The sequence below is a fragment of the Zychaea mexicana genome, assembly GCF_025766255.1.
Source record: "Zychaea mexicana strain RSA 1403 chromosome Unknown BDB00scaffold_23, whole genome shotgun sequence".
In the NCBI taxonomy this organism is placed as follows: domain Eukaryota; kingdom Fungi; phylum Mucoromycota; class Mucoromycetes; order Mucorales; family Lichtheimiaceae; genus Zychaea; species Zychaea mexicana.
The window spans coordinates 1-488,103 of NW_026516686.1; the positions used below are offsets into that span (position 1 = coordinate 1).

Below are 488,103 nucleotides of genomic sequence, written 5' to 3' on the forward strand. Positions count from 1 at the left end.
AACTGACTCCTTTGGAAAAGTCATGATCCGAAACTTACAGGTTTGCATTTGATATTTTTGTTCTCTCAGTGTGAATTGGGTCTACAACATATATACATACAAAACGCGGATTAATCAATCTATTTAGAGCCGGCAAATTGAGCTTAAAGGAATCCATGCATATCCCGAACTAAAAGATCAAGAAACGCGATTTACTCGGCTTAAATGGGATGGAGCAAAAGCTGTGGATACCAACACAATTCACGATCAATATCTTGATCGAAGTGATATTTCAAGAATGGCAAGGCTTGAGATTTTGGATGAGCTGGAAGAATGGCATTTGCTTGCTGCTCATTATTGTGTCGCCTGGGCTTACAAATCAGCTACTGCAAAAGAAGCGTTTTCATGCGTCCAACTTGATCGCAAGTAGCAATTGAATCATGACAACATGTGTGAATACAAATCGTGTTATACCAGCATTTGAATATATCCGATCTTTTTGTACTTAACTACTACTACTGCTATCATTACTACTGCTTATAGCCATACATTTAGCTTATCCAGCCATTGCCATCCTCCAATAAATAATGTGGAATACCTACTATATACCACATGTCACGATGTGGTAATAATGCAATATGCATTGTTCTGGGATTTTCTTTCTACTGTGAAGGCTTCAAGGGTTATGTATGTACAGCTTTAATGTAATCGATGTATGGATACATGTGTATTGTGTGTGAGAATCATATAAGCTAATTTGTCTTTTTGTCACCATCAGTAGTAGCAGTAGCTGCGGGCGACTGCTGTTGTTGTTTTTTCTGGTCTATGGACACTGTTTCTTTGGGTTTCCTCGAAGACGTTATGCCCGCATGGGTATATACGATTGTTCCGAGAATGACCAACCCCGTTCCCATTTGTGCGCCCACGCCAAAATCGTTGTCAAAGTAGAAAATGGAGATCAACAGCGAAGTAAACTTGCGGAGGTTGAGGACAAGGTTTAGTGTCAGCGACGAAGCAGCTGCGGTCATACGATTCACGCCAGCAATGCACACATATCTAGAGAGGTGTCAAAAATCAATTTCATATGCAGAGGCAATACAAGGAGTCACACCGCTTCACACTTTTTTTCTCCAAAACTAATTTTAAAAAACTTACTGTGTTAGCACATTAAGAGCCAAGAACGCCCATAATTTGGGTACAACAATGGTATCCAGAACAGATCGGATCGGTTCAGGAAGCAAGGTCGAGAGGATCTGGCCCAACACGGGTACCTGTTTAAAAACGACTGGAAGTGGCGCAGCAGGCGAAGCATTGTATACGGCGACGTTTTCCATCAAATCCTTGTAGAAGAACACGAACATCGGCAAAGCTAAAAAATGCTATAATATTACGAAAATATATTACTTCCAGTAAGTCTCATAGGCCCGAAATGACATGATTATTACATTATTAAGCTACTACTCTTATCCTTAGAGAATCCCTCCCACTTTTGCTCTTTAAATTACCGTGTAGAAAAGTCCTTCTCGCCATTGCTTGCCATATTTCTTGTAGGTCACTTCTTGGATCAATCCCATGCCAGCTGATAAAATCATGCCAATGACCAAAATAGTAATGCCGATCAGAAACTCGCCGGTGTCTGCCTGATCTTCGCCCTGGAGATGATGATGATTTAAGCTCACGGACATCAGCTGCAGTCCCGATATGCACACAGCACGCACGCACATACAGAAAGCATATCACACTTTACCCCTTTTGCAGATGGATTGGCGTTATCCAACGTTGCCCAGACAACACCCATTGTAACCAATCCAACACCAATCACTTGACCCTTCGGATACCTGATAGCGAAAGAAGATGGCAACGTTGAGTCGCCCTGGGTGTTCATGCCATGTGCCTTTATCTTTCGGGAAAGAGAAAGAGAGAGGGAGAGAAAACGATTACCTTTTCCCCAAGATCACGGCGCCCATGACCATGTTTGCAAACAAACCACCACTGCGGAAAATGATATGCAATGGCATGGATATCCGGTAACCAAGCGCCAAATTGTTAAGCACTGATACAACAAAAAATATAGAGACAAGAAGTAGCCAGCGAGAAAGCGGGACTACAGTTGGCTTTAGTCGCGGTCCGTAGCGACTCCATTCAAGGTGATGGCGTAACCCTTCTAATGCCACAAAAGCAAACTGGCCGAATGTCACTAGCTGCCCTGGTTGCAGAGAAAAACAGCAGACGCGCAAAAGAAGAGGTAACACGTTAGAAACACGTATAGCTTTTCCCTTGCTGATCCCTCATAGTGAAAACTGTATAGCCTACCACTTTTAGGGACATCTCTATATGATTTTAAGAGAAGTCAATGAATTAGCTCTGGTGCTCAGATCGTGTACGATAAAGTGTAAGAAGGAGAAAGGTGCGAATTGAGGCACTTACTTGACAATGACTTCTAGAGCAAACACATTACTGCAGCAACCGCCAAATATAAGTGAAAGAATTAGAGGGAATTCAGGCGCGACTATACGTGCTAGTGATCCCACAAAATTAGGTGAGCTATCGCTTGTCATTAAAAGAAAAAGTGTGAGAGAGAAAACAGGTACAAGATGCGAGGTGACACAGTAAAACGCAGGAGCATCCCAAATTTATAGCCAATCAGTTGCTTCGGACCAAACGGGGAAAGAGCACTGCGGCGTCGGACTATTCTGCTTTAATAGTTGTTTGATGTACTTGCAGACACAGATCAAGAAGAAATTTTACATACAGAAGGCTATAGTATGATTGGCGGGGCGCTCGGGGCAAAGGAGAAGGGAGAACAGAAAAGAGGATTGATTTTTAGGTATATGTTATACTGCGCAACAACGACAATAGCTACTATGATGATGACGATGATTTGGATGACTTTTTTGGCGATGATGATTTCTTTTTGGATAAAGCGTACTCTGGTTTTGAGACGACCCTTCCTTCTTCACCGATAATCTGATCACCGTTCGACTTGAAATCCCATCGTACACCGTTTTCGGGAAATTCGTTCCACGTCGGCAGACATGAGCCCCACCCATAGTCAAAATTGGCAGTGTCCTCTGTTTTGTTATCGTTATCATCGATCGTTGGTTTGTTTAGTCAAACGCTATCGTAATCACAGTTGCATTCCAAATAAGAAACGGGTTCTTTCGGTATGGCTTACCTGGACACATGCACTTGCCAAAGATACCGTCGTCCACGCAATGAGCAAAGTTATCATGCTTGTAGCCGATATCATTGAAAAAATGCACCTCAGACTTGTTCAAGAACATACCGGCTGCTAGACTATGTACAATTGCGTCTCCCCATCGTTCGTAGAAAAAGTTGCCCGTGGAATCCAGGTAACTGAAGTATGCCTTATTTTTTAAATCATAGTAATATAAGAATTGATAAGTCATATATAAGCATAGTCTGGATAAAAGTAGTTTACATAGTTATAGTCGTAATAAACAACTACTTTCAAGATAGTATTAGGTAAAAGTTATTGTACCTGATATCTATTATCTCGCCACAAATCCAAAGAAGCGATTTCAAAGTTGGACCAAAAATGACACATGTTGTATCCGTTTTCCTCGTCACCAAACATGCGTAAAAAGTTTGTTTCCAGGTTATTTGCGTGAGCGAATTTCATGGTGTGGTCCCAAAGCGTTGGAATCGTTTGTGGAATCTCTTGGAGTGTGATAGTAAAGCTGTACTTTTTGTTGTTGTCTTGCATAAATAAGAATGGATCATAGTCAAGGTCGCAGTAAAAGTGGACGCCTGGTTCGACACGCCTGGTTAAATTAAGAAAGGGTACATGAGCGGCTTTATATGTAAGAAGAACTAGCGGCATTGATAGCGGAAAAACATGGCACTTTACCAGTAATAGTCATATTTAGCAATAAGTGGATGACGGTAGAAGAAGCCAGAATTGAAACGACACATGTGGCGGTATGATAAGGATCCGCCATAGAGAATGTTTTGCGATTGCATTTCTGACATTTTTTCATTCATGACGGTCTGGTTGACCGAGTCCGGCACGGACCACATGGAGTTGGGGACCAACCCGAATTCAATAGGAGCATCGGTGAGTTGTCGAATGGAAGTCTTGAAAATCTCGGTGAATGGCTCGTCGTTGAGAAAAACATACGGGTATTGATACTTTTTATTGAACCGACTATATTTTGGTAAAGAAAGATAGGGATGAGTTGAATGCAAAAATGTAAGACGCTCGCCTCCTTTCCCCCACTGTTCCTCCGTGTAACTTCTGTATACATACTCTTCAAATTCTCGGATGGTGCGTCGCATCGGTCGTAATTCGTTATTACGGCATAGAATGACAATAACAGCATTGGCTCGCTTTTCTTCTAGTTGTAGTAAAGAACTGCTGTCTTGATGCTGAGAAGGTAGTGCTACATTAGGGCTGCTAGTGCTCGTCGTATTGGTTGATGTTGTCGCAAGAATAGTATCATCGTTGCTGTTGTCAACAGGGAACGATTCGTTGGATTTCTGCTGTTGTTTTTGTTGCTGCTGGGTGGATGATGAAGGTGGAGTAATCTGAATTGGGCTTCTACCGCTTGTGACATCTTGCAATAGCTTCTCCTCTGGAGAAGATGGTGAGATGACGAGTTTTGCATCCTGTTGTGCCATCGATTTGTCCTCGTGCACGACAGTGAAACATGCAGGCTCAGATGTTCGTGATACCCAGTAGAGGGACCCAAAGTAGAATACACAGACTGCCGAGAGTATTATAAAGTATGAGGACGTGCTACGTCGCATTGAATGAATGACTAGGGATTTAGGTAACGGGCAAAACGAGAGGGAGAGGAGGAAGAGAGAGAGAGAGGGTGTGTATGAATGAAAGCAGGAAGAAGTTTAAAAAAGAGAGCAAAGAAAGCTAGAGCGCGCGTTTGTCGGGCGAGTCTTTTTACTCCATTTGAAAACAGCACGCCTCGGAGCCCTGACATAATTATTATGACAACAGGGGGTTTAATTTCTGTTTATTCCCTCCAACACAAATACGTGTGCTTCCGCTTTCAGTGGTAACTGCTGCCCTAGATTCAGGTCAAACACACTTGCAAGACTTCCCTGTTTCCCACTTTGAGTGCCTTATTCTGTAGTAGGGCTTGATATCTACCCTTCCGGTCCCTGCTGTGTTGCGGCGACCTGTTCTTGAATCGCCGCACAAACACATTCTCTCTATTTTCTTCCGAAAAAGGTAAATTTCAATTCCTTGGCGTCGTGCTTTTTACTTCTTTTTGCCGGAGGATGACAGTGAAGATAGCCAACAGCATCATCGGTAACTACCGAGAACAAGCGACAGCGAAACATTCAACCACATCATAATCGTATCTGATGCAAGTAATTTAAAATTAACTCCACTCTTCCGGACGCGCTTGGATTTTATCTCCCCAAATGTGTCTATACACCGTCGATAGTACATAATAGCCTACTGCAGAATCTCATTTATATTTCTTCTTATTACTATTTTGTGACTATCAATAAGATTATTATGAAAATGATCGACACCGCCTTTGTTATATTGGTACGAAACGCGACCTGCGTCACACAAAGGCTACAGGTGACAACCTAAAAAGGAACTTTTTTTGTTCCGTTTCTTGGCAAATAATTCGCATTTGGTTTATTGTGCTGTTGACAATGTGGTACGCATTATTGTTGAATCGTTCGACTCTTCCGCTGGTAAATGCTGGAGATATGTGAAAATAAACTCTCCTTCGTGATCAGTAATGGAGATATACAAACAATTCACGCAAATATGTGGTGAAAGTTACTACACTGACTACACAAATAAGCAGCAGTAATGAGCATGCTTTCATTTCTGCATTATCATTATTGCGCACCACCAACAAACTAACCACTTTAAGTAAACTATGCATGCTAAACTGCTCTAAATGCAACTCACAAACTGGTTACTACCGAGAAGAAGTAGTATGTCTCTCTCTAAATGTGTATATCATCTCTCACTGTTTGTTGTTTAACGTGAAAACTCTGAACTCTTATATGATTAATGAGTTTATTCCCTAAATGTACACGTTCTTTCGTAAAAGAGCAACGTGTGATATGCGTTAGCAGTTACGGAATAATTCCCATAGGCTAGACCAGCCCTTTTATACATAAGACAGCTTAGTCACTTAAGCAAAAGCTAACTAGAGCTACTCTCCACAAATCAAGACATATTGGGACTTTACTGTTATCGTACCACTTATCATTAACAATGCTGGTCATCGAGAATATAACTCTCTCCTCACGTTGACTGGCAACAAACAATAAGGGAAAGGGTCCCTTAAGCAATGAGCCGCAAAAACCATGTTGGCTATTATTAAAGGTTTTAAGCAATGCAAAGTGTACTATCCTAAACTATTCATGCTTAACACCGTTGTGGCGTCCATTGCAATTGAAAAAGTTAAAAAAAAAAAAGTTGACATGTCACGGCAGCAAACCAAACCGGAGTTTCCACATGACCAATCAATGGGAGACCGGTGGGGAACAACAAGAAAGAATATGCCCGTCAAAAATATAAGGGAGGTTCCTTAAAACAATACCCAACCCCACAATGCCAGAATTTAATAAGCATAGCAATGGTCCTTCCGATACTCCACAACAACCTCATCGATGTAACGGTCATTTAGAAGACGTTCTTGTAGGCTTGTCTAGCTGGCCTATGGACGTCTCTAAGCCATTCGGCGTTTTCTTGCAATGTTTAAAATCGCAACCAGGTAATAAAGCGAGAGAGAGAGATTGGTTAGAGTTGGCAAAACTGTTCAAGCTGCTGACAACATTTTTAACTTTTCTATCAATAACAAAAATATCAAGGACAAGAACCTCTTCGTTGTTCCCAACAACAACGGAAAGAAAGCTCAAGTGATTCCACTTTGACTAATTCCAGTTCCACCACTACAGCAACGTCGTCCCAGTAAAACCAACAACCACACACATAAAAGTCACATAGAGCCATGGAACCTTTTTTTGTTGTACAGCATAATTTCCAACCAAACCACATCATTATAGTGTATAAATATATCTTCGCTACATCTGTACTTTTATTGCTATTATTGTAGTTTTTGTTTTTTTTGCGACGAGGTAAAAGTCTTGTTATTAATGTACATGAACGCTTTTTCTTAATCGGTCTTGGGAGGAGCAACAGTCAGGTACTTAGTCATGTTGGGACGCGCACTAAAAGCTTCGATGAACTTGGCAAGGTTGGGGTATTCCTGCACATTTAAGAAGAATAGCATTCCAGTTTAGTTCAAACGATGGACGAAGGCTTTGGGAAATAGCTTTTGTTGACTTTTTACCTTAAGCTTCTGTGTGCGCCATTGATCGTCGATGGTATGAAAGACCATGAAGTCAGCATATGAGATCTAGTGGAATAAAAAAAGCAAAAAGGTTGTTAGCAGGACCAAAAATTTATATTAAAGCACCAACCAATCAACGAATATACTATTATACCTCAGACCCCAAGATGTAAGGGCCTTGGTTAGCACCGTAAATACGTTCGAAACGGGCAAAATGTTTAGGAGCTTGATTCTTTTCGTAATCCTCTTTCAAAACCTCATCAGTCTAAAGTGGTTGTTGGTCAGTTACAGTCGGTGTGTAGTTTAGTAGACAGTATGAACTGGCTTACAGGGTTCAACCATTTTCTGAGGTGAGCATAATACCAATCATCGACGAAATCAGCACAGGCATCAACGAACTGTTCTTCATCATCGTTGCTGCCTCTGTACTTGCCTAGTGCATTTGTGTCGGGTAGAGAGAATTAATATAGCTTTCAGGTATGAGTGAATCATATCCATTACCGAATTTTTTGGACAAGAAACGCAAGATCGCGGTGCTGGCAAAGTACTTTTTGCCGTCAGCTTCGAGATAGGGGACACAGGCACAGGGATGGCCTTCGTCAATCAACTTTTGCTTGACAGGCTCCCATGCGTCGCGATCAATGAGCTCGTACTCGTGGGGAACGCCAGCGTCTTCAAGCAGCAGCTTGACGGATTCACCGCGACCCCGGGCTGTTTGGCGAAATCACCAATGTCAGCAACCAACACAGTTATAAGATGATAGTTATGTCCTTACTTCCAAAGTTAAAGTAAACAAGCTTGTACTTCTCGAGGCTCATTATTTATGATGACGATGATGACTCCAAAAAAGAAAAAGGAAAAAAAAGTACACACAGAAACTGTGAAAACGCTCACTTATTATAGTTCCCAGTTAAAGTTAGAGTTTTTATATGTAGCGGAGGAATGAATAATACACAGATATAGCATATTTACGTATAGAGCGAACATTCTATGATCGCACCGAAAGCTACGTTCCGGTTCTTCCTCTTCATTTTTTGGATCTACAATGTCGCAAAGGCACGTGGTGTAACATCAACCCGATGGCCGAAGAACAATACAGACGAAAAATATTTGTAAGCAAGTATACAGAGTTGGAAGAGTAGTATGTAGTCGACTGAGGTATTACGGAAGGTAACCACGGCAAGTTAAATTAATGGATCACTGCAACCATGTAATTTGTAAGTGTATAAAATGTGAATGCCGTCTAAAGGCATGTGTATACATTTACAGTATGCGTACAACGACAAAAGCACAACGACCTGGCAGCAGTAACCGAAAAGGTCGCATGATTTATAGCTTATCAATGACATCATAGAATTCTAGAAATTTTGAAAGTTTCCATGCATACAGATCAACTTAAATTGAGCAGTAATTAGACGTTAATGCAACTCAAGCTAGTACTCTTGGATACTTGTGGCTCGGTTGCTTTGGTGGACGACGAACTTGATGAAGCGCATTCAAAAAAGGTCCCTTATTTGCCTGAGCCACTACTGCTGGTAGACAATAGCAGACAAATAAAATAACGTAGCAAATGGGCATATCATACACGGCTGTTGTAGAGGAAGGAGTAAATAAATCTTCTTAATATCTGGGGATTTTTTTATTATGATAACGTCATATTGTTGATAAAAGACAGAGGGAATAGGTGCCTTTTGCGTTCTGTTTTTTTTTACTCGGTCTTGGGAGGAGCAACAGTCAGGTATTTGGCCATGGTGGGACGGGCAATAAAAGCTTCGATGAACTTGGCAAGGTTGGGGAATTCCTGCACATATAAGAAAAATAGCATTCCAGTTTAGTTCAAACGATGGACGAGGCTTTGTGAAATGACTTTTAGTGACTTCTTACCTTGAGGTTCTGGGTTTGCTTTTGATCATCGATAGTATGGTAGACCATGAAATCGGCGTATGAAATCTAATGGTAGGAAAATGTTAGCATAAGCTAAACGCACAGTTCACCTCTTTAGATATAATACCTCGGATCCCAAGATGTAAGGGCCTTGGTTATGACCATAGATGCGCTCGAAACGAGCAAAGTGCTTCGGAGCATGATTCGTTACATAATCCTCCTTCAAAGCCTTGTCAGTCTAAAGTAGTAGCATTTAGTTTAGATTGGTCAACCGTCAGCGTCTTGGCGATTTGCATGGGTGGACTTACAGGGTTCAACATTGACTTGAGCTGAGCAAAGTACCAATCATCAGCGAAATCAGCACAGGCGTCCACGAACTGCTCTTCATCATCGTTGCTACCTCGGTACTTGCCTGTACACAAAGAAAATTGTTTTGATTTTTAGAAACCATTTCTTTCTTTGTAGGTTAAAAAAAACAAGACCTCCAAGAGTCGTGGTGATTAAAAATTTTACCCAATTTCTTTGTCACGAAACGCAAGATTGGGGTGCTGGCAAAGTACTTTTGGCCGTCAGCTTCGAGATAGGGGACACAGGCAAAAGGATGGCCTTCGTCAATCAACTTTTGCTTGACAGGCTCCCATGCGTCGCGATCAATGAAGTCGTACTCGTGGGGAACGCCAGCGTCTTCAAGCAGCAGCTTGATGGATTCACCGCGACCCACGGCTAAACAAAAGAGGGGAAAAAAATTAAAAGTATATGTGAGTACTTTTCTCTTGAATCTTTTTTTGGATCGGTACAACTAAGAACAAGATATTATCAAGACGATAGCCATATACTTTACTTCCAAAACTAAAGTAAACAAGCTTGAGGTTTGCGAGGCTCATGATGGGATGGATATGCTGACAAATTAAAAAAAAAAAAAGACAAAGAAAGTACACGTATGAAAAAGAAAGTGCACCCTGTTTATATAGTTCGTCGTCGAAATTAGAGTTTAAAGTTTCGAGACGCGTTTGTGATTCGTTTTGAAAAAGCAACGCTCAACTATATGTCGCAACAGCACGCAATCAGGGGCCAGACGGTGTAACGTTATACGTAACACTAACGACTGCATGTTGCGGCAAGAGCAAGAAGCACAGGTTTGTATTTGTAAGCAAGTGTAGGAACAGAAAGGAAAAGTTTGTATTTGTAAGCAAGTGGCTAGTCGACTCGAGGAATAGGGAGACGGTGAAGGGGGATCCTCCAAACCTCCTGGTAATGGAATAGCCCATAAGAAAAATTGTTTCGTTTACTATATTTAGGCATATTCAAGATTACGTCGATGTGTACGTCTCGAAGAGACATCTGTTAAAGTGTTTCTAGGCATTAGCGTACTGATGTAGTGGTATAGCAACAAAGTTTGATGAATTTATACAGCTAACAATGATGGATTTTGAGGAAGCGTTATCGGTTTCCAATGTATTACAGAAAGATCCATTTTTACCAAGTAGTGTAGTATTAGCAGGTTTTAGAGCTATAAATACTGAAAATGATGACATTCCTATACATAAAGGAAGGGGAACATTTTTAAAAAAAGAAGTTATTATGTACAGAACATGAGGCGAGAAAGATGAACACTGAGGAAATATAGAAATAGAGAGAGAACGAGAGAGAGAGAGATATGCAAACAGGATGCAGTACTGTATTGTGTATATAAAATGTGTGTGTGTGTGCGAGCATGATATGTTTAGAGAAGATTGCTGATAAATGTTGGTAATATGTTGTGATAATGTGTAAGAAAAAGGTGTGAGTGAGGAATAATATCAAAGAAAGACGGAGGGAGGAGGGGAGAACTGCAGTGTGTGATATGTGTTAATAAAAGTAGGATAGGTTGTAAAGGTTAGTAAAGGAAAATGATAATGATTTTTTTTTGTTACTGGTACATGAGCGTCCGTGCCCATTCATCTGCAACCGAAATGAGTTCGAAAGTATAATCGGCTGGCTCAATACTCTTGGGTGGTTCCGTCGCGGAAGTAGATGATGATACTGAACCGGATGATGCTCCCTTATTTGCCTGTGCCATTGTTGCTGCAGAGGTGCTGGATGAGGATGGCAAACATGACGGATCGAACGTTGCAAATGGTGATGGGACAAGTCCGGCAGTGGTAGAGAAAGGCGCCATGGTCGTTGTTGCTGGTCCTTGCGTAAATGCTTCGGACATGGCGACTGCAGCCGCTGCTGCTGCTGCTGCCGCTGCCGCTGCAGAAACGTGTTGTTCAGCATTAGGAGGAGCAAACATGTTACTGCTCTTGTTATTATCTTGAACAAGATCCGTAATGGCTGAAAATGCATTGGCGTATGATAATCTACTCGCCGTCGTCGTCGTTGTTGTGCTACTACTATTACTATTAGACATGTGTTGTTGTTGAATGGAGGGCAAGGTCGTGTCCGTGATTGAGGTGGTTGCATGAGGTGGTTGTAAAGTCAAATCGACCAGTCGTGCAAAGTTACGCATGTCGCGAATAGGCACATGTTCTACTATAGCGCGAACATCCTCCAACGTCTTGCGGAACTGCAATTTCGCATCCTCGGCGATTTGGATGACGGGATGCTCGAAATCAGCTGCATGCGTCAGGGCAGCGAAAATAGCAGAGAATGCAGTGAGGCCAAAGGTATACATGAGATGGGGATGGTGGATTGTCAAGGAGACAAGATGGGTGATTGTATTGGCCAACGTCCGACGTCGTTCACGATGGAGTCGTTCGTCTTGGTATCGACAACACATGACCAACGACAGTTCTAAATCGTAATACACAAGATGCAGATTGGTCACAATGGATGAAGCAGGAACATTGTTGTGTGATGGTGACCATTGTAATGTTTCTGGCAAGCTGTCGCGCCACTGGCCAACCTCGTCCAATAGACGCAACGTCTGATTCTCTTCTTGTAATGTCCACAAGCCGTTGGTGTTGCTGCCATTGGTGTTTGCATTGTTGTTTCTGTTCTTGATGTCGTACGCAAAGAAATGAATCACACGTTCCATCAAAATCATCAACCGACAGAGCTGACCAAATCCTTCCAACACACTGCGTTCCTGTACATCGTCTTCGGGTAAGGGCGTTGGAAAATCCAACGCAATGTCCTTGGCACGTAACATCCATGGCCGCTCCGTCATGCAGCTTTCCAACTTGTCCATCACATAGCATGTCCACAGCACCCGCTTGCGTAGCTCCACATCAAACTGTGACATTTGACTACTGTAATTGGCCGTATGCAACCCCAATTCGAGACACATGCGAACGGCCATCCCGCTATACATCCAAGCACGACTCGATCGATGCACACGTGAATGATCCATATGATTGCTGTTGGAGGGATCTTCGTTGTTGTTGTAGGATGCCATGTACAGCAATGCAATCACCGTGGATACACGCGGCACATCCAGAAAATCATCCACCAACCGCCGCGCTCGGTTGTAAAAAATATGGCTCCCCGGAACAGCACTGTCCTGAACGTGTCTGGCTGCATGCGCATACATAATGTTGAGTAACAAGGGTGTGATCAATGGACCCTTGACATTCAAGTGGTCGAAAAACATGCTCCTCGAAATCGTGGGCAAAATCGGATGGCATTGGCTGAAAAACACATGGATCAGATGTTCCTGGATCGGCCGCGATGGCATATCAATGGGTGCCGTGTAGTAGTGTGGCAGACTTGGCTCGGGTGACCAGCGCACAAAGTCGCCATAGTTGCGCCATGGAGTAACATTGTCGTCGTCGAGATGAGGTGCGTCGTTATGTAATGTCAGACGCACAAGCCCATCCGTGAGCTGCTCAATCATCTTGTCTGGTCGTGTGCTGGCTCGATTCGTGTTGTTGCTGTTTGTGCTAGTGGTGTTGGCAGTACCTCCAGGAGTCGTTGATCGTTCGATCCCATTCGTACCGTTTGCAGTTCCGTTGACATGGTTACCACCTGTGTGGTTATGGTTACTGTTGCTATGGTTGTTGTTGCTCCCGCTGTTGTTACTGCTGCTACTGGTACTGTGCTGGTGTGGTGGCGATCCGCCCGAGAACAAGGTGTCGTTTTTGTCTTCTGCCATGAAGATCTTTTCTTCCCCGGATCCAACTCCTGCCGCCGCCACCGCTGCTGCTGCTGCTGCGGACAAGCGCTGTTGTCGTTGCTGCTGCTCCTGAGCACGTTCTGCAATGTCCTGAAGAAACGTATCGGACACGCCGTTGTCGATCAAGGGATCCAATTTGATGTATGTCTCGTCTGAGTTTTTCAGATACATGCATTTCCGTCGTCTGGCTATAATAGAAATATATCACATCGGGGACAAAAGATAAGCTTTCCACATACAGACAACACAACACTACACATAACACATTTGTTTCCTGTTCTTTTCACACACGCATTCCCCCCCACCCACCACACACATACATCCTCCCCCCAAGCCAAGCCAACCCGACCCGAGATCGATCATTTGTTTACTCAAATACCTTTGCACTACCGAGAGAGAGGGAAAGAGAGAAAAGAAAAAAAGAGATGTGTCAACAATAGCATAAAGAGATAAGATAATATATACAAATACGATGCTTTACCTGCATACAAGGCTGTTTTCCATCGCACTGACCATGTTTCATAGTACACAGCAAGCACAGGCCGAGAGAGGGGGGGAGAAAGAAGTTGTTAGTTACGTCTCGTCATGTATAACAAAGAGAGGGAGAGAAAGGACATTCAGTGTACCTTGATCTTTTTCATCCGACATGGATGACAAGCACGGCCCACCTTCAATCGTTTATGTCTGCTGTCGTCTACAGATAGACCAAAGCCAGTTAGCGAACTCAATGAATTGATGAGGAGAAAAAAGGGATCGGCATATACTGGTCTTTATGTATTATAAGAAAGACTGGAATTTTACCTCGAAGTGGCAATTCCAAGGTAGCAAACATGGTGTGCTCGATTATATTGTTATATAAACGGACCGAAAAAAAAATAAAGAGGAACAAAGAGTAGTAAATAATACAATAGCAGTAGATATAGTAGTAGTGCCTGTTTCGAAGAGGGGAAGGGGGGGAGAGGATTTCCTTTCTTTTAGTGGGGCCTAGGCTGGAATAGTCCTAGGTCAGGCAATCCAGTCAGTCAGTCAGTCAGTCAGTCGCAGTAGTAAAAAAAAAAAACTACAGAAAACGGGGTTTTGGGTTAACTTACCTATTGATTTATTTTTTTTCTAAAAATACCAAGACTTTCCTTCTCCTTGGATTTCTTTTTCTTATTAATATTCGGCACTAGGCGACGAACGAAGAAGATGAAGAAGTGTTGAAAAGAGAAGAAAGTGATTGTATGTGTCTGAGGACGAAACAGAAAGAGATAAAGGCGTATGTGAGAAAAAAAAGGCGCTCTTTATTGCAGGCTTTCAGGAGGTTGGGGAGACAAGAGGCCCTTTTTGCCTGGCTTTTTGCCTTTGGTAGCTGAGATGCGCACACACATACACACACACACACTCTCTCTCTCTCTCACACTCACTCACACTTTTTTACACAACAAACAACTCCCAATGGGTTCGAGTGGGGAAGACGCTGAGCCAATCAGAATGCGCATTTGAGTTACTCATAATGTACCCCGTCGCTTCGGTATATCATTCAGCCTCCCCCATCTCTCTCTTCTTCTTCTTTTGTGCATTGTTGTTGCTGCTTATGGACACGCACGTACGACAGCAATAACTTTAGCTTTTATAACAATGAACGCTAAAATAAGCATGTCGATCTCTCTCTGTTGACAGAGCGACTGTCAGCATGTGCGCTTGGTAATATCGATCATAGGCTTCACTCTTATGTGTTCTGTGTCTTTCTGCGATTGGCAGTTCTACCTGATTCCCCGCTCTACCCAAAACACAGACCCGCCCCAACCGATGTGATCGACGGCCGGAAACAGAGGAAGACCAGTTCGAGAACAACGTATTCCAAATAGAGATATGCACTGTAATAAAAGATACATGAATTTTTTTTTCATGAAAAGTAAAAAGATGTAAAACGTTTTGTGTTTATAGGGTATTGCGATGTGACCAAAAAAAAAAAAGTTGCTTGCTCGAGAGAAAGGGAGAGAGAGAGGGTGTCTTTGGGTGATGGGATGTTTTGTTGGTTAGAGAAAAGAAAATGAATAATGTACATATCATGGATAATGGGTTAGTAAGAGTAAAGAAAGAATATAAGGAAAGAAATATATATGATTTAATATAGTATTATCTACACATCAACGATTCGTTGCACTTTGCCACACTCTTGTAGGTGTTCCCCTCGGTACTTGATCAGATACTCGCTGTTCTCCTTCCAAGTCACCGTCTTGTTCACTGGACAGCCCTGATCATCATCCACACTCTCAGAGGTTAGCACACACACACACACACACAACACCCCCCTCTAGGTCGCCATAGATGAATGGGGGAAAAAAGTTACCTTGCTGCTATTGGAACACTTGTAGTATATGCTTTTGTTGCCTGTCTTTTTCTGCACCGTGTTGCCGTTGTTTTTCCAAAAATAGCCATCTAAATAAGGGTATTCGCGCGTCTCGACGATTTTGGTGATTGCCTGCATCTCTCGCCGTCGACGAGGCGGTGGCCGTGCCATGCCATTCGTTGGAGATTCTTGTTGCGATGGTTGTTGTTGTTGTTGTTGTTGTGACGATGGAGGAGAGGGATCAAGGTTTGTCATCAAAGGTGAGGCGTAACTGTTTTTTTTTTATAATTGAGAGAAAAGCACACACCCCCACATCCTCTATTAGTCACGTACACAATCAATGCAAACACTAAAACAACAAACAAAACAAACCTGCTCATTTGTAATAAAGAGTTGTTGGGCGTGGTATTGTTGGAGGATGACGAAAGCGTTTCAGGAGAGAAAGGATTGTAGTCGTCCAACGATGACGGTGGTTCACCATCGGATGGCGCTAACAGTATACCAGATCCAGAGTCTCGACGACTACTGATAGCATTGTTGTTATTGTTGTTGTTGTGGAAAGAAGAAGAAGATGCTGACGATGATGGAGGAGGAAGAGGTGGCGGACTCGCACTCGATTGTCGACTTTCTGTTCCTGCATGTGTCGTCGCAAACATGTCAGCCATGGGTTGATCTTCTTGGAGCGTCGGTGCTCCAGTGAGAAACGAGGATGTGGCAGCAGCAGCAGCCAGCTGATGCTGTTGTAACAGTAACATGTCGAGCTCTTTGGCCCGTAACTTGGCCTCTTCGGTCCTCCGTTTGTCTTCCTCGACCTTGCTTAAAAGAATCAACTTTAACAGCTCAGGCTGGGAACGATAGTACATGAGCACTTCTTGAAGATCGCATGAGATGGGATTGGCTGTTGCCATGGTTTGTTGTTGTTGTTGTTGTTGCTGTGGTGGTTGCTGGGGCTGTTGCCATGGGTCCGCATTGGCATCGCAGTGCGTGGTGGTGGCAGCGGCAGCAGCAGCAGCAGCAGCAAAGAGAGAGTCGTCGTCGGTTGCAACGTGTTGGAAATAATGGAGTGGGGGAGGGGAGGTCATGTCGGGAGGCGAGGCAGATGAAGAGGATTCGCTGGCACTGTTGTGGAAAGGGACCTGTTCATGGTGATAAAGAGGTACAGGTTTGGTGTTGGCGTCGTTTGTCGTGATATGTGTTGTCGTTGTCCCAGCAATCGTCGTCGTGTCCCCTGCAGCAAAAATATACTCGTTCATGGAGGAGGGGAGGGAAAGGGGGTGGAGGGGCAATCTAAGTGTGTGTGTTTGAAAATAAAAGAAGTGAAGAAACAAAAAAAATAAAGGTGGATGGTAGTTTATGGGTTGGGAGTGAAGTGAGGTGAGTGGGCGCGCGCGCGTGAGAAGTTGGGAAAATCTTACAAAAAAAAAAAAAAAGGGTCTTGAAAATTCTCCCTTCCCTTCGTCTACGTTTTGTAACGCAAAAAAAAAATCAACAACAACGCTGTACTCCGATAAGGGCTTATGGTTGACACCGATCCAATCATCATCTGAACGCAAGAATAAAAAAAAAACCTGTGTCCCACCCCCCCTCCTCCTCCTCCTCCTCTCGCTCTCTCTCTCTCTCCCCGCTCACTCAGTTCATAGCAGTGGGGGAGACCGTCAGAAAGGTAGAGAACAAAAAAAAAGTGGACTTGCTTTTTTGAGAAATCAGCCCATCGATAGCCCCGATGATGGAGATGTGTGGTGATGATGATGATGATGCGTTGATGTTTTGATGGTATCAAGTGAAGTGACCTCTCTCGAATGGAAGAAAGGTTTATTCTAATTTAGTTGGGCATGTTGCCCTTCCATCTACTTTCTATTTTGAAATCCCCAGGGGGTAAGCGCCCCCCCCCCGCATCTCTATAACAGTACTGCCAGCGCACGTATCCAGAGTAGCACACAGTACACAGAGAAGAAAGAGCACTCTCACACTCACAGAACATACAAGCAATGGAAAGCGTATCAGATAAGCACAAGAGAGAAAGCTTAAAAAGGCAGGTTCCACGCACTTTGCACCTTTTTAGGCGTTCTATACACTTTTTGTAAATCAAATTCGCTTTGCTGTTGTTTGTTGCCATGGAGAGCTCCATTACTCTATCCCCTCCCCCACCTTTTTATTTCCAACTTGCCACGCTTCCATGTGTACACATGAACCACACACACACACGCACGCACAGGTACAACCTCAGCCCTGGGATTTCTCACAGTGATTGCTCACGCTATGGTGTGTACATAAGCAATTCGAGAGAGAATCAATGTGACCCCAGATAGGAAACGATATAAACGCTACTTATTCTGTATCACAACCAAAACGCTCTCTTCACACACATACTCTGCCTTTATCAGCCCTTGTTCCCCGCATAATCTCAGCTTCATCTTGCAGCTAAACCTACTTGAATCATCGCATCATCTCTTTTGTCGCGGTTTTTTTTTTTTTTTTGATGGCTTGCTTGGGATATGTGCTAAGCGGTGCAGCCACGTGGGAACTCTTAGGAAGCCCCATTTCTGCATGCAGCCACAGGTGTCATTGTATACAACCTTACCTGTTTTAGGCATTGCCGTCTCTGTTTTTTCTCTCTGAGCGGGGAAGATTGTGCGTGTGTGTGTGGTGCGGTTTTTTTTTCACTTATCAACATCAAATCATTGATTTCATAATAAGATAGTAACTCTGATTCTTATTATTGTATAGTCTGTATACTATTAGCCTCTCAACTAAACCAAGAGTAACAAGCCCTCATAATATGCTCTGAGAGCTAATATGAACAAGGAGTAAGCTCTCTCTCTTTCTCATAATACTAGGTAGCTAACTATGTACTATACTCACTCGTAAGGGCCGTTTATTAAATTCGAATGTAGTGAAACATGCTCTTGGGCACCCGCCCTCACACACATATCGCCGATGGGTTTGTATCTGGCTGAAAACGGAAATACAGCCGAATTAAATAGTTCGGCTCTTTTTGTCTCGGCTTTTTTCCAAGCAACGAAATGCGGAGTGATAATGATGCATCATCATCATCGTCGTCGTCGTCGGGGGAACAAGGAGGCGACTCATAATGGCCTGAATATAATAGTCGTGTCATAATAGCATTACTGCCTTTTTTTTTGGTTCACGATGTAAAGATACAACAGGTTTCCCCGGCCAGAACACGTTACATTAAAATTTTCGTACGCAATAACGTGGTGATCACCCCACATACTCGCTCTACCTAGATTTTCTCTTTGATAACTGTGGTGTTACCTTGTTTTGACGTTAGAAAGCTGTTTGTCAGAAGAATACGATTCACATGATCAATGGGCGGCGTGTCTTTCCATTTGGAATTATTAAATAACCCTCGACACCCACTACCTGCATTCGTTTCAGGATAGAGTCCAAAATCCCGGAAAACAATAAGAAAAAGAAAACTGTCATGGGACTCGCTGGATCCCCACTTTAAGAACGTACGAAATAATTCTAGTTACACAACAGCCAGCTTTTTTTTTATAAAACGTACATGTATAAACATCACATAGTACAGCAGCAGTTTAGCAGGACAATGCACGTAAACGAACCTGCATGCTTAATCTATTTGTCAGCTTGCATTTATGCACGTTGCCGGCATACATGTTATTTGCTCTGCCTGTCTCGGATTAATAAATCGAATTTGGTAAATTGAGTAGCGAGCCCAGATTTGCTTTTGATAACCAAAAAATAACAGGCAAGTGACATCTGGATCGGGAATGAAAGAGAAATGAGAAGACAGACTGGAATAAGCAGGCCTTCTTAGTTGCTGTTGTTGGTACGACCTAGTATTTCATTGAGTAGATATTAGAGAAAAGGCTGTGTGGTGACTCTTGTTCTCGATAAGATCGTTTTTCTCAAATGAGGGCAAGCGCTCGCTCACATGTTGTGTGTGTGTGTGCTTCTGCCATGACTGTCACTTATTACTTAATGTACTACGTAACCTTAGCTAAGCATGCGTTTCTTTTTTTGTATCTAATTTATGGTCAAGAAATACGGCCACTTTGCCTTTTATTCTTTCTGACTGTTCTCTTTCAGCAAGAACAATTTTAAATAGGATATGATTTCGATGATAATGACAAGCATTCATATATATAGCTTTACAGTACATAGATTGATAGCACAAACATTAGAAAACCAAGAGAAAGAGTTTACTACGACGGCTGCTCTTTTTGTCTGCGCTCGCAATTCTGGTCGACATTTAAACACAGCACCATGGATGGGATAGAAATTTATACGCACTGTAATATACTACGCATTGAGGCTTTGTCGCAAGAAAAAAAATTGGAGGCTACCAAAGAATCAAGTAAAAAAGCAGCACCAATGTTTATCATTACGCGGACAAAACGCAGGTCCCGGAACATCAATGACACCGTATAGCTTTTGCTCGTTGTTCGGTGATCAGTCCGTTGCTATGGAGACCAGAACATAACTTAAAAGTAGTATTGGTTATCGGTAGAACACAAACGCAGATGAGAACCCGTTTGTTGCTATGGGAACCAGCTAATCTATGTTAGCTTAAAATAATTTTGTCACTACGTTATGGCTTCTGATGGCTGGATGATAACAGAGATAACTCGTAATCTTTTCTTTTCTATTCATCCAACATGATGCGGTATTGACTTTTAAATAAAAAGATCGCTATTGATACCCCTAATCATATAAAATGTCACGAGATAAGAAAAAAAAAGAAGCGGCGTGAGTCGCTATTACATACTACCAAAGACGCTCGGTGGTCTCGCCACCCGTAATAATGCACGCTGTTATGTCATGTATTACTGCCACGTTTTCATTAAAAATTCGCAACCTTCTTTTTGTTTCGCTCCATGATGAGCTGCTTAATACATACGTATAAAATCCATCACTGTTAGTTTACTAAAGCTACTGCTATGATAACTTCTTTTATGAAAACATTGGTTTTTACGCGATACTTTTTTTTGAGGGTCTAGACATCAAACTTGTTATGATAGTTAATGAGAAAAAATTCGCGGACTGATCGTCAGCAATAAGTCGCACCTCACATTTTTGGACCTTTAGCTCTGCCGTTTTACGACACACAATTAAAAAGGAGATATGAAAAGTTTATTAAAAATAGATTTTCGTTTTGTTTTTTTTTCAGGAACTTACAGTTCATCATGCGAGCAAGTATAACACACGGGCCATGATCAATAATGAAGAAAAAAAGATATGACGTTTAATATATATAAAGGATAAGCGCTTTGTAACATTGGAGAATTACCCTTCTTCTACGTTTTAAGTTTTGAAAACATTATATAAAAAATGATGTACATAAATCATCAATCATTCATTGCTGTTTTACATTATATGTCATAAAGGCCGTGGCTATTTACTGTCGCAATTGTTTTCTTATATGACACATGAAGGGAAAAAAAAGGGTGTCTCCTGTCCATAAGGGGCTAATACGGCATGAACAGCCAATAAGCTCTGATGCTCTATATTATTCCATACAAAGAGATCTTAGGAGGTATTATACCCGGAAAGGGAGTTAGCGAGCATATGAAACATACTTAATTATAGGCAATATTAGATTATTGCTTTGGTTTGCTGTTTTGCTTGAATAAGATACATATCTTGCAATTCATGATCGTTGCGTACATCTGTAGTTAATAAAGGCGAGCGCCATTACGCATTAATCTTTTTTTGTTGTTGTACGTATTCGTTATTCATCTACAACTACCTGATTACTACTACTAGTACCGTTAATCACTTTTTCCCTTCAACTCCTTGTTTCTAAAAAAAAATGCTAGATTTTAAATATTAAAAGGACTTTAAGAAAAAAATAAAGAAAGTCTTCTTTTCTTTTTCCTTTTTCTATCTTTAAATCTCTACGAATTCCAAACATGTCCAGCGTTTTACAAAGGACGGTGCTATTGTTATCCTTGCTTGTGGTAGTAGCCAACCAATTGGTTACGGCACGCACAGGAAAATTTTTGCATATCACAGGTAACACACATTCACTCTTTCTTTACAAGATGAGAAGAAGAGAATGCTAACCATCATCATAACGCACGGTTAGATATTCACTTGGATTCAAGTTATGTGGAAGGATCTGATCCTGAGCAACTGTGTCACCGTGGCACCGGTAATGCTGGCCCGTTAGGTGCAGTTAGAACCAAATGCGATTCATCGCCTGCGTTGGTAAATAAACAGCATATCATCAGCACTATTTTTTATTCCAGTGACCAGAAGCCTAATACACTGTCTACTTTTTAACTCTTAGGTGAAGAAAACCTTTGACTTTATCGCCAACAAGTACAGTGACGTTGACTTTGTCATTTACACTGGAGATTCAGCACGCCATGTAAGGGCTTCATTCACAGTTCTTCCGCAAATGAATTGTATTTGACAGATCTGTTTCAAAAACTTATCTACTAGGATCGCGACGATGATCTTCCACGCTCAATGGAGAACGTCATTAACGAACAAAAAGAAGTGGTTGGCCATTTCAACAAGATCTTTGGCCCCAAAGTGGTATGTATCACCGAACTTGTACAAATTGAACGATATATCTTACCATAGTGTGATATATGAACAAAGCATTAATGTGCATGCATAATTTTATTTCGTCTGTGTTTGTTGTAGTATCCAGTCATTGGCAATAACGACGTAGAGCCACACAACAGCTGTGACGAAAACGACGAGCAATTCAAAACCATTGCATCTATTTGGCAACCGTTAGCTTTGAATACGAGCAATCACCATTACACTCGGGGAGGTTATTTTTATGAAGATGTCGTGCCTGGCAAAATCCGCACAGTGCATACAAACACATTGCTCTTTTACAAGGATAACAAAAAGGCCAAGGCCGATTGCAAGAGCCCTGACGGCATAGGGTCCATGCATTTGGCATGGCTTAAAGATGTTTTGGAAGAATCGCGTCAGCAAGGTTATAGTGTCTACATTTTGTAAGTTTTCATGACGCAAAAAAAAAAAAAACTGGTAGGGGTTCTTTAGTAACATTCTGTTTTATTTTACTTGTGTCAATTTTAATAGAGCACATATCCCCCCTACAAGTAAAAAGGGTAAAGCCTACTATACTGACGACTGTCTGGATGGTTATCTGAGCTTGCTCGGTACTTACAAGGAGACCGTTGTTGGGCATTTTGCTGGTCATTATAATAGTAAGTGTTTGCGTGTATGATGTTACCGGTAGCAGTGCCAAGCAAAACTTTATATTACAGAAATCTCTGATCATTTTTTTTCTGCAGATGATATTTTGAGCGCCATTGTCGAGGATGATGGCAAATACAAACAGCTTAGCGCACTCAAAAAGAAAAAGACAATCAAGCGAAAGACCGTGAAATCCAGTAATTTCATCACTCCACTGTTCAATACGCCCTCTGTTATCCCTACATTCAATCCTTCTATCCGCGTGTTCACTTACGAAACGGAAGGCACAAAGTATGTACCTTTTTTGCTCGTCACAACAGTACATGTCTTTGTGTGTGGGTGAGGAAAAACTCACATCAATTGCTATCTAAAATAGACAATACCCAGTGGGCACCATTCTGGACTGGCACCAGTATTATTTAAACATGGATGACAACGGCCGAGACTATGAGTTGGAATACCAGGCATCCAAACTTTTCAATGTCAACCACTTTGACGGAAAAGGAGTTGAAAAGGCGTTTACGTTGATGTTGGATAATCAGTCTGTCCATAAGGAGTACCTCGACCATGTCACTGTGAATACCGACGACAACGATCAAGATGATGACTAAAAGGAGAGAGTATGGAGCAGGGGCGGGGGGGGGAAGTTTAGCAAACATACCCTTTCTCTCTAACTCTCTCGCCCTCGCCCTCGTCCTCGAGAAAATTTATTTGCGCTAGATTATAGAAGTTCCTTATCCCCATTTCTTTGAATGCATACCTAATAGTTTGAGCTTATTCATTCTGTTATGTCCGTAATGTCCGTGTATGGCAGTTGTCATTTCCAAAACACACGGTCTTTCCAGCAACAATAACCAGTTAAACTTTGTTAGTTGCTTACATCCCGTGTTTTTCCTTTTTCTCCGCTAATATTCCTCCTTTTTTCTGACAATTAAACATTCCACAATAAATGCTTTCATTGATATTTTCATAGGCAAAGAAACAGCAAGATGATGATAGACACACAGAGAAGAGGAGGGGGAGGATTTGAAATCTACAAGGAAAAAAGCGTTGGAGGGGGGGAAAAACACATAGTAATGATATCTAGAAAAATACGGGGTTGTCGGCGGCGTGAAGGTTTTTCTTACAACTTTTCGGTCATCTCGGGAACAGCCTTGAACAGATCCTCAACCAAACCGTAGTCGGCAACCTGGAAGATAGGAGCGTCGGCATCCTTGTTGATAGCAACAATGGTCTTGGAGTCCTTCATACCAGCAAGATGCTGAATGGCACCAGAAATACCTAAATAGAGCAATACATAATTCGAGCGTGAGAAAAAAATGCCTCCCATTCCTCCCTCCATTCCATTTTATCCAAAATCAATCAGCGCATCAACGATTACTTACCAACAGCAACGTAGAGTTCTATGAATGAACAGATCATACATAACAAGGGATATAGTTGAGTAAATCACATCAATAAGAACATGGCGCTACACCTTTGTAGAATCTTACCTGGAGCAACGATCTTGCCGGTCTGACCCACTTGAAGCGAGTTGTCAACGAAACCAGCGTCAACAGCAGCACGCGAAGCGCCCACAGCAGCACCCATCTTGTCAGCCAAATCATACAACAACTTGAAGTTCTCGCCATTCTTCATACCACGACCACCACTGATGACACGGTTAGCAGTACCGAGATCAGGACGATCGCTCTTTTGGATCTCCTCACCGACCCATTCAGTGACGCCAGTCTTGGCGACCTCAGGAGCGGCCTCGACAGCCGCATTGTTACCAGCCTCTTGAGCGGCCTCAAAAGCAGTGCCACGGACAGTAACGATCTTGACGTTATCACCCGACTTGACGGTAGCAATGGCGTTACCGGCGTAGATGGGACGAATAAAGGTATCTTCGGATTCGATACCGGTGATATCCGAAACAGCAGCCACGTCCAAAAGGGCGGCCACGCGTGGCAAGACGTTCTTGCCGACAGCAGTATGGCCAGCAAACACGTGCGTAAAGTTGTTGGATTTCGTGACTTGGACAAGCAAAGGTGCCAAGTCTTCGGGCAAGTTCTTGCTGTACGAAGCATCGCTGGCTGTCAAGACTTTGGACACGCCAGCGTATTTGGCAATCGACTGTGCAACGGCATCTTCGCCTCCAGCGACCAAGGCGGTGACAGTACCTCCCAATTTCGTGGCAGCAGTCAAAGCATTCAACGTAGCACCGCTAATGGCGCCATCCTTGTGTTCGACGACCAACAAGGTGTTGGCACCGGCGCCGGTAGCATAGAAGCGTTGTGCGAACAGGGGTCGTGCCTGGTTTATTTTTTAGTAATGAGAAAAACACGTCAAATCAGCCAAGGGATTCAGAGTACACAACCGTCCATATTTATATTATTTCCTCCCACCTCTCTTTTTCCTCAATTCAAAACAATTTCATACCTTGACAAAAGTGCGTGCAGTATTGGCCAACATGTTTTATAATTAGTGGGTGGAAGGGAGAATTGAGTAAAGAGAGAAAGAAGGGAAAAAGCAAAAACCAGGTTTTGGCTGACCGGTAAGTCCCGACTAAACGCTCGCTATGACTACACATTTTCACATGCCCTGCTATCGAGTTTATTTTCCCACCGTCCCTCGCCTTGATGTAATGCAATATGTTTACTGGAATTTTTATCCAACCTTCTTCTTCTTCTTCTTTCCTTTTACTTTTACTTATCTTGGTGGTTTTCAAGAACTTTACACCAACTGCCGACTACTCAGACCAAAGACTCGGGCTTGCGGGAGGGCATTTCTGTTGTCTGGTATTGGTGCTGAGAAATCTAGCGAAAGCTTGCCACAGATCAAAAAAAAAAAAAGTTATGACTCAGGCTCTTCAAGGCGTTGTGAAATCATTGGTTGACAGCCGTCCGATTATTATTAACAAGTTCGCTCATCTTGATTAAAAATGTGTTGATTCTTGGATCTTTCATATTCTCTTAATGACAGCTATGCCTCATATATTCTTAACTCTACGAAAAAGAACTCATAGCAGAGTTACTATGGCAACCGTTAGAGTAAACACAGCAACCTATTCATTTGTTAACCACGGGAACCGCTTTCTTTTCTTACCGTTGCAGTAGCAAACCGCTCATGTCGACAAGTTGCAAACTATTGTTTTTTCTCTGATTCGAGGTAGAAATGATTTTTAAAAATATGCAAGCACTTTTTATCAGCCCATCTACTGTAATCTTTCTTTTACCCGGCCATTGGCAGTTTCGGTTCGCGGCGAGTAAAAGACGTGGTGACGATGGACAGAAAGGGAGGAGGCAACGGGGTGACTGAGGCGACAAGAACCAATCTTAAAAGAGAGATTAAGAGAATATACGTGTGAAGGATTACATCTTATAAGGGAGATTTGTTGGTACTTGCACTTATTCTTATATCACATTAGGACATTAGTGTAATGTCATGCAGTAGCAACTGCATCATCCCGACCTGAAGAACGGGAAATCACCTCATCCGGAGAGGGTCGATCTTTTCTCATTCCACACAAAATCCCGATGTACGAAAAAAGAAAACCTTTCTATTATCCATCCCGTCATTTGCCAAGGCTTAAAAGGAATATTGATATCATTTTGTTTCTTTTTCTTTTCTTCTCGTTGTTTTACCAGAAAAAATAATAATAAACAAGAACTGTAAACGCCAAAGTAAAAAAAAAAATGAGCAAACCGGCATCACAAAGCTCGTTACACAATGATAATGCTACTGACAGCAACAACACACAACCACAACCAAAATGGAAAACACTATTGACAAGAATACTACGTCCTCCTCCCTTTGGAAAAATACGAAAACCACTCAAGACGTCACTTGCAATGCTTATTGGAATTATAATGACTTTGAACAATCGCTGCCGAGAGGCCATTGGTCAAGGTACATTGCTCATTTGCATCGTGCTTGTGTTTTACTTTCCTTCCAGACCTTTTGGCGTGGTGTTTGAGGTAAACAGAAGAAGAGAATCCGTGTGCTTTTTCTGTGTGTGTGTGTGTGTGTGATTCCATACTAAACTTTTGTTTCTCTGATATATACGTATAGGATGTTATGTTTGGTACATTAGGTGCATTATTTGCCTCAGCGTATAGTTTTCTGGGTTTGTAGTATTTGATATTCCTTTTGATGCAAATGACTCGATGATGGTGATGCCGCACAACGACAACAACACAGGCTGATAATATATGCTTATGTACGAAACTAGCAATGTACTGTGCCGACTTGGCACGCGATCCGGCGGATCCAGTAACTGTTCAACCCGAGTCTAGTGCTGTCCTGGCCATATTTTTCCTTGTAGCCGTGTTTTTGTTCAGTATAACTCGACTAAAAGTACCAAAAGGTAAATTCATAATCTTTTCATTTACTTAGATATACAAGTTAACATTCTTCTCCTCCTTTTGAAGCCAATTTCGGATGTGTCAATGGATGTATAGTACTTTCAGTAAGTTTTCTTTTAAGGTTCGTCTAGCACATTAGTCTTCTTCTTCTAACTGTATAGTGAAAGTTTACAATGACCGAAAGCTCTGTAATGCGTGGTTTCCAACCTAGCTTGGTTGTAAGTTTTAGGATGTACATATAGTTCATTTACCACAACAGTACCTAACCACTCTTTTAAAAACCACATATTAGTGGTCCTTTATGATCCCTGTTGCCGTGGGCGGCATCATTGCTCTCGGTATTGCAGCATTGATCTGGCCTGACGACAGTATCAGCAACTACATGAATATTCTTCAAAAGGCTTTGGAAGGACAGAATCTTTTTTTCAAAGAGCATGCCGAAGGTTTCTTATCAACGTCACCAACTGGAATCAACACGACGCTACCATCACTACACGACCGTGTACAAAGCAGCATCTTGTTATTGATCGACAGCAAACGCGCCGTGCACCGGGACATACTCTTCTCCCGACTGAACGGCAAAGATATCAGTAGAATCACCAAACTCGTCAAGGCAATGAGGAACCCGTTACACGGTATTGGTGTAAGCCAAATCATGAAACGCGATTTCTTGCGGTACAGTGTACAAAGCATGGGAGAACAAGTTATACATGATGAAACTGTTGAAAAGCAAATTGATCGAGAAAACGACGACTTGTTGACTGCACTTGGAAATCTCAAACCCGTATTCCAGCAATTGACGGACGCACTCCATGACGCGATGGACGACTGTATCGCAAGGTTTCGGATGCTCCACGCGGTTCCTGCTCGTAGTAGTATTAACAGTTTGCTTTGGCCGTTTCCGCGTCTACTTTATACCCATCGACTACGCAAATCTGTACCAGCAACAACAGCATCGCTGCATAACATCACCTCCGACCAACTTGAAGATCTGTTAAAAGAATCTCATCGCGCTGTGAACCAGAAAATGGAGACAGTGCTGGCAACACATTGGGAAACGCCGCTACGACGCCATTTTAGCGGCCTGCATTTGATCTCACTCTATCGATTTGGTATTCAAGAATATGCCGGCACTGTCATTGAGCTACTCAAATTTGTTGAAGAGGCCGAAACCACGCGAACACAAAGGCGTCTTTGGTTTCCGTCAAACAAGTCGGTTAGGAAATGGCTGACGGATACAGAAGCTACTTGGACGTCTTCGGCAGCACATAAGGAAGGTGAAGACTTGGATGATCATAGTGGCAATGATGATCCAACAGATTTGACCCTGGTGCGGACGCACACTCGAGCACGCGATGTGCCTGGCGGTGATTATAGCACTCATAACGACGGTAATCATGCAGGTACGGGTGGCGGCGCATTTGTTTTTTCGTCCACTGGGAAGTGGTATCATCGTGACCCGGATGTGGATGCACCGGCTACTCTGGTTCAGAAATTCTGGTATGATGTGTTTCAGGCGCGTCAATGGATGCGCGAGCCGACGACGTTTTTTGCTTTTAAAACTGCTGCAGGTACAGTCCTCTTAGCCATACCTGTGTATCTTCCGAATACTGCAGAATGGTTTATCGAATGGCGGTTTCAATGGTGTTTGATTATCCTCATGTTATGGATGGTACCTAGCACGGGCATGTTCTTTTACTCGCAAGTATTTCACTCTTAAGAACCTTTGTGATGATTGTGTGGTGAATGAATAACGTGATCAAAGTGCTGATATGAAAAAATTTAGGCTTTTGATGAAAACGTTGGGAACCGCAGCTGGCGGTGTACTAGGCATTGTGGTATGGGAAATCAGCCAGGGAAACCCATACGGTCTGGGCATCGTTATGTATGTGGTCCTCGTTATTGTATATTACAACATGATGTATAGACCCACGCTGCGCGTCTTTTGCATTGTAACGATCATCACCATGCTCCTGGTAAGAATACCTATTACCCATCACAAAGAAACGGATTCTGACTTCCTGTTGTTTAACTTTCTTACAGGTTATTATTTACGAGTATCAGTACAGAGTTGGTGGTATGGTGGGCAATGATGAAGTATGGACCGTTGCAGGAAAGGTAAATATGGAAAAGGGGAAAGAAAGCCAATGGTTTATATAACCGTAACTGTTTATGCTAATTCTCCCTCTTTTTCGTGGAATGATGAATCCATGTGTATAATAGCGAATGCTTCTGGTATTAGCAGGTGTCCTTGCAGCTTCTGTCCTCTCAATGATCCCAGAGCCCAACGTGGGTCGTGTTGAGCTCCGTAAACGATTAGCACAGACGCTTCGTGACATTGGCCGATTGTACGGCATTCTCACTTCTCAGTTCATCGTTGAGTATGAGGATCGCTCCTATCTCAACAAAGATCAAGCCAAAGGTTTTCGTCGAATGGTGCTTGGCATTCAACGTCAACTTGCTGATGAACGAGTATTCCTGAAGCATTCACGTTTTGAACCTCCTTTACGAGGCCGCTTCCCCTTTGAAGTCTACAAAACTGTATTGGAAAAAGTCGATAATATGGCCGATCTCGTGGCAGACATGGTATCTTTTGGTGCATCAAGACGGGATAAATTTATCATGCATCAGACTGACACTAACAATCACTCTTCTCTTGCATAGGGCTTTGCAGTAAAAGATCTGAGCCCAGTTTGGCGTCGACAGATTGCCGCGACATTGAACAAAGAACGTCGCCATTATGTGAGTAATTGTGATGAATCGATATTTTACTTGAAGAATATATCCTTTTTGGTTGGCTAATATGAAAATACTCCCCACCTTTCTTTTCTATGTACTCAATGTATGATAGCTTGCATCCATCATGACGACGATCAAACTATTATCTGCGACACTTGCAGCCAAAATGGCATTACCGCCTTACATGATTTCACCTGGTACAGCTCGTCGTCAGTTTGTACAAGCACTGGACAGTAACGTCCGCCTAATTCCGGAAGATTTGACGAACCCATCGTTCCTGCGCTATAGTACATATGTCGTAACGAGCGGTACCTTTGTACAAGAACTTCAGGATTTGCTAGACGCAGTAGAAGATCTTGTTGGAGTTGAAGATCCGCAGGAATGGCTTCGCCTCCATGTATAGACGATGATGTTAGATACCTGTTCGTATGTAATTTGTATATATTGCGTTTCTCTGTATTACTATTATCAATAATTTCTTCACATAGTACATAAAGCAAGTGCCACTTCTTTTGATGGAAAGATGGAGTGAAATCAAAAGTTCATATTTTGCTAGCTTCCAACTATTGAGCAAGAATGCCGCCTCTGGCAACCGTAAATACTTCCCTAAGCAGCTGCCTTAGCAGCTTCCACTGAATTAGATCCGCTCATTTGTTAGATTATGTATAATGCAATTCTTTTGTGCTGCTGCAGATATACACCGGATTTATCAGCAATATCAAAGGGACAGTTCTTATATACAATTTTGAGCCTATTTCTGAATCTTCTTTACTCTGCTAGCGACCAATTTTCCGATGATTTAACTTTATATTTTACATATTACAAAGTAGATTTTTACACATAGAACTGTTACAGTATACACCTGAATAGAAAGTATCCCTGCTACTATTTCCTATCGAAGGCTTAATATCGACGCTTAAAGTTAATTTTCATGTCGTCGATAGAAATGATGCCGAAAGCGACACCACGTTTCTGAATACCATCCTTGTGGATCGACTTTTCAGGTTGTTCAAACGAATACTTGCGCACTGTATATATTGTAAGAATAGCGTAGACAAAAACAGATGAGCACTGTAACGTAACAAATAATAGTAAGAAGAGAAAAGAATGATTTTCATCAAACTTACGGAGCATAGACAATACCACTCGCTGTTGAGCCAAGCTAAAGTTCATTCCAATGCACTGACGACCTCCATTAGAGAAGGGGACCCAAGCTAATCCTGAGCCTGGTTGACGCTCAGCTTCACCTCCTGGGGCATAACGATCTGGATCAAAAGACTCGGGATTCTTCCAACAAGCTGGATTACGATGTAGGTTGTAAATATCCAGATCAAGAAGAGTTCCCTTTGGGATGAAGACTCCACCAATTTCGCAGTCTGCAGTGGCAGTACGTGAAGTAGTTGCGATCAAAGGGTTGTGGAGTCGCAGTGTCTGATGAGTACATCACAAGGCATTACATATTGGCAATGTTATAAAAGAATTGTTCAGTCAACAATGTATAGTTGTCTAAAGTTGCTGCTGTTGTATTAACCGTAACGACGACATACCTCTTTCATCACTTGGTTGAGATAAGTCATCTGCTTTGTTTGCTCAACAGTAGGAAGGACATCTTCAGGTTCGTCGCCAAGGATACTGATCACTTCTTGTCTGGCTTTTTCTTGAATGTCCTAAAAGAAGGTATCACACAATAATTGTTACTACTGTTTTGACGGTTTTGGTAGCGCTTATGAGCGACAACAAACAAACTGTATAGTATTTGCGTACAGGATTTCTTGCAAACTCGTAAACAGCACAAGCGAGTGTAAACGCCGTTGTATCATGACCTAAACATCAGAATCAGAAAATGCTTACAGATGCCAAAGAGTTTTCTTATCATTTTACCAGCCAAGAAAAAAATGCACAAGTTGCTCTATTATTTGTTATTTGTACAAATGGTAATGTTAGTAGTTGTCAAAGATAATTTATATTCAGAAACGAAAAAATGGCTAAAAAAACCCCCCTGTCAAAAATAAAGATGAAAATCATATTAACCTTTAACTCCTCATTTGACATGACAGCACCATCTTCTTCATTCATTTCACTTTCAATCATCAAGGTTAACAAATCCTTTTCGTTATCCTCAATGTTGTTTGCCTTCTTTTCCTGAATCACTTGACGTTTGTTGATGATAATCGTGTCCATCATCTTTAGGAAATTGTCCAGGCTCTTGTGGGCTTGCTGTCGTTTTGGGAACCAATGCACGAGCTTGGTATCAAAAACGGGGAAGAAAATGTAAAACGGTTTGATCATGCCTTCTTTGACTTGGTTATACCCATCGACCCATTCATTATGCTTATCAAGCAATGCATTAAAATTAAAACCTAAATTTAAGGGTTTAGTCGAATTGCCTTCTGTTTTGTGAATTGCATGTGTGGATAAAGTTGTCCTTTCTTACCGAAACCAGCAGTGCCAATTGCATCAAGCGCTAGCCGTGTGAACACGTCCATCACATCCACATCTCCTTCGTCAAGTACTTTAAACATAGTCTGTGTCAGGTTGCCGAATAATCTTACAGGAAATGCTCGATGGAAAGCAGGATTAGCAATCTGTGATACATATGTATGAGAAGCAGCAGCATTTTCAATGTTGTTGTTATTGTTGTTGTGTATGAGTAAACTCTTCTCTAATAATCATCGTACCTTTCGATGGCGTTTCCAGTCTGGGCCATTTAAAAAGACAATGTTCGGTCCCCCAATATACTTTTCGATTAGTGTATCTTTTACGCCCATTGTTGTCTCAGACTTTGGGAATGCATCTGAATGATAACGCTAGCTTTTGATTAGCAAAGAGCATAGTCGATGTTTGTAATCATTGGCCATAGCAACAGCACATCGCTGTTGCAATTATTAATGCGCGTGCTGCTTTTACCTGTTTTCAACAGCATTTGTTTGGCTGCGACTGGATCGGCAATATCAACAACCCAGCCTTCAGCGCTTAGTCGCTATAACAAATTTTGTTGATAAATGGTGGAATGGGGAAAGTGCTAGTGCTTTCTCTACCAAGAAAAGGCTCTTACCGCGAAAACGCCTGTGCTAGCATCGCGAGCAGGTGCAATGACATCACGTGCGTAATCTTGCACAAGACCGTTGTTGAAATAATACTTGATTGCAGTCCACGAATCGCATGTCGGAATGTGGCGCAATTGCGGTGGTGGCAGACTGATCTTGGTATAAAGACGATAGAAAACCAACGCCAATGCAGTAGCTGTGCCCAGGGATATCAATGCACCTTGGTGGCGCTGCAGCTGTGGCAAAACATGCGTGGCGTAGAATTGAATTATTTTGTCCAGTTTGGGACCGGCTAGCTCATTGGCTTGATGAATAAGCGTGGATATCAGAGGCATCGCTTTGCTTTCGAGAATTAAGGAGTAAAGTAAAAGAAAGAAAGAGCTGGCGAGGATAAGCCCATACAAGAGAAAAGAGATAGTTAGAGAAAGTTGTATCACGTCTATTGTTTATAATCGAGTGGAGTATTGGAATTTTCTCGACGACAAACCCGTTGTGCGCGGAATTGATCGTTCGCGGCGAAAGTTGTGCACTAACACCGCGCCTCTACCTACAACTTCATACGACCATTCCCTCAGCATTAATGTGGGGTAATTACTTTTTTTGCTTTCTCTCACCCTATGCTTTTTGTCCGCATCCACCAAGTATAGAAATCTTACGTGTCCTTTCCTTTCACTGAATTCTGTCAGATCCTGAGCAGTAACTTTTCTCGTATAAAACTTAACAATTTATTGGGCGCACCCGAAGGCAAAGCAGTAACTCGTACTTTTTTCATTATTCGTTGACACACCGCTTTTCTTCTAAGTTAAATTGACATTGCTCACGCTGTCGCTGCTTTATCAGTCATACACATGTATTTTTATGTCAATAACGGTAAACTTCTTCCAGAATTATGTGACAGTGCCGGAATAATGGAAAGCACTGCGCTGGTTATGTGTGCTATGTATTTCGAGGTGTCTCCATGTACAGTATAACAACATAGTCCCACTCTGTATAAACTGTGTCAAACAGCTGATAGGTTCGGGCAAATGGTCGCACCACCGGCAATGCCGGGATCCGCTCCAGTATTTTAAGCTGGACGTTTCTTCTCTCAAGACACTGTCTCATGATCAGTTACTTAGACATCTTGTAATACCACTATTACTGCCAGCTTCATAACAACAGCAATAATGCTGCACGGTGAGAAAATACGTACGACAGCCATACGGAGACCGGATGATTTCTGGAAGTGCGGTTCTTCTCTTATCTCCGCTTCGCATGATCTGACAGATTGAATGAATGATTTATCAACTTCATACAGTTGCCCTGCTTTATTTGGGCCAGTTTTCACTTCTGACATATCTATACGTAGCTGCGTTGACTTATTGCTACCCTTCATCGAAAAAACGCTCTGCTGAAAAATCGCGTGCTTCACTGTATAGCTCAAGTAACCTCCACCGTTTTTAAGAGTGTCGAGCGATATAAGAGAAACTAACATATCAAAAAGATTGCTTCTCACTTTATGGTTGTGTCTCATACAATGTATTCCTCCTATCTTTGCAGCAGTGACGGTTCCGTACTTGCAACAAACGAGAGCAAGTAGTAAATTCTAAGCACTGACAATGTCAGCTTACTTTTTAGTCTCTTTGCACGCATTACAGTTGTATGTAAAGTTGAATTGATCCAATATAATAGTACCCTTTTTTTCTTTGAATGTTCTTGTGATTACCAATAAGAAGAGGGTCACTCGTTTTTAAATGGTAATTACTACATAGGTTGAATGCTGGTAAGCCTGATCACAGACACATCTGTGTGTAGTTCCTCCCGCTCTTTTCATCGATACACAGGGTTTCCAATGGTAGCACGACGGATGGTCACCAGCTTGTTTCTGCTTTTCATGACATTCGCAGCACGGAACCTCTGACGACCCGTGCGTTCCGACACCTATACACTGCCAAACTACCCAATGCCCTTTCGACCAAGTTTGGTGTTCTTTCTGCTTCGCGCTGGCTTCAGTTTTGGGACGCCACGAAGATGTTCCACCCAGCCCGCAACATTTGGTTCCGCGCAATCCACCACACACTCCCACGTGTTGAACGCCTCCACGCAATTGATTTAACATTCATGCCGGTCTGCTTTGTCTATAATGTCGTCAAGCAACTTACTCCCTCCAACATTATCTTATTTCCTGTCCTTTACGATGGCAAGTCTGGTGCAAAACATGGCGATCGGCCTTTTAAACCGAGCCACATCCACCAACAGCGCTTTTCGATGTCATTGTCAACCTGAACTGGCCACACGATTTACCTTCTCTAGCCCCTCATCGAGTCATGGTCGTCCAAGCTGTTCTCTTAAGCACTTGGTGCGCTTACTGGGCCTTCATCTTGATGATGTGCCTTTTAATACTGACAATGCTTTTCCTCCTACCCTCACCCTCCTCTCTTAGCTCCAACATCTGCTGTTGTCCGAGGATGATGAATTATAGACTTTTTTCTTGTTATACTCGTAAGTCTTATTGTATCTCTATCCACATTACATTTACACATCCACACATCTCTGCTCTGTACGTGTGTCGGATTTCAAATAAACTGGCTCCAAGGGAATTAATCAATATTTGGTGTTTATGGTGGAAATAGTAGATAATACTACCTTTAGCTAGTAAAAAATGCAGTTATAAAGTTAAAACATATTAATCAGTAAGAAAATGTATTTTATGAACTAAAAAAATAGATTAAAAGTCTGAACTTGAAATGGTGGATTATGCGATAATTAGTTGTTACGGATTAGTTCGCCAACTGGCCCTACAAAAAATTGGAAACCCTGTGTGTTCACTTCTTGCTCGCAACAAGTTATTATCATGGCAGACAATAAACCTCTCCGCATTACGATGGTAACCGTTTCTGTAACTGTTTTTATGGGAGACAATTTAATATAATACTAATATTATTTTATCTCCAGTGTTTAAAGAATATTTTGGTAGTAGCCAAGATGCATCTCTCTACGAATTCGTTCAAAAAAACCAGGATTATATCATTCAAAAGCAAGAACCATGTGGTAATATTGGTGCCACTTGGAATCAGCATTTCAAGAAGGCATATATGCATTACTTTGATGGTCGTAAACCACCGAAATCAACAAAGTCTGTAAACTGGGGTTACTTGTTATTGAAGTTATTAAAGGTACACAATAGATAACACAATTTTGTTTGGTAATAACCTAATCGCAGTTGTTCTTTTTCTTTTTCAGAAACAAACCCCCAGTTCCCATGCGTCTATTGGTTCAAGCACTTGTCACTCTGGTGAAATCACTGGCGAACTTGCTGCTCCCTCTGCTAGAATTTTTGACGAACCTGCTAAAACCGCTGCTGGTACCGCTGGTGCACCTTTTGGAACCTCTGCTGAAATCTCTGGCGAATCTGCTAAAACTACCCCGTCATCGTCTACACCTCATATAGTTACACCGGAATTTTTTGAATAGCTTCAAAAAAGACCATGAAAACATGCGTAACTCTTCTAAATGGACTCTCCCCTCTGGACTCATCGTTGAAGATAAGATGCTTGAGTATGGCGTCACACTTAATCATGAAGAGCAAGTTTCTTTTTTCTTTTGTTTAGAATGACTATATACTGAAACAAATGACTAACCAAATTATCGATAGTGCAACCCATTCATATATTCTAGATACAAGTAATAGAATATGGCTCAAAAAATCAATGACCCTGACTGGAAGGATATAATGGAAAAGATTAAGGTAGATATGGAGCCACCAGTGGATAGTCGTACCAAATCATATCTTCAATCATTTGCTGGCAAAGTATATAGTATTTGAAACCAAAGCTTGTATGCATCTGAAGTGATTACTAACAATGCAAACGTATATAATATATAGCACTCATTTTAAGAATTTATGGAGCAAGCACGAAGCAGAAACTTTGATCTTATCACTGATTTCGATATGGACTGGGCACAGTCTACAATTGAAACAGCATTATGACTATATCCTACCAACTATTTCCCTTTAACCAATCAGACTGAATCCAATATTTTGAAGAGAATATGGATATTCATTGACAAGGCCTTCGATGATTTGCCAGTGGTTGTTAGAAGGTAATAAATCTATATCAGGGCTTTGATGGCATTGAAGCTAAATTTTCTTCCTTGTCGATATCGATTAAATCCCGATATAAACGTAGTCATTTCAAAGTGCAATTTCTCTATGACTTTTGATCCAATCAATATGCAATAAAATACTTCATACATTTCAGATGCTACTGGATCAAATATAAAACTCCGCTTCCTGTTATAGTAATTATGGGGGACACTATATGCTTTTAAAAATTACCAATACTTACAAAGCTTGTAGTGTAATATAGGGATCCACATGGTTCAGTTCGGTTCGGTTCTTAAAGGGAACCGAACCGAACCGTCTAAAGCAAGAACCGAACTGACTAGAACCGACGAGAACCGTAGAACCGAAGAATCGAACCGAAGAACCGAACCCATCATATATATAAAAAAGGCAAGATTCGGTATTTTTAAATGAAAGCTGATGTGTGTGTTCAAATGTTGCGGTATACTTGAATACTGCAGTAAAAAAGAAAAGTTTATTATTGTACATTGAACAGCGATCTCAAAATGAATAAGAGAAACAGAATGTAAACATTCTTATACGATGTGGGTCATTGAGGCTCAATCCATAACAATTAATTTTACTGTAAACAGTAAATTAATTTTAGTTATTCCTTTCATAGTTAAGCTAAGCTGCGTCCAGGTGTTCCTTGCTTAGAGGAGGGATTTGCTCACTACCGTTGCACCACTATAAGGTTTGAATTAAACATAAAAGAATATTATAGTTTAAACAGTTTAAACATGTTTATACGAAACATAAACATATTATACAAATTAAAAAAAGTTTAAACAATTATCTTAAACGTTTCAAAAATAAAAAAATTATAATCTAATTTTTTATTTTTTCTTAAATATGTATAAACAATTATATATATTCAATTAATAGAATATTTTTTAAACTATTATTAAGAATTAATACCCATTGGGGACCAGTCGAGGTTATAATGATTATGCTCTGGTTTATTAGTACTATTTGGACGAATAGCCACAATGGGAACTAATCATTAAATATAGATTTATATTACTAGTATTAATTTTGAATTTATTTATTACTTAAATATAATTAATAAAACATTTAATTTAATATTTAAAATCTGATATCATTTTTTAAAAAATATTTTATAATTAAATCTTTTTCGTTAAAGTCTTTTTCATTAACCCAGGAATTTTGAGATTCATCATAATCCTTCCACTTTACTAAAAATATGTAATCATTATCATTTAATTTATGTTCTAATATGTTTTCTATTTCATAAAAGCTGTTATTTTTATTTATATCTCTAATTAAATTTATATTTATTTTTCTAGCACTTTTTCCTTTTTTTCTCTTTTTCTTATTTAAATTTTTATATTCGGGAAAATCAATTTCTTCTATTTCATTATTATAATTATTACTATCAATTATATTTTCAGTATTTTCTAAATTTTCATTATCTATTATCATTTTATTATTATTTATATCTAAATCATCAAATTTTTTTTGTATTTCTGACATATATTTTATTTTATCTAATTGTTTTATTTCATTATTTAATACTATATCAATTAATTTATTATCTGTAGGAAACTCAAAATTGTTTTCTATCCATAACTTATGATGATCTTGTGTTATAATATCAAATGTTTCTGTAAATATTTTTATATTTTTTAAAAGAAATGCTACTTTCATTTGTAAATTAACATATTTATAATCATCTGTTTTTAAAGTAGAATTATTAATTGAAAATCTTTTAAATGTATTTCCCAATTCACAAAATTGATTTTCTATACTTGACCTAAAAGAACCAAATACATCATTATAATGCTTTTCTTATTTATTCAAATTTTCATTAGGCTCTTTCCTAATTGGATAAAAGAAATTATAATCATTTAATTCTATATTTTTATTTTTACATAATTTTTCAAATTGATTTATAAATAATATATAACCGCCATCAATAGCAATAACATCCCTTTCATTAATTTTATTATAAATTTTCATATTTAGAAACATACCTCCATCACTACTCACACCACATAATTCACTATCTGAAACTGTAATAACCATATTATTTATATCTGATAATACCTGTGTCCTTAATCCAGCTGTTTTTAATTTATATGACCATCTTTTTTGACTTGAAATATCAGGTTTACTATAATCAATTGTACTATCGCGACTATCCAATAATAATGTTATATTCTTAAAATTTTTAGGGTTTTTTAATAAAGCTGAATATACTCCTATTTTAATATTACTAAACATATTTTGTAAGCATAAATTGACATATTTATTTAAATGATCGTAATTTTCAATCCAAAAATTTTTATAAAAAGCATAATAACTTACATAGGGAATATTTTGCTTTATATCTTTACTAGTAATTCCTAATATAAGATGATAGATTAAATATAATCCTTTTTCAATTTCAAAATAAGGGGAAGGGTACTCTTTATTAGTATATAATTTAGTTAAGAAGAAAAATACAGATATATATCCTAACTTATTTAAGATTTCTTTTTTTATAATATTAATTTCTTTTATATTTTTTAATTCAGTTCTATGTTTATAATAATTTAATTTTTTTTTCCAATTATCATTTAAAAAGTTCCACTCATTCAATATAATTTTATCAACCTCATGCTGTAATAGTTCCTGATATTCTTGTTTTTCATTTTTATTTAAAATAGTATTATTGTATTCTTCAAATAACATCAGTGCATATTTTAATATATATATAAATTCAATTTTCTTTATAAATAGTATGCAAAATTATGTAATCTTTTATTTATAATTTCTTTAAAAATATTATGATATTTATTATTTAAAAAAATGTTATTGTCTGAATTTAAAATTTTAAACTCTAAATTGATTATAAAAAAAATATTTAAAAATATTTAATTTCTATTTATTTAATCTATATATTAAATTTAATTTATTAATTTTTCTATATTTAGTAGTTATAAATTGATTCCCAATAAGTTGGTGTAACCAAAATAATTTTCATAAAATTAAATTATGCATATATGTCTTGGCATGCATATATTTAAAAAATTTGAAAAAATAAAAATTGAATTTTTTTTATTATATAAAAAATAATACCTCATAATATTAAACATGAACAATACAATCACATTCAACAATGACAAAATCGTCCTTGATACCAGTAAATTAAGTATATTTTTAATAATAATAATATAAACATTAAAGAATTTGCTGAAGAAAACGATTTATGAAAAATATGATATAAATTATAATATTAAAAAGAATAAATTATTAATAAAACATAAAGCATCAAAAAAACAAAAAGACTCATCTAAAAATAATTTAAGTAAAGCGAATAATGAAAGAGATATTATTTCTGTTAAAAAAAAGTAAAGATAAAACATTAAAGGAAAATATAAAACTAAAGGAAAAATTACATAAATATGAAATTACTATGAAAATCCCGATACATTACCTCTGAAAGAAATAGTTGCCGAAAATTTAAATTCTCAGCAAATTGAAATTCCTCATATTTCAAATACACAGACAAAAGAAACATATGCTGAGAATTCAAATTCTCAGCAATCCTCAATTCCTCATATTTCCGATGCAATGTTAGAACACACCTCTGGTGCAGATTCCTCACAGGGTGATTCAGATAATGATGAATGTGAATCAGGTGGGGGTGAATATGTGTGTATGATTGCATGTAAGCCCTATATGGATAAATTAAATGATACTTATAATTGTACTTTTATTGATAACCTTATTTTTAAACTTGAAAAGAAAAAATATAAGTATAAAAGGTTTTTCAGTTCATACTTTAGATATTATATTGATTTAATAAAAGCAAAAGAAACAAATAGGGATTATAGTATGCAAATGTGTCAAGAGCAAATGTAGATGTTAATCATTGAATATAGTCAGATATATACACATGAAAATGGAAGTGAAGATGAATATAGTAATGATTCTGATTAAACTTGTATCGGCCATTAATGGCTATACCGGTTAGGACAGGCTTATTAACTATAGCAAAATCAATAAACAACTAACAGCTAGACAACTAATAGTAGGACGCCATTGCATGGTTAAAAGATTGAAGCACAGTTTTTACAAAAAAAAGTGGAGCTTATAGTACTTACTTAGAGCGACTTAGTATTACTAGTACAATATGTTATTGTAACATTGGAGGAATTGAACCACAACTGGCAGTACATACAGCTGCTGTGTCTCTACGTGTGTATAGTGTATAGAGTCTCATAAAAGGCAAAGGGTGAATGGGTAAGATAATTCTGTTATGAGCCCCAGAATGCGCAATCTCAAACGGAATGCACAAACTTGATAAAACTGATCGAGAAGCCATGATAAATCTAGTAAAGTAGTACGTCATGGAGAAAAAGGCATTTTGGGTAGCAAAGTAGAGGAGCAAGTAATAATGCGCGTCATGGGCGGAGAAAGCAAGCTGCCATCAGAAGAAGTGTTTTTTCTCTTCTCTTCTTTACTATTTCTCCCTCCCTTCTGCTTTTGCAGGTTTTCTTAAGTTTACCATAAAGTATGGCTTGCAAATACACTACTTCGTGGTCTTTTCGGAATAACATTGTTCGTAACTTCCATTATAGCCTACTTTATACTAATTACCAACATCGCTGATTGCAATCTTCTGCCTCTCGGTTCTTCGGTTCTACTTATACAGAAGAACCGGTTCGGTTCCGGTTCGGTTCCGGTTCGCTTCTTGACAGGAACCGAACCGTATTTTCTCGGTTTCGGTTCGGTTCGGTTCCGGTTCTACGGTTCTGATACGGATCCCTAAGCAACACCAAGTACAGGATCATCATTTACTTCAAATATAGGGTCAGCTTCTTCATAAAAAGCACATTTATTTTAAATACCATTCCTAAAAAAAAATTTACTCTCTCAACCTGATCCCTTTCTTTTCTCTTTTTTATTTTCTTTTCTATTATAACACATATCTTACCTTTCACGAACCAATGTAAATATTCGTATACTTTCTCTCCAATCTTAGACCCTACTTATTTGAACTATTAATCACCTGTGTATATCTTCTCCCAAACCATCACATATAATTAGCAGCACGTAAATCAATTCCGAAAAAATTTGATTATCGATCTACACTTTCATACACAAATATCATGAATTACACACTATCTATATACCATTATGCAATAATGTTACTGTATTATTATCATGCTACTTGTATAATGATTTTTAGATTATAAGAATCTGTACTTCTATGACCGTGCAAACAATAAGAACACTTTTATGTAGTTATATACACAGAGAAGTCAGAGTTCCAATGCATGTCAAGAAGAGAACAAGACCCTGCCTATGAAGAGTGATCTTGTCAAGGCTACCTCTATAACCACTGATAAACTGAAGACCATGAAGCTATGCTTCCAACAACAGAAAAATGTCGAACGTCAACAAGCTCTCGTCAATGAAGTCGAGAGAACCTACATTCAGCATCAGCAACTTAATTTATAAGAAACTGGTCAGACGAAACTGTAAAACTCATGCAGCATATAATATCTCCAATGCTTCAACTCCACTCATTTGATCCCCTTCTATACCAGTACCAGCAACGACGGCAAAAGCCGCAAATGCCGACTAAATAACTTACCACACTTCAGCAAGAATATGCGAAGTCTATGAAGATCCCAAGATCACCACTGCAGCCATTACCCATGATCCAACAAATAAAACCAAAGATACAAAAAAAAACACTCTACTATCATCAAAGGGCACCCGGTATCAACAGAATTACATCGCCAGCAATCAACGATACCAAATTAGCAGTGATGCATCCAACAATAAACAAACATGTGCTACGTTTCTACGAACAAATGTCAAATCTGAAGGCGTGTTTACTGAATACTTTATTATTAATTATTACTATCGGTTGACGATACATGTTTCAAAACGAGAAAGAACTTCTTTTCGATTCAGCACATACATATTCATTCACTAGAACATTGTTCCCGATCTGCTTTTCTAATTTATTATATTCACCAGCATTATCCCCATAACAATCCCTCATGTAAAATATGTACGAAAATAACGCAAAATCCAAGCAGGGAATAGATTCGGTACAACGGCGTCTCTAATCATGATTGACAATTACTCGGCCTTGATCTCACTGGGTAATCCAGCAAGGAAGACCTGAATATGAATGATGAGAAAAGTAAATCAAAATCCACCAATGGTAGGCAGGGCTTGATCTTTGATCTCAATCGATAAATCACAAAAAAAGTAAACTTGAGTTTCTGTTCAATTGAATTTTAATAAAGAACGCAAATTAATTACCATGGCATCTTACCAAGGCAATTGAATCGAAACATCTGTGTGCCGCTAAGAGAAATTAATAAATCAGGGAAAGCAAACAAGGAGAGTCACATCCAATTAGTACTTGCATACAGATAATTACACCGAAGCACACAGCCAACTGCTTTTTTATTACACCGAGCTAAAAAGAGGCTGTTTTGCCTTTGAAAGCACCATTCAAATGTCTTTAAACATCAAATCCATTGGTCTACTACACTTTGGTGCAGTTAAACAACGCCATCCTCTGTGTTGAAACAAGCGATTGGAGAGTGCGTGGTAGAGGCAATTAAATCATTTCATGGCTCGGTGTAATTAAAAGGCAGTTGGCTGGTGCTGCGGTGTAATTAAAAAAAAGGCTGTTTTGCCTTTGAAAGCAGCATACAGATGTCATTAAGCACCAAATTCATTGGTCTACTACACTTAGGTGCAGTTAAACAACGCCATCCTCTGTGTTGAAACAAGCGATTGGAGAGAGCGTGGTAGAGGCAATTGGACCATTTCATGGCTCGGTGTACTAATTAAAAAGCAGTTGGCTGTGTGCTTCGGTGTAATTAAAAAAGAGGCTGATTTGCCTTTGAAAGCAGCATACAAATGTTATTAAACACATAATCCATTGGTCTACTACACTTTGGTGCAGTTATACAACGCTATTCCATGTTGAAACAAGCTATTGGATAGTGCGTGGTAGAGGCAATTGGACCATTTTATCGCTCGGTGTAATTAGAAAGCAGTTGGCTGTGTGCTTCGGTGTAATTAAAATAGAGGCTGTTTTGCCTTTAAAAGCACCATTCAAATGCCTTTAAGCACCAAATTCATTGGTCTACTACACTTTGGTGCAGTTAAACAACGCCATCCTCTGTGTTGAAACAAGCGATTGGAGAGTGCGTGGTAGAGGCAATTGGATCATTTCATGGCTCGGTGGTGTAATTAAAAAGCAGTTGGCTGGTGCTTCGGTGTAATTAAAAAAGAGGCTGTTTTGCCTTTGAAAGCAGCATACAAATGTTATTAAACACATAAATCCATTGGTCTACTATACTTTGGTGCAGTTATACAACGCTATCTTCCATGTTGAAACAAGCGATTGGAGAGTGCGTGGTAGAGGCAATTGGACCATTTTATCGCTCGGTGTAATTAAAAGGCAGTTGGCTGGTGCTTCGGTGTAATTAAAAAAGAGGCTGTTTTGCCTTTGAAAGCAGCATACAGATGTCATTAAGCACTAAATTTATTGGTCTACTACACTTTGGTGCAGTTAAACAACGCTATCTTCCATGTTGAAACAAGCGATTGGAGAGTGCGTGGTAGAGGCAATTGGACCAATTCATCGCTCGGTGTAATTTAAAAAGCGTTTGCTTCGGTGTATTTGAATTTTGCTGCCAAGCGACATTCATTTTTATTGGCCTGCGACATTTATTTCTATTGGCTGCGAAATTACTTGTTGGGAAAACCCTGTTAGTTCGACTTGGTTATGGGCTGCTATAACCCGTTCCAAAAAGCTGGTTATAAGCATCATGCGAGTATTGCCTTGTGTAACACAGATCGTTTTTTCCATATGCCACAACCGGTAAATCATACGGCAATCGAACAGGTACTACTGCTGTTGTAATATTATTATTAGTATTATTATTATCGTTGTCGTCGTCGTCAACAACAAGCGTATTGGGTATTGGTCTTGGGACTTGAACTGTAGCAGCCAGCATTTGGACATTTGTAGTAGAGTTCTAGATACAATCATGTTTTTTTAAGGCTATCTATCTTTACCACTACGAAAGAAGGGTAATGCATAAACAGCAATGCTCTTTACCTCAAATAAACTAGGACAAATGAATACGCCAAGCTCATAGCTTTTGATATAGAGCTGAGAGTCGTTCTTTTGAAACTCGCCCCATGCTGCACGACTCAAATTCGCAGAGGTCAACAGATGCCATGCGATGCTGTTGTATCCATATACTCGGGTGTATGTCTTGATATGTGGCATCACTTTTTGTCGGCCAGCATCCACACTGATCCATTTACAAAGGTGCGTATCAAGCCAGCTTTTGCTTTGTTGATAGACATCTGCGTGTTGTGGTGGGTGATGGTCAATGACACAACGAAAAGAGGAAATTTTTTGAGTGCCAACAACATCGATAGACTTTCAATGTTATACGTACTATTTTCAAGACGTAAAAATCCGGCACTTGATACGATGCCTGTACAGCTAATAAGAGCAAACTTAGTAATATTGTTGATCTCACAGCAGTGGAGAATATACGGGGTTGATCACAATACCTTTGAGAAACCTCTTCAACGGTTGGATACATAAAACGGATCTCTGGTTTTTTGGCCATATCAGAATTCTCAGCCTCGGACATACAACGCGTGAAATCTCTTTGAAACCATTTGCCGCGTAGACTTCCAACACTGGAGCACTGTCCCATGGAAACAGACAAGTAAAAAAAAAACCATCAACATGCTGTACTTCCTCATCATTTTGTTGCTTCTTTGTGTATATATATTACCTGTGCAACAAGAGTCGAGCCATCCTTGGTGCATTCGGTATCCAAGTGAACATGAGCTTTCAAAACATTCACCAAGCGCTGTAGCCCCCAAAGATGCATTGTGGGTCCCTTGTGATAACCAGGCACGGAACCAATGAGTATTCCTTTGCACGAGGACCAGTCGTACTGTCGCACATCACTTCGGATGTCTTTCAAGCTTATACCATATGCATTCAGGTAGTTGATGAGGTCCCGTTCAAAGGGCGAGCCGAATTCCGAGCCAACAATGGTTCCTTCGTTGCCATTCAATGTTGATTCTTCACCAGTCTCCTTTAACGGGCAATGTGGGGTTTGATAAACACCTTGCGTCATCACTCTACATAGGTATAGCAGGTAACACATAGAACTTGCTATCAATAATGCCACAAAACAATACATTCAAAAAGTATGGTTTTCAGATCATCACAACTTACTCCCAGTCGTCTTGACAAAGATTTGCAGTACACACCACCATCCGGATGGATTTGGAACCATTGCGGTTAAAGTACAAGAGCATAGCCTGAAGCGGGATAAAAAGGACATGATGATGAGCAATCATCGTGAAAGCCTTTATTCTAGCAACAGCAGCCATGATACAACATGGACCTTCTTTTGGACTTTTTCAACGTATTTCTTACCTTTGTGTGATGTGTCCCTGTATCATGGGGTGGAAACAGCAAAATGCCAAGTTAGCAAGTAACCTGGGTCTGTCCCATTCTATTACAGACATAAATGTGGGATGTGGGGATGGCTCATCATTGTCATTATTTACCGTATCTGTCTTGGATATATGGAGCTATTAATCGCACGTTTGGCCAGCGCTTTGCTTCTTGCTGCATAGATGGAAATTCCAATACAACCATCGCAGTTATTTTTTTGTAGAGTTACTCGCCTCATCCCCATCCCATTTCGACATATCTCTCTCTCTCTCTCTCTCTCTCTCTCTACTATTAGCCATGGAGTGCTCAGCAGCTTTTTTGGGGTACTCTATATATGTATATATACCTGTATAGCAGCACGACTTTCATCATATCGATGACCATGGATGACAGTAACGGGAATTTTGGTACGAACAGCCGGATGTATATTTTGCATCAAATACTCGAGATCCACAGTAAAGTTAAACTGTACAATTCGTTCGAGATCATCCTATCATTTCCCCCGTTGTTTACAGACCCCACTTTTTTTAGCTGAATCTTTTCTCCATTCTTGCGCATGAGTAAAACGATAGACTTACATGATATAACAGGTCACGCAAACGTACTATAGTGAATATATATCAGCAATTAAAAAAATACCAACGGGTCTTGTCGGTGGGTGTAGTGTATATACTGTTGTCTATATAAGGGGTACTACTCCTATGGAACTTGAGAAATATGTATACCACAACCAACATTCTCTTCTTGCGACGCAGCATTGGAAGCGAGTAGTCGGATTCCTGTGTCGACGTGCTCAACTCGTGGACCGTTTTGCTGATTAGCAGTCTTGAGTCTCTTGAGAGGATGGGTGTCGTCGTCCTAGACATTTCCATGGGAAAGAGAATCAGACAATCAATCGATCGAAAGAACCCACCCTGTGGTTTTTCCATAGTGAACATAAAAAAAAAAATAGCGCACGCGATCGTGTTCTGAATCAGCATCGTCGGGTCGTGGACGTGTTGTCTTTTGCTGTTGTGTAGCGCTCATGAGATCACTGTAATAGACTTTCTTTTATGTTCGTACCACCCGCGTTTCAAGCATGAAAATAGGAAAAGAGAAACGGAATTTCACTGACTTTTTTTTACAGTGTATGCACAATGGTATTTTTCAGCGCAAAGAAAAAAGATGGGGGTATTTCTAAACATAAACATGGTACTACTACTACTAGGGATTGAGTGAGTTTGTGGATATGATGGTGACAATGTGGGGGGTACAATACAGCAAGAAGGAAAATTACTAGGACCCCTCCATGATACTACATGTTGAGATGACTTATATTTGGGATGCACTGCCAGCATCATTGGGTATTGGGGCGCCAGTATTACTGGCATCCTTTGTTGCTGTTGTTGCAGTCGGAGCATTATCATTATTATTAGTATCGTCTGTGGTAGTGTTGCTGTGATTCAGAGTCTGCTGTGGTCGTGGTGTTGTTGTTACATGCTGATGCACTTGCGATTCTTGTGATAGATTGCAGTCTTCTTTACTCGGTAACGGAGGTGGTGGTGGTGGTACGTCAGGCGTATCGAGTTCTTCGGTATAGTTTAACGGGAATATGCCACAGTGCTTGTGTCCTTGCTTGTCAATGACTTCACCGGACCACCATCCTTCGTTGATTTCTTCCAACACTGTAATGATATCCCCTTGGCTGAATGCAAGGTCTTCATCGTGATCGCCAGGGAAGTTGTATAGTGCTCGTCGTAATTTGGTGTATGGACTGCTGGCTGAGATGGCTAGGTGCATCCAACATTTCCCGAGATTGAGTATACCTAGTCCATCTTACATTTGTACGCTCGGATTTTTTTTTAAACATATAATAGTAACTTACATTGTTGTCTTGATGGAACACTACTTGAAGATCCTCTTTTAGAAATGACATCATCTGACTTGACACTTTGTTGTGATCCCATATCCGAAAGAGAACGGCGTAATTGATTACTGTTGAAAGTCGGCGGCGAACCAGCTGCTGATGCCGATGCGCTCGTACAGGATGCTGCTGATGAAGCATTCGTACTGGATGAACAGATGGATTGTCGGTCAGCTGGATGTAGATAGTGATTGTTATTACTACTCGTGTTGCTGGCAGAAATAATAGAGGGTCGTCGATAGTAATCATTATTGGTGCTGGCAACGGTGGATTGTTCGAATGCAGAATCCGTCGATTTCCTGTTGATGCTGCTTTTGCAACATGCTCCATCACATGTTGTTGCTGTTGTTGTCGCGCCTGCCCCTGATGCTGCTGATGCTGATGCTGTCCTCTTCAAATCAATTGCTGTTGGTGCTAAAGGTTTAGTATGATCTCCGGTATTGCTGCTATCATCGTTATTGTTGTTGTTTAATGAAGAGGTATTGTCATCATCGTATTCGGGTCCTAGTGGCCAATCGTCTTTTACGTCTTGCAGGATTTTTGCCGCTTTTAGGAAGCATCCGATCTGCAGATCCATAAAGTCATGTAATGCATCACGGTGCATCTCCTGTTTCAATGATTATTCCCGGTCCATATTAGTAAAAGATGTCTATTCAACTCTACACACGACAAACAATGACGACAAAAGACACACACCTTGAACTGTTCCAATTCAATCATTTTCGTCAACAAATCGCGTTGCGTCTCTTCATATTTCATTTTCGATTGATGTAACAATTGTTCAAGCTGCGGTTTCTCCTTTTTCGCTTTCTGGAGTCGACTGAGATGGGCTGCATAATCGAGTCGTCGTGTTTCGAGTTTTCGGCGCAGTTCAACAATCTTGTGATAGCATGCTCTGCTGTCGCGTAAGAGTGTCAAGTAGTCGGTGCCCAGTTGGAGCGTCAGTTGATCAAAATAGACTGCAATATTCATTTCCGCTTCACCGAGGTTCGACAATGCTGCACCTAATAATGTATATATATATATATATATAAATAGTATCCCGTACCCATTATATATTTTATTAGTATTATATTGGTTAGTTTGATATCGGCGATCCGATCAACACGCCTTTTTTTGCAGGATAGATATGGAACATGTGCGTCGGAGGAGGGGGGAGGGCCTAAGAACCGCGCTCCCCGTCGTCCCGGATAGACAAAGGATCGACATAATAAAAAATAACGAAATAGGTTGCACCTCTTTTTTCTTTTTACCTAGTTTGGGAGAGCTGCCAGCTATTTCACTGCCATGCGTCAACCAAGCATCTCCAATCGCAGAGAGGGGTGTGTGTTTTGTTCTCGACTCTTGTATTAGAGTTTTCGTTTTCGAAAGTTGTGCATGGGACAGTTTGATTGTTTGGTACATTTGTTCGAAACCTTCATGCCAAGTGTCCAGCTGATCTTCGAGTTCTTGAAGATCCTCGGTCTGTAATGTTGGTTTGGATGCACCTAATCGCTCACCGGTCCACTATGTATTGTTTTTTTTCCCAGTTTCAATATATATGTCAAATAGGATGCAGCAGCAGCAGTAGTAATGATAGGTTTTACCTGCTTTATGCGAGTTAGGTTTTTCAGCATTATTTTTCTTTTTCTTATTTCAGGGTTGATATCACGTTGAAGGATACAAGGTGTAGTAGTAGTAGTAGTAGTAGTATAAAGAGGTTGGGGTATGTCGTCGTCGTCTGGTGATGTATGTACACCCGAAAAGAAGAAGATAAAAAGAGGATGGGCTTTTCTGCTTTGTGTTGCTGCTGTTGTTGGTTTATCCCGGACAGCTGTGGTAGCTACTACAGTTTTGATACGACAGCAACAATGACCACTATGTGGAGACGATGTATAACTAACGCGTTGAGCTTACACAAGTGTGCTGTTGGATAAGAAAGAAAGAAAGAAAGAAAGAAAGAAAGAGGGTGGGGGGGGAGAATCCCAACTAGCCAGCACTTTTTTATATTCCAGAAGATTTAATCAAGTGTAAAAATTGGGGTAATAAGCAGGGAAAGCCCTGCTCAAACACACACACACACACACACAGAGAGAGTGAGCCAAACTAGTAACTGTTTCGCTTTCTATGCCTAGCTTGCCACGTTTAAATGACCCTGAAAAAATTAAAGAGTTTCATTGCGAGAGAGAGAGGAGGGAGAGATGACATGACATAAGCTGAACATGAATTTGTTGCTACTACTACGCACTAAACCAAAGCATAAGATTACACGATTCGCCGCCCACAGGCCCTTTCTCTTTGCTGGGTTTTTCTTTTCCGCCCTCTCGTCTCTCTCCCTCCCCCACTTCTTTTTCTCTTTTTTTACTGCCATTCCTTTTTTTTTTTTGCCCTTTGGTGACGAAAAAAATAAAAAATAAAAACATGGCGCCCTCTACACTCTTCCGTTCGGAAGAGATGTCACTTATACAACTGTATATTCCTGCAGAGGTAGCCCAACCTTGTGTTGCAGAGTTGGGTGAGCTTGGCAAGGTGCAGTTTAGAGATGTAAGTGTTTCTGACTTGTAATGTTTGAGAACGCCATGGACACAAAAAAAAAAAGAAAAGCGGTGCATTGACCTGCCCATCTCTTTTGTAGCTCAATCCCGAAGTAAACGCATTCCAACGAGCATTCGTTTCTGAAATTAGAAGACTGGACGAAATGGAACGTCTTTGCCGTACGTGTGTCAAAATAAAATAGCTTTACGGCAAAAGTAAAAACTTGAAACACGAAACTCCTAACCCTTATTTTTTATACATAACAACCCGGGGGGGGTGGTGGGGTGGCTATGACTCTTATAGGCTTCTTTAATACACAGATTGAAAAGGCAGAAATTCCTAGTCGATCCTTGACGACAGCTGCCTATGGTTCGCGTGCACGCTCGGCTCAAGAAATCGATGATCTTGAGGAAAAGCTAAAGGAGCACGAAGGCCGTATCGTGCAAATGAACGGCTCGTATGAAACGCTTCAGCGTCGCAACCTGCAACTCACCGAACTCCGACATGTCCTGCGCGAGACAGGTGGTTTCTTTGAACAGGTAAAAATACAGAGAGAGAGGACCTTGATCATTACAAACGAAAAGAGTCTGTGCGTGTAAAATGTTCATAAAGAAACCAACACTCAACTTGGAACTGCGGTGGGGGGGTTGGATATGGGTTCCGATGGGGCGGTGTATTTAGGCTGAATCACGTCAAGATACCATCCGTAACTCGATGGATGAAGGTGACGCTTCGACGCCATTATTGGAACACGACGTGGAACAACAAAACCACGACGAAATGGGCCGACTCAACCTGGGCTACGTCACCGGCGTTATTTCGCGTGCACGCATGCAGACCTTTGAACGTGTTCTGTGGCGCTCGCTCCGTGGCAATTTGTACATGAACTCGGCTGAAATCGACGAGCCCATTACTGACCCTGATTCCGACGAGGTCGTGGACAAGAACGTGTTTGCCATCTTTGCGCACGGTCGAGAAATCATCAACAAGATCAAAAAGATTTCCCAAAGCTTGGGCGCTACTTTGTATACCGTCGATGACTCTCCCGATAAGCGACGTGATGCATATCTTGAAGTCACCAGCCGTATTGAAGATTTGAACAATGTAAGAAGAATATAAGCTTGTTACAGGTGCACAAGTCCTATTGACTCTGAAACTAAACATTCAATGTGTAGGTTCTCTCAAACACAAGCCAAACTCGACGCGCTGAACTTCAAAAGATTGCAGAAAACCTTTCCTCGTGGACCACTGTGGTTCGCAAGGAAAAGGCGATCTATCACACCATGAACTTGTTCAACTATGATGTGAATCGCAAGTGCTTGATCGCAGAAGGATGGTGTGCTACGAATGATATTTCTATTATCCAGCATGCTCTCAAAAATGCTACGGTGCGTCTCTTCTCTCTTGTCTTTGTTGTGTGTATTCAAAAAATGAGTAGAGAACTAACATGCAAGAGGGTGAAAACGATTAGGAAGCATCTGGCACCAACTTACCATCCATTCTGACCGAGTTGACGACCAAAAAGAAACCTCCTACATACCATCGTACCAACAAATTCACAGAAGGCTTCCAGGCCGTCATTGATGCCTATGGCATTGCCCGTTATCGAGAAGTCAACCCTGGTCTGTTTACGATCATTTCATTCCCTTACCTCTTTGCAATCATGTTTGGTGACATTGGACATGGTTTCTTGATGTTCCTGTTTGCATTATACCTTGTTTTGTATGAAAAGAAGTTGGCCAAGGTCGACAACGATGTAAGTTATCTTGATTCTGGGGGGTTAAGAAAGCCTTACTAACGTTTTCTCATGATCGTTTTTCTAGATCTTTAGCATGTTCTTCAGCGGTCGTTACATGGTGCTCTTGATGGGTCTTTTCTCCATGTATGTTGGTTTCGTCTACAACGACATGTTCTCGCTGTCACTTGACTTTTTCAAGTCCGGTTTTGATTGGCCTATTGAATACAACTCCACCGATACCGTGGAAGCCACATCGAATGGCCATGTCTATGCCTTTGGCTTTGATCCAGTATGTATAGAATTCTAATTAGCGGATAAAAGCTTCAAATCACTGACCTTTACATTCTAGTCATGGCACGGTTCCGAGAACTTTTTGCTGTTCTCCAACTCTTACAAGATGAAACAGGCTATCATCATTGGCGTAATCCATGTTTGTATCACAAAAACTTGTTTGTTTCAATTCCGTTTCCCCTTAATATCACCTTGGACTGAGTGAGAAGAAACCCCACACACACACACACACACAAACTGACGATGACGATGGCTTTCTCTAGATGCTTTTCGGTATCTGCTTGCAAGTCTACAACCATGTCAACTTTAAGAACAAGATGTTTATCTGGTTGGAGTTCCTTCCCCAAATCTTGTTCATGTCCAGCATTTTCGGCTACTTGGTGTTCTGTATCTTGTACAAATGGAGTGTCGACTGGTGGGCTTTGGATGACAATGGCAACCATATTCATAACGCGCCACCCAACTTGCTCAACATGTTGATCTACATGTTCCTTTCTCCTGGTAACATCAATCCTGAGGAGCAGCTTTACCCCGGCCAGGTAAGAACGTTGTTGGATACTACTACGGGACAAAGTTCTTTTAATCATTCTGGTTTAAAAAAGGGTCCCGTCCAAATGATGTTGTTGTTCATTGCATTGATCTGTGTCCCATGGATGTGGTTTGCCAAGCCATACTACCTCAAGAAGCAACACAGCAAGCATCACTACGAGACCGTTGCTGCCGACGACGAGGTTGCGTATGATGAAGAACAGAACGGCCGTGCTGGCGGTTCGAATGAAGCTGAAGAGGATGATGAGGGAGAAGAAGAGGTAAGCTTGGTTTTGTTGTCTTTAAAAAGAAAGATACTCATTCGGAGGGCCTTTGTTCTTTTTTCTAGTTTGAGTTCTCTGAAGTCATGATCCATCAAACCATCCATACCATTGAATTCTGTCTCAACTGTATTTCCAACACTGCCTCATATCTCCGTCTGTGGGCCTTGTCTCTTGCTCACGCCCGTACGTATCCTCTCTCTCTCTCTCTCTCTCTTCATTGGAGGAAATAGAGCGGAACACAAAGTAGTAATTTAATTCTCTTTGTACATTGGTAGAACTGTCGAGTGTCTTGTGGGACATGACCTTCAAGATCTGGTTCGGCTTCAGCGGCGTGGTCGGCGTTGTTGGCTTGGTGATCGGTTTCGCCATGTGGTTTTCGCTTACCATCTTTATTCTGTTGGGCATGGAGGGTCTGTCTGCCTTCCTTCACACTTTGCGTCTGCACTGGTACGTATCTGCCCACACAAAGAATGGGAATGCTGTTGCTATTGTATCGCCAAGTGGCGGGGTGGAGATGATGTTCACTCACGTGGTTTTGCGTTCTTTAGGGTTGAATTCGATGGTAAATTCTACATGGCTGACGGTGTCAAGTTTGAGCCGTTCGCTTTCAAGACTGTTTTGGAAGCCAAATCCGAGTAAAATATAAAGTATAAAACAAAGCTCCATACTACGAAAGGGGGTGGGGAATAAAAAGAAAACCATTCACATCTACAGTCAGTCATTTCCCCCAGCCCTGTGCTCGTCTTGCCTTTGTCAAGAACATGCTATAATAGATTTACGTGCATTCTTGTCGGATTGCTGGTTGCTTTGCTTGTGTCACGTGTGGAGTAGCCATATCTATTAAATATTCACTGTTGTTGTTGCTATATCCTGAGCTGTCAGAGAAGTTTCTCTCTCTCTCTCTCTCTCTTTCTTTCTCTCTCTCTTACTTTCTTTACTTGGCTTGTTCTTGTTCTTCCCACACTCCGTATATTACACTTATGGCATTGTCGGATGAAACTCGTGCACCGCTATTATCACGCAATCGCATTGACGAATCAGCAGACAATCGATCCGAGCGTAGCAATGAAGAGATAACCGACTATGGCAGTAGCAGCGGCGTATACCGTTACCCATTATACCTTCAACCAGGCCAATTCACATCGCTTGAAAAACTAATGTTTTTCATTAGTTCAATACTGCTCATCTTTTTATGCGTATTTATTGGACTGTATGCGCGTAGTAGTTTTGACGATCGGTTGCAACCGCCTGTTCCGAGCCCTTCACCAACGCCTAGCGACCCGCCTGTAGTACAACCTCCTCCTGATAAGAATGAGGTAAAATGCATATTAAAACGTCGTGTGTGAGAAAATTTATTAAAAGAGATTACATGTTACATCGTCTTTACATAGTCGTACTGCTTGCAATCGAATTGTATTTTGACAGCAGCCAAGATCCTGCAAGTAAGAAGTGCTACTCTCATTGTTTAGTTGGCAGTTATCCCCCACCCCATAGTTTCTGGGTTCCTGGAAATGTGTGCATGAATGTGTTAATGCCCTTTTTTTTTCTTTCATCACAACAATTAGGACGTCAATCCAAACATTGATCCGTGCAGTGATTTTTATGCATACACGTGTAAGTTTTTTTATTGCTTTCAGCAATAATCCCCGCAACATCCCCAAACATAAGCACACACACACATACACATGTATGCACACATACGCAAACAAAGAACACACAACATTGAATTTTCAACACAGGCAGCAACTGGATGGAAGAACATGCATTGCGCGAAGACAAGCCAAAGACAAGCGTTGAAACCCGAGTTGACGAGAAAATCAAGAACCAACTGAATCAAATACTGATGCACTCGTTTGACGACGCCAACCCGCTTGACAACAACGGCGACGGTTCTTCGTTGCCAGCACCGGACCGTATACTGGATACACAGCTGTTTACAAAACTGCAAGACTTTTACGAAACATGCATGGATGAAGATACCATTGATCAATACAAGGTTGAGCCATTATACGACATGTTTCGTTCGATTCGACACTATATACCACTTGGCTACTATGTCAGTGCACCTGTCGATGGTCTAAGCCAGGCCATCAGTTACTTGGCAACCAACGACATCTGGGCCTTGTTCAAGATCAACATGGGTCCCGATCCAGAGAATCCACACATGTCAACCTTGTCTGTATCTCAAGGCGAGCTAGGCTTACCGTCCCGCGAGTACTATGACGACCCTGACATTGTTGCTGCATACATGCAGATGGTGACCGAGATGCTCGAGCTAGTATTCAAACAGGACACCCACAACGAGTTTGGATGGAAGCAATGGAGCACAGTAGCAACAGCGCGTCGTATTGTGGAATTCGAAAAAGAACTGGCGCTACAATCCCTCCACGACGATCACCATCATGCTCAAGAAGAACCCCAGCATTATTACTGGACAATCACAGAGCTACAACAAACAGCGCCCTATCTAAACTGGACCACAGTGTTTGACACCGTCGGTGCATCGCATGCCAAGCAAGTCTGGATCCCGCGTCCCGAATTAATCACAGGCGGACTCCAGGTGCTCAAGGCAAGCAACAGTCGCACGTTGCAAATGTATCTGGTGTGGCGTTCGCTGTGGCGGTATTTGGATACGTTGGGTGATATGTTTGTCGCTCCTCGACGCAAGTTGGATGCCAAATTGTCTGGCGTGGAAGCAAGAGCCAAGCCGCCACGCTGGCAGTTTTGTCTTTCCCAGGTCGATCGTTCGTTGGGCTTTTTGTTGGGTCGCTATTTTGTGTTGCGGGATAAAGATGCGACCGAAACGACTGCAAGGGCGGAGGCCATGGTGGAGCAGTTGACGGAAACTGTGGCGGGACGATTGGGTCGGGTGCCTTGGCTTGTAAGCGAACAAGACAGAAATGCTGCGCTTGATAAGGTTAGAACATTATTAAAAGACTTGCCAGTACTGTTCTCCATTCGCTAAAACCCCATTCTAGATACAGCAATTAGATCGACAAGTAAGCTGCCCAACGGTAGCGCCAGATACCCGCTCACCGATCGCACTCGCCGAATTCTATCAAGATGTTGTACCTGACCGGGAAAGCTTTTTCAAAAGTGTCCAAAGCGCTAGCCAATGGAAAGTCAAGCATAGCTGGGATCGTTTGCATCAACCCATTGATCGTAGCTCATGGGATCTTGTTCCTCAGCATGTGGGTATGGCCTATAACCGTGCTCTTAACAAGGTAAAAACTCTCCTTTACCCAATCAATCGAAGCTTTTCTTTTTCTCATATTGTTTTATATTAGGTTCAAATACCAGCAGCCATGCTGCAACCCCCTTTCTTTGACCCCAACGGACCGGACTATCTGAATTATGGAGCATTGGGTGCCATGATCGTCCACGAGATTATGCATGGATTCGATAGAGGAGGACGACACTACGATGCACAGGGCAAACACGGCACCGATTGGTGGTCAAGCGAATCACAAGCAGCATTTGATACAGCTGCATCGTGTCTCGAACGACAGTATGCAGGGTTCAATGTGAGCGGACCCAACCATCAGACATATCCTGTGGACGGAACACAGACTTTGGATGGCAACATTGCTGATTTGGGAGGTTTGTTGCAAGCTTATGCAACATGGAAAAAAAGCCGGCAAGTCAAGGATAGCAACGATAGGCTGTTACCGGGATTGGATGACTGGTCTCGTGATCAACTGTTTTATATTAATTATGCACGCATGCGGTGTAGTAAGAGCACTTTGGAGAATAAGTTGCAAGAGGTATGAAAGTGTTCTTTTCGAAAGGGTCATGAAACATCTTAGCTTTCTTAATTGTTTTCGTTTGGTTTAGTTACATACGAGTCATCATGCACCAGATCGATGGAGGGTCAACGGTCCACTGATGAATTCGGAGCACTTTGCAAAAACATTTTCTTGTCCTATTGGAACCCCAATGAATCCTCCTGATAAATGTAAAGTTTGGTAATGCTTAATATATAAATTTGAGACTTTGTATCTATGTATTTGTTCTCTCTCTCTCTCTTCCTTTATCTCTCTCTTCTGTATGTATGACTTGGCTTATATATGTATAAAAGAGGTGTATATATTTTGTTTTTGGTATTATGTTATGTGTGTTCCATGTTGATGATGCTTGCTTTATATGCTATACTACCATTCTGAATAATTGGATGCATCGCTCTCAACTTTTGTTGCTGCAAAGAACTGGTTCCTTAGGTACCAATTTCGTCAACAACTCGAGATCTATGGATATCGTGGCTCCTTAGTCATTTATCAAGTGCAGGCGTTTACAGTCAAGTCATGTGAAATAAATTCAACGTTGTCAAGATGCGAATGCACTCATTAATAATCGATGTTGTATGGGCAGGGTCAAGTTCCTGCTGCCTACATCAAGGCTCTGGGTTGGAAAGTGTTTGTCGAAGCATCAAGTCTATCTGCACTGATGACATGTAAACAAAACACATTCAAGATAAAGAAGTATATAGCTCTTGTCGTTTTTATTGAAGAGTCGATGATGGAGAGTTTTAAACGGCTTTCATGATTTAAGACACACATGCATAGAGCTCAAGGTACCTTAAGTATATGAGGGAGCTGACACACCGTATCAAGGGCCACATCGTCAAAGTGTATACCATCGACTTTGTCACTGATCACCAGCAAACCGATACACGGCCTATGGGTGCTTGACGCAGACATCATCAATGCACCCAGCTACAAAGATGGGAAAAAGATCGATTGCTGGTTTTGGACGAGGACTGACACGATTGACGCGACATTTTGCCCAACGGACGACGAGGCAATGGTCGGTTTGAGGGGGAGCGCTTTAAATTACCAACTGGACAAAGAAGAGCAACAGCCATAAGCCAGCTTGGTGGAGCTGCTGCAACCATTAGGGGGGATGTCAAGAAGCCTTACTATAATCAAGCCGCATCATCGACTGGCCTATAAGAGGGAAACATCTTGAGTTTATCAGTTTGAGATAGCTGATACTCAAAGCAATCGAAAGGTGAAAATAGCAAAAATCCATGACCATTTAAGCAACACCACAACCCTCTGTCTTAGAAATAGACATCAATTGGAAGATGGGGAGCTGATATTCAAAATCAGATATACATACGACGGACAAGCTATCTAGGATGTAGTGTCAGTTTTGTAGAGGCTGGAGCACAGCGGGAAACAGGATTACAAGGATATACTCAGCGAATGACAAGAAGTGAAAATGAATCTAAAAGTGCGAGGAGGGTATTGTCAAGAACAATCACTCATCTTGATGCTTCAGAACATAGGATACACAGTAAATACGTAGCGAGGGGGAGCTCGAGTTGGTTACAAGTAAGTAATCACAAAAACGTAAAAAGAAGCCTGGGCGGGTTTTTGAATAGCTTCACAAGCAACAAACTCAGAGTCGAGAACAGTTACTAGAATGCAAAGAAAAGTGAAGCAGCTATCGAATAGTGTCATACACGCTAGGGCCCCTCAAAGAAAAGGTCCATTGTTCAAATGGGTAACTAGCATGTCGTTCGTTCGAATGTGTTTTCATATTGATCAAAGCTAGAGAGTCGTACTCTTGCTTTCTTCTGTATTGCTTTCTCGTTTCGGGCTTGATCTCAATTCTGTATTGACTCTTCAATGCTTGTCCTCCTATTACTGTCTTGATGGTCGTCATTACCTGGTCTTTCACTCGTCTCTTATCCATTCCCCCCACCCAAGGCTTAGCGCTGTCCGTACGTACACGGACTTGTTGGCGACGTAACAGCATGTTGTTCACTTCTCTGACGTACCCTAGTGCTAGCTTTTGCTTGCCTTGTATGAGTGTCGCATCAAGAAGCACGCACAACAACAAGTACTACTACTACTACTAAGCTCTTCTATTTCAAACATTTGACATGATGTGGTAATACTAGAGACACTCTTGTTTTATTACTGAATTAACGTTTGTAAAGGAATGCTTGATACTTGAGGAAACGGATTTGCTTTACTAAGCACAGCAAACATCTTTTCGTGGGAAAGATATGCTTTCATGTAACCCTTTTGGAAACAAAAAAAAGGAAATTCGTCAACAACAACTGAAATGAGTCGATCCACCTTCCCTTTCAATCATTTTCTGTTTCTTTTACCTTGAAGATCATGTTGGCCAACATCCACTCGGTTTCTTCTATATCCACTTCAATTCCAGATATTTTCAGTGCAGCTTGGAATGTAGATATGGGTATACGAGGATTATTATCTAAATGAACGTAACTACAAAATAAAAAATATATAAATCTGTTTAAATGTGCCTCTTTTTTTTTGTTTTACGAACGACAACACTTAGCAATCATAAAAAAAAAAAGCGCGAGAAAAGGTTTAGCTTACACTTTACGAAACAATTGTCTCATGGCAATATTTTGTGCCTTCTCTACGGCCAAATACGTTCCTTGACGAAACAACACTTGTTCTGCTAACTGTAATTGGTGCTTAAACACGTCAATGTTACCGGACTTGATCGCTTCGACAATATGGCCGTAGGTCTTTTTGATTTTCGGGAACCGCTTGAGTAATTTCTTGCTAGGCATTACACCACGCATGAGTCGGATAGGTAGTAAGGTCTGTAAAATCAACCTACAGAACATGATATTATTGGTTGGTTTTTTTTTCGTTTGACGTTGTAGCTAGGACTTTTGTGTGATTGAGAGCGATTGCATAAACATTAAGATCCAAGGGAGGATAAAACATACTCTTTGTTTTTGACACTTGTGTTGGAGCACTCTCTGAAAGCCAGATCAAGCTCATTTTCAGCCTTTGTAAACGGGGAAAATTGCAAGTGAGTAAAAAAAATAAAAAAAAAGGCTTTTTTAGCACTCTCTTTCTTCACTTACTTTGCTGTATTCTTCCTGTAAGAAATAGAGTCGACCCAGATAGTAGCGAAAAGTAACACGGTCGCACTTTGGAAAATAGTCGATTTCAGGCAAATCCGCTGCTCGTACTGCTCTTAGGATGTTCTTGCATAGGTTTTGTTGCTTCAACTGAGATTTTGACACAAACAATTCAAGATAAAGCTTTGTTACTAAAAAGAACGCACAGACACAGCAGCAAGGGATCATTGAAATGATGGCCCCTCCTCACAAAGTTAATATACCTGGAAATAGGTACGGAACATTAAGCCAACCATACGGTAGGTGCCGACTTTCTTTGATACTTGTAGGGCGTTTCTGATTAAAACAGAGCACGCAATAAATTCAGTATTAAAGACAACATCAGCAAACATAGTTCCCAAATATTTTTTTACCTATCCGTTATACAGAGTGTAAATGATTTGCTCATCACGTTGGCTGCTTCTTCTAGCTTTTTGCGTTGCGTCGATTCCCCTGCTTCTTCATCGTCTGTCATTAATACTTTAGCATGTCGGTCGGCCTACAATGTTACATATCAAGTCATAAGTTCACTTTCCCGTTCTTGTTTGGGTATTGTATATCAATAGCCGCGCGCGTCTCCAGAAAACTACATGTATAATACCTCTCGAGCCAGTGCACGTAGATCGTTATTAACAACATATAATACTGGCAAGCACCACTGCGTGAAATTGGCCATTGCTCGTTGAAACATCCTGAGTTTTTCCATAAATAACAAATTATGTATTAGCTTCTACGACACGCATCTATATATATATATATCATAGCATATAAAACACACACACAGGATACTAAGTGGAACTTACTGTACGAGTTCTTTTTGAGTGTGAAATGCTAAAGCGTGCTGATTCTTGGAATGTAAAAGCGCAGCTCTCAAATGCAGTGCAATTATATCGTCCCAAGGCTGCATGCAACTACTGCACGCATTTTCAATCGTTTCAATCTATTCATTAAAAAGTATAAAGAGCATAAATTGTGCGAATCCAATGAAACGCGACGCGTTATACCGTGGACTTAAGAAATTGTAAAAAAAAAAAAGGTGTATATAATTACATCAATGTTTAGGTCGAATAAGCTTTGGACATGTAAATGCGATAAAGATAAGAGCTGTGAGAGTCGGTGACCGTTTTCGGTGTATATTTGCTGGTTGACACTGTTAAGATATAGCGTGATCGCTCTCATGGTGAGTGTTTGAAAGAAAAAAAGATATTTGTTTCGTCTTCAAGGTGTGTTATATCAAGGAGAGTGATTTTTCTCAGTTCCTAGTAAACTCTTTTACAAGCTCAGAAAGCAATAGCTGAAATTCCCCATTTTGACACTTTTACAATATTTGGAATGTTTTAAAGTACGTACAACTTTCTTTGCAGAGAAAGAAAGGGGTTTCTTTGGTTTGTTTATTATTACTGTACAAGAGCGCTGCATATGTGTGTTGCATGGTTTAAAAATGTGGGTAGGTGGAAAATAAAGGTGACGAAGAAAGAGCATATTGGATGGGGAGAACGTCAAAAATATATGTGGGGATCAAGAGCAGTTTTGATTAAAAGTCCAACGTGCGCTCACTGTCCTTCTTGATGAGCTCCATCATACCGGGTGGCATGATGGGCTTGCGAATCGTCTTCTTCTGACCGTCCTTGGTGGTGACTTCCTTGGTTTCGGCAATGTAGCGGTATGGCAGGTTGACGGATTCGTGTTTCGAGAAGAATACTTCGGGACTATCAATGTAAGGCACCTTATCCAAAGGCACTACAATAACGCATATGACCAGTTGAGTATATTTTGGGATCTGTCTTCTTGCATTAGTTTAGGGAAAAACAATACCTTTATCAACAACGACGCGCTTAGTCACATTAACCGCGGTATCCGTCGACATCTGGATAGGACCCAGATGTCTTCCAGCAAATCCAAGCTTGCGCAATTCCTTGGTGCGATCTATGGATACGCGTCAAACATTGAGTTATCATCCTCCCCATATCTCTCTACTCGTCGCACATCATTTCCCATGCAAATACCATACCTCTTGGTGGGTCGTCACCAAGGATACCACCGAACAAAAAGTACTTGTAAGTATCGGCGTCCTCAGGCTTCAAAGGCTCGGTAGCAGAAGGGTCCAACAAACAAATCTCTTTGGGATCAATGCCGGGCAAGTGCATCGTGTCTTCCTTGTGTAAGTGGGCCTCCTTGAGTTCCTCGGGCATGGTGGCCAAACAAGCATCGGACAAGGACGAAAAGTACATGTTGTCCTTGCCAACAACCATAATCATGTGCTTGTACTCCAACACGCACCATTCGTGCATGCCGTCTTCCATGTGATCCACAATGAATTTTGACATTTTTTTTTTAATATTAGTTCTTTCCCGCGTTTTTGAAAGGTTGGACAAGAGTGGGAAAAAAAAAAGATTTTTTTTTCTTTTTCGGCAGCTTATTGAAAACAGTATCTCCGCTGAGGAAAACGCATGTTAAAACGGGTCCGGGATATGCATCCGAGAGAGCGTAAATCTTTAATTAAGGTGCGCATAGTTACTTTTTTTTTTCTGTCAAGTTATTCTAAAAGCACGTTATCCTCACGAGATATGGAGAGTGAGCGGGAGGAGGAAGGGGGGCTCTCTTAGTACTGCATCAATCAACATGAGGAGATCAACTCGATAGTGGGTTATAATAAGCATGTTAAAATAGGAGCGAGTGGAAGGAAGCCCTCAAGGTTTGGATGATGTGTTATTCGAGTGGTGATGGTTGTGTTACATTGGCCATTTTCTTTGTTCTCGCTCTCTCGCCTTTTTCTTCTTTGTTCCCTTTTTCTTCTTTGTTCCCTTTCTCTTCTTCTCTCTCGTTTCTCCCTTGCCCGTGTTCATACCCTATATATAAAGTCATGCTTTCACGGTCACCACCGTCTCAAGACAGCAGTAACAATACTGGCACGACAACAATGACAACGACAGCAACACCACGTTCACAACCCGTCAGGTACTAGTGCTTCTCTTTCTTTCTAGACCCTACCTATCATGCCCCCCCCCCACACCATATCACTACAGCATCGTTTACTTTCCGTTGACGATATACTATACTCCAACAATGATCAACCAGACGGCGCATGACGGATGATCGGGAACAAGGCGATGAACCAGGACCCAGTCTACCGCGGTCGAGAAGACGTCTCAATAAAGTGCGAGCAGATAATGATATGGAATTGGTGTGCTTTATCTCTTCTTCCTTCCGATAGTAGTAATCATCATTTCCTCGCATGAAACACTAAAAAGAAAGAGTCGCGTTTTTTTTAAATATACATGCAAGGTGTACAACTGTTCACGTCAGGTCAGCGGCACTCTGTCTTCGCATGTCAAACATAATGAGCTACCCACTATTGATACACTCATTGACACCACGAGACGAATGTTGCGTACATTGGACGATGCAAGAGAGCAATGGCTAGAACAGCCAACTTGTACTTCTAAAATAAGCAACTTCTCCAGTTCCTCTTCCTCCACAGCTATTGTTCCTCCCCCTCCGCCTGTTCCTGCTCCAGCTCGTGCACCTACACAAAAACAACGGCAGCAACAACATCAAAAGGAGCCAGCACAACTGTCCAAGCGGTCAAGGGTAAGAAAATCAAATATGAGCGATAGCGGCGGAAAAGATGTAAAGGCATTACATGGTTTTTGACTTTGCATATATTTAAAGGAGCCCTCAATCGATAAGCCAAAACAATGCCATTCTTGCCAAAGGTAAGGAAAAGAACTCATTCTCGCATTTTTTTTTGTTTTTGCGCAACCAAACAAACATGACGAAGGGAGTGAAGAAAAAGTGGGGATGCAAGGTGTGGATAGTGAGAATGAGATTTGCTTATCAAGAAACACGCGTTCATTTACACACAATATGCTGTGCATTAAATAGCACGGAGACACCAGAATGGCGTAAAGGACCCATGGGCCCGCGAACTTTATGTAATGCCTGTGGCCTAAGTAAGTAGGACAAACAATATGCCTCGGGCACTTGAGAATACAAAAAGAAAAGCGGTTTAATCCTAGCGGCTTGATACAGTTTGGGCAAAATTGGCACGTCAACAAGGGCATCCGGAAGCACAAGACGAAATAGACTCCAACAGCAACGAGAATTCTCAAGGTAAAGCAAACCGACATCATAACAAACGCATGTATGGAGTAGTATCAAAGAACTGATGATCTGCTCTCTTCCTTTCCCTGCGGATTAGAACTCCAAACAAGCAGTGATGATGCAGCAGCAAACAAGTATGCCCTTTCATACTTGTTGAGTTGAAGATCTTGAAACGGAAAAGAAGACGAAGAAAAGAACAATGCTTATTTTTGTCATATCCCTCTCCCTCCTTTTTTGTGTATTTTAGCTACTATGATGATGATGAAAATAATATAAAGAGAGATATTACAGAGCACTGTGGTATTGGGCTTGTACACTTCGTTTGATGCGTAACATTTCCTTGAACGTGTCTTCATTACCGTGTTGGACTTCAAAGTCATGCCATGTCTGCCAGTATGTGGGTTGCACCTTGGGATCAAAGAATTGGGAAGCATAGCCGTAAATGGCTCTGGCACGATCAACTTCGCCCAGTTTTCGTTCCAGTTCGGCATACTTGAGACACATGGGGCGAACATCCTTGTCTGGTAGACTTTCGATGGCACGTTCGTAAATTTCACGTGCAGCGACAATGCCAAACGATGCTGTTGCTTTAGCAATATAGTAGTTGAACATCTAGATCAAGTAGTGAAAGAAAAAATATTAGATCAGAAACTGTCCCGTGAAAATTCCATGCGTATCATTTTCTGGTTTCTTCTCCATCAATTCACACACCTCCAAACGATCCTCGTCCGCAACACCTTTGGTAGCTCGATCGTAGATCCGCATGGCATGACGCGCTAAGCCGTGATCTTCTTCCAGCTGACCATACATGAGAAAGATTGACTTTGCGTATTTGGGTGGACACTTGTCAAGTGCTTGTTCGAACAAATCTCTTGCCCGCTCAAGTTTAGTGCCGCCCTAAAGGTTGCATAAATGGAACAAATTAATAAAAATGCTTCTCGACCTTTCTAGTATAAGAAAAGTTAGAGAAACTTACATAGCGCTTCATAAATCGTTGCAGATAGATATTCCACAGTTCGAAAGCAATCGGCCATCCAAAGATTTCAATACCACGTTCATACACTCGGAATGAGTCTTCGAAATAGTTGTTTTCCTCCAAAAATGTACCGTAATTAACCACAATCTGGGGATTGACGATACGCAGGTCCATGATCTTGTCATACACAGCCTTGGTACTCTCGACAGTGCCAACGCTCTCCTCTAAATCGACATAGAATCCCCACAGGGTTAAGCTCTTGAACACACGTGCTTGTACCGGTAGCGTGTCGTCATTAAAGTTGATCATCTTGGGGTTGACACCAGGGATACGCGGCGTTAAAGTAGCACGTGCCATGACATCCAACGCCTGATCAAAGTTATCATGTCGCACCTCCAATTCCGCATACTCGCACCAGACTTCAGCCAAATCATTGACATTCTTGTAATTGACCTTGACGGCCTTATCAAAAATGGCTCTGGCCGAATCCAGATCTCCACCGTCTTCATAGAAGCGTGCAAACTTGATGTAGAGTTGCTGGAACTTGCCATGGACTTTTTTAGGATTGATCGTTTGGACTGCCCGTGTATATGTGTCGACGACTTTTTCCTTATTGTCACCCCACAACATGACACGCTTCTCCCACTCCAATGCATTATTCGGGTTTTGACGTAGTAACACATCATTCACCAAAAACGGACGTCGATCCATCAACCGCTCGAACCGCAATAACCGTAAATCCAAATCCAGATCTTCTTCTGGATCCTTTTCGCCCGACTCTTCACGTTCAGCTGCCATTTCAATCTTTGTCGTGATCATTTCCTCTTCGAATTCGGCATAGGCATCAAAGATGGCTGTGAAATCGCGTACTGTCAGAACCGTCGTGATGCCTTCTTCAAAAATGTCACGTGCTTTTTCGAGTTGGCGCATCTTGATCCAGTACATGGCGAGTCGACAGTAGAGCATGCCAACTTGGTCTGTAAATCGTTTGATACCGCTGCGAATAATCGGTTCGACTTTGACGCTCGTGATATCCCCGCAGTGGTTGACGAGGAGTTCGCACAAGTCTTGCCAGAGCTGATAGTGAGATTTGCCTCGCGCGGATACGAATTTGGAGTTGTTGAGAATCGAGGCGAGTTTGACAGCTGCTTCGTCGTAGCGTTCCAAATCGTTTAAACTGTCGACGTAATTCTCAATATAAGATGGATCGAACTAAATATGATAAAAGAAGAGCATCAAGTTTAGTCATTTCCGTTTCTATCGTTTACGTTGAGTTTGCTTTTTCTTACCTTCAAATACCTTCGAAGAACACGAATGGCAGTTTCGCCACCGGCATCCTTTGCAAACTCAAGGTATAAATCCCAAACGCGAGAGTGTTGAGTTACTGGTAATGCCCGTAAGGCGCGATCAAATGTGCGTCGTGTTCTCGTAACGAAAGGCTGTTGCAACAAGAATTCGCAATAATCTAACCAAATCCGTGGCATCTACGGCCATCAAAGAAAAGAAATACGCGTAGAATGCGTTAGTCTGCTTTTTTTTCATAATAGTTTTCCGTTAAAAGACGTCAATTGAAAAGTCAATCTTACTTTGTTAAGCAGTGCCAATGCGCGTTCATAAAGTTTGTTGATGGCTTCATAGTGAGCTTGATGCTTGACCGGGTTCAGATTGCGTACTTTTCCACGTCGAAGATCCAGATATTTTTTCCAAAGCTTGTATGAGCCAGGAAGTTCCCGAATGGCACGTTCATAAATAAATGATTGCTCTTGAACAGTGCCTGTGCGTTTGTGATCAATGTATCGAAGCCAGCTTCGAAGTGAAAAGGGATTACGGAGCAGTTCCTCTTCGTAAGGAATGTCGAATTGGCTCTTGATGGAATGATAAGAGATTATACAAGTTTTGTTAGAGCCTGATCTTTATTCTGAAATTTATTGCGTCCTGTTGCACTCACGATCGGTAGACTTAGATCTGACATTGGACGGCGGGTTTGTTATGAGGAAAAGAAGGTGTGTGGAAGTCTCCAAGAAAAACGAGCGAACCGGAATTAGGCTACCACTACCCCCTCTGGCACTTTTTAAAAAAGCGCTGCTGAAAAGAAATAATGCGTTTATGTAACAGCAATATCCACCCATAGTGGCTTTGCATTATCATATACATAATTCGTATCTTCCTTCCCAAACATGTATTCCGTCTTACTCAATAAAGATGCATTTCGACTATATAAAGAGTGGTAAAGGTACAGAAACATATATCCATGTCGTGAAAGGAAAAGAGAGCGGTGGGTAAGTGCTACTTTATAATCAGGCTATTATATGTAGGGCAGCAGTTATTGTCGAGCATTCCCATGCCATTGTTGACCGCAATCATATGTGTGTATTATTGGTCTGTATGCGCTCGTGCTTCTGGTAAAAAGTGGGCTTCAAAGAATTGCTCTGGAATAAATTGTTGTAAAAGGAATATGGGCCTTTTGATGAGACTTCAACGCTAAATGTGGCCAGCCACAGTCTATGCGATGGTTACTAGTATGAATTATGTGCAATCGCTCAGTGTTGTCGTAGGTATCGCACATAATACTGGGCCCACTAATCTCCTCATAAAGCATGCAATCGTAACAACCCCGCGCTTATATATTAAGCCATGATGACGAAAACCGTTATGGTATTCATCTGGAGTTGGAGTAAATCAGGAATCATCAGATAGAATGATGATCTATATTAGCAATCCATGAGGGAGTAACTTACTTAAACAGGACAAAAAAAGCATTGAAGAACATGGAGTAAGATGGCAATAAACAGTGAATTTTTATTCGGGAAAAATGGATGATAATAGTTCATAGTGAAAGGCGTGGTTTACTCTAAGCAGGTATGCCACTTGCAAAGAGTAGCATCCGTTTCCAGGATGCGCCAACGAGGAGACGACACACCTTAACATAACATCATCCGACCTCCACCGCACTCTCACCATATGCCGCCATGCGGTTCCTGGACTACAAGTAATATTATCTCAACGGTGGACTGGTACAAGATTATACACATGACGTCACTGCACCTACTTGCGATACTAGCACAGGAGTTTTCTCTGAAAGAGCTTCTATTTCTGTTTAAGAAGAGAGCACTTGCTTTTCGTTCCCACTTCACCTTTTAATTAGCCAACTTTGCTATTCACAGTGACTCGGTGCTGTAGGTTGGATAGTTGATATTGCCGATCTGATCGCAGCAAAACAAATGCAGTTGGAAATAGGTAAAAGGTAAAAGCAACGTACATTCTATTAGCTGCAACCCATTACTTTTAGTACCGTGTTGTTATAGCCTATGCTCTTTGTTAGTCATAACTAGCATTATCATTCAAATGCGTTCCCAAAGTCTGAGTCAACGATGGGTATAAAAAGATACACTGATCACAAATTTACGTGGGTAAAGCTTCTATTTGTTACCTTCTATATATATAGAGTGATGGCTCAAGACCCCACATTACCTGCTACAGGAAGCTAGTGGAGCATCAACATTGTGTGGGAACGAGGGACTCATTGCTGGGTTGATATTCGGCTCGCTACTTAAATGCGGCGTCATCATTTATCTAAATCTATGGTATAAGCTTGAAAGAAATCTTAGGTGATGTGCGACAGTACGACTGGCTCTCGTGCAAAGAAACTTTCGTTGGTAATATGCCTGGTTATCACAGGCAGTATGCATCTTTGGAGAGAGTACAGCGCTTGCTGAACGCTTTGAGAGCACAGAAATACTATCAAATGTTTTGTGTTCAGCCCCGATCAGCTCATACAGCAGCGTTTATTACAATGCGACAGTAAGAGTGCTTTCAGGATTCACCAACATATGTTTGCTCTTTTTAGCTGTACAGATATCCGTATCAATTGCCGGCTTTTGTATTTTGAAGATAGTACGCATAACATGAAAGCCTATCGATGTTTGTCACTAACATTCCCTCTCACTGTATTATTTACTACCACCGCAGATGTCTACATCAGCAAAGCAAAAGCTGGTTTGATACGCGCCTTTGTATATGGATCAGTGTGGATTGAGGCGACGGAAAGTGATGCCACACATCGAGACATACCCCCGAGGCTTATGAATACAACAGCATCGCATGGCATCTATTGACGTCTGCTAATTTTAGTCGAGCAGCATGGGGCGAGTTTCAAAAGTGCGACACACGGCCCTTCATCGTAAGCTATGAGCTTGGCGTATTCACTTGTCCTAGTTTATGAACATTGCTGTTTATGAGATACTCCTTTGAAAAATAGTAGCGGCAAGGACAATCAGCATAAAACACTACTGTATCTAGAGCTCTACTACAACGGTCCAAATGCTGGCCGCCACAGTTAAAATTTCAAGACCAATACCCAATTCGCTTGTTGACGACGACGATATAATAACAATAGTACTACTAAAACAGCAGTGATGCCTGTTCGACTACCGTATGATCTACCAGTAGTGGCATACGGAGAAAATGATATGTGTTATACAAGACATTACTCGCATGATGTTTATATTCGGTTGTTTGAAGCTGGTTATAGGAGGGATGATGCACTTGGAATGGATGGACTGAAGCCGTATCCACTAATTTTTTAATACCAATTTACTAGGCGTCCTTTCATTTGTGAGTTGCTCATATCAATAATGTACGGACACTTTATCATCTGCAAACCAAAATGCCGGTTGTGCTCGCGGAAAACGACTTACCGAATATCATAATAAAGACTTTGGACATAGGCTAGAAAGAGACCGTCGTTGTTAAGCAAGAGTCTCTTTTTTTCTCTAAAAAGAACAATGTTACTCATGTAAGGCACTTCTCGATCTATAGGCTCATGACCAGAATGTTGCATTTTCCTTCAGCACTAAGATATTGAGGTTTGGGGCCCTGAAGCACTCGGCTTCCAGACAAGAATTGAAAATACTCATAATCGCGGCACAAGAGCAAGCTCTTTCCCAGAGCTTCTACCTAAACTGCGACTAGCTTAGACTTTTCAGTGTCCATAGCTACATACTTGGAAAGGTTAGTTTGACTATTTAATTGCTACGTTGATTCATCATGTGTCAATTTCCTACACAAAGATATACTCTTGTTTGAAAGCTCCTGCTCCTCAGCTTTTGATAAGCATAAGGCGGCCATCGGCGACGTTGAACGGAGGTATTCGGTGAAATGATTGCGATCTATCACATCCAAGTAGTTTGCCATACTCGTGGGTGCTTTCCATGAAAGCTTCTAGTGACAAGGTAGAACAATTCTTGTTACCTATAATCGTGATCGACGGACGGTGATTCTATCTTGCTCATAGCTGGAATTCTTGACTTATCGGCCTTGTCACAGCACAAGCTTTAAAGCAGTGATGATCAAGACAACAAAGCATTACGTAGCCGGTACACTCATTTTTAGTCATGGGAATATCAGTCAACTCATAGACTACATCGTCACTAGATAAAATGTCACATCCGGCCTGGACTTGGTTTGCACAACTGCTTTCCCTCAGCCACAAAGACCACAGCATCTGAGAGTTACAATTTGTTGTTTGTTCTTTTCTATAGATATGAACGGTAATCTAAGAGCTGGGATAGCAGCAGTAGTAGTGGATGGAATTAAAGAAAGGGATAGGCTTGACGCAGCAGTGAGCTTGGCAGGGAATCCGTGGGTCTTTGAGGACGAGCTCAAGCAATAAGTCTTCCCAAGAAAGAGTATGAATAGCTGGTACAACTTAACATAAAATACTAGTAGTAACATGGACCAAGAGAAATCATAACATATGCCCTATGTGATTCATAAAAGCATGCTGACGAACTGGCGAATTTCGAATCTTTTAACAATAGATTCAAAAATGCGTCATTAACATCCTAAGTTTCCAATGTTCCACTTCTATAATACATACTTACAATCAGCCTGCTATTGACAATACACTACCAACAGCAGATTAACTTGCAGAGTGTGGTACATTCGTGATAATAAACAAGCTCATGAGAGGTTTACTAAGTATAGCTGGACTTTCCTTTAAACCGCTTCTTGCAGTCATTCACAACTTGCTCAACTCATGTCTCAATTTAATTGCTAATCACAAATTACAAGCATTTTTGGCTGCATAATGTAGCTGCTGTTACTCAAAAGCAGTGATGCCTAGGGATTCGTATTAGAACCGTAGAACCGGAACCGAACTGAACTGAAACTGAGAAAATACGGTTCGGTTCCTACCAAGAACCGAACCGGAACCGAACCGGTTTTGTATACATAGAACCGAAGAACCGAGAGGCAGAAGATTGCATTTAGCAATTTTGGTAATTAGTATAAAGTAGGCTATAATGGAAGTTACGAACAGTATTATCCCGAAAAGACTAAGAAGTAGTGTACTTGCAAGCCATACTTTATTTAGAAACTCAACAAAACCTGCAAAAGCAGAAGGGAGGGAAAAATAATAAAGAAGAGAAGAACAAAAAAAACACTTCTTCTGACAGCAGCTTGCTTTCTCCACCCATAACGCACATCATTACTTGTTCCTCGACTTTGCTACCTACAATGCATTTTTTCCATGACGTACTACATTACTAGATTCAGCATGGCTTCTCAATCAGTTTTATCAAGTTTGTGCATTCTGTCTGAGATTGTGCATCCTGGGCCCATAACAGAATTATCTTACCCATTCACCCTTGCCTTTTATGAGACACTATACACGCGTAGAGACACAGTAGCTGTGTGTACTGCTGGTTGTGGTTTGATTCCTCCAATGTTACGATAACGTATTGTACTAATATTACTACATCGCTCTAAGTACTATAAGCTCCACTTTTTTTTGTAAAAACTGTGCTTTAATCTTTTAACCATATAATGATATTGTATAAAAAATGTTTACATTCTGTTTCTCTTATTCAATTTGAAATCGCTGCTCAATGTACAATAATAAACTATTTTTATTTACTACAATATTCAAGTATACCGCGATATTTGAACACACATACATCAGCTTTCATTCAAAGATACCGGATTTTGCCTTTTTATATATATGACGGGCTCGGTTCTACGGTTCTACGGTTCTCATCGGTTCTAGTCGGTTCGGTTTTTGCTTTGGACGGTTCGCTTCAGTTCCCTTTAAGAATCGAACCGAACCGAACTGTGTGGATCCCTAGTGATGCCTAAAAATATTTAAGTTGATTATTTAATAATTTAAATTGAATTTATCTCATAGTTAATATACAAAGCTTTTATATTTTTATATTCTCTATTAGCTAAAAATTGTGTACTTATATCATAAAAGTTACATTACAAAAAAGAACAAGAAGAACAAGTATTGATGAGCGATGATTGTAGTATGTAGTAGTCTATATATAATGCTATATGTACAGTTACAAGATTGTAAATTCAACAACATGATTTCTTGGTGTAGTTGGTTATCACGTCTGTCTAACACACAGACGGTCGGCGGTTCGAGTCCGCCAGAAATCATCAATACAACCTGGAAACAGGTTGAAATCATTTTTGTGTTTATGCACAATATAATTTTTGGCCTTTTTTTATGCGTTTTTTAATCACTTTCTTATTACATTATGTAGTACTTTCTATCGATTTTTATAGAGAAGAAGGAGATACTATCGTAAAAACGAAGTTATGGAGAGAAAACATTGTAAGTTTTTTGATGGTGCTTATTCTATGCGGGTAACAGTTGTAGTTAACAACCGCATTTCTAAGTTGATGATTTATATGGGAAGCTATAAGTACAAAGACGTAGTAGCAGCGGTACTGACTATAGTCACACTACACATTATGCTGAAGCATGTATATCTCGGAAAGGGTAAAATAACAAGATGCAACTAGTTTATAATGACTTCAATAGTGTTGCTTTTGTACTTGTCGTAAAGCAGAAAGGGTATCATTCATACTATCCGTCCCCTACTAGTTGATGAAAGTAAGATCACAACTACTTGATGTGTACGTGTTCGATAGAGCGGTACGTGAGTGGAGCTCAAGTATCAAGACTTTATTTGGATGACAATAACGATTTGACGAAACATGAATTGAGAGCTAACCAGACATTCCTCAAGCCAATAACCGCAAATACAATAGTAAGCCCAAATAAAATATTAATTATTCTTCGTGCTACCTTTGAAGAGAGGGGAAAGAAAAAGAAACACGCCATGTAATCTCTGTATTGTTTCCCATGAGTTTGGCTTATTTCACCTGCAACTTCTTTGTTTGCTGCTCTCGCTATTTGAAGCTTATGAGCTAATGATCCAAATACCTGTTGATCTGTTTCGTTGCTCGAACAATAGCGCTTGTAATTTCGCTTCTATGAAACATTGTCATCTAGCGGCCAATTGACCGATCTCAGTTATTATAGAATAGCTTCGAGTCAAAGCTATATAAAAATGATGACGCAAAGCGAAAGGAACGTCTTGCTCATAGCATATCCAGCGAATATAAATCTTCTGAGATGTATCCAAGCATATACAGGCTACACAAGGGATATATTACTTGTCGCTAAGGTTACTAATCGCATTGCGTGCATCTTCGGGATCATGATATACAACGCACAGTAGCACTATCATGTTTATTGCGGTCCCGAAAGAAGTTATATGAACGGAGGGAAACGTGTGCAATACAACATTTCTTGTGTACGTCATTCATCTATATTAGGGCAATACTTCTACAATTAGTACAGCTTTCTTTTTTATCTGTGAGAGTGTTTAATAAACATATTTCAGAATCCATGAAAGCAGTAACACGTGCTTTCTTATTTTTAAAAACAGTTGCACATCATTCAAAGTGTAAGAAAGCCAAGATTTATTTGATAGAGGGTCAAACTTACTGGATGGTCATGAGAGTTGAAATTTACAACTTGATGGACATAAGTGTCAGAATTCATCCTACGAAATTATTGGGTTGGATCTAAAGTGGTAGATAAAACTCCCATCTCCACGCGTTTAATCGTATTCCTTATACCCACGGGAGGTATACGGATGTCATACTAGCTCTGAGGTGGCTTGCGGTTTGGTCTTAATATGCCATCGGCACTGTTCACGTTATCGGTGGTCGTATATAATCCTATTCCCTGGCCCGGCAGCGGTCTGGAAGCAAGCGTTACAGTATATGTATGACAGATAATAATATCACCGCTATCAGGAAACCGAAACATGCATGTAGTGCTGTAACGATGTCAATTTTTAAGCAGCACTGCAAATACAACGGTAAGTGGGAATGGCACCAGTATATCAAACCAATAGACTTTGCAAGGTAATGGATACCGAAAAGGAAGATACTTGATAAAAAAATTATTTCTAAGCGTGATCGACATTACGACGACGTCATACTGCTGTAGCATGTGCTACACCTGTTCTTTATGCGTCTATAAATATGATTGCAGCACACTTTTAATGTAATGGCTTATTATAATACTTTTAATTGAGAGAATAATCTTCAGCTTTGTGATAGTAATCCTTTAATTTGTGAAAAAAAAGGGAAATTAAAGGGATGGACTGGTAATTCCTTTGATGAGTAGATTCTAAACTAGAGAAAATAAAGCTCTTATTCAAAAGTATTTGTGTAAATGACTTCGGATTGCTTGAAGCCATTGAACTTGGAAGCGGCACAAATGGTATATGCGCCCATGTTCTCCCAGTAGATCCAGTCACCATCATCCAATACGGGCAACTTGGCCTCCTTGGCAAGACAATCGATCGAGTCACATGTAGGGCCCCAGATGCTGCTGGTGAATGTGGGTCCTTTATCATCCTCCACCTTCACGTTGTTTTTCTCTTCATTATCAAGGGCCAATTTGCCACCTCGCGTCAAAACCTGTGGGTACACCTCTTGATGGTCAAATAAGATGCAGTTGAACGAGCCGTACATGCCATCATTGACATAATCTAATCAACATTGTGTTACACACATATATAAGTATCACAAATTTGGTGTACAAACTAGAAATTAAATAAAGCAATTGCTTACACATATACTGCGTCTCATTTTCAGCAACAACGGTACGGCGACCAATAACATGAGTGCAGACAGTAAACGCTGAAGCTACATAGTAGCGACCTGGCTCGGCGATGACCTGTGGGAAGCAAAAACCTAAATTTAGAGGGTCGGGTGTATGCAAAACAGGGCGATAATGTATACATTTGGACAACAACACGTACACGAACTTCAGGCGGAAACAAGGCATCCACAGCAGGACCCAAGACAGCAGCGACCTTTTCGAACGTTATACCCTCCTTGACATTGTTCGAAGGGAATCCGCCACCAACATCGAGGATGGAGAAAGCCGGAAGACCAACTTTCTCGGCTTGATCAAACACACGACGTGCACGGACCACCGCATCCGCAAATGCATTCTCATCGTAGCAGCCACTGCCCACATGGAAGCTAAAAAAACGGATGCGTGAGTGAGATATATATATATATATATATATATATATGTATATGTATCGCATGATTCAATATCACCCAGAAAGAAGGAAGAAAACCACATGACTGGCATTGCATGAGTGGATTAATCACGACAAAAAAATTAAGTTCTTTACCTGACACCAACAACATTGAGATTCAAGTCCTTTGCAGTCTGCAACAAGTCCTCAGTCAAGTCCAAAGGAGCACCAAACTTAAGCCCGAGCTGGCAAAGCGACTTTGAATCATCAGTCAGGATACGCAGCAGCAATTCGGCGTCAGGGTACAGTTTCTTAATCTTGTACAGCTCCTCGGCATTATCGAACGTCATTCGAGCAACGTTGTGTTGCGCAGCAAAGCGGATGAACGAGGCTTGCTTGCAAGGATTGGCGTAGATGATGCGCGAAGGTTCGACGCCCACGTTCAAGACCTGTTGGATTTCGGACTTGCTGGCGCAATCAAAGCCAATACCCAACGACGCCAAAAGCTTGACAACCATCGGATCGGGGTTGGACTTGACGGCTATTGCGTTTTAAGGAGAAGGAGAAAGAACAAACAGTTTAGCGCCAATGCAGTCGTAAGGGAGAAAGCTTTTTTTTTCTGTGTCTTACCGAAAAAGGGCTCAATTCGTGGCAGCAACGCCTTCCAACGCAAATGCTGGCGATACACTTCACCCAGATCGCCTACGAAAAACGCATTTTCTTGATCGAGTTCCCATTTCTGGACAGACATCGCGTCGAGCTTGTCCTTGATGACTTCTTTGACGCTGCGCGTGTACACGGGCTTGTCTTGCATGGGTTGTTTGTCGAACAACTTGGTTTGGGGTGCTTGGTCAAGCAAAACAGCGGTTTCCAACTCGGTGTGCATCGGTGGCAGTAGTATATATATGTGCTTGTGTTGTAGGTGAAAGAAAAAGGTGTGCAGGTTCTTTTTGGAAGAAGAATAAAGGTGAGGATGTATAAGGCTTCAGGAATAGCAGAATATGATAGTTAGAGAGGAAAATTAAAGGGGCCCCGTGTAGTGGAGATGGGTAGATGTTGGAGAGAGAGGATAGTAAGAAAACAGTTAAGAACGATAAATGAGATTCTCCTTTTTTAAATCAGCAGAGTCTCAGGCAAGCCAAGGAGGAAAGCCCCGCCGGTTGTATAAGCTGAAAACAAGTCTGGTTTCTGAAGTCGTGATGGGCGACAACGGGTCTGACTAGGGACAGCCCGCGAGAAGCGAAAAATAAGAGTAAAGCCGAAGGTGGTAGATTAACTGAATGTACTCAAAGAAATGTAGTACTCCAGCAATTAATAAAGATAAGTGGATGGGTTAGGGTTATTTAGTTAAAAAAAAGGGTAAAGCGTAGTGCAGATGTGTGCGAGAGAGATGCAGTGATTGCGAAAAGTAAAGAAGAAAAAACGAGAATCGTTAGTGTCGTTTCAATTTGAGAGGAGTTATTTTTAGATGTGGATTGTAAACATCGCAAAACGTGACTACGTTTTTACTACATTGCGCAGTGTACCAAAAAAAAAAAACGGGAATTGGCTCGAAATGCCTCAATAAGTAAAGTAAGAGAGAGTAAATTAAATAGTCTATTAATGCGTTCTTTAATGTCGTCTAGTAAGCAGTTTTTCCGTCAGTTGTATTAAAGCTGACCGAGCATCTGAAGGAGGAAGCTTCTTGATGGCGTCAATGGCCGTATTGCAGTGTTCTTCGGCCAATGCCAGTGTCTTTTTTAAGCCGTCGCTTTGGTATACTAATAATCTCGCCTAACAAGCATCAAAAAAACCCCGTTAATTCGTTATTATTAAAGATCCTTTTGCTTTCCCCTCTCCTTTTCCCCAATTGATCCTAGAGCAGGCAGTACCTTTTCCACATCGCCTTCGTTAGCAAATTTCCGCTTGATCAAAGGCTCTAGTTCAGGGAATTCTTCCCATGCGAAGAGCACAGGAGCAGTCGCCAATCCCAGCTTGAGATCTGCTCCCGCCGGCTTGCCTAGATCTGCAGCAGTAACAGTAAAATCGAGCATATCATCGACCAGCTAATATAACTCAATTAGTAAAATCCCTACAAGTAAGTAAATGCAACACATCCATTCACACAGTCACACACACACATATAATTATCGTAAATACAGCGATCGATCTAACGATGATCACCCACTGTTAAATAGCTCACTACTACTGCTACTATCCAAGAAGACCAAACCAAACCAACGCACCTGGAATGCAAGGCCGAGATTCCGACCGAATTTAAAAGCAATATCTGCCACTTCAGGTGTACAATCGGCCAGCACTGCAGACGATTTACAACTCTGTGCAATCAAACTACCCGTCTTCATGTATGTCTTTTCGATATAATAATCAAATGTCGTCTTGGCTTTGCCATCCTGATCTCGCGTGTTCTTGAGCTGCATGAATTCACCCTCGACAAGGTTTGCGAGACACGTTGCCATCAGTTCAATGCATTCTGCGTTGCGTAACCGGGCCAAAGCCAAGGATGCTCTGGCGAGTAAGAAGTCACCCGCCAAGACAGCCATCTTGTTACCAAAACTGGCATTGGCTGACGGCAGGTTTCGGCGAGTTGCAGAGGCATCAATCACATCGTCATGGAGTAACGACGCGGTGTGGATCATTTCTGAAATCTCGGCCAAACGTCGCTGTGTAGGCAAGATTGTGCAGCCTTGGTGTGTGATCGATGGAGTATAATGGGTTTGTTGGTCGAATACGTCCTTTTCCAGGATGTTTTGCAAGCCATTCGAGATGGGAGTATCAATCGATCGAAAGTTGTGCATTATTTTTGTTGAGTTTTCGTCGTTATCGTTATTATTATCGCTTGCTGATGATAATGGTGCTGATGATGATGAAAGGGCTGTGTTGCTTGTCTTTTTAGGTGCTATGCTGGTCGCTTGTGCAATCAAAAGTACCAACAGCGGACGAATATGCTTGCCGTCTGCACTGAAATAGTGCTTCGCGACCGTGTTGAGTGAAGGGTGTCCACTACCCAAAAGTTTTGCAATGTTGCCCTTGATATCCCATAGATCGCGTCCAACAAGTTTGGTCGGGTCAATGATAGGTTGTGGTTCAAGTTTTTCGACATCGTCCTTGACTAGACTTTGGGCTTCGCGTACGGCTTGATTCCAAGTGGCTGCTTCGCCAGTGAAGGGTACCGAAGAGGAGCTATCGTTGTTAGCAGTAGCTGACCGGAGAGGCATGACTGTGGATCGCAGTGTGCTGTTGATACCTTCGGCGATCTTGCTTAATGGCGACTCGTCGACTTGTTTTGTTGCTGCTGTTGCTTCTGCTGCTGCTTTACTGTATGTGCGCGTCGACGTTGTTCGAAAGCTGGCTGCACAAGATATGCGTAGCCTGGCCGCAGTGGTACGGGTGGGCCGTGTCGATGCTCGAGTAATCGCCGGTATCATTGTCTTTGTGTGTCTTGAATTGAGAGGGGCGTCTTATGTTGAATAAGTTATATTTTTTTTTGTTGATACGAATAAGAAAGACTCGGGCCATTTTTGTTCCCGCTGGCCCCCATCCCCTCTTGCACCCCTTCCACACAACATTTTCGAGATTTTCGTGGCTGAGACGCAAATATCAATATGCGTCAAGTTGCTTCTTCCGACTCCACGTTCTCGTTTTGTCATGCTCACACTCTCTGGGCTGTCAAGCAACAGCCAGCGTTTATCTTAATCTTCACTATCAGCAGCGAGCCTAGCAGCTCAAAATGTCTTAGCTACATATCACTTATCCGCTTATTGACAAATCTTATTCGTACACTGCAATTTGAAAACAGCAGCAACAGTTGTCCAAAGAAACATTATCTGAAACTGATTGATTTGATATTGGCACGTGCGAGCGCGATTTCCTCGCTTCAAACGCAGGGGGTGGTGAGGGATTGGGAAGAGAACATTCACGTAACCCGTGACGAGCCCTCATGCCGTATGCTGCAGAGTAAGGTTTTTATGACAATTATCATAAAAGCGGTAATAAAGCAGTCATTACAATTTACCCGGTTCTTAGTCTTAAAGTAAATATAAGTTTAGTCTCTTTAGTACGGCTCAAGCTACGAATCAATGGTTTAATAATAATCGCAAGGCTGGATAGCTACGGATGATGTACTCACCACTACAGTTCCACGTAGTGCTATAATGCACCAGCTCTTGGATATATCAGAAACGGCCAAAAAAAAGCAAAAACCACCATTGCACTTAATGACCATCATGGTCTGGTCAGTTTGTCGGATTTTTTGTCAAGTAGTTTAGAGAGTGAGAGAGAGCGAGGTCTCGCCAGCTAAAACAACAAGGTAATAGCTGCAAACTTTTTTTCACTGCTTTACCATTTTTGAACCTGAGGTCTGGTAGCATCTTGTAATCACCGTCGAAAATGTTCTTTTTCCACCGAATAATACAATCCAGAACAAAAGAAAGACTTGTCTTAAAACCAGCTTGTTACTGAGCACACACCGTTGAGGTGTGCTCGTAAAAAAATTGAGATAGCTCTGCTTAAATGTGAGTCTGTCCCGTGGAAGAAGTACCTTAGAAAGAAGGAAAATGGCTTTTTTGTTATACACTCAGCATCTACCAATAGGTACATTGTCAGAGGACACTGGGATCCCTTCCTGCAGTAAAAGCTTATACCCGGGTAGTAATCGGATGTTATTTTATGACAACCGACACAAAAGCAGGCCTTGCTGAATATTTCGTTGCTCTCTATGCTATAATAAAGGCCACAATTACAACACACAACCGCTATTCCACAGGATATGAAGCGGCTTTGGTCCAGTGACTTATATGATGCATCGCAAAGTGGAATCAACATTCGACATCAAACAATAGCATCGGCAACAGCAACAATAATACCGGCACTATTTCTATTTGCTTCCAGAAGGATACATACCATTATGCAGTCCCATACTGACTGCGAGTGAAGAAGCTCTCGAAGGCAACGATACCATAAACAAGATCGATATCTGTTAGCCCTTAACAACGCACATAAATTTCGGACGACCACCACCATCTTAAGCGTCCACAGTATCCTGACCAACGTAGCAACAGCAATAGCAATGGCATCATCAGCGCCATCATCATCTTGATGCTCGTTTAATCTTAACTTTGATATAGCAAGTCGGGATATGTAACTTATGCTGAAAAGCAATATGAATAGTAGCTAGTATATTGGGAAGGAGGGGCACAGCTGAAAAATAAACACACGAGTATATGTATATTATTATGATTAGCATTACAAAAACTCATGTTACTCATGTGTAAATGGTTAATGAAATGGTGTATGGGCTATTGACATATGAAGCATCACGCCGAAGAAAAGATGATTGCGGATACTAGGTTTGAGATTGTTTTCAGATAAAGATCGCGTTCAACAAGAACCTGTTCATTATTAGACAATGGCGAATATTGTATACAGTGGATGAGTATCTACTAACCAGATATCTTCTGACTCAATAAGAGTGTCGAAAATTTAAAAGAAAAAAACGATATTGATAGAATAGATGGGGGTATATTACTAAATAAAAAGTAGGTATAGCTCATACAGAGTGTGGTGATACAGATATGTAAACAGCTAGAGCGTGATCATCGATAAAGTATCTATATAATATATGCCTATCTAGCCAGTCCTCGTATTCGAGAGTGCCGTCGCCGATGTTTAAAGCCCTTTTACGGCACGCATGTATAGTGTTGAATGATTGTGACGCATCCAGCACCAAACACCTCGTAAGCTTAATCCAGAACGCACTGCCACATCTTCTGGACTTTTTAGAGTCCAATAGGTTTTGTTCAGGTCTCAGCAACATCATCCACTTCCTCCTGCTCACACATCATCTCATTCAATACAGCCTTTGCGGATATAAATACTACAGCATTGGCTAATCATATTGGTCTAGACAGCTATAGTTGTAATGTATACTCACCAGATTACTGCTTAATTTTCAAGCAGTCTTTTTCTTTGACAGCAATACTGACGGCGGCGTCATGCCATTTTAGTCTCGGAATACCGCCAGAATCGCGTCCGCATCACACTTGAACCACGTCGCCAACTCTGCACTTTCCTTCTTCTACATAATTGTTCAGCTCTTTTAGTAGCACGTGGGACTTCAATGCTCTAATTGGATACCTTCACGCAGTACATGTTGAATTCGTCCGCAACGCGAGCCACACAAAGAACCATTCGTCGCATTTTATGCAACAAACTGCTCAGAACTATATAAGTAGGTTCTCTCAGATAACTTCGGTCAGTAGTTCTTTTTCACTCTCTTTCTTCCCATTAAATAAAGAATGTCATAGTTTTACCTTTCTTCTTTTTGTTTAATTCGACACGTCACTACGCTGTTAGCAGATGCTGCTATCACTGTCATTAGATCTGAAGTAGGTGTGTACGCTTAGTTGTGAACGTACCGATCGCACTGACAACGATTTACTTTTCGCTTCTTCACTTACGTGAGTAGCTGAGAAGTACAAGCACTTTACAGGGTGGGATATAGCTCACTAGATACTTCGCTACTCTCAAAAGGATAAATGAAGTATTTTTTCGATATGCTGGCGCTTGTTAAACACATACCACGTAAATCTTAATGCTATTATAGTATCTGTGATGTTCAACAACAGGAAGGGACCAGAAGCATTTGAGATTGCTTTTTAATTCTATAAGAATGAATGATTTATCCTTCACTTGTTTTCTACAGCTATTTATACACGACTAGGATCTGTGACGATGAAAAGAAAAACCAGATAAATGATAGATCCGTTCAGCAATCTGACCAGTACATGTTGACACTGATTTCTAATCGAAACCACTGTAAGTCAGCTACGACAAAATCAGATCCTTTAGTTGAGGTCTTCATCAATAACAATATATGCATTATACCAACTTTTTTTTAGTGCTGATAAAACGGGCAACTATTCTTGAACGTGTATTGCCGCATACAATCAATCAATAGTTCCTCGTTCGATTTCCCGGATTCTGGCGGAGAAGGTCTGTACGTAATTTATATGATCATACTATTACATATTCTCCTCTGCAGCCTCTTACTTTCCTGTGGATCTTTCTGACTCCTTGGGGACGCGAGAAGTAAGTGACGACACTAGATACTTTGTGTAACAAGCATATGAAAAATGATTTGGCAAAAGAAGTAAAGAAAAGCTAATTGAGAAAAAAACTTAGTACGAGAGCATGAATTCCTTAAGTTCATGTGCTGCTAGCTGTACCGGGGCGTGCGAAACAGGTACGACAACAAATACATTGTTTGCACATACATTCGAGCAAATACTATCAAGCACAGTTCTTATATAGTACCATTCAATACTTTTCTTTACTAATTAGAAAATAGGCAGCGTCCCTGCAAACATAGACGGCGATTTATAGGTGTACCAAAATAGGTGAGATACTCCTTTTTATCTTTCCTGTTGTAATTTGGAGTCCAGAGTCCAGATATAAGCCGTGACATAAAATCAATTTCGCGTTAGCACTTCTGCAGCACAACTGTTTTCTTTACTTTTCAAAATCCTATGTCAACAAGCAACGATCGTAGCAGCAATCTCCATAACAACAATATCTTCACAACATCAGTATTTTCATAAAAGCAATCTCCAAAACAACAGTATCTTCACAACATCAATATCTTCATAAAAATAATATCCATAACAACCCTCAGACCTGACCCTACGATTTTCGTACTAAACATTACAAGACTTGGTTGGCTCTCACTCTCTCCCTTACCACAAGCATGTATTCATGTGATAACAACAGAATCAGGAATGTCAGAGAGGCCGATGTCATGTACAACCATTGGGAATTCTAGGGAAAAGTGTTCTGGGGGCACAAACATCAAGGCACATAGGTAATTTATATTTTTTGTTTTTGTAACTGAAAATTTCTGATAGAATAGTATAGTGACTAAAAGAAAACTTTATGTAAACAGAAAAGAACTGGGCAGCAAAGCGAATTCCAAGGCCCAAAACTTCAAAAGAAAGTTATCAGCGATTGAACATGTGGAAAACATTAAGACAGCGAGAAAGATGGACATGATCTTTGCAAGTGGCGAAGTTGAATACAGACCTTTGGAGATTGGTCAAAAATTTGACCTGACAAAGGAATTGCGAGACAGTCGTCTCAAATTGCCTATCGTCATGAAGGACCAGCTTTTATCTATTTATCATACGGCACCCAAGCTCCTTCACAACATTCGAATTCTGGGTTACTATATCAATGGTATATCATTTACACCAGAAAAAGAGATTGTATGTTGATGTTTGATGTATACTATAATGCTTGTCGAAGTAATGTCTGTACAGTGTGTTTATAGGTTCCTCTTTTGAGCTCATAGAAGTCCCAAATGGTATTAATTAAGAGGAGTAATCCTTAACTATTAATAATTCTCTAATATAGTTAACTTTGCAAAAATTATATTATAAAAATTATATAAAATTGATGTTTCTTACATTTAATATGTCTTTTATAAATAATATATATAAAAGAAATAATAAAAGTAGCTTAATCTATCTATAGATATATATTTATAGAGAAAATAATAAAATTATCTAAATATTTATTATTTAGAATAATTTATTAATTTTTGATAATTAGCTTTTTAAAGATTAATGATTGAAAAAGATGAAACATACAAATGTTATATCTAATGATTAAATGATCCCCCCAGAATAGTAATGAAGAGGACATTAAATTACAGTAGTAACTTGCTCTACCCTCTAAAGTTGTAAGTTGTAAACTTACAACACAACTCTTTTGTGGTTCTTTTTCTCTAGAGAAATAGGTTTTTGAGATGCGATAAAAATCTTTTGTAATTTCAACATGTGTATCTTATTATAGATAAATCTTTTAAATGTAATTCTTTCAATGACCTATTAATAATGATAATTCTTCCAAGTACCACTGGCTACCTGATGAACAATCCTGCTTAGTGCATCGCCAGTTTTTTTTTGCATGATGATGGACTTGACGACGCACCCAAAGGATATGTCACCTGTATACGTCGCACCAAAGTGCTCAATTTTCCGTCATCAGAACTTGACTTTGCCTCTCGCATGTCGTCCTTACTCCAATTGGCCACACTTGGTAAAGCGATTGTAGAAGAAACCGAGAAACTTTACAGCGAATACACGCCTACAGTGCAGTCATGGATTCAAGCAAAAGAGGATTTCCCGCCATGTTACCCAATCGACTGTCCAACAAGCTCAGCATCAACATCAAAATCTCCTAAATCGTCATCCTCAAACAAGAAACAAAAGTCACAATAACTCTCTATATACCCTCAATACAATTTTCGTTGCTTTTCACTATGTACATTCTCTATTCTATGTTATTCATATGCAAAAATCTCTTTTACTTCAGTCACTCAAAATACCGTTCATCTTCTCATCGACACACATCCCTCGCATACCCTTAGTTTTGAATCAAAGTTATCAATACATTTCTTCTTTTTTTTTTACCGTACTAGTAATCGATACATTGCGTTAAACTGTAACACCCCTGGTTAGCGAATATCACAGATATGTGGATGTTTAATGGTAGCTACATGTACGATTTACATATAGTGATTATTACTTGTGTGAATTTAAGGCGCACATGAAGATATCGTACGCTTCAGGATGATGACTAATTCCGCAGTTCTGCTACTTTATAATTTGTTTAAATCCAAGAGAGAAAGGCAGCTTATTAGGCGGACAAAAACAATGACGCATGAATGGCGATCACCATAAACGAAGGGCACACAGCTTATTGGTGAGGGTCAGTCCGTTGGACGAGCTTGCTTCTTGCTGGGTTTGCTGATCATATCTTGTTATCACCTAGGGGCTAGTATTCTCAACTTACTGGCATATTTGAGCTACCAAGCAGCGGTATGCTTATATCAAATGACCAATGTCTGCACCTCATACCTAAAGTCAAGCATAAACACAATTGCGTGAGCCTCCTCTCCTCGAATCAGGGGGGTGTGGAAATAATGTCAGCATTATATCAAGTTCTGTATACTCGCATACTCCATGTGCGTATACTGTAGTGCGCACTGTGCCCGACCTCTTATTAGCTCGCCCTTTTTTCGATTATAAGGTACTGCTGCGCAGAATATTAAGCTACAGTCCTCAATTCCCGGTCCATTCTTCGTTAGCCGATGTCCTCTCTTGTTGAAACATCGAACAAGGAGGAATCACCTCCTGTACCTGCAGGTGTTCAAAACATTCCTGGTATAAATGTAGCAAAAGAGGGATTTATTGAGCTAGTATTTATATAACTAGTAGTGATGTATAACTGCAACTATTAAATTAGTTGCAACAACAGCAGACTGTCATCATATAGCATTTTTATGCGTGTTATTTTTAACTCACTGTTTGCATAAAGAACATCGATCCCTCGCCTCAATCTAACGAACTGCAAAGTGACGGCTTGACCATTTTATCCTAAAATCTGTATTTATAATGACAATTATGGCTCGTAATGTGGAAGTACTACATTCGAAGAATAGTAATTATTCACAGAAAGTAAGCTTATATTATGGCTATTCACGATAGAAATGCATCATAAAGTCTCCCACCAAAAATATATCGAGCAACACAACAATTCCATTTTTGCTATCTATCTATCGACGGAGTAGCTAGTTGTTATTACGTGCAAGTATTTTTTTCTGGAACAATAGGCCTACTAGCTACGATCGCCCAAACGCGTGATACCCGTGTTGGCCAGATACTGAAGATTAGCTGCATAAATCACCGCGCGTGTAGCGCGCGCGCGTCTCAATTTCCTGCTTATTTCAAATATCACCTTTCTCTCTCTCGCTTTCTGTATAATTATCCGCGCAGCAACTTTACGAATGTCAGACGTGGATCCAAATGAAGCATCAACTGTCCCTTACGACATTAACAGTCTGGGATCATTTTCCCTCTATGAAGAATACGAAAAATCTCCTTCCAAAGAAGCCGATGAGCTCGATGCACGCGACGACGAGGGAGACGGCGAAAGCAGTATAGCCAACAGAGGCCAAGACAGTACTGCTAACGCTAATGACCACATCAATAGTAGTAGCAATAGCAACAACAACAACAACAACAACGAAGGCGACGATAATGCTGGCAGAAATGACAGCCCTGGCAGCATATCTAACAGTAATGAACAATTGATCACCAACAGTAATGAAACCAGCAACACAGTTACCTTGATTACAGAATCGTACCAAGGAAGTCAAGCGAGCTCTGTCGAAAGACAACACAATGAAGTTCTTGATGAACGCTACCATGAATCACAAGACTCGGTTGCACCGCCACCGACGAAAGTTCTTCGGCAAAAACGTAACATGATGATTAGCAGCTCTGCACCAGAAGCTTCTTATTCTTCTTCACCTGCGAAACGAACAAAGTATTCTCTGCCGAGGACAACGAGTGATATTACGGACGATCCCGAGTTAAAAGCTCAGATAGTGGAAAAAAAAGACGAGGAGGGACGTGTGATAGGTAAAGCATCATAGAATGCAGGAAGCAAAGACTGAACCACTACCAGATTGTGTGTACACATTATATTCGTTGATTACTTTCAAGTAAACACCTCGCTAACTGAAAAGACCAACCAATCTCTTCTTTATGCGTGTATATAAACAAAAGTGCAAAAGCCGCCCACCCGCCCAGTGACGTTTGCGGGAAATTTGAGGTCAACACTGAGAAGGCTTACACCTGCTGCTACTTCTGATCGCGAACGACCGAGTGATATAAATATCGAAACAACAGACGCGAGGATTCTTATGCCACCACCAATTGCCGAGGAGACCCTCAGAAAGAGAATGCTTGCAACGTCATCCAGCAGCAGTATGGACAGCAATGTAGCATCAGGTAGCTCTAACTCAATATCTGGAAAAAACCACGATCGTGGCGGCTCTCATTTAGCCGCTGCTCCTGGATCGCCCACACCAATACATATATCCCAAAGCCAAGTGGATGCATGTATTGCTCTTATGCCGGATCTGGCGCCGTTTCGACGACCCAGCTCTAGTAATAACAATGAAGAATACCCAACTTCAGACCCTGAGAACGACGCTTTTTTTGAAGCGAATTGGCTCCGTCAAAGTAATCGTGATAAAACAGAAGGAGAGGACGAGGAACAACAGTTAGAGGGCAGCAGGGAAGATATTTCAGGATCGAATCGAGAGGCAGAGGAACAACAGGTAGAGCCGTAAGATAAAGAAAGCAGTGAGATTTGCGAGTTGGCAAGGATAAAAGTGTAAAGTTTCCGAATGTCCCTTTTGACATTTATTTTTCTTCTCTGGTTGATAGACTGCTGACACTAATTCACCGATTCGTATACCGACTGAAACGACGACAGCAGAGAAAAATGATGTACAAGCAGCAGAACAGCAAGAGATTGATGAAGGAGAGAATTCGAAGGGCGGTGGGTCAAAGAAGGGGAAGAAGAAAACAACGACCGCTGCTGCTAGTAGGCGGACGAGAACTCCAACAACTGGAGAGCAACAAAAACCATCAAAGTCAGCGTCAACCACACGTCGCATCACGCGCGCTGCCACACAGCGATCTAGCCCACAGCAATCAAAAAGATCGAAGGGAAAAGGTCGATAGAGAAATACTACCCTTTCCGTTTACCATTCTGCCAAGCGGCCAGTTGGTTCATCCTTCATGTGAATATATTACCTGCGCTTTTACTTTAATGAATATAATTACTAGACTAGCATCATCATTATCATCATCATGACGATGGATACAAATGATTGGATACTAGGAAGTAATGGTGGAGCCAGTAGTTAGTAGTAAGTGTGTCATGGTGATCCAACTTGATAACGAATCCCTTTGAGTATCCACTAATTACCATCACTGTTGTTTCGCGTGATAATGAACATAATAATGATGACCTCCAAGAGTTTATGAAAAATTTTGTCACTGTGGTATTAGGCTAAATCGAGTAACAAGCCTTCGTGCCGAGTAAGTTGTATGTACGGTGACAAAATTAGCAACCTGTCAATCTCGAGCGTAAGAAAGAGAAACCAATCCATTGAACATTAGCTCCCGTGAAGCTCGTGCTTCTCTACCGCGGGAATGACTCTAGATGCCAAGGAGGAAATGACGTTGACGTTTCGCATTGGCATGATATTCAATATGTAAGGCCTCAACAAGCGTTCCTTAAATAATAATGACGTTACGTTTAATCCAAAGAGGAGTACTCTGAATTTGGTATAATAATACGGAAGGTGAAAGAAGGCAAATCATCTTAGCGGCATGAATAGATGGTCGGAGCTGTGATGAGAAAATCCATCATTACCAGGAATTAACGTCATATTGACCCACGTATTAAAAAATTTCATCCAATAAGTCCTAAGCTACTAATAGTATAACCCTTGTAATCGATATGAAAAGGATGAAGTAATTTTCCCGCACAAGGCAAAAGAACTTAGCATCATAGACAGATAACACCGATTAAAAAGGATATAAAAAGGCGGTCGATCGAGCAAATTTGTAAATATTCATCAAGTCAAACAGTCTTATTTTTTGAAAGATGTCTTACAACCAAAACTCCAATAGCACTTCGAACGCTAACAACGCCGACTGGAAGTACTCTGGTGCCCAAGTGGACCCATACACCAATGAGCAAGCTTCCAACGCCACTGGATACACCGGGTCCACTAACGAGCCAAGCACTCAATCGTCCCGTCAAGACCAATCTACCTATGGTCAAGCCGGCCGCCAACCGGGTTACAACACACGCGGTTCTGGTAATTCGGGCGCTTATGAGACTACCCAGTCTGCCGGTTATGGATCGTCGAATCAGCCTTCTACTACTGGATATTCGCAACCGCAACAACAATCTGGTCGCCAGCAAGGCTATGGTTCGCAGCAGAACACTTCTGGCACCCAATCCTATGGTTCGTCTGCTCAAGGACACCAGTATAGTTCCTCTGACAATGCCTCGGGTAATCCTTCGTTTGGCGATAAGGTGAAGGGCACTTTTGAGAAGATGGGCGGTCAGATTAAGGGTGATCCCACCCAGGTCGCTCAAGGCGAGGCCCGTGCCAGGGGATTCGATCCAAACACCAACTTGCACTAAATAGTACAAAGTACCTCACTCTTTTTTTATTACCTCCAGTATCCCTTCTACACACAGATGTAAATAGCTTTTCCCTCTCGTTTCCCATGCTGTGCTACAGTAAGGAGATTCCAAACACTCTCAAGTCAGTAATATATATAAAATATTGTGAAAAACATTAAAATGTTTCGCGTAAACATGACGGATTAGCATTTTTGTAATTGTTGTTATAAGCATATTGGAAAAATAGATATCAGTGTTTACGCAGTGTACATTCCGCTGAACGCCCAAAAAGGAAATAACCAGCGCGTTTATGATTTTCTTCGCTTCACCCCGTTACTGCTCTTCTTCTTAGATATTGACATTTTCAATCCGTCACTGATTTTTTCCCGTGACAGAATGTCGGACCCAGCAAGTCAAGCAAGCACATTGCCTTACGATCCGAACAGTTTGTCTTCCACCATCCCCTCCTCAGGCCCAACGGACATCACGTCGGGATCATCAGTTCTTAATGACGCAACTGAGGGTAACCATGGAGAAGCAGCAGCAGCGCCGCAGCAAGTAGCGTTCAGCGAAAATGACAGCGACAATAACACCAACACCAACAACAGAGATTCATCGCGAAACACTTTCTCCGAAGAGAGTAGTAATGCCATTGGCACCGATCGAGAAAACACTGATGAATCAAGTTCCCAGGATTCAAGATCACCAATACCCGCGTACAAGAAGTTCTGGTCAGGCCAGACCGTCAATGTGGCCTCTAGAATATATGAAGGGGCGGATAAACCCGAGCTCTTTCGACAACATATATGGAAATCTCTCTCTTACAACGACGGTGGGGACGAGAATTCAAACCAACCTGTAAAGCGCAGTAAGAGCCACCAAATACCACCCATCACTGTAGCACCACCTGCAAATAAAAAGTTTAAATCGGACTCCACCGGCGTCAACGACAAATGCTACACTACCCCATTCAACCAGCTTTTGACATTGGGATATGTCGTTTCTAGCAAAATGATTGATGGAAGTAAGTTGGCTAAAGAAAATATTGTTTAGGAACATCTGCCCAAAAAACCCTTCTGCCAACTTTTATACAATCGTGACGCTATGTATTAATCTGATGTTGTGTTGTTATATTAGAAAAAACCTTAGAATTAGAGGAACTACCATCAAACGGACCCGTATACCCTTCAACACTTAGCTTTACTGCCAGAAAGCTGAAAGCAGACCCTTCTGGGGATGGCGACGTTCTGTTCGACATAGCACGACCTTCCACCGAAGATCAAATAAAAACAAGAATGGCCCAACACTTAAACACGTCCACCACAAATCAAACAAAAAATAGAATAACACAACACTCAGACACACCCACCGAGCCCACCGAGTCCTCAGGTTCATCAACAAACAGCATTTCACCGGAGTCGCGGAGAAATCAAGAGTTACAACAGGCCTCGAGAGAGCGCGAAAATTTATCACAATCTCCCTTGAGATATTTTGCTGACGAATCACCAAGCCGTCGATACCACCGTGGCCTTGTACCAGGCTCGCAATCTTCTTGGGATTTCGCCTTGTCTTCACAAGACCATGCGCCTCGCCCTCAGGCGGAAGAGCACGCAAGGTCTTCAGAAACAAGCAGAAACTGGATTGCTCCACCCGGCGGCTTCCCTCGCCGACCCAATTCCCCACAAGAGGGCGAGAACCTCTACTATCCAAGCTCGGTAAATGGTGAAAGTGATGCAGAAGACGATACAGGAGAAGGCGATGCACTTGTAAGTTCTCAGAAGATCCATAGGGGGGAAGCAGAACGAAACTAGAAAATATGGCTCGACGTGTTATTGAACGTGTTTAAAAGAAAAGAAGTCACTGAATAAGTATTATATTATTGTATAGGGCTCTGACGAAGAGGGGGATAACAACAGTTTCATTGTAAGAGGACAGAAGAACAGTTATTCTGTGATAAAAAGTGATTGTTGGATGTAATATTCGAGTTTGACTTTAAAATATTATGCTGTAGTTTTGCTCGCAGGATAATGACGATGAAGAATGTCAGCTATCCCCAGAACCACCAGAGCACAATGTACAGGAAGAGCAGCAACAGCCAGCAATGATACCTCAAGCACCACAAGAACAACGTCAAAGCCAAGTCGATGATGAAGGACAGCAGCCACATAGAAAGCTAAGAGCAAAGAGAGCACAAGCGAAACCAGCAGTTGGTCAACCGCTCCGTCGATCATCGCGCAACCGCTCGTCAAAACCACAAAGGTCAGTTCAGGAGCTATTGCTGATTATGTTGATCCATCCACTGATTTCGCATGCTTGGTAAATGATCCTGATATTTGTATATACAGTGGCAGTGATTATAGGATATGTTTCAGTAACACCATAGATCCCACTTTGGTAAGTGATAATCGTGACAGTTATAAGGGCAGTGGAATGTATGTGTGTGTCTGTGGAAGGAAGCTTTTGGTAGATGGAGTACACGTTGTCTCCACCTGAGAACTGTGGCCCCAGTCAAAGCACTCAATTTTTGCACTCGTCATTTGTTTTTTTATTTTTATCTAGAGTAAAAAGATCATGAGATTCTTTGAACAAACAGGCAGGGCTACGCTAGACAAGGCCGATTGTACGGTTTTTGTGGTACCAAATGAAGAGAAGCGCACTGCTAGCTCTTATTGTATGCAGTTCTCTGGAAAGGACGTTATTGATTTGAAAGCCGCGGAAGAATTTACCAAGCCGCAAGCATTCATAAGTAAGTCATTCATCACTGGAAGAAATAGGTTCTTTAATGCATCTATCATTCATTATTGCATTCCATTACATAACTTTTTTAGGCTACAAGGCTAGATACGCGGTGAATGACCGAGACGCGATCAAGTCAATGAAAGAACAGCGTATCTACTTTAGTCGAAAGTTTGGGTTCACGTCTGGAGACCTTGAAATAATCCAAAAGGGTCCTTTGGGTAGCTGCGAGGTACAACTGAAGAGAGCAAATGTGAATTTATTACTAGGGTAATTGATCTAATTTATTAAAAAAATATAGATTGTGAAAGATCCTTTATCTGTGGATGAGGATACTCTTGTGGTGATTCCGGATGAACAAAACCAAAGCAGTGAACACGGTGACAAAGATGAGCAAGGGGACGATGAACACTTTGATGATGGATGTAAAATTGAACTCGCAGCAGATTTCATAGATCGTTTGAGCTGTTAGGATATCTTTACCGCTTATATTGTACGTTTTATACAGATACATATATTTAAGAATCCATATGTATAAAATTATTCTTCCGCATCGGAAGATGACGATAAAGAAAGGCTTATTCTGATGAAATATAAACCTCTTGAATATGTATGCTTGTACACTTACTGGCGATGATGAATGAGGCTTAGTATGTATTTGAAAGATGGCTGTTAGCTAAATAATGATATGGGATATATTATTGATCATGGGACTCTGGATGACTTGTTTGAGTGGATGTTGTGGTGGTGCCTGAAATGGCTCGCTGATCTTTTTCTGTCAAAGAACCCGCGCGCAGCATTATTTATAAAAAACAAGTGCCTATTTTTGGAAGAGACAAACTTCTACATGATCGTTCTGGACTAATACTGTAGCTTTTCGCAACATCCAACTACTCTAATAACGAGAAGCATCTATCTCTTGGTAACATCGAGTATTGTAGAAGCTTCCTGGTTCGTCGCTTGAAAAAAAACAAGCTAGATTCTTTTTACGAGTCTATCTTGGCTTTCCCGTTCCTGTTAGCCATGTGGACAAGGTCAGATCCTCTTTTTGTTAGACAGGCTCTTTCTTCATCGCGCACGCACAATTTACTTGTTTATCGCAAGCTTGATGTTGTTGTATTACTGCATTCCATGCTTATTATGCACCATACGGAACGAGATCCGCGGTATTGGCATGGTGATGATTTTACTGATAACAAAAACATGAATGCGAATTTTAAATGACATGCTTCTGTGTTTTCGTTGCTGATATGTTAAGGGCCATCGAGATGCTATGATCCCCAACAAAAGGTCATGTCCTTTCTAGACTGGGTGCTTGGAAACAATAGCATGAAAAAAGAGATCATGCAGGGTTGTACAAAGCCAACTCGGATACACCTTTACCATTTCAAGGTCATGACGCAATTCGATTGGGTAACACGTTCGGAAGGGAAGAGTTATTTTTAATCGAGTAGATTTGGCAAGAGAGAAGAGGTAGGAGACGAACAAAAGGAATTCTTAAAGGCAGGTCTATAAATATGACGGGTAGAGTGGACTCACCAGGTCCCTTTTCTTTTCCGCCCTTCCCTGCTACCACAATAGCCAACCATCTTCTAGCCCCTACACACAATCAAACACCTCCCCCCTAAATAGCGCGTCGGCCGTCTCTCTTTTCTTTTACTTTCTTCTTTTTTTCTTTTACCACTTGTAGCAAAACAAAGAAAGCACACCCAGTTCAAAAGATGCTTCGACGACGGCTGGTGGCATCATCACAGCCATCAATATCATCATCGTTATTAATCCTACTACTGCTATCCTTTTTTGTCGGATCCAGCCATGCTTACTTTAATGCAGCCAACCTACAAACGGTATTACCGTTCAAAAGCGTGATGGCATCTACACAGCGCAACAGCTCACTTGTCCTGTTTGGTGGCGAGAATGCGACGAATTCTTATACCAACGACCTATTCCAGTTGACACAAACCTCGACCGGATTCACATGGACAGCGCTACCACAGAACAACACACCACCACCCAACTCCTTTGGACGCTCAGTCTACATTGACGGAAGTGACGCCATGATGCTTCTGGGCGGCATCACGCAAGATACCAATAACCAGCTCGTTCCGCTACAGATGTATCTTTACGATTTCGCTTCCGGAAACTGGCAACCCTGGGCCGGCAACAGTGTGAACACGTCGTCCAACGCATCGCTTGCTATTCCGCCGAACCGTAAAGAGTTTAGCGTATCCTTGGATAATCAAAACAGCCGCGTCTATGTCTATGGTGGCTCCGTCAACCAGACGATAGTATGGAACGATCTTTGGGTATTGGATTTGTCCACCATGGCCTATTCGCAGCTTCCGAGTTCCGATGTTGCACGATACGGACATACGACGTCCTTGCTGAGGTACAATAGAGAATTTTTTTTGGGGGAGAGCCGGGCTGTTTCTTTCTTTTAAGTCTGCCAAGACGAACCACTTTTTTTTTTTAACGCAACTCTTCGTACTGCTATTTCTGATAGTAATGGTCAGCTTGTTGTCATTGGCGGTGTGATCGTCACAAGCACGGGTGACACGGGTCTAGCATCTATGGGACAGCTTTATATTTTCGATACTCGGACGTCAACCTGGTCGATGCAAAACACTACAGTTACAGGCGGTGGTCTCCTGCCTTCGACGCGATCGGCACACAACGCCGTTGTCGGTAAGTGACACAGAATGGAAAGCATTTCCTCCCCCGCCCCGTGTTGTGTTCCCTCTCCATTGTTAACACACATCTCTTTTTTTTCTAGGCGCGAATGATCAGATCGTTATATTTGGAGGCAAGTATGAACAAGAGCGGACGAGCTACTGTTGTAAGAGAACTTTTTTCATTGACAAGCTTTTTTTGTTCTTTCTCTCTGTTTATGCAGGTGACAGCGGTGGAGATGAGCGCACGCGGCGGTATATCAATGCGGTTGCCCTATTGGACACTGCATCTTGGACCTGGACCGTCCCAACCGCTCAGGGGATTCCACCATCCCGTCGCTCCTATGCAGCTGCTGCCATACTCGACGGCACTCACATGACCGTAGCATTTGGTAGGAGTTGTTCTAAAGTTGTTGTTGTTTTGTACGACCATAACAATCCTCGTCTCGGAAAACACTAAACATTAATTTCAGGTGCATCTTTAAATATGCAATACAACGATATCAATGTGTTGTCACTCGACAGCGGCAAGTGGTTGCAGACTTTCGAGCCTGAAGAATCAGAAGAGAGTTCGGGCTTATCTGCTGGAGTGATTGCTGGTATCTGCATTGCAGCAGTTGTTCTGCTGTTGATTATACTTTTCCTTTTATGGCGTTTCCAGTCGTACGTACGTTGGCTGGTTACTCGACTCCATGGTGATATATGGCGACCAAGGTAACAAAAAAGAAAAAGAGGATTTAAAAAAACGATGCTAAATATAAGCCCCACACATGATCCTATTTTAGAGCTGGCGAACCGGTATGGGCCGAAACGACACGCATGTGCTGCAAAGTCTTACTATTGTTCGTATTTGTCGCGTGTCTCTTCTTTATCATTCGGCAAGCTATCACCAGTCCAAGCGTTATCCAGCGTATTGAAGAACCTGTTGCTCAAGTGGATGTGCCTGGTATGTCGAGTAGAGTCTTCTCTTGGTTATAAAAATAGCATATAACATTTTGATCCTGTTTCTATTTTCTGATACATTCACTCACGCCTTACTGCTACAAACTACAATCACCAAAAAAAAAAAAAACCTCAATAGATGTCCGATTTTGTTTCGAGGGTTATCCAAGCTTTCCCAGCCCAATGGATCCAAGAAATCCCGGTGTCGTATGCCAGACCGACATTGGCTTTTCATGTTCAGAGTATGTGCAAGCCTTGAACATGAGCGTTTTTACACCTGTGTATGCTTCGGGTCTTGGTGCAGTCACATGCTTCCTATTCCGTGCGCCCAAGTATTTCCAAATGACCGCAACATCGGGTGCCAACAACGGCTCCCGTCTCCTGTTCTATCCATTCGGCGACCAATCTGTTACCTATGGCCGAGTGCATGTTTCGCTCTATCCAAAGGAAATGGACCCCAACGTCAAACTCTTTGGCATCCAAGACGATATACCTGTAGTCATGTCCGACATGGACGTCTTGAACTGGATGAACGGCGAGCGCAACGATATCCAAGTTTCCAACGTGTACGATCTGCAGCCAAACTCATATGGTGCCATCAGCTACGAACTCGTCGACCATCAGTATTTGCAAGACGTGGGCTGGAACTATGTCGGCTTCTCGCCTATCACCAACTCGACGCCTGAAATTGAAACGAACTTCCGTCAAGAAGCACCGAATCCAAACTATACAGCGACACATCCGAGCTTGGGCCAAATGGTTATCTATCCATCCGGCTTTGTCCACGCGCGCGACCGTGAGGTGAAAATGTACACTTTACTCAATGCACTTGGCTTTGTCGGTGGTATCTTTGGCTTGTTGCTGGCATTACAGACCTGGTTGTTTGGCTATCGTCCCCGTTCCCCATGGGGCGTTGTTCAGCGTTGGTCGATCGGTGACATGAAGCGCTCGCTCTTGGAGGGACTCAGCAGCAACTTCCGTACAGCATCAGAGACGGGTATTCCTTTTATTCATCCAGTCCATCGTCGGTTTAGCGTTTTGAACGCCGGCGACATCCATGAATCCGAAAGAGAACGGGTTTCAAGGGTCGAGGAACGTATGCAGATCTTGGAACTGTTGTTCAAGGCTTATTATGTGGATGACGAAGTGTTCCGGTCCTTGGATAATGCTAACCGTCGTGAAACCGGTATTGTGCCGACTTCGGATAGCGGTCCATTGTTCCCTCCGTCATTATTTGAAAAGGACGAGCCTAGCAGTAGCCGTGATAGTCAAGAAAGAGGATTCTCCTCCGGATTCCATCATCGAAGTGCCAGCACCACAAGTTCGGATGGTACTCCATCTTCTCGGCAGCCTCTCAATAATATTTGAATAGTTTAGTAGCAGTAATATCTTTTCTTATATCAAACCTCTTCCCGCCTGCATCATCTTTTTTTTTTGTTTTCCATTCCTTTTACCACGCACATATTCTTTCTCTTTTAGATATCCCAAAACATTGTACGTACATTTCATTCTTTCTTTTTTTGTGGAAAAAAATTTTAGTTATACATAGTCAGTTTTACTACTCTAAAAACAGATCTTACATGCTTCGCTACACAACTGCCAAGAGAATCTGGTATGTCTCATGATATGGTACAAGAAGGACCTTGTGGACATAAATAGCTTTAGGTATTGTTGAGAAGATGATCCAAAATTAGCAACCGATCTCCGTTTTGCACACTTGTAGTGTCGTCAGTGTCTGTTGTTGATGTCGTCCAATGCGCTTGTTTATGTAACGGGAAGTGTCTGTTTGTCTGTTCCATTATTGTCGTTGACCAAATGGCAATAACAATGCTGCGTTGCTCACGCCTTTGCACCGAGAAAACATCGGTTATTCGGTCGTATCTAAACGATATGTGCTCATCCGGACTTATGTTTCAAGGACGGCGATTTAGATAAATACTTGCTGTATTTGTGAAGCAGAGAAAAGGTGATCCTCTTGGAGCAAAAGTCGTATTTGCTATATCTGTCTGCCATATCAAGCGAACATACTGTGAGGCAAGCCAGATGTACAAACTGTATGACTGCAAGCACTGTATCTTTGGCGGTAACAATGTTCCTTCCTTCAACATATTTCCCCCAATTGTTATAGCTCGGTGCAGCACTATAAACTCTTGCTTAATTTCTTCTTTTTCATTCATCATAGCGTATAACATTATTTTTTCGCATCATTGTATTCTCGCCGCCCGCATAATTGAGATCTTTTTGAAACAAGATGCTGTTGACATTTATACTATGGATGTGTTTCGGTCAGTCATTGTGTTTTGCTACATGTCACTCCTCTGTTACCTATGAGAGCAGTGCACTTATTTGAGCTGCTTTTCGTTGTCAAGAGACAGTATTGTTTTGTTGTCCTTAGCATGCGTGGAGATAAACGCGTTTCCACCAGCTGTCAGGAGGGTGGAGCTGAGTTAGCGACATATTCTCACTCATATAAAGAGAGAACGCGACTTCCTCTAGTAACGAGTAACGACGCACCAAATGACCGACGAATGCAAATGCCCAGAATGCCCCAACGACGTTCAAAAATATTACACGGCTGACGCACTGCGCAGACATATATGGAACCTTCACACGACGAGAAGTTGGGTCACGTTTAATGGTGAAAGTCAGCTTGTCGAAAAAATAAAACCTAGCAACAAGCAGAATGAGGTGTTCCACTGCCCAGTCAAAGAGTGCCCTAAAAAGTACGAGACCCTTCAATACTTTGCAAAGCATATTGTGCAGCATGGTAGAGAAGCATCGGCAAAGGACCTGTCTGACTCTCGACAAAAGCGTGAAGCAGATGAGGACTTGAATTCCGGGCCAGTGTAGGATTTTGCCGTCTTGCCGTCAGTCGCAGCAAAGCTTGACTTCCATATGCCAGCTAAAAAGTTAAAGACAATGGTAGACCACGACACATCCATTTTGATTGCCTGCGACGCTCTCGAATCATCAAAACAATGCCAACAAGATAAAATCATGCTTTCAAAGATCGCCCGCTGCCAACCTGTCGTACTAACCAGCGACAACGAAGAATATCATTGTTTAGCATCTGCGTCGACTGTGGCAAGACTCGTGAATTCACAGCCACAAGCATTGACGTTCACAGCCCTGACCAAACTAGCTCCATCCGATTGCAACAGTGAGATAATCCTGAATACAGCAACCACGACTGATGGTATTATGGAGCATCTAGTCCACAACAGCCCTTTGAACGACACGCTATCCAGCAAGCATTTCATTGAAATAGATCAGGAATTATGCAACTAGCTCAACTAAGAGATATATATTTTTACTTAAAACTTTTTTTGTTTTATAAAACTTGTCTTTTAGTCAATAATATAAAAAATATCTTTTATTTTATAATTTTTACAATAATTATCAAAATATATTTTGGCAATATCATTTTGTGTTTAGTGCGGGTCCGGACTCAGGTCCACAGCATAGCGGGGACCCAATCTTGATATCCAGGAAAAAAAAAGAATTTTCGAAGCTTCGCCACTTTTCTTTTGTCAGGCACATCTGTCAGATTCCGTTTCCTTCATCTCATTTCCATTCCTCATTAAATCGTTCACTATCTTAACAACATGAGCAGAGGTCGTGGTAGCACTGTTACTCCCGCTAGGAGAAGCACCGCCCGTTTGGCTAATCGCCCGGGCCGTGTGGTGGCGAGTAATGGTGCCTCACCACGTCCTCTTTCTCTCCCTGTCCCTCCCCCTCTACCACAGTATACTTCTTTCATGAGCTCGCAAATAGAGTATCAAGCTGCTGCTGAATCTGCTGCTCGAGCTACATACGAACAAGCACGAGGAAGCCGTCCGCAGAATACAGTTAGATCGTATTCTCCCAGGCAGGAAGAATTTCTCGAGTGGTGCCGAAGACGCTGTCCAAATGATCACACTAACCAGTTGATCGACGACAGAAAGCTTCATCTTTTTCTTGTGGAAGAGGTTAGCCACATATCTGTTCGCAATCTATATATGTACGCATGTCTTACAATTGTGTTCTTTTTAGGTCGTCTTCAGAGAGAAGCGTAAACCTGGAAGAAAGAGAAAAGAGCCAGAGAATTCTGTGCTGTCGCCCGCCTCGTCACCCGCTCCTGCCATGCGTACCATCACCACCACCATGCCATCATCCTCGTCTGCTGCTGTTCTCTCGCCCGCCACCGCCGTCATGCCATCATCCTCGTCTGCTGCTGTTCTCTCGCCCGTCACCACCATCTTGCCATCATCGTCGTCGTCATCATCTGCTGCTCTACCTGTACGCGATGCTCCGGGTTATACCGTTGAGCAACCTGTTGCGCCTGATGCCCCCGCCCCCAAAGTCAAGCTTGCTACCGTTAAACAATACATTACTTCCATTGTCGATCTCCATTTTGAACAAGCCGAAACAGACCCTTGCTTCAATCGTCCGCATCCGCGTGGCCCGCTTGTTCATGCACTGGTTGATCATTTGAAACGTGTGGAAAACGAGCTTAGTCGACAAAACTACGAAGACAGAGGCATGCGTACGACAGCAGATGGATATTCGACATCAGCTGAGATGGAGCGTATTGTAGATCATTTTCTGGCCACCAACAAGCAACAAGGACTGCGAAACTGCACTGCTTTTCTTCTGCAACACTATGGACTTCTACGGGGCGAAAGCGTTCGTATGATGGAACTTGCCGATCTACAAACGTTACTTCTTGAGCGCGAGGGTGTCACTGAATGTCATGCGTTGGTGATGGTGCTTAAGCAAGGAAAAACAAACCAAGAGGGCCGTGTGGAGTTTGCTGCTGCGATGCGTAACGCCAATGTTGTTATCTGTCCTTTGATGATGCTTTCCTTTTATCTCTTTCATCGGTGGCACGTTGCTGGTGAGGCATTCCCTTGTTTCCAAAGCAATCGAGATTGGTTCGACATCAAGCTCATCAGAGGCAGAGATCGCAACACGCAGTCCATTACGTATGATCGTCATCGCGAGTGTATTTTAGAAGCATTCAAGTCAGTCGGCATTCACAGTAAAGCGGTCACTCACGCTATGAGGGGTTCGTCAGCACGCATGGCAGAGATATCTGGAACGAGCGAAGAGTCTATCCGGCGATTAGGTCGTTGGAATAATTCTGCTTTATCGACCAGTTATCTAACCAATTTGCCTCGTGATATCTTGCGGACCATGGCAGGATTCACTAGAGAGGCTGGCCAATTCTACTTACCTCGTGCTGCTGTTACACCACCCCTTGAGCTTTGCAAGAAGGTTTTTCCTGAAGTCGATCGGTGGCGGGCGCTGCTGGATGCCAAACAAGTGGAGGACTCGTGCGCGGCTGATTCGTTTTTGCGTCTTCTTGTGCAGTTGCGTGTTGTATTTTTGCAAGATTCGGTTTTGATGAAAAAGCGCTGTCCAGGTCATCATTTGTGGCAAGATCCTTTGTTCCGTGATCCTTTGTATCTTGAATTTGAACAGTATGTGCTGGTGGACTACAGTCTTTCGTTTATATACTAATTATCCTTTTAAAATAGTAACTTGAATCATGCACTTGAAAACAACGAAGAGCCCACTGATCTGTTACTTCAACGTGCCGTGCCGATCATTGAAAATAGACTTGCCATCTTGCAACAACAAATACAACAACAAATCGCTGCTCAGCAACAAGACACCAATCGCATTGTACAATCTTTCTCTAACGCCATACCCACTCTGGAAGCACTTGCGCAGCTTGCACCAAACATGAGTCGTATAGGAGATATTGTACAGCATTGGGACCGCATCGCCAGCGGACAAGCGTCCTTGAGCGTCACGCTCAACTTGGCAGGTCAGCAGCAGCAACAACAACAAGATCAGCAACAACAACAGCAGCAGGAAGGTTGGGGCTCGGTTTCGCTCCCGTCCTCGTCCTCCTCCCTCCCATCCACCATGACAGCAACTGTGGTACTGCCATCAGCAGCACCAGCGCCATCATCATCTTCGTCGTCGTCGTCAGCAGCACCAGCACCAACATCGTCATCATCATCGTCAGCAGCATCAGCACCAACTCATCACCATCATCATCACCCCCAACAACAACAGCCCATATATCCATCCATGAACCGCACAAACGTCCAAACAATCCCACAATTATGGACTGAATGGTTTGACGGTTGGAATGGCGGCATGTCTGTGATTAGAATGGAAGAAGTGTACAAAACTGCATGGCGAAAAAGTGATTCAGACGGCAAATGGTTTCGTAGAAGACGAGCGATTATTCGGAAAGTTCAAGATTATATCGAAAGAAAAGGAATGCAAGAAAGAGTACCAGAAGCGTTGGACACTATACATAGACACTATCTCGCTGTCGGCATTACCTCATTAGATTCACTATCGAAAGACTTATGTTTTTTTGATACACTTTAAACTTTTTGTATATTCATTTCACCATCTTGTTCTTTTTTTCACTCGCTAGCTTTCCCTTTGACACGCTTTTATTTCAACTTTCTAACATTGGCCTTGCTTGGCCATATTTTTTTTATTGTATTACTTTCATGTTGTGGTCTGTTGGCCATGATGGTTTTTGCCTCGCTTTTTTTTTCTTTTTAACTTTTGCTTGTTTCGTGGCCTTGTTTGGCCCTTTTTTTTTTCAAAGAATATATAACTTTTGTTTTGTGGGCTCACGAGGCCTGTCCTAAAAATGATTGTCAATGGTTTCGAATAGGGAATGCTTATAATAGTACGTTTTCTGAAGCATGATGAAATGCATTTGATAAATTAGTTGCACTTGATGCAGAGCTTAAGATGTAGGAATTAGATTATATATATACACGCAGTACTGGATATGGCTCTAATATTAGTAATTTAATAATGGACACTCGAGACGACTGTGTATATTACGAACGATACATGGTTAGCAGCATGGCGATAATGTATTACTGGGAACAGAAATATGTTGTTTAAATGAAGGCGATGTAGATTAGTTTTTCTCTCCAAAAATGTTCGTACTGCTGCAGATGTTGCGCTGGTTTTTCGCACCTTCCGCTGTCAAAATGCATTGTGAATACATAAATCTTGAGCAGTTATCAAGGAAGGATAGTCATTAGAACTGCTTATAGTTAGTTCATCGGTCGATAGCGATTACAAAGTGGTTTTATAATCGTTGCAATGGCAGCAATAAGTTGCTGTTATTCATCAGTCAGGCAAAGAAAGGAACAAGATATGACATGTTCCTACACAACACTAACTATCTCTACCTAGTGTCTGTTACATGTTCAAAGTACAGGAAAGGAGAGAAAACATTGTTAATATCTCAAGCATAGATAGAATAGCGTATACCGTTCAATCCACTGAATCAATGTGCCATCTATACCAATGCTTTTTGAAAGCTATCAACAAGGTACCTGACGAGACAGAAGAAAGATAGGGTTAGTCTGAAGTGTAGACACTGATGTTGGATCTACGTGTATGTTAGAGTGTAATAGTTTTGCTAACACCATGGCATCCATATCACTGTCATCTAACATTGAAAGTATTGGAGAGATCACTAAAATGTAGGCTCTTTGAGTGGTACAGTTGCTGTATGTAGCTAGCATGATACAAATTACACGACCTAGAGCAGCTCATTCATTAAGAACAGCACGATTTAAAAAACTTATTCTGCAATCTCGGATGACATTAACCTTTCCTTAAATACATGGAATCAATGCCCGGTTCATTTAAAGCATTTTGAAGGTTTTCTGTAATAATTCTAAAGATACCAAGCTCTTCTTTTATTAATAACAAGCAGGTCCACGGCTCTACTTATAAAAACGGTCCCCAACAATTGATATTCGCAGATATCATTCGGTATAACCAATGATATCGCTGGATATCACTGTGGTCCTGCTATCGGGATTTCAAAAAATGGTGGACCCAGGTGGACTTTGGTGGACCTCAAGATTTTATACTTCATATGCACATTTTTTACAATAATTTATAATATTATATTTTTTATTATAATAAGGAGTTATCTTCGGGGATTGGCTTGGGTCACAAAACTGAGTCACCAGCCAAATTGTGACCTTACACACAATAATCGCATTGTAGAAAAAAATGGAGTACCCGCTAGGTCACCGCTATGAATCATTTATGACACATCTTGCATATGCCTTTGACATGACACACATCCTTAGACTCAACGAGCGTAGCAGTAACAATGCAATAACACGTACATTGACTCATTCTCAATTAGATGAGCGTCAGTGTTTTCTTTGCTATCACAAATGATATAAATAAAAGACCGTTTACTATTCTCAAAAATGTTGCCTTTATTTATTTGCAATACATTTCCAACTTTAACACATCTTTGTCAATTATGTCTCTCAACACCACTGCCAGCTCCTCTACGTATCAGGCCTCGCAAATGGCTATGCGTGAATCTATGAATGAAACGCACCGTGAAGCACTCGAAGCACGCCCAGCCAACACGAAGAAAACCTATGTCAACAAGCAAACGGAATACCGTCAATGGTGCGATAGAATGATGCCACATTTGCCTACAGAAACTCGTTATATTGTTTATGGCGACAAGCTCCATTTGTTTCTCAAAGAAGAGGTATGTACAATAATTATGAAATGTGCGACTTCAAATTCATAGTTTTGCTGTACTGCTTCTTAGCTTATACAATCTCAATTAACAGGTCATGAACCGTGATGCTCGTCGCAAGGGCAAAGGATCGACCCAGCTCAAGAAAATCAAAGCTTCCACTTTCATGAGCTACGTTGCCGCCATCGTCGATTTATATCAGCAACAAGTTCGTTCGTTTGCCAATAGTCATCCTCATCCACGTAGCGCTGTCAAGGAACTTATCGACCTCGTCCAAATCCGCGAAGAAAGCCAACGACGTGAAAATTACGACGAACGTGCACTTGGAACATTGATCGATGGATATACGACTACCGATCAGATTGCCGACGTTGTCGATTACTACATGGCCAAGAACGAAGGGTCTCACTTGCGCAATGCTCTCGCATTTTTGCTTTCTCACTATTGTTTGTTGCGAAGCGAGTCGGCTCGGAAGGCTACCTTACCCGATATGCACAGTGTCGAATTGGAGCGTGAAGGCCCGTCCGAATGCCATTCCCTCATGATGATTATCAAGCAAGGAAAGACAAACAAGCACGGTCGTCTGGAACTTGTCGCCTGCATCCGGAACACTCGCGTCGAGTTATGCCCCTTCATGGCTCTTTCTTTTTATTTTTTCTGGCGTTGGCATGTCGAAAACGAACCATTCCCCGTCTTCACTCATAACCAAGATTGGTATGATATCCGCTTGCTCAAGAGCACCTCTCCTTCCGCCACCAACACCACCGAAATCTCATATCAGCAGCAACTTCGAGCAATCGACGAGGCGTTTGCCAAATGTAACATTGTCTCCTCCAAGAAGACACATGCCGCCCGTGGATCCTCATGTAAAATGGCAGATTTGGATGGTGCCGACGAGGCGCAGATAAGAAGATTAGGCAGATGGAACAACACTACGATGAATGGTGCTTACTTGACAAGTCTTCCTCGTGAAGTCATGCGTGTCTTGGCCGGCTTTCCTGCTCAACAGGGTCACTTCTTTCTGCCTCGTGCTGCCGTTGACCCTCCTCAAGAATTATGCAAAAAGATTTTTCCTCGTGTCGAATACTGGCTGGAAACAATTCGACCTGATCAAGTGGCTGCCGCCGGGTTTCTGCGTCTCTTAGGTGTTCTGCGCGTTACGTTTCTTCAAGACGCTGTGCTTATGCAAGAAAAGTATCCGCATCATCCAATTTTTCTCAATCATATATTCAGAGAGCCGCTATACATCCAGTTCAAAGAGTAAGTATTGATTTTAAAAAATGCACAAGATGATCATCAATATGGTACTCATTGTTGTTACTATTTTGACTATTAGAGATCTTCAACGATCCATCCGAGAAGATGCCACCCCTCAAGATCTGCTCTTGCAACGTGCCGTACCTCACCTTGAGCAACGCATGAGCACGATGAACAATGAAATGGTTTCGCGGTTAGATGCAATGCAAATGCAGATGGAAAATATGACGAAGAACCTTTCTGACCTCGTATCCGGCCGTGCGACGGTGAACCTAAGCATCAATTGGCCATCATCATCATCATCATCATCAGCAGCAGCAGCACCAATGCCAACACAGCAGCACCATCCAGAGCAGCAGCCAACAACAGCAACAGTTACATCCATCCCGAGTTCAGCACCTTCTGAATCATTGGGTCTTGATGCAACGAGTGAGCCACCGTTTTACATGATGAGCCGGGGAATCAAGACTGTCACTGACCTTTGGGCAGAGTGGTCGGTTGGGCTTGCTGGAGGCTATGCAGTGAAAACACTGGAACAACGTTGGGGTGCAAAATGGAGAAACGGCGATCGCAAGTTCTTCAGTCGCAGAATCAAGATCATTAAGGAGGTCGAGCGATTTGCCTCTGCCAAAGGGATTTCGGAAACGACAGCAGCAGCAATGGGCGAAGAAAGGCGCAATGCTCTTGGACTTAGCTTAAACGAGCTTAACAAACAGGCGACAACGATTTTCCAAAATATTTAGGTGTTTATGATAGCTCTTTTCTCCCTTTGCTACTTGTTCAGCAGACCCACTTAAACTATTTACTTGAAATAAATGAAACATATTTTGTTTGTTGTAAAATATCTTTCCGTCATTGTTTTAGATTTACTGTTGTAATGGCGAAATCGCAAGTATAACACATGACAATGACAGGTAGTAGCATAGCAACGGTGTCAGAAACAAAGGACAGAGAGTAATATTATTATTTTGTGACCCGCACGGCAATAACTCCAGTTATTTCTCATGTAGATGGCAGAAAACAAGTGTTATTTCTTGCGGGTCCCAAATTTTGCGGGTGACCTGCTGTGACATGTCGGGACATTGAGGTTGTATAATATAATTTATCTGTTTTATCATTTACATTACACATGTAATTGCATTTCTCATAGTATTGAGGTAAATGTTTTTTACAATATGAAATATCATTCCCAACTTTAGTTTTATATGATATTTCTTTACATAAAGTTAAATTATTATTATAATATTTATTAAAATCTTTTTCTAATTCTTTCAATTTTTCGTAAATTATTTATATAGTTATTGTAATCTTTTTTAATCATTTTTATTTTTATTTTTATTATTCTATTTTCTAATTTTTTATATTTTATTAAAAGATGATCTTGTTTATTCAAATATTTATACTTTTTATTTTCGTCAAGAAATATTTTATTATAATAATTAAATGCAAATCTCATTTTATTTATATATTTTATATTATATTTATCCATTTCTTCTTTATAATCTATAATATCTTCATTAGTATTCCCACTCTAGACTAGAGATGAAGACCTAAAGTAGATATGCTGTGATCTTCTAGTTCGGTGTTTAGTTAGGCGTAATGTCTGAGAAAAAGAAATAAAAGGAGGATGATGGTCTATCTGTATAACGTTGAGCTTCTAAGCGACTGGAAAAAGAAAGAGGGTAGAGGAGGGTGGGAGCATATCTACTTCAGGTCTTCATCTCTAGTCTAGAGTGCGAATTGATGGTCGATAAATCTCCCACCAATCCCGAAAGACCGTCGATTCCGACCTGAAGGTAGATATGCTGATATAGAGAAAAACAAGGAATGAAAAGAAAGAAAGAAATAACTATGTTGGAGGCGTCTCAAGGTTTACACTTGTAACATTTATCTGTATCAGTCTTGTTCGTCGATAATGATCGTTGAGTACTGCGGAGGAAGACCAATTGCCAAGGGTGACTATGTCATCTACTAGTACAGGAACACATTACTACCTAACTTAGGGGAGACACCATACCTAGTGTCTTCCGGAATTCACCATTATCACTGAAAGTTGATGTATGAATGTTATAAGCCTTCAGTTCAAATGACAGCGACCGTGGATTAGGTGAATTTGCCAAAGTAGCCGTTGGAAAAAAATGGAGTAATATGAAAATAACTCACTGATAAAAATTTAAACTCAATTACTTTAATAAGAAAAATTGGATTTTTATATCTTAATAAAATAACAATATAATAGTATTAAGACCTAATATGAAAATATGTTTACAGAACCTTATGAAAATTACATGAAATACTTATTAACGAAGAAGCAGCAATACTATATTTAATAAATAATAATTATGTCAATAAATATGAACATTGTATTAATTGTGGTAAAAATATAAAGCTATATATTAAGAAAAAATTATATATATGAGAAACGATTAATATCCTAAGATTTGTAAGTTTTGAGATTTATTTTTTAAAAGAAAAAAAAATATTTAATCTGACAACCTGATTGAAAATCAAGGGTTTTGTAGAAGATTAAACAGAAATATATAATGCAAGTAATGTATAAATTTATTATATTTTATAAATATCTCTAATTTATTATACTTTATTGATTTCCTAAAAAAAATAAATTGCAAATTAATTATATTTAACAACAATTAATTTTTTATTATAATATTACAATTAAATATCATGTTTTTAAATCGTTTCTCTATATCAAAATTATAAATGTAGAAAAGTAGTATCACCATTTAAAGATACACTATTTAACAATATGAAACTACCAATGAATATTCAACTTCATTTACTATATTTATTTTTAGGAAAAGTTTCTTGATCATTTATTACAACAAGTTTAAATATTGATAAAAATACAGTAAGTAATTATAAAAAAAAAATAGAAATTATATGAAAGATAATGTTAAAATTAATAAGATTGGAGGAAGAAATAAGATTGTTGAGATAGATGAAAGTAAAATATCAAAAAAAATATAATAAAGGACATAAAGTTGAAGGTTGTTGGGTGATTCATGGAGTAGAGAGAAGTATTTTAAAAATAAAATTGAAAATGAAAATAGAAATACATTCTTTATACCTATTGAAAAAAATATTAATAATATTGATAAAACTATTAAAGATAATTTTAAGAAAGGGACACATATTTACACAGATTGTTGGAGAGGTTATAATAATTTAAAAAATATAAGATATAAACATAAAACAGTAAATCATAAAAAATTTTTTAAGGATCCTATAACAGGAATTCATACAAATAGTATAGAGGGTATATAGAGTGAATTAAAAAGAGGTATAGATATTAGGAATCGAACTAAAAAAGATTTAATATTACATCTAAGAGAATATCAATGGAGAAAAAAATAAAGAGTATAATATTTGGAAAAAGTTTTTAAGATCTTAATAAATTGTTTTACAGTGGTCCCCCCTAATTTCACATCTGTTAACTTTCAACCCTCAATAATTTCACAAAATTTTTGGGAATGGAAAAAATTACATAGTAAAATTTTCACATTCCCAGTTATTTTACTTTCAATGTATTATCTAGGGTTGAAGCCTTATTGGGTTATAGTAATAAGTGCTCCTCCATATATGCTTTAACGAAAATACATACTTCACATTATTTATTTCAATTGGATTTCTATAAGAATGAATATGGTATTAGAAAAAGCTTAAAAAAGCTATCTAAAGAGCTTTGTCTAGTGAACAGTTTGTTTTAAGCTTGTCGCGTGAGTGTCATAGTTTGAAAGGGAGACTGGGTATAAGCTCTTCATCTCCATCGGAGGCCAAGAAATCCAAAACAGTGTCAACATGTGATAAACGGGTATTTGCAATTGATCCCCTTTTTCAGTGAGTTGTTGATGTGTTTTTTGGCCATAAGAGATAATTTGAGCTTTTCACTGTACAACTTTTTTGAGTCATTATGATTATAACTTACATACACTGCAAGAAATAAGTGGTATCAATAAGGTATCAAATTTTAATAACTCAGATATCATAACGGATCTCAACATGATATCAGTAAGGTATCAACATTTTTTTGAAACTCCTAGTATCATTATAGGGTATTATCAGGGTATCATTACTTGATATCTACTCAATTCTTTTTCAAAAAGTCAGCTCACAAGTAAAAGACAAAACACTCAGTGCGAAAAAAGCAATCTCTCTAATGGTCACAGGTGTACTCTCAAACCTTCAGAGCTCTTTTAAAAACCGACCAGCAACATCGACACTTTATATGATGATCAATCCAAATCAACTATAAATCGCCTCTATTTATTAATAGTAAAACGTACAGCAAAAGTATTTCTAAGCATTTTATCTCAGAATTTAAAGCGCTTTTAAAAAGAAAATGTAATTTTCATCAAAAATAGTAACCCATGAAGAGGCTGTATCTGGCAATGTCGTCGGCTTAGACTTCTCTTCCTGATCCACAAGGTGTATATACTACCATCGTGGATAGGGTTTTTGTATACGTTAATGGTCATGATGTTGACATTTGAGGTATCATAATGTTATTGCTGGTGCCGAATTAGTAAAACAAATTGGGACCCAGTTCACATTATTTAGATCTGAGAACGATGAGCGATCAAAACCCCTTTTCCGTTTTATGTTTCTTTCTGATTCTACTTCCTGCTTGCATTTACTCTTGGTTCGCGGCCGCCATTGTCCAAAAGGTGAAGCAATCTCAATGTAGTGTGTGCTTATAAGTGATATATGATACTATCAATGCCTTTGTCCATAACCTCATTGATTCACTCTTATATGCACGAGGTTTTATTAAGCAGTGTCAAACTAACACGAATTTTTACGTTCGATACTCATCGACACCTCTCTCATTTCGTATGAAGTATCTTTATGCTCTGGTAAGCCATTTCCTTTCATAACAGTTTGCTGTTCTATACGCTGATTTTGTTGCTAAAAACTACTTGAAATAGTTTGAAATACTATTATCTTTGGAGATTGACAGGAGATCGTAGCGATGGTTTACTTAAATACGGAATTTGTAAATGATGTATTTGTAATTATTACAACATTATGGTTGGTGGGTAAAATATGCGTATGCGTCGTGCTTGTATGTACAAAGTGTCAGATATTAAATGATTAATGATATGTTGGTTGTTATGCAGTAGTATCAGGTTTCTATCACTATAGCAAAATTGTTTCTCGTGGCTCCGTCATTGATTATCTGTTTCTTGAATCCAGGGCATTTCGTGTTGTCTTTGGTCAGCTTGAAAAGATAGTATGCGAGTTTGTTTGAAAAATGATGTTCTATGCAGAGACCATATCCCATAGACTGCATCATCGTCATAAAATGTTCGGGCGACATATATCTCGAGTTGTTGATACAAGGAAGAGGCAAAACTAGAAATAACAGCCCATCCATATTCAAAAAATCGCGGGTATGTAAAAGCATCCGACCTATCCAATTGTTTAAAGTGCGTTAATATATAAAGAAAAAGTAAAACAAAAGAATTAATATTACCTCTATCTTTGGGATCACCAACAAAGTTGACAACCAAACTCAATGATACAATATTGAACTTTTCATTCTTCTTTGACGGTGCAACCATTTCCAGAAAATCTTGCTTTGCGATACGTGGATCTTGCGGGTTCAAATCAATCGGCTTCACCTGAATCCAAGATTTGTGGCGCTCATAGTTGTCAGGCGCCACAGCTCCTACTTCAAGCAGCTTGAATACTTTTTGTGTGGATGCAGGACGCAGGTTGTGCTTGTTGAGAATCAGAATGAGCCACTTGGAGGAATCACCACCGCGTCGTTTGCTTTGTCCCAGCTGTGAAGCTTTTTGGTACCAGTCAATGCCGCCCATGACTTCCATTTCTGTCAGGATTTCTTGTTTTCGTACTGCATCGGTGACCGTTTTGCATTTGGCGAGTTCTTTATTCAAAACATGGAATCGTCGAATCAACCTTGCTGTTTCGGCTGATGATTGTTTAAATTTTTGCGTTGCTTTTTGGGTGGATCGTTGAGTAACGGGTATGGCTTTTTTTCGTGCTTTTGGCATTGTATGAGTATAATAGTGCTGTCAAAAAAAACCGGTGATAAATTTTTGTCAATAAGCTCGATATAAATCCGATTCGCTAAAGCAGGTAAACCATCGTCATAATCATGTAGCTCGATTATCCTTATAAGCAGTACCTGCGTTACCATCAGTAACACTTTACTCGGACTATTTAAACGACCAAAAAACGCGGACGATGTTGGACGATAAGGAGAGTTGATTATCATGAAGGATTATTTTTCCATCCGATCCATCGTGCTCCTGGTATGTTTATCTAGCTATCAGAATAGTCCAAAATGTTAAAATAATTACGACGGTATGAACACTGCGTCCTAAGGGGCATGCTTGCTCGTGTCAGATCTAGAAGGTTTATCGGTCTAAAACAACTCTGGCAGGGCAGCAGGGAAAAAGTTAGAGGGTGAATCGTGGAGGATCTCTGTAATTCAAGAGGTGGGGGGCAGTAGCTATCAGAGTAACTGTTTGGATCTGCATCAATTGGCTCAAAGTTTGCTTTGATGAAATTACAATAGACAGCTATGGAAGCCACGGTGTAATAAGCAGATTAAAGCGACCAGTTACACTGTCATTTGGTAACTATTACCCTTAATCATCCCCATGGTATGGTTAACAACACCTTCTATCATCCAGTAAATTACATCACCACATGCCAGCACTATAGCATAGCCCAAGTACCCATCACCCTTATCCCGTCTCCGTTTCCAATAGCAACAGTAACCTAGCAACAAAATCAAGATTGCCCCACGCCAAATTCTGCTTTTGAGGGTACAAGTATCATTCAAAGATTTATTTCGATTGACCTTTTTAGTGTGTTGACAAGAGAGCTATTAAGTAATAATTTACTCTTCATCCTCCTCAGCCTCATCGTTGGCAATGTTGAAGTAACGGAGCTCGAAGGTCTGCTTGTCGGTGGCAATGACGCGCAACCAATCGCGGATCTGGTTCTTCTTCAAGAACTTCTTGGTCAAGTACTTCAAGTAGCGCTTGGAGAAGGCAATGTTGGCGACAACGGTGATCTTGTTGTCGGCACCACGGGAGATGACAACAGCCTCGCCCAAGTTGTTGGTGCGGCCCTCAACCTTGATGCGGTCGTGAAGGAACTTCTCCTGTATATATAGACGCAGTTTTAGCATTTACGCTCAATTTTTGTTTTCTTGTTACTCTCCCTCAATTATTATAAAGCTCAGAAAAAAAAAAGGGAAGCGATATTTACGAAGGCAGCGGCATCAAAGATCTTGTCGTTGGCGGGAGCCGAACAGTCAATGACGAACTTGGACTTCTTGACGGTGGTGGTCTTGACGGGAGCCATTTCTTATATCCGTGGAAAGAGAGAGAGGGAGACCAGTATGTTCTGCGATTTGCCCTCGATTTTTTTCGAGGCGTTTGTGGCTTAGACAGACAGATTTTGTGGGTTTGTGCCATTAAACCCAGCTGCTGGTGAAATGGCAACACTCCACTCACCGCGCCAAAGAATTGTACCTGACATTGCATTACAGGAGCTGCTGCTGCTGATGCATCATGTGTGCTGAAATCATTCATCCCAAAATATCGTCATACAAGCTTAATGTATTGACGCTGTTGCTGACTTGTTTTTCTAGCTAGTGCAGTTCCTGATGTTGCTGATCAGCAGACCCTGCTCTAACTAACAATTGCCTATATCTGCAATATACGGGAACAGCATATCATTTCTTTTTGCATCTTTTAAACAAGACGACCTTGACGTACACACCCATTGTCACGCATTTGTTGTGTTTTGAGGGGGACGAGACACTAGGAGCAAAGGGTGTTCATTTTAGGGGGTCAGGAGACGGGGAAAGGAAAAAGGGAAAGAAGCAGACGAAGAATTGAAAACTCTGATGATCTTAGCCCGAGCTTTTACGGACCCCTACAGTGTATGTGGGTTGTGTATGATGCTGCTGCGTAGAATTCTTGGCCACAATGTTTGAGCAGTACCTTGCATATCCCCAATTAGCGATATCGAATCGCCGCATGAGGATCGATGACTGGTCGAGAAATTGCAGCAAGTAGGCCTTTCTCTTGCACTCCTTTTTTTTCCTGAGCCATCGTCTTTCTTAAATTTTAGCATCTTTCTATCTTTTCCTACCCAACGCAAAGAGAGACACCCGCACTTGGTTATTTTGTTTGGTTGATGTTTTACTTTGTTGTAGCACACACTATCATCACACACTAACCCGCTTGTAAAACGTCACCACCTCAAACATATAATCACCGCCTGATTGTAACAAATATAAGAAGCGAGTCCAAGATGCACTCAAACCAAACAACATCTCTCTCTTCTTGTATCATGCTCTACACTCTTTACTTTATCCTCCTTGTGGGCGTTCTTTCATTGCTCTCCTATGCGCCTGCCGATAGACAGATCCACTACGACCAGATATACAACGATGACAACGGTTACCAGGACGGTATTGGATCTTCTTCGTCTCCGTCGTGGTTAACAAGCAGTCAGTCTTCGCTGCAACAAATCATCTCTTGGTCATGGCGATTCTGGACTGGCCGTCGTCATCCAGTCTTCGAGCCACCAAAGCGACATGGTTACTTCTTGCACATCACCGACCTTCATGTATGTACTGATAAATTTTTCATTCACGTGAATCAGCTTCATAGAATAACAAGGATTTATCACCATTAACCTTCATCATGTCATGTTCTCTGATCATTGTCATGTGCTTTTCTGTTTCGCAGATCGATGAAGAGTATATCGCTGGTTCTACGGTTGATTCGGACTGTCATCGCCTGCCCAGCGGCAGCGATTCGGGTGCTACAGCGGGGCTGCTTGGCACGCCAGGAGAAAAATGTGATGCACCTGTCGAACTGGCGGAGAAAACCCTGGATTACATTGCCCGTGAATGGCGCCACAAGATTGACTTTGTCGTTTGGACTGGCGATAACTCGAGGTATATTTTATCAAACAATTGTGGATCAAAAAAAAACAGCAAAGAAGAGCTCTCCCCCTTTTGTTTGTGAAACTAATAAACAATTGAACAAAAGACATGATTGGGACAAGAAATACCGGCCTCGCAAACGCAAAAATATCTACCATCTTAACGAACGGGTTACAAACATGATGCAACGAGCCTTTTGGCCGACAGCACGTGACCCACGACACATCCCACTTGTGCCTACCCTGGGCAATAACGACGTCTATCCACATAACACGATCGGTGGACCTAATGAGGATGGCGACCTGCTAGACTATTTTGCACGATTGTGGCAAACCTGGATCCCCACAGATCAACGTGCAACGTTCCGTCGAGGCGGCTATTTCGCTGTCAATGTTGGTCCACGACTACGCATTTTGTCACTTAACACAATGTACTTTTACCACAAGAACGATGCTGTAGAAGACTGTGATGCATTCGGAACGCCCGCATACGAAATGATTCAATGGTTCGAGCATGAGCTGCTCAAAGCCCGAGCTGCACATGTTCGAGTCTATGTGATGGGACATGTTCCACCTACAACCAAACATTACCGCCAATCCTGTTTGCAAGAATACGTCCGTGTTGCATCCCAGTTTCCGGATGTATTAAAAGGCCACTTCTTTGGCCATCTCAACATGGACCACTTTTTGCTACTCGACGCCCGGGATGAGAACGAGGATTTCCGCACATCATCTAGAAAGAACGCTTCTGCGGTGATGGATGAAGAAGAAGACGACGTCCATGTTACTCGAAACGTCAACAAATACGTCAATTGGCTGCGCGACATGTACGAAGCAATCGACCCGATCGACCACAAACGTGCATCAGCTCATCGTATGCCCGTCGTTGCCGTTCAAGTTGCGCCGTCGGTCTTGCCTGTTTATTACCCCTCAATCCGGATCTACCGCTACGAAATTCATGACGACGACGACCGCGCACAGTGTCGTCATCGCGACTTGAAGCCGCACGGCACATTACTTGAATACGACCAGTATTTCTCCAACACGACTCAATGGGAGCTTGATCTCGACAGAGACTTTGACGAAGCTCATTTAGACTATCAATTCGAGTACAATTCCAAAAAAGAATACGGTCTTGAAGACCTGACTATCGCCAGTTATTTTGAGTTTGCCAAACGACTAATTGACGACGACGAAGATGGAAACCAGCTATGGGCAAAATACTGCCGCAACATGTTTGTCCAATCGCTCAATGATAGATTTTCCTAATTCTTCCTCTGCTTTAATTACTATTCACCCGGCTAACTCAATAGCCCCCTTTTACTTTCCTCGTTTCCCTCGAAGAAAACGCATACGTACTACCTATCTTTCATCGTAAATATATACCCCTCCCCTTTACTATCTCCCATCCTAAAGCCCTGCTTGTACCATACACATAATGGTACCAGCTACTATATTCCCAACTTACAATATATCATTGGTGCGTAGGTACACATATACGCAGAGCAAAACCGTTTTATCCAATTTTGTCAATGACCCCAAATTTCCATTGCCCTGCCTTTCTTACGTTTAACTTTCTAATAAAGATTCTTCTACACGTACACTAACTTTGCACATTATGCCTCCCCATGTCAGCCAGTCAATTAGCGCACATGGGGTCACATGTTGTTGTTGTTGTTGTTGTACACCCGTCCGAAACAAAATCGACTTTAGTTGTTCGGCGCCTACGGTAGTAGCCGTTAATGAAAAGCCCCAAAATCAAGATGATGAAAATTTTGCACATGCAGGTATGACATGCATTCCTTTCTCTGTAAAGTTTTAGCCGGCGACAACCCTTCTTCTCCCCCATTATTTGATATGCAACTGTTGGTAAACCTTGTTTTTTCTTCTTCCCTTGCTACAATGTATGTGGCTGATGATCATCAACGAGTTATCATTGCTGTTATCAAAACGTGTCTGTTGCAATTGGATACACAGCGCTGTATTAACCTTGGTCGATAATGGCACTAACATGTGTCACGTATATACAATGCAGGACCATAAACAAACGAAAACATTTAACCCCAAAATGGATTGCTGCATCTAGGAAGGCCAATTAAAAGCAAGAAAAAGACGTTATGTATTTCGAGGTACATACACATTGTAAATGTTCTTTTTTTAGGCATTAAGAAACCCTTTTGACGATCATTCCAAACAGTCACGCGTCGTTCATATTATACACAGACGCTCAACACGTTTGGATTGACTTCCCTAAAAAAAAAATGCAAGCAAGAGGAGATACTTCACCTCTCCCGAAAAAATCCTTTTTTTGTTGGCAACTCACCACGATTATTACATAAGCTACTGTAACTACTACTTACAATATAAAACAACATTCGCGCTCTGCATATATTTACTGCTGTGGTTTCTTATCATAGCACGCCATGAAGGGCGCATTTCTATAACCTTTTCAGCAGTATGATAGAGTAATGAGAAATAGACACGTACAAAACCAATGTCATACAGTATTTGGGAATATAACCAAGTGATGGAGAGAGAGATGATTTGTCGTATTAGGAATAATAAAGAACGATATGCACGACGAAAATGACCACATGCTGAATTGATCTGCGTTTCGTTTGTGCTACCAAGTTTCTGTGGCGACGACATGAAAAATAGCTCTGTTTTATGAGGACACTGAACCAAGTCGAGCTATTTTGTTCTCCTACAAAGCCGTAGTATGATACATATATGCCAGGACGTCGAAACAGCAGGCACTAAAGAATATACACAATACTGTACAGTTGACCCCCGTTTTTTGCACCTCCACTTTTTGCAGGTCCTCAGTTTTTGCAGCTTTTTTTGGAGGAATCCCGTTCATCACTTAGTAAAATTGCAGTTTCCTCACTTTTTGCATTTCGCAGCCCAAAAAGAAGGACCTGCAATTTTCCGCTAGTAATTTTCATTCTATTAGAGAGCGGCGACGCTGAGAATCGAACCAATGATGTTTGTTCTGGCTTTTCTTGCAGAAATCATCCCAGATTTTTCTGAGTTCATTCCAGATGTTTTGATGTTCTGGGGCATCTAAAATACTAGTTGTTTTTTCTAGTATTCTTGTTTTTTTTGCAAACTATATACTGGTGTAACAGGTTCAGATGAAACAGTCATGCTAGCATCTTCGTTGCCGTTGTCAACAACATCACATCAGCTATTCTTTCATTAAGAACAGCACTAACAATTTCTTCATCGGACAGCAGCGGATTAACAGCTGCAATTTCCTCAGCTGGATCTGCATCAAAAGTGAAGTTCACAAGGTTATTGGCACTATAAATAAGGCTTATATAATCATTGATCTGGCTAAGTGCAACTTCGTCTGCATTGTTTGATTCACTGTTAGTGCTGTTAGTCATGACTGCACCTACTAGATTTGTGTAGTGCATTTTCTATGGTGATATAATATTGATAGGCTGCTTCATTATTTCGTCAGTAAGCTTTTCCTATAATTTTCCTTTTGTCATGATGTATGGTGTGAATAGTGTGTATAAAACAATTGCAAAAAAAATTAGGTCTTTTTATTTAAAGTTGCAATGTAAAAGTAACCTCAATGAAGTACTGATGTTCCTTAATTGGTTTACATAATTGACACTTGATAGGCCAAGCTATAGTCAGCTGTGTAACACCCTTATACCCATCCTCACTTTTTGCAGTTCCCCACTTTTTGCAGTTTTTTTCACGAAAAACCGCTACTGCAAAAAACGGGGAAGTCTCTATTTGAATTTCGAATTTTGACACACGAATAAGTTTTGGTATTCTCGAATCTAGTGATTCAACCTACTCCTTGTAGTTTTGCGGTATGATTCTCTCTCACTTGCAGTATAAGGTTTTGCTCTTCTGCAGCAATCCTTTCTAATCGTTCTGCGGTTTTACTTAAATCGGACATGTTATGTTGGTATGGAGATAAAAGGCAAATCAATCAAATCAATTCCACTCCGGGTCCAGCGGAATTTATATTTTGAATGCTGCGTATAACAATAGATCAAAGACTTTACCTTCTCGAATAATGTGAACAAGGCTTCAGCCTACAGTCTCACCTTTAAGGAGCATTTTTCTTCGACTGTGGTAAATTGTGAGCCCAGAGCAGCCAAGGTCGTGAAGTTGGTGTGCATCTTGTGTTGGATGACCAAGACCCATGTGCCACAACATCTTCAACCGGAATACCAGCAAACACAGCCCACGAAGATCCCCAAGCCCGAGCCTTGATCCGTCCCTTGTTCCTCGGTCGATGAAGCAGTCACATGATCGATTTGATATGGTTGCTGACGCATTGTGCGTGTACCGAAAAGTCGCGTCGCAATTGATGGCATCAGATAATTGATGTCGAGCTTAGAGAAAGTAGGGAATGGTTTGCGACAAGGCAGTGATGAATGGATCGACTGGGCATATCATAGAGTTTGGATGCGTTTGAATGTTAACAGATTTGGTGATCCGCTGTTCGAGCCTCTTTTGCTTGGGACGGACAATATGAAGTATATACCTGTGGTTGATGGGCGTTGAGAATGTTCATAATCCAACAATTCGTTCGATGTCGGATTGACGGGAAAAACCATATACACCCAAGAGCCAGCACAACTTTGCCGCCAAAGAGGATCTCTTCATGGTACTGTTCGAACCCAGAGATGTGAAGGGGTTGGTTAATAATTGAGATTGAATTTACGCTGCAATGCTGGGGGTGATGCGCCTTGTTTGAAAACTTGTCGAACTGTTGATACAAGTATTAAGAATTGGAAATCGGTTGCTTGTGTCAAGGAGCGCGAAAAGGCGGGAGCGGTAAGTCGAAGTCGTGGATGTATCCCTTTGCAGCACTTCTTAACTGTGAGCCAGCAGGTTGATAAGATTGGCTGCCATAGGTGTCGATGGATCCAGCTCTTGATCTTCGCACCATGTGATATAGCGTCACTGGATCCTTTCAGGTTGTTGTTGTTGTGTGCGTACAAGGTCAGGGCGCATGATCATGTTGGTGGTGTGGTTGTTGGCACCCGGCGGTGTTCAGTCATCGTAGCTTATGATCCATGTCTTTATACTCCAATGCGGATCTTCATGAGTATGCTTTGTTCTTGGCCCGGCGCTGGCAAGAACAGTTGGCGTGGCATTTGCAGTGTTTGGGGGTGAGCTGTTGCTTGAAGGCTAGGGAACCATATCGCGGGTGGCTGCCAAGGAGATATATTCATAGTTATAATTTTTATTGTAAACAATAAAATTATTAACTATTTATATATCTGTCAAGCTTCTACTAAGTTTTGTATTTCATCAAAAATTATGTAACTAGTAGCCTTCGTCCAAGTATTCCTCGGCTAGAGGAGGGTGTGCTCATTACTATTCCGCCATCTATAAAATTATTTTAATATATAAGATTTATAACATATATTAGAAAAAATCAATTTTTCTAATAATTATTAAAATCCAAAGGATAAGGCTTACCCTTCTAAGGAGTGATGAGGGTCGAACTCGTTTTTCGGAATGGAGCTTCTTCATACAAGCCTTAACGGGATTTCGAGGGGGTAATGGTAAACTCTGCCCAGATGTTTTCAAGGTATCGTCGAAGCGTCGGTGGCGATGCCGCACACCGAGGCGAGTGTGTGTTGTTGACTGTCGTAAATAGATCCACGTGGTGTGGATTCCACTTGTGATCGAGTTTCTTGAAGTACTGCCGTGCCAACTACCATTTAAATCTGTTGACTGGATTGTCGTGATGGTGCGTCGGCCGGGTCGAACGCAGAAGGGATGTATGTAAGCTGTAGACGTGTGTTGGTGTTTCAACCGGAAATTCCATATGCGACGAGCTAGTGCCATCAACTCTGGTGACGTTGTTCCGCCAAAGTTGTTGATGTATGTTATGCTGATGGTGTTGTCACAGTGTACACGCAGTGTTTTTGCCATGATGCTGAGGGATGCGTAGCAGTTGTAACAATCTGTATCTCCTTCCAGTTGATCTGCTAATGATGTTGTCGATGGGTCCATGGGCTGCACCAAGTCTGTAGTGCTGTCACAATCCCGCATCTGTCGCCCAATGCATCGGTGAAATCCCCATATCCAGAGTGTAGTCAGTAAGAAAGTGAGGCCATTCCAAGAGCGTAGCTGATTCCACAACCATATCAACTCCTGTTGAGCTTCTAAGTTTTGCTACGCTGTTAACATCCATGCTTTGCCTTGCTGCAGAGCCAGATCTTTTGAGGCAAGAAGGTCCGTAGCCGGGACGAAAAATCGCTGCTGTCAAAGACTGCGCCTTGTCGATAAAATGAGGCGATCTGGCAACAGATGGTCCTGGCTGGAGGATTAGTACGTAGTTTCATTCCCTCACGGAAAAGGTCGCATATTTACTGAGCTGAGTGTTGATTTCCGAAGCCAAGATGATGGATAGTCTGCGAAGAAAGTTAGACTTGTTTTGGATGTTTTGATCCAAACAACCAACCACCTCCCCTACCTTCTTCTGTACCCGACGGGGAAATGGAGTCTCGCTGCGTCTGCTGTAGAACTGGCAATAACCAAATTTTCGAGACAGGCCTGGAGCTGAAGGAATCGGGGCCTTATTATTAGCAGCCCTGGGCAAGGGAATTGTTTGTGACCATGTGCACAGCTCATTTTAAGGAGGGATGGAAGATCTAACAATGAATTGTATTTATGACATGTTTGATTGGATGATGGTACTGTAGTTACTTCATTTTTTTATATAGCTTTGCTTCTTGAGAAAAAAGATTGGACAATAAGATTCAGAGATAAAGGAAGGATATACTAAAGACGACGAGCTCAGAATTTAACATGCCAAAAGGTGCAAAACATTGACAGAAGTTGACCTGGCACATCAGACAGCGAGCACACTATATACGTCAACAACTTAAGGACACAGATGTTGATGATTATTTTTAATGTTTGGAAAAGCAGAAACTTGCTTAAATATGATGAATCGGTTCTCTTGTTTCCGGCTATTATTTTAATTCTGTCAATTCTGAAGTTTGGGTATGTAGCAGAAGTGAGAGGACCTTGTTGACATTGCAAACTTTGGGTTTTCTACTATTACTCGCACGGAATGGCTTTTAATTACAAGTTTTAAAAAACTAGCTCTATTATAAAGAAAAGCGAGAGAAAAGAAGCATTGCTGAACTGGCTTCAGTGGTATCAATTGGGCAACAACCTCATCTATGCAGGGCAGGTTCATTTCGCCGTTTGAAGTGTTCACACACCCCAGGGCTAAACGCCCGACCGTCATTTCAGAAAACACCACCTTAATTAATTGATCTAATTCAATGTTCCTTTACTACTATGGAAAATGATTAATACTGTATACAGTAGTCATGTAATCTCTTCAGTGATCATTATACTATTATTACATAATTGGAAACTCTTTCAAGGGCCCTTACATACCATTCTATCCTAATTATCACTCCCGACCCTGCTTCTTGCCCGTAAAAAATACTTGTTCTAAACAGTGTTGAGTAAGTATAGTTTACAACAGTAATAGAGCTGGTCATATATGATTCTTAAACTCGACCAATTTATGGATACTTGCACTCTTAAAGACAGAGGATATATCGGTCTCATGATTAAACCGACGATTAAGATACAGTACAGTAAAAAGACTATAATAGTTGTGTACAAATAATGGGCCACTAACAGTAGGAGGAGCAAAATTGATACCTTAAGCGCATTTCACGTTGGTATTCTGGCTATCTGGCAAGACTTTTTTACTGTACATTGCTCAAGAAGAAGGCAAAATTACGAAAAGTCAAGCAGATGCATCTAGTCTACAGCAGTACTCGGTATAGATGGCCTTAGTTCCCGAACTAAAGGTAGTTGACCCCACTGCAAGCGAGCGTCAAACATTATGTGGAGCCTTGGGAACAAGCCTGGGAATCAACTATGACAGTGCTGCGCCCTGGGAACAATCAGAGCATTCTATCGTCATTCAATCATAGTCAGGCTCTTGCTGGGTTGTGAGAACGAAATCGGGGCAGCTTGGCGAGATAATGTGTGCCAACACCATGAGGACGTACAGTTTCCCTACGTGGGCTGGTGTCTACCCTAGAAAACATTCACCAAATCAAACGATTGCTTATTTACCCTTCAGTTTCAATGTCGGCGATGATATGCGGCTCCATGTTGTAGAATATGAATATTTCTCGCAGCGCCTTGCTCTATGCGACAGCGATAATGACGCAGATGGTTGATAATTGATAAGCAACACGTAAAATATGCCAAAGGAACGCGTTTAGGTATATTGATGATTGCTACTAGGTATATTAGACGAGGAATAGATGGGATCCACTACTACAGCTATTAAAGGTTGTCAAATCCGTTGGCATACGATGGCAGATGCTGGCTGTCTTGCCACTATTATTAATTACCACCAGGCTAAAAAGCAACATTTTCTTCTGTTATGGTATCGCCTTTCTTAACAACGAACGGGAACTGTGCTGAAGACGATGACGAATATTTAATACTAGCCGTGCTGTTCATCAGTATACTGTACGGGAGAACACTGACCAAGAAGATTACCGTAAAGTTTATGTCCGTTACTGTTCCTTTAATTGTCTTCCTATACTGAGGATATCCAATGATAGTTCAGCAACTGAGTCTCATTACACCATTGCTGGTATTGCGTCTCTATAATCAACCACACTAGAGGGTGATAATGTAGAAGAAAAAAAACGCGTTGCCCATCTTTGATCCTCTCAAACCATCATCAGGTGCCATACTTGACGGTATCTGTAAAGAGCCCTAACTATTTGTTACAGAATAAAGCTCTTAATACATGATATTCTATTTGTTCTATGGACTGCAAGTAGCACACATGAATAATACCTCAGCTGTGTGGTGAACCACATTAATACACTGCTTAAGATATCAACAATAAGATATTCGGTTGAACATTATAGCACACACGTATGAACACTACGGCATTTCGGCTAAACACTATTGAATAAAATCTCTCACTCAGATGATCCACCTTACGTGAACAGGACAATGAACCTATCAACAGGTACCTCGGCCATTACATCAGCTAACGCCGGTTTCAAAGATGTGCCCGATTAACATAGCGAATTCAATAGAAGTTCTGATACGTCCTTGATCCATCCTCTATCACATAGTTTATCCATTAGTCGGATGATTTGATATCGCCGTCTTAATAGCTAGAATATAAAAGAGCTTTATCTTTTGTTGGAATAAAACATCATCTCAAAGATACTTAATCTTGTCCCTTATTATCTTTATTAAAGCTCTATCATCACAAGCTGGATTATAGGTGCATGTACTACGTTGATTATACCCGGACGGAACTAAGAATTGAGGGTGATTAGAAAAATATAAAATTTAGAGTGTATTTTTAATGATTGCTCGTTGTACATGCAACACAACAAATGATGTCATATCTTAATATATAAGCATTGCTCTTTAGTTGTTGTTGGTGTCTTGTTGTCGTGTAGCAAAATGGGCACCAACCAGACTACAGAGATGAAAAAAACACTGTTATCGTAGCAGTTTCACACTTACACATCGCATCTTCCTCCATAGCAATAGACTATATATAGCGGCACGACATCCAGCTCATGTGCACAAGCAACATGCGCAAACAAGCTCGTTGGACTGAAAAATGAAGCTATAAGAGCCGAGCATATATATATATATATATTGTACGGCACTTTCCCCGCACACGACGACCCGATAAGGTAAGTGTGCCAAACGGCAGAACGATGTAGCGCATTTTAGGCTAGAATCCAGACAACTTTTTGCTGGCTTGTGCGACATGGTTTTGTTCAACAATCATCTCTGCTGAGATTATTATTTTTAAACATGACACAAGCACACACGCAAATTCGCCAGGACCCGCCTGTTGTTCACCCAAGAGTGTCCTTTTGTTTGCCCTAACTCCTTTCTTTCAGGCACACGACCACTCACAACAGCACATTAAACATAAACGCACATAAACACACATAATTAAACTATCCTTCCCCCCTCCTCTCTCTCTCTCTTTCTCTCTCTCTCGCTTCCTCCCACCCGCTGCTGCCCCTTCCATTCTTTACTTTAACAACAAAACGCAGTAAGGAAAACCACACTAGAAAACACACGCGAAGCGCGACTTAATCTCTCCTTCTCCTTCTCTTTCTCTCTCTCAATCTCACACTCTTACACACACACACACTCTCTCTCTTCGTTTTCAAGCATACATTCAGCAAACAATCAACTCTTGGAAAAGCAACAGAATGTCTCAAGACGCCAGCAACATCAACAACAACAACAACAATACCTACCCTGCAGGGAACGAACTCGCCCACCTACGTTCACAAAACGAACAACTGTGGAAGATTATCGAGAAACAACGTGTCATGATTCAAAACCTGCAAAAGGACAATGCTCGACTTGCCATTGAACGTGATGGTGTTATGGATAAGCTTCAACAACTAGAACGACAAGCTGGCCTGAAAAAACAAAAGCAACGAGCGGCATCGATTCTCATCTCGCCTGAAATGTTGCGCGAAATTGCAGAAGCAGATGATGCTACTGCACCCACGTCATCCGACACGACAACATCTCCTATAGACTTACCTGTGCCCACGATCATCACTACCAACTTGTCACCGGCGACAAGCAATACTAACAGCGGCAGCAACAGCAGCAGCAGCAGTCCAGTGCCACCACCACGGTCGCCGTTCAGATCGGTCAAGCCCGTGGATGGTTCACCACCTGCATCGCCAGTGCCCATGGATAAGGCTGCGCGCCGTGCACGGGCCCGAGAAAGCATGATGCCGCCACCGCGCAATGGGTTGCCAGAATACGACCCTACGATGCGTGCAGCATCGCCTCCATTGCCTCGTATGCCGCCACGACACTCCATGTATTATCGACCACCCACTGCAGAGCCTGAAGAGGTACCCACTATCCAGGAACCATCCGATCCCCTTAATCGATCGGCGGTCAATGGTGCTGGTATACAGCAGCAGCAACAACAACAACAACAACATCAGATGCCATTAGCATTAGGGGATGTATCTGTCAAAGTGGTTGGATCTAATATCAAGACAAACGATCGTGGCAAAGAAGTCATTGCGTTTATCATTGCTGTCAACCGCAAGTCATCGATGGACAGCGAGCAGCATGAACTGTGGCGCGTAGAGAAATTGTACTCGGACTTTTTGGATCTCGATACCCAGGTACAGTGCTACAGTGTTATATAAGCTGCTGATTACATGAGGATAATATATACGGAGTTTTCTGCAAAGAAAGGAGTCCCAAAATGTACTCATTTGTATATATCTTACGGATAATAGCTTAAAACACAACCGAATCCAGCAGTAACAAGCAAGATCAGTAAGCTACCTGACAAGGCGTTGTTCACGACACATGCACCCAACAAAGTGGATATGCGCAAGGTTCGTGATTATAGTTTTTAATGAAAGTACTTGTGTGTTCTGAGGAGGGGTTGTATGTAGGTTAGTTGGGAGCTAATACTCATGTTGTTATTAAAAGGTTGCACTGGAGCATTATTTGCAACATGCCGTGTCGCTCCCTTGGGACGACATGTCCGATCTGTGCGAGTTTTTGAGTACGAACGTGATTGAGCATGACGTCTCATCTCAGGTATATAAAGCAAAGGGAGAGAATTAAAGGAGAGATAATGAGAGGATAAAACAAGGTTTAGTGGTGATACATTAACACCTGCGATATTAGGCAATCGGGAAGAAGGAGGGTTATTTGACTAAGCGGGGCAAGAATTTTGGCGGGTGGAAATCGCGCTATTTTGTCCTGAATGGAGATGTGATCAACTATTACGAATCCGTAAGTAAATACTCCTCTAGTACTACTGATATGCTAGCGTGAGCAAATGAATCATGTCTGTGTTTTGAGAGATGATATGTCATTCCTGTTTGTATCTCTGCTAATCCACACTCAACCGATTGGACTGTTTTGACAATTCCTCTTTAACAGAAAGATGGCAGTCAGCTTGGCACAATTCGTCTCACCAATGCACAAATTGGACGACAGACAAACGGTGTAACCCCAACGGCGGATGAAAGCAACAGCATATACAGACACGCTTTTCTGCTAGTGGAGCAAAAGCGCGCGGGATCTTCTCATCTCGTACGTCATATTCTGTGCGCGGATTCGGACCAGGATCGCGATGAATGGGTCGAAGCTATCATTCAAAACATCCGTTTTGATGAAGAACCCCCTGCCGAGCTCGCCAAAGGTCAAAACAAGCGCAATAAGAAGGAAAAGCCACGCAAGCCGTCCAAGGGCGAAGTGCCTGCTCTGCGAGAGCCTGCCGGCGCCACTGCTGCTCCTGGAGCCGTCATTGATAACAACAGCAGTGTGGGTGTTGCCATCAGCAGCGGTGTAGGTCCCACTCCATCCGTATCGAGCGACAGTACGGATTCATCGCTACTGTCGACATCTTTGCCTTCTACCACGGGCGTCTGGCCACCCACTGAAGTGGGCAGAGCCAGTTTGGATCAATTACCACAGCACGGTCGCAACTTACATACACCGCCACCTATTCTTGTACGCCGTAGCTCAATGACCAATCTCACTGACGAAAATCAACACCAGCCTCTCATGCCTCCACAACGCGCGCCTTCGCCTTCCGGTCGTTCGAGCGAGGACTTGTTGAACAGTAGCGACGATGTGAATGAAAAAAAGAGCAAGAACAAGGCGAACCGCATGACCTTTTGGCCGAAAAAGATGTTTGGCAGCAGCGACGCGACACCCGCGCCTAAACCATCGACGTCTCTGACGACCGACGCATCGTCCACGTCTACATCCGCCAGCAGCAGCAATGCACCACGTGTCAGTACTGCACCCACGGGCTTCCGGAGCTTCTTGTCGCGCACTTCCAATGAAGCGTCGGATGCAAAGCGAGGCGGAGCTCCTGGAGCAATTGCCAAGCAATCAGAGGTGTTTGGACCGAACCAAGTGTTTGGCGTGCCACTTGAAGATGCTGTCAGAGTGTCCCAGATTGTTGAGGGCTACGAGCTACCCTCTGTGGTCTATCGCTGTATCGAGTATTTGGATGCCAAGAATGCAGTGATGGAAGAAGGCCTGTACCGATTGAGCGGCAGTACCACGGTTATGAAAGCATTGCGACAAAAGTTCAACAAGGACGGCGATGTGAACCTGTTGGCATCCAAAGAATACTACGATGTGCATGCGGTTGCTGGCCTATTGAAAATGTGGCTTCGAGAGCTACCGACGAGCGTGTTGTCGCGCGAACTGCGAACGGATTTCCTGCATGTCATTGATCTCTTGGACCGAAAGGACCGCGTGAACGAACTGGGCCGATTGGTATCTCAACTGCCGCTCGCCAACTATACCTTGCTGCGTGCACTCACTGCGCATCTGATCCGTGTCGTGCAGCACTCGGATATCAACAAGATGACGGTACGCAACGTCAGTATCGTGTTTTCTCCTACCCTTGGTATACCTGCCATGATCTTCAACTTGTTCATGAGTGAGTTCGAGTATGTGTTTTGGACGACTGAAGATGGCGATGCTGCTCCTCGTCGTATTGAAGACGAGCCTGCGTCGTCTTGTTCTTCTCCAGCTCCTCCCCGTCCTCCACCCGCTGTCGCAGTCGCTACCTCAGTGGATGATGAAACGGCATCGTGTCCGTTAGCAACACAGCAGCAAGACGACAGGGCAACAGCACCTCAACCTTCTTTAGCAACGCAACAAGCAGAAAGATCATCCGAACAGCAGCCACCAGCACCAGCAGCAGCACCTGCACCTGCACCAGCACAACCAGCTCTGGGAAGAAAGCCAACGCTTAAATTGCGAGAAGAATTTGGTCGCAGCAACCGCAATAGTGTCAACTATCTCGACGGTGCACCCAATGCTATTGTGGAGTTAGAGCGACACATGGATGGTGAGTTCTAGCTATTTTAATGCATATAAGCACTGCCATATTTGCTATGGGTGAGGCATGTTACTAAATGAAGAAGGTATAGGACCACCGGTTCTTGACGAGGACGATGAGGACTTTAACGAACTATCGCTGACATCTGCACCACGGGTCTCTGAAGACGACACCTGCTCGATAAAGAGTTCAGATATCAGCACTACACCTCACGATCAACAGCAGCAGCCATCACCATCTCATCCAACTAATACTACCAATACTACTTCTACTACTACCACTACTACTACTACCTTTACAACTACTAGTTAATCTGTTTCTATATTGTCCACTCACTCTACCCCTCAGTCATTGTTTCTCTCTCTCTCTCTCTCTCTCTCTATACTCTCTATCTATCGCTGTGTCTCTCTCTCTCTCTGAAAGAATAATCTCACTTTCCTCCCCTTCCCCATGACTCTATTTAAAGAAGAAGGGGGCTAACAAAAATAATGCCATATTACTCTCACTCTGTCTATTCCTGATCGCTTCTTGAAGCGATAGTTACTCTGAACAGGGAAAAGGACTGCACGATCATGATAAAATACTGCGTACATTCATCCACACTGTACATGACGCTTACACTTATTTAATTATCCATCACATTATCCCTTACACCCCCTTTATTTTTCTCTCTCTCTCTCTTTTTTTTTTTTCTTCCTTTCACTTGTTTGTTTGGAAACAACAAGCAAAAGACTACTTTTCTCTCTTCCTCTTGTTTTCATTTTCCCTCTTTTCGCCTTTTTTTTCTTAACTTTTTTTCTTTTAATGGCCGGTGACGAACCCGTCATTAACTTTGTCATTGGCGTTTTTGTCTCATTAGGTAAATCCCTCAAGTGCTCTTTCATGACTTTAAAAAGAAACATAAAAACACCTTCTTCCTAAAAGAGAAACTAAAAAATGTACGATGATACTTTTCCAACCCAAAATGAAACAGGCGCATCATTTTTGGACGCACTCGGCTTGAACTTGCTTAAACTAGACCACGTCAAGGAATCACAAAAATCGCCCAGCGAACAACGATCCGACTGTGGCCGACCTTTGTGGCATATCGGCCTATACACTTACATTGCAAGCCAACTGATCGGCAGCACGATCGCCTTGAGTAAGCCATTCATCACCATCCTCCATTTCATCCCCTCCCATGGATACTTTGTACTTATCATTGGGAAGCTTTAATAACCATCATCATCATCACTCAACTTAGATTATCTCAAAACACAAGTAAGACAAAATTCATGCTTCGCACCTCCCCCCCGCTCCTCATTTGTGTTACTAAAGAAAAAAAGCGCCGATTTGAAAATGATTTCCCAACTGTATCATTGTATGGAAAATTAGTGGGTCGCACCCTTAGGCAGCGTGGCCCTCATTTACAACTTTCTCTTTGCAAAGATCCTCGTTGGCACCAAAATCACTCGCAAAGATGTTCTGGGCACTTGTGTAGTTGTAGCCTCAGTCATTTGGATCGTTGTGTTTGGTGGCATGTACAATGGCGATGATCGTAAGTGTTATCTTTCCTTTCTCTTGTGTGCCTACACCACACAGAGGCACACCCCGCGTGCGTAGAATAGCGAGTGAAAAACTACTTTCGCTTGGTAGTATTCAGTAACAAAGGCAGTGCCAGTAGTCATCGTAACGACAGCTTAGCAAAGCACGCGCAGCTTTTGTCAAGATGAGATGAAAATAATATTAATTATAACCGAACATATCAATGATATATTTTATATGTAGCGGAAGATACGATTTCTTTAGAGAATCTCAAAATGCTATTTACACGACCCATCTTTATCATCTATTTCAGCGCTTTGAACATTATAACATTCTCGGGCCTGATCTTTGCCATCTGGTCTCGCTGGGTACTGGCTGACGACTCTCGGAAACGCAATAGCCAGTTGTTTTTGAATATGAAGCCTAAGCAAATGCTCAGAATCGTCGGTTTAATGTTCAGTTTGGAAGGCGGTATGCTTGCTAGTGAGACGCTTTTGCTTGCAAAGAGTGGGTATGTAGTTCTTTTTCATAGCGTTGTCAATTAGACAGATACCGAATGACTGACTGACTGACTGATCGTCTATCGCTAGCGTCAAGTTGTTTACACTTTCTGTGAATTCGCAAGTCAATCAGTTTACAGACAACACGAGTCGGTTCATTCTACTAGCATTGTTGATTACGGCAATATTACAGGCAGGTTAATGTTTAAGAAACCATTGATTGTGTGCGCGCGTGGTGTGTGTGTGTGTGCATGCGGGAGGAGGGGTATTTTATATAAAAAATATATATAGATAGAATTCTTTTCATCCGGGGGGGGGAATGATGCTCAATGTCCCTGATAATAATATTATTAACACAACCATTACTTTCTTCTCTCACCCCCTCCCCCCCGCTCCCTCCCCTACTTATTCAAATATTAACAATAACAATGCCAATAGGTCTACTGCTTAAACACGGCATTGAAACTATACAGTTCGGTGGTTGTAGTTCCAGTATTCTACGGCACATACACGGCGCTCGGATTGGTCAATACAATCATCTATTTGGATGAAATCGGCAATTATCCAGGCTGGGCGATTGCATTGGTCTTTATCGGCATTGGTGTCCTAATCTACGGCGTGTTCCTCCTAAGTTCGAAACCCGATCCATCTTCTCGACATCCAGATGACGAAGACGACGACGAGGAAAGAAGGGAGCAACCAGATCCGAGACAAAGCGGGTCTTATTGTCCAGGAGGAGGAGGAGGAACTCTAGGAGGTAGTGGTACTAGTGGTAGTGGTGGTGTAGGATTAGGAGGAGCAAGAGGAGGTGCTGGGGCCTCGTCCATGCAAGAGCGAGCGACTGCGAATGATACTATGCAAAACGAAGAAATGCAGACGATCCACCACAACAAATCGTGGCCAAGTGCGCATGACGAAAAGAATCAGCATGAACGACTACAAGGTTTCTTTGCGGCTTCCTCTCCCTCTTTAGCGATACCTCCTCCACCACCCCCACCTCCAGTAACAGCCACAGCAATATCAGTCACTGTAGCAGCGGAAGAATTGCCACCAGCAATAGTACAGCCAGTAATTACGGAACCTCAACCTTCGTTTTCTCGAGCTGACCATCAGCAGCAACAACAGCAACAACAACATCATCAGCGATGGTGGAATCGATTTACGTTCCAAAAAGGACAGCAACGACGACAGCACCAGCAGCAAAAACAACAAGCAGAAGCGTCGGCAGGATCTCCCGAAATGGCTATGCATAGCTTACGACGTCGCACAGCCATGGAAAACAATGACACTAGTAGCAGCAGCGCACCACAACGAGCATCGAGTAGTAATATCGAGATACCACACACAATAATCAAGGTCAAGCCATGAAGCACACACATTCCATTTTGTATAGAAAAACAACAGCAACAAAACCAAGTCCAGCATCACAATTTGTTTTTTACCTTCTTTACATACAAACATTTACGCCAAAACTATTGTAAAATCAAAAAACAACTACTTTTCTTGCATTTCTTCAAAGTACGCACACATCCATTCTTCTATACACATATAGCACACAACGCAGCACTTTTTTAAATTTTTAATAGCAGATAATTCAAGGGCGAAAATATACATATGTCGCATAATAATAATAGTAATAATAATAATAATAGTGATTTTCATTGCCGAAATTTTCTTTGATATTATGCCTTGTAAAAAGCCGTACTGCCCAGGTAGTCATCGATTGTTTTGTGTTCTATTGGACAGTGTGTCAGACAAGAGAAGGAGAAACGTCAGTACAAATATGACTTGAGAGAAAAAGTGATTCACAACATACCCAGGACTTGAAATATGCGTTCAAAGTGTGGCATGAATTCGCTGTTGCGTATGTACAAGTTGAATTCAAGATCAGCAAATACAGCAAATTCGTGCTCGCGGATCTCTTTAGAATCCACATCCAATTCATCGTCAATCGCCTATATATTTGGGGTCACATATGTTAGAGTAATGTCATTTCATGTCAGGTATCCCTGTTGACACGTACATCGAAAAGTGGCTCAAACCAGGATCCTTTAGCTTCATTGACTTTGGTAGCCAAGAACAAACAGCATGCTAAACGGTTGTGATCGCATGAATGAGTCAGTTGTTGTTGAGATAATGCTCTTCTCTTTTTCCCGGCCTCCTTCGGTTCCAAGACATACCTGCTATTAACTTTCTGTTCTTTTTCGTAACGACGTTCTAGGCCCCAGCAACACCCCCAATACTCATGTCAGTGGAAAACGCCCATAATCCGGCCAAGGAAAGAAAAAAAAAAGGAGTACAACACAAATAGAAAAGCCTCTTCTACCTTGATCACCAATTTTTCGAAATATACAAATGCATGGGCCACGCTGGATATTTCCAAATCCACTACCTTACCGATCTCTACCAAATGCGTCTTGATAGCTCGGATCTTACTCAACGTAATTTCCGGAGGAATTTCAGGGTGTATGTGCCGGAACTGTTCGTTCAGCTCGCGCTTCATTTCTGAAGGTCGCATACCCGCATGATTGGATCCCTGATTATCATCATTTGTGTAAACAAAATTTGCATTAGTACTCTCTCTTTTTTTCTTGCTTTCTTTTTATATACTATGTGATGATAAACCTGAGAGCTAGATAAGATGCCAAATCGATTATAGGACTCGTCATCAAGATAGCTTGGATCATAGTCAGATGTTTCTTCAGCAGTTGGCCGATCTCTGTCAAATGAAGATCAAAGTGTGCAGTCAGATTCTCTCTTTCCTTATTTTGTCAGTCTATACACACACAACGCCTCCTCCTTGAATTGCTTACTCTAATGAATTGGATGGTACTAAAAAGTGTGCATAGGATAACGCGGGTCGACGCTTATTGTTGTCATGGCTTGCTAATTGTTGTTGCCTATTTGCATTGGCACGTCAGTGATTGTCCCCCTTTTAATTCTTTAGATGCCAATCGATAACTTACAGGTAACCGCGGTTGAAGGACTGATCAGCTTTTCGTTTGCCTGATGAGAATCGAATTTTCTCCGTGTAATACCGAACAACCGACATGATGCTGCCACCATTGTAGTTCTACCAACAATTTAAAAAACAACTAAAGTGTCAATAACAGAAGCATAGGATCGAACTGATGAAATAATTTTTTCCAAAAACCTCTTTATCCGTATTGTGCGATTTCTTTTTGATTTTTTCAGAAGCAATCGGACGTTCGCTGTCCTCTCTAGTTAACTTGTGATGCTGTACGTTGTCGTCGCTTTCAAGTGACCAACGACGTCTTTGTTGCTGTTGTTGCTGTAGTTGGCTTTGGCTTTGGCTTTGTTGTTGTTGTTGCTGCAAGTGAATCTGTTCACTCAACAGCGATGTCATAACGGATGTCGAGGAAGCCAATGGTGGAACATTAGCACGGGCTTCAGCGCTGGGTACGGGGGCGGAACCTGCCAACTCGGCTGATATGTTGCTGTCACTAGAATTGAGCGATCCTCCTGCTATGCATACCATTTGATAAATATTTTTAATGTTAAATTGTCTCAAGAAAGGACAAAATGAAATTCAAAAAATAAAGAGGACACCTCCTCTCTCTCTCTCTCTCTCTTTTCAAAGCACACCTTCGGTTGAACGTAATGGTTGTTGTGGTTGTTGTTGTTGTTGAACGTATGAAAGCTCAGTGTGTAATTCTGGACGGGAGCTTTCATTATTGTAGTGTGATTCAAGCGATGCTGGACTAGCAAGTGGTACGTTGTTGTTGTTAAAGTCTGTGTTAGCGTTGTTATTGTTCTGTTCGTTGCCCAAGGAAATGTTGGATAGAAATGAAAAGGCAGCTGGTCTCGAGTTATTACGCCTGGATTTACGACTTTTCGTCGTGCCCATTGGCGTGTAAGAGAAAAATATAAAGGGCTATAAAAAAGTTAAAAAAAAAAGACGAAGAGAGCGCGAAAAAAAAAGGCCTTCTTTGCCGTTACGTCAAGAACCCTTTCAATGACGTTGCGGGGTTTTTTTTAGTATAAACACTTTAATCTAATACGCCGTTTATGGAAAATCAAGAAACGCGGATTTCTTTTCCCGTACGTATAGCAAGAAAAGCTTATCCAAATGAAAGGATAGATGGGATGCATCCAGTGAGGCAATAGCATTCTCAAGTTGGTAAAATAACAGCTATCGACTCGATGAATAAGTTTAGCATGTCTCTGAATACGCAAATTGAGGCAAGATGTGCTGTATGGGAAACGCGGCCTGTTGGAGGAATGAGAGCAAAGGGCGTAACGTAGTACACACAAAGTCCATGTGGACAATGATCAAGTCGGAGGAGCAAGTAACTGGATTCACGTCGCAAAAAGAAAGTTATGTAATGAGACTTGCAGAGAATTTATCATTTTGCCTCCAGAACGCCTTCACTGGGTTAATGTTGACAGTGGGTTGGATTGACTGTTATCAAAGCGACACTTGATCGTAGTGTAGCTCATTCATGCAAAGAAACAAAAATAGTAAAGTGGCAGGTTATGGTGACACAATGCCCAATACCATGTTTGCGGGTACGTCCTTGATTGCTGTCGCCAAAGCATTATGATTCTTTTTTAGAGAGATGGCGGTTTAAACGATACGCAGTCAGTAAAGGGACACTCTTGCTACTATTGCTGTTGTAATGTAGCATCTATGTACTGTTTTTGGGAGTTTGACGACCGGACTCTTCATCATTTGCCCTTTTTGTGCTTGCTTTGAGTAAGGTACGCTTCCTGTACCAACAAAGAAGAATGAGAAGGTAAGAAATATTGACCTGGAAATTATATGACAATTATATCGACTCACTCAATGCACAGCGGCGAGAACGTAAGCTTTTCAAGGCATCATCAAAAAGTATCTTGGCTACATATCACACATAACAGCTGGCGCTGCTATGAGGTACAAGTAAGAAATTGAACACCACGTTCTTTGCATTCGAACGTGACGTGCTGTTTTCGATAGTTTGTAGCACGTAATACATTTAACTTATATATTACTTATGTTGATGCTATACAGTAGTAGTACGTTTAAAGGCAAGATGATGATAGCAACGACATAAGGATATTAGAGGAACATGTGCTGTTGACATTTCATTGCGTCAGTACGTATGTAGTATGATTTTCCATAAGTGAAAGTTTTCATTTTTACCCGTTTTTTACTGATGCTTGGATTAATTTAGGTATACCGTTATTTTTAAGATTGGGTTTACTAACAGTTTGATTGCTACCAATTCGGATTTCTTTGTGTCCTAGTTTTTTGAATAACTTTAGGATCGCTAGGTCACCAGCAGTGATCTCCAACCGGTCCACATTGCGTTTGCCCTTGTTGGCGGTGAAGGAGAACCAGTATGAGAATAAACACTTTGGATGTTCTTGTGTGTGAAGTAGTGGAAGAGTATTGTAAAGAGATATCCATAAACGAAAGGAGCTTGGTATTTATAGTGTCTGAACAAACCCTTGCTACTCGATCCATTCATAACAGCTCTCAATAACATTTTATTCATCCTCTCGCTCCCACTTATTCTCAATTCTTCATTACACTACTTACTACTTCATCCATCCTTTTTACTTATACGACCTTGTTCTTGCTCAATTTATCCTTTATCATTACATGGTTTTTTTGTGACAAGATGTCTAAAACACACATATTTAGAGATGATATAGATAGACACCAAATAACTACTCCAGCATGTTGTGTTTGACAAGCAATACTATTGTGTGAATACATTGTAACCAGCCATCTTTGCATCTGTCAAAACAATTTGATACATCCGGGTTTCTTAGTGTCAAAACCCATGATGGTCTGCTTTGACAACCAAAAAAATCCAGCCGATCTAGGTAAGGAGAATCCCAACAGCGCATGCGACCAGCTTTTCTTATACGAAAAAAAACTACTGTATTGTGCGTTTAAAACTTTGAAAACCCAAAAGTCCCAAAGTGGGCAATGATTAGAGAGGAACTGTAGTATCATATACCATCAGTTCATTTTTTTTTCTACACTGACGTGAACACACTACAAACCTGATGGTGCACAAAACGTTGGAAAGTGAAACATACGTAACGACAAGTGGATAATCAGTAACAAAAATAAAAGAAACTGGATATAATTGTTATCACATAGAGTATACTTCAATTGTATATGGGTAGGTGAAGGCGATCAGCAGTGTCATCGACGTTTTGATGTTGATTATTCAGTATTTGAGAGGAAAATTAACAATCCCATTATTAAGGGCAAAAAAACCGTGCAACGAAAGGTAGTAATGATGATATGTAAAAAATGTTGGCACAATATTCAACGTATTGTACTTACTAATACTAATAGCTTTTCTACTAAACGAATACGTGTACCAAACCGTATATACAAGGTAAAAAGAGCCGTCTGGCGTGATTTCTCTGGAAAGTTACATGCAATTGATGATAAACTTAGAGAACACATATTAAAGACTAGTTTATATGATGGCCCCTGTTTACTGAATATATACAACATGACGTTTTGTACGGTGCTTCATAGATCATAATAAATCAGAAATTCCGTTGAATGCATAGTGGTCAAGCGAATAGGAATGCTGATAGTTGTCGTTGCGCTTGTATCATTGAGCACAGTTTAAAGGCGGCTTCATTCTACATGGCGCTTTTTATTAAGAATTGTCTGTGGTTTATTCCAACTATTTACGTGAAAATCGAGTTAAATGATGACCTTTGCCTTTAGCGTCCTAACAGGAGTTCATGTTCCGTTTGCCCAGAGTGTTGAGATGTGCATCGTATATCCAAAAATGACAACCACTCACACTATTCATAATTGGTAAAATGTGCGCATCAGTCCCACTTCTTCAGCAACCAAACTTTTCGCTCTGAATTATTCGCGGGTTATTACTTTGTAGCGTTGAAGATTTTCCTCTTCCGTGTGGAGAGCTATGTTTAGGATTCTCTGATTACGGTACTGTTGTAAACCAAAACTAAGGGGGAAAAGCTTGACACACTGCTCAAAATGTGTTTTAAAAAGTAGTCCTTTGGTTCATTATACATAGAAGGCTTAATTGCTTACACACATACAATGATACTGTCCTCCTACTACTGTAGTGTTGATGAATGAACAACAACAGATGGAAGATAGAGATGTGTTATCATGTATTGTTATTGCCATCTCGGTCTGTTTCTACTTTGATAGTTTATAAGGTGTCCTTTATAGATAAATAGGAAACATGTGCTTCGTTATGCCATGCAAAGCAAACAACGTGACAAAGGATGTTGGTGATACAAATGGTAACAAAAAATAATGACGATCAGCATCACATAAGGAAAGGTTGGTGACCTCAAGACTACTCGGTTACGTTACTAGGCAGTGTTTTTTCTTGCGAAGCAACTGTCTATGCAAAATAAGGGCGAGCGTGATAAAGATGCGTGTATGTGTGTAAAAGTGAGAGAAAATATACAACTTAATGGCCTCTCTGGGATACACCAACAAGCGACCCCGCGGCACTTTCGGGTGTCACAAAAACGAAACAGGGCAGCAGCAAGATTCGTCAATAAAACACCAGAGTGCGGAGCGGTGACCCCTCTTCCTACTGCGCTTTCGTTGATAACAATCAGTACGATGATTCTACTGCTCTTTACTGACACAATGGTCAAATTATCATTGAGATAGAGAACAGCCACCCCTCAGGAGGTGTACCTGCTTGCTTCTCTTCGGGTGTCATTGAGAAGAATGGTGGTTAATTGTGAGAAGCGAGATCTATGAATAATACAGCAATATCAAAACCTTCCTCATTGTCTCGCTTTGCGATTGGCTGCTTCATCGGGTATATCTTCCCTTCCACCGCATCACACCAACGGGAAGCTTCCATCGGGGTTACCCCGCTCTCGATATCATCACCACATCTGCTCTGTTCCGTGCGATCATCCGATGATAATAGCATCAAGTTGCAGGTTAACTTGCTCATTGTCAATGAGCTACCTGTCTGGCTCGGTGTGAAGCAAGCTCGCACACATACTCACTTCTCAAGCAAGCGTACATTGTTTAAAAATATAACCCAATAAGCCCTATCCCAACAACAACAAAAATAACTATTGTGTGTGTGTGGGAGAGCCTTTTCGTTGCATCTCAAATATTTTAAACGGCGAAAAAAAAGCAAAGGTGAAGAGAACCACACACACACAACTGCAAAAGCTCTTCTTGCCCCACCCAACCCCTCTCTCTCTCTTTGACTCTCTTTGACTCTCGCACTTGCTGTACTCCTTCTCTTTCTCCAAGTCTCTTTCAGTGCTCATTCAACCGCACTGGTTAGAAAATAACATTATTCACCCATAGCAACCTTTTTTCTTCGGTTTTCATTCTTCTTTCTCTCTGTCTCTCGTTCTGTCTGTCTGTCTCCTCTCATCGCTCTCTTTCTCCTCCCCCCCGACCCCGCATTCCGCGCCAATGCCATCGAATGCAGAAAAGTTACAGGCACTTTGCGACGAAACGCTGACGGGGTTTGACAGTACCATACCCTATGCGTACAACGGACGACCACAGTTCGGGACGTTCCAGCAGCCCCTCGAGGTCGTGAGACATGCGCCCGAGTTACATTTCGATGACCCACACCTGCGATCGAGTTGGATGGCTGTACCGGCGGTTGCCAAACTCAACCGAAAACGACTCAAAGTGCGCCATCATGTTGTTGACGACCCTCACTTTATCGCACCAAAGAAGAATCGGCCGACTGTTCCACCCAGCAGAGGTGTAAAGTTACGGGACGTTAATACTATTTTGAAAGAACAGTAAGTATAATACATGACTTGAATATGACGTGCAGCAAACACGCACCATCGGCATTATCCGACCCTCCCCTCCTCTTCTTCCCCAAAGTTATACATTATATAGAAAGATTTGAATGAAATTAATGTAATCATAATGATGGGGCGATGACAACGAATTTAGAGAGGAGACAAAAGGCATGTCTGAGGATCAGCTTCGACGGTATCGCGAGTCAAAACGACAACTGTCGCCCCAACGACGGCCACAGCAGCATCATCAACAGGCGACATCCAAGCAGCAGAGGGCCGTGGATCCTGTCCAGGATATTTTGAACGAGATCACCGCTGCTAGTGTGCCACGATCCACGCCACCTGGCAGCAATCACATCAACAACAATAATAACAATAATAATAATAACCCAAAGAACAACAGTAGCAGTCAGCAACGGAAACGAGGGGCGCTGGGCCACAAAACCACAAGCTCGGATTCGTCTTCGTCATCCAATTCAACACCTTCTCGCAGCAGTAGTAACAACAACAGTCATCCTCATCCTCATCCTCATCATAATAACAACACCAATGTCAACTCACGTGCAGTGTCATCCAATACCACCACAACTACTACTGCTACAGCGAAAAAACCGTCGAGCAAGGCAGTTCAGCCACCATCAACGACGTCAGCCGCAAACACCAATAACAAGAAACGCAAGCTACACATGGTCCCTGTATGTCTTGATTCATCTTTTCTTTTGATTTGTTTATTTTAAACCTTCTCTCGGAATACCGTTTCTTATGCTACGTAGGATTTACTGGTGGCGAAAGCACACTTGCTGGATCCCGATGATGTCGTGGAAACACGTAAAATTGCTGGATTGAAACGGTAAGAATTGTGCTTTGCTGAGGGGGCGGAAAGGCAGTGACTGTTCGTATCCATACACACGATCCTCACAGAGATATATCTTCTTGCTATAAGGATGGCTTCCCGTGATATACATGAACGACAAGACAATGTTGTCACGAAACGCCCTAGGTTACTCCTACATCTCAAGTTGCAACAAATCGTAGATGAAGGAAAGAAAAAGGTAAGGCAGGATGCAGGGTTAGAGTGGGTAGTGGTACTGTTGATGATGTGGATAGCTTGTTCCTTTACTGATGATCATCAATGTTACAGAAGAAAATCCGGGAGAAAACTAAAACATCCAAGGCATCCTCCAAGACTGCAGATGCCAATTTTGTACCGAGCATCAAGCAGTCTTCTTCTTCTTCTACCACTACTACCGCAGCAACAGCAGCTACCGCCGAAGCAGCTACCACCACCACCATCCCCCGCAAGTCAAAACTCGAGGCAAAAGTCTCTCCCAAGCCAGCAGCAAATGGCACGTCAGCAAAGCACACTGAGCCAAAGAAAAGTGCAACAACAAACAAAGCAGATATGGTCAAAGATATCTCCGAAAAACGCTCATCGTCAAAGCTGGATTCTGCAACTCCAGCACCCGCATCCACCGCTGAAATCACCAACAACCACAGCAATAACAGCAAGCAAATGCAAAGGCATCAAGAAGATTCTCCAAAAACCAAGGATCCCACTCTCGCCACCACCACCACCACCACCACCACCACCGCTACCCCGACCAATACCACCACGACTACTACTGACAATCCATCAGCCACGCGCTCTACCTCTTCCACTGCTGACTTTTTGAAATCCACTCGCATTCCCAAGAGAAAGCAGCTGCCACAGGATAAAGTAGCTCATATGGATCGAGAGTTGGAGGAGGGCGAAACCATCAGTCCGTCACCATCGCCTTCACGAGAAATACCAGCGCCTGTGCTGAAAGCGCCAGAAACAACAACACCATCTGCAGCAGCAGCAGCGGTGACAAAGCCTTCACCGTTGTCGGAGGATAACAACAGAGACCGGTATGATCGGTCATCACCGAGCCTCAAAGACCGTAGCAGTCATGGTCGTGCTGCAAGCAAGGATGAGGATCGCGTATCCTCTAGTAAGCGGACCTCAAGACGAAGTGACGATGACACCGAGTGGCGACGAACGGAGCGGCGGGACAGCAACAATCGGTTGCGCACAGACGATGACGACAAGAAGCGCCGCTCGGACGATCGTGCCCGCGACGACCGTTCAGTGGATGACCGTAAGCTTCATCGACGCGATAGCCGACAGTCTTCTATAACCTCCTCGGATCGCCATCGTCGACGATCACGATCACCACCATCTACTATCAAAACGACATCATCATCAACATCAACGACAGCCAGGGCACATAAACATCCTCGCTCTCGTTCACCGCGACCAGCTGCATCTCGATCACGATCTCCTCGAGCACGTTCACGTTCATCCACGCGACGATCTTCTCCTGAGCGCGAGCGCGAGCGCCGCACATCATCCTCGTCATCAACATCCACCCTCATCAGAGAACCCGAGGCAAAAGCGCCAGCACCAGTGTACAAAAATGCAACGTCTCCTGACTCCGAAACCGAGCAACAATGCAAGATGTATGCTCTCATGTAAGTATCCCCCATGTGGCGTGTTGATAGACTTTTTATATACTCATTGGGTCACGATGCTATATCAGGTTCCGGAAACTTGCCACAGCTTATAAACATCGTGGCGATCCACGACAAAAGGACATTACTGGTCTGATTGACCACATGCAAGCAGTACTAAACTACGTTCTCAGCTTCTATTACCAAGACAAAAAAACGGATGAGTACCAGGGCCTGCGGCACTGGGAATCACTATACCCCTTTGCATCTATTGTGATGCGTCATCTTCAATCCAAGCGCGAGATGCAGCTCTACTCTGTGTGTGCGCATGTCATGGGGATGGTGCGGTACTACACCTTCCGGCGTCGTGAAATGGTTGCCAACAAAAAGTTGGACCCGTTGATCTGCGAAAAGAATCCGCAAGAGGCGCCGCCTGTCAAGGCGGCCGTGGCGCACGATGCGGCCAAGGCCACGCGACAAGCACTGACGGATTTTGAAGACGCGTACAAGTTCTTCAAGGATGCGGAGAAGCACATGGACCAGGAGCAGTTCAGGGAACAGTTCCCGCAAACACACCAGATGGCTTGTGAGAAAGGTGAATATGGCCCAGGCATTGTGATTGGCGGCGAGGCAGGTATCTCGATTGAGCCGAGGTACCCGTTTGTGCCGTTTGCCAAGTTGCACCATGCGGCCATTGTGGCTAAAGTCGTGTTGCATGAATACTTGCAAAAGCACAATTTGGTATATACCCCCATTTCTGATACGGATGAGTTCATGTAACACTCCTACCTTACCCTACTTCTCCTCCTACCTACCTGCTTTTTTAGCTCCTATATTCCCCAAAACTACATCCATCCATCGGCTTTATCTTTTATCATGAAAGAAACTAAAAAAAGAGGTTGCAATATCATGGGTTTTTGTCATGTGCAAATGTTTCAGTCTGCAGGGCTTTATTTTTGTATTGCGTACCGTCTCTTAATTATGTCAAGTGATTGTCCCATTTCCCTTCTTCATTACCGCCTTTTTTCCAATAATTAGCTAATTCGTCATGGCTGACAAGATCAAGAACGACAATAACAATGGCGAGCAACAATCTCCTCCTCCGCCACCCTATAGCCCTATACCACCAAACGCTCCTGGTGAGTTCTGAACATGAAAAAAGTTGAAAAAAGGGCGTGCTTGTCGTCATTTCTGACATGAACTTCTTCTTCAAAAAGAGCCCTCACGATCCACACAGCAGCCACAGTATCGAGCCATTGTCATAGAGCAACGTGAGACGCCTGTTGTGATCCCAAACCGAGAGACTCAGCGCCAGTTCCCCGTCGCGGCTCTCTTTTTCATATTTGGATTTCTTTGCCCGTTCTTTTGGATCGTAGGCGCATGTTGCTGTGCCGGCAGCTGGCAGCCGTATGAAGCATGGTGGGGTAATGCAAATATGCTGATGTCTATCGTCTTTATCATGGCTTCGTTGATATATACAGCCGTCATGTTTGCCACTGGGCACGTACATGTGTAAATAACCTTGTAGCAGCCCAATTTGCCAGACCTTCCTCTACCGCTATTCCTCCTCCATACATTGTCCCTATTCCTTCTACCATTTTGAAACGCTTTTAGAAGAACCTTTCATTATATCGTACTTCTTTACCTTCATTTTGATGTTGTTGCAATGTAATACGGTGTTAAAATTCATGTTTGCTCTAGCGATCCCATGAAGTTACATTTGATGGCTTTTATTCAAATTTGGTAGCATCTACTTCTACTGTGTACAGCAAGGTCAACCCATGCCTATTGTGGTAACCTGTAATTCAGCATCACAAAAGATTGACAGTAATTATGTGTTTGCTTGGTTACCAAGTTGATCGTGTAAACAAAACAACAACAATTAACCTGTTTCGATGGTCATTAATCACATAGCAGTAATATTTGTATTTGTTCGTGATACGTATGACGTCTCAAAGCATAGTATAAGCGCATAGGCTATCTCCCTTCCCTTAAAAAACAGCATATATAGATAACACAAGCCAAAGTTTATGGCAGCCACTGAATGCTATGGTTTCTGTTTTTCCAAAACAGATATTGTCATGCTGTCACTACTGCATTCATGAAGAGAAACTATGTGATATCAGAGCTTAATATGATGAACAGCAGTATAATGCTTTTGCTGTGGTAGTATCCGTTATGTGGTTAATCTATATACTATTGGCCAAGAATACATTCGCGGAGAATCTTTTGCAGTGCGTCCGAGGCCCAACCATCCCATAATGCATAAACCCGCCAAATTACTAATTTTAAACCTTGACGGTGAATATCCTTCTGAAGGCACGCAGGTCGATCCTAATGATTTATGCACTCCAATGACTAGGCTACTTCATTTCTCGATCAGAATTCATATTGCTCCAGTTGAAAGAAAAAATAGAAAAAGAGAAAGAAAGAAAGGAAAAAAATGGTTCAATAACGTCGAAAAACCTTTCGACAAAATTGACAAAAAAAAGGTTAACAAATGTTGCACGATGAACATGCTCCCATGGGAACGTTACCTAAACCCGATCCGACATTCGTTTCTCTTCAGCTACTGCTCTACAACATACCATTTTCTCACCTCTCTTTCGTCTCTTTCTCTGCCTGTTGTTCAGTACACTTTTTTTTTGTTACCCTCCCCTCTCTTCTCGGTCACTGTAAATATTATATATCAAAGATGCTTCCCGTTATGGCTGCCCGTCAACGCGCTTTCACACATGCGCTTCGTGCTCTCAACAGCTCTTCTCGCTATTACAGCCAACAGAAGCAGACTGTGTCCCTTCAGAACCTCGAGACCCGTTGGAAGACTCTAGCGCCAGCCGAGAAAAGTATCATCACCAAGCACTTGGAGGAACTTCAAACAAAAGACTGGAAGACTTTGTCTCTTAAAGAGAAAAAGGCTGTCTGTAAGTATAGAGATATGACCACATTGTTATAGCAATAGTGAATGCTCATCAACAGCAACGACAACACAGACTATGTCGCTTTTGGTGCTCATGGTCCGAGAGAACCGCTCACACAGCCAGGTCATGCGTCCAAGGTTGTTGCCGGTGTCATCGGTGTATTGACTGTTTCTTCAGGCTTAATGTACCTTACCCGAGCATATGGTAAGATTATAGACAACAAGCAACTGTTTCTCATTTCTGGGATGGGAGAAGGATGGGGTGTTAAAATGTGATTTTATCAATAACGCGTACCTTTGTTATTACTAGGTGCTGAGACTCCCCACACCACGTCTCCAGAATGGAGAGAAAAGACCAACGAGTATCTTCGTAGCCAAAACTCGAATCCCATTCACGGCATCTCGTCTGAAGGTTACAAGGGAAAGGGCTATTAATTGCTGTCACAACAAACTTCTGTTACTACAAAAAAATAAAAAGTCTATATATTACATACACGTTCGTAGTATTCCCATGCCAGAGGAATTGCATCCACCAAGGTTCTATATATACAAACATACCTAGCATATCGATAGTGTTCTTGCTGCTGCAGTTCTGTTAGTTATAATATGTAGAGGAATGCTGTTTCGTACGTACTGTAATTAGGGGTTATTTTGGGGATTACATGACGGCAAAAAGGGAGTCAACAGTGCTGTAAACGCTATTGGTACTACTATATATCGCACATCTACATGTACTTGTTTTACCCGGTAATCAGTCAAACATCAAAAAAGTCTACACTCTGCTTGTTGTCAGCGTAGATATAGATGAGCTTGTTGTATCATACATCTTCCCCATGCTCATGATCACTATGAGAGTATTCCTTGCGAAAAAAAAAATACCTGAGATATCGAAAAGAAGAAGCTCAAAAAATAGCATACTCTATTAGAGGTAAGCGTAAGATCGGCTGGAGTTTCGGACGTCAAAGCAGATATCACGGTTTTGAATAACAATAAGGGAACCGAGTTGCTAATCATTGGAAAAAAGCGGAGGGGGGTAATTGATGCAGCGCTCGCACATGGTTTGCTTGACGAACAAACAAAGTGTCACAAAACGCTGAATGGTCGGCCAGATACTTAATTCCAACGTTGCCGCAACGGTTTGTTAATTCATCAGAAGAAATACGCACATCGAATTGATGCTAAAGTATTACTGTATATTCAGTACTAGTATGATAGCCCTAGTCATTTCAAAAGACATGGCTGTGATCGTGTGTAAAGCTCATGTAGAGGGAAGCATGGAACAAGTGATTTTATAATTACTGTAGTGTCTATTATATGTTAGTAACATACATCCATGGATTTGTAAATGTTTTCGCTTTTCTTTTGCAGTGACAGTGTTCTTGCTGTTTTGGAAGATTGCAAAAGTTTGCCAGCCGTTAATTAGCACATCAGTAAACAGGAACTACTGTATGCGTAGAAATAGAAGGGCAAATGTTGAGAAAGAGCTCAATTCCGGTGAACCGAAACGCTTTCTACAATTATCCTCCAGTTGCATATGTTACGACACAATCGCTTCTAATAACTAAAGTATCTGCAAGATCTACAGGATAGCGACATTTACAAAACTTTGTATCGTCATGAACGAGTCCGAGCAAGTGCGCCTTCAATTTCTTGTACCAACGAAAACTTTAGAGCATCTTTGACACGCCTTCATAACCATGCATAGTGCATTCATATTGTACGGTTATGGACAGGCAGCCATTTTTTTTGCCAACAACGTTAGAAGAGATTGACCACTCCTGCCTAGAAGACACTTTGCCATCACTCAAAGAAAACGTTGTCCCTGTCAAAGCATACGAACCACAGACTTTGGAAACAAGCATTTGAAGCGTTGTCCTAAGATCGTGCTCCAGTCTACATTACCCGTACGGTGCACTTAACCAAAAAGAGGAAATCGAAGTTGCTGCTCACGAAATTTTGTCCCGGATAATAGCTGGTATTTGCCAACGACATCACATATGCGCCGGTCCAGATTATTGCGAGTGGCCTTTTAGACCTGGTGAACGCCGAAAACTGCGACGATTTAAATTGCTTGTACCGACATCGTCAACGCGCTTTGTGTCAGCCAACTGGATATGTTACCATCATTTCTCGAGGATGTACTCGCAAATTAGTTTCCAATCAAAAGCGGAAAAAAAGGTGAATGATGATCGCAGACATATTACTAAGAACTTTGACGTGCCCTGCAACGGAGGATTGTGACGTGGCGAGATATTGTAACCGACAAGGTTTTATCAATGATGCCCCAGAATGGATTTTGCGGATATATGTGCTGCACTTCTTGATCAGTCTCTTCTTAAAACTCTGGGTAGATTCAGTGCTGAATCCCGTTTTGTGTGAAAAAACCACCGCCACACACACCATCACTCACCCAACCAGCCACCCAACGTTCCCAGCTCATCCGCCACAGATTGATTTTCTTTACAACAGAGATATAAGAGGAATTTGCTCCTGATATGTAAAGGTAGGTGAAGATCCTGAAGAAGACAAACAGAGAAAACGACATGAAGAACAAGAGCAACAACACTCTTTGTTTTCTATAAGAGAGCATAAGCGCCATCTGGTCGAATTCCTGAAAGATATGGTAATTGCTGATCATGAAAGTGACGCTGGAATTATCTTTCATCTAAGAAAAAAAGTTGAGAATGCTGGCTGCTGAAGAGCTTAAACTGCCAAACAAACAGATATTCTATGGTGCGTTCGCCTTATAACCGTCAAAACTTTATTTCGTTTCAATTTGATTCTTAAGCACTAAACCTATAAAATGTATTTCAAAGAACAAAGATATGTATATATGGTGAAACATAAAAATGTATAGGAACAGCAATAGAAAACGGCGTATAACCTGAAACTGGGCAGTGATTCTTCCGTCAGGCCCACGCGTCCTTCTTTGGGTGGCCTTCTGGTGCTTTCGTCTTAATGGCGGCATCTTTTAAATGAAAGCTTAAAAAAAAAAGACGTGTATGTAGGACGTAGGCGATAGGCGAGTATATATACGTATAGGATTTGTTTACTCATACTTGTTTCAGGCTGTTGTATCCAACATGATCAATAACACATATTCTTTAATCGGTCATTAACGATTGCTGTTATTTCCCTCATAACCTCACTTGTGCGGACATTTCTTTATTCATACACATCTTGGTGAAACACCGATCAGTTATGCTCAGGAAGAAGTTGTCATTATTGGGATCACGTAATTCACATTAGCTACTATCTGAGGCACTTACCCGGATGTACCTTTTACTCACGCATCATACATTACTTAATCCTATATGATTGATTTATAACATCAATTCATTCGTTCAATGCACACGCTGTGGTAGTTGCCAAGGATAAGCCATTTCTTATAGATAGTGAGAACTTTTGTTATCATAATAAACCAGTTTCAATTCCTTTCGGGTCTCGTTGACTTATTCTGTCTCTTTTGGTTTATTGGATATTACACAGGTACGTGATTTGTTTCAAACTTCTGCCGGCCCAGCTAAATTGGGAAAAACCGGTAACTTTTGGCTTCCCATAATTTTTTTTTTTACAAACATAATTATTTTTTTATTCTTCAATAACGAAAGCAAACGAGTTAAAAAACGTATTTTGAAGCACGTTAGACTGTATAATTGCTTTTTGGGGACGTTATAACAGAGTAAAGCTGAGGTAAAAAATTGACGGGTATAAGGCGAACGCACCATATTTTAAATAGAAAATTAAGTGCATTATTTACTGCTCGATAAACCGATATTCTGGAAAATTGTATCGTTCATCGTTATCTAAAATTACCGATATTTTACCAAGTAATCGGCCTTGCACCTGAGAATCCTATCATTATATCGAACTATTGTTGTATCGAATATCTCTATAGCGAGCGGACACTGTAATTAGCGTTGACACGGTAAAATGATACAAATATTCTTACTGTGTATGAAGTATTAAGTTGGACATTTTTTAAAGCAGTGACAGCATCCTTTTCTTAACCAAACAATAAAAACAATTTCCACTACTGTTTTCGACATCACTGTTAAGCAGAATATTTTGAGAGCATTGTTTGAAGAACTCTTGGGGGCGGTAGGGGGCTTTGCCCACAACCCGCGGTCTGGGAGGAGAGCCCTTGTAAACTCGCTCCTGAAGGACAGATGTGACACGCAGCGAAGCGAAGGGGCTCACATCGTCCGGAAGCGGAGCGGAGGGACAAGTTTATAATGATAATGGAATACTAGGTGACATGCGCCACTGAGCTTATACAGTGGTTCCCCGTTTAATTTCAATATCAAAGGGAGTCTATAAGGTGTTGAAACTACTAAGGTTTGACACAAAACGAAGCAGTGTTATATGCTTAAAGGGGTATAGAAGAAAGTTGAAGTTACTCAAAGGTAACCTTGTTGGGAATAGAATTAAACGGGGAACCATTGTAGTCCCTTCCTCGCAGTACGATATTATGTTAAAGAGGGTAAGAACAGATAATGTGATGTTGCCAGAACAAAAAATACCCCTGTTGGAAATATAACGTTTTATGATATAGGGACGTTTTGTAGGAAGGGTATACAGATGTGGGTTATAGTATTATCAGTCTAAAATATCCTCTATATAGCGCTGGCTCGTTGCTGGCATTATATCCTCAGTTGAAGGGCAAAATCAGTCTATTTTATGGAGGGTCTTGATCAGTGTTACACAGCCAGGTCTTGATTCACTTATCTCAGTATAGACTCTCGCTCAATCTCAGAGGTACTATAAAACATAATTGACGACTTGGATCTGACTAGGAAGTTCCGGGAGTGTATCAAAGGCATAGGTATACTCCTGCTGTTGTGTATTTAGGAGGGGACATTGAGCGTAATGTTCCTGTTGGCTGCTGTTAACACTGCAGCGACACTCTTAAGTAGGTAAGTTATAAAGGGGGCCAGTGGATGTGCCATTTAAGTACATAGTCGATGTGAATTTCATAGTGATGTGGGAAGATACAAAATAGGATCAATAATTCGAATGGCTTTACAGCAGCGAATCGTTTTGCATTTGACTCTAAAGATGTGTGTTCCTCGTTAAATTTTCTTGCAACAGCGTCTTTGACTAGAGATACTCGTGGACTATAACTGTACCATAGCATCACACGCTAGCATGGTGCTGCTAGGCTAGCATCGTCGGCTAGCATCATGCTGTTAGGCTAGCATCGCAGGCTAGCATCATGCTGTTAGGCTAGCATCGCAGGCTAGCATCATGCTGTTAGGCTAGCATCGCAGGCTAGCATGATGCTGTTAGGCTAGCATCGCAGGCTAGCATGATGCTGTTAGGCTAGCATCGCAGGCTAGCATGATGCTGTTAGGCTAGCATCGTCGGCTAGTATACTGCTGCTAGGCTAGCATCGCACGCTGGCATGATGCTGCTAGGCTAGCATCGCACGCTGGCATGATGCTGCTAGGCTAGCATCGTCAGTTATCATGGTGCTGCTAGGCTAGCATCGCCGTCTAGCATGATGCTGCTAGGCTAGCATCGTCAGTTATCATGGTGCTGCTAGGCTAGCATCGCAGGCTAGCATGGTGCTGCTAGGCTAGCATCGCACGCTGGCATGATGCTGCTAGGCTAGCATCGTCAGTTATCATGGTGCTGCTAGGCTAGCATCGCCGTCTAGCATGATGCTGCTAGGCTAGCATCGTCAGTTATCATGGTGCTGCTAGGCTAGCATCGCCGTCTAGCATGATGCTGCTAGGCTAGCATCGCACGCTGGCATGATGCTGCTAGGCTAGCATCGCAGGCTAGCATGATGCCGTTAGGCTAGCATCGCAGGCTAGCATGATGCCGTTAGGCTAGCATCGTCAGTTATCATGGTGCTGCTAGGCTAGCATCGCAGGCTAGCATGGTGCTGCTAGGCTAGCATAGTCGGCTAGCATACTACTGGGCTAGCATCGTCGGTTAGCATACTGCTGCTAGGCTAGCATCGTCGGCTAGTATACTGCTGCTAGGCTAGCATCGCAGGCTAGCATGATGCCGTTAGGCTAGCATCGCAGGCTAGCATGGTGCTGCTAGGCTAGCATCGTCGGCTAGCATACTGCTGCTAGGCTAGCATCGTCGGCTAGCATACTGCTGCTTAGAAGTCGCAATTGGACGGGTCGGGTCGGGTCAAGGGTCTGACCCGTTGACCCACGGGTCAAGAAAACACTGACCCGACCCGACCCGTTCAACCCGACGGGTCAAAACTCGGGTTGACGGGTCACTACTGATTTTGATTTAGTGACAAAGAAGGTGTCAATCAACCTGAGCTGGAGCACTGGAAGTGCAAAACTACATGTATACACAGCTCTCTAAGATGATGGCACGCAAATTCCTAGCAGTGCTAGCAATATCTACGTTTTGTGTGATTATTCTTAAAGGTAAAGGGGTTTGTGCCATAACAAAAGAAATCGTTTGCGCTCACATGCATTAAAGAAAGCATAATGGTTAAAGTGTGGTTAAATATCGACTTCCTTTAAATGCCCCTAATCCTTTTCCCTTTTCCCTTTTCTTTTCATTTCTTCCTTCTTCTTTCATTTCTCTTTCCTTAATTCCTTCTACGTCTTTTGTCAAATCTCGTCTCTCACTGCCACTCTCTATTGTCTATTCTCATTGTACTATTGCTACTTCTTTACTTTGCTACTTCTTTACTACTATTACATATATTGCTTATAGCTTACTTATCTTACACTCTTGAATATAAAATATGATCCCACAATGAAAAAGAATATAAGTACGTTTTATGTTACAGTTCTATAGCAGACATATTGACAACTACATCTTTAATATAATGATGCTTCCCAACAAGAAGATTGACTACTTGAATACAAGTACCTCATAGATATCATATGTATACACGGGTCACAACGGGTCAACGGGTCGGGTCAAGGGTTAGACGGGTTGACCCGTGGGTCAGAAAAGCATCAACCCGACCCGTTGACCCGTGGGTCAGATTGCGACCCCTAGGCTCAAATAACAATTCTATGAAAAGTATTTATTTACATACAGGCAAAAAAAATGCGAAATGAAGTGTCGAAGTTGGGGTCAATTTGAAAATTTAGCAGAAGATTTTGTCAGAATGTCCACCCTACTATACACTATAGTATATGACATTCAATCGGCGATTTCCATGTTAAGAAGGTAGTGTAACATTAGTGATAAGCACTGGTGCAATATATACCTCAGCCTTCCAATCAATATTGATTGTAATGGTGCTATGTAAATTATAAGTAGGATGACAGTTTTATTTTTCTTTCTTTTTCCAAAACATTCTATACAATGGGGGAGACTCAACAAGTACCAGAAGCACGTTAAAATTATGCAAGAGTCAAAGAACACAATTAAGTAAATTTCTTGTGCATTCAAAAAGAACTGTCAGTTTCTAAGAATTATGTAAGAAGAATCATGCGAGAGTAGTTTGTTTATTTAAGTCATACTCTGAGAAAGGACTCACTGGATGAAAAGTAGAAAAAGCTGTGAAAAAATATAAATCCCACCAGCAAATTTTTTATGATTAACTAAAAATGGAAATTTATAACGGCGGAATTTAAAATTTTTGAAATACCCACTTGTTGTTTCTAGGTGGCGGGCACCATATCAATAAAATCAAATGTCAATGAATTATGATCTTTTCATTATATTCTTTGATTCTTACTTTCCATTATTCTTTTTTGTTCCTTTTAATTTTAGATTCATATTGAAATTCTGTTTTCTCATCTTTTAATATTTTAAAAATAAACGTTTTAAGAATATTATCAAATATAATATTAAATTATATTATATTATAAATCTCAATTTACCTAATTATAAACATTCTCTTCAAATTTTTAAAAACACATCATTATTTAATATATTTTCAAAATCCATCTCACTCATTTTAATTTTATATCTATAAATTCAATTTTAAAAATAAATTTAAACTTAAAACTATATTTTATGTCTTTCTAAAACCTTAGAGTCCCTTTATTATATTTCCAAAAATTATAGTAATTAAAAAATCTAAGAATTAAAATTTTTGATTCTCTTATAATATTTATTTTTTTTTAAAAATTCTTCACTCCCTTCAGAGTTTTCAATAGACAGTTGTATAAGGATAATTAAAGATTATCTTTAATATTTAATTGTTATTGATCAACTCCCTTCATCAATAGTATATAAGCAGAAGCAATTTTTAGAGGACAATTTGATTCTTACCCTTGCATCAATGTCAGTGTTACTCTTGGACCCTCACAGATATTCAAACGAGATAAAGCCATTTTTCGGCCAGGATGATTGGTAGGCAATCAATGACCACATCCAGCAACTATACAACATCAAATGCCTGCCACTACCTCTCACAACAACGACCAACTTCCTCCTTACCGAATCTGAGATCCAGTTGAAGACAATGGCGTTGCAAGCCAAGGAAAAGAGGATGGCGAAGGCATTGGCAAATCTGGTATCGAAGCTTCCTTCCATTGCATTAGATAAAGATGTCAATGAAACTGAGCTCTGCTCTCGTTTCGTGGAACCCTTCTTAGCTGGTCTCTTCAATGATCTAGCTAAAGGCATCTACCTACATTGGACCAACGAACGTACTTTGGAGGCCAAGGCAAATAAAAATGCACAAAGCCGCCCTGATCTCTGTGTAACCAAGTGCTGTGGTGTCAATTGGACCACTAGCCTTGCGTATGGTGAAGCAAAACCTGCTGCATACAGTAGTGACAATTATCTTGTGTGCAGGGATATTATCAAGGTCACCATCTTTTGCAAGGAGGCACTAGACAAACAACTCTTTGAAGGCATTTTGGGCATCCAAGTCATTGGTAGAATGATTGTCTTTTATCTACTCACCTTGCTATCTCAACGTATTTAAAGATAAATATACAACAACAATAAAATAAATAATATATTATATTTAAGGAAAGTTGTTGTTGTTTTAATTACCCCATGAAAGGCTTGCCTCCCCCTGCAACCTTCCATCTCTAAATCTCATTGTCAAGTTAGGCTGCGTCCAGGTGTTCCTTGCCTAAAGGAGGGGGTGCTCATTACTATTCCGCTACTTTCAATTATTAAAATCATTTATGTTTTATTTTACAAATTTTTGTTCATAATGAATAATATGTTTTTGAAATTTATTTTTTAAAATGATAAAAATATTTAATAATTTTTTAAAAACTAAATAAATATAACTTATATATTATATAATAATATATATTTGAACATTTTTTTAAAGTATCTAAAACATAAATAAGAATTATAAAACTTTCATATTAAATTTCTAATTATATTTTTTTTTCTATATATAATTTAATATAATATTTTATTGTAATTGTTTATTCATCAAACCCTCATCAGAGGCCTACCATTAGTTGTTTAGCTGTTTGTAAACTACTTGCAGCATTATAGCTAATAGATTTACTATAGCTGACATAGCTATCAATGGCTAGATTAAAATACTTATTCTGAGTCAGATGATCAATTTATCTTCATTCATTTCATTTTGTTCCTTAATATATATGTTATAATATTCCTGATTTAATGCTTGCATTTTCTGTTGTGATATCATATTAATAATATCCTGATTATTTTCTTCTTCTGCATTTACTAGAATGATTTAATAGTTAAAGTATGAATCAAAATACTTTTTATATGTATATTTTCTTTTTCTAATTTCATATCCATACAGTTTGAACATGCTGCCATATATGTAAAGTCAATATCACCTATATCACTCTCACCCTATAAGGTAGCTGCACTGGAAGTGTTATTCCCTAAGAAGAATAATCAATAATGATAATATAAAGTTTTAAATGGTTGATGATAGAAAATCTATTATCCTGTTATAAATCTGCTAAGACGAAAAATTGAAATTTTTCTATGGAGATTTCTAACTAGTTGCTTTTTCTTTAAACCAACATCAAAAAGCGTGTGTGTAAGTCAAGACTTGTATACTTATTTTTAATCCTTATCTTTATTTTCTATTTATCTTTTAAATCATATATCTGCTAAATGATTTTCAATTATCAAAATCCTTTTCTATATGGTTTCTTTTTTTTTAATCATTATTAAAATTATAAATATTAATTAAATTTATTACTTTTAGAAAATATAAGAATTAATTTTATTAATTTTTATTATTTTCATTATATATTTACTTTTAGGAATATTTAAAAATAAAATTTCATTTTAATTTTAATATTCCATCACTTTTATTAAATATAATATAATCGATTTATTAATACTTATTGATTATCCCTCTAACCTTTCATCGGAAATATGAGGAATTGAGGATTCATGAGAATTATTATATTTAGGAGAAATATCCTAAGAATCTTCATTCTTAATAGATATATCCTCAGAATATGAACTTTGCTGAAAAGTTTTATCTTTAAGGAATAGAAAAGCATTTATTTTTATCATAATTTTAAATTTATTATATAATCCTTAAAATAAGATTTTATATTAATTCTATATTAGAACTTTATCTTATAAAATTATGATAATTTATTTTATGATTTAAACATTTTTCTTATTTTAATCTATATTTGTCTACTTAAATATATAAATGTATTATTATTCCGTATTTTAAAAATTTTTAATTTCAACATTTTCTTCTTTTAGATTTAAATCTATGCTTTTTTAATAATAACTAATAATATTAAATATCTATTAATTATTAAATAGCTCTTATAGATAATTTATCCTGAGAAAAATCATTTTACTATATTTATATTATTTTCTTCCTGAAAAGTTATATTTTTTAAATCTTCCACACTTACTTTTTGACAATATTTATCATAAATAGTTATAGCATTTTTTTTTTAATTCATATTTTTTAGTTTTCAATTTTTCAACTGTTTCATTTATTTCCTTATTAATTTTCTGTTTATTATTTGTAGCTTTTAAATTTGATTTAGATGCTTCTTTCTATTTTTCAGAAGCTTTTCAATTTTTTTTTCTTTTCTGTATATTCAACATCATATTATCATATATTATATCTATAATAAAATTTTTCAAATTTTTTTTTTAATTTTTTTGTATTAATAACAATTTTTACATTATTAAATGTGATTTGATTTATTGATGTTGATACCATTATAATGTATTTTTTTTAAATAAAAATAAAATTCAAAATTTATTTTTTTGAAATTTTATATATATGTATATTATGACCTTGTACATAAATTAATTTGGCTATCTAACCAACTAGTGCTAGTAGTCCAGAACATGATTACTACATATAACCTTGGCTGGTCCCCATCCCCCTTGCAGGTATCAAGATACTTAACAGCATAATACAGAGCTTACCTGCTTTGGTCACTGAAGCACCTGCAATCCTTAAAGTTCAGGATATAATTGATCAGCTTTGTGTCCATACTATGTGCCCAAGTATCATCAGTAACTGATACACACCAACTTTACCAATTGACAGTATCCAACAACTCTTCTCCATTTCCAAAGAGTCGCAAGAGACAATGTGTGCTCTAAGCAGCGGCACAGTTGACATGTGATCATTATAGTTACTTTTTCTCACCTCCTTGTATGTTTATCAATTCACTATGCACATTGTTACGATATGAGCAGCAGTATCCTTATACTTTTTATTTTCATCTTCAAACATTCACTACAGTGGTCCCCTGCTTTTTGCAGCCCCACTTTTTGCAGATCCTCAGTTTTTGCAGATTTTTTTGGAGCATACCCACTTATCACTTAGTAAAATTGAAGCTTCCTCACTTTTTGCATTTTGCAGGCCAAAAATGGGGACCTGCAATTTTCCGCTATTAACTCGAGAGCCTGGGACACAGAGTCTTGAACCAGTGACATCTACATGTAATGTTGATAGATAGCATCCTTTTGCTCGTCAGTAAGCTTTGGGTATTTTGCTTTTACCATAGTGGTGTGGAGGTGTCGATAGTGCAGTATATAAACATCAAGAATGAGACGACAGCCTTTTATATAAGAGTTGATTTATAATAAGTAGCCTCAGTACAACACCGATATCTTTTAATTGGTTTACTATCATTGACACTTGATTAACATAATAGACTCAGTCTGTGTAACATCTCATACTCATCCTCACTTTTTGCAGTTCCCCACTTTTTGCAGTTTTTTCCACCAAAAACCGCTGCTGCAAAAAGTGGGGGACCACTGTACTTTATCAACCTGTATTTCTCTCGTGGTCCATCATACTCTATCACTTTGTTGATCTTTTCTGCATTCCCTCACTCGGTACAATAACAAATAACAAAAAGAATTTTTTTGGCATCTTATAACTTTTCCTAGTTGAGACACTGAATAAAAAAGCATCTTGTAGAATGGGAAACAAAGCCTTCAAAGCCACTGAAATATAAACTATTACATGCCTCACCAATTCTAGTCCATTTCATCAAAAGTGGCTCAGATAATGACCTGTTACTGTTTTAATGCTATAAGCATTGGTCTCACACCCAAGCTTTCAAATTGCGACGCCGCTTGTGTCTCTGACTTGCTCTTTGCACACTTCTTGCCGTCGCCGAATTAGTGTAACTATAAAAGCCCGAGTGATATATCCACACTATACAGGATTTTTCCTAATGATTGGCGGGGCTTTTTTTCCGATCATGGCGGGGCTTTTTTTTCACTTTGTCGTTGGGTGTGTTTGTGATTGGCGGTGTGATTTTCGTGAATGGCAGGAGGAAAAAAATACAATGGCGGCCGAGTTACAGGTTGATGGCAGAATAATAAATTCATAATGGCGGCCATAATTTCAGGTTGATGGCAGAATAGTAAATCCATAATGGCGGTTGGGTAATTATGGTAATCGTTTTGCCTTCTTTTTCTCAGCATGACAGTTAATGATTTTCAACAACTCTATATTTTATTAAAAAAAACATATATATATATATGAAAAAAAAAGTAAAAGGAAAAAATATAGAAGGGCAGTAAAAAAACATATAAAATATGAAAAAAAACTACAGCATCTTCTCTCCTTCTATACACCTAGGCACAAACGTAAGGGAGTGGCGAATCCATCCTTGGCAATCTTGGGCGGTGACTTCATAGGCGGAGTTGATGATGCGCGGCAGCAAGGTGTCGTCTGTGGTCAGTAAATGGCGTTTGACACCTGCCTTGAGCTTTGACCAAAATTCCTCAATTGGATTGAGGAATGGGCTGTAGGGCGGGAGAAAGAGGATCTCGAATCCTTGCTTGGCAATGGCATCCCGAACTTCATCAGTCTTGTGGATAGCGGCATTACCCAATACCAAGGTCCTTCCACCCATACCATTTTCGGTGAGCACCTTCATCATTACTTCCAAAAATTCGATAAAATGCTCCGCCCGAGTGCCGATTTTGCCCATCACCTTTTCTTCACCGTCACGCGTCTTGCGTTTCTTGGAAGCGACAACCGCTTGAGGTCTCCGGAGACTCAAGTTGATTACACCTTCACCAGTGATGGCACCCAAGATCGTAATATTGACCCCACGCGACTTAGAAACCAAGGCCTTGGCGGGCTCACCTCGTCTCGATCAACCAAAGTTACGCTTAATGTGCATGTTGAAGCCAGCCTCATCAATAAAGACGCATTTGTGGTAATTAATGCCACTGGCTTCAAATGCGTGTGCCCAGTTGATCCGGGAAGCGATCGTTTCATCGGAGTTGCGGTACTCAGAGATCCGTTCCAACTTCTTCATAGTAAGCCCGCATTTGCTAACAAGGTGCTTCTGGAGGCCACTTTGAGTGATGCTGATGCCGAATCGATCAACAAGCGATTGCTGTGCTTCTTTGAGGGTCGCATCTGACTTGGTATCGTAATACGCCTGGAGAAATGCTGTGTGTTCGGGTGTCAAGGTTGGTGGAGGACCAGGAGATTTACCCATTGTACTTGGGAGATATGGCTCACCGTCGACAAATCGTTTCCAGTATCGCTGTGCGGTTCGTTCAGGGATCAACAAGTCGCGCCCAGCCTCTGCAGCGTTTAAAGTGACATTTTGGATTCTATCGATCAATTGGATAATTTCTGGATCTCGATACACTCGATGAGCTCCTATAGGAATTAAGAGTTTTGGATTAGATATCAGAAGCAACTAGAGGTTTAATGTTATTAAGTAAGGTTTAGTAATAGTAAGTAGCATACTTTTTGGGATGACAGGCTCTTTTGGAGGGTTTTTGCGAGGTCTTCCCCTTCCCTTTTTCACTGATTCCGTTTGGTTTTCTGCGGCTTCAGTACCAGGCGAAGTGGACGTTGGAGGATCGATTACCTTGGATGTAGAAATTTCCTGTGAATTACCAACCATTAATTAATAAAATATATAGAATACATATCATGTTCTACAGAATTATTGACCAATATATTTTGTAAGTACCTACGATGTAGTTTTTATCTTGGTCATCGATACAAGGGAGTGTACACCACCAGTATGGCCACTAAATTCATCGGATACGATTTGGTACACGTCGTCTACTTCCATCTCCTCTTCATGCATATCAACGTCAGTATTGTATGGTAGCGTTAAATTTTTGATGGATAACATGGTGATAGTTGATGTAAAAAATCGAGTGATAATAATACTGTATGGACAAGTACAATAAATAAAATGATTCATACTTTTCAATTCTGTGAATTTGTTATTGAACAGAACTTGTAAGGTAACACCAAATGGGACAAAAAACAGTAGTTTTTTTAAATCCATTAGATCAACTCGCAATAATGTCACCCATGTTAAACCCACTAAGCAAGATACAGTTTGTAGCTAATTATAAAAAGTATCCCACCATTGTTACATAAAGCAAGTATTTGTTTAGAGACAACCAGCAGAGAAAAAAATATTTATTAATAAAAAAAAACTACGGATGTTGTAAAGCTGCCTCCAGAATACCATCATTAACCTTCGTCAAGAAGTGGTTACTCTTAGGAGCACAGGGCCGTTTGGGTGGTGGTGGCATGTGGGGGCGGTAGATGCGGATGAGTCTTGATGCCGTTCCCTTCGGCATCTTCACCTTGGCGCCGGCTTGCTCGATTGTAAGCCCATCCCAAAAATAGGCGCGCAGCACCACTACGACCTCGTCTTGGTTGTACCCGCGGCGGGGTGCTCGTTGCCGTCTTCGTGGTGGTGATGGCGATGATGGGGCAGAGGAGGCAGAGGAGGCGGAGGATGGAGACCGCGATGCTGATGATGATGATGATGATGGTGATGTTGTAGTGTCTTCTTCAAAGTCACCAAAAGGAAGAGCCTTGCTCAATTCCTGAGTATTGTATACATCGAGACTGCCTTGCATGTCCACGTCTAATTCAAACTGCATGAGGTCGAGGGAGGAGTCGTTTGTAGAAATGATATCGGACATGATTAATAGTAAATTTAGAATGAGTTATTACAAGCAATGGATTTGAATCATCGGTTTATATACTTTTTTGTTCCGTACCTACAGATATATATAATTAAGCAATCCACAATGGTATCTACAACAGATGACAACATTCCATTATAACGCATAGACTTGAAGTTTCAACATAGAGTATATATGAATGCTACACCAGATGGGACAAAAAAATCACAGCAAAGCATAATTACGTGTATGTGTGAAGATCTAGTAAGAAGTATAATGCAGTGTTGCACGAACTGGGACGGCATAAAGTAATAGCGGAGGGTGATTCCATTCCATCTTATGTGGTTCCATTCCATTGTTTGAATAAGAAAATAAAATATAACAGCAAAGCATAGTAGCGTGTATGCGTGAGGATCTACCAAGAAGTATAATGAAGCGTTGCACGAAGTGGGACAAAAAACCGACAGCAAAGTATAATTACGTGTATGTGTGAGGATCTAGTAAGAAGTATAATGGAGTGTTGCACGAACTGGGACGGCATAAAGTAATAGCGGAGGGTGATTGCATTCCATTTCGTGCAACGCTTTATACTTCTTACTAGATCCTCGCTGTGGTTTTTTTTTGTCCCATTTCGTGCAACGCTTCATTATACTTCTTGCTAGATCTTCATATGGATACAAGCTATTAAACTTTGCTGTGATTTTTTTTGTCCCATTTCGTGCAACACTTCGTTATATTTTATTTTCATATACAGATAATGGAATGAAATCACCTTCCGTACTTTATGCCGCCCCATTTCGTGCAACATTTCATTATGCTTCTTGCTAGATCTTCATGTGGATACTCTACCCTATTCTTCTACAGTACTGTAGGTTTGCAAGGATCATATCTTACTTATAGTTTATTTATTTCCTACCTGAAAATTTCTGATTATAAACTTTCTTTTTACTCTATCTGTCTGAATTCTCACTACGTAGTCCTTTCCAGCATGGCAAGCATTGTCCTTTCTCATAAAGAAATACGTGAAGCTGTCAATGTCAGTGAGGGAGAAGACCCTTACATTGGTATGTTTATATAATCGAAGATTATATCCTTTGGCCACTATTCTAATGCTTTAATAGAGGAATTTATAAGAACCTTAGATGCAATGCGGCTGGAAGAAGATTACGAACCAGTCGACGAGCTCCCCTGTGTTAAGGCAGTTCAAGATCTAGTGCAACTGGTGGAACAGCTCCAAGAAGAAATCACAACACTGACAACTGTCAAAAAACGAACATATACTAAATGGAACAAGGATGATGAAGAAATCAAGAAAGCAATTAAAGATTGTGCCCTTGAAAGACGCGACTACGGTAGAACCAAAGTTCCAGCAGCTACAATGCATCGCTGGGTTATGCAATTTATCGATACTGAGGAAGGTCAAGCAGTTTTGCGAGAGCATCATTTGAAAACCAAATAAATGCATTTCTTTTGTCAAAAAATAATTTTTTTTCTTCATACAGTAGTCTGTCTCTTTATTTTTGTGAATCATCACAAATACTGGATAAGATAACCTTACAAACATCTATTACTGGATCTTTTTGGTGGTGTCACAAACCAGCAATATAGTTTAACGGCATATGCGTAAGAAAACTAAGCCGTTTGTAACTATTTTGTATCCCGAAAGCATGTGGTTACATAAGAGAAAACCATAAACTATTTAAACCAAAGACAAGTCTATTTTCCGAATGTATAAATCACTCTATCTTTTTCGTAACAATGAACAACAACAACAACAACATCTCCTTTACAAAATTTCTGGAATTTGAATTGTGGGATGAATCCATGTTGGAACCATTCGATCCGAGTAAGTTCAACTAAACATTACTATCAAAAAACAGCGCGTTACTCATCTATTTCCATTATATATAGCTACACCTACGGATATTCTTCCGGAAGAAGACCTGGGCAACCTGGTTTACCTTGTAGTTGACAAAATGGAAACCAGTACGTCCCAAACACATTTTACCATTATTCAAAAGATGCGTGCAACTTGTTAATTTTTAGTTTACTGATGTAACAAAAACATATCTTCTGTCTAGGTCAACTGGTCCATAATCAAGGTAGCCAGGAAGACCAGGTCAGCAACAACAATTATGGGGTTAACAGAACCTTTCATACTGACTCCAAACAAGCATACTTGATCCACCTCTACTTTAATATGGGGTGGTCAATACGAAAGGCAGCGGAGGAAGCAAAGATCCCGAAATCAACAGCACAAAGATACATAAAAAATAAAAAAAATAAAAAAAATAAATAAATAAGCTTTCTTGGAAAAAATTACTTTGACTGGTTTGAGTCATAGATAAATGGTGGTGGTATGAGTGAGTAGGACTATAGGAATATTCAGGGACAAAATGGTTGTAGATAGCAATAATGATCAATTAAAAATATGATATAACATCTAGTCTTACTATTTTTATATATTCCTGTAACCATAGATTTATATTGTGGTATGAGTGTGGGTGTGGGTGTGAGTGACATGTGAGATTGAGCTTGGGTTACATTTTAAAAACATATAAAGCAGCATACCTGCAATGGCAAGAATTGTTTCACTCATTCTCAAGATGTCGCTTAATCTCTGGCGTTACTTCATTACGTCGTATCACATCGTCACAGCTCTGCAAATAAAAGGTATTACATCTATTCTTATTAATCTTATTTATTCTTCTTTTGTTTATACTTCTATTATAGAGCGCCATCAAACAGATCTCGAATATCGCGTATACTTCGACAAAGAACTATATTTCCTACTAGATGAAATAGATGGAGAGGAGCTGCTGGATGTAATCTGGCGACGACCAGTCAAGCTGCCAGTGAAGACCAAAGAACCGTTCACCGAGTTTTGGCCGAATGGAATGAAGTCCGCTGGACATTGCTTCTAATGCAGGATCGGCTTTTGTGGATTGAAGAAATTTTCGCAAGATTGAAGTTTCTCTTGTTATGTGAAGTACCTCTTGTATTGTAAATAAAACCTTTTACATACACATGATCATTATTTTTCGTTTGCGATATCTTTTTTTGCGATTCTTTTATGGTTCTCAGAGCATCTATGTTGCTATATAAGGGTGATGTGCTAATCATCTAGTAGAAACTTGCCACTCCTATTATCATGTCTCATACATCTTCCCATGTTTGTGATGTATTTAATGAGATGAACTGCTTTAGTATCTAATGTCATTTTTTAAAAATGATGCCGCTAATGATATAATTCAAACCGCCATTATGAATTTACTATTCTGCCATCAACCTGAAATTACGGCCGCCATTATGAATTTATTATTCTGCCATCAACCTGTAATTCGGCCGCCATTGTATTTTTTTCCTCCTGCCATTCACGAAAATCACACCGCCAATCACAAACACCCCCAACGACAAAGTGAAAAAAAAGCCCCGCCATGATGGGAAAAAAAGCCCCGCCAATCATTAGGAAAAATCCTGTATACTGCTCTTTTGCAGTTGCTCCTTGATTTAAGTTGCTAGCACTGTTGGTTACACATTGTGTTCCACTCAGCTTAACATATGGTATCTTTTAATATTATTACGACCCATTAACTTTTACTTTGTTACTAGCGGTCCTTCCTCGCTTCGCTCCGTGTCATTCAACGAAAACGCGTCGCAGGGGGTTTTCCCCCTGACCCCCTAGGTTAGGGGGCAGGCCCCCCAAACCCCCCTGTGGAGCGAAGGTTAGATCAATGTCTTAGTATTAGATGCTTCTAGTCTGTTTTCAAATAACAAAAGCAGGATGATTGTGCAGTGAGAAGTAGTCTATCATAGGAAATTGTCAAAGTTGGATACTTAACTATCGCCAATTTAAAACCCTAAACAGCTTCGCTTCACGGATTACTGAATGCTAAGTCCTGACCACCCGAACCGCTATACTATTATCTAATCTATCAAAGAGGAGGTCTATATTTGAGAGTATGTTGATGTTGTGCAGTAAAAGATAATAATAAGGTGAAAACAACAGGAAATAAAAGGAGAATTATAAGTGAATTGACAAAAAGTGCAAAGGCCAAAGCATAAAAGCTATCTATAGTTAATTAAAGTACCTCAGTATATACAACATTTCTGGTGTACATGCCTTCTTGACCGTCAACCTTGGAATCATCACGATCCAAGGTGATCAGTACAGAGCGTGGCGTTCTGACCCGCGACAATGCTACATATAGTAGACCATGAGTAAAAACAGGTTTCGGTAGATATAGGCCAATTGTGTCAAATGTTTGTCCTTGAGCCTTGTTGATCGTCATTGAAAATGCAAGCCGTATAGGGAACTGTGTCCTTTGGAATTTGATGGGACCTTCGCTCTTTTTCGAAGTAAGTGTGATGCGAGGCAATAGGACTGTTTCGCCAACATGTGTACCTGTGGCGATTTCAGCTTCAATGACATTGCGGCGAAAAGATGTGATGATTAAACGCGTTCCGTTGCAAAGGCCTTGAGCAGTATTCAGGTTTCGTAAGAGCATGACAGGACAACCTGGCTTGCGAGTGAGTTTGTGTGGTGGAAGACCGGAAGGAGAAAGTGAGTTTAAAAGCTCCGTTGGATATGCCAAGGACTCTTCAGGATCGACCATGCTGTCTGCACTGAGAAACTCCTCAGACGTTCCAGGGAATTTTGATTCCAATATTGTTTCGTTGATTGTTGCAACGTCGATATTTTTGGGTGTCAGAATAGCTCGTGACATGAGGAACTCGTGAGAGGGAGAGGTTTTAAGCATATTGCCATATAAAGTGTCAATCAAAGTGAGTAGGTTGTATCCAGGCATTAGCATAGAGTCACGGACTTTGATTCTATCTTCAGTTCCAGGAGCAATTGGCTCTCTGTTTTCACCTATTCGCAATAGATATTCGGCAAACTCTCGTAATTGTTCAAAGTTGTGGGCGTCGGTGGCTTGCTGTACACGCATATTGGTCTGAAGATGGAAGACTTGGGTGTGGCGCCATACATTGGATCGCTTTAAGCATTGTGCCACAATCTGTGCTCGAGAAGCTCTAGGAATGACTGGAAGAACCTGTACAACAATATACAATCAAAGTCAAGTTGTTTACCTCAATACCCTGCAGATTAATAGAAATGTATGATTACCTGGCGAAAATCACTGCCAAAAACAACTAATTTTCCACCAAAAGGAACATGCTTTAATGCCGGGTCTTCTGACTTCATCAGATCTTACAAACTTCGATTGACGCATTCAATGAGATCTTTGCTGATCATTGATGCTACGTCCCATATGATCAAAGTTGCAAGTCTTAGAAGTTGTGCTGTGGCAGATCGTGGTGTAAATGAGCAGTATGTGGTTTGATCCTTGGCATATCCAACGGAGCTTTTAAACTCACTTTCTCCTTCCGGTCTTCCACCACACAAACTCACTCGCAAGCCAGGTTGTCCTGTCATGCTCTTACGAAACCTGAATACTGCTCAAGGCCTTTGCAACGGAACGCGTTTAATCATCACATCTTTTCGCCGCAATGTCATTGAAGCTGAAATCGCCACAGGTACACATGTTGGCGAAACAGTCCTATTGCCTCGCATCACACTTACTTCGAAAAAGAGCGAAGGTCCCATCAAATTCCAAAGGACACAGTTCCCTATACGGCTTGCATTTTCAATGACGATCAACAAGGCTCAAGGACAAACATTTGACACAATTGGCCTATATCTACCGAAACCTGTTTTTACTCATGGTCTACTATATGTAGCATCGTCGCGGGTCAGAACGCCACGCTCTGTACTGATCACCTTGGATCGTGATGATTCCAAATTGGAGTGTCGAGTCACTTTTTTGGAGTGTCCCTAGCAATACCCAAAAGAAATACTTATTGCAAAAAAAAACCGCACCTCACTTTTCCTCACCTTTTCCTCTTCAGCATGTCAGGACCTACTGCGGTATTCCTTACTCATCATTGTTTTGGAAGCAATGAATGCAAATATAAGCCTTCTTCTGCGCAAAGCTTGCGACGCCATTTAACGGCTCAACATCATTATATGTTCCCTTTGCATATCGACAAAGTTCGCCAGCACAACAACGCTACTTATCTCTACGTCAATGAACCCTCCAGCTCTTCAAAGGAAGTCATTATTGACCAACACTATGCTTGTCCTTGTTGCATCGATCATTTTGCTAGCCTCGCCGATCTGAAGGGCCATTTCAAGGTTGCGCATCACACTTACCTTCCTGAACAAATACAAGAGCAGGAAAGTCAACGTCCCCAAGAATCTGCGACTCCGAGCTACTCGCGCTCAAGCACACGTCCTCCTTCCATTACCAGCAACGCTAGCTCTTCGTCGAATAGCATTAGTTCAAAACGACAACATAACGAAGTTCTTTGTCATGACGACTTGAATCTGGATCGTTCATTCGGAGAGCACTTAGTGGTTGACGGTTTCGACGTGTCGGATGCTTTCCGTGCGATGAGGGCTTCGTTGACGGCACACAAGTGGAAGCAATCTTTGGAGGACAATTTGGTTCTGGCCCTTGCATCGACGTCAGTGTTACTCTTGGACCCTCACAGGTATTCGAACGAGATAAAGCCATTTTTCGGCCAGGATGATTGGTGGGCAATCAATGACCACATCCAGCGACTATACGACATCAAACGCCTGCCACTACCTCTCACAACAACAACCAACTTCCTCAGTATCATCGAGCAGCTTCTGAACGATGATATCGACCGTGACGCATCCGAGATCCAGTTGAAGACGATGGCGTTGCAAGCCAAGGAAAAGAGGATGGCGAAGGCATTGGCAAATCTGGTTTCGAAGCTTCCTTTCGTTGCATTAGATGAAGATATCAATGAAACTGAGCTTTGCTCTCGTTTCGTGGAACCCTTCTTGGCTGGTCTCTTCGATGATCCAGCTAAAGGCATCTTCCTGCGTTGGACGAACGAACGTACTTTGGAGGCCAAGGGCACAAAGCCGGCCTGATCTGTGTGTAACAAAGTGCTGCGGCGTCAATTGGACCACCAGCCTTGCTTATGGTGAAGCAAAACCCGCTGCACACAGTAATGACAATTATCTTGTGTGCAAGGATCTGATCAAGGTCGCCATCTTTTGCAAGGAGGCGCTGGACAAACAATCCTTTGAAGGCATCTTGGGCATTCAGGTCATTGGCAGAATGGTTGTATTCTATCTGCTCACTTTACCATCTCAAGGCCTGTATACCCTCATCCCCCTTGCAAGCATAAAGATACCGGACAGCATACAAAGCTTACCTGCTTTGGTCACCGATACGCCCGCCATCCTCAAAGTTCTGGATGTATTTGATCGGCTTTGTGTTCGTGCTGCGTGCCCAAGCGTCATCAGCGACCGATGTGCACCAACGTTACCAATCAATAATATCCAACAACTCTTTTCCATGTCCAAGAGTCGCAAGAGACAATGTGTGCTCCAGCAGCGGCACAATTGACATGTGATCAATAAAAGTTACTTTTTCTCACCTCCTTGTATGCTTATCAATTACGTAACTATGCGCGTTGTCACGATATGAGCAGCAGCATCCTTATACTTTTATTTTCATCTTCAAACATTCACTATCATACTTCATCAACCTGTATTTCTCTCGTGGTTCATCATACTCTATCACTTTGTTGATCTTTTCCGCATTCCCTCCCTCGGTACAATAACATACAACAAAAAAAAATTTTTTTTGGCATCTTAAAGCTTTTCCTTGTTGAGACACTGAAAAAAGCATCTCGCAGAATGGGAAACAAAGCCTTCAAAGCCACTGAAATATAAACTATTACATGCCTCACCAATTCTAGTCCATTTCATCAAAAGTGGCTCAGATAATGACCTGTCACTGCTCCGATGCTATAAGCAATAGTCTCACATCCAAGCTTTCACATTGCGACGTCGCTTGTGTCTCTGACATGCTCTTTGTACACTTCTTGTCGTTGCCGAATTAGTGTTATAGTAAAGCTCGAGTGAAATATCCACACTATATCCTGTTCTTTTGCAGTTGCTCTTGAATTTAAGTTGCTAGCACCATTGGCTGCATATTTTGTTCCATTCAGCTTACCATATGGTCCCTTTCAGTATTATTACGACCCAGTTAACTTTTACTATGTTATGCTTGGCTACTTGGCTTTTATTCATGTTCAAAACTGTCCAGACGTCCGGTATGAGGTAGAAAAATCCTCTATACTGGCCACTAAGAAGCCAGTGGAGCATCCCTTATGTTACTTATTGCGGTTACCGAGCTTGCAGTGACAGGATCACTTCCTGCACAGCACATGCATCCAATGCAACCAATACATTTCGCTCAACGTGTCCTTGTACCGGAAGTGGCAGCGCGCATTGTTCGGCAAGACCTTAGTGTATATTATGTTAGAGCATTACTAATACTGGATGACAGTAGAGTATATGGAATGATACCCTTTCCTACAGATGAAAGTGATAGTGACAGCGGTGAATAAAATTCTCTTGAAATATTCTACAGTATCTCATATTTTCTTCATATACCTACCTTGTTCGATAACATATATTTCTCTCAGTACAAAACTTAATCATCTTTATAGAACAATGTTGTTTGAAGCTCGAATATTACCCACTTTGTTACAGAAGAGATGTATATTGTCCTATCAGAACAAACTTTTGGCAAAAGACTACATACGCTGCGCGAGGACCGAGAGGCAAAATGGGTCGCAGCGCGTGTGGTAATCCTCATAATATTTCGCCGGAGAAGGAGTACGCAATGCTATTCGGATCACCTAATTACTGTACAGGTCAAGGCAGCAGCACTGCATCAGATACAGAGATCTGATTACTGACATATATTCTATCTAGCCGGCCAAGTAGTGCATTGTGAGCATAACGCGGCTTGAGTCTGATATATAAGGAGCGATGGATCTGATGTCTGGCACGCAACATCATCTGTTTTGTAGATACATCAGGGTATGAGACTTTTACAGGTTGTTTACGCATACACTTTTTATATACATCATGTTTGGCAGATCATATTTTGTATGTAGTATCTAGATAACTTTTCTACCATGTCAACACACTATGTATCAACGAGAAAAAGGCATGGATACGCGTTTCCAGATATTGAAAAAGAAAGTCGTATCAGCTACTAGTAATAAGAATTATGATGCCCCACTATGCCAAATGATATCCAAACCATTGTACGCTGCCTTGAGGAAATCGACGGCGGCCGTTTTTCGATAATCAACTATGGATGAATACGCGTTTCCATCAAGGAGATAACTGATTCAGACAAGGCACAAAGAAGCCATATAGCACGGGAATTTCTTCTATGGTGTTATTACATATTTACATATAGAATGAAAGAAAGCAAGATCTGGTAACAGTAATTTTCTGGCAAATCCGACACAGTCCCGATTTATTTTTTCTCCAGTGAGTCGGTGGTGTACGAGCATAAAATTGGTTTTGAGTGACGCGAGACTTTTCTTTTTTCTGTTCGTTGTCTTTCCCCTTTCCTTTTTTTTTCCGCCGATCATGATCACTGTGGTGGAGCAGCTACTGGCGTGCTCAACATATAATGAGCTCGTCATCAAAAAGCATGCTGCGATAATTGGCGCCTTTCTCCTCGTCAACATTGTGATTAAACTGCTCAATATATCTATCCTACGTGCTATTTGGTTTTCGCCTGTTATGCATTTCCTTGGTACTTTATAACTTTTTTTTAACTCTTTCATACACGATATGGTTAGCCTTTTGTTAGCTTCCTGTCTGTTTTCTTTTGAGACGGTCGCATTTTTCGCTTGATTAATTGATCACGTTCTTTTTGTTTGGTATACAGAAACGTGCGGCGTCGTCTATTGTATTTGTCAGATTTGGCAACATTCGAAGCACATGTTTCCCCAGATCATTGATTGGAAGTCTCCATTCTTTGAAGGAGCTTTTGAAGTTGGACCACTCACCCGTAACATTGGCAGCATACCTTGCGTCATTTACAACTTTTTTAAGAAACTTAATTCACCAAACAAACCGGTTACTTCTCCAAACCAACAACAACAACAACAGCAACAACCAACAGGCGCGCCAACACTTAGCACGACTACTTACCAACCAACAATGCCAGCGTTCCGTCTTCAATACCAGCCATGGAGTGGTCCGATTGCTGATTCGCCAGCAGGTAAATTACAAATGGAGAAAAGTGTGCATAGGATGCATATTTCACCTTTTTTCTGATTCGGAACGGTTTTTTTTTGTAAAAACGCGTTATAATAGAAGCAGCTCAAGGCCTTTTCCGAAGAGCTGATACCGGCAGCGGGGGACGCAGTACTCAAGATTGGAGAGACCTCGCATATACTCCTGTTCCTGAACGCATGGGCGATCCAGCACTCGGCATTAGTTTGCCAAAACTAGAATATCGACCCGCTTATACTCATCGACGAAAGACGACAGAGCGCTTAAATAAATCTCTCTGGCAACTCAACCCTTCCCCCATCATCGTGGACCGTTTCAGACATGAACAGGTATGGATGAAGGACGATTTGGAACCGAAAAGGGCATCCTTTCTTTTCCTTTAGTTGCTAATCGTTTAAAAATTATAATTGGTATAGGAGGAAGATATGAGAAAGAAATGGGATCTCTTTGAAGATAGATCGTCGAAGGTCTACTATGATAGACTTCGTCAGGTATTTGAAGAAGGATGAGTTTTAAAAAAGCTTCATGGTAGACATATAAAGCTGCTCTTGCTAATCAGGATTTACTCATGCTATTTTTCTAGTGGCTTACCACCAATATAATGGATCCTACCCTGAAAACGGTTTCACTTGTTGAAAATCAACTTCCACAGCAAGGCACAAACTTTGTGAATTGTCCACCTAATATTCTGGCATTGTTGATAGTTGAACCTAACACTATGGTAAGAGCATAAACGGAGATGAATTGGTAGGAGAAATATGTGATAATCGCTTTGCTAACCAATTGTCTTTCCCAGGCCGACAACGCGTTTCCTATCATGCTAGTCCAAAAGCTGATTTCAGTGAAGGGATATGAAAACGATCGTGCTCGACAACATGTACTGGAACGTTTGAAGGGTAAGAAAGTTAAAAAGCTTGGAATTTAAAAGGAAATAGTGAGACGGCTAATACTCGAATTATAAAATTAGAATTGGTCAACAGACCTCGGTACCACAGTCTTCTCAGTGAGGCAGATCTACCCAGTGATTCTGAAATCATTATCCATATTTTCAACACTTATTTGGAACACATGATGCCGCACATTGTTCCATTGCTTGTCCCTGTAAGTAATGCTGATATTGGCAATGATGATTAAAGGTCTCGGGTTGTGTTGATACTTACCTTTTCTTGCATAGCTCCAAGGTGGCGATGTGTACAAGTTGCTGTTGGTATTCTTCTTCATCAACGAAGAGTAAGTAATATGTCATGAACGTTGAGGCTATTTTGTCAACATATCACTAATATCTGCTCTTTTTACGTTTTCTTTACTAGACTCAAAAAAGAAATCTTTGATTAAACCTACACTGCACTTGCACATTTTCCCTTTCACATTTCATTATGGCATAAATAAGCATCTAATAAAACTTAACTTTTTACCCCGTGGTGTTGTACATATAAATCATTAAAGTCGAGTCAATATGAGTAGCTTTAGCAATCAGGAACGATATCTGTTATTCCAGTGGTAAACCAATTGTTTATTAGCCGATGTACTATGCTCACTGTGTGTATAGCCTCAGATACTTTGACCATCTCGCTATTTTTCCTCCGTGGCCGGGCTTCTGACCATCATACGAGCGAGGTAGTCAAGTCATGAGTGTGGCATATCAACGACAGCTCTTGCATGTATACGTAGAAGAAATGTGACGCACAGATGGAAAGTACGTGTATGTCGTGATAACAATTCACCTTGAGCAACAGAAAAAAAAGTTCCCCTCTCTCCGACAGCAGCGCACACACGCACTCAGCACTCTTTCTCTTTCTTTATGCCACGACTATACGACGAAGAACCACGGTCCATATTTATTATCCCCAACCCATTCCGTGCACTTTCTCATAAAGCACGACAAATTGGTGTCTACTCATCAGGCATTTTGGTAATAATTCTTTGAGACAGACTAAGCTATTCCTTTGTTTTTTATGGAACAATTATCTTATTCATTATCTTTCCGGGATTCTTATGTTTGCAAATAGTTTGCGCTAGGTTGGTGGGTATTCATCGATGCACTCATCATTTCAGCACAATCGGACACAGATGCAAAAGCCCACATGGGCTTTGAAGATTGGGTATCTGGTATATTGTCGACATTGGGTATGGTTGTGTAAGTACAGAATTTTTAAAATGTGTGGGGCGACATATGCAACGAAAAGGGGGGGGGAGGTTGGCCGTATGTTGAGAGAAAGAGCTCAAAAGACAAAAATACTGACTGTGTGTATGGATACATTGTGCAGAATCAACTTGATTGACAAGTCACGGTTACATGGAGATGCATATGAATATGCAGGCAGCAGCCTGGTGTGGAAAGCTCGTTTGTTTCTATTTCTTGGATTTGCATTGATAGCGGGCGGATTTGCGGGATCTTTTGTAAGTTACGATGACGATAAACGCGGAGGAGTGAAAAGTGTCTGCAAATCCCGCGGATTGGAGCTAAGAGAAATTCGGGATATTATATAGTGCGTCCTGATTATCAAGTACATTGTCTATTTCGAGTCTGCTCAACCATACACATACTATGGCGCAGCGATTGTCGTCCAGTGTGGACTAATAATGATCAGGTGAGGAACTATCATTGCGAGCGAGAATAGGAAGAAGGGACGAAGCTTAACAAACGTGTACTGTGTGGTTGATATCTATCTAGCACGGTGGTTCTTTGGATTGCACAAAACACGCAAGAGGTAAGGCGTCATTTTTTATTGTATGTAAATTTCTTTTAAGGTTGCACTCACACGTTTTGTGCGCACACACACACATACAACAGGAGTTCGAGTACAATATGCGACTCTAAGAAACGCAATGGATGCGTGTGTGTGTGTGTGTGTTCGTTTTGCTGCGTCTGGAGATGATCATGGTTATCAATAAGAATAAAAAAATAAAGGGGGGGGGGGCCACAACAAGTTATATTACCCTAAGGATCGACGTAACAAGATCACGCAAGACACATCACACACATCACACACCGAGCGCACAGAGTATCCAATAATACACACACACACACACACACACACACTCGCACTAAAGGTGGAAAGGGAGGAGTAGAAGAATAGGAAAGGAAGCAAAAGCACATCACGTACTAGTAATAATAAAAGGCCCACTGTGTCATCAAAACCCTTTTTTTTATATCGCCTTGTGTTACATGAATTCTCTCTCTCTCTCTCTCACTTCTTTTTCGCGCCTCTGGACCTCAAGGTTCTCCTTTTCCCGTTTCTCACATCACTTTTTGTCTTCTCATCCCACCTTCTTTTCGTCTTTTTTCTTCCTTCTCGCCCTAGTAATTGGACGGCCTGTGATCTACATTGAACAAGCCATTCCCACTTTAAGCCCTTTCTCCCCCTTATTTTTAACTGGTGTAGAAGCGAACACATAGTGCACACACGACACTACAACCTTTTATAACTCTTGCAAGTTACATGACCGCTCATACTAGCGTAATGACGGATCGACGCAGTGGGATGATCCCGTCGTTGGGCTATCCACAGACCAGCACGATCGTCAGTCGAGCAGTGGCTGCTGCTGCTGCAAACAACCACCACCACTCCACTCGACGCGGCGGCAGAAGCTCGAAACGCTATTCCGTATCAGCGTTCTATTCCATGGCAGCTGAACAGGACGTCGAAGTCGAAGACGAACTGGCACAGGGTTAGACTCGTAAAAAATAAAGAAAACGTTTGGACACAAGAGGCAACAGCTGTTAAAAACAAACTCTTTTGAAAAAAAAAATCCATATAGCTCAACGTACATTGCGTGATATGAAATCCAAGATATCAGCACAGTCGAAAAAGAACTTTATGCTCGAACGCGATGTCCGGTTCCTCGATTCGCGAATCGCCTTACTAATTCAAAACCGAATGGCATTGGATGAGGTACGTCCAGATCTTGATTGATAGAAGAAAGAGGAGCTTATTGCCATGATTCTTATGATTATAATAAAAAATGGCGTTACTAATTGTTGCAAGTACTGAAATAGCAAAACGAAGTTGCTTCGCATTTGGAAGAACACGACGACGACAACGATGACCATTATCCAGATGATCGAAGAATGCAGCAATATGGGAACCTATTCTTCTTGCTACAAAGCGAGCCTCGCCATATCGCAACGCTGTGTCGTTTGGTGAGCCTATCTGAAATCGACACGTTGTTACAAACAGTGATGTTTACGCTGTATGGTAATCAGTACGAAAGTCGTGAAGAGCATCTCTTATTGACCATGTTCCAGGTACAATCACACAAAACCTAAAAAAAAAAATAATCAAAGAGAGAACAATAGAAACCCGATTTAAGAAGGGTGGGAAAAGAGAATGAATACAGATTAACTCAGACTAAAAAAAAAACCTTCTTTCAGAATGTGCTTGCAGCCCAGTTCGAGACGACAGCAGAATTCACGTCGTTGTTGCGAGCAAACACACCCGTATCACGCATGATGACCACATACACACGACGCGGACCTGGCCAGTCGTATCTAAAGTCTGTTCTGTCGGACAAAATCAATGATCTGATTGAACGAGAAAATTTAAACTTGCAGATCAATCCACTCAAGGTAAATAAAACAAAGTTCCGTGGAGATGCCAACCGCAGCTTACAAAGAGGATACTGACCCTGTGCGGTGTTGCTGAAACTACAAAGGTTCAAGAGGAAATCATTGAACGTGCGGAAATGGAGAGCGGGGGCGAATCAGGCATGACCAAGAGTGCATCGGCTGAAGAGGCTGCAGCTGATCCAAACGTCAAGGCATTGATCGAACCTCGTCTACAACGACTCATTGACCTTGCCAACTCATTTTTGAGCACCATCATCAACTCACTCGACCAAGTGCCCTATGGTATCCGGTGGATCTGTAAACAGATCCGGTCACTGACGAAACGCAAGTACCCTGATGCCAGCGAATATGCTATATCGTCCTTGATCGGTGGATTTTTCTTTCTACGTTTTGTGAACCCTGCTATTGTGACGCCCCAAGCTTACATGCTGGTTGATGGCAATCCGAGCAATCACGCGCGCACAACCTTGACCCTGGTAACATATCCATAAATCACGCGCTTTTTTAGATGAAGAGTCAAACTTACACGTGATATGTTGCTGCTCCACCAGATTGCCAAAATGTTACAAAACCTTGCAAATAAGCCAACGTACGCCAAGGAAGCATACATGATCCCCACGAACCCATTCGTCGAAAACAACAAGGCACGCATCAACAAGTTTTTGAACGACCTATGCGAAGTAGGCGATTTCTACGAGTCGTTGGAAATGGACCAATACATGGCACTTTCAAAGAAGGACATTATGATCAGCATCACGCCCAACGAAATTTACAACACACAAGCGTTGCTTCAACAGCACATTGACATCTTGGCAGCAAAAGAGACGGATCACTTGCGCATTCTTGTGACAGAGGTAGGCCCGGCGCCGCCTCAAGTCCCTAGAAAAGACAACAAGCCTATCGAGCTGCCGTTATTTAGTCGATGGGAGATGCCTATCCAAGGTAATGCAAATGAAAAAAAGAGGTCTTTTTAGTAACGTCACACAAACTTTTATGCGGATTTTTAATAATCATTTGCTTCTACACTAAAAAGATCTCACAACGACGCTCATGTCGGAAAACAATATTACACAAAACGATATCTTGTACATGGAGGCCAAGGCTATTTTTGTACAGTTGATCCGTTCGCTGCCACACCTAGCACGCAAACCATTGAACTTGCAGCGCATCGCTGAGACGGCTGGTACCGCCAATGACGCCCAACTTGTGCGCAAGGGAATCAAGGTCAAGGAAATGTTACGGGAACTCGAAGAAGCGGGTGTCACGGATCGACGCGACGGGTATCGGTTGCTTGTTGAGGAAATTACACAAGAGTTACAGCACCTTGGCGATCTGAAAGTCAAAGTGATGGAGGAAATGCATTCGCTCGAGAGCGTCTATCAAACGATCCAAGATCACAACAATTATCTAAAGAGTCAGCTCGAAAGCTACAAGGCCTATTTGCAGAATGTCCGCATTCAGAGTGGTGGAGGCGACAAGTCCAACAAGAAGCAGGTCGGCATTGGTGTCCAGGTCACCGAGGGCAAAGTCAAGCAAAAGGTTGGCAAAACACATATGCAGGGTCCTGTCAAGTACACGCACCAGCAGCTTGAACGTGAAGGAATCATTGCCGAGACTGAGGTGCCAGAGTATAGGTATGATCTGCGCTAGAAGTGGTAAACAAAAAGGGAGTTGGGTCTCTCTTTTGGATGAATCGCGCTAAGCCCTTTTTTGCTTTCTACTAGACGGAGCAACATTTTCTTGACAATCTCGTCCCCTATTCCAGGGACTTTTATTATATCGTTACACTATAAAGGTAGAGTCCAACCAACATAAAAGGAGCACATGTATCTGTTGCCATGGGGTTGCCATGAGACTAAACTAACTTTATGAATTAAAAAAGGTCGAGACAAGCCCATTCTGGAAATCGATCTGAAATTGGATGATCTATTGGAGAAGCAACAGGATAATGTGCACTTATTAGACCTTGAATACATCAAACTGAATGTTTCCAAGACGCTGCAGCTGCTCACCAAGACATTCATGGCCAAGAACAAGTAAGTGTTATTGCTGGCCCAAAGCAGATGATGCAACTGTGATCTGACATGATACGTTGGCTTAATCTAGAACCGGCTTCTTTTCCTAAAGTTATCTTCCTCTAATCTTCTCTACCCATACACACATTCTTCTTTATCGCTCCAACTTGCCCGCCCCCCCCTTTTGAATACCTACAAAAATTCCGTCATACTCCATTATTTTGTCGCCATCATGCAAAAACCCAGCAGTTAGTATGCTTCCTGCAGACAGCATAGTAGTAGGAAGACTTAATCACCATCATCACCACTCGCCCCCCCCCACCTCCATTACTACTCCAGCACCGTACCCCACCCCTCCGTATATATACATTACAAAGTACATTTTTGTTTCTATGACTATTTTAAGATCTTATTTCATATTCAACGTAAAACAAAACAAGAGACTTACGAGCCCACAAAAAAGAATGCTTATAATTACTATTATTGTTAATTTATATATATATTTTATTCATCAAAAGTATTACATTTGGAAACTTTCTCCTCTCTTTTGAACTAACTGTACAGAAAAAACAAAATGAATGACAATGCAAAAAGAAGTTGAGCGGAGAAAAAGTGGCAGTCCTTTTCTCTTTTTTTCTTTGGGTTGGGTTGGATGTGAGGGGGGATATATCATAGCAATAAATTTATGATCTTCTGGTCTTCTTTGACATCTTGATTTTTTTAGGTTGGAACTGTTTGTTTTCTTTAGCAATGATCTCGTTTGCAGATACATTCTTGCGCTTCTTTGACGAGTTTGCGTTCTTGATGCTGACGACTGGTGATTTGCTTTTGCCCTTGTTCAAGGCTTCCACCTGCGCTTGAGCAGCCGACCAGTCCTTGTCTTCGCCACCAATTGCGTACTGTGACAAATCCAGCTTGTCAATCATCTCGCGCTGCTTGGCCTTGAGTCCATCGACAACTTCGTCACCAGCTTCCTTCAGTTCATCGTCCATGGACTGCTTGAGCGGTCGCCATGCTTCGTCATCCTCAATATCCCGCTTATCCTTGGTACCCATCATTTCCTCGTCTTCTTCGGCAGCTGCAGCTGCTTCAATCTCCTTTTTCTTTTTCTTCAGCTCCGGCGATTCTTCTTCGATAGCGTCGCTCTGGACCTGGGTAAAGTGTTGGCTGACCTTGCGCACAATCTTGACGAACATGGCAAGCACCTGGTTGCTAGCCAGTGACAGTTCCTTTTCCAAGTCTTCAACAGACTTGCGCTGAAGACCAATACCCATCAAGATGGAGCTTTGGACACCAGACAGCTTGACACCAGGGGACAATTCGCCGCGGAAGTACAAAAAGGCAACAGTAGGAATCAAATCGAGAATAACGTGGTAATCAAGCATGTTGTTCGAGTACGAGTCCAGACGCTTCAGATCGTAAGGCGAGAAGTGCATGTCCAGGCGGGTTTTGGTGATACTGTTCGATTCTTGGCGACCGTGATGTGCTGCCTCAAGCACGCTGAGTGCATTGATGACTGGGAATTCACGGAATTGGTACGACAACAAGCTCAGGAAACGTCTGGAGAAATCACCAGCAAACGCATCCAACCAAGCTGCACTTGAAAGACCTCCTTCCAAGGTGTTGACCATCACACATGTATGCTCGCCAGTCAAGTCGTTGGCCGTTTGACGGACATACAAGGGCACAAAGCCGGAGCGTTTCCAGAACTTGTGCAAAGCGGGCGTCATACCGTACGAGACACCGAGGTAGTCAAGACGGGGTGGTCGTCTTTCGCTCAAGTTGGTCAAAAGAGGAGGCATCTTGAGCGGATCACGGACCTTAATTTGATCTGTCTTCAGGTCAGCGTTTTCCAGTTCATCGTCTTCCACACGCGTGATGGTCTCTTCCTCATCGTCACCCGTCGACTCGCTCAAACTAGACATATCGCCCTGGTAGTACGATTTCAGGAGCTCAAGAGCGCGCGAACCGTAACCCATGTTGGCATAATCGGGGTGAGTGGCGATACGAACGACACGTGCACCGGACAAGCTTGCAAAGTCATCATCTTGGAACTGTTGCGAGACGAGCCAAGGAATCATGTCACCGGCAGGACGCTGACCGCGCGAAAGCGAGTTGATGACGGTCTGGCGCGAGATTTCACCTTCCAAACAGACTTGCACGACGACAAGTGGGTCCGGAAGGCTCGTGCTGGCATGAGCCATGGGAGGAAGAAGCACAAACAAATGGTGAGCTGGAGCATCACTCATGAGCTGCAAATCGTTGGGCGAATTCTTGTAATGGCTTGCAACATAGAGTGCCATCATGCGCTGCAGGAATGTTTCGCTGACAGGATGGTAAGAGAAAAGTGTGTCGCGGTTGACATAGTACAGCTCGCATTCGGAAGGATGCGGGCAACCTTGGATGTTCTTGGATATGATTGAAGCATCCAAGCACAACAGCTCGTTCAGCCACTTTTCGACAGGATCGTTGGGTCCGTAACGAATAGGTTCCTCAAGCTTGATTTCCTTGAGTGTGCGACCTCCCAAACCTTCGGTGTCGTCGATTTGCTTCTTGGCAACCATGTCACGACCCACCATCACGTTCTCGCCCGAGGCATCCTTGGCAACGCCACCCGTTTTGCCAACGAAACCGCGCGACTGCTCACGAAGCTGCTGGATCAACTTGAGAGAGAGAGATCGGCCAGTACCTTCGTAACCGTTGATGGTGGATGCCATGAAAACGAGGTAGGGGCCCAAAAGCTTGCGAACGATGGGCAAGGGAATTGCAGCGGCTTCATCGATCACGAGCAATTCGGCTTGACCGAGGACATGAGCGTCTTGAGGCTGAATGTACTGGATCGTCTGACGATGCTGTCTGAAAATGTTGACGCGGACAATAGCCTTGTTAAACTCAGGGTTGGTGGATTGAACGATATCGTAATCGAGATGTTCTTCATAACCGAGTGCGTCGAATGTCTTGAAGACAAACTCAAAGAGCGTCTTTAGATTCTCGGGGCTCGGCGAGGTGACAAAAATGTTGGAATAGCCATAAGCAACGGCGGATGCCATGGCAATACCGAGAGCGGCGGATTTACCACGACCACGCGCTGCTGTCAAGGCAACCGTACTGCGGAGCGACTTTTCAGAAATGGCTTCGATGAATGTGAGGACAGCCTTGGCCTGATCCACCGTACGTGCACATTTGACCAGCGATCCCACTGGCTCGGTGTCCGCAAGCGACTCCTTCAACTCGTCCAATTCCATTTCCTCTTCTGTCTTTTGTTCCTCGGCGCTCTTAACTGGCAGAGGCTTGACGTGTTTGCCCATGCTGATGGGAAGTACGTTCAATTCGTCGTCGACAACAAGGCAGTTCTCGCTGGAACCCAATGACAAGATGAATCGTTCGTTAAAACGAGCAACGATATCGTTATGAGCTTCCGTTCTGTATCGGTAATGGACATCCTAACATTGAATTTTTTTCGCATAGATCAATGGTAAATTCACTGTTTTTTCTTCCTATATCCATATGGATGCACTACCCATTTTCCATTGGTTTTTAACGTACCATAGCCATTGTGTACAGCTGCTTGAGCGAGCTCATGTTCTTGAGCAAGAGAACAACCATACCGCCGCCTTCAACAGTCTCAATGGTTCGGGCGAGGGTATTGGGCGTGATAGCTTCAAAGTCCTGGAGAATACACATGCCATAGGTGTTACCGAGAATCTTTTGTGTCTCCTTATAGTAGGCATATCGAATATTGGTAACCGTAACAAACAGTTCAAAAGGATCCTCAGTGTTGGCTTCCCGAGTTCCTCGCTTGATCTCCCTTTTGATCTTTGCCTCACGTTTCTTGCGATGACTACACCATGTATGCGAATTAGCTTTTACATATTTTTTTTTTCTAATTACAAGTAGCTGAGTCAATCTTTACCTAGTGAAACCAAGGTCTTTCTTGTAGCACCAGAGTACAGATGGTCGTGAGGTAACTTGAGCTTGAGCCAGCAAATAATGCAGATTGACAACCTAAGAAGAGAATAAAAAACAAAAATTCAAATGGTGTTAGATCAGGGCAACATTAGAGTTTCGATCTGTTCATTGTCGTTTCCGCTTTGCAAGTTTACCTGTTCTTTTCCCTTATCGCCTACAACTACAAAGAATGAGCGATGCTTGGTTTGCACACAGTTCTTAATGAGTGTAGCCACTCGAGAATCGACCACCTTTCTGACCATTGGTTGATTAAGCAAAAGCTGGGGAAAAGGTCAGGACGAAAGTTCAAAAAAAAAATATGCTTGACAGGCTCCCCTCTCCGAAAAAAAAAATGTGGCAAAGCCGGTTTCCTTTTTTGGATGTAGAGCAATGCGAATTAAGAAGTTTGCTCCACTTAAAAAAAATTTGCTTTGGAAAAAAAAAAAACGTCTGCTTTATTTTTCACTTTTGTTCCACTCAAAATGAATACCACTGCTACTACTTCAAACTTTGCTCCCCCTGCCGATGGTTCCGCCGCCCTCTCCCAACGCAAGAAAAAAGGCAAAGTTTAGGCCGATCCTGCAAGTGGCGAAAACGACGAACAGAAGGTACCACAGCTTTACACATCTTATATCTACGCTCAAAGCAATTTCAAAGATAAAGTAGTAACCAAAGTTTAGTTTATAGTTCGAACGAGCCTAAGTATGTCGATTTCCGCCCTGCTAATAGTGGCAAAAAGCAAGTCAAGGACAACAAGAGAAAACGCGCTTCGGACGACATTGGTGAAGACGAAACGATCGAAAATCAAGCGTTGGAAACGATGCGAATCCAGCTAGAGATCGATCGTGAGCGTGTTCTTGTTGCAAAAATGAACGCATACAGCGACAAGTTGATGGCTGAGCATGCGATCATGAGTGTGGATGCCTCGGATTTTCCCCCGTTGCGCAAATACTTTTATGAGACCATGCAAGACAAGATCGTTGCGGATCTGAAGGAGGAGCTGGAGAAGCAGTAGCAAATGGCGGAAGACGATGTGGAAGAAGGCGAAGAAGATGGGTGCGAGGAAGAGGAGCAACAGCAATAAACATTGTTTCTATATCATCATAGCGGAATCACAGGTACGTTCTTAATGCATGATTTTATTCGTCACCATGACGCTCCCAGATATGCTCGACAAGATCGAGTAGTAGTCTCGTATGGGCGGCCTTGTCATGGACTTCCCGTTGACGTTGGTGATGGGGAAGTTCTTCCGGTTGTCCACCACGTTGAATGGATGGCGCAACAAAGAAAGAACAGCTGTCGTAATCCAACTCACACTGCCTTTCGTACCCATCCCGCTCGTGCTCAACGATCATGTTATGCATGATAATGCACGCCTTCGTGATGTTTGCGAGGTGTGATACGTGCCACGAATGTCCAGGCTCCCGGACTATTGCAAAACGCTGTTGCAACACTCCAAAAGCGCGCTCAATGTCCTTGCGGACAGATTCTTGTCGCCGGGCGAACAACTAGATCAACAAGGTAATGAGTTAAATTAGGTAGAAATATTTATATAATAAACAAGCATGTACCTTTTTTTTGTTGCCCACGGGATGCCGGATGGTTTTGACCAATGTGGCCCACGGTGGGTAAATCCCATCTGTCAAGTAATACCCCTTGTTATAATACTTGTGGTTGACAGCTGGGGAGCGACCGCTGATGACATCGTCGACAGGGGGGGACTTGTGCAAGACGTTGAGGTCGTTGCAGGACCCGGGAACACCAAAGAACGAGTGCCAGATCCACGTATCTTGCGAAGCGACGGCTTCCAGGATGACCGTCGGGCTACCTTCCCTTGCCAGACGTGTACATGCCGGCCCAACCCGTGGGGCAGTTCTTCCACTTCCAATGCATGCAGTCGAGGGAGCCAAGCATGCCCGGGAGCCCTCGCGCCTCTCCAAGGGCCAACAAACGTTTGAGGTTTTCTTCGTTTGGGGCACGAAGATATTTCCTCCCCAAAGCACTCGATGATACCCTCACAGAATCTCCATCAAGCACTCTCTTGCTGTGGATTCAGCCATCTTAGTGTATTCGTCAACAGCGTCAGCGGATCTGCCATACGCTAGCATGCGCATGGCTGCGGTTCCTTTGAGGTAAGGGTGGAAGCCGACTTTCCCGGTTGCATCCCGTTTTTGTTGGAAGTACGTGTACTTTAGCTTTTGCACGATACGCAAAAGCAGCTCCCGCTGCATGCGGAAGCGACGTTGAAAAAAATGTCGCATCGTATCTTGGGACTTGGTTAAAATAATCCTGCATAACTATCATCTGAAATACAGAGCGTTGGCGATCCATGACCTTGCGTTTTGGTTTTCTGACGCGCAGGGACAGCACAACGTCTTCTATTTCGGGCTTGTTGGAAGATTCGAGAATGGGAGAAATAATATTTTTTATACAGTCCCTGTCTATCCTTTATTTAAACCAACGACGCGTGAAGTTTAACATTGATTTAACAGCAACCGCTGCACGATATGCCCTGTTATGTTAAATTTGACGTTTTCATAACAGCGACCGCTGTGGGTGCTCTTAGTCTACTGGCTCAGCAGCCAACGGACTTTCCAATAAGCTATACCTTCTAAATGACTGCCTCTAAAGTAGACCTTGTTATATCCATGCTTTTCAAAAATACCTGAACTGTCGATAAATGTATGCCGGGCGTGCAGTACAACAGCAAAGTAACCGATCATACGGTACACCGAACAGTCGATTTTTGAACAACAAGCAATTGATGACAAAATAAGAGTGATGATGACCAATACTAAAGAAGAATGGCGACGCTCAGAAGAATCATGCACACTCAACCCTCTCTTACTCCGATGATCGTCACAACAAACAAAAACACGGTATTTGCAAAATGAATCATCAAACTAAATGGAGTTGTAAAAAAAGATACAGCAGTTGTAAATAGTACATCCGTTCAAGGACAGCACATCGATGGTGTCGACATATTGGTTTTAAAAGTAAGTCGAACAACATATCTATGATACGTCGGGCCACACGGTCCCTCAAAGTGGGTGCTTCTCTGAAGTATGACGCAAGGCTTTCCTATACATTGACTAACAATTTAGGACTGGTGTGTCAATACCGTCCATTCGGGTAGTACATTATTGCTTGTTTTGTAAAAAGAAGAAAAAGATAAAACTTAAACTGAAAAGAACTACTTTTTCCGGATTATCACAAGATGTACAAGAAAGCATGTGTGGCCATGTGCACAAAATAACACAGTAAAAGGATAATTCTACTGCTTTATTATTTTACAAAGATCAGCGAGCTCAGTAAACGCAAAGGGCGAGGTTGAGTGCTATATTATTGGCAAAATTAGAAGGTTTTTTTTGTTGCTGCTGTTCTGGTCAATAAACGAGGAAAGAATATGTAAGAGCCTTTTGTATGACGAATGGTGGTCGTGGAATCCTCTTTTCATACTGTTTTATATGTATTTGGTACGGGTGTACAGCGTTGTGGAAGCTTTTCGAAGCACGCCACCACTAAAAATGTATGTAAAAGACCAATAATGTTACGATTTACAACTGTTGTATGTTTAAGTAGTAACTGCTCTTTACAGTTTCTGTTCTGGTGCTCTTCTTGATCTTCTTTTCTTCAAAGCATCAAACAAAGAAGAAACAGTATTCCAGAGCACTGAGCTTCGCATGGTTTGACCCCCTCTGTCCCACATATGATTAGTGATAGGATTAAGAAAACTTGGCATGGTGCCCATATGCATAACAATGCCGAACGTGTCGGTTATTGCTACCACCGGCTCGACGGTATGGAACAACACTCACATCATCAGTACATTACAAGTCTTACTTATCATAGCTATGAGGTGCACACGGACAAAATCAGATATCATACCTGAGCTGGATCACTTCGCTACTTTCCAGTAGTGGTACGAGGACACAACTACACGTCTGATCTTTTGGAGTGGTTGACCGTTCTAGAGGACAAGTCGGCAGATTGGAGAAATACAACAGCCAAAACAGCGTGGGAGAACTTTGCTACTTCGTCTAAGGATGCACAATCTGCCAAAATAAAACGAAGGCGACCGCTGGCTGTCCCAATTCATCATATTCTCAGACCAAGTTTTTATATTCCACAAAGATATATCAGTTCCTTTCATCGACAGGTCCGCGGTACAGTATTCTATCCTATCATACCTATAAAAATATACATTTTAAACAACAATGTATGTACTCAACTGCTGTTCGCTGCTACTAACTACTGTACTCTATACAGAGCTATTCCAAAACACTAATGTATTGCAAATGCTGAAGCAGATCACACCACGCCATGGCTTTTGCCTTGCCTTGCATCTATACCTCAGCGAATCATCAGGGCTTCCGCATTGTTTATATAATTTATTTTTAGTACAAGTCTGCATAATAGCATGGGGACGTGTTACCTGATATGTTTGATATAAGTGAGAAAGGTACTTTGATGCGCATCATAATACACACGGAAATCGACCAATACTTCTCTCTGTATGTTGTACGACAGCGGACCGCCGCTTATAGCAAGTGTGTGGTTCCCCATTCAGTAGTACCACAGCCCCGATAATGTGCGCGTGATTGCTGGAATAAGGTCAAATTTCCCAAATACGCCATTCGCTCGTATTCTCCTTTATTGGCTTATAGATGGTAGATCACAAAGTGTATACAAGATAACACCCGCGATAAAAAAACATGCTGCTACTACAGTTTTATAACTTAACTTTTTTTCCCTGTTGCGTAAAACTACATGACTTTTATTGCGACTAATGATAGCGACAACAACAGCCGATCAAAAAAGAGGACGACATGAAGAAAATTCGGTGCAGGCTGCATATTGGTAGTGCTTAAAATAGTGGGGGTGGTGAGAAGCATGTGGCTATTGAGCTAGGCTCGTTCACACACTTGCTTAGCAAAGCAGGTTCCTCATTAGAGGGCGACAGTAAACTACCGAATTCATGAAAATCGAGTCCTGGCTTCTGCTAACCACTGCTACTGCTACGTGCTTTATCAACCTAATGCTGCTCCCTTGGAACTTTCACCAGGAAGACAGCAGTTTTTTGTTGCTTATCATTAACTGATAGCAAGATTGTGAACGGGTACACAAACGCACTGGAATAAGACAATTTAGCGCGGACTGGATCTTTTTCTTGTGGTGGTCATCTTGTGGCAAGGATTGTACTACACATGGAGTGCCCTATGGCCGTCCTGTTGTATTTAGACCACTTTAGTAATAGGGCATGCGATCCAACTTTTACAAGTGACAGGAACAGATTGCCTCACACAGGCACACCCACACTGTTTCGTATATACATGATAAGCAATCAGAAACACCTGCTTTTTACTAGATCAAAAGGGAAAATAATCTCACGGCTCTCTTTTCTTCTCTTCTTCCTCTCTCTTCTTTACACTTTTCTTTGACAAACACTGCCCTTCACACTTTTTTTTTGCCTCTATTTTCTAGCCCTTTTGTATCTACGTCATGGCAGAAAACAAGTCGTTCGACGCTAACTACGTCGAAGAAGCTGGTGGCAAGCGTAGTGGCGGCATGGGCTTCTTAGAACAATTCCAATTGCGTTATGCTAAAGTTGATCCAGCAAGCTACTTGCGTCGTCCTGATGAAACCGGAGTTCAGTACTGGGGTCGCCGCCTTGGCACTTTGAAACCTGTCGAGCTTTTGCATGCTGAATACGGTAATACTGAGCTGCGACAATACTTGAATTGGTGGCAACTCGTTTTCATTGGTATTGGTGCCATTATCGGAACAGGTAAAGCTCTTGTTATACTTGGAGAGGGGGCTTAGGTTATGGAACAGTTATATACACCACATATTACACCCACAAGACGGTGTGATCCCCAAAAAACAAAGATTACAAACAAACAGAAACAAGCAAAAATGCATGTGTGCGTGAATAAGAAGGCAGTCCTTTTCTTCTTAATTAATCAAAGATGGCCTTTACTCTATGACAATGTTTGTAAGGTATCTTTGTCCTTTCTGGCCAAGCTGCTGCTCAAAATGCGGGTCCGGCTGTTACTGTTTCTTTCATCGTCGCCGCTTTTGCATCATGTAAAGTTTCGTTATGGCATCACATACATACTTTCCATACGGAACCCAACCAGCACATTACTAACAAAGTCAACGCCGACGATGACGAACGGCGACAATTCAATGATAATATACACAGGTTTCGCCGCAATGAGTTACTCTGAGCTGGCCTCTATGATTCCAGTGTCTGGTTCGGCTTATACTTACGCATACGCAACCATGGGCGAGGTATATTTTATGTTCTAAACTAAGCTTCTATCAGGTTGCTCCTACACTAATCGACTAAACGTAACTTTTTTCTACCTTATCAGTTTGTAGCCTGGATTCTTGGCTGGGACTTGATCTTGGAATACATGGTCGGAGCTGCCACTGGTAACTTTTTTTTTTCACTCGAACCTAATAATAATCTTTTCGCATTAATGCAGATTGTTTAAAACAGTTGGTGTTGGCTGGTCCGGTTATTTTAAGAAATTCTTTGGATTGTTCGGCATTGTCTTTGCTGACAGCTGGACTGAACCAACCGTCATTTGGGATGAAAACCCTGCTCGAATTTATTATGAAGAGGGCCACGCTTTCAATGTTCCTGGCTTTGTTGTTATCATGCTCATCACAATTGTCCTTTGCGTTGGGTAATGTGTTTCGTATTTTGGTCAATACTCTTGCAGGGCATATCATTATCTGCTGTAAGCACACTCTAATATACTTGTTCTTCATTCTAGTATCCGACAATCCTCTTGGGTCAATTCCGTCATTGTCATCATCAAGCTTATTGTTGTCGTCCTGTTCATCTTTGCCATGTGCGGCTTTGTTGACCGATCCAATTATGATCCCTATGTACCGCCCAACACATCTGGCGACTGGCATTACTTTGGTGCTCCGGGTATCTTTGCGGCAGCATCAACTGTATTCTTTGCCTACATTGGTTTTGACTCTGTTACCACCGCCGCCATGGAAGCCAAGAATCCCAAGCGAGATTTGCCCATCGGTATCATTGGCTCGCTTGTTGTAACCACTGTCCTTTACATCGCTTTTTGTACTGTCATGACTGGTGCCGCTCCTTACACTGAGCTCAACACTGCCACACCCGTTATTACTGCCATTGAGGCTGTTGAGGCACGTACCGGTCGAAGCTGGCTTTGGCTCAAGATTATAACTATCATTGGTGCCTTGGCAGGTCTGAGCTCTGTCATTTTGATCATGTTGCTCGGTCAAACGCGTGTCTTTTACTCGATGGCAAAAGACGGACTGTTCCCTCAAGTATTTGCCAAAGTACATCCTCGCTTCAAGACTCCCTATATTGCCACTATTACTGTCGGTTCCATTACAGCTCTCTTGTCAGCTGTTCTTCCTGTCGATTTGCTCGGTAACATGACCTCGGTCGGTACTCTCTTGGCTTTCTTTATTGTTCACGCTGGTGTAATTGTCCTCCGTTTCACTCGTCCCGATGTGGAGCGTTGGTTCAAGATCCCCGGTGGCAAATACTTCTTTATCGTATTTCCAATTCTTGGTATGGTCATTTGCGTCCTCTTGATTGCTGTAGCTGAAGTTACTACCATTTGGCGTCTGTTTGTTTGGATGGGTGTTGGATGGGTCATTTACTTTGCATATGGTGTTCGCCATGCCAAATTGCATCGTGATCCGATCGGTCGCTTTGCTGAAGTACATGCTCATGCTGATACGTCCAAGGAAGAAGTTTATCCAGTTCAAGATTACGACTATCAGCACGACCGCAGCTAGAGATATATACCTCTCGACTCACACCACTTTTAAAACCAACAATCTCCTTATAATACTGTAAGAATCATCTCCGTTGTTGCTACTCCTCTTCAATTATAGATCAGTTTATTCCCCTATATATACTGACTCTTCTTTCATTCTTTACTATTACTTTTATCAACAACGACTATCTCTACTATCTCTCCATGTCTAGCAAACAAAAACATGTAACGTCTAATATGTACTATCATCTATTCTTATATGTACCAAAATATATATTATTTACAAGGTGTCATTCCTATTAATCTAGTGATCTTGAGAATAAGGTAATGTCTGATTCAGACGTACATTTATTGAATAGGATACATTTGCTGTTAATTATCATGGCAATGGCTCGACTTGTGCCTTATACAATATCCGACATAGTTTGTATGTGTCATGGCATGTCATTTGACTTTGGCAGCAATAATTGTTCTATTCCATCAAGAAGAGACATGAGTGGGTTATTACCCCAACTCGTACCTGAGCTACTTCTTATAAACCTTACATATATAGAAGCTGAAAAGTAACTTATGTATACATTGAAAAAAATAACAAAAAAATTGATCCACTTCTTCGCGTTTGACCAGTTCTGTAATATTGGGGGTAATTTCAATTATATATAATGTGAGTACAGCATCCCCATGTAATTGGATCGACAGAAAAAGATGTGGTATTACGACGTACCTTTGGGTTGGCTGGATCAGTATTCAATTCGTCGATTCGCGTACTACTGCTGCAGTTTGACTGTTCTTCCACATTTTTTCCTTCTTCTAACTGTGGATCCTCTGGATTATCTTGATTAAACGATCCCATCTGTTGAAATTGATTGTCGGAACTTGTAGAGAAAAAGAAAATAAAAGCTATGAAGTTTATAGCTTTTTATATCTAATTGAAAAGTCACTTCTCCGGAGAGTCGCGTTTGACAGCTATAATGATTGTGTAACCTGGAAAAAAGCTGCAAGTTCAGTCTTTGCCATGAATTCTCCGAAAGGTAAGAAACGAGCCTGAACTTTGCCGCAATTGATGATATTTCTCGTTAGCTAAGGTAGATTCACTGTACTTCAAAAATGCTCTATAGTACATTAATAAGGATGAGGCCAGCTTCTTTAGTACTAGTAAATATTATAAAAATAAAGACACCATGAGTTAGTACAATACATAGTTCAGAAGCTGCTACAAGCTTTATTGATGCTTTCTACAGTAACGGTCGTCACGGGTTGCAAATGATCAATATACGGCTGAACAAGATTGTGAGACCTATTGCTAATATACTTTAAATGTAGCTATAGGGGGCGTCACTCAGTTTTCCGATATAGATAAATCATACCAACTTTTACTGGGGTTCTTGCCGCCCCTCTTCCTTGTATAAACACTAGCCTTAAGTATAACACTGCACTCTCACTCGTTGCTATGGAAGCGAAGATTGGCATATTGTTGCGTCAGCAACGTAACATCTCCATTTCCATCCATATGAAGGTATAGAGATTCCAACGTTTCACTACAGCTGCGAAACAGAGGCATGATATGTCTGGCACGGACATATGGAGCGTAGTACTGAATGTGCTCGTCCTAATATTACAGTGATCCAATCGCTTACTATGTTTCAACTCAAATTTCTTTTAGGGATATCGACAAAAAGCGGCATCGGCGTTTTCAGTGTTTTCCCGCGATATCCCATAGATTGAGCATTGTCAATCTACAGCTACTAACAAGTCAAGCTCCGGTACACGTATATTATATCTCTTCATTACGGATTGATTAGATATAAAAAAAACTTTTGCTCCTCTCTACCGCGTTTTAGATATACGTGTAGCTTGTATGATGTGAAATCCATACTTCTGTCAGTCTACCTTCAGTGCTAGGTCGATAGTAGTCGTTGATTACCCACTACCTCATAAAAGGTACAGCAACACTACCGCACCGCTGCTAATTGAAAAGCATAATATGATGGTAGAACAGTAAACTCAAGAAGGAATTTTTCCACAACTGATATATTTAAAAGAGATGTACATTTAATGGGAAACAAAAGTTTTATAAAACAGTAAAATTCTACATTTACAACAGATTCTTTGACTTCACAGTACTCGTTTAGTTCTTCTCCAACATGCTGTGACCAGTCATTTCTTCGGGAATATCCAAGCCCATGACATCGAGGATGGTGGGGGCAACATCAGCCAAGGCACCCTTGACATCCTTCTGATACTTGTACTTTTCAGAGGTCATGACGAAAGGAACAGGTGCGCAAGTGTGAGCAGTGTGAGGGGTCGAGAAATCGTCCGAAAGCATCTTTTCGGCGTTACCGTGGTCGGCCGTGACAAACAAGATGTAGCCGTTGGCTTTGCATGCCTCGTAAATAGTACCGATACCCTTATCCGTAGCCTCTACACCCTTAATAGCAGCCTCGTACTTGCCAGTGTGGCCGACCATGTCGGGAGGAGCAAAGTTGCACATGACGAAGGGATATTTGCCGCTAGCGATTTCTTCGGCGACGCGATCAGCGACGCTCTGTGCGCTCATCTCGGGCTGCAAGTCATAAGTGGCGACCTTGGGCGAAGCAACCAAACCACGCTCTTCCTTGTTGAACTGGGTCTCGACACCGCCGTTGAAGAAGAAGGTGACGTGAGCATACTTTTCGGTTTCGGCAACGTGCATCTGGGGAACCTCGTTCTTGCCCAACCATTCGGCCAAGACGTTGTCCATGGTCTGTGCGGGGAAAGCAACCTTGAAGGGATAATCGCCCTTGTATTGGGTCATGGTGAACAGCTCAATGTTCTCGGGAACCTTGCTCTCAAAGGGGCAAGGAGCAATGCCGAATGCCTGGGTGAGCTCACGCATACGGTCAGATCGGAAGTTGAAGAAGAACAGAGTATCGTTGTCCTTGACGCGGCCTTCGTCAGACAAGATGATGGGCTTCAAGAACTCGTCTGTCTCATCGGCTGCGTAGCGCTCCTCAACCGTCTTCATGGCATCCTCTGACTTTTCACCCTTGCCCTCAGTCAATGCGTCGAATGCGATCTGAACACGTTCCCAGCGCTTATCACGGTCCATGGCATAGTAACGACCCACAATGGTGGCGAGCTTGCCATACGACAAACGTTCCAAGTTCTCCTGAAGCGTCTTCAAGTACTTGGTGGCCGACTTTGGAGAGGTGTCACGACCATCGCCGAAGAAGTGGATGTAGACTTCGGGAACTTCTGCAGCCTTGGCGGCTTCCAAGAGCGAAACCAAGTGGTTGATATGCGAGTGGACACCACCATCGGAAATCAGACCCAAAAAGTGCAAGCGACCGTTACCAGCCTTGGCACGTTCAAAAGCGCCCTTGATGTTTCCGACCTCACCAAACTTGTTGTCTCTAACAGCAAGATCGATACGCACAATGTCCTAATCAGTAGCGGGGATCAGTATCTATTCTTTTTTTTGCGTGTAGATTCTTGTATTTGGACCATCTGATTTCACATTGGGGGAATCATCTTAGCCAGTCACTTTTTTCCCGTTCGTCGGACCATCTCGCTTCTCTCCCGGTCCGCACGAGCGCAATAAAAAAGAGAAAGGTGGCCTACAACCCACACAGCCCAAAAGTAACCGTGTTCTACACTATACCTGGTAGACGACACGGCCAGCACCAATGTTCAAGTGGCCAACTTCAGAGTTGCCTGTGTTTTCTTTACCATTAGCATATTGCCCTTCTGCTACGCCTAACTACCACTCACTGTATATAGCACCCCCCCCCTAAGCTGTCTCACAAGAACTTACCCATAAGACCATCGGGAAGACCGACAGACAAACCATGAGCGGCAATGTCAGAATAGGGGTAAGTTTCCTTGAACTTGTCCATGACGGGCGTCTCAGCATTGCGGATCGCGTCGCCCTTGGGATCTTGGACTGGCGAAACACCCCAACCGTCGATACAGATAAGACACACCTTTTCCTTGGGTGTCTGCTTTTCCTTTGGCATTTGTCCTCCTCCGGGCATGGTGTATATGCGGTATATGTATAAGAGTGGTGTAAGAAAAGGGTTAAAGAAAGAAAGAGAAGGAATCAAAGATATAAAGCGGCAAACCTGGCGTTTCGAAGCTTCGTGTGTGACATTCATCGGACTTTTGCGTCTATCCTCACTTGTCCGTCCCCAGCATGACGTAGCTTCAATCTCCCAACAAATTTACACAATTGATGCGCATACATGCGCCCACCGGTACAACTGGTCCTGAAACGATAAACAGAGACACTAATGCCTGCTACTACATAGCTAAGCTACATGTTATGCAAACAAATTATATCACTACGAGTAATGGCTGAGAGCTCATTATTTAGCCACACCGCGCGTATATATCTTGCTACGTACAATTTCTCGGCAATGCCTATACAAGCAACACATATCCTGACTGTGGTATTTACCACGACAGATTGTGCCATGTACAAATTATCTTCAATTCAATGGCCGTATCATGCACGAAAACAGGCCTTAGGATCGTACGACAGTCAAAATAGCATTTCCCGGGTCCGTCGCCCGTCCCTTTCTCGATACTTTGGTACTCGAGCATTAACGAAAAGTGGTGTCTAATACTATGCAAAAAGTTGAGAGGATATGCTGTAAACATGGAAACTATTAAAGTAGACGGTGGAATTGTAGTCTTTAGCCTATGTATGTGACAGCTGTCAAGGTCAAGGAAATCGTCGGCTTTGCATTTTCACATGCATCATCGGATCGATATGGAGAAGCGGCGTGTATCTTGGATATTAGCGATGACAGAAAAATAGCGTATTCAGTCATTGTTATGTTTTGAAATATCCTAACAAAATAGTGTCCATCATAATATAAAGTGTATCGGGACTGTTTGATCATCACCTCCAACCCCACTCAGACACAGAGGTTCTCATTATCGGTTCCTTACAGGGAGACGTGGGACTTTGCATCCTCATCTTTGAACGCTACGCGCTTTAAACACTACTATTAAAAGATAGAGTACAATATATAGAGAACAAGGCAAAGGATAAGAGTAGAAAGGGATATTGCTAAATTTAACAGTCAGGACAAGAGGCAAAGTCGCAACTACATGGGCTCTTACGTTCAAAGCAGCACTCACACTTTTTCGTTCTTTTTGCTGCACACGCGTGAGCACAAATATCACTTTTTTCTCCTAAAAAATATGTATACTTTGCAATATACAAAATGCATAATTCGTAAAATGCCCAGCAACAAGCACGGTATCAACAGCAGCGCACAGTATACGAATGGCGATAAATCCGGAAATGGATTACAATAAAAACCTGGATCCCAACAAAGATATTGAGGTGTGCGTGTGTGCAAATCAAATAGCGACATCCAAATGGGCGACAAGCGTGCATGGACGTTCGAAGAAGCTGTTGTATCTGAGCGAAATGCTGTTCGTTGGTGGTAACGTCCATGTATGGTCAGATACAATTAGCTCAAACGAATTATGGCGGCCCTGGCGACAACGATATTTAACTACGCTACATCCAAAACCTATGCATTATCACGCCCACGAAAATCCCTTTTGCCTATGAAGTGTACAACCACAGCACGCAGAACTTTCTATTGTGAGTTTTAGCGCACCACCAGTCTATCACGCATTCTTGTATCCCTTTAACATTATCCATTCATGTAAGCTATACTCCATGAGGAATAAAGTTACCCTGTCCCAAGTTACTGCAGAACCGGTTCCCACGCCACACCCAACAAACAAGTCAACTTGGCACATCAACCTTAATAGTGCTCTATAGGCAACAACAGAAATTGTTTTTATTATTTCTTTTTCCCCTTTTCTTTTACTGACGAGCAGCAATTTCCTTGGCGGCAATAGCCTCGCGCTTGGCAAGACGAGCGTTGGACTTGGGACCGTTGATACCACCACCCCATTGGCGACGGATCTCATCAGTCTTGTCGTTGAAGTTAACCTTGACGGCGGAGACCAAGTTAGCGAGCTCAGCCTTGTCAGCCTCAGCGACCTCAGTGAAAGCCAAAGCGGTGGCGTTCTTCTTGTGGACGACCTGACCGAGACGAGCCTTGCCCTTGACGATGCAGTATGGGACACCCATCTTGCGGCAGAGAGCGGGCAAGAAAAGGACCAACTCAATGGGGTCGACATCGTCAGCAATGACGACCAACTGAGCCTTCTTTTGTTCAATCAAGGCGGTAATGTGGTTCAAACCGTACTTGACGACGACGGGCTTGTCAGTCTTGATGGCTTCCTTACCCTCAGCCTTGGCAGCGGCAGCAGCACGGATACGTTCGCGCTTCTCAACCTTGGTCTCGGGACGGTACTTGTCGGCCAACTTGAAAAGCTGGGTGGCAGTGTTCTTGTCCAAAGTCTTGGTGAACTGGTTGAGAGCCGGGGGGACCTTCAAACGCTGGTAGATGATCTTCTTTTGGCGCTGAAGACGGACGTAGGCGGGCCACTTGACGAAGCGCGAGACATCGCGCTTGGGCTGGACATCTTGACCAATGCCAAAGTTCTTGGCGCGCTTCTCGAACAAGGGGTTGGCAGGAGCCTTGGAGCCCTGCTTGGCCTTGATGGGGTAGGGTGCGGGAGCGACCTTTTTGCCAGTGGACTTCTTTGCAGGAGCCTAAATCATGGTCAATTTAAAAATTGTTGCCATTGTCAGCTTTTTCATCGATCTCGAAATCGTTGCACATTGGGTATATGTGGCCGAGTGGCGCGTCCTCCTCCCCCCAAAGTGAATTCATGTGATCCATCCATCTATCTGATGCATCCGCTTCCGAAATGTGTTCATCCATCCGTATTCTCGTCCATTCTCGCTTCGCTTTTCATTTGTTTTGGGGTGCTCTCTCTATATCTTTTTTTTCTTCTCTTCTTTCTGCTTACCATTTCTGTTGGTTTTTAAAAAGAGGGAGTTCGGAGGTTTCGGAACCCAGTACTTCTTTAGGGGAGCACGGAGCGCCCTGGCTTCTTGGAACTTTAATTACCGACATAATTTTTGCAATTGCATTAATTTCAGAAAAGCTTTATTTGCGCAAACATGAATGTCGTAAATATATATAGAGGATGAAGAATGATTGGATTGATAATAGTGGAGGTGAGGAGGGTATGATGATGAGAGATAGAGAGCAATGGCATAGGTTTGTGATGTGATGATCTTGAATGATGAATGGAATTGTATATATGATGATGATGATGATGATTAAAAAAGAAGTTCTTTCCTGCGTTGTGTATCGTAAAAAGAAAAATTTAGCCCGGTTTTTTTTCCATATAGAAAAAACCCATATACAGTGTGTTTGTGTGTATCATGTCTTTAGAAGATTTTGAGGAGAAGGTATGTGTGTGTGGTACGCGTATATAAACATTGATGGGTAGAGAATAAGGTTTCTTCATTGCATCAGAGCGAAATTTTCACCAGGTATGAAATCGGCCCAGGCATAATTGTCGAGCGGCAATGCGTCAAAATAGGTTGCCAAAAACTGTGTCTGGTCGTTCTGATTGTTTTTGTTATTGTTATTGTTATTGTTGTTGTTGTTGTTGTCGTGTGCGATGGATGTATTGTCACACGACAAGGTGGGCGAATGGGAAGGTGAAAAGCATGAGTTTGTGGGTGATGAGAGAGAGTCAGAGGACGATGATAACGTTTCAATAGTCGGAAACGCAAAGTCTTGTTGTTGCTGATGCTGATGGAGTGGCTCTAGGTAGTGGTGGCTGTTGTTTATCATGGGCACAGCTGTTGCAAGCCAGTCATGATTATTGATCCAATCGTTTCCGTTGTTGTTGTTGTTGCTGGTGGGGCTATCAAACAATCCGGTCAAACCAAGCAGGTCGTTGATGTCGAGTTCGTTCATGGGGTCTTTGGTGGTACTCGTTACCGTCGGTGTAGTAGTAGTTTTAGTAAGAGTTGTTGGCTTATTGGCTGAGGTGCCATCCTCGCTCTTGTTGCTAATCTCGTCAGTCGAACGTTTCCGCTTTTTGCTGACCACAGGCGGTTGGGTGAACTGTTCGTCTTCGTTCTCCAGCGAAACATGACACTCGCTCTTGAGATAATGGTCGATCGCTGAATCAAAATCGGATTGCTGCAATCGAGTGCAGTTGGCGTTTTTGAACACGCGAATGCTTTTACCGAGACTGATCGGCGCCTTGTGTGCATTATCTAAATGGATCGACGTGGCGAGACTGAGGCTGAGCAAGTACGTGTTGTAGAGATAACGCTCTTGCTGGTGAAGAATCATCTGTTCCGCAATGTGTACAATCGTGTTTGCAGCTGTGTTACATACACCCAAAGTATCTGGCAGCGCACGGTGCAGCATGATCTGGACAGTGTAATAGAGCATGTGGTACACGCGAATAATGGGCGAGGGCGGACCATGATCTGTTGGCTGATTGTATTCGAGGTACGATGGCAAATTCAAAAACCAGTTCGTCAGTGCAGAAGTCGTCGTCCTTGTCGGGGAACTGTCGCTGTGGAGATGATGGTCGTCTAGAATTCGTGCCAATTTGATCATTTCGGCAAACACAGTTATCTGAAGGGCATATTCGATGGACGAAGTAACAGTGTTGGTCAAGTTCTTGCTATCGATTGCTTGCAGCTGGTTGTCCTCGAGTTGGGGCCATCGGCAGTCCCAGTAGGATTGCTGATGCATCAATGGACCGCCTGTGCAGCATGCAAGCCATTGATTGGTTACATAGGCCACCCAGAAGGCTCGTCTGCGGAGCTCCATGGTAACAATGCCCAGGGAGAGGTCTGGGTCGCGATGCAATTTGAGATCCTTGACCAGTTGAACTTGCTTGTGCAAGTATGTGCGACACGTTTGCATGTCGCCGGACAGATACGCATACCAGCACATGATCACCACAGCCTAATTCAGGGTAAATTGAGTTATTCAGCTTTCAGTAAACAAGAGAAATTGGGTGGTACATTCCCCCCTCCCTCTTCTCTCCTCTTTTACACCACAGCTGCTGTTACCTGTAGTGTGGATAAGGTGCTGTTGTTGTCATGGGACAATGCTGTTGTATTCGAAATCTGCTGTTGACACTGTTTGAAGAACTGGGCACCCGCGTCCTCGTGACTCTGTGTTTCGGCATAGCGGCAACCGAGGGCCAGAACCGCGCAACGTAGCAAGGGATCCATTTCCTGCGGGCGGTGTTGCAGCTGATGCAAAAAGTGTTGCCGCGACAGGATAGGGAAAAACAAATTAAAGTGGGCAAAAAAGGACTCGGCCCACTCCAATTCGTTGTTAAGAGAAAAGTGGGATTGCCTGTTGTGGCTGCCCTAGAGGTAAGATTTCATGGATGGACCTTATCAGTGATAACTCATTCTATAGTGCTTAAGATGGTCTTCTAGTGAACACGTACAGGGGCACTCGTACTATTGCTATTGTTGGCATCCGCGTGTAACGCTACTGTATTGGACACAAGGTTCAGCAGAGCATTTGGACCAGCTGACAAGCAGTGATCGTCACGGGCATCAGAGGTAGTCGTAGTAGTAGTAGCAGGTTGTTGAGTACTATTACTATTGACACTCGTCGACATCGTGGTCGTAGTAATAGTAGTGGTAGTAGTGGGAAGTGCTGCTGTGGTAGTAGTCGCTGTAGTAGCCGTATTTACTTTATCAGTTATAGGCTGCTGCATCCTCAGCTGCGGATGCCATACTATAAAGCATGTGTAAGTCCAACACATTGGCATTTCGTTCTTGTTGCTGTTTGCATGATGAGCTTACCCAGAAGCGATTCGATACGATGCGCACGGTTCTCAATGACCTCGATATATCCTTTGGGAGGGCCACGTTTTCTAGGCGGGTCAGAGTACTCGCAAGTAAGACCCATCGAATTGCAGCGAGAGCATGACGGCTGGATGCCATCGCACTTGACTTTCTTCTTCCGACAAACGATACATGCAAGCGTAACCTTCACACGTTTGGGAGTTGAACCTGGGGGCTGGGCGGCTGATTGCTGGAAGGCGTTCGAAGTGGTCTTCTTGGACATAGTGTCAATGACATAAAGTTAAGTGTTACTGTTCCTTGGACAAAGTAGTTGTGTGGGTGTGGTGTGCGGGTGCGTGTGGTCAGAGAGTATGAAAGAGAGAGAGAGAGAGAGAAAAGAGGAAGAAGGGAAGAAAAGCAAAGGGAAAAAGAATTTATCTATTTACAAACTCCAAAGGGACGGTAATCTCGGCCTAAACTAGCATTTTGGGGGGTTTGGATAGATATGAGCAGCTTTTGCTTTTTGCCCGTGTTACAGTACAAGGCACCAATCGGGCGAAATGGGGGGAATCCATATTTAACAACCTCCCCCCGATCATCATCTTCGTCGTCATCATTAACAATACGCACAGCAACAGCATCACTTAGCAACAGCAGCATTGTCGTTGTCAGTTAGTAAGCCACGCGCCTTCTCAGATATATACCATCAACCTATCGTCTATTTCCCAATCTCCTCAATAAGATCAAGAGAACAACAATAAACGAAGCCAAGAGATCGCATGGACCTATCAAACGCAGAAGCTGTTCCGAGGAAGCGATAGTATTCGGATTTAAAATAGCATGTAAAACGCAAGCTAGGGGTAGAGATATCTTTTTCCTTCATGATATAATTTTATTGTACTCTCTATGCTGTTAATAAAATTATAAGTCTTTTTTCCTACTATCACGCAGGGGGGGAGGGGGAGGAAAGGTCTAGCTCCTCAAAAGCACGCTAAATCCCATCCGCATCCATCCCTAAATAAAACAGCACAAGTCGGCAATCTGCCGCCGATGTCACCACCACACCCGTCGTCGTTCGATCAAAAGAAGAAACAACTGATGGTGCTACGTCGATAGATCCACAAGCTGCACGCGATATGCCTTTCGCACAGAATTGAAGCACACGATTGGATACCCGCTCTACAGAAGTGACCAAAAAATTACCTGTTATATGTGTATTTTTGTTGTTGTTGTTGGACGACAAAAGCTGCAAGGTACGCACAGCAGCAGAAAAAAATTGCATGTTTACCTTTTGTGCATTTATCAGGTCATCCACACTGATCACTCCTTCGACGATATTTTCATCTGAAGAAAAGAGCTTGTCTCGGAATACTCCCGGAAGCAAACCTACATCATTCGCATACAAAGAGCACACACAACAGCAACAACAACGACAACAACAGCAGCAACCTTATAAGCTCCTATTATGAATGCGCATATATCCTTCCCCTTCTTCTCTCCTAATCCCCTCCTAATCCCCCCCCAACCTAGCCTCCGTATCTCATGCTCTCTTTCGCTATCTTTTCACTTACCGCATTGTAAACTTGGCGTTATCCATCGATCCCCTTCCGTCTGAATAGCAATGTTTGCAATTGAAGTTTCTGTTATCTGCCGCTGTTTATTCCATAGCACAACGTCAAATGTCTTTTGACCACATCCTGCTCGTGTGCGTGCATCGTTGTACACATTGCGAAGCGTGGTCTTGTGTACCATGAATGGGTCAGATGCAGAGCACGGAACGGCCTCGGTATCCAGGACAACTGTCAATGCATCTTTTTTTCCTTCTTCTTCTTCTCCTGCTTTTACAGCTTCAGCAAGCGTCTCGTGTGCCTTGTAATCCTTTCCAAGGTCTGTGTACTCGACACGCAGGGCATGTTTGTCGTCGTATAATAAACGGATCTAGAACAATTATTAGAAGATTACCCTCACCCCCTCCTCCCTTTGTTTCTTTTTTTAACCTTTTTCTACAATAGACGATGACTTACCCTTTTATAGGTGGAGTCTTGGGGAACGTTTTCTTCAAGTACCGCTTTGACTTGCTCGTACGATGGTATCGTTGTGAATTGAGCCGCGTCACTGGCATGGAAATCACTCGCAGCTCGTAGTAAGCGATGAATATGCCGATCAAGCAAATAGAACCCTATTTTCTGCATTATTAATTCTCAATGACCTCATAAAAAACCTGCATCAGTTGGTTGTCATTACTTGCCTTGGGAAGGATCATACAAGATTGTCTCTAATAAAGCGAATTCATTTTGGCTCATTATCGTATATGCTCCTGTGGACAAGTTAATAAAAATAACAAGTTGTCGGGTTAAAGTAAACTAAAAGTTTGAAGGGGGGAACTTGTCTTTTAATCCATCTCTTTTTACAGGTTGCAATTTGAAAATTTAAAATGGTATGATTTTCTATAATCCTGAAAAAAGAAGAAGAAAGAGTGGCGCGCGCCTTTTCTATTTCTGAAACCACAGATTCTTCAAGAGTATACACGCCTCATATGATAGTAACATACACGCATAGACTCTGCCCTTCCCCTCCTCCTTCCTTCCTTTTTTGACAACGTAGTACAAACCATCTTTATGGATACACAGGGTCAACGTCGCCTGGCAGCAAAATTAATGTCACGTGTTCCAAATTGACGTCGCTCTGCTTGTGTATTGATGGTGCCTGTTTTTAGAAGCAACTTTATGTCATAAGCCGTTTAATAAAGACTATTGAACAGTATTCTCATTGAGTTTCAACGATTCATTATGAATAAAATAAGGAGATTTCACCTATACCTTGGATTAGGGGTCGCAATTGGATGGATCGGGTCGGGTCAAGAGTCTGACCCGTTAACCCACGGGTCAAAAAACACTATAACCCGACCCGACGTGTTCAACCCGACGAGTCAAAACTCGGGTGGACGGGCCAAGACTGATTCCGATGTGATGATGAAGGAAGTGTCATCCAACCTGAACTTTAATATGCTGGAAGTGCAAAACTCCACATATACAGTACACAGCTCTTAGGATGATGACGCGTAAATTCCCAGCAGCAGTACTAGCAACATCTACTTTGTGTGCGATATTTCAAAATCAAAGAGTCTTGTGCTATCAGAAAGGAATTGCTTAGGCTCACATGCATTAAAGAAAGCGTAATGGAAGTAGTGGCGTTAAAAAAATCGACTTCCCCACACGCCCGTAATCCTTTTCCCTTTTTCCATTTCTTTTCACTTCTTCCTTCTTCCTTCTTTTTTCGCCAATCGTTTTTCTTTTCTCAATTCCTTTTTCGTTTTTTGTCAAGTCTCGTCTCTTACTGCCACCCTCTATTGTCTGCTCTCATTGTACTGTTGCTATTATTTACTTCTTTTACATACATTGCTTATAGCTTACTTATCTTATACTCTTGAGTTTGAGATATAATCCCACAATGAAAAGAATCTAAGTGCATTTTATGTTATAGTTCTTTTGCAGACATATTGACAACGACAACTTTAATATGATGATGCTCTCAACAAGAAGATTGACTACTTAAATACCAGTACCTGATACATATTATATGTATACACGGGTCACAACTGGTCAACGGGTCGGGTCAAGGGTTAAACGGGTTGACCCGCGGGTCAGAAAAGCATTAACCCGTCCTTGACCCGTGGGTCGATTTTGAACCACGGGTCAGATTGCGACTCCTAAATGCGATGGTATCAGTATACTTAATCACTAGTAGTGCTTGGTAATATACAGTGAAGATGGCGGGTTAGACTATACTTGAATACAGTAATTCATTTTGGTTGAGTGTATGTGATGTATCATATAAGAGCAAAAAAGAAAGCAGGATCTTTATTGCTATATTGTCATGGTACTAACCGATTTGGTACTAATCGATTTGAGTAATGAATACATACGTTAACTTCGTCGTTTTGTTGTTGTCTTTTACAAGCTAGAATTCATCTACGGGTATCAACATTTTAAAGAAATAGTACGTCAGCACATCAATGAAGCAGTTAATTGAGTAACAATTACAGTATTCTAGTAGAGAAAGAATTACATAAACTGATTCTTGCAGCGAATTATTCTCATTGGAAAAGCCGCACTTCCTGCAAAAAAAATAACTAAGCTAATCCCGATTTTGCAGCAAGTATAGTAATTCCCTTTTCTCTTTCACGTAATCTCTCTGGCAAAATAATCTTAATAAGTAATTATATACGAGAAAATCATGGACCTTCATTTTCTTTGATTGATCTATATGAAAAACTTGATGTTCACTATGAAAACAAGAAAAAGATTCAGGACGAAATTGCGGATACTATTCAAGACATTGCTGAAAAAACAAACCATGGAATCCATCATCAAACGTAGTACTGGAGCTCTGGGAAATACAATAAAAAAAAAGACAAAAAAAGATTGATGTAGTAAGGAATTAAAACATTGCTCCGCACTGACTGAAAAAAGCATGTAAAAACTAACTGATTGAATAGGAACTAAATGAACTCGATAGCGATGATGATGCCGAAAAATTGCCGGCTGGTACTATTATCAAACGTGCTGCCCTTGACACGTATAGCAAGAGCTTTTTCGACCTGGATCAAGCCGCACAAAATCTCGTATAGTAAGTTGTATTTCTATACTGCTTCCCGACATTTTAACTCTATTTTATAATGTTGTGCTTACACTGCTTTTTTAGCCTTGGGATGAACAGTATATTGGCTTTGTCGAATAGGAACCTTGGTAAAGATAGTTGTTAAAAGTATTTCGAACAGTCATTGGGATGCACTTGTAAAGGAGAATCTTCCAAAAAGCAACTGGATGACCTTAAGAAAAAAACCTTGAATCATATTGGGGAAATAAAAGACGTAAATAAAGTCGAGTAGAGTGTTAGGCGAGATATTTATTCAAAACTATGATGTATATCCAGAAAGCCTTAGTAGATGTTCAAGGTGCACAAAACTTAGCCTTCAAATATGTAACAAGAGCTCATAGACCTTATGAGAAACAAATATTTAAAGTATATGCTCATTTGTAAGTATGAACTGGACAACCTCGTGTGCATGAATTCACTATTACCTAAACACACATCTCACATTACTGTTCTTTTCTCTGCACAGAATTCATTACTCAAATCGATTAGTACCAAATCGATTAGTACCATGACAATATAGCAATAAAGCTCCTGCTTTCTTTTTTGCTCTTATATGATACATCACATACACTCAACCAAAATGAATTACTGTATTCAAGTATAGTCCAACCCGCCATCTTCACTGTATATTACCAAGCACTACTAGTGATTAAGTATACTGATACCATCGCATTTAGGAGTCGCAATCTGACCCGTGGTTCAAAATCGACCCACGGGTCAAGGACGGGTTAATGCTTTTCTGACCCGCGGGTCAACCCGTTTAACCCTTGACCCGACCCGTTGACCAGTTGTGACCCGTGTATACATATAATAGGTATGAGGTACTGGTATTTAAGTAGTCAATCTTCTTGTTGAGAAGCATCATCATATTAAAGTTGTCGTTGTCAATATGTCTGCAATAGAACTATAACATAAAATGCACTTAGATTCTTTTCATTGTGGGATTATATCGTATATTCAAGAGTATAAGATAAGTAAGCTATAAGCAATGTATGTAAAAGAAGTAAAGAATAGCAACAGTACAATGAGAGCAGACAATAGAGGGTGGCAGTAAGAGACGAGACTTGACAAAAAACGAAAAAGGAATTGAGAAAAGAAAAACGATTGGAGAAAAAAGAAGGAAGAAGGAAGAAGTGAAAAGAAATGGAAAAAGGGAAAAGGATTACGGGCGTGTGGGGAAGTCGATTTTTTTAACGCCACTACTTCCATTACGCTTTCTTTAATGCATGTGAGCCTAAGCAATTCCTTTCTGATAGCACAAGACTCTTTGATTTTGAGAATAATCGCACACAAAGTAGATGTTGCTAGCACTGCTGCTGGGAATTTACGCGTCATCATCCTAAGAGCTGTGTACTGTATATGTGGAGTTTTGCACTTCCAGCATACTAAAGTTCAGGTTGGATGACACTTCCTTCATCATCACATCGGAATCAGTCTTGGCCCGTCCACCCGAGTTTTAACTCGTCGGGTTGAACACGTCGGGTCGGGTTATAGTGTTTTTTGACCCGTGGGTTAACGGGTCAGACTCTTGACCCGACCCGATCCGTCCAATTGCGACCCCTAATCCAAGGTATAGGTGAAATCTCTTTATTTTATTCATAATAAATCATTGAAACTTAATGAGAATACTGTTCAATAGTCTTTATTAAACGGCTTATGACATAAAGTTGCTTCTAAAAACAGGCACCATCAATACACAAGCAGAGCGACGTCAATTTGGAACACGTGACGTTAATTTTGCTGCCAGGCGACATTGACCTGCGACATTGGGTGCGACAATACTTTTTGGAAACCCTGAGGTAAAGTGAAAATAATCTTTTTGAAACAAAGAGGTTCCCTTTTTTTACCTTTTTTTTTCTTTTTGGGTGATTCGATGGAATTCTTTTGGGTTCTGCGACGTTGGTTTATTACCTTTTTACTACGGGTAGCATTTAGCTGGGGCAATCGTAACCATTCTGCTCGAATCATTCAATTTCTTGGCTTCCTACTGCCATTTAATCGTCGATGGGTACGCGAAGACACTGACCACGGAACTTGGATCGCCGAAGATATTGCTGGAAGTAAAAAAGAAGCCATTTCTGATCGTCTTGAAGAAAGCAATGTGGTAATCATGTGGGTTTCAGGTAAAGACTTTTACACACAACTCGCGAAAACATTTGGCAATATATGATGAAATAAAATGTGTGTTAAATAGTGTGTGGTATACATGATTGTTAGGTGGAGGTTTTCGATTTGATATGACGCTATTGTACATCCGCGTATGGATTACCTGGATCCGTGCGCTGGAAGCAGACAAGAATATGAGATGCGTTATTTTCGTACCCAAATACAGTAAGCTATTCATAATTCAGGGCCGTGTAAAAAAAGCAATGTAGACGGGATTAGCTGATTTACACCGTGTGTTTTAGAAACGGGACATCCATTTCCTGCAGCAGTAAATGGTGTAAAAGCAGCTTATGACTGGCTCGTTAATACCATGCATATACCTACATCGAAACTTATCATTGGCAAGTATTAATGCTGTGATTTTCTTTTATTCTTTTGTATTCTCAAAATGGGTTAGACAATGTGGGATTGCCGAAACAATTTTAACGTTGGTGTGTGTGTTTAGGTGGCGATGATGCAGGTGCTGCCGTTGCGCTCGACTTGATGCATTTGCACAAACCTAAATTTGCAGGTGCGATCTTTGCATCGCCTTATACCGGATTGGAAGCTGGAGGCGAGTCATGGCGCGCCAACATGGACATTGATTTCATGACTGCCGCGGCTGTGGATCGTATGGAAGAAAGTTATATCCCTGAGGAAGGAGACCAACCATTCCGCTATTTGCCTGATCAAGTCGATTTGGCAACTAGTTTACCACGGCACATGTTAATCACTGTAGGCGGGAATGAGGTATTACTCGACGAAGCAGGCTATCTGGCATCGCGTGCACGTGCTGGCGGCGTTGCTGTCACGTTGTGCCAGGCTCCAGATCAGACACATCTTTGGTCAATGTTGCCAGATGTTCTTGTACAGGACGTGAATGTACGACAAAACGCAGTGGATCATTTCGTTCGCTTTGTTGAACTATGTGTTCGACCCGGCAAACACTAAACAAAAAAAAAGACAGACAAGGCGCATTACTATATCATATCAGATCATCTCCATCTAAACTAAACAATAATCAAGTCATTCTTTGCTCCATATCATCAATTCTGTAATAATAAAAGAAAAACCATAATTCTCGTCGGCACTTGGATGTGGCATAAATTCTTTTTTTAAGTTTCAGGGAGTCACACATCTGATGTGGGATTGTCAATAATGTCAACTTTAAAAACTATTATACAGCGATCTGTTTCTACTATACGATCTACTGCACATAACGTTCCTCGACATCGTCGTCTGACGAACACAGCTTCTCTATGCCAGCAGGAAGTACAACGATCACAGCAACGACAACCCCAGTTAAAGATCGATTCGCCTGCGGCTAAAGCCAACAAGTACCTCTACACGATCCCGCAAGATCCTTATGTTGCTGCCCAGCGCGTGTCGCGCATTGCCAAAGTTGCTTCTGCTGATGATGCATTAGAATACTTGAAATGCTTGCGTGTTGGTCTTCAATCGACAGCAGCGTGGAACACCGTCATTAAACAGTATGCGACTCAAGGCAAAGGATCGCAAGCAGAAAAATGTTTTGTTCAGGTAAAACCTCTCATAGTTTGCGATAATTCCACAACGGATATGTGTAGCTTGACATTTTATTGTTTAGATGAGAAAACGAAACATTCCACCCAACGAACAGACGTTTACGGTGCTCTTAACAGCGTGTGCGCATTCGTCGTCTCCTGCTGCAATCCGCAATGCACAACAAGTGATTGATCGTATGGCTCGCTACAACATCAAGCCAAGCATCATCCATTACAATACACTCCTATTAGCATACGAAAAAACACAAACGCCTGTTCAGGATGTTTTCAAACGTCTACCATGCAAGCCGAACGAGTACACATATAGTATTGCTTTTCGATGTGCAGACAATGTGGATTTTGTGAAACAACTGTGGATTCAAGTACAGCAGAGACTAGGCAACAATCCAACAGAAGCAAGAGGAGGTCGATCCACACTGGCACAGAAAGCATGCCAAATAACCATGACCGAAGAAGCTTTACAGCACGACGACGACGACAGCAACGACAAAGCCAATCGTGATGACGGTAAATTCACACTGGATGATCGACTCGCAGCATCGTTTCTGTCAGCATTAGCAAAAACGGCAACAGAGCCGGATGATATCCAGTTGGGTGTGGATGCGATTGAACAGTTATATGGTTTACGTCCAACATCATCCACCAACAGCGCACCTGCCAAACCCACAAGCAAACATGGTCTGCTTACTCCCACAGTTTATTCGCTTGACGCCATATTGCGGTTCTGTGGACGATCGCGAAGATACAAACTTGGGCGAGAATATTATGGTTTAGCTTTGAAACAATACCCGCAACTTGTCCCAGATAAAGCTTTGTTGGATACCCGTGCTTGGTTGGATGGAGGAGGAGCAAACACAAAACGTCATTCAAACCATCGTCAGCACCGCCAACAACGTCATTCTTCCCAATTAGAAGAAAAATAGAATTCTGTAAATTACATTTTTTCGTCTTTTTCTTTTGTCTCTGCATTACAACCAACCATGTTTATTTGATGACAAACAAATGGTCAGCTATATCAAGGATGAAAATTGACTTTTAAGCCAAAACTTGTAAAAAACATACATTACATATTTATTCGTATTAGAGATAGCGCGTGTGTGAGGATTGTTTGTAAAATGACGTGTGTGAAATGTCTGTGCGTGATTTTTATGTAGTAAAGTAAATGGGTTATCATTGTAATAGGATGAAATACTGTGGATGCATAGATGATTAAGAAGAAAATTAAAAAACAACAACAACGACTAAATAAAAAAGAGTCTAAAAATTATCTTAAGGCGTAATGGGCAGTAATAGTAGGAATTATTGTAAGAGGTGATGGGGGACTTTTGGGTCTCTCAAGGCAAACCGCCCATGGATGCAGCAGCTGCAGCAGCTGCCGCTGCCGCTGCCGCCGCCGCAGCGGCCTCTCGTTTCTTCTTCCCCGATCCGCAAGGTCTTCCACGCTTTTTGCGCTCAGCATCAACGCATGTATCAGATTTGTTGAGTCGAACACACCGTGAGCATGGCCGCTGTACATCGCATGCGACATGCGATTGTTTGCACGAAACACACGCCTTGCGTACATAGATCTGTGGCCGTTGGTCACCCCCTACATGCGCAGCAAAGGAGGATGAAGAAGATGATAAGGAAGATGTGGATGATGATGAAGCGATCGACGAAGGTCCCATATGAGGCTGTTGTTGCTGATGATGATGGTGGTGGAGCTGCTGGTGTTGTGGTGGTGGCTGTATAGGGTGGTGGTGATGATGATGATGTCCAACCATGGACATGCTGCCGCTGTTGCTTGCAAAGTGATCGCTTGGTGGAAACGGTGGCTGGAAAGACATGGTGTCGTTGCTATCGTTTCCAAAGGGATAGAACGATTGAGACGACGGGTCGAATGCTATTTGTTGTTGCTGCTGCTGCTGCCGCAATTGATGTTGCTGCTGTTCTTGATGATGATGACGATGATGTTGCGGCTCATGCTGTAGTCGGAACGGTTCATCATTATACGATAGTACGCCAGATGATACATGATCTAGACTGTAGAAGTCTGTGGGCTGATCGATAGTGTACTGCTCTTGTGGCTGTTGCGGTTGCATTTGTTGTGGTGGTGGTGGAGGTGGGGGTTGTACAAATGTCTGATGTTGCTGTTGTTGTTGGATTGCTGTAGCAGATAGCAAAGATGAGGGATCTGTATCGTCGTATGATAACTATTAGATCAAATAAAATGACTAAAATCAATAAATGCAGCTCTTGGTACAAAACTGGCAACCCAAACATATGTGTGTGTTTTTACCTGAGTAGGATTGCTTGTAAGGTCATTATTGCTGCTTTCCAGAAGCTGCATATACTTCATATCAAAATCCTGCGAGTCCAGCGCAGCCAACGTCTGATCATCGAATACAAATTGCGAATAACTCATGGCCAAATCATCTTGTTGAGATGTAGGCATAGCAAACGCGGCATTGTCTGATAAGGGATGGTGGTGATGATGATGATGACGGTGATGGTCCTGTTGATGATGTTGTTGTTCATACATAATTTCTGCGAATACTTTTTCTCTTTTTATCCCCTTGAGAGAAGAGAAGAAGAAGAAGAAGAAGAAAAAAGAGAGAGACAAGGGAAAGGGATTGCTCGTACTCAAGACTTTATCATAATCTGATTTAGCAAACATACAAATCGGAGAAACTAAGACTTTGCGATATTGGTTTCCAATCTGTTCATTCACTTTGAACAAGACCTGTCATTTTCGAATATCAACTGTCGTAACAGATCTCGGAAAATACACGCAGCAACTGATCTGGATTTGATTGTTTGTAGCAAGCACTTTGGTGTAGCACTAAGTTATCACATCAGATGTGGCAAACAAACAAAGATCGGCAACTGTAAATGTAGAGCATAAACTACAACGGTAATACGGTGGAGAGTAACTTTGCTCATGGTCAGCCACATGCAATTACTTTTTCATAACTGGCTCATCTGAAGCTTTTAGTGACTGTCTTGAGCCTGAGCAGCTTTGTTCGAATAGTTATCGAATAGTTATCGAGTATGCGAACCAAAAGAGCACCTGGTAATACGCAAATATCACATAATCAATCAAAGGCGGAGCTTACTTGATTCCGAAAATCCCAAAAGACAAGGTTTTTTGTATGTGCGATCCAATGACTTAGCGGATGCTACAAAGCGTGTACACACTAACTCCAAAACCCCAACTTTCTTCGCCATGACTTTCTCATGAGGCTTCGCCATTCCATACACTCGCTATCGTTTGTTATCTCTCTATTACTACTACTGTGTCAGCAGTTTTGTGAAGGGGTTAAACTGAAGCAGCAGCAAAGTCCCTTTCATGTTTTCCCAAGCCCAACACAATCGTTACAACTAAAAGCAATATACCACCGACCGCCGGAATCGCGGACCGTATGGCGCCAAGAAGTCGTTTATACGACTACCGCTTCCTCCATTCCGAATTTCCCTGTTTCCCCGGTACTAAGACTCATTTCTCGACCACGAAACACGAATCAGCAACTTCGAGACCTCTACAATCAGGGCCGGCTCATGAGGTTGTCCGCTGCTGACATGACCGAGTTCGAATCCAGTTGGGGCCTTGTGCCAGACGTTTCTCACCGTCCTTCCATATTGGCTTTGGCCATGATGACAAATAATGCCTATACGTCGTTGAATAAAACCGATAGTACAGACTGGTATCCGCTAGGTCCACCTTGGAATGTTGTAAGAATTTCTTTTCTTTCCTTATATTATCGCGATGTACATATATAGCTCCAAATGTACTGATTTTTTTGATCCTTTTACTGTTTTATGTCTCGGGTTTGTTAGAATTCAACTTTTGGATGGGATGACGATGGGATCCGAGGACATGTCTTTGGAAACGAGGATGATTCGCTTCTGGTGATCAGTATCAAGGGCACCAGCGCTGGATTATGGACAGGTGGTTCAACGGGAGAAAGAGATAAGCAGAATGTAAATTTTGTTTCGAAAAGAAATCGGCTCAAATTTTGTGGGGAAAAAAAAAGTAGTGCTAATGGTATATGTATATACATGCGTTAGGACAATATGCTTTTTTCATGTTGCTGTGGCAGGGTCAGTCGAGTGTGGCAACCTGTATGTGAGTGCTATGTAGGCAACGATTACAAATGCGAATCCCATTGTCTTGAAAAGGCGCTTCTGGAACACGAACTCTACTATGATCATGCATTGGTAATATATACATAAATTAATTTAAAACATTGTTACTGATGCAAAGGCTACAATAATGTTATTTTAGGAAATATACAAGGAGGTAGCGGACAGGTATCGTTATGCGACAATTTGGCTAACGGGTCATTCGCTTGGCGGGGCCTTGGCAAGCATGGTCGGCGCAACGTTCGGCGTACCAACAGTGACCTTTGAGAGCCCAGGCGATCAACTTGCCTCCTCAAGACTGCATCTTCCCCATCCACCCGGAGCTGCGAATATGCCTATGTGGCATTTTGGGCATACCGCCGATCCAATCTTTGTGGGCGTTTGTACAGTAAGCATCACTATTTAGCCAGTGTTTGCTGCATCCTCGCACTTAAAACATTAAAAAAATCTACAAATGTACTATTAGGGTCCTTGGAGCAGTTGTTGGTATGGAGGGTTTGCTCTGGAAACCCGATGTCACACAGGCAAGGTATGCAAACATGAAACTAGATCAAGTGGTGATGGTGTGTGTGTGTGTGTATCGATACATATACAGATCAACAATCGGATCTCATAACTAATTCTTTTATCTTTGTTCAAACTGAATACTGATGGATGGAAAAGGTTTGCTCGTGGGACACGGTGAATGAGCACGGATGGCGCGTAGATATTCGATCACATCGTATTGGCGATGTGATAGAGAAGATCCTCAAACGACCAGACCAATTTCCTACCATGCCTGACTGTAAACCGGAACCGGACGAATGTAGTGATTGTCAGCTGTGGGATTTCTACGATGAAAGAGATTCACTGCTTTATTAATCCTGAATCCACTGTTTTTATATTTTTGTATTTTAGCCATGATACACATCATCATCTCAGTATAAATATGTATGTAATATAGTTTAGATAGACAGATTATATTTTATTCTCGCTTGGGTCACGTCTTTGTTTTCTTTGATATTACAATATTATTGACGAACATCGCATTCGACATGGGATAAGACGGGATTTTCTCTATTTGAAAGAGCAATCATGTATTCCTTGTACTGTCATTTTTGCTTTTATCAACGGGTATATATGGAAAGCACACTAGAAAACTATGTCTTCAATAACACTCCTTTTTCACCTTAATCCTTCTTTATCCAACACCTGCCACTTGAAGCTCTGTTTCTCAATATCAAGGTGAATGCTCTCATTTCTGTAAGTGAATGATTTCAAAGTAATCATGAGCAGAGAGGTGCTGTATATGCCATCTAATCCAATCTAGGGTGACAGTATGTCCAGATTTAATGAAGCATAAAGCGTTGGGAAAAAACAATACACGATATGAATATATAACAAGTGATTGATTAGAACAAGAGCAATCAAAGTTCATTAATTACAGTACATGCATGTTGTAATAGCTTTAAGGCGTACACTGATGCCACTGCTACGTATATGCAACTGTGGACTTGCGCTACTCCACATCAAGTGTATATCGTATCAGAGCACTTACTAATATCGTAGGTAACAATACATACTGGTTACGTGACAACAAAGTAGAGCTGAGTGATACAAGTGTGAAAGTATCCAATTATGAGCAAATCAATTAACTTGTGGATACCACAGCTGGATATCTGTCGATAATCTGATGTGTACAGTATTGAATTGTTATTTGGAGTATCCTTTGAACGTGGTGCATACTATTTACGCACAGAACTGTCATATATGCACTGGAACTTAGTTTCTGGTGATGTGCAGCGATAGAGGAACGGCAACATCTCTAACAACATGAAGGTCCTTTTTTATTGTCTGGCCTGTGTTATATGCTCTATAAAGATTTGCTGGGATAATTAGTGTCATTAAATAAAGATTTATACATCAGTCTGAACAGGATGATGGACAAGTCCAATATCGAAGACCGAGACCCTTGTTTTTGCAGCAATAAATGCACTAAAAATGTACTATTTGCTTTAGTGGAGGTCACGAGAACTAGCCTCTTTTCATTATTTTTGGAGCGACAAAGGACAACCTCCTCTCAGATCGAGTGGTACAACATCACTTCTTTTGTGTTTCATTATTCTCAAACTCACTTCCCTTTTCCGTTCCTGACTTATTTTTTCGCTATAGCTTTACAATGCCTCCTGAGCCTCTCGCTACTACAGCTACCTTACATTCCTCAGGGCCGCTACCACCACCACCACCAAAAGCCAATACCCATTCCGATAGTGACGATTCTGACCAAGATTCCGAGGATGGACAGTTTTCGTTGTGTGATTTTGATTTAGACGTTGTTGATGAAGCTTTAATGAATCCCAACAACAACGAGTACCGCGACCATTTTGGATTCCGGATCCAGGTTAAGACGGATGACGAGGATGAAGGAAGTAGTTCGGACGAAGACGACGACGACGATGACGACGAACATGGCCGACATGACGACGATTCGGACAGCAGTTCATTCCCAAAACAGACGAAAAGTAAAAACAAGCACTCGTCCTCTGCAGCGTCAAGTGATACAGATTACTCGGTGGATACAGCCATGACAACACCGACAACGGCAAAGCATCCGCCACTACTGGATGATTTAGAACAACAGCCTGCGATCGCTACGCCTGCTCGTCGTACTCGTGGACGGGCTGCTACCGTGTCGAGAGCAAATGACCCTCCTCCACCACTTCCTCCTCTCAACCTTTCATTTTCTGGAAGTGAAGGCATCACAAAAACAGCCACGTCAGGAAGAAGACGACGAGCCACCACAGTATCGCGACCTCAGCCACCGCCTATACCGTCCCTGCCGACTGCGACAGCACCATCGGCAGTATATGAAATGCTGAGCGAAGAAGTGGAGCAGCAGTTTGTCGAGGAAACGCATAAGCAACAGCAACAACTACTCAATGCCGAGCAATCACACGCACCTTTTGCCCAGCAGCAACACTTTTCACCTGTTTCTGAGCCCATTGCAGAAAATCAATATCATACGGAGCACGAAACGGTTATGGATAAGCAGCCTACTGCCGTACAGCATGATATGACGCAGCAGCAGCAGCAGCAGATCTCAGATAAGGAGCAATCGATGACTTTGGAGCAGCAGGAGCAACACCTAGCCACACCAGATAATTATCATGCAGTTGCCGAGCAGAAACAATCGATCCTTGAGCAGCAACATGCAGACGAACTCGTCTCGCTCGGAACAGAAAAGCAACACACCGTTGACCAGCCAACAATGAATAATGTGGTGCATAATGAAAAGCAAACCAGTACCTCAGAATATCACACTCTTGTCGAACAGCGGCAACAGCAGCAAGGGTCAATGCAACCAATCACAGAAGCCAAAATCCATGCTACTGGAGTACAAGAAGAGGATCCAATCCCTGAACAACAAAAGAAGGAACTTCCGCCACTCCCACCATGCGATAGCAACAGTGTTTCAATGGCAACCACAAAATCAACTGCGTCTGGATCAACAAGCGATCACGAGTCGGTCCGATCTACTAGCTCTGAATACAATGGCCGCAGTCGTTCAGATAGTTTAGGAGCGAAATCCTTTAGCTCATTCAACCCGTTCAAACGCGCCGGCTCGCCCTCGTCGACCCGTACCGGGACCCGTGCTGTCGAGCGACCCTCAGCCGCATTTCGCGAACGTCAAAGCAAACGCATGTCTGAATTTTATCGGTTCCAATCGCAACCTTCGTCGCCATCAACATCTTTCCAAACGAGCAACAATCGATTGTCGTATGCGAGTGCATCTAGCTATTATGACATGCTCATGTCCAAGTTTGGCCGTTCTTCTGAAGACCATCACCATCATCCATCACCCTCTGGCCTTATCCGACATTCGCCCAAGCATACAGCACTAAAAGATGAAGCGCAACAGCATATTGGAAGTCTCAAGACGACTGACCCTGATCATGACTATGGTAATTTTGCAATTTCACGTCCCAAGGTTTTAAAAAAACATTTACTAAGTGGCAAATGTTGGCATTGTTGATTAGATTTTTGGGAGGTGTTTATTAATGACACTGACGAGATGATCCGAAGCCAGCCCGATTCTGTCAAGCATCACATGATTGCTGGTATTCCTCCTTCGCTACGCGGCTACGTATGGCAAATCATGTCCAAATCCCGCAACAATGGTGAACTCGAATCCGAATACCGCGAACTCTTGAAACGCATCAGTCCGCATGAAAAATCAATCCAACGCGACCTGGCAAGGACGTTCCCTACACACGACTTTTTCAAGGAGCGTGATGGTGAGGGTCAAGAGTCGCTTTTTAACGTGACAAAAGCGTACAGCATCTTTGATCAACAAGTTGGTTATTGCCAGGGTTTACCCTTTATCGTCGGGTGCCTTTTACTCCATGTATGTTATATTCGATTTTACCACTTTATCGACTCTTATTGCTGTGAACGGATTGACTGACTGACATTCACAATGTGTTATTCCTCCTTTGGATTAGATGCCGGACGATATGGCATTTTGCGTACTAATTAAGCTCATGAGCCAATATGGCTTGCGCGCCCAATTCATGCCACAAATGGAGCTGCTTCATGAACGACTTTATCAATTCGAGCATATCTTGCAACAAAAGTTGCCGCAAATACACAAGCATTTAGAAACCCAAGGTGTTCAGCCGAGCATGTATGCCTCGCAATGGTTCCTGACACTGTTCGCCAGCCGATGTCCTCTTCACCTAGCATACCGGGTCTTCGATATGGTACTACTCGAAGGATCTCATGTCGTGTTACGTTTCGCCTTGGCTTTAATGTTCCGCAATCAACATACCTTGCTAAACCTGGAATTTGAAGCGCTCGTGGAGTTTCTAAATAACGCTATCTTTGATACATACAAGGTAAAAGGGGGTGATCCTCTCCCACCCTTTGTTGTTATGGGGAAACAGGGGAAGCGTGTGTTCTTGAGTAAAGTCGAAAGGAGAAAAAGTCTAATCATACCATACGCACCTTGAAAATATGCACATAGGACGATGAAAGCGGTTTTGTTCATGACGCTTATAGCATGGATGTTCCCACGCGCCTCTTGACCCGTCTCGCCAAGCAACATGCTACTGAAGCAGCACGCGAAGCGAAAGCACAATCACAAGAAGAAAATTTGCGACGCATCAACACAGAGCTTTCGAGCCACGTACGACGACTCGAGAAATCTTACCGTAATCTCGAAAACGAACACCAAGAAGTAACACGGCAGGTGATCGACGCTAAAATGAATGTGGCACGAATGGATGACGAAAACCAACAGCTTAGGTGGCAGTTATCGCAAGCCAAGACAGAAATTGATCAGTTGAAGGCATCTATGCCGGTCGTCGACGATCTCCAGCGCCAGAATAAGCAGCTGACGCAAAAGAACGGACACTTGGAGAATCAGCTGGAAGATGTGGAAGCAGTTCTTATCAGTCTCAAGATGAAATACGCAGAGAGTGAGAGTGCGTATGAGGGAATGAAGCAAAAGCTACACAAGGCTGGTATTTTTTAGAAAAGCGTGATTTTCCATATCTCTCTCTCTCTCTTTATATTATTGTACATACACACTATTGCCACCAGTTATTCCTCCCCAAACCATCCGTTGCGTTCCTCCTTATCTACGTTATTTCTATTCTTTGCTACTACCTACATAACATCCGCCCATGTCTATCTTCTTATCTGTTCGCTATCTGACATTGCTTATATATATATTCCCGACACTACCACCCTGCTTCTTGTTCTTTCTATCTACCCGCTTGTTGCTTTCCAAAACAAACTTGTGCTACAATAATAGTAATCCCACACCATAAATTTTGTACGACTACTTGTCATGCATTAAAACATACAAATTTATTACTATTAAGCTCTTACATGTATGATATATAAAAAAATCAATACTATTTTGTTTGTGATATATGTGTATATATGTATATATGGGGAGGTGGTTATTTGTGTGTGTTCATGCTATAGGGTTCTCGTCGATAAATAAAAATTTGTTCATTTTGCGTGGATTAAAGTAACGGAAACGGGTTTGATTTTTAGATTGTGTGGATGATGAATTTAAAGACGTGGTAGATGGAGGAGGAGCGTACATATTGCACTGGACGAATGATTGTTGCTGTAGTTGCGCATCGGCTGCTGCTGTTGTGCTTGTTGGAGATGCGGATGGCATGAAAGATGAAGTGATGCTGCTGCTGGATGATGATGTAGTGGACGATGATGGTGATGATGAGGGAGCAAATGATAGTACGGAAAGCATAGAGCCGGATGGGGTGATTTCATGGTGAGACGAGTCCTGATCGCTCCTTCTGCTGCTATGTGGTACGGGTACGGGAGTTGTTGGCTGCGGTGCTGGAGGGGATGGTGCTAATGACGATGATGATATTGATGATGATGGCGATATGGCTGAAGATGAAGGTGATGATGATTGGTCTTTGTTTAACGCGATCGATGGTTTTAAATTTGCCAAGAAATAGTCCGGTTTGTTGTTTTGTCTTTGGTAGAGTTGCTGTTGTTGTGCAGTACTGTCGTTTTTGTTCGCTGGAAGTGCGTAAAGTTGATGCCGTCGAATTTCGACCTCAATCCAATCCGCGACCTGGACCCAATCCTTGTTCCGTGCTTGGTGCTCGTGTGTCTGAGTAATGATACCCAAACACTTTTGCAGGCTGTTGTCGTACTCTTCCTTGTCGATACCGTTCAAAATCAGCGGGGATGCACATGCGCGGTATATATCCATAGCATTTGAAATCACTTCGGCTACACGCCACATCTCATCACGATCAAACGCGCAGTGACAGAACGGGACCTTTACGCAAGTGTTGAGCGCTCGCAGCAGGATCAGTGCCCTTGACAAGCAAATGTTCAACGACTCGAGTGAAAAGCGGCCGGGATAGCGATCGTTGACATCTGGAATAAACGGCTTGTGCAAAATAATGCGACTTGAGTTACATTCAATGTTGACCCGAATGCACGCGAGAAACAGCTCTTCGGAACCGTACTCGAATCCACTGTCAAACTTTAGGTACGATGGCAACGCTTCGTACATGCTGACGATCTTTTGATCATATGCGTTGAGCTGTTCGACCGTCATTTCCGCTTCGCGATCCCACAGCATGTGGATAATGTCGGCTTGGACCCGCCAAAACTGGATGCAATGGTGATAGCACAGTACACTGATCTCGCCGTCATCAATGTCTTGCTCAAACACCCTTGGGATGTCCACACCGCCATGTCCTCGTATCTGAGGCGTGTTTTTCGGCGCTCCTGCAGAATACAGGTACAGATCAATCGACCAAGCAAACCACCACAGTCGGGTGTCGATTTCTTTTTCGAAATTCTCGTCGTCTGCATTATACGCCATGCGAGGGTAAATCTCGAGCTCATGCAGCATGGACACGGCCATGCCCATGTAATGATGTCGCCTGCTGGTTTCGGCTCGAATGCTCATGTAAATCATGCTGAGCACGGCATAGCGGTCGGGACAGTCGAATGATTGGCCCAGACAGTCTCTGGCCCTGTTGAAAAAGAACTCCTCCTGTTCCTGAAGTTGATATGGATCTTGTCGAAAATGATCGAACTGTGGGCCGCCGTGGTGGAAGACCATGTGACGGAAGCAGTGGGAGCACAGGGCATTGACAATGAGCGTGTCTGTCGGAGACGGATGGTTGTTGTACCAGGCCATAAACTCTTCCCTGGACAGGATAGGGAAATAGCGGACCCAGCAGGTGAAAAAGGTCTTGATGCACGCATCCACAATCTGTTGCAACGTTGTCATCGGACCATGTTTCGAGTGCGGGTGTAAGATTTGCCCGAGCCCACAGGCTGAGGCAAAGAAATTGACGGGCTTGATCCGTGAGTTGGGGTTGCGATATAAGACGATTCCCGTAGCGCTGCCTTTTCTTTCGTCCGCCTGGTCTTTGTCGCTGCCCTGTGGTGTGCAGCACATTTTGCTGAAGGCGTCTATCAACACGCGGAAGTCGGAAACGCTCGAGATGCGGGCCTCCATATTGATGCCAAGGTCGGTGTAAGAGATGTTGAACTTTGAAAATATATCGTGCAAGGCAACTGCTCCTTTCGGTGTTGTGGCTGCTGTCATCAGGGGTGCGGTCGTTGACTCTTCTTCATCGGCCGTCGTCATTTCATCGTCTGTGATTACTGGTGCTGATGCTGTTTGAGCCGCAGTCCAGGGTATAGTTGTTGGTGGCGAGACGAGCCCAGAGGGCTCGCTGTCGACACTACTCCCTGATGTCTCTAGCGGTGTTGGCGGACTGCTGGTAATCAAGGAAGGAATGGTGTCCAGAGTGTAGTTGTTTGTGTCGATGGCAAGCCCAGTGTGCTTTTTGCTGCCAGGGTAACGACGAGGAGACTGCAAGAAGGTGTTGTTGCTAGGATACATTGGCGAGAATGCCTCCGATTTTGCGTTATTATGGCTGATTCCCCAGGGCTGCTGCTGATAATAATTGTTCCACGAAAACGTCGACTGTTGCTGTTGCTGTTGATGATTATGATGCGGGTTCTGGCGTTGGTAGGGATAATGATGCTGCTGCCCATGCTCTAGGTGCGGCTGCTGCTGGAAATCGAATCCAAATTCGTCTTCTGGGAAGGGTGGAGTGAAGCAGAGCGGATACGCATGGTCAGATGGGTCGTTTGATCGGAATCGCTTATGCGTTCGTTCAACCGTAGCAAATGGCATGGCTAAAATGAAAAGAGAGAAAGAAAAGGAGAAAACGGAAGAAAACAGGGTCTGCTGTTGATGCTGCTGTTGTTATTTGCGTGTGAGAGTCGAGAGAAGATCCAAAGCGAGTGTTTTCAGAAAAGCAGTAAGGGAAAAAGAGAAAAGAGATTGTGGGAAAGTTTGTTTTATTTATACATCGTATCACGGTGTTTGCCCAAATGCTATCTCTCTGTGCCTTGCCCATTTCCCTTTGCAAAGCTCTCATATAACAACAAAAAGTGTATATGAGCGAAGGTTACACGGCGACTGAGGTACAAAGACACACACCAATGGCATCGCGGAGTGATAACAAAAAGTATAATTATTCCAGCACAGACAACAGTTACTTTCGGGAAGTGGAGAGTGCGAGAAGGGAAAAACTTTGCGCCTGCACAATTGATTTTCGAACGATGATCAAACAGAAAACATGAAGAGACTTATATATAGAATGGAAGCGCTTAGCGGAAACTGCAAGCAAAGAACGGCAGATCATTCTTCTATTCATTTTTCTCCTCGTACGGTGTCACAAAGGTTATCCTAAACTTGAACGATAAGCCTGTGTGTGCGCGTGCCCTTTGTAACACTGAAGAACATTTGATTTTGGCAATCGGAGCTCATGTGTTGCCGTATGTGGGCGTGCATACTAAGTTGTTTCTACATGTGTTTGTGCGCTGCGTATTATCTATGATAACTAGTGGTGAGGTTTCCTTCTTCCTTTCTCTCAGATCCTTTTCGCTTATCAACAGAGCTGCCGTTACTTTTTTTGTTCAAGCCCGAGCTGGGCCCCCCTGTTCTTCAGGGTCAAGTTGGCATTCATTATACCCAGTACAACCAATCTCTCTTTTCCCCCATCTACACAAGAAGCCTTGTTTACTTTATAGTCTGCAGCGCTGTGCCATGAGCCATGCTTCTTGTATGTATGATAAGATGCGGGTACCCCTCGTGTGTTTCTCTGCTTTTGGTTACTTTTATATGAGGCGAGGTTTTGTAAAAATCGGTTTATTTTGTCTTGTATGGTTTTCCCAGCTGAAATTGTAAAAAGGCGGGAGAACACGTAGTTCTGTTGACTAATAAGAGATCTTCGTCCAGCTTCTGAACACTTCGCTGACCGAACAAAAAAACAAATCTTTTTCCCTTGCGGTAAAACATACGTCGTCAAAGACCCTTGTCGACTGACCGAAGTAATCTAAAAGAACCCCTCAAAAAAACAAGCAAGAGGTCCCTGCAACCCTGTATTGATATCACAACAAAGTAAGTTAGCGGAATATTGTGCTATATCTGTGGCTGTGATGCTGACATAACGTACAAATCTATTGGGTTTCGATACAGATGATGGTGGGAACCTGCTATACTGCGTACTGGAAGTACCATTACTGCACGCATATACTTTTACCACGCCTACCTGCAGCGTCTTAGCATATCTAGGGGACATTCAAAGTGTGTGTCCACATGCGTAATAAGCATCATTGTACAGTACCAGTGTTTTTTTCCACGGTCTGCTATGTCTAAACAAACTAGTCACTCAACAAGGAAAAGAAAATGACATGTCTCTCCAAAACTTTTTTTCCTCTTCCTTACAAAGCCCCATGATTTGAAGGGAAGGTGAAAAGGCCCATCCTCTTATACATACTTGTTGGGCCTTTGATCAGCACACTTGCTAGGTTTCCGGTGATTTTAAAAAAAGAATAAACAGAAAGGATGGGTCATTTTGTCACATCAGGATGAGCCACATAGTCGATAGTAAACGAACGACAGGAAAGAATTGCCTTTTAGATTTTAAAGACGAGTGGTTCATTCAAACCGGAAATTCAAATGAGCCGGTTGAAAGGTTGACCATTGCTGTTTGTTGTGATTAGTAAGTCTAACTAACTCGTTACCTTCACTTGCCATTTATCAGGGTCTGATTATTTTTATCAATCCCTTTAGGTTTTTTTTCTTACCACACACTTGGGTACAAAAAGCGTATCGCATTTTTCCATTTTGCCCAGCAATATACTATATATTAGCAAGCTGACGCAAACTTTTGCAATGATGAGAAATTTTCCGAATGTTGATAAGCAGTAAGAGTTCGATTGCTCACGACGCACTGTTTACAAAAAGTCCGCGCTCAGTTCGGCAAGCAACATCAAGGGATAGAAAATATAGTGATATTAGTGATCTTTATATATTGAGAACACTTATGCCACAGAGCAACAGCGACAATAGTGTCTTGCTCTCACTATACCTTCGTTACATGTATCTTGACATTTACCCACACGTTCTACTCTATTCTGCAATTGAAGGATTGGTACAGTACAACGTGTACATACTATTGTCTCTTTTTAACTTAACATGACGCTCAATTTTATCATGAGAATGGCTATTTTGCCTAGCCAACCTTGTGCAACGATTCCACGTTTATTCTTAAGGATGCTGCTAGATCAAGAAGGTTCTTGGAAAAAAAAAGTCGGAAATGAGCAGGTATTATTGTCGTTTATGATCATGTCATATTAGGAGAAAATCGTATCAAGAGGCTCGCTCGGAAGCGGACGAGAGTATCTAAATCTTATTGACTCCGTCATGGACGGATAGACGCAATTTTTGGTAACAATGCCGAATTTATAATGTGCCACTTTCATTAAAGGTAGGTTTGAAATGATATTGCTCCTCCTGCTGCTGTTATCATCGGTGGGCCAAGCTCTCTACAGCACCAACAATACCATCTTCAGCATCTAAAACAAGAGCCGAAAAAAAGTGGTTGATCGGTTGAACACACGGACAGAAGAGGAAATATCACTCACACGACCTTGATGGTTCCTTTTTATATGGTTGAGCCTGATTTGGCCTGTAAGACATGTCTGGGCTTAATAACAGTAATTTTAAATAGAAAAGTAACAACCCATTAAAATACCCAAGAGTACTTACGGCTTTCTACGCACACTGCTGACAGGGTACGTCATCCTCACTATACGGTAATACATAAAGGGTTTAGTCGTTGATAAGTAATTGTCGTCGTGCCAGGTGCACTTACCTAAGGCGCCGCCGGGCAACGCAGGACTCAACCAGAGCCCTGCTCCTTAATAGTGGGCTATGCAACCGATTATAATAACGAAGGAATTTATCAGAACTGATAAATTCTCACACGAATGACAACTTTTCACATTGCTCTAAAGCATAACAGCACAACTTACATGACGCTACCCTGTGCAGGTCAGTGCCCGAGAGAAAGAGAGAGAGAGAGACAGAGAGAGAGACAGAGCAAGCAGAGCGAGAGAGCGAGAGACAGAGAGAGAGGCTACCCCTGCATGGAGAGATCGCAGCTATAACGTATCAGCAACGGGAATAATTGATTTTACAATGTCTCTGTCTCGGCTTTTCTACTTGACCAATGTGGCCCGCTATAATATTGGCATAAAGGATGAAAATGCGGTCAACTTTTCAAAAAGCAAGAGTCTCAAGCAAGTGATGCTACTAAAAAGCACGGGTGCCATCATTAGCAAAACAACAAAGAAACTCCTTCGCGATCATGGAATAAATATTAAGCTTAAATAAGCGATTTTAAAACTTAGATTGTATATAGTTAATACAATCTTTATCGAGTAAAGAAAGGATAGTACTCAATCATATAATATTGTTACCTCTTGGTTTGCGTGTGACGGCATATAAAAGGCTATCTCACTTGATATGTATAAAAGAAGCTTCTCATATATTATCAGTTTCTACGAGATTCAACAGCTCCAAGAGGCTCGGTCCAGAATTCCGACGATTTGACTTTATCTATTCCTCACACAACAAAAAGGCTCGACTGGATACATGCTACGATGACAACCCTCTGAGCTTGCTCGTCAAAACTATACAGAGCCTGGACCGCTTTCGCTACAGGAGTTCTACGTGCTGAGTACGTCAAATCCGATCTCATGGAAGCACCGTGTGCACTATGAAATGGACGGTTTTTACATATATATGACTTGCTAAAAATAAGCGAAAGTGCGCTTAATTATGTTGTCAAGTAGCAGCAACGTTAGCAGTAGCAGTGCATAGAAGTATTGTTGCTCGAAGTCGCCGGCGCTCGTATGAGCGGTATGCTGAGCCAGTTTCTAGAAGAAATTTAATCTGGTAAAGAAGGAAATCGGCCAAAGAGTGAGAGCAGCGACTATGGCTTCACCTCCAACACCCGCTTATATTTTTCGAGGGCATAATTCGTCAATAAATGCCGTCAAGTTTTTTGACAATGACCAGTACATTGCGTCTTGGTAATTTTTTTATTTAGTAATATTTAGTGATTACTTTGCAACAGATAATGCTACTTGGCTGACCCGTACACGCAAATATCGTTTATTATTGATTCTTTAAAATAGTGATGCGAACGGCGTGGTTTGCATTTGGAGAATGAAGACGCGACGATCTATACTTGAGTGGAAAGCCCATGAACACGGTTGTTTACAAGTGCACGTCTACGATTCCAACAAGCTTATTAGGCAAGAATAACGACGTGCTGGAATAGATACGTAAAATCAAATTGCTACTGGTGCTAATTTTACTACTATTCTCTCCCTCTCCTCCCACCACTATCAGTCAGGGGAGAGACAACGTGGTGCATATATGGCAACTTTTGCTTGATAACAGTGACAAGCTAAAGTGTGAAGCAACGCTGATCCACTCGATTCCATATTATTCACTCTCTTTTTGCCGGTCATCCATTTGTCAAACGTCAGGTATAGAATAATTAGAAAAGTTAATTTTTACTTGGTTGACTAAAAGGGAGATTCGAAAGATGATACGCTCTTATGCCTTCCACTCCGAGGTCACACATCGCTGGTTTGTATCGGTTGATTTTGATAATAAGAGGATAGAAGAAAGGGAAAGACAACAAGAGGGGGTATAGCTCGATGAGGAGGGAAAGGAAATCCCAAGACAGAAAAAAAATAGAAAGGGGCCGTTTATTTATTTAAAGTTCGTTTCTAGCTGCACAAAGATAACGGATGATAACTCAATTTCTAAGGGGAGGCATTCTGTTGACAGGGCATTTGACTGATATACAGCGCTTTTTTTTCAGGTAGACATCTACAGTATACAACAACAAAAATGGATCGTGCAAAAGATTGGGGTAGCAAAGGACAGCAACGAAAAGGACGATCGTCTATGTATGGCTGTCCAACTTTTCTGGCCAGGAGAAGGATCCACGCTGTTCGTCTTGGTCGGTTATGAGGACGGTTCAGTGGCACTATGGAACGTTTCTGATCTAAATGAAAAGCCAAACCTTGTATGGAAAGCAAAAGAGCACACAGCCCCAGGTAAATTATTTCGATTCAGTCCGATGGTCGATCGAAAACTAAAAAAGAGGGCTTCTTTTCGTCTAGTACTTGACGTCGCTGTGGATCGTACTGCCTATGCATTTGCTGTTTCTACTTCTGCCGATAATCAAATCGTCAAATATGCACTGTCGTCGCCGTTGTCGTCATCACAACGATCAGACGATAATCCAGTCATCAAAAAGTCGAGTATCAAAAAATCCGGATTGGCTGCTGTGGATATTCGAAGAGATGGCAAGATTTTTGCCACGGCTGGTCACGATGGCAGGTAAAGATAACGGTTAATGTGGCTGTTAGTATAAAACCGTTAAAAGAAAAAAGAAACTTATCTTCTATTGATCATGGATGATGATGATCATCGACCTTTAGAATCCGTGTGTTCTCGTGCAAATCACTTCAACCTCTAGCTATCCTGTCATACCATCGTGATAGTGTCTATACCGTCGCATTCGCATCGACACTACAAGATTCATCTGATCATTGGTTGATTGGTGGGTCCAAAGAAGCTAGGATTAGTCTATGGAGCATCTATTAGACATGCACGCACACAATCCCTCTCGTATCCCATCTCCTCCCGTCACACTAATATTCCTTACTCGCATTTTCAACATTTATTGTACCATACATAACAATCAACAAAGGTCATTTAAAACAGATACTTGGTGTACTATATGTATAATAAAAATGACACCTACAGTATACGTTGCATGTATATAAATGTCAGTAAAACATACTTTACCAAAAAGGCATCGTCGAAAGTAGAATCGCATAATGGTGTGTTTTGCACTCCATACTTATGATATCTGTGATTTGATAATGCAAAAGCATGGCGACGATCGATTCTTATCGTTTGTTTGTAAAGAAAGAATGTCAATACATGTTTTTTTTTTGAAAAAGAGAACCAAAACATGGATCCGCAGCGATCGATCCTCCTACTACCATGCAGTGCATCATATGGCTCTTTAATACATCATGTCTTTTTTTTTGAAGGAGAGTAGATGCAGTCGACAGCACATCATGCGTTATCTACTATCTTTTCCAACAGCGGCGGACGGTTGTATATCACTCAGTAGAAGTGTTACTGAGCTCCTTGTTTGGACAGGGATGTTCTTCTTTTTTAGAAATACGTATTAGTCAGTTGATGGAAGCGAAGGCATAGGTTTTCTTTTCCGTGTAAGGGCGAAAAGACCAAAGTCGTCAGAAAAGAAGGGCCTCATGCAAGTCAAGAGAGAGGGCGAAAGATAACGATGAAAAGAGGGAGAGTGTGTGTACTACCATGCGCTATGTGATGCGCGGCACTTCACATGTTTTTTGGGGATTCAATGCATATGTAGCAGTGAATTAGCGACTTGGTTGTTTTGTTGTTTATATCATCGATCGCGCGTAGAGTTAGAATTACAACCATTGCTCTCAGCAAAGTGCTAGTAATACCAAGAAAGCCGCATAGAAAACAATAAGATTGTATAGAGTTTGATGTGTGGTGGTGGCCCCGGTCCTTGTTGCACATAGATAAGAACTCATCTGCGTTGTTTCCCTTTGGCGATTTTCTTATCTATAAAGGGTATTATAGGTACAAAGTGGGAGTACAAGGGAAACTAGACAATACCCTTTCAACAAACAAGTTTGCTTATCAGTTATCTTTTAATATGGTTGCAAATATTATATAGCTTAGGCAACAACAACAACATCATCATCATCAATATCATCTCTCTTCTCCTTCCCATTAATAGCCCACTGTTACCTCCTTTCCTTTTTCCTTTGCCTCTCTTTTCTTTTTGCCATATATTTCTTTAAAGGTTTTCTACTATTCGATACCATGGACGCAGAATTACCATATGGTCCAGAGTTTAATGCGGGCAACATTGGCTGGGTGCTTGCCTCCACGGCACTTGTCTGGCTCATGATACCAGGAATTGGCTACTTCTATAGTGGATTGGCCAGAAGTAAAAACGCACTGTCAATGATCATGAGTGCTTTCCTCTGCTTGGTAGTTGTCTCAGTCCAGGTTTGTTACTCATATATTAAACATCAGTACATTCCTACTTTGATCAACACCAGCACTAGCAGCTGCTTAGAACGGTGTCAAACTCAAAAAACACACGAGGAATTATTCTTTCTGTTCAACTCGAAATAATATTAAACTGCATATGTTAAATAAAACGATAGTGGTTCATATGGGGCTACAGCTTAGCCTTCAGCGATACTGGCTCGGCTTTCATTGGCAATGTCAAACATGCCTTTTTCCGCGACGTATTGGGAGAGCCCTCACCTGGCAGCGCCAACATTCCCGCCATTGTATTTTGCGTATACCAAGGCATGTTTGCATGTCTCACACCAGCCCTGGCCATCGGTTCTGCAGCCGAACGCGCACGACTCATGCCTATGATTATTTTTATTTTTGTCTGGTCAACCATCGTATACGACGTTCTCGCCTGCTGGACGTGGAACCCGAACGGCTGGAGCTTCCAACTGGGCGGCCTTGATTTTGCGGGCGGCACACCTGTGCACATTGCCTCCGGCTTTTCAAGTTTGGCCTATGCATTGATCCTAGGCAAACGTGCAGGCAAAGGCAGCATTTCGCAGGAGAGCGATTTTAAGCCCCACAACATGTCAAACGTCGTTCTTGGCACAGCCCTTTTGTGGTTTGGATGGGTAAATATATATAGTCTCGCGCATTGCTCTTTCTCATATTTTCCCATCTGCATACCCTTACTACCATTCTCATCTTCTTTTCCATACCCTTTTTGGGAATCCATGACAGTTTGGGTTTAATGGAGGGTCAGCGCTAGGCGGCAGCTTGCGTGCCGGTATGGCATGCATTGTTACCAACTTGGCAGCATCGATCGGCGCCATCACTTGGATGGCATTGGATTATCGTATTGATCGCAAATTCTCAGCTCTTGGATTCTGTTCTGGTGCTATCTCTGGTTTGGTAGCAATCACACCTGCGGCAGGATTTGTTGGCCCTGGCCCTGCTGTCGCTATTGGTTTCTTTGGAGGCGTCTTTTGTAATCTTGCTTCGCACATGAAAGACTGGCTGCGTTATGATGATGCACTGGATGTGTTTGCCGTACACGGTGTTGGTGGTTACGTTGGCTGCATATTCACTGGCGTCTTTGCTGAAAGCTACATTGCCGCTTTGGACGGCACAGAAATCCCTGGCGGTTGGATGGACCAAAACTGGGTTCAAGTCGGCTATCAGTTTGCTGATGCAACTGCTGGTGCTGCTTGGTCTTTCTTCATCACCTATTTGATCTTGTTCATCATGGACAAAATCCCTGGCTTATCTCTTAGAGTCTCGCAAGAAGTAGAGTTACAAGGCTTGGACGTTGCAGAATTTGGTGAGCAGGCTTACGCGTATCACATCAACAAGATCGTTACTGTCGATCCAGAAACCGGCGAGCAAAAGGTTGTCCGTGAAGAGGTCAAGGAAGTGCCTCAGCACAATGACATCGGTCGAACTTCGATGGTGTCTTGAATAACGTAGCCTTCTGACAATATCTGCCTCTACCTCTAACATAGTGAAAACTATGTATTCTAAACCCTTTACCGCACAAACAATATTTCGTTCGATGTAGCGTAGTGTGTTTTATCTTCAGTGCATCTATACACTATGATATACAACAATATTTTTTTTTCTTCCTCTTCCCCTTCGTTTTCATTGATATATGAGTCTCTACTATACCCAGGGTCCTGCTTCTCCTCTTCCCAGCTAATATGCATTAACCTTTTCCCTACTCAATTGTCAACTATTACTATTACTACTATCGGTACTAGCCTGCTTATATGTACTAGCAAATAATACTTTGTAAAGATATGCTCATAGCTGTACATACTGTAGTAGTATACAACTGTGTAGTCCGAGTGCGACAACCTTTCGACATTGTAGCATAAAGTGTTTGGTTGCTTAAAAATATTCTAAACCCGCCTTTCGATTCAGATTTTAAAGTTGTGCCTATCGGTCGACATTCTTGCACTTCCAGAATATTTTGAATTTTGCTCTTTTTTCTTTATATCAAGAACAGATTTTTTAAGTCTCTTCTAAGCTCGAGATGAACTGTAAGTATGTGGCACCAGGAAAAGAGCATATGTATACTATAATTTAACAGATACGCATGTACATAACGAGAGTCCTACACACGCAAATTTATAAGCCGAGGGGAAAAACGAGTTGATAGGCCTTGATAAGCCCAGCCATAATGTTACTAAGTCTCATTTTATGTTATGTGTTGATTTGTTACGCACACAACTTGCGGCCCACCTCCGAGGTGTGTACAGCTGCCACGGAAAAAGAATCATTTAAGTAAATTTGTTACAAGAGCCCCCTTCTTTCTGTTTATCATGCAGCATCGATCGACACATTGAAAGTACCATATACTTATTATCACAGTATTAGTTGCTGATGTAGTACAAAAACAAAAAAGCATCTTGGCGTATTAAGTTGTTGATTAAACGGAGCCACATTTAACAAATACTGCATGTTCGCAAATTTATGATGGATTAAACGAGATTTCTTCCCGTATCCCAGCACGAGTGCTCGCTGGTACATACGGTTTAAGAATGCTGAAGAGTAGTAAGAACGCTCACTAAAAGGCAAATTGTCTCCAGCCAATTTTGATGATTTGTACTACATCATGACCTTCAGTGCTGCATTGCAATACCAACTTATACATCACTCACATCATGGTATAAATCCCAATCATGTGGACCATCGATCACCGAGCATACAATGTGCAGCATTTAATGCATTTGAAGGGGTCCTAGCTCTGCACTGTTGTCTCTAACTGAACGATAAAAGAAAGAGAATCGTCATCATTACTGTCCGTTAATGAGTGTTGCTTTTATGGTAGTCCTTCTTATCCTCTATGAATCCATAGGGTTCTTGACGATGGATGGTATTCCAGAATTCTGGATTCGTTGTTGCACACTTGTGCGTAAAGCTAGTGCATATGCACATAAACATATGTCACAAACAGAGCTGCAGACGGCATGAAACACCATTAACATCGCACAGACTACTAGAAACACAGGTCACGTTTGAATGAGAACATATGAATGTCCTTTCTCTCAATCTCCTCTCACTCCACTTCTCCCTCCTTTCTTCCTTTTTCTGTGGACCATCCATCCTTCCTCTTCAATTTTCTCAGTGGTTTACCATAGCCTTATTTGAGAGGAAAAATATGACTGCCGATGCAAGCAATACTGTCACTCTTGACAACATCCATCAAGTATTAAAGGACGACAAAAGGGTCAAGATTGCCACAGTTGACATTGACGGAGTCCTTCGTGGGAAGCTTATGCACAAGGAAAAGTTCTTACAAGTAATTGAATCTGGATTTGGTAACTATCTAAATGTACGGCGTATATCAATAAGATGTAAATGTGCTGAAATTATATAAACGAAACGCACAATTCTAGGTTTATGCTCAGTTATCTTTGGTTGGGACATTCAAGATATCATGTATACAACGCCTGTCGAATTCGGTGGGAAAGATTGCCACTTTTTTGACTTGGTTGCCAAAGTTGATTTAGCGTCCTATCGTCGGATCCCGTGGGAGAACAACACCCCGTTCTTCTTTGTTCACCTGATCCATCCAAGCACAAATGAACCCCTTTACTGCTGTCCCCGCGTGTTCTTGCAATCAGCTGTAGACGCTTGTGAGCAAGACCTCCAGTGTACTGCCTATTGTGGTGTTGAATTTGAATTCTTTTGTTTTAAAGGTAAATGACTTTTTTAGTAGGGTTGGGTGACAGAAAGTGATGTGGCTGTTTTGGGAGAGGGGGTGCTGTCGCTCGTATTAAGTTGGGGGCGAGGAAGGAAACAAGAGCCAAAGAGATAACACTCCGCGAATATCATCATGCATCCATTACAGAAAACGCAGAGTCTTTGGAAGCCAAAGGATTCGCTAACCCCAATCCCTTGACGGTTGGTATGTGCGGATACTCGTTATTACGTCCTACACAAAACCAAGAATTCTATTATCGCGCATTCGACTGGCTTGAGGAGTTCCGAGTGGACGTGGAAAGCTGGCACACAGAAACCGGCCCGGGAGTCTTTGAAGCGGCAATCAAGTATACGGATGCCAAAGAAGCCGGTGACCGTGCCAGCTTATTCAAAACGTCCATGAAACAAATTGCACTGAAGCATGGGTTTTTGGCTTGCTTCATGTCAAAGCCGTATCAGGACTTACCCGGCTGCTCAGGTCATATGCATTTCAGCTTGATCGACAAGCAAGGCAAAAATATGTTTTATCCGTTTGAGTCCAGTCAAGTATCTACAATCCATCCGCATATCAGTAAAACGTTGGTCCACTTTTTGGCGGGTGTGTTACATGGTTTACCAAGTATATTGGCCGTTTTGGCACCAACTATCAACAGGTTATTGCTATGAACAGGTTAAGGGATAATGGTGGTGATGAAATGTGAATGGGCTATTTCTACTAGCGGGTCGATTAACGCTGATTACGCAACAAATCCATTACCATAGCTACAAACGGCTTTGTGGCAATTTTTGGACTCCTATCACTGTCTCTTGGGGAGTCGAGAACCGCTTGGGTGCTGTCAGAGTGATTGTCCCACCCACTACATCCCCTAATGGCACACGATTAGAAATGGTAAAGTGTAGTGGAAAAAGGAAAGTGAACACAAACGGGGTTCTAACAGGCGGCAAATCATGCCGACATTGCTGTAGCGTGTGTCAGGAGCAGACATCAATCCGCATTTGGCCATTGGCGCGATCCTGAAATGTGGAATCTGGGGCATAAAAACATGTCAAACGTTACCTGTTTCGGCGCTCGAAGACGATGGACGTGGTGCAGAACAAAGTTCAGGAGGAGAAGGTGGAAAAGACAAACAACAAGGACAACAGCTTGCAAGGACATTACAGGAAGCGGTAGCTGCTATGGATGCGGAATCATCGGTTGCACGTCAGGTGCTCGGTGATTCGTTTGTCGATCATTTCGTCAAAACGAGGAAGCATGAATGGAGTTTGTGGCAGAATGCAGTGACTGATTATGAGCTGAAGCGCTACATGGAACTAGTGTAAAAAAACATCTACACCACATCATTTAACACACATATACTACAGCTATCATCTATAAAGGTCCTTCCGTCTTTATGATTATATACACCATATAATCAGAAAAGCTTTTTATTTTTATTTTTTTTGGGAAAAACATGAAAAGGTAAAGAGGGGTTTTGGTTTCATATGTATAAGAGTGGGGCTTTTAAGTAGTAGGTAGTAAGTAAGGGAGAGGGGTTCCTTCATACAGTGCACTTATTAGGAAGAGAAGAGTGATATAACATGCCGTCGTTGCAAGAAAAGAATATGTAAGTGAGAACACAAAATACAGAGGTATGTAAAGGTATTGTTTGTCGATAATGGTTGAAGAAGAATGGAAATAGAGAGAAGATGGTATTTGCTGGTCAACATCGTCAGAGAGTTGTTGATGAAAATGTCATTAGAATATGTACAAGAGAGAAAAACAAAAGTGGCCAAAAGAAGTGTATATAAAAAAGAGAAGAGAAAACACACATACGATAAGAAAAAGCCAAAAGGCGGATTGCGGAAGAGGAAAAGGATGTGTAAAAGTACAAATTTTTTGGTGGTTTGGCTGGATGAATGAAAAGAAGAGCTACACAAGTAGATGGCAAAGTGGACGATGCTATTAAGGAGCCATTTGAAAGAAGGCATCGTTCGTCGTCGTTTGGGCTTGAATGATCAATTTTCGCTCTCTCCAGTGTTGAGCATAAGGATAGATGGAAAACGAATAGTGAAGGGTATATGATGGCGTAACTTTTAAAACTTTTGAAATCAGGGCTTTGGCACAGGGCGGAACAAGCGACGACGACGACGATGACGGCGTGAAAAGTTGAGATTATTTTGGTCGCAACAGTCCACAGTACTTTTTGGAGTGACCATACTAGATGATACGAAGAACAGGTTCTAATTAGCCCTCTTTGAAACTAAATAAATAATATAACTACGCGCCTCGTCATTGACAGACAGACGCGTCCAAAACGATGTTTCTCTTTTCTTACCTGACCACAATGAGTGCTAACATTAGCAATAAAAGAAAGATATAAGGTTAGTTTATCCGCGTTTGAGTGCTCTGGAAAACCTATAAGTCGATGGGGGTTAACTATGCCCCGGTATGTTCTTACCACTGTCCACCGCTGAGATTTATAGGTTTCACGTCGTTGACGAGTGTCGATTCGATGCTTGTAGAGGATGCAATGACCATGATGATAATGATGATGATATATATTACAGAAATTGGATATTGGGAGGAAATGCAGATAGTGGAGGCAAAGACTAAAGAAACAAGAGACAAGAGAATATAAAAAAAGTGTGGGGAATCGACGAGTTAACTTCTTTCTACCAAGCTTAAATAGCTTTTTTACTTTGTCATTTTTTGTTTACCTTCCAGCAAGTGTAACTTTAAAGGTTAGGTTAGTATCAAATCAGGGATTTAAATAATTGTTGTTGTTGTTTTGTTGAAAAGAAAGAAGCGATTCCCCAGATTTAGATATACATGGAAAGAAGCAAGCAAATAAGGCGTTCAATCTCATGTCATTCGATTTCCCGAAACACACACTCACTCACTACATACATTCCACATACAGACACTTGTTTCAGATTAGCCTCTTCCATCATAATTAATGTGTAGTTCATTCACCCCGGATACACTTGGTTGCTAGTTTACTTATTGCTATGTTAGTGGTTGCTATGTTGGAGGTTGTTGTTTAAGTTACATGTTAAATAACCCATTGCTATATAGAGGTTGTTGTCATCATTGATCGCCTTATTCCTCTCCACAATATCTTGTCAAACGATATAGGGGATGACACAGATGCGTGTTGTGTGTAAGTACCACATGTACGACAACGGAAGCTAAAAAAAATCCGGGGCTGGCGATCAATAGGGGCTGCTCTCATTTCATGCCGAGAGATAATTGATGATGACAGTAAATGTCAAATTACAATCAGGTTTTTTTCGATGGGAAAATTCGTGACGATGTATTGTAGATGATGATAATAATGGGCGTCCACGTTGCTGTTATACTATATTCCTGCTTTCTATTCTGACTTTATACAGGTGTCAAGCTTGTTGTTGATTTTGTTGTTTTGCATGACAACATTACGGGGAAGAAAAAGGGCGCCCGTGTCACTTTATTACCAAGTAATAGTAGCGCTGTGTGAGAGAATGTGTGAGTGATCCAGAATACTCAGCACACATACAACATCTTCAAGCACGTATACTCAGAGGCTATTAGCAGCAGCTACTAGTAGAAGTAATATGCTACACCAATGAGCTTCCAGCATTCGTGCTATGTTTGTTACCTCGATTATTGTTTGTAATTTTTTCTCTCGGGTCTTCCCATCCCCACTCGTTTTTTCTTCCTTCCCTATCCATTCTCTTACTCTTTGTTACTTTATTTTATCTCTCGGGTGCCGCAGAACTTTAATAACTACGACAGATGCAGGCATATTGTTATTGTTACCTTGTGGAGTAAATAACAAAAGTTTTTTTCTTTCTTTTTTAATGCAAGATGAAGGAAAACACGAAGAGGAAAAAGTTTCGGTCGGACAAACTTGTGCGGGGAGAGAAAGGGCGTTCTTCTCTCTTATGTCCATCAGTTGCTGACGTCGTTGTTGGTGTAATGCATCCTGCTCTCTTGCATATGCGTATAAACAAAAAAGAATAGCCGAACAGATGGTGGCACACTTTTCTGTTGCACCGTTCAAAAGAATTCCTAAACTGTAAAAAATCATGATCGGCTGTTCCGAACCTTACCGCCAATATGTACACAATCGTCAAATATCAAAAAGAGCAAGTAAATGTGATAGTATATGTAGCGCAGTAGTCACAGTAGCTCTATTGCAAGTGAAAATGGGTCGCGTCCAATTTTTAGCTTTTACATCTGAAGATAAGGTAGTAATGTGTATAGCTAGCTATCGATGTGCCACTAGCCACATATCATATTTCGAGGTTTTTTATGTTCATACAGAAAGTTATGGTAAACCTGGGGGACGTTTTCTTACTCTATTTAGTAAACCTATCATTTCCAACAGTCTGACTCGCATCCTGTACATAGTCAAAAAAGAAAAGACTGTTGTATTTTTTCCCTTCTTCTATAATTACTCTAATGCTATTACCACTACTACTACATCATTTTTCTTTAAAACAACAACAACACTATTAGAGTTGTTTGTAATTAGTTTGTGTAGTATATTATATGAAACATAAAGAAGTCCGAAATTGATTCATAACAATAATATTAGTAGAAGAATGGTGTGTCAGTTACGCCCTAAACGCGACATGAGACGCAAGCATCCATGCGTATTCACTCTCAGCTGGATAAAGAACGACTTAGCCATAACACACTGCCAGATTAAGCTATAGTGTTTGTTTGAATATACACGCAAAAACGCTATGACGCAGAGGATAAACTTTGTTGACTCCCTTCATCCCCTTTCTTCACCTGATAAAGTATAATTTTTCCGAAGTTTAAGGAAATCTGTTGTTTCTGTACAGGGATTTGTGCTCCCATACACACCGCACACTTCAAAAAAGAAACGTGTATTGCTAAATACATGCGCAAAAGGGCCCTCGTCACATAGTCTTAGCCATCAATACAGTATTTTATCTAGTATATTACACGTCTATTTAAGAAAAAGTCATAACGTTCCGAAAGCACCAGGGTCGTGCACGGTCATTTTGCGCTTTATTTTTGAAGCTTTATGGGCTTAACCGGACAAGTTGTCAAAGCTAATAAACAGTGTCTCACACACTATAATGGTGTGTGAGGATGCCTGATTCGGCATAAATTAACTATTGCCTTTATGTTAAGAAAATGGCATTTCATCAGTATACAGAGGACATAAGTTGCAGACATTGCACAACTGATGATACAAAAAAGTAAAACACAAACATTACTTGCATATGACTCTACAGTATTGGATAAGAGGTGAATTGTAACATTGCATATACCGGTTTTATAAAATAGGCACTTGTGTAGCAAAGTACAGTCGGTACTAGCACTCATCTATATTACTGTGTAGGTGAAATTGCTGATGTACCGAGACCGACGACGTCATAGGGTTCTGCTTCTAAAACGTGGTGCTTTACTGCTGTCTATCTTTTTATAAAAAGACAAGCAAGCAACACTAACGGATAGACTCGCGCGGTGAATCGAATAACTGCTGCATCTACTGGTATGACACTTTCCATCTGAAATACTGTTAGTATTAGCTTAGCTCCGCGCTCCATATCATATAAATTATTGATTGGAAGCTATGTAAACAGCTGTAACTACAAAATCGGTTATTTCAATGGTACGGCTGCTGCTTTGAATATAGCATACTCTATGACTTTTTGGAGAAAGTAAATTCAGTTCTCTTTCTATCTAACTCACCGTCCTCTGATTGTTTTCTTCACTCCAACTCTAAAAAAGAAACTTCATTTGATAAACCAGAACACGACAAGTTTTAGTGAACGTACGAGAAATATCGTAAGTCTCGCTATCTATGCAATGTGCTTATCTCGAAATGCGTTGGGTTTAGTACGGGAAGACAAATTGTTCAAGTGCTACTCCAATGCCTGGAGATTCATTGAATTCAAGTATTGTTGCAAGCTCATAGCATGAGCTATCGAACATTGGAACGATCGCATACGTTGCTAAGCAGCAGTGTTATCGATGACACGTAGTGTTATTGTGTGGTTAAAGAAAAGATGAGATTCTTTCTTATATAATCAGACATCTTTAAATACAAGGATTATACACTTTTGGGTAGAGTAGCGAAAATACCAATACCTACTTTCAGCTCTAACCTGCACTAAGCTCAAATTACATACTTGTATGACATGGATCCTCGCCAAAGTTGGACGTAAAGCTATTTCCCCCTTCCTAGCACGAATCTAAGTATTAAATTCATGGCATGGTTTTATTATCTCAGGACTTCTCTCATGATGTTGAAGAGGCGGTCATCAGATGGTTTTGTACAGTACGGTGGACAAGTATCCATCATTACGATTGATCACTGCGATCATTCATTATACAGTACCCGCTCGTTAAATCGATCACCTCTGTTTTTCGAGAAAGTGATCGGCTTAACGAATGATTGGTTTAAAGATTGAGGGTCCACTATATAACACACATACTGCTTACCAAGCTGGTATTTTGGGGAAGTGATTGGTTTAACGAGATATCGGTTTAAAGGTGATCGGTTTAACGAGCGGGTACTGTATACGGCATTGTACAATATGTCTGACAAGTGTCTGTTGTTAATGGAGGGCAATACTGGTGATGTGTTTTCTTCTTTACACGTTACCAATCCCTTGTGGGTGACCCTAATAACGGATAGTGCTGTAACTAATTTAATCTCACACTTCTCCTTTCTATTGGATCGACGAGGCGTTATGTTGAAAAGCAATATCTTGTATAGTAGTTAGTATATTGGGAAGGAGGGGCACAGTTGCAAAATAAACACACAAGTTTATGCATATTTTTGATTAACATTCCAAGACGCAAAGACATGATCATTACTCATTTTATTCAAATGTAAATGGTTATGAAATGGTATGGGTTATTGATATATGAAGCATCAAGCCGAAGAAAAGACGAGTGCGGATACTAAAAGAGTGTCGAAAATTTAAAGTTAAAAACGGTATTGATAGATTAGATGGGGATATATTACTAAATAAAAGGTAGATATAGCTCATACAGAATGTGTTGATACAATACAAATATGTATATAGACAGCTAGAGCGTGATCATCGATAAATTATAAGTATTTATATCGTATATGCCTGTCTAGCCAGTCCTCGTTGAGAATGACGTCGCCAATGTTTACAGCACTTTACGGCACGCCTGTATACTGCTGATACTTGTGACGCATTCAGCACCAAACACCTCGTAAGCTTAATCCAGAACGCACTGCCACATCTTCTGGACTTTTTCGAATCCAACAGGTTTTGTTCAGGTCTCAGCAACATCATCCACTCCCTCCTGCTTACACATCATCTCAATCAATGCAGCCTTTGCGGATATTAATACTACAGCATTGGCTCATCATATTGGTCTAGACAGCTTTAGTTATAATGTATACTCACCAGATTTCTGCTTAGTTTTCAGGCAGTCTTTTTCTTTGACAACAATACTGACGGCGGCGTCATGCCATTTTAGTCTCGGAATACCGCCACAATCGCGTCCGCATCACACTTGAACCACGTTGCCAACTCTGCACTTTCCTTCTTCTGCATATTGCTCAGCTCTCTTGGTAGCACGTAGGATTTCAATGTTTTAATTGAATTCATATTAAATGAATGTTGTGATTAATACTTTGCTAGAGATCACGTAGTACATGTTGAATTCGTCCGCAACGCGAGTCACACAAAGAACCATTTGTCGTATTTTATGCAACAAACTGCTCAGAACTATATAAGTAGGTTCTCTCAAATAACTTCGGTCAGTAGTTCTTTTTCACACTCTTTTTTCCCATTAAATAAAGAATGTCATAGTTTTACCTTTCTTCTTTTTGTTTAATACGACGCGTCACTACGCTGTTAGCAGATGCTGCTATCACTGTCATTAGATCTGAAGTAGGTGTGTACGCTTAGTTGTGAACGTACCAATCGCACTGACAACGATTTACTTTTCGCTTCTTCACTTACGTGAGTAGCTGAGAAGTACAAGCACTTTACAGGGTGGGATATAGCTCACTAGATACTTCGTTACTCTCAAAAGGATAAATGAAGTATCTTTTCGATATGCTGGCGCTTGTTAAACACATACCACGTAAGTCTTAATGCTTTTATAGTATCTGTGATGTTCAACAACAGGAAGGGACTAGAAGCATTTGAGATTGCTGTTTAATTCTACAAGAATGAATGGTCTATCCTTCACTTGTTTTCTACAGCTATTTATACGCGACTAGTGTCTGTGACGATGAAAAGAAAAACCAGATAAATGATAGATCCGTTCAGCAATCTGATCAGTACATCTTGACACTGGTTTCTGAAAGAAACCTGTAAGTCAGTCACGACAGAATCATATCCTTTAGTTGAGGTCTTCATTAATAACAATATATGCATTATATCAACTTTTTTTTAGTGCTGATAAAACGGGCAACTATTCTTGAACGTGCATTGTCGCATACAATCAATCAATAGTTCCTCGTTCGATTTCCCGGATTCTGGCGGAGGAGGTCTGTACGTAATTTATATGATCATACTATTACATATTCTCCTCCGCAGCCTCTTACTTTCCTGTGGATCTTTCTGACTCCTTGGGGACGCGAGAAGTAAGTGACGACACTAGATACTTTGTGTAACAAGCATATGAAAAATGATTTGGCAAAAGAAGTAAAGAAAGCTAATTGAGAAAAAAACTTAGTACGAGAGCATGAATTCCCTTAGTTCATGTGCTGCTAGCTGTGTCGGGGCGTGCGAAACAGGTACAACAACAACTACATTCTTTGCACATACATTCGAGCAAATATTATCAAGCACAGTTCTTATATAGTACTGTTACCCCGAGAACCACCCATAACAAATAAACCAAACATACAAAAGAACCACACACCAAGCGGCAATCAGAATACAATACATAACTACCGCAGCAACCGCAGCAACTCTACAACTCTTTTGCACCCCCAAATTATCAAAAGGAACAACTATAAATAGAACGAACCCTTTACCCTGTAAAGATTCGATGAACAGCTTGTTGAATAAGAGCATTACCGCAGCATCCGCAGTAACAACAACTACCGCAGCATGAATTATCTTAGACATTAGTTACCTCCCACTTTTGACTTAACTTTTTAAGTGTTGTTTTCAATCACTCAAGACCTAAACACGGCTTGTTTTATCTTACATATTGTTTATTGCTCATAACTGAAGCTAAATAAACTCTTCTATTAAGACCAGACGTAACATTCCTGCTCTTATTTCTCATTTACTTGGACAGACGTAGCATTCCTGATCCTTATTCTTCATTCATTTTGGACAGACGTAACATCCCTGATCCTCATCTCTACTCACTGAGCTTAATCAAGACATCAGCTCACTACCGTTTACACCCTTGGACATAAACCATACACATTTTTACTTTACTTTACACTCATATCACTTCACAACCCGTCTGTAATAAACGATATTATTACTGGTGCTCACTACAAAACATACACTTAAACCGTTACGCAACTACCTGGAATACCCCAAATTCACCGTAACAGTACCATTCAATAATTCTCTTTTCTTAATTATAAAATAGGCAGCGTCCCTGCAGTGGAGAAGGCGTTGATTTACAAAGAGTCATTGATGAGCTGGAGCCGATAATAATTAGTACTTGTTCACCTGACATGCTGGACTGTGATGTAAAGTCTTCATGGTTACAATGTATTTATATGTACTTGTGCACGTGAATCAGACATTGAGCTGGTAGGCAACTTCTATTTTTCTTCAAACTTATGCAAGTGGAAGGAAGTTTCCTTTAACCGTATATTTTCTACAGGATAAGCAGAACTGGTCTTGGTCCAACACCGAAAAAAAGCGTTCCCAATCAGCATCCACACTTGAACACAGAGACCGTCAAAAAATCCATCAGCCCGCTCAGAGCTTGTCAGCCATTCAGAGCCTGAGTTTCCAGAACCTGCGATTTCGGCATGAAACACCGTATCGTCGTCATCAATACCATCATTGAAGGCAAAATTTACAGAAGATGACAAAAATAAGCTTGAAAAGATGGTCAAGGATTTAAATCCTGGTCCTTGGAAGCTACCAAGAAAGCTGCCCAAAAGGATGAGGAAGTCCAATCGGTGGAAGAGAAGATGGCCGAATTTAGATCTAAGTGCACCAATTTGGAGTAAGTATGGGTTGTGAAAGACACATTTTATCGTCCTTACTAAAAACTTCTGTAGCCCTGTATATTCGCTCGATAATCGCCGCCGTACTTTATTAGAAAAAAAAGCATATTGATATACCACTTCACCACAAGCAAATAAAGGGTATCTTTTAACAACCCTTTACCATTTGTTCTTCCCCATTCCCATTGGCTACGGATCCACCCGCAATAAGCGACTCGACAATTGAGTGCGTCCAAACTTGGCTCTTTGGTGACAGCAGCCGGGCCATCCCGTTTCGACAACAAATCGGGGACATGGTTGTTTCTACCAGGTTTGTACTGGATATCCGGATCATAGAACTCTATTTCGGCTATCCATAGCGTCAGCGGTGGCGTTAATTTTGAAATACTTCAGTGGGTGATGGTCCGAGTACAAGATATATTGTCGCCCTTTGATAAATCAACGCCACGTTCGCAAGGCGTGAAAGATACCGAGCATTTCTCTTTCTTGTGCGGGATATGACCGTTCTGTAGATGACAGCTTCTTGGATTTGAAAGCCAATGGATGAGGGAGACCATCGGATCCTTCTTGGAAAAGCACAGCACCAACACCAAATCAGATGCGTCAGTCTTGTCCGGATTTGGCGGCATCGTATCACGCGTTCTGGACTTGATTTTTGTCAAAAGCCTGCTGGCACTCAACGACCATGCAATCGCCCTTTTCTTCGCTCCTTTGCCCTTTATCAAAATCCGTCAAAGGCGCCGCCATCCTCAAACAAGAAACAAAAGTCACAATAACTCTCTTTATACCCTCACTACAATCATCGTTGCTTTTCACTATGTACATTATTTATTCTATGTTATTCATATGCAAAAATCTCTTTTACTTCAGTCACTCAAAATACCGTTCATCATCTCATCGACACACATATAGCCTTAACACCTCCCTCGCATACCCTTCATTTTAAATCAAAGTTATCAATAAATTTCTTCAATTTTTTACCGTACTAGTGATTGATATATTGAGTTATACTGTAACGACCTTTGATTAGCAAATATCACAGATATGTGGACGTTTAATGATAGGTACATGTACGACTTTAACAAATACATACAGTGCTTACGAATTGTGTGAATTTACGGTGCACAAGATATCGTACGCTTCAGGATGATGACTAATTCCGCAGTTCTGCTACTTTATAATTTGTGAGAAAGACAGCTTATCAGGCAGAGAAAAACAATAACGCATGAATGGCGATCACCATAAACGAAGGGCACACAGCTTATTGGTTAAGGTCAGTCCGTTGGACGAGCTTGCTTCTTGCCGGGCTTGCTGATCATATCCTGTTATTACCTAGGGGCTAGTATTCCCAATATACTGGCATATTTGAGCTACCAAGCAGCAGTGTGCTTATATCAAATGACCAATGTCTGCACCTCATACCTAAAGTCAAGCATAAACACAATTGCGTGAGCCTCCTCTCCTCTATTCATGTGGTATGTAGAAATAATTCCAGCATTTTTTAAACTCCCGTATACTCGCATACTCCATGTGCGTATACTGTGTGCCCGACCTTTTTTTTTTAGTTCGCCCTTTTTTTATTACTATTCTTTTTACGGTTCTCTGACGCAAAAAGTAAGCAACAGCCCTCACTTCCCGGTCCATTCTTCGTTAGCCGATGTCCTCTCTTGTTGAAACATCGAACAAGGAGGAATTACCTCCTGTACCTGGTGTTCAAAACATTCCTGGTATAAATGTAGCAAAAGAAAGATTGATTGACACAACCAACACAGAGAAGGACCCTGCTGACTTTTTTTCCCTGCTTTCTATACACTGTGTATCTCTTTTTCTTTCTGTATTCAACCTAAACTGTTGCAACACAACCTTTTTTCTTACCACGGGGACGCACAAAAAAAAAGGCCACGATTCGAACACTCAATCGCTCTCCCAGAGGATATGGAACGGTTTCGGTCTAATGACCTATATGCATCGCAAAGTGGAATCAACATCCAACCCGAATTCGACATCCAACAATAGCAGCAGCAGTAGCAGCAGCAACAGCAAAACCGACACTGTTTCTATTCGTCATCAGAAGGATACCATTACGCAAAATCGAGAAGACTTACAAGAAGAGCTCATCTCCATGCTGACTGCGAGTGAAGAAGCTCTCGAAGATAAAGATACCATAACCAAGATTGATAATTTAATTGCGCTTATGAAGGCACATAAACTGTCAGACGACCAGATCCCTCCACCACCACCTCCAACGTCCTCCAACGCCAACAATGCCGTCACCAATGCAGCAACAGCGATAGCAGCGGCGTCATCATCATCTTGCTCCTCGTCCTCGTCCTCATCCTCTTCCTCCTCGTTCGATTTTAACTTTGATAACAAGTCGGGATATGCAGTTGATGGACCATTGCAGATACCCCTCGACAGTAGTGCAGCAATTGGAGCTAAACCATCAACAGGGGCAGGAACAACATCAACAAGCGACAATAGCAGCAAACCATCCGTTATTCCCATGACTGATTTCCATTTTTCTTTTACCACCTCTTTGTCATCCACCACATCTCCTTCTTCTTCGTCTTCTTCATCCACTCGCACCAGAACATATTCTCGTCGTCACAGTAGTAGGAATGGATTACGACGCAGCTCTGGCAACCAAGCACTCTATACACAACAGCAAGAGCCGCATCCGTTGTCCCAGGCAACAACGTATCCCGACGCAACATCATCATCTTCATTGAGGCGTGGCGGCGACGTCGATGACGATGACGACGATTATGAAAGCGATATTGATGTAATCGAGGCACAAATCCTGCGCGCAGCCAGCCCGTCCAAGCAAATGCATTTGTTAAATCGGAAGATTTTGCCTCTTCCAAAGCCACGATGGATACGGAAAGCTGGTATGCAGCAACAGCAACCGCAGCAACAGGAAAAGGCGCCGTCGTCGTCCGAAGCAGTAACAGCACAAACATCACAAACATCACCGCCAACGTCTCTAGCAACAGTGGCTGCTGATACCAGTACTGCGGCTACTGGTGCATCCACGAAATATACAGAGACACCTATTCCGTCATCGCCCTCCTCATCATCAGCAGCAGCAACCGTGACGCCGTACATGTGGCCATTTTCACCTCCTATCCTTGAATCCTCATCACGGAATTATGCATCTACTGCGTTTTCGCTCGGTGGACTCGGAGGAACAGGAGATTGTGACTCGGCTTTTGTCTCGACGAATTTGAAAGAGATATTGTTGGAACATGAGATACACAACGTTGGAGATCCAGTGGATGCAAGCTATAGGGAAAATACGAAAAAGATCAAACGATGTGGTAATAGGTTTACACTGACGAACGATTCAGAGGAACGTATCAAAGGGGGATTAAGGCGGAAGGATCGTCGATGGAAAAGCAATGCTGTCGAAGACCGCAAGGGCAAATCAGAACCGCCTCCCCCGCCACCGGCTCATCCAGCACCACCATCATCATCATCATCACCATCTGGGCCGCAATTTCCTGCAAGCTCCTTTGATTTCACAATGGGTGCACAGACAAGAGAAAATCTCAAGCAATTGCCGAAACTAGAGGATTTACCACGATCCTCTGTCGGGCCATCACTGGGATTATCCAACGTCTTGCATCGTACGCTATCACAAAAGGTAGACAGGATGGAAGCGTTGGTCAATCGTGCGAGTCTCGCCAAATCATCACCTCAACAACAACCTCCTTCTCATCTTAACAACAACAAACATGCCGCCACACCCATCACTTCAACCCGACCATCACCGCCACCACCTCCGCCACCATTACCAGCACCGCTGTCGAATGCTGACAAGAAAAAAACGTCGATCAAGGAGAGCAACCGTCAGCGGACAAAAAATGACAAGGTTTCCAACAAATCCAAATCCACAGCATCATCCAAGCGAGGGAAAAAATCGCAGAAAAAGAAGAAGGCGTCCACAACCACTGCAAGAACAACCACATCAGCAGCAGCAGCAGCAGCAGCGGAAAATGAGCAGGGCTCAGGAACAAACAGTAACAACAACAGCAGGATATATAACAAAAATACATCAGACGCTGCGATCGTTCGTAGCACAGACCCGGATGAATGGATTTGTGTGTTTTGTCAATACGAGATCTTCAGTCATGGATTGGAAACGGCACGACGTAAAGGTGGCTATTATCGACGGAAAAGAGAACGGCAACGCAGGCTGAGAGAGATGGAAGCACGACGTGCAGGCGAATGCATCTCGGGACCGCCAAGTGATGTGGATGAAGGGGGCATCATGGATGATCCACTACAACAGCATATCGTACCGCCACCTGTAACCACATCAGCCACTGCCAGTAGTAGTAATAGTAGTAGTAATAATGGGAGTGGGCTGACAAGTGCTGCTACCTCTAACAGTGGCCCGCCTCTGGGACTTGTGGACCATAGGCGCAGAGGACGAGAAGACCATCGGGCAGCATAGCAGCAGTACTTTGTTATTGTACGCACACTATTACCACTACCACTACCATATATCTCATACGTATACTCTCTCTCTCTCTCTCTCTCTCTCCCAATCCAGCATATTCGCTTATTCTATATTGTTATGTTGTACCATATTTCTTTTCTGCTGATCTTCTCTTGCGCCCCCCTCCGAAGTTGTTTAACATGTTTTAAGAACAAATACCAAAGCTTCTTTCCTGCTCTTTCGAGTATTTGACTCCGATGTATTATTTTCGAGTAGCACAAGGTTGTCTGTGTTTGGACACAAAGACGCATAGGGTTCTAGTAAAAAAAAGACTTGATTCGCTCTCTTTCTCTTCTTCCCCTCTTTCAGCACTTTTTGCTACTTATCAAACGAACACACTATGGTCCGTCTCGTATCGCTCCCTGCTGCTATTGCTACTCTTCTTTACGCTGCTGTTACTGCTTCGGCAGCACAGACCTCTGATGATGGCCAATTCAACATCTCGTCTCCTAACAACGGTGGTATCTTTGTTGCTGGTCAAATCTTGCCATTGACTTATAGCATGGACGATGCCACCTCTTGTAATGTCTCCCTCCATATTCTCGCAATGACCCGATACGATGATATCTCCTCCCTCTAAACTCACGCCTTTGATCTATTAATGTATAGCTTCCTTTGGCTTGAACATCTACCTTACATCCTCTACTGTTGCCAATGCTACCACCACGGCCATTGCTGCTCCTGCGGATGTTTCCAAGGATGCTTCTTCGGCTTTAACCGAGGATGGTAAAACCATCTATCAGCACATCATCAATTACGCCCTTCCTGCCTCGACTGCTGCTGGCTCCTACAGTGTAAGGCTATCATCATACATTGGGTAGAAAATTCCTGGTTAAATGGGGCACAATTGTTACCATTCTAACCCCCATTGCTCGGGGTATGTTATGGCATTAGGTTATTTTTGAAGCTACCAACACCAATGTAAACACGACCATTCCTGTCACTATCCGTGCTGCTGCCGCTGCTTCTTCTTCTTCCTCATCACTGGCTTCTTCAAGCGCTACCGGCTCGTCGTCCAGCTCCCCGTCATCGAGCAGTGATAATAATGGAAGCAGCGCTGGCCATCTTGCGGTTTCCGCCGGTTTCCTTGGCGCTGTAATTGCTTCGGTCGCTGCTGTTTTCTAAACAGAACAAGATTTAAAAAACTCAGTTACAATAGATAAAAAAGCATTTCCCATTATGGGGTTCAAGAAGTATTTTTAGCCCATGCTTTCCATTTCCCATTTCGGTTCTTGCACCCTGCCTCAGATTCTTTTTTGTCTTTCACATCCTGCCTTTCTTTACGTATTTGGAAAAAAAAAACACCATGTATGTGATAGTCTGCTTTCTCTGTTTTACCACCAAATAATAACGTTGACTACTACAAGATGACTAAATATCATGTCTACGCAGATTAAATATGTTGTTTAGTTCGTTTATAGAGTAAGAGGACAGGAACTCTTGTATTCAAATTAATTGACAATAAAGCGGTATGTATCTCACAATCTCCCTACTTCTGTGGATGCAGGGTTCTTCCAAACGTATCTAGTGTAGGACAAACTTCACAAAATGCATTATGTACCTTTTCAGGTTAGAGCCGGTTACAGCTTGGTAGCAACAAGCAAATTAACCTTTTTGAACCAAAACCGCATCCGGTTATTTCACGTAGTGACAGATCAGTAACGAGATGATTTAAGGGAAGTTGTAGCTAATGCTTTGTCTTTGAGGTGAACACCGGTTGAGCCAAAGATAGATTTTCACGCAAGGAAAGAGAAACAAGACACATTCCAAGGAAGTTAAAAAACAGGAACAAAGCCTTACTGTGTGTTGTCATCATAGTCAGCAATATATAGTGTCGTGTCTCTACAATCGCTGAGATGAATTTTTGTTCGCTTTCGAAAGGACGCGCGACCTGACCTCAGCGGAGAGAGAAAATCAAAACGAGGAACAAACACGAAATTAAAAAAAAACCATGCTTGGATGAGACAGCGTGCACACGTTTTTAATAATCACGACGACGCGTTACACACCACGGTCTGATCGGTTGAACCACCCATTTTGTTTTGTTTGTTTGTAGAGTAACGCGACACAGAAACAATGATAACGATATAACGGCGAGGAATGCAATCCAGCGCACTTGATGGAGTCCCAAAAAAAACTTTATTTCGCTTCAGATCCAGAAGCGCTGTTGCCTGATGATTCGGGAGTAGAACGGCCGAAATTAAAGTACTGTGGTGAACAGCGCACAAAGCATTATTAGACAAGTCCCACTCTTCTTTTACCAGTTGAACATGTTAGAGAAAGTTTTAAAAAGTACCTTTTCACGGAAAAGATAGTGGCCAGGTCGTTTTGGATCCTCTATTTGTTCTGATGACGCTTCTAACGACGATGATGATGGTGATGAATTTGTTGCTGGTGTCGTATCTGGCTGCTGTTGTGGTTCTGCCTGCTCTTTGGGTATACAGGACGACTCTGTATCGTGTGCGGTGATGCGTTGCGACGCATCAAATTCGCGCACTTTTTCCATAGTGATCAATCGTCGAGCCCATTGGCCAAAGTTCTGTTCGCTGTTAGAGATCAATGTCATGCTAGGGTGTTGTGGGATATCGGCGCTGGAGTATCTAGTAATTGTAGGATAGAATGGGTTTATTTGACCGTGTCCTCCGTCACGTGTATACATAGATCATACTCGTTATCCTCGGTAAACTAACTTACTCGTCAACTACGGTGGGAAGCCAGTAGACCAAACGGCCACCTACACGCAAATGCTCGGCTGCGAAATTCAACAGATCTGCCAAGACTTCGGACATTTCGTATGGCTTTGTAGGTGGATAATAATCTTCGCGTCTAGATAATACCAAAATGTGTTGCTCTTTTTCTTAGCACTTGACCATCACCGTCCATTCCTCCTGGCTCTTTAATATTTACGTGTGCATCGGCACGCCTTCATAAGTTCTCATTTGCAATGTCTTTTTCGAATCCTCTTTTCGTCCTAATCGTTTTGCTCCAGCACGAACACCATATGGCGCTATATATATAAACAGCGACCATGTTAGTCGTTACTCTATGACGCACAGAAAATGAGCAAGAAACTTACGATCAGTAACAATAGCATCAAGCCAAGCTTTGGTACGCCATGGATGGTGACACACGTCAAACACTAAAGAATCCAATACTCTTCCTTGCAGACTATACTGCTCGATATTGGATCTCACGCTGCTCTTTCCTTTCCCGCGGATTTGTCGACCGTCAATATCCGATCCCAACGTAAATGCACCAAAATGTGCGCATGTGAACAAGAAACTGCCAGTGCCGACGAATGGATCATAGATCAATTTGCCGGAACCTGCTTGTGCTTGATTGGCCATGACGAGTGAGAGTTCTGCATCCATGGATGTGGTGCCTAGATACTTTCGCTTTTTCAGGTTGTACTTTTGAACAACGTCTCGACTACCCGAGGCCACCTAGTGATTACAAATAATGGGCCACAGTATAAAGTTTCTGATCAGCCTCTCTCTAACTCTTATGCATTACTCCCGATGATTACACGGACATCCCTTACCAATCGTCCCATATAGATCCATTCTCGTGCAGGCTCTACTCCCAATTGCGGTAGCGCAGAGCCATAATCCTCCAAAACACAGAATCGATTATCTGGATTGCTCATCGAAATAGGACCATTGAAACCGAGGTATGAGAATGAGTTGATAATCTCGCGTTGTTGTGGAACAGATATGGTCGAATTAAATGCGGATACACTAAATTTGAATGAAGCTTCATCGTATTTTCCTTTCTGTGTACATGCCAAACAGATGCATTTTAGTTTTTTCTCTTTCTCTCTCTCTCTCCGTCGTATGTATCATCAATGGCGTTTTTGTAAATAACACTCCTCTTACTAACCCAAAGTTCGGGCTGATCCTTGACTTGTGCATGAATCTCATCATACGAGTTGGCTTCAGCCCAGAGTTCATAAATTTTTCTGCACATGCCAACATACTTTTTTAGTTTTTCCGGTTGACCTTACTGTTTCGAATAGTCCTTACTTGATCAATATAGCACGCTTCACCAGTTTTTGGGCTTCCTGTTCTGAGTCCAGTGTCACTTTGAAATAAGGGTTCTATTATCATTTCCAAAAACCCAAATGTATTCCATTGCGTGAGTTTTTCATTTAAAACCGGCTCTATTTTCTGAAAGTGTGTGTGTTGCTTTTTCTTACGTCGAGTCTATAGGTGCTTTCGTCGCATTCTAAATGAACCTTCTCCAGCTTCGCCAAAGAAAATAATTCAGGCAGCCGAAATTCTTCGTGGAACTATAAAAATAAAGGTTTTGTACAGCACAAAAGTCAGTGTATGTCTTTTTCTTTACTATGCAGGACAGTATAGGGACAATGAGCGAACCTGAGCAAAATGGATCAAGTAAGTTGGCATGGCTGTCGGAAAAGAAAGAGACAGGTGAACTTTTCGCTCACGGGCTTTTCTCGGTCATTTTGTTGTGGCTGATTCGTGCGGCATTGACAACTTTTTGGCGCTGTTTCATCTCCACCGTAATATTTGGCGCGGGGCTCAACTATTGAAGCGTCCCCAGACGTATGAAAAGGACTTCAGGGTTTAGAATCCTGCACCGGACGGATAAGAATTCCGCACCTTCGCCAGTCAACGTTAGATCTATCAAATAAAGCACCACGTTGTGTGGCCCAGTGCGCAACTAAGCCCGGTCTTGGGTCCGGATAATATAACGATGGCACCTTAACTTTTATGTTGTAGGCTCAACAACAGCGACCCCGCACATTTTCTTATGCTGCATGTAGAGCAAGTATGTGTTATTCATTACTGCGATACAAACAGGAACCATACTTACGATATTATGTATGATAACGAACACTGCACATGATATACTCTAGACAATCAGGATACATCATAATCACACTCAATGTCTTCAGCGTTTACGACGAGATGGTAGGCGGTCAACTCTCCATTTTTTTAACCTCATTGTCGTCAGCAGCATACACACTGTCTTCGACGGAAAATGGAGCGTGACGACCAGCTGCAACGTCTACATTGCCCAACAACGAAAGAGAGGATGCATCAATAATTACATTCATATCCATATCGTCACCCAAAGGCAACGGTGGCAGTGAGTATGGATGTTCTTAGCCAAAACTGGCCTCAATAGAAGCTACAATAGCATCCAACTTACGTAACACTCACTGAACCTTGGAGAATATACTGAAAAAAAAAGCATCATTGTGTAAAAGTTTATCTTCAACTTCACTTAGACTCACGCAGCTGGTGTTAGTCTCGCATTCTACCATAAGTCATTTGAAAGCAGAAGCTTGTGCATGCACACGTGGTGATTGGCTTGGATGAACGGACTCAGCTTAGGTAAACAGCTTGGGTGAACGCTTTCGGTGAACGATTTGAGTGAACGGTTTGAGTGAACGATTTGAGTGAACGGTTTGAGTGAACGGTTTGAGTGAACGATTTGAGTGAACGGTCTGAGTAAACGGTTTGAGTGAACGGTTTGAGTGAACGATTTGAGTGAACGGTCTGAGTGAACGGTTTGGGTGAACGATTTGAGTGAACGGTCTGAGTGAACGATTTGAGTGAACGGTTTGGGTGAACGATTTGAGTGAACGGTGTGGGTGAACGGTGTGTGCGAACGATTGGGTGAACGGTTTGAGTGAACGGTGTGGGTGAACGGTTTGAGTGAACGGTTTGAGTGAACGGTCTGAGTAAACGGTTTGAGTGAACGGTTTGAGTGAACGATTTGAGTGAACGATTTGAGTGATTGGGTGAACGGCTTGAGTGAACGGTTTGAGTGAACGGTTTGAGTGAACGATTTGAGTGAACGATTTGAGTGAACGGTTTGAGTGAACGATTTGAGTGAACGATTTGAGTGAACGGTGTGGGTGAACGATTTGAGTGAACGGTGTGGGTGGGCGGACCCAGCGGCGTTCACTCAAACCGTTCACCCGAATCGTTCACTCAGACCGTTCACTCAAACCGTTCACTCAAATCGTTCACTCAAACCGTTCACTCAAATCGTTCACTCAAATCGTTCACTCAAACCGTTCACTCAAACCGTTTACTCAGACCGTTCACTCAAACCGTTCACTCAAGCCGTTCACTCAAATCGTTCACTCAAACCGTTTACTCAGACCGTTCACTCGAACCGTTCACTCAAACCGTTCACCCACACCGTTCACTCAAACCGTTCACTCAAACCGTTCACCCAATCGTTCACCCACACCGTTCACTCAAACCGTTCACCCAATCGTTCACCCAAACCGTTCACTCAAACCGTTCACTCAAATCGTTCACTCAAACCGTTCACTCAAATCGTTCACTCAAACCGTTCACTCAAATCGTTCACTCAAACCGTTCACTCAGACCGTTCACTCAAATCGTTCACTCAAACCGTTCACTCAGACCGTTCACTCAAACCGTTCACTCAAATCGTTCACTCAAATCGTTCACTCAAACCGTTCACTCAAACCGTTCACTCAAACCGTTTACTCAGACCGTTCACTCAAATCGTTCACTCAAATCGTTCACTCAAACCGTTCACTCAAACCGTTCACTCAAACCGTTCACTCAAACCGTTCACTCAAACCGTTCACCTATGTCGTTCAGAGCAAAGAAGGAGTTACAACGAGCGGATGAGCTGGCGATAGCTCAAGGTCGCATTAAGCCGTCCATACTAGCTCAGGCACTCAGGGTTTCTAATGTTGGTCAATGCAGACGGATCCGTGGATGAGTATGATTTGGTGGACGCCATCCGCAAATCAAAATTGGAGGTGCAACTTCAACAGTAATTGTTTTACTCGCCGATCTGTGTCAAACATTTGCCGAGGCGATTGGCGCTAAGGGTTCAAGGCGGAAGAAGCCAGGCGAAAAGGAAGGGACTGCACAGCTAACCATACGAACCAAGGACAAGCCAAAAATTCGAGACCTACAAGCGGTGTACTTTGCAGTTGGCGAAACAGTGATGGAAGCCATGCTGGACAGTGGATCGACCTGTAGTATTATGCCGTTTTGGATTGCAGTGGAGGCGGGCCAGTTCAAGCCAACAAATGAAGGATTCAGCTATGGTGGACTGTCTGAACAGAAGGTGGTCGGCATCTTGCATGACATGGTGATGACATTTACGGACGAGCTTGATGTGACGCACTCGTTCTTAGTGGCGGAAACCCCAGAGACACCGTTCCTGTTGGGGCAAGATTTTATCGTTGGTGCGTATGCGATACCAGATCCAGTCCAAGAGTATCTCGAGTTGAGGCAAATCGAAGATGATGGAAATGGGAGGTCGATCTATATCCCAACCCACCCAGGAAGTGGAGCAAGGCTTGACGAAAACGCGGCGACTATGGCGATGTAATGGCGAATTCGAGGGTCAAAACGAGTGATACGACAGCACTGGCGACGTTAACGAAAGACCTCAAGCTGGGGCAAACGAGATTGCTATCATCACCGTCGAGGAGAACTAAGGACTAACAATATCCAAGACTGCTTGCATTTTAGAGCCCGTGGCCTCACCATTTAAGAGGGGCGTGGTGGTTATGCCCTCAGTCCGTCATCAAGACCTTCAAGACACCACCTTGGTCATGAGTATGGGATCCAGCGCGTCAAGCTGAAGGCGACGCGATCGGAATAATCAAGGATACAAACAAGGATCTCAACGAGTTTGCAGGAAAGGGCAAAATCGATCCGGCAGATGTTGATCAAGCACTGGACATCATTGCAGAAATACTACGTTGTCCAGATCAGAGCCCACTACCATCGCACATGAATGGGCCTACATTCATGCCAACAAAGAAGATGTCAAGACCAGCCGCGCAAAAGGGGACACAAAACGAAAGCGTGGTGCACAAAGTCGATATGATCACGACACCAAAACCTGAAGTGGATACAAAAGGGTTCGATATAAATCCAGAGCTTACAGACGCTCAACAATGGCAAATGCTAGAAGTCATACAAAGGCACGAAAGTCTTTTTGTCACCAAACTTGAAGAAGTGAATAAAATCAATGCTCAACTGACAAGATCCGTCTCAAATCAGATGCTGAACCTCATCGTACAGCACCCTATCCGAGGGTACATGATGCAAGCAGCTGACTGAGACCTATTCGAGAAGACTGCTGGAATAGGGATTTATTGATCCCAGTGAAAGCCCTTGGGAAGCAGGCACTGTATTGGTACCAGGTGACCCGTCCAAGCGTGCAAAGAGACATAGGCGAAAAGTCACTGCAAGGAATGATATACGTATCAAAGTGCGGACGAAGCAAGGGCAAGGAAGGGTGTTCGCATTGAATAGAATCAAGGACCGAGACGAATCCGATGAAGAACATGATCGTGATGAACAGCAGAAAGAAGCGCTATATACGCAAGGATATATGTATCAAGGTGCTCCAGTGCACCAGGCGAAAACTGATGAAGGGAAATCCGTGTCTTACACAACAGAGGCGCCGCAAAACCAGGAGAACAATCTATTTAGGCCGTGTGTCAACTATATTTCACTGACTCGTGCCACTATTGGAGACAGCTATGCTTTACCGAACATAAACCACATCTTCACACTACTTGGGGAGGTGAAGTATTTTAGTCTATTCGATGCAAAGTGCGGCTACTGGCAGTTGGAGTTGGCGCCGGAATCACGAGAGCTTACCGCGTTTACGACGATTCATGGGTTATACCAATGGCGAGTGTTGGCTATGGGCCTACGAGGAGCACCATCCTTTTGGCAAAGAACAGTGGATAAAGCATTTGCCGAGGTCATGTACGACTATTTTATCATATATATCGATGACGGTCTGACGTTCTCTAGTACATTTGACGACCATATCAGTCACCTAGATCGAGTATTATCCCTTGCCGATAAGCTTGAAATGTCGATTGCTAAACAGAAGTGCAAGATCGGGTACAAGAAACTGCCGTTGCTAGGCCATATTGTCAGAGAGGAAGGCTTCGAAATGAGTCCAAAAAAGGTCGAGCGAATTAAGAGCTGGTCGGTTCCGGAAAACACAATTGAAGTACGATCGTTTTATGGATTACTGCAGCACTACCGTCGATATGTCCGAAATTTTAGTAGTGAGACCCAACCTGTATGCGAGCTGCTAAAGAAACATGCCCGTTTCCACTGGGTATTAAAGGAACAAGCCTGTTTTGAAAAGTGTAAGGAACTGCTGTCAACCGAACCGACCCTGGCTCACCCAGACTTCTCAAGACCTTTCATTCTATACACAGACACGTCAAAATATGCGATCTCAGGGATATTGACCCAGGCAACAGCCGAGGACGAAAAGGAGCTGCACCCAATTACTACGGCAGTAGGATGATGATACAATCCGAGAAGCAAATGTCAGTATGATATATCAGCGGGCCCCTAAGGATCATTGATCAAGGAAGCTGGTTGAACAAAAGGATGCGATATCAGCATTACAAGAATGCCATGACCATTGGTTGGCAGGACATCAAGGGGTGAAACGAACGTTTGACAAGCTTGCAGCATAGTACTATTGGCCGGACTACTTTGAAGCAATGCCCAAGTACGTCTTATCCTGCCCTGTATGCCAGCAATTCGGTCCAACTTGCCCACCAGTGCCCTTAGAACCATACAAAGCACCAGAAAAAGGACCGTTCGCCGAGATTATGCTCGATTTCATGTCGCTACCGGGCCCAAACGAAACAAGGAAACTCATTTGTGATCATAGGTGTTGACATATTCAGTGGCTGGCCTGAGGCAACAGCAACACCAAATCAAACATCAGAAACCGTGGTATGGTTCATTTAGGGTGTGTCGGTGGGGTGTACCAAACCATGTTATCTCCGATGGTGGGTCCCACTTCTGCTCCGGGATTACGACGTCCCTGCTGTCAAACCATGGGATCAAGATCAAAGTTGGGCCGCCACAACATTCGCAGCGACAAGGCAAAGTTGAGCGAGCGATCCGTAGTAACAAGTCTATCCTATCAAAGTTGTATCGCAGTATGTTGGATCGTGGGATGCCTGGCTACCAACTGCCCTATTCATCCTCAGGACAACAAACAGTCAACCTATGGTTACCTCGCCATTTTTCATTATTCATGGTCGTCATCCACGAACCTGCGATGCCTGGATCGAATGGGATAATCACTAGGTCACGGTTGATATCAAACCACAAATCTGGGAACGGATAAACGAAGCAGTAGAGCACCAGTAATATACCATACCGAGTCCAGCTGCCCGCCATGAAAAGTACAGGAAGGAGATGAAAAGCAAATATGATCGACAAGCTGTCGACGCTAGGATCGTATTTGGCGCCTCGATGGCTTGGACCATATTATATCCATGAAGTTTTAGGACGATATGTGTACCGACTCCGAGATAGCGATTTTATAGTACCAATCCAAGTTCATGCAGACCAGCCGAAGCTTTACGCTGCAAGACCAAAACTGAACCCTGGTTATCAAGCACTTTAGTGGCCAAAAATCCAAGCTCATCACGACGCAAAGATTGTTGTGGGGTACTTTGTTGAGATGGCTTCCACTACGGGGCGTTATGTACACCATCTGGAGGGGTATTGTGGTATCAAAGGAAAAAGCAGTGATCCTTCGCGCCACACAAGAAACAAACTAGGTAGCAGGGTGGATAAAGTCGCACAGAAAAACTAGATGTAGCAGACACCGTTAAATAAAAATTTAGAGCTGTATTTTAATCAGTCGATGCACTCGAGCATAAGAATACGGTTGTGTTTGAAAAACTTTCTTTCCCGTGACTTGTCTGGAAGGGCCCTACGTGTGAGTACTCCCTGTAGTTGTAGTGTTCTCTCAGTGTTATTGTGTGTTCTCCTTAAAATTTTCGTATTGATTGTTAGTAATATTGCTATTAGTGTATGTATTTTGTCTTGTTGTTCCCTGTATTCCTGTATTTCTGTAACTCAAGTCTCCTTGAGGGTTGCTTTGAGTATCAATCCATAACAATTAATTTAGCAATAAATTGCTAATTAATTTTAGTTAAGGATTTCACTGTCAAGCTAAGCTGCATCCAGGTGTTCCTTGCTTAGAGGAGGGATTTGCTCACTACCATTCCGCCACTATAAGTTTTGAATTAAACATAAAAGAACATTATAGTTTAAACAGTTTAAACATGTTTATACAAAACATAAACATATTATATGGATTAAAAAAAGTTTAAACAATTATCTTAAACGTTTCAAAAATAAAAAAATTATAATATAATTTTTTATTTTTTCTTAAATATGTTTAAGCAGTTATATATATTTAATTAATAAAACCTTTTTTAAACTACTATTAAGGATTGATACCCTTTATATCGTATTTTTCTATCGACAGTACTCAGGTAATGTTTTGTTGTTATTTTGCTCTATCCCTTATTTACGGCTCACATGGCAGGGCTCTTTCTCTCAGGTCTTGTCGTCGCTTCTGATTTCTGGACTTCATTACAATGGCAGCTATAAAGTATATATGCCTAACTTTTTTATGAATCCTGAGAACTATCATTGCCACAACTTGATATATGGGCTTTGAGGTGCAAACTATCTACTATCTACACTAGCAAAGCAATATCTCCTTCGCCTGAGAGGCCACCTTTTCATTTGCGCTTCTCAATGATGACACCATATCATCTGCCAGCACCATCAGTTTCTTGTTAAGATCTGCATTTCCCAGTATCTTAATCGTATTGGTTTCTGCAAATAGGGACAACAAGTCAATCATGTGCTTTCCAATTGGCTTGTTGCAGCTTTCAACTATGCACTGAACAACGTCCTTGCTGAGTTTTGCACTGTTGGGATCCCGGATGACTTGAAAGGGGGACATCTAACTCCAATTAGATATTAGATAATACTATTGGCTGTAAGAAATCTATTGGCTGTAAAAATCCAAATTATACAAAAAATTGAATTTTGTGTATATATGGTGCATTTCGTCTGTAATCGCCAAAACTTTATTTTGTTTCAATTTTCAATTTTAAAATTCCGCTTCTTTATTTGGTAATACATGTAATAGTGCTTCTAATCATTCTGACCAACGCGACGATGGGAAGTTAATATTCTGGAAGAGTATCTTGTAACAATTTCTAATGCTTCTTGTGTTGGTTTCTCTTGAGAGTAAGCATCAATAAAACGCCAAGCTCTGTTATAAAACCGGCGAATGAGAACAGGCTCTTGGTCAGCTGGAGATAATCCATCGAGGATTGTTGGTAGATTTGCCTTCAGGCCTTTAAAAGTGTAGTCGCACTTTATTCTCGCTTCCCTTTTGGCAGCACCCCAGTATCGTTCAATCCAGTTACATTCGCAGTGAAATTTTGGATAGAGTTCGAAGATATGACCTGCTTCTTCTACTGCTTCATGAAGTGCTGTCTTTTGCTGCTGAAAATCAGGTTGCACTGCGAGGAAGTGTCTAGCGCAACATCTTCTATCCATCTCGGGCTCCATTTTGCAATCCATACGCCAAGATTTTTCGGGTCGGTATGGATCCTCATCGCACCAAAGTCCACGCTCCTTCAATATCTTTTCCACGCCTTTAAACTGACAGACCCATTGCTTGGTAGCAGTTTTAATTTCTACTCCTCGTTTTCGCTTGATGACATTTTCTTGGAACTTTTCGTACATATCCTGCTCAACTTCTTTACTAAGTTTCTTGCAAATGTATGCGCCAGAACGAAATTCGTGATTTGCCGGATCGTGTTTGTCATCAATTACACCGCAGCGTTTAGGAGTTTTACACATGTTTTGAGCAAGCAATGCATTGCGAGGATACGCATTATGATTGCTGCTTTGGTCAAAAATAAAAACAGCTTGAGCGTCTGGATGTATCAGCTCAAATAAAGGGATAGCATCCTCTGTAAGCTGTTTGATCATATCCTTGCTTGTCCAATAGCCCTCTCTGTTGCTTCCAGCATAGAAATAGGTTCGAGATGTCCAAGCTGCGGATCGCATCGTTCCATGGCATGCACATTGGAATTCAGACACCATGATAGACTGTCCCGGGGTTTTGTTGCGCAAGATCGTTTCTCCTTTCCCCAGCCAAAGAGTCTGCTTTCCGTCGTTAGCATAAAACGTTGCCTCATCATGCGTTACAAGAACAAGTTTCTTTTGGCCAGACTCCAACGTAGGTGGGATCACGTTCTCAACAGTGTCGACTTGATAGGTATCCATGCGCTTTTGATATTCCATCATTCTCTTAGCCCATTCTAGACGATATTTGACTACATCATCTCGTTCGTGTCCGTCATAATAAACATCCTTGTTGTTCTTGCGATACACATAGCCCCATTCACGCATAAATCGCCATAAAGTGGTATGGGACACCGACCCAGGAACACCGAGCACGTCAGGTAGTACTACTTCATTGACAAACTTCAATAGGTCTGGGAGGTTACGCTGCTCGACCTTTTCTTTGCTGATCCATGTACGGATTCGCTCCTTGATCGTCTCATCGCTCAAAATCGATTCGCGCTTTGAATTTTTTCCTTGCTGATGTTTGGAAATAAAACCGAAATCGAGGTACTCGTTTGCCCAGCATCGAATTGCTTTTGGCCTGTAGTCTTTCGATGCATCGGTCCAGATGTCAGTAGCAGCAAGCTCAGAGCTCTTGATCTTCTTGTTTCCCTCTAGCTGATAGTAGAAATATCGGTGCACAGCCTTTAGCTTGCATATATGAAACGCGCCAGCTTCATTAAAAGCATTTTGAGCATTAGCATTGGGTGTAACGAGTGTAGTTAGGCTCTTATGAGCTTCGAGTATAGCTTCATGTTTCTTTTGCTGGGCTGCTTCTTTGTTTGCTTCTTCTTCTGCCCGAGACAAAGCCTGCTGATCAGTGCTTTTATCGGTTGTAAAGCCGTGGTCAGTCAACTTAGATGACATTTTAACAGCAGCGTCGGATTCTTTCCCTTTCCTCCACTTTGTCGTTGGCGAGTCCTTCGTATAAACGCCTCTCAGACCGCTTCCCGCGTTTTGGGTCCAAACGAGGGGTAGCTGGGTAGCAGCGCGCCCAACCATTCCGCTACTTAATTCCAAGAGCTCCCAATCAGCAGGAACAGCTTCAGAATCTGGTGTTTCTTCAGCTAAAACAGAGACTTCTTCGCTTCTCTCAAATGCCTCAACGGTAATACGTCCAAATTCGTCACGTTGTCTCGCTCGTGCAGCTTTCTGGCGCTTGCTTACGTAGGGCATAATATCAAGATAAAAGGGTAAAAGAGGCAAAGTAGATCTGATTCGCTATTTCGTTTGCACGTGATTACTAATAACTCCGATGGCTCTTGTGCTACCATTTCAATTTTCACCCTCCACCTGCTAAAATCCTTGAAATTTGCCCTTGACCGACCAACTTTGACAGGCTTCAACTTTCTTTTCAAGTGGTTTTTCAAACTTCTACACTTTAATAATTATTTATAATAGGTCTAAAAAGCATTCTTAAAGTATAGTTTTGTAATATCTTGAGATGGTGAGTCCCTGAAGCTTTTCAAAGTTCGTCTAAATTATCAGTGATTACAGACGAAATGCACCATATAAAAATAATTGGTAAGAAAGGAATGCCAGGTATGAATTCACATTATATTATATACTAGTTGAAGAAAATATTATAAATATTACTGAATTTATAGCAAAATATTTATTATTAGAATATGTTCATCAAAAAAAGTATTTAGTACATAAAAGTGATAAAATTTATGATGGTGAGCATTATATTGTAAAGAAGCATATTAAAATTTACAAGTTAAAAATTAGAAATATTATATATGATCCTATATTTATTGCATATAAGCTAATTAAATTTAATCATTATAATTTATCAATGATGCTCAAGTGATAAATGTTAGATTTACCAAGTTAAATCTAACATTAAGAAAGAGTCCAATCTCCTAAAAGAATTAGATCTAGAATTATCTTGAGATCTAATTCTTTTTTTTTAAGAATTTATTTAAAATAGTGGATCCAATTTTACTTTTGAATATTATTAAAAAGATATTTAATGAAAAAGAATATATTGAAATTAATGAGCAAGATATTGAAGGATTTTTCAAAAATGATGATGAATTGTATATTGTAAATGGTAATGAATATAGGTTTCGAGAGCATTTAATAGAAATGTTATCAGAAAACTATTAATTTATGCCAAGAAATAAATTTCAAACTCAATTACTTTTTTGACAAAAATTGAATTTTTGTATTTGAAAAAAGAAATTGTTTCAAAGATTCAATCAAAATGGTTGCATTAAATAAATTCCTCCCAATCAACCATATCCAATTACGTAATAATCTTAACAAAGAATTAGATGTATTTATGGAGAATGAATTGGATTCTTACATTAATAAAAATATTGTAGAAAAATTAAAAATGAAATTACAAAATAAAATAAAGTCATTGTTTTCAACAGACTACTTTTTATACTTGAGTATAAATAATGATTTTTGTACCCATAAATTTAAAAAAGGAAAACGTAATAGTCAGTTTTGTGGTAGAGAAATCAGAACAAATTTACCTGATGGTAAAAAGGATTACCTTTGCTGTCAACATAGTAAGCTTCATATTCCTAAAAATAAAAAACTTGTTGTTTATAAATCTAATAACACTGAAGATGAGAAAATTGAAAAAAAAGAAAACAAGAAAAAGAAAAAAACTAAACCTATTAAAATTATTACAGGAAACCCATTTTATTTATGTTTCAATTCAATCATTCCTTAAATACAATCAATATTTATAAATAATATGGTATCAATGATATATTACCCAGAGTATGCAATTTTATAATATACCAAGATTATGCTTATTGATATATTCCTTTGATAAATCCTTTTGATTAAATTTATCAATTGATAACCAACTGTTATCATCAGCACTATATCCAACCCATTTTACTTCAAACAAATATGTACCATTTTCAGTTTTATGCCTAATAATCTCTTCTATTTCATATGATGCCATTGCTCATTGTTTCCCTTTATTTCACTTTCTTTTTTTACTACGCTCATTAAATCTTGGAACATCATCATTATCACTACTACTCTGATTTGAATTATTATCAGATTCATTATCAACAATCATTTCTTCATTTGATATAGCCATATTAAGCAGGTCATTTTGCAATCTGATCATTTTATCCAGTTTATCTTTATTTTGTTTATCATTGCTGACCACTATATCAATTAGTTTATGCTCTACTGGAAAATCAAAATCATTACTGTGCCACAGTTTATGGTGTGGTAAAATAGGAATATTGAACATTTCTACAAATTTTGTAATATTTTTTAATAAACAAGCTACACAAAATTGCAGATTATAGTATTTTATGTTATCTATTTTAACAACTGACTTGTTATTATTGAATCGGCAGAATTTATTCCCAATTTCTGAAAATTGATTCTCAACTTTTGTCCTAAAACTTCCAAATGTCTTATTAAAATGATCTTCAGTAATCGTTAAGGGCTCATTTACATTTTTACGTATAGGGTATACAAAATTATCATAGCTAAAGTTATATCCTTTTTCATTAGCAAGCTCTGTAAATTGCGTGATAAATAAAGTATATCCACCATCAACTGCCATTATGTCATTCTTATGCATATATTTGATTAATTTCATGTTTAAAAACATGCTACCATCTGAGCTATCAAAACAAAAGTCACTTTTAAAAGTATAAATAATCATATCATTCATATCACTAACAAACTGGGTACGTATTCCATTCTTCTTAAATTTATAAGAATACATTCTTTGAAAGTGGTCAATTTCAGTATCTACATAGTTAATTCTTGAATCATGGCCATCCAATATAAGTGTTACATGTTTAAATAAGTCGGGATTATGCTTTCTAGTAGATAGAATACGTAATTTGATAGATGAAAACATGTTATGCATTGAATCATTTACTATTTTGTTGATTCGTTTGTAGTTGTCCTCATCCATCCAAAACTTTTTATACAATGTATGAAATGTGCTATGTGGTAAGTATTTTTCAAATTTTTTACTACATACTCCAGAGACTAAATGATATAATAAAAACAATCCTTTTTCAATTTCAAAGTAAGGTCCGGGATATTCCTTGTTTGTATATAAAACTACTAGAAAATAAAATACAGCAACATAACCTAATTTACGTAACAATTCATCCTTAATTTTATCTATGAATTTAATATGTCTCAAATCAGTTCTATGTTTATATTTATTATGTACAGTAGGCCAATTCCATTCTAGGAATTGCCAATAATTTGCAATAATTGAGTTTACTTCATTTGTAATCAGTGGTGTATAGTTTGTTGTATCTATTGGGTCGTTCTTTATTTATATTATGGATTTTCGATTTTTAAAATCATTGAATGCATGATTTTGGTCACATGATGTCATAAAATTGATAAGATATCAAAATGGATGATATAATTTAATATGGCAGCAAGCAATTTATTAGATTTATCAAAAACTATTGTAAATTTATAGCCAATTTGGTACTGTACAACCCGCCTTCTCAATGATGACACTATATCATCTGCCAGCACCATCAGTTTCTTGTTAAGATCTGCATTTCCTAGTATCTTAATCATATTGGTTTCTGCAAATAGGGACAACAAGTCATTCATGTGCTTTCTAATTGGCTTGTCGCAGCTTTCAACCATGCACTGAACAACGTCCTTGCTGAGTTTTGCACTGTTGGGATCCCGGATGACTTGAAACGCGATCTCCTGAAACACATATAATGCAAGTCATGCTTGTGAGATAGTTGATGATGATGATGTTGCAGTGTCGAATAAAGTCCAGATCGTGTGAGGGTGGGCGAGCGAGTTGTTGGTGTCATTTGATGAGGCACGGCACATCAAATATGCAGATGCAGAATCAAATTTCGAACGCACCTGGCGAAGTTGTACGAACGTATTAAATATGTATAGCTGTCTGCAATGCGAGCCTTGATCTGATAATCTTTTTGCTTCCTGAACCGAATCCACGTCCAAAAAGATGCGTGTTTTTTCGTGCACTGCAAAGTGTTTTGTGGAGGGACCCATTTGAGCGACAGCATCCTTTGTCAATGTTATACTTGAAGTAACTAGTAGATTGGATACAAGTGTGCCGATGACCAGTTCTTGGGACACGTCGTTTTCAAAGTTTCAAGTATTCCGGAGTTTCAAATCGTGCATATAATTAATTTTTACATATAAAAAAAATTGAATTTTTCTCAATATAAAAATAATAACTATCCAATCTATAAGCAAAAACTAAAATGGTCTTATTAAATTCTGAGATACTTATGTGTACAGATAACCTAGCTAAATCTATTAAAAATATAATGGAAGAAGTAACGGAAGAATATTTTGAAGATGAATGTCTTGTTTCAACAAAAGAAAATAAAAAAAAATAAAAGAAAAAATGCAAGATGTTAAAAGTAATCACTTTTGGTATTTGAATAGTAGTAATAATGTATGTACATATGTACATAAACGTGGAAAGAAACAAGGATATATGTGTCACAAAAAAATCAATACTAATTTAGAAGGTCAAAAGCCTAATTATCTTTGCTGTAAACATAGTAAAAAGCATATAATAAAAAAAAGAAATAAAAAAGATCAAAGAAAAATAAAAAAAACCAGAATTACCCTGTGTTATTGTAAGCAAATATGAGTATAAAAAAGATATAAAAAAAGTTAAAAAAAGAAAAATGAAAAAAATTTATGTTTGCAATGGTGGAATAATTAACTTTGTGTAGATATTATAAACAAGATAATGCAATAATAATAGCAGCTGACTTTATTCATTATAAAACTAAAAAAAAAGGAGTTTATCCTCTTTAAATATATAAGGTAGAGTATGGCATTTTTAAAAATGGTAATAAAGTTATATTAGAAAAATAAATTGAAAGTAAACTAAGATTATTATTTTCAATATATTCTTTTAGCATTGCCTTTTCATTAAAGTTATCAATAGTTAACTAAGTATTATCACTTTCTGAATAATCTTTCCATTTAACTAAAAAGTGATATACTTCATTTTCTATTTTATGAGTAACAATTGCTTCAATTTCATAAGATTTATATCCTCTTTGTTTTCTACCTTTAATTTTTCTTTTCTTTGATAATTCTTTACTTTTCTTATAATCATCACTCGAATTACTAGCATCACTATTAATTTCATCACCTGAATAATCATTATCTATTATAGGAGTATCCGATATATCCATAGTTAAGAAACTACTTTGTATTTCAAGCATTTTATTTAATTTATTTTTATTTTGCTTTTCATTACTAACAACAATATCTATTATTTTCTTTCAATAGGAAAATCAAAGTTCTTAGTTTCCCATAACTTATGATGTGGCATAGTTGGTACATTAAATAACTCACAAAATTTCTGTATATTTTTTAATAAACAAGCAGCCTTAAATTGTAAATTATAAAACTTTACATTATCCATTTTCACAACTGATTTGTTATTATTAAATCTATGAAATTTATTACCTATTGCTGAAAATTGGTTTTCAATTTTACTTCTGAAACTTCCAAATGTTTTGTTAAAATGGTCTTCTGTAATTGATAAGCTTTCACTAGGATTTTTTCTAATAGGATACACAAAATTATCATCAGTAAAATTATAACCTTTAGTTACTGATAAATCTACAAACTGTTTTAAAAATAAAGTTTAACCACCATCAACTGCAACAGTATCTTTATTATTAAGTTTCCTATATAATAACATATTCAAGAACATACTACCATCAGAGCTATCTGAACAATAATCACTTTTAGAAGTGTAAATAATCATATCATTCATATCACTAACAAATTGAGTTCTTAATCCATTTTTTTTTAAATTTATAACTATATAATCTGCTACGTTTAATTTCTGTGTTGGTATAATTTATTCTAGAATCATGACCGTCGATAATCAATGTTACATGTTTAAACAATTCTGGATTATATTTATGGGCGGATAAAATTCTTAATTTTATATTTGAAAACATGTTATCCAATGCATCATTTTATTCTTTTATAATTTTCTTCATCTATCCAAAATTTTTTATAAAAGTTAAAAAAGGAACTTTGAGGAATAAATTTATCAATATCATCTCTTCCTGAAGTACTAGATACTAAATGGTATAGTAAAAATAAACCTTTTTCTACTTCAAAATAAGGAGCAGGATATTCTTTATTAGTATATAATACAACCAAAAAGAAAAAGACTGCAATATATCCTAATTTTTCTACTAACTTTTTTTTAATAATATCAATGTACTTGATATGTTTTATTTCTGTTCTATGTTTATACTTATTATTAATGATAGGCTAATTATAATTTAAAAAAGCTCAATGCATTACAAGTATAGAATTTACTTCATCGGTAATCAATTTATTAATATCCATTGTTATTATTTTTATATTAGAAAAAATTCAATTTTTTTTATGATAAAATAAAATAGTTTTAATTTTAGAAAATAATCTTACAAACTATAAAATCTTTATTACCTATAAAATCCTTACAATCCATAAAAATAAAAAAAACTAAAACTATTGGTATATCGCCTATAGCGCATTCTTATGGAAAAGAGGCATAGACGACTGCGATACTGGTGCCGATAGGAAGTGCTCGCAAAAAGCATCTACACTCTTCATGCGGCTATACAATTCCACGCAGTTGACAAGCAAGGCATTCGTATCCGTAACTAAAATTGAACCAGCAAAGAGCTGGGCCAATGCATACCACATCTCTAGGAAGAAAATCTAGTAAGAGATTCTGAATTATTTGATGAAATAGAAGATAAAAATACATCACAAGAAAAAGAAGTACTTGAATTCATTATTTATAATGTAGATGATTATAATGACTTTACTAATTACAAACTTTATAATAGATTAAAGAGAAGTAAAGATTTAATAATAAGAATTAAAACATCTTTCTATTCATATATCAGTAATATACAATATGAAGCATTTAAGGATTTTTTGTATAAAATATTAAATATTGACCCATTTAATATTATGCTACAGATATTATCTACATAGAAAATACCTAAAAAATATAATTTTATACATTAGCTTTATTGCACCTTATATGTATCGTAAACTATAATTTAACCCTAATAAGCTTTATAGCTTTGCACAAGCACAATACAAGTACAGAAGCAAAACAATATATCACTAAAATAAAGCTTTCGACAGCAGTTTCAGAAATGGGTATTGAAATGGGTGTTGTATTTCATAGGTTTCAATGAAAAGGGTTATTTATTTACTGAATTTGGCCTGTTCTTTTATTCTCTCCTTCTTCTTTTAGCTTGAATCTTATTATTAAGAAGCATCAATATCTTTTGAATAATAACTCATCAAGAGATGTAACTGAAACGGGTTACTTGGCAAAGTTGTAGGTTCCCTTATTTGACAAACTATTTACTGCTGGAAATAATTTGGTACGAATCAAAACGAGAACTACAGTGGCCGCTCGTTATAGTGATATGCCCAGTGAGACCCAAACCCCATCACTATATCGAATTATTACTTTATCGAATTGCAGTTCCGTCAAAGATATCTGGTACATAGATGACCCGGGGTATTTGGCGAGCTCTACAGAAGAAGCTCTAGAATCACATCCTGTCAAAATTTATAGTATGCAACTCCTTAAAAATTTTAGTGTAGGAGAATAAGCTGAAAGGCTTCTATCTAATGAGCTTGGTGCTGGCTACTAGGATTAGGGGTCGCAATTGGACGGGTTGGGTCAGGTCAAGAAAACACTGACCCAACCCGACCTGTTCAACCCGATGGGTCAAAACTCGGGTTGACGGGTCAAGACTGATTTCAATGTAGTGATGAAGGAAGTGCCAATCAACCTAAACTTGAGCGCTGGAAGTGCAAAACTCCATATATATATAGCTCTCCAAGATGATGGCACGCAAATTCCTAGCAGTGCTAGCAACATCTACGTTTTGAGTGATTATTCTTAAAGGTAAAGGGTTTTGTGCCATCATAAAAGAATCGCTTGGGCTCACATGATTTAAAGAAAGCATAATATTCAAAGTGTGGTTGAAAAACGACTTCCCTATATGCCCCTAATCCTTTTCACTTTTCTTTTCACTTCTTTCTTCTTCCTTCGATTTTCTTTTCTCAATTCCTTTTCTGTCTTTTGTCAAATCGCGTCTCTTACTGCCACCCTCTATAGTATATTCTCATTGCACTATTGCTACTTCTTTACTCCTATCAAAAATATTGCTTATAGCTTACTTATCCCATACTGTTGATTATAAAATATAATCCCACAATAAAAAGAATTAAGTACGTTTGATGCTATAGTTCTATAGCAGACATATTGACAACTAATGATGCTTCCCAGCAAGAAGATTGACTACTTAAATACAAGTACCTCATACATATTATATGTATACACGGGTCACAACGGGTCAACGGGTCGGGTCAAGGGTTGGACGGGTCGACCCGCGGGTCAGAAAAGCATCAACCCGACCCGTTGACCCGTCCTCAACCCGCGGGTCAGATTGCGACCCCTAAGTACGATGAATTTGGTTGGTCGAAGCTTGGTAATGACATATGGATCAACAATATACAAGTACCATTTCACGAGAAGATCCATACTCAACATGAGTGAAAATACCCTCCCCATTTGCCATACATCTCAAAATTTATATATAGTGCCTCTTTCTTGTCCTATTTCCTTTTGATATATAGTTATCCTTTCCACATATACACATAGGCCTTTACATAATTAATTAGCTCGTGATCTTACTATGATTGTCGAAAGTATCGTTATTACTACTATCTTGTTATGAGTGTCGATGGCCACCATTATTAAAGTATTTGCCACACGTACCAGTTGAAGTACAGTTTCAAAGACCATCATCATAATTCATAAGCGACATGGCGGACAGAGGATTGCAAGCAAGAAATAAAAAATAATAATCTATAGTTAAAAGTATATACCAGATTAATTATAATAAAAGAAAAGTATACAAAAAATAAAGTAATATAGACAAATTTGATTTATTACTGACCATCAATGATTATGGAATGATGACCGTTAAGGTGCTTCATAAGTTGCTTTGTTACAGATAAGGAATGGAAAGGGATATGCACTTTCCTTGAAGCGGAAAATCAATCGGCCGCAGGTCACTGTCTGCATTATCCTCGAAATTGATTTGACACACCGAGTGCGATGCTGGCAGTACGCCCGCTTACAGGTTTCACTTGACTTTTCTTCCCCTAACTTTTTCTTTTCACTTTCTTGCATTTAGCCTAGTGAGGCTGAAGCAAGATCAGTTGCCATGCGAGTAACAACAGCAGAAACACCAGCAGTAACAACACCTCCACTACCACCAACACCGGCTGATTCTGGGGACAGTGTAAACAGCATAGTTCAACTCCACGTCCTTGAAGATGCCTTTATGCTTGTTAATCAGCAGGGGCAATCGCTTCGCATGACCTATGATGGAGGGATCGCGTTAGGAGGTTTTTATTGCAATACACAAAGGAGAGAAATTGGACAATATACAACGTGGTTCTCAAATTATATTCTGCTTCCACCTCATTCCCCTTTGCTCCTGCCTACACCTTATTAGAAAGCGACTGGGAACCACCCAAAGATAATAATTTTCGATCGTACCAGATATACGGCATCCTAGGCATCCTTGAAGGCATTCGAGGTAACACAGCCTGCAACAAAAAACTTAAAAAAAAAGGAGTCGGAGGAGGAGACGCGGTAGTACGTTGTGGCTAATAACCATGAAAAGAAAAGTTTCTTGTGGTCATCACGCGAGCGCAACTCCTTGGTCGGATCTTTGGACATCCAGTATACGTTATCGAACAAGTTGTTTGCTTAAACTTTGACGCTCGAAAAGCTCGTCAGAAACTCGATGCAAAGGTTCGCAGGGATGCGTGTGAAGAAAGGACGGAAACGAATTGGGGAAACTGATGACTTTCACTATGTACTTTCTAGTCAAAATTGCTCAATAGTGGAGTGGCAGATGACAATGATGATTCTTCGTCCGACAGTGATGATACTGACAATGAAGATGACGACGACGACAGCGCTACTCTTGCGAAAAAAAGCAGTAACGTCACACCAACTGTGTCGGCATCTACACCTACGTCCAGAAGCAGCCCGTCATTTTTTTTCCCAAGCAGCTCGCCTGAATCGAAGGATACAAAACGTCCCGTATCGACATCTCCATCACCCACAAAGCAGCGACCGGGTCCGCTGATGTCTCGTTTTCGGCTATCGCTAGGCGCTACAAAGAAGAAACCGACCAATGATGCTAAAGAGAGCGAGAGTATCGCGGTGGTGACGAGATCGAAATCGTTGAAAACATCATCATCGTCTCCAACTGATGTCAATACCTCGACGCAAGATCTCTTTGCTGCACTCACCCAGAGCGAAAACATAGCCCTGGACCAACGCTTGGTGAAGCAAGTGACAGAGTTGTTTAGCCGATCTATGTTTATATATTCTCCTGATTATGGTACGCCTTATTAACTGGTGTGTACGGGACGGGTACTTTTTCAACGGGAAATTGATTGTTTTGTGGATATTTGGGTGACACACGCATATGTTTTCCAGATATCACCAACAACTTCCAGCGTTCGTTTGATGATCCTACGAAACAACCACCAGATAATATACCACTATGGAAACAAGTAAGTGCTGCCATGTTACTTTACTGCTCCTAGGGTACTGCAATGATATAGAAAGCTTACGTAACTCTTGATGCTTGGAAAAACAATAGGTCGATAAGCGGTTTTGGTGGAACGAGCACATCACCCGCGAATTTCAACAGCGAAATGTAAGAACACATATTTTCCATTTTTGATCGCTGTGATACACATTCTTATCATTTATGTGGCTTTTACGCTATGTAATGACTCTTTTCTGAAAAAGTTGGACGACTGGATTATTCCCGTGATGCAAGGCACAATGCAAATTGAACCTTGTGAGATTGAAGGATATGAGTTTGACTTCATCCTTATTTCACGGCGCAGTCGTGAGAGAGCTGGTATGTTTTTTTTATGGGGGGGGGGTGTTTACTTTGAGCCCTATATTTCGTTTACCGTCTCTCTCGTGCGCTTCTTGGAGAAGCTGGACTTCTAACCGTATAGTACGAAATTGTATCACAGGTATGCGATATCAGCGACGTGGCATCAATGAACAAGGTCAGGTGGCCAACTTTGTTGAAACAGAACAGATCATTGTGTTCACTGTAAGTACTTTACTTTATGATTCAAAAGAGTAAGATGCCTATTCCTTCCTGCTAGGGTGCTTATCTGCGCGCTCTTGTATAGAGAGATGATACGCCACAAGTTGCATCCTTTGTTCAAACACGTGGATCAAGTAAGTAGTGCTTGAATGGCGATGCTGATTTAATGTAGTGATTATTGGCAACATGTAGCTATATAACGCTAAAGCGAGATGGAAAAAGTTCCTGTGTTTTGGAGCCAATCGCCTTATAGCTTACATCCCGTACCCACGCTCGATCGCGATGAGGAAGAGAATAATCAAGCTTTTGAAAAGCATTTTGTCGAACAAGAACGACTGTATGGAAAACAAATTGCTGTGAGTTTAACGGAATTAGACGGCCGAGAAGCTATCGTTGGATCTCAGTACCGTCGACATATTGAACACCTGGCGGATCCAAATATAAAGTTGGTACATAATGGCAAGGCGTCACGGGAGGAGGATAATATGTGGGGACTTGAAAGATGGAGTGAAAGACAATATGGTTTATCGGGCATACATGGATGGCAACAGAATGAAATTAGCTAAATAAGTACGTCCGTACTATCTTTTATTGGATAGATACGTGGAATTTGACTTTCACCGAGAAACGAAAGGGATGAGGTTTGAGAATATTAGCAAGCTCAGCACCAGTTTACGAGACGATCTTGCAAAGTTAGCGTAAGTGTTACTAGAGAAAGAGTACATTATATTAGTTTGAAAACGTCAATTGACGCTGACGTTTTTTGCTGCCAATTTTAGACATTTTTGGCAGGCAGGAACCAATACAGTTTACTGCAGACAAAATGGCGTTGTACGAACGGTATGTCCTTCAAAAACAAAAGACAAACATTGAATATGTGTGGTGTTCAATATTCCGCTAACTGTATAACTGTATTTAAAAGAACTGTATGGATTGTTTGGACCGCACAAATGTCGTACAGGTATGTTTATTAAAGTGTTATTTTTATGGAGTTAAAATTATGGAAACGAGCTTACTGGTCTGCTATCCCTTTGATTTCCTTCTTTGGTCATAAAGAGCGCATTTGCAAGAATTATTCTAAATCTGCAGTTGATGCGGTTTGGGATTTCCGAATTTCCGGATGAAGGCATACGTTACTATGGACATTTTGAGCGTATATTTAACCACGGTAAAATATCGTACAATTTTGGGGACAGTGATGGAATAAAACGGCAGTAATGATTGCAGAAGTTAACGTTTAATTTATCGTTACTATGATAGTTTGGGCGAATAATGGTGACATGATATCGCGCATGTATGCAGGCACCAGTGCGCTCAAAGGGGATTTTACTCGAACGGGAAAACGAAATATTACTGGCATGATGAACGATGCATCAAACTCCTTGGCACGCATGTACCTGAACACAGTCAAAGATTTTTGGAGACAGGCGACAATTGATTATGTGTTAGGTAAGAGGGATTAACAGTGAAGTGTAACAGAGAATGATTACGGCATTATGACTGAACTGCTGCTTCGTGTATTCATGAATACAGGCTACCACAAGATTGAGATATTCCGCCATGTTCCACAGAGTACATTGATGTCTGCTGAACCTGGGGTAGAACGAAGATGGGTGAAAGTGCGGATGGATGCTAGTAAGTAGTCATGTTGCGCATATTTACAATTTGTCTAGTATTCGTCTGCTATAACGACTCTCTCGCTGACATCAACTTTTGGTTATACTAGTCGAAGTCAGCAGTGAAATTGTCATTGAAGACAACGAAAACAAGTTTGCGGGATGGACTTTGCTGTCACCCAATGAACCACTAAAACGGTAAAGTTAAATTCAGACATACTCTGTGGAATTACCGGAAGAAATATTTCATTATGTAAAAGACAGTTTAATAATAATTCCTTTATCTGTAGACGAGCCAAGAAGTTTGAAGAAAAAGTTGTGTTATTAACAGACAAGGCGCTTTACGTATGCAGCTACAACTATAATCTCGAAAAAGTAGTTCAGTTTAAGCGAATTCCTTTGGACACTATCACATCTATTCAAGTGGGCGAATACATCCTATCTTCGACGACGCCAGTGTCACGCGACGTTGACCAAAACTATGGTTTTCTGCTTTTTTATGATTCGAATCGCGAATTGACCCGCTTGAATACGGGCAGTATCTGGAACCAAAGTCTCGATGATTTGAACATCAGCTCGACGAACGTATCATCCAAGACAGCTACAGCCGAAAACAGCCATTATCGCAGCGGCCGTCACTCGTCATTGTCATCGTCATCTTCTTCAAGCTGTAGCGATAATGAGGACGAAGCCAAAGAAGTTGAAGGTATCAACGACAGACAGGCGTTTCTGGCATTTAAAGGTGTTCGCTACAATGTTCTAGGCGAATTGTCAGAGGAAGAAATCAAGAGCTGTCGGGAGCAAGTATTAGATATTACGAAGCAGATAGCAGCAGTATGTGGACGGGAAAACGATCAAAAATTTTTGGTCCACAAACCAGTTATCAGGTGAGCGAAATTACCTCGAACCGATCTGCGTGCCTTACACTCTTATTAACTTATACACGCAAACACGCATTTCTATCATCTGTCTTTCACAGCATTGAACAAGCTGAAGACACTGATGGAATATTTAAAAAGATGGGGCTGAAAATCAAACGCGCAATTTGGATCTAGTAAAGGAAAAGTTACTTTTGTTATGCTTGGCTTTTCTTTTCTTATTTTCCATAGTGCGCTTAAAATCTTATGGCTTTTTTAAATCTTACGTCTCGTGTGAACAATGCGTCTTTGGGGTACATTTCGTTTGAAACAGCTAGGAAGAATATGATGGACCAAAAACCATGCTGGAGGAGGGAGATTTGCCGATGCATAAAGTTTATTAGAAAGGGTGTATGCGGGAAACATACATGGAGAGAGTATACAGATAAAATATCAAGTAAACTCGAAGCGCTTATTTCAGGAGTTAAAGCTATTTGAACTGGAAGGGGAGCTTGAACAATCTACTGTACAGTATCATCAATTAAATATAATCCTTTACTGAGGAGCTTGCATACTCAGCATTCAAGAATAATCGTTTCTTATTGACCAGTGAAACAATGTATCTATTGTATATATCCATAATTGTTCAAGATATAGAGTACGCTGTTTCACATCTGGTGTGGTCAAATCATATCGTGAGGTGCAAAGCTACTGTCAACAGTTGCCGTCATGTTTGCATCCCTGTATTCTTATTCTATTACCCCATGCAATCTTTTGATCTTGAAAAGAGCAGTTTAGGGAATGCAAACAACAGAGAAGATACAATTGTTGCAGTAAATGGCCGGAACAAAACATGGGCAACGGTACCATATGCATATGATAATGACAAGAAAAATCAAGTATATGTATAGTAGATCCTGACATTTGCGACACTGCTCCTTCGATAGCAACAAAAAATTACCGTGCTACAGATGTAAATATTACATTTCATAGTGTTATTGACTGATAGTATATGTGCTGTACATCGCTTTCCTGTAGTAATAATTAAAGAACCATTTGCATGACCTTGCTGCGGAGTTGCCTATTCTAGTGAGCGCGTTTTGGTGTTGAATCGCGCCCTCCTTTTCTCTTCTTCTACCCTTTCACCTGTTGACATATTCTATACACCATGCACAGATCCAGACCAGAGAATGCACGAGCATTAGACAATCGCAAGAGAAGAGAGAACGATTGTTCAAATCTGAATTCCCCGATTGGAAAGCAAGAGACGACGACCGCACACTCAACCGATCCGCCAACAGCTCCTCTCCTGAAAGATAAAGACGTCAATCAACGATCCGTTCATTCTTATGGACATGGTACAACAAAATCAAATGAAAAGGAACGAGCATCTTCCGCTAGCACATCATTGAAGGGCCCTGCTTTTCAAAGTATGTTTGTTGTCTTTCCATTCCAAAAAAAAAAAGACGATTTGTTAATTGCTTTTGACTGGAATTACTCTCCCTAAAAAAACAGAAGGATCTAAGCTCAAGGTATTCAGCGACAAAGAGAACGCCGGCAGGACAACAAAGGAAACGCCTTCAAGTTTACGAAAGAAACCCAACGTTGTACCAATCAAACGATCAAGCTCAGGTAGGTCTTTATAGATAGTCGACTTTCAAATTTCGATTGAAGGAAAGATCGTTCCCGCTAATCGTTGAATTTCAACACCTGACTAGATCTGGACACATCGTCACCTGTGGGCAAAAGAGTGGAAACTGAATCACCAAGTACAAAGGCTATTGAAAGAGGATTCTTACAAGAAGAAGGTGTGTTCTCTTAAAGTACTTGATTTCCTTCTTCAAGTACTTCAGATATTAAAGAAACAACTGTGTTGTTAGAGTTACCGTATCTTCCAGACGTTGAAATCGACTTTTCAGCGTTCAACGATCGACTCAACTTTGATGCATACGATACCACGGCAGCCGAGGGAGAGGATGAAACGCCGATAAAAATTCATCTCGATACCAATGACGAATGGGACATTCCATTTGAACGCAACGATGCAAGTCCATTGAATTTCTTACGTTCAGAAGAGGCTACAAAAGCATCAACCCCAACAGAGACAACAGAAACAAAGGATGAATTGAAACATGAAGCAAAGTTGGAGTTTCCATCAGAAATCGAGTATGCACCACCGAAAGAGAAAGGTTTGTTATTTTCCAATCTTAGGTGTGCGTGGACAGAAAAGAAAAAGATTGATAGACAACGTTATTGTGAGAGATCATTCATGTACAAAAAAGCTTAACTGGTACTACGACGATGAACACATAGAACTTGCATATGAACCGGCAGTTGCCCTTGACGTGTCGGTGTTCTCGGAAATGCCTTACCTAGTTGCATACGAAAACCATAGTTTCGATCAGGAATTCACCACCCTTGATACTACAGATGATGATGACGATCTGATCAACCGTAAGATAAGCTTGAATGCCTACGCTAGCAAGTGGTTGGAGTGTGAGATCGAGGACAATGGTGATGATGACAACGACACAGAAGGTAAATATACTAAAAAGCGAGGGACGAGCTCTTTTCTTCCTCCCTCTCCATTTCCTCCTTCTTTCTCCTCCCACTCCTCCTGATTATTGGGAAAAAAGGCAATACCGTGCACACACGCACGCACGCACATACATAGATGCACACATATATACATGGCGGCTAAAAAATATAATGCACAATGATAGAATTCGAGCTGTTGACTGATCTAGAGCAAGATCCCTTCTTCCAAGTTATGGAGACCATGAAGGCGGAAGACGAACCCGAACTGTTTGCTGACCATCTATTCGACGTCAATGCTTATCCCAACGATAACAATCAACAAGCCGCCACTGCTACTGCAAACTAACACTGCAAAGAAGATTCTCCGAGCTATTTCAATAAAAACAAAAATACCTATCATTCCATTACTGCTCACTTATTCGCCAAATATGGTAGACATCTCCAAATGTATAACTTGTAGGAGGAGTTCGGGTCGGGGAGAGGTCGGGGTCATTTTTCTTTTCTGTTTGTATGGTGGAAGAAGAGGGGTTTTTATTTGCTTTCGCTGGTTGTGGATGGTCAAATAACTCCTGAAGCATGAATGTGTCAATTCGTCGAGGGGCTGAGTCATGATGAGCAGGGGCACTGAACTCGATCACGATGGTCATGCTGTACTTTAAACAAACATTGTCTTTTCTATAACAAGTATATAAAAATAGGTTATTCATCCAATCATTTGTATAAGCTTCAGGAGTAGTACATAGTAATTTATTCGATAATAATAGACGATGCTGATGATGATGTCGGTATGTGTTGATGCATATTCGCCTCTCCCACTAATTTGATGGGTTGCTGCTACCTTTCACACACACTTTCTCTATCTGTGTGTATGAATCCCAGGTGGACTCCAGCATATGATATAGCCCCTGCTTCTCGTTTTTTCGCAACCGGTAAGGTGCCACATGAAACCACATTGCTGGTTTGTACCTCGGGAAGAATGCAATGTGCTTTTCTTTTTGCCGCAGGTTCTTGCTTTTCCCTTATACCCCCTCCTTCCTACCTCCGTTGCTGGTTCATCTCCTGCGCCCGCTCCTTCTCGCATGTTGTTGTTGTCCACATTGCATGGTAGTAGTAAATATAGCCACGCGAACAACAGAAGCAAACATCGGTAATAGTTCGCGCGTTGTTTATGTGAAGTTTTCCTTTGATTTAACACCTCGTTCTCCTCCTTGGCTCTCCTTTGGTTTTCATATCCGACAGCCACTTTTTTATCTCCATCCAACCTCTTTTTGACATAATACGCACTATGTAATTGTATGCGTCAGATAAAAGCCGCTTTATCATAGTAAAGTCTTTGCACGTATCATATGACGATAGATAAACAGATGGGTTGTGTATGATTTTGTATGTACGAATGAATAATATATATTTTCTGTTGATGATGATCAATCCATAATATAGTATGATGAATGACTTGAGCAACCTGGCCTGGTGTCTTAGTGTGTGTGTGCGTGTGTATGTGCGTGTAAATATGGGTAAAAATAATAGGTTAGAATTATCAAAAAAAGAATGAGTGAAAATATAATAGTAATCACTAATAATAATTGCTACTGAAGAGTGCTGCTGTTTTTGTTGTTGCTGTGCTAGACGATGAATCGATAGTAGATAGAAAAAAAAAGAATAAGAGAGAAGTTTTACAGAAAAAATGCAAACGCAAGATAACCCAAAAAAGAAAATGTGAGCTTAAAAAAGTGAGAAACCGTAATATGAGGATGCGCATAGACAACAAGGAATAAAGAAGAAAAAAGAAAATAATAATAGAGTAATAACTAAAGTCAGAAAAGAGATGCATGTGAGAGGCTGAGAGTGTCAAAAATGTTGTTGTGGTAGGTGTAATTGGAGGGATTATGCAAAGGGTAACGTTAAAACAAGATAAAAGAAAGAGGGAGAAAGACAGGTATAGCGAGAGAGTGTGTGCTTGAGCAGATAGAATGGCTGTTGTTGATATCGTTGCCCATATTTTAATAGTACTCCAGTTGGCTAGTGGGTTGCTGCATAGGATGGGGATGGTGAGGATGGTGATGATGATGAAAGTCCTTGGAAGCAGCCAAAGGATGGTGAACTTGAGGAGTTGTTGTGTACACCATATGCGGTTTGGGGTCAATAACTGCTGGCGGTGAAGTTATAACCTTAGTAGCCTCCAATGCAACTGGAGTCGACTGCTGCTGGGAGAATATCATCATATTGCTGTGCTGTTGAGGCGGCACTGGCGATTGTGTTGGTAGTGGTGCAGAAACCGGTCCTTGCGGCTGATGCTCTTGTTGTGGTGGAATATTGTGATATCCTTCAGTAGCAGGTGGGTGTGATGGGAAATGCTGCTCGGAAGTATCTCGATAGACGGCATCGTCTCTTGCTCGCTGTGGTTGATGATGTGTCTGTTGCCAGTAATCGTTCTGTTGTTGTTGTTGTTGTTGTTGTTGCTGCTGTTGCTGATCATGAGATGACTTTCGCGGGATAGGGCGACCATAATGATTATATGGGGATGGTGGAGGTGACGTGCTTGCTGGACCATCTGTCATTGAGAACGAAACTTGTCTTGATGATCTTACTGGTACCTGCAAGTGATAAGGCAAGCTGGAATGCTGCTGTTGCTGTTGATGGCCTATGGTTGATGTAGGACGTGGGTCGGTGACAGTGGGTGAAGGCATGAACACCGTAGATGACTGCTGTCGCGGTGACGAAATATCTGCTACGGCTGAAGGATAACCCAGCGGCATCATTGGCGTGCATTTCGATATGGCGACCATTGGATCACATACTTGAGTCAGCTCATGCTGTTCAGGAGCCGTGTTATATCGTACCATGGGGCCCCTATTGCTCACAACGCTACTGCCACGTGAAAGCGCCATATCACCAGTAGTGGGCACTCCTACATCGTTATTATCGTATGTATTCAACGTCATTGCTCGCACGCCGCTATCGAAGCTTGTTTTGGAGGATTTTCTTGAGTACGTTGGCTCTGAGTACTCTGAAGCACGCCTGCGTAGTTGTTGCCCTGGTGAAATCAACATTATCGGTTAGATATCACTAGTGTCGTAGCAAGTGACACTCGGTAATGCGGCTGTTGGAAATGCATAAAAAAGGATATAATTAGAAGGAAAAAGGTTTCAGAAAAACACATACTAGGCATGGGGTAAGGAGACAAGGCAAGTGACCGTGGCGAAAATTCCATCTTATCAAACATGTCTGTATGTTCGGCCATAGGAGGGATACGGAAGCTTTGGCGCAAGAGCAAGTCTGGTGATATTTCAAGTGAAGCAAGTTCTGGAATCGAAGAAGGCGTTTGTAGTCGGTTGTTCAATACATCTTCTTTAGTATAGTAGCTGATAAGGTGCTGTGGTGACCCGTTTACGACAATGCTCATCGTCTTCTTAATTAGTCCTCCTTTTTTAAAGTTGTACGACGTTGTTAGCGATCCAACCAATGCACGCTCGCGGTTCCGATCAACCGCCGAGGCGGTGGTGCTCGTGCCATCTGCTCCTAAGTCCATTCTGTCGTCTTCGAATTCTTGATTGACTTGGCAATAATTGTATCCCGACGCCATGCTTCCAGGAGGTACAGCAGGCATTGTTGCCCGATGGTGAGCATTGGCACGTCGCTTATCGGTCGTCGAATCGCGTCCGTCAAGTTCACGATAAATCAGAAAGTTGCCGAGGATGCGGGAGGGGCTCCAAACAAACCCGTCTGTCCAACGTTTTATGCCTTTTTGTTATTGTTTTCAATTTTGAAAAGAAAGACGTTAACAAACTATATTATGTTGTTTGATCGCTTTATGGATGGTATATTAAGAATGACGAAGAAAATGCTATTTACCTGATTCTCGTTCGTCAAAGACAAACACAGTGCCCGACTGCACTGCACCTCGTTCTCTTTCTTGTAAACGACGATTGATTTTTGGAAAGATGCCTCGACGACATGCTTCAAAGATTAGCAGGGTGTCTGTGGTGGTTTCCACAAAACCGTGAAATGTTTCATTTGTTGGCATTGCTGTATAATGTAGGTAGGTAGGTAAGTAGGTATAGTAGTGACGATACTTTTTGATTAGGGTTTAAAACAAAATAGAATAAACAAAGAGTTGGTGTGTGCAGTAAAGTTTAGCGAATTAAAAAAGATGTACAAAGGAAAGCAAAAAGAAAAGAAGCACGATTTAAATGTGAATGCAAACGAAGGAAGAGGAAAAGAGAAAAGATTATACAAACGAGTGGCGTGAGGGCTCGAAAGAATCTTAAAAGAAAGAGGGAGTATAGGAGAACGGGGGGTAGAAGAGAGAAAGCCAGAGTTGATTAGTAAAAACAGACAAATAGAGGGAAATGGAAAGATCGTGCGAGCGAGAGCAAAAGAACATTACAGTGGACTGAGAGAAATAGAGCGAAAGAGCTGGGGGGTAATGTAATAAAACATCGAAGAAGGACATGCAAATATGCAATACTGTTCTTCTTCGGCAAGGTGCGAAAAAAAACATACAGGATCTTGTACCAATTAATAAGAATAACAACAATAATGAGAATAGCAGCATCTTGGTAGGGCTGTTGCTGCAGTCGAGCGGCTGAGTCGCGTGGGTACAAGAGGATGTGGGTGAAGGGAAATAAAGATTGACCCTGAGTATTGGTGATATGTGCTGTGCATCCGTTTCTTTACTTTGTGTTGAGCGAGCGAACGTATTTAGTATGTACGCAGGTAGGTAGGTAGGTGGGTGGGTAAGTAGGTGTGTGCGCCCGGCATTAATAGTGGACTCGATGACTTTTGAGGAAATTTTTCAGATTTAAGTGATCCTCAAATAGAAAGTACAATCATGTCAGGATCGCTTTATGCTGCTCGTTTGTGTCTATCAAATAAAAACGAACAAAAGGGGAGAGAGGAGGATTTTTCTGCCGCTAGCAGGGGCCACGAAAAAAAGAAAAATCTTGATTCCCTTCTGACCCGTGCATTATTTTACAACATAGCAGCAGCAGCAGTATTGTATGTCCAAGACAAAGTTAATGACCTCCTTTTGGAAGATTCTCTTTAGTAGCAATCGCTATTATTGGGGAAGGATATGCTAGTAGCATCACTATGCAAACATACTACCATGTCTAGTAGTAGTCCTGGCTCTGCACAGTGCTTTTGACGAACTTTGTTGCTGCTGTTCTTTCAATGTAGCTCCATTACCTTTTGGAGATGAAGTGATAGATAGAGACAGTCTATGAGCGCATCTCTAAAAAAAGCCTTTTTCAAAGAGAAAAGCTTCGACCCCTTTGGATATAGTAGACCCACGTGCTGGGCACTTTTGCTTTTCTCAACCACGTTACCACTTTGAATAGTAGCAAAAGTATTAGCAGTAGACAAATAAGAAGTAGCAGCAGTAGGCAATGGGTATCTGTGCGTAGAAGGGTAAGTTATTCATGCTCTCTCTTGCCTTCTCCGTCTGTCTCCCATTTTGTGGTTTACCCATCGAGCGCGTCATAGCGAGGATCTTTGATGTGTTATTATGTGAGGAGGATGAACCTGCATCCCTTTCTCTCTTTTCCTTTTTTGAGCGATATGTTAAGCTCTCCTTCATCTTCTCTCTTTCTTTTCCCGTAACATAGGGGAGCACATATCTTGATCCTGCACGCACGCTGTCCTTACATATTCATTTTTTCCTTCAGCAACGTGGTATGGCGTTTCTCCTGTAGTACCGTAGGTCTTCCTCTAGTAATATCTTCGCTTCTCCTTCTTCTCCTTCTCCCCACTCCCTGTCTTTCACTCTTTCTTGGTCTCTCTTTCTTTGTCGGCGGGATAGTACGTGCTTAGACGATGCTGTTACTACATACTGTCGGATAAAGAAATCTCGCTTGAGGTGTAGATCTAATGGTTTATTATGTGATGTTGTGTATTGCTGTTGTCGCTGTCTTGTGGACACGAGGAATAAAGAGGAGCAAAAAAAGTAGCCACGGACAAGGAAAAAACATGGTAAGGATGAACCACGTTTTGTCATGTATTTTATATCTGGTGAGTGCATGGCAAACAGCGACATAATTGTAGTAGTTGATATTAAATCGTGTCAAACTCTGAGTAGAAAAGATACTACATTTCTATGTACAATAAAATATGTCAAGGACGTGCTCAAGCATAATGTCTTGTTCTAATCCTGTCTTTTTTTGTGCTCCCTGCAAGAAAAGATCACACCGCATAATTCTGCTTACTGCATTACACCTTGCATACTAGTACATACCACATCTAAGCACACATTCGCGCCGAGGCTAAAAATATCAATGCATGAAATTGTGAATGACGTTCTTTGTCACATACCTGTTTCCAATTATTTCGGCTTTTGAAGATGCTATTATTTTATCTAGTCTCCATTCGTCTAGAACAGAATAGAAATAGGAGTCAGTATAATGGTTTTGCACCTGATATACATCCATGCGCATATGCTACTATGCACATTATGTACATCCAAGAATGTATTGCTTAGTAAAAACACCAATGCCTCTTCTGCTGCCATTTAAGGTTCGATAATTTTCTTTTCCTTCGCATGTACATTGAAATTCTTGTCCTCTTCTTTGCAAATTTTACCGTATTTTCTCCTATTTTGAAAGCATAATGTATACTAGGTACACTTAAGACACTTCTGCTGATGACGGTGATATCACTGATTATTAAAGGTTTACACCCCGAGGTCATCATTGTTTTGTTTCACAACATCCAAAAGTGCGCGCGCAGTCAAAGTAGTAATATAAATATATATGTATATATGTAAGCTTGCTTGGTGTTGTGTATCCAGGAGGCATCCTTGTTGGGAAGCAGCATCCACATAATCCACACACCATTCGTGAGTTTTAAGGGATAACTAATAGAAGACAAGTGCCTTTGTGTAATTTAGTCATCTGCATATAAACCTATTCGGACTTGCTAAATCCCTTTCTGGCATATCGCCGAAATAAGCCAGCAGGTTCATGCGTGGCAAGCCTCACATTCGCCTAATTTGGTATCGTTTTAAAGAATTTCTAGGGAATGCGTGTGTGATGTCTGCAGCCTGAGCGGATCACTCCTTGCTTTGACTGCCCCTGAAGATCATTGATGTACATTACACACACACACTACCAGTACTTCTAGTGTGGCCCATATAACACTTTATTTTATCAAACTCCCAGTCCGGCCCCGTATGTCCGCGCTCAATTCTTTTCGCTGTTTTGTTGCTGCCGGAAAATCGCTATTATGTATATCAACTTTTTGTCTGACATAACGTAGAGTTTGTAATGATCGTCTAATTGAAACATTCTTTTTTGAAACCAGAAATCTGGCTATCTACCCCGTGGTTCCAAGAGTCAATCATGTATAGCCATACCTATTGCGTATGTACAGTACTTCTTGTCGGTACCAGCAAGAAAGTAAACAAGTGGCAAACCGGGACGATAAAGAGGAAGACGAGGGTGAAAACCGCTCGATTTCTACATTAGCCCACTGTTGTCTATTGGTTGGTATACTACTTTTTTTTTCTAATTTTACATTAACACTACTGCAACCACACTTTCACGGCATACCATAACAACGAGGAGGGATCGAAGTGCTTACACACCCGCGCCAACATTTCTATTGTTTGTTTACAATAGCCAATTATCTCGATCGCTGCCTACTATCGTAACTAATAAATGACTTTCTCCCACTCAGTAAATGTACTCTTCATAGTCTTACTAAAGCCGCCTGGTATGATTAATGTAAGCTACTGATCATATATGCCATTTACAGTCAAATCAATACTTATCACTTACTGGAAAACAGCTTTTTTAGTGTAAGATGGAGTGAAAGGATCTTCAAGTATATCCGGCAATTGCAAATTGTTTAATTAAATGCTTTTTTCGCATTTAATCTTGCACTGTTGCTATATAAAAGTGGGAGGTAGTTGCGCCTTCAATATTGATACGGGGTACAGTAAAATAAGTACCATATATATCCAATTGATACACATCTCCGTTGTATATGGTGGCTCATGTCTTTGCTACATATGTTTCTAGTTGCTACTACTTTTTTGAAAAGGGCGCTTTCAGATCAAATCTTACCGTTACTACCTAAAATACACATACATATACAAATTCAAACATATATTGATCTATGCTATCAATAGTCGTACACAATCTCGTTAGAAGAGCATTAACTTTGGATGTTTTCGTGTCTCGCTATAGTTATTGAACATCAGCTCATATTGCATGCCTACTTGACATATGTAGTCGCTCTATTCCGTTACTCTATGCAAGTGGTAAATGATGTGGACGTATTCCCTCCAGCATGCACTATGTTTGACAAACATTAAAACATCGTAATCGCTGCTAGCAGAGACTCCATAAGTACTGATTTTTTTAATTCGCTATAATACCGAGCCTCAAATTGTTTGGGGTGACAGGCGCATATTACAATGTGCATTCTGAGCATTACTACCTGATATAATATACTTTATGTTTATATTACAACGTCGCAAATGACGATGGGTTCCACGAATCAAAAGCTAAAACAACAAGCGTCTGACATCCTACAGTAATTTTTAGCTCGTGATCGTACTCTCCTATTTGAAAGGTTCTTTATGTTACATAGTCCTTTTAAACTTTCCTTTTCCCAGATCTTTGCAATAAAAAGTTTCAGATGAGACAACGAAATCCTGCTGTTACTTTTATCATATATATGCTAACTACGTTAACTACTAAATATGATAATGGATTTGTCAAACATCAGAAAGGATTAAAGCAGGATCACCATAATCACCTAGATGTACAAGTGTTTTCAATTATGTGATGTGATAGGAATCGGAACAGGAATAGTACATTAATGTGTAACAAATCAAAACCCTAAAAGCGTATGTCATCGGAACCAACATCATACCGCGGTTCGGCTTACTTATAAAAAGAAATCGGTCTATTATACATGCATGATGAAAAGGTAATGTATTATCATATTAGGAAAAAGATGAACTTGATGTGCTCGAAAGGTACGAAAATACTGACTAAATGGTACTAATTTCTCTTCTATAGATTAATCTATGATTCTCATTTCTAAGCTACGTCACATATGTAAATTCGGTTAAATTTACCACTTTGATGAAGATGCACCGATGAGATGAGGGACGGGGATGTGCCATGTGTCAGTGATATAAGAACTTAGCATATGGTAATTTTTACATTATTCTGGGAAAAATGAACCGAGATAGTAATACTGTTTACGTGATATACGCAAAAGCCTATCCACAAACTGAAGAAAGCCTCCCAAGGAAGAAAGATGTCGTGTAACAGCAACTTTACACTGTGGCTACTACACTAAGGGCATAATAGCACTAGTCAACAGAGGAAATCCATGGCCGCACACACAGATAGCAAACAGCAACAGCCTAACCACTTGCTACAATAAGCTCATCCCAGCTGCTTTTAATGACAAGCAATCTAGCAGATTGGTATAGGACAGTCATTCATGTGCAATATGCAGAAAAAACATCGATAATTGGTATGATATGCATTTACTGAATGAAATACACGCACTCTAGTTCTCTACTACTAGGAATGTTTTTATATCATACTCTTTGTGTTCGTGTGTGATAGAAACAGTAAAACGAACTGACGTACAGTAAGTTGGTTTCACATTTACGAACAGAAGTGATCCGTACCTCAGAACATGATTTTCACCAAATCGAGCCAATTTTCTTTTGGTGTAACACAATGCTTTACTTACATGTAAAGTCGTCCGCATAAATTCTAAGGATACAATGTCGCAGTTACGCTGAACCATACGGATTTTGGCTAACGTAATATTAAGAAACATGTTCACTTCCATTTTTCAGTTGGTGGACCGTAAGACAATTCTATTTGAAACGAGCTGTAAATAATTCATTAGTATTTTAAGTAAAGAAGTGTGGGAAACGCTTGCAAACATTCTGTGGTAATTATTTTGCCCGTTAAAGTACAATTTTAAATGAAGAGAGATGCTGTACATAGTATACCTATAATATCACTATATAGAAAAAAGACTAATCGCCCTTTATTTTGTTAAGGGAAAAATTGTGTGCCAACGTATTACCGTTTACGTGACCCGCCAAAAACCTTACTCACGAAACAAAAGAACGGATAAATTACCTCAGTTCAAAAAAGTGTATTACCGTACACAAAGGGAAAAACCACTGCCATTTTATCGATTATGCGTGTGTTATTCGCCGACAGATCAGTGAAAGAACAAGATGTACGTACTGTCATCACGTATCTGATTTTTTCTATTTAGATACAATTAGTATATAAAAGCCGATGCAATTGTTGTCGACGGGGAGTTAGCCAACAGAAAACACAACACTACTTGATTTTTTATACTCATAAAGAATTGTACGATTATTATGAAGGTCACCTTGTCTGTAACGCTCCTCGCTTACTTTTTTATGCCTCTCACTGTCCTCGCCTCTCCGGTTTACACCCGCCGTTCTCTTGAAGAGCGTGCTGACGTCCGCGATGCGACGGCAGAAGAAATTGCAGAGCTTGAATATTACAGTGCCTTGTCTGCAAATGTGTACTGTATTGGTGTGATTCCCGGAGGTACCTGGGTCTGCCCTAATTGCGACAAAACGAATAATCTGGAGATTGTGGATACCTTTACCACGATTGTGTACGATACCAATGTCCTGATCGCTAGAAGTGATTCTGAAAAGACAATTTATATAGTCTTTAGAGGTATATTTGATTTCTTTTTGTTACTAAGCTAGGAACAGTGTTGTATCAAATCCAGTTGAACTAAATTTTACTACGGTGTATAATCGTTATTTTCATCGCTGATGTCTTTATAATCGTTAATAGGTTCCGTTTCAATTCAAAATTGGCTTGCTGTAAGTACGCTAAATAGCTGTGTGTGTACCTACTTAATGAAGAGTTGTTATTAAAAGCCATAACCCATGCATATTCAATCCTCTCATTATTCTGGCCTATATCAACAGGATTTAACAGCCACTCTCGTTCCCTACCCCGATGCATCCTTGACTGCATACGTTCACACAGGCTTCCTCGCCAGTTATACCGAAGTCCAATCAAAATTGATGTCGACTGTGAAGAGCCAGATGAATGCTCATTCAGAGTACAAAGTTGCTGTTACAGGGTAACGACAAAGATTGAAATGCTTTCAACTTGTACCAAGAACTAATTTGCATTATAAATACTTACTAAATTCACAGCCACTCTCTTGGTGGTGCCACTGCGCTCCTGTGTGCTTTAGATTTGCATCAACAAGGCGTCTCGAATATTGAGCTTTTCACCTTTGGTATATACTTCTACTTTACTTATTCATATAGATTCAATAATGAAATCTTTAATAGAAAGCAACATTAAAATAAATATATGAGCTTATATCTAGCATATCATTAACTTTTAATCTAATTTATTAGGACAACCTCGCGTAGGCAATGCGGCTTTTGCTAAATACGTTGTAGATACTGGAATTCCGTACAAGCGAACAGTTCACGAACGTGACAGTAAGTCTTCGGCTTGTTATACTAATTCAGTTTAGGGAAGAGGGAAAACATCTCACCATAGAGTTTTTTTTGGTGTAATGATGTTATTTTACAGCCGTGCCACATGTGCCCTCCGTTGTTGCTGGCTTCCTTCACGCGGGCATGGAGTTCTGGGATGTTCCTTTAAGCAGCAAAGTCCGTAAGTACAAGTTCACTTTTTCTTCGTTCTCCGTGTCAGTTTTTATTTTCGCTTTGAAAAAAAATCGTATTCTAGCCCTTCCTATAATTACTACTTGCCACCTATTAATATTAACTTTCTAATAACTAGAGGTCTGCCCTAACGGAATCGAAACTGCTGACTGCTCTAACAGCGTTGCTACTTTGACAAGCTTTGTCGATCATACTACGTAAGTAAACTCTTCATAGTTTTCATGCTTATTCTGACATTATAAAACACTTTGTGTAATCTTCTTTTCGTTCATTATACTAACAATTGTTTCTGCTCTTTATGATACTTTTTAGATACTTTGATATGAGCACGGGTATTTGCCTCTAGAAATCAAAGAAACTTTAGTTTCTAGCCAATCAAAGTGATGTTACTATTTATCAGCTTCTATCAACTAAATCATTATTACTGCAATGGGTGCGTATTTTCGCTATAGCTTGAAAATGGACATTTTCTGTTGTCAGTTTATCTAGTTAGTCTTACAAGTCAAAATATATTCTTTTATAAAAAAAGCCAAAAATAAATGCCCTATACAGTACACATTTATTTTACTATCACATATATTACCCGTTCTTATACTACCTACACAACGTCTTGTTAACATGAGATATAGCGCCAACAAGCGTGATGTAGCAAAAGCAGTTGGGTTTTTTTGGGTATTTTGCCATTTGGAATTTCAATTGCTCATTACTGCCACGGTTCGCTACATAAAATTTGAGAACACTTGCCTTTTATGAACGAGAGCTGAGAATACTTTATAAATCGAGGCAACCGTTAACTAAAACTCTACTTATCCCTATACTCTCAAACCCATATCGGCTTATTTGCTCTTGATTGAAAGGGTCAATTTTGTAAGATATAAAAAAACTATTAAACATGTTCTACGTACGTATGCTTTATAGACTAACGAACCAAGCAATTATACATATAAAACCTTTTCGCGTTCTAGCAATGTGCACATATAGCAACGGTTCACGGTAGCTCAAAAATGGCTTAACATGTCAATCATTAAGACAACCAGCTGCGTTGTCGGTGCAAATCATAGAAGAAAATAAGTGTTTCCTTGTAGTAGAGATTACAATCTTACCGTCAGAAATGTGATAAAATCTTCTATGATTTAATTGCTTTTTAAATATATAACCCGTCCCTCAATGATGATACCTTGCACTCGAAATAAATTGCTGAGCATTTTTAACTTTCCAAGATTCCACATATCTTTATTGTCCGTAGTACATGAAGCAGACACGTATGCGTGGTAAAACTGTGGTTCCGTTTTTGCGATTATTTTTTTTACCTATCATATCCCGGATGCTTTAATAAAATGTCTATTGTTGATTTATGATACTGCCACACAACGATTCAGATCTCTTCGATCAAAATCTGTTAGATTTATGCGCAGATCACCTTTTCATGTTACCTCCCCACAAATTACAGCGAAAATCATTTTTTGTCTCACATCTATGAGCTCCAGATCGTTGAAAATCTGTTCGGTGGGGATATCATTTGTTACCTTTAAGAAGTTAAATGGTGCGGTCAATATTATTTTTCCGAATTCTTGGTACCTGGACTTTTGTCAGCGTTAAACCTGCGTTCGCGCGTCACTAATGCTAATGCTGCTACTGGTATACATTTTTCCTCGATGAGGAAAAGTATGTGTAAATGTAAGAGAGTCTAAGCGATATTGAGAAGAGTAATAATGTTGTACCACGGTACTACAAACATCGTAAGTGATGTAACGACATCATTACTCCATCTCTATGTGTGTGAATGATGGTGAGAAAATAATTATCCATCATACTCCTGATTCTCAGTCAACTGTATGCGTTCCGCAGCGGTATAATGTGATCCCAAATGATCTTTACTAATAGCAAAAAGACATTATTTTGATAGAACTGGCTAATATTAACGATGCAGACCAAACTTCGCTTTAACAAAAAAACCTAGGTTAGGAGGACAGAAGCGGTTAACCTACGTGATACGTATTAGCTCTGATTGCCTGGCGAATCAGTTGAGTCACAGTACAGAGTGGCTAAAAAAAGTACCATTGTACACTTTGCTAACTGTAAATTTTTAGGCCTGTTGCTAGTATAAGATATCACAGTAAGAAATGTACCAAAAAGCAACCGTATATGGCGTTGATGGGAATGACTAAAGTGAAAGAACACGCTTTTGAATGTCATAGATTTTAAAAGATTCATCTGTAAAAGCTCCTGTTTGTCTACGCAGTGGGGTTAGACGTCAAAACTTACACAAGTGTATGTAACACCACAGTCGATTACACGGTACACTGATTGACAAACGTGCCACAATAAGATCTTTTTTACACCCGCGGTGAAATACAGCAATATCTTACATTTGCCGGAGAGCAATGAAAATTACTTACATGAACATTTTTTAAAACTCACTCATAGATGAGCGATATGAGCTTATCGATGAAAGCATTGTTGAAGACCACTATTATATTACGGTATAGAATATGAGTGATCTTGCCACGCAACAATCTATATTATATCAGTTTATAGTTATCTAATTAGAATCAAAAGTATTGCATTTTGTCAATATATCGTTTGAAACCTTCTTTGCTTCATTATCCATATATGGCGATAAAAAACTTAGTAACTTGCAAAATGCATGAACTCGGAGCATTATACAGGATTTTCATTAAAGGTGTGAAGTGGAATATAAGTCTACGAAATCGCTTTACTTGAACACAGGTGTTTACGATGGTCGACCAACCGAAGCAGCAAAAAACATTGATGCATTACGTTACTTGAAAACGCAGAACGATCTTAAATTAGTAGTCGTCGAATCATCTAGGTAATAAATAATTCAACTAGATACAAAATCATTATTAACTATCTTGCTTAGTCTATAAAAACAGTGGGATGATGATAGAGTATGCGACTCATACTATCGAGGATACTATCAAGATTCTTGAATGTAATGTCGCCGCGTTACGAAAAGAAGCATCTCATTATGGTATTAATGCAACATTGGGAGACATTCAAGAAATTTAGTACATATGGTATCCAAGTAACCAAAACGAATGTGGCGTTATTCAAGACCAGTTTGGTTGATAAAGACAGATGGAAACACGTCCAGGTCAGAGCTGCTCAAATCCCTACCACTTGGAATGATCGGTTACTCCTCTTTAGAATACTTAGCGCTGTTAGAAGCATTATATGCAAGTGTTGAGGCAGTGGGATTCGGATGATAGTGTTCAGTCAAATTACTTAAATCTCATACTAATATATATTTACAGGTTGATCTCGTATACTCAAGAGATTCAAAGAGAACTCTTACAAGAACGCGTTAATGTAAACAAGCCTTCTGGACCTTTGGTTACATCTGTTATCCATTAGTCATATTGGCTATAACATGAGCATAAGCTTTCTTTTTTTCATCTTTGCATCTTCTTTTGTATCTTCCTCCTCCACATCTTGTTACAATTATCACTATCATAACAACCATTCCGATAATTTCAATTATTCCGCATCTTATTCCATACAACAATTTTATCAATTATCCAATGACACACACATTTTAATTTAGTATCATCACTTCTATGCATATACAATATATACAACATCCGTTTTTTTGCACATGCAAAATAAAAAAAGCAATATAGGCAATCATTATATATCTCACTAAAAGCTACTTACACTTTTTTTTTGAAAACTTTTGCTGATATAGGTTTTTTATTGTATCCGCTGTTCGTCATTGTCGTCTTTTACAAGCCATTTGATTCGTTGAATGACTTGTGCCCGACTTATGACTGTTATTCTATAGATACTTACTATTGTTGTTGCTGTGATATATCCATTACATAATACTTATGTATAGAAGATAATACGTGCCTAGCTTTAATGACCAATATTTCGGTACACGAATTACATCTGATGCAACAACATCGTCGGCCATTTTGATTTTCATCATGCGCCAAGTTGAAATTTCCCCGGTAGCCAAATGGAAATGGGTGTCACGCCAAGTTGATAATCAAGGTGTGGCAACCATTAGTGAAAATCCTGTAATCAGTAAAGGAGAGAGTGAGAAAATTATGAGAAAGTTAGAAAAACTTCGAGTAATAATAAATATGTCAATGATCAATTCTCTCAGACTCGTTTTGAGTTAATACATTATCCAACATATTGTGGTCAGATACAATTGTCTGCGTTAGCAGGCTGCATAAATTAACCATTTTTGGCTGCGGTATAGAGATCAGCAAACATACCGGAAGCATCGACAAAAGAAAGAGAGTCCTTGATTGAAACATCCGAGGCTGGTACAACGAAGCTACCTAAATAGGTGCTTTGTGTAAATAATCGATGTATTATACTATCCTTTTAGCTACATATAACATACACGATCAGTTCGTAATACTTAATTAATTGCTTGTGCATGTTTCACACCCACAAGATCTCAATCGGACACACGAGTTTTTTCTTCGCCTTCTGTTGTCCCATAAGACAACGATTATGATCATCCTAGAGTCCACTTTTCCGATCTGACAACAAAAACTCAAATCCGGGGTTCTCTGCCTCCTGGACTGCTTCCACCGGCTACCCCCTGGGGAAATGGCCAATCCACGCACTAACAAACGCTGATCCTCTTTACGCGATGCATTTTTATTTTACCCACGATAACCAAATCTAGCAACTATGCCACAAAAAATATGCTGGCATCCCAGCGGCTATGCGCGTGTACGCGTAGAGACACACGCAAAGCATGTGTGCGCGTTTGCATAAATCGTTTCTTATCAATTACTTCTTCTTCAAAGGGAAACTTAATATTCTTTGCTATAGCTTACAATGCGGATATGTGGAACATTCATATCTTGAGTTCCTTCTTGATTTTCGTTGAAGAAATATCGAGCGATGGAAAAAAAACGTCAAACAATATAAATAGGACCTTACAATTTACGAGCCTGACTGTCATCTTCCAACAAGTGATATCAGTCTCTCCAAATCCAAACCCGAGCTCAATAATCAAGATGAAGCTGGCTCTCCCATTGACAATCCTTTCCTATGCCTTGGCTGCTGCTGCCATTCCTGTCAACAAGAAGCGTCAAGATGCTGACCCTGAGGCTGATGCTATTGAGACCAATGGTCCTCTTCCGTCTGGTACGGAAACCTATGGTGATACCGAATTGGCATACAATACAACCGATTATCCTGATTCTGTTGAAGCTGCCTTGAATGGCACCCGTGCAGTAGCCCTTGCCGCTGTCCGTGAACCAACCGCTCAGGAAGAAGAAATGATTACTTACTACATGACCTTGGCCGGTGCTGCTTACTGCTCGAGCGTAATGAGTGGAACTTGGGCGTTGTGCTTACGCTGTGGTGATGTCCGTCATACCGAGATCATCGAAACCTTTGATACGCTTATTCACGATACGAACGCTATGGTGGTTCGCGATGATGAATCAAAGACCATTGTTGCCGTTTTCAGAGGTATATTAAGAACCTGCAACTGATTATATTACCTGTCGCTGTCACTGCTTCCAGCATCAAGCGGCTTTTGGATATCTATTAACTTGATGATTTGCAATAATTATAGGTTCCGCGTCCCTTCAAAACTGGGCTGCTGTAAGTGGTTCTACTTGGTTGAAATGTTGGGTTATAACTTATGTTCATAACCATATAATAACTTCATTTTTTCCAGAACTTGGATGCCACGCTGACTAATTACCCCGCCGGTGGTCGTGTCCATAACGGTATGTTACATCCAATGCAAAACAGTTTAAAATGGAAAATTATAATAAGAGATGTATATTGACTACCATTCATCGTATTGTGTATATATCTTTTAGGATTCTATGAGAGCTACGAAGATGTCGCTGACGAACTTACTGCTGTTGTCTTTGACCAGCTTGAACAATACCCCGACTACTCGGTTGCCACTGCTGGGTAATAAGAAGCAAGAAAAGCTTACTATGTTAAGCGATACAAACATGCTAGACGTCCGAAGCTAAATTCATCGCTCAATATATCTAAATGCAGTCATTCGCTTGGTGGTGCTACTTCTCTCTTATGTGGTCTTGATCTCCATCAACGAGGTATTCCTGCTGATAAGATTTCCATTCACACAGCAGGTGCTCCTCGTGTTGGTAATACCGCATTCGCCAATTACATTATCGACACTGGTATCTATTACACTCGTCTCACTAACAAGCGTGATCGTAAGTTTTAACCTATTCCGCACTCGTATCCGGCCTCTCCTCTCTGATATCTTAGCTCGCTAGAAACACATTATAACGATTATTACTTGTAGTTATTCCCCATGTTCCCTCAACCACAATGGGATTCATGCATGCCGGAGAGGTGAGCTAGACATCACAAATCTTGTTTCCAGAATGGACGGTTTATATCTCGAGTTAGTGTGTTGCTAAGCTATTCTTTTTGCCACTGTTTACAGGAATACTGGATCCGCAGCGATGACACCATGCAAGTATGCGAAAACGGTCTTGAGACACCTGATTGCGCTAACTCTACTCCTCTCTTTACCAACATGGCCGATCATCTTGAGTAAGTCTACATACAGTTCAAGAAGGGAATAATGATGTTCAGTGAACAGAGACTAACGCATTTCAAATCATCATTAGTTATATGGGTCTGCTCGGTCTTTGCCTCTAAGTTGTTCCAGGAAAAGGGAAACGGGCAAACCGACATCTTACTATCAATTTATCTGTCAAAGACAGAGAAACTCCATATTTTATATAAAAATGAAATAAAATCAACTGTAACTGTTATACATTATCTATCATATATCTGTTTTACAGTACACTTATGCGAGAGTGACGATGGATACTGGAGCAGGAAAAAGAAGGATGCGTGAAGTAAAAGAAGGAAGTGGTTGTAATAGCAGTTTACGTGTAAAAAAACTGATGTTGAAATGCGAATGATGCCAGGGTAGATGCTAATGAGGAGAATAGTAGTAGAGATTTATGTGCTTTCAAGACGCGTCTTGAGACTCTTGCTCCATTCCATGTAGTCTCTATAGCGCTTTGTGTCCCTGTAATCTTGACGGTTAATCAGTGACACAATGCCGGAGACGGGTACGTGTTTCTTTTCGTCTCGTGAAGGTAACACTGGATCTGCTTTTTTATTGCTGCTTTTTGCTGCTTTTTCTCGTTTTTTTGATGTGGATTCAGTTTCTTTTGCTTTTGTTGCTGCAGTTGGTCCTCGTCGTGGGCGCTTCGTGGGCGGCCCATTCTCTGCATTATCTTGTTGTTCCCGTTCCTTTTCTTCTTTATCGCCATCGTCATCTTCTGTCTCTCCCTTTCTTTTACGCCGAGGCCGTGATGCAACAGTGGATCCTTTTTTCAGTTCTTTGAGTTCCATATCAGAAACATCAGATACCGCTTTGAGGTATCTGTTGAACTCAGTAGGATTGGATGCACACATTTCTTGTAACTTGCTTTTTGCTATTCTTTCCTGTTGACAAAAGTACGTCAATCCAAAAACGTTCAATGTTTTTTTAACGAGACTACATAGTTTTATATTCTGCTTACACCAAACGCTTTCGCGCAAGAGTAGAATACTGCGCCTTTCCATGCTGGTTGGTTAAGTTCATCTTGTGCTGTCCTGCGCTGTGCTTCTCCCATTTTCGAGACATACGCCGTTGAAAATGAAGTCCATAGCTTTTGAACGTGCGGTATCATTGTTGTGCATCCAAAGGTCACGCCTAAACTTTCAAACGTAACGGTCGGTTGTAGTTGCAGTGTTTTGCGGACAACGCTGATTGTATTTTCGTATGCTCGTTTGGGACATCCCGCTAACTGTGCTGCTAGACTATTGTCCCAACCCGATCGTGATAAACTACACGTTAAATTGGATTTTGCAAATAGGTCAAAGTTTGCAAATTGAGCAATTGAACGCGTTGATGAAATGGCTTGTGTGCTCGCGGTGACAGGTACCTTTCGAACGCCATGTGGATCGCAGCGACCGTTCGGCAATTGGGACCTTTGTCAAAGATTTTGGCAGGAACATTGACAGCAAGTTGTCGTTGAAAGTATTCGGCCCGATCCTGAAGTTGTTGGTCGTCTTTGAGGTGGAGTCGATCAAGGCAGTGAAAGAGCGGATTTTCGCCAGACATTTTATAGTGTTAGTGAGAAAAGAGGAGGATTCCAAGCAAACTCAAATGCCGACGTTTAAGCCAGATACAAGCACACAGTAGCGGCCTCTTTAATGCGGGATAAAATATGCTCACAGCAACAGGAAAGCCTATTCACCGGATTTAACCAGCTTCATACTAACGACATACTAATAAGCAATCATAATGCTTTCTTTTTTTACTTTTAGAATGATCAAAGAAATTATAAACTGTACAAACAAAGAAGACTAATACATCACATGGGCTAATATTACAACTGATGCGGATAACTTCATAACTCCTCATCCTCCATCAATCTATCATTAATAAATCGCTGGACGTCACGCCAGTGTATTCTCTCCTGGCTGCCGGTATCTCTGTCGCGGATGGTCACCGTCTCGTCCTCCAAACTCTGATAGTCCACCGTGACACACCAAGGCGTACCGATCTCATCATGACGATAGTACCGTTTGCCGATCTTGAGTTTCTGTGCTTCGACCATAGTAAACCAGCCACGTCGTCGCAAGGTCTTGGCAACGGATTCTGCAAGTGGCATGAATTCGGGTTTGCCTGTGAGGGGCATTACTGCACACTTGACGGGTGCCAGACGAGGGTGCAGTCGCAGAATGTTGCGCGGTGGTTTGTTGTTTCCTTCCGACACTTGATGGAACGCATCGCAGAGATACGCCAGCATGGCACGGTTCAAGCCACAAGAGCTTTCAATGACATGCGGCACGTAACGCACAGGCTTCTCTGCTGGGATCAAGCAGTCGTCGGCTTCGATATGCGGTGACGATACACGTGCTTCCTCCTCGACCACCTCGAATGCGGCGGCGCTGTTCTTGATGTGTTGCGTCAGATCATAGTTGCCTCGATGCGCAACGCCTTCAACCTCGCCCCATCCCCATGGATAGAGATATTCTACATCGGTGCAGCCTGTGGCATAGTGGGCCATTTCGTTCTTTTCGTGGTCGCGTTGACGGAAGTTCTCTTTGTGACAGGCATGCTCGAGCCACCACTTGAACCGTTGCTCGCGCCAATACTTGAACCAATGCGATGACTCCCATGGTGGAATGAAGTACTCTAGCTCGAGCTGCTCGAACTCGGGCGTCCGGAAAATACCATGTTCTAATCGGATTTCATTACGGAACGATTTGCCGATTTGGGCAATACCAAAAGGCGGTCGCTTATTCATCGTTCGTGTCACCTGTTCAAAGTTGATAAATACGCCTTGAGCAGTTTCAGGGCGTAAGTAGACTGTGGATGGTCTGAGGACCTGGTCGACAGCTTCACGTACGGAGGTTAGGTTGTTATTGTTGTTTTCATGCTGTTGCGTGGTGGTCTGGATAACGCGGTCGATCGGATCGATCGGATCCAAAAACGTTTTAAACATCAAATTGAATGGTCGACTTGCAGTTAGGAAGGGTGAGTTGCTGTTGGGTTCGACGTAGCCATTGTAATCCAGCGGAATTGAACAGTCACCTGTTTTAGACGCAAAGTCAATGCGTCCCTTTTGACCCTGACTGTCAGGTTGCACAAACGCATTGACATGCAACATAATCCGTTTGCCTTCCAGCGTCGTCTTGATATTAGGTGCAATTTGTTCCTCAACTAGCTTTTGCCATGCTTTTGCTGTTGCTTTATCTGGTGCATCTACGGGTATACGACCACCACCGCTGACATTGTCTTTGTCTGTCGGTAGAAATTCAAGTGCAGGCGCCTTGTCAGGTCGAAATCGTTCTTTGGTCAAGATACAGTCAACCAGCAAGTCAGTAAATTCGTCCACGTGGCCAGACGCTTTTAATACAGGGTGCGGTGTCAAGATACTCGTATCAAGGCCAACCACGTCGTCTCGCCAATAAACATGTCGTTGCCACCATGAATTCAAAATGTTCTTTTTAAGCTCGACGCCTAATGGTCCATAATCGTATGCACCGCGGAGTCCGCCATAGATTTCTGCAGATTGGTATAAGAAGCCACGACGTTTGCAAAGGTCTAGTAACGCGCGGAAAGAAGCAGCAGCAGCAGCAGCAGCCATAGCGGACGTCGTTTGGTTTAGGCAAAAAGAAAAATACTGGGTAGTTGCTCGCCAGTAGAACTCGAGCATTTTGTGTCCGGAACGAAAGTTTAACCAGTCACAATGCTCGTTTGGTATGTACGTGTAATCTTGCTTTAACAACGCCTTTCTCTTACTATCTATTCTCTGCGTTTCCTCCCATAACGTCATATCAAATCAGAATGAATTCTTCCAAAGAAACTACCAAAAGCTCTGGCGAATCACAACCAGCCTCTGCGAAAAGGAACGAATGTCAGCTTTACGAATTAGTTCAATACCAGTGCGAAGTCGGGAGCACACATATTGAATGCAATCCCTTCGTTCGAGTCTTTTTACGGTATGCTTAGAAACGAACAATTACAATGCTGGCATGACAGTTGCCGAGTTATAGAGAGGGAAAAAATTCACAGAAGGGTTGCCATGCATATTCACTGAACGTTATCACGAAATAATAATCAAAGGTGTACTGGCAAGCCGACAACGGAGGTTACACCAGAATATGATCTCAATGGTGATCCAGTGACAAAGTAAGGATCGAGAGCGTAGAGAAAACGCGCATAATACCTCATTGATGCTGATTGATACGCCCATCATATGTTGATATATCTAGTGTCTTGCCTGACTTTGGAGCCGTCGGATCGAAAAAGACGCCTCCTGGCATAGCCATGATGGAAGAGGAAAACAATTGATCGTCCTGAGAGCATTTACTTTTACTGTACATACACACACACACACATTATATTCTACTTACTGCTACCACTGCACTCATTGTATACCACCAACAACAACCCTTTTTTTATGCATCATCCCTTTGTCAATTTATCTTAGACGATTCCAGCTTTATCAACCATAGCTAGTGTCAACCTCATGATCTTGATAAACCACTTGCAACTAGACGCAAAGTATAAAAACAATCCAGACGCTATTGCAGCCGTTTTGTGAAATTACCATTGCCGCATACTCTTCTTTACTGCAACATCGTCTTTTCTAAAACATGCGTCGTCTCATCCTCCCAATTTCTCTCCTGGTAGTAGCCACATTTGCTTTACAAGAAACTGACAGAGCAGCAGCATCCACCAACGAATTGTCCAGTGTCAGTGGTAATACGGGTATCTCTGTTGCTGACACCTCATCTTCCACTACCAACAATGGAGTTGAAGTCAGACGTGGCGATATCCCACTAGACGATGTTTTGTCGTCTGTCGATTCGAACTGGCGCGGTGCTTTGCAACAAGCCGCTAGTAGTTCTGGCGTTGGGAGAGTTCCGTCTGAACAAGGTGCTGAACAAGAACAATCAGCAAACGAACAAGAAGCAGCTGCTTCAACGGCTAACCAGCAGCCAGTGGAATCCGAGCCTGCTCCCGCTGCACCTCCTCCGCCAGCAGCACCGGCTGCCCAAGAACAAGCAGCACCACCTATCCAGGAACTAGCATCTACGCCACCGCCACAGGCTCAAGAAGCGCCTGCAGCACCCGCACCCGCAGAAGCACCAGTCCCAGCTACGCCAGCACAACCGCCTATCAGACAACAAGCGAGACCTGTAGTAGGACAGGTAGCTGGCGCTCCACCTGCCGCCGAGCAAGAAGGAGAGGGCGAGATGGCACCCAATGTGCAGAACCGGCAAGTAGTTACGCCGACCTATACTTTGCCGGAATCACCGACAGGAACACCCGGATACACTGATACCACACCTGCCGAAACTTATACTCCTCTTCCAACCACGATAACAACGCCTACCTTGACAACCACGCGTATGCCTACCACTGGTGTTTCCACAATAACGCACACGGTGACAGCAACCCCTTTGCCGCGCCCCAGCGCTGCCAATTCCCGCTTTGCTACAGCGTACTCTTCGCTTCTTATCGAAGTCATGCTTCTGTCATTTGTAGCTTTAGCCCTTTGAAAAGTAATATTTCCCTGTTTTACAAAATTTATAGTATATTTTAGTTTATAATACAATCTGGCTTTTCTCCTTCTTTTGCTGTAGCTTAAATAATACATCCAATGATATGTGATGCGCTTGTGTTGCTTCTGTGTACATCACGGGCAAACAGATGAGGGAGAAAAAAAAGGGGGAGGAGGGTGGTAGTATCAATGATGCGCTCTTTTCTCGAACAAGGCATGTGTCCATGAGAGTGCGAAAAAAAAGAAAAAGGCAAGAATTAAGAGCTATCTATAATGCGTATCGTCCAGTTTGCTATGCGTTATGTTTATCGGGAGTCGTGTGTGTATATCGTTGCGTTTTATATTGTAATTTGCGTTGCTGGTCGATGTAATATGTGCTGGTATGCAATCGGTTTTTCGTTTAAACGGCAAAAGATTCGCCGCATCCGCAAACACCTTTGGCATTAGGGTTGTGGAAAACGAATTGGGAAGAGAGTTTGTCTTCAACGTAATCCATTTCCGATCCAAGAACCGTAATGAGTGCTTTCGAGTCTACCAGTACGGTAACACCTGCATTTCGGGAGTAACAGCAAGAGTAAGCTATTTGTTAAAATCAAAACTTGCTGTAAATCTCTCTCTTACCGTCTTGCTGCACAATTTCGTCGAATTTTCCTTTTGAATCGGTAAACTCCAGAATATAAGAGTTGCCAGAGCAGCCTTTCTGTCTGACACCTACTCGAAGATATTGAGGCGTAGGTCCATCGGTCAATCGCCTCAATCGTGTCACTGCTGACGGGGTCTGATATAATATGCATATACAATTGAACGTGAGTAAGAGAGATTTAATGGAGGTTGTGTTTTGCTTATGAATCAAAAGAAAATCCCATAATAGAAAGCGAGAAAGATTACAAAAAAAGAGTACGTACCAGAGTCAATGCTGCTTTCCGCAGACGTAAACGAGAGCTGGCATTAGATGTTTGCTTTGCTGAATTAGCTGCTGCTTGCTTTACTACTGCACCAAGTGCCATAGTGTGTGTTGTATATTGTATGTGGAGTCGAAGAAAAAGTAACACACATTATAGATCCCGAACCTGTCCGGTTTAATATTGTGCGGGGGCAACAATCATGCGAAATTTATGTGACTACGTTGAAATGTCAGGATCCGGCACAAATCCCTTTAATTCAAATGTTTGTTATCTCGCAACTCTTCTCAGCGCATTATCATTCTTTCTGTTACAAGGCACTAGTTCATACATAGTTTGCTTGAACGAAACAATTTCTGCTTCGTACATCTTACCTCGTCATTTGCTTCACTCAACAGTTAGAATTCTGATGATGGCGATGTCGGAAAACGAGAACTTGGCAAACTAGTAGCTTCCATACAAAGTACGCTTTTCTCACGGCTTCACAGTATCATAGCAAACACCAATTTCTCTTATCGGCTGAACGTATTGCCGCAATCGAAATGCGCGTTGATTTTCTTTCGAAAGGTCCATGGAGAGGTGAATTTTAACAAACCAACAAGCCCAAATATGCTACAGGTATAAAGAAACGTTACAGATTAATTTCAAGTACGAAGGTTGTTTTAGATATCTATATTTTGGGTGAGCCAAAAATAGTGTTATATACACCTCAGGGATACAAAACGCATATACTCACCCGGATTGGCCAATATGCTCGAATGAAAAAGCATGATTTTTGCGTGTACGACAGTGATGGTGGATCTCTACCTGCTGATTGTTATAATCCGATCTCCTGCGTATTATTCTCATACGTTATATAGGTTTATCATTACATGATTGTTCAACATGTATTTTTTTGAGTATGCACTCTGTGGCCCATGGACCTGTTGTCTGCAGATTTAATACGCGGCGATTACGACAATGATTTACTGCTTCACTTCTTGATTCAAGTTTGCTTGACCATACAGTATCACAGAACTAGTAGCATCTTGGTTCTTATCCACTCACTGAATGATCCTGAGTGAGATGCATGCAAAACAGTTGCGAGAACGAGTTGCTATTGCAAAGCGTTATATACTAATTAACTACGGATGTTTTTCTTATCTTCAAACTATGCTCAAAAGGGAGCCCAGTTGGTTAAAATATCTTCGGGACAGTCAAAACTTCAGTACTTCAATCCTCCATTGCTACTCTATAGTCACTCTGTCATCTACACAGGCCAACTTGTGAATGATTCCTTATCATATGTGGATTAGCTGACATGGAAGCAGATTGCATGAAAGGAAGACTCTCGGTAATTCAGCTATTGCATCCTATTGATCGCATTTGATGCTTTTCGCTTCTATACTTACAGATATCACAAGCATTCTCTTCAATTACAATGCACATACAAGAAACAAAATAATTTCGGATTACCAAAGACCCCTAAGCGTCGCAGCTTGAATGGTACATTTGAACTACAAAAGAGCAAACAAACCCAAAGTTCTGTCACTAAAGGCATAAGTACTAAGTACAGACCACCAAGCCAGCAAGTTCTGCTTAAAAGTGTTGTCATTAAGAAAACCAGAAGGATGGATGGGAGGAAGTCAACACTGAGGAATCGTCAGACAATACCATTTGTATCAGAAAATGCTTATACTATATGATATACTGGCTGCTTGGGCTTGTCTGTCATCTGTCCCAAAACACATTATAGCGCCGGATAAATCGTATTTACACTACTGCCTTTGAAAGGTCCTGATATTGGTCCTAAAATCCAAGTCTGCTTTTCATTTTTGTACCATCATGCAACTGCGGCTTTATATTTAATACGTGGAAATTGTTTTAATACTCTTTGCCTTGCTTAATCGATGGCTAAGGAAATCAAGAAACTACCGGCATCCGCTTTTTGTTTTAATAGACTATTTAAAAGCATGTTTCCAAAGCATCCAACTTATATCTTTCCATCGCCCTTGCTGATGACGGTAATTGCGACAATAAAGCTTTCTTCTTTTCCCTCCTCTTTCTCGTCCATCGGGAAACAGAAATGCAAATGACCCTCCATCACTTTGAAGTATATAGTAATTGCTTCGATATCTTGAGGTTTAGTGCGATCTCCTTCCAAAGTTTTTTGTCTGAGATTCATCCACCTTACTTTTTTTTGTTCCGAGATATATATGGGCAATGATGCACAAGTTGAATAGAGCTACTACCATACCTACTTTCCCAACGTAGGCACCGTTAATGTCAGATACGATATTCACGAAGAATGGCTACTGCAGTAACTAATCGTGTACGAATATCCGACAGTTGAGTCATTCTCATCAACACTTTGTTGAAATAGAAACATATAGCTCCATAACACATCATTTCTCCCTAAATAGCAAGTTGACCGCCGGGATGACAAATGGTTGTTGAGCAAGAAAGACATGTTCGTTCGACAACCATCCACAGCAGACTCACATACTACGATTCATAAGGGTTCATATGTAGTGCCACCATATGTCATACTGGCTCTTATAGTTTTAAGCGACGAGCGGCGAAATGCTTGGGTGTGTTCCACGATATGTGTGTATGATCGATCGAACAAACGAATGGAAATGAACAGCTCATCCATAAAGGACGACTAAGAATGACACGCTTGTTCAAAGCACTTATTATTTCTAATTTCGAACTTTAGAAGGCAATCGAGTATGATCAACGCCATTCGTTTCGAATTGTTGTCATGCGGCAACATCGACTCAGGTTGTGTCTCTTTCCACAAGCACTGACGACACCCACAACTACTGCGTTTTTTATATCATTTTCTTTGTTTTTAAATTGTGTCCCCAATGACAATGCGCTTCTTCTGAAAAGAAAAACACACGTCATTAGGAATGAAAGTGGTGAGATCTTGCCCCCAAGGGCTTATTGAGGAGAGATATGGTTTTTCACACACACAAACGTGTATCTGCTTGCTTCACTCTCGCCGGAGGGGGACCATCCAGGGGCTTTCGGGGTGCCCCAGAGTAGAGTAAAAAAGGAACCGTTAGTAGCCGGGTACTTTCTATCCTAATTACAAAAAGAGTGACAATGAACGATAAAGAAAAGGGAAAAAAGGCGGACAAGACAGGGTGCGGGAAAGGCAACGAGTCGGCGTAGTGGAGGTATAGTTTTTATTAGCAGTTGTTCTTCTAGCTACTTTGTGGGAGCCGGTTATACTCGCATATGCAAAAGGCGCAACACTGCACTGCCAATAGCCAACCCTACCAACCTGCTCCTTTTCTCTTCCCCCAAAGAAGCAGTCGTAGGCGTCCCCTGAAGGATGGTTGAGGGAATCTAGGGGGATTGGGCGAGAGTGAGCAAGCAGCCGTTTGTGTGTGAAAAAAAAAGTTGGAGAGGAAAGGGAAAGGAAAGGAAAAGAGTGAGATAAGAAAAAAAAGGACCTGGACCAGTTCTTTTATCTTTGGTTTTTTTAGCCCCCGCCCAACCGCCGCAGCATGCTCATCACATGGCTTTCTCTTTCAAAGCGTAGTCATAAAGGGCAGTGACTTGCATGAGATGGTGATGGTTGGTGTTGTCTATGAGAACGGTTCGCTGCGATACTGGAAGTGTGTGCACCTTATGCAGCTCATTGTTCTCTCTAGATTCTTTTTAAGACACCGCCATGTCAATGCGACGCGACCTTTGTTGCCTGTCAGTGTTCTGGCAGCATATCCAAATGAGTATTTACGCTGATGTCGATTGGTTTTATACAGACTGCCCGTACTGGGAAGTAATATCGACTGTAGCTTTGCCCTACTTGTTCTCCGCTGTTGCGATAGCTCTGTCCAATAAAGAGCCTGGTTCTTTCATATAAAGGTATGTACTTGTGTATTTTTTGATCCGCTACTGTCCAAATTGTCACTGGCTGCATTTCCAAACCAAGAAGCAGCTGATTGCGTACGTTGACAGGCGCTCGACCTTGTATCAGCATGTATGATTGATTAAATTACGATAAATCTTTTGGGTTAACGGAATGCTGTTTGAATACACTGTATGTTACATATTACATCGAGAACACATTACCGTCCGCTTTTATTATGTAGAGTAGGCGTATATTAAAGATGTAAATACAAGCGATCGTTAAGATTAAGACACAATTTGTTTCTATATACTACAAATCCCGTTTCAGTCCAACTCTTGGAGTGTCTTCCCGTTTCTGACCTCGATATGAGGAGGAGGAGAGAACAACATTGCACCAACTTCTCAGAACGCTAGTCTTTGGATCCCAAAAACGCGCTTGTACTTCATCTCGAGCACAGTTATGACCATCGTTTTGAATCTCATTTGTCTGGCATGCTCCGTTGCCGAGGTCATCAACATTTTGCCGAGCCCCATATTTTGACAGTCAGGATGTGTCGCAAGTAGTGCTATACAGTATTCGTCAAACCTATTCTTCGCAGTAGTATGGTCGTTGTCGTCGCCGTTGTCTTTGCTCCCGTCACCAGCTTTAATAGATCCATTGATGTTTACAACACAACAACTTTTTTTTCTTTGATTTACTGTTATCATTACTGCTGTTGGAACGATATGTCAATGAATAGCCAAACATACATCTCTCCAATACGCCAAGAAAGGTAGATTTCATGCCAGCTTTACGGATAACTGTAACAATATAATGGCTTGTAGCCCGGTCACCATGTATAATGTCTTTTCCCGAACTTTCTAGAATATAATGCAGGTGCATGTACACGTTAAGAAAATAAATCAATACCCATTTACGCTGGTCACTATCGTGCACGTCAATGATACGAAAAGCTGATGAACTACTGTAAGAAAGGATATCTTGTGAGTGGATTGGTAAGTCATTCAGAGTTAGGCGATGCGTATAGAAGGTCTTCAGTGGGGAAACCATCTTGTGTGTTTGTCTTTGACAGGCTGCTGCTGTTGGTTTTAGTGTGGCAAGAGTGGAAAATTGAGAAGCAAGGATTATATTGACAATGAGCCTATCCTTTATAAGGATGGATTTCTAAAAATTGGTATGTATCCCTAAAATATAGACTGTGCACCACGACATTGAATCATATTATACCCACTATGTACATGGTGAGTAATATCTACTAAATGAGCATCAGGTGACGCACGAATTAAGTCTGTATAGCGAGACGGCTCTTTTTTTTTATAACTGGATAGATAAAATTACAACAACATATATAAAAAACCAATAAGTACAAAATTAAAAGTGATGATTGACGAGCTTGAATATCAAAAGGCGTGGGTGGAAAGAAAAACGGTGGTAGAGGTATTAGATGGAAAAAAATATATATACATGATGTACAAAACAGAACAAGAACTTTTCTGTCATTAATCTTTTACGGTGTCCTACGGAAATGATTCCTTAACCGTTCAAGAGAGGTATCAAAGATATCGGCCACAAGTGCATACCCAGGCAAAGGATATTCCTCATACATATTCAATGGAGATCGTTTCTTCGTCCTCATAAACACTTCCAGAAGCGATAAGGATGTGGGAACATGATGGCCAGATGGAAGAAATGAGTCGATGATGGCAAAGCACTTGTGAAACGCTGCTTGCACTTTTGGTGGAAACTGAACTTCACTAGTAGCTGTGACGTTGCATAGCGCATGGAGGAGTTGCATCAAGAAATCAAAGGGTACTGTCATATTTAGAGAAACAGGTTAATGCGTTATTAGGTTGAAACAGTTTCCATAATCACACAAAAACAACGAAGACTTACGTGGAAGTGAGTCTGTCACCAGTTCCAAATTACGTCGAAGTGCAAAAATCATGATTTCGGATGATCGTACGGAGGTTGTGAAGGCGCGTTGCTGTATAGCTTCCAGTACGTCTTTGGTGATCCCTGAATCATTGCTTAGATGGCGTGGATGTAGCAAGCATGAATGGAAGATCGTTGTGAGCGTGTGGATAAATGCAAGGACCAGCGTTTGTGTTGGTTCTTGTATGTTCTCTATGTTACCCAGCGCTTCCGGGGAATATGGGTCTTCAAACGGTCGAAGCTCGTCTGGTAAATCGGCCCACCATTGCCGTGCAACAGGTTCAAATTGCAATATCAAGTCAAGGCTCAATTCTCCAGGAACGCCATGTACATTGCAATTTATTTGTTGCTACAGGTTTTTGTTTGTGTAAAAGAAAAAATTAATTTTATATACAACATTGTCATTAATCCCATTTCAATATAGCTCTTACTTACCATGACCATAGCTGAAAATGACGACGACGCAAATCGTAGAAAATGATTATACACAGATATATATTTTCGTGTGATTAACGGTTCATCAGGCGCCGTCTCGAGCTCGATGGGCGTAAATCGATAATCAGTCTTGTCATCCAACACCATATCACACAGTCGAATAAATGCTTGGTGATATATATAGTGTCGCTGAAACATAATCCTCGCAACCAGCGGCGTGCTAGAACGGTCACTGTAAAGAGGTTCGATATCCTTGCAAATCAAATAACCAATCGTTGCCAACCTCCGTGATTCATCGTACTGGATCAATCCATCAGCCAAGTACTGTTGCAAAAAAGTAATCGTCATGGAAATCTGCAATTTCTTGGTTGGATCATCGGGCATATCGTACACCATATCTTTGCATTTCAAGAAAAAGATCTCGGCAAGATTTCGTCGTTCTGCTGGTGACATGTTGGTATGAATCCGGGGACTGACTATTGCATCCACGCAGATAGCCAAAGTGAGCGAACATTTCATTGGGTCTTGCAAAGATCGATAATGTGCCAGAAACGTGGGAACATGGATCAAGCCCACGCTGGGGTTGCTGTGCTTTATATATTCCATCACAAGCGTATCGATAATTGCCCGATAGTTGCAGCTGAGTGGCTCGTGCGTAATGGCGAGTCGTTTGCGTGGTTTTCCGGCAACGGACCGTGATATGAAGCGGAATGGGGCAAGCGCTATACTGGCCGAAGTTGGTTCAAAGTAGACACGCTCTTTTTCAAATAAACCAGCAAATGGTGATAGATAACGTAGAGATGCCTGGCTGTATATGTACAACTCTTGTAGGTTTTTGATGCTGCTTTCCAGTCGCAATCGGCCATCAACTACGCTCAGCTCCCAATGTGTTTGCTGCTGCTGTAGATCGTTTATTGACATGGTCGTAACTGAAGTACTAGTCTCTGAGCTAGCCGAGCAAACGGATTCGCTGTACTCGCTAGGCGTTGTTGACCGACTAAAGTCTGGAGGTGTATTGAGATTACTGGACGGTAGTGGTAGTGCCTGCTGTTGTGCTATCGTCGACTGCCGGATCGCTTCGCTCAGTTTCTCCATTTCGGTTTCAAGCTGTAAAATCTGATTTTGCCAGTATTGCAAACGAGCATAATTATACTCATTCTCGACGTCGTCATCGTTCAAGTCAGGGTCATCGATGGGAATGCACTCGAGGTGGATTTTCGCACAGCGTTCACAAATTGTCGAATCGGGTCGATAAACGCATTTCCGACGACGAATTCTGCAGTCTACAATGAAATTAACAATTGTATTAGAAAGAAGCTATAAAAAGCGGTTTACTTTACACTTTTTATAATACAAAGATATAAAGTTGGTACTGACTGGAGCACGGCGTATCGTTTCTCATATAACCAAAATCCAAAAGAAGAATGACAAAACCACCTCTCCCCCGCTGCTTTACAATATAAGCTATTGCTGGGTTCAAGTCGAAAACCAAAATTCCGACGAGATCTTGTCCTTTTCAATGGCGAACAAAAAAGTGTTATCTTATCAAGTCGAAGCGCTCCAGAAGATGAGACGCAGTTGTAGGAATATCAGAAATCAATGCGAGTCCGAGTAAAGGGTTTGTTAATAAACAATTACAGGGGAAGGTCTTCTTTATAGTTCTTCAGCAGCTGTCGACGTTGATGTTGCTGCCAGGAAAGATTCTAGTTTTGAGTAGCCCAAGGGAACACGGTGATCCGTGGGAATATAACATTCAAATAAACCAGAGCATTTCTCTGGTATCTTCTGCATATCTGAGAAATGGCCGAAAAATGGGATATCTCTCAAGTCGTAATAAATCGAAATGGGCCACTAATATATCGTGGGCGTATAGTTATAAATGACATGGTAAGTATATCGTTGATCGGAAAGATACAGTAAGTATGACCAATCAGATACAAAGTCTACCATTAACTACGCATAGATCTTATGTCGCTTTCAATACAGCTGATGGTTATCGCATAGATGACAGCTTTGCATGAGCGCCAAGTAGGTGACGCGACCTTTTCTTGTAGTATCTTGACCAGATCATGATTCTCGACGAAATTCGAGCTCGAAGAATTGTCGAGTGGATAAAAGCTGTCCATATAATATGTAAAGTAACAAACGGTAGTACCGCCATCCTTGCGTTTTAGGGTATAATGCAGTAGATGGAACATCGCAAATTCGTAGCTCCGCAGGAAGTTCCATCCACCAACTACAAGCCATTGTTTCAATTGCAAAACAAAATCGGGACGAAGCTCACTTGGTTTGTCATGAGTAATCTGATATATTTTTCATTGTGTGTGTGTGCGTATCGATTACTTGTAGTTTCACATACAATTGTTGTTGCACTCATCATGATACATCGAAAATAAATGTACTAATACTTGTCAGTATTTATTCATGTAAGGCGTTTTGAATTGTCTCATTATTGCGTAATGGGCCAAATAATGCTCAAAAGATGCTTTGTGGCTCGCCACTGAAGACTGGAATCTCATCCTCGTCCATGGAATCTACAAAAGTAAAGTTGACCTTGCCGTCTAAGGACAAGGCAAGCATACGGTGATGAGTTTTGATTCCGTGCCAGTGTCGCTGGAGCAAAATTCGATCCACGGGATCAATGTTCTTTAAGCAACAACTGTCGTCGTTACAACGGTACCGATATTCCAACTCGTGACATAGCAGCAAGCAATGATTGTCAGCAATCGTGCCTAGATACAGTCAATGTGCACAGTAAAAAGATAAGATAGTATAAAAGATACAGTCATGTTTGTTTCCAGTTGATGCGCAGGGTCGTCAAATATGTCGGTAATTGTTTTACACTTGTAATAAGGATAGTCGGCAATATATCTGATCTCTACCGTTGAAAGCTTAGTAAGGTGATCGAGCAGACTGTGACTTTGGCACAGAGAGCTAGTGCAATTGGACACTCCAATGGATCATCAAAGCTTTGAAGATACTGTCAAAGGTAGGTTCGTGTAGTAATCCAAAAAGCTGGTGCATATGTTTCAGATATAATGATTTCACCTGAGCCACCTATCCTTGATGGTCGGTATTGAAAGAAGCATTAGCAGGCGTAAGGAAAACACCCCCTAGAGGATCATAGTACGTGATGCGATGCGGCTGTCTCTGTAAACTGTTTTCAACAAGTTGCAGAGAAGGCAGTCGATTCGAGGCAAAACAAAGCTGACAGAAGCAATGGCAATACTGGCAGATAAGCTCTCAAAGTCGATATGTTCCTTTTTAAAAATGCCGTTCAATGGTGATAGGTAGCGTATGGAAATTTGAGAAAAGGAGAGTAGCTCGGTGAGGGTTCTGATGATGGAGCTGCCAAGTCGCGCATATCCGTCAACGTCAATGCTGAGTTTCCATTCTGGGCTGATTTTACCAAGAGACTGTTGCCAGTGCCGCTTTGCTCTCGGCAAAGAATGACCGCTTATGTTGTCGCTTTTGGTTTTTGCCAATTTTTGCAATTCTGTTGACCGTCTAGTGAATATGCTCTTGTTTCGTTGCTGCGGCGATCGGTAGACAACTGACTTGCAGTCTGAAACATCGCATGCATTTGGCTGTGGTAGCGTTTGATTCCCAGCAACATTTTCTCCTGACAGCTCTGCAGCCTAAAATAAAATTAGACGCATCGTTCCTTGTTCAGATCTGACTACTACATAGCAGATGGATAAAAGGCATCGATGTGAAATCTGTTCGGAATATACTGTATTATGCTTACACGAGTTCTGGTTTTGCATGATATGTAATTATGTAAGAAATGATAGTAGCAGCAGCAACTTTTTATACGCATGGCTTGGTGCCCTCTCATTTTACAAATTAGGGAAGGAGTGGCAGGCGCCCTACGTTCAATCCTTATCATCATCTCTAGTCCGTGGAACCGTACATAGTCCTGTTGAAACGTTCTGTGAGTTGCTACTTACATGAATCAAAATGATGCATATCTGAGAAACACCTACTATGAGCCCGAGATGTCAAAGATAACTGAATGCACAGGTTTGCTTTAGTGCACAATTTATGGTGCGCACAAATTCTGTAGCTGGGCGGGCATGCCTCTTCATGTGTCGGAGCCACGGATGTGCGTGGGAAAAAAATCGAAAATCACGCACACCTCCCCCCACATTTTCTTCCTTCCTTTTTTTTTTTCTTTTTCTTTTAGCTTTTTCTTTAGCGTTACAAAAGATGCTTTCATCACGTCTCCTTTCACAAACTGCTCGTGTAAGTCTTATGTCTTGACGCTTATAGCACATATGCACCTTGTAAGTGACCTATGTCTCTTTATAAAAGTCCACCGTCGGCTCCGCTCGCCATGCTTTCAAACGATACGCGTCCTCTGGCGCCTACAACGCAGCCGTTGCCAACTTAACGTCTGAACAGGAAGAAGTGAGTATATGCTACTCAAGATGGTGTTTACGAAAGGTGTGGATGAGAGCGCTCAAATTGATATGCTTGATTTAGCTCCGTGAAGCTGTCCACAGTTACGTCCAGGCCGAACTGGCTCCACGCGCTGCAGAAATTGACAAGACCAACGAATTCCCAATGGATATGTGGAAGAAGTTCGGTACCATGGGCTTGCTTGGAATTACTGCACCTCAAGAATATGGCGGTTTGGGGTTGGGTTATCTGGAACACACGTTTGTCATGGAGGAATTGTCGCGCGCCAGTGGATCGGTGGCTCTGAGTTACGGTGCCCATTCCAATCTGTGTGTCAACCAATTAGTCCGAAACGGTAACGAGGCACAAAAGCAAAAGTACTTGCCAAAGGTATGAAACTGACTTTTTTTCTTTGGCTTTTGAAAAATGGAACGGGTGGGGTAGAATGACACTGGTTCTTACAAAACCTTATGCTCCGTAGCTTATTTCTGGCGACCATGTCGGTGCCTTGGCCATGTCAGAGCCTGGCTCTGGTTCAGATGTCGTCAGCATGAAACTCAAAGCGGAAAAGAAGGGTGATCGGTATATCTTGAACGGCAACAAGATGTGGATTACCAACGGCCCGGATGCCGATGTTTTGATTGTTTACGCCAAAACGAACCCAGAGCTTGGTCCTCATGGTATCACTGCCTTTTTGATCGAAAAGGTAATTTATTTGTTTTGTCGGTAGGAATAGAAGCCACAGAGATGGAGAAAAACAAGCCTTCTGACAGTACTTGGTCGTGGTTTTTTTTAGAACTTTAACGGTTTCTCGACTGCACAAAAGCTGGACAAGCTCGGTATGCGAGGTTCCAACACCTGTGAGCTTATTTTCGAAAACTGTGAAGTTCCTGCCGAAAACGTGCTTGGTGCTGAAGGAAAGGGTGTTTATGTCCTGATGAGCGGTTTGGATTTGGAACGGTTGGTCCTATCTGGCGGTCCTTTGGGTCTTATGCAAGCAGCTTTGGATGTCACTGTGCCTTATGTTCACGAACGTCATCAATTCGGCCGACCTATTGGTGAATTCCAGGTTAGTCTTTTGAAGGACTATATTTTTTTGATAAACTTGGGTGAGAAAGGAAAGCTGAAAAAGCCTTTGTTCAATTGCCTCTAATTATGAAACCATACGTTTGTAGCTTCTCCAAGGCAAGCTTGCAGACATGTACACTAAATTAAACGCATCCCGTGCATACGTATATGCCGTTGGCCGTGCATGTGATAATGGCAATGTTAGCAACAAGGACTGTGCCGGTGCTATCTTATACTCTGCTGAACGTGCGACTGAAGTAGCCCTTGATGCTATCCAGTGCTTAGGCGGTAATGGATACACCAACGAGTACCCTACCGGCCGTATCCTGCGTGATGCCAAGCTGTATGAAATCGGTGCAGGCACAAGCGAAATCCGTCGCATGTTGATCGGTCGTGAATTCAATAAGCTATATAGAAAGTAAAATAATAAGCTATATATAAAAAAGATAGCATATATCATATCATCATATTATACATCCTTAATTTTCATGAGCTCTTCGTTTAACAATATAAATCCCCTCATCTTCTGCCAAAGCATATCATAAAATAAGAGTAAATACAAGAATGTTGCATAGCACATAATTGCCATGGAAACAGATCTAGGCATAGCACCCAAACGTTATGGTAACAGATCCAGGTGTGATAACCAATAGTACTAGTTCCCATGACAACAACGAATCCACTTATAGCAACCAAGTCTTGCGGAGCGATTTATGACATAATAAGGCTAGCGTTATTTTTCAATTCCTCCACCCCTCCGCTTCTTAGCTTCTAAGCAACAGTATGATAAAAAATTACCTGTTAGGTTTTTTCACCTTTATTCTTTTTTTAAAATGTCATCAAATCCACTAATTATAAAATGACATTGTTGTTGCTGTTGGAATCTTTTTTGCCGTCGTTTGGTTGACATTTTTTCTTCGCTACTAGACACCACGTTACTTGGTTATAGTAAATTCTGGAAGAAGAATTAGAAAAAAGAGAAGAAGAAGAAGAATCGAAGAATTCTGGATTTCTTGCTTTGACAAAAGAAGACAACGTCTTTTGCCTAAAAAGGAAATAATGTTATCCTGGACATTCCGTACGTCAAAAGTACGTAGCAAAACGCGCGTAATCGGAGTGCTCGCACTGTGTATATATATCTGTATACCGCCTACGATGATGAAATCGTTGAGATGTAAAATTCACGTCTTAAGCTTTATTGCATTGTGGAGTATCCTCTTCTGCCTTCCTTCTGAAGTTTGCGGTTATACATATTTTTTGGTTAACATCACTTAAAGAAACTGCTGTACCAGCAAGAGACATCAATTTAATTAGTAGCAGTAGTAGTTGCTGTCCAACAAATACACTTTTTTAATTGTGCAGGGAATATATTCCAGACAGAGTAAGAATAAGTATGGTACAAGTATACGTTTTGATCTACTAGATGTTTTCAATGTGAGTATGTACGGGACGATTATATATGATCAGACTACTGGTTCATTGAGCAAGTCTCTGATAAGTGATCTTGGGAACCACAGTAACGGCAAACATCCTTAAAAAGTGGGGTCAAGGGTATTAGCAAAATTTATTAAATCTTTGTACGCAAGGCTTCTTTTTTTTAGACTGGATCAATGTATTTACCTGACATTCGGCGCTGGTATGGCCAGATCCACCACAGTTGCCACATCGAACGACCGCATTTTTGTTGTAGCGTCTACCGCGTTGGCTGGTACGCATTTCTTCACGATAACCAGCAAACAAGTCCTGGTTTCCGAATCCCGCAGTTGCGCCACCAAGACTTCCACCACGCTCGCGATTATGATGACTATTATTGTTGGAGGACGAGGATGCAGCGGCGGCAGCAGCAGCAGCAGCCGTAGCCGTCTGGAGCTGACCCTCCAACGTACTGATTCTTGCTTCAAGTGACAAAATGTATCTTCTGGCCTCTTCCATTTCCGTCTGTTTACGAGCCTCAAACAGTTCCAGCAGTTGGGTTTCGCGTTCGCGGGACAAGGACATCAATTCCGTATAACGGCTCGTCTGCATAGACATTTCTTGCTGTGCTCCAATCAGGGTTTGGAGTAGACGCGTGTTGTCGCGTTGCAGGTTCTGGACAAAGTTGACCAGACTGTCATGGCTCATGACACGCATCTGTTCGGCAGGCACGATATCTTGCTGGTGTTGCATGATGAGCGAAGAGGTGGCCAATGCGGCAGCCGTTGCTGACGCAGCAGTATTAGTGAGACCAGGAGCAGATGACGCGGTGGCGGAAGTAAACGTTGCTGTGTTGCTGGCCATTGTTTGTTGGGGTACTGCTGGAGTTGTTGCTACTGGAGCGGCAGCTGCTGGAGCGGCAGCTGCTGGAGAAGCCAGACCAGGAGGAGGTGGAGGTGCAGCAGTCGACTGTTTAAGGATATCTTTGAGCGTAAAGTTGACGACTTCGTTTGGTTGCTGTTGTTGCTCTGTAGGCGTAGCAGTACCGGACGTACGCACTGATCCACGTTGCTGCTGCTGCTGCCAATGCTGGCTAGTGTTGTCGCTATCCCATCCACTGTCAGGAATACTTCTGGGTTGCTGGTCATCGCTTTGGTCGTCACGCGTGTTCCAACCTGTCGTGTTACCCCATCCACTGTTACCGGCGCTGCTCCATTTGTCAACTGGTTTTTGTTCCTGTTGCTGTTGGCGATCTCTGCTACTGTAGTTGTTATTGTTACTAGTGTTGTAGCTAGTAGATTGTCGGTTTTTGTTATTGTTGCTGGCCTTCTTTTCTTTTGAGCCCCAACCATTGGATCCTTGGGTTTTCCATCCATCATCAGCTCCTACGTTCCAACCACCGTCATCGATCGTCTGCTTTTGCGATGCGCCCGACCCGCCATCGGTCGTCACCTGTGCGTTACTGCCCCATCCTCCATCAGATGATTGTCTTTGTGGTGTACTAGCAGGCTTGGTCTCTTGAGTTCCCCATGTGTTGTCCTTGGCTGACCATCTATCATTCGACGTTTGCTTCGCCTCAGCTCCCCAACCGCTATTGCCTGTTTGCTTTGGTTCAGCTCCCCAGCCGCCTTTAGTAGCCTCTTGTTGAGGTCCCCATCCGTCATTGGCAGTAGCGGCTTTCTTGGCCTCTTGAGAATCCCATCCATCGCTGGCAGCAGCAGTAGGTTCATTCGTGGATTCTTGGATTCCCCATCCACTAGCGACTTTTGTGTTTTGGCTGTTCGATGCGTCCCATCCATCAGTAGCAGGTGAAGCAGGTGCAGCGACCGGCTGTTGCTGTTGCTGAGGTTTCTTTTTGGATACCACTTCATTCCAACCGTCATTCGTCGTTGACACTGTCGGTGCCGATGAGGTTGATGGAATTGATGTTGGCTTTTTGGATTGCTCAGGTACGGTGGGTATATTACTGGTAGTGGTAGTGCTGGCAGCAGAGGGTTCGCGCTTGTCCTTTGTACGCGTCCAAATCGCCGTGTTCTCCGTACTCCAAGCATCCGCCTCAGTATTGCCCTTGTGTGCCGGTGACTCACTCCAACCACTGTCATTTTCATCAAGTACTGGCTGTTTCTTGACATCATCAACGATCTGACGTTGTTTACTCTTGCTCACAGTTGATTGAGCAGATTTTGTGTCGCTGTCGCTGACTGGATTTTTCGACGCGTTCCATCCTTTCACCATGTCTGCAGCATTCACTGCACCCCAACTACCAAGTTCTGGTGATGGTACGACCGGAGCCGGACCGGTTGCTGGTGCTGGTGCTGGTGCTGGTTTAGGCGTTGGGGCATTCGCCTTGGTTGGGGATGCCGGTTTTGGTTTTGGTTGCTGTTGTAGTGGTGGTGCAGCTGTCGAACTTGCCTTCGCTGCGGGTGTTACAGCTGCAGTAACAGTAGGCGGCGGTGGTGTTGCCGCCTTTTTAGGCTCAGGTCTAGATCCATCCGCCTTTGACTTTGGAGGAGAGGGTGTGCGTGACTTTTGAAGAGATGGTGTTGTAGCAGTGACAGCAGCAGCAGCGGGAGTTGGCGTCGTTGGCTTTGATGATGAAGATATTGCTACTGGCTTCGAAGCTGGCATTGGTGATGCTGGTTTCGAAACAGGAGTTGATGCTGTGGGCGATGTTGTTTTGGGCTTCGTAGTAGAATTGCTTTGTTGCTGCTGCTGTTGTTGTTGATGAATTGTCGCCTTCTTTGGTGCTGGCGAAGAAACAGCAGAGCTCGACTTGCTGCTATGATTGCTGGTAGTAGCGGTAGTGGTCGACGCTGAACCAGCAGTCTTTTCGTCCAAAACAGCACCACACAGCTTGTTGAGCATTTCAAATCGTTCAGAAGCCAATTGACCCTCCTGCTTTGAGTCAGCACTGTTGTCAGCAGTTCCGTTTTTGCCTCTTCCCTTTCTCTTCTTTCCGCCACCGCCAGACATCTCTTGCTGTTCCGCTGCCTTTTGTTCCACAATAGCAGCAGCCACCGCTGCAGCGTCTTTGCCATTTCCACTCAATGACTGGAGCAAAGTGTACTGTCGCTGCATAGCCAAATTCTCGCCTTGAATGCGCATGCCTTCCTTCAGGAACAACCGACCCAGGATACCTGCCAACTCGCGCCGACCCGTGGCGACACCATCCTCAAAGTCTTCAAAGAGGTACTGACGTTCCTCGACCATTTCCTCATGCTCGATCGTGAATCGCTTGATCTCCCGCTCAATCGTGATCGCCTCCATCAACTCGCCCTCTTGCATCAGCGCTTCAATACACACAAGGAAGAACTTGGAAAACAACTGCTCGGGGAAGATCGTTTGCGTGAGTTGGTATCGGAAATGTTGCCGGATCGAATGGTACCCTCCTTCAGCCTTCTTTATCTGCTTTTTGAATGCCTTGTTGTTGGCAATCTTGTCGAGCCGCATGGTCACGCTTGGTTTGCCTTCCTCGTATGCCTTTTTCAGCGCTTCGATTTCGGCCACATATTCCTTGATCCGTGCCTCTGTCTCCTTCGCGACACTCTCGATGGCAGACTGGACGTCCTCGATAGGTTGTAGTTTTTCAAACGATTCGGTCACCGCATCACAGTTCTTTTTATGGGTAGCATCATCTCTGTTCTCAAGTGAAGCCATACGCTTGGCCGCCTGACTCATCGCCGGCATGACCAGACTGCACAGGTTGCTCACCAAGGCACACGCGGCCAACAGTCGCGGCAAGGCAAACTCGGATAGAAACTGCTGTGCTTTGCGCACCAAGTCTTGGAAATAGTCATTGAACGCAGCATCCACAGTAGCAAGATCAACGGGAGTCCGCTGCTTTTTCTTGAAATTGGCAGCTAGAGGTGTCCAATAGTCTGTAAATGCCGTGATATCCTGCTTGCTCGCAAAAGAGTCGATATCCTTCTGACACTCGTCCTTGCCAATCACTCGTACCCGCTCCTTGTCGACCGAGCGCAATTGTTCCATGAATTCGGTCAGGGGCTGCCACGATTTGGTGAGTGCTTGCTCCAACTGTACCAGGGCCTTTTGGACCTCAATGGCCAATTTTTCGTTAAAGATGTTGCGGTCCACGTCCAAGTCGCTCGGCGATTTCCATTCAGGTCGCTTATGGTCGCACATGGCCTCCTTGTGGGAGAGTAGCACGTCTCCCGTCAAGTTTTTCAGCAAGTTAAATTCCTTGGATGGAAGATACACGTGTTGTCTTTTCACTACCAACGGGTCCAATAGTCGTGCGGGCTCCTTGGGATCCTCCACCTCGAATAGCGCCTCGTCGTACGGGTCAAACTGTACAGGTTCATAAAATGATGTCAATGTTGTCAAGCTGCTCGGTGCTTCGATCCAAGCAATGCACGCCGAAATGATCTCCTCGATCAAAGTTTGCTGTTGTCGTTGTCGTTGTTGTTGTTGTTGCGTTTTGCCATTGTTGTTACTAGTGAGTGTGGTAGTGGTGGTTGAAGCAGTCCCGTCTTGGTCCACCTTTTGCTTAACGGCACGGAACAAACCGCGAGCATTCTCTTTCTGGTCGTCACCGTTCGTGGCATTGTTAGCAAAACGCAAGCGGTAGCGACCGGCTTTCAACAACAAAGGTTGTTGCTGCTGACTGTCTTGAGCTTTTTGCGACGACGCGACATGCTTTTTATAAATGTACTGGGCCCATTCGCGACAAAAGTAGCAACGCGTCTCCGGGTGACAGGGGCGGAATCGCGTGAGTTCTTTGGAAATGACACCATGTTCAATCTTGAGGGCTTCAATGAGATTGTCCGCGTTTGCCATCGTGTGCGAATTGTTAGTCTTTCCAGCTCTTTAGGAGAAGTGTATAAACGTGGGTGTATGGAAATATCGTATTTACACCACGGCCAAGCGGAAGAAGAAGACGTGCGTGGTGCGTATATGGCTGTCCGTGGAAAAAAGAAAAAGGTGTCTTTAAAAATCGACACCGTTTTTGACAGTCTCCAAGCCATTCATTTTACACTTGCCGCCGAAAAAGGAAATGTGCAAAGTACTCAATCTGTCCCCCGATGAGGATGCCCTCGTTTATCCCGACAGCCTTCTTTTTTTGTTATATCATAACGTTGCATGGGACAATGCTGCACTGTGAAGATAAAGTATGTACCTATCAGTAGATGGAGTGCTTTTGGTTCTGAGCAACAACTGATGGTGATGATGGATAATTGCTCATCACATGACGGTGTCTTTTATGCAAACTCCCTTTTCTTTTAGGCCACACAACAGACAGATGCCTCCTGCTACTCTTGAGAACACCTTCGGTGCAATCATTGATATGGTCCGTACCCCATAGCATAATAAGCGTTGTGTGAAATTATAACAATGATGCCATATATATCGGCAAGACTACAATACTATAAAAAAAACTGCGTTTGTTACAAGCTAATATACTTTTTTTTTGGCCAACATATTGTGCAGATAAGGAGGAAGATCAAACTCTAACAGGTGTAGATGATGCTAAGGGATGCCATTGTCACCAGTATAGATATGATCTAATCATGGTAGTATACGATATACGAGCTAGAAGATGAGTAGCCTAAGGAACAGCCATCATTGGCCACCTAAAGGATAGGAATTTACATTAATAAAACGGTAGATCCAAATAATGCTCGTTCCAGAAATGCTGTAATTATAGTTATTAGAGGAGAAACATTTGCTCTCACAAACAAGAGGATTAAGCTTTTCAGACGAAGAACGTGCTCACTTGATGATGGCCATGCCTAATAGTATAAACTATGTTGTAGTAGAAGCCTTGAAGAAAGAAAAAGAGAGGGAACCAGAACTCTTCCTTTAAGGGGGTCGTGTAGGCTATATCTTTATCATGTCTGTTCGTTCAAACGTAAAAAGAAGATTCAGCTCCCTTACACTCCTACGCTCTCTGTCCTATATAAAGATAGTAACTCTTATATACATCTATTAAGCACATCTCCGTCCCATCCCCGTGGAAAAAGTGCAAAAAGCCGCCTACTCCTCCTCCTCCTCCTCCTCGCACTCTCCGAAAACAGCACATTATTGCTATTATTGGCACACATGTTCCAGCACATTGCTGTTATATAGAGATCAGCGTTTACGAAGCAAAAGAAAAAAAATGAGGATAGTAGCTGTTTCCTATGAGTCATTGGAACAAACACGACAATTCAGTGCTTTTACAAAACAACGACAGCGATACATATTAACTCTCTCTTTATCGCTGGAGTTGTTTTTCGTTTGCATGTTGTTTTAGGAGAGAGGGGAAGCAGGAGAGGAAAATACTATGTAAAAAGGATGGAAAATGCTGGCGGGTGGTTACGGCGGTGGTAGTATGTACTGATTAGGTGAGATGGTATGTGGGATTATTATTATTGTGAGAGAATGTCTCAGGGAAAACTTTAAATTTTGACATCCACGAGGGACGTTGAAGAAGAGCAATAGTGCTTATAATTGTTATCGTAGTCGGCACTTTTACGTAAATGGTAGGCAGGCGGTGGGGACTGAGGCAAGCCCGGCGAACTGATGGAGGGTCGTAACGCATTGGTATACAGGAGCGACTGACATGACATGTCGCCTTCGCTCTTTTTGATCTCGGCCATGTGTGCCGGACTACCGATCATGACAAAGTCCCGCTCGATGTCTCGCCATAACCGCCGTTCCAGTCTTGAATACCGTTTACAAGAAATGTAGTATATCATTACCATGATGACGAGTAAGAGTATTATCGATACGAGTATTAATAGTCCCTGGTCTACGTGTGAGAGTGTGCCATTGTCCATGATATCTTCCTCTGTATTCTGTGCAAGATGTCTATTAGTATCCTATGTTGTGGAAGACATGTGTACATACAAAAGGAAGAACGACTATGTTATCCCAGATAACAAGACAATCATTCACCTGTGTTTATAAGTAGTATAGTTGTGGGGGGCAGCAGCAGCCAACTACCGGTTCAAAAAAAAAGAAGGGTTACGAGAAGAAGAAGTGCAAAAATGCCGTAGAAAAGAAAGAGAGAGAATGCCAAAGAAATACAATGGGTGGTTGAATGAACCGCACATAGCACACCCCACAAGCACTCGTACAACTAATGCTCGTAAGCTCCTTAATATAGAGTTTTCTAAACAGCCCTTTTTTCACGTCCGGTTCCGCCCATTGCTACTGCCACATATACAGCACATGTACTGTGTATATGGGACCACACACAAAGAACACACTAACCCCCCCTTCTTCTTCTTCTTCCCCAGTCCCAAGTACGTAGTAGTAGGCCGTCTGACTTGATGGTGCCATCTCTAAACACGCCCCTCTTTCTCTCTCTCTCTCTCTCTCTTTCTCCAATTCCTCAACCAACCCCCCCCCTTTTTTTCTTTCCTGCTTGAATATGCGATATAGAAAGAACAACATTCTCTTCTTTTATTGTCCCTGTTAGACATAGACGCCGACTGAGACTGACGTAAAAACAGCACCAAAACCAAGAAATATGGATGCCAGAACAGACGTTTGAAATTGTATGAAGAGAGACGTGTTTTTGCCTTGTCTATAACGAGAATAAGAGACGGTGATCTAGTTTAGTCCCAACACCATCCCTTCAAGGGTCAAAAAAATAAAAACCGGGCCTCCAAGCAATCCCGCTTTTATGCATCGTCGGTCGTTAACAACTAGAAAACTTACACGACAAAGATCCCGCCATGCAAGAGTCCTGCGGACAGAAAGATGAGCGCCAAAAAGGGGAAAACGCTCGGTGGAATGGGCGTACTTAGTGGCGAGGCCGCGTTAAAATCGCTCTAAACGTTCTCAAACGGTTAGTTAGGATACACTTGTTATTTGCTTTGGTCAATGGACACTGGATTCTTACTAGTGCTGAAGACATGGAGGAGAAAAGAGTGCTTCTATTGAACGTTTCACAAGAGGAAAAGAGAGAGAGAGAGAGTAAAAGCAGCGTGTCGCACGCAGAAGGGCCAGCCGGAACGCGGAGGCTCAAAAAAAGCATGCGCGCTCGACTCGAAAAGCAGCTTTGAATATAACCCTTTTATCACTTTATATACAAACATGGCAGAATTCACTGGTAAAGCCATTATCGTCCAACGCGAGCCATGGTATAAAAACCCAACGTTTTTGTGGGCTTTAAAGTCGACCGCAATCAACTTTATACTTCCATTCTTTAACGGTGTCATGCTTGGCTTTGGTGAAATTCTGGCCAATGAGCTGGTGTTCAAGTACGGCTGGTTCGGATTCTCGCGCGTGTCGTCGCCCGCTACTGCACTTGGACTTGGCCCTGGCATTCCACCAAGCGCAACTGCCGAATACAAAAAGACGCTGCAAGCTGATAGCAGACGGTTAGAGAAGCTCAGGGGCGAGTAAAAAAAAGGATACATCTTGTATAAGGTACAGTACCGAACAAGTCCGTTTAGCATGCGATTGGTATCGGGGGGAGGCTATCTAATTTTAAAAATGCTCTCTCTTTTGCAGGAACGAACATGCCAACTTTATCACCGTTGTTCCACCTCACAAAAAAAGTCATGTACCCAAAACAACGAGTCTATGTGTATACACTGTTATTACTATCCGAAATAGAAGAACCAACACCATTTTTCCGATATATTCGACACTTTTTGATATTTTCTTGAAAAAAAAGGGTGGGATGGTTGTGGTGTAAAAAGAGGGTTATATATGCATATAGGAAGCGGATGGGGCAAAGAAGAAAGCAGCAATTTTAACGTCTTTTTAGCTTCTTGCGTGAAGACGGCGCGGCAGGTGGCTCGTCGCCATTTCTCTTTAGTTTACGCTCGTCGGCTAGAGTTATTAAACGTATTAGAATACTTTGGCCAAGAAAGAATTCACCCGTACTCTTTCACTGATATCTTACCTTTTCGTGCCTTTTCTTCAAGCTCGTCCCAGTCTGTTTAAAATATATAAACACGGTCAGATATAAAAGTCGAGAGAAATTGAAAAAGTAAAAGTAGTGTACAAACCATCGCCAGAATCGCTCAAGTCTTCTTCTTCCATTGAATCGTCAGAAGCTTCCGACGCGAAATCACTTTCATCGTCACTTGCGCTTTCTTCGAAATCACTTGCGCTCATTTCAAATTCACTTCCAGATTCGGACTCGTCTCCTTCTCCTTCCTCCTAATATACAACACACATAGTCAATAACATGGTGGTAAAACCATCTTGTACTTTACAGATAGATAAACTTACATCACTGCCGCTTGTCAGGAAGCCCCAACCACCATTTTTGTAAAAGTCTGCGGGATCGGCTAGAACAGTCTTTAGGATCATGCTCCAGTTGAGGTTGACAGGGCCTTCTGTGAATGCTACTTCAACCGAGCTATTTGTACATGTTTGTTAGTAGAGTCTTCTGCCTCTATTCATTCATTTAGAAACACATGAACATGAGTTAGAGAGAGAAAGGCGGCTTACTCTAACCAGTCCTTGACATTATCGAGCTGTGACATAGGGACGGTATTGATCTGTATAGGAGGACGGCGCAAATCTTTAAAGACAAACACCATATCAAAGTTCTTGAGACCGAATTGTACACGTTCCAAGTGAGCAATTTCGATTTCACTGATGGTGACAATAAGGAAGGGTGGATCCGACAGGTGCACAAGACAGTCTGTGGTGGGTTGCAAGAGGACGTTCGATCGGAATGGTACACCAGTGAAGCCCAACTCTCGGAACGGAACATCCACTTCAATACGGCCTTCGCTCTATACATGTAGATCATTCAATCTCGTGCTGTGCGCTATTCTTTTGATACAATATCAAAACAAGGACTTACAGCATCTGCAATCTTTTCAGCAAAGGTTTTGAATTCACGGTTGAGGTTTGCTCGTCGTCGTCGTTCTTCTTGTTCAGATTCTAACTCATCTTCATCGCCATAAATGTGTCTCCTTCGCTTGTTGCCAGTTTCATCAAACTGTATATCGGATGCTTCACGGTAAAATTGAACGTCTTTGGTTTTCTTTTTGCCAATCAGTACTGGGTTTTTGAAATGTACGTGTATCAGGACCAACAGTTCGTTATCGCATGGTTGGAAGAACAAGTGCTTCACGTTGCTAAACAGTACATCTAATTGGAAAACAGGTTTGCCCATGGTGATTAGTTGGTGCCATTAGGTTTAGCGTACATATAGGTGTATACAGAAATTGAAAAGAATCCACATACTGAACGAATTATCGGATTTGATGGATTGGTATCGAATACCATTTTGGTGAATTTCAAGTTCACCAGGTAAACGCTTGCCATCAAGTTGTGGACGCACATAAACGTCAGGGAGCCGGTGTGGGCGACGGCCTTTGACAACAGCAAGGTTATCCTGTTCAACCACATCGGCCATCTCCTTCCGCTGTGCTTCTTTCTTGGCAGCATCCTTCTTGAGGTCGGTAATATCACGGTAGATTTGTGCCATGCGATGTGTATCCGCACTTCGGAAAGTCAATGCTCGAACGAACGTGGCACTTGGATCATGGAATGGCTGAAAACAAATTCAATGCTTTTTAGCCTGCTTATCAAGTATATAGATATCATGAGCGCCATCACTTACCATGTCTTCTTTTTTGCCACCTGCTTGATTAGGGGTAATAAAGTTGAGACGGAGCATGACAAAATCGCCTTCATCACTCTTACTTGCGTTTTTCAACGTGGTGATATGGAATGGCACAGCCATACCATAGAAAGGGAGAATAACAGTTTCGTTCTTCTTGTCGACATAAATCTAATTTTTTGGCGACAAATGTGGTTAAAGATCATATGATTCAAGTAGTGGTTTTCTTGAATCAGTGATTTTGCTTACCTTTTGCTCTCGGACTAGGGGCAACTTGGATTCAGATCGATAGCTCTCGAACTTTTTGAATACTGGCTTGTTATCATCTTCACCATTGTTCGATCCATCTCCAAACTTGGCTAGGCCTTCTGCCAGTTTCTTGGCAAACAGCTCCTTTTGATGCTCCTTGCGTTTCTGCTCACGCGATTCTTCATCCTGATCTTCACTGCGGAACTTGCTGCGCAAGACGGCTGATTTGGAAGTCGTTTCCTTCTTGGCAGGCTTCACTGGCTTCTTCTTTTCCTGAACATCCGACTCGCTACCTTCGGCCTTGAAAAAGTACGATATCTCGTTCAAGTTTTTGCTGCAGCCTTCAGTTAACACCACAGGTGGTGCATCGGGCGAGACACGAACCGTATCAATCAGCAACAGCGAGTAGGACTTGCTGCGCTTATCTGCAGGCTTGGGGTTTTCAAGATCAGCAAAGCCGACGGACAAGTTCAATACCATTCCGTTGCGCAGCTCGCGGACATTCTTGGCATGAAGCACGTAGCTTGCCTCACGGAACTCGATACCCATACCGAAACCGATCGAACGAGTGAAATGTTTTTCCAGATCCGGTCTCTTGGCCTTGATATGGTCCATTGCGCTGGTGTACACGTCACGGATCTTGACGCCCTCACGAATGTTTTCCATGATCTTCTTTTGCAGCTCGAGCAAGAACTCGTAGTTTTTCTCTTGGGTTTTGTTAGGATCAATCAAGAACGTACGTCCAATGTTGGAGCAGTAGTATTTGTATCGAATGCCCAAGGAGCACATGATGACACCGGCGTGAAGGTTACTCCCGTTGGACATGGCAGATGATTTCAAATCATATTCACCGCCACTCTGTACAATAGGACTGTAGCACCAATCAACATCGTCCTTGTTGTCAGCCTCAGGTGGCAAGCGCAACTTTTTGATCAGCTTGGGATCGTCGAGAATGGCTTCTGTTTGCTCCGAGAGCTTCTCGTGAGTCACTTGTCGTTCTTCGTCAACAACCGTAGACATTTCGTCGATAAAGTAGTTCTTCATCACATTGACACTGAGTCGAGAAGCAATTCGCATTGTTTTCTAAAAAAACATTTCATATCCCATCAGTTCTATCTCTTATACGAGTCGCCTGCCGATTATTGCCAACAATATCAGCGAGTTCCTCAGATATTCTATACTTACGATTTCATCCTCATCCTTAACAGCGAAACAAGCTGACAAAGCTGCTGTGATATCGACATTTTCGAACGACTTGCCCGAAGATTCAAAAGCCTTTTTCCATTCGTCCACATTTTTACCAGTGAACTTGTCTTTTTCAACGACGCCGACACGTTTCTAGAATTTCCCAATGGTAAGAGGACGCAAAAAAACAACCTTTTTGTTTGGAAATTCAATACTTACGCCTGCCAGTTCGTCGATCAATGGCTTGTAAAGTGCAATATTTTCTTTAGTATCCTTCGATCGTCGAATGATATCGAGCGTTATCTGCTTTTCAGCTTTCTTGAGACCATCCAACATATCAGCTAACATTAACATAATTAGAAGAGACACGTTAATACATACGATTTTTAACAGGCTACGTTATTTGCTTACCTTTTTTGCCACTGCAAACAAACGTCGTTTTTTCGGGTGTTAGAAGAATCAATGTTTGGTACATTGGCGTGCCGAGGAGCCATGTCTAATTACAGATACACACATGCGTCAATCGTTTATGATTCGCAAATACACATTCTTTCGCTCTGGAACGTCAATAAGGGTATGCTCTTTCTTATATGTTACCTCTGCGGTGACTGATTTGCGATAGGGATTTTCGTAATCGTCTTCACCGATTAACAGCAAAATAGCGTCCACGTCATGAAAAAGATTAGCGTTCGATGGACTCTATCAAAAGTTAAAAAAAAAAGATTAATTGACGCATGATCGTAAAAAGAAAAGAGTGAAAGATCCAGTTGGATCTGACCCAAAAAGAAACGGATTTTCATTGTTTGTTTGCAATCAAATTACCTTCCACTGCGTAAAGAGGAATCTTGCCCTTCGAAAGAAACGCTTAGCATCTGCTTCAGAAAAAGACATTGCTGCGTGTGTGTTCAAAAGCAAAAGGTGAAAATCCGCAGAACACGAAAAATAGAAAGTTGGCGCTAGACCACCCGACGCGTTGGAACGGCACTTTAAAATTTGGCTTGTTGAACACAACCAAAGGATTTAAAGGATATACATCTAACCCAACAGTATACTCGATGAAACCACTTATTCTATTCTTTCTATGTTAAAGCTTTATAATGTCTCTACAGTTCGAACAAACAGGGAAAATATACATGAATATGGAATAGGCCCAACCTATCTTAACCATCAAGACGGATAGTTGGATTGAGCAATTTAATAGTCTTTCACCATGCTCGGTTTATAACAGCGATATATATCCTTCAGCACCTAGGTAAACTGAAACTACGCGATGTCTGCAGTAGATAAGATAATAGTATCGCATTACCACAGTTTCACATATAGCATCATATCTCGCTTCAGATTATATTCTAAAAATTTATATCTGAATTCCTCGTACTAGTGCAATACACGCGTCCAACAACCTAATAGCTACAACCTTTGTTGATAGCGAGCTCTCAATTTACAATTTACTTGAGCTCATATGCTAGCTAAACATTGAATGCTTAGTGATAGAACCAATGCTTACGCACTATGTGATTTGTCCAGCAAAGCCCGTCAAGGCGAGGCGGGCAAGTTGTATCTCCGAATGTTTGGCCGGGGTCATTTTACTAGCCTTCCCAAACGAAAAAACAATTTTTTTTCTTCTCCTTTTAAACATCTTCTGTTTGAATATTTGAAAATGTCCGCTTGGAAGTCTGCCGGCATCACGTACGTAACTCACACCTTGTAAACCAATGAGGGAGACGATAAAGAAGAACAGAAAAGACTAATGAACGGTCATTCATTGTTTCATTGTTCAATTAAAAAAAACAGCTACCTCCAATACGCCAACATTTGCGCACGCGCTGTTCGCAACTCCTTGAAGGATGACATCAAGGTCGCTGCCCAAGCTCGCAACCAGAACAACCTCAAGTTCGCCAAGTGGGATAAGGGTGTCGGTTCTGAACAGGTAATTCTTTAAATTGAATGGGACTAGGATGATTACACAGGAATCTTGACAATTTTTTTGTCGTCGTGTAGAAATTCGTTGTCCCCAAGGCCCAGCAGTAAAAAAAAACCATCAAATTATATATAAAATATAACTTTTTTTTTACAAGTTTGTACCAACAACTACATACAACAGTGTCTCATTTGTTCCCCATACAAACACACAACACAAACTCAAAAAATATACAATCAAAGCAATTCGTCATACGTCGACGTTGCGCACACATCATTTTTGGCTTTGACGCGTTCGTAAAAGACGGGACAATCGAGCGAGTCGCAAGGGTGGTCTGCATAGCCTGTTGTGTCAATGGCTGCTTGTTTCTCGCCCGAGGTGGCAGCTGTTTGGATGGGGGAAATTCCAGAGCAGGATTGGCAAAGGAGGAGGGTATTGACTAGCCTGGATTCAGTTTCGGCCTGGCGGGACCTGAGTGTGTACACCATGTGTGCCGGGTTGCTTGCACATGTTGAGCAAATGTTTTGGTCTGTCAGCCGTCGACAGATGATACAGTGGCTGCTTGCATAGTATTGGTCTATCCGCTTAAACGATTTGTTTTGTTGTTGATGGATTTCGTATCTGGCAGAGGCAATGGCGGCAGTCTTGCGTGACCGTGGCATCTCGTCATACCAGCCCTTGACGTCGACCCCGACCAGGTTGAATATCCGGGCTAACGGTGGTATAATCATTTTGTTAATGTAGTATTCGGCGTCCAGCTGGAGGGTACTGTCGTGGAGAATTTCTTCTGGCCGCACAACTTTGTCTCGTAGCCTTGCGTTGGGGCCACCCTTGTAGACGACAACGTACGGCACACGCTCACCGTGCTGTGGGACGTCTCGATGATCCTGTGCCATTTTATCCAGTGCGACCCTGGCTCCGTTTGGTAGACCTTGGTCGGTGTAAGTGCCCAGTCGTACCTCGCGAGCAATGATAAAATCTTGCACGGATACTCGGTTGGATAGTACCTTGGTCCATTGCCGGTATAGATACTCCTTGAGTTTAGACATATCTTGCGTTCGAAACAATATCCTGTACATATACAACACATGTAGTCAGTCGGCGAGCATCTTTCGAATATTGCCATCAGACACTTCATCAGCAGCTCCAACTTCCTGCGCTCCGTGCGTAGTAAACAGGAAATTGACAACATTACTTTAACGATGCTTCCAAAATTTTCTGCGTTGCCATGGTACCATCGCGTCGCACTGTTTCGATTCCCTTGGCTTCAAACACTGGTTCGGTTTCTTCAGGACTCTCGTACTTGAAGCCGACATAACGCTTCTTGGCCACAAGCACGCATGGGTGGTATACTTTCTCAAACTTTAAACGTACTGGGGATGGATTCATGGCGGTGATGGTCTGTGCAATGTCTTTTCCTATTTCAAAAGCTTCCTCGCGCGTCCGACCGGGTAATGATACAAAGACACTATCCGTATCACCATAAACCACTCTTGCATCCCATTTTTTCATTTCATTAATAGTGGCAATTGTCTGTGTTCATACGTACACCAAGGTGGTATTTTTCCAGTCAAGTTAGAAAAAGCATGTGTAGGATAGAGAAAACAGTAAAAAGAAACGAATTAACCTACCCGTTCGAGTGTTTCACGTCCTGTTTGAACGATACTGTCAGCTATTTCCACAGCAGGCATTCGGCCTGAAAACGATGCTGAAGTGTATCCATACGTTACATTGGCAATATATTTGAGCGTCAACTGCCTTGCATCCAAAAGTCGCAGTAATCCGGTGTCGTCCTTGTAATCCTTCATCGATGTCTTGATCATGACGCGCGTATCAAGGATCTCGCCCAGCATTTTAGCCAACAAGCTTTTGCGGACCGAAGCCTTGACAAACATTATACCGTTTGGTGATACTATCCCCACATTCTAGCTTTGGTAATTTGGTCCAAGTAAACAGAGAGAAACTAATGACAAAGATGTCTCCTTACCATTTATCTCATCTTTCAATTCACGTAGCATATCCGGTGTAATATCAAGCTCGCCGACACCGAATTTTGGTGGGTCACCTTGATTTCTTACTTTGCCAAGACATGTTGAGAAACTTTTTTGTTTTGGGAGGGGTGGAAAGGATGATTAGGCTTGCTCTATTTTATGGGTCACCATATCAATAGTTAATTGAGGAATAACGTACCAGTAGTTATAGGCAATCATAATGGATGGATACAGAGACTGAAAATCGAGCACCACAAGTGGATCATTGTAAAACTGCGTCTCTGGCTCCATCACCAATGGCAAGCATTCTGCAGCACGTTGACGACCGACCTATGTTATATTAGTTATTATTCAGTTACTTGGTAGCAAGTTTTACACTCGGTTATTTTACAATGGCGAATTCTTCCAATACCTGTTCACGGCTTGGCGAAATGAGTACAAAGTTTTCAGGCTTGGCTATGCGAAACATGGTCGACTCGACCTTAAACTGTGATCCACGCGTAAGCACGGTATAAAAGTCGATACCAAACACGCGTGCAGATTCAGATGTACGATTGATAATTTCGGATACGTCCAGTAGATCAAGATTCATCTGAACACGGTCCAAATAGTACTTGTACAGTCTGTATTTGAGCACAGCCTCGCCTTGCGTATACCATGTGGTCAATGTACGATAAGAATAGTGAGCCATTCTACAAAGCCCAAACATGAAGATAGGGAGCAAGTTGTGAACATGATCGTCAAAACAAAAAAAGGAATCAAAGAAATCAGCTTTTAATTTACCGGCAATGTAGGATATTGTATGCAACATTTTCAAAGGTGTAACTTGTCAAATTGTATTCGCCTTGCATTGTGCGCCAAACATTGATCATGTGGCGGCCAATAATTCGGTATATTGACGCTTTTCGATATCCCCACTGATCTTGGTGTATCTTATCCGACACGGCTCCTACGCGTGCTAGCTCATCAATCAAGTGGATATCTAGAAAGAGCAATAGAGAAATTACACTGTATGAGGAATTTTCATCTTTCACGGTACGATCCTTACAGAAAAAGCTTACTGTAAACAGCGGCTCGTTCAATCAAATAACCCCAAGATGCGTTATGGAGCTCATAGCCGACAAGTATATCAGGATCGTATAATCGCACAACCTCAATGAATGCTTGAAAAAGAGTTTTCTCATCTTCGACATAAGTGGTTTCATAGGCTTATTTTTTCAAGTATGCGAGAAAGGAAAAGAAATCGATACGTTAGTATGCTTTCGAATATATATATTCATTACTAGTTACTTCTTTTACCAGGAAGGCCGATTTTTTTGGTATCGATATTAAGGCCAACAGTAATGATTTCGACGTGATATCCGTCCTGGAAACCATTGGAGATAATATTTGCATCTTCTGTTTTGAGGCACCAGAAAATTGTCTGTACAGCATCGTGCGCAGGATCAGGAAGCTTATCATCTCGAGAATTGACTGTTCAAATATCAGTTTATCTGTAATATTTTGAGTTTTTTTTTTTACTTGAGGGGAAATAAGTATATTATATTACCATGGATTTCGACACTGAGAATATCCAAGTAATCTCTTGCACGGGATACTTTAGATTTTGGCTTACTCAAGCTGTATTGGAACCCAAGTGTGGAAGGACCATCCAACTTTGATACGATATAGAGAGAGAGTACAATTCCAATTAATTTGATGAACCTCGTTTAATAAGTAGCATTGGCTATTTTAAATCCAACAAACCTGAGACGCAGATGCCTTGTCTACCTCGCCTGACTTATCCTTTTCAGCCTGAACCTGCTCGCTTGCACCCACTTTCTTCTGCTCCTTTTGCAATAGCCATTGCCTTATTTCAACAGCACTCGGAGGCCCGCGAGCCATTTCCCACTCGGTGATGCTTGAATGCTTCCACTCGTTCTCTTTTGATGGATCAAAATACTTTGGCGGTACAGGTTTAAGGTGTTGCACCGATTTGGAGGTCAAACGGAACTCCTTTCCTGAGAAGACTTTCGCTCTGCTCGGCACATCAGCTGGGTTGCTGTAGTAGGGCTCTTGATAGGATACGTAGTCAAGATTTGATACCTCCGGTGGTGGATGCGCATAGGTATATTCTTTTGAATAAGTTTCATCAAATATTGGGTCCACTGTGCCAGGATCATGGATCTGTGAATGTTTATTAGATGGTGATCCGTGGGCTAAACTTTCGAGTAAAGAGTTGTGCTTTCGGTCATGAGTTGATGATTTTAGGTTCCGGTTTTGTTGCCCTGGTTGACTGTATTGCTCCTGTGCTTGCTGTTGGCGTTGTTGATTTGCTTTTTCTTGTCTTTTCTTCAAAACTAGCTGTACTAATGCAGGTTGCTTTTTGACGGATATATAAGGCTCTTCTTTGTATGATAAGGGTGACCTTCGTACATTTGTGCGAATGGGTTGTATTTCGTGATTATCATCAGTATGATCCTCGTCGTTTTCGCTACTACTATCACCGGCACCATCATACTGCGGAAGGTGCCGACTTCGTTTGTACGCCCTGTATATGAGATTGTGTATATACTACGTTAACTACTAAAACAGCGAGAATCCCAGTGAATGCCACAAGATCTTACCGTGATGGTAAAGGCGGCACTTCACTCACTTGCAACTCTGTGTCGTCGTCCTCATCCACATTCATTATAGCCGAACGCGACTCACTATGTTCCTCTTCCATGGTTGACGACTTTGTTGCTTCAGCTTCTCGAGCTTCTATCCTGGCCACTTCTGCATGAAAATCCAATTTTCGTGGTCTGCAGAGAAAACTCGAATTGCATTAGGGGTTCTTGGATGGGAACCTATTGTCTTCAATTTCTTTTTTAAATCAACAACCATTTCTTTGTACCTGAACAAATCTGGTCGCTCCTCTTCATGTTCTAACTGAATCTGTGGTAAACGCTGCTGTGTTCTTGAAGGACTCTGCGTCGGCCACATTATATTTTGGTCCTCTTCTTCCCCATTATCTTGTTCAAGTCTTCGCTCCTCTTCTTGTTCACTGTATTGCCTTGCTAGAGCCAATACATCTTCATCAGGTATATCATCATCTTGAAAAGAGCTAGCACTACGGACGAGCGAGTGGATCATGTCGACATTCACGTTTTCGTTAGTTGTATTTGCTGCGACCTTTTGCCAACTTTGGTATCGTGATGGCGTCGCCGCCTGAACGCTGTAGGGCGATGCGTGGGCCATCTGTCGTTCTTGATTGCCAAGTTCCGAGACTTGAGAATCATTTTGTTCCTGGCTGCTGTTTTGTCGTAACAAGTCCGAAAGATTGGATAGCATACGCGGTGGAATAATGAGCGACTGTGAGCGATTTGGTCTCTGACTTAAAGTATAATATTTGGGTGGATAGAGCGATTCAACAGCTTCAAAGGTAGTAGGAATGTTGGCTGAGTAGATAAGCGCATTTTCCTCATAACCGTTACCATCATCGCTACCGCTAGGTTCATCGGCAGCCTCTGTCGTTTCTGACACACCACCAGTAAATCGGTTTATCATGCGGCGCCATGACGGTTCTGTACTCCAATGTCGATTTTGGGCATTATCACGCGCTTCATTCTGTGTATTCGTAGTAGGCATTGGCACGTTCCGTTCTGCGCGACGGTTTGCTTCGTCATTCCATATCCCTGCTAACGATTTGATCAACTTTTCTTGTTGCGATTGTTCCTTTTCCAAGTCTCTATGGCAATGAATATCCCGTTGCTGCAGCTCCAATCTGTTGCCAATCGTCATGACAGTGGTATCCATTTCCAGTTCACAGTAACTTGATCTACCGACGCTGCTCCACTGCATTTCCCTCGGTACTGTCATTGCTGTATAGAACTCATTATCATTCAGAGAAACAGACGCGTCTCGATCGCTCGTGGACTGGCTCAACAATACGGTCTTGGGTTCATCAAACATAGGCTCTCGAAACCGTAAACTGAACTGCACATTCTGGTCATCGTCGCTATTGTTGTTGTCAACAGTAGAAGTATGCTGCGGTCGAGCTGGATGTACATGAACCCAATTCATGCCGTACAGGTTGTAATCCATCATAAACTGCAGCTCAAATGGAATGTGTGCTTCGTGCGGCTGGTAAGATGTACCGTTGACTGCGCCCTTGACTAATATATCCACCATGCGCTGCTTGTCTGCAGGATTCAATAAATTGATCTTGAGATATGTCTCCGGTTTCGCATGGTAACCGTAAAAAGGTATGCCCTTGACCAACGTAATTGCTGCAATATACTGATCGCCGTTGACGCCTTCATTTCTCCCCTGTGCCAGACTGAGCGCGTGATTAACTGCATTGCCGAATTGAAAGATTTCGCGTTGGATCTGTTCAGGTTCTACATTATGCGTAGGAATTGCATAGGGTACGTAAAAATAAGGGTATGCCTTTGACAACATAGTATAACTTTCATTAGCACAAACACTTGGCAAATTTACAAAGTGGAGTACTAACAATTGGCACTTTGTTTCTACCTGGTGAACGTGTAGACACGCTTTCTGTCCGGACGGCGTTGACCCGAACACACGAATAACGGGAACTTTATTCAGCCTCGTGCTACTGAAAGGACAAAACGCGCGATCCATAGGACCCGGATCGTCCAAGTAATGATCGATATTAATCATTCGAATTGAAATGTAGCGGTCCATACGGAAGAGAAAGTGTACAAAGGAAATCGGTCTTCAAAGAGCAGAACAAAAAAAGAAGGAAGCTATTTGTTTGTGTGGCGCTTTTCAACTTTCATGCGTTCATGTACAAGCTGCCTTGAGGTACCCGTGCCTGATCATGATCATCGGTTAGCTCCGCTTGCATATAATACAACTCTTCTGTGAACCTTGGTTGCTCTTATGATCCTTTTATTTTTTCATATTGGAAAGACTCGTTCTCAACAACATGAAATAGTTATAGGCGCTCCAATTGTTGTTTCTGCTAGCAGCAACATCATAATGGTATTGCTTCAAAGCAATGTTGGGCTCTAAATGAGGTTTCTCTGTCTAGAATAAAAGAAGAGCGTGTTTTGTTCATGATAATCATTTTACAGTCGTGGTCATAGTTAATGAACAGCTGTACCAAAGTTATAACACGGGATCTACGTCGTAGCGCTAGATTGGTAGGGTCAGAAGATATGGCATTGTGCGTGGTGATTATTTAGAATAATAATTTCCTCGGTAATACGACCAATGGCTAGTACATCCATTCTAACAATATCATCTAAATTTCACCATGATTAAGTATAATACTGCATACCCCACAGCAACAGTAGTGTTTTCGCTGTATCTGAAGCGAAGAAGTTGAATATCATGAGAAGCCTCGATATGGTTATTGAGAACTCCTAGCATTAATTCAAATTCTCGTCTGGTCAAACCAACCATATACTCTTTGTATACAGTGGCTGTACAAACAACGACTTCCAATTTGCTACAGGATAAGTGCGGACGACTGAATGAGCATAATTTGGTAATATTGACGTCGGATGGTACGATTAGATGCCTTGGGACGCTTCAGACCGAATTTATTAGTATGTACTGCCTCTAATCACCCACGAAATTTTGCATAAATGGAGAAAGACGGTCGTAGGCAGCATATTTTGATGCAAACATTATTTCGTTGCCATTTGGAGGACAGATTAAACTGAGATTTATAAAGCACTTTTGGGCATTAAATTTACTTTTAAAAGTACATGGACTGCGCTTTTATCCTCTAAACGCTGAGGATCTGGGTATTTTACAATGCCTACTTCTTTAAAATTAAACTCACTTCTAACCCAGGAACGTAACTTTGTTTTCTTGTCCAATATCTTTAAGAAGGCTGCTTCGTAACCCATCTTCTTTGCTTGAGCCATTGCTGCGTACATTATCTGCGCACCAACACTTTTACTCTGGTCGGCAGGATTTACAGCAAATAATTCGAAAATACAATAGTGGTCGTTGCCATTACTGTCTGTCATTGGATCAATCATTACAGTGCCAACCGCTGTTTCATCTGCCTTTTTACTGCTGTCGCTCGACGGATCACGTTTCGTAAAGGCGCACATGAATGCTGACGAGGTTTCATCACTTCTACGAAGGCAAGCATAAATGTTTTGGAGCGTAGTACGATCGCCTTTTATGATGTTTTTGTTTGATGTCCAGCCATCTATATGGTCGATGTAATAGTGCAGAGTATTATATAATACTAGTTAGCTAACAGCTTCAAAATTTCATCATCTATCTATTTACGAAGTTATCGATAAAATAAGCTACTAATAAATCCACAGTTTTTTTAATATATTTTACCATCTGATTTATAAGCAGAGTTAATAATGGAAGTCATTTTAGGTGCGTGCTTGACGTCGTCTATAGTTGCAACTCGTACGAAGAAGTTGCTACTATTCTTGGTTTTACTGGGTGGTGGTTGACCGGGAATCTCTTCTTCTGTTGGTGTTGGTGTCATATATGGGCTGGATAATGAGCATTTCCATCATGCACAAAATTAGTTCTTTATATATGTGTATGTAAGATGTATGCACTTACCTTTCAACATGCACTATCTGTATGCGTATAATTTTGTCGAACGACAGCTGACGTATAGTACGCGATGGTCGACATCCATTTTGGACGCCTATTGAATGCATTTGCTGCACCTTAAACGCATCTCAAAATGCATTTTGCATGCATTCGAAGAAAGCATATTAGAGCGCTTTAAGGTTTTTTGTATATCGGGACGTCTTCGGCCTTTAGCAAAAACGGATTTGTACATTTCCTAATCACTAGCAAGTGAAGCAAAAACCTGCGGCTCGCTTGAAAGTGTTTATGATAAAAGCGATCTGGTAGCTACTAGACAATTGTTATCGCTTCAACCTGCGGCTTTTCATGCTAATGGCATCTTCGATTTTGTATACTTAAGCCGACCTGAGCGAAAAATAACAAGCTAAATGGCTGCTTCTTAAGGTAAGATTTATTAAACCTAAGCCGTTGCATCATACAGTATCATTGCGATCAAAGTATAGCATCATTCGTGTAGGAGCCAAAATCTGTATTGCTGGTACGGAGATCGGCTTACCATTACCGAAATATGTACGTCAGCAATATACTTTTTCTCTTTCTTACACCTATGCTCATCTTCAATCCATACATATGATACTGCTATGTAGCGAAATACTGTAAATGGTGTCCTGTGGCTAAAAGAGATCGCCGAGAAAAACCTTTATAATTTCTGCATTGGCAGTGGAATCAAATTATTCCACTTTAGCTATTTCTTTTCAATACCTGTATACCAAGCAGTGATGCTACTTAGATTGGTTCCTGCACTTAGTATATAGGCTGATCCTCGAATAACCAGCAGTCATTTATATCAGATCTTAGAAACACCGATAAACTGACGATACTGTTAAACGAACGACCATAATAACCGTTTGCAGTATCAAATCGTAGTTCTCTTTTGTATAGTATCATTGTCATTTTTCGCTTACCAGGGAGAAAAAGAGAAGAGTCAGTGGGCGCTACCCTGTGTGTATGCAGCTTCTGCAAGCAACCTTTGTGATATGTACGCGCAACACTGCTTCTGCATTATTTGCTATCAACTCTTTCCCTTACACGCCGTTCTATCCGACGATCGTTCTATTAAGGAATTCTAGCTACTTTTTGTATCAAGTAACACTACCTATAAAGGCCTTATCGTGTACTAGTAAAAAAGAATGACTACTACATATAGGAGCCGTAGAGTATAACGTTGCTCGATGTAGAAGACTGTCCTATTGCTATTATTTTTCTATTGATGTATTTTGAAGCGAACTGACACATCGTATATGTCCACCTGTATCGCTTCTTAATAAAAATAGGTTTTCTGTGTTGATAGCAATTATTGATAGCCTACAAGGGCAAATGTCTGTATACACATACGATATTGACATAATAGAATTTATTTTCAATAGTATGAGTAGAATCTCAACATACACATATCTAAAGCTACCTCTTCTATTCATTCGCAAATGAGCACTTATATTTTCGCAGATATAGCTCTTTTTTTTCTTAAAAGAAAAGCAGTTTATAACATACCATCACCATTAGGAAAGTAACCAATGCTGTGCGCACTTCCTTGATATGTATTTGCGTATCGACGTTATGTATATAGTATCATAGGATGTTAGCTCGCACCATTGCCAGGTATATACTAACGTCGTAAAATGACTTACTTGTTGTCAACATAAATGATTCGATGGGTTTTATGCTGTGAATATGTATTGGCCCACAGTGTTTGCCCAGATTAACCATTTCGTTGGCGGCGGTGTCTTTGGTGGCACGCTTTAAATCGTCCTTTTCCTGATCCGTAAGTTTGGAGAGCTGGATACCATGAGTCTCGGCGTCAATCTTTGGAGCCAACTCAATATATTTCTCTGTAATCTCGTACAATGATGCATTTCCTAGGTCGGCATAGTAGCCACGGTCATATGATCCAAATTTTTTCAAGTTTTAGAAACTAAAAAGAAAACGACACATACGGACATCGATTTTTAGTAGCTTATTGTATTACAGTATGAAAACAGTATGGTATATATTCTCGCAGACACTTCACAATTATTTAATGAGCCATATTATAATGATGGAAGGTACTGTATCATCAAAGTAGTATACCTTATTAACGTCGAGAACCACGTCGTAATTCTCCTTTTCGCGCGCCGTCGTTTTAAAAGCAATCTTCTCGGCAGAAACTATTCAAACTGGTGGTGGAGTGACTACAGTCACTTCAGCAGTTATAGGTGGAGTCGATTTAAAGGTACATGAAAGAAGCAAAAGTGAGTTGAAAGGCGATACGTTTCGTGGCGATAAATCATCACAAAAATGGTTGTTGCATCTTTTAAAGTTTTTGTACATAGAAACTATATCCGGCAGTGGAAGCAATGAGTCAGAAGTACTTCTTATATTCTTTGTGTTACTGTAGCATGCGTGAGAACACAGCGTCGTAGTGTCTTTCAACTTTGAAAGCGAATCCATTTGTATACCATCCCGAACTTAGTGAAGATATCGATAACGACAACAGCTTGACATAGTGGTATGTCGTTGAAAAGCAGCTATCTGGAATGAAGTTACTGCAGATCGATACTCACCAGAATCTATCTGGAGGGAATCAAACATCAATGTAGCTTCCTTAATATTCTGCCTATGATCGCTCTCTGCAGCCATGCAAATTCGTCGAGGGATTGGAACCAGTACACACGGACAAATGCGCTGTCAAAAAGACCAAGGCTGTTGGACGCACCATGCGCCGGAGCATCATCAAATAATTCACCCGGTCGTCCATAGCCATCCGGTAACGAAATGGAAGTCATTATATCTGCAGCTGCTCTTTGTCGAGGGGATTGTTGGCTGCACTTGACGAAAACCATTGACAGTATTAGGATTCCTAACTAATAAAATTGAGGCCTCTCATAATATTCAGCTACGATATAAATGGGATGAGGGCACGATTGCAGTATGAAGGTATATGGTTTTTTTTACTGATACTGCTAGCATGCTGTTCGCTAATGTTGTATTTTCGTCAGTAATAAGTAGCACAGCATATGTACTGTAGTGTTACTACGTTTTTGTATTGACGACGTACACCGAAAAATAACATCAATACTACTGCTCGACTTTAAAAAAGCCTCATAGTGATCGACTATGATAAAGACATTACTGCGCTTAATGCAATGTTTTTGATTCTGGGCATAAGGGAGTAATTGCCCCAAGATCATGATGTTAGTGTTGGCAGCAGTTGTTGGTTTGGTATCATAGTATAACCCTGAGATGTATGGGTGAATTTTATCATAGACCGGTTTTTTATATAAAGTTCTATGGTTTGCTGCCATCGTTTTTCAATCCTGCTTCCTTTCTCAGTTCTATAAACAAAGTGTTCGATGGTTAGCAAACAGTAGTAAATTTAAATGCTTCCCAATTAAACAGGATCATTTTTCCCCTCCCATCTACTTACGACAGACAATACTCGACATATCCCAGTCGCCATGCTCCTTATGGACTGATTCCAAATGGCTCAAGAATAGTTCAGTGATGGGCAGCTTGGTGTTGTATTCCTTGCCCATGTTGAGGATATGGGTAGCATCCTTCTTGGCCGACGTGAGCGGAAAATGTATTTCGTTTTCATACGTGTTTCTGTTCATCCGGTCTGCATACATGGGCAAAAGTGTTCCCGGGAAAAGACCATCCATCAAATCCTTGACCTTATCTTGACCAATACCCGAAGCCTGAGCCAGAGTCATGCCTTCGCCCAACATTTCGACAAACGACGTGACAAAAAAGTTACCGGTCAACTTGAGTTGCAATGCTTGACGCGGCTGTTCACCAGTACGGATGACTTTGGGCCCCGTAGCAGGAACCAGAATAGGCAACACTTTTTCCTCCAAGACTTGCGACCGACCACCAGCAAGGATAATCAAACCCTGAACACGTGCTTTGGCAGGTGGACCCATGAATGGACAGGCAACGAAATGAGCCCCATACCGTTCGACCTTGCTAGCTAATTCTTGAGAAACATCTGGTGCAATGGTGGATTGTTCGACAATGATGCTGTCCTTTTTCAAACCATGGGCCAACAGATTGTCAATCACGTCTTTGACAACGGCGTCATTGAGTAAACAGGTAAAGATAATGTCGGCCTGTTCAGCGACAGTTTTGATCGTCTCGGCAACTTGAATGTCGGGTACTTTCGCTTTGAGTGCTTCCGCTCGGGCCAAGGTTCGGTTGTGCACGAGCAAAGGCTTGCCGCCTGTAGAGACCAAATGTTTATGAATATGCTGCGACGTTTCAAAACCGATAGCGCCAAGACCGATAAACGCGTATTGTGGGATTTGGATGTTCATATGCAGAAATGTGAAGAGGTATGTAGTTTTGGTGTTAAATTAAGCCATAGCCTTATGCAGGAAAGGTGCGCGGGGGGTCCGGGTAAAAGAAAACACCGACTGCATTCAAGGCAACGTTTGTCATAATCTCGTAAGCAGCGTAGCCCTATAGCTGATTGGACACACAAAAAGCGTTAAATTAGAGATGACTTTGATGAGCCATGTAATATGAGTCAGACAACATCCTCAGATCAAAAGCTTATTAATGAATCACCAAACCGGAGCTCGTAGGTGCCGACATGAAACGAAGCGATAAAGGTAATAGAAAAGAAGTATAGACTTTAATCAACGGCGAAACAAGACCTTTCTCTCAAGCCAAGCAGTGACTTCAATCCTCCAACTATTACTGTCACACCCGTCCTTGAATTGACATTCACCCCAGCACATCTTGTCGTTGGGCCTTGGTTCGAGCAGGTCTCAAGCTTCACATCGGCCTTGATTAAAGTTCATATTATAAATACTCCTTCGCGTGTGGAATTCAACGAAACGGAACAGAGCCAAGATACCGGTCTCACTGAATGAGCATTGATTCAATTGGACACCCTGGATAACAGTGGTAGGCACTTTATACTAGCCCCCCTTCACCCGGGTCACAGTTCATCGGTTAAATGTTACTCGACAAAGGAGGCAAATTGTTGTTGCAATCACAGACTACAATCGCTTTTGTGTGCAATATGTCAAGTGACAAAGAAAAATAAAGAACCGGTACTATAATTACAACATCGCAGGACAGGACGGGTGATATTTACATTGTCAATAATAGTACTATTGTAAGGATGGTGTAGGGTGTAAATCATATCATGTTGTGCAAATTAACAAGTTGTGTTGAAGTCAGTATTGGACACATTTACTACTTTACAATTGAACCAGCAGGCCGCTGAATACAAAAAAAGTATTCCAAGTGTCAATACTTTAAGAGCGGGTATCGAGGTGAGAAATAGGTTATGGTGAGGTGACAAGGTAATTGATGATGTATGCATCGCAAGGGATAAAATGTGTATATCATACACCCTGGATGACCGCCATCGCCGTCGTGGTGTGCCATTGGTAATCGAATTCGTCTGGGGCAACCTTAATATACATCTAACAACGCGGGGTCTGCAAAAAATAACAAGAAGATGGTATATTAGGAACACGCGATGTTCTTGCGAATTCATTAATAAAGTACAGTAGTACTTTGATTATTAAATAAGTGAAAGCCTTGTTTCTTTTTACAGTACCTTCTCGTGGTGGAGGCGATTTTATCAATTGAGGAGCTTATTTTCTAAAAGGGTGGTGCTTATCAATACTTTGGAGGGTCGACCATGTCTTCTTCAGAATCCACATGGTAGCCTTAGCTGCAAGAAAAGCCAGTCGCACCATATAGATCGATGCCCTGACTAGGAGGATGACGGTCTTTAACAAGGACACTGCCACCTCCGCGACCGAGACAGCTGTGTCAAAAGTTGAAAGTCAAATGTGGTAAGAGCTTACTGACGCATATGGCACAGCTCTTATCGTACCGCCAGGGATGCATACCGTTGTCAAACAATATATATGGCCAGCGATATTACGCATCCTCAGAGAAATCGATCGGCTCTGTCACCCCGAAGAGCATTTACTGGACGGGGAATCCCCAGGCGAAGACATTGCACCACCATTGCCAGCAGAGCACGACTAAAGTGCTCCGACTATCCTCATTTCCACTGTCATTATTTTATTATATTTGTAACAACAACCTTGCACAGACCTTATCACACATGCACTACTATCATACACTGGCATTACTTTTTCCTCCTGACCACGGGGAGCTTTTCAAGTTCTTACATCTATTCTTTATATAAGACGTATCCCCACGAACAACAAGGAAGCGACCGCAATGTCCATTTGGCGCAGGTCAACAGTCTTCCACAAACAATAAAAACCAAGATTCTAATGAGGGTTGAAATAAGTGAGGGTAAATTTTATATAGAAGCTAGATGGGATTTTATGTTTGAGGGTCCCTTCAACAACAACGTAGACTTAAAGTAAAAAGTACCTTCACTTGAGGATGTTTTCGATGGAGGACCGCTGTGAATAATTCATACGGCTCATTGCAAACAAAAAACAAAAAGCCTTGTCATGCTGCATATCAATCCTCGAAATGGCAATTGATCGAAAGGGCTTTTTAGAAAGGTTCTACATGTCAGGGTGCAACGAAAACAATGGATGACTTATTTGGCCAGATACAATATACGCACTCCTCAATCCGCCACTATATCGAATGACTGTATTGATAAGTTACTGTTGCAGCCGAATAGTACTGTATCAGTATGTATATAACAAAAGGAGGTAATATACGTTTATTATTACTGATAATCAAAAGGCTTATGTTGAGCTTTTTTTTTTCCACAAAAAAAGGAGGGACGAATGTCCATCATAGTAGTGAGAGTAAGAAAAAGTGTGTTTAGTGTGTGAGTGTGTATGGATGGGTAATAGGTAGTGTGGTTGAGGGCATATAAGGAGAGGAGAACAAAATAAAATACAAACTGGTTTTAGGGCTTATTTTAAGAGTGCGAGTGTGAATTTGAGTGGTATACAAGAAACAAAAAAAAAGAAAGAAAAAAGAAAGCGAATTCCTTTTTCTCCTTTTTTTTTTTTTATATGAGTAAAGACGTCTTTTTTTTACAGTGGTTGGTGTAGGGCATACGGTTAAAAGTTATTGATACAAAAAAAGAAGAAAATAATACAAAATTACAGGACGCCAACACGCGACGTCTTTTTACCAGTGACCATGCGCTTGAAGCTTTTCCACAAACGACCCACAACTGTTGGTGGCTCTTGCTCCTCTTGTGCTTGCTGTTGGTCGACTACCTTGTTGGCCGTCGCATCAGAGTTAGCAGAGGATTCCTCAACTGCTGTCGTTGTCGTCGAAGATGGCTTTGGTTGTTGCTTGGGGAGTGGTGGGCCAGTCATCAATGGACCCTTCTTTTTGGGTGTTGGATCAGGACGTAACCACGTAGCCAAAAGCGAACGACGCAGGGGTTTTGGTGGCTGCTGTTGTGGCGGTGCCGGTGATTGTGGCGTTGTGTTAGTACGTGGTGATGGTGTGGTTGTAGTGGTAACTGTGGATGATGCGTGTGGAGATGCTGATGATGCTGATGATGGTGACTTTTTCTTTTCTCGCGTGAACATTCGCTTAAAGCTAGCAAACGCTGACGATGAAGGTGGCTTGCTAGGTACTGCAGGTGCAGATGCCAGCAGCTTATCCATGGATGGTGATGTATCAGTTGTAGTCTTGGGTGATTTGGGTAATGGTTTATTACACAACGTCGTGGCATCAGAAACAACAGAGGATGATCGCGATCTCTGCTGCTGCTGCTGCTGCTGCTGCTGCCGTGATGATGGCTGTTGCTGTTGTTGTTGGTGGTGAGAGTGCTTGAAACGATTGGGCGACAAGCGACCCAACAAACGCGACGTTTTACTATTGGCCTGAGCATTCCGTTCGGCGATGGCCAGATTGTTGGACGTTGTGATATCTGACGAGGACGAGGAAAAGATTTCTTTAATTGACTGAACTGTTCCCCTTTTGATTTCAGGCCGTGCTGTTGCTGATGTGCTGTGGATCGACGACTGGCGTGATGCTGGCGGCATGGATGACGAAGTGGATGACCGTGGTGTCTGTGGCGGATGATGGTGCGATGGCGGATGGTGTGGGGTGGGTATTTGGAACAACGACCGCAGGGATCGGACGGTGCCTCGATGCATGGAGCTGATAATCGAGGCAGAGGACGAACGCTGGCTGCGGAGCGTTTCGGTATCACCGAAATCAACATCATTGTCGTGGATCGACGAGGACTTGGAACGGAGGGAGCGGTGATACCGATATGCACTGTGCTGATCAAACTGGCTGGACGAAGCAAGTGAGGATGCTTTGCTGGATGCTGCAGATTGTCTCCTAGAGCTGTTGGCGGTGCCTGGCGTGGACGGTGCTACGCGCGCCACGTCTCTTGGATCTGCTTCTGCTACAGGCAGGAAATGGGCATCGTTGTGGAAGGGGAAGGCCAAGGGTCGAGGGCAGGAGTAGACGAGATCTGGCTGTCTTGTTTGTTGCTGCTGCTGCTGCTGCTGTAAATGGGCTTTTGTACGACTTGATTTTTTCTTGGGTTGCTTTCTGACGATGGGCGTCGCTACTGGTTGTGTGCTGCTATCGGTTTGCTGACTGGTGGCAGCAGCAGCAGAAGCAGCATTGCTACTTGATGCTTGATGCTGCTGATGCTGCTGCTGATGCTGCTGCTGCTCTTCAGCGGCTGCCCGCAAACTGATCGGAGAGGGCTGTGTTGCATTAGGCGACGACGATGCCGAGGAGGTGTATCCGCTGTCGGCACCGGATGTGTTGGATGATAAAGACGAGCGCTTCTTTGTGCTAGAATCCTTTTTAGAATCGACCCGAGCAGCAGACGAGCGGAGCGCTGCGTATTTCTCGTGACGGTAGCTGGATGAGTGAAAATACATCCACAAGCGCTGTGTGTGTTGCTGTGTGCGGTGTGCGTCGTTTGTCCGTAAAGCTTTTTGTTGATACGAAAGCAGCAAAAAATAAAAGAGAAAAAAGAAAGAACGGAGGAAAAAAAAGTAAAAAGAGACGAAAGAGTGTGCAACGAACGGCGAGGTTTTTTTAAGCACAGTTTACAAATAAGTACAGGTCACACAAGCACTTAAAATACACTCTCCACCTTTCCGTCTCTCTTACTCTCTCACTCTCACTCAGTGGATGTCTGGCTGCCTGACTGCCTGACTGCCTGACTGCCTGCCTGACTGACTGATATCCGCTCTCGCCCCGTGCAATACAAAAGTAATATGCCGCCACACTCTATCCGTGGAAAAAAAGGCCCTTCTGGCTTTATCTCGGCATGCACAACACTTTACATACTAACTGGCACTATGTGCCTATACATGGTGCATATATCCCTTGATTTTATTTAAGTACACACACTCTCTATCTCTCACTCTCTTTGGCGATTGCAGCAGAAACCCGGTAGTCGAGAACAATAGATCTAAATTATCATATAAGAAATACAAGTCAGCTTACTTCTGCTACGAGAACTGACCGGGACCGACCGTGTAACCTTACGTGTACGTGTCACAGACTTGCCAATCCCATACACTATTTCAATGATCGATCCCTTCTTCTTCTTCTTACTGGAACAATTCAATGCTCTAACGGTTCATACGCATAGGACGATGAAGACGGCGTTGCCTTGGTAAAATAGGAGACAATCAAGGCCAGCAACAGATTCATTACCAAAGCAGCGGTTGCCAGGAAGAACGCAACGTCACACCGAGTGCCTTGCAAGGACGTGCACAAATGTGCCATGATCAGGACCGACACAGCACCGGGCACGGCTACACAACACACGCACGCGTTTAACGTACATACGTGATACAGAAGATGGGAGATAATGAGAAGAGCATATGTGGACAAAAAAGAAAACATGCGTTGCTGTAGATTAGACTCACCATGCAGCACAAGCATGCTGGTTATTACAGTTTCATGCGGGTGTGAACGCGCGGACGCGAGGGATACACAACAGCAGTTAGCGTAAGAAGGTTTATTTTTCTTTCCCATGTCAATTGCAAGAATAGCAACAACAACGTTGACTTACACTGACACAACCTTCCATCCTCTATCCCTTTTACGGCCAATGCTACACATTGTTCCGATCACCGCAACGATCGCCAAGGCACCTACCACGCCTGCCAAGATCATCCCTGCTCCTGCTGTTTGCCTGGTATATATACAAATTATCAATCATGGCCCTTTTCTTCTCATCGTACCAATTTATCTGTGACTGCACTGAAAGTGCTTACCAGATAGGACATAGCATTCCTATATATCATACAAGATATAGCAGGGTTGGTATCAGTAAGAATTCAGAGGGTTGTTCGAACTCTCTTACCTGTCGCAGCGCATTTTTCCGCTGAACCTGGAAATGCTTGACATGCCTCGTTGGTGCCACTGCATATCCACGACCGACAACAAAAACAAAGTTACACTCTCATACGTTTCTTCCCCGAACCTCAACCCCTGGATAATGACGACGACATTCATGGGCGTTTTCTCTTATACCTGTGACAGAGTTGAAATAAGCCGTAGGATCGCATCGTTCCATCCGTCAACGTTACCGTCAACCTTGTTTAGATATTTCACGGTTAAAAAACAGACCGAACAAGCGCGGCTGAAAAAGTAGCCTCAAGCATGCTACTGTATAGCTGCTCCTTCTACTTTACCATTTGGGTAGAATGAGCGATGTCCAGTTGAATGCATAACTCGTTATTACAAGTACGAGCAACACGGAATAGGAAAGAAGCGGCATGTAATATGCAAATACGCAACGAGCAAAAGAAAAGTATGACAGAGAAGAGCAAGAGTGAAATTTTATGTTCTGTTCCAACACGTATGTACAAAATAAACACGAGACCACAAACAACGTTAGGCATTGTATTGTACGGATCTACGGGTGCCCACCCACGCAAATCTATTTATACTTTCTTCACAAGTTGGCCGAGGCGAGCACCCTCCACAGCCAACCGATCCGCATTGTCATTGCCATAGTCACCGCTATGGCCTGCCACATACGTCAACCATACTTTGCCAGGTCGTAGTTTCTTCAGGTCCAATATGCGCTCTACCAAATCACGGTTATCCACCGGCTTACCCGAAGATCCTTTCCAGCCGTTCTTGAGCCACTTGACACTCCAACTTTCCACACAATTGATCGTGTATTGCGAATCGGTGCGAATCTCCAGTGAGCCTTGACCAGTCCTACTTTGTTCCAGCGCACGTAAAACTGCCGTCAATTCGCCTCGTTGGTTCGTTTGTTTCTCGCCTTCGAGCGGTCCACCTTCGTTTCGTGGATCGTCCGCCCCCCAGAACACACCATAACCAGCGCGCGCACCACGTTGACCGTTCTTGGATGCGGCGCCGTCAGTATATACCACTTCGTCTGCTTCTTCAACTTTCGCTGCTGTTGTTTTTTGGGCAGTACTACTTGATGCAGTAGCACTCGATCGATCATATTTGGTTTCACCACTGGGCTGCTTGATCTTGCCATCTTTAACAAATGCCTGAGCTTCTTCATACTTTGAGAATTTCCGGAAATGGGGTTTCGTAAAGCCGTCTACTTGAGCTTTGCATTCAGCCCAGGTTTTGTAAATGCCACTGGCGTGACCGCGCCGTACAGCATAAAACGCTTTGCTGATCGATTCCTTTGGCATGCCAAGTACTGATGGAAGACGTGCTGTCGTTATGGCTGTTGCTACTTCTAGGGCTGCTGCTTCTGCTGCTACTGTTACTGCTTTCAGGGGCGTCAGCTTTCTTTTAGGATGGTATTGTCGTATAAGTTTATACGGCAGGAATAAAAACACAAGTTGGAAATAAAATAAATTTTTCGGTTCATGCAGATAATGCTTTTTCTTTATTATCTCTTCGGATAACGGCTAATAAATTTTTCGCACCAAGAAAGCTCGAGCATCCGTGAAACTCACTTTACCAATCGCTTGACTCAATAGTCGTGACGAACGAGGTGCTGGACGACGAGGTGGTGGATGGGAAGGTAATCTCTGCTGCTGCTTATGTTGTTGTTTGCGGCTTGTATCTTGTCAATAAGAAGATTCACTCGCCTTTTTGTTATTGCCGTTGCCCTTGTACCTGTTCCTGTCCACTTGCATTTACCCCTGGCCTTGGCCTCAGCACCTTCATCCATCACCTTGATAATCTGATGATCTGTGATAAAGGACGGATCGTTGGGATCCGACGGCAATGCTTGCGTCAAGTTCTCCTGATTTGCCCATCTTCGCATACTCATTGCCGACTGTTTTCCAAACATTCGACTTCATTTCCTGAATTTGTGTCCAAAGCGTTTGGGAAGGTCGTTCTGGGGTGTCCATGTCGTCTTTGACGGTTTGCAACTTGTTGTTCTCCAGTCGCGTGAGAGGATACGGATTTAAAGCATATCACTTGCTGCGTGAACCCTTGTCCATGAAAAGCATCAAGCTGTAATTTCCAGTCACTCGTGGGATTATAGTATCGATTGGAGGGTCTCTCGTTTGAACAAATATATTCGCGCAGAGCCTGTATGATCTCGTCAAGCTCATCCAAAGCAGAGGCAATGTGCAATCGAACAGGTTAGGTGGACTTGTCTTTCTGATCGCTGAAGACCATGGTTGTTCAAGGCTGTTACCATTTCGTCCAGAAGTCGCTAGCGGTGCTGTTTTGCAATAGCTTTCTACATCGGTCGTACCGTCTCGTCCAAGTTGCGGTCTTCGTCGTCATCCATGTATATTACAGTATTGAACGGCTGCTCGTCCGATTCATATCCAGCTGCCCGCATTTGCGCTGCTAGCTCGTTAAGTTTCTTTTTTCGTTCACTCGCAAGGAGGATGCAGTTGTCAATTGAGCCGATATGATATTATAAATTTAACATACATAGTGTTCAGTCTTCCATTGTACCCAAGTTCCTTCCACTCTCATTTCTTCTAAGCGTTTAATGAGCTCAGCCTTACATGATCTGCGGTCTTGACATTCATGTTTAATCCGTCGTGGCACCAATTGGAGCGGGTTAGTCTGGATGTGGTTCGTATCGCCTCCATCCATCTCGCGGACTCAGCGGATAACTCGGTATCGGAAATAGAGTCGCATCGAGGATCCCCCTTCTTGGGCTAAATACTGCCATAAGAGTTGAAAGATTGGTGTAAGCTACTGGAAGCAAGGAAAGGAAGGCAAGTTATCCGACAGAGAAGACCCAATTTTAATTAGAAGAGTACAAGAGCACCTTGTACTACAAGCCTCAGATTTGACAGGCTCGCTGTTTCGAAGCATTGATTGCATCACCGCTTAGGCTACCATTACACATACTGCTCCCAATCGGTATTGATATTTTGTCTACTATTTCTGTATTAATTAGCTTGTGGCAGCATTTTATGCAGTTCCATTTAACAGTACATGAAAACTAGTGCTTTTTGTTAAAGTATCTCATTAATCGACGACTGCGTTAAGAAAAGGAACGGTCTACTTCATGAATAGCGGCGGGTACGAATGCGAATCCATTCCTTGTAATCGCCTGCCATAACGAATTATGTACCTGCAATGTATCCATTTAAACCACTAGGTTCTAAATGTATACTGGACCATGACTGAGAGATTGTACCAGCAGAGAGGCATACAGATAAAAGGCGCAGAGGCGACAACTTAATCATTGTTCTAAGTATCTTCATTACCGACGATCCTTTTTTTTTGATACCTGTGTCTTGCCTTTAAACTTGCCATCTTTGCAACAACAGCTATGTATGTACATCATGGAGGTCTGGGGATGATCAAGTGGTCGAGCTGGCTTTCACTGACACGAAAGGATGCCACGGATTCTCAACAGCAATCCGCGTAGCAGATACCTCTTCTTCTCACGATTTCCAATGAAAAAAGTGTATGGTGTAATAGGCACACTTGCTTAAGCCTGAAAAGTATTATGCCGATAATGTCGTCGAGCATGAAGTCAGAAGATGGCTTTGGGGATAAAGCTTGAATTTCTTCCACGCGCCACTCAATTTTAATGAAAAGTTACTATGCGATACTTGCAACATGCTTTTTCTATTGATTAAAAAGGTATGTAAAAAGTGCGATGTATATATTATATTAATGCTTTTGAAAACTACTATGCATATCTATGAATTATCATCATCACTTCGTTACCATTGCCAGTAATAGCAGTAACATCGAATTACTCGCGCGACGGGGCTTACATCATTTGTAAGGGTACTGATACAAGTACCTCCCTTCCTAACAGTTGGTACAAGTTTCCGTACAGATTAGCGATGAACGCTTAACTATACAGTATGTAGCAACTGTGGTATCTGTTAGAAACGGATTAAGTACAAATAGCTAATTTTTAGTTCTATCAGTAGTATACAAGGTTTGCCTTTAAAAAGCGTCATATAAATTTATCAAAACACGAAATGTGATTTGATAAAGTGATTTGGTGGTGGATGGCCAAGCATGAAGTGCTTACGCCGATACATTATCTTTTCATTGTTCTGCATTTTGATTTTAGAAAAATCCAAACATTATGGGCAGCATGGTACTTAATATTAAGCAATTTATTTGGCTCAAAAGATGGAGAGGGGGTGTACGTGATAAATGTTATCTTTTTATGTACTCATCTAACTATGCTACTGTACTTATACTTAATCTACTTGTGTCTCTTGACCTATTTCTTCACACAATCCGATTCTGCGCTGCTTCACGATTAAATATGCATCTATGTCCTTTCCCTTCAAGACGAAAGAAGATGTTCTTTAATCACGTTTCATCGAATTGGTTTTATAGGAGCGGTATTCATCTACTTACATAACTAAAAAGTTACAAAGTGTTACTGTTAATAGTAATTTGCATTTGGTGTCTTAATAAAGAAGGTTCTGACAGAATAGAAAAATTCATGTACCAATGTATTTGTCACTAAGTATCGGTAAAACAATTTTTGCGGAATAGTGTAGGTGCGTTCCAAGCGTAAAGTCTTTTTTTATTCGTCGTTCAATCCAGCTTTCACTTATTTGCTTCTTTTTTATTTTTAACTGGCAACCTGATATCACCCAACCGAAAATACCAATTACTACTTTTTTCAAATAAATGTTTAAAATTCGATGAACAATAATCAAGGGCATTTCATTGATAACACCGCACAACCAGATTACAGTATGTCCAAGTGAAAAATATATATATATATATAGAGATTTCTTGTGAGATTCTTTAAGATCAGTCTCTACTTTTTTTTGTTACCATTAACTGTTGATCACGATATTTTTTTACTTTATGAAAAACAATAGACTGGAGCCAAGAAGCCCAAAGAGAGAATAATCGCACGCAACAGTATCCAACACAAACATTGCAGCAACTCTTGAAAAAAGCAAAAGTAGGTACAGCAGCTACAACAACTAGACGAATAACGCCAACAGCAACAGAGACGAATGGTGGTATGAAGACATTCGGCACCAACGGATCACCAAATACCAACACTACTGGTATGGCTTTTAAGACGAGCTTTTTTTTCAAAAGAATTCAATGTATAAAAATGCTAAGGATCTCGGATTGTGTATAGAATCGCCTGTGCAGTTTGCGCTTCCTGCAAACTTGGCGTTGCCAGCCCGACCAGCAACGGCGACGCCAACTGCTGCTAATACCACTGAAGCGCCAACCACAATGGAAGCCACAGCCGCAACTGTTTCGCCGCCAACAGCACCACAATCTCCACAGTCTGCTCGATTGTCATCAGTAGCAGTAAAAGCCTCGCCTTCACAACCACGCAATGTACCGACCACTGCTCCATTCTTGACTTCACCTTTCAACACATCGCGTTACATGGCAACAACTGCATCGCCAACCCAAAGTCCAGTGTCGAATGCAGCTACTGTCGTGAACAGCTCGGCTACCTCAGCTGCAGCGTTTGCCGCAGTAGTAGCAAGTCAGGGCAACACGACTCCTGGTGCTGTTGTTGTACCTTCAGCAGCTACGTCGCCTGTGACTCCTACTGCTCAGAACCCTACACTTGCTCAAGATGTGATCCAAAAACAACAGCGAGAACTGCTAAGAATGTTGAATAAATATCGAACACAACAACAAACGCAACTTAGCCAACAGCGATTCATACAACATCAGCGCCAGCTACAGCAGCAGCAGCTACAGCAGCAACTGCAGCAACAGCGAAACACACATTCTTTTTCTACATCGCCACAACATAAGAATCAACAGTACCAGCAGCAGAGGAACGTGGAAAGCAGTGCGATCGCGCAGCGAAATAACATTCGTTTGGCTCAACTTCAACTAGAAATTTCTTCTGCAACCATGTTTGGACCTGCTTGTGACGAGTTCTTGGAATGGTTAGAGGATGCTCGTGCATATAATCCCGGTAACGAAGTTGCGATAATGGCCTGTGCTGCTGTAAGTGTGTCTAATGAAAAGAAGGATATTTTTCTTCATCCCTTTTGTTCCCTTGTTATTGCATAAATGTAGTAGATCAATCGATGGAATGAGATGAGTGGACATGTTAAACGATGATGATAATTGACAAGCTCGCATGATCGTTACTTTACTTTTAGGCTGTACGACAAAATTTCGAAATGGGTCGATGGTCCAGTTTACGTATCTTTGATACTATCCATAAATATGTCAAGTACCTGAGCGATCCGTCTCGAGGTAAGTTATATCTGTACTCAAAATAAACACTGACATTGATCGTCATACCAGAACCCTCCGACTAAACGTTTGCTATAGTCACAATTGAAAAATGGAGAGATGAAATTCGTACGGTAACATTGGGCGAATCAGGCTCTCCTGCCACTACAACTGTTAATGCTGCGACTACTACATCATCCTCTCGATCGCAAACATCATCACCTGTGGTGACTCCGTTTAACAGTATACCGATACGTCATCAACAGTCAGAATCACCTGTTCTAGCCCAATCCCCACAGAATCGACGATTATTGCCAGCCAACGCACCTATGCAGCCGGCTCATGCGCAAGCACAAATACCCACTTCTGTTGGACCGGTAGTCCCATCCATGCCATTACCACAACAATATCAAAAGAAGCAGCAGCAATATATGTTCCAAATGGCACACCAACCGACTCCTCAAACACCGCAAGTAGCACCTCCAACACCACCACAACAGCAGCAGCAACAACAACAGCAGCAACCGCATGCACCCCTTGGACCACCCAATTTTCAAGTTTCTTGGGACCAGGCGCTATGGAACCATTATTCTACTGTCTCTCCTGATTCTAATCACAATGCCGCGGCAATTACAGCTGCCAATTTGGTCAATGTGAACCGTGCGCACATGATGGCTCCGCCCGCCGCTACCACTACCACTGCTTCTGTGGCCGGAGCGCCAGCACCAAAGACAAATCAGCTCCCATTTATCCGGAAAATCGGATACGCTGTCAATCCGTTCCGTTTGAAACACAATAAGACGATAACTAGGGTACCTTTCTTTATCAATCCCGACGGATATACCAGAATGTGGAAGGGGTCTCATCCAGGGCCTGTGGATCCAAACCGATTACCCATTTCGTTTGTCCTGACGGCTTGGCGTGATAAAACACACGAAAACAAATGTGAATGGCCTGACACTATTAAACTCGAGCTGAATCGTACTATACCCATCATCACAAAGGTACGTATATATGGGCTGATAGTAAGAATGGTCTTTTTACTGACATTATCATAATCACATAGCGAAAGAAAGCACATGTGCCAGGCAGACCAAACAACGTTTTCAGTTATCAAGGCAAAGATAAACCGCTGGATGCTGGCGGTTATTTGAATCAAGGGAACAACGAACTTACGATAGAGCAACTTGATTGCGCATGTGTGAGTACATTTTAGCATTTCTATCGCTGGCAAAAGATAAACGCGAATGCTAACTCTTGATCTCTCTTCGTCTCTTCTTCACTGTTTCTCTTACTGGCACCATAGTCGTACTACTTTGCCATCATCATGTATGTTCGCGAGTCCGAAGAGATCATAACAAATTGGGTCCAATCCCGGATATTGGATATCAACAACGGTCGCGGAATTGTAAATCGGTTACTGGGAGTAGCGGGGAGCAATAACAATGGTGATGACGATCTCGAAATTTGTCAAACCAACGTGAAGATTGGGCTCAAGTGTCCTATTTCCTTGCAACGTATCAAGGTTCCGACAAAAGGGCGAGACTGCAATCATGCCGATGTAAGTCTCTTCTCTCTCATCGTAAACCAGTAGATACATCTGTTTATCATCAGACCATCTGAACCCGAGTCGTGTCTCAATCATTTTTTAAATGATAATAATAGTGCTTTGATTTGACATCCTACCTGGCTGTTAATCACGAAAATGCTTCTTGGAAATGCCCGCACTGTAACGAATACACGCCCCCGGACAAGCTTAATCGGGACGCCTTTTTCGAAGACTTGCTTAAACGAGCCGGCAAAGTTGCAGTTGAAGTCGAGTACACGGAGGATGCTGACCATTTCCGCGTCATTAAGTCTGAAACACCTGATCCAGAAGATCAGCCCTCAGCCGACGAAACGGGCAATGTATCAGCGACAGAGTCGGCGGCGGTGGCGACTACTATTACTACTACTACTACTACTACAGTAACAGCCAAAGTAGAGCCCGAAGTGGAACGGAACGTGATCAGCTTGTTGAGCGATGACGAAGACGAAGAAGAACAAGAAGAAGCAGCACACGGAGGACAGAATGTCAACCAGGCAGCAGGCGTCAACAACAATGGAGAGGACAACAATACGAGTCGCAAACGTACGGCAAACACGGAAGAGTCAGTGCAAACGGCCCAGTCTGAATCTAGCGTGGAAAGAAGTCCAGCGACGCCCGGTGACATTTTTGGCATCAAGCGCCCACGGCACGGTGAAGAAGCATATCAGACCCAGTTTGCGCCAATGGATACAAACGAGCTGCTGAACTCTTTCTTCGCACTGGCGTCACAGACTGGTGGCGGAAGTAACAACAGCGACAACATTCACGCTACTACCAATACAAATAATAATAATAACGATTATTCAAGTAGCGGCCTATGAATGTCTTGTCTTGTTCCCTTACTTCCTTTATCGCCATCGCGAGAAAAACATAAAAAATTGTCCTTACACGTACTCACTTCATATCATCTATCATCTCTCACACTTACACTCTCTCATCCTTTAAAATTTTTGCATACTTATCTCAATTTCCCCTTACCTCCTTCCCGCATATTTGGACAGGATGTTTGTAAATTTTATTTCTTCTTCTTTAACCTTGGAAGAAGATTCTGTGTAAATATGTACAGTTGGTCTTGTTACATCCTCTCTCTACCGGGAATGTCCTTTCTTCATGCTGCGGTTGTACTGCATCAGCGTCGGAGTTGCTGTCAGGGCAGCAGCTGTTGTTGCGTCTTCTTTGTGATCCGATATCTGGTCGCCCTTTATATCCACGCAAATAACTTGGTGTTCTATCAAAACAAAGTATGACCGTTTATCGTGGTTGACCAGGGATGTGCCTCTGCTATCAGCACACTACACTTTGTTGTTGTATTCATCGATTGGGTCCTACGCATACTCTTTGCTACCGCCATCCTTTCGATTGGGTCCGCTTTGCACCGCTTTGTGGAACGCTGTTTAAAAAAGGATGCCAACGTGTCGCGCAGGTTTTAGCTGCGTCACTTTTTCCTTTTCTTTCTTCTAATTGCATAACAGATTGACAACACCATGGGTATTCCCAAGTTTTTCAGATGGATGAGGTAAAGTAACCTATTATAAATGACCGGGCATCCAAGCTTAATGACTTGCTACATCCTCATTATATTAAATCACTCTACACTTTATATATACTAAAGCGAGCGGTATCCAATGTGCTCGCAGCTGATCATGCAGAACAGGATTCCAGAGTTTGGTACGTTTTTTAGTCACCCTATCCTTTTTTGTTTGATTCGATAATAAGGAAAAAGAAAGCTTAGCAATGTATAATAGACAATTTGTATCTCGACATGAACGGCATCGTACACAACTGCTCGCACAACAACAATGCTAGCGCGCACTACCGCATCTCAGAAGAAGAAATTTGGATCGGCATCTTTAACTATGTAGATCACATTTTTGCAAAGATTAAACCCAAAAAGCTATTCTTTTTGGCGATTGATGGCGTTGCACCAAGAGCAAAAATGAACCAACAACGATCCAGACGTTTCCGAACAGCACAAGAAGCAGAAGCATCACGAGCAAAGGCAATGGCTAGAGGCGAAGAGTTGCCAGAAGAGCCACCATTCGACAGTAACTGTATTACCCCTGGTAAGAAAGCTGTCATAGATATTTTAGACACACCTCAAGCAGTTATATAGTAACAAAGAAATGTAATTTTAGGTACCGAGTTTATGACCAAACTGACAGCAGAGCTTCGGTATTTCATAAGCAAAAAAGTTTCCGAGGATGCCAACTGGCGTGGCGTCGAGGTTGTTTTGTCTGGACCTGAGGTTCCAGGTGAAGGCGAGCACAAGATTATGGAATATATCCGTCTGGCAAAGGCTCAGCCAAATTATAACCCCAATACGAGACACTGTTTATACGGCCTGGACGCTGATCTTATCATGCTTGGTCTGTTGAGTCACGACCCGCATTTTGCATTGTTACGAGAAGAGGTTACCTTTGGAAGACAGGCTGCAAAGAAAAAGGCAGCGTAAGTGGTTTGGCAAGCTTAATATTTGTGAGAGAGAATGGTACATGGATGAACGAGCGCGGCATACAAGGGAGAAGGTTGTGATGTATATCTAATGGATTGTTGTCTTGTATAGCCTCGATAACCAAAAGTTCTATCTGATGCATTTATCACTACTGAGAGAATACCTCGACCTCGAATTTGTCTCCATGAAAGACACACTGCCTTTCAAATACGATTTGGAACGGGTGTTGGATGACTTTATCCTGCTCGCGCTCTTTGTCGGCAACGATTTCTTGCCGCATCTGCCCAGTTTGCATATCCACGACGGTGCCCTTGGTCTCATGTTTAACATTTACAAAAAGACGCTCCCCAGTTTCGATGGATACCTTCAAGATGGCGGCAATGTCAATATGAAGCGATTGCAAAACATCTTGAATCAGCTGAGTGACGTGGTGGAATTGGAGAACTTTGAAGCAGAACGAGAGGATATGGTCTACTTGGCTGGAAAGCAGCAGGATGGTGCCACAGAGCGCGAATTACTCCACAAGATGGAAAAGAAAAAGAAGGGCGAATTGAGTAAGTGTTATAATAAACAAGGACTGGGGCGACATAGTGTGGGTGTATGACGGAATCAGTGTAGCTAACAGAAAGTTTAATGAAAATTATCATTAGCTATCACCGAAACTCAAAAAAAACTGTTCGGCCAGATCAAAGAATTCATCATGGAACACAGTCCATCCAAGCCAGGACAGCTTCATTTCCCAGCCAACCTCAAGGCTCGCGATCGCCGATTCATTGAGACGATAGCCAACGATTTTAACTTGCATTTTGCAGTCGAGTATTCGAACGAAGACAATTCCAAGCACGTGTATATTGAATTCTTCGAGAACGAAGAAGGCGAGGAAGACACGTCCGAAGAAGACGAAGGTTTTGACGAGGAGGCCATTGCAGCACGTGATCGCGTACTTGCAAAATACGAGAACGCACAGGTGATCAAAGATGAATTGACAGAAGAAGAGTTGGGTCGAATTGAGCAAGAAAAGTACGATGCTGATCACAAGGAATGGAAGCGTCAATACTATCAAGTAAGCTATATCTTTGGTGTTATGTGGCGGTGATGGTGATACAGACGCCACCTTAGATGATGTTGTCTGTGTGTTTGTTTTCTGTTTGTTTGGGATTCGCCACGTGATGGGAAGAACTGTTGTTGCTGTTGCTGATCTATTTCGTGTGATCTTTTGTAAAGGAAAAAATGGGTATTGATATCAACAATGAAGAGCAAATGGACAAGATTAAGCGCGAATACATCAACGGTATCCAATGGGTTTTGCATTACTACTACAACGGCGTTGCTTCGTGGGGCTGGTTCTTCCCGTACCACTATGCTCCCAAAATGTCTGATCTGGTTGATCTTGAAAAGTACCAAGATAACAAGTTTACTCTCGGCAAGCCATTCCAGCCCTATGAGCAGCTTATGGGTGTGTTGCCCACGCTTAGCAGAAAGCTGTTGCCAGCTGCATATCAAGTAAGTATCGTGTTTCCCATAGAAAGAGCTTTTCGCAGACAATAGTTGCGTGTGTTTCATACACCGAATCCATGCTGACAAATATTACTTTTTTTTACCCCACGCACAGGAATTAATGACGAGCACCACCTCACCGATCCTTGACTTTTACCCAAGCCAATTTGAGATGGATCTGAATGGCAAGAGACAAGAGTGGGAGGCAGTGGTCAAGATTCCGTTTATTGACGAAAAGCGGTTGTTGGACGCAATGGAAACCTACGAGCATCGATTAACAAAGGAGGAACGCAAGCGCTCCACATTTGGAGATGCATACAAGTTTGTTTATGACGAGTCGCTCGCTACCAAGAACGACAATGACGACTTCACATACCCAAGTCCTCTACCCGGCGTTTTCCCGGATATCCATCATTGCATGTCGCGGGAGGTTGTCTTCCATTTGCCTACTTTGGATGGTGGTTTACAGTTCAACAAGCATCTGTGCAACGGCGTCAAGTTAGGCAAGGATGCTTTGGCTGGCTTCCCATCGTTAGACACCATACCACACAGTGGTGAACTTCGTTTCCACAATGTCAATGTGTTCCAGACCGAAAGCAAGTAAGGAGAACGGATTGTTGTATCAAGCTGGCTGATAGTTGCCATTGAAATTCACGCTTTTTTGTTACTACACCTTCTTAGGAACGAAACAATGGTTGTCATTCTCAAGAACACCTATGAAAATGCAAATATCGAAGATGTTGCGAAATCTCTGTTGTACAAGCGCGTATTTGTTCGTAAGTACCCAGTGCCTCTTCATAAAATTATGGTTTGTTTATTCACATTGATGCTATGCTGCTGCTAGACTACCCATATCTTCAAGAGGCTGTTGTCATTGGTGTATCAAATCTGCGTGCCAAGTACTACATCAAAATTGCCGGAAAAAAGAAGCAAATTCGCGAACATGTGTTGGATGACGAGGAAAAAGAAGATTGGCGCAAACGTATTGGACGGGTCGAATACATGACGAGCAAGCGATTCGGTCTCGACGTCGGCAAGTCTGAGATTGGTCTACACGTGTGCACGCTGCGTGGCATGAAAATGACAGAATCAGGAGCCTATGTTAAGGAATATGTCAACCCTGCCCAAGAAGACTTAATTCCGTTACAGTCGGTCGTGACCAAGGTGTCTAATCCAGATGCACGTTATCAAGAGCGTCCTCCATCGCCTATCAATGAAGAATTCCCGTTACAGAGTAAAGCGTTCTTCTTGGGAGGCACTTTGTACGGCAGCTTGGGTACCGTCATGGGCTATGGCAAGAACGATGTAGTCAACCTTCAGATGATTGTGCCAACCGATTTTCGACAACGCAGAGAGCCATCTTTTGGTCGTGACGTGGCCCGAAAGCAGATTGAGACAGTCGAGTATATGCCATCTTACGCGGTCAGCAGACAGCTGGGTATTGATGGACTGGTGCTGTCCATAATCACATCTGCAGTGTCTGTACAAGACAAGGGCCTTCAGCGAATCAATGTCGGTTTGAGTCTCAGATTTGAAAACAAGCAGCAAAAGGTGATTGGTTACACTCGCAAGAACCAAAATGGCCAATGGGAATATTCTACCAAGGCAATCGAGCTGGTAGAAGAATACATGCGCGAGTTCCCCAAGTTTGTTGCTATGATGAATATAAAGAAAGGAGGTGGTAAGGAATATTTCTTCTGAACGCAACCTTTTCTGTTCAGACGCTATAGTAATCAAAAATCAACCCTCTAACCCTTTCTTTTCTGGTGTTTCTGGTAGGAATGTTGCATGTAAACGATTTGGTTTGGTCAGAAAGCGGCTCCAAAGAAGTTCAGAGGATGCGACAATGGCTTAAGAACAAGAAGGTGGACGATTTACCCAGAGCGTCGCTACCCACTGAAGAACTGGAGGAAGTATGCTTCATCTTTTCTCTTAATCTTCAAAATGGCTATCTTTGCAGAGAGAAAACTTACTAAAGCTTGTCCTGGTTTCTTTAGCCATTCGTCAAGCTGATTGAAGATCTATCTACGCAATACACTGATGAGTACGACGACCTGCAGTTTAAGAAGGTTATCATCCAACACATCCCGCGTAAAGTTTTGCTTAAGCCCGCCGACGCCGAAGTCAAACTTAACAGCCAATCGTTCAAACTAGGCGATCGTGTTGTCTACGCACTTGAAGCTGGAGCAGTTCCTCTTGGCTTCCGTGGCACAGTTGTTGGTGTGCAGGAGGAAGCAGTGATTGATGTTATATTTGATGCTGCTTTTATGGGAGGTACCAATCTCGGTGGCAGATGCGCGGATTTCCGCGGCTTTAGTTTACCATTCTGGAGTGTAATCAACTTGTCGCATACATCAAACGCACATCAGCCCTACGACGGTTCGGCAAACGATCACCATCCTACTAGCAACTACAACAGCAGCAGACAGCGGCATCATCACAACGACCATCATCATGCACGGAATAATAACCAGCGCAATAATTACCGTAACAGCCATCACAGCAACCCAAAACGAGTACCCTCGCCCTTGCCCTAATAGATGATTCACTCTTTTCTTTGGCAACCCCTTTCTCTCTCTCTCTCTCTCTCTCTCTCTCTCTCTTCGTTTTGTTGATATGACAGTAGTCAGATGTACCCAAAAAGGTTTTATGGTCTCACTTGTTCCAATATCAATAATGAAAGCAAAAGAAAAAGCAATCACATTAACATAACCATGACACACAGTTTCTGTTCTATGTGTATTCTTCAGCCATGATGAGTAGGACTAAGCTGGTCCAGCCAGTAAAAGGATGGCTCCTCAAGCCTTCGCCAGTTCTATCGTCATACTGCTCCCAGACATATCCTGTCTTGCGATAATCCTAACATAGGATCATTTTGTGAGCGTGTGTTGGACACGGTTTATCTTCAACTGGCCGTCGCACAGCAATAGATTTTAGACATTTACCTTGTAAACGTTGTTGATGATATTCTTGCGCAAAGAGGTGTAAATCTTTTGGGCTTGTTCTTGATAAGGACCGGGAACATTGATGTAGTTCTTTTAGAAGCAGAAAAGACATGGTTAAAGTCCAGTCAGTAAAAGGAAACTCAATCCTGTATTAAAAAGGCGGTCGTACATTATGAAGACTTTGCAAAGTGAGATAATTGATATTCATCCAGATCGGACCACGCCAGTACACTTCGCCCGTTCTGTACTTTGGATCAGATGCTGACAAGGAACGCAAACCATAGGGAGACCATAATTCATCTTCATCGGCAATCAAATCCAAGGTAGCGCCCAGCTTCGGGGAATCTGCAGGCAACAATCCGAGCGCAAATGGCATGAGAGTTGCGTAGCCCTTATGGCACACATGCACTGGTTTGCCTGAAAAACGTAAATGTACATGTTAGACTCGTTCATTCCCATGCATTATTGCTTAGAATTCCATCTGCGTCTTCACCTTCTTCCATAGTTTGGTCACAGTACGCTTGTTGTTCCTCGTTCCAGTGCAAAGCATCCAAATTATCCAGCATGTTCTTTTCAATACGAGTGTATTCCTCGACATCATCAGCATATTCTGGACCAAGATGACTGGATATATCCTTAAGCATGCGCGTAGCAAATGCCATCCAGGACAGCAAGTCAGCATGTAATTCACCCACGTTAGGTGGTTCACCGCGTGGATAATCGTCCAAGCCAGAGGTCAGGGTATGTTCAGGTGTGCGACCTCTCCAGCGATACGCTTCTTCATTGTTAGGCGCTTGACGACCATATCCTTCAATGTGACCCTTTTGCATTGTGCGGAACCATTGCCAGTTGAGCTTCAGTTTGGGGTAGACAGATTCGAGCCAGGCGCTTGCCATCGTTGGGTTGTCGAGATGCATTGTGCGCAAAAGATCAGCGTCGTCTATGCTGCCCATCCTGACTGTTTGTTGTCCAGCACCGCCAAGATTTTGTTGATGATGTTCTTCGTGGCTCAAGAGTCTTTGGACATATCGACTAATAGCCAAGTAGAGTGTGGGCGGATTGCCATAGTGAGGGAATTGGGTTTGGAATTCGGCAGGAACTTTGCTGCGTGCTTCGTCGCCCAAAATCTGCTCACGACCAATCCATCCATTGTCGTCAATAAGTGATACCCAGTGCTTGACAATGTTAAGGCTATATCAAGCAGATCATGGTCACCAATGTCAGTATTTTCCACAATCCACGGTGTTCTTAGCTTATCTACAATGTGTATATTTCTTATACCTGAGATCGTTATCCCACTTGCCAATCACAAGCTGATGGAAACCTTCATCCCTAACAAGGAACAAAAAATTGTGTAAGTCTAGACATACAAATTGTTTTTAACGGTGTTGAAGTTGTTACCAATAAAATCCGCGCGGAAAGAAGGGGCGACTAGGTGTAGCAGTGAATAGTGATTGAGGTGACGTGAATTCAGGTTTGGTAGCAGCGCCATCAAAGCTTTCCTCATCTTGCATAGGAGGATGTGACCGATCCACGACTGCAGAACCATGGAAATAACCCATGCCACCAAGCAGATTGCTCAACAAAAATTGGCCAAACTCGACCTCCTTCCCGGAAAATCCTTTTCTTTGAAGATGGAACACGTTTTCAAACCTTGCTTCGAATTCTTCTCGCTGACGCGTGAGTTCCGATCCCAAAGCCTCGCCTGTGGATGGAGTAGTATATATACATGTGTGTGAGCTATACAAAATATCAAGTAGTGATATGTAGCATTGATCGAAATAAAATCAGGGACATACTTGTCATTTTTTTGGGAGAGCTTCCTGATTCGAAGAGAATATCAAACTATATCATTTTTTTTTCAAGATTTTTAGCTACGATTTTGTAGTGCACGCACAACGATAGTACTTTTTTTTTATCAATTACCTGGAACTCGCCCTTGAACACCTTTTGGAAAGCATAGAGATTCGCAATTTCATCTTCTTCTTCGGTCAATTCGTTCTTTAATGTGAAATAAGCATATGGCTTATCCAGAGCTTCCTGTTGATTGCTTTCTTGCATCAATCGTTCTCGTGCGGAAAGGAGCAAATTTGGCATAATGATATCTGCAATAAAAACAGTAAGAATATACACCCAAGTTCACAGGCACTTATTAGTCGACGTTCGCACCACCAAGTCTTAAAGGTTGTCGTTCTTCCCTAATACAAACCTTTGGCTTTCCAAACTTCGTTTTCTGGAGTTTGTAAGCCCCACCATTGCGTACGTGACAGATCCTGCTGGATACCCGGACCAGGTACGTTGTTCAGTGGCCCTGCAATAAAGCGTTTATATACTCTACTTGTTAGTGGCTATTTGTTCCTTTCTCAAAATGATATATGCATAAGAGGCCACTGATTTATCATTTACCATCAACAATCTTGAATTCAAAATCACCCAAATCCGGTGTATCGCCTTCGAGACGAACAGGCGATTCCAATCCCTAAATACACCCGTGTATCAGACGATTAAAATACGTATAACAAACATCGACACGGAGACTTTGGTGTACTTGAGCTATTATTCACCTTTTTTGAGATTTTGCTAACAATATCCATGCTTCCTTCACCCTCTAGACCCATGTAGAAAATGATGCTGGTGATCGACGGAACTGGACAGTGTTAGTCTCGTAGCCATTAGAAGCTAGCTTTCAGATCACGTTTTTGACGTACCTTGATCCTTCATCGGCACACCGTGGATACGAACACCCCAATTACCGCCTGCCAAAAATAAAAAGAATTTCGTGTTACAATGTAAAATTTCGACGGCATGGACAGAGACGTGGCAACATTTGTTTCATTACCATGCTCGCCGCCTGGGATTTTGACAAACTCGGTTGTGATGGCTATATTGCTTGGACCATCGTTAATCGTCTGTAAACCATAACGTCGGCCATCGTGCTTATGATAGCCATATCCCTTGATACCGTCGCCTTGGTCGCATGCATGACGGGCACCTAAGGTAAAAAAAAAGACGCGCGTAGTTAATATACACGCATATACTCTTTCCTTTCTCAAGTTTTTCTGTTTTGTGTATGTTTTTCCACAGCTCTCTACTTACGTTGGAAACCCTGGAGATGGCTTGCGTCGAACCACATCATGCCTGTCATTACGGATTCCGGGAGACGTGGACGGGTACCAAAGTACAGATTAGGACGATAGGTTCCCCATAAGAGTGATGCGTTCGCTGCTTGATCGGCTTGCGAAATAAACTCGACTTCATCAGGACTGATTGCAGTGTGCGATCCAGGCACAAGCAAGAGTGTTGAAATGACCAAGCCGACTACAGAAGACAACCGTACCGGCATTTCAACTTATGTGTATATGGTGTGTATGTGTATGTGTTGTGCTGGTGGACAAGCTGGAAAAGGTGCCTGGTGTTCAAGTCGTACACGAGCCAACTTTCAGCATTTTCATGCGCCGACCATTCACGCTATGACATGGTGGTAGTATCTCTTTACGACCCCATAATCAAATCATTACTTTACATATATCCAAAAAATTCAAATAATTAGTGTATACAATATTCTAGTAGTAACTTCTTTATTCACAAAAAAAACCTGAGCCACTCTTCCTAATCCACATATTGTTTTCGCTAGTGACGATCATACAAGATGGAAAAAAATTAAAAGAGATATGCGAGTGAAGAGGGTGTTGAGGGGTTCGTTTTTCGAAAGCTTTAATAAATGCGTATTGTGTGCTGTCGTCTTTTGTTTCGATCCATTACGAAGAAGCCGGCTTTTCGGCCAAAAGTTTTTCGTATTCGTGTTGTCGTTCGTTCAATACAAACTTGATGCGTGCCATCGATTTCTGGCACTATAAAGAATGGCATTTCTTTGATTAACACCGCATATCATCATAACCTCATAGGCCATATCACATCACGCAGGTACATGAAAAAGAAGCAAAATACAAACCTTCTTCAAACGACCGGCGTTTGTCCAAATCTGCTTGTTGATACCCATTCTCTTTGCTTCTTCACGCTGTGTTGCCAATACGTTTCGTTCCTTGAGAAGCACGTACCACAGCTTGTGCAAATCGTCAAATGACTTTAAGCGTAATTCACTAGCCTTCCATGCGCGTCCTAGTTTCAATTGTTTTGTTAGTCCAATCAATATTATTCTTTTTTTTTTATATCTTCTCGTCATGTCTCTCGTTCTCTCGTTTCCGGTCGTTGGGCGTGCATTTATTTGTTATATTTACCAGTCCAAATTTGTTTTGGGAGAGCTTCACCATTCTCAAAGAATTGGTTCAAGCCTTTGGAAGTAGCATTTGTGCTGGTAGTTGCTTCGTTAAATAAAGGGCGTGCTGTGCTGAATGAACGAATGGAGGAAATCGTTGTCCGGGAAAATCGTTGCAGGAGTGACATTTTTATGGGAATTGACAAAAGACAGAATGCAGCGGTGTGCAGTGACCAAAAGGTGGTGGCTTTTGAACTGCGGTGTTTTCAAGGCGGTAATTTTACCTGCGACCAGGTCCTGTGGATTTTGACAGCTCGGCTTATTACAACCCATTTTCGCTGGTTGGCATTACACCCACATACTGTAATACTTTGAAACTTTATATCCCTCAAGGGCGCTTGTCCGTGGTGATCTCTCTTTCTTTCTTTTTTAGATAATCTTTACAAACACATCTGTATGCAAAAGTCTTAAACAACTGACCTATTCCATAATGTAGAGACGGACAACTACCATCATGCCATCGTTGAACTGGCTGACCAGTATTTGTTCCCTTCCGCGGCCGACAACCTGATATTACAGCCATTGCCTGTGTGCTTTTAAACCAATTACATGCACATCTATTAAACGGTAATACGAGCATATGGGAGAGAAAGTAGAATAGAGTGACAGTTTAAAATTCGATTCTAACCCTCGCCGTCATATTCTAGTTTATGGTTCGAGAGTTGCTTAATACCTATATGGAGTACACTAAGCAAAAACGAATGACCTGGTGCAACGGCATGGTAGAAGGCACAATAGTTAATCAGATCAGATATTAGAGACTAGTATGTATTCCACCAATAGAACCGAGTGCCTTGTTAGTTAAACCAAGCCCTTCCCCATAAAGGAAAATAATGGTATCTAATAGTGCACCCAGCCAATGTTAAAAAACATTTAGTTTGCTTCCATGATGAATCAGTATCTTCTCCCATGTCTCTAGTCAATATCCACTCTTTTATACTGACTGTACTGTAAAATTTCACAAATTGAGAAATCTACTATGTTGCAAAGCTAGGAAAGGCTTCGCTACCTTCCTGAGATCGATGCATACAGTAGTTGGAGTAATTCCCATTTCTCAACGCGAGTAAATAAATGGCTACTTCGCCATATACACTTCACACAAACAGGTCGGTCGACCAGCTGCGTGCTGAAGTGGTGACAGGGCGAATGGTAAGTATAGAATATCATCTTAAATCCGAGCGGTACCAAACCGAATCTTATGAGTAGCAACACTGTATGAGCAGGTATGCAGGTAATTACAAAATGGAGAAAAGAAGCACACTTCCTAGGAAATCTGTTGACCAGACCACGGTACACAAAAGCCACGTATATGAAAGCAAAGACAAGAAAGAAAGAAACATGTTTATACCAAACTTATACGTTTTTGTTTTTGCTGCTCACAGATGCATTACAGACCGGTATAAGATGTTAATAGTTTGGGAGCGTGTGCACGCTGCGCACTATTTGGAAGACATTTGAAGCATTACATACTCGCCGCATAAGCGAAAGTCTTCAGTATCTCTTGCAACCCAGCCATACCAAATGACCAAAATGAAAAGTCTATGATAAGGTTGGAAAATCACTTTTGCAAGCAAAAAGATCCCGAAAAATGGTGCCTTGCAAACGTATTGAAGTTTAATTGAAGCACGCCAGCCATACGACAGTCGCAGTACGCATCTCAAAACGTTGTAGAAATTGCTTGGACACAATGTTGTAGTATACTTGGCAACAAATATCAAAAAGCAAAGGCCGAAGACATTGTAAAGATTTGGCGAGTAAGTGAGATCTATTGCTTTAACCGATATCTTTTCTGTTATAATTTCTCTATACACGTACCAAGAAAGAATGGTAAACCGACAACCCTGGCACTACCACCAGTTGTTCAAGGCGTTGAAGCCAAGGAGAGCAATCGTCATCGGCACCACCACCACCAGCAACGCAAACAAACATCTTTTACAATGCTACATACTGTTACGAATTTGAAAGTTTGCGGTAATGCTGATCCGCGTACAGCAGGTACTCTTCTCCGCCATCATGGCTACTCTAAGTTTTCTTTAATATTGTGGCAAGCAACTTATATCCAATTGACATATAGTGCAGCAGTAAGAAGCTGACAATAGTAGCCGAGATAGCCAGCGCAGTATCAGCAGATCCGCACCCTCGACGAACTCAACGACACACACACACACACACACACACACACACATATATATATATATATATATATATACATATGCATATCAGCACTACGTACTCATTAAACAACAACATTTAGTGCACCGGAGCTCCAGTGACAGGCATAAATTTAACTGAAGAGTGCCAAAGCTACGGGGATTGTCGATAAAAGAAGCCCAGAACAGAAATCCACTGAATGATGCTCAAATTTTGTAAGTAAATAAGAACAAGTAATGGGCAAATTTGATGCAAAGATTAATAATTATAGACAGTATGCTAATTGCACTTTTTAATGCATCAAAGTCATTGAGCTACGTGTTCTTATTTTCCACAGCACCGAACGATGCATCATTTCTCCCTTCCAAAACCAGCAGCAGAATGCGATTTTCCTTGCACTTAAAAAGAAACGAGCATCCAACCCGCGCTGGCTTGGAGCTCCCAGGTATCTGCAAAACGCATTGCAAGTATAATTTACGAAGTCAAACAGCGGGATCAAATAAGAGAAAGAATAAAGGCCATTGACGTTTCAAACATTCCACTCGGCGGCACAAGCATGGCTTTCCTTATCTTTGTCACTGACCATGTGCATCAGTGGATCGCCAACAAGGGCACCAGAGAAGTTGACCTGATCAAATTAGGACTTCAACTGTTTCGTCGGAAACACTGTGGGTATGCTCGACAATACATTGTCAACTTGCTAAGGAAATGATGTTCATTGTAAAGTACACTAATGTTGTAATATGGCTGTAGTATTGTTAATTTGTACTGACAAACTATTGTGATGCTTCTGTTGACGTAAGTCGCATCCATCACCAGGAACAGACTTTGCTTTGTTTAACGAGACGCTTGACTCGCGGATCTCGTACGGGTTCATGGTCATAGAATTGACGTCTGCAATAAAAACCCAGAGCAAATCAGACCCCGTGGCGTGCGCCTCGGTAATCAAATGAAATTCATCGTTGATAAGTTGGTGTTGGCCGGCGTTGAGAACCCCAATTGCAGCATGTGTACTTGTTCGCGATAAGTTTTTTTTATTCGGTTCAATAGTATACTGCGTACAAGCACATCAGTATGTAATATGCGTAGAAAACTGACTCTTTCTCTAGTGTAGAGACGAACATTCTTCCAAGATGCTTCTGTCTGTCGTTCGCCATCTGGTTGACAGTCTGTATGCAGCTAGTCAAGCGAGAAAGAACAAGCGAATGCAGGGAGATGACCAAGTTAAACACTTACGGCCAACGTGTGGCCGGCCAAGTATACAAAGTTCAACGCAAGGCAGCATGAATCAAACACTTTGGGTTTATCGTGCTTTATTTTGTCGGGGTATGAAATAACAAAATGTAGAGTGGACGCGGCCCTTTCAAAAAAGAGCCCCCGAGTGGGAAGCGGCTTTATGCTTAGTCCCTCCAGAAACCAGAGTGAACGCGGCTTTCTGCTCACTCCCAAACTGGATTCCATTCTACAAATGGGTCAAACCCTCTGTGATTACCAAAACCACTTTAAACTGACATTTGTGATTACCAAATACACCTCAAGGACATACCATATCGAGTGGACGCGGCTTTATGCTAAACCCCTCCCAAAGAAACGGATCCATTCTTTCGTTCAATCACTGGTGCGCCTCGTTCGTGAAGAAGTCGTGGTTCCTTCTCGTTTCGTTGCCACACATATTCAACATCGAATGGGTCATCTTCCTCGCAGTGGGTGTCGCTATCTGAACTACGGATATCGGTGTGTTGGTCCGTAAATTAAAGACAGCGGCCTTTAATGATCCATGGGATGGCTAAAGCGAGGCCACGGCCATAAGTCCTCTGGAGAGAAGGTGGAGAGTAAGCAGTGTTACGTCCCCGTCGTGCTCTCTGGAAACGTCGCTATGCGACGGCTGAACACGCTGCATTCTTACTTGCTTTTCATCAAACAAACACTTACAAGTGTATGGAATTTCGCTATCAATCGTCGACGACGATGTTTTATGTTTGTAAACGAGGTCGTACTGTGTACCTGCAGCAGGATACACCGTCTTCAAGGAGGTTTTGCTGATTGAAACTGCTGCAAAATGGGAAACTGGTACTGAAACGTTATATAATCTGGCTATGTACCAACAAAATGCTCGACCTTATAACATTATACAAGTACACACGTTTATCAATGAAGCGAGCTGTTAAGGTCATCTCGTTTTATAATATAAGCTATACTTTGTCTTTCTTGCTTTCGTAATACTCAAGTCAAATTCGGCCGTCAAAAGAAGGTCAACGTGGGAAAAACCAGCATATTTGAAGTGGTGTGTTGATAAGGTTATAGTGAAAGCCTGACCATAATTTTAGAAAACTGTTCATTAAAAAAAGGTACCTACATATATCATATAATGCTTTTCAGCAAATACAGCAAACCTTTAAAATCAGCAATTGACTAAAGTCATTGAGTTAAATTTTTGCCCAGGAAGAGCCTGAGTGTAAGGACCGCGTCTCAGTAGACATCAGCACTCTCAATAAAAAAAATGCAGATCAAGTTGACCAATCATACTACTAGTAAAGGGCTATATATTTCCTGAACTTGAAGGATAACCGTTCATGATAAGGAATGACAAATAAAGTTGCTACCCGCGATAACGTGGTCAGCTCCGTGATGTCTAAGAATGAACTTACCAAGTTTCGCGCACACAGTATCTGTGAGTTAGAAATTATTTGTCGATTAAAAAATTGTTCATAAAAGTATGCATGACCTGAAAGTACTACGGCGCGTTGGTGAGTAATATATGCACAAGAAACTAAAGTTGATGCTGAGCGATAGTGGGAGCAGCACTGTGCTTGCTCCTGCTTAATTATATCTCCTTAAAAGATTATGCGAGCAATGATTGCTCAAAGCATTGTCAGATATACCGCTCGGAAAGGCACAGATTTATCAGAGTGTCGAACTAGTCTGTCTCATCCAGGGTCACACTTTCATATATATATAGACGTCGAAACAAAGGGTATGCTGGAATTGCAACATGGGTTAAGGGATTATGTATTATCAGTAGTTTTCTAATCAAGTGGGAAAGTGTTTCCTCGGTCACAGTGTTTACCGCAACCATGAATGACTTTGGTGGAAGACCACAAAGTATACGGGGGTCACCAACCGGTTCTAATTTATAGACCTCCAAGTCCGATGATTCGGTAGTATAAGGGTACCCTGCCCACCTGAGGGAAAAAAGGTAGGACTTGAAAAAAAATCTGGTCGCAATTTTGGCCTGAAAACTCCCAAAAAACCCAGAGACACGCGCGCGTCTCTTTTTTTCTCTTATTCAAACAAAAAGGCAAAAAATATGGCTAACGATCGTGAGGTAAAAAAGGAACCAGTAATATAGGATCATTTCTCCTTTTTCTCTTTGTAAATTACTTATACATTCTCCTTTGTTTACTATATCATAGCTTGGTTTGGCTATTCATGCCATTGCACTAGATGCGGAACAAATGGCTGCTAACTTGCGCAAGTTTGCTACCTTGTTCGGCGTTCCTAGTGATGACAGCGCTGTTGTTTCTACTACTGCCGCCAAAAGGGGTGCTGCTGCTGCCACCAGTGACGATGAAGAAGAAGGTGAAGGCAAGAAGAGAAAGCGCCAACGCAAGGTCGTGGATCCACTTGCACCTGAAAGACCCCAGAGCGCGTACAACCATTTTATCAAACAAAATTATGCTGCGGTCAGAGCAAAGAGCGGTGAGGGTAACAACAGTATTCTGATGACTGAATTGGGCAACATGTGGAAGAATACCAGTAACGAAGAAAAGAAGGTAAAATGAAAAGATAGCTATAACGAGAGAGACATGGAGAATGCATTCAGACCTTGATATTAACTATACATCACACGACTCCTTCGTATCATTTCAGAAATTCGAGGATCTCGCCATTAAAGACAAGAAGAAGTACGAGGTGGAACTCAAGAAGTTCGAAGCCTATCGTGCCGATCACCCATACGACCCAGAGAAGGAGGGTGTTACGGTGAACTCAAAGAAGCAACAAAAGAAGCAGGCCAACGCTTCTGCTGCCAACAACAACAACAACAACAACAACAAGAAAGCGGCGGCTGCCAAGGAGACTGCAGAGTCTAGCGGCGACTCTGATTCGGATGAACTTGAAGAAGAAGACGAGGAGGAAGCACCCGCTAAAGCAGCAGCCAAGGCCAAGGAGCAGCCCAAATCCAAGAAGAAGACTGACGGAAAGAAGAAGCCATTGACCGAGAAGCAACCTGTGGTCAAGGCAACCAGCTCGGATGCTAGTCAGGATAAGAAGAAGAAAAAGAAAGCCACTAAGCATAAGAAAGCTGCTACCTCAGGATCGCAATAAACTTGTTTCTCTCGTTTGATAACCAAACCAAAGAAAGGGTCTCTTTCGTCTGTAGTGTGTGGGGTTAGTGGTTTGGGCTATATTTTCCAATGTAATGCAACAGAGGTTATGAAAAGGGGATAAGACTGATCATATCAAAACAACAGCTGGCCCAGAGGTGTGAAATAATCATTGTGGATGTGCTTCTCCTCCTTATTTTGCTCTCCCTCCTGGTTCAGTGTGTTTTCGGTCTTGCCTTGCCCACATGATTACTTTTTGCATGTCCGTTAGTAATACATAGTGCTGGCCTGTTTGTATGTGGCAAACTCTGCATCATCTGACATACCTGCTGTAGTAGACGCTCTTTGAACAAGCACAAAGGATGAGCCACTGCCGCTTTATTTTTGTTTTCGCTTTTGCTTGGAAGCTTGCCTTCAGAGAGCACACATCCTTTTTACCGTCCCGTAGAAAGCCATAATATGGATATCTACTTGCTGCATTTTGTTGTCAGCACGTACCTTTCTTTATACTTCTTACATATTGCTCTTTTCCTCAATGTTTACAGAGCTAACCAACATCTTCTGACTATATCTCTATGTAGCCTTTATCGAGGGCCAATATCGCACTTTTTAACAATGTCTAGTAAGATACGGCGTTACATTTTATAATACACTTGTACATAAATTAGCCGGGCGCCATATATAATCGGAACCAAACGGAAGCATAACGATAGATATCTGCAACAAAGCATCCAAGGCCATTTAAAGTATGACTTCTGTAGCCTTAGTTTACTTTTGTTGACTACATAATACTGTGTATCGCTAAGCGGTGCAGGTCACTGTTTCCTCAAAGGAGCTGCGCGCTTGTGAGAGCTAGAGTATGCATACTGGAAAATATAACAGCAGATGTGCTATGTCCCTTTCAAAGAGGGACCAGTAAGCATGTATAGAAAGCCGTGGGATCTCACGTACAGGATCTGGGCACTCTGATGACTATGTCCAGTATTATTAATCAGTGCTTTTGTCGTATTTGCTAGATGTGTTTACAGCGTCCCAAGCACTTGGCCTCGCGCATCGAACATCGTAGATGTCAGAATCAGAACAGTTCGGAACTCAGAACGCAGTTATCAGTCAAAGCTGAAAAAGAGAGATATCCGAGCTCATAACAGAGTCCCGAAAAAAGGGTATTCCAGAAGATCTGTGTACTACTTATCGCGAATCAAGTCATGTAATTTATCGTCTCTCTTCTAAAGTAGTCAATTCCTTTCGGTAGATGGACAGTATCAGTGGGCCCCTTGTTGTCAACGCCTTTTCTTAATCGATAATCAGCATCACAGCGAACCTTCATATATGCACGCAGACAAACCTGCATACATCCTACTGCATTACACATTAAAACCCAAAGTCGTGGATTTGATCTTCTACGCTGAACACAAAGAATGTATAGGTATACCCAGAGTAGTAATTAGCATATATTATGTACAACACACACTGTTCTCTTGAATTACAAATCGTTTGAACACTGTAGTATTAGTCTTAATTTTAATGAAGGGGTACGTCGAGGAGACTGGTGATGGACGGTTTCTCTTTAATAGCATTGATAAGTGTATGCCACGATCTTCCTTGGTAAAACTTACCACTTGGAGCGTATACACTCTAGACACGCACATATCCAGCTCGTGTATTGTCGAACTAGCAGTGTTTGGGTGCTATAATCAGCCTGCAATAAGTTGACAGGTGGAAGAACGTTATGTATTCCGTTCCGCTAATTAGGCCCCGACTTGCCGGTTGCTTCTTTTGCTGCAGCAAATAAGAAATTACCGTTTAGGATGAAAAGAAGGGGCGCAGTTTCCGCAAGAGAGTTACACGAGACCTTAACCCTTCTTGGAGTATGAAGAGATGCTGAAGCAGGCGCAAGACCGGTTCCACATTAATAAAAAAAAAGGAGTTGAAATGATGTTCCATTTCTTTTCCTTCTTCTCTTCCTTTTGTTTTTGCCGTTGCTGCCGTTGCTGCCCTGCTGCGTGAAAGAGAGGCCTTCTTTTTTGTTTCTTTTATACTCTTGACCAAACACACTCAGGCACACACCGAAACCAACGTCTCGCCATGGTCACTCTCGAGAAAATTGTACGTACCATTTTTCTTACGGATTTCCTTTTTTCCCCTTCCGGTTCCTTTGCTATTTATAAACAAAAAAAAAAATAAGCTCATTTCAACAATAAAAAAAGGGCCAGCGGATAAGTCAGTCCAAATGGACAAAGATATACGTAGCGCTAGCAGTGGCTCAAGCCGTCCTGATCATTGCCTTGCAGTCGGCCATAGCCAGCCAGAACACTAGCCAAGCTGGCGTGCTGCCTGAAACAGCGTCGACCTCTTTCGGAAACGATGGTATTGTCGACAATATCGCCTCAGCATATGACCGCATCGAACACGCCCGCGACCGCCTAAATCGAATAAAGTGGGAGAACGTTGCCTTTATCGGTTTCCAAGTCTGGTTCTGCGCAATGGTCTTTGATGCTGTGAGTTTACTTTACTTTTTTTTTTATGCAAAGGGGATCATCATCCCAATCTCCGGTACTCGTGACCTCGTCGATAAAACTTGTATGTGGTTATTCATAATGCTCATCATCATCATCATCATCATCGTCGTCGTCGTCGTCGTAGACTGTATATCAAAACGCACCCGAAGTCATCGCTCTCGCCGTTCTAAACGTGATCTGCTCGATCTTGGGCGGTCTCGAAGTCATGGACGGTAAACGCTGGCTCAGCCGGATCGAACAAATCAATTCAGACTACAACCTCGACATAAGCGTATCGTTTATCCGGATCGCCACCTACCTAGAGATCGCGCTGACAGTGCTTCTTGTTCTGTTCGCCCTTTCATTTCTGTACGTGTCCTACATGGTCGTACGAGAGTTTGGCTGGGTGATCTATAAAAAGATCGGTCCGGATGTAGGCGTACAAAGTAAGCGCTTCATTTTAAACACACGTGGATGCTGCTGTCACAGAAAGACTCACTGGAAGTTTCGACCTTCAAGGAATGTACCGTATCTTTCAGTTCTTTGTCCTGGCGCTTAAAATCGATATTTTCATTGAATTCCTGGTGTCCTGCTTTTACTTTATCCAATTTGCTATTGAAAGCGGCTTTGATTGGGATACGTGGATCCAGCTGGTTGTCACCGTCTTGATCTTGCCGATGCTGTACTTTGGACGAATGACGGTTGCATCAGAAAGCTACGGACGGATGATCGTCTTTATTGCGTTCCAGTTTGTCGTCGTCTTTGAGTTTATTCTGATGCTTCGTCAAACACTGGAGCCAGGCAATTTGTGGTACACTTGGATCTGCTTTGGTGAGTCAGCGAATCAGTCAGGCACACAGAAATTAAACAAAAAAAAATAGAGGCTCAGCTACTGACTAAAAGTTTTGTTGTTGCGTTATCACTTTGACTAGTCGTTATCGGTATGGTGTTTGCCTTGGTAAGACAGAACAAAAAGAATCTTTCTTTTTCTCAGAAAAGAAAGGAACGAAGGAAGGGAGAGAAATGCTTACACATACGCATTTATCTGGTATTAGGCAACGGCTGTGCTGGGCGCGTGGACAATGCATAATTTTGGAAAGGGTCTTGCGCCATACGTCCAAAGAGGTGACAAAAAGAAAGAACATCCCACGAGACATGAGCTGCGGGAGCAGAGCTCTCTCAACTCTTGGCGGATTGATGACGATTGAAACAACAACAACCGCTCTCCGCCTTGTATCTTTCCTTCTTCTCTTAACTGTTCGTCATTTCTTCTTTATTCTTTTCCCCTTTTACCTGTACATGTACTGATAGCTGTTACTTTTTCCATTCTTCCTTTCTAATAACTACAAGCCTTCCTTCATTATACCCCCTTCCAGCTGCTTCGATCTTCCTTGATCCGTCATCGTCGTCATCCCACTCCCAAACAAACTTATAATAATATGTAAAAGAGAAGTAATATTGATTTTCTTTACTCTTAATCTTCTGTGCTACGGCGCTTCTTCAATGATGCCAGAGCCTGTTCACGTAACTGCTGTGTCTTTTCTGCCGGATCACCATCTTCATCACCAGCCTCAGTTTCCCATTTGGATTTTTCAGCTTTAGGTGGTGGTGAGGCTGCTGCAGGGCTTGCTGATCTTCGTCTGCGTGATGATGACGATGATGCATCTGCAGGTGGTGATGTCCGACGGCTCCGTTTCGGACTGGGGCTTCGGCTTCGGCTTGGATTGCGAGGTGACACACTGCGTCTACTCGATCGTCGTCGAGGTGTGCTGGGGCTTCGCCGTCTTCTATATTCACGACTACGGTCTCTAGGCGATGCGTGACGACGAGAATAGCGAGGAGGGGTTCGGCTACGGTAACGACGACGGTGGCTGCTGCGTTGCGATGGGCTTCGTGATCGATAACGGTGGCGTGGAGGTGGCGATCGGCTGTCACCATAACGACGTGATGATCGATGTGATGATCGACGAGGTGGCGAACGCGATCGTTCACGTTTCTTCGGAGACCGGGATCTTGATCGTGATGATGGGCGTCCCGCATCCTGAAAACATAGAGGGTAAACTAGATTAATAACATATAAAATGAAAGGATAACCCACTATGTATCGTTATCCCATAAACCATATCCACTATCCACTGATCAAACTTACAAATCGAGATGGCCGCTTTCGTTGAGTCCCACGATCTTGTCGCATATCATGTTCTTCTGCTTCCTTTCGTCGGCGAATAGCATCCATGACAGCCTCCTGACGCGCCTTGGCACTTTCTTGCTGTTCCTTATTCCGCATAATTTCCTGCTTTTTCTCCTCCAGGAACTTTTGTGGTATACCACTCTTGGACTGCTGTGCACTAAGCAAGAGCCGCCATAGCTCTAGAATGAACGTTTGTGTATTCTTTTCCAGAAATCCCGTGAGATTGATTTGCATCATTTTCGGATCAGGATTCTACATGACACCGAAAAAATAAAAGTTTGTTAGTAATCTTTACATAGACACACTCTTTCTCTTTCTCTTTTTTATTTCTGGCATAGAATCCTAGACAATGCCTGCTAGTACCTTCTCTTCCAACAGCCCAAATGCAAAATTAATAACGAGTTCATCCTCAAAACCTAAAAGTTCTGTAACGCGTGTGGTGATCCAAGGTTTAATTACATCGAACTTGACTTTGGTCATGTTGACCTGAAAAAAAAAACCAATGATCGAATAGTACAGTAATCAGATTTGGTACACTAATTCAGACCTTCTTTTGTTATATGACTGTTACCTTTTCATCAAACTCTGGTGGGAAATCCATGGATTTCAAGAGTTTCTTGTTCTTGTTGCTGAACCGCATGTCTTGGTCAGCACTTGTGCCCTAATTCAAGTTTTTTTTTTTTTTTTTGTAGCTGTGTGTGTTGGTATTGACTCATCCACGAACTAGTAGTAGTCCCAAGTGTTTAGAGAAACGCATGCAAAATAAAAAGAACAGTATGATCACCACCTCAATCAATTCATACCTTGAAAAAGCCAGCGTCACCCATGATTGAGATTGCGATTGGAAAGAGAGTGTATTATATGTGAGGTGGATTGCACTACACATATAACTGGGCCTGAATTATAATCCTCTCTCCCACAGCCGCCAGCCGCTTTATGTTATATGCGAACAACGAAACATTGAGGCAGAGAAGACAGCTTTCTTTTTGGTTATTCCAAATTATTATTGTTGTTTTCCAGTAATGTCATCAATTCAGCGATTTGATTATTCAATTCTTCCACTGCTTTATCCTTCCTTGCTGCATCCTTTTTGAGTAGTTCGTTGTTTTTCAGCAAGGATGCTGCTAATTCTTGTTCCTCCTGATACTCCCGCTTTTTGTCCCGACACTTGTTCTTCCATCCATCCAACTTGCGTTCTGCTTTGCTTCGTTCCTTGTTCACTTCGACTATTTTGTTGCGTGTGTCGTGTTCCACTTGCATTAGCTCCTCGCGTTCCTTTTCAGCCGCCTTGACGTTCATCATCAAATTTTTCACTTGGGCCGTTAGTGACGAGATTTGGATTTGGATCTGCGTGAGTTGTTCTTCGTAGTGTATTCGTTGTGATTCCAGTTGTGATGTCAACATGTATGTGTATTCTACAGTCATGGCATCTAGTTTTTCCTGTTGAAGAACATTCAAAATTATTAATAAACGATTTCCAGTAATGCTATCTAATTCTTTTTCTTTACCGGTGCCGTGTTGCCATTTTTCTGATATGTTTGTTGACTCGCTGAAGCTTCAGTCGTAGAAGAATGAGGTGTAGTCGCTATGGCAACGGGAGCAGAGCTTGTAGCGCTAGGCAACTCTACGAGACTTCCATCCACCATATTCTGTATTAACCGATGCACATATCTGAACAGTCCATTTGATATTGTCAGTAAGCTAGTGTGATCACAATAACCTACAACCTAATTTTCTTTTACCTATCGCCAGTATAGTCCCATATCCGTTGAGTCTCAATTTCCAAAGCATATGAATCGCCCGTTTCCATGTAGTGATCATATGCATGTGCATCGTGGTACCGACCACAGCCGATATGCCCACACACCATACATATCCAAAGACTTTCGGTTGATCCACATGTAAAGCATTGTGCTTCTTCGTCGGGTGTTGCGGGCTGTTTGGGTATCCTTTTGCTGCTTCCTTCTTCAAGTACAGGCTTTAACGAGTAATTACATACTGGACAACTATCAGCATCGAGAAAGAGGGACACACGGTGAGACTTTATACTCTGTTTTGTACTAGCTCTGATGTGGAAAAAAAGAAGATACATACTCGCCATCACCCCATTTGCTCAGGCAGTAGCATTGAAAAGTATGCTCGCATTGGATGGTCATTAAGTCAGTGACACTTTCGTCCATACGTTCCAGGCACACAGGGCATGTGGGCAATTCGAGTATGTTGACTGGAGCGTTTCGAACGTAAACAACGTGGCATAGTTCTGGTTCCATTACATTGAACTGTTTGCCGTTGAACCGTCGATGAAACTCGTTTGCTGCAGTGGGTGTTGTGAACTTTAACAATGCTGTGTATTTGTTAGGTGTATGGTCCCTGGATATAAAAAAAAAGAGCCAAATGTGTACCTCTAGTTAGCTCCCTTTGTGGCTAGTTATTTCATGCAATTTTTGTAAACCAGATATTATCATTGTTGTTACCGAATAATGCGGAAGGATTCGACAGGTGTATTACTACCACTACTACCAGCAAACTTGACGAAATCCAATGCTTGCATATAGGTAGGAACCGCTAATATGCATAGGAAAATTGAACCCTCTGTCGGTATATCGATGCCTTCCGTCTCTCGATAGAGATGCAGCGTACCTGAGCCGCAATTCGTTGTCGACACGACTTTATTGGTTTGAATAGACTCGATCGTAATGGCGCCAAAGCGGAAATCCCTGCGTGTCACTGTATTAGATTTATTGTCATGTTGTTCCTGTTGCTGCTTTCGCTGTGATCGTTTGTTATTCCTGTTCGTAGCGGTGTCGGTGGTTCTTTCAGCAGGTGTTGGTGGTGCATTGGGCTGCCGCGTAATGGTCGACGACGACGACGACGACGACGAAGGCGACGACGAATGTTTACGTTGTGGTGACGATCGTTTAGATCGTGCAGGTTGTTTTTGGTCTTTTAGAGAAGCTTCATGGTCCTTGGCATCGGGAAGAACTTGAGGGAGTTGTTTGAATAGATCGGCGGGACCATACTGTAAAGTGGCCAAGTTTAAGCGTAGTTGGTAGAAAAACATGTATAAATCAAGCTGCGCTACAATGCTATCATCCCCCACTTAAATACTATGAGATAGACCAGCTGACTTTACTTGAATAGTGTGCCGCATAACAAACGAAAATAGATCCACGAGGCCCTTTTGTGCATGGCTGTTATATGCTACCCTCAACAAATGTGTTTTATTATCAAAAGTAGTTAAGAATGTATGCTCATCAATTCCTCAACCACTTGGCAGAGTCGTTCCACTGTGTAATCCAATTTTCGACCGCCATTATGTCCCTCAACAACGCCTCGCATTTGCTGCGGCGTCAGGTCCAAAAAGCTTTCGATGAGATCTCCATCGATAAAATGTGAGCTCTTGTCTCTAATATCGTTGATTGCTATACTTCGCCAACTGCAGAAAAAAAAATTAAGTAATATAGCACCAAAACAAAAAAAAAATGTACAAAAAGAACAGATTAATTCCTTACTCTGTGTGGTTCAAATCACCCAGACTTGGTACAATCTTGAGAAGGTTATTCTGCATTTGCCATAACAGTTTAAAGTGATCGGCTGAGAGATCCGCAATGACGCCAATTGTGCCGTTGGTTGTACAAAAGATCAAAGATGGTGCCACTGGCTTGTTGTCGTCCGAAGGATGAGATCCCAGTGAACCTGTCCGAAACCGTTGAATTCGCTCACCAAAGTGCCATTGGCTTACAATCTCCAAATTGGTGTCACTATTACTGGTACTGTCATTTCTCTTTTCGGTATTTTTGCTGTTATTGCTGTTGTCGGTGCGCTTCAATACGAGCAAGTGTCCGCTTTCTTCTGCTGCTGCAATGTATAAATCATCACTGAGAGCTTCAACGGATGTGATTTGCTTTGGCTGTGGATCTTGTGCGGCAAGTTTCATGGTCTGTTTGTGCGAGTCGTAGTGAATGGCAACCACCGATGAAAGCATGTCTCCACTAACGATGGTGTCGTTGTATGTAGCAATTGACTGACTGATGGTAGGAACACGGATTGTGCATACGGATGCCAAGTGGCCTCGTCCACTTACTTCGAGTTCCCATCGATATAAATGTATCTGTCATGGCCAATTATGAGATATCAAGGACCGCGAGCGACATGACAACATAGCTACACTTACTGTCCCAGAGACACTGGCAAGTAATTTTCCTTGGAATGGACGAATGTTCTCAACCATGGCCTCTGTTCGGAACTGGTTGACTAAATGTAATGTCCGTTCAGGCGTGATTCGATATACCAAAAGTCGACCTGTGCTTCCTCTTTCATATGGATCGCCCATGACGCCTGTGCCCAGCACATAGTATTCAGTACCATCGTTATCAAACACCATATTCGTTAAAGATAATATTCGCTCAAAGTTTTGTATATAGACTCGGTCAATGACTACGCAATAATATATATGAGTTATCAATATCAATTTCAAATCTCCTTGTTCTCTTATGTTTCAGAAAGTTTCTTTTATACCTTTGAAATTCTGCTCATCCCGAATTTCAAATGCACTCGTTGTGGTTTTTGCAGTCAGCCGTGTTCCTGGTATTAATGTAGACGTTACTACGCCAAACGTCCTTGACGATTCTTGGTACTCGATCCTTCGGGGTGTGTCGTTGGTGGGTATTTTGGTGATGTGTAATTTTTGAATTTCCTCCATTTGTCCGATAATCAGCCCATCTTTAGTCGTGAGAGCCACTGCATCCGGGAATGACAGGCTATTGAAAGATGTTGCACAGCGGACATCCTGTGTGATTAAAGAAATGATGGTTTAGAAGGAGCGGCCGCTGACAGTGAAACGTACTGAATAATTCGGTTACCTTGAGATTGACATTGGAATAAATGAGTTTCTGATTTCGGCTGTGGATCACACTTGGTTTGTCTGAAGCTGCAAAAACATGCATCGTGCCATTGGATGAGAACGTTCCGAGAGAAATCGGCATTTTGCCTAAAAAGGATCGTTTCTCATCCGAAAGCTGTCCTCCCTCTTTCATCTTGTAGTTATAAAATTGGCCATCACCTTTTTAAATCACGACGACACGTGCCATTGTTTTAGATTGAATATACTTTTCCTAAGTGGATCATGCAGAAAATTAAAAAGAAATTACCAAGCGCAACAAGCAGATACGATATATCTTCAAACTTGGCCATGAGAATCGAACGAGGCATGGCTGTACCTGCCAGCGTTTCCTCGGCAACCATGTCAAGTGATGGTAACGATAGTAGCCGGACACCAACTTGTCGCCAAACACCCACGGCTACCACGGATGCTGTATATGGGTTCATGGAATCCAATGAGGTGATGTCGATACAAGACACTTCTTGATCTAACTGGGTCGCTCTATTGTTGATCTTTAACGATTAAGCGTCGGCACCACTTACAAATCAAGAAAAAAAAAGTATCCTTACCCAATTTGTAGTAATCGATCATCGTCTTGAATTTGGAGCGCATAGAGACGCCCATAACCGGTAGACACAACGCATTGCGAAGGATTGACGCTTGCTACGGTGATCTGCGACATGTCTGATGGTATCCATTCGTCCAGCAAGGGACTATCCATCCCACACCCCATCAATCTCACACTGTAGTCCGTTACTTGAATAACACGATTGCCAATGACAGTGCCAGCAGCTAATGTCTGTCGATCCAAAGCAAATCCAGAATATGTTGATAACTCACGCATTTCGTCCCCTCGTAGCTGCAATATCCGAGTTTGGCTTATGAACGAAAATACTAGCATATCATCATGCCTAACATTTGAAAAAGTCATCGACGTTGTTAGAAGCAAACTCGAAAAAAAATTTTCGTTAAATAAAAAGAATGGTCATCACCTTGAATCAAACGATGGTCGTAAGCCCCAGATGCCTTTCACACCACTTATCTCAATTGTTGCCAGTTCGTTCAATCCAACACCGTTTCGAATGATCCGAAGTGAGCTGTCACGACCCACGCCTGAGCAAGTGATCAATTGATCTTGTCCCTATATCCATGATTCACACATACATCTTTTAATAAAGACGAATACCCCCTTTTTATCTTTGGTAGCCCGTTGACAAATAACACACATACCTGCTTATCCAAATCTGCAATACAGAAATCGGTGATGGGTCCGATATTCGGAAACTCCTCAATAACTTCAATCACGTCTCTTTCCGGTGATCGACGCGATATATCCAGATGCACTAGTTGAGAATCGCCTGTGGTAGAGCCAATGAATACAACATCATTGTCAAGGTATGTAAGACAAGATGGAGTTGAAACCTGACCAAAATTCAAGCAAAATAATCAACACGTTGTTCCCTGTAACAGATCCTCGTTTTTATTTTCTCCATACCAGCTCCTCCACGATGTTTCGTCCCATTTACTAACCTTTCCCAATGCTGAAAACTGTAGTCGTTCGACTGTATTCGGTTCTTTTTCTGATAAAGTCAATTGCAGCAAGTGCAAAGTGCCTTGTGCCTGATCACCCAGCAAAATTCTTGTTCCGCTTTCATCCATGATAGTATAACTGCAATCAATTCCAAATCATAAGCCCACCTTGAATGGTTAGCGTCTCAAGATCTTCTCAATTCTCGCTGGTTTCTTCTTTTATCCTTCCTTGTAACTTTACCAGTTTATAGAGCATTTGTTAATCCCCAAGCCGCGCGGTGCCTTCCCTAACTTTAAGAAATGAACGGATGCCTCGCCGACTAACAAGGTACCGCCCAAGGGAGCTGGTAATGGGACCAGAAAATTATCATTCCAACTTGACGGAAACTCTTCAATCATTTCATCTTTGGGTACGAATTCGCGCGTGGTCGGATCCAGCTCGTACGCTCGAACATGTCGCATCTCGTCGTCTGGGTCATCGTATAATATCGCGAGCGTTGGTACCTGAGTATCATGTAAAAATGCCATAGAGACCAACTTGTTCCCTCCCAGTCTATAAAAAAAACATCAAGCGCGTCAGACCAGCACCGATTCAAGACCTCTTCTTCCTTTCCATACAGTTAGGAGCATACCCCAAGTTGATTTGCTGTTGTTGTTGTCGTTGATTCTTATTACGAGCCTTCGCAGCTTTGAGTGAACTTCGACGTCCTTGCGGGTTGGTTGCATTGTTGATAGTATTACCAACGCCGTTAATACTACTACTGCTTCGCTGGTTAAACGCGTCAGATTTCGATATTGCCACCATGGATTCGTTAAGTGCCGTTGCAAAGTATTTGCAGGTAGGATCAAACATCCCAAAGACGTCTTGAGATATTGCATAAGGTGAACCGGTGGCTCCAATTTCTCCACTTGCTTCGGATACGATCTGTTGTGTCTTTTCTGAATACGTCAATACGCAGTAGGTGAGTCGTCCAGTCAGAACAAACAGCGAAGCCTTGTCGCAGTCCTACAATGTTATTGTTGTGTGTAAGTTGATCGACTTGAGAACATACATCAAAGAAATCGATCGTTATGCAAAGTGTTGTAAAGTGCGTCGTGTTTCTAACCTCGGGTCGATACAGATCCAAAGCTTTGATCGTGCCATGAATACTAAATTCTAACGTTGGTTTCAATCCATCGGGCGTCAGTGTATAGATCTCAATCCGTGTCCCTTTCCTAAACGCGAAAAAAAAGAGTATAAAGTTAGACTACTCTGCTCTTGACTTTGTAACATATATTTCTATTTGAAAAGGATAAACTTACCCCAATATTAGATTCATTTCATCGTTTGCTGTAAATGGGCCTTTCACAGAGTACTGTGTAGCAGTAGGTTTTTGCGCTGTTACAACATATTTGTAAAAGGCCATGACACGGTTTCTCTCAAGATATAGAAGTTAGAAGGAGAAAGAGCAGCTTTGAATGAAAATTAAGATAAGCAATGGAGCGTCCCCTTAACTACTCCTCCCCCTCTGCAGACTGGTTGAATGCTGAGCCGACAAATCAAATGCCGTGTAATCGAAGCAAACCGCGCAGAAACTCACGTCTGAACAATTTGGCTGAGCTTAAGACCCACGCTGAAAATTGGAGACATCAACTGGTTTTTATAACTTTATACTAATCGCACAGAACGAACGCGTCAGAGTATTGATCTTTTAGCGACGACTTGATGGACTCTATTATCGTCACTGTCGACCGTAGCGCAATTGCAATAGCCATACGCAAAATCCAAGATGTACCTTTACACATGATATTCCACGTCTATATAATCAAGTGTCACATTGAGAGGCAGGAGCTTAGGTTAACCCCTAAACAACCATGACCTACAACTAAACCTATATAAAGTCTTTTGGTCCCAGGGAAGTATTAGCATAGTATACCTCAAATTGCTACATACTCTTTCTTTCGAGCAGTGTTACCATTAAATTGAGCGCAGTGGCTTCATGTTTGATTTAGCCTCTCAACTTTAAAGCGTCGCCATAAACCTTCGCCAGAGTCCTTTATCCTCCTTACTTGGAGGATAGCACTCTCAGTAATTCTGGCTTGCATGCTACAGCGCACAACGTGATGTACTTGACCAATACTCACTTTCATTAAATTCACTACGAAATATGTCAAACTATATTTTTTTAAGTATTATCATATAGAACCAGTAGTGGCCATTCCATATCGTAAACGTTACAATCTTATGCTATGTTAATTTGATCCCTATATGTGTTAGCCTAATACAGATGGTCTGAAATATGTGGACTGAACCTACATTTGAACAACTAAGAGACAAAGAGTAGTAAAAAAAGAAGCCAAAGCTTCTCATGGAAAACAACTTTCCAACGTAGGTAGAGCCATCGTAGATTAACCCGTTCCTATGGTACTGGTGCTGCGGTTGCTGCGGTTGCTGCGGTTGCTGCGGTTGCTGCGCAACGCCAATGCTGCGGTAATGCTCTTATTCAACAAGCTGTTCATCGAATCTTTACAGGGTAAAGGGTTCGTTCTATTTATAGTTGTTCCTTTTGATAATTTGGGGGTGCAAAAGAGTTGTAGAGTTGCTGCGGTTGCTGCGGTAGTTATGTATTGTATTCTGATTGCCGCTTGGTGTGTGGTTCTTTTGTATGTTTGGTTTATTTGTTATGGGTGGTTCTCGGGGTAACAATAGTGTGTGGATCCCTTCTTGAGTTCTTCAATCCACATAACCCCCTATCCAATAGAACAATTTTGATCTGTTGCAAAGGGTAAGATGAAACGTCAACAACTCTTACAACAGGAGACCTTATCGACAAGAATCCGTGAAGCATGTAATAATGTAATTAACCAACAGACCTCATTGGATTCGTTTTTTCATTCACATACAGTGTTTAGAGGAGGCGTCATAGAAAAAAGAGCCTGTAAAGCTTATAGCGACGACAGGTAATAATTAACAACGTAAGTATAAAAGGTAAGGTTTTTTTATTTATTTATAGACGAATCATCAAAAATGATAAAAATAATGTTTAAAATGGTCTTTATTAGAAAGCTTATGTCAACCTTCGTAATGTTGCTTTTGAAAGCAGGCGACATCTATACTAAAAAATGCGACATTATTTTGCTGCCAAGCGACATTTATTATTATTGGCCTGCGACATTAGTTGTTGGAAATCCTGTACTGCATTCAGCAACACGCGCACATAAACAAAAATGTCATTAGAACAAAAGGTGTCATGTTTTTTGTTATCATATAATATGGAAGGAGTCAATCTCAAAGAAGGAATACAAGTTTTTACAGCAAGTCATAATCATGACGATAGTCATTACAAATCTCATTGCTTATCTATATAACAAAGGGTACTGACCTCCTCTGCTTGTAGGCATGTGTAGTCACTTATTGGCAGTGGAATTATTAAGTATTTAAGGATGTAGATAAATAGAAATAAAGCATGATACTGTAGTGGTCAGGTTTCCATATCATATATACCGGCTAAAAAAATGGAAGAATAAACACTTCGCTGGTAAAGGGCAAATAAAAAGCAAATGCTATAGTGAGATTCAACGATATAAAAATACATATTTAGTTTAGAACTTATATTTATTGGAAGGCTAATGACGATACGCTTATAGCATTCTTGTCGCTTCCTTGCGGTGCAGTGATTTAGAAAAAAAAATACAGAGTAGGAGGTGGTGCTTTGGCTGAAAACCCCCTTCTAGAGAGGGAAAAGGCCAAAGCGGATTAAGATGTTGGTGAGGAGAGGTAACAAAGTAAAAATAAATAAGGAACAAGGAAGAGATAAGTGAAGGTGTAAGAGGGGGGGAGAAGAGCTGACTATAGACGCTATGAGTGTAGTGAGGATCAGGGGATGATAATAAAATACAAATATACATCATACGGGAATCAGGTAAAGCATTCGCTCTGGGTGTGCTGCTGGCAGGGAGCGGCTTTTCTTGATTTTATAGCTCGTCAGTTGCCAATTCCTCGTTTAGTGAAGTCGCCATCAGGATGGTTAAGCTTGCCGATCGGCACAAGGAGGCTTGTCTATAATGTAGTCAAGCGGCTTAGGATCGGTGGCAGCTCGGAAGGAACGGCTCCAAAAGCTTTAACACAGGACGTGGCAATGGCTTGAACGGAGGGGTTTTAGCCTAAAGTTGACAGAGAACAAAATAAAAGGGCATATTAGAAATACGTGTTGTGCTCATTCATAGATAAAGTGGTAGTATGATCGCCGGTAAGCTAAAGTTTTGATACCTTGTTTTAAAGTATTAATTTTTATTTTATGGTGCGGCATCTGGACCCCAAGAAGAGCACGGCTTATTCTGCTATCTTTGCAGAATATAGCATGTCTTCTTCAGGGTCCAGATATATAGTGGCTTTAGCTAGAAGTATAACCAGCCGCACCATATAGACCGTGATTTTGGCCGACAACACCGCGGTCTCCACCAAGGACGCCCTCTCCTCCGCAACCAAGATTACCGCATCCGAAACCAAAGCTAGATCATCAGCCGTGGTCTCGAAAGGGTCCTGGTCGCGGTCGCCCTTGGTGGTAATGGAGGAGGGAAAGGAGGAGAAGAGATGGTGAAGGAGGAGGAGGAGGAAAAGAAAGGAAACTGGCTAACCAGCGGCTCGCAGATTGTAGTGCCGAGGCAGCAGCAAGCAAAAACGATTTTGTTGCCTGTGTGTGAAATAAAAAAAAGATAGCAGTAAAGATGTAACAAAACAAAAATAATCGGTATTTATGATGTATGAACAAAACCCTTCGTATCCGACCCATCTATCCGAAACAGCTCATCACTCTCTCAATTCATTCATCCAACCTTTTCTGGTACCTACCTTGTTCTTGTCCGGTTTCTCTGCTGGCAACACTTCTGTGTGGTTTCTTGCGACAGGGCATCTGGTACACATACTTTTGAAGATGATAGATGAACATCAAAGAGCTACCTTCCAGACAGGGAACCCCCAAGAGAAAAAGGGAAGATTCAAATAGACAAGCCCGAGCTCCCATGTTCTTGCTATATAACGCTTTAACCTCCTCTTGTATCATATCCATCTATCTCCGCAATATGAAAGCGGCATCCTGTAGTTTATGTGACCGGACCGTAAACATTATCGTAATTCGAAAAAGTCGAGCTTCATGTTAACACGTTGTATTCCGGAATTCATATATGATGTTTTAAAGTTGATCAGTAACTCTGTACTTACTTTTGCTCCTTCTTGGAGAGGGTAGATAAGAGGATGCAACTGCACATTACAGAAGTCAATCTTGTTTTAATCTATCGGATCATGAAAGCAGTATAATTTGCTTACTGCAGCCTGTCCCCCGGTGGGGTCTACATTTTGAGACGATGGATAAATGATGGGAAGGATGATAATAGAGAAGCGGTAGCTTATTATTAGATAGTAGATAGGTAAAGGGATGGTTCTCAGTCATAGGACGACATATTATGCTTAACCGCACAAGAGAGACGTCGACACCCCACCCCCCCCCCCCCCCAAACAGCCCACACAGCGGGACTGGCGACGTTGATCCCGGTGTTTTGGTATACAAAAACAGCGACCAAGACGATCAAAACAGATAGAAATTAGCTTGCAGAAGAAGTTTACATGGTCCCGACCCGACGGTCCTCGACATGAGGGGGACAGCATGCTCCTTGTTGTTGTTGTTGTTTCAAAGTATTAATTTTGGTAATGATTCCATGGGAAGCATAAGTTGGTCGCTTATAAGTTTCGATTACCTGCTAGCTGCTATTGTTTTCAACCGTAACATAGATTTTTCCATGGTTCAAAGCAGCGATCAGCGCACTATGCAGACGAGCACAAGCAGCACAACAGCATGAAAACAAAAAGGAAATGCTTCTTACATCCTTCATGTATATACCTCTTATCTTATAAAAAAAGCAGAGAGACACAAGCAGCGCAGTTACAAAGCTGTGATGTCGAAGGCTGAATAGCGTTTTGTCACTCTTCTTTCCAATACTTTCAACAACCACGGCAACAAGAACAACACAACCAACGTTTTCCATACGATAGCGCACTCTTATCTTTGATTTGCCAACGCACAACAGCATGCTTGTGACGACAGTTTCGACACAATCAGAGCAAAAGCCACCAATTGGTGAGCATTTTAGATTTGCATTTCATACACATTCTTTGTTGCGTGTGCTCTTGCCTTTGCTCTCTCTTCATCTTTTTCACAAGAAAACTAACGCTCAATGTAACTTAACTTTGTCTTTGCAGGATTTAATCACCGAGCAAAGACAACAGCATATATGCTCAAGAATCGATATTATTTCAAGGGTGTACTACTTACAAACACGAATGCTTTTTTTCCCTTTTGACTCGAGCAATGCAAACGAAGGAAGACCATAGAGACCGGTTGACGAACCATAACGGACCTTACGAAACGACAAAACGTGAAAAATTCATAACATACACAGGAAACAAACGCCAACGAATCATGTGACGATTGAAATCTACCGCCGTCGATCTTCAGGTATGAAAGCTCAAGTCCATTTGAACTGCTGACACGTTTGGCTTTTCTTTTTTCTTTAAGCATTCTACAGTCTTTTTGCTATGAGTGGGTGGGCATGTTGTTGCCGTTCAGACATGTGTATGAGAAAGGGTCTTTGTGATTACGGAGGACAAATATTGCCGTGCATGCTTTTCTCACTCACCGCTTTTCGTCACACTCAATATGCTCCATTGGTTGCGGACACCCAGGTGCTGATACTATATCCTCTGTATCTGGTTACCGTCACCGCTGGCACTTGCTTTATATGACCATTCCCCTTTTATGCCAACGCCGATTTGCTGCCATATTATTATAGGAATGCGAGCGCAAAGTGGTGAGCCATCGTTCCTCTCCAATGTGAGAACTAGATAACCACAGCTGCTGGATCAATGTTTTGCAGGATCTCGTTCACCTTAATATTAGAGCGTAAGGAAAGGCATTCAATCATTCCCTGGTAATTAGAGGGGAAAAGTGGTATTACGTGTGTATGTTGATTGAAGGAAGCACATATAAATGACCCTTCTTCGTTTGTATGTAGACGCTGGATTTTCTTTGGGTCTGAGCTAGCAGTCGCATGATCGCATGCTAAGTTTTATCATTTAATTTTAGGGATGGATGCAAGTATTACTGTACGATCAGAAAAAGCGCGACATAAAGTTTATATTTAATTTGATCGTATTAGAGATTCAAACGGTCGTTTCATATGTATATATTCAAGGCTCCGGAAGACTGTATTCTGTTGATCGGTTGGTGGCTCCTGTACTTCATTGCCTTTCGCAACAGCTTATTTTACAAAGCAATTCCGAGCCACTGGTTTTTTTTTCGCAATCACTAGTCTTTTGAGGGCATGGCCAAAAGCTAGGGATAGTACCAGTATCCGTCTGAGTATGGTAGCACGGCTTATCATCACAAGTTTGATCAGGCAGCAAACACGGATGGGGATCGCCGAAGCAACATCTCCGCGATGATCCCTGGAAACGCTGCTATATAGCAACGGCTAAGAGTGTGTCATTTTTTCTTATCTGACAACCTTTAATATGGTATGCCTTTTACAATAGATAAACTGATGGTTGTGGTTACGGCGAAGATGGAATATTACAATGATCTCTACTCTCTCTCTCTCTCTCTCTCTTTCTTTACTTGTTTTTTGGTGCAAGTCTCTTTTTTTTTTTTTTTTTGCTGAAGAAATTGTTGAAATGTATACACTTATCTATCTCGATCAATGTCGAGTGCTGGATATACTACTGTACTTTGTCTCAGATAGGTGTGGTTTTTTAAATAGGTACGAAACACATGTCATTATCTTTTATTATTTTGTGCGTGGAAAGAAAGAATAATATGCATTGGAACTCGTATAAAATAGGACTAATAATTGATGCGCTGTCTCTGTTATCTACTTGCAACAAGTTGCTGCTGCATAATGATGCTTCCAGACTAGAATGCACATGGAAAACTCGCACGTTCTTTTGTACTTCCAATTACAATTATAAAGCACGCAATATGATAATGCACATGTAACAAGCGAATTCAATCTGGTCTCAAATGGTGAAAGGAGAACAATCTGCTAAAGCGGCGGTAGTATGTAGGTACTTATTATATTGCCACCGCTATTAGACGCGGTGTTCAGTAACACCGGCACTGTTAGACACAAAGCAACAATTGCTGTCGCCTACAATTTTAAGAAGACCGATGTATTAGCACGGTTTCTATGTGTGCATGTACTGTTAGCCATGCTACAAAAAATTATTGTTGTATACAAAACAACAGCGATAATTTCATGTATGTGAGTGGTAAAATATAATGCTAGCTAAGCTGAATTATTTTATTTCCTTGGTTGTCCTTTTCACCGGCATCAGCAGTTGGGTGTGCCGCATTACAAAATTGTGTAACTTTCCTCCAATTGTTTTCGATACAGAAACAAGCTTTTATTTAAATGAACCTTGCTTTGCTATCTTGCGATTTGTATTGATATCGTGCACACATAATATTCGAGGTAAGTATGATAGAACGTTTATTAAATACAACAGATACGATATAATGTATAACCGCTCATGCTGTTGCGGTCTCTCGTTCTCCCGTCATTATGTACGCATTTATAATAAAGGCACCTTCTATCAATCACAGCTTTTGGTCTTTTGCAGACAATCGCCATAGTCACTATTTTTATCTTTAGATTAGGATATCATTTAATACAATAATGGGGTTTGCTTGGTGTGGGAGTGGAATAGTAAGTTATGTTGGTTGCAAAGATTTAAAGCTGATTGCGTGCTAGGTCATCTGCATGACGACACAAGTGGTCAGAGACCCCGGGGATCATCACTGCGCACATCAAATATGACAACAAAATGCATGCATTTGGCGACAATAACTTCCACTATATGGAAGAGTACCAACATATATGTAGCCACTCTAATCATAGTTTTGTAAACTTTTATAATTGCTTGCAGTTGTAGTTAGCGATCCAGATTATAATGATGAGCTATTCTGCGCTTACTATTGTATGATCAAGAAAAAAGAGGTGTATAAACAACTATATTACGTATGTTGTGCAATGTGAGTAAAGATAATAAAAGGAGTGCCAATAAAATGCCAGGTACATTGAATTAATAAGGACTTTACGTTGAAGAACTTGAAAGATCTATATTATACAGTTAACTAAAATGTAAAGTGATTTACATTAATATACAACCTGTCACACCGAGCGCGTATGTACGCTTACAAAAATCGAGGAAAGAGAACGCGATTTTGTTCATGGTTTGCACCATTGATGCAACCAAACAAAAAGTAAGCCCACTAAAAAATATAGACAAGATAAGAAAGACATGGATGATGAATGCACAGCAGAACAGTATGGCGCGATTTCGTGCGAATCGTCGCAACTTTCATAAAATAGCACAACAGTAACGAGAAACATATAAAAGCTTGCGTCGCATGTATTTTTCTTCTCGTATCTTAATAACCTTTTTTTACATAAAAAAGTCCTACTACTGGCTTATCATCATGCCTCCCAACGTCGTTGATACTCAAAACGCCGAAGAGCTTACCGAATACCTCGAACAACTCGATTTGAAGAAACTTGTTCGTGAGAATAAAATTTATGCTGTCTATCCCGAAGTGTATGTAAGTATGAATAAGGACGTCCATATCGTGCGTCAGTACTTTAAGCATATATGCCAAAGGAAAGAAAAACCGTTGTAGATTTATTTGCAGCTCTTCTGACCACGCATTTGCGTATTATAGTATCCTCCATTGAAGCCTTATGACCACAAGGATCCTGGTCTATTGGCCGATCCCAAGAAGGCATCCATTTACGATGCTGCCGAGAAGATTTTTAATTTGACCCCACATATCGGTACTGAAGTCCATGGCATCCAACTTTCTAACCTGGCTGAACAGCAAAAGAACGATCTGGCATTGCTCGTTGCTGAACGCGGTGTTGTCTTTTTCCGCGATCAAGATATTCGCCCAAAAAAGTCGTTGGAGCTTGGCAGATATTATGGTAAAGCAGTTTTTAATTTAGTGAGCCGTGGTATGCTACATACCCCCAGACATACAGTTTTAAGTAATTGAATATGGCAACACTATCTAATTAGGTCCATTGCATGTAAGGACCGAGTATTTACAGCTCGCATTTTTATGTTTCTTATCTCGTTCTTGCACTTTACACAAATTCTGATTGCTGATATTCTTTTCGGCTTTGTTCAATGTTTAGATTCACAATGTTGGCGGCCATCCACCTAATGTAGTAAGCAAACACATATGAATACTTTGCTGTATCTTCTTTTCATAAAATGGCAATAAGTAACTCATGTCGAAGACTAACATGTGTGTTTGCACGGTATCCGCTTGCCTATATTGACAGCCCGAGATCCTTACACTTCAAATCGAGCATACTGATCCAAAGGTCCGTGAACGTCTCAGTTACCGTAGTCCTGGTGACGGTTGGCATAGTGATATCAGCTATGAGTTGCAACCTGGCGGTCTTGCTTTCCTTAAAATCGACACGCTACCGGGTGAAGCGGGTGGTGATACACTTTGGGGTAGCGCGTATGAGGCTTATGATCGGCTCTCTCCTGCATGGAAGAAGTTTGCTGAAGGCCTCAAAGCTGGTAAGCGTAATCAATTGCATTCAACACCACAATGACCAGTAGTCTCTAGATAGCGGCGATTGATTCTTATGCTTTTGACCCCTTCTCATAAAAGTCCATTCGGGTGACGTCCATCGTGAAACTGCTCGTCTTACAGGCCATCCTTTGCGTCGTGAAGCACCCGATAATGTCCATCCCGTGGTGCGGTAGGACTTTATTTTAATGACATAAAATTGAGGAAGAATGCTGAGAGTATAATCTGGTTTAACATGTGATGTGCAATTTTTTAGAGTTCATCCTGTAACCGGCTGGAAAGCATTATACGTGAACCGTGGTTTCACTCGCCGTATTGTCGACTTCACGCGTCGTGAGTCCGATGCAGTCTTGAACTTCCTCTTTGATCATATCGAAACTGGAGCTGACTTTCAGGTTCGCTTCAAGGTACATCTAGAATCATTATTCATCACAGCTCATACGTCTACAATATTACTGCAATGCAGGCTGCAGGTTTTCTATGGGGAGAGCAACATGCTAATTCGTTCTTGTGTCCCCTATGTTGCTATCAAAATGTAGTGGACTGAAGATACGGTAGCTGTTTGGGATAACCGAGTAACTTACCACAATCCCGTCTATGATTACTTTGGCTCTGGATTACGCCATGGCTATCGGGTCTCCCCATCCGCTGAAAGACCTTACTTTGATCCCAACGGCAAGTCGAGACGCGAAGCTTTGGCCGAGAAGGAAGCTGCAGAAGCTAAAACAAAGTCTTAATTGATACTGTATAACCCATGTTTGCAGTGGAAAATAATCTTCTTAGATAGCTCATATAAGTTTGCAGATGTAATAAAAATATTCGCGGGTGTCGTTAAAGTGACACTGAGAACGTGCATTAACAATGACCGTGGCCACATATACAAATTGTCTGTACAGTACCTCTATAGAATGGTTTAATACGCTGGAAAATAGAGTAGTGATTTCTCGTGTTGCTAATCCCTTATTATGACACGTGCAGTGGAAAAATATCGATTGGTTGAAGTCTCTCTGAACCAGCGCTCATTAAACTACCTTATGTGATGCTGTTCGACCTTTGCAGAAAAACGAGTGATCAGTTAGAGCAGCCGAACCAAACGAGGTGGAAGAATCTCTGTTGCACTGTCCATCTAACACAAAAGTAACTGATAGAGAAACATTCCCAATGCTGCGGGCGATCAGCTATAAAGAATGTTTTAACAACATGAAATACTGCTTTTTTACCTCTATCATCAACAAGAATGGGCCTTTATCAGCTGTATTACTGCCCTTGCCCGACTGCAGATGAATATTTTTTTTTCGTGGTAGCATTAACGCGACTGGCCACATCAACCGCGTTTTCCGAATCTATCTCTTTCCTTTTTTTACATAAAACCCCCTCTCCATATGACCCTTTTGTCGGTAAACAAGCTATGTAGTAAACGTAGCAGCACTACCTCTAACGAAACAAAAGCTGACATTGTCGGTCGGTTCACCGTCGTGACTCGGGGAAACGACAACAACAGACGAAAGCGAGGTGGCACAATCCTTCTTACCGATCTCGTTACGCACGATTCCCTTTATTGTCGCATAGACCTATTCCATCACGACCTCGTCAATGTCGCAGTCAACATTACGCGCTGGAACTATATTCATCCTGATTATACCCTCAAGAATGACGCCAACGACGTGTTCAACAACATGCCGACGACAGCTTGGATTGAAGTGTATTTAGACGACGTATACCCACTCGGCAATCCGACGACGTCTATGCTGCAACAACTGCTCAATGCAGACAAGATTGCCAACGAGTTACTTGCTTCGATTCCAGACATTGATCTGGTGTCCATTCCTGATTTGTTACATCCGATCAAGCGTTTATCGCAAGAACAGCAGCAACAACAACAACCAATTCACGTCCTTGGTCGTGTCAGCGCAAAACCTGTTCGCCATCTCGAACGACATGGAACAGCAAGGTTTTATATCGAGCTTGTGGGCTATCGGGGTGATACGTCGACAGTTATGGTGTTTGATGGCGATGATCTGATGTCTTGGTATCATACATTTCAGACAGATAGTTGGCATGTGTTTATGTACGTCGTCCCGGTTGATACGCAACTGGATGGGCAACTTGGTCGTGGTGCGCTTGCGTTTATCTCGGGTAAATCGCGCTGCTATCGAGTGGATGCGGATCAATTCGAGCGAATCAACCTCGGAATATCATCATTGCATAATGCGGTTCAAAAATCTGGAGAAGAAGAAACAGCAGAAAGCTCACAGGAACAACAACATCAATTCTTTCAACCATCGGCAACTTTGCGACCAGCAGAATCTACCAGCATGAGCACATATTCAGCCACAATCACGCGAGTGATTGACCCAGCTTTCGGTGTATATGAATTGGATAACCAGCTCATAACGTGCCTGTTCCACTATACCGATTATTCACTCGTTTACCCGTTCCGCCTGGGCATGCAGATCCAAATATCCTGTGCACACATGCTTGCTGTGGACACTGGATCTGCCATCATGCAAGCATGGGAAGCACCTGCGGTCGAGCGAGGTGACTACAAGACGCATGTGATCCTTGTTGGTTGTCGTCGAACCCATATCCGTATCGTCGGTTTCCCACAACATGTCCAATACCCATCCACAACAACAGCAGCAGCGAAAAAGGCATTGTCACTCTACGGACGAATTTACAAGGAATGCATCGAGACACGGGCGGATTTTGACACGTTACTGCAAAAGCTGGAAATGGAGGTGGCGCTGACACGCAAATTCAAAACAGGGATCCCCGCAACAGCTCGGTTACGCAAGATCTGTGCCATTACAACACGCAAGGTGAAACCCAAAAGACCGTTTGGTGGCAGTATGTACATGGACGTTTTTCATCACGATCAGTCGTGTTCGGCCGTCAAGACGCGGGAAAGCACGGTGAAATTGAATAAGTTTCCGTACATATGCGATTTGGCGACGTTTTTGTTGGAGGACGAGGAGCGGGCGCTGCAGTTGTCCAGACATGCTGGTGCAACGGGTACTTCCCGCGAGGATCAGCGGGTTGATTTGATCATGGCACCATATGATACTGCGGAATCGGATATGACGGTGATGGGAATGGTGGATGCAATGCCTGACGGACGACTGTACCTGTTGGATGACACGGGTAAATTGCCATTGCTGATATTGCCCGAAAATAGCGCGCGACGAAGGCAGCTACAGCTTGGCGACGTGTATCAGATCCAACGGCTCCAGCTGGTCAAAGAGGATCTGGATTACCAGGAGGAAGGAGGCTCACGGGTCTTACTTGATTGTACATACATTGTTTGCGCTGTGGATGACCTTAAGCGCGTAGGCGTCGTTGAGTCAGCATCTCGAACGTCGCTCATGTTGCCCGAAGCAGTGGATGTCCGCAAAGTGACAGGATACAAACGGGAGCGAGTGGAGTTGGCTGTAGATGGCGACGAAACTGAACAGCAAGATGATGCTGCATCTCACCCGCCCATGTTGCTGTATGTACTGGACATCCAACCGCCAATATTGTCGCATAAAGATGAAGCATTTGAATTGAGCAGCCATGTTCGAGCGATCCGATACCCCGTTGTCAATGAAGAGGACAACAGCAATAAAAAGAAACCGGAAGAAGTGCATCTCATTTTCAGTTCTCGGACACAGAGTCTGCGATTTTTGCCGCAGCTGCGGGCCGGCTGCTGGATAGGCTTAGGGGCCAATATTGACGAATTTCAACGGGTGGAGTCCGCTAAATACGTGCCAGAGAACATCAAGATCCCCACTTCTATTGCGCTCACACTTGTCATCGATTTGAATCGACACCATATCTTCACCACGAGTCCTAGCAGATACAGCATTGGCGTTACCCCTACTACCATTGGATCGGTACCAACAAACATAAAGGGTCTTATTGGATCAGCAAAGAAGCAGCGGATATACCAAGTCAAGGACATACTTCCGACGACGACAATACCGCAGAAAGCCAAGCTGTTGGTGACGGAGAGTGACGATGACGATGACGATGATGGAGACACCGGCCCTAGCATGGTGGAAGTAGGTCATCGGTTTTTTCAAGACACGGTGAACGTACAAGGCGTGATTGTCAGCAAAGGATTCCGCGATCAGCTATGGAGGGCTCGAGCGACAATAGACGCAAACGCGCGACATGTATTTGAAGAATTCGGTGTGGGTACCGGCCAGTCGGGACGCAACCAGCTATTCTTTCGACTGCGGCAGACAGACGGCTTGGACACAGTTGATATTTACATGGACGTATGGAACAGGACGTATCCACTCGGACTAATCCCGGGGGCTCTGGTCACATTTTATAACCTTGTACGAAAACGGAGTGAACATGGGACTGTACATTGCCAAATGTTGCCATGCACATCGGCGGCAGTATCGGAACAACTTGATCCGCGAACCGAAACGATAATCACGGAGCAAATTCCGCAAAAGAAATTAAGTGATATTTCCCGAAAACCGGGTAGCAAAAACAACAACAATAACAACAAAACGGATCCGTCAGTATTTAAGACCCCATGTGCAATTAAATCTATATCCTTTGTCAGCATGGGATGGGTCTGTGGTGAATGTGGTACGGGCGTTCAGAAGAATAAATGTTATCAGCTCTGCAAAACGGCGAAACGGATATTTACGGCAAACGCGGTCGCTACGGTGAGCGATGGAACGTCCCAGGCACGTGCTAATTTTGATGGAGACGGGCTTGTGTTCAAATTACTCAACATCCAAGACAGCCGAGCCGACAAGATCAAAACGGCAGTCTTGGAGCATGGCAAGGTCACGTATCAACATTTTGGAAACGATGGGCATGACGACGACGACGACGACGACAACGATAATTATGATCACCATGGTAACAGCAACAGCAGCAACAATCAAGGCGGAGAAGAAGAAGGCGAACAAGTTGAAGTGTTGTCTGGTGGAATGACGCTACCAAAACTTTGTCAACGCGTGATGAGTACGGGCAAGGTGTTCATGCTATTTGCGCGCGAGATTGGAGAGAGGCTGAAAAAGGACGCAACTGTCATGCAGCAATTGAAAATTCGCGCAGTGACGGAAGAGGATGGACAACCAGTGGCGGTGGTATATAGACCACGGATTGTTGCGGTGGAACTTCAGCTGCTTGATCCTGCAGACTGCGCGTGGGAGATGCTTTCGAAACTGCAACAAGGACAACAACAACAGCACAATGAACAATAACCAAATAAAAATTTGAATATATGTGAGTTTATACGAAACAATATTTGTTTTAGTAATGATCATTATAATAATGTATATCCAAATCATATTTCAAAAAGTTGTATAATATAAATGGAAAGAAAGTCTAAAACTATGGTTTCATAGTGAATAGCAAAACAATGTTAATGAAATGATCATATACAATGTAAACAGTCCTGGCCGATTTCTCTGGTTACACCGGTACGCAATCTCTAGTTTCGGTCCATGCATCAACGTTGTCATGTTGCACCAATGGAATTGACGACCTCCACCACTTCTTGTTTGCGTCCTCAAAGGACCGACTCATCTGGCGAAGCGTGTGGCGAGACCTGCTGCTTATGCCTGTCAAACATCATCATATCGAGGCTGCCATATTCCATATATGCAATTACCACACGACGCACCCGATCTACCCAGCTCTCAGGTCATCACAGTAGTTTTACATGGCTTATGGCCTGGGAACTGGGCTTTGAACTTTTTTCATCATCTTCTATCTCAAATTCTGCATTCTTTATGTACCTTTACAAGCAAGGAAAAAATATTCAATAAATAGTTGTTCGTTATAAAAAATAATCATTTACTATAATTTCAAGGAGTATTGTTGTACATATAGTGCTATGTTAATATAAAGGTATCCTACCAAGCTTTAAGCTTCGAAGATGCGAAAAACGCACTATACAGTTGTACCCCGGTTTTTGCAACCCCTGGTTTTGCAATTCCTCGTATATCTGCAACTTTTTTTGAAAAATCCAAAAAAAACTTAGTAGTTTCGCAAATTTGCAACTTGCAAATGAGTTTATACGATTTGCATGTTATCGGGGTGAAAACAGCTTCAATTTTTGCAATATCAACTGAAAGAAGCATCTGTTGCGGATTATGAGGAATAAAATGATGCGGTTACTGCAAGATAAATATGTAAATATGAAGATGTATTTATTGTCGAAATACATAAAAATTATTATTTGGTAGTTGAGCCAGTAGAATCGGGACACATATATAGCACTGATTGGATTGAATCCACAAAAGAAATGATGAAGATATAAGAAAAAGGGAACACACTACATATAGATATAGAAATAAAATGTTTGCTCAAAGGAGCTTTTAACTACATATCGAAGAAGTCATCAAGGGATGATTGTCGGGAGATTGATTGCTGCCTGAGACTCTCTGGAATCCTACGCAAAGACTTCTTTAAGTCGTAGTTATCGATATTATCCAAAAAGCTCAAAACTCCTGCAATTGCAACCTGTTTTTCCTTCGACGTTGGCCCTGGAATAGGCGAATCAGCGCTTTGGTCCATCGCCCGCTCAAGTGCTCGTCGTACGTTCGATCCTCTTGCTTGGATGTGAACTTGTGGAACGATTTTGTCATGCTTAAAATAGCTAATAATTATCAAACCACTAGACAGCTTCAATGAAAGAACGGTCTTATATATGCAAGTAGTAACATCTAGAGCTGTATGAATATTCCCAAAGAACGTATCGTACATCATCTCTGACAGATAAACAATGGGCTAGTGTTAATAGGATGACTTATCCAGTGTATACTTAAAGCAGAATTGTTTACCCCGTTACTTGCAAATCCTCACTTTTTGCAAAAAAAAATCGGAAAACCCTCGGTTGCAAAAACCGGGGTACAACTGTATCTTGGAAGCTAACTTCGGCGCATGAATCGTTCTCTTCTGTTATCCACTGGCATGTTGTTATTGTAAATAGTATCCCAATTGTTTCGCTGAAAATGTACTGGCCATGGTTCAAAAACGGTCTAAAGAAGGGTGCCCTGTTTGAACTAAGCTTTTACATGTTCTTGAGTGGATCTACAGTATTACACATATATATGTTCAATTGTTGACAGTTCAGCTTTTGGTGCGATTGTATGATGCCAGCGCGCTTCAATCATGTTATGTACCCCCTGTATTATGAAATGATGACAAAAAAAGTCGTCCACAGTAAAAGGATTATCGCATTTTTACCATTGGCCGAATTAACTGAACGCAACCTTAACGCTAAGTACCTACATTGATGACCGACGACTTAAAAAAAGCGCAGACACTTTGAAGCTTCCAATGAAGCGACTGAAACTAAGCTATCTTGCAACAACATCTCAAATTGCTGGTGATATGCCAAAGGTTGTGGCGACATGTGTATAATACAACTGATTTTGTCAGGCGAGATACATAATCGCAAGTATCTTAGAGATACTGATCCAGCCTTGGAAGGTGATGCTACCCAGGGCCTTGCCTCTTTTGCGGCGTCAAGAGGAAAACCCCTTGCGACACGTGTCCGTTGTATGACACGGAGCGAAGAGACGAAGGACCGCTAGTACATCTTTTGAAGGCCGTGGTGCTCTATTTCAAATCTTTAGTTTCAATACTGTACCACATACAAAGATATATTCCTACATTCAATCAGAAACTTACAAGCGATGCATGATGTCTGCAAATGCTAATAGATCTTCATCTTCTATTTCAGCAGCTTCACAAATACAGTATCCTTTCAACTTTCAACATTTTCTTGGCTTATTCAGTTACACTTTATATATTTACCAAAGTAATACGTACCAACGACAAGCGCATCTCCTTCATCTTTTCTCAGCTTACACATGCGATACAAAGGTTGATTCCTTCCAAGTGATGCATTCTGGAATGAATCCCTTTTTCTGGACGATGGCTGATCCAACAAAAATCATTTTACAGGGCCTCATTTTCCAAATTGAGCTACCTAGGCTAAATTGATCGAGCCACGGAAATGGAAGTGATGCTAGATGGTGTGATGATATATACGTAACGTATGTAATAGAATTTTATGTACAGTGATGATAAGAGGGGATGGTATTAAGTAGAGTGTCTTTTTTTGTTGGGATATGTGAAATGAAGTTTAGGAGCGTCGTCAACTGGATATTCATCATTCACTATTGCTTCGAATCTTCTTTTCGTTTGGTTATCAGCATTTTGCAATATTTCTTCAGCTGCTGAGACGATGTAGTACTATATAATATATAAGTACAGTAACATGACAATCTGTAATAATATCTCTCAGACGTGTGGAAAATGAAAAAGCAACCTTACCATGTAATTCAATAATAGAAAGATGCTGCCATTATCAGAAAACTCTTCAAATTCAGCAAGCGTCGTTGGTAGTACAATGTGTTTGTCGGATTTCTTGGCAGCAACAAAGACATCTTCATGCTTATAGACACCATATAAATAGCCACGAAGCCCTGGAAAACAATTATGTTAGATATATACATGAATGAATGACTCCATTTATTTAGGACCATGAATCACACCATCTTTCAACCACTTTTTGTTATCTTACCCATTACATCCATTGCCAGAGGTGTGACAGTGCTGGAACCGCTTATATCCACCCCAAATCTTTTTTTCAGTTGTGATAGTATACAAATATTCGACAAGATGTTTTTTGATTGTTGCTCGAACATGAGATCATACTCAGCGTTTGCTTTCTTGTGTTCGTTTGACGCCAATTCAACACGGTTCTCTTCTCCATCCTTTCCATGAGTAAGCATGTCGATTTTGCACCCGAAACCACCATTTTCCTCTTTCATCTCTTCTCTTGTGGCTTGGGACAAGATCTCACCACTAAAGCACGTATTAATTCAAGTTCGCTTATAAAAATATACTAAGCCCTTTGTTTTGTTTACTTACGTTCGTACTTGGATAATCGTGCACCGAAAAAGAACACGGAAAACATATTGCCACCGAGCAAAGGATTCATTCTCAGACATCATATAACTATGTCTGTTTTGGAAGTCGAATTGGATCATGTCAAATCTAAAAATTAATAATACATACATAATTAGTCAAATAACGATGGTGCATTGATCAAGATAACGATGTAATAATATTAAAACCCCTTACATATATAAAAAGATATCGTAAATCTTCAATACAACCGAGCTTCCATCATATTCTCCAGCTTTCAACATCTTGATCTTTTCTTCAGATATATAGATTCGTACGGCCATGATACCCCCCTCTTCATACTCCTAGAAACAAAGTTCTCGGTAAAATTAGCATGATAAACATGGGATTTGTGGCTCCCTCCTTTTATATTACCTTAAATATTTGCTTTACAGCATCATTCGCTTTGTCGTTGTATACACATTCGTTGTGAAAATTCTCGCTCTTGATCATATTGGACAAATGGCTGAAAGTGATTTCACCAATGTACTTCTTCATGTTGACTTCCTTGTCAGTTTTCAATGTATTCACAACAGCAGACAATGCAAGCCTACATATCATTACATATTATGTTGGTGTTTATTCTTTTAATTTATTACTTAGCAATAACGCAGAACAAAGGAAAAAAACTTACTGTAAATGTTTTTCTTGTGCTTTTGTCAATTTGTCCATTTGTAGATAGACATAACAAGCACGGAATAAGTCTTTTTGAAGGCCATTGGTATCAGCGGGAGGAAGGGGGGGCAAATGAAGTCCATCTCCCTTTTTCTGGATGAAAATCAGACCAAATCACAAGTATGTTAGAATAATTTGAAGATAGAATATGCTTGAACTATATCTTCTATACCTTTTTCACCAAGTACTCCTTCAATGGTTGTAACAAATTTGTGTCGTGCGCCACGATGCTGCCACCATCCTGTTATAAATAAAATAATAATGATACACATTGAGTAAATACACGAAAAATATGTTGTCGTTCGGTCGTGAGCAAATAAATATTACCTCGTTGATTGTACAATAACTGACTTCAAGATTATCACTATTATTGTGATTGTTCTGAGCTTGATAAGCTTGCTATATAGTTTGAAAAATATTGATTATTACACGATCATATTTGATTATCAGCGGAATCTTTAGATATACCTTATCTTTAGCAAGTTCCGCCCAATTGACATTTCCAACGTCAGCTACAAAAGAAGCCTATGATATAATGTTGTGAATAAGAGCGATTGAGAATTAGAACAAAAAATGTAAACAAAAGCTTACACTGGAAAGTATGTTGGCTGCATGAGTATTAAAATCTTTTTTCAAGAGAGATTTTAGCTCGTCTGGATTTATTAGCTCTGGAACATGCTGCAAGACTACATCCTTGTTCAAGTTGATGAATTGTGATAGTTTTGCAAAGCGTATCGCTGTTTTACACCACTCTAAGTAACCCTTCAGCTTGACTAATAAACATCAAATAAAATATTATTATATATGAGCCACACGTTTCAAATCTATACAACCTACCTTTGTACTCGGTTAGCATGGTGATGTTACTAAACAGTTGGCAAGGTTAACAACCGGTTTGTTGTTCGGATATAAGCCCGCGGCTACGTAACAACTGGTAAATTCCCTTTTCCAAAATTGGACAGGTCCAATTGCACACACCCAGGCAGGACTGGTCATGCACACCCTTTGTTAAAGCTACAGTAATGCAGCTTATTTCTAAAAGCTCGTCGCTTTTTTGATGCTCTCATCGCAGGCCGCATTCGCCTACGTTATTTTTTTAACGTCTCCGCCTTCCTGGTTCGAGCGCTCTTGGGCGCCACTCAAGCCTCTTTGGTAGCACGGATGTGGTCACCAGCTTGTTCCTGCTTTTCATGACATCAGCAGCACGGAACCTCTGACAATCCGTGCGTTCCGACAACTATGCACTGCCAAACTATCCCATCCTCTTTCAGCCAATATTGGTGTTCTTTCTGCCTCGCGTTGGCGTCAGTTTTGGGACGCGACAATGTTCCACCCAGCCCGCAACATTCGGTAACACGCAATCCATTACACACTCCCACATGCTGAACGCCTCCACGGAATAGTTCGAACATTCATGCTAGTCCGCTTTGTCAATTATGTTGTCATGCAAATGACTCCCTCCAACAATTTTGAAAATTCTTGTCCTTTACGCTGGCAAGTCTGGTGCAAAACATAGAGATCAATCTTTTACACCGAGGCACATCCAACAGCGCTTTCGGTTTCATTTTCAACCTGAACTGGACACAGGACTCACCTTTCTAGCCCCTCTTCGCGTCATGATCGTCCAAGCTGTCTCTTAAGCACCTGGCGCACTTAGTGAGCCTTCATCTTTGATGATGTGCCTTTAATGCTAACAGTGCTTTCTCTTCTACCCTCACCCTCCTCTCTCAACTCCACAACATCCTCGGTTGACCGAGGATGATTGATAATAGACTTTCTTTCTTTTTCTCGTTTTGTTTCTTATACTCGTAAACTTTATTGTATCTCTATGCGCATTACATTCAAACATCCACACATTTCTGCTCTGTACATGTCTCGGAATTCAGTTACAGTGGCCACTCGTTATAGTGATATGCCCAGTGAGACCCAAATCCTATTATCGAATTATTACTTTATCGAATTGTCGTTCCGTCAATGATATTCGGTACATAGATTACCCGTGGCATTTAGCAAGCTCCACAAAAAAAGCTCTAGAATCACGTCCTGTCAAAATTGATAGTATGCAACTACTAAAAAAAATATACTGTGGGAGAAGAAGAATAGAGAGGCTGGAGAAGAAGCTGAAAGGCTTCTATTTGAGGAGCTTGATGCTAGGATTTTGGAAATATATGAGGAAACATGTGGCGTTGATGGTATTGAATTGATACCACATGAAGAATCGGAGGATATCCATGCACCAGCTTCTTTTGACGACCTCATTAACGATGCTACTATTGATCGTAATTAAGGTACGTTCATAAACGGCTGATGTAAATGCATATATATAAATCACAGGCTTGTTTCTGATACAGACAGGTAGATGTTGATGAAGAAGAGAATAACCAGAGAAGACGGTGATGAGGAGAAGGAAGCATTGAAGCCACTGCACAGTAAAAGAGAGAGGAAGCAGTATATGAGCGATTTATTGAAAACAATGGTGGTCGAAGACAACCTGAACGCTCAGTAAATTAGGCTTCTTAGAAAAAGATGCGCAAAGCACAGTAGACTCTGAGATATCAACTAGCGCAAAGCAAACTGGTCTTTTTTCCTTTTCTGATAAACAAAAATATACTATTGGCCCGCTCGATATAATGCTATTTCTGATGGTTGATATCATATATCACAATAGCGAACTAGTAATAATTCCCGGCTTAATTTGATTTGGATCCAAAAACAAATCACTATATCGAAATATCACTATACCGAATATCGCTATAACGAGCGGCCACTGTAAACTGACTCCAACCGGTCACTTAAAAAAAGCTTATTTCTAAAGCTATGCAAACTTGCAGTAAAGAAATAATACAGCTCAAAGTATATGCTTAAACAGAAATATATATAAGACACGTCTTCACCTTTCATCGTTGTATATGGCTATACACAGGACGGGCAGTTTTATTATGTAATAATTCAGGAACACTTGAAGTGATACATACCCGCCTTTATTCATTAAAATTTTTACCTTCCTCATCACTGCTCATTTAAGCACAATGTCAAAAACAATGAACTCAATTTCAGAAGAACTTAACACCACGTGGGATGGATTCGATCTCGCAAAGGCTGCTTGCTATGCATGGGACAAGAAGAATGGTGTCCCGTTGCGTAATATTAGAAGTAATAAGACGGGAAATAAGAGGAAGCTCCAGATTGCTTGCAAGCATTATGGTGAGCCGGTCAAACAAGGGCGTATGTGAAGAGCAGAAGACTACGACAAGATAAATGGTCATAATAGACGACAAGAGCGAGGCCATTGCGTCATTCAAGGATAAAAAGATCGACACTGGTCATATGGACTCTCAACGGTTTGGTTGCAAATTCTAAATGAACCTTCGTCCTTTGAACCAGACCAGCGACCAATGGCACATAGTCTCTTTCTATGAAGGCGGCCACAACCACGAGATAGCAAACAAGCCTTCTTCGTACCCAATGCTCCGTCGACTCGATCATGATGAGGAGGTCGTTTAGAAGACGGTACAAGCGCATGTAACCAACAAAGCTGTATTGTCTTATCTTGCCAGCAAGAACAAGGTTGCTCATTCAAAAGATGTCAGCGCATATTCGACAACGACCCAGATCATGCAATGTTCCAGCTGATCAGAAGCTTCAAGAAAACGAGTACGGAGTCCAATAAAAGCAAAACAGCAAGGCGACAGACGTTTTTTGCAGTCTCTCTTCTTTGCGCACATATTGGCAACCGCACTCGCTCGCCAAATCCCGGAAGTTGTTACCGTGGACGCCACTTATAAGACAAACAAGCACCGGTTACCATTTATCAACATTGTCGGAAATGGCAATATCGGATACCCGCATTTGATGAAGTTTTTGCATTGCTGGTTGCTGATTAACAGAGGAAAACAATGACAGCTACGATTGGGTGATTCGCAAGCTTCAAAATGTGGTTTGGCCAGTTGATCAGTTCTCGTCCCCTGGTGTGCTTGTAGCTGACAGTGAATCTGCCGTAACCGGTGCTCTTGACCGCGTTTTTCCAACGTCAAAATGCAAAATCCATGTACGACGCAACTTCAGGGTCAACCTACGCAAGCTTTTTGATGTCATGGTTACGAGGAACTTGGAAAAGCTAATAATTTTTTAATGGCTAGTGAATATCAAGACAAGTTCAACGATACGCGATCCAAAATATCAAACGATAAGCTCGAGATAAAGGCAATGAAGATGCATAAGGAGGCTGCTCAAATGGCAAAAAGACCCGACGTTCTCAAGGATTATTTTCACAGGTGTGTAATATTGAACAAGCATGGGGATTTTTTGACCACATGCTACTTGAGATTTAACATGTTTTCGTAGTACAGAAAGCTTGCTTCCAAAGACAAGTGGTTAGACAATTACCTCACTCATGTATGTAACTCATTTTGAAGATGAAAGCACCAACAGAGTCGAAGGGATGCATGCCAACAATAAAAAAGGCGATAATGTCCTCGGGTGGCAATTCCCTAGCTGCCTTTACGCAAATCGACGAGTTTCATCGATTGAAGGTATATCTCTTGTAGTAAATATATTGATTCGTTAGTGTCGAGGCTCTTACACGCTTTATTTCTTATACAGTGGACCCCCGTTTTTGCAGTAGCAAAAAGTGGGGAACTGCAAAAAGTGAGGATGGCTATAAGGGTGTTACACAGGCTGATATAGCTTGGCTTAAGTGTCAATTATCAGCTGGAAATCCCCTCCGCCAAGACTGCTATAGTCACTGATAGAGCTTTGCGGTTTAGACTATTTGGTCTAACCGCAAAAACCGCAAAAACCGCAAACTTCGGCTGTTGAATGATTTGACCTCAGTCCAGGGCTGGTGCAAAATTAACTATTCGTTTTTATTACACTGCATCTTAATGACAATGCTCCCAAACAACGACACCAACCTCATCCCTCTGTACACGTACGCCCTTGCAATTTTTTCTAAGGAGCAGCGCCTCAGAAGCGAGGTGGAAAAGCGTTTCCTCGAGACTGAGGAAAACGTGGTGGGATTCCTCGTGACCAATACGGGAGGTGATGTGCAGCGTTCTTGTGCGCTTAAAAGCGAAATCGCTCGCTTGAAGGCTCTTCGCGATGTCAGAACCGTGCAGCAGGCTGACGAGGCAGCATCTTCTAGTTTTGCTGGAGAAAACGCGACCATGAAAGCCGAGATTGCGGCAATGGAGAAGCAGCTCACTGAGCAGTGGAGGACTCGCCGTGCCGCGATTGCCGAGAAGTACGGAGAGGATGTAAAGTCCTTGGATGCACCAAAGTTGCCTTTTCTTCGAAAGAACGCTGGAAAGGTCACTGCATACAATATGTTTCAAAAAGAGTTGTATCTCGAACAAGGTCGTAAACATTTTTTAAGTTACTTATTTGTAGATCGATGCATGCTAACAAGTACTATTTGACTATCACCAGACCGCAAACGGTATAAGCATGATCGCAGCCAAATAGGCAGCATCATGAGCGAAAAGGCCTCGATGTGGAACAGTCTTAGCTGGGAAGATAAAGCTTTCTACCAGGAAATGGCTGACGAGCATAACAAGCAGCAACCCGCTTCTGAGCTGCAAAAGAAAAGAAGCGCTTTTGTTAAACTGTCAGGTTACCTTACCCGTAACTTGACAATGTTGAGAGAAGAATGTGGTGTGGAAGGAATCTGTTTTGTCGCACCATGCAACATTAACAACGCTATCCAACCCGATCAGGATGGATATGGCTCTGGTAACATTCTGTGGTTCTATTATAAATGAACGCGATATTTATCTTATCAATTTCTGATGAACAAAACTTAGATGGCGGGATGCACTTCTGGAGCTTGATGCAAGCAGGAGCAATTGATTTGAATGGGAAAAATTTCAGTCACCATTTCAAAGATCAAATGCTTCAATACAACAAACAGCTTGGTAAGCTTATTTTGCTCTACTTCAATTTTTTTGTACCAACTACATGTATGCTCATCTATCACTGAAGCTGCGTCCAAGAATGATACTTCCACCCAACAACCCTCCTCTTCTTCCTCCGCATCCGCATCCGCATCCGCAACCGATAGCACTGCTGCTCCTGTGACATCTATTTCCTCGGGCCCGAATCAAGTGCCATCCATGACGACCCAAAGGCCCCGAACGGCTCAACATGATGGAGTGCAGAAATTGAGGAATATCATTGCCCAGAAGTACCGTACGTTTTTATTATAGATTAGGAGTGTCAACGACCTGACTTTGTGGATCTCGACGTACGAATACCTTTTTAATACGTTTTACCTTAGGACAAGCAATATTTGAGAATTACCAAATTGCTCTCCCAGAAGGAAGAAAAATGGCATGGCAAGACAAAGCAATGTATCGCGATATTGTCATGTCAGGCTGGCCTGAAGGAACCGAACGCGTCAACCCCAGCCGTTTACTGCAGCATGAACGAGATGAAATCGAGCGTCGGCTGGTATCGGGTGAGCTCAAGTTTGTGAAGGCGCCACAACAGCAGCGACAACATGATTAAAGCCTTCTTCTCCTTCTTCTTGTTCAAAAAAATACCTTTTCTACTATCCTCCACTGACAAATTGCTAGGACCACTTGAACTACTCTACACTTGCATTGCTGGAAGGACTTTAGTGGGAGTTTAAGACTATGAAATAGTATGGCTGCGGTATGTCTTGGTAAGTTCATGATGTGTACATAGGGAGAAGCGATGGTACTTAAAGACATGCATGTAACGCTTAATCACATTCGAAGTATATGTCTCCATATTTTCCTGCTGTAAGTAAGCGTGATCCACTTGTATTTCTTCGCAGTACGCAGCAATTTTTTTGTTGATATCATAACTGGGAATAAAGCAATTAAAATCAAAACATATCAACATTACATTTAGTTCAGTATTCATAATTTAGTGTAAGCATTTCGATATTTATTATTACTAGCTAGTCGTTATGATTTCTTTTCGCGCGGGAACATCTATACGGCAAAGTGTGAGCTCCTTTTGCTCAGAAACGAACCGTCTAACAAACAACTTTTAATAATAATTTTCACCTCAAAAGAGGGGATGGTAGGGTGGCATGGCTCTATCTAACGTATCCAATGATACTGCACAAGTATTCTTTAAAGATTTTACATTATTTCCACAAAGGGCAAGTCTACTGTCAGTGAAGTGTTAGCTCAATGATAACTTGTAGGCTAAAAACAAGAGAATGTTAAGTCTATTAGTTATACATGCATCTCATACACATTATCCACCTCTTTTGATGACAATGAGCAGATACAACATACATATTACTGTCATGGTGACTCCTATAGCAAGTGGGTAGGTGGCATCGATGAAAGCACCCTTGCTATCTGTCTAACTTAATGATGGTAGCTCTCTGTCATCAGTGTACCGGCATTCCCTGCCATCGACTTGACGGCACCCATCTTTCGAAGTGCGGCAATAATTTGCTCAAGGTTAAGTACACTTCTTGAGATATCCCTTCAGTAATCCGCTTTGCTACAGTATTACTTCGACATAGATGAAAAACGAGAGCTTAGAATTTGAAATAGTCTACTAGAAATAAAAAAAATGTACGTACATTGAGGCACACAAACTTGCAGACAATACAAAAATGTATCTCGAAAAACCCAATCCTGTTGGTTTGTTTAAAGTAGATATCTGATAAAAGGTATTAGCAAGAGCAGGCGATCTTCTTTAGTAGAGTTCATAGAAGTTCAATTCTATTTGTCTCTTAGCTTTCTTTGTGAGATACCATTTTTTTTAATATGAATAGTTCCTGACTATCATGTGGTTCTTCCAGTCATTACCACTATACTTGAGTTGTTAGATGGTATGATCACTACTTGTGCGATGCTGGAATGATGTAGTCATTTACATATTATACACATATCTTTCTGTTTTTAGGGTCGATTATTTATCATAGCCACGTTTACGATAATGCATACGTTGATAGGAAGTATCTGCAAGAGATGAACACTTTCATCGAGGCAAGTTTTTTTGGGTATAGCACAGTTCATTGTGAAGGATGGATGATTGATAATCTTTTTCTGGGATACACTCGCGTCGACTCCTATAAGCTCACTTTTCAGTGAATTTAAAATGAAATGAATGAGCTATGGGTTTGTAATAAATACTATTGAAAGCATCTCCGTTGGTGCTATGGATTGAAGCTTGAACCTCTATAGACAATGATGGCTACAACCAATGTCAAGGCCGGGATAATAACGATGTGAGAAAGAGGTACTGTACGCACTCAAATCTGATCTCTACAAGCACCTATGTAAAGATATATTGATGCCAAAATAAAAATACGGAAGATCTCTTAAACTACAACGACCATTTTACATAGAAAGAAGCGATAAAGTTCTATATACAGCGGCAGATCTTATTATCTTTACAAATAGACACAGAGCAAAGCATCAACAAACCAAACGTTGTACTTATCTACTGCTCGTTTAAGGACGGTAAGCTGCATCCATCAGGTACCTTATACTTCAAATATTTCTTCCGTTACAGTGAGAAAATTAGGGTAAATTGCAGACAGTTCATTCATGTAATTTGGTTATACTGTAGCGCTTAAAACAGATGCATTGTAGCATGGGTCAGGAGAAGGATTAAATGGTAACGATGATGCTCTTCGTTGCTTATTTACATACGCGCAATCAGCAAGCTTCTCCCTATTGTATAGGCTTAACCTACTATCCTTCAGTCTTAATGCCAGATAGCGTACACTTAATACATTCTACTATCGACGTACAGTGATAGCCAGCCACTTACAAATGTATCTTTGCAGAGATGCTTTTTACTTGCTATCACTTTGAGCTCCGCTATGTATAGTATGTACTAGAGTGCTTTTCATTTGACATTGTTACAAAGTCTAATAGGTTTAATGACTGGCACAGTATACGTAATAATTACGAACAGATGATTATACTGAGAAGCCACCCACTTTTATAGGTACAAAATAACAGACGTACCGACTTATTTTAGCTATAATAGATGCGCACGCTTGTTGCAGCTATTCTTTGCGATGAAGATTGAACCTTGACACTTTGATTTGGCAGTGTTTCAACCCAGCCAAAGCATCTGTCACGATTGCAACTATGACAGACGGACTCACCACGTTGCAACTATATGTCTATATTTTTTGAGAACTAAGTTTATCGACGTCGATCAAAATACCTTTATATTGAGAAAGGCATTTTATAAAAGCATATTACTTTGGTTTACTTGAGTTAAACTGTAATTTACAGCCTTGCCTTATTAAAATCGTGGTAGATGCCCTTATTCTTGCTGAGTTGCAACGTAGCATACGTACCTGGCAGGGTTGCAACTACGACAGACGGACCCACCAAGTTGCAACTGTATGTCTTGGTCTTTTAAGAACTAAGTTTATCAACGTTGATCAACATACCCTTATATTGAGAAACGCAGTTTATAACAGCATATTACTTTGCTTTGCTTGAGTTAAACTGTAATACACAGTCATGCCTTGTTAAAACGTAGATGCCCTTATTATTTTTGTGAGTCGCAACATAGCATACGTACCTGGCAGGGTTGCAACTATGACAGACGGACCCACCAAGTTGCAATTCTATGGCAGGAGCATGTCAGTAAGTACACCATAATCATGTCAGTTGCTTATATTGAACTACATTCAAGGAAGATACATTTCATTTTAGTAGACATAAGCCCATCAACAGTCTATATACAGTATATTAAATTGTTACTACCGAAAGGTCTACTCAATTGATTCCAGCATATGCTTGATCTGCATTTGCCATTACTATAAAAGAGCAGAGATGTGATCTACAGTATTCAGTCTCACATATTCCTATATCAAGAACACAGACACTAGTCAATCTACTTCTTAATACAGTACGCACAAATATAACTGAGTAAACTGTGCTTTGAGTACGTTTATGGGACCTATGTAATGATCTTTACTCGACAAAATGTTGAACGGTAGTAAATGAACAATTCATCATGAATATTTTGTGATAAGAAAAACGAAGAAAGATAGGTATATACACATATACTGTACATATGCAGCAACAACATACATCTATAAAAGTATAACATCTGTATGATGATTACAGTCGATGGCACAGATTATACTTGCATCGTGGTAAAAGTAAAAAAATATTACCGTATACGTATAATCAACTACAACGTTACTTTACTTGAGTATTATATATTAATGAGGGATAAACAAATAGTACTACTAGTTCTTGCCCCTTCTTCATAAACCAAACTATACTTCATCCATATGATAAAGCCAAGTTAGCAACTAGAAGCTGATCACTGGTCTGCTCTTTATCAGAAATAACATTATACTTATCAACTGATATGATTTTTGCTCTTCATAATGTGTATAGTTATTACAAATATGTTTGATTGGCGTTTACTAATAGCTTTATCCCGGAGCAAGCAAGTAACAGGCGAAAATGATAATGCTTCTCGCAAATAAGCAGCACCGAATTGCTTAGTTACAACGTCAGAAAAAGCAGCTGTCAGAGTTGCAACTATGACAGGCACTTCTGGCTCCGCGATAAAATCGATGAATGAGTTGCTTCACATAAAAAGAGCACTGGCTACCACCACTATAAACTACCTATATGCGCACCCCTGGCAATGTATCATTCTAGGTTTTACTGTGATTAATCTTACATCTTCATATAGCGTGTTTCTTTTTCAACTTCGTACTTACGCACTTAATACAGTACGCCTTTCACTTGACTTAAAAAGGTGTGATGAGAGATTGCAGTTTTAATCGGAGCTCATTCATACTTTGTTATATAAGCTGTCTTTTTTACGGTCCACGAGCTCAAAGCCTTCTTGATATTCCTACTGCGTTTCTTGCTCGAAAACTATGTCTCCAACTCCTCCCAGGTATGTTTATTCAAGGAAATTGATTTATCGTGGTAATGGTATATACTAATATCTGAGCAGTAGCCAATACGCGCTCAACGACGCTGTCTTTTCCACTCCATCCTTACCACCTCCACCTCAATCCACTTTGCCTTGTGGTCGCCCGCGCCGCGCCTCTATGACACCCGGCATGCCAACGGAAACGTGGTACTCCGACAAATATAACCCAACGCAGTATCCGTTGCATAACTATTGCATCAACTGCTCTACGCAGTTTGTAGCAGACCACACCTATAAGCGGCACCTAGTTGATGTCCACAAAGTGCGGTTCGAGCCAGTCAAGCCTGGTCCTAAAAAGACGATATCTGGAACGCTACGTATCTTGAACAAGAGGCAAAATGAAAGGAAGCGCGCTCTTGCCAAATCGCTGGTATACAAGGGGCAAAGGCGGGACGAAGCTGCAAAAAAGTACCTGAACAAGCTCGTTTCGTTGATCGGTGCAGAAAGTTGGCATCACGCGTACCTCAAAATGTTTGAACATATTGATGCTACAATCGATCAAATTGAAAACGAGCCGACCATTGCTGAAAGCCGTAAGAAGTTTGGTGACTGCTGGAAGTACGCCGTGTACAAACTATGTGCCCTAGAAGGACGGTCAGTGTTTGACCCAACATACGAACACTTCTTTGGCAACTTGTTCATGGAAGATGCGTATGATGCCTACAGTCAACTGTCCGGCAGGGATACGCTGAGCGTCAACGATGCGGTCAGAAATGCATTGAGTGACAGGGCGCCCAAGTTTTTAGCCAACTATGGCCCCAAGTTCCGCGCTTTCCGGTGGATTGGCAACCCCTTGTTGATGCGCGCCACTTCTGACTGTGGTATCGAGCGAGGAAACGCCACTGACGATGACGATCACGGCGACGGCGACCGCGTGTCGTATTCCAATATATTACGCGAGTCAAGAGAGAAGGAGTGGGCCAGACTCTTGTACAAGCGGCACCCGGCCAGCTTAGAGGCAGGAGAAGGAGTAGGAGGAGAGGGAGAAACGGAGGAAGATTGCAGCACTGGTATTGAGCAGAGTGACGGGTATATTAGTGATGATGATGGAGGATTGGAGAGAAGAGAAAAAGACTTTATGTTCTAGATGCACATTTTAAAACTATCTACATCATCTTTTACTGGCTTTCATATACAATCGATTGTAGGTGAGCGAGCAAATGGATCTTGATTTATGATGTTGCAATTTATTACGCTTGTTCGAATGAGTATCTATGTTTTATACTTAACTTTTTGTAGCTCTTCGTCTCCCGCCCTTGGGGGAACCGAATGACAAACGGTAAAAGCTAAATAATGCTACTCAGTACGTTTCATGAAAAGATAGCCCTCAAACCAGCAGCAGTAAGTGCTAGCGCTAGAATACAATCAATCGCTTTATCCATAATATTTTCCGTTTACCTAATTGTTTTGCAACGGTAAGTTTCACTAACGAAGTATGCGTTGAACACCTACATGCATAATCGATAGTGCCGATGCATTCTGTTTTCCATGGTAGTATACACCCATTGATTAGAGATTGCCTGCAGACGCTGTAGCCAAACATCGATCGGGATAACTTCTAAAGATATCTAACCATAACAACAGTAACATTTGATCTTAGTTTTGTTGATATATTTACTACTTTTTTTATACCGGAACTTCATCGGCAGCGAAAATGCTCTCGAACATGTTGTCATCTTCATCGATCCACTCTTCGTCATCGTCATCGTTCTCATTCTCTCCTTGCAACTCGGGTGCCAGCTCTACTGTCTCCTGGTCACCTTCACCTTCTTCATCATCTTCGTTATCATCTTCGTTTGGCTGTCGTACTGTTGTCGATGCAAGTCTGGACTGCGTAGCGGTGCCGTTGAAAGCTGATCCATCAGCAATTTTGGCTAATAGCCGCTTCTGATCTTTCACCCATGTCTCGGCTCTCTCCAACTTCCGCTTCAATATAACCACCATGCCTTGTCTCTCGTACCAGAATCCGGCGCTCAAAGGTACTTGCAAGTTTTCCGGTACAGATGCAATGGCGTCTTGACGCTTCTTCACGACGTCATCGCCGAATCTAATAACTGAAGCAGCTTCGTCCTTTTTTGTTTGTTTGCATATTAGAGTCGCAGATACATTGCTCAGTTTCTTACGCGCGATTTATTACCTTCAAAATTTCGAGCTCTTCGTTGGCTCTTTTTAAACCATGGAAAGCGTCATAGGGTGCATCGTTTTCCACAGGAGAAATGATGTTACAGCGGAAACGAAAGTGGCTGTTCTTTTTCAACACAGTGTTTGAATCCTTGTACAAGTCATAGCCTGTCGTTATAATTGTACCCTTTAATAACAGCTTCAGTGTATGTATATGTATTCTGATAAACTTACCAAAAATTGGAGCTCTTGTTAATTTCTCGATATACTGGTCAAATTTGATATCAACCTGCTTACGAGCGGCTTTTCTTTGCGCTGCAAGGTTTTGCGTACGATTGTGACCTAGAAAATAATGGCATAATGCAAATTAGTCATTAACCCCATTAAGACATCCTTGATAGCTAATTACCATTGCCCTGTTGTTTGAATGCCTGTTCGATTAAATCGTAAATGGCGATGGCAAGACGCAAGTTCTCTATGGCTCTGCTAGAGACGCCAAACCTTCCACCTCGTCCTGTATTGCTTGTTTCTCTCTGAACCGTCTCATCCAAATGGTCCTGCCATTTCATTGCCATTAAGGCAATGGAAATGTTATCATTCTCTTCAATACCGGCGTTCCTTAGTGCTTCCAAAGCGTCAGCTTTGAGTTCCACCGCGCGTTCGAACCTACGTCGGAGGTTCACACCTAGTAGTAAGTTCATTATTAGCAAAGAGCAACGCAGTTTTTAAAAATGATCATGAGAGACTCGGTACCAAGGTTGTCTATTCGCTGCTCGGTAAAGAAGTCAAGAGCAATAGTCAGAGTAAGCCGTCTGTTGAGAGACGACATGTTACGTGTCATGGCCACAAATCCGTTGAGGAAGGACCAAAGCCGCTCGAGATGCTCCCCATCCTGTATTCCCCACCCCTCTTTGAGGCGAGGATGAAAGTGGATCTGGCATTCTGGCGAATGACCAGTGATATGGAAAATGCCGACCGCAATAGGTACATCCTTTATACTGTCCAAGCATTCCGTTTCCTAATAACCAATACACAAGTTTATCGATGTTTAAACTTAATGAAAAGAGTCCAACAAAACTCACCTGCAGGGCCTTGCGAATTTTACAGCCAACATCGTACATGATGCGGATGTCTGATCCATACAATGGCATCTCAGATACTTTTTTTAAACAGCTGAGAACATAGGTGAACCTAGTGATTTATAGATAAGAGAATCAGTCTTTCGATAATCTTGACATCATCGTATCATCATACTCACTGTTCACCGGCTGTTGTTATGTCGATCATGGCCAAAGGAAGACCGTGACCACAAGTGCATGCGAATGCACCATTCTGATCAAGATGGTCCATCCGGCCACGTCCCTTTTCAAGAGCTTGCCAAGTACTGCATCCATCAGTTGCCTGAATACATGAATTTTTAGTATTTCAGCTGCATACAATTGCAATTTTTATCGCTCAAATCGTTTAGACTTACTGATCCACCATACGGGACAACTTGGCGATTTTTCACCCAATACCAATCTACTTCTTCTTGGCCAGCAAATACCACGTCTTTCGGATCCTGTGCTTTTTTGAATCTGCGTAGTTGCATGTTGCCATCTGCAGCAACAATCTTGGACCCGGACTAGCAGAAATATCAGGTCATCAGCTCAGTATATGAAAGTAATTATATGCTAACACTAATCGTGCAAAAGTTTACCTTGTATTTGCATGCTGGACAAGCCCTCTCAAGATCGCAATCGTCTCTAAGCTCCTTTTCCAAGTTAAGCATTAACCTTCCATACATTGGAAGTGCTTCACTAAGACGTTGCTTGAAGCTAGCAGCAATCGGAAGCTACATGAATAATCAACTATAAGTGACACTTGTCCAATAACGCTTTCACCGGAAAAAATACCTTTTGATGATACTCTGCTTGGGCCCAACTTGCAATGGAATGGACCGAAACACGGCAAATGTAGTGCAGGTTATGAAAACTGCGCATTTGCTCGATATGAACAGCGTGATTCGGCCCTGATGGTGTCATGGGAAACAGGTGGCGGCGCATCAATACCAACGGCAACGAATGATCTGGGCACTCGCTGCAATATTTAACTGTGGCAGTACGGATACCTGAAGCATACATGTTAACATCAGTAACATATTCTTCCTTTGTTTCAAAGATATGATTTCCTTTTATACGCACCGCACTTGTAAATACAAGTAACAGTCTTTTCCTTTCGCTTGCTTTCAGGACAATGGCAAAGCAGAGGATCGTCAATGGGAACCAGCGCCTGAGGTGCAGGCTCCTCAATACCATAACCTTGCTTATAAGCTGTAAGAAGGGAAGGTAGAATGTTTGCCCAGCTTTGAGCACGATTGTCAGCTTTTCTTCTCTTGTTCGAAGAATTTGTGTTCTCATCGCGCATGGGCGATCGCTTGGACGCTGGCTGAACTACAGGTGGGACACTCAAAGTGCCTCCAAGATCCAAAGGCTGCGTGATCCTGATTACTTTTCTCGCTCCGTTGCTCTTAAGACTTGCAAAAGATGAGACGCGTTTGTTGCCAAATCCTCGTGCACGTTTGGGAGGCATGTTTATTGGAACTACGGAGAAGGAGGGGAAGTCATGTATTATGGGAGTTAATACTGCTACATATCAAAGTCTGGGTCACACGATTCAATTACCGCAGTTTGCGGTTTTTGCGGTTCTTGCGGTTAGACCAAATAGTCTAGAAACCGCAAGTTATAAAACGACACTAGCGACAGGGGCCGGAGTATTACTAGGATCAAGCGACAGTACTGCCTCCCGTGATTTGCTTACCATGTACCAGGTTCAGTGAAGCCGTATTGATGTCATCCTGCAAGCTCAGCCGTGCCTCTCATACACTGTCGATGCTTGGACAAGTGAATGGAAGGTTTCGTTTCTTGGTATCACTGCCCACTGGATCGATGACGACTGGAACCAACAATCCATTGCCTTAGGTCTCCAGCTTCTCTCCAGCCCTCACACTGGTGCCAACATGGCGGGGGCGTTCCTGAAAGTTTTGAACGATTGGAACCTCGTGTCCAAGCCGTTCTTTCTGACTACCGACAATGCATCCAATATGACGACAATGGCCACAGAGATTGAACTTGCTGTTGGACGCGATGTCTTTGATGCCGAAGAGAATCGTATCCCCTGCATCACGCATATAATCAATTTGGCGGTGCAAGCGATCTTCCACAAAGGTTTAGAAGCGGAAGCGTACGACAATGCAGAGCAAGCCTTGGACAGTGACAACCAAGAAATAACTACAACCATCAATGCAGGTAAATAAGCAAAAAAAAGCAATATCCACCCATCAACATGTGTATAGTAATTAAACTTAATTTACCTTAGGCAAAACGTTGCGTAAGCTTCGCAAAGGGATTGTTGCCATCAGAGCGTCTCCACAAAGACTGGATCATTATCATAGCTCGTTCAAGGTCGTTGCCCACCAACATCCAACTACCGACGATAACGACGAAGCCGTAGATCAGGACGAGATTGAAGATCGCCGTGAGCTGGTATTGGACGTTCGCACTCGTTGGAATTCCACATATGCCATGCTCCAAAGAGCTCTTACAGCCAAGCGTGCATACAATACGACGTGCCGGAATCTCGAGGCCCTTCAAGGATACTTCTTGACAGATGACGAATGGACATGTCTGGAGAAGGTGACCGAGTTACTCCATGAGTTCGCCCGAATGACCCCATTGCTGTCTGGCGCTAGCTACGCAACTATGAACCTGGTCATTCTTGCTTACAACCGTTTGCTTGAAAAGCTCGAACTATACATGGATAAATGGGAGGATGTAGGTTATAACTCTATATATGCGTATTTCCATCGAACACTATTTATCACATACTTACACGACTACTTCTTCATATGTTAGACATGGCCTGAGCTAGTGCACGCAACACAATGTGGTTGGGAAAAGCTCAAAGGGTACTACTGCAAGGCTCAAGGCCACTCTTTTGCCGTTGCTACTGCCATGGACCCTCGATTAAAATACGAATAGTGGGAAGACGAGAACTGGGGAGAGTATCGCGAGGAGGCTATTGAGATGGTGCAGAAGACGTGGCAAACATATAAGCCATCAAGAACGCAAGAACCATCCCCATCAAACCCGGATGCGTTGATCAAGAAGAGGAGATCGAACACGGACCAGCTGGAAAGATATGTTTCCACAGATACAGTAATCGACGAGTCTGACGGTGAGCATACTTCGATCGTTTTGGAGTTCTGGCGGAGGGACGTGAACAGTGGCCAAGAGTTGAGGCAAATGGCACGCCGATACTTGGCGATTCCAGCCTCATCAACAGGATCTGAACGGCTTTTCTCCCGTGCCAAGCAATACATTCCAAGTGAACGGAATCGGCTTGGGTATAGTAAACTGGAAGCAAGTGTGCTGCTCGACTCGTGGTCCAAGTATTTTGGTGAAGATTAAGAAGGAGTTGCTGTTCGCCGTTTCCACGTTGTGTTAGAGAAAACAAACAGCGGTTCTGCAATTCTTCGCACTCACCCTCCTTTTTTTACTTCCCTTTCCCTTGACCCACGGTCACCTACAAAAAAAATTCCACTTCCCTTTCCCTCCCTTTTTTTCAATATTTCAAAGCCATTGCCTCATTGATCGTTCGACTTCTTTATTACTTTCTTCCAGTAGCTATGCCCTGGTTGCTTTTTCTTCTTCCCTATCCTCTTCTTTTTTTCTGATGTTCACTACTGCTAAATTTAATAAATGCCACCTTGTACCATCTAAAGCTTACTTTTCAGTGATTTGTATTCAAAACTTAACTCTATACTCGGATTTCGGATTTGATCCAGATTTATACGAAACGGATTCAGATCCCATATTTACAATCCGGATCCATTCCGGATTGCAAAAGAGCTGATCTGTTTTATACGAAACGGATTCGGAATCGCTCGATCTGTTTCGAATCCGTTAATGACGACCCCTACCCAGAGCTATATCTATAGTTTTTATAGAAGCACTTGTAATAACATGCAATCCCATCCCACACCTGTTTATGCAGACAACTGAAACATAATGACTACATAATGTATGATCTTTTGCTTTTATTTTTTTATCCCAGCCGTAACATCTACAGTAACAATGATAAAACCCTACATTCCACCCGTCAGCATATATAACTACCTTATCCATCAAGACCAGCAATGTTCGTGTTGGCATATGCAAAAAGAAAAAGGTAATCGTCGTTGCCATCGTGTGTGTGCGAGTACAGCGAATTGCAGAGGAGGATTATAGCTGTGGTAGTGTGTATGCATCATAGGAATATAATTATCATCACATTGATGTGTATACAAACAGCAAAGAAAGAGATGGCCGTCATTACGATTATGATGTGCTTGAGCGTATAAGTATCAAAACAAAAGACCGGCGTCATAGTCGTCATCGTGTAATATGGGCGTACATGATAGTGAAAGGCAAATGCGTCAGGCTGTATATTTTGCAAGTCAATGGCGGATCAGCGTCATGTTGTATATGATTGTGTTTGAGTAATAGAGAAGAAGATTGTTGCGTCGTTGTTGTTGTGAGTACGAATCGATTATGCAAGTCGAAGACGATGTTGTATTACGCACGTAAGTTTGACGTTGGAATGGTACAAGATGGTGCATAAGTATATACATAGAAAAAGAGAAAGAAGCAGTAATTCTGAATGGGCATATCTCCACTAAAGCTATACCTCAAGCACACCCGATAACCTTTTCCTTCCTTTGTTCACTTACCCGGCGTTTTTTAAGCAGTAACGGCGGTCTACTCCTTACAAATCTTGAGCAAGCGCTTTTTTTATTAGAAAACAATTACCTTCATTTCGTTTTTCAAGAAATCCGTGGATTGTGCCGTTTTGTTTTCTTTTTTCTTCTATTCATCGTGAAGAGAGTAGGAGCCATTTACAAGTGTGCGTCGCAGCTGTTGATTTGCAAGGCGAATGGTAATGAGAAAAAAAAAACGGATCTTTGGTTGTTGTTGTTTTTTCCTCCCTGCTTCCGCTAACAAACCCCACACTTTCCACCTACCTCAGCCACCACCCTCCAATTTAACGTTCAGACCCTGTTCCCACAGCAAAATAGTAGGCTTGTGCACACAGTGAGTCTCTAACGCACTCTTGCCATTTCCTGTACGTTAGCCTGAAAGCTTCCTATCACGAGTAAAACAGCCATACTATATCTTACTTGACTTTGGCTTTGTACTGCTTGACTTTTATCATGTCTTGACTTGAATTGAAAATCTTAAGTACTTGCAAATTCTGCTGATCTACTCTGCTACACTTAATATATTATCTACTTCTTCAACTTTTTTGAAGTCTTAGTTGACTAAAACTATATCCAGGCTGACTGTTATTATGTCCAGGTTGTCTATTATTTGTGTTTGGATTGATTATTATTCTTGTCCAGATTGATTTTCATTCACGTACAGATTGTTTATTATCTTATCCAGATTGATTTTACTCATGTCCAGATTGATTTTAATTCATGTCCAGGTCGATCCTTATTCATGTCCAGATCAATCTTTATTCATGTCCAGATCGATCTTGATTCATGTCTGAATCAATCTTTATTCATGTCCAGATCAATCTTTATTCATGTCTAGCTCGATTTTCATTCATGTCCAGCTCGATTTTTATTCATGTCTAGATCGATTTTCATTCATGTCAAGCTTGATTTTCATTCATGTCCAGCTCGATTTTCATTCATGTCCAGCTCGATTTTCATTCATGTCCAGTTCGATTTTCATTCTTGTCCAGATCGATTTTCATTCATGTCTAGATCAATTTTCATTCATGTCCAGTTCGATTTTCATTCATGTCCACTCAGATTAATATTCATGTCTACTCTGCCTAAATAAAAGTTCAAACGTCCGCTAGGAGATGAAAAATCCTGTAAGGCTTTGTTAAAGTAGTAATTTTTATGTGCATTAATTTATTATCTTTAATAATCTGTTTTACTTTATATATATTTAATAATATTTTAAATAATAAAATTCCATCAAAATTTTACATATTATATATATGAATTGTGTAACCTTTATATTTAGGTCTCATAGTATCTTCAATTGATTTTAATAACATTTCTTTAGAGCTATTATAATCTGTTAAATAATATAAATTTAAATTATAACCATTGTACCAACCACAAGCATATAGAATAAAATTATTATTAATATCTCTATATGTCTCAATATCATAACTAATAATTTTATCATCTCTAATCATACTTTTTTTACTTTTATTTCTATGAATAGGTTTGCAATTAATTATTGATTCATTATATAATAAACATTCAGTACTATTATCAATTACTAAAATATGTTTATTAATAAATCGTTTTAAAATATTTTCAGTTAAAATATCTTTGAATTAGAATAAAATATTACCTGATTTAAGTACATACCCAATTCTACTATTTGGATTTAACTCAGTGATAAGAATATCAATATCTAAAGAATATCTATATAAATTACCATATAATGAATTATAATAAAAATCTTTTTTAACTAAAATACCTAATTTATTTAACTCAAAACTGTACAGTAAATATTTACTAGATAAAATTTTACTTTGAATATCTCTTACAGGTGTTGTGTTTGAATACTCTTTAATTTGATGTTTAATACTTTTGAATTGCTCTAAATCAATACTTTTAGATAAAATAATATTTCTTACATTAAGATAGATAGTATCACCTAAATCTAAGTTATATTTTATTGCTTCTAATTCGATCTTAAATTCAATAAAATCAAAGATTTCATTAGGATCAGTTTTATTCGTAATAAGTAATTGTCTAGATAGACTATATACATGATTACCACTAATAATAAGAGGAATGATACAAAATAATTTATTTGCACTTAAACTATTTAACATTGTTGTAATAGCACTAACTCCATTACTTCCATAATTATACAATTTACAATATTTATTATCCTTCTTTTTCTAATCATACTTATTGTTTCTATATTAATGAAATCAATCATTTTAGAAGGATCAAATCCCAAATTAACTAATACTTCAGATTCATTAATAGATGAACTATATGCTTCACTATTATTTTCTGAAGGGTATTTATTTATACATACCACTGAAGGTAATAAAGCTAAAAGTAAATTATCCGGAGTATTAATCTAGATATTACTAGTAATTAAACCATCAAGTGTTTTAATCCTAATGTAACTTGAAATAAGCTCTGTAAAAGAGTTTAAATCGCAGGTATTCGAAGGGAAAATAGGGCAATCGCTAAAAATATAGAATAAGTTTGTAAACATCATTTTTTTAAAGTAAGTAAGTAATTAGATAGCATCTAATTTTTAGTAATGATTTATTTAGTTTTAAGATTAATTATCTCTACTTCCAGTACCGCCACAAGAAGGCATAAATCAAGGTACCGGGGGGAATTTTATAAAATAATAATAATAAATATTGATATCATAGGAGATTATTTATTATTATTATAAAATAATAATAATAATCTTTTATATGAATCATCAACCCAGAATGATTCGTTTAAGTAATAGCAAATAACTAAAATTCCAATATGACATAATAACATAATTATTAATAATACAAAATTATTCCAATCTCTTAATGAAATAATAAGGCAAACTAATTTATGTAATAAAGGTCTATTCTTAATAAATTCTTGTTCTTCAATTTTAATTAGTTTACTTAATATACCTAAAATTAAAAAGAAACAACCAAGAATTCCAATAAATGTATATAGACAAATACATAAAATTAAAATAGGAGTAGGATTTCCATCACTACCTCTAAAATATTCATTTAATAAATTAAATACATCTTGTGGATTTTCAATGAATTTTGAAATTAATTCTACAAAAATATTACTATTTTCATTTAGAGAATTAATTCTGAAGTTTCTATCTGGTGGAGGACTACCAGATCTTTCAATAGAGTGATAATACATTCTTTCATACATTTCTCTCAATTTTTTTCTTTCTTCATAGTTATGATTCATCACTTCACCTAATCTATAAGTAGCAAAACCACCAATAGTACCAACAACACCTAAAAATAATCCATTTCTAGGATTTGTTTTTGCAATTTTAACTGCAGCAGTTATTGTTGTTCTAGAAATAATTCCCGCAGCAACTCCAGGAGAAGTAATTAGTTTATCATTTTTAAAATTACTATTTGATGGATGATTATTTGACCCTGCACCTCCATCTCCAAAATAAACATTAAAAGTATTTTTTGAAGGATTTGTATTAGATGAATCAGGGGCAGAACTTATATAAATTAATAAACTTAGTAATACTAAACCTAAAGAGCCTGTAAAAATGTTAGAAAGATTATCATTTAAGAGGTGAATAAATTCTATAAAATAAAGATGAATAGAATCAACTAGAATATTAGGAATTAAAAATATAGATGCAAATCTAAAATGATTTTTATCTGTAGAATAGTAATACTTATGTTTAATAAACTTAATAATGGATAGAATATTATTCTGTAATAAAGAATAATAAGTTTGTAATAATCTATTACATCCATAAATAAGTATTTTAAACCAATAACTAGAAATAACCCAAACTAAGTTTAAAGTTAATCGCAGGATACGAAGGGGGAATAGGGCGATCGCTAAAATTTTAAAAGACATTTTTGTAAACATTTTTTTTAATAAATTAATAAAATTAGATAGCATCAATCAAAAAATACTATTTTTTTAAAAAATAAAGACATTTAGTTTCTCATAAAATAATGATACTTATAGAATCCACCTCAAAATGTATGTCTGAATAAGATCCTATCTAGAAGGAAAGAAGTATGTTTGTTTTTTTTCCTTCTAAAGAGGTTTAATCAATAATTTAGTGATTACCAAAAATTCTTAATTTTTTATCAGTCACTAGATTATTAAAATTGTATATATCTTTTTATATTTATTTGAATATTAATTATGTCATAAATCTATTATGCCATAATGTTCATTAGAAAGGTAAAGTAACACTTTACCCTTTCTAAATGAACAACAACAACAACAACAACAACAACAACAACAAATAACAATAAACAACAACATTGACATGTTCTTGTTTTTTCCTAATGGTAGAAAATACTCGAAATTATTATTTTAATGTATTTTCAGAATATTAAAAAATAAAAACTTTATTTTTTTAATATTCAAAGAAAAGGATAAATATAAATATTTATCTCTTTTCTTAAAAAATAATTTATTGATAGAAATTACCCTGAAAGGGTTAAAAGCTTGTGTAGCGAGCTAATTTCTATCTAATAAATCTATTTTTATTTAAACTCAGAACATAAATGTTCTAAAAAGAATATTCTATTCTTTTTGAGTTTAAATTCAAAAATAGAAAAAACAAATTGTTTTTCTATTTTTTAAGAAAAGAGATAAATATTTGTATTTATCCTTTTCTTTGAATATCTAAAAAATAAAGTTTTTATTTTTTGATATTCTGAAAATATATCAAAATAATAATTTTGAGTACAGTTGTACCCCGGTTTTTGCAACCGAGGGTTTTCTGATTTTTTTTTGCAAAAAGTGAGGATTTGCAAGTAACGGGGTAAACAATTCTGCTTCAAATAGACACTGGATAAGTCATCCTATTAACACTAGCCCATTGTTTATCTGTCAGAGATTATGTATGATACGTTCTGTGGAAACATTCATACAGCTCTAAATGTTACTACTTGCATATATAAGACCGTTCTTTTATTAAGCTGTCTAGTGGTTTGATAATTATTAGCTCTGTTAAGCATGACAAAATCGTTCCACAAGTTCACCTCTAAGCAAGAGGATCGAACCTACGACGAGCACTTGAGCGGGCGGTGGACGAAAGCGCTGATTCGCCTATTCCAGGGCCAACGTCGAAAGAAAAACAGGTTGCAATTGCAGGAGTTTTGAGCTTTTTGGATAATATCGATGACTGCGACTTAAAGAAGTCTTTGCGAAGGATTCAAGAGAGTCTCAGGCAGCAATCATTCTCCCGACAATCATCCCTTGATGACTTCTTCGATGTATGTAGTTGAAAGCTCATTTGAGCAAACATTTTATTTCTATATCTATATGTAGTGTGTTCACTTTTTCTTATATCTTCTTCATTTCTTTTGTTGATTCAACCCAATCAGTGCTATATATGTGTCCCGATTCTACTGGCTCAACTACCAAGTAATAATTTTTATTTCGACAATAAATACATCTTCATATTTACATATTTATCTTGCAGTAACCGTATCATTTTATTCCTCATAATCCGCAACAGATGCTTCTTTCAGTTGATATTGCAAAAATTGAAGCTGCTTTTACCCCGATAACGTGCAAATCGTATAAACTCATTTGCAAGTTGCAAATTTGCGAAGCTACTAAGTTTTTCTTGAATTTTTCAAAAAAAGTTGCAGATATACAAGGAATTGCAAACCCGGGGGTTGCAAAAACCGGGGTACAACTGTATTTTCTACCATTAGGAAAAAACAAGAACATGTCAATGTTGTTGTTTGTTGTTGTTGTTCTTGTTGTTCATTTAGAAAGGGTAAAGTGTTACTTTACCTTTCTAATGAACATTATGGCATAATAGATTTATGACATAATTAATATTCAAATAAATATAAAAAGATATATACAATTTTAATAATCTAGTAATTGATAAAAAATTAAGAATTTTTTGTAATCACTAAATTATTGATTAAACCTCTTATAGAAAAGGAATACCTTTTCTATATAAACTAGCATAAAGTATTGATGAATATTTATAATATTCATCTAGAGAGTTAAACATAAATCTGATGATTACAAAAAATTCTTAATTTTTTTATCATCTATAATATTTATATAGTTAATATAAATAGTTTTTATTATATGTTTATAAGAAAAATAAAACAAATTGTTTTCTATTTCTGTTCCTCCTCCTCCTCCTCCTCAAAATAAATAACAATAACAATAATAACAACAAACCCTTAATAGGCTTTTTATGTTCTTATTTATATATATTAAAAAATAATTAAAATCATTGATTTTTATGTTTTTTTTCTTTCAAAAACATAATTTGTATTACAAATAATTGTTTTTTAATATATATAAATAAGAACATAAAAAGCCTGTTAAGGGTTTGTTGTTATTATTGTTATTGTTATTTATTTTGAGGAGGAGGAGGAGGAGGAATAGAAATAGAAAACAATTTGTTTTATTTTTCTTATAATCATATAATAAAAACTATTTATATTAACTATATGAATATTATAGATGATAAAAAAATTAAGAATTTTTTGTAATCATCAGATTTATATTTGACTCTCAAAGGAGGATATATAAATAACTGTTTCGTGTTAAACCCATTACCCTTCTAAAGGAGGATATGTAAATAACTGTTTCATGTTAAACCTATTACACCCCGATGTGATTCCCAAAGGAGCGAGAAGGTGGGAGGTTCGTAGTAACAGGATGTACTATAATGGTAGTCCCTGTAGTCGTATGGTGAGTAAAAAGGTTCTTCAGTGTAAATGATGGTAACCATGTTAGACTTGGATTTTGAATACACTGGTGAAGAAGAAAAAAAAGTTTTTTTTGATAAACAAGTGAAAATTGAATTTCCACCAGACGCGTGACGTTGTAATTTTTTTGTCACTATTCTGCTTGTTCTGAGCATAATAAAGCAAAGGAATACAGGAAGAATGGGGAGCTGAAGAAGTACAAGTACTATGGAAACGGCTGTTGTAGTCGTTATGCGCGTGCGTCGTCCCTGTGTGTCTGGTTGTGCGTGTATATTTCACATATGCGGCTGCTCCACTTGATTTTCCAGACACCGTGTCAATGTCAAAAAAGTTTTATCTGATGGTCAGTGTGCCTACTATAAGAGGATTAAGTCCGCGGTTGCAATGGCAACAGCAGGTTATAGAAAACTAAGATTTGATGTCGCTGATCCAAGCGTTGCGTCATAGATGACCATACTCAAGTACATTAATAAATGGCTAGTGTTGAGCTTATCGCTCAATACTTCTTGTAAATGTCAAAGCTTTTTTTACACAAACAAGCGAATCGAAGCTTATATGCATGGTAACAGGAGGTTATGCAGCAGCTCTTTATAGCGTGCTGCCTTTTTCTCTCTCCCGGTGCGTCAAAGAATCGAAGAATGACTTATGGCTCTATTCAGTGCAGTGCTGATAAGCTTCTTAACAGAATGCATCAAAAACCTACAAAAGGTTACAGTATGCTGGGTAGCTTTGGACGGTATGGGATGACTGGATCTCCTCGACATTTAGGGTAGATCTTTGGTCTTGTTTACGGTTTTTAATATGAGAGACGACTGATGTACACTTATTCGCTGAATTATATACTGTATAATAATGTAGAAATGCATATGAGAAAAGTAGTACCGTTAAGTAAAGTTTTCAGATGTCGTCTTGCTAGTTGTACATAATGTTCGTTCCTCGTCTTTATTCTTCGAGGTAATATATATTCTCTCCATATATTCTTTGCTGGAGTGATATACTTTACATACTAACCTCGACGTTTCTCTTGCATTCCATATCTTGTTATTGAGTTTCAAACCAATTTTAATATATGGGTATACATTCTGTGCACAGAGGTGGTAAGCAGCGTACAAGCAAGTAATAGTGTTTGTTAGCATTTGACGATGTACGAAAGCTCTGGAGCTTGTACAACATTCAACATTCATCAGCACGGCGTCAATTAAGGTGACTGATCACATCAGTCAGTGTATAAGTAGAAAATGAATGGGAAATAGGTTATAATCATACTTTTTTTTGTATCCGCTGTCCTAACTGCTGCTATATACTGAGACAATGAACCATCAAAATATAATGGACATCGTTTTATCGCTCTGGGACCAAGGCGTAGCAGGCATCCCTTGATCCGTCTCGGGCGTGTTATGATAAAAAACAATGACAGGGCGATGGAGGATAGTCGGAGAACTTTAATCGTGCTCTGATGACAATGGTGGTGAATTGTCTTCGCCTAGGAACTCCCCGTCCAGTAGATGCTCTTCGGGGTGACAGAGCCGGTCGATTTCTCTAAGGACGTGTAATATCGCTGGCCATATAGTCTGTCATTTGCCGGTTGCTAAACCGACGTCGGTGCGTGGTAGTTTGTTAAGGATGACATCAATGGTATGCATCCCTGGTGATACGATAAGAATTGTGGCATATGCGTCAGTAAGCTCTTGCCACTTGGACGGAGCAGCGGACAAACGAGACTGTAGTGACCGCGGTTGACAGCTCGTGCACCACAACGGCAGTCCTAGTGTGGGTAATAGCGGGTAGCCAGTGCAGGCGCCAGCTAAGCAAGCGATGGAGATGCTGGCAAGTACAGGACGAGATCGATCGTGCTTGTGGGCCGAAGACACTGAACCGACATGGATGCTTGGCGTCGCTTCTCTAGTTCTCCAATACGAGCTTGTGCGAGTACTGTGTTGACAATGTTGGTGGGAGGATTTACAGAGTTGAGGAGCTCTCTATGAATATCTGTGAACAACCTTGCACAGACCTTATCACACATTCCACTATTACATTGGCTTGACTTTTTCCTCCTGACCAGAGTGGGGTGGGGATTAATTCTTGCATCTAAACTTTATATCAAACGTATCCACGCGAACCACAAGGAAGCACCCGCAATGTCTATTGGCGCAGGTCAACAGTCTTTCACAAACAATAAAAACCAATTTTTCATCTTTTTCCGTAGTAAAATACATGAAGTTTTGAAAAATGATTGTTCTTATTACAAATGTTGTGGTTTGCATCATATGAAGACAAAGTTGGCTCTATTACTATTAAATGTGTTTGTTGTAGAAATATATGTGTATGTGTCTCATTAATCAACCTATCAAAACGTTAAGGCACATTCAGTAACCTGTAAATCTGTGACACCCTTCTTATACATGCACTTAAACACTCTGAAGTTTTACCTTAACAGCTGAATATATCCGTCTAATAACACTGTAGGTGCAGAAAAAGCCCAGTGTGCCTGTAGCTAGTCCCAGCAGGCCACAACCCATCAGCGTATGTACAATGTAAACAACCCCGCTTACTACTCCTTGTATATCTGTTCTTATCCAGTAGAAAACGACCGCATATCTAAAGTCCAATTACGTTGACGATTAGCCTAAGTGCTGTATACAAGAACCGGATCTATGTTAACTTACACAAACATGTACAAAGATGATGCACCGCCTACTGCAAATGACATCCACCACCAGTGGTAGTCCTAGTATTTAGTAGAAACAGAAGCGTCAATAAGGTTAAGCCTCAGAGATGATGTATACACATAAAAAATCCCACATACCTCATTACAGAGCTGGAAGAATACTAATACCACTGACACGGATGCAGTAGCTATAGCAAGCAAAGCGCATGCTGTGACAGCATACAAGGTAAACAAATGGATCTCTCCGTGCCAGAGTGATTTTAGAAGCTCGTCATAATCCACAAATACAACAGCAAATGGGATGACGCCACCGACCGCGATGCTTTCATGCGTGAATAAGACATTAGCATGGAATTCACACTAAATTATATTGAAAGCACGGTTGTTACATCAATTCTTTTTCACTTTACCTCACACTGTACGTTTGATACCATCGTTTGTCGGGGATAAACCTAGGCATTTGCGTAACCCGTGCTGGATGTTCAATACGTTCACGTCGGTCCCCAATGAATGCACCTAAGAATGTCAAGGGCATTGACACCAAGAACCACAGCAATGTCAGAACGAGCCAGCCTTTTACAGATATTGCACGTGATGAGCGTAAAGACCAAGCAAAGAAGCTTTCGATCATAAGACATGTAAAGATGGAGCCAGGTACAAGAATAGATGTCTAATATGGAAAATTTACTTAGTAGGGTGTTGTTGAAAACACATCGATGTCTCGCACAAACAAAATCTTTACCAGCACTGTGTTCAAAAACCAGGATCGTCCACGAAACACTTTGTATATTCGTGCACTATAATAGCCTGCTACCGCACTAATAGAGAAATCATCCTTTATGTCAGTGACTGTAGCTCCTCCCCATATCCTGCCACCCACAACCACGGACCACACTGCTCCAGATACTTTACGAAGTCCAAATATAAGCTGTAGCAGCAAAATTCAATATAGCACCAGGTTTTGCAGGATGACAATAGCCATTGGCAATGCAAACTATATATCCCCATAGTGTAGGGCGCTATAGATCAGTAAACCGCCAGAGTAATAACTGAATCCTTCTTCGCAAATTTTTTTTGATCCGGCTACCTATTGTTGCAGCAAATGATAACAAGAGCTGCATGCCTGATCCAACAAGCGGCGCCAGCAATCCACCATACATGGGCCGTCGAAAGACATCACGATGAATCAACCGCCATCCAACCACATCTTCAAAGTCGTCATAGATTCTATAATCACTGTCTTCATGCACAAGCTGATCCTTTCGAAGCGTCTTCATCAAGATCACAGATACCACGCCGAGCAGAAATAGTACAGTGATAAAGCTGTTGATCATTGCATAAAAGTGGGTGTCTGGATTCGGCGCAATAAGGTACGTGTCCCAACGGCGCTGTGCTGGTAATTGCTTCACCTACCATAAAAGATAAGCACCCCATCTTGTTATTTACACCATCATCCCTAATCCTGTTGTTTCGCTTCCTCATCCTTCTCTCTTCTCTCCTTCAAAATGTATATCGGCTGTTTAGAGTAAATTACCTCTTTCCATTTGATGGAGTATGTAAAGGTAACTGATTTTCGACGTTCAGTCACCTCCTGCATGGTATAATCGATGGAAGTATGGGTGCATTGGCCATTCGCTACACTATATAAAATATGCATATAAAAATTTGGGGCTGACCACCGCCTACATTTACTACTATCACAACTTACGAGTCTGGATATACTTCAAAACCAACAATTTGAATACGATCGGTAGCGGTTGTTTCACATGGTGCGTAGAGGATATTGAATATGACATGGTTATTGAAAAATGCTTGGTTGTTCTAATTACAATAACAAGAGAATGTCAACCACGTTGCTCTAACACCTTTTTCGGCTAAAAACTCAATTTTACCTTGATCTGACCCAATGGAAATCCGACGCGGTATGCCCTCGTATTGACCTCGTTAGTGTAAGACGCGGTTGCACCAGGCAGATCATCGAGCCACCTATAAAACAAAGTGTTTAGTTTTTCCCGTAAACAAAAACTAGGATATTCCATACCATTCTACTTGATAACCATCGAGAATGAGCTGCTTCGCAACCATAGCATCCTCTATAGACCAAGTCTTGGTACACAGCACGTTGCAGTCTACGTTATCGAGCGTTGATATCTAGAATACAAAGTTTGCTTGTCAGATTCCGTGCCTGTGAACTCGTTTTTTCACTCCAGCGTTTGTTACCTTGTAGTCACTTTTGACGAGCCAGTCGCCGCGCCAATCTTGATCGACAACAAGCCAATTTGACAGGCGGGATTTATGAGACCAATCGTCATCGGTGTACGGAGGACAAATAAATGGTTGAGAAGCGTATCGGTGAGGGAGTTGATTGCGTTGTGAAAAGAGTTTGTTGTAGTAGAGAGGAATTTGCTCGCCTCGGTCATAGCATTGGTCGTTGCTATTGGCTTGAACGAAGGGAAGAAGAAGACAAGAAAGAAGGAAGAGTAGTGGTATGAGAACAAGAGGGGACGAATTCAAGGAAAGGAGCGCGTGTCGGTTCGACATGACGGGCTATACCGTACAATGCCGAAAAAAAAGAATGTTGTTGGCGTTTTGCTTTTTGGTGCTGAACGAGTGAAAGGAATGTTCTGCTTTTTGTGAAAGGAAAATATGATGAGCTTTCTTTTAGAATGGTGCTAAAAAGTACGAAAAAAGCTTCGGTGTTTTTTGTTTATATGAACTCTTTCACTATGCAAAATAATAAAAAAAAGGACCCTCTTCCCTTTCTCCCAAAAAAAATGCGCGGAACGTCTTTGGCCCGCATAAAGTCGACACAATACCTTGGAGCGAATCCCTATACAGTAGTATGTGGCGACGATGGAAACCTAGGAAATTCCTTTGGCCACCAGCCACGGCCTTAAATGGGTGAAAAACGCTGAGAGCGGTGTCTTGTATCTTGGCGGCCGTCAGAGTTTATGGTTACACGGAATATTGAGCACGCTCTCTCTTTGTCTAATGCACACACTTCAAAGAAAACATGCTAAGATATTTTTGGCTTGCCAGAGTTCATTTCGCTTGTGCGGGTTAATCTTTTCACCTGAGACTATTTTGGAGCATTGTGATATCAGGCAGTAGTAGAACAACATGAGCTTATGCGTTTCCATACCGACTTTGAAAGGCTATGTTGTAAGTAGATAATAAAATAGATACAGTGAACATTATGATCGTCCCATTGTATTACCCTGGCGTGTAAAAAAAGGTGAGCGAGACGATGAGAGACCCGCAAATAGGCGATGTATGACAGCCTTGTACCACGCTGCTCCTCTTTACATGATGTAATGAACGACATTTTGTTTTATTCGCCATACTTCGGATCGAAGCGAAGTAAACATGCATTAGTTCATACTTCAAGTTTAGGAAAAGGGTTTGTCATTATAGACATCTTCTATATTAACAAAAACAATCCACCGCTTCTATCTGCTACTACAATGCGACAGCACATACTGGATAATACACACAAACCTTCAGCGACAGACAAAAAATGTTTGGAATATCCAAAATCTCCAGATTACCGTTTGGGTCTTTTGAGACCTTGCAGCGTTTTGGAAGGTCGTTTTAGGTGCACGAAAAGCTACAAACGGCCATCTGTATCCCTCACACAAAGATTTCTATAGTAGCTTCCATGATATATCAAAAAACACAAGATATACACAAACTGTTTATAGCATAGTTTTGTCGAATGACTTCACCAAATACAATATTTGGCAACTTGCGACAGTCGAAAGGATCATCGAGCAAGGGACATTAAATGGAAGGCACGAGACGCGCTTTACATGGCTTACTATACATACAACTTTGCCCACTACATTTTATTGATATGATACAAGCAACAGAAAAATCATAATTCATGTTTGTAATTCCAATATGATGCATATTGCTCTTCCTAACAGTATTCGGACTATTTAAGTACAGAGTACCGTTTTTTTTTCGAATGCAGTACAATTATAGATATGCGCACCACACAGGATTTGATCTAGAGAGTAGAGTGGTACGTTGCAAAATGTATGTCTCGAGCTGAACGCCGGATGATTCTGTCAAAACCTTTGTTTCTCAGTAGATGCGATCATCGCAGTGCAATTCAAGATGGTGGGGTGTGATACAGTACATCTGAAGAAGGAAGCCGGCGACTTTCATAGTCAACGTTTACATAGCGCAGCACAAACTACCTCAAATACTACCATTGGTAATAATGTCACGTGTTGAAACCCGTCTAACGATCACAATTCAATTTGAAAGCTGTAAGCACTAGTTTGTTTAGAATGATGCGCCACTTAAATCTACTAGATTTCCGTTTGACGATTCAGATGGAAGCCTCTTTTGTGCATGCGTACATACATAGAGCAAAACTCCTTACGTAGCTGTAGCTCGGCTATTTGAGTATATGCGATTTGGGCAGACTACTGTATTGTGTAAGAACTTCTAAAGGATCCTATCCTGGATTTTAGTGACACAATCAGCATATCATTGCTTGCTATGTCAATTTTGTCACTGAGATGCTACGATTATATTCTGACGACATATCAACCTATGCTCAATGTTTTTCATTCTCATGATCCTATCAAAACATAGGCTAGTGCCAGTTGTATACGCGCTATATTGTCCCAGCACAAGCTAGTACTACGTTATATAGCTATGCGTGATGATATCCTTCATCGGAAACTGCACTACTAGACAGCAAACAAGGAAAGTAAATGTATGCGTATAGTTGCCTACAAGTACACGTCCAGACCCGTGCACATGGACTGAGTAGACTTGGTTTATAGATGATGATAAGTAGAACACTCGTTCAGCCACCAAAGATTCTGCTCTCTGCTTCGATCAACGACCTGAAAAAGATAAGCGTGGAGAAGGGGAGCCAAGAGTTATGAAAAAGCCGCAAAAGGGAACTGTTGCACTGAGTTTAAGGTTCTGTGGAGCAAAGAAGGTTTCTATATTTAAACTGCCAGCCGGGCTGTACCAAGTCGTGTCGCGGTCGTCGTCATATGCTGAGCCCTGTTCTACTCGACATGCACTTGTCTGCGTCTTGGACAAGAAAAGCCAACTGAAGAGACACTAATAGACATTCACTACCGCTCTATATGGCTTAGATAAAGTCAAGCGTACGTTTGGCAGAGAAACGTTGTGTACCTTGGCAGTCGAGCAATACCAACGAACGACACACCCGTCGGAGCGAGTGCGGAACGGTGGAGTGATACAACAAAAACGCGCCTATTTTCTTGCTGTTCGTTTAGCCTTCTGCACCTTTTCTCTCTTCTCTCTCTCTCTATAAAAAAACTTTTTTCTCTTTTCTCACAAACACATAATACAATCTGAACCATGGGGAAATCTTTCAACTTGGAACTCCCCACTGTTTCCGCACCAGCTGGTTTTCCAGCAGTCAACACAATCAAATCGATTTTGCACATGGTGCAAACACTGTGTACATTTATAACGCTGTGCATTATCGCCTCGGTCATTGCCACAGAGTATCGCTTTTATGTAAGTTATAGCTCATAGATAGCTTATCTACGTCGAAACAAAAAGCACACTACTTACACCATAGTGGTTATTAAACAGGACGGAAGTCAACCTGGACCCAACTGGACGTTGTTTGTCGGTATCTTTGGCTTGGTTGTTCCTGTGTGTCTGGTGGTCTTTCCTTGGATTTATGACAAGAAGGGCAAGTTCAGACGTCTTGGCAAATTCTGCATGAAACCTCGAACAAATTTGATCTTTACTGGATTCTACACTGGTCTTTGGGCTACAGCCGGTATTGCTATGACCGTGCATTCGAATAACCCATCCAACTGCGATCTTGCTGGTGATATGGAAGAAGAACATGGTGATGCGTATAGAAGTGCATGGACTAGTCAGGTACAGAGAAGAGATGAGTTGTGTGTATGTTGCTGTAAATAAGAGGAAGAAAAGACTGACATTCGTTGTAACCAGTGCTCTTGTGCCAAAGTCGCCGCTGGTTTCGCGTGGACCACATGCATCCTGTGGCTTCTATCTCTGCTGTGCACGCTTGTGATTTTCTTCAAGGAAAAACAACTGATTCAAAGGAACCTTAAGCAGCACGAGTCGAACAAGCAGGCTGTATTGCAAATGCAGCAACAGCAACAGCAGCAAGAATCGGACGACGACATGTTTGGCGAGCCAGTGGGACGACACGGTGGCTATCGTCCAGCAGGATATTATGAGGATGAAGAAGGCGAGGATTTGGGTGGTATGCGACCTCAGTCGTTCGAACAAGCACGGCCGCTCCAGGAAGCTACGCCACCTCCAGCTATCCATAACCAGCAACAAGCAGCATATCATCAGCAACAGCCTCAGCACGAACAGTCGCCGTTCGAGTCACCATACGACCCTCCAGCGGACCCACATCGTATGTCGTACGGATACGCACAGCCGCAATACGACCCTCATCCTGGCGGTGCCGGCGTCGTGCCGGAACAATCTCCGTTTGACGATTACTATCGCCATCCTTCGCCAGATCCAAATGCGGCTTACGGTGCTCCTGGTCCTTCTCCAAGTCCACCTCAACCTCAAGGAACTCCTGCACCCATGGCTATGCCGGATCCTACACAATACCATAACCCCTCTGCAAACAATCCTCACTACTAAATAGCTCTTTCTTCCCTCTTTTTACATACACCTTTTTTCCCTACCTTTCCTTTGTACGTTATTTGCTTATATATCCCCTTCTATCACACTGTATTCTCCACCGACTATTGCTGTAAAATTCTCTTTGCAACCCTTCAACTTCTATATTTTCCGCGTGCTTATACATATACACACGAACGTTTTGTATACATAAAAGACCCCAACTCTAAACTGAACAATAAGCAAGATATTTTGTCCCTCCGCTATTCTTATCCTTCTACAAAAGAGGCCTCCGACCTACCTTTCCTGTGTCATAGTGGTAGCAATAATATATATTTGTAATAATGAGACCAATCCTGCTCTTACTGTTAAGTTGCATCGCAGCAGCGCAAGCCATCGTACCAGAGCTAGTCCTGACTCAAGATGATCGTAAAGCTGTATCAGTGGCTGCATTCGGCTTCTTGGCTGGTGGTCAGCTGTCTCTTAATCTACAAGACTTGGAGGTATTGCCTGCATAAGTTTTTGATCGTTAACGACAGATAAAAAAAAAATAAGAAAATCTAAAGTCTAAAAATCCCTCATTCATTAAAAGTTTTCGAATCTAGAAGATCCAGGCACAGTCGCGTTTTATATTCGAAAAGCTCGACGGACGCTCTTTGACGACGAGGAGAGTAACCAAGACGCCTCTTCTGGTGGAGGAACAGACAATAACGAAAAGACAACACCCGACCGGCTTACTTGTTTTCTCGACAATAGTTATATCAAAGACGAAGTAAACGACGGTATTAGCATCGTTCAAGAAGTACCTGTGCAAAGTACGGTGTAGGTAACAGTTTTTGATACGCTCTTTCCAGGCGCCAACTGTTATTTTAATGGATATGGGTCGTTCATACAGACATTTATTTTCGTAAAACAAAAGATGGCAAAGTTCTTTACAAGTTGGGCCACAAGAAGAAGGTCTTTGGCAAGTTATATTCGTCAACTGTAAACAACAATCTACCGTATCTTTCCGGGTAAGTAATTCAAAACGGTTCATAATAAAAGGAGTGTTTGTAAGGAAAGAGACGGAGAATAGGCTCACATATCAAACCGTTTAGTTGACAATCGAACAAGTGAATCCTGGAAACAATCATTTATCAGCAGGCGACACGCCTTTACCAAAAGTATATGGGGCCTCATCCGCTGCTTATCTAGTAGCCGCATTATATTGGTTCAGCCTATTAGTTTTCCGTAAAGATACGCGCGTGTTTCGCGCGCATTGGCTCATGTAAGTCGGTCAACGGGGTGTGTTTTTTGGGAAAAAGGAGAAGACGAATGTGATGTATACGCATATGCACTTAGTGTAATGGTTATTGACACAGAGAAACTGGGTTTTGTTTCAGGTTTATATTGGTCATCTGCATGCATATTGACAAGGCGTTGCATTCGGTATTGAAAGATAGACGTGGAGAGAGAGAAGAATGGAATATTGACGTTTTGTTGAATGTGCGATCGTCCTAACACTCATCATATTAGGCCAAATTTTACTACAAAAAAACTGGGGCTCTGACAGAAGGATGGCAAATCGGCTTTTACGTGTTTGCAAGGTAATCTATGGCTTTTTTCCTTCTTAGTGTGTACATGAAAAGAGAGATAACGCTGAAGCCTGGTTTTCTGATATGTACAAATGTCATTCGTGTAATTATATTAGTGTCAAGGGCATTCTCAGTATCCTGATCATAGGTAACAGCAAATAGTGCGGTGTATAACGAGAACCGGGTCTTTATATTTCTATTCTTCGTGGACATTAAGAATGTAACATTTTGATCCATTTAGTACTGCTCGCTTCTGGATGGATGTTTATCAAGCCATTTTTATCTGCAAAGGATAAACGGGTCATCTCGGTTGTTGTTCCGCTTCAAGTACTTGCCAACATTGCATCCGCTATCGGCAGTGAAGCCGCTGTCGGTTCAACGGATCGAAGCTTCTGGGTGAATAATGATAACTCAAAACTTCTTGCTATTATTTTTATTTACCATGCCGTTTTGCGCTAGCATTGTTGAAAAACTAATGCATTGATGTTTATTTATCATTGGCTTATAGAACATGCTTTTGCCTATCATTGATCTTGCCGGCTGCTGTATCGTACTGTGGACTATCCTGCAAACGCGCAAACATTTAGGCACTGGATCATCTGCTGACGGCAAAGGTAATCATAGGTTTTTCATTAATTTGGAGAGTAATAGGATTAGAAGCAGTAAAACTCAAATTGCTAAACTACACTCTCTCCTCTTGTGCTTAACACCATGTAGAGGTGGATGTTTTGAACAAATACAAGCTGTGGTCCTCCTTTTACATTGTCACCTTGGTGTACGTTTATATCACCCGCATTATTGTGCAGTTACTACAAGCTTCTTTACCGTTCCGCTATGTGACCTGGTTAGGCGAAGCCGTGAATGAATTTGCCACATTCTTGTTTTACATCTTTATCGGTTACAAATTCAGACCGTATCCAAATAATCCTTATACCCAAGTCCCTGGTGATGAACAAGAAGATGTTGAGGGATCAAACGTGGATAATGGCGATTTAGAGCTAAGAACAGGTGCGGAAGGAGAAGGTGCCATGCGACTGTATCCAGTATCACGAGCACGATCAACACCATCACCCAGTAAATAAAAAAGGAGGCTTTTTATGGGCCTATCTAGATCAATGACTTGCAGTATACTGTCATAAAAGTGCTGACATTATTTTCAGCGTAATAGGCGGTACATCAATAACGGAAATTTATCGTTACCCGAACAGCTGTGTGCGTCAAAGTAATGAGGGATGTCCCACTGTTCCAATTTGATTCTGAAAAGCATACTTGATGGCTTCTGTATTCTTGACTTCTCTACTGATATTCTAGGTTGCTTTTGCAGAAGAGGTCTTGTCTTAGTATGTTAAGTCAAGAGTACGCAGATAGTATATATGAGAGGCGTAACATGACTGTAAAGAATGAAATTACTCATAGAGAGAGGTCTTATGATGGATCCTTTTGCCAGAACAAACATTGTAGCGTCAAGGCAAGAGTCACACTCAACCTCCGTTAATTATGAGTTCGTGAAGCTATTTCACCCTCAACAGGAAGTACTAGTAAAGTCGTCCTCGTCAACCTTCACATTTCCTTGATTCCTCGAATATCAGTGGAAAGTTGGCTTTGAATTTAACGGGGTCGACTATTTTATTTCCAGGAAACAAAGAATCCGGTGTATATGAGATGCTTGAGTCCGTGCTTGAGCTCTTCCTAATATATGCCATTTATACGCTTTTGTGGTATCTTAAAATGAGCTACGAAAGTGGTTTGCTCAATATTACAGCCATAGAAAAGGCAATCTGCAGGGTTGAATAATGGGTTGAATGCCTGAGCTGTACCAATAGTCTTGTAGTACTTCGAGCTTCTGTAGTCTCAGTGATCTCAAAACGTATTCCCAAAAGTATCACAATTTTGTAGTAGATCTGACAGTATGAATGAGATTGTTGGGGTTGTCTTGGAATCATCTCGTTCTCTGCCGCATAGAAATCGATGCTCGGACCATCTTGTTGCAGTCCACTCAAAAAATAGGTGTGGTCATCAATCGATGAGAAATATATTCAGAGAACCCATTTTTGTTACTACGTGTTTAGCGAAGTTTTTAAAAGAATAAGACCTCATGTCTGGTAACTGTATATTCAGTATGCGTGCTGGGTGGGCTGAATACTACATTGAACGGATCTTGAGACGAAAGAGCTTAGCAGCCAGACTAAACGCGAACAGCATGCTGCGAGTCAGACACTTGTTTTTGTGTATGATCGGTTATAAAACGCCGATTCTGACTCAATAAAGATAGTTGTGTGGTTTGGGCACCCTAGCCACAATTGAATTTGGTGTAAATATAGATACATGTGAGATGTTTTGCCCTGGCAATGCAGTTAGTGAAGTCGCACTAAGTGCTTACCAAAGCGATTTGAGAAAAGGCGATAACGATAATCAACGACTACAGGGACACACTGCTCAATCCAGATGAATATGGACGGAAAGACACGAAAATATGGAAAGAAGGGCGATCCGTGCACAATTTAACGTATACCCCGCCACAACACATTGATTTACTTTTTTCTCACATACACCCAGATACCTCCTTTATTCATAATGTCTGTTAATCTTACTGCTCAATTACGGAGTCACTTTCGAGGTAAACGAAAGGTGATTTTGCTACAAAAGTCATAATTCTTTCTCAACGAATAATTCGCTCGATATATCCGTTTTATAATAGTAGCACCATGGCGGTGTGTTACTCATCGACATCAGTTACAACAACGATTATTTTTGCATACCAGTCTACGTCAACGAACGTCCGATTCAGCACAACAACAACAGCAGCAGCGTATAAGGCAAGCCATGCCATATTTTGATGCCGAACAATTTGCACGATTATTAGAGAGGGAAGGTTTTTCAGCGGGACAAGCCCGAGCTGTCATCAATGCACTCGACGATGTAGTAGATGAAAGGTAGGACCGGTTTGCAAAATGTTCTGTGGAAGAGAAGAACATTGAGCTGACAGGTGTGCTTGCTCACCAACAAACAAACATATATATCGTAGCACTACTATTGTGACCACAGATCTTGTCAGCAAAGCAGAACAAGAACAGGTACATGAAACGAATTGCCAGGGAGCGACAAAAGAAAGGAGGGAGAGTGCATGAGTTTACTAATAACTAAATCATGCATGTATAAAAGACCATCAAACAGTACAAGGATGATTTCTCACGGTTAAAAGCGGATATCCAACAAATGGAACGACGCGATGTAGCCGAAGTGAAGACAGCCAACGAACGGCTCAAATCCGAGATTGAAAAGCTTCGTAAATCGCTTCAGGAGGAAATCACGCGTAGCCAAGCTGGCGTACGCTTGGATTTGAATCTAGAAAAGGGTCGTATACGCGACGAAACGATTGAGCAGCATGAAAAGTTGCGCAAAACGGATGATAAAATCGAAAGTGAAATACAAGCGTTGCGGCGACAGATGGAAGGCATCAAGCTGCAGATTCTTCAGTATATGATTGGTAAAGAGGACGAGAACAGGATGGAAGGGTTGAGGAAGGGTGGCATAAAGAAGAAAGGGCACTACCATATACTCAAGGGTGCAAAACTTTAATTTCTTAATGTATGTAGGAACAATCACGGCAGCCGGTACCCTGGTGCTAGGTAATATAATAATGGGTTTGTCCATTAGTAAACTCACAGTGCTAATTACCAACCGTGTGTACACAACGGTTATTTAGGGTATATTCATTTCCTCAGCTAGAAGCTCAGATATCCGATATCCACCACCCCCCGCACGCCCACCTTTTCTATAGAGTTAAGGCGCTAAATGAGAGAGAGAAAGAGAGAGAAATACGTAATAAATTTCGGTTTAGCAAACGCTTTCCCACGCTCCAATGCATTGATGATGACATCTCAACCCAGACACGCGCACACGAAAAAAGCCAATCCGCCGAGGACCGGGTCGACCCTTTCCTCTTCCTCTTATACCTTTTCTTTACTCCTTACACATACAATGTTCAGAAACTTGATTAGCACCAGCATCACCAAGCCCCTCTCGGCTCAAAAGTCTTCTGCTAGAACCTTCACTAGCGCTGCTGTCCTCCGCCGTGAGTAATTCAACACACAGCCATTCACGCATTCCTTCCATACTGTTGCGCCTCTTTTCTAGGACCATGTTTCCCCACTGCTGTCATGACGCGAAACAGTTTTTGCTGACTTAACCTTTTCTTGATACTCAACTACATGTATTTACAGAGGCTGCTGCTTCCAACTATCAGCATATCTTGACCGAGACCCGCGGTAAGGTCGGTTTGGTCACGTTGAACCGCCCTAAGGCTTTGAACGCGTTGTGCAACGACTTGTTCGTTGAGGTCAACGAAGCCATGAAGAACTTTGATGAGGATGCCAACATTGGTGCCATCGTCCTTACGGGTTCTGAGAAGGCTTTCGCAGGTATGTGTGTGTTTCAGAATTAGGAGCAAGGGAGAGCCATCATCATCATACTGAAACGCATATGCAGCTGGTGCCGATATTAAGGAAATGAAGGACAACACTTTTGTTGACACCTACAAGAAGGACTTTTTGGGTCACTGGGCTAAGATCTCGGAAGTCAAGAAGCCCATCATTGCTGCTGTCAACGGCTATGCTGTAAGTTACTTGAATCCATCTCGTTTGGCTGGGGAAGCGGAAGCGCGCCAAAAGTGAAGCACGTATTAGTAATGTTTAGGCTGACATATGATTTATTATCGTATAGCTCGGTGGCGGTTGTGAATTGGCCATGAGCTGTGATGTAAGTTGTTTGTTGCTCTGGTTTTCTTTATGTCGTGTGTAACGTCAACGTTAGTGTAAATTTACAAAGAGGGGAGAATATCTAACCCGTTACCACTTTCTTCTATCGTTTATACAGATCATCTACGCTGGTGAGAAGGCCGTCTTTGGTCAACCCGAAATCAACTTGGGTATCATTCCTGGTAAGGACACGTTGTTCAAGTCGAATTTGGGTAAATCAAGGAAAAAATGTTGATCCACGCTTAAAAATATGCAGGTGCCGGTGGTACCCAGCGTCTCGTCAAGGCTGTTGGCAAGTCCAGAGCCATGGAGATGGTCTTGTCCGGTGGTGCCAACTTGACTGCCACTGAAGCCCAGACTCTTGGTTTGGTCAGCAAAGTCGTCCCTGCTGACCAGCTCGTCGATGAAGCCATCAAGACTGCCGGAAAGATTGCCAGCAAGAGCCAGGCTTCCGTCCAGATGGGCAAGGAACTTGTCAACAAGTGTAAGTGTATTGGATAGTCATAATCGGGGCGAGGCACTCTCTAAAAGGAAGGTCAGGAAAGTCATGATCCCCACTAATTGTATATTTCTCACCATCTTTTAGCATACGAGGTCCCTCTTTCTGCCGGTTTGCGATGGGAGCGTGCCTACTTCCAGGCTTTGTTCGGCACTGTAAGTTTCATTTTTCTGAACTAGGTAGCACAGAGGGGCTAGTTTCTAGAAAGATATTTAATTTATTTTTATTATTTACTATAGGCCGACCAAAAGGAAGGCATGGGTGCTTTTGCTGAAAAGAGAAACCCTAACTTCACCAACAACTAAACTGCTAGTGACTAGCTAGTTGGCTTTTTTATGTACACTTATATATAAACACGAAACTTATCTACAGATATTGTAAAAAGAATACCGAAAATAAAATGAATTCTCTATGGAATTCTTACTGTCCTTGACCACCATCTCCCTGCTGCTGTTGGCCGTTACCGCCACCGCTTTCAGTTCCGTTTTGCTGTTGTGTGCCATTCTGTTGTTGGTTCGACTCCAACACTGAATACATATTAGTAAGTCGATGATAGGTATTTTCCTATAGCAAAACAGATGTGATAAGAATAAGAGGCTTACCACGGTCGATGACATGCATTACACCGTTATCAGTCAGGATGTTGGGGTGAACGACAGAAGCAGTGTTGTTGATACGGACACTGGTGGCATTGACAGATTGCAGCGACAAGGGTTTGCCGTTACCGTTCTTGATGCTGTGGCCACCGCTGGTGCGGTTAGCAATGGCAGTCAAATTATCGATGTAGTAGACGCCTTGGACAATATGTCTCTTGACAAGTTGCTGGACATCATTCGACTGGGCTTGAAGGTTGTTCAGTGCTGCCAGCATCTGGATGCCACCGTTAATGTTGGCTTGAGAAAGAGCTTCATCTGAAGGAACAAACACGGTGATCTAACATATCACAGAAAGATATGAGTAAATTTGAATCAAAATTAACACAAAAAAAAATATCCTTACGTTGTGGGCCTGGTTGATTTCATTGGCAGCGTCTTCGTGCTGTTGGACCATCTGACCCAATGTTTGGGTTTCAGAGACATTCTGGATGACTTCAGTAGGATCTCCAGGGGGGACAAGGACTGATTGTAGGGAATACCCCACATTAGTAACGGATAATCTCAGAAGCAGTTCATGGGTGGTTGTTGAAGAGAGTTAGAAAAAGAAGAAAGCTTACCCTTGTCGATGAAGTGAAGCACACCATTGGAAGCTTTAATATCTTTGATCGTGACGTTGGCAAAATCAACGCCATTACCGACAATGTATTTCTTGGGAACTTCAGCCTGAGTTTCGTTAGATGAGGAGGAAGAAGTGTCATTGGACGAAGAGCTGTTGCCACCATCCTGCTGTTGAAGAATTTGAATTTGTTCTTGCTGCTGCTGCTGCTGCTGATCATCTTCGCTACCAGTCTCGTTTTGAGCGACAACAACGACAGGCATTCCCATACCGTTTCTGTCAACGGTACGGTTGGTCAAAACAGTATGCAGGACAGTAGACTCGTTCAGTTCCTTGGTGGTGTGGCTACCATTGACAATGTGATACTGGATCAAATTCTGAATGGTGTAGTTGGCATAAGGGCCTTCATGGAATGGAACCGAACTGGCCGTATAGTTATTGTTGCTACCGCCGGAGGAAGTACCATTGGTGCTGTTACCACCGGAAGAAGTACCATTGGTGCTATTATCGCCAGAGGATTGCAGGATCTTCAAGTCAGCACGGGGAAGCATAGCATAGAGAGAACGAATGGCTGCACGTTGGTTTGCAGTGCCCTCTGGCTGAATATTTTGCTGGTTCTGGTCACCGCCTTGATCACCGCCTTCTTCTTGAGAAGAGGTTTGTTGTTGATCGCCACCATTCTGTTCTTGGTCACCGCCTTCATCACCTCCCTCTTCCTGTGATGAGGGCTGCTGCTGGTTGCCATCGCCTTGCTGTTGTTGCTGCGATGCAGTTTCGTTCAATTGATCGATAGCGGCATCGGTTGGGATAAACAGTGTATGGTTACCCGGGCTTGAAAGCAAGTTAAGAATAGGCTTGTAGCTGTCATCAGACTTCAGCAATTCCATAAACTTGTTGGCTGGGCTCAACTGAGTTGTGTTCAAAATACCCAACAAAGTCGTGTTGGTCAATTGCGCATTGACGCTAGCAGCGCCTAGAATAGTGATCGCAAAAAGTTTTCCGATCCACATAGTTTTTTCTGGAGATAGGTAAGACGAGAAATAAGAGCAATACGTTCACTGGCTGGGGTTGGCGATATTTATATATTGTCCTTTCTCCATGGAAAAGAAAACCCATATTGGCAGGGGTGTGTTGTGAGTTTTTATTCACTAATGGTCAACGAAAAGTTTATGCCGCTGACTCTACGAAAGAAAGGCATGGATAATGAAACACGTCGCATCAAAAATCGTTTTGCAATATAGCAAACCAGGGAAATTCTATTTTTTTGTGGCAAGACGATGAAATTTTAGCCGCATGCTTTTTGGTCCGTAGTCCTTCTTTAAGTCGGCGTTGTCTCATCCCCGTAGTTTCTTTCATCCATGGATTCCTGTGTATGGAGAAACGAACAAAAGGATATCTTGACGACGGCACAACATACAAAGAGGATGTCAATTATTTTTGATTAATAATGGGGGTTGTTGTAGCAACAAAGTGCATACCAAATTTCTTGGTCAGGGGTTAACAACGACGATCATTCTGGTCATTTTTTTTTACCACGGCCCTGTCAAAAAGAAATAGTTGCACACTATAGTTTCGGCTTTGATAAGTTTCAGTACAATGGCTCGTCGTCGATAACTACGCAATTGTTTGCCAAGAAGCAAGAGCAACTGGGAAAATGTATCACTTGTTGCTGGCTACCATAAACGAAACCCGTGAAGTAAACATTGTCGATCGATGCAAAAGTGTCACTATGGTATCACATATCATCTTTGATAAGAGAGTAAAATATAAAAGAATTATTCATTATCGATCGCTACTACCGTGCATGCTTGACATATACAACAGAGAAGAAAGTGTATATGAACGGTATCAATCAGATAACATTAATGCAACCACGCATTCTCAACATATGTGCGTTCAGCCAGGGATAACTGTATTGATAATGTTTCTCATCATCTTGATTACGCTGATTTTTCTATCAGCATCTGCCGCCGACTATCGGTTTGACAGCATAGAACTCTCTAATTATTAAATGTCCGATTAAACGTTAGGCACGTGACGCGGAAAAATGCTCAACCGCATTGATTGGATAAAATAACGATTGGAGTTGCAAATAACAATTAACCGAGGTGAGAGGCATCGCCGTTAAGTTAGCTGTACTCGCTTGGAAAATTCTCTTTTAGTGCGAAAGCCTCTCTTTCTCTTTCTCTTTTAGTTTACCTTTCGTCTAACCATGACAATATCCCGTGTGTTGAAGCATACTCCCCTGGTAAAAGATCAGTCAGCCCTTATATTTTTTTTACTAGACGTAACCTAAAAGCAAGAAAGTCAACCTATTTCGCTCACAGCGTCGAAAGAAAAGAAGTCAAACAAATAAAGACACTAGTGGTGATGTATAAACCATTGATAATCGCTCAGGTGATGATAGCATATATTTGAATAAGAAATAGCTCCTATATAAAATAGAAAAAAGTATGATAATACGATCTGAAGAACATCGGACGCGACCAGTCGTGTTAGTATAGGCGCTTTATTGCCGCTTTGAAAATGCAGACTGTTGCTGAGTCGGGGGCTCTAGTCAAGTCGCTTCCACAAAGGCAACACGTTGTGCCAAGGTGGTATCAATAGCGCAATCTCTTATTCCTGAATGTCAAAGATGTGCTAACAAAAGCACTGTAACCATTACTTACCTTTGTAAATGCGGCATGTCTCGAGAGAAGTATTTCATCGGTGTATATTATCACATATAGCGTATATCTTGAGTTCCGCGTAATAACATTATAGATGTTCGGCAATACCCACTTGAAAAGTGTACGAACATAAAATGAGAGCGTTAGTCATTTGAAGCTCTTCACACCTATGCAACGGCATACGTTACTAGCTGCACCAGAAACGTCAAACCATTTTATTCATGTTTCGGCCGTGAGAACGTTTGCAAGTTTGCAACCGTTCATGTTGAAAAATATCTATATCGTCGTTAGTATGACCCTATGCTGAGCTTCATAGATGCGATATTCAAACTAGCATTATTTAAGGAAATACTTTCCATCTTTTTTTTTCGCTCTTGGTCTATTATAGCCTTTTGTCTTCGTTGCCTTTGCCTTCAACATGTCTTACACTTATAACGAAACTTCCTTTTCGATAAGCACACACGTTGGTCGCCTCTCTAGCATCATCTTCGAGTTGCAATGTGAGAGCCAGTTCACCTGTGTTCTTGAACGCTTATACCCAGAGGCCCTTTATGGAACAGAGTTCCCTTTGGGCGCTTGCCAGAGTTGCTTTTGTTTGGAGCATATCGCCTCGGCGTAGTGATCGTCGTTTAATTATTCCATTGGCGTGATCAGTGCCGGTCAGCCAATGTTGGGGCTGTGCTCGAATGTACTATCATGAATTGAAGTGGACTTTCCGATCTCACATCAAACTCATGTGCACACTGGTACCGGGATTTGGTCGTGGAGTCGAGACGGACTGGAGCTCCTTCACATGCAATGTGTTCCCTTGAACATCTGGGCTCTGGTCCGGTGACGAAACTCACAGTGATTGCCTTGAGGTAGGATAGTTGCTGATGGCTCGTCGGTTGATGACTCGGCTAATGCTGCTGCTGCCTTTGAGAGACTGTTGACATTTTTGAATGATGAGGATGGTGGTTGGGTTTGGTTCTGTCTCTGGCGAGGTGCTGCTATCAAGGGTGGCCTACAAAGCTTGTCTCCAGTTGCGCATGGTCGCCTGTGGCGGTCTGTTTGAGCCTCTTGCTCGACTACAAGGCTTTTAGTTTCCGCCGTCCGTCAGTCAAGCAATTCCCAACTTTAACTCACAGACTCACTATTGCTATGGATGGAAGTTTCGGCAATATATGCTCAAACTGCCGAGCAAATCACTGCGCTGAATCTCCCGGCACCAGGCTGGTTCGGGCGCTCATTGAGGGTTTTTAAGACAGATCGACGATATATTCATTGTGGAGATACTGAATATTCTGATGAAACAGGAGGACACTGTACTGGCTGCGTTGAAAGACGTACCACGTGCATAATGTCGAGCTTGATACCATCCTCAAATTTTAGCGGGCTACATACTTGACTGATGGTGAATCCACAGAGCGACTTTGGGCGTGTTTTGCTGGCTTCATCACCACCACCCACTACGTGTCTCTTGCGAACAGTAAGTTAATGCTCACAATGGCCCTTGACCATGGTAAGGAGCGAAAGATCCAGTGTAGGTAAATACTCGAATGGCATGTAGTTTTAAAACCATTATAGCGTCCATACTTTCACTTTTTTACGCACAACGTCAAACGTTGGTGAAAGCATGAGAATGCGTAACAGTTGCTTAGCTCGGAAGAGAGTATGCTTAGCATAACAGAGCAGCGACTGGACGTCCTGAAAAAAATGTTGCGTCAAGCCCTATGTTCAGTCGACTTTTGGGATCGATCCATGCGACGACTGGGTGACGGTACGTATCAATATATTGATATTTACAATAGAGTTTAAAGAAATGGCACTAACAAAGGTTTTTCCGTATCTTAGCTTTCAGGTTATAATGCCATTGCTTTTCGAGATATAAAGCCGCGACAGAATCCAAAAAACATGTGTCCAAAACTCGCTCAAAATTGGAGCAGGTCTTAAAAAATAAAACAACTGTGCGCAAATGATCGATCCCAGGTACGATGGTACTCTATTTTATTGTTTCGTTGGAAAAGTATATCTCAAGGTTACAGTGTAAATGCATGTAGAATATATGACGCTTAGTGGTATTCTCCATTTCAATAGCAGTTTCAGCGCTAAATGAAATATACCATTCCACCTCTGACACTGGGAGCTTTTACGCCCATGCTACGCAAATTTAAAAACTATTGATTGTTGGATGATCGGGCTCTAGGCATTACCCCTCTTTGCAGCGGCATTTGGCTGATTCGTTGGTAGTGGTTTCAATATAAAGCGATGGTGTCGTAAACTACAATATAAGCTCATAACAATAAAAATAAGATTACTCACATACGCTAAACCATCAATAGAGTTTTCTTTCTTAATAGTAAAGAACGTCTTGAGACTACTTCCTTCTCAATCCCTATATAAAACATCACATGGTAGCAACAGTCGTCATGAAATTATATTTCGAAACCGGCAGCGAATGGTCTAAAAATCTCTCAAAGACCAAGTTAGTGCTACCTTCTTGGCGTAATGCGACAGGTTTTGCTACCGAGCCAATGTTGGAACCCCAAGGCTGTTGACCCTCTTCCACCATGATGAAGTCGGTGGATGATCTTTTCTTATTGTCAGTGACCGACTCGAAGCTTATTCGTGCACAAATGATAGAGGACGGAGTAGGACTTCTTTGTCTGTGGCTGTTTATAAAATGTACATGGACAGTTGAGTGTCGTTGAATGTTACCGAAACTAGAACAGAAGAAGAAATCCTTAACCTCAGACATGCCACCCGGCTGCAAAATGTAGCTCCAATGACTGGAAGGTTAACCCAGGACCAGTTCACTACTGTATTCCGATCCTTTGCCGATCAAGTTCTCTCGTCCAACTTTAGCGCCTGTCTCGGCCATTTGTCTCCTCGTTTGAATGCCAAAGATCTTAGACTTTTACCCCAGGAAATGTTAAGAGCTTTACATGATGGAACGTATTTGAGTCAAACCGTCATCTTACTTTCGGGGGTGATTCGCCCGACAAGTACATTGCCCGAAACCTTGCGTCTGCCTTGATAAAAGTCCTATCACAATAGACTTAGTCGGATTAAAGTCAGGTTTACTTATACCAAAAGTTTTTGTTGATTGATTTTTTATTAATTGTAGCGAAGTTGCTCGCATACATCGTGCAGTACGGAACCCCTTATATATTACCAGGCACTCTTTCAGGTTGTACATAATGTGCGCTGGGACCCGTCAATTGATAAAAGTGCTATGTGTAAGCATACCATATTTAAGTTGTAGATAAGCGAATAACGTTAAGCGCTCACCACTTCTACCGCCCTTTTTTCAGATATAATAATTTATTTCTGATTATCTCAATGGGGTATAGGGCACTTCATGGGTTTGTATTTATCAGGTCCAAGCTCAAAAATACAGTAACCATCTGGGTAGGTTGGATCATACATGTTGTAAAGGGGCTTGTAACGTTTCGTTTTGGGATCAGGCTTAAGAGGTGTCCGCAAAACTGTTGTGTAACGGGGCAGCATACAATGGCGAATGAAAAACGCACGAATATGGAAGCCTATGCTGACCAATGTGATAAGGGATGCATGTGCTGGCTTCAAACCAAATCCTGCTACATCCACTGGTTCCAGTAAAGCTGGAAGAAACCCGAACACGATAGGTGACAGGATGGGATGCAGGAATTTGGGGAACCGGCCTAATAGATGCTCGACCGTTGGTTTTCCAACCTTCCAGTTGGTAGTTGCATGATGTACATTTTCTCTGGCATATTTCTATAGAATGTTAAACAAAAAGCAACGTCAATATTGTTGTTATTAGTTTTCTTTACAGTGTTGATGTAATGTCATATCTACCTTGTTAAACTCGATCATTTTTTGGACTGTTGGAGGAATGTCTTTTAAATTCATGCGTTTCCCGATTTCGTACCACAAGCGAAAAATGGCCTATCATTAATTTAGTGATTAGAAATACTTTTAGTCGTCAATAAGAGGCTTATATACAATGATGATGAGGATGATGATGCTAATTAAAAAAAGTTGTATTTACATTGATTTCGATTGGTTCGAGCTGTCGCCATTCGTAATTGTTGACCCACTTGATGGGTTCGACAATAAACAATGAAAGTGTATACAAATAGTCGCCGTTCAAAATAGGATATTTGCCATGGATTTCGTTTAACCGTGCAAGTGCATCTTTTGGACGTTGGCGTTGTTCATCGATCTCTTCTTGTGTAGGAACTCGATTGCCTTTTCTTAAAAGTTCAATATGAGAGTATGCATCAGCAAGCTCAAGCTACAGACACATTTCCGGCAATAAAACCAAGTAGTAACGAAAAGAAATCAAGTTATTAGTTTGTAGCGCTCTTTACAATTGATAAATCTAGTGAAGAACTAAGGCAGTACTCACCAAGATTAGCTCAGTGTCTTCGGCACGCTTGCTAGTGTTTTTGCTGAATTCGCCAGTGGCAAAGAGCAGTCTACTAATTGTGGGTACCGCATACGTCCGGAATAGCGCGAGTTCCAATGCTGTTTGGAAAATAACTATTGATCGTATATGTTGCATCAAAGATATCAGTGATTTTTATCTGGAAGAACAAGACCATATCGATTATTAAAATACTACCGAGGAGAAAGAGAGACGCATACATGGAAATTCCCGTCGACTAGTGATATGAAAGACTTCCTCTGCCACATCAAAATCGCGCAATGCTATGCTTGGATCTGGGTATTTGCGTTTGAGTTTATTAATGTAGCGATAGCGCACAAAACGAACAACCAAGAGATGACAAGCTAACGCTGTTGTTAAAACACCGGCAGTGATCCTAATACCCAGTTGAGTTGGCTCTCTGTTCATCAGAATACTGATCCAGGAGATGACATCAACACCAGGTAAAAGGCTCAGTTTTGATGCCATGGTTTTTCAGCAACAGAAAAAAGGAATGTTGAAGAAGAGAAGAGGGATTAGTAGAGAAGTCATCTTATGTATACAATGAAAAGAGGGAGATGATTAGGATGGATGGGGTTCTTCATAGCATACAGGTAAAATCCAAGTACATTTAACAACAACTATAACGTGTCGCTGTCTGCGTATGCACAAAAAACCGAAGACCAGTATACTAACGCCCAACCCATCCGTACTTCAAAAACCCCACATTTTTTTTTGGATAAGGTATAGGCTTTGTCTATATACGGTATGACTATATGCTGGATTGTCTTATGATTTTCTCATCTGTGCTACGACAATTGAGATAGAACTTACATCCCGACGAATTTTCCGTAATTCGTGTCAAACTATGTTGTGTGTCAAACAGAAAAGTACAAGATAAGAGCACTGTCGTCCAGGTCAAACGTTTTGCCACAATACTCAACGACGACGATGAAGCAGCAGTATCATATTTTTTGATGCAAGAAGAAACTTTGCCAAAAGTTTCGTATCATGCCTCATCATCAGATATGAGAAAAACAATGACTCTCCCACGAATTTCCTGTGACAAACGACGTTTTTAATTATTGGTTCCCTAACGATACAATATAAATTAGCACATGCTCATGCGCAGCAGCAGCAGTAGCTGCAGCAAACAATTATATAGATACCTCATGATCGGCAAAAATTCATTTCGGTCCCGGAAAAATACGTTTTCGCGAGTCAAAAGTAGACTGGAATCCCCAAACACTTTTTTGCTATTGCCCACATAATTCTCCCACCGCACAATAGATAGAGCGATTTATTAAGTAAGCAGCTTCTAAGTTTATGAACTTGCAGATCTGTGTGAAAGTCTGTTTTTGTAGAAAGAAGGTATGACACGTGTAAAATCTAGATAGCATGGGGCAGATATTTATGGGACGGTCGTGATACGCAGCCGCATTGATACCCGCGCAAATACGTTTGCTGCCATAGCTACGCTGTCGGGTTTGTAACGCCGCTGGTTGTTATGGCATGAATTACTCATGGACACATAGAATTATAATAAATAGGGCCGAGCCCCATACCACACTAGGAAATATATTACTGGGGGGTATACATGCCTTGGCAGACTAATAAGAACGAGATGGTGGACAGCATATCCGGATCTCAAATTGATAACTTGAGACTAAAACCTTACACCGGTCTCTTACATACTATAAGACATGCTTCAAAGATGGTGGAGGTGTAAATTATGCGTACAGTACAGTCGGACAATACAACAAGCAGATGCGATTTTTGCAACACTTTCCTGATTGTTCCTGCACATGCTTTTTTCTTTCTCCCAGACTACAGCTCCATCCATACCAATTTAAACAAATGCGTGTATAAATTATCGCATCTTTGATAACTAAAATAGAATAGATCCAATGATACGTTTAATCGAGCAGCAGTTGGCGTATAATAGTACAGATGTATTTTATTTGGCTGTGTCTATAATTATGACAAGTAATAGTTCATCTTTACAAAGAACAGACAAAAAATAAGTTTATAAAGGCCGGAGCTATAGTAGTAATCAACCATATTATAATACACTCTTGTGGTTTGTCTTTGCTAATGGGGAACAGGGCATTTTGTAGGCATATATTTCGTCGGACCCAGCTCATAGATACAATACCCGTTTGGATAAGCAGGTTCATCGTAGAGATCAACAAGAGGCTTGTAGCGATTGGTCTGTGGGTCTGGTTTGACGGGTGTGCGTAACACAGCTTTGATCCTGGGGAGCATCAAGTACCGTACGATGAAGGAGCGAACGTACAGAGTATAGCCGATCATGCGAACGACCATAGGACTTGATGGCTGCAATCCAAAACCTTTGATGTCCAATGGCTCAAGCACAGCCGGAATCACGGTATATGCAATGCTCTTGGCAAAACTTGGAAAGCGTCTTAATAAAAGATCGACCGTAGGTTTTCCAACTTTCCAGTTGGATGGAGCATAATAAACGTTTTCTTGTGCGTATTCCTAATCATTGCAAGATTCCCTTATATGTTAAAAGGCCAATCCCATTTTTCTTTTGGTGATTGGCATCACCTTATATTTGTATTTTCAGCTAAGTGCACATACCTCATTGAATTCGAACATTGCTTCTACCGTTTCTGGGATATTCTTGATATTCATCTTGATACCAACATCATACCATACGCGAAAAATTGCCTGAATATTTTTGATGATATGTAAGATTTTGGGTTAACGTTTTATAATTTATGATATGTCCTCCCACCACCACTACCGATGACTAGCAACTGCATCTTCTCAAAAAACAAGCAGAATTAAGACTTACGTTTATTTCGAGGGGCTCAAGCTTCCTCCACCCATGCTTATTGATCCATTTTATAGGCTCAATGATGAATAAGGATAGAGTATAAACGTAATCGCCGTTCTTGATGGGGTATTTGCCATGGATTTCATTGAGCCGGGTAATGGCGATATCTGGGCGACGACGTTGCTCTTCGATCTCTTCTTGAGACACTACACCGTCTGGATTCTTCCTTTTCAATTCTTCAATATGTGCGTAGGCATCCAATGTTTCTGCCTATCCATATACATGATTTTTGAAAGTAGCAGCAGCAGCAGCAAAAAATGGTAATTAGAACAGAAGAAAAACATGTCGTGGCATTTCCAGATACAAGGAATATTTGGTAGTACCAAGATTAGCCCAGTGTCCTCTGCGCGTTTGAGAGTCTCTTTGTCAAACTGACCGGTACTATGCAGAATATTGCTGATTGTAGGAACTGCGTAGGTACGAAACAAGGCGAGCTCGAGGGATGTGCGGGAAAGAACTTGTGTTGTAAACAGATTGGTGAGTTTGACAAGATTGGCGTTCCAAAGAAATGCGTTTGCATACTGTAAATGCCCGCCTTCTCCAAACTAATTTTTCCAGTTATACATGCTACTCACATGGAAACTCTCGTCGAGTTAGAGCACTGAACACTTCTTCAGCGGCTTCCAAGTCACGAAGTGGCAATGTTGGATCCGGATATTTTCTTTTCAATTGATTGATACTGCGAAAGCGGAAATAGCGAACCAGTGCAAGGTAGATCACTGCTGTACCGATCCAGAACTTCTTTCGATTTTCTGGAGCCAATAGTATTTTGAAACACCTATCGATTACTTGACCGCCTCCATCAGTGATGTTTTCTGTCAGTGATAATGGTAATAAGTTGTTTACCGCCGGGAAAGATATCAAGGAGGAAAGGTCGACCATTTTTCTCACTCAAAAAATGGGTGGAATTAAAAAGTGATAAAAGAGTAGGGGGAAGAAGCAAAAATGGATGATCCTTGACTGTCGCAGGACATATAATGCGGACCACGGGATTTGCTGTCCAGAAAAACATATACAGATCAGAAAAGTAGGAAAGGGGAGTGTTACACAGCTGTTAAATATTCAGCTTTTTTTTTTTAGTAGCAGAATTGAGGAGGCAACAACATCGTTGGACCAAAAACGCTGCTACTGGAAAACGAAGAGCCATTGTACATGTGCACGCCAGATGACAAGAAAGGTGCAAGCGATAAGAAGGCGGGCAGAGACATGGCGCAAATGTTTGATTTTGAAAGGGGCCAGCAAACTTGTACTTTCTTGATGATGACTGCTCCCATCAGCGGCTCAATATATGGACCGAACTTGCCCCGCAAATTCAACCGCTCGCACCGCCTCCATTTTCCTACCCAGAGGAATATCTCTTTCTGTGGGGCAAGTTGCATGATCCTGCTGATGGCATCACTTTTTCATGTGCCAACAGTATACAACAATCAGGAAATGTATCCTTAAAATGTTTGATTACTGTTATATGACTCCCTATTAGCCTGGAAATACCGGGACCCCATAAGGCGATAAGCAAACAACGTCGGTGTCTGCTGGTTTTCTCTTGACATGTATAGTAAGGAATTTGACAAGATATTCAAGTTAAAATTCAAAGCGTAAAAGAAGCTAGCATCAGCTAGTGTGTTCCTTTTTGTTCAGCGACAAACATTAATACATATTTCCTATTGGTAAGTTTAAGAGAGAAAGTATTCTACATAAGCAATTCCGACAGGCTCTTTTCGTGTTAATGAGTGTTGCTTTATAAGATCTTTTCTTTGGCCATCAACGGCCGGTTGTGAACAGACGTTGTTCTCTGCCTGAGATTACAAAATAGCTTTGATATGTGAAATGCTTTAAGTCAGCGATTGTGTCCTATACTAATGCACCTTCTTGCGAGGATCCACCGATGGTGGCGCAAGCATTGACGAGAGAAAGCTACACGGAAATACCGTCAAATATTTCCCTGCTTTTCATCGAAAAGAAACTAGTAGGCTGATTGTCGTCCCGCTGGGCAGGGGGAACCCCTTTATTGCATTTATTACTACTGCCTATGTTATGAAGATTGTGTTGCGTGTTTTTATTCAAGCTGTTCAACATATTCAAGCATGCTTGCATTTATTACAAAGGAATTTTCTTTTCTTTTATAAATTTATTAATGACTTTCAAAGATCACTTCCGTATAAAATTCTCTTTATGTGCACACATAGAACATCATAGAATCTGGCAGGATTATGTAATGTAAGCAATAAAGTATTGGTATAGTTTATACTCTAGGCGTCCAGATAAACTTTACGAGTATGTAATAATACTCGCTGGAGGAGGAAGAAATAATGTTGTCCTTGATCGCCAGCTACAGTTGCTGATGTTTGCTTATGGCCCAAGTCATTTTTGAGCTACTCTGCTATAGAAGAAGATAGCTTCAGCCTCTCTCGAACACACATTCTAGGTTTATATCCTCTGTTATGGCCATCACTAGAGTGAGTATATGCGGAAAATGGCGTCTTAAGCATACACAGCGTCTTATTTGAAAAGTAAACTTGACACGGTACAGTTAAACCTAGCATACAATACACCTTGTTATACTTTGCTCTAATCAAAGATCTTCGATAGATCGGAAGCATATTATCGACTGACTCAGAGCTGTTGTCTATACGAGCAATATGACCTGGTTATATCAGCAGCAGTTATCAACGGACCGACGACACACGTACAGCTATAAGCAAGAGCGAGGATGGACAGCCGCTGTTCTCCTTACATCTCGGTCTATCCTTACTCTTACCCTTACGCTGTTGTATGCGGTGTCGGTCATTTGCAGCAGCTGCATGCATGCAGCGCATAAGATCCAATGTATATCTCGATACAACAACAAGAAACTCAATCAACTTTTGTTTAGCATAGGTAGCACGGTGAGTAACCGGTGCCAGTTGTTTTAACATTACTTCAGAGAGTGATGTTGTCATACAGTGTGGCAAAGTGTAACCATGTATGAAGTAGATAAATATGTTTAGAATTAATGATGCGCTCCCGATTGGACATACTGCGCTATTTTAATATGGAGGTTCCCCTGAAAAAAGAAAATTATCGCTCATTTTGCCGGAACCGAATAAAAAATCATGAAGCTCTTCCTTTCTTATCTCCCCTCTTCCTTTGCTTGCTAGTGTATGTAAATGACATCCCCCACTACTGCCTATCATATTCACAAGCAACGATACAACGACCACGTTACAGATGCAGACCAGGCGTCAGAGCAACATCAACTTGATGAAGATACTCACCTCCTATCGCCAGAAGAATTATTTCAACAAGGAGATAATAATAAGACCGAAACTGCTCTTCGTACTGCTGCGCTTGTAGAGCCATACACAGTACATTTATTTCGATTTATTCAAAACAGTACACCAATAATCATCGCAAACCTGCTACAGCAACCCGCTCGATGGATTATCATATACGCTGCTGGCCATCTGGTACGTAGATTTTTTCGCTTTGGTGCTTCCACTTCTGATGCGACAGTATTCTGCAAAAGAGCTCAATTATAAATAAAAATTTAGGGATCCACGGCATTAGCAGCTATATCGCTTGCACAGACGATTGAGAATGCTACTATCTATATCTCAATCTATGCATTAGAGTCTGCTATCAGCACATTATGTGCACAATCTTGGACAGCTGCAAAAGACAAATCAACGACCGGCATACATCTTCAACGGGGTCTAGTCATTTTTGCTGTCATGTGTATTCCACTGGCCATAGCGTGGTACACTGCGTCCAATTTTCTAGGATATGTACAAAAAGATATAGAGATTGTACATCAGGCACGTAAGGTTATATACGAGTGTATACGGATCCCAGTGGATTTGCAAAGGAAGCGAAAAGGAGAAAAATATGAAAAGGAACTTTTCCCTTAGAACCGCCATGTGTACTTCCGTCATGTAGAGCTCTATTTATATTATCAGTTTCCTGGGTTCATCGCGCTAGGCGTATATACGTTTCTACAAGTGTTTCTGGAGGCACAAGGTGTCATGAGCGCACTGACATACGCCATGATCATATCATTGCCTTTCAATGTCCTATTCAACTACATGCTGGTATACGGCGGACCATTTACGTTTGGTATTAGTGGCGTTTCTGCCGCGTTAACATTGACCTCGATGCTGATTCTGGGATCCTTGGTAATATACAGCGCCTACAACCGTGGCTACGAGGGGTGGCCGAGTACATGCTGCTTGTCGCGACAAGCCGTATTTAAGGACTGGGACCCGCTCATGCGGCTTTACCTACCGAGCTGTTTTGTGCAGTGCTGCAACGCATGTGTCCAAGAAATCACAATCCTCGTGACATCGTATCTCGGAAAGACCGAACTGGCAGCACAAGCCATCCTACTCCGTACACACTTGACTATGTTTGCCTTTGGCTATGCGATCCAAATCGTCACTGCAAACAGAGTCGGTAATGCCATTGGCAGCGGAACCTTGGTGAATACACGGCGTGTCATCGCAGCAGGCGGCACAGTCGCCATGACGATTGCACTTTCGATCCCCTTTGCCCTGGTGACACTGCGTGGATCGTATCCGTACCTATTCACAGGTGATCGACTGGTAGCTCAGGCAGTCGCCGATGTGATACCCATTTTTGCAATTACTCAGGTGACCAACATGTTCAGTGCGCTCGGAACAGGCACACTTGCGGGCTTAGGGTATCAACGAATTACAGCAACAAGCATGTTTGTTACCTACTTTGTTTTTGTTGGTCCGTTGGGATATCTTGCTATCACGTCTGGATGGATCGAGTGCTCGCTTGCAATGCTTTGGACAGGAACGGCTGTTGGACATATTATGGTGACAGTAGCGCAATTGGGTTATATCGGCATGCTGGATTGGTCGGCGGAATCTCGGAAAGTGCACAAGCGTATTCAGTTAAATAATGATAATGATAATGATGAACAGGCGACGGCACGATCTCAGACTTCATCACCGGCATCATCGTTACATGATGTTGCAAGACCCGGGTATTATGGCGGTACCGCAACGGGTTCCGTGTAATAGACATATATCTTTTTGTACTGATTTCTTGAATCGCGTTTTGTATTACATAAGTATTTTTGGCGGTATTTTATGATCAAGTACAAATAATAGTTTTGTTAAAGTTATTGACATGAAAGGAATGTAACAGTTGATGGTATCAGAACAATATTTACTCGATAAAAAGAAGAGAAGTAGGTTATCTGATTGCGGTTGCCCGTCAATATATTTTTCTCTCGATTATTTTCAATGAGGCACAGGGCATTTCTTGGGTCTTGATTTATCGGGTCCCAACTCATAGATGCAGTACCCATTTGGATAAGTAGGTTCATACAGATCGTAACGCGGCTTGTACAAATTGGTTTCAGCATCAGGTTTGAGAGGAGTACGGGTCATCGGTTGCGAGCGAGGCAATGCAAGGTGGCGCAAAAACATCGAGCGGAGGAAAAAGGTGATATCGATAACACGCTTTGCCCATGCTTTAGGTTGCTCTAAACCAAATCCTACGACATCGATGGGATCCAATATTGCTGGAACAAGCTTGTATGCCAACGGGCTAGCGAATTTCGGATATCGCGTCAACAGATGTTCAACTGTTGGATGCCCAACCTTCCAATTGGACGGTGCATAACGCACATTTTCCCTTGCATATTGCTTTACATTCATGAGTATATCCAACTGTTCCTCTTTTATAGCTGCATGATCTACCTTCGGGCGTTTTTTTCTTATTTACCTCATGGAATTCATACATGCCCTCAAGTGTTGTAGGGATGTCTTGGATATTCATGCCTTTGCCAATATCATACCAGACGCGGAAGATGGCCTAATATAAACAAAGGTCAGTCAGAATATGAATTTCAGGGATCTAGAAACATAACACCAGCAACAATTATTTACCACCACTAGCTGCACCAATAGTGGCAAACAACTTCCTTCATATAATACTTTACATTCATTTCAATGGGTTCAAGGTTTCTCCACTCAAAGTTGTTGATCCATTTGATTGGCTCGACAATAAACAACGACAAAGTGTACAAGTAGTCGCCGTTGAGAATAGGATATTTGCCGTGTAGTTCGTTTAAACGTTTGGTGGCAATCTCGGGGCGTCGTCGCTGGTCGTTGATTTCCTCTTGTGTAGGAACACGGTTGCCTTTCTTCAATTCTTCAATATGGGGGTAGGCCTCTGCAATCTCAAACTAGATTATTTGCAGGAAGTGTGTAAGCAGCAAGAGCAAAGTAAGTCAGGATGAAGTATTTTTGTGTATCACATCGAAGGAATTTGCAGTAAAACTATTTAACTAAAATGAAACGCGACTTACCAGGATTAACTCTGTGTCATCCGCACGTTTACGAGTGGAATCAATACTTCTACTGAACTCTCCAGTAGCATAAAGGATTTTGCTGATTGTAGGAACAGAATAGGTTTTAAAAAGAGCAAATTCGAGTGACGTACGGGCAAGAACTATGACAGCATATGTTATTATAGGGCATCAGAAAAATAGAAAAATAGGGGCGAAATTCTATCTTAGCAGCCGTAAAACTACATGATTCATGCTAGATACCATACATGGAAACTCTTTGCGGAGGGTAGTATTATAAACTTCTTCGGCTACAGCAGAATCACGGAGTGCTAGAGTAGGATCTGGATACTTTTCCTTGATGGCGTTGATGTTGCGGTAGCGTAAATAACGAACGAGTGCTAGGTAGACCACGGCACTGGCTGCTCCAATGGTGATGCCCGTTTGCTTGCGGTTGTCTCTGTCAAATAGAATTTGGAGCCAGGCCATCCCAGCATCTACTAAAGTTGCTGCTGTTGCTGTGGCCATCGTCGCTGTCGATATGCTTCCTCGTTTGGTTTAAAAGAAAGGAAAGAGAAGTGAGAGCAGAGGAAAAAGGAGAACACAGTTGAGGTATTCTCAATTTTAGGAGTCTAAATCCCTTGAAGTTTTTTTTAATAAAGGTTTGTGCAGCACACAAAGCTATGCGCACTAACTATAAAATCCTAATTCAGTTCGAGTCGCTCCATGCATGTGTATGAATACCGTGCGTGACAGTGGTCATGCTTTGCTCTATGAGAAAAACAAATCAATTTATTATACAAGACAAGAGAAAAGGATGGATGATGATGGGAAGATGCAGTAAAATTCTTTGTTTAAAAATTGAATATTTCCACTCTATAGACTGGTATACCCTGCTCATCCTGTTGGAGAGCAGCAGCGCCGCCACGTTGCTTATTGCTACTGTTCTTATGCTGTTGCTTCTGCAGTTGCTGCATTGCCAGTTCCTTTGCCGCTTGTGCAAGTTGTTGTCGTTGCTTGCGTTCAAATGGACCCAGCATACCTCGTAACCGGTCGACTTGATCGGCTGTGTCTGTATGTTCTAATGTCAATTCTTGTATTCTGTTGACTGCTTCATACAGCGTAGGTTCCATGATGATGACAGGATAATGGCTATCGAGAAGGCCATTCGTAAATTCAAGTACCTACAAAAAAAGGGTCAATATGTAGGGCAGATAATAAACAGTAAATCAAAGAAAAAAAGTGCTCACATTAATGAAAGTGTCAGAAGATTCAAATAATTGAACATTTTCCAAACGCCATATAATCATGTTCACCGCTGCAGGTATTTCCGAGGCTGTCAAGCGTTTCAATGCCTGTTGCATGAAGATCTCGTTGTGTGGCGAATCAATGATGTGCTTGAAAAGATCTTCGCGCGTCGATACTGGAAGGCTGTCTGGATTTGCTAGCAATGCCTTAAGTAGTACAACAAGATCTGTTTCTGGAATATCTGGAACGCTTTCAAGTACGATAGGTACCAATGCCTTTACCAGATATATCAGTTAGTACAAAAATGTTACTGTGGTTTAGAATCTACCATTACACATACCCATTCATTTCGCTCCAACAAAACTGGAATAATGCCTCCTTCAATATCACTGCTACGGATATGTCGAATTTGGAGAAGGTACAAAATCACATGTAAGGGCCAGAAATTCGGGCACACAAAACATTTCCGAACAACACAGGAAACAAATCGGTGCGACAATTCAATCTGGTCGTGTAACTTGTTAGTGGCTCACTCTCTTCTTTCCCAGCTTTTAAACACAAAGGTAGCACACAAATTCCCCAGCTCCTCGTGCTCCTTCCACTTATTCTCATATGGCGTGATAATTTACCTGTCCATGTTTGCCTTTGGATTCCATTTGAGCCATTGCCTCTCGATAAGCGCTAGACGATTTTTCAATGGTTGAAGATGGTCTTTTGATTTCCTTCTTTGACACCCGAGAGAAGAAAGTCTTGGAGAAGTTCTCGACATCGATCGTTGGGTTTAACAATAAGGACAGAGACTTGTTTTCTTTCTTTTGGACATGCTCCAACGAGTGAGCCCAACGATCATAGAGTGCATCATCGTCGTCTTTATCCGCATGCTGACAAGAAAACAAGTGAGTGATTTAGAACGTATTGATTTGAAAACGGAAGAAAATAGTTTCTTACCCTTGGAGGTTGGAAACTGAGAGCATCCATATCGCTTCGTGTGACGCCAATGCTTTCTGGCTTTGAGTCGTCATCAATACCAAGGAATCGTGCAGTCGACTTCATTTTTCCCATTGCTGCCATCAACGATATGGGTTCACTGTAGAATGGACATAATACAACGGTAGACTTGGCATCGGTGACAGATCGAGTCTTTTTTGTGTCTTTTGCGGTGGTAGAGACGAGCGAAGAAATCGTGATGGCCAAATGTGAGTTGGATAGCACAGAGATCTAGTCATACGAGACAAAAATAAAGAGACGATATCAAATATTATTAGAAATTGAAAGTGAAGCAATGCATACTTAGAGTATATGATATACCTTGTAGATGCACTTGTCTTTGCCGCATGCGTTTTTCTCTGCTAAGTTGAGTATACGCTCTGCCTGCAGAGTACCATACTTGACATCCCAAATACTGACAACATGTTCAGCCGTATCTAAAACAAGCAAGTAAAGGTTAGGTTCTCATTCCCACTAAATTCAATTCACAGCCGTCCATTACACCATCTCCATTCCCCTATCTCATCAAGCATAAAAAAAACCTTACTGTCTTTAAGTCGAGGAGCAACCATAGCAACATAACCCTCGGACAACGGGGCAATAGCTGCTACGTTACCCAGCTTTTCGCTATGCAACTGATAGCCTTGGAGTTGTGTCGACAGTTGTGTATCAAGGCGACCAACGAGCTTACGACCAGTTTCTTGCTTAATCTTTAAGCGCCATACAGTCCACTTGCCTCCAACACCGAGAGTTGTAATTCTGCCATCAGTAGGATCGAATGTGAAAGCTACAGGCTTTTCCTTGAGAGCAATTTCAGCTTTGACAAGCGGGACAACGCTTCGTCGCTCTTCGTTATAATAGTGTAAATAAATGGCATAGCGGTCGGATGAATTGTCATGTGCGTTTATAGTTAGAATAATCGTCGAGTTCACAGGCACAAGCGAGTTGGATACGCAGCAAGGGCGAACGTGTGGATTGGTGGTAACAAAAACAGTGGACCAAACGACCGTGCCACTAATAAATTAGAAATGAATCATGTATACCCACAGTTAGCAAATTTAGCTCCCAAACAGCCTCCGTTTTCTATCATTATCACACCTTTCTTACTCTTCCCAATTTAGCTTACCTTATAGGCGACGTAGTCTTTGCCAGAGTGCGATCCAAATCGTTATTCATCAGTGCAATTGAGCCATTCTGGTTTACAAATATAACACCTGATGGAAGCGCGGGCGAAACATGCATAGAATGTATACGTTCATCCAACTAGACACATATTACATATAGTCAGTACATGACTTCAAAAGAAAGCAAACGCCACATATCCCACACCTTTTAGCCTTAAAATGTGTATGCATATTCTATACTTACTGTTTTAGCAACTCGATTATCCGTGCCATTCTTCCACATCCATACTATCCGGTTATGTTCTTTCTTTGGAATATCTTTTCCCGAGGTCACTAGCGCAAACGTATAATCAGTTGATTCACTGACACGGTGAATGGCCGATCCGCCTAGAACCAGACCAGGAGGTGTCGTCCATGATTTGATACACTTTTGATCGGCAGTCTATACATAATACATACACAAGCGAAAATGTTAACATTGCTGTCTACTCTACAAGTTGAGCCCAGACATTCCTCGAAAAAAAATAATACTTACACTGTAGAGCTTAATGCCTTCACCCTGGACAGCCACAAGAACGAGATCGGAATCGTCGGTAATTGATTCTTCATTAGGATCGGCCACGATCGAGTGCTCTAAAGGATTCAAGCCAATCGTAAATTGTTTGCTGGCATCGCTCGAGTCAATGACGTTATGGAATCGGGCAATCGAAAAAGGTTCTTCTAATACGATGCCGGGCATTATTCTTTTTGGAGTTGTTGCTTTGTGTTGTTAGAAACGAACGGGCGGCGTGTGTGAGGCGGGCAAGCGGGACGTGTCAAATAGAAGTTCTTTTTTTCAAATGCGATTTTTTTTCCACAAAAAAAGCAGCGGAGTTGTGGTGGCTGAAGCTGCAGCACGGCCTTTTCCAAACGGCTTATGCATAGCAATAGAATAAAGATTTAAAGCCCAATTATAGAAGGAAGTTTCTAATTATATAGATATATAAGCCGTTTCTTTTGTATGTAGTAAGACATCCATTCAATTTTTAACGTTAAGCGTTTCGATGACGTTGATCCCCCAAAGTCTTCCGAATCACCCCTCAAGCACTACTGCTGCTTTGATTACTTCGGATATAATAACCCAACAATGGGATGAGTAGGTGAGATAAGCAGTTAATGACGCTTCGAGCATGCTTCGAGATGGTTATCAAAAGTTTTTTCCGCCAAAAACTGAGACGCGAGCCCGTACGTTACAGTTATAATTGCCAAATGCTGTATATAGGCAATGGCTTTTACAACGAAAGGATCCTCTATCTAGGATTTACATCGATACGTAGTTCGTGTATCCGTAAATTGGCTAAATGTTGATATGCATCAGCCAGCACAGCGTCGTCCACTGCGGATATGCTCATTTTCAAAAAGCAACTGCCCATGGTACTAAATATGTTTCATTAGATCTGGGTTCAATAGCTTTACAAAATCTACATTTCCATGGTAAAGAAGTCAAGCATTGAACTTTGAGCAATGAAGAACGCCCTAGTACCGTCAATTGCTGCTATTGCTCGCTGACCAGTTGCTGCTGCTGCAACTATGCTGTCAAGTAAGTGTAGCTCGAGTCGTTCCAAGCGGCGGAAAGTTTCTAGAGAAGATATAAGGCGCCGTAATGACGGAACCCGTCGCCTTGAAAACACACTTCCTTAAGGGATGAGCGTTTGTTGCTAAGCTTCGATAGTACTTGAGCCAGCATGAAATTGATCTTCTGCTGAAGTTTGAGAGTATGTAGACTGGAGCCACAGGTTTTGGAAGAAGTTCCACAGATGCGTGCAGTGGCGGATCACTCCCAGGTCTTGCTTTAAAACGTGTGTCGTCATATGATGTCTTTCGAATATGCGGATCAACTGGCGGTCGATGCTATTATTGTGCTGTTGACATTTGTATTGACATATGAAAATTTTCAGAAGTCCAAGTTGTTGCTGTGCGTTCGTCGTCGTTGTCGTCTTGGTAATACACTGTTTGTATGATATAGATCGCTACAGGCTATCTTTTCTAAAAATTAGAGTAGTCGAAATATATTTCAAAGACTTAGTACTGTATTTTGACGGCGGAACAGTAGTCGTGGATTGCCTGTAGCAATTAAAAAAGATGCGGCATAAGACTGACAGTCGATGAACTAAACTCGGAGCATGTTTCAGACTTCCGCAGAGCACAACGATCTAAGTCAGGTTGAAAGCTGATGATGATGATAAGGATGTGGGGATAAAGCTTCAATCAGAATCTTGTACACAATAGTTTTCACTTCCGTATTTTGCAGCCTCCCGCTTTTTGCAGCCTAATTACCCAAAATCCCATTTCTGCAAAAAGCGGGGGGTTGACTGTACCATCACAATGTGCTACATAATTGTCGACTTCATAACGCTTTTGTATGAAGAAAAAGTGTGATCTATATACGATAGCTTGTTTACGATATAAAATTTATGGTATAAATGTGTCAGTCAATTTCAAGTTAGAGCATAAACACAGTATTATGATACATCCAAGATTGTCGCTAAGTCTTTTAAAACCAATTGTATTCCAAAACAAGACATTTTTTGACACTGACTATCGAAAACGGAAGCATTGACATTGAAGGGGCAATTTTGATCGTTCCAGATAGGAAAGTCAATTGAATCTGAATCAATATATTTTCATAGAAAGTGGGTAGACGATAAGCTGGGCTGTTCGAATGCTTATATAGCCCGTCCATCCTTTTCTCAGTATTACCAGTATTGGATCGCAATTCACATTCTCTCGTCGCTCCAAGTGGCTTTGATCACTGCATTCCTAAGGACGCATCAATTACATAGCATCAATCGTTCGTAGCATGATTTTTAAGATTGCTGTTGCAGCTCGTCAGCATCATCTTGATAGCAGCGTCTCCGATAAACATGATTGGATGCTGCTCGTTAAAGTTCCATGTACCATGTTGAGCGTCTGCGCAAACTGTGATCCAGCCGTTCGACATAGCACGGAGAAATTTTAAGTTCGAGGAGATATCCGAACATCTGCTCGACAGTTTATTTGGGCTGAGAATAACCTACAGCCCTGGCAATGCGTGGATTGGGGAGTAGGGCACTCGGGTGTCACAGAAGGATCATCGTCGCTCAATGGACGAAGCTTGTAGACGAAATGCGTAAAAGTAGGGTTGTTTTAATAGCAAACTAAACCTTGTTTCCAAAAGCTGAACCGATTTTGGGTATGTTTTCCACCTCTAATTGTATTGCGGTTTACAAAATAGAGCGATTATATTCACAAGTTGGTTGCTGAAACTCGATACTTCCAGAGCTGTGCAGGGCTACTACTACGTCTTCATAAATTTGTGCTGTTGTTGCGTGTCTAATCCGGCACAGTTATAATGATCACAGTTGTTGCCCGAAGCGTCAATTGACTTTTGTGTACACGTTCCGTAATAAGAGCGGTCGTGAACCGTGAGATGAAAATCTCCCAATAGTTGACGGATACATCTCTGCGGGTTATCGTTATATTTTTCAGACGTTACAAGATATCGGGCGTTTGTTTGCCATATGATATGATTAATGACGCCTTGATAACGAAGTGAAATGGTAAAAAGACTTTCTGCAATTTGAATGTTGCTCGCATGGCCAGCATGGATAGTACAGGGTCGTCCAGAAGATATTCACTGACGCAGGATTTGTCTCTGCTGGGAGTCCAGCAGCTACAGTAGCTCTCCATAATCAAATATTTTAAAGTCAAGAACGTTCTTTAGGAGCTGATAGTGGATACAGACATCGTCTCTGTATCGAGCTGTTCGAGCTTCAAGCGTTTGGTTGACAGATGCTCCTCTACGGTTTTTATTAACCGAATGAGATATAAAGCGAAAATGAAAAAAAAAGAAGGCATAAATGGGCTGCAGAACATAAGATGCAGTATGGATAGTGCATCTATCACATCAACTGAAGAAGCATAGTGTGCTGTGCGTTTGCATACCCTAACCGCCACTACATTAGAGGAAACGTATTTTGCAAGTTTTTACAGTGGATTATCTCAACAAATAAGTAATAGGCTCTTGGGTGCACACTCAAACTAGAATTAAAATGCTCTTTTATGATAGTGGCAATGCCTGAAGCAAAATTTGGATCTTTAACCGAGTGATGTCTCATTCTTGCATTAAGTTTTACATATGGTGAATAAGATAAAAGAAGTATGATTTACGCCTTTTCAGATTGATCTAGCTTTAAATTATACACCAGAACGATAATTTTCGACAAAAACACACTTACTCTATTGATAGGAAAAGCGAAAAAATCAGGAATCGAGTTTACCGGTATATCTTCTGAGGCCTAAACAGAGTGAGTACAACTATTTTCCAATGTCAGTACCCGTGCACGAGGCCTCGATTTTGTTTCTGCCTCGACATACTTGTAGCAAGGTATTGATCTGTTGAAGAAGATAAGGGTATATTATATACAGCTTGTGCACCATCATTAGTACTACTATTAGATTTACAGCTGGAAACGATATGTCCCATCAATGATACTTCAATGGGAGGGATGTGAAAAGAGATTAAAAAATGGGGAGGAAAGTACATATACGCAATCACAACTCTGGCCAATACTTTGATGGACCTCGTATGGATCGTCGACCAAAGCATTTCTGAATTTCAACGCAGGCATCAATGGAGACAGTGCAACAATCAATTAACAACTCTTTTAAACCATTATTGCGTTTGCGCTTGTCGTTATTCGTGTCTCTACTGGCAACAAGCTCCATCAAGCCAGTTTCCGATAAAGTACCACACCGACAGAGCTGCAACGTGTGTAGGATCTCGGACCGGCTTAATGCCCGCAAACAATCTTCTGTGATAACATGCATATCCTTGACGACCAGCGTTCTCAGAGCACCGCCATTAGTAGTAGTAGTAGTACCATGGTAAGCACCACGACGACGATGATTATGATGTCCACCACCACTACTATCGCGACTTGATTTCTGCTGATATGAGCTAGCACTTGCGATAAACTGTTTCATCCCATATTCGGATATATTGGGCAGGTCAGCCAGTTCCAACTCTTGCAATCCAACTAATGCGAGCAACAAATCGTTTGTAATGGCCTTTAGCTTCGCCAGTCGCATGGATTTCAGCGTCATGCTTCCATGTTGTATAAAGTTTCTTAAAGCGTGCATGATGATGGTTCCATCCTCCTTTGTTTCTGAAGTTCCTTTAAGATCGAGTCGTCGGAGATGCGGGCATGTTGCCGCTAATGCGTCCAAAACAGGCGCACTGACCATCCTTCCATCCAAACTGATTTCCTGCAAATTTGGACACCGTCGTATGAGAGTTGCAACTTGGTGTGGCTCACCGGACTCTATGCTTTTGAGAACCAGTGTATGTAATCGATTGAAGTTACGGTTGTCCTCGCCAGTATTAGCAGCCTTAAGCGCCTGCTGTTGTCGCTGATCATCCAGTTCGTACAACCATGATTTGGTACTACGCCGTTGCCATGGTTGTTGCTGTCCCTGCTTGTCCTTCCTAATGCGGTTCAATTTGACCACTTCCAGTGTGTTTCGGTGTTGTAATAAAAGAGGCATGATCTGATTGCTGTCATAGATTCCACAATGGTCCGTAATGAATTCGCGTAGACCCCCTTGTTGCTGCTGCTGTTCTTCCTCGCTTTTGAATAGTAAATGCGGTAGCCGTGACGATTGCTGTCTTGCATGCATGATCCAGGCCGGATTATTTTCCCACGAGTTACACTGGAAATACACTAGACGGGGACACATGTCCAAAATAGCGCCAAGGTCGAACGGTCGCCTCCAACGATGTGGATCCCCGTCCCGCACAAAAAATCCATAACCAAGCACCAAACATCGTAGCTGTGGACACATCCGTAAAAGTGGGTATAATCGATCGTCGCGTTGTAGCAGAATGTTGACCGAAAGGTATGTGATATTACTGCCGAAAGTTTCCAGTGTCATTGTCGACGTAGAAGGTTTCTGCTGTTGCTGCTGTTGCATGAGAGCTGGTTCATGGGTGACGTTGTCCAAGTCGCACGCAAAGTGGGTGAGTTTAGGACAAGCAGCAATGATGTGGCGATAAGGCATTTGGTCGCGATGAAGCTCAAACGTTAGCTCTGTTAAAGTTTGGCCACCGACTTGGTTTAATAACTGAAGAAATCTTTCAAGATCAAAGATACGGCACTCGCTCAGCTCTACATTTACATTGTGAAGAAAGGCGATTGATAATATGTTAATATTCTTTCCTCCTTCCCTCCCTAACCCCCCCACCGCGCGCTCTCTCTCTCTCTCTCACGTAATGTAGGGAAGACATATGGCAAATTCACTCAACTGAGCTTCTTGACGTTGCACTTCTTCTTTACAACGATTTCCAGCGCCTTTATTACGCAATCGTGGTCATTGAGTTGATGCATAATGACTGTTTCGACATGAGGGCCCAGACTGACTAAACTAAATGGCGAGTGTAGGTTGCTGAGTATGTCTGTTGTGAATTCGAACGTGCTAAGTTTGCTCTTGGCATAGTGGGGAATGCGTGACGCCCAAGTGGGGTGAACGCTCAAGCACAGGACGAGATCGCCCCAGCTGAGCTGAGAGAATATGGCACACAGTATCTCGTGTGGAAGGACTGTGAATAGCAGGTCGGCGTCGAGCCGTATTACACTGTTGTGTTTGTATTGTTGCATATTAAAAAGAGTAGTAAGACGAAGAAGGTGAGTGTGGGAGAGCTTTATCATGTAGGACTCAAGGTGACACAAGCTGCAGTTGGTGGCATGACAAACGAATTTGCTTTCCGCCAGGTGGAGCTTTGCACTGCTTGATGCTCAAGAGTATAACTATGAACGCTGCACTCTTCTTATATTACTGCTAGCATAAGGTTATTTGCGATATACTACGTCTACGGACATCCTAGTGATTATGTAAAGCTTCTTTGCTTCTACATAGACTTTTAAAAACGCGGACCTGAGCATTGTCGCCTTAGTGGAAAAGTGAGGCTCACTTTTTAATAAGGCTGCATATACTGTTGTGTTTGAGAGTCACCTCTCTTTGTTCGTCTTTCCACAAATGCTGCCGTAATTCATTCGCTTGTGCAAGAAACATAAGGGGGGAAACATTTTGGCAGAAAAATCCCCCTGCTTCTATTACAACATCATAGCGCTTATAAAAATTGTCGATGACTACCAAGGTCCTTTCTCCTTTTGTGTGCATGAATAGTATGTGCGCCGACACAACGATTCCCCGTCGTACTCCTTAAGATGCTTACAGCCAGTATGTAGACAATTGTCTTGTCCACCTAATGGCATGCCTTTATTGCTTAGGCCTTCAAGTTGAATCGCAGCACAACCTGCATAAAACTGTTGTAAGTTATGTTTTGGCCGGTATAGCCTATAAGAAGCAATCCACATCTAACAGCTCTGATTCTCAGCGTACGAAGAGATGAGAACCCTTTCTTCTCCTTTTCAAAAGTATAATATATATATAATTGTAAAAGCCCCAAAGCATGGCCGCACTACAGTATATATGCTATACAAAAGCGCTATATTTTACATGAATATCGTGCGCCCACAGTGCTTAAGTACTGTTGATCTATGTGCGCGTAGCATTTCATTGTAGCTTATGGTTGTCATGTACACAATCAGTGACAGCGATATACCTCTTATCCTCAATTAGTGTTACAGAACGTGTGTGTCATGAAAAACCGATATTCTTGTTCTTTTCTGGAACAGCCGTTTCCGCTTTCCGCGGCAGCGGCACGTTTTTTGTTCTGATTTTCATGCAAGAATACGATGGTTTGCAAAAGTAATGATAGATATAGTATCGGAAGAAAAGAGTGAGAGCACTCTTTCTAATTTCTTCATTACAAAGCTCAACATAATTTGTAGTCATTGTGCGGGACAAACTGATTGAGCTTGTGAATGGCAGCGATATAATCCGAATCCTAGCATACGCGCGCGTGCCCCTCCCAATCATAATATGATACCACCACATCTGGTAATACATTTCCCTTATTCCCTTAAAATTTGGGTAACTAGCATGTACAAAATACACGATAACGCACCTTAGATACTGGCTATCAACAATAATGTGGAAAAACAGCCACGATGAGTCTTGAAATTGGAAGCTCAATCATATAAAAGGTCAAGATAAAGAACCCAATTCTCACTAATCGGTTCAAAAAACCTTATCAGAAATTTTCGAAAATGGCTTATCACGGATCAATTCTTACCCAATGCAGATATGTCTTCTTAAAGAGAAGATCGCAAGAGCGGTACGTGTGGCAAAGGTAAACGGTATTCCAACTATTAAGCACTAAAACTATAACGACTGCTTTAATAAAGCTTGTATTAAGGCTGCATGATTGTTGTTTTCGCATATAAATACTTTGACCGCATGGTTCCCAGGCCGAGTATTCCTCCTTTCTCTTCTGCAACAGACACGTAAAAACTCAGTCACTACAACATGACTGCAGCTGCTGATATTTCACACATCCCGATCATTGACTTTTCTTTGTTCAAAAGCGACCCTACCCAGTGTGGCAAGCTTATTCTCGATGCTGCTCAGAACGTTGGCTTCTTCTACCTCCGTAACTTTGGTTTCACTCGGGACGAAGTTGAAGAGATGTTTTATTTGGTAATAAGAGTGCTTATATATCTGGTTTTTTTTCTCTTGACTGGAGAAACTTAAACTGATTAAATAATCCGATTTTGATTTATGCATGTTATGCATATAGAGCAAGGATTTCTTCGACACGCCCAAGGACGATAAAAGCAATTATGCTATTGACAAAGACAATCTTGGCTATTCTGCCGTGCGACAAGAAGCGTAAGAATATTGTTAACCGTTTGATTCCTGGCTATTCTGTTTATCATATTTAGCTTACATACATATTGTATAGTGTGGATCCAGTCAACTATAGTCAAGGCGATTTTAAAGAGTATGTATGCTTATTGTTATCATAACGATGGCACGTAGTGGTGATGGTGTGCTCGTGCACGGACATGATGAAGGAAGATGATTGAAAGAAGAAAATTTGCGCAAGGGAAGAAGAGGAGAAGGAGTGAGGGAGAGGGTCGGTGCTTGTGGCAGTAGCAGTAAGGAAAGCTATGGAAGAAGCCCAGTTCGTCGCTGACAAAACTACATTACTCCCTAATACAGATCGTTTCATATTGCAAAGTTCAAAGGTGACGATCCATCACAGCCGTTGCCTCCAGTTTTCGATGCTCAGAAGGAAAAAGTAAACAAGTTTGTGCGGGTATGTGTCTTCTGGCCTCAAAACCTTTGTTATTTGTGCTCGTTTATATCGACAACAACTGACCTCATCACCTTTACATGGACAGGGATGTCACACTATTGTTACTCAAATCATGGAATGTCTGGCTATTGCTTTGGAGGTGGGTTTATTAAATAGAAATAGCGCCTTTTGTGTTAAAAAGGTTCGTTAAAGAAGTGTTATTTTTTTCTCCAAAAGATCCCCGAGTCCGAAGGTGGTCGCACTTGGTTCTCGAGCCGGCATGCATACGATATGCCATCCAATGACGTGCTGCGCGTCCTGCACTACCCAGCCCTGGATCATCCGAACAAGGTTGACGATATCCGCATTGGCCGTCACTCTGACTATGGCTCACTGACCTTACTTTTCCAAAACGGCATTGGAGGGCTCCAAATCCAAGCCAACCGTGATGCACCTGATGAAAAAAGCATCAAATGGCTGGATGCGCCCGTGGTGGACGACTGCCTTACTGTCAATCTAGGCGATTGTCTCGAATACTGGACGTGTTCCCTCTTGCGTTCGACAAAGCATCGTGTCATCTTTACACCTGCTACGCAAATGAAACCACGGTACAGTATGGCCTATTTCTGTCAAGGCGGTCAAGCAAAACTGGAGCCTGTGCCAAGTCGATTCATTCCCAAATCTCAAATGCAATCGCTCAAGACGAGTGATGATCAAGATGAAACTTCGTCATTAACAGCTGCTCAACACTTGGAAATGAGACTTAATGCAACTTATAGTAGCTACTAACAAAAATCCATCCCCACCAATAACCTGTGTACTCGTTTTTTTTCCCTACCCCACTTTCTTCCATCCCCTTAAAAACAATTTGCAGATCCAAAAAATTCACTGTGCGTCAGAACTATTAGCAAAAAGAAGATTGCCACCAAAGGAGTGTTGCGGGTAGTAGTAGTAATGGTGTCTGATAGATGATATTCAGAAAGAAGGAAGAGGAGGAAGAAAATGCGTTAGGAGGAGAAGAGGAAGTCGAAATTATTTTTAGTATTAAGGCCAGCAGACACAAAACTCTCTAATAATAAAGGGGGGGCATTATAACAAAAGAGCGGATCAAGAAAGCTGTTGGCACTATCCTAATAGTATGTTTTGTATGTTACGCAAATTGTGCATAATACGCTTCAGAAAGAGAGTTATACATACATTTGAAAACGTGGATTGAAGTTGATGAACACATAGAGCAGAGCAGGGTTTATTAGTGTATAGAGAGGACAAGAAGACCAACAGAGAGCAGAATGTAATCTGCCTTCCTGCTCTAGGCGGCATAGCGTAATATAGCTACTAGGGGGGGGGAGTGGTGCGGTGAGAGAAGAGAAGAGGAGCAAGGTAGCCTTTTTTGGAGTGAAGGTGAGGGTGGGATTTCCGTTATATGGTCAAACCAACAAGGAAAAGAAGGGGGGGTACCTTGGGGATGGTTTTAACAACAGGAGCAAAGGGGTGTGTGCAGCAGTGGTGGGTTTTCTATGGTGTGTGTATTATCAGTTTCTTACTCTAGCTTGTTTGCCTTGAGCTCTCTCTCTTTTTCTCTTTTTCTTGTTTTGTCTTAATTTTTTAAATCTTTATATTACACAAACAAACAGCAACAACAACAATGGCAGCAGCAGAACAGCATGTAAACAATGGGCAATTCTAATTTATACAAGCAAATAATCAAAGAGGCAAACATTAATAACATCTGTAAACGATCTATTTTTATGACATTGATGCCATACAGCATCATCATCACTATCAGCATCGAATAGCTCCTAGTATTTCTACTACTAGTATAGCACATAGCAATGAGAAAAACAATGACGAATCATCATTACAGCAAGACTCGTCACGAATATGGTCATCTACCTGGTTGACTGACTCTGCTACTTTTACCGCCGACGACCTTTTCGGCAAGTCATCAGCTTTCACTACTGCTTCTACTTCTTCTTCTTCTTCACCGCCGCCGACTTTTAAAGAATACAACTACGAGGACCAAGTTGCTCTGGGTCGTCATAGTGACGAGCATCGTTATACCATGGCAACAGCAGCACGGTATAATGACCACAGCGACGATAGTACCAGCAACCAAAAGAAATCATCTCGCCTGCGTACGAAGATTTCGTTTGCTTCGCTCTTGAACAAAAAGCAACAACAGCAGCATTTGTCATCATCCTATTCACCCCCAACCAGTTTATCTGGATCTTCATCGATACCTTGCGACCTTAACGGCCTTTCACTATCCACATTCTCATCGTCTGATGATAACAATAGCACATTGTCTACCCTAGCTGTTGTTGAAGATCAGCAAGGAGGAGGACGCAACAACAACAACAACACTAGCAATAATGCTAATGGTGGTACGACACTTCCTCGATCGTCCACCAATACCAGCATCGATTCAACCGCTTCATCACTCTTAATGGCCGCCACCACATCCTTCCGACGAGTAAAATCACTTCATCGCTTACGAGAAAGAAAACTCGAGCCATCTGCACCCAGACCCTTTTCTTCGAGCTTCCATTTTTCATCCGCTGCCACAAGCGACCAAAATTCATCACCAACATCAGTAACAGTAGCCAGCAGTAAAAAACTTCATAACGTCATCCAAGAGTTGCTGGATACAGAAAGAGCTTATTATCAAGACATGCAGCTCGTTCTGGATGTGTATGCTTCTAAACACCAGCAAGAACAAGATTATAATAATAGCATGATATTGACGACTGCCGACTCAACATTCTTGTCAGCAACAGCTAATGCTACTTCGAAGGGATTATTGCAACCATGGGAAGCCAAGATAATATTTGCGAACGTTGCCTCTGTATTGGATTTTGAAAAAACATTGATTCCATCCCTGACAAATGCAAGTGCAGAAGAACGACCCGTACATGCCATTGGACGAGTTTTCCTGCAAATGGTATATAAGCCCTTCTTTCCTTTATCTGTTCAATTGTTATATACACAGAAGCTGACATACAAAAAAAAGATGCGTGGAATGGATCAAGTATATTGCGCTTATTGTAAACGCCATCAAGATGCCATGAATACGCTACATAATGCTCAACAGACGCGACCTGAAGTAGCCCAATTTTTAAAGGTAAATAATCAAAGCCGACCACGCACCCCTACTTGTCTATACTACCGTTTTGAAACTTTTATATTATAAAGCTAACTAATATGGTTTTATATGATGAAATTTTATGCGTGAAAAACCAGACATGCAATAGCGAGCTTGCAGGTCGAACCACGAGCTGGGATTTACCGAGTTTATTGATCAAACCAGTACAACGCGTGCTCAAGTACCCCTTGCTTTTCCAGGTAAATGAAGATAACTTTTATCTGCATACACAAAAAAGGAGGGGGAGGGGAAGGCTTGGGCTTATCATCTTCATTTTCCATCGTCTGAACTAAACAACGACGACAAAATTGATCATCATTCAATCAGGAAATGATTTCCTTGACAAGTCCGGAAGAGCATGAACGGTTATTAGCGGCAGCACAGGGCATCCAGCAGATTGCAGACCATATAAATGAAACCAAAAGACGCAAGGATCTCGTAGATATGATTGTGAGCAAAGGAGACGGCAAAACTGAATTGCGCGTAGGTAAAACAAATCTTGTGTTGATGATGACGACGTTGTGGGAGGGTGAGATGGTGACGACAATGATGGCGATGGCGTGGTTGTACAAGAAAAGAGTCTCATTGTTTGTTTTTTTAACCATGCAATATATTTCGATCAACAGAAAGTGTAAGTGAATTCCATGCTTGAGTTATTTCTGTGGTGTAACTTGGATTTCTCACATGCAAAGGATCCCATCATCGGGGGTCTCTCTCGCTTTTTTCTAGACATGGGATCAACAAGACGATCGCTCGACGTGCATATCGTATCAAGCAAGCAGCTGGCTTGACCAAGAAAAACGCAGCGACGCAAGATGCGCTCTTTGATGCCCTATATGAACGATTCGAGTATCAACAAGCACAAGGACGGCAACTGGTAACGGATATGCAATCATGGGCCGAACGGACCAAAGAGCATTGTGTCGAAATTGAATCATTTGCAGCTGTGTTGAACGATCTGTACGGGTCTGGTGGTCCGATCACCTCGTTTAGTGGCGTGTCCTTTGACTGCATTTCCCAAGAAACGGTAAGAATTCTGTTTTTGCTTTATTCCGTATGGGTCTCCTCAATGCCACTCTTACCCTTTCGTTTTAAAACAAAGGAAACACATATCAACAAGATCGTGACGAGCCGAGCCGAGGGTTATTTTGCCCTATTTGAAAAACCTGCCCAAGTCATTGCTAAGCGAGCCAAAAAGCTACTGGATCACGATCGTGCAGGAGGTGATCGCCAAAAAGACGATGCATATATTGCCATCAACACACAGCTTGTCGAAGAGCTGCCACAGTTCTTAAACTTGGTGGCCGAATACTTTGACGTTCTGATTCAAGAGTTCAGTACTGTGCAGTGTCAGACCTATCAGCGGTTATGGCATGAATGGTTACGTTTGGAGACGATGCTTACTGTCAAAGACATCAGCAGCAACCAAAATACTAAACAAGGGCAACAGCAACAACGAAAACTACAAGAGCGTGGTGATGGACGATTGAACAGCAGCCCCGATGTGATCATCAAGGAGTACCAGCGAAATATGCAGGCCGTTCAAGAATGCATGGAGAGTCTCTACTCAATCCAAAAATATCGTCATTGGAAAGGACAAGAAGAAGAACAGCAACAGCATTCGAATCAATCATCCCTACAATCAGAAGACAGCAGTGATGATTTGCTTACCTGGGAAGAAGCGTTACTGCAGGCATCGGGCATGACGCCCAGTGTCAAAAAAACATCACCATCTCCAAGCCCTCCATCAACAAAAAGAACGAGAAAGCATGATTCTGGTGTAGTTGGTATGTTCTCAAAAGTGTTCGTTTCTTGAGCGCGAGAAAAAGTACATGTATTAGAAGAAACTGATGAGCATTGTAATAGAGGGCAATAGTACCTCATCTACAACGACAACCATGACGACAGCGATGTCATCCTCTGCAGTATACGGTGTACATGGGATTATATCGGATCCCAAAATCACCGACGGAACGGGCTCGCTGTTTAGTGATTCACAATTTCAATGCATTGCCATACGAGATTTTGACTCGGATCAGTCGGACCGGCTAACAATACGAAAGGGCGATATGTTGCAAATATGGATTCCTTCACGACCACCAACACCGTCACCACGAACAACAACAGGCACAGAAGCGAACGATACGCCAGAATGGTGGTATGGTCGGCTGACATACTCTCCAGATGCATGTGGTTGGTTTCCCGGATCGTGTTGTCAACCCATCGATGACGCACAAAACCAAAAGTAGTCATTTCCTTCTACTCCCCTTTCACATGTGTTCCATTATTTCTACCATAACCACCTCTATTACCCTTTCTCTCTTCTTCTTTTAACCATACTTTAGTAGTATCTCAACTCCCGTAAACAAATGATAATAAGCAAACCGCATGTATAGTATCCGTGACAACCATATATAATGACATCCCTTTCGTTCGATTTTGTTTCCACATAATCTCAAGCGGCAAAGCCAGCAGCTGCTTGGATGTATTGAACTAGTCAACAGAAAGTTCATATTCCTCTCTATTCTCTTTTGACAAGAACATACTACGTTTCCTTGTCACCCGCGAAACGTTGTCATTATGTAGCGGCATGGTACCAGAGTTATCGTATTAGCGCCAGCTCATAATAGCTATGCACCAACTTAGGTATCTCCACAGACACACCGACGATGGACACACAAAGATTTAACTGCGAAAAAATATCCTCTAGAAAGTGGTGTAGAATAAGACGCGATGTGTTTGTACCATATCCAACGCGTCAAAAAATAATCACAGAGTGAGTGTGTTGAAGGCAAGAATAAATTACACTGAAAGCACTTTTCCCTTTCGAAATATATAGTAATTACGCAGAGATAATTGCTGTGAAAGTGTACTATGGATTTAGGTGTTTCGAACTTTCCAAAAGAGTGCGTAACACCAAAAATTTCTGATGTTTCATGCATGAACGGTGCTTCGGAAAGTTTTTCCAAGGCATCAATTCAGATAGCATGGAAATCTCTACCAAGTCCACTCCAAGTAAGTCAGAATATGCCACAACGGCCTATTCAAAGAAAGAAGTGGCAGTGACGGCCAAGGGGCACAATCGCAACAACCAGGATGTCGATGAACAGAAGGAGTAGAAAGAAGAGCAGCAGCAATGTGACGTTTAAAAGAAATTATAGAGCGCGTCGTCACCTGGCTGCTCTTGTCGGCATGAGTTGCTCCTTACATCCACTACTCGATATATTTAGCGCATGTAATTAGCAAGGATGGCTTTAGCTTTTGTTCTAAGTTTGAAAATAGCAGTCAGGGTATACAGGATGACTGGCAGCAGATATGTAGGCAGTAGCAGGGACGGCAGAGAAAAGGTTGTAACCTGATGCTTTTTGAAGCCTTCGAAAGCCTCGGAAAGCTTTCCAGAGCATTCAAAAATCTCAGAAAGCAAACATGAATTTTCGACGTAAGGCTACCAATGAACGTGCGTCAGACCTCCAACATCTGGTCTTTATCGTGAGCGGTCGAGTACCTGTACTGTACCAGCCAATGACCTTAACAAAGATGTCCTCGCTTTTCGCGCTCCATGAAAACCCTTCTTTGGTAAGGCTTATGAGTTTGCTTTATTGACAACCAATTGCTGTTGCCTGCGGTGTGAGTATTTCTGCTGCGGAGACATTTTGGTATAACGAATGGTATCGTAGCCTTTTTCCGCCTGAGGAATCCCTAAGTGCTAAACAACACTCGGCAAGGATTTTTGGTATCCTTATACCCCCCCTACTACTGAGCGTTAAATTTTGCAGTTGGTGGCATTCCGTACGTAGTAGTGGTATTAAACGCGTCTCCTCGTTCATTTTTTGATTTATCCTGAGCGTCGTAAGATGTAAATTAATGTGGAAAGCACGGCAACAAGCTTTATGCATCTTGGACATGACATTCGGAATGGTTTCTCGAGCGATGCATCTACTACTGGCCGCAACGAGCCCAAACCAACGTGTATACACGATAACCCCTTGTATCCATCGGACACTCTAACTGTCTTTGTCAACAGTGAATGCATTAGTCAACACGTCACAACAGTTGGGAAGCGACTTTAGCGTCTAATAACCATATCCTTTGCCTCAGGTCTCCACCATAATTCTCGTAGGCCTGGTGATTTTTAAGTTTCTCAAACACACACACACACAGAGTACACGCGTACGTAATAGCAGAAAAACGACGACGTATCTTTTGATTTTATACAGCGCAATGCTTTTTATTAAACTACATACTGCTCCCAAACATTTTGAACATCAACAACGACAACAGCAATCCCATGTCTACGATTACGGTCACTTTCCCCGAAACCACCCTCTCCTCAAGTCGAAATGCTACTGCTGCCTCCCCTGTCGCAACTGCCGACCAAAAAAAAAGACGAAAGGTGCTTAGTGGCGCAATGACGAGGATCAGCTCTTGGTCCAAGCCTGCCTTCTCGTCGACAAGGATGAAAAAGTTGACATCAACCAAGATTTTAAAAACCTTTTGGCAACGCGTTTTTGAAGAGTTTGAAAAAGGCGGCAATGACAAAAACCGCACCCCCGAAACTTGTCAAGGTCGTTGGAAATCATCAGCGCACAAATCGCGAGATATGCAGCTGCCCCGGCCTTTATCGAGAGAGGGCCACCAAAAGTGACGAGACCGATGGTGACAGGGTAGTCCTTTGCACAAGAATATGCATATTACAGATTCGAGAAGTTCCTTTAAGTTCCTATAATAGAAACAGCGCATAATCGAGAGGTACAACGGCAAAGTTGAAGCACGGTATAGGCCGTTCAAGATGGCTCTTGCTAGCCTCTGCTGAAGGATGAGCAGAAATTTGAGTTCATCAGCGACAAGGCCAACGAGGTCAGCGTGGATGGCGAGAAGGATGTGCGGCCCATTGGTAATAAGAAAGCCAAGGCTCTGAAGAGACGACACGCCGAAGACGACGATCTCGAGAGCTTGGCTGGTGAACAGGTGAAGCTCGCCCGTCTGGAGGTCGTCGAGGAAGGAAAGAGTAGGAGACTTTTGGAGAAATGCTGGAGGAGGCGCAAAAGGCGAATGAAGAGGCGCAACTGGCAAGGATTTGGACTCTCTTAGTCTTGCTCAAGATGGTACTACGAGAAGAAGCAACAGGAGATCGTTAAACGAATGAGAGAAGAAGAGATGGAGAAGAACGTGGTGCAGGAAGGAGAGCCCGCAGACGGTTCGGAGGAAGAGAGAGAGAGATCGTTGACGAGGTCGTCGAAAGAACTTGGTGCATGGATATCCTCCGATTCTTCATTTGGTATTAAATCAATACCATCAACGCCACATGTCTCCTCGTGAGTATTCAAAATCGCGGCATCAAGCTCATCAGATATTAGCCTTTCAGCTTCTTCTGCAACATTTGATTGTTTCCTGTGAGACTAACTCCCAAAGCATCTCTGCCCCTTTGCATGGCAGTAAGCTGATCTACATCATAGAGTTTGCCGAGTTGATTCTTCCGATCTTTTTGATTCGCATCACGGTATTGCATGGCCCTGCAGTATCTTTGCTGCAGTGGTTCCTCGGTTGATAAGGCCAAAATATTAACGTTTGTTGTTGGGTTCAATTCTATTGTCTATGAACTTACCGATATTGAGGCGACGTTACTGTCTTTGTTTGATTTATCGAACTTGTTTGTTTCTATTGGGACATTCTTAATATATACAATGCGAACGTTAATAGCATTTGAAGCGGAATATGGATAGCAACCGGAGCACATTATTGAACAATTGTTGTGATTTAGTTGACTGAGAGCGTACAGTGGAAGGCTGTCATTCACTAATGCGCAATATTGGAAAATACGGCGGATTCGAATTTCATCAGTGCATCCGCATATCCGGATCGGGTGTGCATGGCCCTTATATCCGATCTGATGCGATACATGAAGAACGCTAGTGAAATCTTGAGGGAAATAACAGCAGTCATTAATGACGGAACAAAGAATGAGTGTTATCAGCCTTGTTGGATACAACAAGTAGACTGTCACGCTAGTTTAGAAAAACCATTTTCTCAACGCCAGTATGATATAATGAGAAGATATAGGTCTTTTCGTTTGTGTGAAGGCGGAAGGAGGGATAAAAGGTAGGACAGGAGAAAAAAGTAAGCATGTCGTGCTGCTGATACATGGAACCTGTCTGTGAGTCACATAAACCGACGTACATAACAAAGCGACTTGTGTACTAGCACGTTTTTTCCTGAAGCAAAAAAGTATACAGTGGTCCCCCAACATAGCAAATCGGCAAAAGTGTTGAAGCAGTGGAAAAACAGTAGAAGCGAAATTGTTTTGGAAGGATGTATAAACACAAACAAGAGAATTTTCCAGAAAAGCACCGGAAAAGGAAAATGTTCAATATCTTTGCGGATTTTCTTGTGGTTTTAGAAAAAAATGAGGTTGGATAAGTTACTAAGATGAAAATGAAGTACAAGAAGAGCAGAGCAAAGTTGACTTAGGAAGTTTGGAAAGTTGAGATTGGGCACTAAGTGAAAAGTATTGGGGGGGGGTATGACGTTATAGGCGGTGGTCAGGACGAAGCGGCAGAGGTTCGGCGTATGGCAAACAAAAGAGATCGTGTTTATAGCGAGGGCTATGAAGAAAGGCAACAGGAGCTTTTATTTCGAGAGCGTGAATGTGTATGATGAAGAGCTGACAGGGCGATAAGAGGATATGTAGCATGTAGCGGAAATAATACAGGAACGAGATCAGGACACCCGTTAATTTCCAACTTGAAATTCCCAAATGATAATTGTGAAAGTCAACGGATGCTAGGACACAAAAGCTGTGTACGGATATTCGTTATCAAGACGCATCTTAATGCTACATAGATTACCAACGCTCATGAAGTTGTCACAATATAGGAATCGTAATTCGCATAGCCCATTATCCAATACATTTTCTGGCTGTATTGACTTTTTCCCACATACATAATAATAAAATATACACCGAAAGAAGAGACAATGGGAGACCAAGAAGCATTTGGTAAATCAGCGACTGCTTGCCGCCCAGTAGTATCACCGGAAATCAGAAAAATATATATACAGGGATAGGCATATCTCTGTTACTTATATCCTTTTGAATTATTCTATCATATAAAAGAACTTGAAGTCATAAGGAGAGGGATGAATATTTGTTTTCTATTGAAATATTCTATAAATATAAGATAAACGATAACTTGTTCATGAATATTAAACTAACTTTTTGGATTCCTTGACCTCCGATGGAGAGGAAGAGATTATACCTAGTCTCCCTTCTAAACTACGGAAGTTACGCGGGAAGCTTCAAGAAAAACTGTTTGCTAGACAAAGCTCTTTAGACAGCTTTCTTTTTTGTTTTTATGATATTCGCTTTAATTCAACCGAAATTAATAATGTGCAGCGCTTTATTTATTTAAAGCATATATGGAGGAGCACTTTGTATTATAACGCGATTAACCCTGGATGATACATTGAAAGTGAAATAAACGGGGGTTTGAAATTTACCATGTTATTTTTACCGTTCCCAAAAATTTTGTTAACGGATGTGCAATGAAAGGGGGTATACTGTATTGTGATTATAAACAAGTTGGGTGGAAGAAGAGAGCCAAGGCTCAATGATTGAGAAAGGCATTAATGTCTAGAGGTCAACAACGTGTACAAGATTATTGGACAGACACAAAGAATTATTATTGTACGAAGAGTGAAATCATATTTTTATTCATGGAAAGAAAGAAGACAACTATGGAGAAACAAAGACTACAAGCAAATAAGGCCAGCAAGCGACATGAACAGACAGAAGCTAGCTAAATCAGAGGTACCAATGGCGCTTACATGATATCGTCACGAGACATATAAAACAGAAGCCCAGCAACGAGCTTACATAGACCATCGTAAAGGCGAGCGACAGGGAACTGGCCAGCAACAGCTGTGTGTCCATGACAGCATAGGCACCGTGACAACCCGATAAGCATGACCACTTATAACATGGCAACAGTAATCAAGTTCTCCGATCAACGTCAGCGCACCCTAGTCGAAGGTACTGGGTGCAAGTGCAGAACGACATCTACTTTGAATTCACAACGGGTATAGAGAACTTGGTACAGAGTTGGTCCTTGATGTACACAAACTTGTGAGTAAACCACCAATTATGTAGCGCTCAAATTCATTTTTAAACCAACTCAACTAATGATGCATATCAATACAAGTCATACTTGAATGGTGACGCGTTAAATGTCATTGCGGCTGAACAGAACAGCGAACCCAAGCAGCAACGTAATCTGTTTACCTGCGCCATACCGACGACCCTACTGCATGACTGTAATTAGATAGATATGCCAGCTGGAAGATCTGAAAAACGCTGTTGGCATGTAATATGAAGGACCGTGAATCTATCAACAACAGTGAGTGGCCGACTCTTCGCCATTGTGCTATCAACGTCTCAGTGCGCACATCCACAATAAGGGGCCCAAAAAAGCTTGAACACACCTTGAATTGGTTGACTACCACAGTACATGGTTGACGACGCCGGTCGGCTTAGGGTGTGTACGGACAGTCGTTTGACGTGATGACAACTGAGCGTCGTATAGAGCGGGTTTTCCACTCATCGAGTGTCAAAAAGATCTGACCCTACGATGATAGTGAAGGATGAAAAGAAAACAGTACGAAAGAATGGTGAAGAATGTAAAAAGAAAGATAAACGGAGAACAGAGAAGACATGGTAATTTAGGATGTAAACGCTGAGTCATTGTCTCTGATAGATTGCGGCATTTTCATCGAAACCTAATAGGGCCCATCTTTCGTAACAAGAACAGCAACATATCATCGGTTATCTATGACACTATGTGTGTGGTACTATATTATTTATGTCGCGTGACAACAATCGATGCCAAGTATTTACCGTACTTGCACTTGATAAACAAACAACGGCCCCTTCAAACGCCACAAAAAAGATAGTTTGTACTGTGCCACCAGTCAAAAATCTGTCGTCCAGTCTTGCATAAACAAAATGAAACAGTGCGTGATCATAGTGCGACTGCAATTCGAAAACTTATTTTCTAAAAGAGAAGAGATTCTAAAAGAGAAGAGAAAGACAGTATATTTAGTTGGGGTCTCCGGCTATCTAGCAGTGGGGAAAATCAAGACATAGCCAGTTCAGAATTGACCATAAACAAACCGTAGTCAACCGCGGAGTTGCCACTGCTCTTCGAAACAAGCCTTTAAAAACACAAACACCTCAACCATCAACGTTTCAACATAATAAACAAAGAACTTCTTATTCGAATGTAAACAAAAGCAACACGGTTAGAATCATAGGGATGAAAAATACAGGATGGCTCACCTTGTTTCATTGGTTGATAAACAGCTGGTGAAGGAAGCGGTTGTTTGTCAAAGCTCGGATGAAGTCCAAGGGAACTAGGTCGTGTGCCAGATGCGGAAAGGCTTCATATGAGCTTAAAAGATTATCAGACATGTTGATAATAAGTCCACCGAAGCCTCTGATAATAAATACACCGTAGTACTATCAGTAAACAATTGATGTGAAAGAATGTTCGCACAAGATTATAGTTGGTAACCTGGACAAGAGACACTTGTTCAATGAACGGCCATAATCCGATATGCGCCGACGACATTCATCCATAGCTCTATGTCGTTCGTATCACTTAAAGAAACTTGTAGCCGGCGACGGCCATTCTGTGATCTTATAAGCTACCATTATTCACAAAGAAAAAGGCGGCTGTTAAAGGTATCAACACCGCTACCTTGTAACAAATTATCTTATCAACAAAGACAAAAAATAAATCTGGAAGTGGTAGGTGGAAAGGAGGCAATGGCGGGTAAAAGCGGATAGTGTTAGGAATGCGATCCAATAAGAAGTGTAGAAAGAAAAAGCTTATCCCCAGGAAGACCGGTATCACGCGTTCAAGGGGCAACAGGCGGTGCGTGTATAAAGAAAACCAACACATTCGATTCGCCAAAAGCCTTATCATAGCCATGGACCCATGTGAATATGGGGATGGTCTGTTTGCTTTGCGATACGGTTATTTATTTTGCCACCAGCAATTTGCAATCATTGTTGGTATAATCGTGAAGGTAAACCAGCTGTATTGTTTTTGAGAGCACACATGCGAATGCACAGCCTACGGTTTTCTCGACGACTCAAGCACAAAAAGGCTCATTTGCAACTACATAACTGCTCCAGAGAAAGCACCAACAAGTACCAAGCGCAATGGCAGTAGGAAGATGTAAAAATAAAGATCGCGTTTATTACAA

The 488,103-nt window shown here is 41.6% G+C and overlaps 132 protein-coding genes and 1 non-coding gene across 133 annotated transcripts; 72 read left to right on the forward strand and 61 right to left on the reverse strand.

Moving 5' to 3' along the window:
- Positions 1 to 22: 22 nt before the first annotated feature.
- BDB00DRAFT_870722 (uncharacterized protein) lies at positions 23 to 409 on the forward strand (the record flags this gene model as incomplete). Its single annotated transcript, XM_053126742.1, has 2 exons — positions 23 to 40; positions 128 to 409. 2 exons carry the CDS (start codon positions 23 to 25, stop codon positions 407 to 409), a joined length of 300 nt encoding a protein of 99 aa, XP_052981269.1.
- Positions 410 to 731: 322 nt separating this feature from the next.
- Positions 732 to 2,537, reverse strand: BDB00DRAFT_760692 (UAA transporter; the record flags this gene model as incomplete). The annotated part of the gene is made up of 6 exons (XM_053119227.1): positions 732 to 1,035; positions 1,135 to 1,358; positions 1,485 to 1,631; positions 1,727 to 1,817; positions 1,921 to 2,185; positions 2,438 to 2,537. 6 exons carry the CDS (start codon positions 2,535 to 2,537, stop codon positions 732 to 734), a joined length of 1,131 nt encoding a protein of 376 aa, XP_052981270.1.
- A 304-nt stretch (positions 2,538 to 2,841) lies between these two features.
- Positions 2,842 to 4,278, reverse strand: BDB00DRAFT_760764 (glycolipid 2-alpha-mannosyltransferase-domain-containing protein; the record flags this gene model as incomplete). Its single annotated transcript, XM_053119229.1, has 4 exons — positions 2,842 to 3,050; positions 3,155 to 3,347; positions 3,482 to 3,764; positions 3,851 to 4,278. 4 exons carry the CDS (start codon positions 4,276 to 4,278, stop codon positions 2,842 to 2,844), a joined length of 1,113 nt encoding a protein of 370 aa, XP_052981271.1.
- Positions 4,279 to 6,254: 1,976 nt separating this feature from the next.
- Positions 6,255 to 7,313, forward strand: BDB00DRAFT_815458 (uncharacterized protein). Its single transcript, XM_053122906.1, has 2 exons — positions 6,255 to 7,202; positions 7,287 to 7,313. Exon 1 carries the CDS (start codon positions 6,545 to 6,547, stop codon positions 6,854 to 6,856), a length of 312 nt encoding a protein of 103 aa, XP_052981272.1. The 5' UTR covers positions 6,255 to 6,544; the 3' UTR covers positions 6,857 to 7,202; positions 7,287 to 7,313.
- On the reverse strand, positions 7,104 to 8,104 carry BDB00DRAFT_815459 (glutathione S-transferase; the record flags this gene model as incomplete). The annotated part of the gene is made up of 6 exons (XM_053122907.1): positions 7,104 to 7,202; positions 7,287 to 7,352; positions 7,441 to 7,551; positions 7,616 to 7,719; positions 7,788 to 7,997; positions 8,062 to 8,104. The coding sequence occupies 6 exons, from the start codon at positions 8,102 to 8,104 to the stop codon at positions 7,110 to 7,112; spliced, it is 627 nt and encodes a 208-aa protein (XP_052981273.1). The 3' UTR covers positions 7,104 to 7,109.
- A 793-nt stretch (positions 8,105 to 8,897) lies between these two features.
- Positions 8,898 to 10,088, reverse strand: BDB00DRAFT_927711 (glutathione S-transferase). Its single transcript, XM_053128894.1, has 6 exons — positions 10,012 to 10,088; positions 9,684 to 9,893; positions 9,479 to 9,582; positions 9,298 to 9,408; positions 9,171 to 9,236; positions 8,898 to 9,087 (listed from the first exon to the last, which is right to left on the reverse strand). The coding sequence occupies exons 1-6, from the start codon at positions 10,052 to 10,054 to the stop codon at positions 8,995 to 8,997; spliced, it is 627 nt and encodes a 208-aa protein (XP_052981274.1). The 5' UTR covers positions 10,055 to 10,088; the 3' UTR covers positions 8,898 to 8,994.
- Positions 10,089 to 11,079: 991 nt separating this feature from the next.
- BDB00DRAFT_760884 (fungal-specific transcription factor domain-containing protein) lies at positions 11,080 to 12,987 on the reverse strand (the record flags this gene model as incomplete). Its single annotated transcript, XM_053119240.1, has 2 exons — positions 11,080 to 11,345; positions 11,553 to 12,987. 2 exons carry the CDS (start codon positions 12,985 to 12,987, stop codon positions 11,080 to 11,082), a joined length of 1,701 nt encoding a protein of 566 aa, XP_052981275.1.
- Positions 12,988 to 15,391: 2,404 nt separating this feature from the next.
- Positions 15,392 to 18,195, reverse strand: BDB00DRAFT_870728 (uncharacterized protein; the record flags this gene model as incomplete). The annotated part of the gene is made up of 4 exons (XM_053126743.1): positions 15,392 to 15,505; positions 15,602 to 15,872; positions 15,974 to 16,829; positions 18,183 to 18,195. The coding sequence occupies 4 exons, from the start codon at positions 18,193 to 18,195 to the stop codon at positions 15,392 to 15,394; spliced, it is 1,254 nt and encodes a 417-aa protein (XP_052981276.1).
- A 909-nt stretch (positions 18,196 to 19,104) lies between these two features.
- BDB00DRAFT_815477 (uncharacterized protein) lies at positions 19,105 to 19,581 on the forward strand. Its single transcript, XM_053122908.1, has one exon. It carries the CDS (start codon positions 19,131 to 19,133, stop codon positions 19,290 to 19,292), a length of 162 nt encoding a protein of 53 aa, XP_052981277.1. The 5' UTR covers positions 19,105 to 19,130; the 3' UTR covers positions 19,293 to 19,581.
- A 1,800-nt stretch (positions 19,582 to 21,381) lies between these two features.
- Positions 21,382 to 23,635, forward strand: BDB00DRAFT_266085 (Metallo-dependent phosphatase-like protein). The gene is made up of 8 exons (XM_053116714.1): positions 21,382 to 21,601; positions 21,675 to 21,796; positions 21,879 to 21,959; positions 22,034 to 22,129; positions 22,241 to 22,563; positions 22,652 to 22,779; positions 22,867 to 23,059; positions 23,145 to 23,635. Exons 1-8 carry the CDS (start codon positions 21,499 to 21,501, stop codon positions 23,377 to 23,379), a joined length of 1,281 nt encoding a protein of 426 aa, XP_052981278.1. The 5' UTR covers positions 21,382 to 21,498; the 3' UTR covers positions 23,380 to 23,635.
- Positions 23,636 to 23,891: 256 nt separating this feature from the next.
- On the reverse strand, positions 23,892 to 25,222 carry BDB00DRAFT_870730 (uncharacterized protein; the record flags this gene model as incomplete). Its single annotated transcript, XM_053126744.1, has 4 exons — positions 23,892 to 24,049; positions 24,154 to 24,171; positions 24,262 to 25,063; positions 25,190 to 25,222. The coding sequence occupies 4 exons, from the start codon at positions 25,220 to 25,222 to the stop codon at positions 23,892 to 23,894; spliced, it is 1,011 nt and encodes a 336-aa protein (XP_052981279.1).
- A 94-nt stretch (positions 25,223 to 25,316) lies between these two features.
- BDB00DRAFT_266226 (uncharacterized protein) lies at positions 25,317 to 26,128 on the forward strand. Its single transcript, XM_053116715.1, has 2 exons — positions 25,317 to 25,670; positions 25,767 to 26,128. Exons 1-2 carry the CDS (start codon positions 25,402 to 25,404, stop codon positions 25,864 to 25,866), a joined length of 369 nt encoding a protein of 122 aa, XP_052981280.1. The 5' UTR covers positions 25,317 to 25,401; the 3' UTR covers positions 25,867 to 26,128.
- A 208-nt stretch (positions 26,129 to 26,336) lies between these two features.
- BDB00DRAFT_815490 (uncharacterized protein) lies at positions 26,337 to 30,406 on the forward strand. Its single transcript, XM_053122909.1, has 11 exons — positions 26,337 to 26,727; positions 26,822 to 26,876; positions 26,982 to 27,116; positions 27,181 to 27,218; positions 27,282 to 27,332; positions 27,407 to 28,815; positions 28,901 to 29,090; positions 29,158 to 29,232; positions 29,338 to 29,700; positions 29,779 to 29,856; positions 29,966 to 30,406. The coding sequence occupies exons 1-11, from the start codon at positions 26,446 to 26,448 to the stop codon at positions 30,254 to 30,256; spliced, it is 2,967 nt and encodes a 988-aa protein (XP_052981281.1). The 5' UTR covers positions 26,337 to 26,445; the 3' UTR covers positions 30,257 to 30,406.
- A 350-nt stretch (positions 30,407 to 30,756) lies between these two features.
- Positions 30,757 to 32,621, reverse strand: BDB00DRAFT_882549 (cytochrome P450; the record flags this gene model as incomplete). Its single annotated transcript, XM_053128158.1, has 8 exons — positions 30,757 to 30,881; positions 30,981 to 31,284; positions 31,401 to 31,520; positions 31,618 to 31,676; positions 31,849 to 31,852; positions 31,885 to 32,213; positions 32,288 to 32,438; positions 32,532 to 32,621. The coding sequence occupies 8 exons, from the start codon at positions 32,619 to 32,621 to the stop codon at positions 30,757 to 30,759; spliced, it is 1,182 nt and encodes a 393-aa protein (XP_052981282.1).
- A 1,795-nt stretch (positions 32,622 to 34,416) lies between these two features.
- On the forward strand, positions 34,417 to 36,353 carry BDB00DRAFT_870733 (uncharacterized protein; the record flags this gene model as incomplete). The annotated part of the gene is made up of 4 exons (XM_053126745.1): positions 34,417 to 34,475; positions 34,724 to 35,088; positions 35,835 to 36,055; positions 36,123 to 36,353. The coding sequence occupies 4 exons, from the start codon at positions 34,417 to 34,419 to the stop codon at positions 36,351 to 36,353; spliced, it is 876 nt and encodes a 291-aa protein (XP_052981283.1).
- Positions 36,354 to 44,774: 8,421 nt separating this feature from the next.
- Positions 44,775 to 47,512, reverse strand: BDB00DRAFT_870734 (tyrosyl-DNA phosphodiesterase-domain-containing protein; the record flags this gene model as incomplete). Its single annotated transcript, XM_053126746.1, has 11 exons — positions 44,775 to 45,029; positions 45,113 to 45,311; positions 45,580 to 45,719; positions 45,810 to 46,164; positions 46,262 to 46,347; positions 46,466 to 46,482; positions 46,600 to 46,660; positions 46,833 to 46,976; positions 47,065 to 47,090; positions 47,212 to 47,344; positions 47,444 to 47,512. 11 exons carry the CDS (start codon positions 47,510 to 47,512, stop codon positions 44,775 to 44,777), a joined length of 1,485 nt encoding a protein of 494 aa, XP_052981284.1.
- An 82-nt stretch (positions 47,513 to 47,594) lies between these two features.
- On the reverse strand, positions 47,595 to 50,337 carry BDB00DRAFT_815522 (uncharacterized protein). The gene is made up of 5 exons (XM_053122910.1): positions 49,976 to 50,337; positions 49,643 to 49,895; positions 49,086 to 49,393; positions 48,351 to 48,996; positions 47,595 to 48,255 (listed from the first exon to the last, which is right to left on the reverse strand). The coding sequence occupies exons 1-5, from the start codon at positions 50,003 to 50,005 to the stop codon at positions 47,798 to 47,800; spliced, it is 1,695 nt and encodes a 564-aa protein (XP_052981285.1). The 5' UTR covers positions 50,006 to 50,337; the 3' UTR covers positions 47,595 to 47,797.
- Positions 50,338 to 50,664: 327 nt separating this feature from the next.
- BDB00DRAFT_815525 (V-type ATPase, V0 complex, 116kDa subunit family) lies at positions 50,665 to 54,721 on the forward strand. Its single transcript, XM_053122911.1, has 13 exons — positions 50,665 to 50,912; positions 51,004 to 51,082; positions 51,207 to 51,442; positions 51,585 to 52,007; positions 52,079 to 52,291; positions 52,375 to 52,659; positions 52,727 to 52,930; positions 52,991 to 53,071; positions 53,196 to 53,471; positions 53,535 to 53,741; positions 53,810 to 53,927; positions 54,020 to 54,191; positions 54,293 to 54,721. The coding sequence occupies exons 1-13, from the start codon at positions 50,790 to 50,792 to the stop codon at positions 54,381 to 54,383; spliced, it is 2,508 nt and encodes an 835-aa protein (XP_052981286.1). The 5' UTR covers positions 50,665 to 50,789; the 3' UTR covers positions 54,384 to 54,721.
- On the forward strand, positions 54,635 to 57,844 carry BDB00DRAFT_815531 (uncharacterized protein). The gene is made up of 7 exons (XM_053122912.1): positions 54,635 to 55,060; positions 55,136 to 55,186; positions 55,310 to 55,358; positions 55,484 to 56,661; positions 56,723 to 56,968; positions 57,032 to 57,508; positions 57,579 to 57,844. Exons 1-7 carry the CDS (start codon positions 54,725 to 54,727, stop codon positions 57,711 to 57,713), a joined length of 2,472 nt encoding a protein of 823 aa, XP_052981287.1. The 5' UTR covers positions 54,635 to 54,724; the 3' UTR covers positions 57,714 to 57,844.
- A 1,758-nt stretch (positions 57,845 to 59,602) lies between these two features.
- On the reverse strand, positions 59,603 to 61,956 carry BDB00DRAFT_815534 (uncharacterized protein). The gene is made up of 10 exons (XM_053122913.1): positions 61,690 to 61,956; positions 61,443 to 61,579; positions 61,241 to 61,331; positions 61,014 to 61,138; positions 60,864 to 60,936; positions 60,604 to 60,750; positions 60,463 to 60,524; positions 60,101 to 60,346; positions 59,863 to 59,986; positions 59,603 to 59,773 (listed from the first exon to the last, which is right to left on the reverse strand). The coding sequence occupies exons 1-10, from the start codon at positions 61,816 to 61,818 to the stop codon at positions 59,666 to 59,668; spliced, it is 1,242 nt and encodes a 413-aa protein (XP_052981288.1). The 5' UTR covers positions 61,819 to 61,956; the 3' UTR covers positions 59,603 to 59,665.
- A 25-nt stretch (positions 61,957 to 61,981) lies between these two features.
- Positions 61,982 to 63,404, reverse strand: BDB00DRAFT_815535 (SAM-dependent RNA methyltransferase). The gene is made up of 4 exons (XM_053122914.1): positions 63,311 to 63,404; positions 62,651 to 63,144; positions 62,455 to 62,565; positions 61,982 to 62,379 (listed from the first exon to the last, which is right to left on the reverse strand). Exons 2-4 carry the CDS (start codon positions 62,964 to 62,966, stop codon positions 62,174 to 62,176), a joined length of 633 nt encoding a protein of 210 aa, XP_052981289.1. The 5' UTR covers positions 62,967 to 63,144; positions 63,311 to 63,404; the 3' UTR covers positions 61,982 to 62,173.
- Positions 63,405 to 63,814: 410 nt separating this feature from the next.
- BDB00DRAFT_266844 (uncharacterized protein) lies at positions 63,815 to 65,082 on the forward strand. The gene is made up of 5 exons (XM_053116716.1): positions 63,815 to 64,230; positions 64,312 to 64,355; positions 64,525 to 64,592; positions 64,672 to 64,752; positions 64,841 to 65,082. Exons 1-5 carry the CDS (start codon positions 64,024 to 64,026, stop codon positions 64,903 to 64,905), a joined length of 465 nt encoding a protein of 154 aa, XP_052981290.1. The 5' UTR covers positions 63,815 to 64,023; the 3' UTR covers positions 64,906 to 65,082.
- Positions 65,029 to 67,691, reverse strand: BDB00DRAFT_870741 (pre-mRNA splicing factor syf-1; the record flags this gene model as incomplete). Its single annotated transcript, XM_053126747.1, has 6 exons — positions 65,029 to 65,355; positions 65,455 to 65,640; positions 65,720 to 66,931; positions 67,009 to 67,203; positions 67,306 to 67,584; positions 67,668 to 67,691. The coding sequence occupies 6 exons, from the start codon at positions 67,689 to 67,691 to the stop codon at positions 65,029 to 65,031; spliced, it is 2,223 nt and encodes a 740-aa protein (XP_052981291.1).
- Positions 67,692 to 73,085: 5,394 nt separating this feature from the next.
- On the forward strand, positions 73,086 to 73,159 carry BDB00DRAFT_t39. The gene has a single exon. It is a non-coding gene; the product is annotated as a tRNA-Val (tRNA).
- Positions 73,160 to 75,040: 1,881 nt separating this feature from the next.
- On the reverse strand, positions 75,041 to 77,189 carry BDB00DRAFT_266876 (ornithine decarboxylase). Its single transcript, XM_053116717.1, has 5 exons — positions 76,708 to 77,189; positions 76,234 to 76,618; positions 75,850 to 76,075; positions 75,659 to 75,764; positions 75,041 to 75,576 (listed from the first exon to the last, which is right to left on the reverse strand). Exons 1-5 carry the CDS (start codon positions 76,961 to 76,963, stop codon positions 75,236 to 75,238), a joined length of 1,314 nt encoding a protein of 437 aa, XP_052981292.1. The 5' UTR covers positions 76,964 to 77,189; the 3' UTR covers positions 75,041 to 75,235.
- Positions 77,190 to 77,547: 358 nt separating this feature from the next.
- Positions 77,548 to 79,585, reverse strand: BDB00DRAFT_815551 (isoprenoid synthase domain-containing protein). The gene is made up of 3 exons (XM_053122915.1): positions 78,303 to 79,585; positions 77,949 to 78,122; positions 77,548 to 77,850 (listed from the first exon to the last, which is right to left on the reverse strand). Exons 1-3 carry the CDS (start codon positions 79,503 to 79,505, stop codon positions 77,689 to 77,691), a joined length of 1,539 nt encoding a protein of 512 aa, XP_052981293.1. The 5' UTR covers positions 79,506 to 79,585; the 3' UTR covers positions 77,548 to 77,688.
- Positions 79,586 to 84,017: 4,432 nt separating this feature from the next.
- BDB00DRAFT_760860 (uncharacterized protein) lies at positions 84,018 to 84,344 on the forward strand (the record flags this gene model as incomplete). Its single annotated transcript, XM_053119237.1, has 1 exon — positions 84,018 to 84,344. A coding segment is annotated over one exon (327 nt), but the record flags the coding sequence as incomplete, so codon positions are not given.
- Positions 84,345 to 86,861: 2,517 nt separating this feature from the next.
- On the forward strand, positions 86,862 to 88,794 carry BDB00DRAFT_815554 (uncharacterized protein). The gene is made up of 3 exons (XM_053122916.1): positions 86,862 to 87,557; positions 87,705 to 88,261; positions 88,371 to 88,794. Exons 1-3 carry the CDS (start codon positions 86,921 to 86,923, stop codon positions 88,668 to 88,670), a joined length of 1,494 nt encoding a protein of 497 aa, XP_052981295.1. The 5' UTR covers positions 86,862 to 86,920; the 3' UTR covers positions 88,671 to 88,794.
- Positions 88,795 to 89,601: 807 nt separating this feature from the next.
- BDB00DRAFT_870746 (uncharacterized protein) lies at positions 89,602 to 90,150 on the forward strand (the record flags this gene model as incomplete). The annotated part of the gene is made up of 1 exon (XM_053126748.1): positions 89,602 to 90,150. The coding sequence occupies one exon, from the start codon at positions 89,602 to 89,604 to the stop codon at positions 90,148 to 90,150; it is 549 nt and encodes a 182-aa protein (XP_052981296.1).
- A 245-nt stretch (positions 90,151 to 90,395) lies between these two features.
- BDB00DRAFT_266989 (uncharacterized protein) lies at positions 90,396 to 91,306 on the forward strand. The gene has a single exon (XM_053116719.1). It carries the CDS (start codon positions 90,529 to 90,531, stop codon positions 91,183 to 91,185), a length of 657 nt encoding a protein of 218 aa, XP_052981297.1. The 5' UTR covers positions 90,396 to 90,528; the 3' UTR covers positions 91,186 to 91,306.
- Positions 91,307 to 92,316, forward strand: BDB00DRAFT_267319 (uncharacterized protein). Its single transcript, XM_053116722.1, has 2 exons — positions 91,307 to 92,047; positions 92,199 to 92,316. The coding sequence occupies exon 1, from the start codon at positions 91,428 to 91,430 to the stop codon at positions 91,941 to 91,943; it is 516 nt and encodes a 171-aa protein (XP_052981298.1). The 5' UTR covers positions 91,307 to 91,427; the 3' UTR covers positions 91,944 to 92,047; positions 92,199 to 92,316.
- Positions 91,877 to 92,505, reverse strand: BDB00DRAFT_815557 (uncharacterized protein). Its single transcript, XM_053122917.1, has one exon. It carries the CDS (start codon positions 92,361 to 92,363, stop codon positions 92,133 to 92,135), a length of 231 nt encoding a protein of 76 aa, XP_052981299.1. The 5' UTR covers positions 92,364 to 92,505; the 3' UTR covers positions 91,877 to 92,132.
- On the forward strand, positions 92,317 to 93,448 carry BDB00DRAFT_267320 (uncharacterized protein). The gene is made up of 4 exons (XM_053116723.1): positions 92,317 to 92,526; positions 92,692 to 92,878; positions 92,961 to 93,100; positions 93,170 to 93,448. Exons 2-4 carry the CDS (start codon positions 92,704 to 92,706, stop codon positions 93,338 to 93,340), a joined length of 486 nt encoding a protein of 161 aa, XP_052981300.1. The 5' UTR covers positions 92,317 to 92,526; positions 92,692 to 92,703; the 3' UTR covers positions 93,341 to 93,448.
- Positions 93,449 to 94,506: 1,058 nt separating this feature from the next.
- On the forward strand, positions 94,507 to 98,185 carry BDB00DRAFT_266955 (uncharacterized protein). Its single transcript, XM_053116718.1, has 7 exons — positions 94,507 to 95,257; positions 95,372 to 95,553; positions 95,642 to 95,671; positions 95,762 to 95,929; positions 96,011 to 96,251; positions 96,323 to 96,483; positions 96,619 to 98,185. Exons 1-7 carry the CDS (start codon positions 94,590 to 94,592, stop codon positions 97,845 to 97,847), a joined length of 2,679 nt encoding a protein of 892 aa, XP_052981301.1. The 5' UTR covers positions 94,507 to 94,589; the 3' UTR covers positions 97,848 to 98,185.
- An 811-nt stretch (positions 98,186 to 98,996) lies between these two features.
- BDB00DRAFT_870749 (uncharacterized protein) lies at positions 98,997 to 99,767 on the forward strand (the record flags this gene model as incomplete). Its single annotated transcript, XM_053126749.1, has 2 exons — positions 98,997 to 99,323; positions 99,396 to 99,767. The coding sequence occupies 2 exons, from the start codon at positions 98,997 to 98,999 to the stop codon at positions 99,765 to 99,767; spliced, it is 699 nt and encodes a 232-aa protein (XP_052981302.1).
- Positions 99,768 to 111,430: 11,663 nt separating this feature from the next.
- On the reverse strand, positions 111,431 to 112,322 carry BDB00DRAFT_760821 (nucleolus protein; the record flags this gene model as incomplete). The annotated part of the gene is made up of 2 exons (XM_053119235.1): positions 111,431 to 111,717; positions 111,782 to 112,322. 2 exons carry the CDS (start codon positions 112,320 to 112,322, stop codon positions 111,431 to 111,433), a joined length of 828 nt encoding a protein of 275 aa, XP_052981303.1.
- Positions 112,323 to 113,075: 753 nt separating this feature from the next.
- On the reverse strand, positions 113,076 to 113,700 carry BDB00DRAFT_815593 (ribosomal protein L22e). The gene is made up of 2 exons (XM_053122918.1): positions 113,551 to 113,700; positions 113,076 to 113,443 (listed from the first exon to the last, which is right to left on the reverse strand). Exons 1-2 carry the CDS (start codon positions 113,644 to 113,646, stop codon positions 113,177 to 113,179), a joined length of 363 nt encoding a protein of 120 aa, XP_052981304.1. The 5' UTR covers positions 113,647 to 113,700; the 3' UTR covers positions 113,076 to 113,176.
- A 942-nt stretch (positions 113,701 to 114,642) lies between these two features.
- Positions 114,643 to 116,511, forward strand: BDB00DRAFT_870754 (Metallo-dependent phosphatase-like protein; the record flags this gene model as incomplete). Its single annotated transcript, XM_053126750.1, has 3 exons — positions 114,643 to 114,921; positions 115,044 to 115,255; positions 115,350 to 116,511. 3 exons carry the CDS (start codon positions 114,643 to 114,645, stop codon positions 116,509 to 116,511), a joined length of 1,653 nt encoding a protein of 550 aa, XP_052981305.1.
- A 2,915-nt stretch (positions 116,512 to 119,426) lies between these two features.
- Positions 119,427 to 121,278, reverse strand: BDB00DRAFT_870755 (uncharacterized protein; the record flags this gene model as incomplete). The annotated part of the gene is made up of 3 exons (XM_053126751.1): positions 119,427 to 119,654; positions 119,756 to 119,881; positions 120,700 to 121,278. The coding sequence occupies 3 exons, from the start codon at positions 121,276 to 121,278 to the stop codon at positions 119,427 to 119,429; spliced, it is 933 nt and encodes a 310-aa protein (XP_052981306.1).
- A 3,779-nt stretch (positions 121,279 to 125,057) lies between these two features.
- On the forward strand, positions 125,058 to 129,837 carry BDB00DRAFT_927736 (uncharacterized protein). Its single transcript, XM_053128895.1, has 6 exons — positions 125,058 to 126,425; positions 126,543 to 126,644; positions 126,742 to 126,852; positions 126,943 to 127,050; positions 127,201 to 129,133; positions 129,216 to 129,837. The coding sequence occupies exons 1-6, from the start codon at positions 125,478 to 125,480 to the stop codon at positions 129,434 to 129,436; spliced, it is 3,423 nt and encodes a 1,140-aa protein (XP_052981307.1). The 5' UTR covers positions 125,058 to 125,477; the 3' UTR covers positions 129,437 to 129,837.
- BDB00DRAFT_267683 (uncharacterized protein) lies at positions 129,683 to 132,707 on the forward strand. The gene is made up of 7 exons (XM_053116724.1): positions 129,683 to 129,983; positions 130,098 to 130,265; positions 130,368 to 130,384; positions 130,499 to 130,661; positions 130,892 to 131,159; positions 131,239 to 131,341; positions 131,587 to 132,707. Exons 1-7 carry the CDS (start codon positions 129,929 to 129,931, stop codon positions 132,514 to 132,516), a joined length of 1,704 nt encoding a protein of 567 aa, XP_052981308.1. The 5' UTR covers positions 129,683 to 129,928; the 3' UTR covers positions 132,517 to 132,707.
- Positions 132,708 to 132,709: 2 nt separating this feature from the next.
- On the reverse strand, positions 132,710 to 135,099 carry BDB00DRAFT_815609 (uncharacterized protein). Its single transcript, XM_053122919.1, has 10 exons — positions 134,755 to 135,099; positions 134,303 to 134,631; positions 134,115 to 134,221; positions 133,962 to 134,048; positions 133,774 to 133,867; positions 133,475 to 133,684; positions 133,329 to 133,365; positions 133,172 to 133,239; positions 132,965 to 133,103; positions 132,710 to 132,883 (listed from the first exon to the last, which is right to left on the reverse strand). The coding sequence occupies exons 1-10, from the start codon at positions 135,014 to 135,016 to the stop codon at positions 132,831 to 132,833; spliced, it is 1,386 nt and encodes a 461-aa protein (XP_052981309.1). The 5' UTR covers positions 135,017 to 135,099; the 3' UTR covers positions 132,710 to 132,830.
- A 4,896-nt stretch (positions 135,100 to 139,995) lies between these two features.
- On the forward strand, positions 139,996 to 140,904 carry BDB00DRAFT_267908 (uncharacterized protein). Its single transcript, XM_053116726.1, has 2 exons — positions 139,996 to 140,606; positions 140,685 to 140,904. The coding sequence occupies exons 1-2, from the start codon at positions 140,082 to 140,084 to the stop codon at positions 140,763 to 140,765; spliced, it is 606 nt and encodes a 201-aa protein (XP_052981310.1). The 5' UTR covers positions 139,996 to 140,081; the 3' UTR covers positions 140,766 to 140,904.
- On the forward strand, positions 140,753 to 143,384 carry BDB00DRAFT_267851 (uncharacterized protein). The gene is made up of 3 exons (XM_053116725.1): positions 140,753 to 140,963; positions 141,053 to 142,404; positions 142,473 to 143,384. The coding sequence occupies exons 1-3, from the start codon at positions 140,856 to 140,858 to the stop codon at positions 143,161 to 143,163; spliced, it is 2,151 nt and encodes a 716-aa protein (XP_052981311.1). The 5' UTR covers positions 140,753 to 140,855; the 3' UTR covers positions 143,164 to 143,384.
- Positions 143,385 to 143,387: 3 nt separating this feature from the next.
- On the forward strand, positions 143,388 to 144,088 carry BDB00DRAFT_815627 (uncharacterized protein). The gene is made up of 2 exons (XM_053122920.1): positions 143,388 to 143,522; positions 143,601 to 144,088. Exons 1-2 carry the CDS (start codon positions 143,432 to 143,434, stop codon positions 143,897 to 143,899), a joined length of 390 nt encoding a protein of 129 aa, XP_052981312.1. The 5' UTR covers positions 143,388 to 143,431; the 3' UTR covers positions 143,900 to 144,088.
- An 837-nt stretch (positions 144,089 to 144,925) lies between these two features.
- Positions 144,926 to 145,868, forward strand: BDB00DRAFT_815628 (cytochrome c oxidase subunit IV). The gene is made up of 3 exons (XM_053122921.1): positions 144,926 to 145,307; positions 145,377 to 145,508; positions 145,614 to 145,868. The coding sequence occupies exons 1-3, from the start codon at positions 145,079 to 145,081 to the stop codon at positions 145,736 to 145,738; spliced, it is 486 nt and encodes a 161-aa protein (XP_052981313.1). The 5' UTR covers positions 144,926 to 145,078; the 3' UTR covers positions 145,739 to 145,868.
- A 7,839-nt stretch (positions 145,869 to 153,707) lies between these two features.
- BDB00DRAFT_870762 (uncharacterized protein) lies at positions 153,708 to 154,175 on the forward strand (the record flags this gene model as incomplete). Its single annotated transcript, XM_053126752.1, has 1 exon — positions 153,708 to 154,175. One exon carries the CDS (start codon positions 153,708 to 153,710, stop codon positions 154,173 to 154,175), a length of 468 nt encoding a protein of 155 aa, XP_052981314.1.
- Positions 154,176 to 166,517: 12,342 nt separating this feature from the next.
- Positions 166,518 to 166,973, forward strand: BDB00DRAFT_735703 (uncharacterized protein; the record flags this gene model as incomplete). The annotated part of the gene is made up of 1 exon (XM_053118384.1): positions 166,518 to 166,973. A coding segment is annotated over one exon (456 nt), but the record flags the coding sequence as incomplete, so codon positions are not given.
- An 87-nt stretch (positions 166,974 to 167,060) lies between these two features.
- Positions 167,061 to 168,111, forward strand: BDB00DRAFT_900797 (uncharacterized protein; the record flags this gene model as incomplete). Its single annotated transcript, XM_053128551.1, has 2 exons — positions 167,061 to 167,538; positions 167,633 to 168,111. The coding sequence occupies 2 exons, from the start codon at positions 167,061 to 167,063 to the stop codon at positions 168,052 to 168,054; spliced, it is 900 nt and encodes a 299-aa protein (XP_052981316.1). The 3' UTR covers positions 168,055 to 168,111.
- A 2,351-nt stretch (positions 168,112 to 170,462) lies between these two features.
- Positions 170,463 to 172,094, forward strand: BDB00DRAFT_870770 (uncharacterized protein; the record flags this gene model as incomplete). The annotated part of the gene is made up of 8 exons (XM_053126753.1): positions 170,463 to 170,745; positions 170,841 to 171,088; positions 171,176 to 171,250; positions 171,343 to 171,480; positions 171,556 to 171,655; positions 171,727 to 171,860; positions 171,934 to 171,989; positions 172,070 to 172,094. The coding sequence occupies 8 exons, from the start codon at positions 170,463 to 170,465 to the stop codon at positions 172,092 to 172,094; spliced, it is 1,059 nt and encodes a 352-aa protein (XP_052981317.1).
- A 367-nt stretch (positions 172,095 to 172,461) lies between these two features.
- Positions 172,462 to 173,854, forward strand: BDB00DRAFT_815659 (uncharacterized protein). The gene is made up of 6 exons (XM_053122922.1): positions 172,462 to 172,671; positions 172,769 to 172,896; positions 173,027 to 173,159; positions 173,250 to 173,350; positions 173,434 to 173,470; positions 173,554 to 173,854. The coding sequence occupies exons 1-6, from the start codon at positions 172,561 to 172,563 to the stop codon at positions 173,578 to 173,580; spliced, it is 537 nt and encodes a 178-aa protein (XP_052981318.1). The 5' UTR covers positions 172,462 to 172,560; the 3' UTR covers positions 173,581 to 173,854.
- A 75-nt stretch (positions 173,855 to 173,929) lies between these two features.
- BDB00DRAFT_815663 (Rho GTPase activation protein) lies at positions 173,930 to 177,820 on the forward strand. The gene is made up of 10 exons (XM_053122923.1): positions 173,930 to 174,431; positions 174,522 to 174,655; positions 174,760 to 175,008; positions 175,135 to 175,329; positions 175,416 to 175,805; positions 175,881 to 176,271; positions 176,363 to 176,963; positions 177,054 to 177,124; positions 177,212 to 177,365; positions 177,436 to 177,820. The coding sequence occupies exons 1-10, from the start codon at positions 174,203 to 174,205 to the stop codon at positions 177,452 to 177,454; spliced, it is 2,433 nt and encodes an 810-aa protein (XP_052981319.1). The 5' UTR covers positions 173,930 to 174,202; the 3' UTR covers positions 177,455 to 177,820.
- Positions 177,821 to 181,590, reverse strand: BDB00DRAFT_815665 (GNAT acetyltransferase 2-domain-containing protein). The gene is made up of 4 exons (XM_053122924.1): positions 181,448 to 181,590; positions 181,258 to 181,349; positions 180,891 to 181,185; positions 177,821 to 180,787 (listed from the first exon to the last, which is right to left on the reverse strand). The coding sequence occupies exons 1-4, from the start codon at positions 181,553 to 181,555 to the stop codon at positions 178,028 to 178,030; spliced, it is 3,255 nt and encodes a 1,084-aa protein (XP_052981320.1). The 5' UTR covers positions 181,556 to 181,590; the 3' UTR covers positions 177,821 to 178,027.
- Positions 181,591 to 186,560: 4,970 nt separating this feature from the next.
- BDB00DRAFT_815680 (amino acid permease-domain-containing protein) lies at positions 186,561 to 189,407 on the forward strand. The gene is made up of 7 exons (XM_053122925.1): positions 186,561 to 187,080; positions 187,293 to 187,379; positions 187,498 to 187,586; positions 187,670 to 187,730; positions 187,798 to 187,987; positions 188,078 to 189,152; positions 189,289 to 189,407. Exons 1-6 carry the CDS (start codon positions 186,795 to 186,797, stop codon positions 189,093 to 189,095), a joined length of 1,731 nt encoding a protein of 576 aa, XP_052981321.1. The 5' UTR covers positions 186,561 to 186,794; the 3' UTR covers positions 189,096 to 189,152; positions 189,289 to 189,407.
- On the forward strand, positions 189,250 to 189,709 carry BDB00DRAFT_268359 (uncharacterized protein). The gene has a single exon (XM_053116727.1). The coding sequence runs from the start codon at positions 189,404 to 189,406 to the stop codon at positions 189,641 to 189,643; it is 240 nt and encodes a 79-aa protein (XP_052981322.1). The 5' UTR covers positions 189,250 to 189,403; the 3' UTR covers positions 189,644 to 189,709.
- A 1,274-nt stretch (positions 189,710 to 190,983) lies between these two features.
- On the reverse strand, positions 190,984 to 193,150 carry BDB00DRAFT_815684 (2,3-bisphosphoglycerate-independent phosphoglycerate mutase). The gene is made up of 3 exons (XM_053122926.1): positions 192,870 to 193,150; positions 192,717 to 192,769; positions 190,984 to 192,497 (listed from the first exon to the last, which is right to left on the reverse strand). Exons 1-3 carry the CDS (start codon positions 193,087 to 193,089, stop codon positions 191,205 to 191,207), a joined length of 1,566 nt encoding a protein of 521 aa, XP_052981323.1. The 5' UTR covers positions 193,090 to 193,150; the 3' UTR covers positions 190,984 to 191,204.
- Positions 193,151 to 194,903: 1,753 nt separating this feature from the next.
- BDB00DRAFT_882567 (50S ribosomal protein L30e-like protein) lies at positions 194,904 to 195,964 on the reverse strand (the record flags this gene model as incomplete). Its single annotated transcript, XM_053128159.1, has 2 exons — positions 194,904 to 195,701; positions 195,962 to 195,964. 2 exons carry the CDS (start codon positions 195,962 to 195,964, stop codon positions 194,904 to 194,906), a joined length of 801 nt encoding a protein of 266 aa, XP_052981324.1.
- A 302-nt stretch (positions 195,965 to 196,266) lies between these two features.
- Positions 196,267 to 198,588, reverse strand: BDB00DRAFT_268420 (fungal-specific transcription factor domain-containing protein). The gene is made up of 3 exons (XM_053116728.1): positions 198,434 to 198,588; positions 198,045 to 198,345; positions 196,267 to 197,937 (listed from the first exon to the last, which is right to left on the reverse strand). Exons 1-3 carry the CDS (start codon positions 198,463 to 198,465, stop codon positions 196,465 to 196,467), a joined length of 1,806 nt encoding a protein of 601 aa, XP_052981325.1. The 5' UTR covers positions 198,466 to 198,588; the 3' UTR covers positions 196,267 to 196,464.
- A 216-nt stretch (positions 198,589 to 198,804) lies between these two features.
- BDB00DRAFT_726739 (uncharacterized protein) lies at positions 198,805 to 198,987 on the reverse strand (the record flags this gene model as incomplete). Its single annotated transcript, XM_053118255.1, has 1 exon — positions 198,805 to 198,987. A coding segment is annotated over one exon (183 nt), but the record flags the coding sequence as incomplete, so codon positions are not given.
- Positions 198,988 to 199,640: 653 nt separating this feature from the next.
- Positions 199,641 to 200,623, reverse strand: BDB00DRAFT_815695 (aminotransferase). Its single transcript, XM_053122927.1, has 3 exons — positions 200,351 to 200,623; positions 200,068 to 200,165; positions 199,641 to 199,958 (listed from the first exon to the last, which is right to left on the reverse strand). The coding sequence occupies exons 1-3, from the start codon at positions 200,529 to 200,531 to the stop codon at positions 199,884 to 199,886; spliced, it is 354 nt and encodes a 117-aa protein (XP_052981327.1). The 5' UTR covers positions 200,532 to 200,623; the 3' UTR covers positions 199,641 to 199,883.
- Positions 200,624 to 204,890: 4,267 nt separating this feature from the next.
- On the forward strand, positions 204,891 to 206,685 carry BDB00DRAFT_815712 (Alpha/Beta hydrolase protein). Its single transcript, XM_053122928.1, has 5 exons — positions 204,891 to 205,008; positions 205,078 to 205,561; positions 205,656 to 205,769; positions 205,847 to 205,945; positions 206,050 to 206,685. The coding sequence occupies exons 2-5, from the start codon at positions 205,312 to 205,314 to the stop codon at positions 206,532 to 206,534; spliced, it is 948 nt and encodes a 315-aa protein (XP_052981328.1). The 5' UTR covers positions 204,891 to 205,008; positions 205,078 to 205,311; the 3' UTR covers positions 206,535 to 206,685.
- Positions 206,686 to 206,692: 7 nt separating this feature from the next.
- Positions 206,693 to 208,342, forward strand: BDB00DRAFT_815714 (uncharacterized protein). The gene is made up of 2 exons (XM_053122929.1): positions 206,693 to 207,122; positions 207,190 to 208,342. The coding sequence occupies exons 1-2, from the start codon at positions 206,742 to 206,744 to the stop codon at positions 208,048 to 208,050; spliced, it is 1,242 nt and encodes a 413-aa protein (XP_052981329.1). The 5' UTR covers positions 206,693 to 206,741; the 3' UTR covers positions 208,051 to 208,342.
- A 1,932-nt stretch (positions 208,343 to 210,274) lies between these two features.
- BDB00DRAFT_815718 (Alpha/Beta hydrolase protein) lies at positions 210,275 to 212,377 on the forward strand. The gene is made up of 6 exons (XM_053122930.1): positions 210,275 to 210,838; positions 210,944 to 211,087; positions 211,175 to 211,324; positions 211,392 to 211,637; positions 211,716 to 211,778; positions 211,913 to 212,377. The coding sequence occupies exons 1-6, from the start codon at positions 210,344 to 210,346 to the stop codon at positions 212,108 to 212,110; spliced, it is 1,296 nt and encodes a 431-aa protein (XP_052981330.1). The 5' UTR covers positions 210,275 to 210,343; the 3' UTR covers positions 212,111 to 212,377.
- A 1,310-nt stretch (positions 212,378 to 213,687) lies between these two features.
- Positions 213,688 to 217,101, forward strand: BDB00DRAFT_815722 (rab-GTPase-TBC domain-containing protein). The gene is made up of 4 exons (XM_053122931.1): positions 213,688 to 215,190; positions 215,266 to 215,633; positions 215,731 to 216,123; positions 216,252 to 217,101. Exons 1-4 carry the CDS (start codon positions 213,813 to 213,815, stop codon positions 216,759 to 216,761), a joined length of 2,649 nt encoding a protein of 882 aa, XP_052981331.1. The 5' UTR covers positions 213,688 to 213,812; the 3' UTR covers positions 216,762 to 217,101.
- On the reverse strand, positions 217,102 to 220,088 carry BDB00DRAFT_927758 (uncharacterized protein). The gene has a single exon (XM_053128896.1). It carries the CDS (start codon positions 219,939 to 219,941, stop codon positions 217,209 to 217,211), a length of 2,733 nt encoding a protein of 910 aa, XP_052981332.1. The 5' UTR covers positions 219,942 to 220,088; the 3' UTR covers positions 217,102 to 217,208.
- A 3,613-nt stretch (positions 220,089 to 223,701) lies between these two features.
- Positions 223,702 to 225,999, forward strand: BDB00DRAFT_815731 (WD40-repeat-containing domain protein). The gene is made up of 7 exons (XM_053122932.1): positions 223,702 to 224,194; positions 224,300 to 224,419; positions 224,517 to 224,656; positions 224,716 to 224,759; positions 224,998 to 225,235; positions 225,302 to 225,521; positions 225,623 to 225,999. The coding sequence occupies exons 1-7, from the start codon at positions 224,097 to 224,099 to the stop codon at positions 225,786 to 225,788; spliced, it is 1,026 nt and encodes a 341-aa protein (XP_052981333.1). The 5' UTR covers positions 223,702 to 224,096; the 3' UTR covers positions 225,789 to 225,999.
- A 911-nt stretch (positions 226,000 to 226,910) lies between these two features.
- On the forward strand, positions 226,911 to 229,179 carry BDB00DRAFT_815737 (ammonium transporter AmtB-like domain-containing protein). Its single transcript, XM_053122933.1, has 3 exons — positions 226,911 to 227,258; positions 227,420 to 227,905; positions 228,015 to 229,179. Exons 1-3 carry the CDS (start codon positions 227,070 to 227,072, stop codon positions 228,729 to 228,731), a joined length of 1,392 nt encoding a protein of 463 aa, XP_052981334.1. The 5' UTR covers positions 226,911 to 227,069; the 3' UTR covers positions 228,732 to 229,179.
- Positions 229,180 to 230,349: 1,170 nt separating this feature from the next.
- BDB00DRAFT_815739 (uncharacterized protein) lies at positions 230,350 to 232,527 on the forward strand. Its single transcript, XM_053122934.1, has 5 exons — positions 230,350 to 230,593; positions 230,672 to 230,974; positions 231,127 to 231,631; positions 231,741 to 231,867; positions 231,945 to 232,527. The coding sequence occupies exons 1-5, from the start codon at positions 230,434 to 230,436 to the stop codon at positions 232,296 to 232,298; spliced, it is 1,449 nt and encodes a 482-aa protein (XP_052981335.1). The 5' UTR covers positions 230,350 to 230,433; the 3' UTR covers positions 232,299 to 232,527.
- Positions 232,528 to 242,667: 10,140 nt separating this feature from the next.
- On the forward strand, positions 242,668 to 245,697 carry BDB00DRAFT_269264 (uncharacterized protein). The gene has a single exon (XM_053116731.1). It carries the CDS (start codon positions 242,778 to 242,780, stop codon positions 245,574 to 245,576), a length of 2,799 nt encoding a protein of 932 aa, XP_052981336.1. The 5' UTR covers positions 242,668 to 242,777; the 3' UTR covers positions 245,577 to 245,697.
- Positions 245,698 to 245,961: 264 nt separating this feature from the next.
- Positions 245,962 to 246,746, forward strand: BDB00DRAFT_760868 (uncharacterized protein; the record flags this gene model as incomplete). Its single annotated transcript, XM_053119238.1, has 3 exons — positions 245,962 to 246,142; positions 246,231 to 246,415; positions 246,516 to 246,746. The coding sequence occupies 3 exons, from the start codon at positions 245,962 to 245,964 to the stop codon at positions 246,744 to 246,746; spliced, it is 597 nt and encodes a 198-aa protein (XP_052981337.1).
- A 1,014-nt stretch (positions 246,747 to 247,760) lies between these two features.
- On the reverse strand, positions 247,761 to 250,027 carry BDB00DRAFT_786661 (S-adenosyl-L-methionine-dependent methyltransferase; the record flags this gene model as incomplete). Its single annotated transcript, XM_053120627.1, has 10 exons — positions 247,761 to 247,829; positions 247,918 to 248,221; positions 248,316 to 248,447; positions 248,529 to 248,628; positions 248,698 to 249,064; positions 249,163 to 249,393; positions 249,501 to 249,579; positions 249,644 to 249,717; positions 249,817 to 249,909; positions 249,998 to 250,027. 10 exons carry the CDS (start codon positions 250,025 to 250,027, stop codon positions 247,761 to 247,763), a joined length of 1,479 nt encoding a protein of 492 aa, XP_052981338.1.
- A 2,560-nt stretch (positions 250,028 to 252,587) lies between these two features.
- BDB00DRAFT_786662 (uncharacterized protein) lies at positions 252,588 to 253,500 on the forward strand (the record flags this gene model as incomplete). The annotated part of the gene is made up of 2 exons (XM_053120628.1): positions 252,588 to 252,904; positions 253,362 to 253,500. 2 exons carry the CDS (start codon positions 252,588 to 252,590, stop codon positions 253,498 to 253,500), a joined length of 456 nt encoding a protein of 151 aa, XP_052981339.1.
- Positions 253,501 to 269,628: 16,128 nt separating this feature from the next.
- On the forward strand, positions 269,629 to 273,392 carry BDB00DRAFT_269776 (Sac phosphatase domain-containing protein). The gene is made up of 15 exons (XM_053116733.1): positions 269,629 to 270,036; positions 270,135 to 270,211; positions 270,301 to 270,357; positions 270,453 to 270,567; positions 270,689 to 270,771; positions 270,854 to 270,902; positions 270,991 to 271,213; positions 271,368 to 271,466; positions 271,548 to 271,608; positions 271,691 to 271,729; positions 271,825 to 271,936; positions 272,029 to 272,217; positions 272,302 to 272,403; positions 272,495 to 272,582; positions 272,675 to 273,392. Exons 1-15 carry the CDS (start codon positions 269,778 to 269,780, stop codon positions 273,273 to 273,275), a joined length of 2,154 nt encoding a protein of 717 aa, XP_052981340.1. The 5' UTR covers positions 269,629 to 269,777; the 3' UTR covers positions 273,276 to 273,392.
- Positions 273,393 to 274,308: 916 nt separating this feature from the next.
- Positions 274,309 to 276,444, forward strand: BDB00DRAFT_815776 (uncharacterized protein). Its single transcript, XM_053122935.1, has 6 exons — positions 274,309 to 274,671; positions 274,760 to 274,873; positions 274,960 to 275,049; positions 275,122 to 275,430; positions 275,555 to 275,779; positions 275,965 to 276,444. The coding sequence occupies exons 1-6, from the start codon at positions 274,410 to 274,412 to the stop codon at positions 276,123 to 276,125; spliced, it is 1,161 nt and encodes a 386-aa protein (XP_052981341.1). The 5' UTR covers positions 274,309 to 274,409; the 3' UTR covers positions 276,126 to 276,444.
- Positions 276,445 to 277,441: 997 nt separating this feature from the next.
- BDB00DRAFT_270035 (uncharacterized protein) lies at positions 277,442 to 278,937 on the reverse strand. Its single transcript, XM_053116735.1, has one exon. It carries the CDS (start codon positions 278,827 to 278,829, stop codon positions 277,780 to 277,782), a length of 1,050 nt encoding a protein of 349 aa, XP_052981342.1. The 5' UTR covers positions 278,830 to 278,937; the 3' UTR covers positions 277,442 to 277,779.
- On the reverse strand, positions 278,829 to 279,803 carry BDB00DRAFT_760775 (Gti1/Pac2 family-domain-containing protein; the record flags this gene model as incomplete). Its single annotated transcript, XM_053119231.1, has 3 exons — positions 278,829 to 279,316; positions 279,413 to 279,520; positions 279,632 to 279,803. The coding sequence occupies 3 exons, from the start codon at positions 279,801 to 279,803 to the stop codon at positions 278,829 to 278,831; spliced, it is 768 nt and encodes a 255-aa protein (XP_052981343.1).
- Positions 279,804 to 279,923: 120 nt separating this feature from the next.
- On the reverse strand, positions 279,924 to 280,472 carry BDB00DRAFT_270030 (uncharacterized protein). Its single transcript, XM_053116734.1, has one exon. It carries the CDS (start codon positions 280,332 to 280,334, stop codon positions 280,044 to 280,046), a length of 291 nt encoding a protein of 96 aa, XP_052981344.1. The 5' UTR covers positions 280,335 to 280,472; the 3' UTR covers positions 279,924 to 280,043.
- A 2,761-nt stretch (positions 280,473 to 283,233) lies between these two features.
- Positions 283,234 to 284,049, forward strand: BDB00DRAFT_815795 (uncharacterized protein). Its single transcript, XM_053122936.1, has 2 exons — positions 283,234 to 283,497; positions 283,562 to 284,049. The coding sequence occupies exon 2, from the start codon at positions 283,630 to 283,632 to the stop codon at positions 283,792 to 283,794; it is 165 nt and encodes a 54-aa protein (XP_052981345.1). The 5' UTR covers positions 283,234 to 283,497; positions 283,562 to 283,629; the 3' UTR covers positions 283,795 to 284,049.
- Positions 284,050 to 286,187: 2,138 nt separating this feature from the next.
- BDB00DRAFT_760805 (catalysis At the Interface: the anatomy of A conformational change in A triglyceride lipase) lies at positions 286,188 to 287,802 on the forward strand (the record flags this gene model as incomplete). The annotated part of the gene is made up of 8 exons (XM_053119234.1): positions 286,188 to 286,476; positions 286,600 to 286,628; positions 286,737 to 286,894; positions 286,971 to 287,056; positions 287,181 to 287,267; positions 287,362 to 287,445; positions 287,575 to 287,653; positions 287,769 to 287,802. The coding sequence occupies 8 exons, from the start codon at positions 286,188 to 286,190 to the stop codon at positions 287,800 to 287,802; spliced, it is 846 nt and encodes a 281-aa protein (XP_052981346.1).
- Positions 287,803 to 292,462: 4,660 nt separating this feature from the next.
- BDB00DRAFT_786667 (Alpha/Beta hydrolase protein) lies at positions 292,463 to 294,104 on the forward strand (the record flags this gene model as incomplete). The annotated part of the gene is made up of 8 exons (XM_053120629.1): positions 292,463 to 292,922; positions 293,029 to 293,057; positions 293,134 to 293,185; positions 293,282 to 293,378; positions 293,472 to 293,650; positions 293,743 to 293,792; positions 293,887 to 293,996; positions 294,074 to 294,104. The coding sequence occupies 8 exons, from the start codon at positions 292,463 to 292,465 to the stop codon at positions 294,102 to 294,104; spliced, it is 1,008 nt and encodes a 335-aa protein (XP_052981347.1).
- Positions 294,105 to 294,146: 42 nt separating this feature from the next.
- BDB00DRAFT_815798 (uncharacterized protein) lies at positions 294,147 to 295,703 on the reverse strand. The gene is made up of 3 exons (XM_053122937.1): positions 295,388 to 295,703; positions 294,983 to 295,289; positions 294,147 to 294,905 (listed from the first exon to the last, which is right to left on the reverse strand). Exons 1-3 carry the CDS (start codon positions 295,564 to 295,566, stop codon positions 294,414 to 294,416), a joined length of 978 nt encoding a protein of 325 aa, XP_052981348.1. The 5' UTR covers positions 295,567 to 295,703; the 3' UTR covers positions 294,147 to 294,413.
- Positions 295,704 to 295,746: 43 nt separating this feature from the next.
- On the reverse strand, positions 295,747 to 297,628 carry BDB00DRAFT_815800 (uncharacterized protein). Its single transcript, XM_053122938.1, has one exon. It carries the CDS (start codon positions 297,599 to 297,601, stop codon positions 295,856 to 295,858), a length of 1,746 nt encoding a protein of 581 aa, XP_052981349.1. The 5' UTR covers positions 297,602 to 297,628; the 3' UTR covers positions 295,747 to 295,855.
- A 9-nt stretch (positions 297,629 to 297,637) lies between these two features.
- On the forward strand, positions 297,638 to 298,556 carry BDB00DRAFT_815803 (uncharacterized protein). The gene is made up of 3 exons (XM_053122939.1): positions 297,638 to 297,956; positions 298,081 to 298,146; positions 298,230 to 298,556. Exons 1-3 carry the CDS (start codon positions 297,802 to 297,804, stop codon positions 298,306 to 298,308), a joined length of 300 nt encoding a protein of 99 aa, XP_052981350.1. The 5' UTR covers positions 297,638 to 297,801; the 3' UTR covers positions 298,309 to 298,556.
- BDB00DRAFT_815804 (uncharacterized protein) lies at positions 298,557 to 299,533 on the forward strand. The gene has a single exon (XM_053122940.1). It carries the CDS (start codon positions 298,614 to 298,616, stop codon positions 299,520 to 299,522), a length of 909 nt encoding a protein of 302 aa, XP_052981351.1. The 5' UTR covers positions 298,557 to 298,613; the 3' UTR covers positions 299,523 to 299,533.
- Positions 299,534 to 300,654, reverse strand: BDB00DRAFT_815806 (uncharacterized protein). The gene is made up of 3 exons (XM_053122941.1): positions 300,430 to 300,654; positions 300,146 to 300,302; positions 299,534 to 300,073 (listed from the first exon to the last, which is right to left on the reverse strand). The coding sequence occupies exons 1-3, from the start codon at positions 300,529 to 300,531 to the stop codon at positions 299,925 to 299,927; spliced, it is 408 nt and encodes a 135-aa protein (XP_052981352.1). The 5' UTR covers positions 300,532 to 300,654; the 3' UTR covers positions 299,534 to 299,924.
- Positions 300,655 to 304,447: 3,793 nt separating this feature from the next.
- BDB00DRAFT_815812 (uncharacterized protein) lies at positions 304,448 to 305,402 on the reverse strand. The gene is made up of 2 exons (XM_053122942.1): positions 305,236 to 305,402; positions 304,448 to 305,130 (listed from the first exon to the last, which is right to left on the reverse strand). Exon 2 carries the CDS (start codon positions 304,975 to 304,977, stop codon positions 304,672 to 304,674), a length of 306 nt encoding a protein of 101 aa, XP_052981353.1. The 5' UTR covers positions 304,978 to 305,130; positions 305,236 to 305,402; the 3' UTR covers positions 304,448 to 304,671.
- Positions 305,403 to 305,473: 71 nt separating this feature from the next.
- BDB00DRAFT_815815 (uncharacterized protein) lies at positions 305,474 to 308,071 on the reverse strand. The gene is made up of 4 exons (XM_053122943.1): positions 308,015 to 308,071; positions 306,638 to 307,920; positions 306,164 to 306,551; positions 305,474 to 306,082 (listed from the first exon to the last, which is right to left on the reverse strand). Exons 1-4 carry the CDS (start codon positions 308,037 to 308,039, stop codon positions 305,778 to 305,780), a joined length of 2,001 nt encoding a protein of 666 aa, XP_052981354.1. The 5' UTR covers positions 308,040 to 308,071; the 3' UTR covers positions 305,474 to 305,777.
- A 2,729-nt stretch (positions 308,072 to 310,800) lies between these two features.
- Positions 310,801 to 312,528, forward strand: BDB00DRAFT_954891 (acyl-CoA dehydrogenase/oxidase; the record flags this gene model as incomplete). The annotated part of the gene is made up of 6 exons (XM_053129643.1): positions 310,801 to 310,882; positions 310,952 to 311,047; positions 311,123 to 311,428; positions 311,520 to 311,744; positions 311,835 to 312,107; positions 312,214 to 312,528. The coding sequence occupies exons 1-6, from the start codon at positions 310,847 to 310,849 to the stop codon at positions 312,526 to 312,528; spliced, it is 1,251 nt and encodes a 416-aa protein (XP_052981355.1). The 5' UTR covers positions 310,801 to 310,846.
- Positions 312,529 to 313,397: 869 nt separating this feature from the next.
- Positions 313,398 to 318,463, reverse strand: BDB00DRAFT_927778 (uncharacterized protein). Its single transcript, XM_053128897.1, has 2 exons — positions 313,727 to 318,463; positions 313,398 to 313,637 (listed from the first exon to the last, which is right to left on the reverse strand). The coding sequence occupies exons 1-2, from the start codon at positions 318,314 to 318,316 to the stop codon at positions 313,575 to 313,577; spliced, it is 4,653 nt and encodes a 1,550-aa protein (XP_052981356.1). The 5' UTR covers positions 318,317 to 318,463; the 3' UTR covers positions 313,398 to 313,574.
- Positions 318,464 to 320,782: 2,319 nt separating this feature from the next.
- On the reverse strand, positions 320,783 to 321,500 carry BDB00DRAFT_815824 (uncharacterized protein). Its single transcript, XM_053122944.1, has 3 exons — positions 321,369 to 321,500; positions 321,185 to 321,297; positions 320,783 to 321,050 (listed from the first exon to the last, which is right to left on the reverse strand). Exons 1-3 carry the CDS (start codon positions 321,381 to 321,383, stop codon positions 320,939 to 320,941), a joined length of 240 nt encoding a protein of 79 aa, XP_052981357.1. The 5' UTR covers positions 321,384 to 321,500; the 3' UTR covers positions 320,783 to 320,938.
- BDB00DRAFT_815826 (outer membrane protein TOM13-domain-containing protein) lies at positions 321,422 to 322,105 on the forward strand. The gene is made up of 2 exons (XM_053122945.1): positions 321,422 to 321,898; positions 321,983 to 322,105. The coding sequence occupies exon 1, from the start codon at positions 321,563 to 321,565 to the stop codon at positions 321,872 to 321,874; it is 312 nt and encodes a 103-aa protein (XP_052981358.1). The 5' UTR covers positions 321,422 to 321,562; the 3' UTR covers positions 321,875 to 321,898; positions 321,983 to 322,105.
- Position 322,106: 1 nt separating this feature from the next.
- On the reverse strand, positions 322,107 to 326,477 carry BDB00DRAFT_973505 (FACT complex subunit-domain-containing protein). The gene is made up of 14 exons (XM_053129884.1): positions 326,316 to 326,477; positions 326,091 to 326,192; positions 325,905 to 325,989; positions 325,713 to 325,834; positions 325,494 to 325,646; positions 324,309 to 325,391; positions 324,060 to 324,230; positions 323,681 to 323,990; positions 323,295 to 323,584; positions 322,934 to 323,223; positions 322,712 to 322,841; positions 322,486 to 322,639; positions 322,380 to 322,412; positions 322,107 to 322,306 (listed from the first exon to the last, which is right to left on the reverse strand). The coding sequence occupies exons 1-14, from the start codon at positions 326,382 to 326,384 to the stop codon at positions 322,227 to 322,229; spliced, it is 3,072 nt and encodes a 1,023-aa protein (XP_052981359.1). The 5' UTR covers positions 326,385 to 326,477; the 3' UTR covers positions 322,107 to 322,226.
- Positions 326,478 to 327,062: 585 nt separating this feature from the next.
- On the forward strand, positions 327,063 to 327,524 carry BDB00DRAFT_927782 (mitochondrial ATP synthase epsilon chain-domain-containing protein; the record flags this gene model as incomplete). Its single annotated transcript, XM_053128898.1, has 3 exons — positions 327,063 to 327,182; positions 327,288 to 327,423; positions 327,495 to 327,524. The coding sequence occupies exons 1-3, from the start codon at positions 327,154 to 327,156 to the stop codon at positions 327,522 to 327,524; spliced, it is 195 nt and encodes a 64-aa protein (XP_052981360.1). The 5' UTR covers positions 327,063 to 327,153.
- A 126-nt stretch (positions 327,525 to 327,650) lies between these two features.
- On the reverse strand, positions 327,651 to 334,076 carry BDB00DRAFT_870815 (uncharacterized protein; the record flags this gene model as incomplete). Its single annotated transcript, XM_053126754.1, has 14 exons — positions 327,651 to 328,485; positions 328,610 to 328,947; positions 329,046 to 329,326; positions 329,402 to 329,514; positions 329,605 to 329,735; positions 329,818 to 330,097; positions 330,189 to 330,387; positions 330,467 to 330,613; positions 330,705 to 330,878; positions 330,955 to 331,060; positions 331,152 to 331,935; positions 332,012 to 332,188; positions 332,281 to 333,815; positions 333,903 to 334,076. The coding sequence occupies 14 exons, from the start codon at positions 334,074 to 334,076 to the stop codon at positions 327,651 to 327,653; spliced, it is 5,274 nt and encodes a 1,757-aa protein (XP_052981361.1).
- An 891-nt stretch (positions 334,077 to 334,967) lies between these two features.
- Positions 334,968 to 335,879, reverse strand: BDB00DRAFT_815846 (uncharacterized protein). The gene is made up of 3 exons (XM_053122946.1): positions 335,703 to 335,879; positions 335,185 to 335,562; positions 334,968 to 335,058 (listed from the first exon to the last, which is right to left on the reverse strand). The coding sequence occupies exons 1-3, from the start codon at positions 335,857 to 335,859 to the stop codon at positions 335,054 to 335,056; spliced, it is 540 nt and encodes a 179-aa protein (XP_052981362.1). The 5' UTR covers positions 335,860 to 335,879; the 3' UTR covers positions 334,968 to 335,053.
- Positions 335,880 to 338,833: 2,954 nt separating this feature from the next.
- Positions 338,834 to 340,350, reverse strand: BDB00DRAFT_927785 (uncharacterized protein). The gene is made up of 2 exons (XM_053128899.1): positions 339,376 to 340,350; positions 338,834 to 339,283 (listed from the first exon to the last, which is right to left on the reverse strand). Exons 1-2 carry the CDS (start codon positions 340,259 to 340,261, stop codon positions 339,237 to 339,239), a joined length of 933 nt encoding a protein of 310 aa, XP_052981363.1. The 5' UTR covers positions 340,262 to 340,350; the 3' UTR covers positions 338,834 to 339,236.
- A 2,244-nt stretch (positions 340,351 to 342,594) lies between these two features.
- Positions 342,595 to 344,906, reverse strand: BDB00DRAFT_815852 (uncharacterized protein). The gene has a single exon (XM_053122947.1). The coding sequence runs from the start codon at positions 344,771 to 344,773 to the stop codon at positions 343,013 to 343,015; it is 1,761 nt and encodes a 586-aa protein (XP_052981364.1). The 5' UTR covers positions 344,774 to 344,906; the 3' UTR covers positions 342,595 to 343,012.
- A 229-nt stretch (positions 344,907 to 345,135) lies between these two features.
- Positions 345,136 to 346,679, reverse strand: BDB00DRAFT_815856 (uncharacterized protein). The gene is made up of 8 exons (XM_053122948.1): positions 346,547 to 346,679; positions 346,386 to 346,448; positions 346,216 to 346,274; positions 346,127 to 346,145; positions 345,922 to 346,044; positions 345,776 to 345,792; positions 345,390 to 345,661; positions 345,136 to 345,312 (listed from the first exon to the last, which is right to left on the reverse strand). Exons 1-7 carry the CDS (start codon positions 346,630 to 346,632, stop codon positions 345,468 to 345,470), a joined length of 561 nt encoding a protein of 186 aa, XP_052981365.1. The 5' UTR covers positions 346,633 to 346,679; the 3' UTR covers positions 345,136 to 345,312; positions 345,390 to 345,467.
- Positions 346,680 to 350,845: 4,166 nt separating this feature from the next.
- On the forward strand, positions 350,846 to 352,995 carry BDB00DRAFT_815871 (uncharacterized protein). Its single transcript, XM_053122949.1, has 4 exons — positions 350,846 to 351,002; positions 351,134 to 351,328; positions 351,406 to 352,244; positions 352,403 to 352,995. Exons 1-4 carry the CDS (start codon positions 350,951 to 350,953, stop codon positions 352,523 to 352,525), a joined length of 1,209 nt encoding a protein of 402 aa, XP_052981366.1. The 5' UTR covers positions 350,846 to 350,950; the 3' UTR covers positions 352,526 to 352,995.
- BDB00DRAFT_815874 (uncharacterized protein) lies at positions 352,994 to 354,445 on the forward strand. The gene is made up of 3 exons (XM_053122950.1): positions 352,994 to 353,482; positions 353,545 to 353,679; positions 353,785 to 354,445. Exons 1-3 carry the CDS (start codon positions 353,147 to 353,149, stop codon positions 354,070 to 354,072), a joined length of 759 nt encoding a protein of 252 aa, XP_052981367.1. The 5' UTR covers positions 352,994 to 353,146; the 3' UTR covers positions 354,073 to 354,445.
- Positions 354,446 to 355,432: 987 nt separating this feature from the next.
- Positions 355,433 to 360,713, forward strand: BDB00DRAFT_270802 (XRN 5'-3' exonuclease N-terminus-domain-containing protein). Its single transcript, XM_053116736.1, has 12 exons — positions 355,433 to 355,582; positions 355,679 to 355,734; positions 355,812 to 356,129; positions 356,202 to 356,514; positions 356,630 to 357,072; positions 357,169 to 357,581; positions 357,743 to 358,021; positions 358,131 to 358,615; positions 358,697 to 358,791; positions 358,860 to 359,696; positions 359,795 to 359,928; positions 360,013 to 360,713. The coding sequence occupies exons 1-12, from the start codon at positions 355,551 to 355,553 to the stop codon at positions 360,550 to 360,552; spliced, it is 3,945 nt and encodes a 1,314-aa protein (XP_052981368.1). The 5' UTR covers positions 355,433 to 355,550; the 3' UTR covers positions 360,553 to 360,713.
- On the reverse strand, positions 360,586 to 364,368 carry BDB00DRAFT_815881 (glycoside hydrolase). The gene is made up of 14 exons (XM_053122951.1): positions 364,057 to 364,368; positions 363,800 to 363,952; positions 363,669 to 363,716; positions 363,525 to 363,607; positions 363,367 to 363,439; positions 363,170 to 363,271; positions 362,887 to 363,065; positions 362,760 to 362,805; positions 362,362 to 362,665; positions 362,242 to 362,292; positions 361,454 to 362,151; positions 361,130 to 361,377; positions 360,961 to 361,050; positions 360,586 to 360,874 (listed from the first exon to the last, which is right to left on the reverse strand). Exons 1-14 carry the CDS (start codon positions 364,301 to 364,303, stop codon positions 360,749 to 360,751), a joined length of 2,448 nt encoding a protein of 815 aa, XP_052981369.1. The 5' UTR covers positions 364,304 to 364,368; the 3' UTR covers positions 360,586 to 360,748.
- A 2-nt stretch (positions 364,369 to 364,370) lies between these two features.
- BDB00DRAFT_815892 (mitochondrial 39-S ribosomal protein L47 (MRP-L47)-domain-containing protein) lies at positions 364,371 to 365,408 on the reverse strand. The gene is made up of 3 exons (XM_053122952.1): positions 365,199 to 365,408; positions 364,913 to 365,079; positions 364,371 to 364,811 (listed from the first exon to the last, which is right to left on the reverse strand). Exons 1-3 carry the CDS (start codon positions 365,362 to 365,364, stop codon positions 364,719 to 364,721), a joined length of 426 nt encoding a protein of 141 aa, XP_052981370.1. The 5' UTR covers positions 365,365 to 365,408; the 3' UTR covers positions 364,371 to 364,718.
- Positions 365,409 to 370,563: 5,155 nt separating this feature from the next.
- Positions 370,564 to 371,914, forward strand: BDB00DRAFT_815894 (uncharacterized protein). Its single transcript, XM_053122953.1, has 3 exons — positions 370,564 to 370,712; positions 370,801 to 371,160; positions 371,258 to 371,914. The coding sequence occupies exons 1-3, from the start codon at positions 370,695 to 370,697 to the stop codon at positions 371,711 to 371,713; spliced, it is 834 nt and encodes a 277-aa protein (XP_052981371.1). The 5' UTR covers positions 370,564 to 370,694; the 3' UTR covers positions 371,714 to 371,914.
- BDB00DRAFT_815895 (uncharacterized protein) lies at positions 371,749 to 372,676 on the forward strand. The gene is made up of 3 exons (XM_053122954.1): positions 371,749 to 371,775; positions 371,859 to 371,964; positions 372,039 to 372,676. The coding sequence occupies exon 3, from the start codon at positions 372,172 to 372,174 to the stop codon at positions 372,358 to 372,360; it is 189 nt and encodes a 62-aa protein (XP_052981372.1). The 5' UTR covers positions 371,749 to 371,775; positions 371,859 to 371,964; positions 372,039 to 372,171; the 3' UTR covers positions 372,361 to 372,676.
- Positions 372,677 to 372,686: 10 nt separating this feature from the next.
- Positions 372,687 to 375,418, forward strand: BDB00DRAFT_882586 (uncharacterized protein; the record flags this gene model as incomplete). Its single annotated transcript, XM_053128160.1, has 6 exons — positions 372,687 to 372,693; positions 373,972 to 374,210; positions 374,356 to 374,656; positions 374,730 to 375,041; positions 375,143 to 375,168; positions 375,266 to 375,418. 6 exons carry the CDS (start codon positions 372,687 to 372,689, stop codon positions 375,416 to 375,418), a joined length of 1,038 nt encoding a protein of 345 aa, XP_052981373.1.
- A 920-nt stretch (positions 375,419 to 376,338) lies between these two features.
- On the reverse strand, positions 376,339 to 377,062 carry BDB00DRAFT_760800 (serine/arginine repetitive matrix 1; the record flags this gene model as incomplete). The annotated part of the gene is made up of 3 exons (XM_053119233.1): positions 376,339 to 376,653; positions 376,765 to 376,887; positions 376,973 to 377,062. Coding segments are annotated over 3 exons (528 nt in total), but the record flags the coding sequence as incomplete, so codon positions are not given.
- Positions 377,063 to 377,296: 234 nt separating this feature from the next.
- BDB00DRAFT_815946 (uncharacterized protein) lies at positions 377,297 to 379,471 on the reverse strand. Its single transcript, XM_053122955.1, has 5 exons — positions 378,876 to 379,471; positions 378,496 to 378,771; positions 378,144 to 378,407; positions 377,910 to 378,072; positions 377,297 to 377,841 (listed from the first exon to the last, which is right to left on the reverse strand). Exons 1-5 carry the CDS (start codon positions 379,460 to 379,462, stop codon positions 377,392 to 377,394), a joined length of 1,740 nt encoding a protein of 579 aa, XP_052981375.1. The 5' UTR covers positions 379,463 to 379,471; the 3' UTR covers positions 377,297 to 377,391.
- A 167-nt stretch (positions 379,472 to 379,638) lies between these two features.
- Positions 379,639 to 384,219, reverse strand: BDB00DRAFT_760774 (mono-functional DNA-alkylating methyl methanesulfonate N-term-domain-containing protein; the record flags this gene model as incomplete). Its single annotated transcript, XM_053119230.1, has 14 exons — positions 379,639 to 379,837; positions 379,914 to 380,512; positions 380,576 to 380,838; positions 380,920 to 381,190; positions 381,264 to 381,463; positions 381,552 to 381,784; positions 381,853 to 382,194; positions 382,288 to 382,424; positions 382,514 to 382,705; positions 382,814 to 382,952; positions 383,055 to 383,366; positions 383,446 to 383,725; positions 383,964 to 384,028; positions 384,116 to 384,219. The coding sequence occupies 14 exons, from the start codon at positions 384,217 to 384,219 to the stop codon at positions 379,639 to 379,641; spliced, it is 3,336 nt and encodes a 1,111-aa protein (XP_052981376.1).
- Positions 384,220 to 392,322: 8,103 nt separating this feature from the next.
- BDB00DRAFT_870829 (uncharacterized protein) lies at positions 392,323 to 394,181 on the forward strand (the record flags this gene model as incomplete). The annotated part of the gene is made up of 8 exons (XM_053126755.1): positions 392,323 to 392,442; positions 392,563 to 392,821; positions 392,916 to 392,926; positions 393,035 to 393,067; positions 393,185 to 393,431; positions 393,526 to 393,616; positions 393,701 to 393,851; positions 393,984 to 394,181. 8 exons carry the CDS (start codon positions 392,323 to 392,325, stop codon positions 394,179 to 394,181), a joined length of 1,110 nt encoding a protein of 369 aa, XP_052981377.1.
- A 456-nt stretch (positions 394,182 to 394,637) lies between these two features.
- On the forward strand, positions 394,638 to 398,776 carry BDB00DRAFT_271613 (CST, telomere maintenance, complex subunit CTC1-domain-containing protein). The gene has a single exon (XM_053116737.1). The coding sequence runs from the start codon at positions 394,827 to 394,829 to the stop codon at positions 398,652 to 398,654; it is 3,828 nt and encodes a 1,275-aa protein (XP_052981378.1). The 5' UTR covers positions 394,638 to 394,826; the 3' UTR covers positions 398,655 to 398,776.
- Positions 398,777 to 401,455: 2,679 nt separating this feature from the next.
- Positions 401,456 to 402,393, reverse strand: BDB00DRAFT_271649 (uncharacterized protein). Its single transcript, XM_053116738.1, has 3 exons — positions 401,990 to 402,393; positions 401,740 to 401,891; positions 401,456 to 401,658 (listed from the first exon to the last, which is right to left on the reverse strand). The coding sequence occupies exons 1-3, from the start codon at positions 402,237 to 402,239 to the stop codon at positions 401,506 to 401,508; spliced, it is 555 nt and encodes a 184-aa protein (XP_052981379.1). The 5' UTR covers positions 402,240 to 402,393; the 3' UTR covers positions 401,456 to 401,505.
- Positions 401,838 to 404,019, reverse strand: BDB00DRAFT_271652 (uncharacterized protein). The gene is made up of 11 exons (XM_053116739.1): positions 403,888 to 404,019; positions 403,642 to 403,823; positions 403,519 to 403,575; positions 403,378 to 403,449; positions 403,223 to 403,291; positions 403,010 to 403,143; positions 402,751 to 402,925; positions 402,553 to 402,680; positions 402,348 to 402,465; positions 401,990 to 402,273; positions 401,838 to 401,891 (listed from the first exon to the last, which is right to left on the reverse strand). The coding sequence occupies exons 1-10, from the start codon at positions 403,904 to 403,906 to the stop codon at positions 402,268 to 402,270; spliced, it is 960 nt and encodes a 319-aa protein (XP_052981380.1). The 5' UTR covers positions 403,907 to 404,019; the 3' UTR covers positions 401,838 to 401,891; positions 401,990 to 402,267.
- A 921-nt stretch (positions 404,020 to 404,940) lies between these two features.
- BDB00DRAFT_815973 (uncharacterized protein) lies at positions 404,941 to 405,472 on the reverse strand (the record flags this gene model as incomplete). The annotated part of the gene is made up of 2 exons (XM_053122956.1): positions 404,941 to 405,126; positions 405,182 to 405,472. A coding segment is annotated over one exon (291 nt), but the record flags the coding sequence as incomplete, so codon positions are not given.
- Positions 405,473 to 407,519: 2,047 nt separating this feature from the next.
- Positions 407,520 to 409,554, forward strand: BDB00DRAFT_870833 (uncharacterized protein; the record flags this gene model as incomplete). Its single annotated transcript, XM_053126756.1, has 6 exons — positions 407,520 to 407,582; positions 407,817 to 408,408; positions 408,478 to 408,780; positions 408,852 to 408,962; positions 409,030 to 409,236; positions 409,325 to 409,554. The coding sequence occupies 6 exons, from the start codon at positions 407,520 to 407,522 to the stop codon at positions 409,552 to 409,554; spliced, it is 1,506 nt and encodes a 501-aa protein (XP_052981382.1).
- A 4,354-nt stretch (positions 409,555 to 413,908) lies between these two features.
- On the forward strand, positions 413,909 to 415,054 carry BDB00DRAFT_786697 (uncharacterized protein; the record flags this gene model as incomplete). Its single annotated transcript, XM_053120630.1, has 2 exons — positions 413,909 to 413,928; positions 413,992 to 415,054. 2 exons carry the CDS (start codon positions 413,909 to 413,911, stop codon positions 415,052 to 415,054), a joined length of 1,083 nt encoding a protein of 360 aa, XP_052981383.1.
- Positions 415,055 to 416,121: 1,067 nt separating this feature from the next.
- BDB00DRAFT_271871 (uncharacterized protein) lies at positions 416,122 to 417,752 on the reverse strand. Its single transcript, XM_053116740.1, has 7 exons — positions 417,563 to 417,752; positions 417,347 to 417,489; positions 417,171 to 417,279; positions 416,842 to 417,106; positions 416,498 to 416,773; positions 416,323 to 416,430; positions 416,122 to 416,239 (listed from the first exon to the last, which is right to left on the reverse strand). Exons 1-7 carry the CDS (start codon positions 417,677 to 417,679, stop codon positions 416,190 to 416,192), a joined length of 1,068 nt encoding a protein of 355 aa, XP_052981384.1. The 5' UTR covers positions 417,680 to 417,752; the 3' UTR covers positions 416,122 to 416,189.
- On the reverse strand, positions 417,591 to 418,851 carry BDB00DRAFT_272016 (uncharacterized protein). The gene is made up of 4 exons (XM_053116741.1): positions 418,272 to 418,851; positions 417,984 to 418,198; positions 417,788 to 417,905; positions 417,591 to 417,712 (listed from the first exon to the last, which is right to left on the reverse strand). Exons 1-3 carry the CDS (start codon positions 418,657 to 418,659, stop codon positions 417,888 to 417,890), a joined length of 621 nt encoding a protein of 206 aa, XP_052981385.1. The 5' UTR covers positions 418,660 to 418,851; the 3' UTR covers positions 417,591 to 417,712; positions 417,788 to 417,887.
- An 11,923-nt stretch (positions 418,852 to 430,774) lies between these two features.
- Positions 430,775 to 434,154, reverse strand: BDB00DRAFT_973538 (Endomembrane protein 70-domain-containing protein). The gene is made up of 14 exons (XM_053129885.1): positions 434,059 to 434,154; positions 433,463 to 433,866; positions 433,284 to 433,393; positions 433,135 to 433,228; positions 432,951 to 433,063; positions 432,777 to 432,882; positions 432,330 to 432,651; positions 432,155 to 432,236; positions 431,985 to 432,060; positions 431,653 to 431,912; positions 431,381 to 431,564; positions 431,241 to 431,302; positions 431,004 to 431,172; positions 430,775 to 430,918 (listed from the first exon to the last, which is right to left on the reverse strand). Exons 2-14 carry the CDS (start codon positions 433,781 to 433,783, stop codon positions 430,910 to 430,912), a joined length of 1,908 nt encoding a protein of 635 aa, XP_052981386.1. The 5' UTR covers positions 433,784 to 433,866; positions 434,059 to 434,154; the 3' UTR covers positions 430,775 to 430,909.
- A 2,680-nt stretch (positions 434,155 to 436,834) lies between these two features.
- Positions 436,835 to 437,383, forward strand: BDB00DRAFT_734142 (uncharacterized protein; the record flags this gene model as incomplete). Its single annotated transcript, XM_053118358.1, has 2 exons — positions 436,835 to 437,131; positions 437,207 to 437,383. Coding segments are annotated over 2 exons (474 nt in total), but the record flags the coding sequence as incomplete, so codon positions are not given.
- An 821-nt stretch (positions 437,384 to 438,204) lies between these two features.
- BDB00DRAFT_786701 (lung seven transmembrane receptor-domain-containing protein) lies at positions 438,205 to 440,516 on the forward strand (the record flags this gene model as incomplete). Its single annotated transcript, XM_053120631.1, has 10 exons — positions 438,205 to 438,363; positions 438,453 to 438,682; positions 438,780 to 438,873; positions 438,958 to 439,127; position 439,202; positions 439,376 to 439,446; positions 439,551 to 439,582; positions 439,676 to 439,830; positions 439,943 to 440,048; positions 440,152 to 440,516. 10 exons carry the CDS (start codon positions 438,205 to 438,207, stop codon positions 440,514 to 440,516), a joined length of 1,383 nt encoding a protein of 460 aa, XP_052981388.1.
- A 1,373-nt stretch (positions 440,517 to 441,889) lies between these two features.
- BDB00DRAFT_816038 (uncharacterized protein) lies at positions 441,890 to 443,311 on the forward strand. Its single transcript, XM_053122957.1, has 5 exons — positions 441,890 to 442,367; positions 442,460 to 442,508; positions 442,597 to 442,921; positions 443,031 to 443,063; positions 443,141 to 443,311. Exons 1-5 carry the CDS (start codon positions 442,258 to 442,260, stop codon positions 443,161 to 443,163), a joined length of 540 nt encoding a protein of 179 aa, XP_052981389.1. The 5' UTR covers positions 441,890 to 442,257; the 3' UTR covers positions 443,164 to 443,311.
- A 104-nt stretch (positions 443,312 to 443,415) lies between these two features.
- Positions 443,416 to 444,995, forward strand: BDB00DRAFT_760856 (ClpP/crotonase-like domain-containing protein; the record flags this gene model as incomplete). Its single annotated transcript, XM_053119236.1, has 8 exons — positions 443,416 to 443,509; positions 443,658 to 443,855; positions 443,923 to 444,050; positions 444,157 to 444,192; positions 444,310 to 444,373; positions 444,448 to 444,675; positions 444,778 to 444,845; positions 444,930 to 444,995. 8 exons carry the CDS (start codon positions 443,416 to 443,418, stop codon positions 444,993 to 444,995), a joined length of 882 nt encoding a protein of 293 aa, XP_052981390.1.
- On the reverse strand, positions 444,889 to 447,033 carry BDB00DRAFT_272528 (uncharacterized protein). Its single transcript, XM_053116742.1, has 4 exons — positions 445,904 to 447,033; positions 445,690 to 445,808; positions 445,293 to 445,623; positions 444,889 to 445,217 (listed from the first exon to the last, which is right to left on the reverse strand). Exons 1-4 carry the CDS (start codon positions 446,910 to 446,912, stop codon positions 445,111 to 445,113), a joined length of 1,566 nt encoding a protein of 521 aa, XP_052981391.1. The 5' UTR covers positions 446,913 to 447,033; the 3' UTR covers positions 444,889 to 445,110.
- Positions 447,034 to 451,889: 4,856 nt separating this feature from the next.
- On the reverse strand, positions 451,890 to 453,390 carry BDB00DRAFT_760754 (uncharacterized protein; the record flags this gene model as incomplete). Its single annotated transcript, XM_053119228.1, has 5 exons — positions 451,890 to 452,309; positions 452,391 to 452,480; positions 452,629 to 452,829; positions 452,944 to 453,062; positions 453,183 to 453,390. The coding sequence occupies 5 exons, from the start codon at positions 453,388 to 453,390 to the stop codon at positions 451,890 to 451,892; spliced, it is 1,038 nt and encodes a 345-aa protein (XP_052981392.1).
- A 1,485-nt stretch (positions 453,391 to 454,875) lies between these two features.
- On the reverse strand, positions 454,876 to 456,749 carry BDB00DRAFT_927803 (uncharacterized protein). The gene is made up of 5 exons (XM_053128900.1): positions 456,400 to 456,749; positions 456,148 to 456,281; positions 455,783 to 456,034; positions 455,566 to 455,655; positions 454,876 to 455,463 (listed from the first exon to the last, which is right to left on the reverse strand). Exons 1-5 carry the CDS (start codon positions 456,704 to 456,706, stop codon positions 455,053 to 455,055), a joined length of 1,194 nt encoding a protein of 397 aa, XP_052981393.1. The 5' UTR covers positions 456,707 to 456,749; the 3' UTR covers positions 454,876 to 455,052.
- Positions 456,750 to 458,970: 2,221 nt separating this feature from the next.
- On the forward strand, positions 458,971 to 460,845 carry BDB00DRAFT_760778 (mate-domain-containing protein; the record flags this gene model as incomplete). Its single annotated transcript, XM_053119232.1, has 3 exons — positions 458,971 to 459,270; positions 459,355 to 459,622; positions 459,740 to 460,845. The coding sequence occupies 3 exons, from the start codon at positions 458,971 to 458,973 to the stop codon at positions 460,843 to 460,845; spliced, it is 1,674 nt and encodes a 557-aa protein (XP_052981394.1).
- Positions 460,846 to 460,897: 52 nt separating this feature from the next.
- On the reverse strand, positions 460,898 to 462,775 carry BDB00DRAFT_272599 (uncharacterized protein). The gene is made up of 5 exons (XM_053116743.1): positions 462,392 to 462,775; positions 462,144 to 462,286; positions 461,775 to 462,020; positions 461,558 to 461,647; positions 460,898 to 461,478 (listed from the first exon to the last, which is right to left on the reverse strand). Exons 1-5 carry the CDS (start codon positions 462,648 to 462,650, stop codon positions 461,071 to 461,073), a joined length of 1,146 nt encoding a protein of 381 aa, XP_052981395.1. The 5' UTR covers positions 462,651 to 462,775; the 3' UTR covers positions 460,898 to 461,070.
- A 91-nt stretch (positions 462,776 to 462,866) lies between these two features.
- Positions 462,867 to 466,327, reverse strand: BDB00DRAFT_816053 (uncharacterized protein). The gene is made up of 10 exons (XM_053122958.1): positions 466,017 to 466,327; positions 465,726 to 465,923; positions 465,484 to 465,620; positions 464,905 to 465,371; positions 464,679 to 464,794; positions 464,319 to 464,588; positions 464,000 to 464,251; positions 463,711 to 463,875; positions 463,373 to 463,645; positions 462,867 to 463,306 (listed from the first exon to the last, which is right to left on the reverse strand). Exons 1-10 carry the CDS (start codon positions 466,218 to 466,220, stop codon positions 462,977 to 462,979), a joined length of 2,412 nt encoding a protein of 803 aa, XP_052981396.1. The 5' UTR covers positions 466,221 to 466,327; the 3' UTR covers positions 462,867 to 462,976.
- Positions 466,328 to 470,053: 3,726 nt separating this feature from the next.
- BDB00DRAFT_870847 (uncharacterized protein) lies at positions 470,054 to 472,155 on the reverse strand (the record flags this gene model as incomplete). Its single annotated transcript, XM_053126757.1, has 2 exons — positions 470,054 to 471,666; positions 471,804 to 472,155. The coding sequence occupies 2 exons, from the start codon at positions 472,153 to 472,155 to the stop codon at positions 470,054 to 470,056; spliced, it is 1,965 nt and encodes a 654-aa protein (XP_052981397.1).
- A 1,736-nt stretch (positions 472,156 to 473,891) lies between these two features.
- Positions 473,892 to 475,782, forward strand: BDB00DRAFT_816058 (uncharacterized protein). Its single transcript, XM_053122959.1, has 6 exons — positions 473,892 to 474,100; positions 474,201 to 474,292; positions 474,366 to 474,404; positions 474,626 to 474,722; positions 474,808 to 474,861; positions 474,939 to 475,782. Exons 1-6 carry the CDS (start codon positions 473,930 to 473,932, stop codon positions 475,488 to 475,490), a joined length of 1,005 nt encoding a protein of 334 aa, XP_052981398.1. The 5' UTR covers positions 473,892 to 473,929; the 3' UTR covers positions 475,491 to 475,782.
- A 2,120-nt stretch (positions 475,783 to 477,902) lies between these two features.
- BDB00DRAFT_760881 (uncharacterized protein) lies at positions 477,903 to 480,092 on the forward strand (the record flags this gene model as incomplete). The annotated part of the gene is made up of 5 exons (XM_053119239.1): positions 477,903 to 478,043; positions 478,171 to 478,326; positions 478,589 to 478,903; positions 478,946 to 479,383; positions 479,688 to 480,092. The coding sequence occupies 5 exons, from the start codon at positions 477,903 to 477,905 to the stop codon at positions 480,090 to 480,092; spliced, it is 1,455 nt and encodes a 484-aa protein (XP_052981399.1).
- A 1,177-nt stretch (positions 480,093 to 481,269) lies between these two features.
- Positions 481,270 to 482,981, forward strand: BDB00DRAFT_870850 (uncharacterized protein; the record flags this gene model as incomplete). The annotated part of the gene is made up of 3 exons (XM_053126758.1): positions 481,270 to 481,419; positions 482,647 to 482,851; positions 482,935 to 482,981. 3 exons carry the CDS (start codon positions 481,270 to 481,272, stop codon positions 482,979 to 482,981), a joined length of 402 nt encoding a protein of 133 aa, XP_052981400.1.
- Between the last annotated feature and the right edge of the window lie 5,122 nt (positions 482,982 to 488,103).

Bases quoted from the DNA above. Each gene is read 5' to 3' on its own strand.
- BDB00DRAFT_815458 (XM_053122906.1), top strand. From the start codon at position 6,545: ATGCCAGAATTTAATAAGCATAGCAATGGTCCTTCCGATACTCCACAA.
- BDB00DRAFT_927711 (XM_053128894.1), bottom strand. From the start codon at position 10,054: ATGAGCCTCGCAAACCTCAAGCTTGTTTACTTTAGTTTTGGAA. The intron at 9,583-9,683 runs GTAAAATTTTTA...CTTTGTGTACAG, and splicing joins TTTCGTGACAAAGAAATTGG to GCAAGTACCGAGGTAGCAAC. The intron at 9,237-9,297 runs GTATTATATCTA...TCCTACCATTAG, and splicing joins CTTACATCTTGGGATCCGAG to ATTTCATACGCCGATTTCAT.
- BDB00DRAFT_815477 (XM_053122908.1), top strand. From the start codon at position 19,131: ATGTATAAACATCACATAGTACAGCAGCAGTTTAGCAGGACAATGCAC.
- BDB00DRAFT_266085 (XM_053116714.1), top strand. From the start codon at position 21,499: ATGTCCAGCGTTTTACAAAGGACGGTGCTATTGTTATCCTTGCTTGTG. The intron at 21,602-21,674 runs GTAACACACATT...ACGCACGGTTAG, and splicing joins AAAATTTTTGCATATCACAG to ATATTCACTTGGATTCAAGT. The intron at 21,960-22,033 runs GTAAGGGCTTCA...CTTATCTACTAG, and splicing joins CTGGAGATTCAGCACGCCAT to GATCGCGACGATGATCTTCC.
- BDB00DRAFT_266226 (XM_053116715.1), top strand. From the start codon at position 25,402: ATGTTTACTGGAATTTTTATCCAACCTTCTTCTTCTTCTTCTTTCCTT. The intron at 25,671-25,766 runs GTTCGCTCATCT...TCTACGAAAAAG, and splicing joins CGTCCGATTATTATTAACAA to AACTCATAGCAGAGTTACTA.
- BDB00DRAFT_815490 (XM_053122909.1), top strand. From the start codon at position 26,446: ATGAGCAAACCGGCATCACAAAGCTCGTTACACAATGATAATGCTACT. The intron at 26,728-26,821 runs GTAAACAGAAGA...ATATACGTATAG, and splicing joins CTTTTGGCGTGGTGTTTGAG to GATGTTATGTTTGGTACATT. The intron at 27,333-27,406 runs GTAAGTTTTAGG...ACCACATATTAG, and splicing joins GTTTCCAACCTAGCTTGGTT to TGGTCCTTTATGATCCCTGT.
- BDB00DRAFT_815522 (XM_053122910.1), bottom strand. From the start codon at position 50,005: ATGCTGAAAAACCTAACTCGCATAAAGCAG. The intron at 48,997-49,085 runs GTGTGTGTCTTT...TCATTGAAACAG, and splicing joins TTGAATTGGAACAGTTCAAG to GAGATGCACCGTGATGCATT. The intron at 48,256-48,350 runs GTAAGTTACTAT...GGATGCACCTAG, and splicing joins TGTTCCATCAAGACAACAAT to CCATCTCAGCCAGCAGTCCA.
- BDB00DRAFT_815525 (XM_053122911.1), top strand. From the start codon at position 50,790: ATGGCGCCCTCTACACTCTTCCGTTCGGAAGAGATGTCACTTATACAA. The intron at 52,660-52,726 runs GTAAGTTATCTT...TCGTTTTTCTAG, and splicing joins TGGCCAAGGTCGACAACGAT to ATCTTTAGCATGTTCTTCAG. The intron at 53,928-54,019 runs GTACGTATCCTC...GTACATTGGTAG, and splicing joins CTTGTCTCTTGCTCACGCCC to AACTGTCGAGTGTCTTGTGG.
- BDB00DRAFT_815531 (XM_053122912.1), top strand. From the start codon at position 54,725: ATGGCATTGTCGGATGAAACTCGTGCACCGCTATTATCACGCAATCGC. The intron at 56,969-57,031 runs GTAAAAACTCTC...GTTTTATATTAG, and splicing joins ATAACCGTGCTCTTAACAAG to GTTCAAATACCAGCAGCCAT. The intron at 57,509-57,578 runs GTATGAAAGTGT...CGTTTGGTTTAG, and splicing joins TGGAGAATAAGTTGCAAGAG to TTACATACGAGTCATCATGC.
- BDB00DRAFT_815534 (XM_053122913.1), bottom strand. From the start codon at position 61,818: ATGAGAGCGATCACGCTATATCTTAACAGTGTCAACCAGCAAATATAC. The intron at 60,347-60,462 runs GTATGTTTTATC...CATGTTCTGTAG, and splicing joins ACAAGTGTCAAAAACAAAGA to GTTGATTTTACAGACCTTAC. The intron at 59,774-59,862 runs GTAAAAGAAACA...TGTTTCCAAAAG, and splicing joins TGGCCAACATGATCTTCAAG to GGTTACATGAAAGCATATCT.
- BDB00DRAFT_815535 (XM_053122914.1), bottom strand. From the start codon at position 62,966: ATGTCAAAATTCATTGTGGATCACATGGAAGACGGCATGCACGAATGG. The intron at 62,566-62,650 runs GTATGGTATTTG...GCGTATCCATAG, and splicing joins TGGTGACGACCCACCAAGAG to ATCGCACCAAGGAATTGCGC. The intron at 62,380-62,454 runs GTATTGTTTTTC...GCGTTATTGTAG, and splicing joins GCGCGTCGTTGTTGATAAAG to TGCCTTTGGATAAGGTGCCT.
- BDB00DRAFT_266844 (XM_053116716.1), top strand. From the start codon at position 64,024: ATGTTGCGTACATTGGACGATGCAAGAGAGCAATGGCTAGAACAGCCA. The intron at 64,231-64,311 runs GTAAGAAAATCA...ATATATTTAAAG, and splicing joins AACTGTCCAAGCGGTCAAGG to GAGCCCTCAATCGATAAGCC. The intron at 64,753-64,840 runs GTAAAGCAAACC...CCTGCGGATTAG, and splicing joins CAGCAACGAGAATTCTCAAG to AACTCCAAACAAGCAGTGAT.
- BDB00DRAFT_266876 (XM_053116717.1), bottom strand. From the start codon at position 76,963: ATGCACACCGAGTTGGAAACCGCTGTTTTGCTTGACCAAGCACCCCAA. The intron at 76,619-76,707 runs GTAAGACACAGA...AAAACGCAATAG, and splicing joins ACGAATTGAGCCCTTTTTCG to CCGTCAAGTCCAACCCCGAT. The intron at 75,765-75,849 runs GTACGTGTTGTT...TGCTTCCCACAG, and splicing joins TGTTTCCGCCTGAAGTTCGT to GTCATCGCCGAGCCAGGTCG.
- BDB00DRAFT_815551 (XM_053122915.1), bottom strand. From the start codon at position 79,505: ATGATACCGGCGATTACTCGAGCATCGACACGGCCCACCCGTACCACT. The intron at 78,123-78,302 runs GTGCGTTGGTTT...GAGTTATATTAG, and splicing joins ATCTCGGCCTTGCATTCCAG to CTGGTCGATGATATGCTCGA. The intron at 77,851-77,948 runs GTACTGCCTGCT...GATGCTTGTTAG, and splicing joins ACGAAGGCGATGTGGAAAAG to GCGAGATTATTAGTATACCA.
- BDB00DRAFT_815554 (XM_053122916.1), top strand. From the start codon at position 86,921: ATGTCAGACGTGGATCCAAATGAAGCATCAACTGTCCCTTACGACATT. The intron at 87,558-87,704 runs GTAAAGCATCAT...TATAAACAAAAG, and splicing joins CGAGGAGGGACGTGTGATAG to TGCAAAAGCCGCCCACCCGC. The intron at 88,262-88,370 runs GTAGAGCCGTAA...TCTGGTTGATAG, and splicing joins GAGAGGCAGAGGAACAACAG to ACTGCTGACACTAATTCACC.
- BDB00DRAFT_266989 (XM_053116719.1), top strand. From the start codon at position 90,529: ATGTCGGACCCAGCAAGTCAAGCAAGCACATTGCCTTACGATCCGAAC.
- BDB00DRAFT_267319 (XM_053116722.1), top strand. From the start codon at position 91,428: ATGGCCCAACACTTAAACACGTCCACCACAAATCAAACAAAAAATAGA.
- BDB00DRAFT_815557 (XM_053122917.1), bottom strand. From the start codon at position 92,363: ATGATCGACGGAGCGGTTGACCAACTGCTGGTTTCGCTTGTGCTCTCT.
- BDB00DRAFT_267320 (XM_053116723.1), top strand. From the start codon at position 92,704: ATGAGATTCTTTGAACAAACAGGCAGGGCTACGCTAGACAAGGCCGAT. The intron at 92,879-92,960 runs GTAAGTCATTCA...TAACTTTTTTAG, and splicing joins CAAGCCGCAAGCATTCATAA to GCTACAAGGCTAGATACGCG. The intron at 93,101-93,169 runs GTACAACTGAAG...AAAAAAATATAG, and splicing joins GTCCTTTGGGTAGCTGCGAG to ATTGTGAAAGATCCTTTATC.
- BDB00DRAFT_266955 (XM_053116718.1), top strand. From the start codon at position 94,590: ATGCTTCGACGACGGCTGGTGGCATCATCACAGCCATCAATATCATCA. The intron at 95,930-96,010 runs GTAGGAGTTGTT...CATTAATTTCAG, and splicing joins TCACATGACCGTAGCATTTG to GTGCATCTTTAAATATGCAA. The intron at 96,484-96,618 runs GTATGTCGAGTA...AAACCTCAATAG, and splicing joins TGCTCAAGTGGATGTGCCTG to ATGTCCGATTTTGTTTCGAG.
- BDB00DRAFT_815593 (XM_053122918.1), bottom strand. From the start codon at position 113,646: ATGGCTCCCGTCAAGACCACCACCGTCAAGAAGTCCAAGTTCGTCATT. The intron at 113,444-113,550 runs GTAAATATCGCT...CTATATATACAG, and splicing joins TCTTTGATGCCGCTGCCTTC to GAGAAGTTCCTTCACGACCG.
- BDB00DRAFT_927736 (XM_053128895.1), top strand. From the start codon at position 125,478: ATGTCTCAAGACGCCAGCAACATCAACAACAACAACAACAATACCTAC. The intron at 126,426-126,542 runs GTACAGTGCTAC...TACGGATAATAG, and splicing joins TTTTGGATCTCGATACCCAG to CTTAAAACACAACCGAATCC. The intron at 129,134-129,215 runs GTGAGTTCTAGC...AAGAAGGTATAG, and splicing joins GTTAGAGCGACACATGGATG to GACCACCGGTTCTTGACGAG.
- BDB00DRAFT_267683 (XM_053116724.1), top strand. From the start codon at position 129,929: ATGGCCGGTGACGAACCCGTCATTAACTTTGTCATTGGCGTTTTTGTC. The intron at 129,984-130,097 runs GTAAATCCCTCA...AAAATGAAACAG, and splicing joins TGGCGTTTTTGTCTCATTAG to GCGCATCATTTTTGGACGCA. The intron at 131,342-131,586 runs GCAGGTTAATGT...CAATGCCAATAG, and splicing joins TGATTACGGCAATATTACAG to GTCTACTGCTTAAACACGGC.
- BDB00DRAFT_815609 (XM_053122919.1), bottom strand. From the start codon at position 135,016: ATGGGCACGACGAAAAGTCGTAAATCCAGGCGTAATAACTCGAGACCA. The intron at 133,868-133,961 runs GTAAGCAATTCA...TTCATTTGACAG, and splicing joins GTACCATCCAATTCATTAGA to AGATCGGCCAACTGCTGAAG. The intron at 133,104-133,171 runs GTACGTGTCAAC...CCAAATATATAG, and splicing joins GGTTTGAGCCACTTTTCGAT to GCGATTGACGATGAATTGGA.
- BDB00DRAFT_267908 (XM_053116726.1), top strand. From the start codon at position 140,082: ATGTCTGAGGATCAGCTTCGACGGTATCGCGAGTCAAAACGACAACTG. The intron at 140,607-140,684 runs GTATGTCTTGAT...TATGCTACGTAG, and splicing joins GCAAGCTACACATGGTCCCT to GATTTACTGGTGGCGAAAGC.
- BDB00DRAFT_267851 (XM_053116725.1), top strand. From the start codon at position 140,856: ATGGCTTCCCGTGATATACATGAACGACAAGACAATGTTGTCACGAAA. The intron at 140,964-141,052 runs GTAAGGCAGGAT...TCAATGTTACAG, and splicing joins TAGATGAAGGAAAGAAAAAG to AAGAAAATCCGGGAGAAAAC. The intron at 142,405-142,472 runs GTAAGTATCCCC...ATGCTATATCAG, and splicing joins TGCAAGATGTATGCTCTCAT to GTTCCGGAAACTTGCCACAG.
- BDB00DRAFT_815627 (XM_053122920.1), top strand. From the start codon at position 143,432: ATGGCTGACAAGATCAAGAACGACAATAACAATGGCGAGCAACAATCT. The intron at 143,523-143,600 runs GTGAGTTCTGAA...TTCTTCAAAAAG, and splicing joins TATACCACCAAACGCTCCTG to AGCCCTCACGATCCACACAG.
- BDB00DRAFT_815628 (XM_053122921.1), top strand. From the start codon at position 145,079: ATGCTTCCCGTTATGGCTGCCCGTCAACGCGCTTTCACACATGCGCTT. The intron at 145,308-145,376 runs GTAAGTATAGAG...ACGACAACACAG, and splicing joins TAAAGAGAAAAAGGCTGTCT to ACTATGTCGCTTTTGGTGCT. The intron at 145,509-145,613 runs GTAAGATTATAG...TGTTATTACTAG, and splicing joins GTACCTTACCCGAGCATATG to GTGCTGAGACTCCCCACACC.
- BDB00DRAFT_815659 (XM_053122922.1), top strand. From the start codon at position 172,561: ATGCCACGACTATACGACGAAGAACCACGGTCCATATTTATTATCCCC. The intron at 172,672-172,768 runs GTAATAATTCTT...GTTTGCAAATAG, and splicing joins TCTACTCATCAGGCATTTTG to TTTGCGCTAGGTTGGTGGGT. The intron at 173,160-173,249 runs GTAAGTTACGAT...GATATTATATAG, and splicing joins GCGGATTTGCGGGATCTTTT to TGCGTCCTGATTATCAAGTA.
- BDB00DRAFT_815663 (XM_053122923.1), top strand. From the start codon at position 174,203: ATGACCGCTCATACTAGCGTAATGACGGATCGACGCAGTGGGATGATC. The intron at 175,009-175,134 runs GTACAATCACAC...ACCTTCTTTCAG, and splicing joins TCTTATTGACCATGTTCCAG to AATGTGCTTGCAGCCCAGTT. The intron at 176,272-176,362 runs GTAATGCAAATG...TACACTAAAAAG, and splicing joins ATGGGAGATGCCTATCCAAG to ATCTCACAACGACGCTCATG.
- BDB00DRAFT_815665 (XM_053122924.1), bottom strand. From the start codon at position 181,555: ATGGTCAGAAAGGTGGTCGATTCTCGAGTGGCTACACTCATTAAGAAC. The intron at 181,186-181,257 runs GTAAAGATTGAC...TACATGGTGTAG, and splicing joins AAAGACCTTGGTTTCACTAG to TCATCGCAAGAAACGTGAGG. The intron at 180,788-180,890 runs GTACGTTAAAAA...ATTCAATGTTAG, and splicing joins AGCTGTACACAATGGCTATG to GATGTCCATTACCGATACAG.
- BDB00DRAFT_815680 (XM_053122925.1), top strand. From the start codon at position 186,795: ATGGCAGAAAACAAGTCGTTCGACGCTAACTACGTCGAAGAAGCTGGT. The intron at 187,380-187,497 runs GTAAAGTTTCGT...TAATATACACAG, and splicing joins CGTCGCCGCTTTTGCATCAT to GTTTCGCCGCAATGAGTTAC. The intron at 187,587-187,669 runs GTATATTTTATG...CTACCTTATCAG, and splicing joins CATACGCAACCATGGGCGAG to TTTGTAGCCTGGATTCTTGG.
- BDB00DRAFT_268359 (XM_053116727.1), top strand. From the start codon at position 189,404: ATGTCTGATTCAGACGTACATTTATTGAATAGGATACATTTGCTGTTA.
- BDB00DRAFT_815684 (XM_053122926.1), bottom strand. From the start codon at position 193,089: ATGCCCGGAGGAGGACAAATGCCAAAGGAAAAGCAGACACCCAAGGAA. The intron at 192,770-192,869 runs GTAAGTTCTTGT...AAGAAAACACAG, and splicing joins TCTTCCCGATGGTCTTATGG to GCAACTCTGAAGTTGGCCAC. The intron at 192,498-192,716 runs GTATAGTGTAGA...GCTACTGATTAG, and splicing joins CTGGCCGTGTCGTCTACCAG to GACATTGTGCGTATCGATCT.
- BDB00DRAFT_268420 (XM_053116728.1), bottom strand. From the start codon at position 198,465: ATGCCAACAATAGCAATAGTACGAGTGCCCCT. The intron at 198,346-198,433 runs GTACGTGTTCAC...CCTCTAGGGCAG, and splicing joins GCAATAGTACGAGTGCCCCT to CCACAACAGGCAATCCCACT. The intron at 197,938-198,044 runs GTAACAGCAGCT...ACCCTGAATTAG, and splicing joins GCACCTTATCCACACTACAG to GCTGTGGTGATCATGTGCTG.
- BDB00DRAFT_815695 (XM_053122927.1), bottom strand. From the start codon at position 200,531: ATGGTACACAAGACCACGCTTCGCAATGTGTACAACGATGCACGCACA. The intron at 200,166-200,350 runs GTAAGTGAAAAG...CGAATGATGTAG, and splicing joins AACGCCAAGTTTACAATGCG to GTTTGCTTCCGGGAGTATTC. The intron at 199,959-200,067 runs GTAAACATGCAA...TCACTTCTGTAG, and splicing joins ACCTGATAAATGCACAAAAG to AGCGGGTATCCAATCGTGTG.
- BDB00DRAFT_815712 (XM_053122928.1), top strand. From the start codon at position 205,312: ATGGAATTCTTTTGGGTTCTGCGACGTTGGTTTATTACCTTTTTACTA. The intron at 205,562-205,655 runs GTAAAGACTTTT...CATGATTGTTAG, and splicing joins GGTAATCATGTGGGTTTCAG to GTGGAGGTTTTCGATTTGAT. The intron at 205,946-206,049 runs GCAAGTATTAAT...GTGTGTGTTTAG, and splicing joins TACATCGAAACTTATCATTG to GTGGCGATGATGCAGGTGCT.
- BDB00DRAFT_815714 (XM_053122929.1), top strand. From the start codon at position 206,742: ATGTCAACTTTAAAAACTATTATACAGCGATCTGTTTCTACTATACGA. The intron at 207,123-207,189 runs GTAAAACCTCTC...TTTATTGTTTAG, and splicing joins CAGAAAAATGTTTTGTTCAG to ATGAGAAAACGAAACATTCC.
- BDB00DRAFT_815718 (XM_053122930.1), top strand. From the start codon at position 210,344: ATGAGGCTTCGCCATTCCATACACTCGCTATCGTTTGTTATCTCTCTA. The intron at 211,088-211,174 runs GTAAATTTTGTT...TACATGCGTTAG, and splicing joins GAGAAAGAGATAAGCAGAAT to GACAATATGCTTTTTTCATG. The intron at 211,638-211,715 runs GTAAGCATCACT...ATGTACTATTAG, and splicing joins TCTTTGTGGGCGTTTGTACA to GGTCCTTGGAGCAGTTGTTG.
- BDB00DRAFT_815722 (XM_053122931.1), top strand. From the start codon at position 213,813: ATGACAACACCGACAACGGCAAAGCATCCGCCACTACTGGATGATTTA. The intron at 215,191-215,265 runs GTAATTTTGCAA...ATTGTTGATTAG, and splicing joins TGACCCTGATCATGACTATG to ATTTTTGGGAGGTGTTTATT. The intron at 216,124-216,251 runs GTAAAAGGGGGT...ATATGCACATAG, and splicing joins CTATCTTTGATACATACAAG to GACGATGAAAGCGGTTTTGT.
- BDB00DRAFT_927758 (XM_053128896.1), bottom strand. From the start codon at position 219,941: ATGCCATTTGCTACGGTTGAACGAACGCATAAGCGATTCCGATCAAAC.
- BDB00DRAFT_815731 (XM_053122932.1), top strand. From the start codon at position 224,097: ATGGCTTCACCTCCAACACCCGCTTATATTTTTCGAGGGCATAATTCG. The intron at 224,195-224,299 runs GTAATTTTTTTA...TCTTTAAAATAG, and splicing joins GACCAGTACATTGCGTCTTG to TGATGCGAACGGCGTGGTTT. The intron at 224,760-224,997 runs GTTTGTATCGGT...CTTTTTTTTCAG, and splicing joins TCCGAGGTCACACATCGCTG to GTAGACATCTACAGTATACA.
- BDB00DRAFT_815737 (XM_053122933.1), top strand. From the start codon at position 227,070: ATGGACGCAGAATTACCATATGGTCCAGAGTTTAATGCGGGCAACATT. The intron at 227,259-227,419 runs GTTTGTTACTCA...ATAAAACGATAG, and splicing joins TGGTAGTTGTCTCAGTCCAG to TGGTTCATATGGGGCTACAG. The intron at 227,906-228,014 runs GTAAATATATAT...AATCCATGACAG, and splicing joins CCCTTTTGTGGTTTGGATGG to TTTGGGTTTAATGGAGGGTC.
- BDB00DRAFT_815739 (XM_053122934.1), top strand. From the start codon at position 230,434: ATGACTGCCGATGCAAGCAATACTGTCACTCTTGACAACATCCATCAA. The intron at 230,594-230,671 runs GTAACTATCTAA...GCACAATTCTAG, and splicing joins AGTAATTGAATCTGGATTTG to GTTTATGCTCAGTTATCTTT. The intron at 230,975-231,126 runs GTAAATGACTTT...CATCCATTACAG, and splicing joins TGAATTCTTTTGTTTTAAAG to AAAACGCAGAGTCTTTGGAA.
- BDB00DRAFT_269264 (XM_053116731.1), top strand. From the start codon at position 242,778: ATGTCCTCTCTTGTTGAAACATCGAACAAGGAGGAATTACCTCCTGTA.
- BDB00DRAFT_269776 (XM_053116733.1), top strand. From the start codon at position 269,778: ATGTCTCGTTTTCGGCTATCGCTAGGCGCTACAAAGAAGAAACCGACC. The intron at 270,772-270,853 runs GTAAGTACTTTA...GCTCTTGTATAG, and splicing joins AACAGATCATTGTGTTCACT to AGAGATGATACGCCACAAGT. The intron at 270,903-270,990 runs GTAAGTAGTGCT...AGATGGAAAAAG, and splicing joins TGTTCAAACACGTGGATCAA to TTCCTGTGTTTTGGAGCCAA.
- BDB00DRAFT_815776 (XM_053122935.1), top strand. From the start codon at position 274,410: ATGCACAGATCCAGACCAGAGAATGCACGAGCATTAGACAATCGCAAG. The intron at 274,874-274,959 runs GTAGGTCTTTAT...ACACCTGACTAG, and splicing joins AATCAAACGATCAAGCTCAG to ATCTGGACACATCGTCACCT. The intron at 275,431-275,554 runs GTTTGTTATTTT...ATGAACACATAG, and splicing joins TGCACCACCGAAAGAGAAAG to AACTTGCATATGAACCGGCA.
- BDB00DRAFT_270035 (XM_053116735.1), bottom strand. From the start codon at position 278,829: ATGTTGATTTCACCAGGGCAACAACTACGCAGGCGTGCTTCAGAGTAC.
- BDB00DRAFT_270030 (XM_053116734.1), bottom strand. From the start codon at position 280,334: ATGCTGCTATTCTCATTATTGTTGTTATTCTTATTAATTGGTACAAGA.
- BDB00DRAFT_815795 (XM_053122936.1), top strand. From the start codon at position 283,630: ATGCTTTTTTCGCATTTAATCTTGCACTGTTGCTATATAAAAGTGGGA.
- BDB00DRAFT_815798 (XM_053122937.1), bottom strand. From the start codon at position 295,566: ATGTCTGGCGAAAATCCGCTCTTTCACTGCCTTGATCGACTCCACCTC. The intron at 295,290-295,387 runs GTACCTGTCACC...TTTAACGTGTAG, and splicing joins ATCCACATGGCGTTCGAAAG to TTTATCACGATCGGGTTGGG. The intron at 294,906-294,982 runs GTAAGCAGAATA...TTTTGTCAACAG, and splicing joins CTTGCGCGAAAGCGTTTGGT to GAAAGAATAGCAAAAAGCAA.
- BDB00DRAFT_815800 (XM_053122938.1), bottom strand. From the start codon at position 297,601: ATGGCTGCTGCTGCTGCTGCTGCTTCTTTCCGCGCGTTACTAGACCTT.
- BDB00DRAFT_815803 (XM_053122939.1), top strand. From the start codon at position 297,802: ATGAATTCTTCCAAAGAAACTACCAAAAGCTCTGGCGAATCACAACCA. The intron at 297,957-298,080 runs GTATGCTTAGAA...TAATAATCAAAG, and splicing joins TTCGTTCGAGTCTTTTTACG to GTGTACTGGCAAGCCGACAA. The intron at 298,147-298,229 runs GTAAGGATCGAG...TGATATATCTAG, and splicing joins AATGGTGATCCAGTGACAAA to TGTCTTGCCTGACTTTGGAG.
- BDB00DRAFT_815804 (XM_053122940.1), top strand. From the start codon at position 298,614: ATGCGTCGTCTCATCCTCCCAATTTCTCTCCTGGTAGTAGCCACATTT.
- BDB00DRAFT_815806 (XM_053122941.1), bottom strand. From the start codon at position 300,531: ATGGCACTTGGTGCAGTAGTAAAGCAAGCAGCAGCTAATTCAGCAAAG. The intron at 300,303-300,429 runs GTACGTACTCTT...ATATTATATCAG, and splicing joins GGAAAGCAGCATTGACTCTG to ACCCCGTCAGCAGTGACACG. The intron at 300,074-300,145 runs GTAAGAGAGAGA...CCCGAAATGCAG, and splicing joins CGAAATTGTGCAGCAAGACG to GTGTTACCGTACTGGTAGAC.
- BDB00DRAFT_815812 (XM_053122942.1), bottom strand. From the start codon at position 304,977: ATGATAACAGTAAATCAAAGAAAAAAAAGTTGTTGTGTTGTAAACATC.
- BDB00DRAFT_815815 (XM_053122943.1), bottom strand. From the start codon at position 308,039: ATGAGAAACGATACGCCGTGCTCCA. The intron at 307,921-308,014 runs GTCAGTACCAAC...ATTTCATTGTAG, and splicing joins AAACGATACGCCGTGCTCCA to ACTGCAGAATTCGTCGTCGG. The intron at 306,083-306,163 runs GTAAGTCTTCGT...TAAATATGACAG, and splicing joins GGTGACAGACTCACTTCCAC to TACCCTTTGATTTCTTGATG.
- BDB00DRAFT_927778 (XM_053128897.1), bottom strand. From the start codon at position 318,316: ATGGCAAACGCGGACAATCTCATTGAAGCCCTCAAGATTGAACATGGT. The intron at 313,638-313,726 runs GTAAATACATTG...CCACTTTTTAAG, and splicing joins ATACCAGCGCCGAATGTCAG to GATGTTTGCCGTTACTGTGG.
- BDB00DRAFT_815824 (XM_053122944.1), bottom strand. The intron at 321,051-321,184 runs GTAAGTTTTCTA...TTCTCGTTATAG, and splicing joins CATGGCGGGATCTTTGTCGT to ACAAGGCAAAAACACGTCTC.
- BDB00DRAFT_815826 (XM_053122945.1), top strand. From the start codon at position 321,563: ATGGCAGAATTCACTGGTAAAGCCATTATCGTCCAACGCGAGCCATGG.
- BDB00DRAFT_973505 (XM_053129884.1), bottom strand. From the start codon at position 326,384: ATGTCTTTTTCTGAAGCAGATGCTAAGCGTTTCTTTCGAAGGGCAAGA. The intron at 326,193-326,315 runs GTAATTTGATTG...AACTTTTGATAG, and splicing joins TCCTCTTTACGCAGTGGAAG to AGTCCATCGAACGCTAATCT. The intron at 322,307-322,379 runs GTAAGATATCAG...TAATAACTCTAG, and splicing joins TGAAGAAAAGGCACGAAAAG to CCGACGAGCGTAAACTAAAG.
- BDB00DRAFT_815846 (XM_053122946.1), bottom strand. From the start codon at position 335,859: ATGACACCAACACCAACAGAAGAAGAGATTCCCGGTCAACCACCACCC. The intron at 335,563-335,702 runs GTAAAATATATT...TCGACCATATAG, and splicing joins CTCTGCTTATAAATCAGATG to ATGGCTGGACATCAAACAAA.
- BDB00DRAFT_927785 (XM_053128899.1), bottom strand. From the start codon at position 340,261: ATGAACATCCAAATCCCACAATACGCGTTTATCGGTCTTGGCGCTATC. The intron at 339,284-339,375 runs GTAAGTAGATGG...CTTTGTTTATAG, and splicing joins TATGTCGAGTATTGTCTGTC to AACTGAGAAAGGAAGCAGGA.
- BDB00DRAFT_815852 (XM_053122947.1), bottom strand. From the start codon at position 344,773: ATGTATTTTCACTCATCCAGCTACCGTCACGAGAAATACGCAGCGCTC.
- BDB00DRAFT_815856 (XM_053122948.1), bottom strand. From the start codon at position 346,632: ATGCCGCTTCTTTCCTATTCCGTGTTGCTCGTACTTGTAATAACGAGT. The intron at 346,449-346,546 runs GTAAAGTAGAAG...TATCTAAACAAG, and splicing joins TCGCTCATTCTACCCAAATG to GTTGACGGTAACGTTGACGG. The intron at 346,275-346,385 runs GTATAAGAGAAA...GTGGATATGCAG, and splicing joins TTATTTCAACTCTGTCACAG to TGGCACCAACGAGGCATGTC.
- BDB00DRAFT_815871 (XM_053122949.1), top strand. From the start codon at position 350,951: ATGAACAATAATCAAGGGCATTTCATTGATAACACCGCACAACCAGAT. The intron at 351,003-351,133 runs GTATGTCCAAGT...GAAAAACAATAG, and splicing joins CACCGCACAACCAGATTACA to ACTGGAGCCAAGAAGCCCAA. The intron at 352,245-352,402 runs GTAAGTGTGTCT...CTTTACTTTTAG, and splicing joins CGATAATGGCCTGTGCTGCT to GCTGTACGACAAAATTTCGA.
- BDB00DRAFT_815874 (XM_053122950.1), top strand. From the start codon at position 353,147: ATGATGGCTCCGCCCGCCGCTACCACTACCACTGCTTCTGTGGCCGGA. The intron at 353,483-353,544 runs GTACGTATATAT...ATAATCACATAG, and splicing joins CTATACCCATCATCACAAAG to CGAAAGAAAGCACATGTGCC. The intron at 353,680-353,784 runs GTGAGTACATTT...CTGGCACCATAG, and splicing joins AGCAACTTGATTGCGCATGT to TCGTACTACTTTGCCATCAT.
- BDB00DRAFT_270802 (XM_053116736.1), top strand. From the start codon at position 355,551: ATGGGTATTCCCAAGTTTTTCAGATGGATGAG. The intron at 357,582-357,742 runs GTAAGCTATATC...TCTTTTGTAAAG, and splicing joins GGAAGCGTCAATACTATCAA to GAAAAAATGGGTATTGATAT. The intron at 359,929-360,012 runs GTATGCTTCATC...TGGTTTCTTTAG, and splicing joins CCACTGAAGAACTGGAGGAA to CCATTCGTCAAGCTGATTGA.
- BDB00DRAFT_815881 (XM_053122951.1), bottom strand. From the start codon at position 364,303: ATGCCGGTACGGTTGTCTTCTGTAGTCGGCTTGGTCATTTCAACACTC. The intron at 363,608-363,668 runs GTACGTCAAAAA...AACACTGTCCAG, and splicing joins TGTGCCGATGAAGGATCAAG to TTCCGTCGATCACCAGCATC. The intron at 363,272-363,366 runs GTAAATGATAAA...GCTTTATTGCAG, and splicing joins TGAATTCAAGATTGTTGATG to GGCCACTGAACAACGTACCT.
- BDB00DRAFT_815892 (XM_053122952.1), bottom strand. From the start codon at position 365,364: ATGTCACTCCTGCAACGATTTTCCCGGACAACGATTTCCTCCATTCGT. The intron at 365,080-365,198 runs GTAAATATAACA...AATTGAAACTAG, and splicing joins CCCAAAACAAATTTGGACTG to GACGCGCATGGAAGGCTAGT. The intron at 364,812-364,912 runs GTTTGTATTTTG...CATTCTTTATAG, and splicing joins ACGCCGGTCGTTTGAAGAAG to TGCCAGAAATCGATGGCACG.
- BDB00DRAFT_815894 (XM_053122953.1), top strand. The intron at 371,161-371,257 runs GTAAAATGAAAA...GTATCATTTCAG, and splicing joins CCAGTAACGAAGAAAAGAAG to AAATTCGAGGATCTCGCCAT.
- BDB00DRAFT_815895 (XM_053122954.1), top strand. From the start codon at position 372,172: ATGGATATCTACTTGCTGCATTTTGTTGTCAGCACGTACCTTTCTTTA.
- BDB00DRAFT_815946 (XM_053122955.1), bottom strand. From the start codon at position 379,462: ATGTTTTTCTACCAACTACGCTTAAACTTGGCCACTTTACAGTATGGT. The intron at 378,772-378,875 runs GTAACAACAATG...TTTTATATCCAG, and splicing joins GAATCCTTCCGCATTATTCG to GGACCATACACCTAACAAAT. The intron at 378,408-378,495 runs GTATGTATCTTC...CGATGCTGATAG, and splicing joins AGCAAATGGGGTGATGGCGA to TTGTCCAGTATGTAATTACT.
- BDB00DRAFT_271613 (XM_053116737.1), top strand. From the start codon at position 394,827: ATGACCCTTTTGTCGGTAAACAAGCTATGTAGTAAACGTAGCAGCACT.
- BDB00DRAFT_271649 (XM_053116738.1), bottom strand. From the start codon at position 402,239: ATGAAAGAGGAAAATGGTGGTTTCGGGTGCAAAATCGACATGCTTACT. The intron at 401,892-401,989 runs GTAAGATAACAA...ATTGTTTTCCAG, and splicing joins TCTGGCAATGGATGTAATGG to GGCTTCGTGGCTATTTATAT. The intron at 401,659-401,739 runs GTAAGGTTGCTT...TATATTATATAG, and splicing joins TTCTATTATTGAATTACATG to TACTACATCGTCTCAGCAGC.
- BDB00DRAFT_271652 (XM_053116739.1), bottom strand. The intron at 403,450-403,518 runs GTATATCTAAAG...CAAACTATATAG, and splicing joins CGGAACTTGCTAAAGATAAG to CAAGCTTATCAAGCTCAGAA. The intron at 402,466-402,552 runs GTAAGGGGTTTT...ATTAATTTTTAG, and splicing joins TACGATATCTTTTTATATAT to ATTTGACATGATCCAATTCG.
- BDB00DRAFT_271871 (XM_053116740.1), bottom strand. From the start codon at position 417,679: ATGCAACTACGCAGATTCAAAAAAGCACAGGATCCGAAAGACGTGGTA. The intron at 416,774-416,841 runs GTACCGAGTCTC...ACTTACTACTAG, and splicing joins GCAGCGAATAGACAACCTTG to GTGTGAACCTCCGACGTAGG. The intron at 416,240-416,322 runs GTAAGTTTATCA...GACTTGTACAAG, and splicing joins AACAAGAGCTCCAATTTTTG to GATTCAAACACTGTGTTGAA.
- BDB00DRAFT_272016 (XM_053116741.1), bottom strand. From the start codon at position 418,659: ATGCCTCCCAAACGTGCACGAGGATTTGGCAACAAACGCGTCTCATCT. The intron at 418,199-418,271 runs GTGCGTATAAAA...TGTATGCTTCAG, and splicing joins TACTTGTATTTACAAGTGCG to GTATCCGTACTGCCACAGTT.
- BDB00DRAFT_973538 (XM_053129885.1), bottom strand. From the start codon at position 433,783: ATGTCGAACCGACACGCGCTCCTTTCCTTGAATTCGTCCCCTCTTGTT. The intron at 432,652-432,776 runs GTAATTTACTCT...CTTTTATGGTAG, and splicing joins ACTCCATCAAATGGAAAGAG to GTGAAGCAATTACCAGCACA. The intron at 432,237-432,329 runs GTAGCCGGATCA...GGGGATATATAG, and splicing joins ATCATTTGCTGCAACAATAG to TTTGCATTGCCAATGGCTAT.
- BDB00DRAFT_816038 (XM_053122957.1), top strand. From the start codon at position 442,258: ATGCCATATTTTGATGCCGAACAATTTGCACGATTATTAGAGAGGGAA. The intron at 442,368-442,459 runs GTAGGACCGGTT...TATATATCGTAG, and splicing joins GACGATGTAGTAGATGAAAG to CACTACTATTGTGACCACAG. The intron at 442,509-442,596 runs GTACATGAAACG...CATGTATAAAAG, and splicing joins GCAAAGCAGAACAAGAACAG to ACCATCAAACAGTACAAGGA.
- BDB00DRAFT_272528 (XM_053116742.1), bottom strand. From the start codon at position 446,912: ATGTGGATCGGAAAACTTTTTGCGATCACTATTCTAGGCGCTGCTAGC. The intron at 445,624-445,689 runs GTAAGGATATTT...GTGATATGTTAG, and splicing joins AAATCAACCAGGCCCACAAC to ATCACCGTGTTTGTTCCTTC. The intron at 445,218-445,292 runs GTAAGCCTCTTA...ATATGTATTCAG, and splicing joins AATGCATGTCATCGACCGTG to TGTTGGAGTCGAACCAACAA.
- BDB00DRAFT_927803 (XM_053128900.1), bottom strand. From the start codon at position 456,706: ATGGTCGACCTTTCCTCCTTGATATCTTTCCCGGCGGTAAACAACTTA. The intron at 456,282-456,399 runs GTGAGTAGCATG...TTACAACACAAG, and splicing joins AACTCGACGAGAGTTTCCAT to TTCTTTCCCGCACATCCCTC. The intron at 455,656-455,782 runs GTAAGTCTTAAT...AAAAATATTCAG, and splicing joins TTGAGCCCCTCGAAATAAAC to GCAATTTTTCGCGTATGGTA.
- BDB00DRAFT_272599 (XM_053116743.1), bottom strand. From the start codon at position 462,650: ATGGCCACAGCAACAGCAGCAACTTTAGTAGATGCTGGGATGGCCTGG. The intron at 461,648-461,774 runs GTAAAGTATTAT...TGTTTATATTAG, and splicing joins TTGAACCCATTGAAATGAAT to GCCATCTTCCGCGTCTGGTA. The intron at 461,479-461,557 runs GTAAATAAGAAA...ATGAATGTAAAG, and splicing joins GCATGTATGAATTCCATGAG to CAATATGCAAGGGAAAATGT.
- BDB00DRAFT_816053 (XM_053122958.1), bottom strand. From the start codon at position 466,220: ATGCCCGGCATCGTATTAGAAGAACCTTTTTCGATTGCCCGATTCCAT. The intron at 465,924-466,016 runs GTAAGTATTATT...TATTATGTATAG, and splicing joins AAGGCATTAAGCTCTACAGT to ACTGCCGATCAAAAGTGTAT. The intron at 465,621-465,725 runs GTAAGTATAGAA...ATATGTGTCTAG, and splicing joins ATAATCGAGTTGCTAAAACA to TTGGATGAACGTATACATTC.
- BDB00DRAFT_816058 (XM_053122959.1), top strand. From the start codon at position 473,930: ATGACTGCAGCTGCTGATATTTCACACATCCCGATCATTGACTTTTCT. The intron at 474,293-474,365 runs GTAAGAATATTG...CATATTGTATAG, and splicing joins TCTGCCGTGCGACAAGAAGC to TGTGGATCCAGTCAACTATA. The intron at 474,405-474,625 runs GTATGTATGCTT...TCCCTAATACAG, and splicing joins AGTCAAGGCGATTTTAAAGA to ATCGTTTCATATTGCAAAGT.